This window comes from Stomoxys calcitrans, chromosome 1 (genome assembly GCF_963082655.1).
Source record: "Stomoxys calcitrans chromosome 1, idStoCalc2.1, whole genome shotgun sequence".
Taxonomy (NCBI): Eukaryota; Metazoa; Arthropoda; class Insecta; order Diptera; family Muscidae; genus Stomoxys; species Stomoxys calcitrans.
In genome coordinates, this window is record NC_081552.1 from 20996901 (window position 1) to 21573616 (window position 576716).

The window sequence follows — 576716 nt, forward strand, 5'->3', positions numbered from 1 at the left end:
CAATTATCGAATGTTATCTCGTGGAGGATAAATTTTCCGATTGTTGGAACAAAGATATTTTCCTTCTCTATCTTCGTATTAAAAACTCCCAGAACGATTTTAATATTATGGGCAGCGGCCGTATTTTTACTCAAGGCGCTCGTAGAAATTATTCTTGGTCTGCTTGTCCTTGTCTTCCGTCGGGGCATGGCCAACAATATGACTCCCTAATACCTAGCAAATCAATGAAAAGGTGTTCACCCATAGCGTACGCCTTCTCCCGCGGGACATTGGCATAGCAGATGATCGACCATATCCAACTACTCCACATCCCCACAGACCCTGCAGAAATCCTCATAATCCTAAGCCCATCGCCATGTCTGTTGTTTTTGTCGTTGTAACCACATTTTCAGGTGGAGGTGGCGTTCCTCGTCAAGCTGCTGTAGGTGAGCCAGCCGATCACAGCGTGAACATGGTGGCCACTGGTTATTTAAAAGCGCCAATAACTTGTCATAACGAGCATCATAGGCACTCACCTCTCACTGAGACTCTCCGCTCGATACCGCTGATTGTCCGCGGCCGCCGTTGCAGCTACTCCGTATGGAGCATTCCACTATCCGCAACCTGTGGACGCAACCCGGTAGCTCCTGGCTAAGCTTCTCGTGACAGCTAAGAACACCACATAGATCCGACCTCAAAGTTCCAGCTTGTGCGGTGCACACAGCTATCCCGTGCCGGGGCCATGTCAGTGGTCGAGTAGAACTCCCATCAACTATCCAAGGTCACACTTCCCCAGCTCCAGTCCCCAGCCCGAGTCTGCGCATTCGTCATAGTAGGAATCGACCATCCCAAACGGCCAATACAGAGGAGGGTTACCCATCGACGTCGCACTGCCATAGTCTATCCGGGACTCAAACATGTGTAGGTCGTCAGCCGCTTCGTTTCTCGCTACCCCTTGATGGCCGGGAACCCACCAAAATCTGTCAGCAGCCCGACAAGCCCCGACCTCATATGACCCGCATCCAGGGCCTTCAGAGCCGCCATATTGTCCACATAAATCGTGACAGTCTGAGGGCCGCCGCTCCTGACTCAGCATCATATTCAGAACGTGAGGATCACAAAAACCAAAGCCTAAAGCTTAAGACACTGCACCCGCCCCATGGCAGCCGGTTGTACGTACCCGATTGACCCGATGAAGTGCTTCATCGGCAAGGGCTGCCGCCTCAGTGTACAACACACTGCTACTACAACAACAACAGGAGTCTATGTAAAGGACTCCCCCTCCATAGGAAAAATATTCCACTTAACATTTAAGCCTTAACAAATTTATTTCTTTTTATGTTTTTTCTTCTTCTTTTCTGACTTTTTAGTTTTTTTACTTGATTTATGTTCCTTCTGGTGGTCTTTGTGTTTTTTGTGCTTGTGATCTGAGGACTTCTTTTTTTTGGATTTTTTGGAACGTTTTTTATGCTTTGCCTCATCATCGTTGGAACTTGAGGAATCATCCTCAGAAGAATCATCTGCACTGTCGCAACTATTATGATTATCCTTTTCAACCCAAACCTCAGTTACATGGGCAGAAGCTTTGTGTTTGTTGAAAAGTGTTAGGAGCTTTGCATCAATAGAGCTGCTGGTGTGTAAGGATATAGCTTCTGGTTCCCTTGTTTTTGATGGGGCATTAGGCAAGGCAGGTCCATACAAATTCGAAGCAGTTTCATTGGGAGAGCTTGGAGTAGCTTTAGGCTCTCTGAAAGATTTAGGCTGAAAGACTATTTTAGGACGTTCCAAAGGTTTGGAGGCTTCCAGAGATTTTGGATTATCCTCGAGGCTGGTAAAATTCGTCTGAATTTCATTGATTTTGCTTATATTAGGCTTATATGATTCTTCTTCCTTCTTATCTTTTTCATTCGCACTAGTATTTTCATTTTCTGATTTGTTTATATCTGGCACACTAAATAGTGCTTTAAAGATACCTCTGGGTGGTGAGTTGTTTCTTAACAAATTGGCTGCCGCCGCATTCACAGTCGTACCCAAAGCAGTTGGCAAATTTGTTTCTCTCCCTTTTGTGTTATCTTTTTCTTCCTCCTCATCCGATTCACTATCAGAAAATATGGATTTGAAAAGTTCCTTTTTCTCTGCTATAGGTTTGTCTAAAGTTTCCACAACTTTCTTTTCCAAATCAGTTTTGGCTTTGAAAACAAACTTGGTTTTTTCTTCGCTACTCTTAGTTCTACCCTCCAAAACATCTTGCCATTCCAAGGAAACTTTTTCGGTAGTCTCATCGATAGGTGATTTACTGGAGTTATCCTCCGTTTGCTTGACCAACTCTTGTGGCCTTTCTATATGCTTGGGTATTATAACTGGTGTTTGAAAATCCTCCCTTTTGTTTATCGATGTTTCCAAATAATCAAAGACAGACATTTTGTTGGACTTATTTCTAGCTTTTTTCTTTGATTCATCTTCCATAAGGCCTCCAAAGGGTTCAGCAATATTGAAACGTTTGCATAAAAGGCTTTGAGGTTTCCACACGACTTTGGTGCGCTCCACCCCTATAGGCTTACTAGGGTCCTTTTGTATTTCAGCAACCTGCTGTTCTGCCTGGACTTCAGACTCAGTTACAAATCTAAAAAAAAAAACACACACACAGATAAAAGCTAAGTTTTCGTGGAAATAAAATCCATGTTCTCACTCACCTATCCGACATTATGCCCTTCAGAGGTCTGTACAATTTTTTCGCCTGCACAAATTCCTTTTTCTCTATTTGTCTGTCCCACAAAGACAACTCCACAGGTTGTATATTCTTTAGAAATTCATCAATATCCTGGTCGTTGCATAAATTGGCAGCCAAAAACTTTTCATAACGTTTCTGTTTCGCCTCATCATTGACAAAAGGCTTGAATGATGTGGATATTTCTTCCAAACTCAAGGGTGGTGCTGTTTTCTCTTCGCCTTCCAGTGTAATTATGCCACCTCGAGTAAAACTTGAAGATTTTGCTGAGATCTTCTCCAGCAAAGATTTTGTCTTTTCCTGTCTCTCCTTGTGTTGTTTTTGCAAATCGCCTACGCTGGGTTTTAATACCGTTGCTGGCACACATTTCTGCGACTTCTCCTCTTCTTGTTTGCTTAATTCTTCTCCCAACAGTTGGGCTCTTTTCTGTCTTGTCATTTCACCTTCCTCATCTTGAGGCTTGGCAAATTTACGCTCCAAATTCCTTTGGGCTCTGGGATCTAAAGGTTCAAATCTTGATTTCTTTTGGTACCAATTTCTAGGTTGCCAACCAAATGGTATATCGACTTTAAAAGCAGCTGGCTTTTCAGGTTTCAAATCCAGCACAAAGTCTTCGAAAATCAATTCATCTGGTCCCAAGATTTTTTTGGCTTTTTTCTTTTTCTTTTTGTCCTCCAAGGAAAAATCATATCTGGTCAAATCATCAGCAGCATAGACATCATCATCATCGTCATCCTCTAAGGCACCCACTCCAAATGCCTGGCCCGCAAAAGAAATTTTCTGATTGTTTTTTCCTATGGCCTCCAAAGGTTTAAATAAATTGATGTGCTCTTTGCTGGATTGTGTGGAGCTCGTTTGGCTAGTTCCTCCCAATACTGATTTGCGACTTAGCGGTGTGTAACCCAAACCATAGCGATCAGTTTTGCGAGCATAAGGTATGGCCTCAAAATCCTCAGGGGCAAATGTGATTTCATCGTCAGAATCTTCATCCGAATCCTCTTCTCCACCATCCTCATCTGATGCCAAAGATTTTGTGGTGGTGGGAAAATCACAACCATACTTCTCCATTAGATACAGCTCTCTTTTGTTCCTTTCTTTGGCCATTTTCTTTTCCTTGAGGGTTTGCCGAGGTCCCACACCTTGGCCGGGACGCCAACCCCAAGATTTTAATATTCTCACTGCCACTTTATCTTTCACCGGCTTCAACAGTTGCTGTAACACTGGTTCACCGGGTATGGGCTTTAGGTCGGCTTGCAAAAATTTCCTTTTCCTTTGTTCGTTGGAGGTTTCAGCCCCGGTGAAGTCTTCTTGAATTTGCAGACCCTTGGGATTTATGCCAAATTCACCCAGATCCTCGTCATCCATAAAATCTTCTGGCTTTTGGGCCGCCCTTCCGGCGGCCTTTTCGGAGCGAGAGCTTTTAAAGGACTGCGGAGTCCATCCTTCTTTTGAACCTACGGTATTCCAGTAGCCAGCACTGAAACCTCCAGTAAATGCGCCATGAAAACGACGACGTCCCTGCTCATCTGTGGCTATTTGATCTTGGGCATATACAGGTTTTTTGGAGGGCACTACTTCGTCTGCAAAATGCAAAGATGTCAGTAAGGTGTATGTTTTTTCCATGCTGCAATACTTACCCATTTCCAACATAGGCAATGGAGTGCCATAATCGTGTAGACCCTGCTCTGTGTTCATGATTTAAATGGATTTGTAATTATCTTCATGAAAATTAAAATTTTTGTTTGTTTTTATTTCACATTCTGGCATCAGCTGGTTTTCTGCAAATGGCTAGTTTGTGGTATTAACGTAACGTGACGCATTGAATCATTTGCGTTATTCATGTCGGATTTATAAAGGTGGTCTCACGCAAAAAGCTGTTAACAGCCTGCCAAGCTTGACGGTATTAAGATTTCAGGTTTGCATTCATTTTGTTGTCATCCTTCTCGCATATTCTCACTCATGTACGCACACGTATAAACACACGCACATAAATTGCTTTGAGTGTGTTGCCAAAACGCCGATCAGCTTGATGGCAAGATGGCGGATTGCACCACATGATTTGTGGTTGTTGTACAGATGAGACCACCTTTAATTGTTCCGCCATGTGCGTTATTAATAAGAGGAATGACGTAAAGTGATAGCACTCACAAAATGTTTACGTATCGGATTTAAAAAGGTGGTCTCATGCGAATAGCTGTTAACAGACGGCCAGGTTTGACGGTATTTAGATGTAAGATTTTTGTTTGCATTCTCTTTGTTGGTATCTTCTTACTCGCATATTCTCTGCCCACGTATCCACACGTGTACCCACACGCACACAAATTTCTTTGGTGGGTTGGCAAACCGTTGATCAGCTTGATGATAAGATGACGGACTGCACATATGATTTGTGTTTGTTGTACAAATGATTCCACCTTCAATTGTTTCGCCATGGGATCCTAGTTGGGATGAAAGTCGATTTTATGGGCCTTTTATACACCAAGTAATTTATCAGTTGCTTACGTACATGTTTGCACTCTAATGTATTTGACCGTACTCAAATTCATATATGTTGTTGCAATTTCAACCAAAACCCACCCCTTCGAAATTGATAAATAATGAAACACAAAACTATTTAAAGAGAAACAAATTCAGCTTTTATTTGTAAAAATAATTAGATTTTGTAGTATTTTCGTTACTTACTTTACTTTAATTGGCTATGACAGAATATTTCTTCCACTAGCCGAACGTAGAATAGCGTTCCAAGCGCCTCGATCTTCTGCGCTCATTCTAAAATCTCTGACACCAAGTTTCGAGGTGTCTCCCACAACTTGATCTTTCCATCGGGCTTTTGGTCTTCCCGGTTTGCGTGTACCACCGTGTTTGCCTTCAAAAGACTTCTTTGCTGGATCTTCTTCGTCTATTCTGACAACATGACCTAGCCAACGCAGCCGTTGTATTTTGATGCGTGTAACTATGCTATCGTCGTCATACAGCTCATACAGCTCGTGATTCATACGAGATAAAGTTACTGACTATCTCAAAGTTGTGATTCCCAACTTTCTCCATGTTCTTTATCTGCTCGGTTGTACAAGGCTTTTTGGGAGTGGAGACCATCCATTTCGTCTTATCTCCATTTACTGCCAGACCCATTTTCACTGACTCTCTTTCGATTCTTTCCAAGTCTGCAGTTACTACTTCCGGTGACCGACCTATGATATCGATATCGTCGTCATAGGCGAGTAGCATGTGTTCTCTTGTGATTAGTGTGCCATATCTGTTCACTTCTGCATCTCGCATAATCTTCTCCAGCAGGATATTAGAGAGATCACACGATAGGCTGTTTCCTTGTCTGAAACCTCGTTTGGTATTAAATGGTTCGGAGAGATTCTTTCTATTCTTACTGAGAAACGCGTATCGGCAAGTGTCATCCTGCAGAGTCTTATTAATTTTGCAGGGATACCAAACTCAGACATGGCTTGAAATACCTTTGAACGTAAAGGAGTATCGAAGTCGGCTTTGTAGTCAACAAAGAGGTGGTAGGTGTTGATTTGTCCTTCTCGGATCTTTTCCAGGATTTGGCGCAGTCTAGGTCTAGGTGGATTTACCAGATCTAAAACCGCATTGATAGGGCCCAATTATCTCATTGACTTTAGGTTTTAATCTTTCACACAGTACGCTCGAGAGTATCTTGTATGCGATGGGGAGGAGACTTATTCCTCTGTAGTTGGCACATTCCGTCTTGTCTCCTTTCTTGTGTACGGGACATAGTATGCTGAGGTTCCAATCATCGGGTATGCGTTCTTCTAGCCAAATTGTGCAGATAAGCTGATGCATACGCCTTATCAGCGTGTCGCCTCCGGTCTTAAATAGTTCAGCGGGTAACACGTCGGCTCCTGCTGCCTTGTTGTTCTTTAGTCGGGTTACTGCTACTTGGACCTCATTCTTACTAGGAGGTAAACATTCTATACCATCATCAGGGATTGGTTCTGCGGTATCCGGAACGTTTATATATTGGGTTGTACAAAAAGTAATTGCGGATTTTTTAAAAGAAAGTAATTGCATTTTTAATAAAACTTAGAAGAACTTTAATCAAATATACTTTTTTTACACTTTTTTTCTAAAGCAAGCTAAAAGTAACAGCTGATAACTGACAGAAGAAAGAATGCAATTACAGAGTCACAAGTTGTGAAAAAATTTGTCAACGCCGACTATATGAAAAATCCGCAATTACTTTTTGGGCAACCCATTATATATGTACAATTAAAAACACTCATTTTAAGGTTCAAAACAAAATTCAAAGCTCTTCTTTGTTTTGAAAAAGGAGATCGCAAATGAAAAAGGAGCTATGGAACTATGAAAGGAAACTAGTTTCTTTTGTGGAACTGAACTAAAAGGAGTTATCACTAAAAGGAACTAAAACGCCCACCTCTATCACTAACAAACTCTTATTTAAAATTAGAGGTTTGGCGATCGCGTGTATTTTACATAATAAAACGACTGAATACCGTCTAACCTGGCTGGCTGTAAACAGGAGTTCGCGTGAAACCACTTTTTAAATCCACCTTGGCCCGCTCGCAAGAAAATTCATGTTTTTTTCTTTTGTTGTGATCATTCTCTATTGCTTTCGAGAGCCTTGGCAACTCTAACATATGTTGATGTCATAACTAGCAATGCTTTTAAAACTGTCGCCAAAGCAAAGTGTCAAAGTTTTTTTAGTTTTTGCTCGCATTACTACTGCATCGGATAAATAATGAAAAAATAAGCAAGAATTCTAGTGTAAAATAACTAGAAACCCCATTAAAAGAGCAATAATAGCATATATATTTTCGCAACAAAAGGAATAATAAGAAATAAGGTGAGCTGCTTAAAATCCCAAGGGACAGCATCAACCTGCAAGATTGTTTGTTGGTAGCTGGGCTTAAATAATGGCCAAGAAAAAAAAACAGGGCTGTGACTAATAATGATGTCAATTTTGAGTAGTTGGCAGAAAAGAAATGCAAAACATTTCTAATTCCTTTTTTAATAATAGGTGAATTGCGTCTTGGCTAATAACACGCCCAAACTAAAGGATAAAAACCAGCAGGCTGGTGAGAAATTTAGAGAGAATTTGGTAAGTTCAATGCCCTTGTCTTTTGTTGTCTACTCTGTTTAATATGCCGTTATTTCGGCATCTCCCTTCCTTGCAATTGTATAGCATCTTTCTTAGTTGAAATTGCCAAAACCGCAATTGGCCTCCAACCAAAAAATGTCGGAGAAAAACATAAAGGTGGGAGCTCGCATTGAGATCACGGGCAAGGATCTGCAAGGTACCATTGCCTATGTGGGCATGACAAGTTTTGCTGTGGGCAAGTGGGTAGGTGTGGTCTTGGATGAGCCAAAAGGCAAAAACAATGGTTCGATTAAGGGCACTGCCTATTTTGAGTGCTCGGACAATTATGGTATGTTTGTGAGGCCTACGCAATTAAAGGTCATACAACCGGCGCCTGATACATCAAGCCGCAAATCCACGGAAGATGTATCAGCGGGCTCCACTGACAGCCTCAAGCATATCGCACCTCAACCAACTAAAACCCGGCCAAGTATGTCTCGCCCTTCGCTTACTGGCAGTCGTTTGTCGCTGAGCGGTTCACGTTCACAGTTGACCTCCTTGACAGAACGTAGTGGTAGCACTGCCAGTACTGCAAGTCGCAAAAGTCTGCAACCCTCTGCGGCAAGTGCAAATCTATCAAAGGAGGTTTCGGGCTCCAATTTGTCATTGACTGGCGGCGATGCTACTCCCAATAATGGCAAGAAGAGCTCATTTGTGGAAACCGGTTTCATGGAGATTTTGAAACCTCAATTCAATCCTTCACAACCTATGCGTTCACCTTCGTTCACCTCTCCACCCAATCAATTGAGCTCCGATGAAAAGGCCAATTTGAATGAACAAAAGAAACTCAATGACGAGCTGCAGAATCAGGTGGCCGATCTTACCGAAAAGCTAGAGACCCTGAAGCAAAGACGCAACGAAGATAAAGAACGTTTGCGTGAATTCGACAAGATGAAGGTGCAGTTTGAACAAATGCAGGAGTTTCGAAGCAAAATCATGGCAGCCCAATCCTCTTTGCAAAAAGAACTCCAAAGAGCCAAACAAGAAACCAAAGATGCCATTGAAGCCAAAGAGAGACATGCCCAAGAAATGGCAGAACTGGCTGATAATGTGGAGCTGATTACGCTGGACAAAGAAATGGCAGAGGAAAAGTCGGACACTTTGCAATTAGAATTGGACTCTGCCAAGGAACGCATTGAAGAGTTACAAGTCGACCTAGAGCTGTTGCGCTCTGAAATGCAAAATAAGGCAGAAACCTCTTTGGGTTCGGGCGGTGGTGAAGGTGGTCCTTCCGTGTATGAATTCAAACAAATGGAGCAACAAAATCTGCGCATGAAAGAAACTCTGGTACGACTTAGAGATTTGTCCGCCCATGACAAGCATGACATACAAAAGTTGACCAAAGAACTGGAAATGAAAAAATCTGAAGTTGCTGAATTGGAAAGAACCAAGGAGAAATTATCGGCAAAAATCGATGAATTGGAAGCTACTGTAGCTGATTTACAGGTAAGGGCTTGCCAAAGTAAGATTTTTTTTATGTAAGATTTTTTTTTTTTGATTCTCTTAAATTTTGTTTTAAATGCGCAGAGTGTTGTTGGTGAATAATTGGAGTATTAGGGGAATAGTTGTATTGGTGTTTCACAACGACAGGGGGATTTGTATTATATTTTGGGATTAAGATTCTTTAGATAACTAACTTTTCAGTGTCATTGAGAGGCTAATTAGGTGGGGAAAATATTTCATCAAAATACTGGAGCTGATTCGTCAAAACTATATCACTGTAAAACTTAGTTATTCGCAAAGCCAACAACATTTTGAAGGCTGTGAAAGACTAGGATTGGCCTATGAATAGTGTGTTGGCAAGCAGTATAAAATTCAGCTCTGACTTTAACCAAATGTCACCGCCAATGGGTCAGTTCCCTCACCCAGTAGAGACCACAATTTTCAAAAAAAGTTTGAGGTATCTTTACCAATTGCACAGTATCGGAAGAATTTTGGCAATCTGCGATTTAGAAAAAACGTGGGGTGGGCCCCTTCACCAAATAAAATCCAGGCTACGTCCCTGATTTTGTTTGTCGCTGGTATTTTTGATTCTTCGCATAGCTGTTCGCAAATTTGCGACGTACAACTCGTGTGTAAGGCCTTCCGTTTTTACCGCATCTGATAAATGAAACACAACTATAAGATTAGTTTTTTTAATTTAAAAACTTACCTGTAATCCGTTTACAAAATTTGATTAGGTTTTTAGACTCTTTTTATCCTTAGTTCCATCATAGTTATAGTCAATTATTATATTTTTGGCGAAAATACGGTCAAACTGCCCAACAAAATTTTTCTCATCACAGAAATCTAAAAAATAGAAGTTAAAATACATAACTAATCCATTAAATTATGTTTATGTTTCACTTACAATTGCTGCTGGCTTATCAGTATGTAGATCAGCATTATGTGTTTTGAGTTCCTCGTCAATTTTAATTGGAAATAACGTATGGGCTGCTTCATATAAGTTCACATTTCGTCTGAGAAGAATATTGTCTTCGGCAATTATTTTGTTAGTTCGTCCTGCTGCCGTAAAATTTGGGTAATTTGGCCTTTCCTTTCCGCAACTTCGCTAGGTAATTCCTCCATTATTATGGGTTGGAAAGCTTTATAGTAAAACAAAAGTAAAACAAGTAAAAAGGCGTTAAGTTCGGCCGGGCTGAACTTTGGATACCCACCACCTTGGGTATATATGTAAACCACCTTCCGTCAAAATCCGGTGCAAAACTCATACCTTATGTCCCATAGCAGAAATATGTGGAGAGGCTTAACTTAACCCTTTGTCCCAAATTTCGGCAACATCGGACAATAAGTGCGCTTTTTAGGCCCCAAAAACTAAAACCGAGAGATCGGTCTATATGGCAGCTATATCCAAATCTAAACCCATCAGTACGATAATGCAGAAGTATGTCAAGGGGCTTAACTTAACTCACTGTCCCAAAATTTCGGCGACATCGGACTATAAATGCGTGTTTTATGGGCCTAAGACCCAAAATCGGAGGATCGGTCTATATGGTAGCTATATCCAAATCTGGACCGATCTGAGCCAAATTCATGGACGACGTCGGAGGGCCTAAGACAACGCAATGTCCCAAATTTCAGCAAAATCGGATAATAAATATAGCTTTTATGGGCCTATGACCCTAAATCGGAGGATCGGTCTATATGGCAGCTATACCCAAATCTGAACCGATCTGAGCCATATTGACGGAGGATGTCGAAGGGCCTAAGACAACTCACTGTCCTAAATTTCAGCAAAATCGGATAATAAATGTGGCTTTTATGGGCCTAAGACCTTAAATCGAGAGATCGGTCTATATGGCAGCTATATCCAAATCTAGACCGATCTGAGCCAAATTCACGGAGGATGTCGACGGGCCTAACTCTACTCACTGTCCCAAATTTCAGCAAAATCGGATAATAAATGTGGCTTTTATGGGCCTAAGACCCTAAATCGGCCGATCGGTCTATATGGGGGCTATATCAAGATATAGTCCGTTATAGCCCATCTTCGAACTTAACCTGCTTATGGACAAAAAATGAATCTGTGCAAAGTTTCAGCTCAATATCTCTTTTTTTTAAAGGCTGTAGCGTGATTTCAACAGACAGACGGACGGACATGTCTAGATCGTCTTAGATTTTTACACTGATCAAGAATATATATACTTTATAGGGTCGGAAATGGATATTTCGATGTGTTGCAAACGGAATGACAAAATGAATATACCCCCATCCTTCGGTGGTGGGTATAATAAAGATATAGTTGGAAATTGTTGTCATGTTGTTTGTAATTAAAAAATTATGTTATTTACACACAACTATTCTTTTCTTGTTGAACCGTTGAGTCGAGCGGACGTATTGTTACTTCACTCCGCAAGACTCTCACTGATAGGGAGAGGGACTCCCTAAATTGGGCTCAGGAATTCGCTGCACAGGCTACCTCAAAGACTACACGTCTAAATTCAGAAACTGCACCGCAGTCAGCCAAAAGGCAGCGGTCACCTGGAGGATTAGGGCGAACATCAGTGAGATGGGTCCAAGAACCTTTGCTAATGTCGCTAGGGTATACTCAGTATACTCCGATGTCCTTGAGGAATTTCCTGGGTCTCCTCCAGTTTGTGATGATGCAGGCTGGTATCGAGGCCGATACAGACAAATTTCCTTCGGCGATCAACGCTCAATTGAAATGTTTCGTTGTGCGCTAAAAAAGATTGGTGAGATCTGGCCAGGTGCAGCACTAGATTTAGTCAAGAAGGAAGATATTGCTTCTCGAACAATGGGGCATGCTTGGATACCAAGGATTCCCTTAGATCCTGAAGCGATACGTGGAAGACTAAGGGAATGTAATCCCAATCTTTCAACCACCGACTGGAAGATTAGTAGATTGGATGGGGCTGATGGTGACCGGAGACATGCAGTATTCGTACTAAACTCCGGCTGTCTCGCAAACCTCAACAAGTCTGATGGGATTGTGTCATACGGATTCAACAAGTTGAAACTGAAGGTCTATAGAAGCGGTGGGTTTGGAGAATTAGGAGACGAATCAGCAGTTGCTTCTGAACACTTGCCTGAGGAACTATCGACCACATCGCTAAAGTCTGGCGGATTGCAGGAGACTGAAAATCCCCCTGCCACAATCGAGACGGGAGGGGATGGCATCGAAACGGGACCCGACAAGCTCTGTGTGGGTGGATCACAATTTTGGACTGGGCTCAAAGTGCGCGACAGCGGAGAAGCACGGAACCCAGAAAATACAGTACTCCTGAGGAAGAATGGTTCCACAGCATTCTCACCTCCCCTGGATGCGTACGGAAGCTTATCATGACAAGTTCTAACGAATCGTGTGAAGATGAACTACTGGTGGAGTCAGAAGACGAGGCTAACACAACAGTGGCGAAATTTCTGACTCCTGACTATGGTCCGGTTTCTACAGATAAATCTCCTCCTCCTCCTGATGGCTGGGGGATTTGACGTGGTTCTTATCCAGGAACCATGGGTGTGTGGGGGAACGGTACGTGGACTAAGAATTCCGGGATTTAAACTTCTCAAAAGTACTGGGAATGGGAGACACAGAGCCTGTATTCTTGCAAAGGGTAGTCTAAATGTTTTTCTTCTTCCGTCGCTAAGCACTGAAGATTTAGTAGAAGCCAGCCTTGAAATAAACAAATCGCATTACTGGCTGGCTTCCCTATATATGGCACGCGATTCAGAGATCCCGCCTTCAAACCTTAAGTCGCTGGTTGAAGCTGCTTCTGTAGGGAAGAAAAGCCTCATTGTAGGAAGTGATGCTAATGCACATCACCAGTGTGGGTAAGTTCGCATGTCAACGAAAGGGGTGAGCTGCTTATTGAATATTTTATAAGTTGCAATCTGGCAATTTGTAATAAAGGGGATAAACCGACCTTTATTACCAGGAACAGGCAGGAGGTACCAGATATTACCTTTGTGTCGGAAAATATAAGAGGAAGAATATACGATTGGGAAGTGTTGGATGACCACAGCTTCTCTGATCATCGTTATATTAGTTTTAGCCTTGGAGAAAATATTGAAGTAGTGGTCCCTCGGCTAAACAGAAGAAAGACGGATTGGGCTAAATTTCGGCACAAATTCTACCCCACAATCCCTTCTAGACTAGAAAAGGAAGTGAAAACTACGGAGGATATAGACATAGTGGTCAAGCGGATCTCGAAGGCTCAGAATGATTCGCTTGTGTCAGCATGCCCTAGTGCCAAGCCGCGACCACCATGGTGGACTCCAGAGCTGGTTGGTCTAAGCAAGGACTGCAGAAAACTTCAACAGAGCAAACGCCACAAGTGCACCACACGATTGGAACATCTATAAGGCTGAGCTAAGAAAATATAAGGGCGAGCTTAGAAAGGCTCAAAACAAATCCTGGGTAGAATTCTGCAGCTTCGTGGAGCATACATCTGAGGCCTCTAGGCTAAAGAAGATTCTGTCCTCGAGACCTATTACAGTGTATGGACAATGTCTAGTGAGGAAACACTAGAACTACTCATTGATACACATTTCCCGGGAAATTCTCCAACGGACAATGTGGTGCCAGAAGAGGTTGTCACTGATATGCATTCGTCGGAAGTTATTAGGGAAATTGTGTTTGAGCCGAAAATCCTTGGGGCGATAAGAAGTTTCGACTCCTTTAAGTCGCCAGGCCCTGATGATGTAACATCGGTTGAATTACAAGCTGTGTCTGATAGACTGGTTCCCTGACATAGGGAGATATACTCTGCTTGTATCAGAATGTTATATATACATGTGGGATGGAGGGACACGAAGGTCATTTTCATTCCGAAAGGAGGAAAACCCTACCACACGAAGGCGAAAGATTTTCGTCCTATATTAGTCTGTCATCCTTTATGCTGAAGACTCTTGAAAGGTTGATAGAAACATATCTTAGGTGATAGAAACCTGGAGATCGCCTGTCGTGGCAGCAGCATGCATATAGTAAAGCCAAATCCACTGAAACAGCCCTTCACAACCTAGTTGGCTACATACAGGGTTTTCTCGCTGTCAAGGAATATACAATGTTAGCATTTCTTGACATTGAAGGTGCTTTCAATAATGTAAAACCGACGTCAATCATAAAGGAGTTGGAGTTTATAGGCGTTAACTCTACCGTAAGAATGTTTATTAATAACTTACTTACTAAAAGATGCATTACGGCAGGATCTGTGGATTTTAAAAGATGGGTCAGGAGAGGAACTCCTCAAGGAGGTGTACTGTGTCTCCTCTTCTTTGGAATATAGTCATTAACAATATATTATTGTCTCTGGAGGAAAAAGGCGTAAAAGTGGTCGCGTATGCTGATGAAGTGGCAACTGCGGTTAGGGGAAAGTTTCCCAGCACTCTAAGAGATACACTTCAGGAAGCTCTACGTGCAACAGCAAAGTGGGCTACCCAAAATGGTCTGAGTATAAATCCATGCAAGACAGAAGTAGTTCTTTTCAGTAGGAGATACAAGTTGTCTACAGTGGAACCTGTCTCCTTGGGTCGAGAGAGAATGTCCCATTTACAGAAAGCGCTGGACAGGAAATTGAACTTCAAATCCAAAATTTTAAAATTTTGCAAAGGTCACTCTTGCCCTATACACCTGCAAGAGAGCCATTGGTAAAAGTTGGGGATTTAGGAAGTGTGGATTACACCCTACTTGAGCCGCTTTTTGATAAAAATTAATGTACCACTATTCCTGATGGAACCGATTGGAACTACGATATGCCTGGTAACAGAAGTTACATAGACTTCTATACGGATGGTTCCAAACTAAATGAACCGTTGGGCTTTGGGGTGTAACCTAAAGATCTAGAACTGGTCATATCGAAGAGGTTACCCGATCATTGCAGTGTGTATCAAGCAGAGATTCTTGCAATTAAGAAAGTTGTGGAATGGCTAATATATAATATCATTACCACGATTGGCATAAATATCCTCTCAGACAGCCAGGCAGCCATTAAATCCCTGGAGAACATATTTCTGAACACAAAAACCGCCCTCGACTGTCGCAGATCTCTCAACGAGATGGCTGAACAGTTCAAAATTAAACTGTTCTGGGTTCCCAGGGAATTCTAAAGCAGACGAGCTTACGAGACTAGGAACTACCTTATATATTCCAGGGGCACTGGAATCTGTGGGTATGCCTCTAGCGACATGTAAGCTAAGTTTTCGCATTCAATAAGCCGTGTACATTGTAAGTAAAATTTTTTCTCCATATATATCGATAATCGATAATCATGAGAAGCTAAGTGTTTTTATTGAGCTCCGTGAAAAATTAATTAAATATTAAAATAAAGTAGTGTATCGTAGTCCGATCTACGAAATTTTTGCGCTGCTGTCATCTGCCTAATAAGCTAATTGCATCTCGTACTTGGATACCACATTTATTTCGTGGTTTTTTGTTCCCGTCGCTCTGCGCTCTTGTTGTTGTTGCTGTGTGTTGCCTAGTTTTCCCGGCATTTCATTTGATTTGTTTTGCCATTGTTCGCCTTTGAATCATGGTTCCTGCACCTGTTAAACATGCTATTCCTAAAAGCTGGAAGTGTCCTGTTTGTGGTAAAATCATCACTCGTGGTGTTTACAGTATTGGGTGTTCTGGCTGCCCCAATTATTTCCACACTAAGTGCGTCAATATTTCTAGTAATGAAATAAAAACAAACAAGTCGTTGCAGTTCACCTGTAAGAAGTGCATTGGTGATAAAGTCAATTCTGCGCGTTCCAGTTGTGTTGCTAACTCCACCGTTTTGAGGGGTGCATTACCCAATAGCAGTCAATTTGCTAAAGATAGTGCCGGTGATGCGCGTTCCAGTGGTGTCGGTAATTCCAGCGTTTTGGGGACAACATCATTCAATAGCAGTCAATCTAATTCTGTTGACGCCGTGCATTCTCAGAGTGGTACGCTTGGTCTCCTTACTGGTTTGCAGAGTATACGTGTTGACCCATCTGAGCAAGCAGCAGATGATCGTCTTAGTTGTATTCGTGGGCTTTTTGATGACTTTGTTGAGTCCATGAAACAAAAATTTGATGAGCAGATGCAGAAATGTTTGCAGGATTTTCAAACAATGGTGCATGGTGTTGTTGCTTCCTTTCGAAGTGAGTTTATTGCTTCAATTCAGAAAGTCAAATCGGATGTTCTTGTTTGTCAGCAAAATATTGCCAATGTTGATGCTAGGCTGTGTGAGAGGATACGGCAATTGGAGCAGTTTAATTTGGTTCAGCAAAGACGTCTCAATCGCGCGGATATTCTTATAAATGGCATGCCGAGATCAATTACAAATCTGCGTGAGCCAGTGATACAGATTGCCCGCTTGTGCGGAGTGCAGGTTGCCTCCAGTGATATTAATCATTGCTGTTATATTTCCGGTGGTAGGATGATGCTGGTCAAGTTCAATTCCGTTCATACCAGGGATTTGATTATGGCGAACTATTCTAGGCTTAACTCGATCAGACTAAACGATGTAATTGGTGGCGAGGTTGATTCCCGTGTGTATTTAAATGATCATCTTACCGCACCTGCCTCTAACCTTGTTTTTAAATGCCGTAAGCTGCGGTCACAAAAGCGAATATTGAGATACGTCTTAATAAATGGAGATATTCCCAAGGTGTGCCTTACGTTTCTGAATGGTGACGTTAAAACTGTGAGTGCGACTGAATGTGATCAATTATTTGGAAGTGCTGAGTCAAGCAACGCTAATGGAAATGTGGCTAGCACCGTTACCAATGGATCCCGTGCGTACTAGCCTTTTATTTTTATTATTTTGTATTTTTTTTTTTTGTATTAGCAATTAATTTTTCATTGAGCCCTTATAGCGTCATTAGTTATGAATACTTGCAACTTAGGTAATATTACGTGCGATAATTCGTTTTTTCGCTCCTCATTGTGTGCTTATAGTGATAATTTAAGTGTAGGGCATTTTAATTGCCGCAGTTTTAACCTCTCTGAGAGGTCATCTAAAATTAACGAAATAAGAAATGTTGTTGTTGACAGTTTGTTAAGTGTAGTAGGTGTCTGCGAAACTTGGCTTAAACCAAGTATACCGTCGAGTCGATTTGAAATTTCAGGATACTCTTGTTGCAGAAATGATCGTCCGTGTGTGAGAGGTGGGGTTGTTGCTTTGTTTGTCTCTAAGTCTATATGGTACAAAGTGGTTTATAGGGGTAGTCAATATGGGATTGTTGAATGTTTGTTTGTAGGACTCTTACTTAGTTCTAGAAATGTTCTTGTTGGTGTTGTATATATTCCGCGGGGATATTTTCGGGCATTTGAAAGTGAAGTTGCTGATGTTTTGGTGAGATACTCTGACGTCATAATTTTGGGAGATTTCAATAATAATCTTTTTGATTTGTCGTGTTCTTATAGCGTGCGCGAAAGTTGTAGGCGGCTTAATGTTTCAATTGTCCACAACTCTATACCTACTCATTTTAGTGCTGTACATAATTCTACTTCTTTACTCGACTTTGTTCTTGTAAGTGATCGTAGTTGTGTCTGTGTTTCTAACCAGGTTGTTTGTCCCAGTTGTTGCGGGCGCCTGAACCCTCGATACGGCCCTGCACCACAGCATGTGCGCAAGTTTCTTTGGCCACTGTTTTTTTTATGATTTACACACCTTTGGATGTTGGGAGCAGTTGAAGGCAAATAATGATGTGCAAAATTACCATGATTCCTTTGGCTCACGGTTTTTGGGTAATTTGCCTTTACCATGGCAAGTGTTTAGGCCCTCTATTTGATGCACTTTTGTCGATTAATTACCCAAAGCTATGTGATATGGTGTTGATTGATCTTGGTGCGTGGTGGACAATGAGACGGAAATTCAAGCCACCAGGCTCCTATTGTCTCCGGAACGTTTAATAATTTCTTGTTTCTTGATTTAGTATAAAATATTATTTTTTGGCGGCGTGCTTCTATGGGTTTTTTCTCGCAAATGGCAAATCACATTGACATACGCAGTTGCATGAAAGAGTACTGAGGGTTACCATGTAACTGAGAGAAAGGGTAGTTGTAGTTTTTTGTTAGTGTAAACGTTGTATTTAGATGGACCACCGAATCTTATGAATGAATTTAAAATTTGTTATACGTTTAAAATAAGAGATTAAGGGTAACATAAGAGGGCGGGGTAAGAGAGATTAATTAAGAGGGAGATAGTTAGTAGCTACCTAAAAAGGGATAAATAGAATAGGTTTTAATGGAAAGGTTTCGATAAGATGGCTAATATGGAAGTGGTTGGGCCAAGCCCAGCTTGCTAAGATGATGATCAAGCCATTTTGAATTCAAAAGCCGAATAAGGCAGAACTTTTAGTTGCGAGTGCGCATAGATCAAATTTTGAACTGTGGTGTTTTGTACCAAAATTATAAAAAGGAAATAGTTTGCTTTGGTTACTTATAACTCAAAGTGCATATAAGTAAGCTGATAAAGTGTGAGAATTGAACAGCCGGTCACATCAAAATAATTATTTTTTTTAGTGGAAATCAGGTGCGCTCTGAAGTTTTGTTTTAAATTTGACTTGAGGTTAATTTGATTTTTATTCCCAGTAGTGCCTCATTAGTCGAGACTGAATATTGAAACGACATCGATTGATGCCCTGGGATAATCAATTCAGGAGGCGAAAATAACAAGAGAAGCTGGTCACAATCTGGGACAGGGCAAAGGTGGTGACCAGCGTACTATTTTTTTGGTAAACCCCGTTTGAATCCTCCTGACTACAAATTCCTGGAAATCAGGTAACAATTTTATTCTCAACAATTTGAAAAAGGAACTTTGTTAGAGAAAAAAAAAAAAAACCCGGCTGGAACGAAGTTGTGATAACTGTCTAGGCATCAGTAAATCATATTTTAAGACGCGAAAAGAGGAGAAAGTACAGCAGCAATCGAGGAAAAGATCTTATATGTTTAACGATACCAAAAAAAAAAAAAAAGAACAATATAATTGAATATTTAGATAAGGCTATGATTAAGTTTTAGAAATTATTTAGGCTAGCCAAGCCAAAGTTAAACTTGTAACGTATAGAAATCTAATTCTTGTTTTTTTTTTTTGTCTTTGGCCAAATCGCGTCTGGTTAAGTGTTCAGAACTTGAGGTTACCGTGGTTAGGCAATATACGTTTTAATTCTGATTGTTAGATTTTAGGGAGCTTCTTCAAATCCTAGTCAGGTTAGAATAACCGCCTCCGGTGGCATTGAGGGTTATGAATACATAGTCCGGAATTCGAAATTGTCGCCATTAGTGATTTCGTGTAATTTCAGTGTTTAATATTGGCTTCTTAGGCATTAAGGTTCTTAGTTTATATATATATATATTTTTTTGTCTGTCATATTTACTATTTTTTTTTGTAATGAACATCATATAGCTTGAGGAATGTTTATTTATGTATTTATGGTTAGCCTCATGTTTAATTAACAAATTTATAATATAATTGTCATTTTAAAGAACATGATGTGCTAAAGTTTTACCATAATGGGGTGATGAAGTGAAAGGTAAGTGGAAAAGTGAGGCGGATTATGGGGTCGCAGAGACTGAAGGGATTACCTTCGCGGCCATGGCAGGGTGGGCGGCCAGGGTAAAACATCTTACCCCTCGTTCATAAGTGTGTGTTGGCTTTGCTTAGTTTTGTTTGTTGTGTTTGCATTTTTTAATTGTTGCAGTCCTTTAGGGCTAGATTGATGGGATGAAGCCACACCCAAGAGTGACCGTCAAGAGCTAGTTAGGCCTCCAATCAATTTAGTGCCACCAAGGACTCATAACAATATGGCGCCCAATCGAAAGCATTTCGGCTTATCAGCCGACGATAGAAAATGATAAAGTGTATAACAGCGAGACACAGTACATAGACTAATAAAGTATGCAATAGACCTGGAAGACTTGTGGGATTATATGATCTTTAGTCAGTACAGTTCGTAGCCGTTACAGAGAAGATAACTCTGGTGATAGATGTACGACAGGAGCTGACTAAGCTCACATTATCTTAGAAGTGGATAGATTATGCCTTACAGTAAGTTGGTAATTTCTTAGGAGTTCTAGATTATTAGACCCAATAGACCAATGGACTGTATTTGCATGTTATACTAAAGTAAATAGTTTCTGCTTGAAATTTCATTTGCGAATTAACAGAATTTTACCAACGGTAGCCATTCAGGGTTGGAGACTTGAAGTTTGTAGTACCGATAAGGAGAAGTTGTTGATCAGGGCGATTAATAAAAAATCGTCAAAGTGAGCAAATGTGAATTGTTAGATAATGTTCCGTTTACAGTAAGATTGATTTCCAACACACAATAGAACGCTCTGCACGCAGAGGGCCAGCATGATTTAAGTTTTACCGCAACACTACCATTTACAACCATCACCCCAGATTTGAAGATTTATATAGGATACAAAGAATTTTTTTTTTATCAACAAATCTGGTTTAGAGAATTTATATAATATCGAAAATGAAATTTTAACTTAAAATTTTTGTACAAAACGTGATTTTGAATTACATCAAAAGAGGGAACCATCTAGATCAGATTAAGGCAACGGATTACAATCCATTAAAGATATTAGGCACTCTGTTTCTTTGGAAGGAATGAATATTCAAACGAGATCGGCCACGAGAAAAAGGATAAGACAAGTAGCTTTTGACCTAAACCACTCATCATATGTTATACCGAAAAGGAGAAAATATAAGAAAAGAGTTAACAGCATGGCGAATACATCTAGGAATGAAGATTATCAAGTGAGGGATCTCTCAGGAAGCATTAACTTAGCACCGCAGAATACGGCGACCACTTCCAGTAATAGCCAGAATAGAAGTCAGCCAGTAAATACCCCCGAGACTAATGGAAACATGGACCCCAATATGAGGGGCATAGAAATAGGTCAGGCCTTGGCTATACAAAGGGTTTTGGAGGATAAAGTAAAGAAGATGGTTAGAGATGAAATGATTGATGTTAAGAAGACCATTGGAGATTTGGCAACAGCGGTTCAGGAATTGACTCGTAGTAGAGGAGACAATGACAACCGAGGCAATGTGTTGGTGAACAACATTGATGAACGGCCAGATGGGAGAAGTCATCCAACCTTTTCAAATCCCGTACACAATGGACAGGAAAATGGAAATGAAGATTTAGGGTTGCCATCGGGCAGTCAAAATCTCCAATTAGGTCATTTTAACAGTAATAACCGCAGAAGTGATAATACGCCAACTTATTTTTCTGAGAGTACACGGGATAATATGCCCTTAATGAGAAGAGATAACGAGACTCTAAAACTTAGAATAGACAAGTTTGGACTAAATTTTAACGGAAACACCCGGCAAATGAGTATTGATACTTTCATATTTCGTCTTGAGCATCTTCAAGAACAGTATAAGATTCCGTGGAGTGAGGTATTAAGAGATTTCCATGTTTTGGTATCTGGACAGGCAGAAGAATGGTTTTGGCTAGGGGTTAAAACGAGACAATTTTGTGATTGGCCTGGGCTTAAACACGCTTTACGCAGCCGTTATCAGAACACTACAAGTAACTGCGAGATTATGAGAGACCTAGTGGAACGCAAGCAACAAATGAATGAGTCAGTAGACTCGTATTTCCACAATATGTGCCAGATCAGATCGACATTAATACAGCCCATATCGGAATATGACATGATAAGGATATTGAAGAGAAACATTAAAGAGAGCATAGGCAAAATTATTTACCCAATGAATATATCGTCGGTAGAACAGCTACGCTTGGAATCTAACGAAGCGGAAAGGATGTTTCCTAAAAGAGCACCCAGGGATTTCCAACAGCATAGACACCTAAGACAAGTCAATGAAATTTATAGTAATGACCATGTATATTCTCAAGAGGATAACGAAGGGAATGTCGATTATGAAGAGGTTGAGGCAATTAGAATCAACCCAGGATATTCAAGACAAAAATTGACTTGTTGGAATTGCCGTTTACAGGGCCATGGATTTATGGATTGTCCGTCACCTAAAAGAGCTTTGTTCTGCTATCGTTGTGGCAAGCCAGACGTAACAGCCCCAGTATGCCCTGCATGCCAGGAAAACCGGAAAGGAGGCATGGGGAAGACAGGAGCCCCACGCTCATCAGAAACTCCTGTAAACTAAATATATTGAGAAGAGGGAAAGAAAGTGATTCGGTACCTCAAGACGCTGAAGTAAAGAGTATCGAGTACAATCCCGCTGAAAGACATTATAAGTCTTTTGATGAGAGACAGAGAAATTACAAAGAAGTGAGAGAACGAATATTTGAGAAAGAAAATTCGAAAAAAATTTCAAATAAGATTAAAAAAGTTAGATCAAAATTTGGCGAAAGGCGCCGAACTCGGAGAAACGTCATAGAAGCGGTACAAAGAATATGCCGAAATGAGTATGACCCACGAATATACTTAGAGGTAAAGATTCAAGGAAAAAGTTTTAATGGTCTGCTCGACTCAGGAGCATCAGTCAGCTTCTTGGGCAAAGGGTGTCGCGAAGTCGTTCAGGAACTAGACCTACAATATCAGCCAATGATAAGCAATGTCAAGACGGCCAGTGGCCACCAACACAGAATTCTGGGAAGCGCAAAAATCTATATTGAGTACAATAATCAAATACACCAGATTTTGATATACCTCTGTCCAGATTTGGAGCAGCCCCTATATTTGGGCATAGATTTCTGGCGAGCGTATGGCCTAGCGCCTGATATAGTAGGTGTAGAAGCAATGAACATAGAAGACCTGCAAAATCACTTTAAAGACAAAAATGACCACAAAATGAAGCCACATGATTTGTCATTAGAGCAACAAAAGGAACTAGATTCGGCTATAAAGTGTTTCAAAACCTTTGAAGAGCACGGGTTAGGAAAAACTACACTGGAGAAGCATACGATAACCCTGGTTGAAGATGCGGTTCCATTTAAGGACCGATACTATCCCATTTCTCCTGCGGTACAAGAGATAACTTATCAAGAAATAGATAATATGCTGAAGTTAGAAGTGATAGAAGTAAGCGAAAGTCCGTGGTCAAACCGTACTACGATCGTACGAAAACCCGGAAAGAATCGTTTTTGCCTGGACGCTCGCAAACTAAACAAATTGACTGTAAAGGATGCATATCCTTTACAGAATATAGATGGGATACTCAGCAGAATCGACGAAACATACTTTATAAGCAGCGTCGATCTTAAGTATGCATTCTGGCAGATTGAGTTGGACGAACAAAGCAAGCCACTCACTGCATTTACCGTGGCAGGCCGACCCCTCTATCAGTTTAGGGTGATGCCATTCGGCCTTTGCAACGCCGCGCAACGTCTATGCAGGCTAATGGACAAAATTATTCCCCAAAAGTTGAAAGAAAACGTTTTTGTGTATCTGGACGACTTGCTCGTCATATCAAGTACCTTCGAGGAGCACATGAGACTTCTGAGGGAAGTAGCAAGTTGCCTAAGTGAGGCCAACCTGACAATTGGACTTAAAAAATCCCAATTTTGTTTCCAGGAGTTAAAATATCTAGGCTTCATCATTGGAGGTGGTATATTAAGAACTGATCCTGAGAAAGTAGAGGCAATCAGAAGAATAAGAATTCCCAAGACCATACGTGAGGTTCGTAGTTTCCTAGGTACCGCTGGGTGGTACCGGCGGTTTATTAAAGATTTTTCTACGATTACCGCACCATTAACCGACCTATTAAAAAAATCCGGCAAATTCACCATTACTTCTGAGGCCATCGAAGCCTTTGATACTTTAAAGCGAGCGTTAACAACAGCCCCAGTTCTAAGGCACCCGAATTTTTCAAAAAGATTCTTTATACAGTGCGATGCTTCGGACTATGGAGTGGGGGCTGTTTTATTTCAATTGAATGATCAGAATCAAGAGTATCCAATCGCTTTTTATTCCCAAAAGTTGAATTCTTGCCAACGCAACTATACGGTAACAGAGAAGGAATGCCTAGCAGCTGTGCTAGCAATAAAAAAGTTCCGACCATACGTAGAAATGATGCCGTTTACGATGATAACCGATCATGCCAGCCTTAAGTGGTTAATGACCCTTAAAGACTTGAGCGGCAGACTGGCCAGATGGTCCCTTCAATTACAGGCCTACAACTTTGATATAGAACACAGAAAAGGCGCAGACAACATTGTGGCCGACATGTTATCAAGATCGCCTCAAGATTTCGAAGTATGTGAAATAGATGCTGAAGTCTTGAACTGGGATGCGGAGGAATTCAAAAGCAATGATTATTTCGAGCTCATCAAACAAGTCACCGAAAATGCTGAGAGACTACCAGATGTAAAAGTCGAAGACGGTAAAATATATAAGAGAACCGGTTTTGATTCTAATCCAACCGATCCTTACCAATGGAAAATTTGGGTACCCGAAGGTATTACCCAAGATATTGTAGAGAAATGCCACAATCCAAACACCGCTGCACACGGTGGGATTGGAAAAACCCTCGAAAGGATCCGCCGTTTCTTTTATTGGCCCCGTATGACTGTCCAAGTCAAGAACTATATAAGGGCATGTCAGGTCTGCAAAGAGGTAAAATCTTCCAATATTAACATGATGCCAGAGATAGGCAATGAAGTTGTCACAGAAAGGCCGTTTCAGAAAATTTATATCGACTTTTTGGGAAAATACCCGCGGTCGAGGAAAGGAAACTACTATGTATTTATAGTAGTAGATCATTTTACTAAATTTATGTTCCTAAAGGCCATGAAAGAGACGACAACCACGAACGTGATTCAATTCCTTACCAAAGAAATATTTAATACTTTTGGGGTACCGGAAGTTATACATAGTGATAACGGGTCACAGTTTATTTCGAAAACTTTTCAAGAAATGATCGAGGCGTACAAGATAAGACATTTAAGAACGGCGGTGTACTCGCCCCAGTCAAACGCTGCAGAAAGAGTAAACCAGTCTGTACTGGCTGCAATCAGGGCTTACCTCAAAGAAGATCACAGGGACTGGGACATGTATTTGTCCGAAATTGAATGTGCATTAAGGAACTCAGTACATACGGCAACTGGAGTGACACCCTTCTTTGCATTATTTGGTCTGCACAGATTCTTTAGTGGAACCGACTATAAGCTCGCAAGGAAACTTCTGTCCCTGGATGACCACGAATTAAATGACTTACCCACTAGTGACAAACTGTCACTTATTCGTGAAAAGATCCGAACATCAATGCATGAAGCGTATGAACGAAGTTCGAAAAGATATAACCTACGTGCTAGAAATGTTAATTTTTTGCCGGGTCAAGAGGTTTTTAGGCGTAACACTGTGCTAAGTGATTTTCAGAAAGGAATAAACGCCAAATTCTGCAGAAAATTTCTAAAATGTAGAATAGTAAAACCGGTAGGAAATAATATGTACGAGGTTGAATCAATGCAGGGGAAATCCATCGGTATATACCATTCAAAGGATCTAAAAAGTTAGTGCAATAATGGAAGACCTCCCATCTGTGATAAAATACGTGCAATATTAGGATAAGCAAAAGTTGATTATTGAAACAATTATACACACTTAGCTTTAGATTATGTGTGATGCTTGTTTTTTTTGTTTTGCACGTAGAAAACGTTGTTGTGTCTCAATTGTTAACGAAATTTTAGAAGAGGATTATCGACACACCGTTTAGATTCGGAGTCAATAATATTGACCATGAACATCCAGATGGCAAAGAATTGGCACTACTATATAAAGGATCCAGATATGATATGAATACAGTTCATAGTTGATCACTGGATGGAATAATATTGCAACAGTTTATACAGTACATAAGGCTATACAGTACATTATATTCCACATAACAACAGGCTAACTAACTACTGGTACAAAAGCTTACGCATGAGTGGAGTGACACTTTGATGACTTTAACCCTTGTTCACTGGTGAAGTCTGTTTTAATATCCAACGCAGTGCATGATAGCCAATTAACTCACCGAAGACCTAAAAAAGAATCACAAAGTAAAACACTTATGGCATGTGATGTAAGGATTACTTCCCTAAGCAGATTGTAATGCCCGGCTACAGGAATCTCAGGGGTGAGTGTTCCCCACGTTTCATTATACGAACAATAACTAACAAAGCCGGACATACACCCGCACACCAGCCCTTTTCTCGTAAACTCAGAAGGCCAGGAGTTTTGTTGCGGGCGCCTGAACCCTCGATACGGCCCTGCACCACAGCATGTGCGCAAGTTTCTTTGGCCACTGTTTTTTTTATGATTTACACACCTTTGGATGTTGGGAGCAGTTGAAGGCAAATAATGATGTGCAAAATTACCATGATTCCTTTGGCTCACGGTTTTTGGGTAATTTGCCTTTACCATGGCAAGTGTTTAGGCCCTCTATTTGATGCACTTTTGTCGATTAATTACCCAAAGCTATGTGATATGGTGTTGATTGATCTTGGTGCGTGGTGGACAATGAGACGGAAATTCAAGCCACCAGGCTCCTATTGTCTCCGGAACGTTTAATAATTTCTTGTTTCTTGATTTAGTATAAAATATTATTTTTTGGCGGCGTGCTTCTATGGGTTTTTTCTCGCAAATGGCAAATCACATTGACATACGCAGTTGCATGAAAGAGTACTGAGGGTTACCATGTAACTGAGAGAAAGGGTAGTTGTAGTTTTTTGTTAGTGTAAACGTTGTATTTAGATGGACCACCGAATCTTATGAATGAATTTAAAATTTGTTATACGTTTAAAATAAGAGATTAAGGGTAACATAAGAGGGCGGGGTAAGAGAGATTAATTAAGAGGGAGATAGTTAGTAGCTACCTAAAAAGGGATAAATAGAATAGGTTTTAATGGAAAGGTTTCGATAAGATGGCTAATATGGAAGTGGTTGGGCCAAGCCCAGCTTGCTAAGATGATGATCAAGCCATTTTGAATTCAAAAGCCGAATAAGGCAGAACTTTTAGTTGCGAGTGCGCATAGATCAAATTTTGAACTGTGGTGTTTTGTACCAAAATTATAAAAAGGAAATAGTTTGCTTTGGTTACTTATAACTCAAAGTGCATATAAGTAAGCTGATAAAGTGTGAGAATTGAACAGCCGGTCACATCAAAATAATTATTTTTTTTAGTGGAAATCAGGTGCGCTCTGAAGTTTTGTTTTAAATTTGACTTGAGGTTAATTTGATTTTTATTCCCAGTAGTGCCTCATTAGTCGAGACTGAATATTGAAACGACATCGATTGATGCCCTGGGATAATCAATTCAGGAGGCGAAAATAACAAGAGAAGCTGGTCACAATCTGGGACAGGGCAAAGGTGGTGACCAGCGTACTATTTTTTTGGTAAACCCCGTTTGAATCCTCCTGACTACAAATTCCTGGAAATCAGGTAACAATTTTATTCTCAACAATTTGAAAAAGGAACTTTGTTAGAGAAAAAAAAAAAAAACCCGGCTGGAACGAAGTTGTGATAACTGTCTAGGCATCAGTAAATCATATTTTAAGACGCGAAAAGAGGAGAAAGTACAGCAGCAATCGAGGAAAAGATCTTATATGTTTAACGATACCAAAAAAAAAAAAAAAGAACAATATAATTGAATATTTAGATAAGGCTATGATTAAGTTTTAGAAATTATTTAGGCTAGCCAAGCCAAAGTTAAACTTGTAACGTATAGAAATCTAATTCTTGTTTTTTTTTTTTGTCTTTGGCCAAATCGCGTCTGGTTAAGTGTTCAGAACTTGAGGTTACCGTGGTTAGGCAATATACGTTTTAATTCTGATTGTTAGATTTTAGGGAGCTTCTTCAAATCCTAGTCAGGTTAGAATAACCGCCTCCGGTGGCATTGAGGGTTATGAATACATAGTCCGGAATTCGAAATTGTCGCCATTAGTGATTTCGTGTAATTTCAGTGTTTAATATTGGCTTCTTAGGCATTAAGGTTCTTAGTTTATATATATATATATTTTTTTGTCTGTCATATTTACTATTTTTTTTTGTAATGAACATCATATAGCTTGAGGAATGTTTATTTATGTATTTATGGTTAGCCTCATGTTTAATTAACAAATTTATAATATAATTGTCATTTTAAAGAACATGATGTGCTAAAGTTTTACCATAATGGGGTGATGAAGTGAAAGGTAAGTGGAAAAGTGAGGCGGATTATGGGGTCGCAGAGACTGAAGGGATTACCTTCGCGGCCATGGCAGGGTGGGCGGCCAGGGTAAAACATCTTACCCCTCGTTCATAAGTGTGTGTTGGCTTTGCTTAGTTTTGTTTGTTGTGTTTGCATTTTTTAATTGTTGCAGTCCTTTAGGGCTAGATTGATGGGATGAAGCCACACCCAAGAGTGACCGTCAAGAGCTAGTTAGGCCTCCAATCAATTTAGTGCCACCAAGGACTCATAACACAGTATATCGGATCATGCGTTTATTTTCGTGTCCCTTAACGTTTCAGTCCTTAATGTTTTGCAGTTCTTTGAATATGTTGATTATAATGCTTTGAGTTGTGATGATTTGCAGGAAATTGTTTCGTCTACTGATTTTTCCGCTTTGTATTCCACTAGTGACGTTGATTTTCAATGTAGTAGTTTTAGTAGCTGTCTTGGGTCTATCCATAATGCGTTTCCCATAAAAAAAAAGGATGATAAGAACTAGGAGTGAGGATTGGTTTAGCAATCCCCTCATTTCATATCACCTATCGCTTCGAGATTTGGCTTTTAAATCTTTCTTGGAGAATAGATCCAATGTTAAGTGGCGAATTTTTTGCAGAGCCAGGACTAAAGCCAAATCTGTTATAAGAAAAGTTAGAGGGGAGGCGAATGTACTGCAGTTTGAGGGCAATAAAAGCACAAAGCAGTTTTGGGCGTTGTTAAAATCCAATAGACTTGGCAGTTGCAAGTCGTAAGATTGTGATTTGAATGTGGAGGATTTGAATACGACCTTTAATAGAAACCAATTGGACTCCCAAAGTAATTCTCTCGGGAAGTACGCCTATAATGGTTTGGCTTTACAACGTGTGGAGTTGTGGGAGTTGGATAAGGCATTTTCTGCCATTAAGGCCAATGCAGCAGGTGTAGATGGTTTCTCATTAAAATTTCTTAGGAAAGTCTATCCTCTTGTGTCTTGTCATCTGTTACACCTTGTAAATTCTATTTTGTTAACTTCTTCTTTTCCGTCCGATTGGAAATTAGCCAAAATAGTGCCAGTCTTATCACGCTCTGAAGGAGTTCCGCCCGATTTCTATTTTACCTATTTGTTCAAAGATTGTCGAGCATGTTATTAAATTTCAAATGTTTGGCTATTTGGAAAGTAATCGTTTTATTTGTGATGCCCAGTGTGGATTTAGGCGAGGTAGGGGTACAGCCTCGTTGATATTGGGTTTGACAGATTCTATCCGGTCAAACATGGGTGGATCATTTTGCGTGCTATTGTCTTTAGATTTGGAAAAGGCATTTGACAGAGTGGATTATGGCCTTCTTCTTAGTAAATTAAAGTCCTTTAATAAGTTTTCGACCAGAGCATGTACATTGTTATGCTCGTATCTTACAGGAATCGGTGTTCCTCAGGGTTCAGTATTAGGTCCGCTTCTTTTTGTGTTATTTGTCAATGATGTTTTTTCTCTTCTGGATTGTTGGTGTACTCCATTTGCATAGGCTGATGACATCCAATTGCTTTTCTCGGGTGATAACCGATTTTTGAATGTTCTTCAGACGAAAGTTAATTCTGCAATGGAGTCGTTACGTGTGTGGATGGCGGAGAATAGGTTCAGTGTTAACGCTTCTAAAACTAAAGCTCATTTTTATACCCACCACCGAAGGATGGGGGTATATTCATTTTGTCATTCCGTTTGCAACACATCGAAATATCCATATCCGGCCCTATAAAGTATATATATTCTTGATCAGCGTAAAAATCTAAGACGATCTAGACATGTCCGTCCGTCTGTCCGTCTGTCTGTTGAAATCACGCTACGGCCTTTAAAAATAGAGATATTGAGCTGAAACTTTGCACAGATTCTTTTTTTGTCCATAAGCAGGTTAAGTTCGAAGATGGGCTATATCGGTCTATATCTTGATATAGCCCGACTATATTTGTCCATAGCCCCCCCCCTATATCTTGATATAGACCTTAAATCGGCCCGATCCGCCGATTTAAGGTCTTAGGCCCATAAAAGCCACATTTATTATCCGAATTTGCTGAAATTTGGGACAGTGAGTTGTGTTATGCCCCTCGATATCCTCCGTCAATTTGGCCCTGATCGGTCCAGATTTGGATATAGCTGCCATATAGACCGATCCTCCGATTTAGGGTCTAAGGCCCATAAAAGCCACATTTATTATCCGATTTCGCTGAAATTTGGGACAGTGAGTTGTCTTAGGCCCTTCGACTTCCTTCGTTAAATTGGCCAAGATCGGTTCAGATTTGGATATAGCATCTCACTATTCGCACCCTGTGAACGCGCCCGGATGCTCGTAGCTAAGCTTCTCGTGACAGCAATGAACACCACACTGAACGGACCTCAATGTTCCAGCCTGTGTGGTGCTCACAGCTATCCCGTGCCGGGACTTTACAACGTAGTCAGTATGAACGCACAACCGTAGTCAGTCTAGTTACATCTCTCTGACACCTGCCGGCACGAGATAGCTGTGATAGCGGATAGTGGAATCTTCCACACGGAGTAGCTGCAACGGCGGGCGCGGACAATCAGCGATATCCAGCACAGAGTCTCAGTGGGGCGGCACCGGCTCTTGCATAAATACTGAGTGACTGTGATGCTATGATGAGGTGAGTTATTGGCGCCTTTAAGCAACGAATGGCCACCATGTTCCCGCGGCGGTATGTCCTTTGGACTGGAATGGAGCAACATAACTTAAAGGAGCTGGATAAGGATCGCCACTACCTACAAATGTGGCTACAACAACAACCGACCGACGACGGAAGCGTTTCTGGCAAACCGAGCAGAACCATGATCCGTGGTTCTTCTTAATCCAGGCAGAAGCGTACGCATGCACTCCTGAACTTGCCTCTTCCAATTTTATTTACATGCACCAAAGAGCTTTGGGCTTGAGCTCCTGACCTTCCCCGGACCTGCTCTATATAAAATGGGTCCAAATTGGTAAGAGGCATAGACATTGGGCTTCAATGTTTTCTTAAAATGGGGAGTCATATAAGGACGGATGTAAGGTCTTTCAGACTGAGATCTTCGCGGTCTGAAGTCCATTTCGATACAGTAGTGGCCGTCCGATCCGTCTATCACGATGTACGTAGAAAGTCAGGCGGCCCTGGTGTCGGGCCATGTGCGATCAAGACTGGTAAGGTGATTCAAAGAGCATCTACGGCCACTTGACGATAACACTAGTTAGGAGTTTGAATCTCCTAGTGGCGTCTTCGATCCATGGAGACGGCTATGAGGCTTTATTTAGTCCTGGCTAATCAGGCGTGGCAGAGAATCAGGTGGCAAATGATCTGGCCAGGTGGACTGGCGAATGCTGTTCAGGTTAATAAACAAGTGAATACTCCTAATCTTACTGAGTAATCAGGCGGTCCTGACTTCCGGCCATTTAAGGTCAAGACGGGTTAGGAGATTCAAAGAACGTCTTCGAAGCAGTTTTCGAAGTTTCGAACCGTTAAAGCGTGGCTGTGCATCAAGCGGCTGATGATCCGCCCAGGATAGCTGATGATCAGACTAATGAACCAGTGAACCCCTACGCTGTGCGTGCTCGTTTATAGGATGGACGCTTGCTACGATGGTCACGTAAATGGGGGGTGGTCGGCTGCTGTAGGGTACAGCTTAGCCAAGGGGCTATGACCATGGGCTACTGATAGATAGACCTGATAGCTGGATACAAGGGGATGCTGACTTTAGCTTCTCCTCCTCCTAGTGAGTAACGATCATTCCAAAATATAAATCATATCATCTGGTATGGACTCGACTATCGACTCCAGACATTTCAAAACAATTTCCTACAATGGACCTAAGCTTTCCGCTTAAAGCGGCTAGCGACCCAGGTTGCTAGATTCGTAAAAATCAACTAAGTTTCGAGAACACTTTTTCTTAAATCATCTCTTTCCCCTAACGTTGCGCTTCCACCCTCCATTACCAAACTGTTTTTCTCGACACACTCTGTTTATTAAAAAAAAACCAAAATCACCTACACTGCATCTCTACACATACTGCCATTAGTACCTATAGTACTAGTTCCATAGTTTTTCATAGCTCGCCTCATACAATATCAAGTATTTAAGGAGTTTGGAATAATCGAACTTTGATAAAATTCCTTTAAAGTTTACGGACTTAAAATTGTAAATTTTTGCATGATCCATAACTCATCAAATGATTTCTTTTCCTTTCTTCACAAATTCTTTGGCCAACAATTGGGCTAGGAGGTAATGCGAAAATTGAATTCTTATTATATGAAATTTGCTCACACATACCACATCTATATACGACTTATCACTACAAAACTCACCTACAAAACAAATCTGTCTGTAAAGAATAATTCTTAATTTTTTTGCTTACAGGAACAAGTCGATGCCGCCTTGGGTGCTGAAACCATGGTGGAACAATTGACCGATAAGAAATTTGAATTGGAAGATCGTGTTAAACTTCTGGAAGAGGAGGTGGCCCAACTCGAAGCCCTGGAGGAGGTCCACGAGCAGTTGATTGAGAGCAACCATGACTTGGAAATGGATTTGCGCGAAGAATTGGATTTGGCTCATGCCGCCAAAAAGGAGGTTTTGCGTGAAAGGGATGCAGCCATAGAAACCATTTACGATAGAGACCAAACCATTACCAAATTTCGTGAATTGGTGCAGAAGCTTAATGATCAACTCATCGATCTGAGAGATAAGGCTTCAGCCAATAATGAACAAAAATCCTTGCAGGATAATCAACTGAAGATAGCCACTGAATCGGTGGACTACAAGCAAATGTTTGCCGAATCCAAGGCTTACACTCGAGCCATCGATGTGCAATTGAGACAAATCGAATTGTCACAAGCTAATGAGCATGTCCAAATGCTGACAGCCTTTATGCCGGAGTCTTTTATGAGCCGTGGTGGTGACCATGACTCTATTTTGGTTATACTTCTGATTTCTCGTTTGGTCTTCAAATGTGGCATTGTCATTAGCCAGACCCGGGAACGTTTCCCAGCTGTGGAAAATGTCACCAAGGAATCCATTATCCAGGGCCATAGTGTTCAGCAGTACGCCTTTAAGTGCCGTCTCATGCACTACATACACAATCTCCAGTGCGCTTTGCATCAGATTCTTTATGGTCTGAACAGTTGCCAGCCGGACACTTTGCTAAGAGCTGGTTCCTCTATGCCCGAAATGATAGCCCAGGAGAAGACCATTGATGGCATTATTGAATTGTTGAAGTCCAATCAATTGGATGAGAATTCCACCACCGATAACATAGAGAAATGTGTGGCCTTCTTTAATGCCATGAATTCGGTGTTGCTGGCTGGTGAAGATCTGTTGAATGAGACACAAATGGTACGCGATTGTGTGGCTGCCATACAATCGGCCTGCGAGAGTGTTTTGAATGACACCGCCATAGCTCGGGCCATATTAAGGCAAGAGGGCTCAACCAGTGATGCCGCTTTGCTCATGCAATTCCTGGGTGACAATGTGGAGTCCATTAAGCAGCAGGTCAAGCTGATCAGAAGACGTTTGCCTCAGGATATGCATGTCATCAAGTGTGGCATTTCCCCCACCAAGCTGGAATTCATGCGTCAGTTGACCTATGCTCTCTCCCGCATTATGTCCGCCTTATATTTGGCCAATAAGCAATCATTGGCCAGCATTGTGGCCTCCATAGAGGGAGATAATGCCAACGATCATTGCATTGATCCAGCCAAATACTGGGACTTTTTGTCCCAAGCATGTGAGAAGATCTACGAGCAGGATGATCGTGGTCCTTCCCAAAATTTCAAGGGCATTTTAAGCCAAGCCAACAATGATTTACAAACAGTGGGTCAATATCTGCTGGACAAGGAATACGAAATTATGTCCATGGCAAATCAAAAGCAAGAGAAACCTGCCTCACCCATCATATTACGAGCACAAATGATCAAGAAGCAATTGGAACAAAAGAATGTCTTGGCTGCCACCTTGGAGAATCGCGAGGCGGATATCAAACAATTGAAGCTGGCCGCTAAGATGAAACAGAATGAGCTTTCCGAGATGCAAATACGCAAGGACTTGGCTGAGAAAAAACTCTCAGTGTTACAGGCTGAATACGACTCGGCTGTGCAATGGAAATACAAGTTCGATGAAGCTCAGGATATGCTTAGAAAGAAGGAGAAAGAATTCGAGGAAACTATGGATCACCTGCAGTCCGACATTGAAGCCTTAGAGAGTGAGAAGATTAATTTGAGAGAGAAACTCAAGTTGACATCCGGTGGCAGTGCCAAGAGATCTGATTCCTCATTCTTATCTACCACAGCACCCTCGGCCAACTCAACGAATACTTCCTTCTCCACCCACACCACTGGAGCAACACCGCTCATAGCCGAGGAACTGCAATTGCTGAAACATGTCTTTAATAGCGAGCGTAACGAGAGATTGCGCCTGCAAGCCGAACAGATTAAGCTGAAGCTTAAAAAGTTCGATCCTATATTTGTGCCACAGCCCAAGGACAAACGCATTATCGAGCTAGAGGCTGAGCTAACCAAAATGAAGCATGCCTGGGCTTTATCGCTGCTGCAAACAAATCCCAAAGCCTCCAAGGATACACACAATCTAGTGGCCATGCAACGCAAGCATATGCCCATACCCCAGAAATCAGAAATAAGTCACAAAGCCAATAACTTGGCCGCAGAGATATTGCAGGAATATTTGCAGCGTCATCCCCACAGAGCAGCGGCTAGTGAGTTTGGAATTTTTCCCACTGTAGAAGTGAAAAGGGTATTGCAATTGTAAGGCAGTGCGAGGGGATTCTTGTTAAAATCTAAGGTAATTACCATAAGTCAGTCGAAGCAAGAGCAGCAAGAGATAAAAACACCTAGAGAGTAATAGAATAGACAGAGATAAACTTGTAAAAAAATAACTATATAAAGGCACAAAATTTCGGATTTAAAGCGTTTTTCCTCTAACTAAGGAACAACTGTTTAAAATTCTATACACACAAAAACTATTGGGAAGGAAATACCTTCCAAATTTACCTCAAGAATCTTTGGATAGCGGATAACTAAGAGATTTTTCTTGAATGTATGCATCACCCCGAAAACAAATCTAATTAATGGTAAAATCTTTCGAAATTCCTTTTTTTCTGGTTATTTAATCCTATTTTTGTGTATCTTATCCATATGCAAATAGTATCCAAGCACATTCTATTATGAGTTATTCACAGCAAAAATTTAATTGCTTAGCAATGATAAATTTTGCCATTCTATATTATCATAATTTATATTAATCTTGGTATTACATTTTGCTTTAAATTCAATATTATATGTATTAGTTTCTAATTTATCGTCATCAACTTTTTTTTTAATAAAGAAAATTTTTTATAATCAAAACTTCAATTGTGACTAACTCCAAAAGACATTTACTCTATATTGAACAGAACAAAAAAAAAAACAAAAAGAGAATTATTATCATTATCATTAAAATATACGTGTACATTATATATTTTTTTTATTTTACTTAAGGCACAGATGCAGAAGAAATGAAACGAATCAATTTTTATACTCAATAAATATGCCTTATTTCAAAAAAAAAATAACAAAAATAAATAAAAACAAATAAAAAGGCTTAAGTTCGACCGGGTCGAATTTTGGATACCCACCACCTCGGGTATATATGTAGATTCCCTTTCGTCACAATCCGATGAAAATTGGATAACTTATGCACCCAAATTCGGCACAGATATTGAGTGGTCTTATAAATATAAGTCACTGTTGAATTTTGTATTTCAACTCTCAACAAAATCGGGTGCTAAATTACGCTTTTATGAGCTTCAGACCCTTAACCCTTAGCCATATTGGTCTATATGACAGCTATATCTAAATACAGTCCCATTTTTTCATATTTGGGTCGGATGGCAGATGGCCTAAAACTACTCACTGTTTCAAATTTTACCCTTTATCGGCAGATCGGACTATATGGCAGCCATATCTAAATAAAGTCTGATCGGAACCATATTTGGGTCAGATATCAGGAGGCTTAAAACTACTCACTGTTGTAAAATGTTTTTATGGACATTATACCGTTTATCGGCAAATCGGTCTATATAAGAGCTATATTCAAACATGGCCCGATTTGGCCCGTTCAAGAACTTATCCAGCATACATCAAAAAGATGTATCTGTGCCAAATATCAGCTCAATATCTCAATTGTTGATGCCTGTAGAGTGATTACAACAGACGGAGGGACAGACGGACAGACACACGGACTTCGTTAAATCGCCTTATAATTTTACGATGATCCGAAGTATATATACTTTGTAGGGTCGAAAATTAATATTTCGATGTGTTGCAAACGGAATGACTAAATGAATATACCCTTATCCTACGGTGGTGGGTATAAAAATGTGTGGAACAAGAGAAGAGACTTGCTGAACAGGACCCACTCCGCTGCGCCTTTTTTATATTTATGGAACAAAATTTTTCCAATTTCTTCTATTCTGCTTTTACATGTATGCCTCTTGAATGGCAGTGTTTTAATTCCAAATACCTTTATTTCGGGCTTGTTAAGGCCGGTCTGCTCACCAGGGATGCGGAGTTGAGCAGGAAGATTGCTCGATACCGACTCCGAGCACTTAAATTGTTTCATTTTCTTTAGAAATTTTCGAAAACAAAAATTTCTTTATGTTTTTTAAGCCACTGTGCTTTTATAACAAAAAACAAGTAAAAATTTGCTAAGTTCGGTCGGGCGAAACTTTGAAATCCACTTTCTCGGGTATATATGTAAAGCACCTTTCATCAAAATCCAGTGAAATTTGCATACCTTTTGTCCCATAGCAGTTATATCGAAATATGATCCGATTTGGACCAAATACTAATAAGTACAAGTCACGGTTCAATTATGTATTACAAAATATTGGTCTTTTTAGTAGCTATATCTAAAAATAAACCGATCTGAACCATATACAACATGGATGTCGAAAAGCCTAACATAAGTCAATGTGTCAAATTTCAGTAAAATCGGATTATAAATGCGTCTTTTTTGGGACCAAGACTTTAAATCGAGATATCGGTCTAGATGGCAGCTATATCCAAATCTTGATCGATCTGAGTGAAATTGAAAAAGGATATCGAAGGGCCCAACACAACTCACTGTCCCAAATTGCGGCGACATCGGACAATAAATGCGCTTTTTCTGGCCCCAAAATCTAAAACCGAGATATCGGTCTATATGGCAGCTATATCCAAATCTTGACTGATCTGTGCCATAATGTAGAACTATGTCAAGGGATTTAATCTAACTCAATGTCCCAAATTTCGGCGACATCGGACAATAAATGCGCCTTGTATGGGCCTAAGACCCTCAATCGAAGGATTGGTCTATATGACAGCTATATCCAAATCTGGACCGATCTGTGCCAAATTTACAAAGGATGTCAAAGGGCTGAATATAACTCACTGTCCCAAATTTCGGCGACATCGGATAATAAATGCGCCTTTTATGGGAAAAAACCCTTAAATCGAGAGATCGGTCTACATCCAAATCTGGACTGATCTGGGCCAAATTGACGAAGGATGTCGAGGAGCCTAACATAACTCACTGTCCCAAATTTCAGCAACATCGGATGATAAATGTGGTTTTTATGGGCCTAAGACCCTAAATCGGAGGATCGGTCTATATGGCAGCTATATCCAAATCTGGACCGATCTGTGCGAAATTGAAGGAGGATGTCGAAGGGCCTAACACAACTCACTGTCCCAAATTTCAGCAACATCGGATGATAAATGTGGTTTTTATGGGCCTAAGACCCTAAATCGGAGGATCGGTCTATATGGCAGCTATATCCAAATCTGGACCGATCTGGGCGAAATTGACGGAGGATGTCGAAGGGCCTAACACAACTCACTGTCCCAAATTTCAACAAAATCGGATAATAAATGTGGCTTTTATGGGCCTAAGATCCTAAATCAGCGGATCGGTCTATATGGGGGCTATATCAAGATATAGTCCGATATAGCTCATCTTCGAACTCAACCTGCTTATGGACAAAAAATACTCTGTGCAAAATTTCAGCTCAATATCTCTATTTTTGAAGATTGTAGCGTGATTTCAACAGACAGACGGACGGACATGTCTAGATCGTCTTAGATTTTTACGCTGATCAATAATATATATACTTTATAGGGTCGGAAATGGATATTTCGATGTATTGCAAACGGAATGACAAAATGAATATACCCCCATCCTTCGGTGGTGGGTATAACAAGCAAAAATTTGCTAAGTTCGGTCGGGCCGAATCTTTGAAATCCACCACCATGGATTCTGCGTATAATTGACACAAAATAAAATTGGTTGAAATCCGTAATTTTACTCTACGTACCAAATTTCTGTCAAACCGGGCGAAAATTAAAGCTTCTAGGTACCGAACAAGGACAATCGAAAAATCGGTTTATAAGAAAGCTATGGACTTGAGACCCTGAAGTCCGTAATTTTTGTCCGATTTGGCTAACGTGATGTTCTGTTACGGCTTTCAACAACTGTGCCAAGAACGGTCGAAATAGGTCTTTTGAGCCACAATTCTCAATCAATTCTTATTAAATTTTGGCTGACATTTTGCACAATTACTTTTACTCCAACAGCGCAACCAAGCCTGGTCCGAATCGGTTGATAACTTGAAATAGCTCCAATAGCTTTGGAATTTTTATACATTATCCTTTGTTTGCCTATAAAGAAATATCGGGCAAAAAAATGACAAATGAGATCCATGCCCTCTACCATGGATGTGTAAGATTCGGCCCTGCCAAACTTTTCACGCTTTTATTTGTTGTCACTCGATTCGTTAGCCAAGTCATTGAAAACCGCTATTTTCCCTTTATAAAATCAGCTGTTTTCAATGGCTTGGCGAACGAATCAAATGATAAAACGAAAAAAAAAATATGTGCTTATCGGCCCCTCTAACATAAATAATACAGCAATCAATCAATTAGTAAATAATACAGCAATCAACCGCAAAGAAATTCCTATATAAAAGTTCTCTTTATTTTAAGAACCGATAGGTTACCATAACAAAGGTAAATGCTGCATGGTCAATTTTTAACACTCTGCCCTCTCTCTGTTCGTGGCGTCGTCTCGATTCAGTTGATCCATTTGCAAACAGATGACGCTTTTCTAAATGTTGGCGCTGCCATCTATAATAGAAAGGTTTAGAGTTTAATACCCAAAATGTTTATAAAATAACTTAAAAGTTCTCCGTTCCATATCGCCCCGGATCTTTGTGCAAACACATATAAACGACTGAGAATTTGACATTTCTCCCATCTGTTAGAGCTTTTTTGCTACTCGCTTGGAGCGGCTTAGCGCCAAGCGAGCGACTATGAATAGTCATAATTTAGCCTTTTTAAATCAAATCAAATTGCCATATTAAACGATTCTCAGTGGTAAAAATTAATTTGCCGGTGGCGACAGTTCTTAGTAATTAAACTGTGTAAAACTTTAAATCATGAAAGTATCGGCCAGCAGCACATTGTTCGGATTTGTCTGGGGAAAGATGGCTTCTTGTCGATGAGCTAAAAATGGCGGCCACCATGACGTTTAGGTTTGCAACTGCTCCTACCACACTGTACGTTATAACTTTGGAGGTGTGGCGCAGTGTCCTATTAGGTCATTATAACTGATCAACTGTTTTGGGGTGGTCCTCTAGATATATGAAGAGAATAAAAATTTCATATTCGCAGTCCATAAACTTATACTTTGAATTGAACCCCATATTGTCATAATTGGTGTATACAGCCGTTTGGTGGGGGCGTAAGTCAATTGTGCGCCTCACTCCATCTGCCTCTTGAGCACAAATTTGAATGACGCACTCCACTTAAAAATATCTATCACTTGATCCCCCATTGGTTTAATAGGTCAAATAAACTATTGGAGGCGACTTTAGGAAGTAAAGCACCACCTAGATTCTTGGACACAAAGTTTAATGTCATATTCGTAACCTGCAATCAAATACATTTCATTTGAGGCTCATCTAACTATGATCGAATTATATTCTCATCTGGGGGTGGGGTCAATTACATGAACCTCATTTTTTTTTATATTCGTAGTCTAGTCCCGAATACATTTCATTTGAGTTCCATATTGATATTTACGTCCAGTATGTTTGTTTTGGGGGGAGTTTTTGGGGATGGACGACTCTTCGCATACATGATCCCAATTTTTAATACCATGTTCGTATTGTACTCCCCAATACATTTCATTTGGTACCCATATTGTTACTATCGGTTCCCTTTTTTTTAAGTGGTGTTTTTGGGGTAACGGGGGAGGGTCCGCCCCCTTCCAATATCGAAAAAATAAAAAGCCTTTTCCTCCTTCCTGACCATTTTCGGAATCTGCTCCCGAATATCCCATATTGTCGTTATCGTCTAATAAACCATAATTTAGGGGTTTTGGGGTAGTGGCGGCTCCCCAGTTACTTGGATCCAAATATTAATATGAAATTCGTAGTCTACTCCTGAATACCTTTCATTTGAATCCCATATTGTCCCGATCGGTTCACTTTTATTTTGGGATCGTACTTTTAGGGTAAGTGGAAGGGTCCGCCCCCATACCGATATCAATAAATTATAAAGCCTATTGCTCCTTCCGGATCATACCCCACAATCTGTGAAAATTTGAAAGAAATCGGTTCAGCCGTTTTGGAGTCTATACAGAACAAAAAAATTCACAAACAAACATACATACAAACAAACAAACACAAATTCATTTATATATATATATATATTGGATTTATTTATATCCACCACCATATGATGGGGGTATACTAACCTAGTCATTCCGTTTGTAACACCTCGAAATGTTGATCTGCGACCCCATAAAGTAGATATAGTCTGGATCGTCTCGACATTCTGATTCGATCTACCCATGTTCATCCGTCTGTTCGTCTGTCGAAATCACGATAGCGGTCGAACTCGTAAAGCTAACCGCTTGAAATTTGGCACAGATACTTAATATTGATGTAGGTCGTTGGAGATTGCAAATGGGTTATATCGGTTGAGATTTGGACATAGCCGATTTGACTTCTAAGACACCTGGAAGCCGTAATTTTTGTCCGATTAGGCTGAAATTTTGCACATAGTGTTCCGTTATGATTTCCTACAGCAGTACCAAGTACGGTCCAAATCGGTCTATAACATGATATAGCTCCTATATAAACCGATCTCCCGATTTGACTTCTTGGGTCCTTACATGGCGTAATTTTTGTCCGATTTCGCTGAAATTGTCAATTGAGAATACCACATTCTCTTATGACTTCCAACAACTGTGTCAAGTACGGTCCAAATCGGGTTATAACCATATAAACCGGTTATAAACCACATCAGTTTATAACCTGATATAGCTCCCATATAAACCGATCTTCCTATTTGACTTCTTGAGCCCTTACAACCCGCAATTTTTGTCTAATTTAGCTACAATTTTGTACATAGTGTTTTGTTTTGACTTCCATCAAATGTGCCAAGTACGGTTCAAATCGGTTTATAACCTGATATAGCTCCCACATAAGCCGATCACCCGATTTTACGTCTTGAGCTTCTACATGCTGCAAAAAAGTCCGATTTTACTGAAATTGTGCATGCGATGTTCTGTGACGACTTCAAACAACTGTGCCAAATACGGTCCAAATCTGTCTATAACCTGGTATAGCTCCCATATAAACCGACCGATAAATCTAGAAGCTTTAATTTTGTTAGTTTGACAGAGGTTTGGTATGTAGAGTAAAGTTTTATACCCACCACCGAAGGATGGGGGTATATTCATTTTGTCATTCCGTTTGCAACACATCGAAATATCCATTTCCGACCCTATAAAGTATATATATTCTTGATGAGCGTAAAAATCTAAGACGATCTAGACATGTCCGTCCGTCTGTCCGTCTGTCTGTTGAAATCACGCTACAGTCTTTAAAAGTAGAGATATTGAGCTGAAATTTTGCACAGATTCTTTTTTTGTCCATAAGCAGGTTAAGTTCGAAGATGGGCAATATCGGACTATATCTTGATATAGCCCCCATATAGACCGATCCGCCGATTTAGGGTCTTAGGCCCATAAAAGCCACATTTATTATCCGATTTTGCTGGAATTCGGGACAGTGAGTTGTGTTAGGCCCTTCGACTTCCTTCGTTAATTTGGCCCAGATCAGTTCAGATTTGGATATAGCTGCCATATAGACTGATCCTTCGATTTATGGTGTTAGGCCCATAAAAGCCACATTTATTGTCCGATTTTGCTGAAATTCGGGACAGTGAGTTGTGTTAGGCCCTTGGACATCTTTCTTCAATTTGGTCTAGATCGGTTCAGATTTGGATATAGCTGCCATATAGACCGATCCTCCGATTTATGGTCTTAGGCCCATAAAAGCCACATTTATTGTCCGATTTTGCTGAAATTCGGGACAGTAAATTGTGTTAGGCCCGTCGACATCCTTCGTCAATTTGGCCCAGATCGGTCCAGATTTAGATGTAGCTGCCATATAGAACGATCCTCCGATTTAGGGTCTTAGGCCCATAAAACCACATTTATTGTCCGATTTTGCTGAAATTTGGGACAGTGAGTTGTGTTAGGCCCTTGGACATCTTTCTTCAATTTGGTCCAGATCGGTTCAGATTTGGATATAGCTTCCATATAGACCGATTTTTTGATTTATGGTTTTGGGCCCATAAAATGCTCATTTATTGTCCGATGTTGCCGAAATTCGGGACAGTGAGTTGCGTTAAGCCCCTTGACATACTTCTGGAACATCGCACAGATCGGTCCAGATGTGGATATAGCTGCCATATAGACCGATATCTAGGTTTTAGGTTTTGGTGCCATAAAAGCAGCATTTATTGTCCGATGTCGCTGAAATTTGAGATAGTGAGTTTGGTTATGCTCTTCGACGTCCTTCCTTAATTTTGCCCAGATCGGTCGAGATTTGAACATAGCTGCCATATTTACCGATCTCTCGATAAAGGTTTTGGGCCCATAAAAGAGGCATTTATTGTCCGATTTCGCCGAAATTTTGGATAGTGCTTTGTGTCAGGCTCTTCGACATTTTTATGCAACTTGGCCCAAATCGGTCCAGATTTGGGTATAGCTGCCATGTGGACCGATATCTCGATTTAAAGCCTTGGCTCCCTAAAAGTCGCATTTATAATCCGAGTTCACTGAAATTTGACACAGTGACTTATGTTAGGCTTTTCGACATCCGTGTCGTATATAGTTCAGATCGGTTTATTTTTAGATATAGCTAGTGTACTTAATAATATTTGGTCCAAAACGGAACATATTTTGATATAACTGATATGGGACATAAAGTATGAAATTTTCACCGAATTTTGATGAAAGGTGGTCAAATATATACCCGAGGTGGTGGGTATCCAAAGTTTGGCCCGGCCGAACTTAACGCCTTTTTACTTGTTTTTGTATAAATTTTTAGCAGAATCCGGCCGAACTTAGCATTCTTTCACATGTTCTATTTTACCATTCACAATAAACGTATTTCTGCAAGTGGCCACACTTATTTGGTATTTTATCCAGAACTTCGTTTTCCTGGTCTGACGAAAATATATATGGAAGCTATATCTAAATCTGAACCGATTTCGAGCAAACTTCTTAGATATTGTGGCAGCCGCCGAGGAAAGCGTTTTGGGAAGATTGGTCAATAAATCCGCTTGCAATGGCGGGCGATATACATATATGACGGCTATTTCAGAATCTGAATCAATTTCTAATTAATTCATCAGTAATGTCGAGAGTCAAGAGAAAATTCTTCCTGCCAAATTTTAATAGAATCGGTTAACAAATTACCACATTATTGCAATATTAGTGCGAATCGGACGCACATATAAAGGGTGATTTTTTTGAGGTTAGGATTTTCATGCATTAGTATTTGACAGATCACGTGGGATTTCAGACATGGTGTCAAAGAGAAAGATGCTCAGTATGCTTTGACATTTCATCATGAATAGACTTACTAACGAGCAACGCTTGCAAATCATTGAATTTTATTACCAAATTCAGTGTTCGGTTCGAAATGTGTTCATTCACCGTAACGTTGCGTCCAACAGCATCTTTGAAAAAATACGGTCCAATGATTCCACCAGTGTACAAACCACACCAAACAGTGCATTTTTCGGGATGCATGAGCAGTTCTTGAACGGCTTCTGGTTGCTCTTCACTCCAAATGCGGCAATTTTGCTTATTTACGTAGCCATTCAACCAGAAATGAGCCTCATCGCTGAACAAAATTTGTCAAAATTTGAACACATTTCGAACCGAACACTGATTTTGGTAATAAAATTCAATGATTTGCAAGCGTTGCTCGTTAGTAAGTCTATTCATGATGAAATGTCAAAGCATACTGAGCATCTTTCTCTTTGACACCATGTCTGAAATCCCACGTGATCTGTCAAATACTAATGCATGAAAATCCTAACCTCAAAAAAATCACCCTTTATATGGCAGCTATATCCAAATCTGAAGCGATTTTTCCAATTTCGGTCGGTCCAGATTCGGTTATAGCTGCCATATAGACCGATCCTCTGATTTAAGGTCTTAGGCCCATAAAAGCCACATTTATTATCCGATTTTGCTGAAATTTAGGGCAGTGAGTTGTGTTAGGCCTTTCGAAATCCTTCTTTAATTTGGCTTAGATCGGTTCAGATTCGGATATAGCTGCCATATAGACCGATCCTCTGATTTAAGGTCTTAGGCCAATAAAAGCCACATTTATTATCCGATTTTGCTGAAATTTAGGGCAGTGAGTTGTGTTAGGCCTTTCGACATCCTTCTTTAATTTGGCTTAGATCGGTTCAGATTCGGATATAGCTGCCATATAGACCGATCTCTCGATTTAAAGTCTTGGTCCCCTAAAAGGCGCATTTGTAATTCGATTTCGTTGAAATTTGACGCAGTGACTTATCTAAGGCTTTTCGACATCCGTGTCGAATATGGTTCAGATCGGTCTATATTCGGATAAAGCTACCAAAAAAAAAAAAAAACAATAAATTGGTCTACAAAATTGAACAATGACTTGTACTTATTAGACCACTCAAGGTCCGTGCCGAATTCGGTCCAAATCGGACAATATTTCGATATAGCTGCTATGGGGGTATAAATTATGCATTTTTCACCGGATTATGACGAAAGGTGGTAAGCATATATAACCGAGGTGGTGGGTATCCAAAGTTCGGTCCGGCCGATGTCTGGTACGTTTAGGACTTGTATTGAATTATGTATTTCTATGTTTTTGATTTGAGTGGACAACTTCCACAACACCCAAAAGAATTTGCACTTGTTTTATATGACGATTGGTACTTAGTATGTCGCTTATGACACATTTTTTAAGTTTTTTCGTAGTTGTTACTGTTTCGACTTTAGGTTCTCATTTCGTTGAGAACCTGTCTGAATTAGCGGATGTGAATTTTCGCAAGTTGTGAGGCTTTTTAAAGCGATCTAGATGGTTCAACTGAGGAACTAGAAAGCTTCTTCCTTCTTCTGTTCCTGTGGTATCATAGACACTGGATTGACATACAGATTAAGTGTGAGACAGCCACTGCGACTATGAGACTTAAGGTGATGGGAGCAGCTCATACCATCGCGATATAATCGAGGCGACGAAAGGAAAGCTGGAAGAAAGGGAAGAGGTTTCCGATTGAGGACCTGGACGACACTTAAGATCGAGTGCGAGGCACTGTCTAGGGCATATGGGGAAGATGATGAGACGTTGGAGCATTTCCTATATTATTGTCCGGCTTTCGATGTTAAAAGACACCGGTACTTAGGTGGGGCCACAATACCAGACATGAACCAACTTAGGGGAATGGCATGGAAAACAATTAGGGATTTTGTAACTAGCACGGAATTCCAATTTAAAATTTTCTTTTTCGAGGTTACTATTTAGTTTTAAGAGCGCACAACAAGCCGATAAGTGCCGATAAGAAGTCGTTCGCGTACTTTATTTGACAGTAGAAGAGAGCGAAAGAGTGTGTGAGAGTTTTGAGTGTTGGTAATTGAGAGCTTGCAATTTTCTACTGGAGGTTTTTTCCCAGCAGAAATTTGCAGCATCGAACAGTTGTTTGATGAAGTTCAGCTGTTTAATTCAAAATGTTTCTCGGATGAGAAATAAAATCATAAATGTGATTTTATTAAACTCCTAATTAATCTTGCCACTTCAGAAAATTTAATCAGTGAATAATTATGTTGCACCGCGTCGCGGTTTGAGTTTTCTTCGTTGCAAAAATCATATCCCTTGAATCAAATAACATAATCGAATGATTTAAACGGCATATGATAGATATCTTCTTCTTTCTAAACATAAAAATCAATTTGTGTTTGTTTGTAGGTTTGATTGTTTGTTTGTTTGTTTGTGTGTTCCTTGTAGACTCAGAAACTGCTGAACCGATTTTCTTGAAATTTTCACAGATGGTGTATAAAGATCCCGTGGTGAAAATAGGGTACTAAATTTTTTGATATCTGAAGGGGAGGCAGACCCTCCCCCTTACCCTTATTTTCAGAATAGCCAGATTTCGGAGATGGGTGGTGCGATTTAAGCGAAATTTTTTGTGCTCTCTTATAGTAACCTACAACCAAAAATTTTGTTTTCAAATTTCGGATGGGATACCTAGCGAGGGCGCTCCACCCCCAAAACCTACCAAATATATATATACACCAATCACGACAATATGGGTTTCAAATGAAAGGTATTTTAGATCAGAAAACGTATCTGATATCCAATTGTCGGACCAAATGGGGGACCTCCCCAACCCCCAAAACACCCCCTAAATCGAATATATTTACCACCATGGCAATATGGGACTCAAATGAAAGGTATTTGAGTGTAAAATACGAATCTGATATCCAAATTTGGGACCAAGTTTCGGGGGGTCCACCGCTTCCCCAAAACACCCCCCAAACAGGACTTATTTGCTGACAACGGCAATGTGTGACTCAAATGAAAGGTATTTAAGATTAGAAAACGAATCTGATATCCAATTGTCGGACCAAGTGTCTGGGGGACCATCCCAACCCCCCAAAACACCTCAAAATCGGACAAATTCACGACCATAGCAATATGGGGCTCAAATGAATGGTCATTGAAAGTAAAGAACGAATCTGATAGCAATATTCAGCAAAAATGTTTATGGGGCCACCCCATCCCCATAGCACTACCCAAATAGGAAGTATTTGCTGACCATTGCAATATGAGGCTCAAACAAGAGGTTCTTTTTAGAGTACAACACGAATCTGATATATATTTTGAAAGTCAAGTCACTGAGTGGACGCCCATTTCCCAAACCGGTCATGTTTGCCGACTATGGAAAAATGTGGCTCAAATGAAAGGTATTTGGGAGTAGACCATGAATCTGATATGAACATTTGGGACCAATTGTCTAGGGGGATGTCCCACCACCATATTAACCCTCAAATAGGATTTATTTGTTTACCAAGACAATTTGGGTCTTCAATACAGTGGAGCTCGATGTTCATACAGGATAAAAGTCCTGTTTGGTGGTGCTGGCACGGTATTTCAGATGTTTATATCATATTGGTGCTCTACTCCCAAATTGCTTACATTTGAGCCATATATTGCTATGGTCGGTGAAAATGCCCGTTTTGAGGGGTTTTTTCGGGTTCTAGTCTCAAATACCTTTCATTTGAGCCTAATATTGTCATTATTAGTCTATATTTCCATTTGGTGGGCTTTAGAGCTGGGGAGGCCGCCCTAGACCACTCACTTTAACTGTTTATTTCGCGTAAATCGGCGCACCCATCTCCGAGAACTGTCGCTTTTGAAAATGGGGTGAGGGGAGGGTCCGCCCATTAATGTTTGGATGTTAGATCTACTTCATTCTTTTAGTTTTGGTGGTAGATTGGGGTAGCCAAACCCTTTGCCCGAAAGTGGATATCAGAGCTTTGAGCTACATATTGCTATAGTCGGTATATATATGTGGTTCCGGGGGGGGGTTTATGAGATGAGTCGTCTCCGAAACACTTGCCAATAAAACAGATATCGGATTTGAGCCCCTTTTTGCCATAATCCATAAATATGTGCAGTTTGATGGGTATTTTGGGTGGAACGGTCACCCAGGCACTAAGCCCTGTAAAAATATCAGCATCGAGCTCTACGGTTAAATTCCTTTTATTTGAGCCGCCATTGGTTTAGTGGGAGTTTATGGGGTGACACTACCCCCAAACACTTGGCCTCAAAATTGCATATCAAATTCGTTTTCTACTGTCAAATACCTATCATTTGAGCCCCTCATTTCCATAGTAGGCAAGCATTGCCGGTTTGAGGGGAGTTTAGGGGGCGGATCCTGAAATGGTATCAGCACTATGCTAGAGCACGATTTTGTTTGAGCCTCATAATGTCCTGCATTTTGAAGGTGGCGATCAAGACAGGGTCTCGTTCAGATCCACCCTAATAAATTTGTTTTATATTGTTTATCTACATTCAAAATCATATTTCAAAGCTACAACTTGGGATACCACATTTTTAAAGATCCGTAGGGTGTCCTGTATCGATCCCGATTTGAGGGTAAAAAGTGTACTCTCCTACCGATGACCTTTTTTTTTGCTATTCTATTCTATCCTGATTGGCCTCCGTTTATTATTACACCCTACACCACCACTGTGATACAGGGTATTTTTACTTTCCGCATTTGTTTGTTTGTTTAAAAAAAAAATCGGTTCAGATTTAGATGTAACATCCATATATATCTTTCACCCAATATGGCCTATTAAGGCTGTAGAAGTCACAATCTTGTTCCGATCTTTCCAAAATTTAGCATGATATGTTTTTTTGACGTCCCCGTACGTGCAGCATTTCATAAAAATCGGTTCAGATTTAGATATAGCTCCCATATATATTTTTAATTTTGAAGACTATAGAAGTCAGAATTTTAGTCTGATCTTTACAAAGTTTTGCATGACATGGTTAATTTGACATTGTAATATGTGTGCAAAATTTCATTAAAATCGGTTCCGATTTAGATATTACTTTCATATATATCTTTCTATTAAGGCTATAGAAGCCACAATTTTGGTTTGATCTTTATAAAATTTAGTGTGAGGTGTGTAATTTGACGTTTTAGTTCATGTCCTAAATTTTATCAAAGTCCGTCCAGATTTAGATATCTGTATTTAGATATATATATTTGATATGAAAAAATTGAAAATTTTGCCCATGAACATTCCACTAAGGAACAGGGGCAAACTTCTCACATATCGATGAGTGCAGTCCGATTCAAGTTTTAAACTCAATGATAAGGGGCCTCCTTTCTATAGCCGAGTCCGAACGGCGTGCCGCAGTGCGACATCTCTTAGGAGAGCAGTTTTACATGCCATAGTACCTCACAAATGTTGCCAGCATTAGGAGGGGAAAACCACCGTTGAAAATTTTTTTCTGATGGTCTCGCCAGGATTCGAACCCAGGCGTTCAGCGTCATAGGCGGACATGCTAACCTCTGCGCTACGGTGCCTTCATTTCTCTAGTAGCCACAATTTAGGTCCCATCCTAAGAAAATCTTACAAGGTTCTATTCAATATATCAATAGGTATAAAAAATTAAAATCTGACTATATTTCGACACAGGTTCCATACGTTGAAAGTAGTACACAGACACGGTGGTGTAGAGTATTATATAGTCGGCTCCGCACGAATTTTGCCTTTCGTTACTGGTTTTTAATTCCTTTTTATGGGTAGAATGGGGGCGTCGATTGCTCTCTTACACGTCCTTTCACTTGAATACAATATATACTCGGTCGTCCTACATGACAGTTTGGCGCTGTTTTTATTGGGAGAACAGCGTCAGTCCCCCCGACGCTAAGACCGAAAAAAGACAATTTATTTGAGTCCTTTAATGGGAGATCTACATTTCCGGCAGAACGGCAGGACGTAACCTAGATACTTGTATCCTTATATCAACATAAAATTCGAAATCTTTCATTAAATTCCCATATTATCCCGATCGAACTACACGTCCTATTGAAGGGTATTTAGTGGGTGGGCCGGACCCAGACTCGGTCCCAAATGTGTATATAAGATTATTGGTCATTAGCGCCTCAAAAACCAAGGCAGCTATGTCTAAATTTGGACCGACCTGGGCCATTTGAAGAAGAATGTCGAAGGCCCTCACACTACTCACTACCCCAAATTTCGGCGACATCGGACAATCTGGGCGAAATTGAAGAGGAATGTCCCAAATTTCGGCGAAATCGGACAATAAATGCGTCTTTTATGGGCACAAGACCTTAAATCGAGAGAGCAGTCTATATGGCAGCTATATTCAATTTTGCACCGATCGGGGACAAATTGAAGAAGGATGTCGAGGGGCCTACACAACTGACTATTCCAAATTTCGGAAGGATCAGGACGGGGAAGGCGGCAAAGTTACTCGTTAGGTCAATGACATTGACGTTCGCGCAAGGATGTAATAACGAGGAGTTAATGCAACGTATTTCGCCTGCAATTGACAGCATTTTGAGGAAGGAACAGGCAGGTTTTCGGGCAGGACGTTCTTGTGCTTAACTCCCTATGATCATTGAACAGTCTGCAAAACTTAATACACACCTATTCCTTTTATTCATTGACTTTGAGCGTGCTTTTGACAAAGTTTCGCGAAGTTCAATTTCGAGTACGCAGTTAAATAAGAAAATCCCTTAAAAAAATCGTGACATTTATTAGGGAGCTGTATAGGAATGCTGAAGATTCCTTTCGGGATCGACAAAGCGGTGAGGCAGGTTTGCATCCTGTCACCGACGCTATTTTTATACCCACCGCTGTAGGATAGGGGGTATATTTATTTAGTGATTCCGTTTGCAATACATCGAAATATCAATTTCCGACCCTACAAAGTATATATATTTCGGATCGTCGTAAAATTTTTAGACGATTTAACGATGTCCGTGTGTCTGTCCGTTTATCCATTTAAAGTCAGCAAATATGTCCGGTTTGGGGTATTGGCTCTAAAAACTATAACTATTTAGTTCCACTCTCTTTAAGGCCCAAATTGTCTTGGTGAGCAAATACGACCTATTTGGCGGTTGTTATGGTGGTGGGACGTCCCCTAGACAGTTGGTCCCTAATGTTGATATCAGATACGTGGTCTACTCCCAAATACCTGTAATTTGAGCCCAATATTTCCATAGTCGGCAAAAATGACCGGCTTGGAGTGTGTTTTGGGGGATGGGCGGTTACTCAGTGAGTTGGCCTTGAAAATATATATCGGATTTGTGTTCAACTCTAAAAACCGTCTTATTTAAGCCTCATATTGCAATAGTCAGCAAATATTTCCTATTTGGGTGGTATTATAGGGTTAGGGTGGCCCCATAGACACTTTTCCCGAATATTGATATCAGATTCGTGCTCTACTCCCAAATATCTTTCATTTGAGTCCCATATTGCTATGGTCGTAAATTTTTCCCCTTAAGGGATGTTTTTGGGGAGAGGCGACCCCCCAAACACTTGATCCCACTTTGGATATCAGGTTCGAATTCTACACTCAAATACCTTTTTTTAAGCCCCATATTGCAATGGTCGTAAATTTTTCCCTTTTGGGGAAGGGGTGGATCCCCAGAAACGTGATCCCACATTTGGATATCAGATTCGTATTCTGCTCCCAAATACCTTTCATTTGAGTCCCATATTGTCGTGATTGGTCTAAATATATGTTTGGTAGGTTTTAGGGTGGGGCAGCCCCCCTAGGTACCCCATCCGAAATTTGTATACCAAATTTTTATTTTTAGGGTACTATATGAGAGCACACAAAATCGCACCACCCATCTCCGAGATCTGGCGTTTCTGAAAATTAGGGTTAGGGGGAGGTTCCGCTCCCCCTTCAGATATCAAAAAATGTAGTTCCCTATTTTCACCATGGGGTCATTATGCACCATCTGTGAAAATTTCAAGAAAATCGGTTCAGCCTTTTCTGAGTCTATAAGGAACACACAAACATACAAACAAACAAACAAACAAACAAACAAACACAAATTGATTTTAATATATAAGATTATTAAAGTATTAGGAAATTCAAATAGCTTCCGATTTTTGGCTGTTAGGTTTTAGAAAGATTGTTATAAATCCGCCTTATAGGTAATCTTTTAGAATTAAAATTTTTATACCCACCACAATAGGATGGGGATATACTAATCTAGTCATTCCGTTTGTAACACCTCGAAATATTCGTCTTACCCCATAAAGTATATACATTCTTGATCGTCTCGACGTTCTGAGTCGATTAACCATGTCCGGCCGTCCGTCTGTCGAAATCACGACAGCGGTCGAACGTGTAAAGCTAGCCGCTTGAGATACTTAATAGCACAGATACTTAATAGTGATACAGATCGTTGGGGGTTGAAAATGGGCCGTATCGGTTTAGATTTAGATATAGCTTCCATATAAACCGATCTCCCGATTTGACTTTTGAGCCCCTGGAAGCCGCAATTTTTGTCCGATTTGGCTGAAATTTCGCATGTAAAGTTCCGTTACAGCTTCTAACAACTGTTACAAATACGGTCTTAATCGGTCTATAATCTGATATAGCTTCCATGTAAACCGATCTCCCGATTTGACTTTTTGAACCCTTACAAGCCACAATTTTTGTCCGATTTAGCTGAAATTTTGCATGTAGTGTTTTGTTATGACTTACAAAAACTGTGCCAAATATGGTCAACATCGGTTTTTAACCTGATATAGCTCCCATACAAACCGATCGCCCTATTTGATTTTTTGAGTCCTTACAAGCTGCAATTTTTGTTCGATTTTGCTGAAATTTGGATGCATTGTTTTTTTATGACTTCCAACGACGGTGCCAAATACGGTCTAGATCGGGTTTTAACCTGATATAACTCCCATATAAACCAATCTCCCGATTGGATTTTTTGAGTCCTTACAAGCCGCAATTTTTGTTCGATAAGGCTGATATGCGATATTTTGTTACGACTTCCAACAACTGTGCCAAATACGGCCAAAATCAGTGCATAACCTGATAAAGCTCCCATGTAAACCGGTCTCTCGATCATCCTTGTTCGATTCCTAGAAGTTTTAATATTGCTGCTTGTATAAATTTTAAGCAGAATCCATGGTGGGAGGTTCCCAAGATTCGGCCCAGCCGAACATAGCACGCTTTTACTTGTTGTAACTTTAAAAGCCTTGTGGCATCTGTTCTGCTTCGCATACTAAGTTGAACTCTTAATTTTCTTATGATGTTTTCCCTTACTTAAACGATGTCTAATGGTTTGTTTGTTTTTTATTGCACTTATAAGACATTTATCTGCAGTTCCAATAGTGTTTTTTTTTGTTCACTACAATATTTTTGTTCTTGTTTCGCTTTGAAACAAAGGGCCTGAGCTCGCGCTTTTATGCTAGTCTTAAGTTTTACCTTCTTAATTACTCACGTGGAACCAACTTTAACTAAAAACCTACAATTCGTAATGAATGAGGCTGCAATAATTTTGCAGCGGCTTTTTGTGGCGTTAAGACGAACAAAAGGCAAAAGTAACTTTCCAGCCAAGTTAACAAAAAGCATACAAAAAATCTAGGTCTTCAAGACAGTATCACAAAAAAATCAAGATTGTAGATATGAAAAAAATTTAAATCGGTTGCAAGGTTCTTTTCAGTTATGAGTGAAAGGCGAACTAGAAGCACGAGTATGGTTTGTAATCTAAAACAATAAGTAATTTTTAGACTACGACTTAAATTTGATCCAGGGAACAGCGAGAAAACAGGTGACTGATGTGAATTAGTATTATACTCCTTTTTATGAACGAGCCCAAACGGCATGCTACTGACAGCTATCCTTTGGTGCAGACATTTTGTATGTTCTTGTTACGATTCAACCCCGATATCAAAATTACAATTAGATTGAGTTGTATAACTCCGAACGCCTCAGTAGATGAGTTGGTAGCGAGCTAGAATTGCCAGTGCGGGGGACGGGGGTTCGATTGCACCCTGAGGCTTTGATCTGTGGGATTTGTATAACTATGGGCAAACATTGTCTAAGTGAGTTTGATTTCCAGCTGCCACTATAGATAGCCTAGTCTAACCAAGATGCCGCCAAACATGAGCAGTCTTGATGCACATAGGCCACAAAATGCTAAGTTGGATCCTTATGTTGATCCCCGTTGATCCACTCAAGCAAATTATTGCCTACCAAAATTTAACAAAAATCCTACCAAATGGTTTACAAGCCAAAAATGGTTTATTTGTTTTTATACCCACCACCGAAAGGTCATTTTGCCATTCCATTTACAACACATCAAATTATACTGGAAGACTTCAACATATCCAAACTGGAAGATTCACAAGGATGGACTCTTTCGAAGTTTCAAGTAAAGGTAGTGCTTCGTGCTGGTAACCTTTGGTATGTTGTAAATCGAACTGTAAAGAAACCTGCTGAATCTGGCAAGAAAATGGAAGAATGGATTTCTGCAGATGCTAAAGCGCAAAGGACTTTAGTGGTATCAATGGGTGAAGAGCCTATGCTTCATATCAAGAATTGTGATTCTGCGAAACAACTAGAAGATTTAGGTGCGAAAATTTCGGAAAACATGCTAATAACGAAGATTTTGATGATATTACCAGGCGATTGTAAACATTTCTTCGCATCTTGCGAAGAAACAGCTAGAGAGGAACGCACATTGAAGAATATGACTTCAAGATTGTGTATGGAGGAGACAGGATTGGATATTCGCCCATCGAAATCTGAAGCGTTTTTAGCCAAAGGCAAAATTCAAACAAAATTTGTGAATAATAGCAAGAATCAAGCCAATCCAAATTCTAAAGGTAAATGTTTTAAATGTGGAGAATTTGGTCATTGGAAACGTGATTGTCCTATGAAAAATGAAAAGAAGTTCAAGAAAAACGGCGACGCTTTTATTGGTGAACAGATTTTTTCGGAATCTACAACACAGATAAATAAAAGTAGGTATGTGGACTCGGGTTCCAGCGATCATATGTGCAACAAGAATAAAAAGTGGTTTACAAATTACCAGATTTTCAAGCAACCTAGAAGCATAAGGGTTGGAAATGGTACTGTTATACTAGCGTATGGCTTCGGTGATATAAATGTTAAAGCACTTGATGGAAATAACTGGCAATCAAAATATTTATCGGATGTTCTTTAGGTGCCGCATATTAAACTTAATCTGTTTTCAACAAATGCCTGTTTAGACAAGGGGTACATAGTGGAAGCTGAAGCCGATTATTGTGTTTTCAAACGTAATGGACAGATTTAGCTTAAAGGTGTTCGGGAGTACTCAAAACTTTTCAAATTGCTGTTAAAAGTAAGTAATGTTCCAGGTTCAGAAATAAATATGGCTGTATTAAAAAAATTCCCTACAAGTTTGGCATGAACGTATGTGCCATCAAAACAAGTTGTATATGAAAGAAGTTTTGGAACAACAGAACATCAAATATATCGGTGACGATTTTTTCTGTGAGGGATGTTTATTGGGAAAACAACATAGAATGCAATTTATTGAGAGTTCTAACAGAGCTGAGAAAATTGGAGGTTTAGTCCATACAGACGTTTGCGGTTCGATGCAGGAAATATCATTTGGCGGATCAAGATATATGGTTTTATATTGCGACGACCACTCTTACTATGGACATGTTAAAGCAAAATCTGAAGTTCCTGAAGTGACAAGTAAATATATAGTGGATCTAGTGGAAGCTGAAACATGAATAAAAGTTAAAATGTTTCGTTCAGATAATGGTTCAGAGTTCTGCAATAAAGAGGTAACTGCAATTTTTTGTAAAAATAACTCCCCCATAAAATAACTCCCCAAAAATCAAACACCTAGCACTCCGGAGCATAATGGAAGAGCTGAACGAGATATGAGAACAACTGGTGAGTTGGGTATGCTAACTAACATGCTAAGGGTTTGAGTTTGAAATACTGGGCGGAAGCTGTAAACAATGTAGCATATTCATTAAAAAAATTGGAAAAAGTTCACAGAAAGAGATTAGCCCTTTTGATATATCTACACTCTATGTGTTTGGTTCGGAACATTTGTTCATGTTCCGGATGAAAATCGTAAGAAATGGGATGCCAAATCCAAAAAAGGCATATTTGTTGGATACCAAGAGAATTGCAAAGGCTATCGTATTTGGATTCCCCACGAAAATTGTATCGAGATTGCACGAAATGTTATTATATTATGAGCACGTCAACAAAGCAAATCACATCAATAAGGCAGATAACGTCAATGAAAGAAAACAAGTAAAAAGCCTTTAAATTCGGCCGGGCCGAACTTTGGTTATCCACCACCTCGGGAATATATGTAAACCACCTTTCATCAAAATCCGGTGAATATTGCATACCTTACGTCCCATAGCAGTTTTATCGAAATATGTTCCGATTTGGACGAAATACTCATAAGTACAAGCCATTGTTCAATTGTGTATAATAAAATATTGGTCTTTTTAGTAGATATATCTAAAAGTTAACCGATCTGAACTATATACGACATGGATGTCGAAAAGCGTAACATAAGTCACTGTGGAGGGGCATAACTTAACTCTCTGTCCCAATTTTCGCCAACATCGGATAATAAATGTGGCTTCTATTGGCCCAAAACATTAAATTGAGAGATCGGTCTATATGGCAGCTATATCCAAATCTGGACCGATCTGAGTGAAATTGAAGAAGGATGTCGAAGGGCCTAACACAACTCACTGTCTCAAATTTTGGCGACATCGGACAATAAAAACGCTTTTTATGGCCCCAAAACCTAAAACCGAGAGATCGGTCCATATGGCAGCTATATCCAAATCTGGACCGATCTATGGCATTTTTCAGAAGTATGTAAAGCGGCTTAATTTAACTCACTGTCCCTAATTTCTGCGACATCGGACAATAAATGCGCATTTTATGGGCCCAAAACCTTAAATCGAGGGTTCGGTCTATATGGCAGCTATATCCAAATCTGATCCGATCAGGGCCAAATTGAAGAAATATGTCGAAGGGCAGAAGGCAACTCTCTGTCCCAAATTTCAGCAAAATCGACCTAACACCCTAAATCTGAGGATCGGTCTATATGGCAGGTATAACCAAATCTGGACCGATCTAGACCAAATTAACGAAGGATGTCGAAGGGCCTAACATAACTCACTGTCCCAAATTTCAGCACAATTGGATAATAAATGTGGCTTTTATGGGTCTAAGACCCTAAATCGGAGGATCGGTCTATATGGCAGCTATATCCAAATCTGAACCGATCTGGGCCAAATTAACGAAGGATGTCGTAGGGCCTAACACAACTCACTGTCTCAAATTTCAGCAAAATCGGATAATAAATATGGCTTTGATGGGCCTAAGACCCTAAATCGGCGGATCGGTCTATGTATCAAGATATAGTCCGATATAACCCATCTTCGAACTTAACCTGCTCATGGACAAAAAAAATTTCAGCTCAATATCTCTATTTTTCAAGACTGTAGCGTGATTTCAACAGACAGACGGACGGACATGTCTAGATCGTCTTAGATTTTTACGCTGATCAAGAATAAATATACTTTATAGGGTCGGAAATGGATATTTCGATGTGTTGCAAACGGAATGACAAAATGAATATACCCCCATCCTTCGGTGGTGGGTATAAAAACGATTCCGGAAAATTTTTCTGAATCAAAGTGACGTATTTGAGGATGCTGAAAATAAATCAGAAAGCAAGGGTGATGGTATTATGAATCAATATAATTTGCGATCCAGAGCAACACAAATTAATGATGATGCAAATTACTGCGTTTATCTTGCTGGTACGGATGAGCCCAGAAATTATCAAGAAGCTATAAATGGTGGTCTTAAGAAGCAGTGGAAGAAAGCTATGGATGAGGAATTTACATCACTTCTTGACAACGAAACATGGAGTCTGGTTCAACTACCACAAGGAAAAACAACGATTACCAGCAAATGGGTATACAAAATCAAAAGAAATTATATGGGTGCAATAGAACGATACAAAGTACGACTTGTTTCGCGGGGTTTCACTCAAAGATATGGAATTGATTACGAGGAAACTTTCAGTTCTGTAGCAAAGTTTACCTCTATCAGGATGATTTTGGCTCTGAGAACGTCTTTAGAAAATTATCTAGCACAGTTTGATATAAAAACAGCATTCCTGTATGGTTTTTTGGATGAAGATATTTTCATGCAGCAACCCAAAGGTTACAGCGATGGAAGCGAAAAAGTCTACAAGCTTAAACAAAATATATATGGCCTTAAGCAATCTTCAAGATGTTAGAACAGGCGTTTCACTGACATGCTAAGAAAGTTCGATTTGAAAACAAGCAATTCAGATCCCTGCATTTTCATCGGTGAAATATAGAATAAAGAGGTCGTGCTGGGTATTTACGTAGATGAAGAAGTAATTACGACGGAATCTCAAGCGATAGCTGACGAAGTTATTAAATATTTGAGAGGTGAGTTCGATGTTAAAGTTTTTTCTTCGTTGAGCTACCTAGGCATGGAAATAATCCAAGAATTAGGGAGATTGCATGTTCGACAAACATCGTATATCATTGTACATCAAGTTCTTGAGAAATTCAATATTGAAGACTCAATACTAGTTTCAACGCCAGCAGAATCTTACCAATCTTATACTAAAAAGAATAATCAAGCTGTGGGATCTTTAATGTGTTGTGCAATAGCTACAAGACCAGACATAGCGTTTTCAGTGTCTCATGCAAGCCGTTTTCTATAATCTTATAATGAAGACAACGCTAATGCAGTCAAACGAATTCTTAAATAATTACGTGGTACTGCGAGCGAAGGAATTACATTTCACAAAACGGAGAATTTAAAGCTAGATTGTTATACGGATTCTGATTACGCAGGTGATATTGAAACAAGACATTCGACAAGTGGTAACGTAATTATGCTATCATGTGGGCCTATTACTTGGTCATCTAAAAAACTGTCACCAGTTGCCTTGTCTACAACTGAAGCAGAGTATGTGACTGCAAGTGAAGGAGTTAAAGAGCTGATTTGGGTACCACGGTTGTTTCAAGAGCTAGTAATTGCGGATCTTTTAAAATAAAGTAAATGCATTTTTAATAAAACTTAGAATGAACTTTAATCAAAAATATAAATGCCATTTTGTTCGATAACCTTTGCCATCTTCCTGGCAAATTTAGTATTCCACGCTCATAGAACTTCTGGCCTTTATCTGCAAAAAACTGAACCAAGTGCGATTTTATAGCCCTTGGTTCTGCAAAGATCGAAATAAATGGTAGTCTGATGGTGCAAGGTCAGTTTTTGGCGAGTGACCAAAAATGTGTGCGGTCTAGCGTTGTCCTGGTGGAATATGACACCTTTACGATTGACCAATTCTGGTCGCTTCTCCTTGATGGCTCTATTCAACTTGTCCAATTGTTGACAGTAAACATCCGAATTAATCGTTTGGTTCCTTGGAAGCAGCTCAAAATATACCACACCCTTCCAATCCCACCAAACAGACAGCATAATCTTCTTTTGTTGGATATCAGCCTTTGAAGTGGTTTGAGCTGGTTCACCATGCTTGGACCATGATCGTTTTTGACTAACCTTGTTGTAAACAATCCATTTTTCATCTCCAGTTATGATTCGTTTTAAAAACGGATCGAATTCATTGCGTTTAAGGTGCATATCACAAGCGTTGATTCGGTTTGTTACATGAATTTCTTTCAATACATGTGGTACCCATATTAAAATTGACGCCAAACAAACAAATGTAAACAAAATTTCGCGCACTTTTTTTCTAAAGCAAGTTAAAAGTAACAGCTGATAACTGACAGAAGAAAGAATTCAATTACAGAGTCACAAGCCGTTGAAAAAATTTGCCAACGCCGACTATATTACTACTATAATACCGACAATTACTTTTTGGGCAACCCAATAATTCCAGAAAATCAGAATGTTCCCCTTCTATCTGTAGGTAACCAAAATTCCATCAAACTCTCAATTCCACAAAAGAAGTAAACACTTCGAAGTCAAGTATCATTTCGTACGGGATATATGTGAAAAAAGAGAGTTTGAAATTCAATAAGTATTTACAAAAAATCAATTGGCTGATATATTTACAAAACCAATCCTGAATGAGTACATAAATATTTATAAGAATTGTTTATGAAAAAAGAAAAGATGCATTCATTGTTATTAGTTTCTTATAGTATGTCATGCTTTTGAATATTAACAAAGCAATCCATGTTTTTTGTCTATTCAACTTAGTAGTAGTAGTAGTTTTTTCTTTTTAGTACATTTGTTCAATAAATAGTTTTAGTCTTAGTTTTACCACCAGATAGTCCGTCCGTCTGTTTCTGAAATCGACCTACAGCCTACAGTTCAAAGATGGGCTATATACCGATCTTCCAATAAGAAATCTTGAGTTCAAAAAGTCGTATTTTTGTCCCGGTTTCAATAGTTTGAATAAAGCTATTCGATTTAAGCGTTTGAACGGAAATGAGCTTTTACTACCCATTTTCGTCGATACAGTGAGTTGCATGGACCCCACAACATCGGGGTATGGAACAGATCTGACCATATTTGTATGTAGCCCTGTATTTCGATTAAATGCATTGAACACACAAAAGCCGCATTTTTTGAACAGAATTTACGAAATTTGGAATAGATACCTAAACACTCGAACCAGTTACAGCAAATATAAGATCATACGTCCTTTTCTTTAAAATTTGAACCAGTATCAGAATTTGGTCCGTCGAAAGACATGGTTTTATTCTGCACTCTTAACGAATACACAGAATCGACAAGAAGTGAATTAATTTTGAGTTTTCCCCGTCAATTTTTCAGTAATTAATTTTGTATTTATATGTTGGAAAAACCTACCAAAAATTAAATTCAGCCTACCAACCTACCAAGAGAATAAATATCTACCAGTTTTGGTATTAACCTGCCCACAGATATGGTTCCTTAGTACTGTAATATCTTTCAGCCAAAAAATTATTCCTTGCCGGAAAATTAAGAATCTATTACCACATTTGCATTATGTTAATCCGTCCAGATTCCTAGGGGTTCCTATATGCTACATATCATTAACCAATCACTTTTTTTATGCTCTCATCATATCGTATCTGGGAAACTTTAGTTTTCGTACTTTATTCACAAGTGCTGCCATTGAAGTTCAGAGTACTGAAGCCTTTAGCAGATGTTCACTTATTAATAAATGGAATACCCATGTCTACAGATTTGATGCAACTTTCCACTCATTACCTTTCCATCGCCCATAGGGCTAAGATTTCTAGCATTTACCCATACCTTAACTCAAGCGCACAATAACATCATCTTAGAAAATATACGCATTAACATTGTGAACCTGATACACTCGAAAAAAATGGTTCATAGAATTAATTAAAAATCTTATTCCAATGAAGTATGTAAATTTTAATATAATTTGGTTAAATTATGCATAAAACAAGGAAAAATTGCAAATTTTACACATCTTTAGTTAGTCGTAAATAGTTCATAAACTTGAATTTGGTAAGTAATTTTACTTTCAATAAGTAAAATATACCTTTGGTATAAAGCGCTTTCATTAAAACATAGTAAAAATTTCGTTGTTTTCAGTTCAACAGCAAAATCGATTTTCTTCATGTTGAATATAAGTTTGTAAAAAATTAGTTCATAAAATTTCCTAAATTTGAAGAATTTTGTGCAAATTAAAAAAAGCACAAGTTTAAACTTAAAATTTTATTAAAACGTCGTTGGTTTGAAAGATTTTTTAATAGTAATAAGCAAAACCACATACTTTCTAGGAATACCAAGATTTTCTTAATGTAATTACAAATTTCTTAATTAAATCGTCATATACACATAACATATTGAAAAGGTTGCTTAATTTGCTTTCAATATGTCATTTAGTATTTTTCACATACGTACATTTCTCCACTCCAAATTCCAAGTTTGGTTTATCACTTGAAATTAAAGAGGATACTTGATATTTATATACTCCTTAGGGGCGGCTGGAGGCGAGTGTCGGATCTTGGAGCAAGCGGCTCGCGACACCCAGGGATACATGTGCGATCCCACAAAACCCATGCGGTTGGGGCGCTGGACCAGTAACCCATCCCCGGAAACTATGAGAAACAAACGAATAGTAAAAGCGGACCCTCCTAACGTTAACGTCCCACGCAAACGAAGAAAGAACCATGATTTGCGGATCTGCACCTGGAATGTTCGCACTCTCTATAGAGAAGGTGCAGTATATGCGTTGGCTGATGTATTGGAGAAGTACAGTACAGGCAGATATTACCGCCTTACAGGAAGTGCGATGGACTGGGAATGTCGTCACAACAACACCAAACGGTGACGAACTATACTATAGCTGCCATAACACGTGGCATGAATTTGGCTGTGGATCTGTGGTTAGTCGGAGACTGAAACAATTTGTCTCTAGCTTTACTCCGGAGGATGTAAAAAGCCAAATCCTTCAACATCATTCTTATTTGTGCCCATGCCCCGACGGAAGACAAGGACGAGAACACCAAAGATATTTTATATGAGCGCCTAGAGAGAGAATATGACCTCTGCCCTGCCCACGGTATTAAAATTGTTCTGGGAGATTTTAATGGGAAGGTAGGGAGGAAAGGCATCTTTGGTCCAATAGTCGGAAAGTTTAGCCTCCTCTAGATAACGTCCAGTAATGGGTTGAGGCTAATAGATTTTGCTGCGGCAAAAAACATGGTAGTTACTAGCACCAGATTTGAACATAACTAGTAAAAACGTGCTAAGTTCGGACGGACCGAATCTTGGGAACCCACCACCATGGATTCTGTTAAAAGATGGAAGCTAAATCTAGTTATAGACCGAATTGGTCCGTACTTGGGGCAATTGTTGAGAGTCATAACAGAACACTATATGCAAAATTTCAGCCAAATCGGATAAAAATCGCGTCTTGTAAGGGCTCAAGAATTCAAATCGGGAGATCGGTTTATATGGGACCTATATCATGTTGATTTGAATCGTACTTGGCACAGTTCTTGGAAGCCATAACAGAATACCATGTGCACAATTTCGTCCAAATCGAATAAAAATTGCGGCTTCCAGGGGCTTAAGAAGTCAAGTCGGATGGGATCTATATCAGGTTATACACAGATTTTTGCTGTACTAGGCACATTTGTTGGAATTCAAAAGTGTACACTATGTGCACAATTTCAGCCAAATCGGATAAAAATTGCGGCTTCCAGGGGCTCAGGAAGTCAAATCAGGAGATCGGTTTATATGGGAATAAAAATCACGTTATAGACCGATTTGGACCGTACTTGGCACAGTTCTCGGGAGTCATAACAGAATACCATGTGCAAAATTTTAGCCAACTCGGACAAAAATTGTGGCTTCCATGGGCTTAAGAAGTCAAATCGGGAGATCGGTTTATATAGGAGCTACATCCAAATCTGAACCGATATGATCCATTTGCAATCCCCAACAACCTACATCAATATAAAGTTTCTGTGCAAAACGCGTAGAGCAAGCGACAAGCTCTACACGTTCGACCGCTATCGTGATTTCGACAAACGGACGGACTGGGCTAGTTCGAATCAGAATTTCGAGACGATCAAGAATAAATATCCCATGGGGTTACCCGCTGAAATATTTAAGACCGAAGGCTACACGCTGGCTAGAAGAATCCTTACCCGATGATTGGAACCTCAGCATACCATATCCCGTACACAAGAAAGGAGACAAGATGGAATGCGCAATCTACAGAGGAATAAGTCTCCTCCCCATCGCAAACAAGTTACTCTCGAGCATACTGTGTGAAAGATTAAAATATTAAGTCAATAAGATAACCGACTGAACCGACTTTCAAACAGAGCGATTGAAAATTGTTGTTACTACGGCCATATAAGTGCAAATCCGGCGATAAATATGTGTGGGTGCTATATCCAAATTTGAACCGATTTTGATGGAATCTCGCAGATATGTTAAGATCAGTAACAAAACAATCCGCGCCAAATCTTGTGCAGATCGGTTACAAATCGTGTTTATTACAGCCTTATAAGTGTAAATCGGGCGATATATATATATAAAAGGAAGCTATATCCAAATCTGAACCGATTTTGGCGAAATCTCGCAGATTTGTTAAGACCAGTAGCAAAACAATCCGTGGCAAATTTTGTGTAGATCGTTTGAAAATTGTTACTACGGCCATTTTAGTGCAAAACGGGCGAAAAATATGAACCGATGTTGATGAAATCATGTGGATATATAAAGATCAGTAACAAAACAATCCGTGTCAAATTTAGTGCAGATTGGTTGAAAATTGTAGCTACTACGGTCATTTTAGCACGGTCATAAAAGCAGAGTTGTCGATTTTGGAGTGAAGATCAGTCAGAAGCATTGAAGGAGCTTTTAATGCATCCAGAAAAAGTCACAGTTTGGTGCGGTTTATGGGCTGGTGGCATCATTGAACCGTTCTTCTTCAAAGATGATGCGAATCGTAAGGTAATTGCGAGTCGTGAGGGCTATTGTGAGATAGTATCCAACTTTTTTTCCCAAATCTTGACTAGCATGACATGTGGTTTCAACAAGACCGTGCCACATGCCACACAGCTCACGTAACAATGGACTTATTAAGAGGCTAGTTAAAGCTCATGTCTATACAGACAAGCCCGCTTCAATTGACGGATTGGGGGACAATATTAAAGTATTTATTCCTGAGAAACTGGCCGACATTCTGGAAAGAGTATGCCAAAATTGGACTAAGCGGATGCACCATTTGAGGCGCATTCACGGTCAACATTTGCATGAAATAATCTTCAAACATTGAATTATATGGGCCGTACTATCGATTCAAATAAAGATTTCATCCATTTTTCTGAATTTTATGTGTTTTTTTTTTTTTGGAAAACTTTCCTATGTATAAAAAATCAGTTCTTTTATCCAAGAACTGAATTAGATGAAACTGGATATAATGATTACCACTATTTCTCAGTTCATTGATATGGTCCTGTAAGCGTTAAAACTTACAATACGAGTAAGAAGTATTTGAAGCATTTTTATTTGTTTTTATTTAACTGTTTTTTTTTTAAATTTTTAAAATAAAAGTGGGAAATGAATATAACGCACTGATGGAATACTTATAGTTGCCCAATGTATTTTTATACCCACCACCGTAGGATAGGGGGTATATTCATTTAGTCATTCTGTTTGCATCACATCGAAATATCAATTTCCGACCCAACAAAGATATATATTTCGGATCGTCGCATAATTCTGAGACGATTTAACGATGTCCGTGTGTCTATCCGTCTGTCCGCTTGTCCGTCCGTCTGTTGTAATCACTCTACAGGCTTAAAAAATTGAGATATTGAGCTGAAGTTTGGCACAGATACGTCTTTTTGATGCACGCTGGTTAAGTTCTTGAACAGGCCAAATCGGGCCATATTTGGATATAGCAGCTATAAAGGCCGATTTTCCGATAAAGGGTCTAATGCCCATGAAAACTTAATTTTTTGTCCGATTTTGCTGAAATTCTAAGCAGTGAGTAGTTTTAGTCTACCCGATATTTGACCAAATATGTTTCAGATCGGACTTTATAGCTGCCATATGGATCGATCTGCCGATAAAGGGTCTGAAGCCAATAAAATCATTATTTATTGCAAAATTTCACTGAAATTTTAAACTGTGGGTTATTTTAAGCCTCCCGACATCTGACCTAAGCATGGTTCAGATCGGACTATATTTAGATATAGCTGCCATATAGACCGATCTGCCGATAAAGGGTCTGAAGCCCATAAAAGCATTATTATTTATCCAATTTCACTGAAATTTGAAACAGCGAGTAGTTTTAGGCCACCAGCCACCCGACCCAAATATGAAAAAATAGAACTGTATTTAGATATAGCTGCCCTATAGACCGATCTCCCGATAAAGGGTCTGAAGCCCATAAAAGCATTATTATTTATCCAATTTCACTGAAATTTGAAACAGCGAGTAGTTTTAGGCCACCAGCCACCCGACCCAAATATGAAAAAATAGGACTGTATTTAGATATAGCTGTCATATAGACCGAAATGCCGGTTAAGGGTCAGAAGCTCATAAAAGCTTTATTTATTTCCCGATTTTGTTGAAATTTGAAATACAAAATTCAACAGTGACTTATATTTATAAGGCAACTCAATGTCGTGCCGAATTTAGGTGCATAAGTTATCCAATTTTCATCGGATTGTGACGAAAGGGGGTTTACATATATACCCGAGGTGGCGGGTATCTAAAGTTCGGCCCGGCCGAACTTAATGCCTTTTACTTGTTTACTAGTAATAAAAGTCAAACAAACACCTACTTTGTCGGTAAATATGTATTAAACTGAAAAAAAAAAATAGTTATAATAAAATGTTGCATCTTGAAAACAGTGTGGACTTTTACTTGACAAAACATTTGTCCTACTAGCCGAACTCGAAATAGCCTTTCAACCGTCTCAATGTTTCGCGTTCCTTCAATAATCTATGAGGTATTTCGAGGTATCTCTTCTTCATCCATTCTGAAAACATGACCTAGCCAACGCAGACATTGTATTTTGATATTTGTAACTATGCTATCTTCGTCACACAGCTCGTGGTTCATACGACGCCTATATTCCCAATTAACGCAAACTGGTCCATATATTTTACGAAGAATCTTTCTGTCAAATACTCCAAGCCTTGTCTGCTTTCACCAGTACCCATGCTTCAGAACCATATTCCACATCTTCGTCTGTCGAGAGGTGGCCTAGTTTCAAAACCGCCTATTTAATCCAAAGTGGCATCTGTTTAAAGTTGCTAACTATCTCAAAGTTGTGGTTCCCAACTTTTTCCACTTTTTTATCAAATCGGTTGTACAGGGCGTTTTGGGAGTTGGTACTGTCCATTTCGTTTTATCTCCATTTACTGTCAGACCCATTTTCACTTATTTTCTTTCGATTCTTTCAAAGGCTGCAGTTACTACTTCCGGTGACCGACCACATAGGCTGGAACTTTGAGCCCCGACTTGTGTGGTGTTCAGGTTGCGGATAGTGGATGGCTTCGTTTTTATGCGGAGTAACTGTAAATGCGGCTGCGGGCAGTCAGCGATTTATTGGCGCCTTTAAATAACTAATGGCCAATGTCAGCGTATGTTCCCTGTTAGGGTCGGCTGTGGGGGAGCGTCGGATTTTGGAGCAAGCGGCTTGCGACACCCAGGGATACATGTGCGATCGCACAAAACCCATTCGGGGTTCTGGACCAGTAACCCGTTCTCGTAAAATTACAATTTCTCTGAGAAACAAAAGAATAGTGTGCACCTAGAAAATTTACAAACAATTACTTTCAAATGAGTTAAAATTGTCTTACGCGGTTGTTTGTCATATGTTCGGTATATCGAATTACTTCTTGATTTAGTTAAAATTGGCCTAAACAGAAAACCAGATTTTGCAAAATATCTGTACATTTTAATTTACTTATAGTGAAAATTTTTATAATTTTAATTCAACAATTAATTTCATATGAGTTAAAATTGTCATACACGATTATTTACCATATGTATGGAATGAAGAAAAAAAAATTAATGGGATCAAGTATAGTTGAACCAACTGGAAGTTCGTATGATTTCCCTATTTTTTTTAAACAACATAAGCTAATATAGAAAAAAATGTCTTTAGCGCTATATGAAGTTAAATTTTATTGAAAAGTTTTTCATTTTAACTGAACTATGGGTTCACTTTTTTTTAGTGTATTGTATCAGATAATGGTTGTTAGAATTTGCTTTTCTTTCATGTGAATTGCTACATTTCTATGCCATCATTGAAAGTAAAAACATCTTCCATTCCCAGACATACTACATGCGTAGGTATGTAGCCAAGCAGCTACATTATCACAGGTGTCATTGTGAACATCTTTAGTAACACAAAAATGCCGCCTTAACCATTAACAGCGTTCTCTTGAAGCTTCAAGTGGTCAGAAAACAAATGAATTTACTGGATTCTACAACAATGCCACAACATCTTGATTTGATCTTCTCGTCAGAAGTGAGTTAGAGTATTCACATGCATTGGTTACACTCTTGGGCAAAAGTTATTAGCATGGAACGTTCTTGGGTTACTTAACTCGAATGTGGTGGGCAACGGATGGTTGGCAGTAATGCACGTACGGACACAACCCCTTTAGTGCAGAGATGACCATGTACTTTATGGTTATGTGTGATCATAGACCTTAATCAACATCAACAATGGGGAATGTGGAGGCAATGGCTTACATAAAAATTTTACAAGCCATGTATGTTTGTAGTACTTGGAACAGTAGCAATAAGATTCGCCCATATTTATGGCTTGTTCAACATCCGCACACATAATTCTTTTTGAACACTAACTTCAATTGCAGCAGCTTACTCTACACTTGGTCTTAAAACGGATGTATGTTTGCATGGGCTGCTAATGTGCGTTTGTAAAATTTTTTTGTTTACAATTTGGTATGAGCCAACTTCTTAACCGCATACACTGACTTCGAGACAGTGTCAAGAAATGGCAGAAAAATGTAGAACACAAGTTGTGGGAATGATAATGATGCCAAATTCAAAAAACATTGCAACAGTTATATATTTCCTCTTCAAAAAGGGTAAGACCTAACGCATAGAGTGAGATACACAAGCGTAACCACACAATATTTAGGAAGTACGAAAATCGGGAAGAAACGAAAACAAAGTTTCCATTTCCCAATTAATTACTCTGTTTGCCACTCGCCAATCATACAACTATTTTTCCCGAATAGTAGCGAATAAAACGTGGAGGTTTTTAAGTCACAGAGAAGGAAAGTATGGGCATCAGAAACATTTATCTTCGCTGCCATGGTGGTGAAGACAAGGGGATACAAGTAATTTAAGTTACCGAAACATAATCTCAGGACATGAGAAAGCAGAGTTCAAGCCAAGTAAACCCATTCCAAGGAGATACAAGTAATTTAAGTTAATTAAACCACCTGAGGAATTTAGTTCCTTGTCTTCTGAGAGAAGAAATGACATATAAACAGAAACCAATATCCGGTCAAAGTGAGTTTGGTTGGTGTCATATGAATCTAATTGTTGGTAGATAAAAACTTATCTTTCTTTTTTTTATACCCCACACCACTACTGTGGTACAGGTAATTATAACTTAGTGCATTTGTTTGTAACACCCAGAAGGAAGAGAGATAGACCCATTGATACGTATATCGATCGACTCAGAATCACTTTTTGATTTGATTTAGCTATCCGTTTGTCTGTCCATGTCAGTTTGTGTACAAACTACAAGTCGCAATTTTCATCCGATCGTCTTCAAATTTGGCACATAAACTTTTTTTGCGTAGAGACAAATCCTATCGAAATTGGGAATAAATCGGTTTAGATTTGGATATAGTTGTAATAATATTGCAATAATGTGGTCATTTGCTAACCGATTCTCTCAAAATTTGGCAGCAAGAATTTTTTGACTTTGGACATAACTGGTGAATTTCATAGAAATCGGCCCAGATTTAGATATAGCTGTCATATATGTATATCGCCTAATTTTCACTTCTAGAGTCACTGAAAGCGCATTTATTGATCAATCTTGGCAATATTTTTTACAATTCTTTCTTCGATGACTACCTCAATATCAATAGAGTTTGGTCGAAATCAGTTCAGATTTAGATATAGCTCTCATGTATATTGCTATATAGTGCTCATTTATATATAGTGTCCCTGATTTTCAGAAACTTCAGATCTCGGTGACGCGTGGTCGATTTAAGAGAAATTTTGTGTGCTCTCTTATAGTAACCTAAAAATAAAAATTTGGCATATAAATTTCGGGTGGGGTACCTTGGGGGGCCGCTCCACTCCCAAAACCTACCAAATATATATTTAGACAAATCACGATATTTCGATGTGTTGCAAACGGAATGACTAAATGAATATACCCCCTATCCTACGGTGGTGGTTATAAAAATCATTTTGTGTTTGTTTGTAGGTTTGTTTGTTTGTTCGTGTGTTCCTCATAGACTCAGAAACGGCTGAACCGATTTTTTGATCCCGTGGTGAAAATAGGGTACTACATTTTTTGATATCTGAAGGGGGGGCGGACCCTCCCCCTTACCCTAATTTTCGGGGACCACCCGAAACCACCAAAACACCCCAAAATCGGACAAATTTACGACCATAGCAATATGGGGCTCAAATGATAGGTCTTTGGAAGTAAAGAACGAATCTGATATCCAATTGTAGGACCAAGTGCTTGGGGGACCACCCCACCCTCATGGAACCACCCAAATAGGAAGTATTTGCTGACCATTGCAATATGGGGCTCAAATAAGAGGTTTTTTAGAATAGAACACGAATCTGATATATATATATATATTGAAAGCTAAGTCACTGAGTGGCCGCCCCATCTCCCAAAACATCCCCCACGCCGGCCATGTTTGCGACTATGGAAAAATGGGGTAGACCATGAACCTGATATCAATATTCGGGACCAACTGTTTAGAAACCCAACAGAAAAACATTTGTCTAGAATATGTTTTAATTTATGTTTAATAAGATTAAAATTGCGTCTAGAAATTTAACAAGTAAAGCGGTGCTAAGTTCGACTGGGCCAAATCTTATATACCCTCCACCATGGATCACATTTGTTGAGTACTTTTCCCGGTATCTCTTTTTAAGCAAACAAATGATAAAAGAAAATAATTTCTATACTATTGGAGCTATATCAAGTTTTGGGTCCGATTCGGACTATTATCGAATTGATTGTTGGGGAACATAGTAGGAGTCATTGTGTGAAACTTCAGCCAATTCGATAAGAATTTCGCCCTTTAGAGGGTCAAGAAGTAAAATCAGGAGATCAGTTTATATGGGAGCTGTATGAAGCTATAGACCGATTCAGACAATATTAGACACGTATATTGAAGGTCATGGGAGAAACCTTTGTACGAAATTTCAGCCAAATCGGAGGCTCAACAAGTCAAGGTTCCAGATCAGTTTACATGACAGCTATATCAGGTTATCGACCGTTTTGAACTATACTTGGCACAGTTGTTGGAAGTCATAACAAAACACGTCATGTAAAATTTCAGCTAAATCGGATAAGAATAGCGCCCTCTAGTGCCTCAAGAGGTCAAGATCCACAATCGGTTTAAATGGCACCTACATCAGATTGTGTACCGATTTAAACCACGACTACTCAAGAAGTCAAGATCCATGATCGGTTTATATGGCAGCTATTTCAAAACATTGACCGATATGGCCCATTTACAATCCCAACCGACCTACACAAAGTATTTATGCGAAATTTCAAGCAGCTAGCTTTACTCCTTCAAAAGTTTGCGTGACATGGCTAGATCAACGGACGGCCATGGCTAAAATGTCATGACGATCAAGAATATATATATACTTTATTGGGTCTTAGACGAAGATTTCGAGGAGTTACAAACAGAATGACGAAATTAGTATACCCATATCCTATGGTGGATGGTATAAAAATGTCGTCATTCCGTTTGTAACACGTCAAAATATTCGTCTAAGACCTCATAAAGCATATATTTTCTTGATAATCATGACATTTTAAGTCGATCTGGACATGACCGCCCGTTCGTCCGTCCGTCTGTCTGTGGAAAGCACGCTAACTTTCGAAGGAGTAAAGCTAGGCATTTGAAAATTTGCACAAATACTTCTTAATTGTATAGGTCGGTTGGAATTGTAAATGAACCATATCGGATCAGATTTAGATATAACCCCCATATAAATCGATCTCCTGATTTGACACTTTGAGCCCAATTTCGCAGTCGCAATTTTTGTCCGATTTAGCTAAAATTTTACACATTGTGTTCTGTTATGACTTCCAGCAACTGTGCCAAGTGCGGTCCAAATCGGTCTGTAACCTGTATAGCTCTCATATAAACCGGTCTCTCGATTATCCTTGTTCGGATCGCAGAAGCTTTAATTTTTGTTGGTTTGACAGAAGTTTGGTACGTAGAATAAAATTATGCCCTTCAACTAAATTTATTTTGCATACATTTTAAGCAGAATCCAGGGTGGAGGGTTCCCAAGATTCGGCCCGGTCGAACCTTGCACGCTTTTACTTGTTCTTGACAGATTTGTACTCTGCTTTTGAATACCTTTCATTTGATACCCATATTACCCAAAGCGGTAAAAATATTCTGCTGGTGGTGTTTTTTGGGGGTACGGGACCCCCTCAACTGATAGGGTGACATCTTAATGCCAGGTTCGTACTCAACTCTTAAATACCCATATTGTCCCAATCGACAACCAAGTCCGTTCGGGTGGGTTTTGGGATGGGGCGTCCCAACAGGTTAATTGACTCCAAAATTGTATGCCAATTTCGTGTTCTTGTGGTACCATAAGGTGGCAGGCAAAGTTTCGCTTAAATCGGTGTATCCATCTCCGAGATCTGGCGTTTTTGAAAATGAGGACATGGGGGAGGATCCCCCCCCCCCTTCCTTTCAAATTTCAAAAAATTTAGTACCGCATTTCCACGGGGTTTTTGAGTTTATACGGAACAGACTAACAAACAAAGCGCAACAATATCATTTTTATACCCTCCACCATTGCATGGGCATATACTAATTTCTTCATTATTTCTGTAACTCCTCGAAATATTTGTCTCAGGCCCCATAAAGTCATGACATTTTATGTCGATCTAGCCATGTCCGTCCGCCTGTCTGTCGAAAGCATGCTAACTTTCGAAAGAGTAAAGCTAGCCGCTTGAAATTTTGTACAAATACTTCTAATAGGTGTAGGTCGGTTGGGATTGTAAATGGGTCATATCGGCCCATGTTTTGATATAGCTGCCATATAAACCGATCGTGGAACTTGACTTCTTGAGCCACTAAAGGGTGCAATTTTTATCCGATTTGGCCGAAATTTTGCACGACGTGTTCCGTCATGACTTCCAACAACTGTGCCAAGTAATATTCAAATCGGTCCAGTAATATAGCTGCTATATTAGCCGATCTTGAATCATGACTTCTTGAGCCACTAGGGAACGCAATTCTTATACAATTTGGCTGAAATTGTGCACGAGGTGTTTTTTCATGGTTGCCAACAACTGTGCCAAGTATAGGTGAAATCGGTGCATAACTTGATATAGCTGTCATATAAACCGATCTGGGGTCTTGAATTCTTGAGCCTCTACAGGGCACAATTGTTATCTGATTTGCGTGAAATTTTGTACAACGGCTTCTGCCATGACCTTCAACATACGTGCCATATATGGTCTGAGTCGGTCTTTAGCCTTGTACAGCTCCCCTCTAAAACGATCTCCCTATTTAAATATGGTTTTAAAATTTGAGTCTAAGTACCCATCAGACACCCTCAATCCCAAAATTCCCCTAACAGATATATTGGACGTTCATTTCAATATGGGGCTCAAATGAAAGGTATTCGGGAGTAGATTTCGAATCTGACATGCAAAATCAGATCGAAGTAAAGGGGATCACGCCACCTCTCAAAAACGCCATTAGACCGATTATGACTATATGATAATTGGCTGAACCGATTTTCTTAAAAATTTCTTAGATTGTGTACGTTTGTCTGGAAGGAAACATAGGCTATATAATTTTTAGATATCGCTTGGAGGCGGATCCTCCCCCTTACCTCAAAAACACCACCCATATCCGAAAGTGGTCCGATGGGCACAATAAGGGTATCAAATAAAAGGTATTGGAGACTAAAAAACGAATATGGTATTAAAATTTGGGTCCAAGTACCCAGCGGGCCCCCAACCCCAAAACTCCTCTAAACAGATATATTCGAAGTTCATGTCGATATGGGACTCAAATGAAAAGTATATATTAGGTCCAAGTAATGGGAGGTCGTCCACCTCCAAATACCCCCAAATGGGCACATTAGCCGATCATGGCTAAATGGAACTCAAATGAAAGGTACTAGTGAGTAGATCAGGAATATGACATTAAAATTTGCTTTCAAGTCTCGATGGCGCTTTTCCTCCTAGAGACACGCCAAATGGGTTATTTGACCCATTATGACAATATGGGACTCAAATGAAAGGTATTTTAGAGTAGAAAGCGAATTTGATATCCAATTTTGGAGCCAAGTGTTATGAGGTACGCCCTAAAGCACCCCCTAAACTGAACTTCATTTCCGTTGGGAATAAGGAACGAATTTGATACCTATTTTAGTGCAACGTGTCGGTGGCCACCCTAGCCCGAAAACACCCTCCAAACGGTTGATATTTACCGGTCATGGCAATATGGGGCTCAAATTAAAGGGATTTGGAAGTGCTGCACGAATTTAATATCCATATTTGAGTTGAAATGTCTAACATGCCATCCCTCCCCTAATGAGAACATTAGCCTTAGGAAGAACATTATCACCAGGAACCGAGAAGGGACAAATTTGCACACATCAATGAGTGCTTTTCGATTCAAGTTTAAATTGAATGATAAGGGACCTTATTTTATAGCCGAGTCCGAACGGCGTCCTACAGTGCGACAGCTCTTTGGGGAACATTTTTAAAATAACCATACATGGCATTGTACATCGCAAATATCGCCAACATTAAGAGGGGATAAACACCGCTTTGTCCGATGTTCTCGCCAGGATTCGAACGCGTTCAGCGTAATAGGCTACAATGGCACGAATTCGATATCCGCAATCAGGGGGAAGTGTCCCCACCCTAACAAGATATTAGAGAGATGAAGAAGGCGCAGCGGAGCGGGCCCGGTTCGGCTAATCTTATATATAACAAGTAAAAAGGCGTTAAGTTCGACCGGGCCGAACTTTGGATACTCACCACCTCGGGTATACATGTAAACCACCTTTCGTCAAAATCCGGTGCAATACTAAAACCTTATGTCCCATAGCAGAAATATGTGGAGGGGCTTAACTTAACTCTTTGTCCCAAATTTCGGCAACATCGGACAATAAATGCTCTTTTTATGGTCCCGAAACCTTAAACCGAGAGATCGGTCTATATGGCAGCTATATCCAAATCTGGACCGATCTGTGCGATAATGCAGAAGTATGTCAAGGGGCTTAACTTAATTTACTGTCCCAAATTTCGGCGACATCGGACAATAAATGTGGCTTTTATGGGTTTAAGACCCTAAATCGGAGGATCGGTCTATATGGCAGCTATATCCAAATCCTGACCGATCTGAGTCATATTAATGGAGGATATTGAAGGGCCTAAGATAACTCACTGTCCCAAATTTCAGCAAAATCGGATAATAAATATGGCTTTTATGGGCCTAAGACCCTAAATTGGAGGATCGGTCTATGTGGCAGCTATATCCAAATCTGGACCGATCTGGTCAAAATTAACGAAGGAAGTTGAAGGGCCTAACCCAAATCCCTGTCCCGAATTTCAGCAAAATCCGATAATAAATGTGGCTTTTATGGGTTAAAGACCCTAAATCGGAGGATCGGTCTATATGGCAGCTATATCCAAATCCGGACCGATCTGTGTCATATTAACGGAGGATATTGAAGGGCCTAAGATAACTCACTGTCCCAAATTTCAGCAAAATCGGATAATAAATGTGGCTTTTATGGGCCTTAGACCCTAAATCGGAGGATCGGTCTATATGGCAGCTATATTCAAATCTGGACCGATCTGAGTCATATTAACGGAGGATATTGAAGGGCCTAAGACAACTCACTGTCCCAAATTTCAGCAAAATCGTATAATAAATGTGGCTTTTATGGGTCTAAGACCCCAAATCGGAGGATCGGTCTATATGGCAGCTATATCCAAATTTGAACCGATCTGAGCCAAATTGACGGAGAATGTTGAAGGGCCTAACACAACTCACTGTCCCAAATTTCAGCAAAATCGGATAATAAATGTGGCCTTTATTGGCCTTAGACCCTAAATCGGAGAATCGGTCTATATGGGGGCTATATGAAGATATAGTCCGATATTGCCCATCTTCGAAATTAACCTGCATATAGACAAAAAAAGAATCTGTGCAAAGTTTCAGCTCAATATCTCAATTTTTGAAGACTGTAGCGTGATTTCAACAGACAGACGGACGGACATGTCTAGATCGTCTTAGATTTTTACGCTGATCAAGAATATATATACTTTATAGGGCCGGAAATGGATATTTCGATGTGTTGCAAACGGAATGACAAAATGAATATACCCCCATCAGTCGGTGGTGGGTATAAAAATCAATTTGTTTGTTTGTTTGTTTGTAGGTTTGTGTGTTCCTTATAGACTCAGAAACGGCTGAACCGATTTTCTTGAAATTTTCACAGATGGTGCATAATGATCCCGTGGTGAAAATAGGGTACTTCATTTTTTGATATCTGAAGGGGGGGCGGACCCGCCCCCTTACCCTGATTTTCAGAAACGCCAGAACTCGGAGATAGGTGGTGCGATTTAAGCGAAATTTTGTGTGCTCTCATATAGTACCCTAAAAATAAAAATTTGATATCCATATTTCGGATGGGGTACCTAGGGGGGCCGCCCCACTCTAAAACATATATTTACACCAATCACGGCAATATGGGACTCAAAAGAAAGGTATTTAGAATAAGAAAACGTATCTGATATCTATTTGTTGCTAGGGGGACCACCCCAAGCTCCAAAACACCCCTAAATCGGACATATACCGATTACGGCAATATGGGACTCAAATGAAAGGTATTTGCGAGTAGAATACGAATATGATATCCAAATGTGGGATCACGATTCTGGGGGGTGGACCCCTTCCCCAAAACACCCCCATAACAGGACTTATTTAGCGACCATAGGAATATGGGTCTTAAATAAAAGGTATTTGAATGTAGAATTAGAATCTGATATCCAAATATGGGAGCAAGTTTTGGGGGGCCGCCTCTCCCCAAAAACCTCCCCCAAAGGGGACAAATTTACGACCGCAGCCATATGGGGCTCAAATGAAAGGTCTTTGGGGGTAAAGCACGAATCAGATATCAATATGCGGGAAAAGTGTCTACGGGTCCACACCACCCCCACAACACCACCCAAATAGGAAGTATTTGCTGACTATTGCAATATGAGGCTCAAATAAGAGGGTTTTTAAAGTGGAACACGAATCCGATATTTATTTTCAAGGCCAACTCACTGAGTGGCCGCCCATCACCCAAAACACCCCCCAAGCCGGTCATGTTTGCCGACTATGGAAATATGGGGCTCAAATTAAAGGTAGACCACGTATCTGATATCAACATTAGGGACCAACTGTCTAGGGGACGTCCCACCACCACATAACAACCCCCAAATAGGACGTATTTGCTCACCAAGACCATTTGGTTCGTAAAGAGAGTGGAAATAAATATTTATAGTTTTTAGGGCCAATACCCCAAACCGGACATATTTGCTGACTTTTGCAATAAGGAGTTTAAATGAGATTTGAAAACGAATTTGATATCCAATTTTGAGGCCAATGCAATATGGGGTTCAAATAAATGATATATAGTTATATGAGAAGAGCACGTTGCTGATATATTTTCCGGGCATAGTGTTTGGGCGACCACCCCTATCCCCAAAAACACCCCTAAATTGAGCGTATTTACCGACCATGACAATGTGGGCCTAAATGAATAGTATTGGCGGTAGAGTAAGAATTGGTACCCATTTTCGGAACCAATTTTCTGGGGGTCTACCCCTTTCCCAAAATACCCCACACACAGCAATTTTTTAGTGACCATCGCAATATGGGGCTCAAATAAAGGTATTTGGGAGTAGAATACGAATTTAATATCCAAATGATAATCTATTTTGGGGCCATGTGTTTGGGGGACGCCTCATCCTGTAAACTCCTCTTAAGCCAATGGCAATATGGGGTTTAAATAAATGGTATTTGGGAGAAGAGCACGATGCTGATATTTTTTCAGGGCCAAGTATCTGGGAGTACACCTTATATCCAAACTAAAATTCGTAGACCAATATTGTTAAACTGTTAGTCAAGCGATATACTATTTTCGTAGCATGGTATTTCACTAAAAAATTCTTTAATTGTCGAAAATAAATATTCCAAGGAAAGTAAAAGAAGGCGCAGCGGAGCGGGCCCGGGTCAGCTAGTTTGCTATATAATAGAAGATTGTACTCTATGCTGCCAAATTTCATTGCAATAGAATGTTTCTTATACCCACCATCATAGGATGGGGAAATACTAATCTAGTCATTCCGCTTGTAACACCTCGAAATATTGATCAGGGACCCCATAAAGTATATATATTCTGGATCGTCTCGATATTCCGAGACGAAGTAGCTATGTCCGTCTGTCGAAATCACAATAGCGGTCGAACGCGTAAAGCTAGCCGCTTGAAATTTTGCACAGATACTTTATATTGATGTGGGTCGTTGGAGATTGCAAATTGGCCATATCGGCTCAGATTTGGATATAGCTCCCATATAAACCGATCTCCCGATTTGGCTGAAATTTTGCATGCAGTGTTCTGTTATGTCGGTCAAGAACCTGATATAGCTCCCAAAAATGATTAAAATTTGGCCAAAATAATAAAACGATGTTTGTCCCCATCTTGTATTCTACATAACTGTTTGTCAGTGTCGACATTTATGTCTTGGCTGCAACCGAAAATTCCGCTAGAGGTGCATACTTAACTTCATGCCAAAAAAGCTTGTTTTGAAAACAATTCATGAAAGAAAAATTGTCCTCCCGACGATTGAATTTATTTAACCGTGTTTTGCTTTTAAAATATAGAGACCAAGAATGATGGTTTAGTGACACTGTCTTATACTATGTAGATTTTGCAATATGTCAACATAACTTCCAACGATATTAAGATCACCAGGTAGTTGAGGATGATGGTAATGAGTGCGACAAATACCAACCACCACTCTAATTACAGCATTGGTCATAATGACGATGACATCTGTATGTGATGTGTGTCCATGTTAAAGCCAAAGAAAAAAGCGTTCATGCGTTTATATACTCCCCATCAGCATATGAAATAAATACCCAGACGTTTAATATACTCCCGGTAAACAAATGCTATATATGAATATTTGTGTCTCTGTGTAAATATGTAGACTTTTTTTACACACATTTTTGTTTAAGTTTTTAATTTAATATAAACTTTTTTGTTTTTATGCTGTAACCTGATATTGGTGTCAGTAGCATAAAGTTAACTCACAAATTGAGACCCTTACCCATCTCGTGGTGAGTGTGTATCATTATAATTATATGTAGCTGCCCCATAAAACAATGCGAGGGATGTATGAAGATTTTGGTTAAGTTACCGTTATGGTTAAAGATGGGCGATAGGAAAATACCCAAAAGGTATTTACCCGGTAAATTGGGTAAATACCCAGGTATTTACCCATTTATACCTAAAAGTTGGGTTAATATAATTTTGCTGATATCTTGGGTATAAAAATATATTTGAAATTTTTTTTTGATGATTTCGTATTCTTTGTATATAAACCTGATCTTCAGATCTCATAAAATCGGATTTTAGTTATATATAGCCGCCATATAGACCGATTCCCCGACTTAAAGACTTGGGGCAAGAAATTGGTAATTTTTCATCCGATTTCGATTTGGCACAGTGAATTCTGATAGACCCCTATTCATTTCTGTGAAGTGCGGTTCAGATCGAACTAGACCGACCACCCGATCTCCCGGTATAGGGTATTGAGGCCATAAAAATCCGAAAAATCGAATTCGATGAAATTTGGCACAGTGTGTTCTGGTGGACCCCTACTCATTGTACCTGTCAAATGTGGAACAGATCGAATTATATTTGGATATCGCTGCCATATATATCGATCTCCCGATATTGTGTAATTAGCCTATAAAAGGAGCATTTTTCATCCTATTTCGATGAAATTTGGCACAGCGAGTTCCGGTACCCCTTTTAACCTTTTTGTTGAATATCGCTGCCATATAGACTGAGCTCCCGAAAAAAATAACCAACCCAAGCGTTGGGTATTTACCCGGTAGAAACCCATCTCTAGTTATGGTTAATTGCAATTTTATCCACGAATTCAATCATTACGAAACAGGGGGCAAACTTCTGAAATATCAATGGGGAATTCTTTTTGTATTTGAGTCCGGAAGATGTGACGCAGAGCGACAACTCTCTGGGAAGAAATTTTTAAATGGCTTCATAAATGTGCCTGAATTAGGGGGGCTAACCTCCGATGAAAAACTGCCGCTGTGATTTCCATGAAGTCTGTTTTTAAGCTTCAGCAATAGGTTAGGTTAGGTTGAAAAGAGGGTGCGGATATTAGTTCGCTCTTTTCACTTTGGACATACACCTAAGCCAGTAATAGGCTTGTTGTTCGATCTTAATATCAAATAGTAACCTCGAAAAAAAGACCGCCCTCAACTGTCCCAGATCTCTCAACGAGATGGCTGAACAGTTCAAAACTCATCTGTTCTGGGTGCCGGGCCACAGAGATATCCCAAAAATTTGTAAAGCGGACGATCTTGCGAGGCTAGGAACTATCTTACACATTCCAGGGAAACCAGAATCTGTGGGTATGCCTCTAGCGACATGTAAGCTAAGTTTTCAGAACCAGGCCCAAAGGACAACAAATGATATATGGCCACAAAGAGGGGGCTGTGAGCATTCTAAAACTATGTGGCCTAATCTAGACTTGCTTTACTGTCACGGACTAGAACGGACGTCTCAATCATTGAGCCCGTCATGAGAGGTCACTGTCTAATCGGAAAACAGAAGCTGTGAGAACATCGAAGAAGAAAAGATTATAGAACACCTTCTGTGAATGTGAACATTCGCAAATTATTGGGCTTTTCAAAGCGGTCAGGATGGTTAAACGCTAGGAACTAGAAGGCATCTTCCTTCTTTCTTCCAGTGGTATTGAAATGGTCGAAAACGTCAAAGTGAGTCTAATGGCAGACTGCCACCTAAACCTAACCTAACCTCGAATAAGAAAATCTAAGTCGGAAATTCCGTGCTACTTTTAAAATCCCTAATTGTTTTCCATACCACACCCCTGGTTGGTTCTGGTATTGTATCCCCACCTAAGTGCCAGTGTCTATTATATATGAAATATTCCAACGTGCTACATGCGATCACATGCTGCACCTATTTTCACAAGTCAACTCGTCGTTCTATGTGTCCCGTTAGGATACCGACCTCCTTCATACTTCCTTTCAGTAATAGCCTTGTGTTCTTACGATCCGGATCGCCTAATAGGACTTTCGTCGTCCTACCGACCGTTTGGATGTTCCGCAGTCACCCACGCCCTTAACTCGGACTAAGTCGATTTAAGGAAGTGAGTTGGTAGTTCTCTGGCCTTCACTGCCAAATCGTCTACTCTTTCATTCCGCTATTACCCGGTCACCTAATAGTGCGGAACATGCCACCCACAGAGAAGACGTTAATCTCCTTCTTGCACTCCAAAACTGTTCGTGACCTTACTGTCCTGGTTGTTATTGCCCCGGTGCCCAGTTTACTGTCCGTAAAGATGTTCATACTGGACATCCTCGCGTTAACAGCACACAACCTTACGTATCCCATGATCGTCCGGCTCTCCGGTCAGGCAGTTTAAAACAGATCTCAGTCCTTGCGTTCTCAATGTAGGCTCCCAGGCTCACTCTGTCCTCCATCTTTGGTCCATCTAAATGGTAATACCAGAGTTCCGAATCTAGAACTAGCGCAGTTGTATGCCATCTCCAAGACCATTTCGGCCCTTCTGCATAGCTGATTTTAAATTTAAATCCCACTGCCCTTAACATAGGCATGCTATTTGTATTTGAGCAGTTCGCCTACTCTTGTTCATCGTATCCAGAATACGTTCAATGGTTTTGAGTAGAAAGGACGTGAGGCTCATAAGTCTGTAGGCCTTTGGTTTCACATAACTTGCTTGCAGGGCTTGGGTATAAATACCACCCTTGCCTCCTACCAAGCGTTCGGAGTATATACAACTCATAGGCATCCAGATGGGGCGCCAGATAGTCGCCTCCTTCTGTAGTAACACCGGAAATATTCCAACAGGTAAAAATGCAAATTGTGCCCATGAACATTCCAGGGGCAAACTTTTCACATATCAATTAGTGCAGTCCGATTCAAGTTCAAGCTCAATGATAAGGGGCCTCCATTTTATAGCCGAGTCCGAACGGCATGCCGCAGTGCGACACATCTTTGGAGAGAAGTTTTACATGGCATAGTACCTCACAAATGTTGCCAGCATTAAGAGGGGAAAACCACCGCTGAAAATTTTTTTTTGATGGTCTCGCCAGGATTTGAACCCAGGCGTACAGCGTCATAGGCGGACATGCTAACCTCTGCGCTACGGTGGCCTCCGATTGATTTAAATGGTTGGAAGCTCCTCAAGGCTTCTTTTACCATAGATTCTGTAATGATAAGCCTTCGATCAACCTCATTATTCCAGATTTCTGTGTCTCCGTGAATCCCAACGTATCATGTGGAAAATGCGTTTTCATCAAAAGTCTCAACCTCTGCTGTCTGTTCTCACTCTTATGTAGTCTACTAACATCTAAGTTTTGACATAGAATTTTGAGAGAAACTTTTTCATCTTCGGGTCGACGCCGTCGATTAGAAAAGCTTCCAGCAGTAACGCTTTGCCGCTCTGATCTGATCATATTATTGTATTCCGTGCCGTGTGTATAACACATTCCAATAAACTGTTCTAGTGTCTGTGGAATCTCCTCGGTCATCCAGGATTTTTCTTGGGCTGCTACCCTTTCTCGAAGAGGTCAACTGTCTTCGAAAGATAAGCAATAAGTTTTGGCTAATTTTCCAATGTTCTTTACGTAATCTGGAATTTTCTGTTCCTACTAAGAATCATAAGAATTTTGATCGCAAGAATTTCCAGCGAAAGGAGGTTACGCTGACTTTTGTTTGGGTACTTCAAAGCCATCCTATATATAACCAAGGCGATCCAGACTACAGTTCCTAACCAAGATATGGTCCAAATCCACATCCTCTATAAATAATGTAAATTTTGCCCATAAACATTCCACTGAGGAACATGGACAAACTTCTCACTTGTCAATGAGCGCAGTCCGATTCAAGTTTAAGCTCAATGATAAGGGGCCTCCCTTTATAGCCGAGTTCGAACGGCATAGAACCTCACAAATGTTGTCAGCATTAGGAGGGGAAAACCACCGCTGAAAATTGTTTCTGATGGTCTAGCCAGGATTCGAACACAGGCGTTCAGCGTCATAGGCGAAGGTGGCCTCCTTAACATCTTAAATAAGTTCTATATTTTTTGAAGTTTGTTTAGCTTTGACCAAAATATTTCAAATGGAAAATTTCGCCTTACTTTTCTCTCTGTCCTCATATGGCATATGTTCACTTGCAGTTACGAGTATTTATAAAGGAAATTAAGTTGAACTACATTAATAACCAACACACTAAGTCTTGTCAATACAAAATTATACCTAGCTACCATGTTAGCAAGGCGAACAAACCCTTGGACGGACAGACGAACATTGATACACCTATGCAGCCATGCCACAATGTACCGGACCTGAGTTTAATAGCTCATAACTTTATGGACACAAGGTTGGGAGTACCGTAAAAGGTCGCCAGCAAAGCATAAAGAGAGAGAGGGAGAGAGAGAGAGAGAGAGAGGCGACCATACAACGTAGTTCCCACGCCCATTTATGGTTCCTTGCTTGAGAGGTTCTTTTGTAGGCTTCTGAAAGCATGGATTTGCCAAGAATGTCTATGCTACAACTATTGTTTACAAAACTTTTAAAAGACAAACCGGTTAAATATCGGTTATGGCCTAAAATAGTATTTTATTATGGCCAAGACAAAGCTATTGTCCTAAACAATTACTGTGAAGCCAATGGTTAAAGACCCCTTTTAAACAGATACTTAACTAAATGAAATGAAAAGTTACGCAAATCGGTTGAAAATCATATTAAGCATGAAAATAGTTTTCTGAAAATCGTGGTCAACATAGCAAAACTTAATGAAAAAATAAACAAATTCCGCACAACAACAATTCCAAACAGTTAAAACTATTTAATTAAGCAGCATAGGTTACCAAAGAATGGACAGACATCTCAGAGTTTGTGAGGTATAAATGGCCAGACTGGGACTGACACCCCTTCTCGGTATAGTTAGTTTTATTTGTTGGCGCTGCTTGTTCCTAGGCCAAAAATGAAAAGAAAAAAAAAAATCAAATAACTACAACAATACTTGCAACTTGGCCATAATCACGTCTTGTCTTACAACAAAACATTTTCTGTACAAGCTCCAAACATTGCTCCCAATTGTTGTTGAACAGATAGTTGGCTTTTTGTGCTGGCGAACTAATTTTTTTTTGGGTTTCTTCCTTTGTTGTGTTTTGTTAAGTTTTTTTTTTTTTTTTTGAACAGTATTGTGTTACTGGCTAGTTTACAATCTGGCTAAGACTAGTCAACTGGGCAGAGGGAGACCCAGAGAATACAACAAAAAAACCTAGAAATTGACAATAGAACACGTACGAGTATGTTTGTTTGTCTTACAAAGAAATCTTGAATATTTCAAAAGAGAGACTGAATGGATCTGTGGGATGTTTTCTTCCTACCTTTAAGCAATGGGAATGTTGGTCCAGATTTCAATGCCTTTGAAAACCGGACAGTCAACAATTTGTTAATAACTTCCCACATAAAAAACTTCCCCTTAAAAATATTTTAATTCAAAATTCTATTGAAAATAAAATCGTTTTCAATTAAAAAACAAATAAAAAGGCGTTAAGTTCGGCCCGGCCAAACTTGGATACCCAATACCTCGGGTATATATATAAACAAAAAATTGCAAATTTTGCCCATGAACATTCTACTAAAGAACAGGAGCAAACTTCGCACATATCAATGAGTGCAGTCCGATTCAAGTTTAAGCTCAATGATAAGGGCCTCCTTCTTTATAGCCGAGTCCGAACGGCGTGCCGCAGTGCGACACCTCTTTGGAGAGAAGTTTTACATGGCATAGTACCTCACAAATGTTGCCAGCATTAGGAGGGGAAAACCACTGCTGAAATTTTTATACCCTCCACCATAAGATGGGGGGTATACTAATTTCGTCATTCTGTTTGTAACTACTCGAAATATTCGTCTGAGACCCCATAAAGTATATATATTCTTGATCGTCGTGACATTTTATGTCGATCTAGCCATGTCCGTCCGTCTGTCCGTCCGTCCGTCTGTCTGTCGAAAGCACGCTAACTTCCGAAGGAGTAAAGCTAGCCGCTTGAAATTTTGCACAAATACTTCTTATTAGTGTAGGTCGGTTGGTATTGTAAATGGGCCATATCGGTCCATGTTTTGATATAGCTGTCATATAAACCGATCTTGGGTCTTGACTTCTTGAGCCTCTAGAGTGCGCAATTCTTATCCGATTGGGATGAAATTTTGCACGACGTGTTTTGTTATGACATCCAACAACTGTGCCAAGTATGGTTCAAATCGGTTCATAACCTGATATAGCTGCCATATAAACCGATCTTGGGTCTTGAATTCTTGAGCCTCTAGAGTGCGCAATTCTTATCCGATTGGAATGAAATTTCGCAGGACGTATTTTGTTATGATATCCAACATCTGTGCCAAGAATGGTTCAAATCGGTTCATAACCTGATATAGCTGCCATATAAACCGATCTTAGGTCTTGACTTCTTGAGCCTCTGGAGGGCGCAATTCTTATCCGATTTGAATGAATTTTGGCCTGACGTGTTTTGTTATGATATCCAACAACTGTGCCTAGTATGGTTCAAATCGGTCCATAACCTGATATAGCTGTCATATAAACCGATCTTAGGTCTTGACTTCTTGAGCCTCTAGAGTGCGTAATTCTTATACGATTTGAATGAAATTTCGCACGACGTGTTTTGTCATAATATCCAACATCTGTGCCAAGAATGGTTCAAATCGGTTCATAACCTGATATAGCTGCCATATAAACCGATCTTGGGTCTTGACTTCTTGAGCCTCTAGAGTGCGCAATTCTTATCCGATTTGAATGAAATTTCGCACGCCGTGTTTTGTCATGATATCCAACATCTGTGCCAAGAATGGTTCAAATCGGTTCATAACCTGATATAGCTGTCATATAAACCGATCTGGGATCTTGAGTTCTTGAGCCTGTAGAGGTCGCAATTATTATACGATTTGCCTGAAATATTGTACGACCGATTCTCTCATGACCGTCAACATACGTGTTTATTATGGTCTGAATCGGTCTATAGCCCGATACAGCTCCCATATAAATCGATCTCTCTATTTTACTTCTTGAGCCCCCAAAGGTCCCATTCTTATTCGAATTGACTGACATTTTACGCAGGTCTCCAACATATAATTTAATTGTGGTCCAAACCGGACCATATCTTGATATCGCTCTGATAGCAGAGCAAATCTTTTCTGATATGCTTTTTTGCCTAAGAAGAGATGCCGTGAAAAGAACTCGACAAATGCGATCCATGGTGGAGGGTATATAAGATTCGGCCCGGCCGAACTTAGCACGCTTTTACTTGTTCTCTGATGATCTCGCCAGGATTCAAACCCGGGCGTACAGCGTCATAGGCGGACATGCTAAACTCTGCGCTACGGTAGCGTCCAATGTATGTAAACAACCTGTCGTTATAACCCGGTGAAAAATGCATAATTTATGCTCCCATAGCAGCTATATCGAAATATGGTCCGATTTGGAGCAAATTCGTCACGGACATTGAGTGGTCTGATAAGTACAAGTAATTTTCCAATTTTGTAGAACATGATATTGGTCTTTTTAGTAGCTATATGCAAATATAGACTGATCTGAAGCGTATACGATACGTATGTCGAAAAGCCTAACATAAGTCAATGTGTCCAATTTCAGCGAAATTGGATTATAAATGCGCCTTTTATGGGCCCAAGACCTTAAATCGAGAGATCGGTCTATATGGCAGCTATATTCAAACCTTGACCGATCTGGGCCTGATGGAAGAAGGATCTCGAAGGCCCTACCACAACTCACTGTCCCCACTTTCGGCAAAATCGAATAATAAATGCGCCTTCTATGGGCCCAAGACCTTAAATCGAAAGATCGGTCTATATGGCAGCTATATCCAAATTTGAACCGATGTGGGCCAAATTGCAAAAGAATGTCGAAGGGCTGTAACAGAACTCGCTGTCTCAAATTTCAGCAAAATCGAATAATAAATGTGGCTTTTATGAGTCTAAGACCTTAAATCGGCGGTTTGGTCTATATGGGGTTTATATCAAGATATAATCCGATATAGCCCATCTTCGAAATTAGCCTGATAATGGACAAAAAAAGAATCTGTGCAAAGTTTCAGCTCAATATCTCTATTTTTAAAGTCTGTATCGTGATTTCAACAGGCAGACGGACATGGCTAGATCGTCTTAGATTTTTGCGCTGATCAAGAATATCAATGCTTTATAGGGTCGGAAATGGATATTTCCATGTGTTGCAAACGGAATGACAAAACGATTATACCCCCATCTTTCGGTGGTGGGTATAATAATTGCTACAATCATTTTTGGTGGTGGATATACCATAGGATAGGGGGTGTATTCATTTAGTCATTCCCTTTGCAAAAAATCGAAGTATCCATTTCCGACCTTACAAAGTATGTATATTTCGGATCCTCGTAAAATTCTACGACGATTTAACGATGTCCGTGTGTCTGTCCGTCTATACAACCGTCTGTTGTAATTACTTTACAGCCTTCAAAAATTGCGATGCGATATTGAGCTGAAATTTATCTCAAATACGTCTTTTTGCTGCACTGCAAGTAAAGTTCTTGAACGGTCCAAATTGTACCATATTTAGATATAGCTGCTAAATAGACCGATCTGCCGATAAAGGTTAGGAAGCCCATAAAAGCTTTCGCTGAAGTTTGAAACAGTGAGTGAGGAGTGAGGAGGCTTAAAATACCTCCTGACATCCGATTGGACTATATTTCGATATAGCTGCCATATAGACCGATCTGTCGATAAAGGGTCTGAAGTCCATAAAAGCTGCATTTGCTATCCGATTTCGCTGAAATTTGAAACAGTGAGTTGTTTTAAACCCCCCTCCCCATTCGACTCAAATATGGTTCAGATTAGACCATAGTTGGATATAGCTACCATATAGACCGATCTATCGATAAAAGGTCTAAAGCCCATAAAAGCTTTATTTACTACCCGATTTCTCTGACATTTTAAATAATGAGTTATTTTAAGCCTCCTGACTTCCGATTCAAATATGGGTCAGATCGGACTATATTTAGATATAACTTTCATATAGACCGGTCTGCTTGTTAAGGGTCTGAAGCCCAAAAAAGCTTTACCCGATTTCGTTGAAATTTCAAATAGTGAGTTATTTAATGCTTCCCGACATCCGATCCAAATATAATCCAGATCAGACTTTATAGATATAGCTGCCACATAGACCGATGTTGCAATTTGGGGTCTTAATCCCATAATTAATCCTATAATTGATTTATTGCTTGATTTCGCTGAAACTGTTACTTGTATAAGAGTTCTCGGGACCAGAACTAAATATGATCGAGGCCAGCCTCTGTTTAAATTTACCTATGGATGTGGTAGAGGAGTTATAATAAAATAGGATGATAAAATTTATATATGGTGGTGGGTATCCCAAGTTCGACACGGCCGAACTTAGCATTTTTATACCCTCCACCATAAGATGGGGGTATACTAATTTCGTCATTCTGTTTGTAACTTCTCGAAATATTCGTCTGAGACCCCATAAAGTATATATATTCTTGATCGTCGCGACTTTTTATGTCGATCTAGCCATGTCCGTCCGTCTGTCCGTCCGTCCATCCGTCCGTCCGTCCATCCGTCCGTCCGTCCATCCGTCCGTCCGTCCGTCCATCCGTCCGTCCGTCCATCCGTCCGTCCGTCCATCCGTCCGTCCGTCCATCCGTCCGTCCGTCCATCCGTCCGTCCGTCCATCCGTCCGTCCGTCTGTCTGTCGAAAGCACGCTAACTTCCGAAGGAGTAAAGCTAGCCGCTTGAAATTTTGCACAAATACTTCTTATTAGTGTAGGTCGGTTGGTATTGTAAATGGGCCATATCGGTCCATGTTTTGATATAGCTGCCATATAAACCGATCTTGGGTCTTGACTTCTGGAGCCTCTAGAGTGCGCAATTCCTATCCGATTGGAATGAAATTTTGCACGTCGTGTTTTATTATGATATCCAACATTTGTGCCAAGTATGGTTCAAATCGGTTTATAACCTGATATAACTGCCATATAAACCGATCTTGGGTCTTGACTTCTTGAGCCTTTAGAGTGCGCAATTCTTATCCGATTGAAATGAAATTTTGCATGACGTGTTTTGTTATTATATCCAACAACTGTGCTAAGTATGGTTCATAATGGTCGATGTCCTGATATAGCTGCCATATAAACCGATCTTGGGTCTTGACTTCTTGAGCCTCTAGAGGGCGCGATTCTTATCCGATTGGAATGGAATTTCGCACGACGTGTTTTGTTATGATACCCAACAACTGTGCCAAGTATGGTTCAAATGGGTCTATAACCTGATATAGCTGCCATATAAACCGATCTTGGGTCTTGCATCTTGAGCCTCTAGAGGGTACAATTCTTATCCGATTTGAATGAGTTTTTGCACGAAGTATTTCGTCATGATATCCAACAACTGTGCCAAGTATGGTTGAAATCGGTCCATAACCTGATATAGCTGTCATATAAACAGATCTGGGGATTTGACTTCTTGAGCTTCTAGAGGTCGCAATTCCTATCCGATTTGGCTGAAATTTTGCATGACGTATTTTATTTTTACTTTCAACAACTGTGTCAAATAAGGTTCAAATCGGTTCATAACCTGATATAGCTGCCATATAAACCGGTCTTGGATCTTGACTTCTTGACCCCTAGAGGTCGCAATTATTATCCGATATGCCTGAAATTTTGTACGACGGATCCTCTCATGATCATTAACAAACGTGTTTATTATGTTCTGAATCGGTCAATAGCCCGATACAGATCCCATATAAATCGTTCTCTCTATTTTACTTCGTGAGCCCCAATGGGCGCAATTCTTATACGAATTGGCTGAAATTTTACACAGGTCTCCAACATATAATTTAATTGTGGTCCGAACCGGACCATATATTGATATCGTTTTAATAGCAGAGCAACTCTTTTCTTATATCCTTTTTAGCCTAAGAAGAGATGCCGGGAAAACAACTCGACAAATGCGATCCATGGTGGAGGGTATATAAGATTCGGCCCGGCCGAACTTAGCACGCTTTATATATATATATATATATATATATATATATATATATATATATATATATATATATATATATATATATATATATATATATATATATATATATATATATATATATATATATATATATATATATATATATATATATATATATATATATATATATCACCGAGATCCGGAGTTTCTGAATATTAGGGTAAGGGGAAGGGGTCCGTCCCCTTTGGTACCCTTCTTATTTTATCTGAGCCCTATACTGTCACGTCAGGAAATAAGTCCTGTTTGAGGGTGCTGGTACGGCCTTTCAGATATTTGGCGCCAATGAGGATATTATTTTGGTGCTTTTCTCCAAAATAACTTTCATTGGTGCAGTATATTGCTATGGTCGGTATATATGTTCGGTATGGCGGTGTTTTTGGGAGTGAGGCGGATCCCCATATATCAGATTCGTGCTCTGGTCTCAAATACCTTTCATTTGAGTCCCATATTGTCAATATTGGTTTATATTCCATTTGGCTGGTGGCTTTGGAGGTGGGGCAACCCCCTTGGTATTCCACCCATCTTCGAGATCTGGCGTTTTTGAAAATAAAGTTTGGATGTTAGATCTACTTCATTCTCTTGGATTTGGTGGTGGATGGGATTAGCCAAACTCTTTGCCCCAAACGTGGATATGAGATTCATACTCTACCTCCGAAAATCACATTGGAGCTACATATTGCTTTAGTCGGTATAAGAGGTGCGGCAGATACAGATCTGAGCCCCTTTTTGCCATAATCCACAAATATTCCCGGTTTGAGGGGTGCGCAAGGTGGGGCGGCCACGCACGTACGTAGAAGTTTTACATGGCATAGTATCTCACAAATGTTGCCAGCATTAGCCCGTACCCATATATATCTTTCATCCGATGTGGATTTTTAAGGCTGTAGAAGCCATAATTTTCGTCCCATCTTCACAAAATTTGGCATGGGGTGGTTTATTCGACGTCTCCATATGTGTGCCAAATTTCATAAAAATTGGTCCATATTTAGATATAGCTCCCATATATATGTAACGCCCGATTTGCACTTAAATGACCGTAGTAGCTACAATTTTCAACCGATTTGCACAAAATTTGGCACGGACTGTTCTGTTACTAATCTCAATATATCCGAAAATTTTCATAAAAATCGTTTCTGATTTAGATATAGCTCCCATATATATCTTTAATCCGATTTGAACTATTAAAGCTGTAGAAGCCACAATTTTCCGATCTTTACCAAATTCTTTACCAAATCGGTCCAGATTTAGATATAGCTCCCGTATATATCTTTCATCCGATTTGGCTTTTTAAGGCTTTAGAAGCCACAATTTTGGTCCGATCTTTACAAAATTTTGGGTGAGGTGATTTATTTGACGTCTCCATATGTGCGCAAAATTTCATAAAAATCGGTTTAGATTTAGATATAGCTACCATATATTGGGTTGCCCAAAAAGTAATTGAGGATTTTTTAAAAGAAAGTAAATGCATTTTTAATAAAACTTAGAATGAACTTTAATCAAATATACTTTTATTACACTTTTTTTCTAAAGCAAGGTAAAAGTAACAGCTGATAACTGACAGAAGAAAGAATGCAATTACAGAGTCACAAGCTGTGAAAAAATTTGTCAACGCCGATTATATGAAAAATCCGCAATTACTTTTTGGGCAACCCAATATATCGTTCATCCGATATGGCCTTTTAAGGCTGGTGAATCTACAATTTTCGCCCGATTTTACATGAGACATTTAAATTGACGTTCCATACGTGCGCAAAATTTCATAAAAATCAGTCCTAATTTAGATACAGACTTTTATGCCAGTCCTAATTTAGATATAGACGATATGGACTTTTATGGCAGAAAAAACCACAATTGGTCACATCTTAATGACACATACTGGGACGGCAATCTCTATTTGACGCCCCAGTATGTGTCATTAAATTTGGCACAGGTTTCGATATAACTCCCATATAATCTTTTATCCGATATGGCCTTTTAAAGACGTGGAAATCCAAATCTATTGTCCTATGGTAGGAAAATCTTACAAGGTTCTAAATTGCCATTTCAATTGGTATCCAAATTAAAGTCTGACTAGATTTCGAGATAAGTTCGACATATAAAAACAACTACATGCACTAGGTGGTGTAGGGTGTTATATAGTCGGCACCGCCCGACTTTTGCCTTTCCTTTCCGGTTTTATTTATATAATATGTTTGTTAACCTACTTTTGCATTGTCCTTTTTTCTGCCAATGAAATAATAAGTTTCTTATGGCAAAACTTTGATTTCCTGTTTCGATATTATTTGTTCACATTAGTATTCATACCCATTCTTAATTTTCAATCTTTTAATCAATAATCTCAAAACAAATTAATCCCCCAGAAAGGATGAGCTAGCTGGTGTCTGTTGTGCTCACACTCACGCCTTTATGTCTAAAAATACCTATGATGTGACACCATGTCAAATTATCCTCTCCTTTATACTGACCTACCTAATCGAAATAGTGTTTGTTAACCTTTACCCATCCTGGAAATGCAAATGTGTCCATTTCACTATAAATCATCCAATAATCCACTAGTTGACCACGCTGGTAATTCCCTGCCTGAACGCAATGCCTCAACCTTAACAAAACTATTTAGAGTTTTGTGGTCATTCCACTCTCCTGCTGTTGCTGCTGCTACTGCCACTCCGTAACACACTCTCTGCTACTTCTGTCACTAGGTTACAAACAAAACCACAAACCTAAAATATCCCCTAGGGGCTCAGAGACACTCACTATCGTCTAAAGACATTCATTTCGGTGTGGTGTCATGCATAAAAATACCAACAGAGCCACGACGAGGCGGCTTTTGGTTGTTGGTGCTGTTATTTTTGCTATTTCGTTGGTTTTGTTGTTTTGGGAATATGTCTCGCGTAATTGAGAAAAGGAATAAAGAAAAGAGGCCAGAATAAGGTCATCAAAACTCGAATGGTAAAAGCAGTAGCAGCAGCCACAAAACGGAAGAGTCAAGTCTGTTAGTGTGTCCCATGCAATGTTTGCTGCTTCAAGTTTTGTTTGAAACCAAGAATTGCGAACCACAAGCATAGATTCCCTTTTACCAAAATTTAGTGCTGCATTTATGAGTGTATTTAAAGAGAGGTTGCTTTTACATGGGAATAAACAAGAGAAAAAGAGAGCTTTGCTTTTGTAAGCTATCAGAGAGGTGCACAGTTGTACTCGTGTTGATAACCCAGCAAATATTGAGGAAAAGACTCAGAATAAAATCATACCAGATAGAACAAGTAAAAAGGCGTTAAGTTCGGCTGGGCCGAACTTTGGATACCCACCACCTCGGGTATATATGTAAACCATCTTTCATCAAAATTCGGTGAAAATTTCATACCTTATACTCATATACCTCATACCGATCTGAACTATATACGACACGGATGTCGAAAAGCCGAACATAAGTCACTGTGCCAAATTTCAGTGAAATCGGATTATAAATGCGAATTTTATGGGGCCAAGACTTTAAATCGAGATATCGGTCTACATGGCAGCTATATCCAAATCTGGACCGATTTGGGCCAAGTTGCATAAACATGTCGAAAAGCCTAACACAATGCACTGTCCCAAATTTCGGCGAAATCGGACAATAAATGTCTCTTTTATGGAACCTAAACCTTTAATCGAGAGATCGGTCTATATGGCAGCTATATGCAAATCTGGACCGATCTGGGCAAAATTGAAGAAGGACGTCGAAGAGCCTAACCAAACTCACTGTGTCAAATTTCAGCGACATCGGACAATAAATGCGTCTTTTATGGCCCCAAAACCTAAAACCTAGATATCGGTCTATTTGGCAGCTATATCCAAATCTGGACCGATCTGTGCGATATTGCTGAAGTATGTCAAGGGGCTTAACCTAACTCACTGTTCCAAATTTCGGCAAAATCGGACAATAAATGAGCATTTTATGGGCCCAAAACAATAAATCAAGAAATCGGTCTATATGGCAGCTATATCCAAATCTGAACCGATCTGGACCAAATTGAAGAAATATGTCAAAGGGCCTAACACAACTCACTGTCCCAAATTTCAGCAAAATCGGATAATGAATGTGGCTTTTATGGGCCTTACACCATAAATCGGAGGATCGATCTATATGGCAGCTATATCCAAATCTGGACCGATCTGAGCCAAATTAACGAAGGATGTCGATGGCCCTTACATAATTCACTGTCCCGAATTTCATCAGAATCGGATAATAAATGTGGCTTTTGTGGGCCTAAGACCCTTAACCGGAGGATCGGTCTATATGGCAGATATATCCAAATCTGAACCGATCTGGACCAAATTGAAGAAATATGTCAAAGGGCCTAACACATCTCACTGTCCTAAATTTCAGCAAAATCGGATAATGAATGTGGCTATTATGGGCCTTACACCATAAATCGGAGGATCGATCTATATGGCAGCTATATCCAAATCTGGACCGATCTGAGCCAAATTAACGAAGGATGTCGATGGCCCTTACATAATTCACTGTCCCGAATTTCAACAAAATCGGATAATAAATGTGGCTTTTATGGGCCTAAGACCCTAAATCGGAGGATCGGTCTATATGGCAGCTATATCCAAATCTGTACCGATCTGGCCCAAATTAACGAAGGAAGTTGAAGGGCCTAAGAGAACTCACTGTCCCAAATTTCAGCAAAATCCGATAATAAATGTGGCTTTTATGGGCCTTAGACCCTAAATCGGAGAATCGGTCTATATTTCAGCTATATTCAAATCTGGTCCGATCTGAGCCAAATTGACGAAGAATGTCGAAGGGCCTAACACAACTCACTGTCCCGAATTTCAGCAAAATCGGATAATAAATGTGGCTTTTATGGGCCTAAGACCCTAAATCGGCGGATCGGTCTATATGGGGGCTATATCAAGATATAGTCCGGTATAGCCCATCTTCGAACTTAACCTGTTTATGGACAAAAAAAGAATCTGTGCAAAATTTCAGCTCAATATCTCTATTTTTATAGACTGTAGCGTGATTTCAACAGACAGACAGACAGACGGACGGACATGTCTAGATTGTCTTAGATTTTTACGCTGATCAAGAATATATATACTTTATAGGGTCGGAAATGGATATTTCGATGTGTTGCAAACGGAATGACAAAATGAATATACCCCCATCCTTCGGTGGTGGGTATAAAAAAATTTATATGTACATAGAATGTTACAAATCAGTGGTTTTTTTTTGTAAAAGTGTAGAGGACGGGTTTTCATTTCGCTCCTCGAAGAAAAACATCTGTATCTCGGAATAGGTACCAATAGCTTTTCAGGAGTGGGCTCAAAATGGACTCAAAGACCCAACAGCTGCGGTGGTGGCATCAGAGCGTAGCATGTTGTCCGCCCCTTCGTCAGACTAACTAAACAGGAATAGACGGATAAACCAGAGGGATGCACAGTTCGTACCCAGTCTTTAAGTAAAGGTGATGTTTCCGATTCAGATTCAGACATCGACAGTGTCGCAGCCGAATCGAGGGGCACGACGAAGGAGACAGAGGAATATGCGCGGCATCGCAATCGGGAGAAATTGCAGGATGCTGGAAGGGATAGAACTGACATTTCAGGCACATTTACGGAAAGATAATCTGATCTTCCTAAGAGCATAGCACTGCTAAAATGTTGCAAAATAAAAAGAGCTTCTCGCTTTCAAGTACTCTGGGAAGACCCAGCCAGCCTTACCGCAATGGAGACCCCATACAGTGTCCCGTGGAGGGAGGAAAAGTCGGAACAGGAACGAAAAAATCGCGCACAGCCCCTGAGTCTTCATGGAGGACACAGCCATCACGGAAGAGAAAGATGGTCGCTGAAAAGGGTAAGAAGCCCCCCTCTTACTCCATTGGTAAGGAAGCACAACAGAGATGAGCTGACTTATGCAGTCATTAATATCGCCAGTGCATCCGGTAGGATTCCACCAGATCTTCGGCTCCAAGTGGAGGATCTGCTTAACGATCTGATTTTTGAACTTGTGTGGGACTCTGTAGAGAGTCCACCCATACAAATGATGAGCTGCGAGGAAAGAGGTGACATCATTACGCTGTGCTTTGCGTCAGCGTAAAGATGCCAGCTTACAAAGGAGACGATCTTCATCATGGGATGTTGGGATTCTTGGGCAAGCAAAACCAACGTTTGGTCGCAGATAAATGGGAGGAAGGAGGAAGGAACTCTCCTTGTGGTGGGCATTGATCAAGTCTCCTTGACAAGTTTGGCTTAAACTAAATGCACGGCGCACTACGCGACCAAGTCAAGTTGTCTTTGTCAAGATTGCGAAAACTAGGATAGGCAAAGATCCTGATATTGAGATATTAGGCAGTGCAGTGGCAGGTGACTCAATCCCGCCTTACAAACAGGGGGCAAACGACGAGACCATCCCCTGAGACTGTCCCAATAATGGGAAGACTAGGATTGGCAAAGATCCTAATATTGAAACATTAGACAGCGAACGATGAGACCTTCGCTCACTCCCAAGAAGCCCATTTAGGGCTTAGGAGTGATCATGGGCAGGATGTTGGGCACTATATATGGCGCTATATATAATGGCGCCTGAATCCGAGGATAGCCCACTGGCTCTGCGGGAGCGTGATTAAACCATTACTTACTTACCCTCCAGCAGGATCACATCCACAAGGGCACTGGAGACTATTCTAGATATCTGACCCATAGACATACAGTTTAAGTTTGAGGCAACCATTGCGCCGATGAGACTTACGGCTATGGGAGCAGAAGCGGGTCATACCATCGCGGTATAATCGAGGCAACGATAGGAAACCTGGAAGGAATGGTGAGACGACACTTGAGGTCGAGTGCGAGGCACTGCTGTCATTGGCACAGTCATCTTGCTACACATATGGATCAAAGCTAAAGGACTGAGTGGGCTTGGGGTTCTACATTGAGAACCCAGTGACTGTGATTTATTTGTTAGACTGCCTGACCATAATACGATCCTGCTGGCGGAGATCCCGGCGATCACGGATTGCGTAAGGTGATGTGGTGTTAACGTAAGTGTGAACATCTTTACGGACAGTAAACTGGCCATCAGGGCAGTAACAATCAGGACGGTAAGGTCATGAACAGTCTAGGAGTGTAAGAAGGTTAACCTCCTTCTCTGAGAATGGCACGATCAGCATCGTTTGGTTGCCGGATTAATAGCGGATTAAGGGGGAATGAGAAAGCAAACGATTAGGTAGTGATGGCCAGAGGATAAGCGTCAATGAACTTGGTTAACCCGATGCCTGATGGGTCGACGCAGTCCGAGTTAAGGGCGTGGGCTACTAATGCTCATTTAACACTGGGGAACAGCAAAATGCTCGGTGGGACGACGAAAATCCTATGGGGAAATCCGGATCATAAGAAGACGAGATTATTACTGAAAGGAAGTAAGAAGGAGCTCAGTATAACTTTCGGTATCATAACGGAACACGTATGACTACGAACTCACTTATGTAAAACTGTTGTGGCAAGTGACAGCATGTGTAGGGCATGTGGGAATGTTGATGAGACTTTGGAGCATTTCCTATGTCATTGCCCAGCTTTCGCGGCTAACAGGCGCTGGCACTTAGGTGGGGATGCAATACCAGACATGAACCATCTTCGGGACGTTGTAAGGAAAACAATTAAGGATTTTGTAAGAATCACGGAATTACCGACCTGGATTTTCTTTTTCGAGGTTACTTTTTATACCTTTCACCATAGGATGGGGCTATACTAATCTAGTCATTCCGTTTGTTACACCTCAAGATATTGAGATAAGACCCCATAAAGTTTACATACTTTTGATAGTCTCGAAATTCTGAGTCGAACTAGCCATGTCGTCCGTCTATCGAAATCACGATAGCGGTGGAACGTGTAAAGCTAGTCGCTTGAAATTTGCACAGATACTAACTATTGATGTAGGTCGTTGGGGATTGTAAATGGGCCATATCAGTTCAGATTTGGATAAAGCTCCCATATAAACCGATTTCCCGATTTGACTTCTTGAGCACCTAGAGGCCACAATTTTCATCCGATTTGGCTGAAATTTTGTATGCGGTGTTCTGTTATAAATTCCAAAAGCTTTGGAAAGTACGGTCCAAATCGGGCTATAATTTGATATAGCTCCCATGCAATTTTTTCCGATTTGGTTGAAATTTTGTATGAAATGTTTTGGTTTGACGATCAATAACTGTGCTAAGTATGGCTCAAATCGGTTCTTTACCTTATAGATTAAATCGGTTCATAACCTGATATAGCGCCCATAGAAATTTATCTCCCGATTATGCTTTTTGAGCCTTTGGGCTTTTGTGCTCCGACTTCTCCCATGACTTTTAACTTGTGTTCCTAATTTGTTCGAATCGATGTATTGTATTACCTGATATAGCTTCCATATGAACCCATCTCCTGATTTTATGTTTTGAGCCCATATAGGACGCATTTCTTATGATTATCCTCTGTTTGCCTAGAAAGCGATGCCCGGCAAGGAACTTGTGTTACCTATAAAGCGATACCGGCCAAAGAACTTGACAAATGCAATCCATTGTGGATGGTATATAAAATTCGGCCCGGCCGAACTTAGCACGCTTTTACTTTTTCCGATAAATTTTTGCAAGAATTTGTGACTTGATATATAAAATGTTATTGGGGTTTCAACTAGTTTTTATACCCTACACAATAGGATGGGGTATACTAATTTCGTCATTCTGTTTGTCAAAATTCAAATTTGCCCATGAACATTCCACTAAGGAACAGGGGCAAACTTCTCAGTGCAGTCCGATTCAAGTTTAAGCTCAATGATAAGGGGCCTTTTTTTATAGCCGAGTCCGAACGTCGTGCCGCAGTACGACACCTCTTTAGAGAGGAGTTTTACATGACACAAATGTTGCCAGCATTAGGAGGGGAAAACCACCGCAGAAAATATTTTGTCTCGCCAGGATTCGAACCCAGGCGTTCAGTGTCATAGGCGGAAATGCTAACCTTTGCGCTACGGTGCCCTCCTCTTTCTGTTTGTAACTACTCGAATTATTCCTCTGAGACCCCATAAAGTACAATATATATATTCGTGATCGTCATGTAATTTTTTATCGATCGAGACATGTCCGTCCGTCTGTCTGTCGAAAGCACGTTAACTTTCCAAGGAGTAAAGCTAGCCGAAATGAAAAATACTTCTTATTAGTGTGGGGATTGTAAATGGGCCATATCGGTCCATGTTTTGATATAGCTGTCATAGAAACCGATCGTGGGTCTTGACTTCTTGAGTCACTAGAGAACGCAATTCTTATCTGTTTTGGCTGAAATTTTGCATGAGGTGTTCTTTATGATTTCCAATAACTGTGTTAAGTGTCCATAACCTGATATATCTGTCATAGAAACCGATCTGGGGTCTTGACTTCTTCAGCCTCTAGAGTGCTCCATTTTTATCCGATTTCGCTGAAATTTTGAATGAGGTGTTTTGTTAAGACCTCCAACAACTGTGCAGTGTATGGTTCAAATTGGTCAATAACCTGCCATATAAACCGAACTGGGATCTTGACTTCTTGAGCCTCCAGAGGTCGCAAATATTATCGAATTTGGCTGAAATTTTGTACAATTACTTCTCTCATGACCTTCAATATACGTGTCAATAATGGTCTGAATCGGTCTATAGCCTGATACAGCTCCCATGTAAACCGATCTCCCTATTTTACTTCTTGAGCGATCCATGGTGGAGGGTATATAAGATTCGGCCCGGCCGAACTTAGCGTGCTTTTACTTGTACTCTACTCCCTAATACCTCTTATTTTAGTCCCATATTGTAAACATATTTTTTGGGGACTCTTATTTTTGGGTAGTACTTTTCCGGTAAGGGGGAGGTTCCGTCCCCCCTTCCGATATCAAAAAATTGTATAGACTATGTTTCCTTCCAGACTAACCTACACAATCTGTTAAAATTTCAATGTAATCGGTTCAGAAGTTTTTGAGCCTATACAGAACAAACAAACAAAAATTCATTTTTATACCCACCACCATACGATTGGGCTATACTAATCTAGTCACTCCGTTTGTAACACCTCGAAATATTGATTTGGGACCCCATAAAGTATATATATTCTTGATCGACTTGACGTTCTAAGTTGATCTAGCCATGTCCGTCGGTCCGTCTGTCTGTCGAAATCACGATAGCGATCGAACGCGTAGAGCTAGCCGATTAAAATTCATATTGACGTTTGTAAATATATAGCTCCCATATAAACCAATCTCCCGATTTGCCTTCTTGTGCCCCTGGAAGCCGAAGTTTTTGTCCGATTTAGCTCAAATTGTGCACATAGTGTTCTGTAATGACTACCAACTAGTGCCTAGTACGGATCAAATCGGACAAGAACCTAATATAGCTCCCTTATAAACCGATCTCTCGATTTAACTTCTTGGGCCTCTGGAAGCCGCAATTTTTGTCCGAATTGGCTGAAACTTTGCACGTGTTGTTCTGTAATGACTTCCAATAACTGTGCCAATCACGGTTTAAATCGGTCTATAACCTGATATAGCTCTCATATAAATAGATCTTGGAAATTGACTTCTTAAGCCACCTGCTACGATGTCATAGACGTGTTTCGAAGCATCGCGATCGTACTTTTGGAGCATTTCTTTCGAACAATCGACTCGAGCCTTTTTTGAGCGGTTGAGAAATTGTATGGGATCCAATGCGATCAAAATTTGTTGATGGTCAAATGTTCATGCAATATTGCATGTATGGTGGCCCCATTAATGCCTAAGGTTGTCTCAATCTCACAATGGGTCACATGACGATCTTGTAATATCTGTTGGCGCACAGCATCATTGGTTTTTGGAACAACAATTGATTTTGGACGACCTTCACAAAATTCCTCTTGAAGTGAACTACGACCTCGGTTGGATTCACCAAACCATCGATAAACACGGGTTTTTGATGGAGCTTCATCGCCAAAAATTGTCTTCGAAAGCTGTGAAAAATAATCTCACAAAAATGTTCACGATTTAATTCCATTTTTCTGGGAGAGATGATATTCATTCATTAAGTTCAAATTAATATTTTATATCAAAACGTTCTAAGTACGTATAACCTCATAAATGTCAAGCTTTACGATAGAGCTATCAGTTGGCAGATTGCAACACAAGGGTTGTCCAATTCCGAAATATAATCTAATTGATTTGAAAGTTGTTCTTTCTTTTAAGCAACTTCTTTACTGTTTTGATATATTTTACATAAATAATAAACATTTTATTTCATTGGATTAAATTGCGTATAAAACATGAGATGTATTGGTTAAAAAATATATATTTCTTATTTAATGATCCCAGGCTTCGATCTTCCGTGCTCAGCGCCGTTTTCCAAGTTAATATAAACTCTACATGGATAATAAACTATTTAAATAAGATAATGTTAGTGATAATACTTATAAATACCACTTTTGCATTCTAAAATGTTCTTAAATTTGTTGCGTTTTGAAATCATCTCTTCTATTCCTTCACATCATATTTTTTTCGCTATTCGCTATTTCAGCGTAATGTTTTTACAATAATTTTTGTTTACTTTGAAATTATAATTAAGTAAATTATATATTTTATGGAGAGACTAGGATACCCCTATGCTACACTCTATATCAAGGTGTAGCTGTGTCCAAAATTTAAGAGACTTAAGTCATGAAGAAAGTTCCATTTTGTACGTTTTAGTACCTTAGTGTACGAATTTCAGAAAAAAATCTTCTAGCCGCCTGGTATATACACTTAAGATGTACATATAGCCCATTTCAGAGCTCTAGCTCAATCGGTAAAGAAAATGCCATTTTGCTCGTTTTAGTACCTAAATGGACGAAATCCACAAAACACTTCTAGTGGCCCAATACATAATGTCGAGGTGTATCTCTATAACAAATTTCGGATCTCTATCTCAATTCGTAAAGAAAGTAAATTAAACAAGTAAAAGCGTGCTAAGTTCGGCCGGGCCGAATCTTATATACCCTCCACCATAGATCGTATTTGTTGAGTTCTTTATGTATCGGGCTATAGACCGATTCAGACCATAATAACCACGTATGTTGATGGTCATGAGAGAATCCGTCGTACAAAATTTCAGGCAAATCGGATAATAATTGCGACCTCTACAGGCTCAAGAAGTCAAGATCCCAGATTGGTTTATATGACAGCTATATCAAGTTATGGAACGATTTGAACCATACTTGGCACAGTTATTGGATATTATAACAAAACACGTCGTGCCAAAATTCATTCAAATCGGATAAGAATTGCGCACTCTAGAGGCTCAAGAAGTCAAGACCCAAGATCGGTTTAAATGACAGCTATATCAGGTTATGGACCGCTTCGGAAGTTAGCGTGCTTTCGACAGACAGATGGACGAACGGACGGACATGGCTAGATCGACATAAAATGTCACAACGATCAAGAATATATATACTTTATGGGGTCTCAGACGAATATTTCGAGTAGTTACAAAAAGAATGACAAAATTAGTAACCCCCCATCCTATGGTGGAGGGTTTATACCCTCCCAAAACTCCCAGTCGCAGAATGTATACTGCCAAGCTGTAACTGTATCCCAAATTTAAGTCCTCTAACTCAATCCGTAAGGAAAGACCCTTTTAAAAAATTTTGTACCTAAATGGGCAAATTTCAAAAAACTCGGTGGTGGGTATATTTTTATCAGATCAGTTCAGATTTGGATATAGCTGCCATATAGACCGATCTCTCGATTGAAGGTCTTGGGCCAATAAAAGGCGCATTTATTATCCAACTTCTCCGAAATTTGGGACAGTGAGTTGTGTTCGGCCCTTCAACATTCTTCTTTAATTTGACATAGATCAGTCCAGATTTTAATAAAGCTGCCATATAGAACGATCTCTCGATATAAGGATTTGGGCCCATAAAAGGCGTATTTATAGTCCGCTTTCGCCGAAATTTTGGACATTCCTCTTTGATTTTGAATTTGGCCCAGATCGGTTCTGATTTGGATATAGCTGTCATATATACCGATCTCTCGATTTAAAGTCTTGGCCCCATAAAAGGCGCATTTATTGTTTGGTTTTGCCGAAATTTAGGATAGTGAGTTGTGTTAGGGCCTTCGACATCCCTCTTTAATTTGGCCCAGATCGGTTCTGATTTGGTTATAGCTGCCATATGGACCGGTCTCTCGATTTGAAGTTTTGTCCGCATAAAAGGCAACATTTATAATCCGATTTCGCTGAAATTTGACACTTTTGTTAGGGTTTTCGACATCCGTGTCGTTTATGGGTCAGGTCGGTCTATGTTCGGGTATGGCTACCACAAAGACCAATATTTTGTTCTACAAAATTGAACAATGAGTTGTACTTATTAGACCTCTCAATATCCGTGTCGAATTTGTTCCAAATCGGAACATATTTCGTTTTGGACATATTTAGTTCCTTAATGTACAATTGTGAAAACATTTTCTAATCACCCAGTATATGCCCTCCAAGTGTAACAGCATCCCAATATTGAGAGCCTTAGCTCAATACGTAAAGAAAGAACCATTTTGTACGTTTCAGTACCAAAATGTAATAATCTAAAAAAAAAATGCTTTCAAGATTTCAATTATACCACAATAAGTACGTTTACTTCCACTTCTGGTACGGTTTGTATTCCCGTTCGCTGTAGGCGAAGAAAAACTTTTTCGCAATATTTTGCACTTTTTAGTACGAAAATGTACGTGTATGTCAGCCATCATATTTTCCCTAGTTGTACCTCCATACCGAATTTCAGACCTCTAGCTTCATCTGCAAATAAGATACCAATTTCGGTACTAATTGTATGAATTGTAAATAAATCAGTTAGTCAAACATTTTTGCTAGCTGTACCTACATGCCAAATTTCAGCCTCTTGCTGCATCTGTAAAGAAAGAACCTAAGTACCAAAGTATACGAATTGTAAATAAATCATTTTGCCACTCATTATGTATTTCCAAGTTGTATGTACATACTTAATTTCAGACCTTTAGCTCCATTTGTAAAGAAAGAACCAAATGGTACCAATTGCGGTACTAAACGTACGCTTTCTCTCGTAACCAGTACTATTTCTCATATTTTCTTTTCAGTTTCATTATTTTCCAGCTGATGTCTTCTAAATCAAATTTCAAAATTCTAGCTCCATACATCTGCCCTGTTCAGAGTTCACCTGTTAAACTGTGTTTAACAGCTGAATTTAAGTTTCATAGGTTTAAGAAATTTTCTTGAGTTATTCAATGAATTGCTTTATCTTTCTTTATCCCATTTAAATTTTTGTACACTCCACCATAGGAAAGGGGTATACTAATTTCGTCATTCTGTTTGTAACACCTCGAAATATTGCGTTGGAGACCCCATAAAGTATATATATTCTTGATCGTCGTGACATTTTATGTCGATCTAGCCATGTCCGTCCGTCTATCCGTATGTCTGGTATAAATTGAAATTTTGTACAAATACTTCTTATTGGTGTAGGTCAGTTGGGATTGTAAATGGACCATATAGGTCCATGTTTTGATATAGCTGCCTAGACTTCTTGAGCTTCTAGAGGGCGAAATTCTTATAGGATAGGGCTAAAATTTTGGACATGGTGTTTGACTTTCATAAACTGTGCCAAGTATGGTTTAAATGGGTTCATAACCTGATATAGCTACCATATCAACTGATCTCCCAATTTGACTTTTTTTACTCGATTTATGTGTTATGAAAATGTTTTCTGGGTTATTCGTATTCTTCGTATCTTCATTTGTCATCACATAAAATTATTGTCTTACTAAGGTGCTCTCATTTGTTCTCTTGTTTGCCAATGCATATGTTCTCCCACTTAATATAAGAGCTCCACAAACAGTAGCAAAAATCACCTATGTGGATGCGCTCTCTTCATATAATCAGCCACTTCTAAATGAAAAAATTGACAACACACAACGGCAATGAAAACAAAAAAAAAGCGGAAAAACAATAACAACTGTTGGTAACTAAATTAAAGAGAGGGGTGCTTGCTAGCTAGCAAACCCCCCCCCCCCCCACTCGCCCCAAACTTGCTTGGTCTACAAATTACACAAACAACAACATCATTAACTAACAAAAAGACTTTGTCAGTTATAAAATAAAACATTGGCTCAGAGTTGCTGCTTGATGTAGTTGTTGTTGTTATTGGTTGTTGTGTTGGTGGGTTGCTTGGTTGCTGGTTGATATGATGAACACACATTAACAATAAAAGCAACAATAATAATAACAACATGACGAAACACGAACACCACTAAACAAATGACGGTTGACTTGGTAACTTAACGTAGTCGTTTTCGGCCCATTCAGTCTACAACGAACGTTCGCTCTGATAACTTGGTTAACGACGCTGGCAACAAAACAAACTGAAGATTTTTTTTCATTTCATTCTAAAAACAAAGAAGCAACTACAAACCGCGCGCGTTGTTTTTATTTTTGTGTTTTATTTTATTTTTATTTAATGGTGGATTAAAAGTTTTCTGATTTAAGAATCATTTCAAGATTCTGATGTGTCTTTAGAAAAGAGAAAATGCAAACAACAGTGGCAACAATAACATCAGCCAAGAGTGTGTGAAAAAAGCATAGAAACCACCAACAACAATAGAATAAAGTGGAAAAACAGAAGTGGCGGCGGCGTTATTCAAGTACCATTGGCAGAGCCCTTTTGAATAAAATAAGAAAACAAAAACGGAAATACTAGTGCAATAGCAACAACTGCAATAACAACAACAACGACCAGCCGTTTAGCAGCCGTAAGACAATTGCAACTCACAACTGACGGAAGTTTCAAAGCAAACGCTCAAGCTGGTTTTGCCCAATTTCGTGTTTGGTTTTGGGCTCCTTTGTGATGCGATGTTTCAAAAGAAAAATTGTACTCAATTAAGAGGAAGTGAAATTTTAAAGCTGAACTCTGTGAGAAGAGACATTCAAAGTTAAATATAATCAAAAGAAAAATAATTGCTGACAAAATTGACAACCGGATTTATATGTTAAACCGACAACAACAACTATAGCGAATAATTTACACAGCTAATCATACGCTAATAACTTACACCGCTCGCGAAAAGAACCTTAGCCAAGATTTGTTGCTTGTGTGTTTTTTGCTTTAATTGAGAAAGTCGCGACATTAGGTTGGCAAATATACTCACCAAAACCCCAATTCAACCATACTCACCATTACATTACGGGTGAAGGTAAACAAACGTGTATTAACAACAACAACTGTGGAAAACAAGCAAACCTTTGCCAGATTTAAGCTAAGAAACGTAGAATTTTGGTGGTTATAAGAAATAAATTGAAAAGAGAGCAAAAAAAACAAAGAAACAAAATAAATCAACTTTTTAGGTGAAATAATTATAAAAATCCATATTCAGGGGGAAAAAAACTAAAAAAGTTGAATAAATTTAAGTAAAATAAAAACAAAAAATTGTGCAAGGAAAACCGCAATAAATTGTGAAAAGTGAAAATTTTGCTAAAAATTTAACCACTAAAAATAGTAAAGGCAAAAGCAACTGAAAAAAGAATAAAAGAAAAGTAGTTAATTAATACGTACAGCATAATATCAATACAGTTGTTGGTGTTCTCCTACCAAAAAAAAAAAAAAAAAATTAAATAAATAATAAATAATCTCATATATTGTTAATATAGTATACACAACTCCCCAGGGGCTGCTGCTCGCTTCAAGCCACCTCAGCTAAATCGTTACACTTGAATCAACAAACCGTGAAGTAAGCAAAACACAAACGAAAAATTGGTTATTATCAATTTTTTTTTATATTTTTACCATTTCCATTCTCTATTATTATTTATATGTTATTTATTTATGTACATACGTATTTAAAATCCATATCATACATCGCACCACCAACCATAGCCATAACCATCAGCAACATTGTCATCGTCATCATCATCTTCCAGGTATTTTGGCGTTAGCATACTAATTTTCTATTTGTTTTAGCAAATCTGTTTTGTACAATCATTGAAATCATGAAAAATCTCATATTCTATAAAGGAACATTTAAATCCGGTTTTTATACCCACCAACGAAGGATGGGGGTATATTCATTTTGTCATTCCGTTTGCAACACATCGAAATATCCATTTCCGATCCTATAAAGTATATATATATATATATATGATCAGCGTAGAAATCTAAGACGATCTAGACATGTCCATCCGTCTGTCTGTTGAAATCACGCTACAGTCTTTAAAAATAGAGATATTGAGCTGAAACTTTGCACAGATTATTTTTTTTTTTATCCATAAGCAGGTTAAATTCGAAGATGGGCTATGTCGGACTATATCTTGATATAGCCCCCATATAGATTGATCCGCCGATTTGGGGTCTTTGGCCAATAAAAGCCACATTTATTATCCGATTTTGCTGAAATTTCGGTCTGTGAGTTGCGTTAGGCGCTTCGACATCCTTCGCTAATTTGACTCGGATCGGTCCAGATTTGCATATAGCTGCCATATAGACCGATCCGCCGATTAAGGGTCTTAGGCCCATAAAAGCCACATTTATTATCCAATTTTGCTGAAATTTGGGTCTGTGAGTTGCGTTAGGCGCTTCGACATCCTTCGCTAATTTGACTCGGATCGGTCCAGATTTGCATATAGCTGCCATATAGACCGATCCGCCAATTAAGGGTCTTAGGCCCATAATAGCCACATTTATTATCCGATTTTGCTGAAATTTGGGACGGTGGGTTGTGTTAGACCCTTCGACATCTTTTGTTAATTTGGTCGTAATTGCGGATTTTTCATATAGTCGGCGTTGACACATTTTTTCACAGCTTGTGACTCTGTAATTGCATTCTTTATTCTGTCAGTTATCAGCTATTACTTTTAGCTTGCTTTAGAAAAAAAGTGTAAAAAAGTATATTTGATTAGAGTTCATTTTAAGTTTTATTAAAAATGCATTTACTTTCTTTTAAAAAATCCGCAATTACTTTTTGGGCAACCCAATATATCCCCACCACACGTTGCTCATCAAGCTGTCCTCAAATCAAATGATTGCTTTATAGCAGGTAATATGAGGTTCTTGATCATTTGACTCTACAGATGTCATGCATGTTGAAGGCCGTAATAGAACATCAAATCTAAAATTCCAACCAAAACAAATAATAACTGCGATCCTTAAGTGCTCAAATAATTAAATCGTTCAAAAATTCGTTCTCTAATGTCAATGAGTGTTATCCGATTAACCTTCACAAGTCCAAAAGCATTTATGCACGTCGTAGTCCAACACCCACCCGGGTGGATCGTATTTTTAACCTCATATTTTATGAGGATGAGAATGTCATGTATTCAACAAAATTTCATATTAGTGTGACGATTGAAAAAAAAGGTCAGCAAACAGTTTTAAATCCACTATCTTTGCATCGTTGCCGATTTTATAATATCATTCGCAATTCATCTTTGATGGGTCCCATACCAATCAACGAAAATTTAACTAAAGTTGATACATTCAAGTGTATCATGTGTTCAAGCATGATTAACATCATTTGTAGACATACACATAATAATAAAGCAGAGGCTGCGTATGCTCAATGGAACGTTGAAAATCCTGGAAAATTCGTGTATGGAAAACAATAGCAGTGTATCAGATTTTTTGCATTTCTTTGAATTTTAATTATAAGTGGACTAGCCGAACCCGGCCAGCTCCGCTGCGCCTTCTTTTACAATATAGGGAACAAAACTATCCTTTGAATATTTATTTTCGGCAATTAAAGAGATTTTAGTGAAATACCATGCTACGATATATATGTTACTTGACGAACCGTATGACAATATAATTGCCTTTATTTGAATTCCGTATGATCTTTTATCTCAAATACCTTTCATTTGAACCCCTTATTGTAAAAGTCAGCAAATATGTCCGGTTTGGGGGTGCTGGGTCCCAAAAACTATCAACATCGAGCTTTACTCCCTTTGAGTCCCAAATTTTCATAACAAGCAAATGCGTTCTATTTGAAGGTTGTTATGGTGGTGGGACGTCCCCTAGACAGTTGGTCCCGAGTGTTCATATCAGATTCGTGCTCTATTCCCAAATACCTTTTATTTGAGCCCCATATTTCCCTAGTCGGCAAACATGTCCGTTTTGGGGGATGGGGCAGCCACTCAGTATCTTATCTTGGCCCCTAAAATATATATCAGCTTCGTGTTTTACTCTTCTTACTGTTAATGCCTTTTATTTGAGCCCCGTATTGCCATGGCATAGGTGCTGTTCGGCCTACTGTTTTGCGGAAGGGGTGGACCCCCAAAAACTTGGTCCCGAAAGTGAGTATCAATTTCGTGCTCTACTGCCTTTTATTTGAGCCCCACATTGCCATGGCAGGTAAATATGTCCGATTTAGGGATGTTTTGGGGAGTGGGTGGTCCCCAAACACTTAGCGCTGAAAAAATATCGGCATTGCGCTCTACTCTCAAATATCTTTTATTTGAACCGCATATTACCATTGGTTTAAGGAGGCCAAACACTTGGCCCCAAAATTCGATGTCAAATTCGTTTTCTAACCACAAGTACCTTTCATTTGAGCCGCTTATTGCAATAGTCAGCAAATATGTCCGGTTTGAGGGTTGGGGTGTTTTGGAGGATGTGGCGGCCACTTGACCCTGAAAATATATATTAAGTTCGTGTTCTACGCCTAAATATCTTTTATTTGAGTCCCATATTGCAATGGTCAGCAAATACGTTCTATATGGGATGTTATAAGGTAGGGTGGCCCCATAGACACTTTTTCCCGATAGTTGATATCAGATTCATGCTCTATTCCCAAAGACCTCTCATTTGAGCCCCATATTGTTATGGTCGATAAATATGTCCGATTTAGTGGTGTTATTTGGGTTGGAACGGTCCACAAAATACTTGGTCCCACAATTGGATATAAGATACGTATTCTACTCTTAAATACCTTTAATTTGTGCCAAGTACGGTTCAAATTGATCTATAACCTGATATAGCTCCCATACAAAACGATCTCCCGATTTGACTTCTTGAGCCCTTACAATCCGCAATTTTTGTCCGATTTGGTTGAAATTTCGCTTTTAGTGTTTTGTGGTGGAACGCTATTCTACGTTCGGCTAGTGGAACAAATATTATGTCATAGCCAATTAAAGTAAGGTAAAGTAAGTATAGGGAGTGTATTGTTATGACTTCCAACAACTGTGTTAAGTACGGTCCGAATCGGTCTAAACCTGATATAGCTTCCATATAAACCGATCTCCCGATTTGAATTCTTGAGCCCTTACAAGCCGCAATTTTTGTCCGATTTGGCTAAAACTTTGCATGCGATGTTCCGTTATTACATCCAAGAACTGTGCAAAGTACAGTCCAAATAGGTCTATAACCTGAATTAGCTCCCTTAAAACCGATCTCTCGATTATCCTTGTTCGGTTCCCAAAAGCTATAATTTTTGCTGGTTTGACAGAAGTTTGGTATGTAAAATAAAATTATCCCCTTCAACTTAATTAAGTTTAGATAAATTTGTAAGCGGAATCCATGGTGGAGGGTTCCTAAGATTCGGCCCGGCCGAACGTAGAACGCTTTTTCTTGATATATAAGATGCCATATCTCAAGCCAACCTGTCACAGATTTATGAACAAAAAATTCGGATGAAGACCTGTGTATGCCTCACATAAGAGCTCGTTCAAAAAATCCGGTAATTAGTACACTCAGCCAAATTTGTTATTCAAAACAACAAAAATTTTTGCTAAAATAGCAGTTTTGGCCACCTTAAGCAGAAGGGCAAATGCTATATGTGTCGGGAGCTGCAAAAGCCAGTATCCATTGAACATAGCTACAATCAAAAAAAATGCGAAAACTGCTATATGAACACACCTTCAACATTCCAAGAGATCTTTGCTGTGACTTTAAATTTGAATTTTTTCCATACATTCATCATAACATTATATATAATAGTTAACATTATTTCTGGTGGTACAAGTAGAATATTTCGAGGAAAAAAGCAAATCCCACCCGGGTGGGTTTCGTTCGGACTACGACGCACAAAAAATGACAAAACCAAAGAACAAAAAAATGTAGTGGGAAATCGAAATCATTTTTTTTTTATTTTCCAGCAAAAAAAAAACAAATTTGGTCACTGAGTCCAAAGTATTTTCTGATTGGGTTAAAATTGGCTGAGTAATCAATATTTGAAAATCAAAAATGCCACCCGGGTGGGTTTTGGACTTGCGGCTACAGGCTACAGTTAAGCTTAATGATTAGGGTCCTCTTTTTTAAGCCAAGTCCGAACGGCATGCAGCCTAGCGGCACCACTTAGTAGAGAAGATTTAACATGGCAGAATACCGCTCAAATGTAGCCAGTGCTCTGGTGTTCACGCCCGAATTTGAACCTAGGCGGTAGGCGTCATAGGCGGACATGCTAATCTCTGCACCACGGTGGTCACCACATAATTCATACTCTGTAAAAATTTGAGTTTTTGGAAAAAAATCCTTGAGAAATGGTTAGAAAGTTTACTTGAACTCCAAACAGGTGCAGCTCGAATCAGGATACTTGTGTCGCGACCTAGCTAGTCTATGTATAGAGACAACTGGTATCTTTAGTTCAGCTCAACATTGAGGGTATGTACTAAATCTCCAATATAAGATTGTCTCCTAGGTTTCTCGTGGAATTGCTTGTTTGTTAAAAATGCTATGATTTTGTCTATTAAAATTCAAGTTTCAATGCTCACCTATGTTACTGTGAACGTTAATCTGCTCATTAAACTTTAATCTCCATTAAGAATGCTAATCTAATGAAACCTGTTGTGTTATTTCCACTATAGTTTAAGACCTTTTGTGGCATTATGGTTTCATTTTGAAATCAGTGTAGGCTAAGCAACGAGTTGTTATTCTTTTTATACCCACCACAGAAGGATGGGGGTATATTCATTTTGTCATTCCGAAACATCCAATTCCAACCCGATAAAGTATGGATATTGGGCTTCAGTGGCTAAGGATGTCAAATCGGGAGATCCGTTTATGTGGCAGCTATGTCAGGTTATAGACTGATTTGAACCGTATTTGGCACAGTTGTTAAAAGTTGAAATAGAATACCGCATGGAAAATTTCAGCCGAATCGGACAAAAAATGCGGCTTGTAAGAACTCAAGAAGTCAAATCGAGAGATCAGTTTATATGGGAGCTATATCAGGTTATAAACCGATTTGGACCGTAAATGACACAGCTATTGAAAGTCATAACAGAATACTATAAGCGAAATTCCAACCAATTCGGAAAAAAATTGCGGCTTCTAGGGGCTCAAGCAGTCAAATCGGGAGATCGGTTTATATGGGAGTTATATCAGGTTATAGACCAATTTAAACCGTCCTCAGCGCTGTTGTTGGAAGTCATAGCAGAACACAACATGCCAAATTTCAGCCAAATCGGATAAAAATTGCGGCTTCCAGGGGCTCAAGAAGTCAAATTGGGAGATCGGTTTATATGGGAGCTATATCTAAATCGGAACCGACATGGCCCATTTGCAATCCCCAACGATCTACATCAGTATTAAGCATCTGTGCAAAATTTGAAGCGGTCGAAATCGGTCTATAACTTGATATAACTCCCATATAAATCGATCTCTCGATTTGACTTCTTGAGGCCCTAGAAGTGTTCTGTTACGACAACTGTGCCAAATACAGTCCGAATCGGTCTGTAACCTGATATAGCTCGCATATAAACCGATCTCTCAGTCATCCTTGTTCGGTTCCTAGGAGCTTAAATTTTTGCTGGTTTGAAAGAAGTTCGATGTATAGAATAAAATTATGCCCTTCAACATGGGTTTCCAAGATTCGGCCCGTCCGAACTTAGCTCGCTTTTACTTGTTTTCCTGTTCTTTCGATATTCGATACTCTTAATCAAGGTACAGGTCGCATTTGTTGTCCAATTATCTTAGAATTTAGCACAAGCCACATTTTTGGTCTAAGGACGATCGCTATTGATTATGAACAGAATCGGTTCAGATTTAGATATAGCTTCCATATATATATATATATATATATATATACATGGGAGCTATGGCCTTTTAAGGATCTCGTAGCTATAATTTTGTTCCGATCTTTACAAAATTTTGCACAAGAGGTTTTATTTAATGTTCGCACAGGTGTGCATAGTTTTATCGAAATCGGTTCAGTTTTATATATAGATACACCTATATATCTTTCATCCGGTATGGCCTTTTAAGACTGTAGTAGCCACAGTTTTGGTCCAATCTTTATAAAATTTGTACAAGAGGTTCTATTTAATGTTCCAACATGTGTGCCCAATTTTAGCGAAATCGGTTCAGATTTACTTTTACCTCCGATACATGTCTTTTTGCCTTTATAGGCAAAAAACAATTTTGTCAATAGCGATCGTCTATGGACCAAAGAAGTGACTTGGGCAAAATTTTATGATAATCGGGCATCAAATGCGACCTGTACCTTGATCACAAAAATATGAAATATCGAAAGAACAGGGAGAAAATGTTGAAGTCGAGAGTTGCGGATTAGGATTTTATGTTAGATACATGGTTTCTTTGGAGAAACTTCTTAGATTTGTATGTAGTTCACGTGTTTGATATATGATTTTATTGGGTTGCCCAAAAAGTAATAAATTTTTTCACAGCTTGTGACTCTGTAATTGGTTTCTTTCTTCTGTCAGTTATCAGCTGCTACTTTTAGCTTGCTTTAGAAAAAAAGTGTAAAAAAAGTATATTTGATTAAAGTTCATTCAAAGTTTTATTAAAAATGCATTTACTTTCTTTTAAAAAATCCGCAATTACTTTTTGGGCAACCCATACAAAAACAATCGCCCTGGCCTAATGTATATTCTTGGTCGTCGTAAAAATCTAAGACGATCTAGTCATGTCCGTCCGTCTGTCTATTGAAATTACGCTATAGTCTTTAAAAATAGAGATTGAACTGAATTTTAATTTAGGCAGGTTAAGTTCGAAGATGGGCTAAATCGGACTATATCTTGATATAGCCCCCATTTAGACCGATATGCCCATTTAAGGTCTTGGGCCCATAAAAGCCACATTTATTATCCGATTTTAGTGAAATTTGAGACGGTGAATTGTGTTAGATCACTAGCCCAGATCGGTTCAGATTTGGATATAGCTTTCATATTGACCGATCTCTCTATTTTAGATCTTGGGCCCAAAAAAGGTGCTTTTATTTTTGGCCCAGATCGGTTCAGATTTGGATATACCTGCCATATAGACCAATTTCGCAATTTAAGGCCTTGGGCCCATAAAAGGCACATTTATTGTCCGTTATCGCTGAAACTTGGGACAGTGACTTATGTTAGGCTTTTCGATATCCATGACCTATATGCTTCAGATCGGTCTATATTTGGATATAGCTGTCAAAATGACCAATATTAAACCAAAATTGAACAGTGACTTGTATTTATGAGACCACTCAATGTCCGTGCCGAATTTGTTCCAAATCGGATCATATTTGGATATAACTGCTGTGGGTGTATAAATAATGCATTTTTCGCCGCATTATCACGAATGGTGGTTTACATATATACCCGAGGTTGTGGGTATCCAAAGTTCGGCCCGGCCGAACTTAATGCCTTTTTACTTGTTTTTATACCCACCACCGAAGGATGGGGGTATATTCATTTTGTCATTCCGTTTGCAACACATCGAAATATCCATTTCCGACCCTATAAAGTATATATATATTCTTGATCAGCGTAAAAATCTAAGACGATCTAGACATGTCCGTCCGTCTGTCCTTCTGTCTGTTGAAATCACGCTACAGTCTTTAAAAATAGAGATATTGAGCTGAAACTTTGCACAGGTTCTTTTTTTGTCCATAAGCAGGTTAAGTTCGAAGATGGGCAATATCGGACTATATCTCCATATAGCCCCCATATAGACCGATCCGCCGATTTAGGGTCTTAGGCCCATAAAAGCCACATTTATTATCCGATTTTGATGAAATTTGGGACAGTGAGTTGTATTAGACCCTTCGATATCGTTCGTCAATTTGGCTCAGATCGGTCCAGATTTGGATATAGCTGCCATATAGACCGATCCTCCGATTAAGGGTCTTCGGCCCATAAAAGCCACATTTATTATCCGATTTTGTTGAAATTTGGGACAGTGAGTTGTGTTAGACCCTTCGACATCCTTCGTCAATTTGGCTCATATCGGTCCTGATTTGGATATAGCTGCCATATAGACCGATCCTCCGATTTAGGGTCTTCGACCCATAAAAGCCACATTTATTATCCGATTTTGATGAAATTTGGGACAGTGAGTTGTGTTAGACCCTTCGACATCCTTCGTCAATTTGGCTCATATCGGTCCTGATTTGGATATAGCTGCCGTATAGACCGATCCTCCGATTTAGGGTCTTCGGCCCATAAAAGCCACATTTATTATACGATTTTGATGAAATTTGGGACAGTGAGTTGTGTTAGACCCTTCGACATCCTTCGTCAATTTGGCTCAGATTGGTCCAGATTTGGATATAGCTGCCATATAGACCGATCCTCCGATTTAGGGTCTTCGGCCCATAAAAGCCACATTTATTATCCGATTTTGATGAAATTTGGGACAGTGAGTTGTGTAAGGCCCATCGACATCCTTAGTCAATTTGGCTCATATCGGTCCTGATTTGGATATAGCTGCCATATAGACCGATCCTCCGATTTAGGGTCTTCGGCCCATAAAAGCCACATTTATTATCCGATTTTGGTGAAATTTGGGACAGTGAGTTCTGTTAGACCCTTCGACATCCTCCGTCAATTTGGCTTAGATCGGTCTAGATTTGGATATAGCTGCCATATAGACCGATCCTCCGATTAAGGGTCTTCGGCCCATAAAAGCCACATTTATTATCCGATTTTGGTTAAATTTGGGACAGTGAGTTGTGTTAGGCCCATCGACATCCTTCGTCAATTTGGCTCAGATCGGTCCAGATTTGGATATAGCTGCCATATAGACCGATCCTCCGATTTAGGGTCTTCGGCCCATAAAAGCCACATTTATTATCCGATTTTGATGAAATTTGGGACAGTGAGTTGTGTTAGACCCTTCGACATCCTTCGTCAATTTGGCTCATATCGGTCCTGATTTGGATATAGCTGCCATATAGACCGATGCTCCGATTTAGGGTCTTCGGCCCATAAAAGCCACATTTATTATCCGATTTTGGTGAAATTTGGGACAGTGAGTTGTGTTAGACTCTTCGACATCCTTCGTCAATTTGGCTCAGATCGGTCCAGATTTGGATATAGCTGCCATATAGACCGATCCTCCGATTTAGGGTCTTCGGCCCATAAAAGCCACATTTATTATATGATTTTGGTGAAATTTGGGACAGTGAGTTGTGTTAGACATCCTTCGTCAATTTTGCTCAGATCGGTCCAGATTTGGATATAGCTGCTATATAGACTGATTTATTGATTTATGGTTTTAGGCCCATAAAATGCTTATTTATAGTCCCATGTCGCCGAAATTTGAGATAGTGAGTTAAGTTAAACCCCTTGACATACTTCTGCAATATCGCACAGATCGATTCAGATTTTAGGGCCATAAAAGACGTATTTATTGTCCGATGTCGCTGAAATTTGAGACAGTGGGTTTGGTTAGGCTCTTCGAAGTCCTTCTTCAATTTTGCCCAGATCGGTCCAGACTTGAATATAGCTGCCATATAGACCGATATCGCGATTTAAGGTATTTTCCCCATAAAAGGCGCATTTATAATCCGATTTCACTGAAATTTGACACAGTGACTTATGTTAGGCTTTTCGACATCCGTGTCGTATATGGTTCAGATCGGTTTATTTTTAGATACAGCTAGTGTACTTTTAGTATTTGGTCCAAATCGGAACATATTTTGATATAACTGATATGGGACATAAGGTATGAAATTTTCACCGAATTTTGATGAAAGATGGTTTACATATATACCCGAGGTTGTGGGTATCCATAGTGCGGCCCGGCCTAACTCAATGCCTTTTTACTTGTTTTTAACTTGAATGCAAAGGCACATTAGGGTGCTTTGAAAACTGGCATATGGGTTTTATAAATATTATTGGGAATTTGGACTTTTTAATTTCTGTTGGTAAAGTTGTGAGCAATCTCACTCAATTGTGGGATTTGATATAAACCTTGGGGTTAACTAATATATAAAATAACTAACAAGAAGTCATAACTTTGAAATGGATGTAGAACACTTCAAAAATTCAACTTGTCTGCATGATGAAAAAAAAAATAAAATAAAATAAAACACAAACACAAACAAAGAAGAAAACTGGATTTAAAGTTTCATTTTACTTATGATTCATGATACAGATGTTTGAGGTTTCATCTTTGCCAAGCACTTGTTTCAACTTCATTCGTTCATTCATTCATTTTTGGGTTAAACATCGGTTATCTAAGCTTTTTTTTTTACTTATGATGTTAATTCTTACCTTACACCAGTTCACCCTTACCCCACAATGTTTGTATACACCATTTAAACTTTTTTGTTTTTGCAACAAAATTTCACATTTATGATTTTGTTTGTGTTTTGGTAGGTGTTTATTTTAGAGCTCATTTCTCCTCTTCATAGCGGGTGTTGGAAAGTTAAGCCGAACTTATTACACTTTTTGTTGTTTTTGTTTCAGTTTCGTCTGCTTGTTGTGGCTTTTGTAGTTTCGTTTTATTTTTTGTAAATGTTTTTTTTTTTTTTTTTTTTTTTAGCAAATGACTAATAGTTGGTATCTGAACATTATGAAATATTTTTGTTTTGCTTTATTATAAAACTAGTTATGAGTGTTTTAGCATGTCTGTAGGTAGGTGTTTGAATCATATGGAAAAGACCAAACGAAATTTTCAATTACTGCATTAAATTTTGGGCATGTAGAACAAGAAATAAGAAACCGAAAATTCCTATCTGTTTTTCTATAAGGGGGTCTTAGTTTTGTTGGTTTGCACATTAGGGTGGAGTTACTTTGGAGTTAATCGAAATATTTCTTGCAAACTTGCCCACAGTTATCTCATTATGGCAGAACGAGAAGATTTTTTCTCGTATCAAACAGTGCTGTCCGTTTCAAGTTTCAGACAACTATGCTATTCATAGTTGAGTCTCAAAGGAATACCGCTGATCCTCACCTTTTTATAGAGAAGTTTCACATGACTGAGGTCTTACAAAGGTCGCTGGCATTTGTGAGGAGACAACCATTGGCACAACAGTGTTTACGTTATTCTCGCCAGGAGGCTTTCAGCATTCTTGTCGAATATGCTAAACTATAAGCCATGGTGGCTTCCTATTTGCTTTTGCTGAAAATTAATAACCACGAGTAATTTCGATCTTTCTTCAACAGATATCGCCACAGATATCGTAGTCTATTGTAGGAATTCTGAATTAATTCTGATCAAATTTTAGTTCACCTGCAAGCTTATGGGCTCATCTTCTCATTCAGTGTAACATTTGACAAGTGAATTCTGCGAATTCTTTGCAAATATTTTGTACCCTAACATTGTAGTTATCGAGTGGTTTTGGGTGTTTTTGATTGCTGGCTATAGCATATAATGTTAAAAACAAGTAAAAAGGCGTTAAGTTCGGCCGGGCCGAACTTTGGATACCCACCACCTCTGGTATATATGTAAACCACCTTTCATCAAAATTCGGTGAAAATTTCATACCTTATACTCATATACCTCATACCGATCTGAACTATATACGACACGATGTCGAAAAGCCGAACATAAGTCACTGTGTCAAAGTTCAGTGAAATCGGATTATAAATGCGCCTTTTATGGGGCCAAGACTTTAAATCGAGATATCGGTCTACATGGCAGCTATATCCAAATCTGGGCCGATTTGGGCCAAGTTGCAAAAACATGTCGAAAAGCCTAACACAAAGCACTGTCCCAACTTTCGGCGAAATCGGACAATAAATGCCTCTTTTATGGAACCTAAACCTTTAATCGAGAGATCGGTCTATATGGCAGCTTTATGCAAATCTGGACCGATCTGGGCAAAATTGAAGAAGGACGTCGAAGAGCCTAACCAAACTCACTGTGTCAAATTTCAGCGACATCGGACAATAAATGCGTCTTTTATGGCCCCAAAACCTAAAACCTAGATATCGGTCTATTTGGCAGCTATATCCAAATCTGGACCGATCTGTGCGATATTGCAGAAGTATGTCAAGGGGATTAACTTAACTCACTGTTCCAAATTTCGGCGACATCAGACAATAAATGAGCATTTTATGGGTCCAAAACCATAAATCAAGAAATCGGTCTATATGGCAGCTATATCTAAATCTGAACCGATCTGGACCAAATTGAAGAAATATGTCAAAGGGCCTAACACAACTCACTTTCCCAAATTTCAGGAAAATCGGATAATGAATGTGGCTTTTATGGGCCTAAGACCCTTAACCGGAGGATCGGTCTATATGGCAGCTATATCCAAATATGAACCGATCTGGGCCAATTTAACGAAGGAAGTCGAAGGGCCTAACACAACTCATTGCCCCAAATTTCAACAAAATCGGATAATAAATGTGGCTTTTATGGGCCTAAGACCCTAAATCGGCGGATCGGTCTATGTGGGGGCTATATCAAGATATAGTCCGATATAGCCCATCTTCGAACTTAACCTGCTTATGGACAAAAAAAGAATCTGTGCAAAGTTTCAGCTCAATATCTCTATTTTTGAAGACTGTAGCGTGATTTCAACAGACAGACGGACAGACGGACGGACATGTCTAGATCGTCTTAGATTTTTACGCTGATCAAGAATATATATACTTTATAGGGTCGGAAATGGATATTTCGATGTGTTGCAAACGGAATGACAAAATGAATATACCCCCATCCTTCGGTGGTGGGTATAACAAGTCTAATATTTAATGTGGTCTGTTTCAATATGGTTTATTTTTTGTCCATATCAATGTAGGCATTTCGAGTCTGTCTCGCCAAAGTGAATTTTTATGCCCATATTCCCTTGTGTAACAATGCCATGACGCTTGCAAATGCTTTGTGAAGTGCAATTTAGGCAGAAACCAATAAAATTTGATGTGTGCTTTCATTAATTTTTGTGCTACGGAGTCAATAACGGGCGTTTCACAATTAAATACAAAACGAGGAACAATAGAAGGCGGAAGAACCATATTGTCAAAGTGACAGTATTGAAGTAATCTATTATTACTAGTAAAGAGCAAATGCTTTATATGTATCAATGTATCAACAAGTAAGAGCGTGCCAAGTTCGGCCGGGCTGAATCTTATCTACCCTCCACCATGATTGGCATATGTCTAGTTCTTTGCCTGGCATCATTACATTACATTGCAGGTAAAACAAGTCATTTGCCCGGCATTTCTTTATAGGCAAACAGAGGCTAATGATAAGAAATGCAACCTATACGGTTGTAAGAAGTAATATCAGCGGATGGCTTTTATATGGCAGCTATATCAGGTTATGAACTGATCTGGACCATACTCAGCACAAAACATCTCACACAGCATTTTAGTCAAATCGAATAAGAATTGCGCCATCTAGATGCTCAATCCCAGATCGATTTATATGACAGCTATATCAGGTTTTGAACCGATTTTAACCCTATTGAGCACAGTTATTGGAAGTCATAACAAAACAACTCACACAAAATTTTAGCCAAATTGAATAAAAATTGAGCCGTGTAGAGGCTCAAGATGTCAAAATCCCAGATCGGTTTATATGACACCTATATTAGGCTTTGAACCGATTTGGACTTTACTTTGCACCGTTATTCGAAGACACAACAAAACACCTCACACAAAATTTTAGCCAAATCGAATTTTAGCCAATAAGAATTGCGCCGTCTAGAGGCTCAAGGTGTCAAAATATTAGATCGGTTTATATGGCAGCAATATTAGGTTATGAGAGGATTTCGACCATAGCACAGTTATTGAAAGTCATAACAAAACACCTCATACAAAATTTTAACCAAATCGGATAAGAATTGCGCCGTCTAGAAGCTCAACAAGTCAAGATCCGAGAGCGGTTTATATGGTAGCTGTGGCAGGTTATGAACCAAATTGAACCATGCATAGGACAGTTATTGAAAGTCATAACGAAACACCTCATACATAAATTTAGCCACATCGGATAAGAATTGTGGCCTCTAGAGGCTAAAGCAGTCAAGAACCGAGATCGGTTTATATGGCATCAGGTTATGAACGGATTTATACCATACAAATATTGAAAGTCATAACATAACACCTCATACTAAATTTCAGCAAAACCGGATGAAAATTGCGTCGTTTAGAGGCTCAATAAGTCAGGATCCAGATAGGTTTATATGACAGCTATATCAAATCATCGACCAATATGGCCCATTTACAATCCCTACCGATCCCTACACTAATAGGAAGTATTTGTGCAAAATGTCAAGCGTCTAGCATTACTCCTTCGAAAGTTAGCTTGCTTTCCACTGACAGACGGACATGCCTAGATGGACTTAAAATGTCAAGACGATCAAGAATATATATGCTGGATGGGGTCTCAGATCAATATTTCGAGGTATTACAAATGGAAATGCGATGTTTTATACCCTCCTATGGAGGAGGGTATAAAACATTTCTTACAATCAGATCTGTGGCAAGTTTCATTGTTTGATACTTACTGCCCTTATGTTTTGACCACATACTGTTGCCTGTAATAACTTAACTAAGTGCATTGAAGAATATACACTGCGGGTCATTTCGTGTTATTTATCGTTGAATGTTATTTTGTATTAAAAAAAAATGTATGTAATTGGAATGAACTACCGAGCTGACAGACAGACACACATACATAGGCAGGAACGTTCTGACATACAGATAGACAATCGCACATGCGGAAGGAAATAACAATAAAAAAAACCTAATGTAAATACAAAACAATATCATTCCATAGCAGACCCTCCCTTTTATCTTTCCAGAAACAAAAAAACTTCACTACTGCACCAGTAACAAAGAAATACTTTTCGATTAGTTAAAGGTAGAATAAGCGACCCCCCCAAAAAATAATGAACACCTGAGAAATAAATCAAACAAGTAGTGCAAGAGTGCTAAGTTCGGCCGGGCCGAATCTTATATACCCTTCACCATGGATCGCATATATCATGCTCTTTGCCCGGCATTTCTTAATGGGAAAACAATGGATATTGGATACGAATTGCTGTGCTATTGGAACCATATCAGGTTATGAACTGATTTGGGTCATACTTAGCTTGGATGTTGGTGACCATGGTAGATGTCATTATGCAAAATGTCAAAAAAATTGGCTAAAAAGTGCGCTCAAAAAGTATAATTGGGAGATCGGTTTATGTGGGAGCTATATCAGTTGATGGACCGTATGTTAGAGGTCATAGAAAGAGTCAACGTGCAAAATTTCAGCCACATCGGATAAGAATTATACCCTCTAGAGGCTCAAGTATTATTATCTGGAGAGCTTTATCAGGTTTCCTACCGATTGAGACCATACTTGACACAGTTATTGAAAGTCAAAACAAAACACTTCATACAAAATTTCAGCCAAATCGGATAATAATTGCGCTCTCTAGCGGCTCAAGAAGCCTAAATACAAAATCGGTTTATATGGCAGCTATATCAGGTTATGGACCGATTTGAATCATACTTGACACAGGTATTGAAAGTCATAACAAAACTTCTCATGGAAAATTTCAGACAAATCGTATATCAAAGTATGGGCCGATAAAGTCCATTTGCTATCCCAATCGACCTACACAAATAAGAAGTATATATGCAAAATTTTAAGCGACTGGCTTTAGTCCTTCGAAAATTGGCTAACTTTTGACAGACGGACTGACAAACAGACGGACTGACTTAGAATGCGATCAAGAATATATATACTTTTTTGGATCTCCAAGCAATATTTCCAGGTGCTACAAACGGAATGATGAAATAAGTATACCCCTTATCCTATGGAGGTGGACATAAAAATACTGCATTTGTACGCTTCAAACAAAATACAAAGATAGAACTGGCCTTGTTTGACATGATAGTAAAGTGAAGAACCAGAATATACAAACAACCAGTTATGCATTAAATCAAAAGCAACCCTCTTTACTTTACTTACTTTAATTTCCCTCTATTTAGGAAATTCTAGGGGAGTCAGTTGAGGTAACTACTAACAACCTGAACTACAAATTGTACTACTTACACTAAATTTCCCATGAACATTGCATAAAGGAACAGGGGGTACTAGTGAGCCGTAAATGGCGTACTACTAACAACCTGAACTACAAATTGTACTACTTACACTAAATTTCCCATGAACATTGCATAAAGGAACAGGGGGTACTAGTGAGCCGTAAATGGCGTACGAGTAATAATTGCACATTGACAAGCTTCGATTCGAAGTTAAGGTGATCTTACATGGATTTGTGATTACCGGATTTCCGCCCGCGCATTATGCTCAAGCAGCCGGAAAGAGAACCCAATCTCTGTGTCCTTAATGAAGACGTCCACAACTGTTCTGACCCATCCATGCGCCATTAACCAGCAGATGGCAATATCAGTGTTCTGTTAATCCAAAACTATGCCACTGGCAATTGCTTCGCATACTCGAACGGGATATTATCGCCTCGTTCATTCACTCTCCTATCACCTTAAATCTCATAGCTGCAGTGAGGCAGGCCACCGTAGCGCAGAGGCTAGCATGTCCGCCTATAACGCTGAACGCCTGGGTTCTAATCCTGGGGAGACCATCAGAAAAAATTTTCGTCAGTGGTTTTCCCGAGTGAGCAACTATGTCGAGTGAGGTTTAAAGCGCTCTATAACCTGATACAGCTCACATATAAACCGATCTACCGATTTGACTTCTTGAGCCCCTAGAAGCCTAAATTTTCACACGATTTGGCTGAAATTTTTACACAGTGTTATGTTATAACTTCTAACAACTGTGCTAAGTACGGCCCATATTGGTCAAGAACATGATATAGCTCCCATATAATCCTATCCCCCTATTTGATTTGTTGAGCCCCTGGAAGTCGCAACTTTCATCAGATTTGGCTGAAATTTTGTACATGGTGTTCGTTATGACTCTCAACAACTGTGCCAAGTACGGTTCAAATCGGTCAAGAACATGATATAGCTCTCATATAAACCAATCTCCCCATTTGACTTCTTGAGCACATGCAAGCCAAGATTTTTATCTGATTTGGCTGAAATTTTGCATTTAGTGTTCTGTTATGACTCTCAACAACTGCTCGAAGTACGGTCCAATTCGGTCTAAAACTAGATATAGCTCCCATATTTTAGCAGAACCCATGGTAGTGGGTTCTCAAGATTCGGCCGGTCGAGCTTACACACTTTTATTTGTTTTAATTTGACATTTGTATAATTTTTAGTAATATTTTCATATATTTTGAAAATATTTTCAAATATTTTAGGAATATTTTCATATATTTAAGTATTTTTGTTCGTATATTTTAAGCACATTTTAATATTTAGGGAACAGGAAATATTCCACATTTTTTAAATGTTTCTGGAAATTTTACCTCTCCTTCTTCAAAGCCTTTTTGCATGAAAATTATGAATTATTTCATGGATTCTATGATTATGTTCATATATTTAACAATTGAATGCATCTTTCTTTAGAAAACGAAATAAAATAGTTCCTTAGTTTCCAAGCACACCTCGTATGTTGTGATTTTGGAGACACATGAAATTGAAGCTTAAATTGAAAATTACCGCCTTTAGTTAGGTTAACAAAAGTATGAAGGGGGGATTTTTTTTTCATTTTTGTGTTTTTTTTGTTTTGTTTTTGATGTTACGTTACTTGCCCTCATATTGTAATGCTTTTTGTTTTTTGCTCCATGTTTTTCGGTATACATTTCACCTAAACGTTAATGTAATGTTATTTAGTTCACTCATTTCAATTCATTCATGGCGTTCAATTCCAGCTCCAGCGCCTCCTTCCGAAGTGCCATGGAAACGCCAAAGTAAAACCCAACTCATGACCGTTTGTTTGTTTGTGAGTTTGGCTAATGTTCACTCCGTGAAATCCCGCATCACATTACAGTCACTTTGGCCGGCTTTATGTTGAGTTTTGTTGACGTTTTTTTCGACGTTGTTTAACATTCTGTCCGTATGTTTGTCATCAAATTTCTTAGTTTGCATGTCATGAAAATATTAACATAGTTTTTTTTTGAGTTCGCAGTTGGTCTTCTTTCCTTACCCAACCTAAATTCAAGAACAGTTTTTCTACTCCCCTCTGAGTTTGATGTGTGTGTATATATAGTTCAAAGAAATAGTGCTAATATATTTGCGAAAAAAATAGGATAGGTACCTCACATATAGGTGTAATTCGCCTAATAAGGTTCCTTGAATTTAATCCTTGAACAATAATAATAACGGTAGAAAGGGAAAGTTTCAGTGATGAACTCAAGGTGTTTTAGTAAAATTTGCGCTCATTGATGTTTTGCAAGGTATTTTTTCAGTTTTAGCAAAGCCTCATTTGCTTATCGGAATATATTTTTTCCTGCTTTTTTTGAGGGGTAGTTTTTATGGCTTTATAATTAGATAATAAATTAATTTGTCATATTTCATTATCGCACGTAATAAATTATATTTTTTAAGACTCTGTTCATATCGCATTTCTGTGCTGTTTTTTTTTTGTATTAAAACTAGAACATGTCTTCATTTTAATAAGTGAGGTGTGAAAATATGCATTTACTGGCCGCGGGGTTTGAAGTTCTTAATTCAAATGAAGTCATTTTTTATCTTTGAAAGTTACAAGAAGACACTTGCTTTCAATTTAATTTTTGCGATGGGAAATTATTTACCATGAGATAACATGGACAATTTTAAAAGAAAACAAGTAAAAGCGTGCTAAGTTCGGCCGGGCCGAATCTTATATACCCTCCACCATGGATCGCATTTATCGAGTTGTTTTCCCGGCATCTCTTCTTAGGCTAAAAAGGATATAAGAAAAGAGTTGCTCTGGTATTAAAACGATATCAAGATATGGTCCGGTTCGGACCACAATTAAATTATATGTTGGAGACCTGTGTAAAATTTCAGCCAATTCGAATAAGAATTGCGCCCATTGGGGCTCACGAAGTAAAATAGAGAGAACGATTTATATGGGATCTGTGTCGGGCTATAGACCGATTCAGACCATAATAAACACGTATGTTAATGATCATGAGAGAATCCGTCGTACAAAATTTCAGGCAAATCGGATAATAATTGCGACCTCTAAAGGCTCAAGAAGTCAAGATCCCAGATCGGTTTATATGGCAGCTATATCAGGTTATGAACCGACTTGTACTTTATTTGACATAGTTGTTGAAAGTAACAATAAAAAACGTCTTGCGAAATTTCAGTCAAATCGGATAGAAATTGAGCCCTCTAGAAGCTCATGAAGTCAAGTCTCCAGATCTGTTTATATGGCAGCTATATCAGGTTATAGACCGATTTGAACAATACTTGGCACAGTTGTTGGATATCATAACAAAACACGTCGTGCGAAATTTCATTCCAATCGGGTAAGAATTGCGCACTCTAGAGGCTCAAGAAGTCAAGACCCAAGATCGGTTTATATGACAGCTATATCAGGTTATGGACCGATTTGAACCATACTTGGCACAGTTGTTGGATATCATAACAAAAAACGTCGTGCGAAATTTCATTCCAATCGGGTAAGAATTGCGCACTCTAGAGGATCAAGAAGTCAAGATTCAAGATCGGTTTATATGGCAGCTATATCAAAACATGGACTGATATGGCCCATTTACAATACCAACCGACCTACACTAATAAGAAGTATTTGTGCAAAATTTCAAGCGGCTAGCTTTACTCCTTCGGAAGTTAGCGTGCTTTCGACAGACAGACGGACGGACGGACAGACGGACGGACATGGCTAGATCGACATAAAATGTCACGACGATCAAGAATATATATACTTTATGGGGTCTCAGACGAATATTTCGAGTAGTTACAAACAGAATGACGAAATTAGTATACCCCCATCTTATGATGGAGGGTATAACAAGTAAGAAGGCATTAAGTTCGGCCGGGCCGAACTTTGGATACCCACCACCTCGAATATATATGTCAACTCCCTTTCGTCGCAATCCGATGAAAATTGGATAACTTGCGCACCTAAATTCGGCACGGACATTGAGTGATCTTATAAATATAAGTTACTGTTGAATTTTGTATTTTAAATTTCAACAAAATCGGGTAATAAATAAAGCTTTTATGAGCTTCAAACCCTTAACCGGCACTTTTATGGACCTCAGACCCTTTATCGGGAGATCGGTCTATAGGGTAGCTATATCAAAATATAGTCCGATCTAAACTATATTTAGGTTCGAAGTTGAGAGGCCTGAAACTACTCAGTGTTCAAATTTTAGCGAAATTGGTTAACAAAAAAAGCTTTTATGCGCTTCAGACCCTTTATCAGGAGATCGGTCTATATGGCAGCTATATCTAAATATAGTCCGATCTGAATCATACTTAAGTCAGATGTCGGGAGGCTTAAAATAACCCACTGTTTAAAATTTCGTTTAAATCGGGTAATAACTAAAGCTTTTATGGACTTCCGACCCTTTATCGGCAGATCGGTATATATGGCAGCTATATTTCAATATAGTCCGATCTGTACCATATTTGAATCAGATGTCGGTAGGCTTGATGCACCTCACTATTTCAAATTTCGGCGAAATCGGGTAAAAATAAACATTTTGTGGGCTTCTGACACTTTTTTAAACTTGGGAGGCGTAAAACTACTGACCGTTTAACATTTCAGCGAAATTGGTTAAAAAATAATGCTTTTATGGGCTTTAGACCCTTAATCGGAAGATCGGTTATTATGGCAGCTATATCTAAATGTAGTCCGATTTGAACCATGTTTAGGTCAGATGTTGGTAAACTTAAAATAACCCACTGTTTCAAATTTCAGCGAAATCGGGGAAAGGTCCGTTCAAGAATCTATGCCAAATTTCAGCTCAATATCTCAATTTTTGAAGGCTGTAGAGTGAATACAACAGACGGACGGATAGACAAACAGACACACGGACATCGTTAAATCCGAAATATATATACTTTGTAGGGTCGGAAATTGACATTTCGATGTGTTGCAAACGGAATGACTAAATGAATATACCCCCCATCCTACGATGGTGGCTATAAAAATAGAGCTATTGAACTGAAATCCTGCATAGATTCTGTTTCTGCCCATAAGCAGATTTAGATCGAAGATGGCCTATATCGGACTATACCTTGATATAGCCCCCATATAGACCGATCTGCTGATTTAAGGTCTTTAAGCCCATTAAAGACACATTTTATCCGATTTCGATGAATTTTGGACAGTGTGTTGTGTTAGGCCTCTCGCCATTCTTGTTCAATACGACCGAAATCGGTCCAGATTTAGATATAGCTGCCATATAGACCGATCTCTCGATTTAAGCTCTTGGATCCATAAAAGGCGCATATATTGTCCGATTTCGCTGAAGTTTGGAACTGTAAGTTATGTTAGAACTCTCGACATCCTTATTTTATTTGGCCCAGATCGGTCCAGATTTGGACATAGCTGTCATATAGACCGATCTCTCGATGGGCCCATAAAAGGTGCATTTATTATCCAATTTCGCAATAATTTGGTACAACGAGTTGTATTAGTCTTCTCGACATCCCTTTTCAAAACGGCCCAGATCGGTCTAGATTTGGGTATAGCTGCCATTAATGCCTATCTTCCGATTTAAGGTTTTAGACCCATAAAAAGTGAAATTAATAACCGTTTTTTCTTAAATAAGGCACAACGAGTTTCATTGGGCCCACCGACATTCGTACCGAGTATGGTTAAGGGATCGGTCTTTATTTCTACATAACTGACTGATATAGACCTATTTAAGATCTTGAGCGCTATGAGGTCTATGTATATATACCAATGTACCGTCATGTACATATACGGATCTACCGATTTAAGTTCTTTGGCCCATAAAAGGTGAATTTTTTAACCGATAAATATGGTACAATGGGTTGTGTTAGAGCCTTACATAGCCATCTTGAATATGGGGGAGATCGGTCTATATTTAGGTATTGCTGATATGGGTTCATAAATTATGCATTTGTCACTGTACGAAAGGTTTTTTTCCGAGGTGGTGGGTATCCATAGTTTGGCCCGGCCGAACTTAATGCCGTTTTACTTGTTAAGGTTTCTTTTAAGCATTTAGAGTGGACAACGAATCATTTACTCGCTTAGGCGGATTAATACTCGCGCCCTCTTTTCGATCTAAAATTTCCAAAAGGTAGGCGCTTGAAATTTTTCACAAATACTTGTTGTTGGTGAAGCTTGGTTGGGATTGTAAATGGGCCAAATCGGACCATGTTTCGAAAGCTGCCATGCAAAACGATCTCCCGATTTGATTTTATACGTCTCTAGAGGGCGCAATTCTTATCCGATATGGGTGAAATTTTGGACGTGGCAAATGACTTAAAACAAATGTGTCGGGTATTTTCCAAATTGGTCAATAACCTGATCGAATCATGATTTGGCTTTTTCAGTCTCTAGAGGGCGCAATAGTAACTCAACTTGGCTGCAATTTTACACGTGGTGATCATGTCAAATTGATCCAATAACCTAATATAGTTGCCATATGACTCCCGATTTGACTTTTTCAGCCGCTAGAGGTAGCAATTCGTACTTATTTACTTTCGATGAGTTCCTTTTTATATCCTCCGCCATAGGATACCCCGCACTAATTTCGTTACTCCATTTGTAACACATCGAAATATTGACCCAATAAAGTATGTATATGTACTTTTGATCGTCTTGACATTGTAAATTCGTCCGTCCATCTGTCGAAAGCACTCTAACTTTCGAAAGAATAAAGCTAGGTGCTTGAAATGTTGTACGAATACTTCCTATCAGTGTGAGTTGATTGGGATTGTAAATGGGCTATATCGGTCCATATTTTGATATAGCTCCCATATAAATCGATTCTAGATCTTGACTTGACGAAGCTTTAGAGGGTGAAGTTCTTATCTAGGTGTTTTGTTTTAACTTTCAACAACTGTGCGCTGTATGGCCCAAATCGGTCCATGTTTTGGTACTATTTGATCTCGGATCTTGAATTCTTGAGCCTCTAAAGGGCACATTTTTTTTAACTCATCTGGCTGAATTTCGCATGAAGCGTTTTGTTATGACTTACAGCAACTGCATTTGATCCAAATCGGTTCATAATCTGATATAGGTGCCATATTAACCGATCTCGGGTCTTGACTTCTTGAACCTCTAGAGTGCTCAAATCTCATCCGTTGTGGCTGAAATTTTGCACGAAGTGTTTTGTTATAATTTCCAACAACTGTACCAAGCATGGTCTAAATGGAATCACAACCAGTTATAGCTGCCATATAAACCGATCTGGGATCTTGAATTCTGGAGCCTCTAGAGGTCGCAATTATTATCCGGTATGACTGAAATTTTGTACAACGACTTCTCTCATGACCTTCAACATACGTGTCAATTGTGGTCTGAATCGTTCTATTGCCTGATACAGTTGCCACATAAACCGATCACCCTATTTTACTTCTTGAGGCCTTAAAGAGCGCAGTTTTTATTTGAATTGTCTGCAATTTTACACAACGACTTCTACTATGGTCGTCAACATTCAGTTTAATTATGGTCCCATAAGTTGATATAGCTCCAATATCATAGCCATTTTTTTCTTTTATCATAAGTTTGCCTAAGAAGAGATACCGGGAAAAGACCTAGACAGATGCGATCCATGGTGGTGGGTATGTAACATTCGGCCCGGCCGAACTTAGCACGCTTTTACTTGTTGAAGGTAGTTCTTTAATAAGCAATCATCAGACGTTTGATGGAAACACCAATATTTTTTTTTAACATGGTTGATGTTGAATATTATTAATTATTAGATTTTTTTTTTAATTTTTCGTTGAAATAATTGTTTGCAATATTTTTGATTTCGGCCTTCTTAGATGTTTTTGTTCAGCACTTTGCAATTTTCCAATATTTTTTTTAGCAATTTATAAAATTTTTGTTTTAAAAAGCAATCACTTCCATATGTTTTGTCCCCAGTTTCCACCCACTGTTAAAGTTCCTCCTCTGAAAAATCGTTGTTTATGTTGTACAATATAAAGTTTTCTTGTGCTTTCTGTAGTTAGTTAATACTGATTTTTTTATATTTCCCCTTTTATGTGCAGGCAAGCCACCAAAGAATCTAACATTCAACAACAACAGAAACAATCTCGGCCAGATAGCACCTCAACTGGAGAGTATGTTTTCTTCACAGCTCAACATGATGCTAATACTGACCCCAAAGGGTAACATCATCCTGTGATGATGGTGGCTACCTAACATTTTGTAGAATATTGAAATAAAAAATAACAAAACAACGAAACTTTTGTACAGAAAAAAACAAAATTAAATGTCGCAAAACAATAACCGCTTATAACGTTTCATGAAAACAACAAATTGTAATGCATTGCATCTTAGGATTTTGTAATTAACATATTATTAACAAATCATTCAACTGCATTTTGTAAAAAACAACAACAAAACATACAAAAAACAGAAGTATGTGTGGAAAAACAGAAGTATGTGTGGAAAATGTTGCTGCTACAGCTGCTGCCATTATCATCATTTGTTAACAATTGTGTGTAAATTCAAATCGTAACTTCTTGTGTGTGTGTGTTCAAATCGGAACGAAAAGAAAAACCACAATACAAAAAGAAAAACAACAAAAACTATCTAACAACAACGAACGATCTCTGACATTGATGGTTTTATTGCATCTCAAAACAAAAACCTTAAATCCGAAAACAAAATCGGTTACAATACAACAATTAAAACCAAAAGTTCGAAACTTCATAGCCATTGCTTGCTAAACTAACCCCTGTGTCGGCATTGTGGGCTTGTAAAAAAAGAAACCAAAAAACATCCGAAAAGAAGGCCAAACATCTACAATAAACCCCTCCTCTTTGAAGGGGCTTACAACGGCTTCGAGCATAAACCATATCTCAGACACCACATCATGCATACAAATAAATTATTGAACAATAAAAACAAAACAGCATTTAATCCATCAGCATCTAATAAATTACCATCATCGTCATCCGCTTCGGCTAACCCGACATCATCATCATCATCACCATTCGCCAAATTATCATCCTCATCATCAACCCCATCAATATCGCCATTATTGACCACCTTCGATGTTGATCATCCATATCGCCACTATTCACAACACCATCATTCCGCATATCATCATCCTCAACATCAGCAAACAATCAGCAATTTCAATCCCCTCCACAACTCATCACTTGCCTCCTCGATTGATTTAGAGCCATACCTTGAAGCCATGGAGGCACGTACCACTTCAATGGATCGCAATCAGGAGACGGATGTCTGGGCCCAGTTGCAGCAAAAAGAATCGGATATCTTACTAGCGGCCGAACTGGGTAAGGCATTACTGGAAAAGAATGAAGAGTTGGTGAAGCAGCATGAGAAGCTGATCGAGGAAAATTCAATTAAAATAGAGGTAAGTGAAAAGTGTTTTTCTTACTTTTATTATAGCCACCACCGAAATATGGGGTATATTCATTTTGTCATTCCGTTTGCAACACATGGAAATATCCATTTCCGACCCTATAAAGCATATATATTTTTGGTCAACGTAAAAATCTAAGACGATCTAGCCATGTCCCTCCGTCTGTCCCTCTATTGAAATCACGCTACAGTCTTTAAAAATAGAGATATTGAGCTGAAACTTTACACAGATTCTTTTTTTTCATAACCAGGTTGAGTTCGAAGATGGGCTATATCAATTTTGCCAAGATTTGGGACAGTAAGTTGCGTTAGGCCCTTCGACATCCTTCTTCAATTTGGCCGAGATTGGTCTAGATTTGGTTGTAGCTGCCATATAGACCGATCCGACGATTTAAGGCCTTGCGCCCATAAAAGGCGCATTTATTGTCCGATTTTGTCAAAATTTGGGACAGTGAGTTGTGTTAGGCCCTTCGACATCCTTCTTCAATTTGGCCGAGATTGGTCTAGATTTGGTTGTAGCTGCCATATAGACCGATCCGACGATTTAAGGCCTTGCGCCTATAAAAGGCGCATTTATTGTCCGATTTTGCCAAAATTTGGGACAGTGAGTTGTGTTAGGCCCTTCGACATCCTTTATCAGTCCGCATTTGGATATGGCTACCATATAGACCGATCTCTCGATTTAGGGCTTTGGGCCGATGTTGCCGTAATTTAGGACAGTGAGTTTAGTTAAGCCCCTCGACATACTTCTGCAATATGGCCCAGATCGTTCTAGATTTTGATATATCAGCCATATAGACCGGTCTCTCGATTTAAGGTTTTGAGCCCATAAAAGGCGCTTTTATTGTCTGATGTCGCCGAAATTTGGAAGAGTTAGTTGTGTTAGAACCTTCGATATCCTTCTTCAATTTGGCTTAGATCGATCCAGATTTGAACATAGCTGCCATATAGACCGATCACTCGATTTAAGGTTTTTGGGCCCATAAAAGGCACATTTATTGTCCGATGTTGCCGGAATTCGGGACAGTGAGTTGTGTTGGGCCAGTCGATATCATTCCTTAATTTGGCTCAGATCGTTTTGGGCTATAAAAGGCTCATTTATTGTCCGATTTCGCCGAAATTTGGTACACTGGGTTGGTTTTAGTACTAAACTAACATACCCAACGAAATGTTGGTGCATAACAACATAACATAACTTGATTTTCGATTCCGATCTCCAGATTTGAGTTCTTGAGTTTGCAGATAGTGTTCCGTTATGACTTCAAACAACTGCGCTGAGTAAGTCTTAAATCGGTCTATAAACTGATTTAGCTCCCATATAAACCGATCTCCCGTTTTGACTTCTTGTGCCTCTGCAAAGCACAATTTTCCTCCGATTTGGCTAAGATTTTGCTGATAATGTTCTGTTATGACTTCCACCAACTGTGCCAAGCACGGTTTGAATCGGTCTATAACCTGATATAGCTTCCATATAAACCGATCTGTCGATTTCGATTTCTTGAGCCCCAGGTAGCCGCAATTTTTGTGCGATTTGGCTGCAATTTTGCAAACAACTGTGCCAAGTACAGTCTAAATCGACCTATAACCTGATATAGCTACCATATAAACCGATTGCCCGATTTGACTTCTTGAGCCCTTAGAAGTCACGATTTTCATCCGATTTTGCTGAAATTTGAAACAAAGAATTGAGTTATGACTTCTAACATCCATGGTAAGAATAATCCTAAACGGTCTATAAATATAGAAAACAAATCATAAGCTTAGAAAGGCCTCTGGGGGGAGGGCTAAGCACCCCCAGAAAAGTTTTAGCGACACCTGAATTAAAGAAATTTCGTTGTTTTTGGTAAAGTCTGCTAATTTTATTGCTATTCGATGGGTTTTAATCCCTCCCAGGAAGCTAGACTGGCTTCGCTAATGCCCCCCATATAAACCTATCCCCCGATTTGGCTTCTTCAGTCCTTAGAAGCCTACATGTTCACTTGATGTGTCTGAAATTTGGCCCAAAAACCTAAACAGTGCCAAGTTTTATCCGATTCGGTTAATATGGTGATATAGGCCCGCCTTAGTATCGATATCCCGATATGACTTTTTTAGCGGAATCCATGATGGTGGGTACCCAAGATTCGTCCTGGCCGAACATAGCACGCCCCTCTGTTTGGGGGGTGTTTGGGGGAAGGGGTGGACTCCCAGAAACGTGGTCCCACATTTGGATATTAGATTTGCATTCTACTTGTAAATACCTTTCATTTGAGTCCCATATTGTCGTGATTGGTTTAAATATATGTTTGGTAGGTTTAAGGATGGGGCGGCCCCCCTAGGTACCTCATCCGAAATTTGGATACAAAACCACCATTTTTACCATTTTTAGGGTACTATATGAGAGTACACAAAATTTCGCTTAAATCGCACCACCCACCTCCGAGATCTGGCGTTTCTGAAAATTAGGGTAAGGGGGAGGGTCCGCCCCCCTTCAGATATCAAAAAATGTAGTACCCTTTTTTCACCACGAGTTCAGCCGTTTCTGAGTCTATAATGAACACACAAACAAACAAACACAAATTGATGTTTATATATAAGATCAGGGTTAACTATTGACTTTTTTATACGGATAAGAATGTTGCTGTTAGAATGGCGAGTTTTACTATTGGTTTTATGAGCATAAGTATATCCGGGATAACATGCATCTAATATTTGTTTTATCCGGATAACTGGGTATACCAATAACGTTTTTTTTTTTTTATTCAGAAGCAATGTTTTGTTACTATTTTTATACAAATTACTTAATTTTAATAATTGTATACTTATATTGCGTCTTTAACTGTTTTTGTTGAATGGCGTTTGGATATTTTCAAATATCTAAAATCCTTCATAGGTATTTCACATTTGAACTTGAAATTGGGAAAAGGCAAGACCTTCCAGTCGCCCATTTGCCATAGGTAAGACTTATTACTCACATAGGAAGTTACCCTCAACTAAACCAATAAAGATCAAAATCAAACAAACCAAGTTCAAAAACCTTATATCTCTAATGTGTTTATCCATGTAAATTGACAACCAAATTACCATTAGTCCCTTGTCACACACACACGGATACTCAGAACTGTCCATCAAGTCTAACAGAAAGTCATTCATTTTTCATAAATCCAAAAGAGACAACAAATTCGGTATGATAACAAATTTAACCATAACCTCTACGAAGGTTACTTAGTACGTATATGCGTTTTAACATTTGAATATTCCCAGCGTTGCTACTCTCTGGGGTTCTAGTGGTGCAACTATCTATCAGAATTTCCATTTACCTTTTTTTTTTGCTGTCGCTGTTTTGGTTAAATGACACACCTTGAACCTACACAAGGATTTGTTTAATGCGTCCCTAAAATCCAGGGAGCCATTTGAGCTTTCACTATCGGAGACACCCACTCGTATTTGCGTCGTAGACCAAATTGAAAATCGATATTCATTCATTATTTGTATGTCCTGTCCCGGCCTGTCCTACTCGATGCTGTTAAAGCAATTTTTCCCAGTGATTATTGGCGTTTCATGTGACACTTTTATTTAACTCAAAATGGAATATTAAAGGTAGTTTTCCTCCATGGTCGCGCAATAGCTTCAGTTCACCTCACTTCACAGTTGCGGATTGGTGTGTAGGCTCCAATCTATCGCACGTGTGTTGATGTGGGAAAATACGAAGTAAAGAACATGAGTGGAAAAACAATTGAGAAAACTATTGTGTTTGTGAAACATGTAAATGACAATGAGGCGATGACTAAAAACAACATAGTGGAAGATGGATACACTCAGAGAAAAAATTATTAAGTTAAATTTTTTTTTATAAATATTTGAAAAAAAAAGGAATTACTCTGGACATTTGAATGTGTGAATAATGCTTGGGGTTATCAAAGTTGAAATTTTGACAATGAAACAGTTTTTTTTTGGAAAGAACTGAGATTGGTCAAAAAAATCCCTATATAAACATTTGGCAGAAATAGTTATTAAAAAAAGTGTTTTCTAAAAAAGTTGCGAAATTTTACATTTTGTGACTAGGAGTATTTGGTCCCACTTTCTTTTATAAGGTAACTTGGTATTCCAGCAATCTATTTTTTTCAAGTGTTTTGCTTCCCCCTTACTTCTCTTTAGGGGGGAAAAGTTCAAGGCCAATAAACCACTCTAGCCAATATGATATGAAAGCACTAAATGCAGAATTTACTCTTGAACATAGGGTTTGGCTCGTTTGCTTGAGACAAATAAAACTTGAAATGAAAGAAAATAGAAGGAAAACTAGTGAGAGCCTGAAACATATGTTCCATGAAAATGTTTTCAGTATTGTCTTTCCGCTGTTAAAATGGAAGGGAAACCAAATATCATGAATTATAGTTCTTTATACATAAAAAAAATATCGAATGGGGAAAAAACAATGTGTTCGTTTGAGTTCTTCGCCCCGCAAGGTAAAACAAATAAAAGCGTACTAAGTTCGGCTGGGTCGAATCTTATATACCCTTCACCATAGATCGCATTTGTCAAATTCTTTGCATAGTTTATCGTTAAAGGCAGAAAATAAAAAAGGCTACTAAGTTCGGCCGGGCAGAATCTTTTACACCCTCCACCATGCATTGCATTTGTCAAGTTGTTTGAATGACTCTTTCACATATTGTACATATGAGCTATATCAAGTTATTGGCCGATATGGACCGTACTTGTCATGCCGTACAAGTCATATGAAAATTTCATCACCCAAATTTCACGCAAATCGAGTAATAATTGCGCCTTCAAGAGGCTCAGAAAGTCAAATTGATTTAGACCACTCTGAGCACAGTTGTTGGAAGTCACACCAAAATGACATATGCAAAATTTCAGCCAAATTGGATAAGAACTGCAACGTCTAGGACTCAATAAGTCAAATTAGGTGATCGATTTATATGGCGACTATATCAGGTTATAGACTGATTTAGACGATACTTGGTACAGATGCTGGAAGTCATACTAAAACGACATGTGCAAAACTTGAGCCAAATTAGATAACAATCGCACTCTCGAGAGTCCCAAGAATTCTAATCGGGAGATCGGTTTATATGGCAGCTATATCAGTGTCCAAATCTGTCTATAAAATATTTAGACCAAATTTGGCACAGTTGTTGGATGTCATACCAAAACGATATGTGCAATATTTCAGCCAAATCGGATGAGAATTGCGCCCTCTAAAAGCTCAAGAAGTCCTGACCCAAGATCGGTTTAGATGGCAGCTATATCAAAACATGCACCGATATGGCCCACTTACAAACCCAACTGACCTACGTTTGTATCACCTCGAAATATTCGTCTAAGTCCCATAAGGTATAGGTATTCTTGATCGTCTCGACATTGTGAGTCGATCTAGCCGTGTCCGTCCGTCTGTCGAAGTCATGTTAGCAGTCGAACGCGTAAAGCAAGCTGCTTGAAATTTTGCACAGATACTTATTATTCACGTAGGTCGTTGGGGATTGCAAATGAACCATATCGGTTCTGATTATGATATAGCTCCCTTATCTCCCGATTTGATTTCTTGAACCCCTGGATGACGCAATTTTTGTTTGATTTGGTTGAAATTTGGCATCTAGTGTTCTGTTATGACTTCCAACAACTTTGCCATAAACCGATCTCCCGATTTGACTTCTTGATACCTTACAAGCCGCTCCTTTTGTCCGATTTGGCTGACATTTTGCATGTGGTGTACCGTTATATCTTCCAACAGCTGTGCAAAGTATGGTCCAACTTGGGTAATAATCTGATATAGCTTCCATATAAGCCGATTTCGGATCTTGACTTCTTGAGCCGCTAGAGGGCACAATTGCTATCCGATTTGGCTGAAATTTTGCATGAAGTGTTTTAATTTGACTATCAATAACTGTGTCAAGTATGGCTCAAATCTTAGGGGAAAGTTTCCCAGCACTCTAAGAGATATACTTCAGAAGCTCTACTCGCAACAGCAAAGTGGGCTACTGAAAGTGCTCTAGGTATAAATCCGTATAAGACGGAAGAAGAACTACTACTTGCAGGAGATACAAGTTGCCTACAATGGAACCTGTCTCCTTGGGAGGAGAGAATGTTCCATTTACAGAAAGCGCAAAATACCTGGGTGTTTTGCTGAACAGGAAATTGAACTTCAAATCCAACCTTTTTGAAAGGACAAGAAAGGCAAGGTGTTTAAGACCGTGTGCCATGCATTGGGTATATACTGCAGTTGTCAGACCTATTATGCTATATGGTGTTGTGGTCTGGTGGACGGCGCTTCTAAAGTCCACCTACTGCTCAATACTTAACCGTATCCAAAGGATGGCTTGTTTAATGCTACATCTTATGCCTCTGGACATTGTGCCTAGACAAATTGCAGCGACCACTGCCGTGAGGTTAGTGGTCCTTTATGACAGATCACTGTCTAATCGGAAAACATACTGACAGACTGAAGGTAGCCAGCAACAGCTTTTGCAGAAGCTGTGAGGACATCGAAGAAGAAGAGACTATAGAACACCTTCTGTGTGTGTGTGTCTCGTACTAGCAGTCAGAAGGAGTTTCACTTTAGGTTCTCGTTTCTTTGAGAACCTGTCTGATTTTGCGGATGTGATCATTCGCAAGTTATTGGGCTTTTTAAAACGATCTGGATGGTTCAACGGTAGGAACTAGAAGGCGTCTTCCTTCATCTGTTCCTGTGGTATCACAATGGACGAAAGCGTCTAAGTGAGTCTGATGGCTGCCACTGAATCTAACCTAACCTAATGGCTCAAATCGGTCTATAACCTCATATAGCTCGCATATAAAGCTCCCATACTCATATAAGCCGACTTCGGATCTTGATTTGAGCCGCTAGAGGGCGCAATTTGGCTGAAATTTTGCGTGAAGTGCTTAGTTTTCATCTTGATAAATGTGATCCATGGTGGAGGGTATAAAAGATTCGGCCCGACCGAACATAGCACGCTTTTACCTGTTCTTAATGACTTATTTAAAAGAAAAAGACCACCTGCCTAACTCAAAAGTCTTATAAAACTTTTACTAACTCTATATAGATATTTTTATTTATTTATTTGCTTTTTGTTTGTAGTCTTATACACGAAACAACCCACTTGACTCTCTACACCCTCATATAAATTAAACAAAATGTCAACTAAAGTTGATGGAAAAAAATCAATAAAATTATCTGCAGACGTAAATAAAGCCACTAATTCATGATTTATATAAAGACATGAAAACTAAAACGTATGGAAAGTGCATTGCTGCTATATGAAACACCATGAAAGCCCCTCCTTGTAATGAAAGAAAACAAAAAGCAAACATTTCCATATCCATCATTTGTCTCTATTATGCCATGGTGGTATGACTATGACGCGTTAGCCGCCTATGACTAATAGGTCATTTAAGTTTTTTTTTTTATGAAATTATAAAATTTCTGCTTTATTAGACCCTCCGGTGGATGTTTGACTGTGTGCAAAAAGGCTTATCAAATAGTTTATGAAACATCTGAAAATTTCCATATTTTCCAGAGGTGGCACATCACTTTAGCATGTTGTTTACTATGATGGACAATAAATGGAAGAAATTGACATAAAACTATTATTGTTTAAGTAATTGCATTAAAAATGCTAATGCAAACTGTGGAAATGTGAAAGAGCTTTAATGGCAGTGCGATACTTTGACAAAATTTTCTATAGTATTAAATGTCTGCTTGCGCTGTTTTATTTTGATTTTTATACCCACCACCGAAGGATGGGGGTATATTCATTTTGTCATTCCGTTTGCAACACATCGAAATATCCATTTCCGACCCTATAAAGTATATATATTCTTGATCAGCGTAAAAATCTAATACGATCTAGCCATGTCCGTCCATCTGTCTGTTGAAATCACGCTACAGTCTTTAAAAATAGAGATATTGAGCTGAAATTTTGCACAGCTTCTTTTTTTGTCCATAAGCAGGTTAAGTTCGAAGATGGGCTATATCGGACTATATCTTGATATAGCCCCCATATAGACCGATCCGCCTATTTAGGGTCTCAGGCCCATAAAAGCCACATTTATTATCCGATTTTGTTGAAATTGGGAACAGTGAGTTGTGTTAGGCCCTTCGACTTCCTTTGTCAATTTGGCTCAGATCGGTCCAGATTTGGATATAGCTGCCATATAGATCGATCCTCCGATTTATGGTGTAAGGCCCATAATAGCCACATTCATTATCCGATTTTGCTGAAATTTAGGACAGTGAGTTGTGTTAGGCCCTTTGACATATTTCTTCAATTTGGTCCAGATCGGTTCAAATTTGGATATAGCTGCCATATTGACCGATTTCTTGAGATATGGTTTTGGGCCCATAAAATGCTCATTTATTGCCCGAAGTCGCCGAAATTTAAAACAGTGAGTTAAGTTAAGCCCCCTTGACATACTTCTGCAATATCGCACAGATCTGTCCAGATTTGGATATAGCTGCCATATAGACCGATATCTAGGTTTTAGGTTTTGGGGCGATAAGCGACGCATTTATTGTCCGATGTCGCTGAAATTTGAGACAGTGAGTTTGGTTAGACTCTTCGACGTCCTTCTTCAATTTTGCCCAGATCGGTCCAGATTTGCATATAGCTGCCATATAGACCGATCTCTCGATTTAAGATTTAGGGCCCATAAAAGAGGCATTTATTGTCCGATTTCGCCGAAATTTGGGACAGTGCTTTGTGTTAGGCTTTTCAACATGTTTATGCAACTTGGCCCAAATCGGTCCAGATTTAGATATAGCTGCCATGTAGACCGATATCTCGATTTAAAGTCTTGGCCCCATAAAAGGCGCATTTATATTCCGATTTCACTGAAATTTGACACAGTGACTTATGTTCGGCTTTTCGACATCCGTGTCGTATATAGTTCAGATCGGTATGAGGTATATTTTGATGAAAGGTGGTTTACATATATACCCGAGGTGGTGGGTATCCAAAGTTCGACCCGGCCGAACTTAACGCCTTTTTACTTGTTTATATATGAAATTAAATTGCGAAAAAGTATCTTTTGTATTAAAAAAATTTACAAAATTTTAAAAAAAAAAATTCTCAAAAAATAATTTTGACAAAACTTTTTATCAAAATAAAGTTTTGACAAAATTTACTATAAATATAAAATTTTGACAAAATTTTCTATCTAAATCAAATTTTGACTGAATTTTTGACAGTTTTCTTTGGACATAAAATTGATCAAATTTTCTATAACAATAAAATTTAGACAAAATTTTCTATAGAATTCAAAGTTTGACAAAAACAAAATGTTGACAAAATTTTCTATAGAAATACAATTTTGACAAAAGTTTTCATAAAAAAAACACAATCCAAAATCAAAAGTGGACCGATCGCAACAATATGGGTACCAAATGAAAATTATTGGAGAGTAGAATACGAATATGGCATTAAAATTTGAGTCTATGTACCCATCGGGCCGCTCCAACCCAAAACTCACCCAAACAGACATATTGGACGTCCATGTCCATATGGAGCTCAAATGAAAGAGAGTAGATTACGAATCTGGCATACAAATCAGATCGAAGTATAGGGGGTCACCTCAGAATTCAAAAACGCCCCAAATAGGCATATGAAACAATCATGACTATATGAGACTCGGTTTGTTTGTTCCGTAGAATCAAAAATGGCTGAATCGATTTTCTTAAAATTTTCAAAGATTGTGTAAGTTTGTCTTGAAGAAAACATAGGCTATTTAGTTTTTTGATACCGGATCGTCCAAAACCAAAAATGGACCGATTGGCACAATATGGGTATCAAATCAAAAGTATTAGAGACTAGATGGTTGGGGTCAGATGCCTCGGGGGCCGCCCAAAATCCGCCAATCACTATAATATAGAGCTGAAACGAGAGATGCTTGAGAGGTCGAATCTTAGAAATCTACCACCGTGTATGCAAAATATATTTTGTTGAAGGGCATAATTTTATTCTACATACTAAACTTCTGTCAAACCAGCAAAAATTAAAGCTTCTAGAAACCGAACAAGGATGATCGAAAACCGGTTTACATGGGAACTATATCAGGTTATAGACCGATTTGGACGGTACTTGGCACAGTTATTTGAAAGTCATAACAAAAGCCTATGTGCTGAATTTCAGCCAAGTCGGAGAAAAATTGCGGCTTATACTCAAGAAGTCAAATCGGGAGATCGGTTTATATAGGAGCTATATCAAATTATAGACCGATTTGGACCGTAATTGCCACAGTTGTTGAAAGTCATAACGGAATAGAGGTAAAGCTTCTAGGAACCGAACAAGGATGGGAGCTATATCAGGTTATAGATTGATTTGAACCGTGTTGGGCACAGTTGTTGGAAGAAGTAACAGAACACCGCATGCAAAATTTCAGCTAAATTGGACAAAAATTGCGGTTTGTAAGGACTCAAGAAGTCAAATCGGGAGATCGGTTTATATGGGAGCTATATCAGGTTATATTGGGTTGCCCAAAAAGTAATTGCGGATTTTTCATATAGCCGGCGTTGACAATTTTTTTCACAGCTTGTGACTCTGTAATTGCATTCTTTCTTCTGTCAGTTATCAGCGAAAAAAAAAATGTAAAAAAGTATATTTGATTAAAGTTCATTCTAAGTTTTAATAAAAATGCATTTACTTTCTTTTAAAAAATCCGCAATTACTTTTTGGGCAACCCAATAGATCGATATGGACCGTATTGATCGCAGTTACTGGAAGTCATAATAGAACACTACATGCAAAATTTCATCCAAATCGGATGAAAATTGCGGCTTGTAAGGACTCAAGAAGTCAAATCGGGAGATCGGTTTTTATGGGAGCTATATAAGGTTATAGACCGATTTAGACCGTACTTGGCACAGTTGTTGAGAGTCATAACAGAACACTATGTGGAAAATTTCAGAAAAATTACGGCTCCCTGGGGCTCAAGAATTTAAATCGGGAGATCGGTATATATGGGAGCTATATCTAGCGGATAGTTTTACGCGTTCGACCGTTATCGTGATTTCGACAGACGGACGGACGGGCATGGCTAGTTCGAATCAAAATTTCGAGACTATCAAGAATATATCGACTTTATGGGGTACCAGATCAATATTTCGAGGTGTTACAAACAAAATGACTAGATTAGTATGCCCCCATCCTATGGTGGCGGATAAAAAAATTGTCTTTCAATAAAAATTTTTCCGTTAAGCATTACCCTCGTTAAATATAAGAATTTCTTTAAACAGCACACGCAAAGAACTGAAAATAATTAGAAATATAACACCTGTCTACTTTCCTTGGATGAGTAGCTTACCGTATAACATATACTATAAATTAATAGTTCTTCCTTCCCTTACCTTCCGTAATACAATTTTTTTGGGGTTCTTTTGGACAACCCATCGCACACGCATTCTACCCACTCATTGTACATTGCGACCATTATGGTAGTTGGTTATTTGGGTCTGTGGCAGGAAAAACCCGCACGTACTCATGCAATTGCTTGGGGTCTTGTGTTCACTACGCAATACGTGACACTATTCGGTATGTGGTAGAGTGGTTCAAGGGACCTACTTGAACAAATAAATGGCTGCGGGCTAAGCAATGCCTAGGGAAGTGGTAATTATTCTAATTACACTAAATATTAGTCCGAAGACAAGTGAATGAGTGAGTGAGTGTGAGTAAAAGAACATTACCATCCACCATGATGGTGGTTGTTGGTTACGTTAATGATGACAATGTTCTTAGAACATTGTTAGAATTGGTAAGAGCAGTATGCGAAAGAGACAGTCATTCGAACTGCACGTAGTGCATACGAGTACATACTATACCCAGAACCCACACATGTTGTTCAGATTCTTAGACCGATAAAAGCTTTGCATGACTATTGCGTTTCCTATTGCCAAGTTTCACATTTGTGTCTATCTCTAATATGTTTTTTTTTTCTGATAAGATTCTGAAAATGATAAAACTCCAATAAAATTATCGAGAAACATTGTAATCTAAGCTCTTGTTATGAGTGATGGGAACATTTATTTTTTATAAATGCATGTGGCGAATTTGTATTGAATACAATTTACGCGATAAAAACTAAAGCAATTGGAATATTTCATCAAATATTAGAGTTAGGATTTTATGCATTACTTTAGAGCACCTACATATGCGTATATGTTATTTTGTATAGAAAATTTTGTCAAAATGTAATTTCAATAGAAAATTTTGTCGAATTTTGATTCCTATAGAAAATTTTGTCAAAATTTTATTAGGTACAGAAATTTTGTAAAAATTAAAATTTTATGCAATGTTTATACGCTCTACCATAGGATGGAGGTATTCTTATATCGTCATTCTGTTTGTAACTCCTCGAAATATTCGTCTCAGACCCCATAAAGTATATATATTCTTGATCGTCATGACATTTTATGTCGATCTAGCCATGTCATGGCCCATATCGGTCCATGTTTTAATATTGCAGCCATATATACCGATCTGGGGTCTTGACTTCTTGAGCCTCTAGAGGGCGCAATTTCCGATTTGACTTAAATTTTGCTCGTGGTGTTTTGCTATCACTTCCAACAACTATGCAAAGTATGGTTCAAATCGGTTCATAACCTGATATAGCTGTCATATAAACCGATCCTGAGTCTTGACTTCTTGAGCCTCTAGAGGGCGCAATTCCTATCCGATTTGGCTGAAATTTCGTCACATCTTCCAACAACTGTACCAAGTATGGTTCAAATCACTGCATATCCTGATATAATTGCCATATAAACCGATCTTGAACCTTAACTTCTTGAGCCACTAGAGGACGCAATTCTTATCCGATTTGTCTGAAATTTTGCACGAGGTGTTTTGTTATGATTTTCAACAACTGTGCCAAGTATATGCGAAATCGGTGCATAATCAGGGGTCTTGACTTCTTAAGCCTATAGAGGGCGCAAATCCTATCCGATTTCGCTGAAACTATGGTTCAAATCGGTTTATAACCTGATATAGCGGCCATATAAACCGATCTGAGATCTTGACTTGACCTTTATAGGGCGCAATTATTATCTGATTTGGGTGAAATTTGTACAACATGACCTTCAACATACCTGTCAAATATATTCTGAATCGGTCTATAACCTAATTCAGCTCCCCTATAGAGTGATCTCCCAATTTTACTTATGGAGCCCCTGAAGGGCGCAATTCTTATTCGATTTGGCTGAAATTTTACACAATGGCTTCTACTATGGTCTCCAACATTCAATCCATTATGGTCCCAGTCTGACCATATCTTGATATAGCTCCAATAGCATAGCAATTATTTTCTTTTATCCTTTCCTGTTCTTTGTTTGCCCAAAAAGAGACACCAGGAAAAAAACTCGACAAATGAGATCCATGCTGAAGGGTATGTAAGATTCGGCCCGGCCGAACTTAACACGCTTTTACTTGTTTGTTTTAATTTTGTTTCAACAGAAAATTTTTTTCTCAAAATGTTTATACCCTACACCACCACTGTGGAACTTTTGAAAAAAATCTGTCCACATTTAGATATAGCTCACATATATATCTTTCATCCGATGTGCCCTTTTAAAGCTGTAGAAGCCACAATTTTGGTCCGATCCTTACAAAATGTGGCACAAAGTTTTTTTTTTTGACGTCCCAATATGTGTCCAAAATTTCATCAGATTCGGATCAGATTTAGATATATCTCCCATATATATCTTTCTACATAAGCTGTAGAAGCCACAATTTTCGTCCGATCTTTACCAAATTTGGCATGAAGCAGTTTTTGTGACGTTAAAATATATGTGCAAACTTTAATCGAAATCGGAACAGTTTTAGATATAGCTGCCATGGTTGCCCAAAAAGTAATTGCGGATTTTTCATATAGTCGGCGTTGAAAAATTTTTTCACAGCTTGTGACTCTGTAATTGCATTCTTTTTTCTGTCAATTATCAGCTGTTACTTTTAGTTTGCTTTAGAAAAAATTTGTAAAACATGAATATTTGATTAAAGTTCATTCTAAGTTTTATTAAAAATGCATTTACTTTCATTTAAAAAATCCGCAATTACTTTTTGGGCAACCCAGTATATCTTTCATCTGTTATGGCTTTTAAGTCTTTAGTATCCACAATTTTGGTCCGATCCTTGCAAAATTCAGCAGTAGATGTTTCGTGTGACGTGTTAATGTGTGTGCAAAATTTCATCAAAATCGGTTCAGATTTAGATATAGCTCCCATATATATCTTTCATGCGATTTGACCCATTAAGGCTGTCGAAGCCACAATTTTGGTCCGATCCTTACAAAACTCAGCATAAGATGTTTCGTGAGACGTGTCAATGTGTGTGCAAAATTTCATCAAAATCGAATCAGATTTAGATATAGATCCCACATATATATTTCAAGTGATTTGACCCATTAAGGCTGTCGAAGCCATAATTTTGGTCCGATCTTTACCAAATTTGGCATGAAGAGGTTTTTTTTTGACGTCCCAATATATGAGCAATATTTTATCAGATTCGGCTCAGTTTTAGATATAGCTCCTATATATATCTTTCATCCGAGTTGATCTATTAAGGCTGTAGAAACTGCAATATTGGTCCGATGTTTAAAAACTTTTGCAAGAGATGTTTTATTTAGCGCTCCAAACGATTGCAAAATTTCATTTAAATCAGGTCAGATTTAGATATCGCTCCCAGATATATCTTTCAGCCAATATGGCATTTTAAGACTGTAAAAGCCACAGTTTTGCTCTTTACATTATACGGCATGATGTGTTTTATTTATGTTTTTATGAAAATTGGTTCAAATTGAGCTATGGGTTCCATATATATATTTCATCCCATAAGACCTGTTAAGACTGTAGTCGTCACAATTTTGGTTCGAACTTTATAAAATTTAGCGTGATTTAGATAGAAAACCGATCTAGATTTAGATATATATTCGATATGGGCCTTAAAGTCTGTAGTAGCGACCATCTAAGTCCTATCTAAAAAAAAAAAACCTTACAAGGTTCTATTCAGTTTTTCAATAGGTTTCATATATTGAAAGTAGAATGTATGTTGACTCGTTTTATAGAAAAATTATGTTTTATTTGGAACAGTTTATATCTAGAGCCCATATCTGTTCTAACAATGATTTTCATAAGTCCCATTTACCTCTCTTATACATCTTAGAACCTCTCCTTTCTGGGAACTCAGAAATTCCCCATAATTCTTCATTAGGATAATATGGTCTTTTGGGACACTAAATTGTTTGAAAGCATATTTCATCTACTCACATCAACATGCAAAAACCAACACAAGCCACAGTCATTGTAAATTTAGTTTTTTTTTTGCAAAATTTATGGTTTGCTGTAGGGTCTGAAGCGTGTGGGCATTAATTCTTACAAAATTCACGCACTTTTGGGATTTGGTCACTAAAGTAGAGTGACGTTTGCTCAGGGTTGTTTTTCTCGTGCCAGAGCCCAATAGCTATAGTGACGTCTGTGGTCTTTTAGTCAAATTAAAATAATATGTAAAATTCACAAATGGTGTAGAAGGTGAGGGGGAAAAGAGGCAAAAAATATAAAATAAAATGACCAAATTTACCTTGAATTTTGTTAGCCAAAAAGAGAAGAAGTAGGCAGTTTAAGGCACTGTGAAATATACAGAAGTAATTGTGTAGAAGGCGATATACAGCTGCTCTCAAAATAATAGCACTAATATAAATTTTTCAAGTCAATTGTCGGTTTTATTCCATATAACATCCGAACCCTTTATAATTTTATTTCAACGATTTGTGGATTTTGATGGAGGTCTATAACATAAAATAATAAAGCTGTCACAATATTGGTACCTCATGTAACGAATTGGCCAAACATTATATTGATACAACAGAAACATAAACCAGTGAAGGGGTTTTAATTAGAGATTGGAACAATCTCAAAATTTTTTGATATTAGGTGACGTGTCCCTTGTGAGTAATGACAGTATGAATAGCTCAATATACCCTATATCACATTTCAGTGGCTTTTGTTTCTTGTTAGATCTCTTGGATACTCTCCTTTCTTAACTTCTGTTTAAATGATGTGACTTTTCTGACCCATAAAGTGGCCACTTTTTGGGTTGTCCGCAAACCACATTTTACTTCTTTGCTAGTGTGTTTGGGACAAATATCGTGTTGGAAGAACCTAACCAGCGGCATTTCACAGAGCCAAATTTCCTCATGAATGGTGACATGTTGGATTGGATCCATGATATTTCTTATACAATATATTGATCCAGTATCTTGGCATGAAAACCAACCCCATAGCACTAGGGTGAAACCCCCATGTTTTTCAGATTTTGTTATGAAATGCGGGTTTCTTTTTCGCTCATCAACTCATCCGTGCAAATAACTTTCTGCCATTTTTCATTCTAGCTATGTATTTAGCGGAAAGAAGGCGCAACTTTCTTGGACTATTCGCATTTAACTTTTTGCTCCAGAGTAAACGGCATAAAACTTTCACATTTTCGGGTACATTAAGACATTTTCTTAGCTCCTCGGTAAGCATAATTCGAACCAAACGATCCTTTACCGGAAGACTAACAATTAGTTTTGATTTCATTGTAAACTTGAACAAAAGAGAGTATATGATCATTTTTTCCTTATATCCGAATAAGATTTTCCCTCAAATATCAGCTTTTTGATCAAATTTTGAGTTTTCATCTGTGGAGTGCTTTCCTTGTCCCATTGCAATGCAAAATGGTGAAGATTTTAACTGATTAGAGTTTAGCGGTACAAAGTATCAAAACATTTTCCAAAAAGATGGGATTTGGGAGAGAAACGTCATGTGGTGCTATTATTTTGACTGCCGGAATATTGGCACCTACATGAAAAATAGATTAGAATATATAAACAAGTGTAATTTGATAAACAAATGCATACGGTTTCAAAAGATAACATAATTATCTATCTTCCCTATAAAACTGAAGGCAATAAGAAATATTTTAATGTGTATGTTATACATAAGAATGCAGGTAACCTTAATGGTGCTATTATTTTGACCGGCACTCTACATGTATGAACAGTATGATGGTTTATTATATACTAGCTGGCCCGGTGTGCTTCGCTGCACCCATAAGTGTTAGCGGTCCCTTTTGACAAGGTTCAAATTTTAAAGTTATCTTTATTCGTATTTAACTCTCAAATAACTTGCATTAGAATATTGTTCCGATTGGTATACATGTCCATCTGGGGCATAATTTTTGTGGGTGAGGCGACTCGACGGGAATTGATCCAAATTTTTATACAACTAGCCGGACCAGGCCCGCCCCGCTGCGCCTTCTTTAACTCTGTAATATCTTTTTAGGGTGGGGACACTTCGCCCTGAATGCGGATAGCACCTCAGACATTTCGACTCAAATGTGAATATAAAATTCGTGCTGCACTTCCAAATCCCTTTAATTTGAGCCCCATATTGCCATGGCCGGTAAATATGAACCATTTAGAGGGTGTTTTGGGGCAGGGGCGGCCACCGGCTCTTTGCACTGAAAATAGATATCAAATTCGTTCCTTATTACCAACGGAAATGAATTTCAGTTTAGGGGGTGCTTTAGGGCGTACCCCAAAAAACTTGGCTCCAAAATTGGATATCAAATTAGTTTTCTACTCTCAAATACCTTTCATTTGAGTCCCATATTATCATAATGGGTCAAATAACCAATTTGATGTATCTTTAGGAGAAAAAACGCCACCTAGACTTGAACGCAAATTTTAATGTCATATTCGTAATCTACTCCCTAATACCTCTCATTTAAGTCTCATATAGCCAAGGTCGGCTAATATGCCCATTTGGGGTTATTTAGGGGTGGGCGACATCCCATTACTTGGACCTAATATTTTATGCCATATTTGTAGTCTAGTGCCTAATAATTTGAGTCGCATATTGACATGAACTTCGAATATATCTGGTAAGAGGAGTTTTGGGGTCGGGAGAGCCCAAGTACCCAGGACCCAAATTTCAATACCATATTAGTTTTTTGGTTTCCAAAACCTTTCATTTGATACCAATATTGTGTCCATCGAACCAAATTCGGATATGGGTGGTGTTTTTGAGGTAAGGGGAGGATCCGCCTCGAAACGATATCTAAAAATTATATAGCCTATGTTTCCTTCTAGACAAACGTACACAATCTACGAAATTTTTAAGAAAATCGGTTCAGCCTGTTGTCATATAGTCATAATGGGTCTAATGGCGTTTTTGAGAGGTGGCATGATCCTCTATACTTCCATCTGATTTTGTATGCCAGATTCGAAATCTACTCCCGAATACCTTTCATTTGAGCCCCATATTGAAATGAACGTCCAATATGTCTGTTGGGGGAGTTTTGGGGTTGGGGCGGCCTGATGGGTACTTAGACCCAATTTTAATACCATATTCGTTTCTATTCTGCAATACCTTTCATTTGATACATATATTGTCCCGATCGGTCCACTTTTGATTATGGGTTGTGCTTTTGACATAAGCCTATGTTTCCTTCCATACCAACCTACACAATATGCGAAAATTTCGAGAAAATCGGTTCTGCCGTTTTTCAGTCTATACGGAACAAACAAACCGAGTCCCATGATTGGCTAATGTGCTTATTTTCGTTAGTTATCTACTCCCGCAAACATTTCATTTGATACCCTTATTGTCCTTATCGGCCCACTTTTGATTTTGGGTGGCGTTTTTGGGGTAACGGTGGAGGGTCCGTCCCCTTCCGATATCAATAAATTATAAAGCCTATTCCTACTTCCTAACCATATTCGTAAACTACTCCCGAATACCTTTCATTTGAGTTCCATATTGTCAACATCGTCAAATAAACCTTTTGGGGCTGGGGCGTAAAATTTCAGCAAAATTGGAGAATAAATGCGTCCTTTATGGTCTTTAGACCCTAAAGCTGAAGATCGGTCTCTATGGCTGCTATATCTAATTTATTCCCTCTCTGGATCATTTTCGGGACAAATGTTGGGAGTATTAAAACAACTCACTGTTCCAAATTTCACCGAAGTCGGGTAATAAATGTTCCTGTTGTAGGCCCAAGGCGAAGTGTCTCTTTCGGGAGCGTACAGAGAAGGTTCACTGTGGTTGGGCATTGTACAGAAGGGCCGTAGACCCGAAATGGGCCCTGATAGTCCATTGGCTCTACAGGAGCTTAATTAGACCAATACTTACTTACGACTCAGTAGTTTAGCGAACTGCGATGGAGAAAAGGCGCAACGTAAAGATAATACAACAGGTTCGGACAATATGGTGTCGTAGAGGGCGATGAGGACCACGCTCACTTGGGGCTGGAAACTATTCTAGATATCCGATTTAACTTCTTGAGCCTCTGGAAGCAGAAAAATGTTGTCCGATCTGGCTGGAATTTTTCTTGAAGTGTTTTGTTATAGCTTTCAACAACTGTGCCAAGTACGGTCCACATTGGTCTATAACCTGAAATAGCTTCCATATAAACCGATCGCCCGATTTGATTTCTTGAGCCCCTGGAAGCCTCATTTTCCATCCGATTTGGCTGAAAATGTTCACATAGTGTTCTGTTATGATTTCTAACGAGTAAGGTCCATATCTGTCAAGGACCTGATATAGCTCCCATATAAACCAATCTCTCGATTTGACTTCTTGAGCACCTGGAAACCTCAATTTTTGTCGTCTGATTTGGCTGAGATTTTACATATGGTGTTCCGTTATAACTTTCCACTACTGTGCTAAGTACGGTAGAAATGGGTAAAGAACCTGATATAGCTTCCATATAAATCAATCTCTCGATTTGACTTCTTGAGCACTTACAACGCGCGATTTTTGTAGGTTTGCCAGTTTGAATTTATTTGCACGAAATGTGATACGGATTGTTTTATAATCCAGCATCCGGCGTGGTCCATCAAAAATGGTTCATAATAAGATATTACTCCCACATTGTACTTATAGGGTAGGTGTAGGGTATTATACAGTCACCACCGCCAGACTTTTGCCTTTCCTTAGTGTTTTTTTTTTTTTTGTAAATTTTAATTTTTTAATTAAAAATGCAAATTTGCCCTTGAAAATTTCATGAAGGAAGAGGGGCAAAATTCAATGATACGGCCAAGTCCTAATGGCGTGCCGCAGTGAGACATCTCCTTGGGGAGAAATTTTTACATGCGATATTACCTCCGAAATATTGTCAGAATTAGAAAATGAAAACCACTGTTGAAGAAATGTTTCTGATGTTCTAGCCTGGATTCGAACCCAAGCGTTCAGCGTCATAAGCGGACAAGCCAACATCTGCGTTGCGGTGCCCTTTATTTTTTTAAATTTGTTTTTTTTTTTTTCTCTTTTAAAATATTTCTATGTCATTGGGGGGTTTGTGTTTGTTTTAATTGTACAAACGCTAGTTGGTATTTGCAGTTTCTTTTTCTTTTTTTATGTTTTACTGTTTGGCTAAAATAGTCATCAACCATTGTGTGAATGTCTCCAAAAATATTCAAATGAACCTGGTAAACAAAAGAGTGAGTAATTCTTTGTTTTGGGTCGAATCGTGGAAACAATTAAACTAGGTGAGGTCAGTTTTGGATTTCAAATCCAATAACGTGAGGTCTTTTTTATGCAAATGACTCTGTTGAGATATGGCTGATGCTTCATTTTGGGGCACTATGATAGTTTTAATTATAATACAAAATGGATTTTTCATGATAAAGGTTTTAAGGCGCTTATTTTTAAAAATTCAGTTCACATGAACTAAATTTGTAAGCAATTGCAATGGCTATTAGTAGGTAATAAATCTTTAAAAATTGAACAATTCAATAAAAGTATTTTAACATCCAACCGTAGATTGCTTTCGGCTAGTACTCCAGACAATTTTATCTTGTCATAGACAACATTTTTCCAACTCCCATAAGAACTTTGCTGATGCCCATAATGGTAAAAACTTGTATATGTAATGAAAAAAAAATTTTTTTTCACCTATTTCAACCTACATTTTGCTTGAGTGTATTGCATTAGAGTTAATAATAATAATAATTATTCAAATGTAGATATGTAGCTACGATGTGTGTGCATATGTTTGTCTATCTTCAATTTCTACAGCATGAAGAAAGTTTTTTCAAGCAAACATTTGTCTATTATTTTGTTATTTTCTTTCTTTCTATTTCCCTTTCTTTGCCTTTCTATGGTGGTGTTTCGATTTCTGTTTCTATTTTTTTGTGTCTGCGGTGATATATTTGCATAATGTGGTTTTTATATTCTTTAAAGCGAGCGCAGTGAGTGAGTTAGAAAAGACTAGAATTGAATTGAAGAAATAATAAAAATAGGGAATATGAAGAAATTGAAAATAAGATGCATGTGCAATTGAGTTTCACTTATATAGGCTAATTAAGACGTACAATGTTAAGGGGATAAACTAAAGATTGAATTATAAACAAGTGAAAGCGTGCTAAGTTCGGCCGGGCCATAACTTGGGAACCCACCACCATGGATTTTGCTAAAATATGGGAGCTATATCAAGTTATAGACAAAATTGGACCGTACTTCGCGCAGTTTTTGAGAGTCATAACACAACACTATATGCAAATTTTCGGCCAAATTAGAAAAAAATCACGGCTTGTAAGGGCTCAAGAAGTCAAATCGGCAAATCGGTTTATATGGGAACTATATCATGTTCTTAATCAATTGGAACCGTACAAAGCACAGTTGTTGGAAATTATAACAGAACACCATGTGCAAAATTTCACCCAAATCGGAAAAAAATTACGGCTTCTAGGGACTCAAGCAGTCAAATCGGGAGATTGGTTTACATGGGAGCTATCGGGAGATCGTTTCATATGGGAGCTCTATCAGGTTATAGACCGATTTTGACCTACCTAGCACAATTGTTGAAAATCATAACAAAACACTATGTGCAAAATTTCAGCCAAATCTGATGAAAATTGCAGCTTGCAGGGGATCAAGAAGTCCAATCGGGAGATCGGTTTATATGGGAGCTACATGAGGTTCTTAACCGATTTAAACCATACTTGGCACAATTGTTGGAAGTCATAACAGAACACCATGTACAAAATTTCACCCATATCGGATTAAAATTACGGCTTCTAGGGGCTCAAGCAGTCAAATCGGGAGATTGGTTTACATGGGAGCTATATCCAAATCTGAATCGATATGGGCCATTTGCAATCCACAACGACCTACATGAATGTAAAGTATCTGTACAAAATTTCAAGCGCATAGCGCAAATCGTGATTTTGACAGACGGACGGACGGACATGGATAGATCGACTCAGGATGTCAAGACGATCAAGAATATATATACTTTAAGGGGAGCCAGATCAATATTTCTAGGTGTTACAAAAGGAATGACTAGACTAGTATACCCCCATCCTATGGCGGTGTGTATAAAAAAAGGTCAAGTAAAACAGCAAAATTTGGTAATTGATGAATAGACAATTGGTGTTAGGTACAGGAAAATAAAGTAGTTGAAGAACAAAAGATCATACAAATACTGATTATTATAGGTCATATCCAATCTCTGCATTAGGTTTTGAGGTAAATTAACCCCTATTAACACAAATTACCAGTCATATCAGCAGTCATTCTAGTCCATTGCGTGGCTGCTTTGACTTATTATACCCACCACTGTAGGATAGGGGGTATATTTATTTAGTCATTTCGTTTGCAACACATCGAAATATCAATTTCCCACCCTATAATGTATTGGGTTGCCCAAAAAGTAATTGCGGATTTTTCATATAGTCGGCGTTGAAAAATTTTTTCACAGCTTGTGACTCTGTAATTGCATTCTTTCTTCTGTCAGTTATCAGCTGTTACTTTTAGCTTGCTTTAGAAAAAAAAGTGTAAAAAAATTATAAAGGGTGATTTTTTTGAGGTTAGGATTTTCATGCATTAGTATTTGACAGATCACGTGGGATTTCAGACATGGTGTCAAAGAGAAAGATGCTCAGTATGCTTTGACATTTCATCATGAATAGACTTACTAACGAGCAACGCTTGCAAATCATTGAATTTTATTACCAAAATCAGTGTTCGGTTCGAAATGTGTTCAAATTTTGACAAATTTTGTTCAGCGATGAGGCTCATTTCTGGTTGAATGGCTACGTAAATAAGCAAAATTGCCGCATTTGGAGTGAAGAGCAACCAGAAGCCGTTCAAGAACTGCCCATGCATCCCGAAAAATGCACTGTTTGGTGTGGTTTGTACGCTGGTGGAATCATTGGACCGTATTTTTTGCAAAGATGCTGTTGGACGCAACGTTACGGTGAATGAACACATTTCGAACCGAACACTGATTTTGGTAATAAAATTCAATGATTTGCGAGCGTTGCTCGTTAGTAAGTCTATTCATGATGAAATGTCAAAGCATACTGAGCATCTTTCTCTTTGACACCATGTCTGAAATCCCACGTGATCTGTCAAATACTAATGCATGAAAATCTTAACCTCAAAAAAATCACCCTTTATTTGATTAAAGTTCATTAAAAGTTTTATTAAAAATGCATTTACTTTCTTTTAAAAAATCCGCAATTACTTTTTGGGCAACCCAATATATATATATATATATATATATATATATATATGTATATATATATATATATATATAACGATGTCCGTGTGTCTGTCCGTCTGTTGTAATCACTCAACAGCCTTCAAAAATTGAGATGTTGAGCTTAAAATTGTCACAGAAATGCATTTTTGATGCTTGAACGGACCAAATCGGACCATATTTAGATATACCTGCTATATAGCCCGATTTCCCGATAAAGGGTCTGATGCCCATAAAATCTTTATGTTTCATCTGATTTTGCTGAAATTTTAAACAGTAAATAGTTTAAAGCTTACCGAAAACTTACCCAAATATGGTTTATATCGGATTATATTTAGATATAACCCATAAAAGCTTTATTTATTACCCGATTTCGCTAAAATTTGAAACAGTGAGAAATTTTAGACTTTTCGACATCTGACCCAAATGTGGTTCAGATCGGACTACATTTAGATATAGCTGTCATATAGACCGATCTCCCGATAAAGAGTCTGAAGCCCAGATATGCTTTATATTTTATCCGATTTCGCTGAAATTTGAAACAGTGAGTAATTTTAGGCCCCCCAACATAGGATCCAAATATGGTTCAAATCGGACTATATTTAGATATAGCCGTCATATAGACCGATCTGCCAATAAAGGGTCTGAAGATCATGAAAGCTTTATTTTTACCCAATTTCGCTGAAATTTGAATCAGTGAGTTGTTTTAAGCCACCCTCCATCTGCCCCAAATATATTAAATATTGGAATATATTTATATATAGCTGTCATATAGACCGATATGCCGATTAAGGGTCTGAAGTTCATAAAAGTTTTATTTATTAACCGAATTCGTCGCAATTTGAAGAAGTGAGTTGGTTTAAGCCTCCCGACATATAAGTCAGATCAGACTATAAAGATATAGCTGTCATATGGACCGATCTTCCAATTTAGGGTCCTAATCCCATAAAAAGTGGATTTATTGTCTGAAAATGTTATTTGTATATGTGTCCTTGGGACCTGAATAAAATGCCATTGAGACCAGCCACCATTGAGATATAATTACGGATATAGTAGAGGAGTTATAATAAAATAGGTTGATTATTATATCCTTGTTTAATTTGGTCCAGATCGGTCTGGATTTGGTTATAGGTGCCATATAGAACGATCTTTCGATTTAAAGTTTTGGCCCTATAAAAAGCGCAATTATTATCCGATTTCGTTGAAATTTGATGCAGTAACTTATGTGTTACTGTCTTATATGGTTCAGATCCGCTTATATTTGGATATAGCTGCAAAAAAGACCAATATTTTGTTCTACAAAATTGAACAGTGACTTATATATATTAGACCACTCAAAGTCCGTGCAGAATTTGGGTGCTTAAGTTATCCAATTTTCACCGGATTCTGGCGAAGGTGGCTTTACATATATACCCGAGGTGGTGGGTATCCAAAGTTCGGCCCAGTCGAACTTAATGCCTTTTTACTTGTTTTTTATTTAATTTAATAAAAAAAAAATATCAAAAATTATAAGTTCAGGAGTTTTTAATTCTAAATCAATATTTGATCAGGTGATATGATGTGTTCGTCTAAACCGGAGAAATGACAGGTTTTTTTTTAACCTGGTGAAATGACTGATTTTTGAAACCGGTGAAGTGGTTGGTTTTTTTTTAAGCAGGGAAAATTACTGATTTTTCAAACCAGTGAAGTGACCGACTTTTTCAAACCGGTGAAGTAACCAATATTTCAAACCAGTCAAATGACCGATTTTTTTTTTTTTTTTAACCGGTGAAATGATATATGGATATTCCGGGGACCGGTCATTGGTCACACAAAACCGGTAAATTCATTACATTAGGCTACACTCTTTACACACTTTAAGATTTTTTTAATAACACTGGTGGAAATGTTAAAATTTTACCACAAATTCAGTTGACTTACGTCAGTCAAATTTTGTTATAGTTTTTTCCATCTTTGTTTTGGTTTTTTATCACCGCCATGACTCCATTGAATCGTTTTGTTTCTTTGTATGTTTTCGTTTTATTATGGTGGTCAAATTAAAGCTTTTTTTTAAGGTGGTCGCCAGTTGTTGCCATTCTCTTCTATCTGCCAAAAATAAAAAAAAAAAAAATAAAAAAAACTAAATTAACATATGCGAAATAATACTGTGCTCCACAATTACTAAGACAAAACACAGTCACACAATGAATTTTAAATACGAGTTCATTTTTTATGCAAAACCCAAAATATTAATGTCAACCAACCAACAACTACTGCTCATCCTTTCTAAATGCGCCACATTATAAATGATTAAAGTTTTTAGCAAAAGTTTCAATTTAAAATTTAATTAAATTGAATTTAAATTTTTTATTCGTATCAAAACTTGATTAGCTCATGTTTATGTGAGCAGTTGTCCGACAATATTTTAAGTGTGGGCGAAAAACAGATCATTTTGTAACCTCAATTTATAGCTTAAGTCATTTTTTATGATTGCCATTGATCTTTATTATCCGAACAACATTCCTTATAAGCGTAGGGGATATGAGTGATATTCCATAACGGGAACTTTGTTAACATCTTAAATTTACATTTAAAACAACGTAGTGAGTTTACCTTAAAATAGGTTTATTAGATAGTTCTATGATGGAAATCCATGAAATAAACCTATTTAAAATCTATTGGTTGCCCAAAAAGTAATTGCGGATTTTTCATATAGTCGGCGTTGACAAATTTTTTCACAGCCTGTGACTCTGTAATTGCATTCTTTCTTCTGTCAGTTATCAGCTGTTACTTTTAGCTTGCTTTAGAAAAAAAGTGTAAAAAAGTATATTTGATTAAAGTTCATTCTAAGTTTTATTAAAAATGCATTTACTTTCTTTTAAAAAATCCGCAATTACTTTTTGGGCAACCCAATACATTAAGCTTTGTGAATAACGGTGTTATGGGTTTTGGAAATTTAAAACAAAAATTCATTTTCAGTAAAAATTAAGTTTTTCAAAATTTCAATGTATATGACAGTTTTGAAAAATTTTATATAATATAAAAAAAAACAAGTAAAAAGGCATTAAGTTCGGCCCGGCCGAACCCACCACCTCGGGTATTTATGTAAGTCACCTTTCATCAAAACCCGGTGAAAATTGCATACCTATGTCCCTTAGCAGTTATAACGAAATATGTTCCTATTTGGACCAAATACACATATGTCCAAGTCATTGTTCAACTGTGTATAACAAAATATTGGTCTTTTTAGTAGCTATATAAAGGGTGATTTTTTTGAGGTTAGGATTTTCATGCATTAGTATTTGACAGATCACGTGGGATTTCAGACATGGTGTCAAAGAGAAAGATGCTCAGTATGCTTTGACATTTTATCATGAATAGACTTACTAACGAGCAACGCTTGCAAATCATTGAATTTTATTACCAAAATCAGTGTTCGGTTCGAAATGTGTTCATTCACCGTAACGTTGCGTCCAACAGCATCTTTGAAAAAATACGGTCCAATGATTCCACCAGCGTACAAACCACACCAAACAGTGCATTTTTCGGGATGCATGGGCAGTTCTTGAACGGCTTCTGGTTGCTCTTCACTCCAAATGCGGCAATTTTGCTTATTTACGTAGCCATTCAACCAGAAATGAGCCTCACCGCTGAACAAAATTTGTCAAAATTTGAACACATTTCGAACCGAACACTGATTTTGGTAATAAAATTCAATGATTTGCAAGCATACTGAGCATCTTTCTCTTTGACACCATGTCTGAAATCCCACGTGATCTGTCAAATACTAATGCATGAAAATCCTAACCTCAAAAAAATCACCCTTTATAAAAATAAACCGATCTGAACCATATACAACATAAATGTCGAAGAGCCTAACATTAGTCGCTGTTTAAAATTTCAGTGATATCGGATTATAAATGCGCTTTTTTGTGCCCAGCATATACAACATGCATGTCGAAGAGCCTAACATAAGTCACTGTTTCAAATTTCAATGATGTCGGATTGTAAATGCGCTTTTTATGGGGCCAACACTTTAAATCGAGATATCGGTCTATATGGCAGCTATATGCAAATCTTGATCGATCTAGACCAAATTGCAGAAATATGTGGAGGGGCTTAACTTAACTCTCTGTCCCTAATTTCGGCGACATCGAACAATAAATGTGCCTTTTATGGGCCCAAAACCTTAAACCGAGAGATCGGTCTATATGGCAGCTATATCCAAATCTGGACCGATCTGTGCGATATTGCAGAAGTATGTCAAGGGGCTTAACTTAACTCACTGTCCCAAATTTCGGCAACTTCAGACAATAAATGAGCATTTTATGGGCCCAAAACCTTAAATCAACAAATCGGTCTATATGGAAGCTATACCCAAATCTGGACCGATCCGGGCCAAATTAACGAAGGATGTCAAAGAGCCTAACTCAACTCACCGTCCCAAATTTCAGCAAAATCGGATAATAAATGTGGCTTTTATGGGCCTAAGACCCTAAATCGGCGGATCGGTCTATATGGGGGCTATATCAAGATATAGTCCGATATAGCCCATTTTCGAACTTAATCTGATTATAAAGTATTATATATTCTTGATCGTCTCGGCATTCTGAGTCGATCTAGAAATGTTCACATTACGACACAGTCGTACGCGTAAAGCTAGCCGCTTAATTTTGCACAGATACTTCTTGTTGATATAGGTCGTTGAGAATTGCAAATGAGCCATATCGGTTCGGACTTGGATACAGCTCCCACATAAAACGATCTCCCGATTTGACTTCTGAGCCGTTACAAGCTGCAATTTCTATCTGAATAGACTAAAAATTTGCATGTAGTGGTCTGTTACGATTTCTCACAACTGTGCCAAGTACGGTCTAAATCGGTCTATAACCTGATATAGCTCTCATATAAACCGATCTCCCGATGTCAAGGGGATGCAGTAATACCCAAGATAAGAGCTGCCTTAGAAAAATTCTTGCTTGAGTTAGGAAAGAGGAGCGTACTGAGAAGGTTCACAGATGTTGGGCACTACGTAGACTTGAAAATGGGACCTGAATCCGGGGATAGTCCACTGGCTCTACAGTAACGTGATTATACCAATATTTATTTACGTCTCAGTAGTTTGGTGGTATGGAGAAAAGTGCAACATAAGGACCATATAACAGGTTCAGAGAACATGTTGTATTGGTATAGGCGGAGCGATGAGGACCACGCCCACTAGGGCACTGGAGACTATTCTAGATATTCGACCCATTGACATTCAGATTTTTGAGGCAGTGTGAGGCAGCTCATACCATTGCGGTAAAATCAAGGTGACTATAGGAAATCTGGAAGGAATGGAAGAGGTTTCCTATCGGATAGCTGAAACGAAACTTTAGGTGGAGGCGAGGCAGAGTCTTAAATGGACGGAGCCCTAAGATCAAAGCTAGAGGGCAGAGTGGGCCTGGGGGTCTACATTTAGAACCCAGGGACCTGAGATCTGTTTTATACTGCTTGACCCTAATACGGTCCTGCAGGCGGAGCCAACGCGAGGACGTCGAGTGTGAACATCTTTACGAACAGTAAAATTGCCATCGGGGTCACGAATAGTCTTGAAGTGTAAGTAGGAGATTAACGCTTTGTCTGAGGATGGCAAAATCCTCATCGTTTGCGTGCCGAGCCATAACGAAGTAATAACGGTGAAGGCCAGAGGAATCGGGTCGACAGAGGAATCGGGTCGACATAGTCCCTGCATGTAACCCTGTGGAACAGCGAAATGGTAGGTAGGACGGCGAAAATCCTATTTGGGATCTAGATCGTGAGAAGACGAGGCTATTACTAAATGGAAGTAAGTAGGAGGTTAGTAAAGCTATTGATATTATGACGGGACACATAGGACTACGAGCTCACTTAAGTAAAATCGGTGCGGCATGTGTAGGGCATGGGGGAAGATGATGAGACGTTGGAGCATTGTCTTTGTCATTGCCCGGCTTTCGCGTCTAACAGATACCGGCACTTAGGTGGGGACACAATACCAGACATGAATCAACTTAGGGGAGTGGTTTGGAAAACATCTAAGGATTTTGTAAGTAGCACGGAATTCCTTACTTAGATTTTATTTTTCGAGGTTATTTTTTTTTTTTTGTATTTAGAGCACACAACAAGCCGATTACTGGCTTAGGTGAATGTCCATAGTGGCATGGGCCGGATTAACCTTCTTTTCAACCTAACCTAAACAAAAACTTGTTAAAAAAATGTTGGAAAAAGTTTTTTGAATAGCATATTTAATAAATTTTAAATCAAATTTTTAATAAATTACAAATACATACATATTTTGTAATTAAATTTTTAAAATTATTTTTTCAAACTAGAATTTATAATTTTTTTTAAGGAAAATTTTAATAAAAATTCTAAAATATTTTGTAATTAAAATTTGAAAAAATTTTAAATTAAAAAATATTTTAAATAAAAGATTTGAAATAATTTTTTTAAACTAGTTAAAAAAAAATAATGAAATAAAAAAAGTTCTAAACAAAATTTTGAAAAAAAATTATTTTGGAAAAAATTAAAAAAAAAAAATAATTTTTTCAATAAAATTTTTAAAAAGTTTAAAATAAAATTTTTTAAAGAAATTCCTGATTAGTTTTATACAAATATTTTAAAAATCAATTTAAAGTAAATTTTTAGCAAACTTTTTTTTAAAAAATACATTTCAGTAAAATTTAAAAGAAAAATTTAACTTGTTTTAAAAACAAATTTAAATAAAATTTTTAAAAATAAATTTTAAGTAAAACTATTAAAAATAAATTTGAAGTAAATTTTTTTTAAATAAGTTTTAAGTAAAATCTTAAGTAATTTTTTCTTTTTTTTGTATTTTATTGATCTGTTGTTTTCTCATAGTTCTTCCTGTACTCCATGCGTTCAAGATCCCCATTCCACCATAGAATGGGGGTATACTAATTTCATCATTCTGTTGGTAACACCTCGAATATGCGTCTGAGACCCCATAAAGTTGGAGTTGACAAATTTTTTCACAGCTTGTGACTCTGTAATTGCATTCTTTCTTCTGTCAGTTATCAGCTGTTACTTTTAGCTTGCTTTTGAAAAAAAGTGTAAAAAAAGTATATTTGATTAAAGTTCATTCTAAGTTTTATTAAAAATGCATTTACTTTCTTTTAAAAAATCCGCAATTACTTTTTGGGCAACCCAATATATTCTTGATCGTCATGTCATTTTAAGTCGATTTAGCCATGTCCGTCCGTTCGTCTGTCTGTCTGTCGAAAGCACGCTAACTTTCGAAGGAGTAAAGCTAGCCGCTTGAAATTTTGCACAAATAATTTTGGGCCAAATCGGTACATGTTTTGATATAGCTGCCATATAAACCGATCTTGGGTCTTGACTTCTTAAGCCTCTAGAGGGCGCAATTCCCGTCAGATTTAACTGAAATTTTGCACGTGGTGTTTTGGTATCACTTCCAACAACTGTGTTAAGTATGATTCAAATCGGTTCATAATCTGGTATAGCAGTCATATAAAGAGATCTTGGATCTTGACTTCTTGAGCCAATAGAGCGCCCAATTCTCATCCGATTTGGCTGAAATTTTGCATGAAGTGTTTTGTTATGACTTTCAATAACTATGCTAAGTATGGTGCAAATTGGAACATAACCTGATATAGCTGCCATATAAACCGATCTGGGTTCTTGACTTCTTGAGCCTTTAGAGGGCGCAATTCTCATCCGCTTTGGCGGACATTTTGTACAATGGCTTCTCGCATGACCTTCAACATACTTGTCTTCTATGGTCTGAATCGATCAATAGCTTGATACAGTTCCCATATAAACCTATCTCCCGATTTTGCTTCTTGAGCCCCTACCAGGCGCAATTCTTATCCGAATGAACTGAAATATTACACAATGACTTCTACAATGTTCGACATTCATTTATGGTCCGAATCGGACTATAACTTGATATAGCTCCAATATCATAACAGTTTTTATTCAATATTCGTTGTTTGCCTAAAAAGAGATACCGCGCATAGAACTCGACAATCCATGGTGGAGGGTATATAAGATTCGGCCCGGCCGAACTTAGCACACTCTTACTTGTTTTTGGCTGGCATTTACCACAGGGATAACTTTCAAAACCAAATGTTGCCCAACTTATTTATTAGTTGACAACCGTGGGTGATTTATTTATTAATTAAATTCCCATTTGGTTTTAAAAAAATAAATATTTTCGAAAATTTGGTCGAAACCTTATGCAGTGGAGCTGTATGAAAATCAAAAATGTTTTCAAAATTTTTACTGACCGCTTTCTTCGAAGTTATGAGCAATAGTGCTTTTCTCATTTAGACTATTTTTGTCTAAGCTCATAACATTGATGATTGACTGAGTAATTCGTCAAAGAAGGCTGCTGAAGAAGGGATAGATGGAATCCCAGAAATTGCTATTAACCAAATTTTTGAAAATATTTTTGATTTAAAAAAATCAAATGGGGATTTTATAGGTATTTGCTTACATTTTGCCAAGAATACCAAATATTTACCCACTTAAAGACCAATTTAACATTTCGATTATAAGCAAATAACTCACCTCAGCCAACAACAGAATGAATAGTGGCAACGTTTTTAATGACGGATTTCTATGTGGACCATGTAAGGTTGAACACACACAAAAAACAAAGTTGTCACGCTTTTGGTCTCCGCTTTGCTGCTTTGTTTCATTTTATTGATCATTTTGTGTTAATCATTTGGTGGAACTGTTGTTTTTTAGTTTTTGTTTTTTTTTCAGCACTTGGCCAACACCAACAGATAGTTAAGCTCTGTTTAGAGGGAGAGGGGCCAAACAACAACTAAATGGCCGTAATAAAGAATTGAAATAGGAAACGGGTTTTCTTTTCTACCAGTAGTTTGAATATATCTGATTTAATTTTGTTGCTGTTATTTTTTTTTTTTGTTTTCATAGAACACTCATATGCTGCAAAGAGTGAATGTTTTTTTTTGCTTTAGAAAATGAGTAACATAAAAACTTTTGCTCATTGATGATAAGGCAATAAAACGGAGTATGTTATTAAGAATGAAAGCTGAAAAGAAGATTTAACATTAAAATTTCCCCATAAAATACGGGTACAATAGCGATATATGTTAATATAATGGAGAAATTAGTCCCATTTATATGATTTACTGTGGCGCTTTCGATGGTAGTGATCATAAAAGAATGGCTAAACGATTATACACTCGAGGAAAAATGAAAGTTTTTTTATAAGGGTGACTAATTTTTATTGTACATGTTTTGTTTAAAATAAAGGGTGTTAAAGGATGATTTTTTAGCTATCATCTGTTTGGAAACAATGGTTTAGACAGCTCACGCACCTTTCGTGGTTTGTTTCGCTGTCAAAGATCTTCAGTTTGGTCTATAATTAAAATCGTCATACAAACGAACAACGCTGAGTGCTTCTTACATTTTACGATGAAGCTCAGTCGATAGTCGATTTTGGAGTTAAGATCAGCCAGAAGCATTGCAAGAGCTACCAATGCATCCAAAACAAGTAAAAGAGTGCTAAGTTCAACCGGGCCGAATGTTAGGAACCCTCCACCGTTGAATCTGCTCAAAATTTATACAAAATAAATTTAGTTGAAGGGCATAATTTTATTCTACATACTAAAATTCTGTCAATCCCGCAAAAATTAAAACTCGAGGAACCGAACAAGGTTGATCGAGAAACCGATTTTTATGGGAGCTATATCAGGTTATAGACTGATTTGGACCGTATTTGGCACAATAGTTGGAAGACATAACAGAACACCAAACGCCGAATTTCAGCCAAATCGGAGAAAAATTGCCGCTTGTAAGGGCTCAAGAAATCAAATCGGGAGAACGGTTTATGTGGGAGCTATATCAGCTTCTAGACCGATTTAGACCGTACTCGGCACAGTTTTTGCAAGTCATACCAGAACACTACATGTCAAATTTCAGCCAAATCAGTCAAAAATTGCAGCTTCCAGGGAGATCGGTTTACATGGGAGCTATATCAGGTTATAAACCGATTTGGATTTTAATTGACACAGTTGTTGAAATTCATAACAAAACACTACGTGCAAAATTTCAGCCAAATTGGGCAAAAATTGCGGCTTTTAAGGGCTCAAGATGTCAAAACGGGAGATCGGTTTATATGGAAGCTATATCAGGTTTTAGACCGGTTCGGAACGTACTTGGCACAGTTTTTGGAAGTCATAATAGAACTCTACATGCCAAATTTCAGCCAAATCAGGCAAAAAATTGTGGCTTCCAGGGGTTCAAGAAGTTAAATCGAGAGATCGGTATATACGATAGCTCTATCAGGATATAAAACGATTTGGACCGCACAGTTGTTGAAATTCATAACAAAACACCACGTGCAAAACTTCAGCCAAATCGGGCAAAAATTGTGGCTCAAGAATTCAAATCGGGAGATCGGTATATATGGGAGCTATATTAGGTTATATACCGATTTGGATTTTACTTTACACAGTTGTTGAAACCCCTAACCAAACACCACGTGCAAAATTTCAGCAAAATCGGGCAAAAATTGCGGCTTGTAAGGGCTCAAGAAGTCAAATCGGGAGATCGGTATATATGGGAGCTATATTAGGTTATATACCGATTCGGGCACCCAAATCGGATAATAATTGCGCCCTCTAAAGGCACAAGAAGTCAAGATTCCAGAACGGTTTGTATGGCAGCTATATCAGGCTATTGGCCCATTTAAATCATATTTGGGAGTCATAATAAAATACGTCATGAAAAATATCATCATAATTGGATAAGAATTGCGCTCTGTAGTGGCACATAAAGTCAAATTCCCAGATCGGTTTGTATGACAGCTATATCAGGTTATGGAACGATTTGAACCATAATTAGCAAAGTTGTTGGAAGTCATAACAAATTACCTCATGCAAAATTTCAGCCAAATCGGATAAGAATTTTGCCTAGTAGTGGCTCAAGAAGTCAACATTCAAGATCGGTTTATATGGCAACTTTATCAGGTTATGAACCGATTTGAACCATACTAACCACAGTAGTTAGAAGTCATAATGAAACACCTCGGGCAAAATTTCAGCCAAATCGGATGAGAATTGCGCCCTCTAGAGGCTCAAGAAGTCAAGACCCCAGATCGGTTTATATGACAGCCACGTCAGGTTATGGACCGATTTCAAACATACATACTTAGCACAGTTGTAGAAAGTCATAGCAAAACAACTCATGCAAAATTTCAGCCAAATCGGATGAGAATTGCATCCTCTATTGGCTCAAGAAGTCAAGATCCAAGATCGGTTCATATGGCAGCTATACCAAAACAAAGACCGATTTGGCCCATTTACAATCCTAACCGACCTACACTAAAAGGAAGTATTTGTGCAAAATTTCAAGCGGCTAGCTTTGCTCCTTCGAAAGTAAACGTGTTTTCGACAGACAAACGGACGAACGGACATGGCCAGATCGACTCAGAACGTCGAGAGCATCAAGAATATTTATACTTCATGGGGTCTTAGACGAATTTTTCAAGGCGTTATAAACGGAATGACTATATTAGTATACCCCGTCCTATGATGGTGAGTATAAAAAGAACAAACTCAAATCCGTTTGACACTGTACAAAATCGTGTTAAGATCATAAAATTAAATACAATTCTAAAACTCATTGATGCTTATATTGCATTAAGAGGAATGGCAGACCTATCCAAGTGTTCAGTGGACTCCACCCAATATGAAAAAAAAAAAAAATATCAGCACCCCAAATGCTCTGGGAGACCTTGTACCACCAAAGTTAGATATGGAATTGGCCAACTTATTGTTGTTTAATAGGAAATAAAGCAAAAAAGTCAAATTGTCCGCAACAATGGCAAACGTATGTAGCTAAAACTTGATTTAGAGGAATTTAGTTAGCGTTTTCTTCATCTCTCTCTCTCTCAGTTTGAGTTTTTGGTAGCAAACTTGGCCCTCGTTTTTTTTTTTGGTTGATGGTGCTGGAAATGCGTAATTATTTTGGTTTTTGCTTCTTCTATTGCTGCTGGAAGTGCCACTGAAGTGGTTATAATTATTTTGCCATGATGTCGGTGGAGGGGTTGTGTATGTATGTGTGCCGGTATTTCCAACTCTCTGCCAACTCCATGTGAAGTTCATTAACTTTGGCTAAATTGTTGATTCATGCAATCCAACATTTTTGAAATGATCTCATTTCAGTTTTTTTTTGCTTTATTTGCCAGGTCATTTAACTGATTTGCGTTGTGTGATGGCGGTAGTTTAGGTTTGTCGTGGGACAGTGGTCGGAGGAAATTTAAAAGAAAAAGTTGGTAAAAATTATAAGTTGACAAAATTTTCTATAAAAACAAAATTAAGACAACATTTTCTGTAGAAATACAATTTTGACAGTAAAATTTTGAAATGACAATAAAATTTTAAAAATTTTCCATAGAATTTATATTTAGAGCAAATTTTCCATAGAAATGAAATTTTGTGAACATTTTCCATGCAAATGAAATATTGACTAACTTCAAACCAATTTGGGGAAAAGTGCTGTAGAAACAACATTTTTGGAAAATTTTTTATGAAAGTAAAGTTTTGAAAAAAAAAAAAACAATTCTATAGAAGCCAATTTAAAAAAAAAAATCTACAAAGTATATGTATATCGGATAGTCGAAACATTCTATGGCGATTTAATGATGTCCGTGTGTCCGTCAGTTGTAATCACGTTGCAGTCTTTAACAATTAAAAGCGTGCTAACTTCGGCCGCGCCGAATCTTGGGATTCTGTTCATCATTTATACAAAATAAATTTAGTTGAAGGGCATAATTTTATTCTAAAGGGTGATTTTTTTGAGGTTAGGATTTTCATGCATTAGTATTTGACAGATCACGTGGGATTTCAGACATGGTGTCAAAGAGAATGATGCTCAGTATGCTTTGACATTTCATCATGAATAGACTTACTAACGAGCAACGCTTGCAAATCATTGAATTTTATTACCAAAATCAGTGTTCGGTTCGAAATGTGTTCATTCACCGTAACGTTGCGTCCAACAGCATCTTTGAAAAAATACGGTCCAATGATTCCACCAGCGTACAAACCACACCAAACAGTGCATTTTTCGGGATGCATGGGCAGTTCTTGAACGGCTTCTGGTTGCTCTTCACTCCAAATGCGGCAATTTTGCTTATTTACGTAGCCATTCAACCAGAAATGAGCCTCATCGCTGAACAATTCAATGATTTGCAAGCGTTGCTCGTTAGTAAGTCTATTCATGATGAAATGTCAAAGCATACTGAGCATCTTTCTCTTTGACACCATGTCTGAAATCCCACGTGATCTGTCAAATACTAATGCATGAAAATCCTAACCTCAAAAAAATCACCCTGTACATACAAGCTTCTGTCAAACCAGCAAAAATTAAAGATTTTAAAGACCGAACAACGATGATCGAAGGACCGGTTTATATGAGAGCTGTATCAGGTAATAGACTGATTTGGACCGTATTTGGCGCAGTTGTTGGAAGCCGTAATAGAACACAGCCTGCAAAATTTCGGACAACTCGGAAAAAACTTGCGGCTTCTGAGGACTCAAGAAGTCAAATAGGGAGAATGGTATATATGGGAGCTATATCAGATTATAGACCGATTTAACCCGTACTTAGCACAGTTGATGAAGGTGATAACAAAACACTATATGCTCAATTTTAGCCAAATCGAACCAAAATTACGGCTTGCAGGGGCTCCAGAAGTCAAATCGGGACATCGGTTTATATGGGAGCTATATCAGGTTATATACCGATTTGGACCGTAGAATAATACATGGATTTGCACCGCAGAATAATACATGCAATATTTAAACCAAATCGAACAAAAATGGCGGTACCCAGGGGTTCAAGAAATCAAATCGAGAAATCGGTTTATGTGGGAGCTATATCAGGTTAGAGACCGATTTGAACCATGCTAAGCACAGATGTTGCGAGTCTTATTACAGCCCAGCATGCAAAATTTCAGCCAAATCGGACACAAATAGCGGCTCCCAGGTGCTCAAAAAGTTAAATTGGGAGATCAGTTTATATGGAAGCTGCATCAGGTTATAGACCGATTTAGATTTAGTTTTTGGAAGTTTTATCAGAGCAAAGCATGCAAAATTTCAGCTAAATCGGGAGAAAGGGGCTCAAGAAGTCAAATCTGGAGATCGGTTTATATGGGAGCTATATTTAAATCTGAACCGATATGCGCGGCTGGCTTTACATTTTCGACCGCTATCATGATTTGGACAGTCGGACGGATGGACATGGCTAGATTGACCCAGAACGTCGAGACGATCAAGAATATAAATACTTTATGGTGTCTTAGTCGAATATTTCGAGGTGTTACAAATAGAATGACTAGATTAATATACCCCATCCTATGGTGGAGGGTATAAAAATTGAGATATTGAGTTGAAATTTTGCAGAGACTTGTATTCTTCTTCTAACTGGTGACTCGTATTTCTTCTAACCGGTCAAAAATAGCGGCTCCCAGGGGGTGAAAAGTCAAATCGGAAGATCGGTTTATATGGCAACTATATCAGGTTATAGACCTATTTGAACTGTACATAGCATAGTTGTTGGGAGTCTCATCAGATCACAGCATGCTAAATTTCAGCGAAATCTGACAAAAATAGCGCCTTCCAGAGGCCCAAGAAGTTAAATCGGGAGATCGGTTTATATGGGAGCTATATCATTTTGTTGACAGATTTAAACCGTACTTGGCACAGTTGTTGGAAGTCATAACAAAACACTACATGCAAAATTTCAGCCAAATCGGACAAAAATTTCGGCTTCCATGGGCTCAAGAAATCAAATCTGGAGATCGGTTTATAAGGGAGCTATATCTAAATCTGAGGAGAACACCGTAGCGCAGAGGTTAGCATGTCCACCTATGACTCTGAACGCCTGGTTTCGAAACCAGGCGAGACCATCAGAAAAATGTTCAGCGGTGGTTTTCCCCTTCTAATGCTGCCAACATTTTTAATGTACTATGCCATGTAAAATTTCTCTCCAAAGAGGTGTCGCACTGTGTCACGCCGTTCGGACTCGGCTATAAAAAGGAGGCCCCTTGTCATTGAGCTTAAACTTGAATCGGACTGCACTCATTGATATGTGCGAAGTTTGCTCCTGTTCCTTAGTGGAATGTTAATGGGCAAAATTTGCGTATCTAAATCTCAATCGATATAGCCCATTTTCAATCATCACCTACCTACATCGATATTAAGTATCTGTGCAAAATTTCAGGCGGCTAGTTTTACGCGTTCGCCCTCTATCGTGATTTCGGCAGGCGGACATGACCAGATCGATTCAGAACGACAAGACGATCAATACATACTTTAGGGGTTCTTAGACGAATACTTCGAGGTGTCACAAACGGAATGACTAGGTTAGTATACCTCCATCCTATGTTGGCGGATATAAAAAAACACATAAAATTCAGAAAAATACATGAAATCTTTATTTGAATCGATGGTACGGTCCATATAATTTAATGTTTGAAGATTATTTCATGCACATGTTGACAGTGACTGCGCCTCAAATGGTCCATTCGCTTAGTCCAATTTTGGCATACTCTTTCCAACATTTCGGCCCGTATCTTACGAATAAATGCTTCAATGTTGTTCCAATGCGTCAATTGAAGCGGGCGTGTCTGTATAGACATGAGATATAACATAGTCCCACAAAAAAATAGTCTGATGCCGAACGTGAAAAAATTTTAATATTCCATTGTTGCGGGTGCTGTGTGGCATGTGACACCGTCTTGTTGAAACCACATGTCATGCAAGACAAGTTCTTGCATTTTTGGCAAAAAAAGTTGGATATCACCATTCACAATTACGTTACAATTCGCATCATCTTTGAAGAAGTACGGTCCAATGATGCCACCAGCCCATAAACCGATGAGCTTCTGGCTCATCTTCACTCCAAAATCGACAATTCTGCGTATTTACGTGCTCATTAAGCGAAAAATGAGCTTCATTGCTCAATGGAAGAAGCGAGCTATGAACTTTCTTAACAGAGCAAGCATTTGATAATAAAATTCAATAATTTGCAAGCGTTGTGCATTTGTAAGACGTTTCATGGCTAAATTATAGACCAAACTGAAGATGTTTGACAGTGATACAAAATGTGCGTGAGCTGTTTAAAGCAGCGTTGCCAAAAAGATAATAGCTAAAAAAGCATCCTTTATATACATTATTGGGTTGGCAGATCAATATTTCGTTGTGTCCCCTCCATCCTATGGTGGTGAGTATAAAAATATGGAACTAAAATTTTGGCATTTGGCCATAATACTTTGGTTTATTGCTTTCAGCTGTCATAACCACTGTCTCTGTGGATCAGTCTTTTCTCTCCCTATTACACATAAAGATAGGTTTTGCTTGGTCTGTTTTATACCATAAGTTATTGCAAATTGTTGATGATTATTGTTCGACCAAAGTTGAGAGTTGTCTTAAATGTTGTTGTTGTTGTTGTTGGCTTATGCTCTATTGGCATTGTTGTAAACATTTATATGAATTATAAAATTGAAAATAATTTCAAAATTGACTTTTTTACACTGTTCGAAAAACAGTCCAAATCATTGGATATAATAGATATTGGAAAAACCTAAAATTAAAGCTGTAACTGATTTGTTATGGGGAGTTAGAAGCAAGAGGCTATAGGCTAAGCCAAAATATTGTAACATCAGCAACAAGCAGAAACGATGTAATATGCAGTTCATTATTATGTCTTCAGATAGTTTACTATATACGATGTTATGGTTGTTAAGAGCTTTGAAAGGTTTTTTTTTAAAACTTGTTACGCATATTTTGTTTTTGAGGTGTTGAGTGTTTCTTAATGGATTTTATTTTTTTTCCTATTCTGTTGTTGGCGGTTATAAGCATCTAAGGTCAATTGTGTACGTTACCATAATTTGTGGAAAATTGAATTCACAAAGCGGAAAATACAAAGAGACACATTTGTTATACTGAAGGGTATACTTACTTCGCCATTCAATATGTAAGGGCAAAGCAGGCAAACTATCGATGATTGCAACCTTCGATATTTTCGATATTTCTCATAAAAAAATATCGATAAGATCGATGCTATCGTTAATTTCACATTGCCTATATTTGAATTTTCGTTTAAAGCAATGAAGGAAACATCTTGAAATCGATTTTCATAGAATTATTTTTAACCCATAGACCGAATAAAACCAAATTTAATAAAGTCAGTTGGAAGTCATGAGAGAAATCATTGTACAAAATTTTAGCCCAATCGAATGAAAACTGCGCTCTCTATAGGCGCACTGTATCTTACAGGATGCATTCGGTTTCGGTAACACCATCGGCCGGGCTGAATCTTGGGAACCCACCATCATGGATTCTACTACAATATGGGAGCTATATCTGGTTATAGACCGATTTGGACTGCACTTGGCACAGCTATTGAGAGTCATAACAAAACACTATATCCAAAATCTCAGCCAAATCGGAGAAAAATCACGGCTTGCGGTTTATATGGGAGCTATATCAGGTTCTTAACCGATTTAAACCAAATTTGGCACAGTTATTGGAAGAACAATATGTGCAAATTTTGAGTCAAATCGGCTGAAAATTGGAGTTTCCAGGGGCTGAAGAAGTCAAATCGGGAGATCGGTTTATATGGGAGCTATATCAGGTTCTTGACCGATTTAAACCGAACTTGGTACAGTTATTGGAAGTCATAACAGAACACTATGTGAAAAAATTTCAGACAAATCGGGAAAAAATTTCGGCTTCCAAGGTCTCACGAAGTCCAATCGGGAGATCGGTTTATATGGGAGCTATATCAGGTTTTTGACCAATTTAAACCGAACTTGGTACAGTTATTGGAAGTCATAACAGAACACTATGTGAAAAATTTCAGACAAATCGAGCAAAAATTTCGGCTTCCAGGGTCTCACGAAGTCCAATCGGGAGATCGGTTTATATGGGAGCTATATCTAAATCTGACCCGACATGGCCATATGGGCCATGGCCGATGACCTACATCAAAAGTAAGTATCTGTGCAAAATTTCAAGCGGCTAGCTTAACGCGTTCGACCTCTATTGGGATTTCGACAGACGGACATGGCTATATAGATTCAGAACGACGAGACGATCAAGAATATATATACTTCATGGGTTCTTAGACGAATATTTCGAGGTGTTACAAACGGAATGACTATATTAGTATACCCCAATCCAATGGTGGTGGGTATAAAAATAGGGCTAAATACATATATGGCAGCTATATGTAAATCAGAACAAGTTTGCAACGAAATTCAAAAGTAATATAAAAGACGTAAAATATCCTTCCTGCCAAATTTTGAGAGAATCGGTTAACAAATGAGCACTTTATTGCAATATTAGTCCAAATCTGATGAATATATATAATTGGGAGCTAAATATAAATCCGAACCGATTTCTAGCAAACTTCTTAGATATTTTGGTAGTCGTTGGGGAAAGCACTGTACAAAATTTTGGCTAGATTGGTCAATAAATGCGCTTGGAGTTACCATACAGGTGAAAATACGTCGGTATATATTTATTGCAGCTATATCTAAACCTGGACCGATTTCCATGAAATTCACCACTAAAGTCTAGAGTTATGAGGAAATCTTTTCTGCTAAATTTCTAGAGAATCGGTTAACAAATGAGCACTTTATTTAAGCGAAATGTTGTGTGCTCACATATAGTACCCTGAAAATAGAAATTTGGTATCCAAATTTCGAATGGGGTACCTAGGGGGGCTGCCTTACCTTAAAACCTACCAAACAAATGAAAGGTAATTAGGATAAAAAAAACGGTATTTGATATCCAAATTTCGGACCAAGTGCTAGGGGGACCACCCCAAGCCCCAAAACCTCCCTAAATCGGACATATTTACCGACCATGGCAATATGGGACTCAAATGAAAAGTATTTGCGAGTAGAATACAAATCTGATATCCAAATGTGGGACCACATTTCTGGGGGTCCACCCTTTCTCAAAACACCCCCCAAACAGGACTTATTTAGTGACTATGGGAATATGGGGCTTAAATAAAAGGTATTTGAATGTAGAATACAAATCTGATATCCAAATATGGGACCAAGTGTTTGGGGGGCCGTCACTCACCAAAAACATCCCCCAAAGGGGACAAATTTACGACCATAGCAATATGGGGCTCAAATGAAAGGTCTTTGGAAGTAAAGCACGAAACTGATATCAATATTCGGGAAAAGTGCCTATGGGGCCACCCCACCCCCACAATACCACCCATATAGTAAGTATTTGCTGACTATTGCAATATGAGGCTCAAATAAGAGGGTTTTTAAAGCGGAACACGAATCGGATATATATTTTCAAGGCCAACTCACTGAGTGGCCGCCTATGCCACAAAACACCCCCCAAGCCGGTCATGTTTGCCGACTATGGAAATATGGGGCTCAAATTAAAGGTATGTGGGAGTAGACCACGTATCTGATATCAACATTAGGGGTCAACTGTCTAGCGGATGCCCCACCAAGACAAATTGAGTCCTAAAGAGAGTGGATCAAAATATTTATAGTTTTTAGGGCCAATACCCCAAACGGGAAATATTAGCTGACTTTTGCAATAAAGAGTTTAAATGAGATTATAATCATATCCAATTTTGAGGGCAATGGCAATATGGGGTTCAAATAAATGATATATAGATATATGAGAATAGAGCATTTTGCTGATATATTTTCCAGCCTTAGTGGTTGTGGGACCATCCCAATCCACAAAACACCCCTAAATCGTGCATATTTAGCGACCATGTCAATGTGGAGTTTAAATGAAAGGTATGGGGGGGGGGGGGTAGAGCAAGAATTGATACCCACTTTCGGGACCAATTTTCTGGGGGTCTACCCCTTTCCCAAAATACCCCACAAACAGCAATTTTTTAGTTACCATCGGACCATCCCAATCCACAAAACACCCAAACTAAATCGTGCATATTTAGCGACCATGTCAAAGTGGAGTTTAAATGAAAGGTATGGGGGGGTAGAGCAAGAATTGATACCCACTTTCGGGACCAATTTTCTGGGGGTCTACCCCTTTCCCAAAATACCCCACAAACAGCAATTTTTTAGTTACCATCGGACCATCCCAATCCACAAAACACCCAAACTAAATCGTGCATATTTAGCGACCATGTCAATGTGGAGTTTAAATGAAAGGTATGGGGGGGTAGAGCAAGAATTGATACCCACTTTCGGGACCAATTTTCTGGGGGTCTACCCCTTTCCCAAAATACCCCACAAACAGCAATTTTTTAGTTACCATCGCAATATGGGGCTCAAATAAAGTTATTTGGGAGTAGAATACGAATTTGATATCCAAATGTAGAACCATGTATTTAGAGCATCACCTCTTTCTCAAAACACCCCCAAAGGAAAAAAAAATTTTCCACCATGCCAATATGTGGCTCAAATGAAAGGTATTTGACATTAGAAAACAAATTTGATAACCTATTTTGGGGCCATGTGTTTGGGAGACGACTCATCCTGTAAACTCCTCTTGAGCCAATGGCAATATGGGGTTTAAATAAATGGTATTTGAGAGAAGAGCACGATGCTGATATTTTTTCAGGGCCAAGTATCTGGGGGACCACCTCTCCCCCGAAAACACCACTAAATCAGACATCATGAGAATATCGAGCTGAAAAAAAGTATTTTAAGAATGGAGTACACTTTACATCCAAACATAAATTCGTAGACCAATAAAGATCATATGGGATTCAGATAAAGGCACTTATATTGTTAAACTGTTAGTCAAGTTAGCATGGTATTTCACTAAAAGCTCTTTAATTGTCCAAAAAAATATTCCAAAGAAACTTTTGTTCCATTTAAAGTAAAAGAAGGTGCAGAGGAGCGGGCCCTGGTCAGCTAGTATATATATATATATATATATATATATATATATATATATATATATATATATATATATATATATATATATATAAATATATATATAAATATATATATATATATATATATATATATATATATATATATATATATATATATATATATATATATATATATATATATATATATATATATATATATATATATATATATATATCGCCCGATTTTCACTTCTACCCACTACCCAAGCGCCTTTTTCGACCAATCTTGCAAAATGTTGTACAACGCTTTCCTCGACGACGTCCACAATATCCATAAAGTTTGGTCGAAATCAGTTCAGATTTAGATATAGCTCCGATGTATATGTTCGTCAGATTTTGGGTAATTTGTTGTCTTTTGTCAACCGTAGTTATTACATTTGGAACATATTTGCTATGCTCGAAATTTGATACAGGAATTTTAATAATCTATCTGGATACATCCGCCGAGGTCCATCAAAATTGTTTCCGAATTAGTTGTAGCCCCCTTTTGTTTTTATGGGGTAGGTGTTGGGTAGTAAAAAGTCGGCACCGCCCGACTTTTGCCTTTCCTTACTGCTTGGTTTAGCTACAGTGCTTAAAATCGATAGTTTTTGGGAATAAATGTGATTTAATTAACAATAACTTATATAGAATGGTCAAATATACAAACACATTAAAATTTAATATCAAACGGACAGCGATTTCATCTAATTTCATACCTTTTTTTTCTTCGCTTTACGAAACGTGTTGTGATTATTTATTATAGTTCGATTTTTGTTCAAAGTTTGGGCAATAACAAATGCAAGCTAAACTCTCGCACATTTGTTTCGATTGTTAATTGTTTTTTGCGTTTTGAGTTGCGCCGTTTTTTTTTGTACAGCTTTGAGTAGTAACAACTCAACAGCTTTCGAGCTGTATTAATTCAAGGTTTACCACTACTCGATGGGTATTTTGTCTGTCTGTGGTCGTGGTTTTTTTCTGCGTTTGTTTTTTCCTCTTTTTTTTCATTTTATCACTCATTCGCTTGGTGGCTCATACGTTTGTGCATTGCAAAAAATAAAATCCGCAACTCCCCACTGTCGTACAATGAGTGTCCGGTTAATAATATAAACACATAAAAATATAAAAAAAATTTTAACATTTTTTAAAAATAAATTATTTGTTAAATCACTCAATGACGATGATTCATTATTCACACATGGGATATTGGCAACGTGTATACAATTAACAGGGTACTGCAAAAGACATAAAAAAAGGTGTATCCAAATAAATTTAGATAAAGGGACCTTTATTAAAATTGAATGTATGATTCACATTTTTGGGTTACAAAATAGGACAATCAAACTATCGGAACAAAGGTTGACAGGAATGTGACGTCCATTAATTATTCTCAATGGGAAATATCTTACTAAGCTTCAACCTTTGCGCATGGCTGCAAAGGTTTTTTTTTAATTTTTTCAGAAAAATGCCTTTGGTTCTATAAGTAAACGAGAGTTAATAGGTAATTTAAATAAATCAAGCGAACGAATTCCTTGTCGCATTGTTCGGAAATCTGAATGCCGATGAAGTTGGAAACACATCGTACTATTCATCCACACAATACCATAATATCGAATGGTGTTGAGCTGTGGTGGAGAAAGCATTTATGTGCTTTCGTTATTGTCCACTACACCACACCATATAATACTATGATATTCTGCAGAGTTATAGGGCGATTATACAAAATGATAATATTGTATGGTATGGTACTATGGTGAACAGTAACGCAAGCATTATTACTGTCCACCACAGCTCCACACCATACAACATTACGATATTTTCATTCGTACTATCAATCTTTCATTTACATATACTTTACCATCCCATAGTTGCCAACTTAATCTTTTGTCAATCAGCAAATTTTTGAATTAAGTGTCTAGGAAGGCCTCTTAAAATAAATCATACTATTAAGCTGTACAATAATGTAATATTGAATGGTGTGGAACAGTGTTAAACTGCAACGTAAATACAAAAGCTGTTCACCACAGTTCCACACCATATAAAGCTATAATATTGTATAATCGTACTATTTATATATACAATAACACTGCTTAACCATCTAAAATCATTCTCTAAACATCAAAGTTGACTCTCTTCAACATTTTTCTTAAAATTTGTTTTTGAATCTGTATTTTAGCAAAGTGTAATTATTTATGAGTAGTTAGACATTAGTCGGCAGTTTCTTTTTTAAATGCTAACACAGCCTTAATTTGCATAACCATCAATCAATAAAACTTTTATGAGTCATTCATTTAATGTTACATCCACATTCAATAAACTCAACTTACATGATTTGTTCGTTTTTTTATTATTTTCAGGTTTGTACATGACATTTTGGCTTGATTTATAAAATTGGGTAAGAATTTTAATTTTGTTTTTAATTTCTTGTGCATTATCAGAAAAAAAACGTAGACTTTTATAAAACAATTAAAAGCGTGCTAAGTTAGGCCGTGCCGAATTTTGTGGGCATAATTTTATTCTACATGTCAAACTAGCAAAAATCAAAGCTTCTACGAGGGACCGGCTTTACATGGGAGCTTTATCAGGTTATAGACCGATTTGGGTCGTATTTAGTACAATTGATGGATATTGTAACAGAACACTGCATGCAAAATTTCAGCCAAATCGGATGAAAATTGCGGCTTGTAAATCGGGAGATCAGTTAATATGGGAGCTACATCAGTTTATAGACCGTACTTGACACAGTTGTTGAAAGTCATAACAGAATACTACATGCAAAATTTCAGCCAAATCAGACAATCAAAATTGCGGCTTCCAGAGGCTCAAGAAGTCATATCGGGAGATCGGTTTACATGGGAGCTATATCAGGTTAGAGACCGATTTGGACCGTACTAGCAACAGTTATTGGAAGACATAGCAGAATACCACATGCAAAATTTCAGGCAAATCGAACAAAAATTGCGGCTTGTAAGGGCTCAAGGAGTTAAACAGGGAGATCGGTTTATATGGGAGCTATATCTATATCTAAATCTGAACCAATATGGCCCATTTGCAATCCCTAATGACCTACATCAATACGAAATATCTGTGAAAAAATTCAAGCTTTACGCGTTCGACCGCTATCGTGATTTCGACAGACGGACGGGCGGACAAGGCTAGATCCAAAGACGTAGCCAGGGTGTGGAGGCCCTCGAGCCGAAGCCCCAACTCCCAAAATGATTTTGTCTAAAGAAAAAATTTAAATAAATTTCTTCTAAACAAAAAATTTCAGTAACATTTTTTAAAATGATAAAATTTTATATTTATAATATTCTACAAAGACAAAATTTTGCTGAGGTCAGGGCCGCCTTAAAATTAGTTTTCTTAAGGACGAAATTGTTATGAAATTCTTAGCATAAAAAAGTTTTAGTGAAATTTAAAAAAAAAAATGTTAATCAAATTTTTCAGCATAATATTCTCTTATAACAAAACTTCAGCACGAGCCGGACCCCCCCGAAATTAGTTTTTAAAGATTAAATTTTTTTAAACATTTTCTAAAAACAAAATTTGTATAGACATAAATTTTATAAAATTTTTTCTAAAGACTACATTTTAATGAATTTTTTTTACGGACTAACTTTCAGCGAAAAGCTCTCTAAAGAAAACCTAAACTCGAGATTAGTTTTTAAAACCAAAATTTAAATTTTGCATAATCATTTTTAAAGTCTTTTTAGTATGCTTATCTGTCCCAAACAAAATTTTTCTAAAGACAAATTTCAATAGATATTTTTAAAGACAAAATTTAACTCATTACTCCTGACACTCGATTCCGTTGTCTTAGTCGGATGAAATTTTATCTCTGTTTATAAAAGAGAAGCGTGATTGACTGCCCAGACCAAACGGCTAAAGCTAGAGCCTTGGGACGCGCGATAAGACGGAGTTTTGTGATATTCGTACATTTAGGTACAAAAAGGTCGAAATGGTGACTCTTAACCCAGCAAGAACACATGGGGCTAGAATTATGATTTTGGGCTCAAATCTAAGATCGTCTCGAAAAAATAAAATTTGCTGACTAAAATTTCCCAAAATTGTGTCGGAAGTGGGAAAAATGGTACATTTAATACCGCAATTGATGCATTTTGTTACCTTGTTTGGTAATTGAGCTAGAGCTTTGAACTTTGGAATTTTGGGTACACTATGGCAACCTAAAGCGGGATGCCAAAAGGGTTTTGGACAAAGTACCAAAATAGTACGAAATAGGTGAACATTGCATGAGGCGAACGGGTAGAGCTAGACCTTCGAAATTTGGTTTAAATGATTTTTGTTGCGAAATGAAGTGGGTAGATTGAAAAAAAGTGAAAAATAGTAATGCAAACGGAAGAAACGAATGTTTAGTACCGTGTTTGGTACCATTTCATACTATAACGTATTGAAGTAGAGCTCTGAAATTTAACAAGTAGATTCTTCTAACAAATATATTTGGCTATCTAAGAAATTTCTAACAAATCATACATTTTGGTACCAAAAAGTCCGAAATAGCTTATTCACCTTTACAGTGAATGGACAAGGGTAAAATACCAAAATTAGCTAAAAACGGTCGATGTTTTCACAAATATTCGATGATTTGTACCAAATATGAAATGTTGAAATCCCACCAGGAGTGGAATAAAAATTACTTAAGTGCTGTAATTGGTACTATTTAGTATGTACCGGTGAAATTAAGGATACAGACACATCTTGGCAGTATGTAACGGATGACTAGAAGATTGATTTGAATTTTGTACATTTAGGTACTAAAACGTACAAAATGGTACTTTATTTACGAATTGAGCTAAATATCTCAAAATTGCGATACGGTTTTACCTTGACAGTATTTATCGACCGGTTAGAGGTTTTTTTAATTCGTACATTTAGGCACTGAAACTTTCGAAGTGTTCTTTCTTTACGGATAAAAAAATTGCCGACTTTTGACAAGCCAATTTTCCCCCAAAACATGACGGGAAAATTTGTAGTAACTGGTTTCAGTCGTTTACTTTACGCCAATTTTTCAAATTTCAAATTTCATTATGATACCTCTTTCCTTACTCAAGCTAGAATTTTTCTAAGGCGGCTCTATTGTTGGGTATTTTTCGTCGTTAATGCGTACCTGGGCACACGGAGCAACAGCAAGAGCCGTTGCCGATGTCTAGCGTTCGAAGCCATTAATACAACTTCCAAAAGATATTTGCACTATGTTGGCAATCAGTGTTAAATTCAGCTCTGACTTAATGACCAAATGTCGGTTTTGAAAAAAAGTATTGTGGTGAGTATAAAAATTAATTGATTGATCCGACATTATAATACCCTACACCTACCCTATAAATACAAAGTGGAAGCTATATATAATTCTGAAGCAATTTTGATGGACGTCGGTGGATGTTTTAAGATGTGTTATTTCAATCCCCGTATCAAATTTCGAGCAAAGCAAATATGTTCAAAATGTAATCACTACGGTTGACAAATGATAACAAATTACCCAAAATCTGACAAACATATATATGGGAGCTACATCTAATTCTGAACCAATTTTGATGGACCTCGGCGGATGCATCCAGATTGATTATTAAAATTCCTGTATCAAATTTCGAGCAAAGCAAATATGTTCAAAATATAATAACTACGGTTGACAAATCACAACATATTACCCAAAATCTGACGAACATAGACATGGGAGCTATATCTCAATCTGAACCGATTTCGACCAAACTTTATGGATATTGGGACGTCGTCGAGGAAAGCGTTGTACAACATTTTGGTAAGATTGATCAATAAATGCGCTTGCAGTGGCTCTAGAGGTGAAAATCGGGCGATATACATACCTGGTAGCTATATCTAAATCTGAACCGATTTCTATGAAATTCGCCAGTAACGTCGAGAATCAAGAGAAAATCCTTCTTACCAAATTTCAAGAGAATCGGTTAACAAGTGACCATTTTATTGCAGTATTACTGCAAATCGAACAAACATATGTATGGGAGCTATATCAAAATCTGCACCGATTTTTTCCAATTTCAATAGGCTTCGTCTTTAGACTGAGAAACATGCCTGTACCAAATTTAAAGACGATCGGATGAAAATTGCGACCTGTAGTTTGTACACAAATTAACATGGACTGATGGACATAGCTAAATCGAATCAGAAAGTGATTCTGAGTCCATCGGTATACTTATCAATGGGTCTATCTCTCTTCACTCTGTACCACAATAGTGGTGTAGGGTATAAAAAATGTTCAAGTAAGGTGCTTAAGTAAATTCAATAAAAGGCTATTTTGTCCCCTGCAATATAAAGGGAAAGAGATTTCAAAGATCCAAACGTCCCACATTTCGTCAAATCTATAGCAATACCATGGCAACCGGTTTTACGTGCAGGATTAACCGAATGGGGTCCTAAATCGGCCAAGAGCTGTCGCCTCAGTACACCAAACACTGCTACGATAACCACAACAAATTTATAGGGCACCCACAACAGGAATTTTTGAAGAGCCCCGCGGGGGAGTTTTTTTTTATACGCGTGGTCACTGACCTTTGCCCAAACAATGCACCGCAAGTTAATGTTCCAGGTACACAACTGTGTATCAAATATAGAAATAAATTGGAATTTTCAAAAAATATCAATAATATTTTTAATTGATCCAATTAAAAAATTTTTTGAAAACTTCAAAAATTTCAATAATTTTTTAATTGAATATTCAATTTTTTTAAATGAAATTTTTTTCAATTACTTTTTTAAAAACAGTGATTGATATTATCATTTTCGTGATTGAAGCAGTTTTAATTAAAAAAATTAATTGAATCAATTAATTTTGTGATTGAAACCGATTTTCTTTTCTTCTGTGCTCACAAAATTGTTATATAACATTTGAATATTTTCAATTAAATTTTTAACTGATCCAAAAAAAAAAAAAAAAATTGTAAATTTCGAAAACCTCAATTATACTTTTAATTGGATCAATTAAAAAATGAATTGAAAATCAATTTTTTAAAAGGAAGGAAAGGAAACAAAAAATTGCAATTATTTTTATACCCACCACCGTAGGATAGGAGGTTTATTCATTTAGTCATTCCGTTTGCAACACATCGAAATATCAATTTCCAACCCTACAAAGTATATATATTTTGGATGGTCATAAAATTCTAAGACGATTTAACGATGTCCGTTTGTCTGTCCATCTATCCGTCCGTCTGTTGTAATCACTCTACAGCTTCAAAAATTGACATAATGAGCTGAAATTTGGCACAGATACGTATTTTTGATGCACGCTAGTTATGTTCTTGAACGGGCCAAATCGAACCATATTTGGATATAGTTGCTATATAGACCGATTTTCCAACAAACAAATTTGAAATGGTGAGCAGTTTAAGGCCTCCCGACATTCGTCCCAAATATCGTTCAGATCGGACTGTATTTAGATATAGCTGTCATATAGACCGATGTGCCGGTTAAGGGTCTGAAGCTCATAAAAGCTTTAGTTATTATCCGATTTTATTGAAATTTTAAATACAAATTTTACAGTGAAATATAAATACAACATTCAACAGTTATGTTCATTAGACCACTCAATGTCCTTGCCGAATTTGGGTGCATAAGTTATCCAATTTTCACCGGATTGTGACGAAAGGGGGTTTACATATATACCCGAGGTGGTGGGTATCCAAAGTTCGGCCCGGCCGAACTTAATGCCTTTTTAATTGTTTTAATTTATTATGTTTTTTTTTTAAAGACATTTTTTCAATCTTCTTTTCCAAAAACTTTGATTGTTATTATCATTTTCGTGATTGAAGCAGTTTCAATTCAAAAATTAATTGGATTAATTAATTTTGTGATTGAAACCGAGTTTTATTTTTTCTGTGTAACTATTAGCTATGACTGTTGAATTATTAATAAAATAATAATATTGGGTTGCCCAAAAAGTAATTGCGGATTTTTCATATAGTCGGCGTTGTCTAATTTTTTCACAGCTTGCGACTCTGTAATTGCATTCTTTCTTCTGTCAGTTATCAGCTGTTACTTTTAGCTTGCTTTAGAAAAAAAGTGTAAAAAAAGTATTATTGATTAAAGTTCATTCTAAGTTTTATTAAAAATGCATTTACTTCCTTTAAAAATCCGCAATTACTTTTTGGGCATACATCACAAAATGATTGAACATATCCTTAGGTCATAACAGACTTTAACGTTAACTATTAAAAAAATAATTAAACATTTTACTTTCACTGCAATATGATGTTATTTCAGGCTCGTTCAAGAGTATTCTTAGTCTACGAAGCAAACTGGTTCATATTTGCATAAAATTCCCATAAGGTTTTTGGACCAACCATTTATGCAAAAAACTTAAAATTTCATGGTGATTAACGCAAACTTGAAACAAATAAAAATGTAAAGAAAAAAAAAAACAAAACAGAAAATGACAACACACGTTTAGAATTCAAAACATGACTTCATGCAATTCATTCATCCACTTTTATTGACTCATCTTCAAAGTACATGTTGTAGTCTATACAATATTGTATAAAACTTAAGAACAATGGTGATGGATTTTAAACAAAGACAGCCTTTAAAACACCTTTCATTTTTCTGCCTGTTATAAATAAAATTATCAAACAATTAGATATTCTGTATAATGTTTTATGTTTATTGAACTGGTGGCTAGCTGAAGACAAGATAAAGCCGTTAAATATGTGGGTCTTTAGCCATAATCACATTTAGTGGGTTGATACTTGAATGCAAGCGTAGACCACTTCCCACAGTCGAGGACATTTGGGTTATAAGATTTTATAAAATGTACACAGAAAGAAAAATAATATTCTAAATATGATTTGAACAAAAATCAAGTAAAACCGTGTTAAGTTCAGCCGGGCCGAATCTTGACAACCCACCATAATGGATTCTGCTAAAAGTATCAGTTCATAGACCGATTTGAACCGTACATGGCACGATTGTGGAAGTCATAACAGACACCACGTAAAAAATTTCAGATCAATCGGATAAAAATTGCTGCTTCCGAGGGCTGAAGACGTTAAATTGTGAGATCGGTTTCTTTCAGAGCTATATCAGACCCTACACCAAGTTGCACCATACTTGCCTCGATTGTTGACAGTCATAAACGTATAAATAATCAAGAGGTAAAATCTGGGTTATATCAGGTTATACGCCGATTCAGACCATACTTTTACGAGTATTGAAAGTCATAACAGAATATTGCGTGCACAATTTCAGCGCAATCTGATAACAATTGGGGCTTCCAGGGGCTGCAGAAGTCAAAATGGGAGATCGATTTATATGGTAGCTATGTCAGGTCATACACCGATTTGAACCATACTTGTAACGGAAGCCTATTTGCAAAATCGATTTGCGAGAGATCGATCTAAATGACAGCTATATCCAAATCTGGACCGATCTGTGCCATGTTGCAGAAGTATGTCGAGGGGCTTAACCTAACTCACTGTCCCAAATTTCGGCGATATCGAACAATAAATGCGCCTTTTATGGGCTTAAGATCCTAAACGATCGGTCTATTTGGCAGCTGTAACCAAATCTGGACCGATCCGGGCCAAATTAACGAAGGATGTCGAAGGGCCTAACACAACTCACTGTCCCAAATTTCGGCGACATCGAACAATTAATGCGCCTTTTATGGCCCCAAAACCTAAAACCGAGAGATCGGTCTATATGACAGCTATTTCCAAATCTAGACCGATCTGTGCCATACTGCAGAAGTATGTCGGGGGGCTTAACTTCATCAATAAATGCTCCTTTTATGGGCGCAAGACCTTACTCACTGCCTCAAATTTCAGCAAAAGCGGATAGTAAATGTGGCTTTTATGGGCCTAAGACCCTAAATCGGAGGATCAGTCTATATGGCAGCTATATCCAAATCTGGACCGATCTAATGAAATATGACGAAATATGACTGACGAAATTAACGAAATATGTCGAAGGGCCAAACACGACTCACTGTCCCAAATTTCATCCAAATTGGATAATGAATGTGGCTTTTATGGGCCTAAGACCCTAAGTCGGCGGACCGGTCTATATGGGGGCTATGTCAAGATATAGTCCGATATAGCCCATCTTCGAACAAAAAAAGAATCTGTGCAAAGTTTCAGCTCAATATCTCTATTTTTAAAGATTTTAGCGTGATTTCAACAGACAGACAGACGGACGGATGGTCATGGCTAGATGGTCTTAGATTTTTACGCTGATCAGGAATACATATACTTTATAGGGTCGGAAATGGATATTTCGATGTGTTGTAAACGGAATGACAACATAAATATACCCCCATCCTTCGGTGATGGGTATAAAAAGATTAAAATTTGTTAATAATTCTTTGAAAAATTAGATTGATAGATTTTTCTTAAGCATAGTAAAAAAAATTTAAAGCTATGTTGCAGATATTTTCGGAGTTTTATTTTATTCCTATCCAGTGCAATCAAAAAACTTAATGTAGATTTTAAATAGGTTTATTTGACAGATTTGCTTTACGGAACTGTCAAATATATCTATTTTAAGGCTTCATTAAGTTTTGTGAATAAGGCCGCAGATGTTCTGAAAATAATTTTAATGTAAAGATGTTCTGGGCAGGGTTTTGTTGTTGTAGCAGTGTGTTTGTTATACACTGAGGCGACAACCCTTGTCGATGAAGAACTCCTTCGGATCAATCCGGTACGGCTGGCATGAGATTGACCGCATACGAAACTTCATCTCGTATTTATTGGATGTCCTATCACTTTTATACACAAATTTTTTACGAATTAAAATAAATTATGAAAATTATAAATATATAAAAAAATAAATAAAAAAAACACATTGTTTCATTTAAAAAATTGCTAACTAAAATCTCCTTAACCATATTTAAACCTTTGATTTTAATGGTTTTGTTTTGGCTTCCGCACTTTTAATTCACACATTATCGAGAAAACCATTATTGGCTAGGTGCTATTATTAAACAACAGCTCTAGCCACTTTCTAATTAAATTAACACCTCTATTCCATACAAGTCCAGCAAAAAACAACAGATAGAAAGTTATGCCAGTCAGAATTTGCAATTAGAAAGCATTTAATATCTACAATATAAGTATTTGCGTTTTAATTTTTTTGTTACTACTTTACTTCATTTTGGGTTTTATACCCTCCACCATAGGATGGGGGTATACTAATTTCGTCATTCTGTTTGCAACACCTCGAAATATGTGTCAAAGACCCCATAGAGTATATATATTTCTGATCGTCATGACATTTTAAGTCGATCTAGCCATGTCCGTCCGTCCGTCTCTCGAAAGCACGCTAACTTTCGAAGAAATAAAGCTTGTCGCTTGAAATTTTGTACAAATACTTTTTATTAGTGTAGGTCGGTTGGGATTGTAAATGGGCCAAATCGGTCCATGTTTTGATATAGCTGCCATATAAACCGATCTTGGGTCTTGCCTTCTTGAGCCTCTACAGGGCGCAATTCTCGTCCGATTTGACTGATATTTTGTACGTGGTGTTTTGGTATCACTTCCAATAACTGTATGTTTCAAAGCGGTTCATAACCTGGCATAGGTACCATATAAACTAATCTTGGATATGGACTTCTTGACCCGCTAAAAGTCGATTTGGCTGAAATTTTGCATGAGATGTTTTGTTATGATTTCCAACAAATGTGATTAGTTTGGCGCAAATCGGTACATAATCTGATATAGCTGCCATATAAATCGATCTGGGGTCTTGACTTCTTCAGCTTTTGGAGGGCGCAATTCTTATCCGATTTGGCTGAAATTTTCCATGAGGTGTTTTGTTATAACTTCCAACCACTGTGCTAAGTATAATTTAAATAGGTTTATAAGCTGATATAGCTGCCATATAAACCGATCTTGGATCTAGACTTCTTGAGCCTCTAGAGGGCGCAATTTTCATTCAATTTGGCAGAAATTACTTCCCACAACTGTGCTTAGTATGAGGCAAATCGGTACATAACCTGATATAGCTGTCATATAAACTAATCTGGGATCTTGACTTCTTGAGCCTCTAGAGGGCGCAGTTATTATCCAAGTTGGCTGAAATTTTGTACAACGGCTTCTCCCATGACCTTCAACATACATATGAAACATGGTCTGAATCGAACTATAGCTTAATGCAGTTCCCATATAAACCGATCTTTTGATTTTGCTTCTTGAGCCCCTACAAGGCGCAATTCTTATCAGAATGGACTGAAATATTACACAATGACTTCTACAATGTTTAGCATTCAATTCAATTATGGTCCGAATAGGACTATAACTTGATATAGCTCCAATATCATTACAGTTCCTATCCATTATTCCTTGTTTGCCTAAAAAGAGATACCGCGCATAGAACTCGACAAATGCTATCCATGGTAGAGGGTATATAAGATTCGGCCCGGCCTAACTTAGCACGCTCTTACATGTTTTATTTTTTTTTTTTTTTTTTGCTTTTTGTGGGTTTGTTGTTTTGAGAGGTTTACAACATGTTTTAGGTGGTTGGGCGCAATGAAATGAAAATCTCAAAGTAAGCACGCATGACGTCTGTTGGACGATGATGAGATATAATTTATATTTAGACCATATCGAGAACTCTGTTGGGTACTGGGTCACTATTTTGCTAAGATGGAGGAGTGAATAGGTTTTTTTGTAAAATAAGACCAAGCTTTTTTTGTAAATTTTTTATTTTGAAAGTGAAGAAGGTGAATTATGTATGCATAAAAAAGAAAATGACTTGAAACAGTCTAAACGAAGGGTGGCTATGAGAATGGAAATGTAACAACTACGTCATGTTGTAAAAAAACAAGTAAAAGCGTGCTAAGTTCGGCCGGGCCGAATCTTATATACCCTCCACCATGGATCGCATTTGTCGAGTTCTTTTCCCGGCATCTCTTCTTAGGCAAAAAAGGATATAAGAAAAGAGTTGCTCTGCTATTAAAACGATATCAAGATATGGTCCGGTTCGGACCACAATTAAATTATATGTTGGAGACCTGTGTAAAATTTCAGCCAATTCGTATAAGAATTGCGCCCATTGGGGCTCACGAAGTAAAATAGAGAGTACGATTTATATGAGATCTGTATCGGGCTATAGACCGATTCAGACCATAATAAACACGTTTGTTGATGGTCATGAGAGGATCCGTCGTACAAAATTTCAGGCATATTGGATAATAATTGCGACCTCTAGGGGTCAAGAAGTCAAGATCCCAGATCGGTTTATATGGCAGCTATATCAGGTTAAGAACCGATTTGAACCTTATTTGACACAGTTGTTGAAAGTAAAAATAGAATACGTCATGCAAAATTTCAGCCAAATCGGATAGGAATTGCGCCCTCTAGAAGCTCAAGAAGTCAAATCCCCAGATCTGTTTATATGACAGTTATATCAGGTTATAGACCGATTTCAACCATACTTTGCACAGTTGTTGAATATCATAACGAAATACCTCGTGCAAAAATTCATTCAAATCGGATAAGAATTGTGCGCTCTAGAGGCTCAAGAAGTCAAGACCCAAGATCGGTTTATATGGCAGCTATATCAGGTTATGAACCGATTTAAACCATACTTGGCATAGTTGTTGGGTATCATAACAAAACACGTCTTGCGAAATTTCATTCCAATCGGATAAGAATTGCGCACTCTAGAGGCTCAAGAAGTCAAGTCCCCAGATCTGTTTATATGACAGCTATATCAGGTTATAGACCGATTTGAACCATACTTGGCACAGTTATTGGATATAATAACAAAACACGTCGTGCAAAATTTCATTTCAATCGGATAAGAATTGCGCACTCTAGAGGCTCAAGAAGTCAAGACCCAAGATCGGTTTATATGGCAGCTATATCAGGTTATGGACCGATTTGAACCATACTTGGCGCAGTTGGTGAATATCATAACAAAACACGTCGTGCAAAATTTCATTCTGGTCGGATAAGAATTGCGCCTTCTAGAGGCTCAAGAAGTCAAGACCCAAGATCGGTTTATATGACAGCTATATCAGGTTATGGACCGATTTGAACTACACTTGGCACAGTTGTTGGATATCATAGCACAACACGTCGTTCAAAATTTCATTCCAATCGGATAAGAATTGCGCACTCTAGAGGCTCAAGAAGTCAAGACCCAAGATCGGTTTATATGGCAGCTATATCAAAACATGGACCGATATGGCCCATTTACAATACCAACCGACCTACACTAATAAGAAGTATTTGTGCAAAATTTCAAGCGGCTAGCTTTACTCCTTCGGAAGTTAGCGTGCTTTCGACAGACAGACGGACGGACGGACAGACGGACGGACATGGCTAGATCGACATAAAATTTCACGACGATCAAAAATATATATACTTTATGGGGTCTCAGATGAACATTTCGAGTAGTTACAAACAGAATGACGAAATTAGTATACCCCCCATCTTATGGTGGAGGGAATAAAAAAAGCCGAAATTAAATTTTCACTAACACAATGGAACCCAAACAAGGAATTTTGACCATTCTCGGTACGAATGTCGAGAAGCCTACCATAACACATTGTGGGACTAATTAATATGGCTTTATTAGGCCATAGACCTTAAAACAGCAGGTTGGTCTATAAGGGAGCTAAATGAAGATATAGTCCGATGAAGCTAATCCTAGAACTTAACCTACCTACGGACAAAAAACAAGAATCTGTGCAGAGTTTCAGCTTAATATCTCCATTTTTAAAGAGTTTAGTAGCGTTATTACAACAGACAGACGGACATGGCTAGATCGTCTTAGAATTTTACGACGATCAAGAATATATAGGGTCAGAAATGGATATTTCGATGTGTTGCAAACGGAATGACAAAATTAATATGCCCCCATCCTTCGGTGTTGGGTACAAAAATGTCCCTTGTCAAATTTGACTTAAAGTCACTGAACAACCAAAATCTTTATACGTGTGTATGATACGAGTTACTAACTAACTAACTTGCATTCTTCTTAACGCCTTTTATTTGAGTCCCACACTGTCCCGATCAGCTAATGTTCACTCTCGAGGTGGTTTGGAGTCCTTTGGGGTCATATTTTCTGAAAGTCGAACTCCCAAAATGTATTGACTTTCACGAATACAACTTGTTCCTTGTAAAATGCTAATATGCTTAGTATACCCTCCACCATTGGATGGGGGGTTCGAATCCTGGCGAGAACATAAGAAACAATTTTCAGCGGTTGTTATCCCTTATATATTCTTGATCAGCGTAAAAATCTAAGACGATCTAGCCATGCCAGTCCGTCTGTCTGTTGAAATCACCCTACGGTCTTTAAAAATACAGATATTGAGCTGAAATTTTGCACAAATTCTTTTTTTTTTTTTTTGTCAATAAGCAGGTTAAGTTCGAAGATGGGCTATATCGGACTACATGTTGATATACCCCCCATATAGACCGATCCGCCGATTTAGGGCCTTAGGCCCATAAAAGCCACATTTATTTTCCGATTTTGCTGAAATTTGGGACAGTGAGTTGTGTTATATCATTCGGCATCCTTCTTCAATTTGGCCCGAATCGGTCCAGATTTGGTTATAGCTGCCATATAGACCGATATCTCGATTTAAGGTTTTGGGCCCATTAAAGGCGCATTTATTGTCCGATGTCGCCGGAATTTGAGACAGTGAGTTGTATTAGGCCCTTCGAAATTCTTCTTCAATTTGGTCCAGATCGGGCCAGATTTGGATATAGCTGCCACATGGACCGGACTCTCGATTTAAGGTTTTGGGGCCATAAAAGTCGTATTTATTGTCCGATTTCACTGAAATTTTACACAATGACTTATATTAGGCCCTTCGACATCCTTCTTCAATTTGGCTCAGATCGGTCCAGATTTGGATATAGCAGCCATATAGACTGATCTCTCGATTTAAGGTTTTGGGCCCATAAAAGGCGCATTTATTGTCCGATGTCGCCGAAATTTGGGACAGTGAGTTAAGTTAAGACCCTTCACATCCTTATTTTATTTGGCTCAGATCGGTTCAGATTTGGATATAGCTGCCATATAGACTGATCTCTCGATTTAAGGTTTTGGGCCCATAAATAGTGAGTTAACTTAGACCCTTCGACATTTTTCTTCAATTTGGCTCAGATTTGGATATAACTGCCATATAGACCGATCTCTCGATTTTAGGTTTTGGGGCCATAAAAGGTGCACTTATTGTCCGATTTCACTGAAATTTGACGCAGTGATTTATGATAATCTTTTCGACATCCCTGTCGTATATGGTTCCTTTTGGTCCAAATCGGAACATTTTTATATATAGCCCCTATGGGGCATGAGGTATGAATTTTTCACCGGATTTTGACCAAAGGTTGTTTACACATATTCCCAAGGTGGTGGGTATCCAAAGTTCGGCCCGGCCGAACTTAACGCCTTGTTTTCTTAACCTACTTGTTTTCTTCTTTCTTGTGTCGCGCCTAGAACCCACGACCTATATTTGTGCAAAATTTATTCATTATTCATTTAGTCATTCTGTTTGAAACACATCGAAATATCAATTTCCGACCCTACAATATATATATATTTCGGATCGTCGTAAAATTATAAGACGATTTAACGATGTCCGTGTGTCTGTCCGTCCATCCGTCTGTTGTAATCATTCTACAAGCTTCAAAAATTGAGATATTGAGCTAAAATTTGGCACAGATACGTCTTTTTGATGCACACTGGTTAAGTTTTTGAACGGGCCAAATCGGACCATGTTTGGATATAGCTGCTATATAGACCGATTTTCCGATAGAGCGTCTTATGCCCATAAAAATTTAATTTTTCATCCGATTTTGGTAAAATTTTAAACAGTGAGTAGTTTTAGGCCTCCCGACATTTGAACCAAAAATGATTCATATCGGACTATATTTATATATAGGTACCATATAGACCAATCTGCCGATAAAGGGCCGGAAGCCCATAAAAGCTTTATTTTTTATCCAATTTCGGTTAAATTTGAACCAGTGAGTAGTTTTAGGCTACCTATCATAGGACTCAAATATGGTTCAGATCGGACTATATTTAGACATAGCTGCCATATAGACCGATCTCCCGATAAAGGTTCGGAAGCCCATAAAAGCATTAATTTTTTTCCAATTTCACTGAAATTTGAAACAGTGAGTAGTTTTAGACCACCCGCCATCCGACCCAAACATGATAAAAATAGGACTGTATTTAGATATAGCTGTCATATGGACCGATATGCCGGTTAAGGGTCTAAAGCTCATAACAACTTTATTTATTATCCGATTTAGTTCAAATTTGAAATACAAAATTCAACAGTGACTTACATTTATAAGACCACTCAATGTCCGTGCCGTGGGTGCAAAAGTTATCCAATTTTCATTGGATTGTGACGAAAGGGGGTTTACATACATACCCGTGGTGGTGGGTCCAAAGTTCGGCCCGGCCAAACTTAATGCCTTTTTACTTGTTTTTATATATAAAGAGAAAAAGAAGATACATACTTTACGGAGTCGCATATGAATATTTCGACGTATTTTAAAAATATTTATGTGTTTTTAACATTGTCAAAACGCCAATTTTTCGTGGACTATCATTTAACAACTTTAAGGCTCTTTAACTGAAGCTCTTTCAAATTGCCTTTCAGTTTATTTGTTGTTGCGTAAGTATGAAGTAGTCAGTACAAAAGAACTAGGCAACCTTCTCTTTCCGGTGGTGCCGAACATAAGAAAGTAGTATTTAACCTTAATTTCATTCCCAATAATTGTACTTCAAGTTGCAGACATGTACACTACAAATTCATATGGGTTGCGACATACAGAGAGATTGAAAATAGGTGGGGACTTTAAACCTGTTAGTAGTAGAATAGGTCGTACAAAAAACGAACATTATCCAAATAAAAGGGTGGGAAATTTGGAGCATATTCACAAACACATTTTGGAAACATTTGTGAGGGGATTACCGTAACTGTAAAATTGATTATAACAAATGTGAAAGATATGAAAAAAAAAAAAAACTAAAACATCTTTTTGACTTCAGATCAGTTTATCCGACAGCCCACTTTTAACTAGCAAGTGTTCAGAGATTTGGTTCTGTTGTAATATCATATCTATAACATTGTGCTCCTTTGGCCTAAGAACGACAAACCATTCTTTCTGTATTTTCTCTAAAAACCCATATGTGATGTTTTTACGCATGGGCCTCGACCCGATCTAATACATGAAAGTAATATAACTACATACATTTTTTTATAGGTATATATGGGTATAATGAGTGTAACAAAAGACCGGGTATAAAATTTAGGACATCTATAATGTACATATTAAGCACTAGAAAGTAACACAAGGAATGAATTAAAATGTAGGACATTGGCATTTAAATAATATTCTGTTCAATGTTAAATAATGCAGAAGAAGTACTACATAGGAATGAACCGAAGAGCGAATTTCCGTACATCATTATAATATTGTTTTAACTTTGGAATCACTCTACATCCTTTGGTCTACCATGCTTTTCCACGGCAAACCAATTATTACTTTTTATACCCACCACCGTAGGATAGGGGGTATATTCATTTAGTCATTCCGTTTGGAACACACCGAAATATGAATTTCCCACTCTATAAAGTATATATATTTCGGATCGTCGTAAAATTATAAGACGATTTAACAATGTCCGTGTGTCTGTCCGTGTATCTGTCTGTTATAATCATTCTACAAGCTTCAAAAATTGAGATATTGAGCTAAAATTTGGCACAGATACGTCTTTTTGATGCACACTGGTTAAGTTTTTGAACGGGCCAAATCGGACCATGTTTGGATATAGCTGCTATATAGACCGATTTTCCGATAGAGCGTCTTATGCCCATAAAAATTTAATTTTTCATCCGATTTTGGTGAAATTTTAAACATTGAGTAGTTTTAGGCCTCCCGACATTTGAACCAAAAATGATTCATATCGGACTGTATTTATATATAGCTACCATATAGACCAATCAGCCGATAAAGGGCCGGAAGCCCATAAAAGCTTTATTTTTTAACCAATTTCGCTTAAATTTGAAACAGTGAGTAGTTTTAGGCTACCTATCTTAGGACTCAAATATGGTTCAGACATAGCTGCCATATAGACCGATCTCCCGATAAAGGTTCGGAAGCCCATAAAAGCATTAATTTTTTTCCAATTTCACTGAAATTTGAAACAGTGAGTAGTTTTAGACCACCCGCCATCCGACCCAAACATGATAAAAATAGGACTGTATTTAGATATAGCTGTCATATGGACCGATATGCCGGTTAAGGGTCTAAAGCTCATAACAACTTTATTTATTATCCGATTTAGTTCAAATTTGAAATACAAAATTCAACAGTGACTTACATTTATAAGACCACTCAATGTCCGTGCCGTGGGTGCAAAAGTTATCCAATTTTCATTGGATTGTGACGAAAGGGGGTTTACATACATACCCGTGGTGGTGGGTCCAAAGTTCGGCCCGGCCAAACTTAATGCCTTTTTACTTGTTTTTATATATAAAGAGAAAAAGAAGATACATACTTTACGGAGTCGCATATGAATATTTCGACGTATTTTAAAAATATTTATGTGTTTTTAACATTGTCAAAACGCCAATTTTTCGTGGACTATCATTTAACAACTTTAAGGCTCTTTAACTGAAGCTCTTTCAAATTGCCTTTCAGTTTATTTGTTGTTGCGTAAGTATGAAGTAGTCAGTACAAAAGAACTAGGCAACCTTCTCTTTCCGGTGGTGCCGAACATAAGAAAGTAGTATTTAACCTTAATTTCATTCCCAATAATTGTACTTCAAGTTGCAGACATGTACACTACAAATTCATATGGGTTGCGACATACAGAGAGATTGAAAATAGGTGGGGACTTTAAACCTGTTAGTAGTAGAATAGGTCGTACAAAAAACGAACATTATCCAAATAAAAGGGTGGGAAATTTGGAGCATATTCACAAACACATTTTGGAAACATTTGTGAGGGGATTACCGTAACTGTAAAATTGATTATAACAAATGTGAAAGATATGAAAAAAAAACTAAAACATCTTTTTGACTTCAGATCAGTTTATCCGACAGCCCACTTTTAACTAGCAAGTGTTCAGAGATTTGGTTCTGTTGTAATATCATATCTATAACATTGTGCTCCTTTGGCCTAAGAACGACAAACCATTCTTTCTGTATTTTCTCTAAAAACCCATATGTGATGTTTTTACGCATGGGCCTCGACCCGATCTAATACATGAAAGTAATATAACTACATACATTTTTTTATAGGTATATATGGGTATAATGAGTGTAACAAAAGACCGGGTATAAAATTTAGGACATCTATAATGTACATATTAAGCACTAGAAAGTAACACAAGGAATGAATTAAAATGTAGGACATTGTTCAATGTTAAATAATGCAGAAAAAGTACTACATAGGAATGAACCGAAGAGCGAATTTCCGTACATCATTATAATATTGTTTTAACTTTGGAATCAATCTACAGCCCCTTGGTCTACTATGCTTTTCCATGGCAGACCAATTATTTCTTTTTATACCCACCACCGTAGGATAAGGGGTATATTCATTTAGTCATTCCGTTTGGAACACACCGACATATCAATTTCCGACTCTACAAAGTATATATATTTCGGATCGTCGTAAAATTCTAAGACGATTAAACGATGTCCCTGTGTCTGTCCGTCTATCCGTCCGTCTGTTGTAATCACTCTACCGCCTTCAAAAATTGAGATATTTATTGGGTTGCCCTAAAAGTAATTGCGGATTTTTTAAAAGAAAGTAAATGCATTTTTAATAAAATTTAGAATGAACTTTAATCAAATATACTTTTTTACACTTTTTTTCTAAAGCAAGCTAAAAGTAACAGCTGATAACTGACAGAAGAAAGAATGCAATTACAGAGTCACAAGCTGTGAAAAAATTTGTCAACGCCGACTATATGAAAAAACCGCAATTACTTTTTGGGCAACCCAATAGTTTAAATTTGGCACAGGTACGTCTTTTTGATGCTCGCTGGTTAAGTTCTTCAACGGGCCAAAACGGACCATATTTGGATATAGCTGCTATATAGACCGATTTTCCGATAAAGGTTCTAATGCCCACAAATACCTTATTTTTCCTCGGACTTTGCTGAAATTTTAAACAGTGAGTATCTTTAGGCCTCTCAACTTCGGACATAAATATGGGTCAGATCGGACTATATATAGATATAACTGCCATATAGACCGATCTGCCGATAAAGGGTCTGAAGCCCATAAAAGCTTTATTTATTGCCCAATTTCGCTGAAATTTGAAACAGTGGGCTATTTTAACCCTCGACATCTGGCCTAAATATGGTTCAGATCAGACTATATCTTCTGGGTATGACAAACAAATTCACTAACTTATAATACTCTGTGCCACCAGTAGTGGTGAAGGGTATAACCAGTAAGGAAAGGCAAAATTCGGGCGGTGCCCTACACCTACCCTATAAGTACAAAGTGGGAGCTAAATATTTCCTAAAATATTCGTGTTCGGACAAAGTTTTCGTTTTTTAATTGTTTGGATCCCCATGTCTCCTATATACAAGATTTTTGATATATGGGAGTAGTTTCGCGATCAATCCCCGTATGCGTCGTTCTCCCACCACATCTGTCACTTTCTTGTAGTCTCGTCTTTTTACCGATCTTGGGTCTTGACTTCTTGAGCCTCTAGAGTGCGCAATTCTTATCCGAATCGAATGAAACTTTGCACGACGTGTTTTGTTATGATATCCAACAACTGTGCCAAGTATGATTCAAATCGGTCAATAACCCTATATAGATCTTGGGTATTGACTTCTTAAGCCTCTAGAGTGCGCAATTCTTCTCCAATTGGAATGAAATTTTGCACGACGTGTTTTGTTATGATATCCAAAAACTGTGCTATGTGGTTCAAATCGGTCCATAACCTGATATAGCTGTCATATAAATCGATCTTGGGTCTTGACTTCTTGAGCCTCTAGAGGGCGCAATTCTTGTCCCATTTGAATGAATTTTTGCACGAAGTATTTTCATATTCAACAACTGTGTCAAATATGGTTCAAATCGGTTCATAACCTGATATAGGTGTCATATAAACAGATCTGGGGACTTGACTTCTTGAGCTTCTATAGGGCGCAATTCCTATCCGATTTGGCAGAAATTTTGCATGACGTATTTTATTCTTACTTTCAACAACTGTGTCCAATATGGTTCAAATCGTTTCATAACCTGATATAGCTGCCATATAAACCAATCTGGGATCTTGACTTCTTGAGCCTCTAGAGGTCGCAATTATTATCCGATTTGCCTGAAATTTTGTACGACGGATCTTCTCACGACCATCAACATACGTGTTTACTATGGTCTGAATCAGTCTATAGCCTGATACAGCTCCCATATAAATCGATATCTCTATTTTACTTCTTGAGCCCCCAACAGACGCAATTATTATTCGAATTGGCTGACATTTTACACAGATGTCCAATATATAATTTAATTGTGGTCCAAACCGAACCATATCTTGATATCGCTCTAATAGCAGAGCAAATTTTTTCTTATATCCTTTTTTGCCTAGGAAGAGATGCCGGGTAAAGAACTCGACAAATACGATCCTTGGTGGAGGGTATATAAAATTCGGCCCGGCCGAACTTAGCACGCTTTTACTTGTTTTTCATTTTTTTCATTTCTGTAGTTTTGGGTGGTTTCACCGTTGTTTACTCTCGCCTTGAAAAGTGCAAAGCGTTCCTCGGATTGTAGGTCTAGCGGTGGCATTCCTGTTACTATCTGCACCGCAGCAGCAGAAACGGTCCGATACGCCAAAGTCACTTTTAATGGAGCGGTTCGCAGAACTTAAATCAGCTGTTGTGCTCTGGGCCTGACATGAAGGCTATCTCCCCAGATTTCGCACTCGTAGAAGAGGATGCTTGTAAAAGTTTCCTCTTTTTGGGTAGTGGCCCTCCTGTGGTCGCCGTAAGTTTGCTCAGTTAGGCTGTGATTTCAATCGATTTCTGAGCAGAGAATTTTATCTGCGAACCGAACGTCAGTTTGGAATCCAGTCGAATACCGAGATAATTTACCGCCTTCCTTGTCGTAATGACTATCTCTTCCAATTTCATGTCTTTTTCCAAGGGGATTCGTTGTCTGTTTGGTATTACTAGCCAATTCCTCGAGCGGATCATGATCTGCTTAGCCTAAAAGTAAGATCTCGTCAGGTAACTCCATCCTTAGGATGTCATGGTAGCTAATGTCGTTTTGTTTCCTCTTGGAGTTTTGATTTGCGGCATCGCCTTGCTGTAGGCTTTGGTGAATACATCCATTGTCTGGCGAAATATGGTTCTGGCATCTCCTTCGAGCTGTTGGCTACCTGACTTGAGACTTGAATACAGAGGTTTCCAGCTTATTTACGTTCCACTTGCGGGTGCTCTTGACTGCCCTTCGTTCAGTGGTTGTGTTGCGAATATGTAATGTATATGAGATATACTGGTGGTCCCTTGCTGTGTATATCTCTAGGACTCTCAATTTTATTATTCTGTCCGATATAACATCTGTCACATCGGGGATGGTGCCCTCGCAGCCGACAGCCTGAAGGTTGAAACTCTTTCAACATTGGCCCGCCATTTGTACAACACGTCTGCCCCTGGTGTAAGTCGTTTTTGATCCCCATTCTTTAGCTCGTGAGTTTAGATCACCTACCATTGTGATTTAGCCTTCAGCGCTTCTAATCTCATCCTCTATCTACTAACTACTAAAATATTGTTACTACATCGATTCTTATTCATAGGAATTCATTTCCTTTGCCTGTGTTTCCTGTTCTCAGGTTACTTACATTCGGTATCCATATTGCTGCAGTTCCTGATAAGTCAACGAACTACTGCCCGGTCTCTTTTTTTTGAGTACTACTCGCTAATTACTATAACGTCCGCGGTTTGCTTTAGATCTAGCTGTGAGAGTTCAGAGTCTGCGAGTTTAAATGGTGATTTTTTAGCTATTATCTTTTTGGCAACACTGGTTTAAATATTTCACGCACGTTTCGTGTTCTGTTTCACTGCCAAACATCATCAGTTTGGTCTATAATTTAACCATGAATCGTCTTACAAACGAATAACGCTTGCAAATTATTGAATTTTATCATCAAAATGCGTGCTAAGAAAGTTCATAGTGCGCTTCATTGTGTTCAGCGACGAAGCTCATTTTGGGCTCAATGGATGCGTTAATAAGCAGAATTGTCGATTTTGGAGTGAAGTTCAACCAGAAGCATTGCAAGAGCTAGCAATGCATCCAAAAAAAGTCACAGTTTGGTGCGGTTTATGGGCTGGTGGCATCATTGGACCGTACTTCTTCAAAGACAATGCGAATCGTAACGTAACTGTGAATGGTGAGCGCTATGGTGAAATGATATCCAACTTTTTTTTTTGGCCAAAATGCAAGAAACCGTACCACATGCTTAACAGCACGCGTAGCAATAGACTTGTTGGTGTGTGCGATTTAACCCCTTTAGACTATTTTTTATGGGGCTATACAGACAAGGCCGCTTCAATTGACGCATTGGAAGGCAACATTGAAGAATTGATTCGTTAGATACCGGCCGAAATGTTGGAAAGAGTATGCCAAAATTGGACTAAATGGATAGACAATTTGAGGCGCAGTCACGGTCAACATTTGCATAAAATAATCTTCAAACATTAAATTATATGGACCGTACTATCGATTCAAATAAAGATTTCATGCATTTTTATGAATTTTATGTGGACCGCTATAGCAAGATACTGCGAAGACATCCTAAGATGAAAGAAAACTGATCTCGACGAGGTATTAGTGATTTGAACGATGGGAACTTTGACGCAATATCTTAATCTGAACCGATCTGGACCAAATTGAAGAAATATGTCAAAGGACCTAACACAACTCACTGTCCCAAATTTCAGCAAAATCGGATAATGAATGAGGCTTTTATGGGCCTTACACCATAAATTGGAGGATCGATCTATATGGCAGCTATATCCAAATCTCGACCGATCTGAGCAAAATTGACGAAGAATGTCGAAGGGCCTAACACAACTCACTGTCCCAAATTTCAGCAAAATCGGATAATAAATGTGGCTTTTATGGGCCTAAGACCCTTAATCGGAGGATCGTTCTATATGGGGGCTATATCAAGATATAGTCCGATATAGCCCATCTTCGAACTTAACCTGCTTATGGATAAAAAAAAGAATCTGTGCAAAATTTCCGCTCAATATCTCTATTTTTAAAGACTGTAGCGTGATTTCAACAGAAAGTCGGACAGACGGACGGACATGTCTAGATCGTCATAGATTTTTACGCTGATCAAGAATATATATACTTTATAGGGTCGGAAATGGATATTTCGATGTGTTGCAAACGGAATGACAAAATGAATATACCCCCATCCTTCGATGGTGGGTATAAAAATTTCAATTTTATATCAGCAGACAGTGTTTGCCGATATCAGCAGACAATTTTTTCCGAGTGTACTACATCAATATAACTGATAGAACCATTGGGAACTATAATATTCCTGTGATTGTGCGTATTTGTATGTACGTTGAGGCCACCTTAGCTCAAAGATAAGCATATCCATCTATGACGCTGATCGCCTTGGTTCGAAGCCGAGCGAAAACTTCAAACAATTTTTCAAAGGTGCTTATCACCCCCCATTAATGCTGCCCAAAATTTATGCGTTATCCACAGTGTAGTAAGTGGTGTCGCTCAGAGGTGCGCCCTTAGAACTAGAGCTGGAAAAATATCGATGGCACTATCGATACTGTCGATACTGTATTTATTGCCTAAATATCGATTGACATTTTTCCTATCGATACTATCGGCAAAGTTAATTTTTTTGCAAAATTGCGAGCCGACACTGAATGTAATTAATTAACGATAGTAACGATACTATCGATATTTGTTTATTAGAAATATGGAAAATATTGAATGTTGCGCTTGGCTATTAACAGGTGGTCCCTTTTTAATAGGCCATGCGTGGCTTAGCGAGAAAGTTACACTGGCTACTTTCATATACTAGTAAATCGGTTTTAGCTTACAATACAGCTCCCATATATGTATCTGTCGATTTTCACTTTTGGGGCCGTTGCAAGCGCATTTATCAACCGATCTTCTCAAAATCTTGCATAGCCATATTCTCTGTGCCTTCTAATTTCGATGACTTAGTTTGCATATCCAATGTGGTTTAGGGTATCAATACTTATTTGTAGTCGATTCCGAACGGCATGCCGCAAAAATTTTTATACTTTTACTCCCGAAAGGCTTTTATTCAGAGTTTTTTTGGACGAGGATGACTCTTTAAACACTGAGTTTCTATTATGGATCTCAGATTCGTACTACAATCATATCCCTTTCATAGAGTCATTTGTATCCCATATGGTCTAGGCCGAAACGCTTTTATTTAGAGTTTTTTTGGACGAGGATGACTCTTTAAACACTGAGTTACTATTATGGATCTCAGATTCATTTGTCATTTGTATCCCATATGGTCTAGGCAGGCCTACATGTCCGTATTGAGATATTTTTGTGTGAGAGTGGCCCCCTAACACTTGTCTCAAAATGTTATGTGTGGGACTGGTAATCTACTCCCAAATAACTTTCATTTGATACCCATATTGTCACACTCGGTCTCCATGTCCATTTTTGGGGGGTTTGGGTGGAACGTTCGCCCAGATTTCGTGATTTTGAATTTCAATAAGTTTGAAAACAAAACTTTGCTTAAATGGATCGATATTTCAATGCTTAAATAGATCGAAATTTCAATGCTTAAATAGATCGATATTTCAATATTTATAGAGCACTTCCATTCCGTAAGTGCAAATTCGATCATTGCTTGCGATCGTAATTTTTCAAAAAGTTATCGATTTCGGGGAAGAAAAAATCGATACGCCGAGCATATTTTGCCATCTCAGAGGTAAACAAAGAAAATGGTGTTTGTTAAAAAAGTTATTACTAATATATCCATTTCCGACCCTATAAAGTATATATATTCTTGATCAGCCTAAAAATCTAAGGCGATCTAGCCATGTCCATCCGTCTGTCTGTTGAAATCACGCTACGGTCTTTAAAAATTGAGATATTGGGCAGAAACTTTGTACAGATTATTTTTTTATCCATAGGCAGGTTAAGTTCGAAGATGGGCTATATCGAACTATATCTTCATATAGACCTATCCGTCGATTCAGGGTCTTAGGCCCATAAAATCCACATTTATTATCCGATTTTGCTGAAATTTGGGACAGTGAGTTGTGTAAGGCCCTTCGACATATTTCTTCAATTTGGATCAGATCGGTCCAGATTTGGATACAGCTGCCATATAAACCGATCTCCCGATTTAAGGTTTTAGGCCCATAAAAGCCACATTTATTATCCGATTTTGCTGAAATTTGGGACAGTGAGTTAAGTTAGGCCCTTTGACATTCTTCGTCAATTTGACACAGATCGGTTCTGATTTGGATATAGCTGCCATATAGGCCGATCCGCCGATTTAGAGTCTTAGGCCCATAAAAGCCACATGTATCCGATTTTGCTGAAATTTGGGACAGTCTATCGTGTTAGGCCTTTCGTCAATTTTGCCCAGATCACTCCAGATTTGGATATATATAGCTGCCATATAGACTGATATCTCGATTTAAAGTCTTGTCGCCATAAAAGGCGCATTTATAATCCGATTTCACTGAAATTTGACACAGTGACTTATGTTAGGCTTTTCGACATCCGTGTCGTATATGGTTCGAGATCGGTTTATTTTTATTTTTAGATATAGCTACTTAAAAGACCAATATTTTGTTATACACAAATGAACAATGACTTGTACTTATTAGTATTTGGTTCAAAATGGAACTAATTTCGATATAGCTGCTATGGGGTATAAGGTATGCATTTTTCACTGGATTTTGATGAAAGGTGTTTTACAAATATACCCGAGTTGGTGGGGTATCCAAAGTTCGACTCGGCCGAACTTAACGCCTTTTTACTTGGTACACTATAAATTGCTGTTTTCTGGCAGGCACAATGGAAACAACGTCAAAACCTGGATAAAGTCAAAACCTTTTCCTTGAAAAAATACCATGCTGCCTTAAATTAAGTGGTTAAATGATATAACTTTCGGTTTGGTCTTGTTTGATTTTGTCCAATTTAAGGGATCAAAAATGTGAGAGTATTTATGAATTAATACACTTCGATGTCCTATTTTTAGTTTAGTTTCTTGAAAATGGACCAACATTTGTTATATACGATAGGTAAATTGCTGCAGGCAAAAGCTCGCACATTTCTATTCGAAGTTTCGAATGGAATTAATCGATAACGGATGCCATAATGCAAAAAATGCGAAGCTCGATAGTAATAAGTCAATTGCGGATACGAGAATTAGGCCACTGGACAATATCCTGTTGAAATAATACAATTTTTATACCCTCCACCATAAGATGGGGGGTATACTAATTTCGTCATTCTGTTTGTAACTACTCGAAATATTCGTCTGAGACCCCATAAAGTATATATATTCTTGATCGTCGTGAAATTTTATGTCGATCTAGCCATGTCCGTCCGTCTGTCCGTCCGTCCGTCCGTCCGTCCGTCTGTCTGTCGAAAGCACGCTAACTTCCGAAGGAGTAAAGCTAGCCGCTTGAAATTTTGCACAAATACTTCTTATTAGTGTAGGTCGGTTGGTATTGTAAATGGGCCATATCGGTCCATGTTTTGATATAGCTGCCATATAAACCGATCTTGGGTCTTGACTTCTTGAGCCTCTAGAGTGCGCAATTCTTATCCAATTGGGATGAAATTTTGCACGACGTGTTTTGTTATGACATCCAACAACTGTGATAAGTATGGTTGAAATCGGTTCATAACCTGATATAGCTGCCATATAAACCGATCTTGGGTCTTGACTTCTTGAGACTCTAGAGTGCGCAATTCTTATCCGATTGGAATGAAATTTTGCACAACGTGTTTTGTTATGACATCCAACAACTGTGCCAAGTATGGTTCAAATCGGTCCATAACCTGATATAGCTGCCATATAAACCGATCTTGGTTCTTGACTTCTTGAGCCTCTAGAGTGCGCAATTCTTATCCGATTGGAATGAAATTTTGCACGACGTGTTTTGTTACGATATGCAACAACTGTGCCAAGTATGGTTCAAATCGGTCCATAACCTGGTATAGCTGTCATATAAACCGATCTTGGGTCTTGACTTCTTGAGCCTCTAGAGGGCGCAATTCTTATCCAATTTGAATGAATTTTGCACGTAGTATTTTGTTATGATATCCAACAACTGTGCCAAATATGGTTCAAATCGGTTCATAACCTGATATAGCTGCGATATAAACCGATCTGGGATCTTGACTTCTTGAGCCTCTAGAGTTCGCAATTATTATCCGATTTGCCTGAAATTTTGTACGACGGATTCTCTCATGACCATTAACATACGTGTTTATTATGGTCTGAATCGGTTTATAGCCTGATATAGTTCCCATATAAATCCATCTCTCTATTTAACTTCTAGAGCCCACAAAGGGCGCAATTCTTATTCGAATTGGCTGACATTTTACACAGTTCTCCAACATATAATTTAATTGTGCTCCAAACCGGACCATATCTTGATATCGCTCTAATAGCAGAGCAAATCTTTTCTTATATCCTTTTTTTGCCTAAGAAGAGATGCCGGGAAAAGAATTCGACATATGCGATCCATGGTGGAGGGTATATAAGATTCGGCCCGGCCGAACTTAGCACGCTTTTACTTGTTTTATATCATAAGAACCAAATATTGGTATAATTTCTTAAAAAAAATTAGACGAAAATCAATAAATTTTCCAACATACAGGCCAATCTGCATTTAATTGTAACAATTCATTGATTTGAAAACACAATAAAAATAATCCATAAAATTTAATTGCTGCAATATTTCTTATGATGCTATAAAAAAGAAAAAATGATTTCTAACTCAACATTTTTTCTATTGTCAATGAATTAAACAGATTTTATGTGGTATCTTAAATTCAAATATAAACATGGCCGTCCTTTCAATACAGTTTTTGCCTTAATTGAAGTCTTAAATATTGATGTGCTGCACAGATGTGGATAGAGAGAAAATAAGTAACTCCCTCCCTCAAAAGAAAAAAAAAAACGGTTAATAAGCCACAATAACCAATCAAATCGAACAATCCTAGCACAAATTTGTTAAGGCAAAAAATTAACACTTAAGCGTAGTTATGAAAAATACCACAAATGAACAGACAGACAATCGAATGGAGGGACATGTGAGTAAAAACAAGTAAAAAGGCGTTAAGTTCGGCCGGGCCGAACTTTGGATACCCACCACCTCGGATATATGTGTGAACCAGCTTTCCTCAAAATATATCCAAATCTGGACCGATCTGAGCCAAATTGACGGAGGATGTTGAAAGGCCTAATACAACTCACTGTCCCAAATTTTCTCAAAATCGGATAATAAATGTGGCTTTTATGGGCCTAAGACCCTAAATTGGAGAATCGGTCTATATGGCAGCTATATCCAAATCTAAACCGATCTGAGGCAAATTGACGGAGGACGTCGAAGGGCCTATCACAACTCACTGTCCCAAATTTCAGCAAAATCGGATAATAAATGTAGATTTTATGGGTCTGTGACCCTAAATCGGAGGATCGGTCTATATGGCAGCTATATCCAAATCTAAACCGATCTGAGCCATATTGACGGAAGATGCCGAAGGGCCTAAGAAAACTCACTGTCCCAAATTTCAGCAAAATCGGGTAATAAATGTGGCTTTTATGGGCTTAAGACCCTTAATCTGAGGATCGGTCTATATGGCAGCTATATCCAAATCTAAACCGATCTGAGGCAAATTGACAGAGGATGTCGAAGGGCCTAACGCAACTCACTGTCCCAAATTTCAGCGAAATCGGATAATAAATGTGGCCTTTATTGGTCTAAGACCCTAAATCGGTGGATCGGTCTATATGGGGGCTATATCAAGATATATTCCGATATAGCCCATCTTCGAACTTAACCTGCTTATGGACAAAAAAAGAACCTGTGCAAAATTTCAGCTCAATATCTCTATTTTTGAAGACTGCAGCGTGATTTCAACAGACAGACGGACAGACGGACGGACATGTCCAGATCGTCTTAGATTTTTACGCTGATCAAGAATATATATACTTTATAGGGTCGGAAATGGATATTTCGATGTGTTGCAAACGGAATGACAAAATGAATATACCCCCATCCGTCGGTGGTGGGTATAAAAAGATGAAGCACCCAGCAGCCATAATAAAATAAAAATTTCGAATAAAATGTTACCATAAATGAAGCCAAGACAATGACTGTGGATTTGTGAAATCGCCAATGACTATTTCATTGGTGGCGGGGGGTTATTAATGTGGCCCAAAACAAACTCTCATATTAGCCAAGCAAGCAAGCAACCAAACCACCACCCATCATTAACTTGGCCAAACTCAAACATTTGTATCAAGAAGCGTAAGACTTCACTAAAGCTTTTTTGTGCCCACTTTGGGAGCAAATCAAAAGAAACATCAAAGCAATTAACTATGAACTACTCAATTCGAGTACACATGTGAGCGAATAGTAGTAGGCTTGAGTTGCTTATATGACTATGAACGAGTATCGAATAAAATGAAGTCGTAAGCATTTCCTATTGTTTTCTGTTAGGGTATTCATATTTGATTTAGTCATCGATGGTGCTTTTTTTTTATATACCCACCACCATGGGATAGGGTATTTATATTTAATTTGCCATTCCGTTTGTAACACATCTAAGTATTTATTTTCGACACTACAAAGTATATATAAATATATCGGATCGTTGTAAAATTCCAAGACGATTTAACGATGTCTTTGAAAATTGAGATATTGAGTTGAAATTTTGCACAGACTCGTATTTCTTCTAAGTTCTTGAATGGGCCACATCAGACTATGTATGGTTATCGCTGCCATATAGACCGATATGTCGATTTAGGGTCTTAAGCCTATAACCGTCGCATTTATTACCCAATTTTGCTAAAATTTGGCAAAATGAGTTTAGTTAGGCCCGCCGATATCCGAATCAACAATATTTCAGATCGGAACATATTTTCATATAGCTGCCACATAGATCGATTGATTTTGGGTATTAGGCCTATAACAGGCGCATTTATTACCAGACTTTGGAACTCGGAGTGAGTGAGTTGTATCAATACTTCCAACATCTTGGGCTATATTTAAATATAGCTTCCATAGATACCGGTCTTCAGCTTTAGGGTCTAAAGACTTTAATGGTATTAACTAATGTATTCACTGATTTTGCTGAAATTTGAAACAGTGAGTTGCACTGGGGTCCTCGACATCCGACACGCATATATTGCATATCGGACCATATTTATATATAGCTGCCATATAAACCGATATGACAATTTAGGGTCTTAAGCCTATAACAGGTGCATTTATTACCCGATTTTGCTGAAACTCAGAAAAGTGAGTTTTATCAGGTCCATCGATATCGCAACCAATGATGGTCCAGATCGGAACATAATTGGATATAGCTGTCATATGGACGGTTCTGCCGATTTCAGGTCTTAGGCTTATAACAGGCGCAGTTATTAACCGACTTGGCTGAATTTTGGAACAATGAGTTGTATTAAGACTCCCAACATCTGTCCCGAAAATGATCCAGATTGGACCATATTTATATATATCTGTCATATAGATCGATCATCCGGATTAGAGAATCACATGAACGGTGCACTTATATTTGGATATTAATATGGATATAGTAGTGCTATGGGTATCAAATGTTCGGCACGGACGAACTTAATGCGTTTTTACTTGTTTTTATACTCCCCACCATAGGAGATCAACTTAAAATGTCATGACATACTAATTTCGTCATTCGGTTTGTAAGACCTCGAAATATGCGTCTAAGACCCCATAAAGTGAATATATTCGTCATGACATTTTGAGTTGATCTAGCCATGTACATCCATCTGACGCTAACTGCACGCTCGAAGGAGTAAAGCTAGACACTTGATATTTCGCACAAATATATCTTATAAATGTAGGTCGGTTGGGATTGTAAATGATCCAAACCGGTCCATGTTCTGATATAGCTGCCATATAAACCGATCTTGGGTCTTGCCTTCTTGCGCATTTAGAGGGCGCCATTCTTATCCAATTTGGCTAAAAGTTTGCACGTGGTGTTTTGGTATCACTTCCAACACCTGTGCTAAGTATGATTCAAATCAGGTCATAACCTTATATAGCAATTCTCATCCGCCTTAGCTGAAATTATGCATGAAATGATTTGTTATACCTTCTTACAACTGTGCTATGTATGGTTTAACTCGGTCGATAACCTGATATAGCTGCCCCATGTACCGATCTTGGATCTTGACTTCTTAAGCCAATAAAGGACGCACTTCTCATCCGATTTGGCTGAAATTGTGCATGAAGTTCTATAGTATTACTTCCAAAAAATGTCCCGAATATGGTTTAAATCGGTTCATAACCTGATTTTGACTTCTTGATCCATTAGAGGGTGCAATTCTCATCAGATTTGGCTGAAATTTTGCATGAAGTTGTTTGTTATTACTTCCAACAACTGTGCTATGTATGATTCAAATCGGTCGATAACCTGATATAGCTGCCCTATATACCGATCTTTGATCTTGACTTCTTGAGCCAATAGAGGGCGCAATTCTCATTCGATTTAGCTGTAATTTGTTTGTTATTACTTCCACAAAATTGTGCCGAGTATGCTTCAAATCGGTCCATAACCTGATACAGCTGCGATATAAACCGATCTGGGATCTTGTCTTCTTAAGCCTCTAGAGGGCGCAATTCTTACCGATGTTGTCTAAATTTTTTTTACAACGGCTTCTCTCATGCCCCTCAACATACGTGTACAATGTGGTCTTAATGGATCTATAGCCTGATACAGCACCCATATAAACCGATCACTCGATTATGCTTCTTGATCCTCTACAAGGCGCAATTCTTATCCGAATGGACTGAAATATTACCCAATGACTTCTACTGTGGTCTTCAACATTCAAATCACTTATGGTTCGAATCGGACTATAACTTGACATATCTCCAATAGCATAAAAATTCTTATCCATTATTCCTTGTTTGCCTAGAAAGAGATACAGCGCAAACTCGACAAATGCGATCCATGGTGGAGGGTATATTGGATTCAGCCCGGCCGAACTTAGCACGTTTTTACTTGTTTTTTTTTTTTTTGTATTGTCCCCAGATAAAAGTTTAGCCGTGTTAGGTGCATGTTTAACCACCATAGCATAGGTCCCGTGAGTTGAGGGTATTGGCTGTAAGTAAAAGGGAGCTGAAATCTCAGCAACAAAACATTTAATACAAAGGTCTTCCACCCAGACATGGCCCGTTGTGTGGCCAACTATAGCCAAATTGGCTACATTGAAAACTTAAATATAATAATTGCTTTTTGGCTTTTGATTTTTGCGTTTTGCCTCCATGTTCCATAATTGATGAAATTTGCCAATGAACAAAAGAAACTTTGGCCAGACAACAACCAGAGTAGACTCCAAGAGAGAGAGAGAGAGAGACACACACAGATACAGTCAGACAAACAGACACATACAAGTAGCTAACACAACAATCATAAGGAAAATATTTATAAGAAATTAATTAGTAAACAAAGCACGCGTTATTTGAATATGAACGAATTCGTAATGAAATACAAAGCACTACACAGAGCAGGAGGAGATAAATAAAACAATAAATAATAAAAATTAACCATAAATATTTGACTGCTTGGAGGAGGGGGTCGTTGGATGGGTGGCTAGGTATCACACCCAAAAGGATGTACATGCCATGCAATTGACAGACAAATCAAACGAAGATATATTGCTGTGGAAAAAAAAAACAAAAGTGAACTCCAGATGGCGTTTGGGGAAAAATATTAGGTGTGTTTTTGTAAGTTCTACAGAGGGTATAAGGACATAAGCCAAAAAAGGTAAGGCAAACGTTGTAAATTATTTAAACGCCTTAATATAAATATAAGTATAAATTGGGCGATATCATTGACCGACAAAGGTTCTCAGATGAGAGCTATAGGAAAGTAAAAAGGTTTTAAGTTCGGCCGGGCCGAACTTTGGAAACCCACCACCTCGGGTATATATGTAACCCCCTTTCGTCACAATCCGATGAAAATTGGATAACTTTCAAATTTCAACAAAATCTGGAAATAAATAAAGTTTTTATGGGCTTCAGACCCTTTATCGGCAGATCGGTCTATATGGCAGCTATATCTAAATATAGTCCGATATGGACCATATTTGGGTCAGATGTCGGGAGGCCTAAAGCTACTGACTGTTTCAAATTTCAGCGAAACCGGATGAAAAGTAAAACTTTAATGCGCTTTAGACCCTTTATCGGCAGATCGGTCTATATGGCAGCTCTATCTAAATATAATCCGATCTGAACCATATCTGGGTCCTATGTTAGCGTTAAACTACTTACTGTTTCAGATTTCAGCAAAATTGGTTAAAAACTAAAGCTTTTACGGATTTCAAACACTTAATCGGGAGATCGGTCTATATGGCAGCTATATCTATATATAGTCCGATCGGAACTATATTTAGGTCAGATGTCAGGAGGCTTAAAATAACCCTCTGTTTCAAATTTCAGCGAAATCGGGTAATAAATAAAGCATTTATGGGCTTCAGACCCTTTATCGGCAGATCGGTATATATGACAGCTATATCTAAATATAGTCCGATATGGACCATATTTGGGTCAGATGTCGGGAGGCCTAAAACGAAATCAGATGAAAAACAAGTAAAAAGGCGTTAAGTTCGGCCGGGCCGAACTTTGGATACCCACCACCTCGGCTTTAAATGTAAACCACCTTTCGTCAAAATCCGGTGCAAAACTCTTAACTTATGTCCCATAGCAGAAATATGTGGAGGGGCTTAACTTAACTCTTTGTCCCAAATTTCGGCAACATCGGACAATAAATGCGCTTTTTATGGCCCCAAAACCTAAAACCGAGAGATCGGTCTATATGGCAGCTATATCCAAATGTGGACCGATCAGTGCGATAATGCAGATGTATGTCAAGGGGCTTAACTTAACTCACTGTCCCAAATTTCGGCGACATCGGACAATAAATGCGTGTTTTATGGGCCTAAGACCCCAAATCGGAGGATCGGTCTATATGGCAGCTATATCTAAATCTGGACCGATCTGAGCCAAATTCACAGAGGACGTCGGAGGGCCTAAGACAACGCACTGTCCCAAATTTCAGCATAATCGGATAATAAATGTAGCTTTTATGGGCATATAACCCTAAATCGGAGGATCGGTCTATATGGCAGCTATATCCAAATGTAAACCGATCTGAGCCAAATTGACGAAGGACGTTGTAGGACCTAACACAACTCACTGTCTCAAATCATAGCAAAATCGGCTAATAAATGTGGCTTTTATGGGCCTAAGACCCTAAATTTGAGGATCGGTCTATATGGCAGCTATATCCAAATCTCAACCGATCTGAGCTATATTGACGGGGGATGTCGAATGGCCTAACACAACTCACTGTCCCAAATTTCAACAAAATCGGATAATAAATGTGGCTTTTATGGGCCTAAGACCCTAAATCGGCCGATCGGTCTATATGGGGGCTATATCAAGATATAGTCCGATATAGCCCATCTTCGAACTTATAAAGTATATTACATATACTTTATAGGGTCGGAAATGGATATTTCGATGTGTTGCAAACGGAATGACAAAATGAATATACCCCCATCCTTCGGTGGTGGGTATAATAAAGCAATTATGGGCATTATACTATTTATCGTCAGATCGGTCTATATAGTAGCTATTTCCAAATATGGGCCGATTTGGCCCTTTGAAGAACTTAACCAGCGTGCATCAAAAAGACGTATCTGTGCCAAATTTCAGCTCAATATCTAAATTTTTGAAGGCTGTATGGTGATTACAACAGACGGAAATACACACGGACAGACACACGGACATCGTTACAACGTCTTAGAATTTCACGACGATCCGAAATATATATATTTTGTAGGGTCAGAAATTAATATTTCGATGTGTTGCAAACGGAAAGACTAAATGAAAAATGAATATACCCCCTATCCTACGGTGTTGGGTATAAAAACACATAAAATTCACAAAAATGCATGAAATCTTTATTTAAATCGATAGAACGGCCATTATAATTTAATGTTTAAAGATTATTATGCTTACCCTGACTGCGCCTCAAATGGTCCATCCGCTTAGTCCGATTTCGGCATACTCTTTCCAACATTTCGGCCGATATATCACTAATAAATGCTTCAATGTTGTCTTCCAATGCGTCAAATTAAGCGGTCTTGTCTGTATAGACATGAGCTTTAACATAGCCCCACAAAAATAGCCTAAAAGCGATAAATAGCACGATCCAGGAACGTGAAATAAATTGTTCACCGAACTCGCCCCTCAATAAGTCCATTGTTACGCGTTCTGTGTGGCATGTGACACCGTCTTGTTGACACCACATGTCATGCAAGTCAAGCACTTGCATTTTAGGCAAAAAAAAAAATTGGATATCATCTCACGATAGCGCTCACCATTCACAGACCTTCGAATGCATCTAGGTAAATTGATTTTTGTCCTACATTGATTTTGACTTAATTCGCCTTGAAGTGCATTTTCAATTCCTTTCGCATAACAATTCTAATAGGATTGAAATGGCGATGATAGCGAAGACAATGTTGATGTTTTCGCAAAAATATTTTTTTTTTCCATCAATTGATGTGTTTTGTCTTTGATGTTTTTTTTACATCTATGTATTGTTTTTTTTTTTTTTTTTTTTTTAATCACATCAAGTGTGATGTTTACCAAATGAATTTTCTTTTCATGTTTTGTAGTAGAAGCCCATGACCTAATCATGGGAAAAGTTGCTAGTAATGCGACTGATGTGCCACATTTGGTCAAGGCCATGACTATTATTCAAATGTAATTACAATGCAAAAGTAGATTTAGAAGTGGAACTGCTGATAGTTGCATTACATAGAGACAAGAATGGATGAAAATTTAAAAAATTAAAAATTTTTTATCAAAACATCAAAAATAACTATAAAAGTGTGAATGACAGCATATAAGATAAAATAAGTAAAAGCGTGCCAAGTTCAGCCGGGTCGATCTTATATCCCCTCCACCATGGATCGCGTTTGTCAAGTTCTTTGACCGATATCCCATTATATACAAACAAGGGATAATGGATAAGAATTGCTATGCTATTTCAGCTATATGAATCGATTGGCTTGGCTGTGGAATTCATTGTGCAAAATTTCAGCCAAATCGATGAAGAATTGCTGCCTCTAGAGGCTCAAGAAGTATAATTGGTAGATCGGTTTATATTGGAGCGTTATTAGATTGTGCACCTATTTGAGCCATACTTGGCGCAGTTGTTAATGGTCAAACCAAAACACTTCATGCAAAATTTCAGCCAAATCGGACAAGAATTGCGCCCTCAAGTGGCTCAAGAAATAATATTGGGAGATCGGTTTAATTACGAGCTATATCAGGTTATGGACCAATTCGGGCCATATTTAATACATATGTTAAAAATTTCAGAAAATTCAGATAATAATTGCGCCCTCCAAAAGCTCAAGAATTCAAGATGCGAAATCGGTTTATATGGGAGCTATATCATGTTATGAACCGATTTAGACCATTCTTGGCACAATTGCTGACGCCCTCTAGAGAGGCTCACGATCTCATGATACGGGAGCTATATCAGGTTATAAATCGATTGGATCTATACTTGACACAGTTGTTGATGATCAAATGAAAACACTTTATGCAAAATTTTTACCAAATCGGATAGGAATTGCGCCCTCTAGAGGCTCAAGAAATCAAGATCCGATATCGGTGTATATGGCAGCTATACCAAAACATGGACCGATGTGACCCATTTAAAATCCCAACTGACCTGCTTTAATTAGAAGTATTTGTGCAAAATTTCAAGCAAATAGCTTTACTCCCTCGAGAGTTAGCGTGCTTTCGACAGACAAACAGGCAGACGGACGGACATGGCTACATCAACTAAGAATGTCAAGACGAACAAGAATATATATACTTAGTTGGGTCTCAGATCGATATTTCGATGTGTTACAAACGGAGTGACGAAATTAGTATACCCCCATCCTATGGTGGTATATGTTTAAACATAAATTGATCATAATTTATGAATAAAATAATTAATTTTTTTTTATACCCACCACCGAAGGATGGGGGTATATTCATTTTGTCATTCCGTTTGCAACACATCGAAATATCCATTTCCGACCCTATAAAGTATATGTATTCCTGATCAGCGTAAAAATCTAAGACGATCTAGACATGTCCGTCCGTCTGTCCGTCTGTCTGTTGAAATCACGCTACAGCCTTTAAAAATTGAGATATTGAGCTGAAACTTTGCACAGATTCTTTTTTTGTCCATAAGCAGGTTAAGTTCGAAGATGGGCTATATCGGACTATATCTTGATATAACCCCCATATAGACCGATCGGCCGATTTAGGGTCTTAGGCCCATAAAAGCCACATTTATGGTCCGATTTCGCTGAAATTTTGGACAGTGAGTTGTGTTAGGCCCTTCGACATCCTCCGTCAATTTGGCTCAGATCGGTCTAGATTTGGATATAGTTGCCATATAGACCGATCCTCCGATTTAGGGTCTTCGGCCCATAAAAGCCACATTTATTATCCGATTTTGCTGAAATTTGGGACAGTGAGTTGTTTTAGGCCATTCGACATCCTCCGTCAATATGGCTCAGATCGGTTCAGATTTGGATATAGCTGCCATATAGACCGATCCTCAAATTTAGGGTCTTAGGCCCATACAAGCCACATTTATTATCCGATTTTGCTGAAATTTGGGACAGTGAGTTGTGTTAGGCCATTCGACATCCTCCGTCAATATGGCTCAGATCGGTTCAGATTTGGATATAGCTGCCATATAGACCGATCCTCAAATTTTGGGTCTTAGGCCCATAAAAGCCACATTTATTAGCCGATTTTGCTATGATTTGAGACACTGAGTTGTGTTAGGCCCTACAACGTCCTTCGTCAATTTGGCTCAGATCGGTTCACATTTGGATATAGCTGCCATATAGACCGATCCTCCGATTTTGGGTTATATGCCCATAAAAGCTACATTTATTATCCGATTTTTCTGAAATTTGGGACAGTGCGTTGTCTTAGGCCCTCCGACGTACTCTGTGAATTTGGTCCAGATTTAGATATAGCTGCCATATAGACCGATCCTCCGATTTGGGGTCTTAGGCCCATAAAACACGCATTTATTGTCCGATGTCGCCGAAATTTGGGACAATGAGTTAAGTTAAGCCCCTTGACATACTTCTGCATTATCGCACTGATCGGTCCAGATTTGGATATAGCTGCCATATAGACCGATCTCTCTGTTTTAGGTTTTGGGGCCATAAAAAGCGCATTTATTGTCCGATGTTGCCGAAATTTGGGACAAAGAGTTAAGTTAAGCCCCTCCACATATTTCTGCTATGGGACATAAGTTATGAGTTTTGCACCGGATTTTGACGAAAGGTGGTTTACATATATAGCCGAGGTGGTGGGTATCCAAAGTTCGGCCCGGCCGAACTTAACGCCTTTTTACTTGTTTTTTGGATAAAGTACAGTCTTTGTTGTTAATTATTTACAACATGCAAGTGCCATAAAATAAAAAAAGTAATAATGGAAAAGGCTTCCATGGAAAAATTAATTACCGACCAGTAGTGGCTACAACGGCACCTCAGCCATATTAGTCCAAGTTATTTTATTGCCTTGCTTATCATTTTAGAAAAAAGTCATGATGAGTTTGAGGTTTTCATGGGTTTCGAGGTTTCCATGGGCTGCCAGAAACCATTATTTCAAGCAATCATAATAAAAATGACACTGTTGTTTATAAAAGGACAGGTGTGGGAAATTTGGGTTTTATCTTTAAGTGTCATTCTTAATGGTTCTTTTTTAAACTAATTTCGTCACTCCGTTCGAAACTTCTCGAAATATTCATCTAACGCCCCATAAAGGATATATATTCTTGATCGTCACATTGTAAGTTGATCTAGCCATGTCCATCCATCTTTTCGTCCGTCGAAAGCAGGCAAGCTTTCAAAGAATTAAACTTAAAATTTTGCAAAAATAGTTGTTGTTAGTCTAGGTCGGTTGGGATTGTAAATGGATCAAATCGGTCCATGTCTAGATGTAACTCCAATATAAACCGATCTCCCGATTATACTTCTTAACCCTCTACAGGGCGTAATTCTTATCTGATTTGGCTAAAATTTTTTATGAAGTGTTTTGTTTTGACTTTCAACAACTATGCTTAGTGTGGTTCGAAACGGTTCAAAATCTAATATAGCTCCCATATAAACCGATCTTCTGATTTGACTTATTGAGCCTCTACAGGTTGAATTTCTGATCTGATTTGGCCGAAATTTTGCATAATGTCTTTTTCTATGACCTGCACCAGATATGCCATGTGTAGTTCGAATCGGATTAAAACCCGATATAGCTGCCATATAAACCGATCTCCCGCCATTTACACCCAGATAAATTAGTCTGCTGATATCAGCAAACACTGTCTGCTGATATTAAACAAAAAATTTTAAAAAATTGTAAACTAATGAATGAATCCATACAAAATTTTTCAACTTCTAAACAACAATTGAGGCATTTGCTATATATTAATAGAAACAAGTAAAAATGTCATAAGTTCGGCCACGCCGATCTTTGGATACCCACCACCATGGATATAGTATTCATCCTAGTTTATTATAACTCCACTAGCATAACCATAGTTATATCTAAATAGGTAATAGTTTCAGCGAAATCAAGCAATAAATCAGCTTTTTATGGGATAAAGACCCTAAATTACAACATCGGTCTATATGGCAGCTATACCTATATAGTCTGATATGGATCATATTTGGATTGGATGTCGGGAAGCTTTAAAAAACTCACTATTTAAAATTTCAACGAAATCGATTAATAAATAAATCTTTTTTTTTCAGACCCTTAATCGGTAGATGGGTCTTCATGGCAGCTAATTCTAAATATGGTCCGATCAGAACCATATTTGGGTCAGCTTGCGGGAGGTTTAAAACAACTCTCTAATTATAATTTGTGCGAAATGGGGTAATAAAAAAATGTGATATGGGTTTCAGACCCTCTATCGGCAGATCGGTCTATAGGGAATTTATATCCAAATATGGTCCGATCTGAACCAAATTTGGATGGGATGTCGGAAGGCTAAAAATAACTTATTTTTCTAAATTTATGCCCAATAGGGTAATAAATAAAGCTTAAATGGGCTTTAAACTCTTTATCGCCAGATCGGTCTATATGGCTGCAAAATCTAAATATAATCCGATCTAAACCATATTCGGGTCAGATGTCGGCAGGTGTAAAACAAGTGACTGTTTTTAAATTTTAGCGAAATCGTGTATTAAATACAGCTTTCATGGGTTCCAGAACCTTAATTGGCAAATCGGTCTATCGGTCGGAGGCTTAAAGCAACTCACTGTTTCAAATTTCAGCGAAATCGGATAAAAAATAAAGCTTTTTTGGGCTTTAGACCCTTTACCGGCTGATCGGTCTATATGGTAGTTATATCTACATGTAGTCCGATTCAATCCATATTCGGGTCGGATATCGGGAAGCTTAAAACAACTCATTGTTTCAAATTTCAGTGAAATCGGGTAATAAATAAAGTTTTTATTGGCTTTAGACCCTTTTCCGGCTGATCGGTCTATATGGTAGTTATATCTACATGTAGTCCGATTCAATCCATATTCGGGTCGGATATCGGGAAGCTTAAAACAACTCATTGTTTCAAATTTCAGTGAAATCGGGTAATAAATAAAGTTTTTATGGGCTTTAGACCCTTTATTGGCAGATCGGTCTATATAGCAGCTATATCCAAATATAGTCCGATTTGGCCCACTCAATAACTTAACTTGCGTGTAGCAAAAAGACGTTAATTTTTTGTTGAAAAGCATATATATAATAGTGGTAGTTACCATTTTGTCCGCTGTTATTAAAATTCGTTCAAAAATTAGCGCATTGTACAAAATTAAAATAAAAAAATGTTGCTATATGCTTGTAAAATTGAAAGATAAGATGGAATATAAAATTTTTTGAAATATTTAAAAAATTATTGAGCTTTTTAGTTGTTTTAGCAAGCAATTATTGTTGTCCCATTTTCAGCAGATTTTCTGCTGTTAAAGCAAACATTGTTGCTGTTTTTACTAACAACGTTCACTGAGTGTAAGTAAATGAAGTAAACTGCACTCCCTTCGCGCACAGGGACTACATTGTGTTTTCACTTTTTGCTAATCAATGACATGTTGGTTTCTCCGTAACTGTGTAAATTATTTAAATTTTAGAAACTACAAATCCAACCAAATAAACCAACCTAAGTACTACGCATAAGGTGTTGTGCTATGTTATAACTTTGATTTTTCCCCTCAAAAATTAATGTCATTTTCCTTAAATCTATGAATTTAACTAATGGTATCTTGATTTTGAAAGGAAGTTGTAATGAAACAATAAAACAGCAAATGATATTTTTCTTTCTTCAATAATGAGCTAACTAATGTGTAAACACATCACAAAGTGCCTGAATTGATGGTTGGACAATAAGAGAGAGAAAGACGGACTTGCATGCTTGGCTAACTTGATGGGCCGCTAGCCATGGGCCATCAGCAATCATCACTCCACATCCAAACATTTTCATTGCTGTATTTTCATATGCAGTTCAAGGCAAAATTTCAGTTATCTTCTTTGCTCCATGATGGCCACTGGAGGAGGTTTAGTTAGATTTTTTGTTTTAAGGGTGACAATGCGATAGTTGGTAGTTTCATTAAATCATGCTTGAGTTGTAATTCTGTCTTCTGCCACCACCAATGAGGGGCCTCATTGTTTAGTGGTCTTATTTCTTTTTTATGCATTTTGCTTATAAATATGTTGGACGTTTTTTTTATTATTTCCAAATTGTTTGGTTTTTGTTAGCGGGTTTTTATTCTTTTCAACATACAACATTGTTAACAATGGTCATAACTTTACACTTGACTTCATTGGCCTGACTGTCTGTCATCAAGAAACCCACCCAAAAAAAAAACCCACGAAGAGCCTTGAACACAAATCTTGTTAATAATTTTGTAATAATGTCATGTAATTTATGGAGTTTTCAAAAAAAAAAAAAAAAAAAAACATGTAAAAAGGCGTTAAGTTCGGCTGGGCCGAACTTTGGATACCCACCACCTCGGGTATATATGTAAACCACCTTTCGTCAAAATCCGGTGAAAAATGCATACCTTTTGCCCCATAGCAGCAATGTCGAAATTTGTTCCGATTTGGACCAAATACTTATAAGAACAAGTCATTCTTCAATTGTGTATAAAAAAAAATATTGATCTTTTTAATAGCTATATCTAAAAATAAACCGATCTGAACCATATACGACACGGATGTCGAAAAGCCTAACATAAGTCACTGTGTGAAATTTCAGTGAAATCGGATTATAAATGTGCCTTTTCTATATGGCAGCTATATCTAAATCTGGGCCGATTTGAGCCAAGTTGCAGAAAAATGTCGAAGAGCCTAACACAACTCACTGTCCCAAAATTCGGCGAAATCGGACAATAAATGCGCCTTTTATGGCCCAAAAAACTTAAATCGAGAGATCGGACTATATGGCTGCTATATCCACATCAGAACCGATCTGTGCCAAATTGAAGAAGGATGTCGAAGAGCTTAACCTAACTCACTGTCCCAAATTTCGGCGACATCGGACAATAAATGCGTCTTTTATGGGCTCAATGGCAGCTATATCCAAATCTGGATCGATCTGTGCCATATTACAGAGGTATAGCGAGCGGCTGAACTTAACTCACTGTCCCAAATTTCGGCGACATCGGACAATAAATGCGCCTTTTATGGGCCCAAAGCCTTAAATCGAGAGATCGGTCTATATGGCAGCTATATCCAAATCTGGACCGTTCTGAGCCATATTGCAGAAGTATGTAGAGGGGCTTAACTTAACTTACTGTCCCAAATTTCGGCAACATCGGAAAATAAATGCGCCTTTTATGGCTCCAAAACCTTAAATCGAGAGATCGGTCTATATGGCAGCTATATCCAAATCTAGACCAATCTAGACCAAATTGAAAAAAATGTCGAAGGGCATAACACAACTTACTGTCCAAAATTTCATCAAAATCGGATAATAAATGTGGCTTTTATGGGCCTAAGACCCTAAATCGGCCGATCGGTCTGTATGGGGGCTATATCAAGATATACTCCTATATAGCCCATCTTCGAACTTAACCTGCTGATGAAAAAAAAGAGTCTGTGCAAAGTTTCAGCTCAATATCTCTATTTTTAAAGACTGTAGCGTGATTTCAACAGACAGCCGGCGGACATGGCTAGATCGTCTTAGATCTAGTCTCGAACAACGATAATCTCTCTCGAACGACGATGATGGTGAGGCCGGTTTCCATGAGAGCTATATCAGGATATAGACTGATTTGGACAGTACTTGGCACAATTGTTGGAAGACGTAACAGAACACGACATGCAAAATTTTAGCCAAATCGGACAAAAATTGAGGCTCGTATGAGCTCAAGAAGTCAAATCTGGAGATCGATTTATATGGCAGCTATATCAGGTAATAGACCGATTCTGTACAAACAGAATGACTAGATTAGTATGCTCCCAACCTATTGTGTGTATAACAATTAAAAGCGTGCCAAGTTCAACCCGTCCGAATCTTATATACGCTCCACCTGGGATCACATTTTTCAAGTTTTTCAAAAAGTATAATCGAGAGAACTGTTTAAATGGGAGCTATATATCAGGTTATGAACCGATTTGCACCAGACTTGGCTCAGTAGTTGAAAGTAAATACCAAACACTTTATGCAAAATTTCAGCCAATCTTAAGAGCTATATCTTAGTCTGAACCGATTTTCATAAAACTCAATAGAAATATCACCAGTCATAAGACTGTACTGTATGCGAAATTTTGTAAGGGTCGGTTAAAAAATTACCGCACTGTTAAAATTTAAGTCCAAATCGGGGGAATATATGTATATATGAGAACAAAATCGTAATCGGAACTGATTTTTCCATATTCAGTGTGAAATAATCGACTATTGAATCTTCATAATCCAATTGAATAACCATTTACATTGAAAACACTTTTTAAAGGGCAGAATTTTATTAAATTCTTTTATACCCACCACCAAAGAATGGAGGTAAACTAATCTAGTCATTCCGTTTGTAACACCTCGAAAATTGATCTGCGACCCCATAAAGTATTATATTCTAGATCGTCTGGACATTCTGAGTATATCTAGGCTTGTCCGTTCGTCCGCCCGTCTGTCGAAATCACGATAGCGGTCGAACGTGTAAAGCTAATTTTGCACAGATACGTCGTGTTCATGTAGGTCGTTAGGCCACATCGGATTGGATTGGGATATAGCCCCAATCATTGGCGTCATCAGCCAATTTGCCTGGTGGGAGGGGGGATCTAAAACCCTTTGAGAAGCATAAAAATTAAAAATTTTGTCAACTTCATTGTAATTTTGGGGGGTTGGGGGGTTCTAAAACTTTTCTGGGGGGTGCTTAGCCCCCTCTATAAACCGATCACCGGATTTGAATTCTTGAGACCCTAGAAGCCTAAATTCTCATCCGATTTCGCTGAAATTTGGAACATAGTCTTGGGTTATGACTTCCAACATACATGCCAAGTATAATCCTAGTCGGTTTATAAACAGATATAGCCCCCTTATAAACAAATCCCCGGATTGGACTTCTTGAGCCCCTAGGAGCCTCAATTTTAAATTTGCAACAAAGACTTGTGTTATGACTTCCAACATTAATGCCAAGTTTTATCCGAATTGGTCAACATGGTGATATTGGCCACCCTAAGTACCGATATCCCGATATGACTTCTTAGGACCAAAATAATTCAAATGCAAACTCAGTTAATGAGAGTACATTTTTTAGCGGAATTCATGGTGGTGATTACCCCAGATTCGGCCCGACCGAACTTAGCACGTTTTTACTTGTTTAAAGCTTAATATAAATACTCTTGAGGGGGCAATTCTTATCCGATGTAGCTGAAATGCAAGTGTGGTGCAAATCGGTTCATATACTGATATAGCTGCCATATAAACCGATCTCGGATCTTGACATTTTGAGCCTTTACAGTGCACTATTTTCATCCATTGTGGGTGAAATTTGGCATGAGGTGTTTTATTTTGACTTCCAATAACAGTGTTGTACATGGGTCAAATCGGTTCATAATCTGATATAACTCCCATATAAACCCATCTCAGATTTTGACTTCTTGAGCCTCCAGAGGGCGCAAATCTTTTCCGATGCAGCTGAAATTTGGCACTAGCTGTTTTATTTTGACTTCTAACAACTGTGTTAAGTATGGTGCAAATCGGTTCATAGCCTGATATAGCTGCCATATAAACCGATCTCGGGTCTTGACTTTTTGAGCCTCTAGAGGGCGCAATACTTATTTGATTTAGCTGAAGTTTTGCGTGAAATGTTTTATTTTGACTTCTAACAAGTGTGTCAAGTATGGTTCAAATCGGTTCATAACCTGATATAGCTGTCATATAAACCGATCTTCGAGCTTGATTTCTTGAGCCTTTAGAGGGCGCAATTCTTATCCAATTTGAATGAATTTTGGCACGTAGTATTTTGTTATCATATCCAACAACTGTGCCAAGTATGGTTCAAATCGGTTTCAAACCTAATATAGCTGCCATATAAACCGATCTGGGATCTTGACTTCTTGAGCCTCTGGAGGTCGCAATTATTATCCGATTTGCCTGAAATTTTGTACGACGAATTCTCTCATGACCATCAACATACGTGTTTATTATGGTCTGAATCGGCCTATAGCCCGATATAGCTCCCATATAAATCGATCTCTCTATTTTACTTCTTGAGCCCACAAAGGGCACAATTCTTATTCGAATTGGCTGACATTTTACACAGGTCTCCAACATATAATTTAATTGTGGTCCAAACCGGATTATATCTTGATATCGCTCTAATGGCAGAGCAAATCTTTTCTTATATCATTTTTTTGCCTAAAAAGAGATGCCGGGAAAAGAACTCGACAAATCCGATCCATGGTGGAGGGTATATAAGATTCGGCCCGGCCGAACTTAGCACGCTTTTACTTGTTTCATATTCAGTGTGAAATAATCGACTATTGAAAATTGGATGGTGCTCTTCATAATCCAATTGGAGAACCATTTAAATTGAAAACACTTTTTAAAGGGCAGAATTTTATTAAATTCTTTTATACCCACCACCAAAGAATGGAGGTATACTAATTTAGTCATTCCGTTTGTAACACCTCGAAAATTGATCTGCGACCCCATAAAGTATTATATTCTGGATCGTCTGGACATTCTGAGTCTATCTAGGCTTGTCCGTTCGTCCGCCCGTCTGTCGAAATCACGATAGCGGTCGAACGTGTAAAGTTGGCCACTTGAAATTTTGCACAGATACGTCGTGTTAATGTAGGTCGTTGGGCTACATCGGTTTGGATTGGGATATAGCCCCAATCATTGGCGTCATCAGCCAATTTGTCTGGTGGGAGGGGGGATCTAAACAAAACAATCGATTCATAAATTGGTATAGCTCCAATTGCGTAGCAATTCATATGCATTATCTTTCGTTTGCCTATAAAGAGATATCGGGCAAAGAACTTGACAAATGCGTTCCATGGTGGAGAGTGTATAAGATTCGGCAGCCTATATTAAAAATAAATTATTTTAATTTTGCCATTTAAATGGAATTAACCTAATGCACTTATCAAACAATATCTATATATACATAACATAATATTTTTTTTCGAAATAAATATAAAGAGATTGAAAGATAATATAGGAACTGTCATGTACCAACAAGTGTGGCATAATTAAGTTTTTGTTCATCATTGTCATGACAGCCTCTAATGTTTATTAAAAGTGAAAATGCTTTCACCTTCAAGTAGGCGAACAATGCCAGAGAAATAACTGCCGAAATTGCAAGTGCTGATATAATAATTTATTTAAGATTTTGTTATTTTTTACTGTTTGCTTTTCTCTCATTGTCATAGGGATTTTGTGGTTCATATATCAAACAATCAACTGCTGGAAAAATAGAGAAGAGATCCATTGTTTACTTTGGGGGGACGTTTTTTTTTTTTTTTCTTTATATTTGAGGTTGATGGTGTCTTATATCGTTATTTTTAGCAATTTTGATTTTCCCAAAGTTATTAACAACAAAGAAAAGAGAAGAGATAGAAACAAACAAAAACAAACTATAGCTACGCTCCCATCAACAATGATCTTTAAACCCAGCATTTCGAAAAAAGGTGAATGTCTGCTTGAATTCAAGTTTAGAGAAATCCTATGCTATCCTGTCTGTATGATGAAGGAAAATTATACATTCATACTTGTAATTAATTGTTGTGGCATTTTATTTTACTTATTTATTTATTTTTTAACTCTTTAACTTGATCTCTCATCAACATTTTTCAAATGCTACAACGTAAAAAAGTGATTTAATCCAATTTACCTTAAATTTCCTAGGGAAATTGTGATCTTTTTAGGTTCAATTTGGCAAATTTCAAACAGAACTAACTATGAAGTCTCAAAAAAGTGTTGTAACCTAGCAAACAGGCGAATGGTAGTTAGATTTTTTTTAATTTCAAGGTAAAAACGTTGTTTGTTCCAACTTGGTAACAATCAATGTTTAATACAGTAGTTTGCACCAAACTTGGTAAAGTAAATTTTTAATTACACATTTGTATCCCTTTAACAATGAACCATTGCCCTAGGACGCCAAAATGTAGGGATCGACCATGTTATTTGCCAACGAACATCCCGCTAGGGAACAGCGGGGTTACTTCTCCCTTAGCAATGAGTGCTATCCGATCCAAATATTAGCACTCAATAATATGGAACAGTTTTAATTTGATTTATCTTGTTATTGAGAAATCGAGAAGTAAATCGAAACGATGTAAATCGAAATTCAAATAATTCATCCACAATACGCCAATAATACAGGGTATTATAACCATGTCCGTCTGTCTGTCTGTCTGTCTGTCCATGTTAATTTGTGTACAAACTACAGGTCGCAATTTTCATCCAATCGTCTTTAAATTTGGTACGGGCATGTTTTTCGGCTCAAAGGCGAAGCCTATTGAAATTGAAAAAAATCGGTTCACATTTGAATATAGCTCCCATATATATGTTCGTTCGATTTGCTTTCCTCGACGATTTACACAATATACATCAAGTTTTGTCGAAATCGGTTCAGATTTAGATATAGCTCCCATGTATACGTTCGTCAGATTTTGGGTAATTTGTTGTCATTTGTCAACCGTAGTTATTACATTTTGAACATATTTGCTTTGCTTGAAATTTGATACATGAATTTTAATAATCTATATGGATACATCCGACGAGGTCCATCAAAATTGGTTCAGAATTAGATGTAGCCCCCTTTTGTTTTTATGGGGTAGGTGTAGGTTATTATAAAGACGGCACCGCCCGACGAATAACAAGTAAGAGCGATCTAATTTTGGCCGGGCCAAATTTTGTGAGAGCATAATTTTACTCTACGTACCAAATTTCTGCTTAACCAGGCAAAAATTAAAACTTCTCGGAAATGAACAAAAACAAGTAAAAAGGCGTTAAGTACGGCCGGGCCGAACTTTCGATACCCTCCACCTCGGATATATATGTAAACCACCTTTCGTCAAAATCTGGTGCAAAACTCATACCTATATATATATATATATATATAGCTATATCAATATATGTTCCGATTTGGACCAAATACTAGTAAGTAAAAGTCATTCTTCAATTGTATATAACAAAATATTGGTCTTTTTAGTAGGTATATCTAAAAATAAACCGATTTGAACTATATACGACACGGATGTCGAAAAGCATAAAATAAGTCAGTGTGTCAAATTTCAGTGGAATCGGATTAAAAAAGCGCCTTTATGGGGCCAAGACTTTAAAACGAGAGATCGGTCTATATGGCAGCTATATGCAAATCCTGATCGATCTAGACCAAATTGCAGAAATATGTGGAGGGGCTTAACTTAACTCTTTGTCCCGAATTTCGGCAACATCGGACAATAAATGATCGGACTATATGGCAGCTATATCCAAATCTGGACCGATCTCAGCCAAATTGATGGAGGATGTTGAAGGGGATAACACAACTCACTGTCCCAAATTTCCGCAAAATTGGATAATAAATGTGGCTTTTATGGGCCTAAGACCCTAATTCGGAGGATCGGTCTATATGGCAGCTATAATAAAATCTGAACCAATCTAAGCCATATTGACGGAGAATGTCGAGGGGCTTAGGACAACGTACTGTCCCATATTTCAGCAAAATCGGATAATAAATGTGGCTTTTATGGGCCTATGACCCTAAATCGGAGGATCGGTCTATATGGCAGCTATATCCAAATCTGAAGCGATCTGAACCATATTGACAGAGGATGTCGAGAGGCCTAAGACAACATACTGTCCCAAATTTCAGCAAAATCGGATAATAAATGTGGCTTTTATGGGCCTATGATCCTAAATCGGAGGATCGGTCTATATGGCAGCTATATCCAAATCTGAACCGATCTGAGTCATATGGACGGAGGATGTCGAAGGGCCTAAGACATCTCACTTTTCCAAATTTCAGCAAAATCGGATAATAAATGTGGCTTTTATGGGCCTAAGACCCTAAATTGGATGATCGGTCTATATGGCAGCTATACTCAAATCTGAACCGATCTAAGCCATATTGACGGAGAATGTCGAGGGGCTTAAGACAACGTACTGTCCCAAATTTCAGCAAAATCGGATTATAAATGTGGCTTTTATGGGCCTATGACACTAAATCGGAGGATCGGTCTATATGGGAGGTATATCCAAATCTGAACCCAACTGAGCCAAATTGACGAAGGCAACTCACTGTCCCAAATTTCAGCAAAATCGGATAATAAATGTGGCTTTTATGGGCCTAAGACCCTAAATCGAAGGATCGGTCTATATGGCAGCTATATCTAAATCTGAACCGATCGGAGCCAAATTGACGGAGGATGTCGAAGGGCCTAACATAACTCACTGTCCCAAATTTCAGCAAAATCGTATAATAAATGTGGCTTTTATTGGCTTACGACCCTAAATCGGCGGATCGGTCTATATGGGGGCTATATCAAGATATAGTCCGATATAGCCCATCTTCGAACTTAACCTGCTTATGGACAAAAAAGGAATCTGTGCAAAATTTCAGCTCAATATCTCTATTTTTGAAGACTGTAGCGTGATTTCAACAGACAGACGGATAGACGGACGGACATGTCTAGATCGTCTTAGATTTTTACGCTGATCAAGAATATATATACTTTATAGGGTCGGAAATGGATATTTCGATGTGTTGCAAACGGAATGACAAAATGAATATACCCCCATCCGTCGGTGGTGGGTATAATAATCAAGGGATCGGTTTAGTTAAAAGCTATATCAGATTGAGAGGCCACCGTCTGCCTATGACGCTGAGCGCATAGGTTACAATCCTGGCAAAAAATTTTAGCTTTGGTTATCCCCTGCTAATGCTGGCGTCATTTGTGAGGTACTTTATCACTTAGTATGGCTGCCATGAAAAACTTATCCACAAAGAGGTGTCGCACTGCGTCACACCGTTCGGGCTCGGCCATAAACAGAAGACCCCTTATCACTGAGCTTAAACTTGAATCGGACAACACTCATTGATATGTGAGAAGTTTGCTCCTGTTTCCTAATGGAATATTCCTGGGAAAATTTGCATTGCATATCAGGTTATAGACAGACCATAACAAATACATTGAACAGTACTAAACAGAGTTGTTTGCAGTCGTAACAGAACACTTCGTTCAAAATTTTAGCAAAATTTAACAAAAATTGCGGCTTGTAAGAGCTCAAGAAGTTAAAAAGCGAGATGGGTTCATATGGGAGCTATATCAGGTTATAGAACCAATTGGCATAGTTGTTGGAAATCGTAACAGAAAACTTGGTTAAAAATGTTAGCCAAATCGGACAAAAATTGCGGTTTCCAGGGGCTCAAGATGTCAAATCGGGAGATCGTTTTATGAGTCAGGTTATATACCTATTTGGACCATTCATGGCGCAGTTGTTGGAAGTCGTAACGGAACGCTTCGTGCAAAATTTCAGCCAAATTGGACAAAAACTACAGCTTCCAAGGGTTCAATATGCTAAATCGGGAGATCGGTTTATATGGGAGCTATATCCGGAGAATGTCGCATACAAAATTTCAGCCAAATTGGACAAAAGCTGCGGCTTGTATGGGCTCATTATGTCAAACCAGGAGATCGGTTTATATGGGAGCTATATCAGATTATAGACCTATTTGTAACAGAATACTAAATGCAAAATTGCAGCCAAATCAGACAAAAATTGCGGCTTGTAAGGGCTCAAGAAGTTAAATCGGGAGATTGGTTTATATGGTAGCTATACTCAATTCTGAACCGGTATGGCCGTTTTGTAATACCCAACAACCTATATCGATAAGAAGTAGCTGTGCAAAATTTCAAGTGGCTAACTTTACACGTTCGACCGCTATCGTGATTTTGACACACGAACGGACAATCCTCGCTAGATCTACCCAGAATGTCGAGATGATCAAGAATATGTATATGTAATTTACGGGGTCGCAGATTAATATTTCGAGGTGTTACAAACGGAACGACTAGATTAGTTTAGTTTTTTATCATCGAGTGCTATCCGATTCAAGTTTTAGGATTATGATAAGGGGCCTCCTCTTTTGTAGCCGAGAGCGACACCTCTTTGGGGAGAAGTTTTTGCATGGCACAGTACCTCACAAATGTCGCCAGCATTAGTTGGCTCTGAAAAGTTTTTTCTGATGTTCTCGCCAGGATTCGAACCAAGGCGTTCAGCGTCATAAGCGAGCATGCAAAACTCTGCGCACAGTAGCGCAGAGGCCTTCGGTCAACAGTATGGTACTTCTACTTTATTCGAATCCCACATGACTTTTACTGGTTGATGACATTACTCGGAGGATTTTGGGCCATTAAAGTTGAAATGTAAGATGTACTTCATTCTTAAAAGCCTTTACATGAGCCCAAAATCCCATGTGGATTATTTAACCATGTCTATGTGTCTGTACGTCCATGTGTCCGTCAGTTGTAATCATTCTACAGTCTTCAAAAATTGAGATATTGAGTTGAAATTTTGCATAGATTTGTATCTCTTCTATATGCAGGTTAAGTTCTTGAATGGGCCAAATCGAACCATATTTGGATATAGCTGCCATATATACCGATCTTCCAATTGAGGTTCTTATGCCCGTTACAGGCGCATTTATTTTCCGATTGCGATGAAATTAGAAACAATGATAAAAAGACCGATCTGCCGATTAAGGGTCTTAAGCCCATAAAAGCTGCATTTATAACCTGATTTCGCTGGAATTTGACACAGTGACTTGTATGAAGACTCCCGTCGTCCGATTAGGTCCACATCAGACTATATTTAGATATAGCTGCCACATAGACCCATCTTCCAATTTAGGGCCTTAATCCCAAAGGTAGTGAAGTTGTTACAAAAGAGAATGGTTAATTTAGCCATAGTGGTGGGTATCCAAATTTCGGCACGGTCGAACTAAACACGTTTTTAATTGTTATATGTACGATATTGTTTTCTTTTTCCCCCCTCGTGGTCTTACTTTTTTCTCAGTGTATTTTATTTTATTTTCATTTCCCATAACCTCCCATAAGGAAAATTATTTGTATGAATGTAACTGCTTAGAGATCATTTTCAGTTTGCATGTTTGGTCTTCAGCATATCTCAATGTCTTGCAACAAACAGCAAGTTTCGTGGTCTTCTCCTGCACCTATCGACATCTACCACAAAACAAAGATAATGAAGAAATGTTTCAATTTTTGAAACTACTAAAGGAGGGGGATGCGTTTCATGTTGCATGTGGTTTTAGGGCGGCTTTTTTTTATAATAACTTATATTTTCTACAAATTGTTGCATTGGCAAGGCTAGGTCTTGGGTTTTTTTCACATCAATCCATTGAGACATTCCATGTTGTAAGTTTGTTTTGAGTATTTTAAATTTTGTTGAAATGTAGGAAGAAATGCCAAGTTTTGAATAATTCGCGGGAGGATTTCCGAAATGGAGTTAAACAAAGATAAGTGCTAACAAGTAAGGAAAAGATAAAAGTCGGGCGATGCCGACTCTATAATGCCCAACACCTATAAGTCGAAAAATTATAGTACCAATAATGCCCAACACCTATAAGTCGAAAAATTATAGTACCAATATTTATATGCTGTACCTTATTCTGAAACGATTTTGAAGGACTACGTCAGAAGTTTTCACATGGGTAAAAGACCGTACCCAATGTCGATCATATATGTACAAAGTTATAATACACTATATGGAATCTATACAGGGCAGCTGACACAAAATGTTACCAATGCAAACGGATATTTTTTTTTTTTTTTGTGTGAATATATTTATTATTGACATCAATAACAGAGATGTGTGGAATTAATGGAAATTTCAGAATCCTTTCACTTTTGTTCGATATTACCACCTTTTGCTTAGATTATTGAACTGAGTCGGTCAAAACATGATCTTCAGCTGCACGAGCGTAGTGAATTTTTGAACATTGTGTTCTCTGACGAGAAGAATTTCCCAATTGAGCAATTCGTAAACTCCCTAAATGATCGTGTTTACTTAACCAAGCGCACATTCAAGAATTTGAGCTTACGAATGACCAACCAACGTAATTTTCTATCCCAAATTATGGAATGAGCAGCAAAGACCGCAGATTAAATTTGTGAAGCTTGCAACTCGTTTTTTGACCGATTTTGAGCAATAGTCAAGTAAAAGGCGGCATATCGAGCAAAAGAGATTGAATTTTAAAATTTCCAAATTTTTTGTCATTTGAATCAATAAAAAATATTTTCACACAAAACAAAAATTTTTGGTTTAAATTCATAACACTTCGTGTCGGCTACCCTGTACTAACTTTCATAACTTAAGATAAGTTGAAAAGCAACCTTTTTAGAAACTGTAATTGCAATCTACTTCATTTGGACACATTTATTCATGTCTTCACTGAAAGGAAATCCTTCGTAAATGGAATGAAATCTTACATCAATGCAGTGAAATTTGTCATTGTTTTGGGACCAACGTAGAGCTTAATTGCATTAATGAAACAACTTTCATTAACATCATCTATCGAAAATGAAAGGAAAACTATTTTCATGCTATCTATGAATTCCCTTTCATTCATACAATGAAGCCATGAAATGACAAAATTTGCGGTAATGAAACTGTTCATTGCATTAATGAAAAATCTCTTTGTATTAATGAAAATGTTCATTGAATTAGTAAAAACACATTAATGAAACCCGTTAATTGATGCATTGAAGCAATTTCCTTTCCTTTCCTTAGTGGTCCATCTCTTCGCACTTGTGAGCAGTGTTGTCACTAAAGAAAATTAGTTCCTACCAAACCAGACCAAAACCTACCAAATTTTCTACGACCCTACAAATGTGTATATATTTCAGAAGGTTGTAAAATTCTAAAAAGATTTAACGATGTTCGTGTGTCTCTACGTCTATCCGTCTGTTGTAATCACTCTACAGCCTTCAAAAATTTAGATATTTAGCTGAAATTTGGACCAGATACGTCTTTTTGATGCACGCTGATTAAGTTTTTGAACGGGCAAATCGGACCATGTTTGTCTTTTTGCTTCCAATAAGACCGATCTGACCATAAATGGTCTAATGCCCATAAATGCTTATTTTTTATCCGATCTCGCTAAAATTTGAAACAATAAGTAGTTAAAGTCCTCCCGACATCTGACCCGAACATGGTCCAGATCGGACTATATTTGGATATAGCTGCCATATAGACAGATCTGCCGATAAAGGGTCTGAAGCCCATAAAAGCTTTATTTTTTAACCGATTTCGCTGAAATTTAAAACAGTGAGTTGTTTTGGGCTTCCCGACATTTGACCCATGTATGGTTCAGATCGGACAATATCTAGATATAGCTGCCATATGAATCGATCTCTCGATTAAGGCTCTGAAGCCTATAAAAGCTTTATTTTTTAACCGATTTCGCTGAAATTTGAAACAGTGAGTAGCTTAAGGCCTCCCACCATAGGACCCAAATATGTTTGGATTGGACTATATTTGGATATAGCTGCCTTGTAGTAAGATCTCCTGATGAAGAGTATGAAGCCCATTAAAGCTTTTTTATCCAATTTCGCTGAAATTTTAAACAGTAAGTAGTTTTAGGCCAACCGCCATCTTACCCAAATATGGTAAAGATCAGACTGTATTTAGATATAGCTATAATATAGACCGATATGCCGATTAAGGGTCTGAAGCTCATACTAGCTTTATTTATACCCGATTTTGTTGAAATTTCAAATGCAAAACTCAACAGTGGCTTATATTTATTAGACCACTCAATGTCAGTGCCGGATTTGGGTGCATAAGTTATCCAATTTTTACCGGATTCTGACGAAAGGGGGTTTACATATATACCCGAAGGGGTGGGTATGAGAGAATGAGAAGTAAATACCAGGATATCGGTTTATTTCAAGCATTATCAATGCATGGACCGATTAAAACCAAACTTGATAAATTCAGTTCAAAAGCAGTAAGGAAAGGCAAAAGTCGGGCGGTGCCGACTTTATTATACCCAACACCTACCCTTTAAGTACAAAGTGGGAGCTATGTCTAATTCTGAACTAATTTTGATGGACCTCGCCGGATGTTTTCAGAAGGGTTATTAAACAATCCCCATCACATTCCGAGCAAATATGTTCAAACTGTAATAAATATGCAACATTATTGCATATTATCCAAAATTTGACGACCAATATATGGGAGCTGTATCTAAATCTAAACCGATATCGAGGAAACTTCTCAGATAATGTGGCACTCGTTGAGAAAAGCTTTGTGCAAAATGTTGGCAAGATTGGTCAAAAATTGCGCTTGCAGTGGCTCTAGAAGTGAAAATCGGGCGATCTATGAAATTCACCAGTGATGTCCATAGACATAAGAAAATACTTCTTGCGATATTTCGAGAGAATTGGTAGACAAATGAGCACTTTGTTGCAATATTTCTCAAAATCGGACGAACATTTATATGGGAGCTATACCCAAATCTGAACCGATTTCGACCAAACTTCTCAGTCGTCCAGGAAAGCGTTGTGCAAAATGTTGGCAAGATGGGTCAATAAATGCGCTTGATGTGACTCTAGAAGTTAAAATCGGGCGAAAAAAATCTTGGCATTTTTCGAGAGAATTGATTAACAAATGACCATTTGATTGCAGTTTTACTGCAAATCGGTCGAACATATATATGGGAGCTATAGCCAAATCTGAACCGATTTCAATGGGCTTCGTCTCTAGGCCGAAAAACATGTCCATACCAAATTTGAAGATGATCGGATGAAAATTGCGACCTGTGCTTTGTACACAAATTAACAAGGATAGACGGACAGACGGACATAGCTAAATCGAATCAGATAGAGTCATTCGGTATACTTATCAATGGGTCTATCTCTCTTTCTTTTGGGTGTAACAAACAAATTCACTGTAATACGGATACCCGAGATTTCTTCTCTGTCCTTGAACCTCTCTCTCTTGCTTACTCAGACATTGTGGATGCTGGGGACTTCAACTCTAACGTTTTACAGGACACGGGCTTGACGTTTGAAATGTCTTCCTCGGGGCTTTTGCCTGTCAATTCAACAATTCCCACGCATTTTTCTGCATCCTCCAGCACGTTTCTCGATCTGTACTTTGTTAGTGACACTTCTAAAGTCCTCCTATACGACCAACCGTCAGCCTCATGTTTTTCGAACCATGACATGATATTTTTTTTATGTTATGAATTTGAGTTCACCAGGACTAGGTAAACTTATTCATATAGAGATTTTGCCAGTCTCGACCATGATTTTTTTGCTTTCGAGTGCTGTGCTCATCGACTGGGATCTGATATTTCGTATGGAAACTATCGATGAACAAACTGACATTCTACGGAAGAATATCCGTGACCTACAGGAACTTACGGTTCCACTCAAGACTAGAGAAGTGTTCTCCAGATCAAAACCGAGGATCTCCCGGGATATTCGTTCGGCTATTCACGAGAGGAATATGTCACATCGCAGGTGGAGACGTTTCAGGACGCCTGAGTTACATTATGCCTTTCGCTCAGCAAGAGACCACGTCAATTAGTTGATTAAGATAGCGAAGAAAGACTACTATTACAGACGCTTTACTTCTGCAATAGGCTCCAAGAGAACGTGGAAGCTTAATGATGTCCTTGTTAATGTCCCACAGATCCCATTTGATCCCAATTTCTATGGCTTCAATATCTCCCCCTCTCTCGATGACGACTCTGGTTTTGGCTTCAGCTGTATTGGTCCCGCCGATGTCCTTGAGTGTGTCGCGACTGTAAAGTCAAAAGCTGTCGGATCTGATGGCATTGATCCAAGATTTGAAAGACTCTTGCTCCCTCTTATTATCCCTCATGTAACCCATGTTTTCAATAGGATTTTGACCACGAGTTACTTTCCATTAACGTGGAAACATGCCAAGGTCATCCCACTGCCTAAGAATTCCAAGGAATATAGACCAATTGTTACTTGTCAAAGATCTTTGAGAAATTGTTGTATTTGCAAATGTCGTCTTTTGTCAACGAGAACTCTTTTTGTTATATGTGAGACAGTCCGGGTTTCGGGTTTGTCGTACCTGTCACACTGCACTCAGTCCGTAAGTTATAAGTCTTCTGTATCGTCACCTCTGCTTGTTTTAAAAGGTGTTCCTCAGGGATCAATTCTGGGTCCTCTTCTCTTTTCATTGTACAGTAACGACTTGGCGAGTCAATTGTCTTATTGTGAGGTACAGACGTACGCTGACGATGTACAAATATATCGGCAGTCCGAGGGATGAGATTGCTGAAAACATACGTCTGCTTAATCATGATCTGCCAAGAGTCAGCACGTGGGCGAAAGCCAATGGCCTGTGTCTCAACCCTGTAAAGTCCAAGTGTGTTGTTATCAGAAACTGGCTGTCTCGTTTTTCATGTGATGTCGGTATTTTCATTAACGACTCTAGATTGGAAATCGTTCCTCATGCAAAGAACTTGGGCGTGGTTATTAACAGCACTCTGACTTGGAGTAATCATATCGATTCTGTCGTTGGTCAGGGATATTCAAAATTGCGTGCTCTCTGGGCCACTCAGTCGTTTACTCCGCTGCGGGTTAGGTCTCTCTTGGCAAAGACTTATCTTATTCCTGGCATTCTCTACGGCTGTGAGTTGTTTGCTAATTGCGACTTAAGCTAAACACCCTTTTTAATAGCGTTACTTGTTATGATTTGGCTTGAGACGGCGCGATTCCATCCCTGAATTCTCTTTATCCCTCTATGACGTTTCCTTACAGCACTTGTTGTACATAAGATCGCTTACTTTCCTGCATAAACTGATCTACACGCAGGCACCACAAAATCTGTATGGATTAATTGATTTCGCCAGATCTATTAAAGGTAAAAAAATCATTCCCACAATTTATCGGAGGCTTGTTTCTGAATGGCATATGTTCATATTCGCTGTACGTCTCTGGAACTCACTTACTAACGATCTGCAATTACTCAGTAACTCGGCAACATTTAAAACCGGACTTTGGAAAGATTTTACTGCATTATGTTGATGAATGTTAAGACTCATTTATTTATTTATTATACCCACCACCGAAGGATGGGGGTATACTCATTTTGTCATTCCGTTTGCAACACATCGAAATATCCATTTCCGACCCTATAAAGTATATATATTCTAGATCAGCGTAAAAATCTAAGACGATCTAGCAATGTCCGTCCGTCTGTCCGTCTGTCTGTTGAAATCACGCTACAGTCTTTAAAAATAGAGATATTGAGCTGAAATTTTGCACAGATTCTTTTTTTGTCTATAAGCAGTTCGAAAGTTCGAAGATGGGCTATATTGGACTATATCTTGATATAGCCCCCATATAAACCGATACGCCGATTTAGGGTCTTAGGCCCATAAAAGTCACATTTATTATCCGATTTTGTTGAAATTTGGGACAGTGAGTTGTGTTAGACCCTTCGACATCCTTTGTCAATTTGGCTCAGATCGGTCCAGATTTGGATATAGCTGCCATATAGACCGATCCTCCGATTTAGGGTCTAAGGCCCATAAAAGCCACATTTATGGTCCGATTTCGCTGAAATTTGAGACAGTGAGTTGTCTTAGGCCCTTCGACATGTTTCTTTAATTTGGTCCAGATCGGTTCAGATTTGGATATAGCTCCCATATAGACCGATCCTCCGGTTTAGGGTCTTAGGCCCACAAAAGCCACATTTATTATCCGATTTTGATGAAATTCGGGGCAGTGAATTGTGTAAAGCCCATCGACATCCTTCGTTAATTTGGCTCAGATCGGTCTAGATTTGGATATAGCTGCCATATAGATCGATCCTCCGATTTATGGTGTAAGGCCCATAATAGCCACATTCATTATCCGATTTTGCTGAAATTTGGGACAGTGAGATGTGTTAGGCCCTTTGACATATTTCTTCAATTTGGTCCAGATCGGTTCAAATTTGGATATAGCTGCCATATTTGCCGATTTCTTGATTTATGGTTTTGGGCCCATAAAATGCTCATTTATTGTCTGATGTCGCCGAAATTTGGAACAGTGAGTTAAGTTAAGCCCCTTGACATACTTCTGCAATATCGCACAGATCGGTCCAGATTTGGATATAGCTGCGATATAGACCGATATCTAGGTTTTAGGTTTTGGGGCCATAAAAGACGCATTTATTGTCCGATGTCGCTGAAATTTGAGACAGTGAGTTTGGTTAGGCTCTTCGACGTCCTTCTTCAATTTTGCCCAGATCGGTCCAGATTTGAATATAGCTGCCATATAGACCGATCTCTGGATTTAAGGTTAAGGGCCCATTAAAGAGGCATTTATTGTCCGATTTCGCCGAAATTTGGGACAGTGCTTAGTGTTAGGCTCTTCGACATGTTTATGCAACTTGGCCCAAATCGGTCCAGATTTGGATATAGCTGCCATGTAGACCGATATCTCGATTTAAAGTGTTGGCCCCATAAAAGGCGCATTTATAATCCGATTTCACTGAAATTTGACACAGTGACTTATGTTCGGCTTTTCGACATCCGTGTCGTATATAGTTCAGATCGGTATGAGGTATATGAGTATAAGGTATGAAATTTTCACCGAATTTTGATGAAAGGTGGTTTACATATATACCCGAGGTGGTGGGTATCCAAAGTCCAGCCCGGCCGAACTTAACGCCTTTTTACTTGTTTTTTTTTTTTTACAATTAAGTTTATAAATGTTTTATACTATTCATTTGTCGTGTTTCCCCTCCAAAGTCTTTAATTAGAAGAGAAATCTGTTATTAATGAGCCATTATATTTCCACATGTGATAAAATTATGTTGTCGTTAAGTTCAATTAAAATTTTTTTAATTAACTTGTTTAAAAATGCCTATACGATTTCTCAACTTATCCAATACAAAGTGGACAGAAAATTATATTTAATTATATTGATAAGCAGTTAATAAAGTATTGACCCACTCTAATGTTTGCATCGAAATGATTTTTTGCCACAAAAGTGTGATGCTGGCAAATAAGACGTTATGAGTGATGTGTATTCAAAGGCAGCTGTTAACAATTTCTTTCACTGTGCATTTCACCATCAATAACATTTTAAATATATCAACATTTTAATTGTTGCAAAAGTTGACAATTTTTCATTTCCCCTTCTCTTTGATATTAACTCAAAAGGAGACCTAACTTTACTTGCTCTTCTTTTTTCACATTTTTCTAAGTTCAAGCAATTGCCTTTGATAGTTATACTATTGTTCAGTCAAACAAATTTATGTAAACATTTATGAAAATTGATCATAAAAACTCAAAATATTATGGCAAATTCGTAGGGGAGAGAGATTTGTAAAAAGCGAAATAAAACTTCGGCCTCAAGCCAATGACACAAAAATTCACAGTTTAAATTACTTGAATTACTTGTTTCGCCAAATTCCTTTGGAAGAATCCTGGCGAGACCATCAGAAAAAAAATTCCCCTCCTAATGCTGGCAACATTTGTGAGGTACTATGTCAAGTAAAAACTTCTCTCCAAAGAGGTGTCGCACTGCGGCACGCCGTTCGGACTCGGCTATAAAAAGGAGGCCCCTTATCATTGAGCTTTAACATGAATCGGACTGCACTCATTGATATGTGGAAAGTTTGCCCCTGTTCCTTAGTGGAATGTTCATTGGCAAAATTTGCGATTGTGTGTACCATTTTTTTTTTTAAATAAATTTGATTTACTGCCAATTGTACCTACTGAACACACATTTTTTAAGCGATATTTCAATGTTGTTCAACTGCAAATAATTGCAAATTTATACACCTTTTTTGATTAATATTTTTAGCTGACTTTCTATCTTCTATTTGCAGGTATGTTTTCTTCACAATAACTGAAGTTGCAATTATATCAGGTAACGAAACTTACTAACACTCAAACACATTTCATCTTCAATTTAAGGATCTTTTAAATAACTTTCCAAATATTTAAGGAACAATTTCTTTGACGAATAGGAAAAATTTTTAAATAAAACATTAAAAAGGTGCATAATGGAATTGATGCTATATACAATGACGAATGTTGGCAGTTGGCAGTGTTTCAGGGTTCAGGTTGAGTTAGGTTGGAAGAGGATGATAATACCAGACATATATGCGTAGATATACGCCGAGATCATCGTTAGGCCTATTTGTGATTAGTCAACCGTCTCAAGTACGATCCAAATATATCTAAAACATTATATAGCTCCCATATAAACCGATTTGAGATCTTGAGCCCCCGGAAGCCGCAATTGTTATACAATTTGGCTGACATTTGACAGGTAATGTTTTTTTACAACCAACAACAATCGTGCCAAGTACGGTTAAAATCGGCCTTAAACTTTGTATAGCTCCCATGTAAACCGATCTCGCGATTTGAGATCTTGGGCCCCTAGAAGCCGCAATTGTTAAGCTATTTCGGTAAAATTTTGCATGTAGCGTTTTGCTACAACTACCAAAAACCCTTCAAAGTACGATTTAAATCCATATAGCTCCTATGTAAATCGATCTCCCGAGTTTAAACCTTAAGCAGGTGGAACCTACAATTTTTGTTTTTCGATTTAGCGTAAATTTCGACCTTACTATTCCGTTACAACTTCCAACACCAGTGGTACATATAGCACAATTTTTTTTTTCAATCAACCAACACACAGGGTATGTCCCCTATATGCAGTGCATTGCGTTGGAGAGGATAGTTAAGAACAGGAGGGGGGAAAGAGGGAGTAGTGTTTATGGTTACTTGCTTTGAATTTCTGGATGTCGTAAGTAGCGGGAAAAACATCCGCCGGAAGTCGATTCCATGCAAAAAAATAATTTTCTCGGTAGTGCATGGTCCGATCAGCTGACAAATCGATTACAAACCGGTGCGCGCTTCTAGAAAATCTTGTATTTCATGACAAACAACCTCAAGTCAGAAATCAGAAGACTGATTTCCGAAGAACACACACCGTGGAAGAATCGATAGAACAGCGCCACACAACCCAATACTTTAATAGCGTAGATATTAAGAAGATCAGCGGGAGTGAAATATTTCTTACACCGCTTAAGAAAGCCCAAGCACTTGAATGCTTCTTTCGACACTTCGAATACATATTTTGACCAACGGACATCACATTGAATCTTCATGTCCTGAACATCAAGAGCCTTTGATTGCTTGATATCTATACCGTCGGAAGATATTGACGATTGTAAAGTGTCAGTGAATGTTTATGGGACAACAAACAGCACTGGGTTTTGCGTGCATTTAAATCTCCTCTGTTCATTGGACACAAAATTTGTGTGCTGCTGAAGGCGAACTAAAAACAAGTAAAAGCGTACTAAGTTCGGGCCGAATCTTATATACCCTCCAACATGGATCGCATTTGTCGAGCTCTTTTCCCGGCATCTCTTCTTAGGCAAAAAAGGGATATAAGAAAAGATTTGCTCTGCTATTAGAGCGATATCAAGATATGGTCCAGTTCGGACAACAATTAAATTATATGTTGGAGACCTGTGTAAAATGTCAGCCAATTCGAATAAGAATTGGAGTCCTTGGGGGGCTCAAGAAATAAAATAGAGAGATCGATTTTTATGGGAGCAGTATCAGGCTATAGACCTATTCAGACCATGAAAAACACGTTTGTTGATGGTCATGAGTGGATCCGTCGTACAAAATTTCAAGCAAATCAGATAATAATTGCTACCTCTAGAGGCTCAAGAAGTCAAGATCCCAGATCGGTTTATATGGCGCCGATTTGAACCTTATTTGGCATAGTAGTTGGCACAGAAGTCGAGATTCAAGAAGTCATTGCACAGTTGTTAGAAGTCATTGCGAAACACGTCGTGCAAAATTTCATTCCAATCTGATAAGAATTGCGCCCTCTAGAGGCTCAAGAAGTCAAGACCCAAAATCGGTTTATATGACAGCTATATCAAAACATGGACCGATTTGGCTCATTTACAATCCCAACCGACATACACTAATAAGAAATATTTGTGTAAAATAAAGCGGCTAGCTTTACTCCTTCGATAGTTAGCGTGCTTTCGACAAACAGACGGACGGACGCACATGGCTAGTTCGACATAAAATGTCACGACGATCAAGAATATATATACTCTATGGGGTCTCAGACGAATATTTCGAGTAGTTACAAACAGAATGACGAAATTAGTATACCCCCAACCTATGATGGAGAGTACAACATGTAAGAGCGTGCTAAATTCGGCCGGGCCGAATATTATATACCCTCCATTGCATTTGTCGAGTTCTTGGCGAGGTATCTGTTTTCATGGCAAATTAAGAATAATGGATAAGAATTTTTATGATATTGAAGATATATCATGTTATACTCCGATTCGGACCATAAGTGAATTGAGTGTTGAAGACCATAGTAAAAGTCACTGGGTAATATTTCGGTTTATATGTCAGCTATATCAAAACATGGACAGATTTGGCACATTTACAATCCCAACTGACCTACACTTATAAGAAGTATTTGTGCAAAATTTCAAGCAACTATCTTTACTCCTTCGAAAGCTAGCGTGCTTTCAACAGTCGGACGGACATGGCTAGATTCACTTAAAATGTCATAAAGATCAAGAATATATACACTTCTTAGACACGTCTTAGACGCATATGTCGAGGTGTTACAATCGGAATGACGAAAGTTGTATACCCCTCAACCTATGGTGGTGGGTATAAAATAACAAAAATATGAAACTATCATTATATCAAATTACCGTCAGCATGTTATGTCTAACATAGCCAATATTAGTCTTCCCTGAACATATTTGGCCAAGTGCCCTACACCACTACTGTGGTACAGGGTATTATAACTTAGTGCATTTGTTTGTAACACCCAAAAGGAAGAGAGATAAATCCATTGATAAGTATACCGATCGACTCACAATCACTTTCTGATTCGATTTAGCTATGTCCGTCTGTTTTAGCTATGTCCGTCGATATTTCACAAAAATCGGTTCAGATTTGGATATAGCTCCCATATATATGTTCGTCAGATCTTGGGTAATTTGTCAACCGTAGTTATTAAATTTTGAACATATTTGCTTTGCTTGAAATTTGATACAGGAATTTTAATAATCTATCTGGATACATCCGCCGAGGTTAATCAAAATTAGTTCAGAATTACATGTAGCTCCCTTTTGTTTTTATAGAGTAGGTGTAGGGTACTATTAAGTCGGCACCGACCGACTTTTGCCTTTCCTTACTGGTTGTTTTGAAATATGTGAAATTGTATGGCCAATTCCTCAAGTCTTTTTAAGGCGATAACTTTATTCCCAAGGTCATGTTTTAATTTTTGGTTTCATTTCTTTATAGTTTTTTACAAGAAATGTTATTAACTATGCATGTTGGGTTTATATGCAATTTTCTGTATTCACACAAAATTTTCACAAACTAGGAAGCATTGCTTGGGATATGGGAGAGATGAGTTGAGTGAGGTAAATTAAATAGTTTGTGATAATAAACCTTTCCATCGTGCTTAAGTTGTCTTGGCTCAAATTCATGCCAGCTTTTATTACTTTTAAAATAAAAACTCTAAGAAAAAAATTAAAAACAAAACACGAAAAGTATTTGAAAAACACTCTCAAGATGTTTTGTCAAAGATATGATATCTAAAAAAAAATCCGAAGGAAACCAAAAACTTATACTTTTTCGGCTTTTTGATGGTTGCATTTTAAAATGCTATTTAAACAAATGTGGGGATTTATCTTTTTGCCGCCAAATTTTTTTTTTTTTGGTGCTTGCCTTATTTTAACCCGTTTACTAACAACTCACCTACGATTCCCTTGCCGGATTTTAATGAAATTTCCTTCTTTAATTATTTAAAGAATTTACATTGACGTAAATTTTAATAAAATTTAAGATTCTATGAACCGAAGAAGGATGATCGTGAGACCGGTTTACATGGGAGCTCATATCAGACTGATTTGGACCGTACTTGGGACAGTTGATGAAAGTCATAACAGAACACCGCATGCAAAATTTCATCCAAATCGGACAAAAATTGCGGCTTGATATGACCCACTTGCAATCCCCAATGACCTACAGGGTGGCTGATGAATATTGCTACAATGATGAATATTGCTACATTTTTTTTTCGGTGTATGGAATACATTTTTCTTTTATTCATGTTAAATTAAATTATTAAATTAATTATTAAATTATTATTAATTAAATTAATTAATTAATTAATTAAATTAATTATTAAATTATTATTATTAAATAGAAAAAAAGTTATTACATTTTTTTTTGGTAGCGGCTTTCATCAGCCACCCTGTACATCAATAATAAGTATCTGTACAAAATTTCAAGCGACTAGCTTTACGCGTTCGACCATTATCGGGATTTCGACAGACGGACGGACATGGCTAGACCGACTCAGAACGTCATATGTATACAGAAGAATATATAGGGTCTTAGATGAATATTTCGAGGTGTTACAAACAGCATGACTACATTAGTATACCCCCATCCTATGGCGGTGGGTATAAAAATTCCCGACTTTCGACAAGCCAATTTCCCCCCACAACATGTCCTTATACCCACCACAGAAGGATGATCTATTCACTTCCTCATTTCGTTTGCAACTCATCGAAATATATATATTCTTGATAGTCGTAAAAACCGATCTAGTCATGTCCGTCTGCCTGTCTGTTGAAATCACGCTACAGTTTTTTTAAATACAGATATTGATTTTTTGTCCATAGATAGGTTAAGTTCCACAATGGGCTATATCGGCACATATCTTAATATAGCCCCCATATAGACCGATCTGCCGATTTAAGGTCTCAGACCAATTAAAGTCACATTTATTGACCGATTTTGCTAAAATTCGGGACAATGAGTTGTTTTAAGCGCTTCGATATCCTTCTTCAATTTGGCCCAGATCGGTTCAGATTTGGATATATATTTGGATATATATACCGATCTCCCGATTTAAGGTTTTTGACCCATGAAAGGTGATGTTATTGTTCGATTTTGGTGAAATTTGGGACAGTGAGTTGTGTTGGGCCCTTAGACATCCTTCTTCAAATTGGCCCAGATCGTTTCAGATTTGGATAAAGCTGCCATATATACTGATCTCCCTATTAAAAGGTTAAGTTATTAACCGATATTGCTGAAACTAAGCCCAATGATATAGCCGCCCTATGTACCGATCTCCCAATTTAAATTCTAGGGACAATAAAAGCCCGTTTATTATTCGATTTTGCAGAATTTTGCCACAGTGAGCTGTGTTAGGTTTCCCGACATTCACGCTAACTTTCGAAGGAGTAAAGCCAGCCGCTTGAAATTTTGCACAAATACTTTTTATTAGTGTAGGTCGGTTGTGATTGTAAATGGGCCAAATGGGCCAAATCGGTCCATGTTTTGATATAGCTGGGTCTTGGGTCTTGATTTCTCAAGCCTCTAGAGGGCGCAATTCTCGTCCAATTTAACTGAAATTTTCCATTTTGCACGTGGGGTTTTGGTATCACTTCCAACAACGGCACCAAGTATGGTTCAAATCTGGTATAGCTGCCGATCTAGGGTCTTGACTTCTTGAGCCAATAGAGCGCGCAATTCTCATCCGATTTGGCGGAAATTTTGCATGAGATGTTTTGTTATGACTTCCAATAACTGTGCTAAGTCATATAAACCGATCTGGGATCTTGACTTTTTGAGCCTCTACAGGACGCAATTCTCATCCATTTTTTTTTTGTACAACGGCTTCTCTCATGACCTTCAACATACTTGGTAATATGGTCTGAATCGATCAATAGCTTGTTACAGTTCCCATATAAACCTATCTCCCGATTTTGCTTTTTGAGCCCCTACAAACGCAATTCTTATCCGAATGAACTGAAATATTACACAATGACTTCTACAATGTTCAGCATTCATTTATGGTAACTTGATATAGCTCCTATAACTTGATATAGCTCCAATAGCATAACAGTTCTTATTCAATATTCTTTGTTTGCCTAAAAAGAGATACCGCTCATAGAACGCGACAAATGCGATCCATGGTGGAGGGTATATAAAATTCGGCCCTGCCGAACTTAGCACGCTCTTACATGTTTTTAGTTGGTTTCATTCATCCACATTACGGCAATCCAATTTTTCATTAGTATACATTTTTCCTAACTCGAGCTAGACTTTTTCTAAGACAGCTCTTTTCTTGGGTCTTTTTCTATCCATTCGGCGTTAATGGGTTAAGCTAATTTTTGCACTCAGGGCATTTCTTGGTTATGTGAAATAGCCTAACTGCCTTCAGTCATCCACAAATGATGTGTCTTCCACTTTAGGCACTGGGAAAATAAAGTTGGACACTTTAAATGAATGGTGTCTGCAATGAAGATAGGCTGAAGTTATATAGTTTTCTGGTGTTTTGCCATTTGCCTAGCATTTAGTGAAACAAATTCAACAGTTTTAATTTCACAGCTAATTTTTTTTTAATTACGAATTTTGCAAACTATTCCCAAACTCCCTCTAAATTGAATATGATTTTTTTTTTTACGCAAAAACAATGTCTCAATTTCCCTTTGGCACGTTTTTATACCATTATCTGATGTTTAGTGTCATTTTAGGTTTTAGAAATTGCTATTTAGGGAACTATTGTGTTTTTTGCTTTAGGGAAATGGGTTAATGGGAATATTGCCTATCTCAAGACGATTGTTAAACACACCTCTTTAAGGGAGATTTCCTCAACTATGTGAGATGTGAGAAAAAGCTTGGTTGAAATCTTCGTACACCTTAAAGGTGAATCAAAGACGAGTAACTGGTTAATCAGGGGAAATTACAATGGTGCACTTTTAATTTAAAAATTGTTGTTTCTGATCTTAGATTGTGGAGTGAAGAGTTTTGTAGTCAAAAAATATTTGAAGTCAGGGAATTTGTAATAGAGGAATTTTCTTAATAACCTACTTTAGGTATCACAAAAGGTGTAAATATAGATTAGGGTGGCGCTACTAGCATATACATTAGAGGGTCCCAAAAAACAAAAAGTATATTTTTTAAACGAATACATTAAATTTTTTCCTTTTGATCCCAATAAGAAAAATATGATATATTATGACGATCGGTTAACCATAACACGTGCCGACACGACGTCCAAATTTGGCTGTAGTGCTTTTTATTGAATCCAATTTTTTACTTTAGGTACTGGGCTGAAATGGGTATACAAAGAAAACATCTATTGGGTTGCCCAAAAAGTAATTGCGGATTTTTTAAAAGAAAGTAAATAAAATAAAAAAATTCATGAAATAAAATAAAATTCAGAAAAATTCATGAAATCTTTATTCCAATCGATGGCAGTTGAAGCGAGCTTGTCTGTATAGACATGAGCTTTAACATAGCCCCACAAAAAATAGTCTAGGCGGTCAATTGACCAGTCCCGAAAGTGAAATTAAATGTTAACCAAACTCGTCTATCAATAAGTCCATTGTTACGCGTGCTGTGTGTCATGTGGCACCGTCTTGTTGAAACCACATGTCATGCAAGCCAAGCTTTTGCATTTTGGCCAAAAAAAAAGTTGGATACTCACTATAGAGCTCACCATTTAACGTTACGATTCGCATCATCTTGGAAGAAGTATGGTCCAATGATGCCACCAGCCCATAGACCGCACCAAGCTGTGACTTTTTCTGAGTGCATTGGTAGCTCTTGCAATGCTTCTGGCTGATCTTCACTCCAAAATCGAAACTTATGCTTATTTACGTATCCCTTGAGCCAAAAATGAGCTCCGTCGCTGATCCCAATGAAGCGAGCGATGAACTTTCTTAACAGAGCACGAATTTTGATAATGAAACTTAATAATTTGTAAGCGTTGTTCGTTTGTAAGACGATTACTGGTTAAATTATAGACCAAATAGAACATATTTGGCAGTGCAATAAAACAGGAAATGTGCGTGAGCTGTTTAAACCAGTGTTGCTAAAAAGATAATAGCTAAACCGATTTAAAAAAAAAATTCATAGGTTTTGTCTTTTTTTGCTAAAAAAAAGTGATTTGTGAAAAATTTTATGATGATTAGGTAACAAGTAAAAAATCTTTAAGTTCGGCCGGGGCAAACTTTGGATACCCAAAACCTCGGATACATATGTAAACCATCTTTCGTCAAAATCCGATGAAAAATGCATAATTTATGCCCCCATAGCAGCGTTATCGAAATATGGTTCGATTTGGACCAAATTCGGCACGGACATTGAGTGGTCTAAAAAGTACAAGTCATTGTTCAATTTTATAGAAAAAATTTTGGTCTTTGTGTTAGCTATAGCCAAACATTGACCGATCTCAACCATATACGTCACGGATGTCGAAAAGCCTTACATAAGTCACTGTGTCAAATTTCAGCGAAATCAGATGATAAATGCGCCTTTTATGAGGCCAGGACTTTTAATCGAGAGATCGTTCTATATGGCAGCTATATCCAAATCTGAACCGATCTGAGCCAAATTGAAGATAGATGTCGAGTGGTCAAACACAACACACTGTCCGAAATTTCAGCGAAATCGGACAATAAATGAGCCTTTTGTAAGCCCAAGACCTTAAATCGGTGGATCGGTCTATATGGCAGCTAAATCCAAATCTGAACCGATCTGGGCCAAATTGAAGAAGAATGTTGAAGGGCCCAATACAACTCACTGTCCAAAATTTCAGCAAAATCGGATAATAAATGTGGCTTTTATGGGCGTAAGACCATAAATCGGAGGATCGGTTTATATGGCAGCTATATCTAAATCTGAATCGATCTGGGCCAAATTGAAGAAGAATGTCGAAGGGCCCAATACAACTAACTGTCCCAAATTTCAGCAAAATTGGATAATAAATGTGGCTTTTATTGGTCCAAGACCATAAATCGGAGGATCGGTTTATATGGCAGCTATATCTAAATCTGAATCGATCTGGGCCAAATTGAAGAAGAATGTCGAAGGGCCCAATACAACTAACTGTCCCAAATTTCAGCAAAATTGGATAATAAATGTGGCTTTTATTGGTCCAAGACCTTAAATCGGCGGATCGGTCTATATGGGGCCTATATCAAGATATAGGACGATATAGTCCATCTTCGAACTAAACTGCCTATAGACAAAAAATAGTCTGTGCAAAGTTTCATTTCAATATCTCTATTTTTAAAGACGGTAGCGTGATTTCAACAGACAGTCGGACATGGCTACATCGTTTAGATTTTTGCGACGATCAAGAATATATATACTTCATAATGTCGGAATTGGATATTTCGATGTGTTACAAACGGAATGACAGAATGAATATATCCCCATCCTTCGGTGGTGGGTATAATAAATGCTATCTCCACCTTGACTACGAAAATCGACAGACGTATAAACGGTACAGAAATGATATGCGGACAGACGGACATGGCTCAGCCGAATTAGGGCGGGTTACCGTCATCAAATCAAAGCACCACAGAGTTGCTGTAATAGACCTCTTTGGGGATACTTTTCAGATTTGGAGCGCACAACAAGCCGATACCCATAAAAACCACATTTATCATCCGATGTTGTTGAATTTTGGGACAGTGAGTTATGTTAGTCTCCTCGACATCCTTCGTCAATTTGGCCCAGATCGATCAATATTTGGATATAGCTACCATAGAGACCGATATCTCGATTTAAAGTCTTGGTCCCAAAAAAGACGCATTTATAATCCGATTTAACTGAAATTTGACACATTGACTCATGTTAGGCTTTTCGACATCCATGTTGTATATGGTTCAGATCAGTTTATTTTTAGATATAGCTACTAAAAAGACCAATATTTTGTTATACATAATTGAGCATTGACTTGTACTTATTAGTATTTGGTCCAAATCGGATCATATTTCGATATAACTACTATGGGACAAAAGGTATGCAAATTCCACTGGATTTTGATGAAAAGTGCTTTACATAGATACCCGAGGTAGTGGGTATCCAAAGTTCGGCCGGCCGAACTTAACGCCTTTTTACTTGATTTTTAAATTTTTTTCAAGTTTCTATTGAAATTTGTTTTTTATACGAAGTTTTTTTTTTAAATTTTTTAACTTAAGTTAAATATTTTTTTTATTTTTCCTTAAATTATTCATTAATGTGTAAGTTTTCCAAAAAAAAAAAATTTTGCACTGTTTAATAAATTTATGAACGCCAAGCAATTATTCCTGCTTTTTTGTTATAAAAATATAAACACTTTTTTTCAGCAACGTAATTAATTAGAAATTTAATTTATTTTTTACTGTTCAACTGCAAGAAGCTGGCAGCCTAATTTCTGGCCTGCAGCGTCATTCAGCTTGCGTTATAAGCCATTGTTAGTCTAGGATAGACTGACAGGCCTTCATACACACGGACGTTCATAGTGTTGGCTTTAGGAGGCTCTCGCTTAACTTCTCCAACTAGTCACGTAAACTTTGGACTTACTTTTAATGGTTTTTAAACAGTTTTGCCTTTTTGTTTTGTTGTTGTCTTTCTGTCTAATGCTACTGCTATTAAAGTTGTTATTGCTGTTATGTAATTAACGTTTTTTTTTTTTGTTTTGTTTTTGCAAAAACTTGGTTTCTTTTTTATACATTTTCGATATTATTTTTGCAATACATTTTATTTAGGTGTTATTATTCGAATTACCCTATGGCACGCACAATTGTAATGTCTGTCTGGATTATTTCTGTTAAAAGTAGCTGGTAATTGGAGAAAAAATACCAAATTAGATTTTTAGAGGCTTATTAGTGAGACGCTATCGAAAAGTTTTGGTATCAACACCACATATTGGAGATTTCTAAAATTCTTCTGAATTAAAACAGCGTTTAATAAATTGCTAAAGATTTTAAAACAAAATTCCATGAAATTTTAAGCTTTTGGTGAGAGAAAAGTTTGGTGAGGAAAAGTTACATAGATATAAAATTTTCACAAAATTTTCTATAGAAATACACTTTTATTGAGATTCCATTGCAGGATATTGTTCGGCTTTAGACCATTGCTTAAGGCTTTCTATATAAAGAATAGTATAGCAAAAAACATTTCAAAGTCAGCAAAGAGTGGGTTGTTGCTAAAAGCATTTCAGCCAAATCGGATGAGAATTGGGCCCTCTAGCGGCTCAAGAAGTCAAGATACAAGATCGGTTATAGAAAAAAATGTTGGCAAAATTTTCTATAGAAATAAATTTTGACAAAATTTTTCTTAAGAATTGAAATTATGACAACATTTTCCATAGAAATAAAATTATGAAAAATTTTTCCATAGAAATAAAATAATGACAAATTTTTCCATAGAAATTAAATTTTGACTGTTTGCGCTCTTTTAATTGGATCTTTAAAATCTTTCGCTATTTTTCGAACATATTCCAGCTCGAGATCATTTTCAATGATTTCTATTGAAAGAATAGCATGGCAAAGAACTTATAAAAGTTAAGCAAGTATGTGCTGTTTTTCAAATCACATTGACTAACATGGTGGATCGTGATTTCTGATACGCCATGTATCTTCCTCAACACCTTTGTCAAACTATTTAAGGTTCTCTACTTATCCAATGACTATTGAGTACGGTGTAGAGCACATTTTTGTTTTGAAACAGGGCTCAGTAAGTCATTTTACTCTCCTTAGCGCAGTAAGAGAGAAGAAAGCCTTACGTAAGGATTTTGTGCACCATCCAGCAAAAAAGAATTTTGGAAATGGGACCGCAAATGAAGATTTGTCAGGCAGAACAATTTTCCGAAATTCCGAGGAGACCAACATTAGGTCCCCGCCAAGAGGCTCCCGGACCACCTAGTCCCTTAAAATTTTCACATGATCTCGATAACACCTGAGTTCTTACTTTTTCAAATTTCAATGAATTACATATATAAATATAGGTTCTCTAAACGGCATATTTTTATACCCACCACCGTAGGATAGAGGTCATTTAGTCATTCCGTTTGCAACACATCGAAATATTAATTTCCGACCCTACAAAATATATATATATAAAGGGTGATTTTTTTGAGGTTAGGATTTTCATGCATTAGTATTTGACAGATCACGTGGGATTTCAGACATGGTGTCAAAGAGAAAGATGCTCAGTATGCTTTGACATTTCATCATGAATAGACTTACTAACGAGCAACGCTTGCAAATCATTGAATTTTATTACCAAAATCAGTGTTCGGTTCGAAATGTGTTCATTCACCGTAACGTTGCGTCCAACAGCATCTTTGAAAAAATACGGTCCAATGATTCCACCAGCGTACAAACCACACCAAACAGTGCATTTTTCGGGATGCATGGGCAGTTCTTGAACGGCTTTTGGTTGCTCTTCACTCCAAATGCGGCAATTTTGCTTATTTACGTAGCCATTCAACCAGAAATGAGCCTCATCGCTGAACGGTGAATGAACACATTTCGAACCGAACACTGATTTTGGTAATAAAATTCAATGATTTGCAAGCGTTGCTCGTTAGAAGTCTATTCATGATGAAATGTCAAAGCATACTGAGCATCTTTCTCTTTGACACCATGTCTGAAATCCCACGTGATCTGTCAAATACTAATGCATGAAAATCCTAACCTCAAAAAAATCACCCTTTATTTGGGATCGTCGTAAAATTCTAAGACGATTTAACGATGTTCTTGTGTCTGTCCGTCCGTCTGTAGTATTCACTCCAGAGCCTTCAAAAATTGAGATATTGAGTTGAAATTTGGCACAGATACGTTTTTTTGATGCACGCTGTTTAAGTTCTTGAACGGGCCAAATCGGACCATATTTGGATATAGCTGCTATATAGACCGATGTGCCGATAAAGGGTCTAATACCCATATCCGATTTCACTGAAATTTGAAACAGTGAGTAGTTTTAGGCTTCCCGATAACTGACCCAAATATGGTTCAGATCGGCCAAATATGGTTCGATTTCGCTGAAATTTGAAGCAGTAGGTTACTTTAAGCCTCCCGATCGGACCCAGTTATTTTAGGTTATCCCGTTTTCACTGGATTGTGACGACAGGGGGCTTACATATATATATACCCGAGGTGGTGGGTATCCAAAGTCCGGCCCGGCCGAAATTAATGCCTTTTTACTTGTTTTAATAGTTTTTTTTTTCGATTCTAACCCACTGTGTAGCGTCTGTATAACAGCGGGGTTTAAACCCCCGCTCAGTCAGGATCCGTAGTATACTATTTCTCTGAGAGTCATCCATAGAAGTGGCGATAAATACCTTCCTCGTGCCCCATACAACTTGGTCCTTTATATTTAATGTCTTGATTGTTTAGCATGTACTTTCCATTCTCTAGTGACCCGTACAACAAGGTAATGGTCTAAAAATTGGACCAATGTTTGGGTGTTAAAAGCCCCTTAGACGTCAATGCCTACCTGCAAAGTATACATCTTGCGATCGAAGAATTCTTCTATTTTATGCACAACCTTGTGCAGGGCGGTCTCCATCGACCTCCCTTGGCATAGGCATGCTTCTTCAATCTGAACATTTCGATGGATGTCATGCCGTTTTGAGTAAAAAGGATGTAAAGTTTAAAAGTCTATAGGCCTCTGGAGTTGCATAGCTTGCCTTGTCGTACTTGGGTACTCTTGGGAACCACTCTTGTCTCTGCCAGACCTTCGAAGCATATACAAATTCTATAGAAGTAAAATTTTGGCAAAATTAATTTAAGAAAAAAAAAACGTTTACAATATTTTCTAAGAAGTCAAACTTTGCCAATTTTTCTATTGAAATAAAATTATTTCCTTCAATTTTAATTTTCCCTTAAAATGTTTTTGTGAACATTTACAACTGAATTTCCTTCCTTAGTTTTTATTGCTGTCAGAAAAAGTGTCTTTACCCATGCTGGGGTATGAATTTATTAGGCCATAAAGTTATTATAATGAATGCTTGCTACGGTACTGATCTCAAAGCATAACTAAAGGGTGATTTTTTTTAGGTTAGGATTTTCATGCATTAGTATTTGACAGATCACGTGGGATTTCAGACATGGTGTCAAAGAGAAGATGCTCAGTATGCTTTGACATTTCATCATGAATAGACTTACTAACGAGCAACGCTTGCAAATCATTTTCAGTGAATGGGCCCTAGAAAAGTTGGCAGAAAATCCGCTTTTTTATCGACAAATTTTGTTCAGCGATGAGGCTCATTTCTGGTTGAATGGCTACGTAAATAAGCAAAATTGCCGCATTTGGAGTGAAGAGCAACCAGAAGCCGTTCAAGAACTGCCCATGCATCCCGAAAAATGCACTGTTTGGTGTGGTTTGTGCGCTGGTGGAATCATTGGACCGTATTTTTTCAAAGATGCTGTTGGACGCAACGTTACGGTGAATGAACACATTTCGAACCGAACACTGATTTTGGTAATAAAATTCAATGATTTGCAAGCGTTGCTCGTTAGTAAGTCTATTCATGATGAAATGTCAAAGCATACTGAGCATCTTTCTCTTTGACACCATGTCTGAAATCCCACGTGATCTGTCAAATACTAATGCATGAAAATCCTAACCTCAAAAAAATCACCCTTTATATCTGGCTGGCCAAAGTTGTTTTTTCCAGAAATATGAATTTCTGTTTAACTAAATGACAACTTGTGCGGTGGCTTGTTTCATGGAGCTGCAAAAATGATGGATTTTGAAAGATTACCATGAACATTTGCGGAAGAAAAATGTCGACAGAAATTAGGAAACCACATATCAACATCAACTGGTAAAAGAACAATTTTTGCTAGGAAAATTAGGAAAAACTTCAAAAAGTAACCAAAAAATAATTATAAGAAACAAATAAAAGCTTGCTAAGTTCGGCTGGGCCGAATCTTATATACCCTCCACCATGTATCGATAAAAGAAAACAATTTTCCATGCTATGGTCTGATTCGGGCCATAATGAATTGAATGTTGCAGGCCATAGTAGTCAGTCATTGTGTAAAATTTCAGCCAAATCGAGCTCCAAACCTTTAGGAGCTCAAAAAGTAAAATAGGGAGCTTGTTTGTATAGGGGAGCTATATTAGGCTACAGACCGATTCAGACCATATTTGACACGTATATTGTAGGTCATAGAAGAAGCCGTTGTACAAAATTTGAAATCAGATAATAATTGCGCTCTATAGAGGCTCAAGAAGTCAAGATCCCATATCGGTTTATATGGCAGCTACAACATGTTATTCACCGATTTTAACCATACTTAGCACAGTTGTTGAATGTCATAGCAAAACACGTCTTGCAAAATTTCAGCCAAAAGGGATAGGATCTGCGCCTTCTAAAGAATCAAGAAGTCAAGACCCCAGATCGGTTTATATGACAGCTATATCAAGTTATCCACTAATTTCACCCATACTTAGCACAGTTGTTGGAAATCATAACAAAACACCTCACGCAAAATTTCAGTCAAATCGGATAAAAATTGCGCCCTCTAAAGGCTCAAGAAGTCAAGACCCCAGATCGGTTTATATGACAGCTATGTCAGGTTATCCACCAATTTCACCCATACTTAGCACAGTTGTTGGAATCATAACAAAACACCTCATGCAAAATTTCAGCCAAATCGGATAAAAATTGCGCCTTCTAGAAACTCAAAAAGTCTAAACCCATAATCGGTTCACATGGCAGCTATATCAAAACATGGGCCAACCTACACCAATAAGAAGAATTTGTGCAAAATTTCAAGCGGCTAGCTTTACTCCTTCGACAGTTAGCTTGCTTTCGAAAGACAGACGGACGGACATGGCTAGATCGATATAAAGTGTCATGACGATCAAGAATATATACTTTATGGGGTCTTAGACGAATATTTCGAGGTGTTACAAACAGAATGACGAAATTAGTACTCCGCCATCCTATGGTGGAGGGTATAAAAAAGCCCAGTGAAGATATTCAACACATTTAGGTATCTTGTCTAATTAGTTGGTGTTCTTTTGAACAACCATTTAGCTTCTGGCTTTGAGACAGAGTGGTGGAGTGTGCTGAAATCATCGACAGACGGACACATAATGGTGATGAAGTAGTTTTGCCTTTTCTTTGACTTTTACGTGTTCTTTGATATTTTTAAACATCATATCATTTAACTTCCTGATTGTGACTAAGCGAAGATTTTTTTGGGTAATGGGTTTTCTTTAAAATTTGTATGCTACCAAAATACTCAGTTTTTATACTCTCCACCATAGGATGGGGGTGTACTAATTTTGTCATTCTGTTTGTAACTCCTCGAAATATTCGTGTCAGACCCCCATAAAGTATACATATTCTTGATTGTCATGACATTTTATATCTATCTAGCCATGTCCGTCCGTCTGTCCGGCCGTCCGTCTGTCCGGCCGTCCGTCTGTCTGTCGAAAGCACGATCACTTTCGAAGGAGTAAAGCTAGGCGCTTGAAACTTAGCAAAAATACTTTTTATTAGTGTAGGTCGGTTGGGATTGTAAATGGACCAAATCGGTGCATGTTTTGATATAGCTGCCATATAAACCGATCTTGGGTCTTGACTTCTTCAGCCTCTAGAGGGCGCAATTCTTGTCCGATTTTATTGCAATTTTGCACCAAGTGTTTTGGTAGCACTTCCAAAAATTTCGCTGAGTATGGTTCAATTTGGTCCATGTTTTGATAAAGCCGTCATATAAACCGATCTTGGGTCTTGACTTCTTGAGGCTCTAGAGGGCGCAATTCTCGTCCGATTTTATTGAAATTCGGCACCAAGTGTTTTTGTAGCACTTCCAACAATTACGCTAAGTATGGCTCAATTCGGTCTATGTTTTGATATAGCTGCCATATAAACCGATCTTGGGTCTTGACTTCTTGAGCCTCTAGAGGGCGCAATTCTCGTTCGATTTTATTGAAATTTGGCACCAAGTATTTTGGTAGCACTTTCAACAACTGTGCTAAATATGATACAAATCGGTTCATAATCTGGTATAGCTGTCATATAAACCGATCTTGGAACTTGACTTCTTGAGCCAATAGAGTGCGCAATTCTCATCCTATTTTGCTGAAATTTTGCATGAGGTGTTTTGTTATGACTTTCAATAACTGTGCTAAGTATGGCGTAAGTCGGTGTAGAACCTGATATAGCTGCCATATAAACCGATCTGGAATCTTGATTTCTTGAACCTCTAGAAGGCGCAACTCTCATCCGATTTGGCTGAAATTTTGTTCAACGGCTCGTCTCATGACCTTCAACATATGTGTCTAATATGGTCTGAATCGATCAATAGCTTGATATAGCTCCCATATAAACCTATCTCCCGATTATGCTTCTTGAGCCCCTACAAGACGCTATTCTTATCCGAATGAACTGAAATATTACACAATAACTGAAATATTACACAATGCGGTCAATGGTGGAGGGTATATAAGATTCGGCCCGGCCGAACTTAGCACGCTCTTACTTGTTTTTCGTTAAATCTGCCTGTGTATAAATGTTTGTTTTGTTGTGTTTTTAATTGGTTATATGTTAACACTTAACAATAATAAATGGTGATTTTGTTATAATTTATTTTTCATTTATTGCTCAAGGATTTCTTTAAAGAAAAACATTGGCTTAATGCTTGTTTAATTATATTTTAAACTGTAAAAAACGGAAGAAATCTCTTAATGGTTTCCCATTAAAATATAATAATTTTTGTGGCAGCAAATGTCTACTCAAGGTAAAGTTTTAAGTTTCAAACCTATAACAAAAATCGTGTAATTTTTCTGCTATTTTTGAAAAATTCCAACATTAAAATTATTTTTTGAGAAACTCCTTTTTAAATATTTCTTGGCTGTGTGAGATTTCCATCGAGGCTACTGTGAAAAAACCCACTCCATCACTTAATGAACATCTGCAATAAGTGACCCACATTACGATGACCATTTGATTAAAAACCCGCGAATGCTGTAAAAAAGTGTTAAACTATGCACATAAATCTTTACTAATTACTACATTTAAAATGGCCAAACAAATACGCTGGTGTTTTGTAAAATTTATTTTAACAAATCATTGCCTTGATGAGGTTTTAAAAATGACAGTTAATCAATCAAATAAACATCACTATAGGTTCCATGGATCTTTAATCAAAGCATGCAAACATATAAAAAAACACAAATAAAGGGTGATTTTGTAGCTATTATCTTTTTAGCAACATTGGTTTAAATAGCACTCGCTCGTTTCGTGTTTTGTTTCACTGTCAAACATCTTCAGTTTGGTCTATAATTCAACCATGAATCGGAATCTCTTTTTAGGACAACAACAAACAATGAATAAAAACTGTTATTGTATTGGAGCTATATCAAGTTATAGTCCGATTCGGACCATAAATGAATTGAATGCTGAACATTGTAGAAGTCATTGTGTAATAATTCAGTCCATTCGGATAAGAATTGCGCCTTGTAGGGGCTCAATAGTCAAGATCCCAGATCGGTTTATACGGCAGTTATGCCAGGTTATGAACCGATTTGAACCATACTTAGAAAGTCATAACAGAATACCTCGTGCAAAATTACCGCCAAATCGGATAAGAATTGCGCCCTCTAATAGCTGAAGAAGTCAAAACCCATTTTCGTTTTATATGGCAGCTGTATAAGGTTATGAAGAATTGCGCCCTCTAGAGGCTCAAGAAGTCAAGATCTAGATCCGTTTATATGGCAGCTATATGAAAACATGCACCGATTTGGCCCATTTACAATCCCAACCGACCTAATTGAAAGTATTTGTACAAAATTTCAAGCGCCTAGCTTTACTTCTTCGAAAGTTTTCGACAGACAGACGGACGGACATGGCTAGATCGACTTAAAATGTCATAACGATGAAGAATATATAAACTTTACAAGCTGGACAGGGCCCGCTCCGCTGCGTCTTCTTTTACTTTATATGGAACAAAATTATACTTTGAATATGTATTTTTGTCAATTAAAGAGCTTTGAGTGAAATACAATGCTACGAAAATAGTATGTGCATATAGCTTGAGAAACAGTATAACAATCTAAATGCCTTTATCTGAATTTCATATAATCATTATTCGTCTATGAATTCGCTCGGAGGGTTTATGGTCATTTAAGTTTGGATGTTAAAGACTTATTTTAGCTTAGAAGACTTTATTGGAGCCCGATATTCTCATATGGATTTTGGTAGTGGAAAGTGCCCCAGGGTGGTGGTTGGTGTGTTTAAGGGGTGGTGTGTTAAGGGGGTGGTGTGTTAAGGGGGTGGTGTGTTAAGGGGATGGTGTGGACCCCAGAAACGTGGTCCCGTAAGTGGGTATGAATTTAGTGCCCTACTCCCAAATACCTTTCATTTGAGCCCCAAAATGCCAAGATCGGTAGATATGTTTGTCCAATTTGGGGATGTTTTGTGGGGAGAGGTGGTCCCCCGGACACTTAGCTCTGAAAAAATATTAGCATCGTGCTCTACACTCAAAAACCATTTTTTAAACCCCACATTGCCATTGGTTTAGGGGGAGTTTATGAGATGAGGCGCCCCCCAGGCACTTGGCCTCAAATTGTTTATTAAATTCGTTTTTAAATTTTAAATGCCTTTCATTTGAGTCATATATTACCATGGTCGGTAAATTTTTACTATTTAGGGGGTGTTTTGGGGGAAGGGGCGGTGCCCCAAATAAATGGTCCCACTTTTGAATATCAGATTCGTATTATACTCCCAAATACGTTTATTTGAGCCGAAGTAATAATGGCTGTTTGTGGGTTGTTTTTGTGGAAAGGGTAGACACCCAGAAAATTGGTTCCGAAAGTGTGTACCGATTTCGTGCTACCAACTACCCAATACCTTTCACTTGAGCCCCACATTGACATGGTCGGTAAGTAAGTCCGATTTTGGGGTGTTTTGGGGACACTTAGCCCTGGATATATATCAGCATTTTGCTCTACTCTCAAATATCATTTATTTGAACCCCATATTGCCATTGGCCACAAAATTGGATATCAAATACATTTGCTAATCTCAAATACCTTTTTTTTAAATCCCTAACTACAAAAGTCAGCAAATATGTCCGGTTTGGAGTATGGGTCCTAAAAACTATCACTCTCTTTAAGATCCAAATTGTCATGGTGAGCAAATACGTCCTATTTGCGGGTGGGACGTCGGTTAGACAGTTGGTCCCGAATGTTGATATCACATTCGTAGTCTACTCCCAATTACATTTCATTTGATCCCCATATTTCCATAGTCGACAAACATGACCGTTTTGGGGGCTGTTTTTAGGGATGGGGCGGCCACTCAGTGACTTGGCCCTGAAAATATATATCAGATTCTTGTTCTACTCTAAAATACCTCTTATTTAATAACCATATTGCAATGGTCAGCAAATACGTCCTATTTGGGTGGTTTTATGGGGCTAGGGTGGCCCATAAACACTTTTTCCCGAATATTGATATCAGGGTTTAAAAATTTACGCAAGATGCCCTTAAATTTAAAATGAAGCATTTACGGCATTTTTAGACTATTTCTAACTTTTCACCATCTGAAACCGCAGAAAAAATGGTTGTTGTGTGTGTTGCTATCTTTGGCTTTCCTTTTCCATTTGCATCTCCGATCATTGAGCTCGTCTCAAAAGAGAAAAATGATCTTCGCCCTAACAGGCAAAAAACTTGAAAAATGTTTTCTGTTGTAGCAAAAAATCACTGCTGTCCCATTTTCAGCAGACTTTCTGCTATTTCAGCAAGCATTTGTGCTATTTTTACTAACAAATTTGTATACCTCATGCTGCTCAATTACAGGCACCATTAAACGAATTTCTCAAAGATACGAAGAAGAATGAAAAGAGGAAAGTCCTTTGGACATCCGAGGCAGAGAGAGCATTTTTGGCATGCAACCATGCTTGCTCATCCGGCTTCAACCTCAGACCTAGCTCTTACTACGGATGCATCGGATATTGCAAAAACCATAATGGAATGTGGCAGCCTTTTGGTTACTTTTCCCCATAAGTTATTTTAAGTAGCTCTGAAAGGAACTGTAGTACTTATAACAGAGAATTGCTTGCCATTTCTGAGGCAATAAAATACTTTCAGCACGTTCTCGAAGCTCGCCATTTTGTGATAAAGCTTTTTATCAAAGACCGGAGAAAGCTTCACCGCGACAACTGAGGCACTTAGACTTTATCTCGCAATTCACAACTGAGATTATATATTTGCCAGGACCTGAGAACACGGTGGCAGACGCATTTTCTCGCCTCAATTCAATATCGATGCCTACGTCAGTTTCTCTAATGGAACTTCAATTAGCACAAGAGACTGACCAAAATGTTGGTTTCTATTTTAAATGGCGCCGATTCTTTAAAGCTGCAGAAGGTACATTTCGTTTCAACTTCAATTTATTGTGACATCTCGACAGGAAATGTTCGTATATACGTTACTGAGTCTTTACGCCAACAAACTTTCAACCCCATTTACAATCTCTCACATCCCAGTGGAACTGCTAGTCTTCAACAGATTCGTGAAAGGTTTGGCCTGAAATGAAGAAGCAAATTTTGAATTGGTCTCGCGTCTGTCTTTCGTGCCAAAGATCGAAGATTACCAGACATAATCGACTTACACCCAACCAAGTAGATGTTCTCGATCAACGATTTGATCATGCCCACCTACACATTGTGGTGATGCCTCTGGTTCAAGGTTACAGGTATTGCCTCACGATAATAGATCGTGAGAGACATATCAGCACAAACCGTAACAACAGATCAAGGAACCAAATTCGAATCTGGATTATTCAAATCACTTGTTAAGTTAACTGGATCTAAACGAACAAGGACAACAGCCTATCATCCCCAATGGGATGACGGAAATATGGCAGAGATCTTTTAAAGCTGCATTATTGTATCACAGTAATACGTCTTGGGTTGAAGTACTTCCTATGGTAATGCTTGGTTTAGGATCAGCTTTTAAAAAAGATCGCCAGCTGACCTTCTCTATGGCGGACATGTACGATTACCCCACGAGTTCTTCAGCCAATCAAATATTCCTGCAGAATCATCAGAATTTTTGAAGAGATTTCGTGATCTTCTCGATTTTTTGCGACCAGTTCCAGCCTTGCATCACAACAAGAGTAAAATGTTAAGGATTGTACTCATGTTTTTCTACTCACAGATGCTGTTAGAGAACCTCTTGAACCACCTTATACTGGACCATTCGAAATAGTTCCATGAATTTCATCGAATCGAATATACAGTGGTACACATATGCCTACATACCTTTACATAAATACCAGTTAGGTAAACTGACAGTAACGTAGTTAGGATAATATTTTGCGCTAAAATGTTTACTTATTTTAATAGTGGGAACCACGATGAACAATTTAAGCAAAAAGAGAAATTTGGAGTAAACACTTTTTGTAAATAAAGTTAGTTTTGGTAAAACGTGTTTTTTGAGTGAGGTATTTGGACCATCATGATAAGGGACATGAATGTTAACATATCCGTCGACCATCTGAAACCGGCTTTCATCATAAATAATTCTGAACCACCGGAAAAAAACATCACGAACCACAGCCAACACAAGATTCGACTTCGAGATCTTAGACTATTCCATCATCGTCTCAAAACATGACATCGTCTTCAGTTCGAGATTCACCAGCGATTGATAATGAACTACCACAACTACCTACAAGCACAAAACCATGTGTCATTCCAAGCACTTGGCCTGACTTGGTCACTGGAGAGGGGGTGGATGTGGCAACCCCCAATTTGTCGACTTCTAACAGTAAACGAGATGGCAACTCTTCAGCTTCAGCTTCCAGCTGCAGACTTTCGTAAAAGTCAATCGAATTAATTGTCGCACAATTTTATCTTATCAAATGAAAGGTATTGTGGAGTAGAATAGGAATATGGGATTGGGGTGAAGTGTGCGAGGGGTCGTCCAAACCCAAAAACTCCCCCAAACAAACATATTGGACGTAAATATCAATATGGGACTCAAATGAAAGATATTTGGGACTAGACTACGAATATAACATGAACAAGTAAAGGCGTGCTAAATTCGGCCGGGCCGAATCTTATATACCCTCCACCATGGAGCGCATTTGTCGGGTTCTTTTCCCGGCATCTCTTCTAGGGCAAAAATGATATAAGAAAAGATTTGCTCTGCTATTAGAGCGATATCAAGATATGGTCCGGTTTGGACCACAATTAAATTATATGTAGGAGACCTGTGTAAAATGTCAGCCAATTCGAATAAGAATTGCGCCCTTTAGGGGCTCAAGAAATAAAATAAAGAGATCTATTTATATGGGAGCTGTATCGGGCTATAGGCCGATTCAGACCATAATAAACACGTATGGTGATGGTCATGAGAGAATCCGTCTTACAAAATTTCAGGCAAATCGGATAATAATTGCGACCTCTAGAGGCTCAAGAAGGCAATATCCCAGATCGGTTTATATGGCAGCTATACCAAGTTATGAACCGATTTGAACCATACTAAGCACAGTTATTGGATATCATAACAAAATACTACGTGCAAAATTTCATTTCAATCGGATAAGAATTGCGCACTCTAGAGGCTCAAGAATTCAAGACCCAAGATCGGTTTATATGGCAGCTATATCAAGACATGGACCGATATGGCCCATTTACAGTACCAACCGACCTACACTAATAAGAAGTATTTGTGCAAATTTTCAAGCGGCTAGCTTTACTCCTTCGGAAGTTAGCGTGCTTTCGACAGACAGACGGACGGACACGGCTAGATCGACATAAAATTTCACCACGATCAAGAATATATATACTTTATGGGGTCTCAGACGAATATTTCGAGTAGTTACAAACAGAATGCCGAAATTAGTATACCCCCCATCCTATGGTGGATTTATATATGATTGCGCAAGCAACCGGGGTGACATGGATCGGATAACTTTTAAGTTATTTTGTTAATATTTTGGGTATCAAAGTTTAAACCTTTCCCTTATTGATGGTAGCACTGACGTTTAAATAAGCGCCATCTATTCTGTTTGCAAATAAATCAACTGAATGGAGACGTCACCACGACCAGAGAGAGGGCAGAGTGGTAAAAATTGATCATGCAGCATGTATCTTTGTTATGGCAACCTATCGGTCCGTAAAACGGGTTTGATTGAAAATTTAGCTCAATGATAAGAAGCCTCCTTTAATAGTCAAGCCCAAGTGGCATGCCGATAAGCACACATTTTTTTTCTGTTTTGTCCATCTACCATGGATCTCATTTGCCACTTCTTTGCCCGATATATCTTTATAGGCAAACAAAGGATAATGGATAAAAATTGCAAAGCTATTGGAGCTATTTCAGGTTATCAACCAATTCGGAACATGCTTGGTTTGGCTGTTGGAGACCAAAGTAGATGTCATTACGCAAAATGTCAGCAAAAATTGGATAAGAATTGAGCCCTATATCGGTTCATATGGGAGCTATATCAGGTTATGGACCCAATCAGACCATATTTGGAACGTATGTGGAAGGTCAGAAGAAGTCGTTAAAATAATGTTTAGCCAAATCGCATAAGAATTGCGCCATCTAGAGGCTCAGAGAGTCAAATCATGAGATCGGTTTATATAGGAGCTACATCAAATTTTATACCGGTTTGAAGCATAATTACCACAGATGTTGGAAGCCATAACAAAATATCTTATACAACATTAGAGACAAATCGGATAAGAATGCTGCGTTTAGGGGCTCAAGAGGTCAAGATCCAAATCGATTTATATGGCAGCTATATCAAAACATAGACCAATAAGGCCCATTTAAAATCCCAACTGACCTACACTAATAGGAAGTATTTGTGCAAAAATTTTAATGCGCCTAGCTTCATCCCTTCTAAAGTTAGCATGCTTTCGACAGATGGACGGACCGCCCTGGCTTAATCGACTTAAAATGTCAAGACGATCAAAAATATGCATATATACATTGTTAGGTCTCAGATGAATATTTCGATGCTTAACAAACGGAAACAAATTTAGTGGTCTAGGCCGTAAGTTTTTGTACTAAAGTCATAAATGGATAATGAATATTTTCACAACTATTATTGAAGGAATATCCAGTGCTCAAATTGTTTCTGATATTTTTGGCATGGGTAAGCCGAAGATGCTTACTCATGCGCAACGGTGACATTAGATAGGCCGACAAAACTGTAAATTTGATTGAATTCAAAAATTAACAAAATGATGACAATGTGATGGGAATAAACAGCGAGCATCACCAACAACAAATTCAGCGTCATCTATTGGGGGATAGAAATTATTTGCATAGCCAAGCAAACCCGAACAAAGAGTATTTGGGAGTAGACCACGAATTTGATATCTACATACAGGACCAACTGTTTAGGGGACGTCCCACCCCCATAATAATTCCCAAATAGAACGTATTTTCTCACCAAGAGAATTTGGGTCTGAAAGAGAGTAGAGCTCGATATTGATAGTTTTTAGGGCCCATGCCATATTTGCTGACTTTTGCATTTTGAGATTAGAAAACGAATTTTATATCCAATTTCGAGGCCAATGGCAATATGGGGTTTAAATAAATTATATTTGAGAGTAGAGCACGATGCTGATATATTTTCAGGGCCTAAATCGGGCATATTTACCGACCATGTCAATATGGGGCTCATATGAATGGTATTGGGGAGAAGAGCACGAAATTTATATAATTTATATTTATATTATACAGCAATTGTTTACTGACTATCGTAATATGGGACTCAAATAAAGGTATTTGGAAGTAGAATACGAATCTGATATCTAAATGTTTGACCATGTATTTGGGGCACCGCCCCTTTCCCAATAAATCCCCAAGGAAAACAAATTTACCGACCATGGCAATATGTGGCTTAAATAAAAGATTTGAGATTAGAAATCGAATTTGGGGAAAGCCTCATCTCATAAACCAAGGGTAATATGGGGTTTAAATAGATGGTATTTGAGAGAAGAACAAATGCAAATTTGCCCATGAACATTGCAGTTCGATTGAAGTTTAAGCTCAATGATAAGGGACCTCCATTTTATAGCCGAGTTCGGCCGGCGTGCCGCAGTGCGACACCTCTTTTGAGGAGAAGTTTTTACATGGCATAGTACCTTACGAATGTCGCCAGCATTAGGAGGGGATAACCACCGCTGAAAATTTTATAATAGTCTCGCCAGGCGTTCAGCGTCATAGGCAGACATGCTCACCTCTGCGCTACAGTGGCCTCCTTGAGAGAAGAGCACGATGCTGATATTTTTTAGGGCTAAGTGTCACCCCCGAAAACGCCGCTAAGTCGGACGTCATGAGAATATCGCGCTGAAATAAAGTATTTTAAGAATGGAGTACATGTATTCTTCATTTTTTTTTTTTTAAATTTTACTTTAATAGAATTTCAAAATTTTCAGAATTTTATTTGAATTGAAACTTTAGTCAAAATATATATAATTTTACAATTTTTTGTAAATTGTTGTTGCATTTACTTTAAGCTCAGACCAATTGGTCTCTTTCCTGTGTTTTTCCATTCCGAATAAAAAAGCAAAACAGTAAAAAACCCTTTAAGAAATCTAGCCTAACTGTGGTGTGCATAAGAATTGGACAGTGCACCGTGCAATGGCAGAAACTTGCTTTTCGAATGAAACGTTGGGTTGTACTGGTGAACTTTTTCTTATAGCGCAGTAAGAAAAATGTAAAAAACAGCCAACATCTATCGTCAGCAACACACACAAAGCCAAGACTTGTTATCCAAACAATCTTTGATTGCCATAGAAATAATTTTTTCAAAATTTTATTTCAATAGAAAATTTTATTTATTTCTAAAAAAATATCTGTAAATAAAACTTAAAAATTTTCCATAATGTTGTGGGTTTGCGTCTGTCTTTTCATTCTTTGAGCAATAAATTAGTTTAAATTAATCGTGTTCATTTAAAATTGTTGTCAAAAATAAAATGATCACTCAAACTTCTCACTTATAAAGTGCTGACAACATTTACTACCCTAAAGCCATAAAAGATTCTTTTAAACACCTTTAAGCCATAACATGCTGCCAGTAAAAAATCAGCCCATTGTCCTCAAAGAACATTTTTTTTTTTCATTTGTTTTGCAGTTATATAAGGCATGAGGCATATAAAATGTAAAAAATTTATTTAATGCCAAACCAAAAACCAGAAATCAACTTGTTTATGCTTATAAAACAACATTTTAAATTTGATGGTTTGTGATGATGAGTCAGTTCTTCATATATGTCTTAAACTTTTAAATTCAACTTTTTGTAGTCTTTTACATTCGTTTGCCTTTTCCGTGCAAAAAATAATATGTCCATGAACTTCATTATTTATCATTTTAACGATATTAAACACATGTCTTTAAGGCAAAACAAAAGATTTTAGGCAAATAAAGGTTATGTTTATCCACGAAAGCCTAATGTGGACGTCATACACGCGAAGATACGCTTAGTTAATTTTATTTTACCAAAAAAATGTAAAATAAAAGGCATGACGCACGAAAATAAAAGTATTTCGAAATCCTTTTCTAATATGATAAAAATTGTTCGTAAGAAATAACTTTTGTAATTGAAAATTTTTAAAATAAAAATATTTTTAGATCATTTTTTAAAGAGAAAACTTTTAAACATTCTCAATAGAAATGACATTTCAAATGTATGTTGTATCGAAAACAAGTAAAAACGTGCTAAGTTCGGGCGGGCCCTCCACCATGGATCGCATTTGTCGAGTTCTTTGTGTGGTATCTCTTTTCAAGCAAACTAGGAATAATGGATAAGAATTGTTATGATATTGGAGATACATCAGTTATAGTCTGATTCTGACCATTCTCCATAAGAGAATTGAATGTTGAATGTGTAAAAAAAGTATATTTGATTAAAGTTCATTCTAAGTTTTATTAAAAATGCATTTACTTTTTTTAAAAAATCCGCAAATACTTTTTGGGCAACCCAATATATATATATATATATATATATATATATATATACAGGGTGGCTGATGAAAGCCGCTACCAAAAAAAAATGTAATAACTTTTTTTCTATTTAATAATAATAATTTAATAATTAATTTAATTAATTAATTAATTAATTTAATTAATAATAATTTAATAATTAATTTAATAATTTAATTTAACATGAATAAAAGAAAAATGTATTCCATACACCGAAAAAAAAATGTACCAATATTCATCATTGTAGCAATATTCATCAGCCACCCTGTATATATATAAAGTAAAAAGGCATTAAGTTCAGCCGGGCCAAACTTTGGATACTCACCATCTTCGCCAAATGGAGACATAGACCAATGAAGATAGTATGGGACTCAAGTGAAAGGTATTTGAGAGTAGAAAATGAATCTGAAGAAGATACAAACGGACCCCCCTATGAGACGACCCACTCTAACGTTTTAAGGACCATGATTCCTGCAAGACGGTTATGTTATTTTCTACGATTGCCTAGAAGGAGACGATTCCTGACCGCTGTCCCGCCCATGATATTAGAATCGTTCTGGGAGATTTTAATCCGAAAAAAGAAAGAAAAATGTCTTTGGCCCAACAGTCGGAAAATTTAGCCTACACGAAAAAACTTTAAATAATGGATTGAGGCTTACAAACTTCGCCGCGGCAAGGAACATGGTACTTAGCGAAGGCGTGCACAAAACCATTCATTGGTGACTGCTTTTACTGAATTCATGAACGCTGAACCCACATGATGTTGTAATTCATGACTACTGAAGAGCGATACACTGAAGATAGAGTAAAACGAACAAGTTACTGTTGAGAAGATAATTTTGAAAACCAAACTACGAAAGCAGACGACAAGAAAAATACTTTATCTGAAGTAAAATCCATGCATTGTACAAAGTGCACTCAATAAAATCTGAATCAATTTTTCTTTTTGCTGAAGGGCTCTTTTTTGCATGTTCTACTCAGTTCTCAATTGTCTCATACAATGTCGTATTTTTAAACGAAGAGTTCAGTTCTAGTGTGTCTTGAAAGCAGAAATGAATGGTCTTGCGGAGGCCTTTTGTAGCTAGCTGCACCAGATTCCAACATCGAAGGACCACATGGCTGTCACCGGATCAAAACACGAGAAACCAAATAGATCATATTGTGCCAAATGGAAGGCATTCAACCAGCGTTTTAAATGTACGATCGATCCGAAGGGCGAACATCGGTTCGGATCAATACCTTATTGCAGCAAAGGTTCACACTCGTTTTAGTGTGGGAGAAACGCACGGTTTGAGACCGACCGGAAGCGGGACATCGGAAAGCTGCAAATACAACAGGTGACAATGGCATACTTTATTTAGCTAAATTGGTTGAAAAAAGGCATTCATTGTACCGATAGTATAGCAGCGCAATGACAAACCATTACCCACACAATGGAAAGAGCCGCAACATTCGCACTTCAGTGTTAAAAGCCTACCCCAAGGAACTTTCTTGTCTCTGCAGGAGGATGTGCCTGTACCAAAACCATTGGCTTGATGTTTAATTGTTTGGTAGATTTTTCGTACTCCAATTAGTCTGCTGAACATCTCTATTTGCTCAGACTGACGTATTTCCATTTCTTTCTTTTTCTTGGGGAAGAGACGTTGTTCCTCTCTCTTTTTTTGGCACTCCTGGTACGACCAGGAGTGCCAAAAAGCTACGAAAGCCAAGAATACGGCGTACAGGCAACATTACAGTCAATAGCAACGACCAGAGGTATCGGGAGAAAAAGAGAGAGGAACAACGTCTCTTCCCCAAGAAGAAGAAAGAAATGGAAATACGTGAGTCTGAGCAAATAGAGATGTTGTTGGACATCAAAACAAAACACGTCGTGCAAAATTTCATTCTAATCGGATAAGAATTGCGCACTCTAGAAGCTCAAGAAGTCAAGACCCAAGATCGGTTTATTTGGCAGCTATATCAGGTTATGGACCGATTTGAACCATACTTGGCACAGTTGTTGGATATCATAACAAAACACGTCGTGCCGGCTGAACTGTTTAAGACCGAAGGCGACACGCTGATTCATGTGTGCATCAGCTCATCTGCGCAATCTGGCTAGAATAACGCATACCCGATGATACGAACCTCAGCATACTATGTCCCGTGCACAAGAAAGGGGACAAGACGGTATATGACAACTACAGAGGAATAAGTCTCCTCCCCATAGCACACAAAATACCTACGAACCTTAACAAAATTATTTGTTCCATATCACTGTGGCTTTAGACCTGGTAAATGCACTTTGGACCAAATCTTTTTCCCTCCGCCAAATCCTGGAAAAGACCCGATAAGGACAAAGCTATTTCAAGCCATGTTTGATACGACTTTGCAGGATGACGCTTGCTGATATACGCTCCCCAGTTAAAATAGGAAAGAACCTTTCCGAACGATTCGATACCAAACGAGGTTTCAGACAAAGAGACAGCCTATCGTATGATACATTGAATACACTGCTGGAGAAGATTATACGAAATGCAGGTGTGAATAGGCAAAGCACACTACTCACTAGAGAACATATGCTACCCTCCTATGTCGGCGACTTCAACATTATGGGTCGGTCATCGGAAGAAGCAATTGCAGCCTTTAAAAGTACCAAAAGAGAATCAACGAAACTGGGTTTGGTAGTCAATAGAGATAAGACTAAGTAGATGATATCAACTCTGTTCTCAATTTTCTTTATCTGCTCGGGATAAAGAAAATTGAGAATGTTGGAAACTACAACATTGCCAGCAGCTTTATCTACTTTGCCACCGCCGTAAGCGAAACAAATGACACCAGTTTTGAAATAAACCGAAGTATAATATTGGCTAACAGATGCTACTTTGGATTAAGCACGCAGATGAGGAGCAAAGCCACCACTCGACAGACGAAAGTTACACTATACTACAAGACTCTAAAACTACCTGTGCTGTTGTATGGCTCCAAAGCATGGGTAGTTGTGAAATCAGATGAGGCGCTATATGGAGTGCTTGAGAGAAAAATCCTTGGTAACCACGAGCTGTACGAGTATTACGATAGTTAAACGCATCAAAATAGAACGAATGTGTTGGCTACATCATGTTGTTAGAATGGATGAAGAAGCTCCAGCAAAGAATTATTTGAAGGAAAACACGGTGGTACACGCAAACCGGGAAGACCAAAACCCTGATGGAGTGACCAAGTGGAAAGCGACATCTCGCAACTGATTGAAGAAGAAACCCAGGAGATCGAGGCGCTTTAACATCTATTCAACGTTCGACTAGATGAATGCCCAATCAAAGCAAACCAATCTGAAATTCAATTTTGGAGCCAAGTTATTTGGGCACAGCTCTACCCCAATACACCCAAATCGGATCTATTTATCGACCATGGTAATATGGGGCTTAAATGAAAGGTATTTGGAAGTAGAGCACGACTTTGATATCTGGGGGTCCACTATGCCGGACATATTCACCCACCATGGCAATTTGATAATAAATTTGGATTGAATTTTGTTTGTCTTTTTATACCCACCACCGTAGGATAGGGGGTATATTCTATTAGCCATTCCGTTTCTAACATATCGACCCTACAAAGTATATATGTTTCGGATCGTCGTAAAATTCTAAGACAATATAACGATGTCCATGTGTCAGTCCGTCCGTCTGTTTTTATCACTCTAGAGTCTTCAAAAATTGAGATATTAAGCTGAAATTTGGCACAGATACGTCTTTTTGATGCACGCTGGTTAAGTTCGGACCATATTTGGATATAGCTGCTATATAGACCGATTTTCCGATAAAGCATCTTATGCCCATAACAACTTTATTTTTCATCTGATTTTGCTGAAATTTGAAACAGTGAGTAGTTCTAGGCATCCCGACAACTGACCCAAATATGGTTCAGATCGGACTATATTTAGATATAGCTACCATATAAACCGATCTGCCGATAAAGGGTCTAAAGGCCATTAAAGCTTTATTTTTTAACCGATTTAGCTAAAATTTGAAACAGTGAGATATTTTTAGCCTCCTGACACCCGACCTCAATATGGTTCAGATCGGACTATATCTAGAAATAGCTGCCATATTGGCCGATCTGCCGATAAAGGGTCTGAAGCCCATAAAAGCTTTATTTATTACCCGATTTCGCTGAAATTTAAAACAGTGGGTAGGTTAAAACCTCCCAACATCCGACCTAAATATGGTTCTGATCGGACTATATTTAGATATAGCTGCCATATAGACCGATCTGCCGATAAGGGGACTGAAATCCATAAAAGCTTTATTTATTACACGATTTTGGTGAAATTTGAAATATTGAGTTTTTTTGAGCCTCACGGATATCGTGAGGATCACGATATCCGTGAGGTTCAGAAAGGTGGGTATCCAAAGTTCGAACTTAATGCCTTTTTACTTGTTTTTTTTTTTTTTGTTTTCTTTCTCTTCTTATCTCTGTTGCGTTATAAATCAATGTGAACTAAATGTTTCGCATGTGTGTTTCCCCTAGTCCGTTATCTTATCTTAGTTCTGGCATTTTACAACCAAACACCAACATTCTGTCAATTAGAAAGCAGCACGCAATTGTGCATTGGCACACTTGGCACTCAATAATAAGCAATCTGTTCGTGCAAATGTAAACAATTTTACTGTAGCCAATTTTTCCACCATGTCTGCCTAAGCACTTGGTCTAAATAAGCCCCCATCTTAGTCATGTGCAATACACACACACACACACACCTCTTGGCCACGATAATTGTCATTCAAAAGGTATTTGCCAGTGCGCATCGCCAAGATTACAAAATGCAGCCATCGAAACACATCGGATTTTTCAAAGCCAGATATGTTGGGCTTTATATCAGATATGATGACGAATTTTTAATTTGACTTGAATTGTATGGTATAGCTTCAAAATTTTAGTCATTGTTGAGCTCTAATAACAACAATGACTATCTAATGGAAATAATCTCTGTCACGATATGAGGGTTTAAGTTTTTGTTTAGGGGGCTGGAGCTTAGGCGAACATATACGCTTGGCTTTATGTTAAGGTTGTTTTATATGGCAAAATCTAAATACAAAAAACAAAAAAAGGGTCGCCAGTTAAGCCAAAGTCACAAAACCAAACGAATTTGGTGCTAATACCTTACCTTACAGTGAATGACACATTTTTTTGTTTAGCCTAGTCCATTTGAAGTTAATTCGCATATAATAACTTTGAACAATGAAACTTGACATTATTTATCTGGGGCGCTTAATAACCGCACCCCATTGTGTCATTTGACATAAAAGTACAGATTAAAAAAGGGAGTGGCTTCTTTGATTTTAAGGCAAGTTTAGGTATATTTCATACCGCTATGAAATCACAAACAACAGTACTAAAAACTAAAAAAGTGATCAAGGTTGCCAAAATCCTATTTAGTCAAAATCTTATTTTTAAGGTTAATTCCTCAAATTTTTATTTGAATAGAAAATTTTCTCAACCTTTGCCATGGAAATTTTTTCTAAAATTTGGTTTAAATCTTATTTCTATAAAAAGTTTTGTTAAAATTAAAATAACAAAAGTTACTTTTTTAACACTTTCTTTTACCAAAATTTAATTTTCTTAGAAAATTTTTCAAAATTGACAAAGAGAAACAAACAAGAATGTCATTTTACACAAAAAATTATATATATATTTTCAAAATTTTGTAAAAAACTTATTTTTATGGAAAGTTTTTTAAAAGTTTATTTAATGTTTTCGTGAACATTTAAAATTTTTTTTATTAAAAAATTTTTCCAAATTTTATTTCTATAGAAATTTTGCACTTAATATTTTGTTATGACTTCCAACAACTGTGCTTAGTACCGTCTTAAACGGTAAAGAATCTGATATAGCTCCCATATAAACCGATATCCCGATTTGACTTCTTGAGCCAATGGAAGCCTCAATTTTCATCCGATTTGGCTAAATTTTTGCACCTAGTGTTTTATTATGACTTCCAACAACTGTGCCAAGTACGGTCTTTACCCTGATATAGCTCCCATATAAAACGATCGCCCGATTTGACTTCTTGAGCCCATGGAAGCCTCAATTTTCATCCGATTTGGCTAATATATTGCACCTAGTGTTTTATTATGACTTCCAACAACTGCGCCAAGTACGGTCTACATCGGTCTTTAACCTGATATAACTCCCATATAAACCGATCGCCCGATTTGACTTCTTGAGCCCCTGGAATCCTCAACTTTCATCCGATTTGGCTGAAATATTGCACATAGTGTATGATTATGACTTCCAACAACTGTGCCAAGTACGGTCTACATCGGTCTTTAACCTGATATAGCTCCCATATAAACCGATCGGCCGATTTGACTTCTTGAGCCCCTGGAAGCCGCAATTTTTATCCGATTTGGCTGAAAATTTGCACATAGTGCTCTGTTATGACTTCCCACAACTGCCCCAAGTATGGTTCAATTCGGTCTATAACTAAATATAGCTCCCATATTTTAGCAGAATCCGTGGTGGGTACCCAAAATTCGGCCCGCTCAACTTAGGACGTTTTTACTTGTTACTTGTGATATATACAATTTTGATGATTTTATGGACTACCAAATAATTTTTTTTTCCATTTATTTCTTTTCAGGTAAGGATAATTTGTAACTCCTAAATATTCTACAAAATTGGTAAGATATTTGTAATTTGATTTATCTCTATAATAATATGACTCATCTCTACCAAAATTTCCTTCCGCTCACTAAAATTTTTAGAATTTAATAAAATCCCACAAAAATTAAAGAAATTTCTTTTTGATCTTCACAACTTTACAACTCACAAATTCAAATTTCATAACCCACAATGGCATTCATTATTTTATTGGCCTGTATTACCAATGCCAATAACTTCAATGACCTAAAAAAACATTTTTCTCATCACCATCACTACCAAAAGTTTGACATTGAAAACGAAAAATAAACAATTTCGTATAAGCCAAAAATTTGACCTTTTACACATGAATGGCACAAAATTGAAACTTTTTCAATCGATTTAGTATTTTATTAAAACCATTTTTGGTTTTTTTTTTTTGCATGTCACAAAAGGGGGAGGGTTATCTTTACAAATTATTCTTCCATTGATAATAAAAGTAGAGCAGCAATGAAATTGGTAATACCCGCAGTAACTCACAAAGACTTGGTCACCAACTCATATGTTATGGGGGAGTAACACAAATGGTTTATAAGCGATTGATTGTCGATTTAATGTATTTATCTTAACAAGTAAAAGCGTGCTAAGTTTGGCCGGGCCGAATCTTATATACCCTCCATCATGTGTCGCATTGGTCGAGTTCTTTTCCCGGTGTCTCTTTTTAGGGAGACAAAGAAAAGGAAAGGATAAAAGAAAGAATTGCTATGCTATTAGAGCTATATCAAGTTATGGTCCGATTCGGACCATAATGGAATGAATGTTGGAGATCACAGTAGAAGTCACAGTGTGAAATTTCAGACAAATCGAATAAGGATTTCGCCCTTTAGGGCGTCAAAAAGTAAAATAAGGAGATCGTTTTATAGGGGACTTGTATTAGGTTATAGACCGATTCAGACCACATTTGCCACGTATGTTGAAGATCATAGGAGAAGCTGTTGTACAAAATTTCACCCAAATGGGAAAAGAATTGCGTCCTCTAGTGGATCTAGAAGTCAAGATTCAAGATCGGTTTACATGGCAGCTACATTAGGTTATGAACCGATTTCACCCATACTTGGCACAGTTGTTGGAAGTCATGACAAAACACGTCGTGCAGCCAAATCGGATAGGAATAGCGCCCTCTTGAGGTTCAAGAAGTCAAGACCCCAGATCGATTTATATGACAGCTATATCGGGTTATGGACTGATTTCAACCATGCTTAGCACAATTGTTGAAAACCATAAAAAACACCTCATGCTAAATTTCAGCCAAATCGGGAAAAAATTGCACCCTCTAGAAGCTCAAGAAGTCAAGATCCAAGATCGGTTTATATGGCAGCTATATCAAAACATGGACCGATATAGTCCATTTACAAAACACCTATAAGAATTATTTGTGCAAAATTTCAAGTGGCTAGCTTTACTCCTTCGAAAGTTAGCGTGGTTTCGACAGACAGACGGACGGACGGACATGGCTAGATCGATATAAAACGTCATGAAGATCAAGAATATATATACTTTATGGGGTCTGAGATGAATATTTCGAGGAGTTACAAACAGAATGACGAAATTAGTATACCTCCATCCTATGGTGGTGGGTATATGTTATGTATATGTTATATGTTATGAATATAAAATTCAAACTCATATTTTATTGCACGATTTTCATGAGATCCTATCTAATTTACTTACTTATAGCAATCGAATTTACAGTGGCCCAAGTTAATTACAAAATTTTAATACAGTTACACATCCTCGACACTCTTTTGACAAAGTTTTATTATACCCACCACCGAAGTATGGGGGTATATTTATTTTGTCATTCCGTTTGCAACAACTCGAACAATACAATTGGTCGTCGAAAAAATCCAAGACAATCTAGCCATGTCCGTGCGTCTCTCCGTCTGTCTGTTGAAATCACGCTACAGTCTTTAAAATTCAAAATATTAGGCTGAAACTTTGCATGAATTCTTGTTGTGTCTATATCGAGATCGAAGATGGGTTATATCGGACAATATATATCCCCCATATAGTTCGATCTCCCTATTTAGGATCTCATTAAAGCCGCATTTGTAACCTGATTAAATAAAAGTCGGTATTTTTACCCGAATTTGCTGAAATTTAGCACAATGAGTTGTGTTTAAGGTCCTCAGTATCCGTACCAAATATGGTACAAATTGGTCCTATATGTATCTATATGTAGCCCCCATATAGAGATCTCTCCCCTTTTAAGGTCTTAAGCCCATAAAAGCCGCATTTATAATCCGATTTCGTTGTATTAGGCCCTTCGATATTCGCACTGAATATATTGTAGATCGGGCATGATTTTGATATAGCCGCCTTTATGCCGACTATGTTCTAGATCGGACTATATCTTCATATATAGCCCTCATATAGACTGAGCCCCAGTTTAAAAGTCTTAGACCCATATAAATCACATTTATTGCCCAATTTCTCGGAATTCGACAAAGTGAGCTGTATTTTGATCTTTGACGTCCGTGCCGAAAATGGATTACATTAAATCGTTTTTGGTATAGCCACCATATAGACCGATCTGCCGGTTAAAAGTCTTTCTCCCTCAACTGGCCCATTTATTACCCACTGTGAGATATGTTAACCCTTTACCCATCCTCCCCAAATATCACGCAGATAGGATCATATTTAGATATAGCTGTCATATATGTCGATATCCCGATTTACGATCTTGAACCAACAGATGGTCCACCTTTTACCCAATCTTACTGGAATTTGGATCAATGAGTTGTTCTACGGCTCCCGATATCCCAACCGACTATGGCCCATATCGGGCCATATTTACATATAGCTGGCATATAGACTGAACTGTCTTAAGCCCATAGAAGCCACATTTATTTCCCGATTTTGCTGAAACTTGGAACAGTGAGTTCCAAAAAGCCAATTGATATTCACATCGAGTATGGTCCACATCAGACTGCATTTGAATGTGGATATGGATATGTTCGTCAGATTTTGAAAAATATTGCAAAAAAGTGCTCATTTGCTAACCGATACTGTCGAAATTTCACAGGAAGGATTTTCTTATAACTCTCAATATAACTGGTGAATTTTATACAAATCGGTTCAGATTTAGGTATAGCTGTCGTATATGTATATGGCCAGATTTTCACCCCAAGAGCCACTGCATGCGCCTTGTTTGACCAATCTTGCCAAAATTTTGCACAACGCTTTCCTCGACGACTACTACATTATCTGAGAAGTTTTTCTCGAAATCGGTTCAGAAGTGGATATAGCTCCCATATATATGTTCGTCAGATTTTGGGTAATTTGCCATAAAGTTGTCATTTGCAAACCGTAGCTTTTACAGTATTAACATATTTGATCGCCGAGGTCCATCAAAATTGGTTCAGAATTGGATATAGGTCCCACATTTATAGGGTAGGTGTAGGGTATTATACAGTCGGCCCGACTTTTGCCCTTCCTTACTGGTTTACTTATTTTATATGCATATTGCATTTTATTTCCTAAATTTTAATACCAATTTCTTTGAAAAATTTAAATATTTATAGAAAAATTTGTGTAGAAAACTTTGTTAAAATTTTTAAACAAAATTTTTTAGAATTTTTTAAGAAAATTTTTGTTGGTTTGGCAGAAGTTTGGTTTGTAGAACAAAAATGTATGCCCTTCAACTAAATTTATTTTGTAGAAATTGTTGGCAGAATCCATGGTGGCGGATTTCCAAGATTCGGCCCGGCCGTACTTAGCACACTTACTTATTTAATTTAATACAAATTTCTTTAAAAATGTTTAGAAAAATTAAATATTTTTATAGAATTCTTTTTAAAATTTTGATGGAAAATTTGTCAAAATTTTGATAGAAATTTCTTTTAAAATTTTGATAGAAAATTTTTTTAAAATTTTGATAGAAAATTTTTTTAAAATTTGTGTGGAAAAGTTTTTAATATTGTTCAAAATTTTATTTAAATTTTTAAAATTTTTCAAAATTTTATTTTTATTTTTATTTGTTTGGCTTTTTACAGCCGGGTCATGTGAATCAGCGTGGCCGGCTTACGGCAGGCCTATCTTACGGACGAATGGTGTCGAAAATGATTATCTAACCTGATTTGCCTGAAAAATCCTGCAATTTATTTTCTTCAATAATCATTTAACAATCTCCCCTTTATGTTTAACATTCGATTGATCGTTCAGCTCGACTAAAATACGCTAATTTATGATTCTTTTAAATAAATTAAAACAAGTAAGAGCGTGTTAAGATCGGCCGGGCCGAATCTTATATACCCTCCACCAAGGAACAAGACCCCAGATCGGTTTATATGGCAGCTATATCAGGTTATGGACCGATTTGAACCATACTTAGCACTGCTGTTCGAAGTGATACCAAATATCACGTGCAAATTTCAGTCAAATCGGACGAGAATTGCGCCCTCAAGAAGTCAAGACCCCAGATCGGTTTATATGGCAGCTACATCAAAGCATGTAGCGATTTGGCCCATTTACAATCCCAACCGACCTACACTAATAAAAAGTATTTGTGGAAAATTTTAAGCGGCTAGCTTTACTCCTTCGAAAGTTTGCGTGCTTTCGACAGACAGGCGGACGGACATGGCTAGATCGACTTAAAATGTCATGGCGATGAAGAATATATTGTATTTACTTTATGGGGTCTTAGACGCATATTTCGAGGTGTTACAAACAGAATGACGAAATTAGTATACCCCCATCCGATGGTGGAGGGTATAAAAATGTCCAACGGTAAAAACGAAAAACGTCGAAATACATTACATCGAAATTTCATTACCAACAAAAATGCGTTAACATTTTAACATTTTCGTAGAAATTTGATTTTCATGGATAATTTTGCCGGAATTTGATTTTCACATGTGAAGTATAGTTCCTTTTGGAAAGCTTCGAAGACTTTGCCATGAGTTCGTTTTTCAATATATTTTGCATCCTTTCACGTCGTGTATTTCATTGAATTGAAGCCTTCACTTGCCGAACCATTTCAGATGTTCTCGCAGTTTTTTTGAACTACTAGCACCACAATTGTGTGCGGTACTCAAACATTTTGTCCACTATGAGGTGTAAGAGTTCGCTAACAATATGCGATTGTGATTTTCCAGCCAAATATAAGGCAATTACATTATTACGCTTGAACTCCGTTACGAATAACTATATTTTTAATTAAACACACAACCAAATATGATTTTAATATCACTAGCATTCAGTTGAGGGGAGATCAACATTGAACGCAATGATTCGCATCATTGGCCGATATTACAAACCACCGCCATGGGTTTTAAGTTTGAAGAAGAACAATCGGCAAATGAATGAAGTTTGAAGTGAAGTGCTCGAAAGTCAAGCTTAGGGAAAGGGATACATATATGTATTTAGGTGCTAACTACGCGGTGTTTGGTGTGGGTCTTTGATTTTCGTAGATCATTTTTTACTGTTGTAATAAATTGGATGGAATTTTGAAAAAAACCATACACCTTATATTGATTATATCAAATTACATAGATATGTTCTTTCATAATACAAAATTTCTCCCCAATATCTCTATGACTCATTTTAATTGCTATTGTATTTTTTCATGGCGTGGTTGTTATCAAATTGAAATCTTTCGAAATCACATCAATAAATATGACTTGATGTCAATATTGTTTGTCGCTCACTACAACATTTGGTTAATTATCAGAGGTCGCCAAGTATCGTCAATGCATTCGTATCTTATCACTAGTTTGGCTTGATTTGAGTGTGGCGATGGAGAACAATTAGAACCATATGTTTACTTAAACAAATTGATTTGCGCCATAAACAATTTTTTTGCTATCTCTTGCAGAGATATACGAAATCGCACTTGTGTAGAAGATTTAAAACACATTTTTTTTCTTATTTTTCCTTTTCTATTTGAAAATTAATATTAGACGAGATAAAGTCAACTTGTGCCATGTTATTATATGAACAATCAATAAGCTTTTGAAGTTGATAAAATTACGCTGTAAATGAAGAGTGACAAGAAAATTTAAATTTGACGTTTAAGATTTAATTTCAGCCAAATCGGAGAAAAATTGTGGCTTCCGGGGCCCAAGAAATGAAATCGGGAGATCGGTTTACATATATATAGCTATATCAGGTTTTTGACCGATTTAGACCGTACTTGGCACAGTCGAAGTTGGAAGTCGTAACATAACTCTTTGTGCCAAATTTCAGCCAAATCGGACAAAAAATGTGGCTTGTAAGGGCTTAAGAAGTCAAATCGGGAAATCGATTTATATGGGAGCTATATCCAAATCTTCCCAACGACCTACATCAATACAAAGTATACTGTTGGTTCCACATACTACAGAGGTTCATAAACAGATCGATTGCGGCAACCTATGTTTTAATTGAGGTTATTGCGTTATATATGTTATTAATACCAAAAATAGTACTGTATGAAACAAGTAAAAGCGTGCTAAGTTCGGCCGGGCCGAATCTTATATACCCTCCACTTCTCATGGGAGAAGTCGTCGTACATTTCAACCAAATCAGATAATAAATGCGAACTTTAGAGACTCAAGATGTCAAGATCCCAGATCGGTTTATATGGCAGCTATAGAAAAAGACAGGAGGAGTGGAGAAACCAGAGCGGGAGGTGAAGAACCGCAAGCATGGACCTACCTACCCCTACGCAAGCATTGGCCTACCTACGCCGGGGCCCGTGTCACCCCCCGTCGGAACCATCCTGTCCCCTCAACAAACCTCAGGAGAGATGCCAGAGGTACGATCGCAAGTTCACTCAGATCACAGAAGAACGGTTCCCCAGAAAGGAAAGTCTACGTCTCTGCAGACCCGGACAGGAAAAAAAGCAAGTGCTCAATAGTCTCATCCTCATCGAGGCAGCTCCTACAGATGTCATTGTGCGGTATCTCCATGGCCTATGGCACAGTGTCTGGTTATGACCCCTGTCAAAGAACTCATCGACCTCTTATCGAACGCCAGCAATTCCCTTGTCCTCCTCCGGTCGATGACCGGCCATAGCGCCTTAACAGTCCCACCTCGCCACCGACGCCGCCCTGGCCATCCTCTCTTCTGTGTTCAGTAGCACGACAAATGGCACTTAGGCAAGACCGATGACGGGTCCGCCCGGCGCAGACGAACCCCTCCTGGCGCACTCGTCCGCTCCCTCACATTTTCTGGAATCCCCTCATGCCCAGGAATCCATGTCAGCGTCACATCGTGGGTCCGCAGCCTATCCAGGGATTCCAAACAGTCCGCCACGCATCTCAACCCCAAGGCCTTAAGCGCCGCCATACTGTCCACATAAATTCTGATATTCGAGGGCGTTAAGCCCCTTGCCAGAATTTCTCTTGCGGCTACTGCAATGCCCGGCAGTCTCAGAGACATACTGATATTGAGTGCATCAGAGTAGACCCCCAATCCAGTCACTGACTCCATCCCTCTCAGAAAAATGAATCGCGAATGCCCTCACTCCGGTCGGCACTGGTGCCAGGTAGTCGGAGATCCTCCTCAGTCTACCCTCCGTATCCATAACACCTAAAAACGAACTGTGGCCGCAACCATCCTCCGTCAGCACGCCGTGCTCTCTCAGTCTATGCGCGATCCTGGCGGTGCAGTTCCAAATATAGGCCCCAATGGGGTGCATATCCAGCATCGCCTCCAGGCCTGCCTGCGGGGCGGATCTTAGCGCCCCTGTGATCCCGATGCAGGCCAGACACTGGACCTTCTCGAACTCATTCGCACGCGTCCTCTTCCCTACGGCGTCCTACCATACCAGTGCTCCATAGGCCAGTACTGGTCTCACGATGTACGTATACATCCAATAAATTATCTTGGGAGTCACCCACCACTTCCTACCGAACATCCTTCTGCAGGAGTTAAAAACGCACAGTGCCTTTCGGCTTCTTTCCTCGGTCTTCCTCTTCCAGGACAGTGTCGAATCGAGGAGCTAGGTACGTCGCCTCCTTGGACAGCCGCAGGGTCGAATTGGTATGACATTAAATCTTAATCCATTTAAAAGGTGATTTTTTAGCTTTTATCTTTTTGACAGTTCACGCATGTTTCGCGTTTTGTTTTACTGTCAAACATCTTCAGTTTGGTCTATATTTTAACCATGAATCGTCTTACCAACGAAAAGAGCTTGCAAACTATTGAATTTTATTATCAAAATGCGTGCTCTGTTAAGAAAATTCATAGTGCGTTTCTTCCATTTTACGACCAAGCTCATTTTTAGCTCAATGGCTACATAAATAAGCAGAATTGTCGATTTTGGAGTGAAAATCAGCCAGAAGCATTGCAAGAGCTACCAATGCATCCTGAACAAGCAAAAGCGTGCTAAGTTCGGCCGGGTCGAATCTTATATACCCTCCACCATGGATCGCATTTGTCGAGTTCTTTTCCCGGCATCTCTTCTTAGGCAAAAAAATGATATAAGAAAAGATTTGCTCTGCTATTAGAGCGATAACAAGATATAGTCCGGTTTGGACCACAATTATATTATATGTTGGAGACCTGTGTAAAATGTCAGCCAATTCGAATAAGAATTGCGCCCTTTGTGGGCTCAAGAAGTAAAATAGAGAGATTCGATTTATATGGGAGCTGTATACCGATTCAGACCATAATAAACACGTATGTTAATGGTCATGAGAGAATCCGTCGTACAAAATTTCAGGCAAATCGGATAATAATTGCGACCTCTAGAGGCTCAAGAAGTCAAGATCCCAGATCGGTTTATATGGCAGCTATATCAGGTTATGAACCGATTTGAACCATATTTGGCACAGTTGTTGGATGTCATAACAAAACACGTCATGCATTTCATTGCAAAATTTCATCCCAATCGGATAAGAATTGCGCACTCTAGAGGCTCAAGAAGTCAAGACCCAAGATCGGTTTATATGGCAGCTATATCAAAACATGGACCGATATGGCCCATTTACAATACCAACCGACCTACACTAATAAGAAGTATTTGTGCAAAATTTCAAGCGGCTAGCTTTACTCTTTCAGAAGAAGTGCTTTCGACAGACAGACGGACGGACGAACGGACGGACAGACGGACGGACATGGCTAGATCGACATAAAATTTCACGACGATCAAGAATATATATACTTTATGGAGTCTCAGACGAATATTTCGAGTAGTTACAATCAGAATGACGAAATTAGTATACCCCCCATCTTATGGTGGAGGGTATAAAAAGTCACAGTTTGGTGCAGTTTATGGGCTGGTGGCATCATTGGACCATACTTCTTCAAAGATGATGGGAAACGTAACGTAACTATGAATCTTCAGCGCTACCCCGAGATGATATCCAACTTGTTTTTTTTGGCCCAAAATGCAAGTGCTTGACTTGCATGGCATGTGGTTGCAATAAGACGGTGCACTTAACCAAATTTGTTTTTCAAAACAACAAAAATGTTTGCTATAATAGCAGTTTTTGTCTGCTGAAAATGGGAAAGCAGACATTACTGCTGTTTCAGCAAACGTAGGGCTGCTGTATTAGTAAACATTTCTTACTACTATTTCAACTTACAAAATCTGCCGTTTGAGTACACAAGTCTGCTGAGAAAAATATTGTATGCTACTTTTTATGTTTGCCTGTTACTTTAGGCATTTTGAAAGAGATGATTTTAATTTGTGGATTATTAGATTAGATTACATATCTTCTTTATTTACAGATTTCATTTCTTCTTGTAACAAAAATCGTTACTGGAAGTGTTGGATCCTAAATTCTCGTCACGCTGTACATGAGCCCTCGTTCAGGTAGCATAGTGTGAATGTGTTTTCCTGTTCTCCTGCATTGAACTTTGTAGAGTTGAGGTTTTCCTTTCTTTTTTGCCTAGACTCCAAAGAATCAGTGAAATAATATTTTCCTCTTGTACAATCTAAATGTTGGTAAACCCTGGAGGGACTGCGATTTTTTGCCTTTGGCTATTCTGAAAAGCATCTTACTTTAAAACTTGTAAAAGGTTCGTGCTAAAAGAATCCCATTCGTGTCTATATACGGTATTAGGAAAAGTTACAGTAATTTTTTGTGCCAACAACTTAAGATTTTTGACCCAAAATACATCTTCCTCGAGCATGATATTTGTCAGTATTTTTTGGAGCTAAAGGTCTTCATAGTGGTATAATACTTCATATATATATATACTAGCCGAACCGGGCCCGCTCCGCTGCGCCTTCTTTAACTTTCTAATATTTTTTTTAGGGTGGGGACACCTCGCCCTGAATACGGATATCGAATCCGTGCCATTATAGCCTATGATGCTGAACGCGTTATAATCCTGGCGAGAACATCGGGCAAAGCGGTGTTTATCCCCTCTTAATGTTGGCGACATTTGCGAGGTACAATGCAATGCATGGTCATTTCAAAAATTTTCCGCAAAGAGGTGTCGCACTGCGGGACGCCGTTCGAACTCGGCTGTAAAAAAAGGTCCCTTATCATTGAGTTTAACCTTGAATCGGAAAGCACTCATTGATGTGTGAGAACTTGCCCCTTCTCGGTTCCTGGTAATAATATTCTTCCTTAGGGTAATGTTCTCATTAGGGGAGGGATGGCACCTCAGACATTTCGACTCAAATATGGATATCAAATTCGTGCTGCACTTCCAAATCCCTTTACTTTATGGCGTCCTAGATCAATATTTCGAGGTGTTACAAACGGAATGCCAAGTTTAGTATACCCCAATCCTATGGTGGTGGGCATAAAAATAAAATATCGATATTTTGCCAGCAAGTGGGGCTACCTTTGTCATCAAATATGCCATTGGAAAAACCAAAAGGAGATAAACATCATAATCAAAGAAGATGAACTTAGTATTCCAAGATTCCCGAAATATATAACTTTATTTCGCAATGTTGCAAAAATGGCATGCTTTGGTTTTTGATATAAAAATCTCAAGTACTTTAAACGCATTTTTGCTTAATTTATCAATTACTTGTTAATCGTTATGAAAACCGCAATTTGCTCTATTTCGCAATATACGCTTTAGATTATATCTCATTTTACGTATGGTAGCCTATGATAAATAATGGCTCTCTTTAAATCCAAATCCCAAACTAAAGCTGCAGCAACATCCAACAATAAGGCCATAATTTATAACAATTGCATGGTGTTGTTTCTTTTTATACCCACCACCGTAGGATAGGGGGTATATTCAATTTTCATTTAGTCATTCCGTTTGCAACACATCGAAATATCAATTTCCGACCCTACAAAGTATATATATTTCGAATCGTCATAAAACTCTGAGACGATTTAACGATGTCCGTGAGCCTGTCCGTCCGTCTGTTGTAATCACTCTACAGCCTTCAAAAATTGAGATATTTGGCACAGATACATATTTTTGATGCACGCTAGTTACGTTCTTGAACGGGTCAAATGGGACCATATTTAGATATAGTTGCTATATAGACCGATCTGCCGATAAAGGGTCTAATGCCCATAAATGCTTTATTTTCTATCCGATTTCATTGAAAGCCGTGAAACCATGAGTAGTTTAAGGCTTCCCGATAACTGACCCAAATATGGTTCAAAGAGTCTGAAAACCATTACAGCTTTATTTATTACCCGATTTCACTGAAATTTGAAACAATGGGTTATTTTAAGCCCACCGACATCTGACCTAAATATGGATTAGATGGGTCTATATTAAGATATAGCTGCCATATATACCGAACTCCCGATAAAGGGTCTGAAGCCCATAAAGGCTTTATTTATTATCCGATTTTGCTGAAATTTAAAGCAGTCGGTTATTTTACGTCTCCCGACATCTGACCTATGTGTGGTTCAAATCCGACTATATTTAGATATAGCTGTCATATAGACCGATCTGCCGATAAAGGATCTGAAGCCCATAAAAGCATTATTTATTACCCGATTTCGCTGAAATTTTAAACAGTGAGTAGTTCTGAGCCTCCCGATATCTGACCTAAATATGGTTTAGATCGGTCTATATTTAGATATTGCTGCCATATACACCGATCTGCCTAAAAAGGGTCTGAAGTCCATAAAAGCTTTATTTTTATCCGATTTTGCTGTAATTTGAAGCAGTGAGTAGGTTAAGGCCTCCTAACATCCGACCTAAATATGGTTCTTATTGGACCATATTTAGATGTAACAGCCATATAGACCGATCTGCCGATAAGGGGACGGAAGCCCATAAAAGCTTTATTTATTATCCGATTTCGCTGAAATTTGAAACAGTGAGTAGTTGTGAGCCTCCCGATATCCGATCTTAATATGGTTCAGATCGGTTTATAATTGGATATATCTGCCAAAGTGACCAATATTTTGTTCTACAAAATTGAATAGTGACTTATTAAATTACACCACTCAATGTCCGTGCCGAATTTCGGTGCTTAAGTTATGCAGTTTTCACCGGATTGTGACGACAGAAGGCTTACGTATATAAATCCGAGGTGGTGGGTATCCAAAATTCGGCCCGGTCGAACTTAATACCTTGTTTGTGCTGTTTTTTTGGAAAAACAACTTAGCCTCTCTTTTTCAATTCCAACCAGTATTTGGCTTCTTGCTTTAGCCACTGAAGCAACGGTTTCCCAATTGGTGCTTTATTTTGCAGCAAACAATAAGCCATGAATTGATGGCCCAGCTATTGGCCACACAGAGCTTCAAGCTGGGCTTAGCTTGAAGCAGACATAAGTATTTAGCCATACATTTAACACTCATGTTAAATTTTTTAACAATTGCTATATAATATTTTCTCTTGTGTTATACATAATTTATTAAGCCGTTTAATACGGACAATACGAAAGTATATGCCATCATAATGGTATGGAGTGAAAAATTAAAAATAGAAAAAAATAATAAATTAAAAAAAATCAAACCATACCATCTATGGCATAACGGAAATAGGGAGCCCAAACATATCTATACCAACTTTGGTTAACTTTGCTATCTGAGGAAATTGTCCTTTTGAACTTTTTTTCGTTCAAGTATGTATTGTACATTATGCTGCTTACCACACACACTTCGGCTGAAATGTTGCCATTAAATCGGTTAACAAATTAAACGCCTTATAGGTAAATTTGTTAATTAGCCAAAACCACATACGCAACTTGTCTGACATTAATGCCAGGAAAATTGTTTGAAAATCGTTTGCAGTTTTTACGTTAACACATTTAATTTGAAAATCCCATGCAAACCTGAACCTCAAGCAGGGTACTGCTTGCATCTTTTGGAATGATGTGTGGAATTAAGGCTTAAACTTACTATACGCCATCCATACGAGTCATTGGATTTCAAGTGGAGAAATCTCAAAATATTCACAAAGGCAACAAACAGATTTTCCTTTGTTTGTCTGCAATATTTCACATTTTATACAATGAAATGATGATGATGTTCATCACCTTTGTGGTGTTCATCACCATTTTAATTGATGCCGCTGATGATGTGATCTGATGAAGGTGATGGTGCTTGCTGCCTCTGCTACTACTCTTAAACTTAGCTCATGATTCAAAAGGGAATTTTGGAATTTGAAAATATATATTGACAATGTTTTGTTTTTCTTTAGCGACCATGTGGTGATTATTTGTAAGTTAACAATTGTTGTGTGTTGTTGTTGATTTTTTATATATAAATTAAGCAAATAAATAAATAGCAATTATTCAAACCTTTGTGGCGAAGTGTCATCAGGCAATCAAACTAATAACAAGTTTCTCATGAAATATTTAAGCCGATAACTGAAGTTTTAATTAATGCAGAGGATGTGAAGCGGATGTAAAGAGATTTAATAAAAAAAAAACTATTATACGTAATTAAAAGAAGGTGATGGGTTAATAAACTTGATGTATTGGGTTGCCTAAAAAGTAATTTCGGATTTTTTAAAAGAAAGTAAATGCATTTTTAATAAAACTTAGAATGAACTTTAATCAAATATATAATTGTCATTTTGTTCGATAACCTTTTGCCATCTTCCTGGCAAATTTAGTATTCCACGCTCATATATATATATATATACCACACCCTTCCAATCCCACCAAACAGACAGCATAACCTTCTTTTGGTACATATCAGCCTTTGAAGTGGTTTGAGCTGGTTCACCATGCTTGGACCATGATCGTTTTCGACTAACGTTGTTGTAAACAATCCATTTTTCATCTCCAGTTATGATTCGTTTTAAAAACGGATCGAATTCATTGCGTTTAAGGTGCATATCACAAACGTTGATTCGGTTTGTTAAATGAATTTCTTTCAATACATGTGGTACCCATATTAAAATTGACGCCAAACAAACAAATGTAAACAAAATTTCGCGCACTTTTTTTCTAAAGCAAGTTAAAAGTAACAGCTGATAACTGACAGAAGAAAGAATGCAATTACAGAGTCACAAGCCGTTGAAAAAATTTGTCAACGCCGACTATATTACTACTATATTACCGACAATTACTTTTTTGGGCAACCCAATATATACATTAGACCGTCCCATGCTATTAGACCACATAGTTTTGGAATGCCCCCTTTCTGTAACCATCTATCATTCGTTGTCCTTCGGGCCTGGTCCTGAAAAAATAGTTGCAACTCGCTAGAGGCATACCCACAGATTCCAGTATCCATGGAAGGTGTAGGGTAGTTCCTAGTCTCGCAAGCTTATCCGCTTTACAATTCCCTGGGATATCTCTGTGGCCGGCACCCACAGCCATCTGTTCAGCCATCTCGTAGAGAGATCTGCGACAGTCGAGAGCGGTTTTTGTGTTCAAAAATACGTTCTCCAGGGATTTAATGGCTGCCTGGCTGTCTGATAAGATATTTATGCCAATCGTCGTAATGACATTATATCTTAGCCATTTCACCACTTCCTTTATTGCAAGGATCTCCGCTTGATACATACTGCAGTGGTCGGGTAATCTTTTGGATATGACCAGTTCTAAATCGTTAGAGTACACCCCAAAGTTCACCTGGTCGTCTAGTTTGGAAACATCCGTATAAAAGTCTATGTAACTTCTGTTGCCAGAGATATCATAGTTCCAATCGGTTCTATCAGGAATAGTGGTACAGTACTTTTTTTATCAAAAAGCGGCTTAGTTTGAGTGTAATCCACACTGCCTGGAACTTCGAATATTGTATCAAAGATTACACACATGATGACCAATGAGAAAGCTCCCTTAACCTCACGGCAGTGGTCGCTGCAATTTGTCTAGCCACTATGTCCAGAGGCATAAGATCTAGCATTCAATTCAGTGTATCAGATGGTATAGTCCTCAATGCGGCTGTGATGCACAAACAAGCCATACTTTCAATCCGGTTAATATTGTGCAGTAGGTGAACTTTTGAAGCGCCGTCCACCAGACCACAACACCATATAGCATTGTAGGTCTGACAACTGCAGCATATACCCAATGCATGACACGCGGTCTAAACACTCAACTTTTACCAATGGCTCTCTTGGAGGTGTATAAGGCAAGAGTTGTCTTTCTTGCCCTTTCTAAAATGTTGGATTTGAAGTTCAATTTTCTTCAATTTCCAGCAAACACCCAGGTATTTTGCGCTTTCTGTAAATGAAGGCAGGTTCCACTGTAGGCGACTTGTATCTCCTGCTGAAAAGAACTACTTCTGTCTTGCACGGATTTATACCTAGACCATTTTCGGTAGCCCACTTTGATGTTGCACGTAGAGCTTCCTGAAGTATATCTCTTAGAGTGCTGGGAAACTTTCCCCTAACTGCATTTGCCACGCCATCAGCATACGCAGTCACTTTTACATCTTTTTCTTCCAGAGACAATAATATATTATTAATGGCTATATTTCAAAGTAGAGAGACGGTACACCTTCTTGAGGTGTTCCTCTTCAGATCCATCATGATGTGTGGATCTACCACACATCCTAAGCCTCCCGTAATGCATATTTTAGTAAGTAAGTTATTAATAATCTTTCGTACGGTAGAGTTGATGCCTAGAAACTCCAACTCTTCATGATTGACGTCGGTTTTAACTTATTGAAAGAACCTTCAATGTCAAGAAATGGACGCGTGTACAAAGTACAGGTCGCAATTTTCGTCCAATCGTCTTAAAATTTGGTATAGGCATGTTTTTCGGCCTAGAGACGAATCCTATTGAAATTGGAAAAATCGGTTCAGATTTGGATATAGCTCCCATATATATATTCGTCCGATTTTGAGAAATATTGCAATAAAGTGCTCATTTGTTAACCGATTCTCTCGTAATTTGGCATGAGAATTTCTTATGACTTTCGACATTACTGGTGAATTTTAAAGAAATTGGCTCAGAGTTAGATATAGCTGCCATATATGTATATCTCTTGATATTCACTTCTTCAGTCTCAGCAAGCGCATTTATAAACCAATCTTGCCAAAATGTTGCACAACGCTTTTCCCGACGACTACCACAATATCTAGGAAGTTGGCTTGACATCGGTTCAGAATTAAATATAGCTCCCATTTTTATGTTTGGATGCTTTTGGGTAATTTGCGATAATGTTGTCATTTGCTTCAAATGTGATACGAATTGTTTAATAGCCCAGGAAAACATCCGGCGAGGTCCATCAAAATTGGTTCAGAATAAGAGATAGCTCCCAATTTGTATTTATAGGGTAGGTGTAGGGTATGATACAGCCGGTACCGCCTGAATTTTGCCTTTCCTTACTGTTTTTGTAATTAAGATGGATATGACATTTGTTATCCAATCACCAGGAAAATTAGCATATCTCACTTTTTTAGCCCAAATACAAATGCAATCAATTTTGGTCAAAATGGATTCAGTTCTAGATATAGCTCTCATATATGTAAATCTCCATTTTAAAGGGCTTAGTTACTACAATTATCGACACATTTGCATGCAATTTGGTATGGAATATTATATTGCTCATCTGAAAGCCTCTGCTAAATTTTATCAAAATCGGTTCAGATTTGAATATAGTTCCCAGTATAGTTTTCAACCAACAGACAGTACAGTCCAATAATTTAATTCGGCTACTATCTTTATATGGCAGCTTTATCTAAATATGAACCTATTTGAATGAAATTCGGAAGAGACTTCTAGGTGAGTAATAAAACACTACAAACCAAATTTTCTGCAAATCCGTTGAAAATTGAAATTGTGGTAACTACGCCCTTATAAGTGTAAATCGGGCGAATTACATATATGGGAGCTATATCTAGGTTAGGTTAGGTAAGAGTGGGAGTCCTTTACAGACTCACTTAGACAAATTTAAGTCCGCGGACCGATCTATATGGCAGCTATATCTTAATATGGTCCGATCTGGACCACTTCATGTGGGTCGGATGTCGGGAGTTTCAAAGCAAAATCTTTGTAATTATTATGCCCATTAGACCAAATGTTATTGTTGTTACATTTGTGCATTTTTCTGAAAGGGGAATGAAAGATGTGTTGAATGAATCATGCAAAGGAAGACGAACCTGGCGCGTAAAAACGTAGACAAGATTTATCTATCAGAAATTGTGCTCAAAAGCATAAGGCTTTAAAGTAAAAAAATCGCAGTGAATGTTATGAGTACTGGCAATGCGTCGAAATATTGTACGAGGGTCACTTGAGAAGTTAATAAAATGAAAATCAAATAACAATAAGGTTCTTATGTTTACTTCGGCGGGGCCGAATCTTACATACCCTCCACCATGGATCTTATTTGACACGTTATTTGAATGACTTTTTTGAATATATAGGAGGTACATCTATAGAGGCCACCGTAGCGCAGAGGTGAGCATGTCCGCCTATGACGCTAAACGCCTAGGAAAATGAAACAGCAGTAAAATTAAAAAAAGGCGAGACCATCAGAAATATTTTCAGCACTGGTTTTCTCCTCTAATGCTGCCAACATTTATGAAGTACTATGCCATGTAAAAACTTCTCTCCAATGAGGTGTCGCACTGCGTCGTGCCGTTCGTACTCGGCTATGGAAAGGAGGACCCTTATCATTGAGCTTAAACTAGAATTGGACTACACTCATTGATATATGAGAAGCTTGCTCCTGTTCCTTACTGGAATGTTCATTGGCAAAATTTGCATTTCTACATCTACAGATACAGATGCATCGTTATACGTCATGACAATACAAAGTTATAAACCAAAAAAATTTTTTAGTAAAAACAGCAAAAATGTTTGCAGAAAGTCTGCTGGAAATGAAACAGCAGTAATATTTTGTTAAAACGGCAAACATTTTCTTCTGTTTTCTGAGGTAAAAAGATGCAAGAAGTCTAAAAATTACATAAAGACCTAAAAAAACTTGTTTGATTCATCTCATGTGTTAATTATAGCATAATTTGTTTTCCATTTTTCTGCAATTTGACAATAAAATAGCTACTAAAAGGTGATTATTGAATAGCTATAGGACAGCTTTTCAAAAAAAAAAAAACATAAAATTCATAAAATCTTTATTTTAAACTATAATACGGTCCATATAATTTAACATTTGAAGATTATTTCATGCAAATGTTGACCGTGACTGCGGCTCAAATGGTCCATCTGCTTAGTCCAATTTTGGCATACTCCTTCCAACATTTCAGCCGGTATCTCGCTAATAAATGCTTCAGTGTTGTCTTCCTATGTGTCAATTGAAGCGGGCTTGTCTGTATAGACATGAGCTTTAACATAGCCCCACAAAAAATAGTCTAAAGGCGTTAAATCGTACGATCTAGGAGGCCAATAGACCGTTTCCAAACGTGAAATAAAATGTTCACCGAACTCCCCTCTCAAAAAGTGCATTGTTATGCGTGCTGTGTGGCATGTGACACCGTCTTTGTGAAACCACATGTGATGCAAATCAAGCTCTTGTATTTTGGGCAAAAAAAAAAAGTTGGTCATCATCTCACGGTAGCGCTAACCATTCACAGTTATATTACGATTCGCATCATCTTTGAAGAAATACGGTCCAATGATGCCACCAGCCCATCAACCACACCATACTGTGACTTTTTCTGCATGGATTGGTAGCTCTTGCAATGCTTCTGGCTGATCTTCACTCCAAAATCTATGCTCTTGCAATGTTTCTGGCTGATCTTCACTCAAAAATCGACAATTCTGCTTATTTACGTACCCATTGAGCCAAAAATGAGCTTAGTCCATAAAGTGGAAAAAGCGCTCATGATTAAATTATAGAACAAACTGAAGATGTTAGACAGTGAATCAAAACACGAAAGGTGAGTGAGCTGCTTAAACCAGTGTAGCCATACTGTGACTTATAACAGCTAAAAAATAGATAATAACTCAAAAATCACCTTTTAATGTATTTTTAGTGCTTTTAAGCAACATATTTACCCCTAAAATTAGAAAACAAGGATACTTCAATATAGCAAATGCTTCAATTGTTGTTTAAAAGTTTTACATTGTTTATGGTGTTTAAAAGTTTTTAATTTAATATCAGCAGACAGTGTTTGCTGATTTCTAAAACAGATTTCTTTGGGTGTACAAAAATACCACATTTAAAATTTCAGCCAAATAATTGCGTGTCTCACAGGCTCAAAAAGTCATATTGCGTGATCGGTTTATATTGGAGCTACATCAGTTGATATACTTGGACGATACTTTTTGCAGTTGTTAGAAGTCAAGCCAAAACTCCTTATACAACATTTCAGCCAAATCGGATAAGATGTGCGTCCTATAGAGGCTCAAGAAGCCTAGATCCAAAATCATTTTAAATAACAGCTATATCAGGTTATGGACCCATTTGGACCATACTTGTCACAGTTGTTGGAAGTCAATGCACCTTGTGCAAAATTTCAACCAAATCGGATAAGAAATCCACCCTGTAGAGGCTCAAGAAGTCTAGATTCGAGATCGGTTTATATGACAGCTATATCAAAACATGGACTGATATGGCCCATTTACAACTCCAACCGATCCACACTGAGAGGAAGTATTTATGTAACATTTCAAGTGACAGACAGGCGGACGGAAAGACACGGCTAAATCGACTTAGAATGTCACGATGATTGTTGGGTCGCAGGTCAATATTAATAAAGTCTGACGAACCTTAATGGCTTTAATCGAAAGATCAGTTTTTATAGAGACTCTCTGAGTATATGAACCGATCTGGCTCATCTGTAATCTGTAATTTTGAACGGTCGTAATTCTTTTGCTGAGACGCCATGTAGCCATTTGCACACTGCACATTTATGATTTCTGTCATAGTGCTCAGTGACCAATTATCGAAAGTCAACAGCCTTTAGGCTTTCCCTCAACTCAACAAATTCGCATGTGCTAGACCAGCGCCTGGTTCCGTTGCTGAGGAAAAGCCTTTCCTGGCGTATTCAGTCGCCTTACCATCATGTCCGAGAATCTGAGGTAGCACTATGTCATGAGTCTGCAATTTACTGAAGGATTATAAACATTCCACTGAGCACTTCGACCTCACCATCTTAGAATTCATGATCGTGAGCGCCGTCTAAGATTCGAGGGCGGTAAAGACATCACTTCCAGCTTCCGTAATGTCCCAGACCTGAACATAATGCCCTCTACCTGAAAGATCGTACACTCGTCCGGTAGTCTCATCGAAATACTCATATCGAATGCATCGGACTAAACCCCCAATCCCGTCCCTGAATCCTTCTTGGAGACAACAGTGGAGACCGAGGTTTCATCACCCTCAATCCTTTCTTTCGGGAAAGTGAATCCTGATGATATTTTTTAGAATTTATCACGATGCCTGGTTGGCTACGGCCTTCCTCTGTCCTACTTCGATTAAGCGCAATCTTGGCGGTAGAGTTTGCATATCCAGCATCGCTTCCAAGCCCCCCAGCGTTGTCAATCTCAACACTCCCGTGATTCGGTTGCAGCGCAGTCTTTGTACCCTCTCGAACCCCCTAATATGAACCCTTCTATTCACAGCATAGGCGCCAAATTTCAAGCTGACAACTTTGTTTACGAACGAACGGACGTTGATCGCTGCATCGACATTTTACATATTTCATAATATCTTAGATGGACCATTCGGACTCGATTATAAAAAGAAAGTCCCATACCATTGAGCTCAAAATCTTTATGGGAAAACACTCAATTGCATGAGAGAAGATATTTTGCGGTTCCTCTTAAAATTTTAGTGGGCAAAAATGCATTTTGAAAAATACGTGCACTAATTTTCATTATTTCGACAATAACACAAATATAAAATTTAAATTGCAAACTAGGTAACCTGGGGGAACCCCCCTTCCCAAAACCCCAATGAGGAGACATGTTAATCTATTGAAAGTTAAGTGGGACTCTAAAACCCAAATGTCAAGGGTCACCGTCCCAACTGGAAAATCACTCGGCGGACGTGTGGACCGGACCTATCATGACAAGATAAGGCTCATGAAAGAGGCATTTTACAATTTTGTTGTTGTTTGTTTTTATTTTTGCACAAAAACTTGTCAATGTCAACCTCGTTTGTGGATCCAATGGTTCACCTGGCTTAATATGCATTCCATATACCAGAAGCCTGTATATGACCACTTGTGCCTGCATACATTTTATGAGCGAAGTGAGTTCCTCTTGAGTATGGGGTACTTTCTCTGTTACCATTTCACGCTCAATGAAATATTTTTTATAATAATAATGAAGTTGAGATTACGCTTTGGGTTCAAACAATATGCCGCAGAAACTACAAGAATAACAACAAAAACATGGTGTATTTCAACCAATAAAATATTCCTACATCGTATTGCCATACGCTGCGAGTCGTAGTAGTTGGTGAGTTCATTCATGAAGCGAGCAGATTATGGACAGACAGACTTGGCGAGCCTCAAGAAATGATGATTTGTTGAAGATGTTCCCCACAACAACGGAAGTTGCTAACACCTTGGCTTAAGTACGCACTACTATTTGAGGCTATGCGCTGCAATGCACCCGTGTTTTGCGGTATTCTGTGATGCGTTGAAGGGGCTGCTCTGCGTGTTGCGTTGCCATGACGACCGGGTAAATACCGGCGAAATTTATGAAGCATTTGTAATTTTATTCAATTTAACTGTTCGTTCGTTACACATTGTCTTGGGTGATGATGATGATAATGAATTGTGTTAATGTATGGCTCTCTTAGCTATGTAGAGGTTTCTTTTATAAGTCTATTGTCGGCTAAGATTTTCTATGGAGAATACCCTCTTTGTGGGGGACGACTATTTAAATTAATAATGGAATAATCTTGATATGTGGCTTATTCATATTAAAAACAAATTATAAGTTTCACTTTTTTCTCGCATTTGTTAATCACTTGGAGGTTTTAGAAAGGAAGGAAGAAATCATCAGAGAAAATGCCATGAGAAAGAAAAAGTCATCACCCACTTGATGGTGTTAACAATTATGCCACTTAAAGCGTGCCAAAAGACTATGATGACTTTCACAACAACTTAGAAAGAAATTAATAAAACTTTGATTATACAAAGTAAAGGTAAACTAACATTAGGAAGTTAAAACTAAATATATGCTAAAATGAAACCTATGTAAAGTTGGGGTCATTCTTAGTATTGATTTTGGAGGGCTCACATCTGGGATGCCTTCAATCGTGAGTGAATCCGCTAATCGAATCCGCTTAATCTTACTTCTGGTTACAGTAATTCAAAACAAACAAGTTAAAAGCCGTTAGGATACCCACCACCTCGGGCTTATACGTAAACCACCTTTCGTCAAAATCCGGTGTCAAATGTATACCTTATACCCCATAGCAGCTATATCGAAATTTATTCCGGTTTGGACCAAATACTAATAGGTACAAGTCATCGTTCAATTGTGTATAATAAAATATTGGTCTTTTTAGTTAGTTAGTTTAGTTTTTAGTTAGTTTAGATCTGAACCATAAAAAAGCCTAACATAAGCTAATGTGTCAAATTTCGGTGAAATCGGATTATAAATACGCCTTTTATGGGGCCAAGACTTTAAATCAAGACATCGGTCTATATGGCAGCTTTATCCAAATCTGGACCGATTTGGGCTAAATTGCAGAATAATGTGGGAGAGCCTAACACAACTCACTGTCCCACATTTCGGCAAAATCGGGCAATAAATGCGACTTATGGCCGCAAAACCTTAAATCGAGAGATCGGTTTATATGCCAGCTATATCCAACTCTGGACCAATCTGAGCCAAAACGAAGAAAAATGTCGTAGGGTCTAACACAACTCACTGTCCCAAATTTCGGCCAAATCGGGCAATAAATGCGCCTTTTATGGCCCCAAAACCTTAAATCGAGAGATCGTTCTATATGGCAGCTATATCCAAATCTGAACCGATCTGAGCCAAAATGAAGAAGAATGTCGAAGGGACTAACACAACTTACTGTCCCAAATTTCGGCAAAATGGGACATTAAATACGCCTTTTATTGCCCCAAAACCTTAAATCGAGAGATCGTTCTATATGGCAGCTATATTCAAATCTGGACTGATCTAGGCCAAATTGAAGAAAGATGTTGAAGGGTATAACACAACTCACTGTACCAAATTTTAGCAAAATCGGATAATAAATGTGGCTTTTATGGGCCTAAGACCCTAAATCGGCGGATCGGTCTATATGGGGGCTATATGGAGATGTAGTCCCACATAGCCCATCTTCGAACTTAACCTGATTATAGACAAAACTGAATGAATCTGTGCAAAGTTTCAGCTCAATATTTCTATTTTTAAAGACTGTAGCGTGATTTCAACAGACAGAGGGACAGACGGACGGATATGAATAGATCGCCTTAGATTTTTACATTGATTATATACTTTATGGAGTCGGAAATGGATATTTCGATGTATTGCAAACGGAATGACAAAATGAATTTATCATCCTTCGGTGATGGGTATAAAAACACAAATCTGATCATTTAATTTATGATAAAGTAATCAAGGAGACAAAAAAAAGTATTCAAATAAAAGTTTCTTGGAATTAAAATACGTACTAATCGCCCCGGTAGCAAGCTCGGATTACGTCTTGACTTCAATTTCACCAGAAGCTGTCGAACAAAAATTGTCTAATTGAGTCTGATCACAGACTGTTACTATAATTATGCCCACCACCATATGATGGGGGTATACTAATCTAGTCATTCCGTTTGTAACACCTCGAAATATTCGTCTAAGACCCCATAGAGTATCTATATTCTTAATCGTCTCGACGTTCCGAGTTGATCTAGCCATGTCCGTCCGTCTGTCGACATTACGAGAGCGGTCGAACGCGTAAAGCTATCCGCTTGAAATTTTGCACAGATATTTAATATTGATGTATGTCGTTGGGGACTGCAAATGGGCCATATGGGTTTAGATTTAGATATAGCACCCATATAAACCGATCTCCCGATTTGACTTCTTAAGCTCCTGGGATGCGGATTATTCATATAGTCGGGATTGACAAGTTTTTCACAGCTTGTGACTCTGTAATTGCATTCTTTCTTCTGTCAGTTATCAGCTGTTACTTTTAGCTTGCTTTAGAAAAAAAGTGTAAAAAAAGTATATTTGATTAAAGTTCATTCTAAGATTTATTAAAAATGCATTTACTTTCTTTTAAAAAATCCGCAATTACTTTTTGGGCAACCCAATAGTATCCCGTTATGACTTCCACAACTGTGTCAAGTACGGTCCAAATCGGTTTATATCCTGATATAGCTCCCATATAAATCGATCCCCCGATTTGACTTCTTGAAATGCAATTTTTCTTCGATTTGGCTGAAATTTTGCACGTGGTGTTCTGTTATGACTTTCAACAACTGTGTTAAGTACGGTCCATATCGGTCTATAACCTGATATAGCTCCCATATAAACCAATCTCCCGATTTGACTTCTTGAGCCCCTAGAAGCCGCAATTTTTTTTCCGAATTGGTTGGAATTTCGCTTATAGTATTCTGTTATGACTTTCAATAGCTGTTTCATTTACGGTCCAAATCGGTTTATAATCTGATATAGCTCCCATATAAACCAATCTCCCGATTTGACTTCTTGAACCCTAACAAGCCGCAATTTTTCTTCGATTTGGCTGAAATTTTGCACGTGGTATTCTGTTATTACTCCAACAACTGTACTCGAATCGGTCAATAACCTGATTTCGAACCTCCCATATAAACCGATCTCCCGATTTGACATCTTGAGCCCTTACTAACTAATTTTGGCCATGAATATTTCACTAAGGAACAGGGGCAAACTTCTCACATATCTATGAGTGCAGTCTGCTTCAAGTTTAGGCTCAATGATAAGGTGCCTCCTTTTTATAGCCGAGTCCGAACGGCATGCCGCAGTGCGACGCCTCTTTGGAGAGTAGTTTTACATGGCACAGTACCTCACAAATGTTGTCAGCATTAGGAGGGGAAAACCACCGCTGAAAATTTTTTCTGATGGTCTCGCCAGGATTCGAACCCAGGCGTTCGGCGTCATAGGCGGACAATGCTAACCTCTGCGCTACGGTGGCCTCTTGAGCCCATACAAGTCGCAATTTTTGTCCGATTTGGTTGACATTATGTAAGTTGTGTTCCGTTATGACATTCAAGAACTGTTCGAAATACGGTTCAAATCAGTTTATAACCTGATATAGCTCCCAGGTAAACCGGTCTCTCGATCATCCTTGTTCGGTTCCTCGAAGCGTTAATATTTGCTGGTTTGACACATGTTTGGTATGTAGAATAAAATCATGCCCTTCAATTAAATTTATTTTGTTGTTGTTGTTGTTGTAGTAGCAGTGGCACACTAAGGCGGCAGCCTGATGAAGGAATTCATCCGGCAATCCGGTACATATAACCGGCTGCCATGGGATTGAAATTTATTTTGTATAAACTTTTAGTAGAATCCATAGTGGTGGGTTCCCAAGATCGGACCCAGTTGAACTTAGCTGGCTTTTATCTGTTTTATCTAGTATGGATGTTGGAGGTTATAATGCACTCATAGAAAAAAGTTTGCTGAAAATAGCAAACTGCTGAATATTATTAGTAAATTTTGCTGCTAGTATAACAGAAAACTAACTACCGAAATGTCTGTTGTTTGCTGAAAATGACTGCTGCTTAATTATAAAGGGGGTGTTAGATGAAACAAGTAAAAGCGTGCTAAGCTCGGCCGGGCCGAATCTTATATACCCTCCACCATGGATCGCATTTGTCGAGTTCTTTTCCCGGCATCTCTTCTTAGGCAAAAAAAAAGATATAAGAAAAGATTTGCTCTGCTATTAGAGCGATATCAAGATATGGTCCGGTTTGGACCACAATTAAATTATATAGACCTGTGTAAAATGTCATCCAATTCGAATAAGATTTGCGCCCTTTGGGGGCTCAAGAATTAAATAGAGAGATCGATTTATATGGAAGCTATATCGGGCTATAGACCGATTCAGACCATAATAAACACGTATGTTGATGGTCATGAGAGAATCCTTCGTACAAAATTTCAGGCAAATCGGATAATAATTGCGACCTCTAGAGGCTCAAGAAGTCAAGATCCCAGATCGGTTTATATGACAGCTATATCAGGTTATGAACCTATTTGAACCATACTTGGCACAGTTGTTGGATATCATAACAAAACACGTCGTGCCAAAATTCATTCAAATCGGATGAGAATTGCGCCCTCTAGAGGCTCAAGAAGTCAAGACCCAAGATCGGTTTATATGGCAGCTATATCAGGTTATGGACCGATTTGAACCATACTTGACACAGTTGTTGAATACCATAACAAAACACGTAGTGCCAAATTTTATTCTAATCGGATAAGAATTGCGCCCTCTAGAGGCTCAAGAAGTCAAGACCCAAGATCGGTTTATATGACAGCTATATCAAAACATGGACCAATATGACCCATTTAAAATACCAACCGACCTACACTAATAAGAAGTATTTGTACAAAATTTCAAGCGGCTAGCTTTACTCCTTCGGAAGTTAGCGTGCTTTCGACAGACAGACAGACGGACGGACGGTGGAGGGTATAAAAATGTTTCGTTTTTAAAAATAAAAATCACTATAAATGTTTTAATAAATTTCTTACATAGCCCTAACTCATCCTTAATCACTTCACCGTCAGATTTTGTTTCCATCATACATTACAAAATTGGCCTAAATTTTGTGAACATTTGGTATTTGCGTGACGCACGACGACTATGCGTGATCTGGATGTGTATAATTAAAATTCCGTTTAATCTAAAATCTCTTTGTGTTACGGGAAGATGATAAATGCTTTGCTATGATTTAAAATTTCAAAATGCAAAAATATAATTATATAAGACACCAACCAGCAGCACTTGCAAAATTATTATGCCAGCAAAATGTTGAGGAAATCATTTCAACGTCATAGCGTTACACGCAAGTCCTTGAATGTGGCATGAAACTTTTTTTTTAAAAAGTTTTTGAGCATTTGTTAATTTAATAGAAAATGTTAACAAAATTGGATTAGACAAAGAAAGACTACCGTAGGATAGGGGGTATATTCATCAAGTCATTCCGTTTGCAACACATCGAAATATTAATTACCGACCCTACAAAATATATATATTTCGGATCGTCGTAAAATTCTAAGACGATTTAACGATGTCTGTGTGTCTGTCCGTGTCGTCGATCCATTTGTCCGTCCGAATGTTGTAATCACTCAATAGCCTTCAAAAGTTGAGATATTGAGCTGAAATTTGGCACAGATACGTCTTTTTGATGCACGCTGGTTAAGTTCTTGAACGGACCAAATCGGACCATATTTGGATATAGCTGTTATATAGACCGATCTGCCGATAAAGGGTCTAATGCCCATTAATGCTTTATTTTTTATCCGATTTCACTGAAATTCGAAACAGTGTGTAGTTTAAGGCTTCCCGATAACTGACCCCAGTATGGCAAACTGAAATTTGAAACAGTGAATAGGTTAAAGCTTCCTAACATTCGACCTAAATATGTTTCTGATCGGACCATATTTAGATATAGCTGCCATATAGACCGATCTGCCGATAAGGGGACTGAAGCCCATAAAAGCTTTATTTATTACCCGATTTCGCTGAAATTTGAAACAGTGAGTTTTTCTGAGCCTCCCGATATCAGATCGGTTTATATTTGGATTTCGATTTTTAGGAAATTTTCTATCAATGTCATTTCTGCAGAAGGTTTTCGGTAACATATTTGATTTTATGGAAAGTTTTATCACATTTTTATACCCACCACCGAAGGATGGGGGTATATTCATTTTGTCATTTCGTTTGCAACACATCGAAATATCCATTTTCGACCCTATAAAGTATATATATTCTTGATCAGCGTAAAAATCTAAGACGATCTAGACATGTCCGTCCGTCTGTTGAAATCACGCTACAGTCTTTAAAAATAGAGATATTGAGCTGAAATTTTGCACTGATTCTTTTTTTGTTCATAAGCAGGTTAAGTTCGAAGATGGGCTATACCGGACTATATCTTCATATAGCCCCCATATAGATCGATCCTCCGATTTAGGGTCTTAGGCCCATAAAAGCCACATTTATTATCCGATTTTGTTGAAATTTGGGGCAGGGAGTTGTGTTAGGCCATTGGACATCCTTCGACAATTTGACTTAGATCGGTTCAGATTTGGATATAGCTGCCATATAGACCGATCCTCCGATTTAGGGTCTTAGGCCCACAAAAGCCACATTTATTATCCGATTTTGATGAAATTCGGGACAGTGAATTGTGTAAGGCCCATCGACATCCTTCGTTAATTTGGCCCAGATCGGTCCAGATTTGGATATAGCTGCCATATAGATCGATCCTCCGATTTATGGTGTAAGGCCCATAAAAGCCTCATTCATTATCCGAGTTTGCTGATATTTGGGACAGTGAGTTGTGTTAGGCCCTTTGACATATTTCTTCAATTTGGTCCAGATCGGTTCAGATTTGGATATAGCTGCCATATAGACCGATTTCTTGATTTATGGTTTTGGGCCCATAAAATGCTCATTCATTGTCCGATGTCGCCGAAATTTGGGACAGTGAGTTAAGTTAAGCCCCTTGACATACTTCTGTAATATCGCACAAATCGGTCCAGATTTGGATATAGCTGCCATATAGACCGATATCTAGGTTTTAGGTTTTGGGGCCATAAAAGACGCATTTATTGTCCGATGTCGCTGAAATTTGAGACACTGAGTTTGGTTAGGCTCTTCGACGTCTTTCTTCAATTTTGCCCAGATCGGTCCAGATTTGAATATAGCTGCCATATAGACCGATCTCAGGATTTAAGGTTTAGGGCCCATAAAAGAGGCATTTATTGTCCGATTTTGCCGAAATTTGGGACAGTGCTTTGTGTTAGGCTCTTCGACATGTTTATGCAAGTTGGCCCAAATCGGTCCAGATTTGGATATAGATGCCATGTAGACCGATATCTCGATTTAAAGTCTTGGCGCCATAAAAGGCACATTTATAGTCCGATTTCACTGAAATTTGACACAGTGACTTATGTTCGGCTTTTCGATATCCGTGTCGTATATAGTTCAGATCGGTATGAGGTATATGAGTATAAGGTATGAAATTTTCACCCAATTTTGATGAAAGGTGGTTTACATATATACCCGAGGTGGTGGGTATCCAAAGTTCGGCCCGGCCGAACTTAACGCCTTTTCACTTGTTTAATGTTGTTTTTTAATACTTTTTCCAATTTGTTTTTTGTGGAAAATGTCATGATATTCTGTTATTACAAACATTTTCTAATTAGTTTCGTTATATGTTTGTTTGATAATATTTATTTAATTCATTCTATTTTCCCAACCACAGTGCCGCCATTAAAACCGAAACCTCTAACATCAATGTAAATTGATAGTAATTTTATGTTTATAACTTTATTAATGCGACCATCTAAACATATAGTCTCATAAAGGCATAAAAATAACACTTCTTTGGTATTAAAATGTTATGCCACCGGCATTTTAGGATTAACTGTTAAACAATTTTTTCAAATTTGAATAGTGGAGTTAGAGAGACACAACTTGGGCGAAACCGTTACAAAGCTATGGAACTTGAATAGCAGACTTAATTTAATTGGTCAGTGGCTACCAAATGGAACTATACAAAAATTTTTGATTTTATAATTCGTAGATGAATCTTCTTTGGGGAATTAAGAACACTCAAACCAACGAAATGTGTTGCAGTCACCAACTGTTTTATGCTATTATCGTCTTCTTGCAACAACAACGAAATCGTCTTAATGTTGCTGCAATAAAGTGCCAGACCATGAAAACTTACATAAGAACCAACAAAGCAGGTTTGGCTACTGGCTTACTGCTATCTGAGAGACTGAGATTGCCCGTCTCTTGGTTCTTCATTATGCAGTATGACACTGAATCAGAGTGACGTGACTGGCATGCTGAATTCACTTCTAATTAACTTATCTATGGAGTCACTTTGTGCAAGACAACTTGGTTTGGGAACGGCTAAAAGTTAAGAAATGTGTTAAGAAACAAGTCCATCACCTCACGGACTTTCTTCTGTTTGGATAAGTGCATGTACATTCATTGGCCATGACAATGAAATTGGTAAATCAGGTTCCCGACCATAGACATTAAGAATTAGGTATCAATGGTTTATAAGAATGAATGGTTTTGGGGACAATGTTTATGAGAAGACTGAAATCTGTTTGTTTACGCTTCGGTTACTCAACAGTACGATTTCTATATAATATAACAGGTTCACACAATATGTTGTCTTGGCATAGGTTAGGTGTTAAGAGCCACGCCTACTAAAGAACTCATGACAGTTCAAGATGTCCATTCCATAGACATACATATTTGTTTTGAGTAGAGACCGGATTTTTGTGCAAAATCTCTATCAATTATTTGAGATATGCGTTGGTATTTTGCATACATGCATGCAGAATCGAAGTTCTGAAACCATTACAGGCTTACAAAATTAAACCTATTACAAGATACAGCCACTGCGACTATGAGAGGCGAGTGGACAGACGATAGATAAGGTTAGCTTGGAGAGCACGCGCCTATCAACCTCAGTTGCTACCCGCTTCAGTCGGAGAACGTAGGTCTATTGTGTTCGCCTTAGAAGAAGTTAGAAGGGAACAAGTAAAAGCGTGCTAAGTTCGGCCGGGCCGAATCTCATATACCCTCCACCATGGACCGCATTTGTCGAGTTCTTTTCCCGGCATCTCTTCTTGAACAAAAAGCTATATCAAGTTATAGACTAATTTAAACCATATTTGACACAGTTGTTGAAAATCATGATAAAACACGTCATGCAAACTTTTAGCCAAATCGGATAAGAATTGTGCGCTATAGTGGCTCAAGAAGTCAAGATTGAAGATCGGTTTATATGGCAGCTATATCAGGTTATGGACCGATTTAAACCATACTTAACACAGTTGTTGAAAGTCATAGCGAAACACGTCGTGCAAAGTCAAATCGGATAGGAATTGCGCCCTCTAGCAGCTCAAGAAGTCAAGATCACTGATCGGTTTATGTGACAGCTTAATCAAGTTATGAACCGATTTAAGCCATACTTAGCACAGTTGTTGGATATCAAAACAAAACACGTCGTGCAAAATTTCAGTCCAATCGGATAAGAATTGCGCCCTCTAGAGGCTCAAGAAGTCAAGACCCAAGATCGGTTTTTATGGAGGCTTTATCAGGTTATTAACCGATTTGAACCATACTTAGCACAGTTGTTGCAAATCGTAACAAAACACGTCATGCTAAATTTCAGGCAAATCGGAAAAGAATTGCGCCTTCTAGTGGCTCAAGAAGTCAAAGTCCGAGATCGGTTTATATGGCAGCTATATCAAAACATGGACTGATATGGTCCATTTACAATCCCAACCTATAAGAAATATTTGTGCAAAATTTCAAGCAGCTAGCTTTACTCCTTCGAAAGTTTGCGTGCTCTCGACAGACGGACGGACATGGCTAGATCGACATTAAATGTCATGACGATCAAGAATATATATACTTTATGGGGTCTCAGATGAATATTTCGAGTAGTTACAAACATAATGACGAAATTAGTATACCCCCATCCTATGGTGGAGGGTATAAAAAAAGTCTTAGAAAAACGGATAAAGACCACATCACCACAGCACTGTGAAAGATAGCAAAAAGGACGGAAAAACAAATCCAACGCACAAGACAAGAAGAAGAAACTTTCACCGGCGAGAGTGTGATCCAGTCAGCCAGTTCAGGCCTCTACAGAACTCCAGAATAACTAAGTACTAGGTTGCTGGATAGAATTATTGCACGTGTATTCACGCATTTTCCCCTCGCATTTGCGGTTCAAAAGTGCTGCACAGTCTCCTCTTCCTTGTTGTTCTTGTTGTTGTAGCCACATTTGTATGTGGAGATAGCGATCCTCGTCAAGCTCCATAGGTGAGCAGAAACGTTATGGTAAATGGCTATTTAAAGGCGCCAATAACTCGCCTTGTCATATCGAGTATCATGGCACTCAGTATTTAAGCGAAAGCCGGTGCTACCCGGCCTCTCACTGAGACCCTCCACTTGATATCGCTGATTGTCTTTGACTGCATTTGCAGGAACTCCACATACACTGCAAACAAACAAGTAAAAAGGCGTTAAGTTCGTCCAGGCTGAACTTTTGGTATATATGTAAATCACCTTTCGCCATAATCCGGTGAAAAATGCATAATTTATACACCCATAGCAGCTATATCAAAATATGGATCGATTTGGAACAAAATCGGTACGGACATTGAATGGTCTAATAAGTACAAGTCATTGTTCAATTTTGTACAACACAATATAGATCTTTTTGGTAGCTATATCCAAATATAGACCAATCTGAAGCATAAACGAAACGGAAATTTCTTCTAATGTTCTCGCCAGGATTCGAAGCCTGGCGTTCATCGTCATAGGCGGTGGCTGCGCCCGTCCAAAATCCTATAAAATAACCTGTATCCAAGGAATTCTATAACGACCTCTGCTCCGTTGTCCTCATACAATTTAAACCGATCGGCGTATACGGAGGGTCCAGGGAAGGGCGGTGTTCCTCCCGCCTAGAGAGCCTTTCCAGGAAAACAACGTCTAAGCCGTTAACAAGGACAGAAGATAGTAGCAGGTCATACCGTCGCGGCTTGATCGGAAGGGCAACTCAAATAACGAAAATAAGTAGGAAGACGGTACACTCAACCAAATTTGTTGTTCAAAACAGCAAAAATGCCTGCTAAAATAGCAGTTTTTGTCTGGTGAAAATGGGAAAGCAGACGTTACAGCCGTTTTAGCAAACATATGGCTGCTGTATTAGCAAACATTTCTTACTGGTATTTCAACTAACAAAATCTGCTGTATTGAGTACACAAGTCAGTCTGTTACTTGTTTTGATTACTTTTTAATAATTTTTTAGAATTTTTTAGAAATTTTGTTCGAAGAGATGATTTTAATTTAAGGAATATTACTGTAAAGAAGCTACCTGATCCATCCATTGGTATACATTTCGAAATGTGGCTGAGCTAGCACGCATTTTTTTTGTTATTGCTCTCTTTTTGTATTTTTGTATTTAAATTTAAAGAAAACAAGTACAAAAAAATGCTAAGTTCGACTAAGTTTGGATTCTGCGAAAAATGTAAACAAAATAAATTTAGTTAAAAGGCATTATTTTTTTCTACATACCAAATTTCTGTCAAGCCAGCAAAAATAAAAGTTTTCAGGAACCAAACAAGGATGATCGAGAGATCGGTTTACATGGGAACTATATCAGGTCATAGACTGATTTGGAACGTATTTGACACAATTGATGGAAGTTTTAACAGAACACGGCAAACAATTGAACAAACATTGCGGCTTTTAGGACTCAAGAAGTCAAATTGGTTTCATACCGGTTTACGACCGATTCGGACCGTACCTAGTAAAGTTGTTGGAAGTCGTAGCAGAACACCGCATGCAAAATTTCAGCCAAATCGAACAAAAATTGCGGCTTATAAGGGCTCAAGAAGTCAAATCGGGAGATCGGTTTATATGGGAGCTATATCAGGTTAAAGACCGATTTGGACCACATTTGGCACAGTTGTTGGATGTGATAACAGAACACTACATGCAAAATTTCAAACAAATCGGACAAAAATTGCGGCATCCAGGGGCTCAAAAAGTCGAATCGGGAGATCGGTTTATATGGGAGCTTTATCCAAATCTGAACTAATATTGCCCATTTTCTATTACCAACGACCTACATCGATATTAAGTTTCTGTGCAAAATTCCAAACGGCTTGCTTTACGCGTTCGACCTCTATTGTGATTTCGACAGACGGACGGACGGACATGGCTAGATCGACTCAGAACGTCGAGAGGATTAAGAATATATATACTTTATGGGGTCTTAGACGAATATTGACTATATTATTGTAGTATACCCCCATCCTATGGTGGTGGTTATAAAAAATAAAGTTTTTTTCAAAATGTGTAGATCTTAGTGGTATATAGGAAAGGATAACACCATATATGGATGTCATTACTCAGCAAAGTCTTTTAGTTTATACATATTAAATATATGCGTATATATAAACACATTGTTGCTTGGGCACTCTCTAAATGATGAAATTCAAGTCAGATAGAGTATCAGCAAAGAGATTGGCCCTTTTCTTCCTGTATGTCTTATAAAATGTTTGTCTCCGGCGCCATCTCTCTAAAGTGTATAATGAAGAATTTATTTCTATATTTAAATAAATCGTAATGGCTACCAAACTCAGCATTTTTTTGTTACATTCATAGTTGTGCACATATATTTGGCTCATTTGCACTTCTGTTCAGATAACCTGTGTATGAAAGAGCACACAATATCTTGGCTCATTGTAAATACACAAATATATCGCTTATGCTATTAAGTAGAACATTTTAATTCGAGCAATTAAAATTAGACATACGTTATTTTAATCAATCTCATGTAATGATTCATTGTAAAATGGAATTCCAATGCCAACAATTTTCAATACAATTAATAACTTTGTAAAATTTTTTTTTATTATTCAATACCATGTTTAATTGGTCAAAATTTTCAATACCATCTTTAATAGGTCAAAGTAAATATTTTTTCTGTGTATTATAGCCCAGATAGATCCAGCATTAGATCTGGCTTCCATATAAATCAATTTGACTTCTTAAGCCATTTTGTATCTCATTTAGCTTTGAGAATGCCTTGTTTTACTTAAAAATTGTATGTTTTATTCTCTGTAAATTTCATATGATCGCCATTAGCCTTGAGTTGTTGATACAACATTGTAATGAACCCACAAGACAATGTTCTATTGATGGTTGCGGCAATCAAAAAAAGGCAATGTTGCAATAGGGACTTATGCAACATATTACATTCCCACCAAAGAAAAAATGATACATCAAAGTTACATAGCACAATAGGAGCTACATGACCTTAATCAACACACGTCAATTGATGTCATTCATTCAACACACGTCAATTGATGTCATTCATTGAGGCAAAATGGCCTCAAACAACGAATATCATATTCTAAGGCATAGTTATCTTGAAAGGGCATTTGCCTTTTTTTTTTGAAGGGTTCAATTACCTAAAAACCAGCAAGGATTTCAGAGGAAAAGCAAAAGCTTCTGCAGGGTCATTTACCAAACGCAATTCTTTTTCTACCCATTAAAGTTCAAAAACCTTTACTTCTAACAAAACGAAAAGCAAAGGAGAAGATGTAGAAACTGAACCAACTCCCTAAAATAGTAATGTTGACACATTAATTTGAATACATGCATACACGCATATTGGTAGCATGTTGGGGCGGTTCCAACTATCTATTTGCCTATAATGGAGTAAAAGTGTAACAAACCTTGGTGAAGGTTAGTTTCGCTCTCGACTTTGTATATTTTGTATATTTTTCAGCTAAGCCACACTGAAGTGAAAGAACTTTCATTGTTAATGACACACCTTGAACTCTAAACAAAAGTGATAACACCTTAATATTTCACTTAATTTAATTTTTTTTAGTGGTAGGAGGAAATTTGTCATTGGTAGAGAATTATGCTTTGAACGCCCTTAACCGTGTAAGGGAAATCATAGATAAGTTCTAATATAAAATTTCAAGCAAATTTTGTTATAATAATTTCTTTTTTCGTAGTTAGGTAGGCCAAATATCTAATTTCATATTGACGTGTTATTGAACTGATTAAACAATTAAAATAGGTGCCAAGTTCGGCCATGCCGAATCTTATATACCCTTCACCATGGATCGCATTTTCAGGTTTCGAACCCAGGCGCTTAACGGACATACTTACCTCTGAGCTACGGTGCCACAACAATACTGTTATTTTGTCTGAAAACCTTAATGATTACAAACTCCTTAGCTACGATTTTTTCCCAGGCCTCAGTATTTCTTCCAAGAAGAATACAACATCCTTTAAAAGCCAATTCAACTGAAATTATACATTGTATTACCAACAATACTTTATTACGAATTATTACATCCTCTTTCAACGATACTAATTCTGTTTTTGGTTATATTCTCGTTTCAGAAATTGGAACAAGAAAAACATGTCCTACGACAAAAACTGGCCATCGCTGAGGAGGAAAGCGAACAACGTGTGCTGGAATTACAAACTGATCTCAATGAACTTAAAGACAAATTGCAGGCTCAGGTAAGTTAATCACCACACATGGCATTTATTTTTCAACTAAAGAACAATTTAATTGAACTTCCTTTGAATGTTGTTGTGTGACAGGAAAACGCAATACGTCAAGCGGAAAAGGAGAAGACGCTGCTAATCGAAGAACTCTCCAGTCAAAATGCCCGTTTAACAGAACAAATACAGGAGGCACATAATACGGAAATGAAGTTGATGGCACAAATACAAGAACTAAAAGATCAGTATTCCTATAGGAATACCAGTTTACAGGTAATAGCCCAGTAGTAGCGAATTAAAATAAAAAAAAAAAACAATTTTAGCTCCCCTATCTATTTTGATTACTAGAATCAAACGGGCCATATATTTCACACAATTAAATAGATACAAATCAGTTCTAATGACAATTTAATGTTATCTTATTATATGCCTTCCTTTTTGTCTTTCTTTTGTTTCGATTTGTTTTGCTGGCAATAACAGGAACATGTCAATAGCCTGGAATCCATAAAAACGGAATTAAATCTTACCACAGAGAAGCGCCACGAATTGGAGAAACGTTTACAGGCCGTCGAAGAGGAAAAACAAAATCTAAGCGCTGCTCTAGACGAATCATCAGATCGCATACATATGCTGGAAAGACATGCCCGTGAACAGGAAACTAAACTAGAGGTACAAATGTGATACACTAAAAAAAAAAAAACATTGTTTGTAGTGATAGGGAAAGAAAAATGGTAAAAACAAGTAAGAACGTGCTAAGTTGGAATCCGAAACCCGGAATACCCTCCACCATGGATCGCATTTGTCGAGTTCTTTGGGCGGTATCCCTTCTTAGGTAAACAAAGAATAATGGATAAAAATTGCTATGCTAGTGGAAATACATCAAGTTATAGTCCGATTCAAGCCATAGGTGAAATGAGTGTTGAAGACATTGTAAAAGTAATTGGGTAATATTTCAGTCCATTCGGATAAAAATTGCGCCTTGTAGGAGCTCAAGAAGCATAATCGGTAGATCGGTTTATATGGGAGCTGAATCAGGCTATAGATCAATTTAGACCATATTGGGCATGTATATTGAAGATTATGGGGGAAGTCGTTGTACAAAATTTCACAAAAATCGGATAAGAATTACGACCTCTAGAGGATTAAGAAGATCCCAGATCGGTTTATATGGTAGCTATATCAGGTTATGAATAGATTTGAACCAAACGAAGCACATTTTTTGGAAGTCATAACACAACATCTCATGCAAAATATCAGCCAAATCGGATAAGAATTGCGCCCTCTAGTGGCTCAAGATATCAAGATCCAAGATCGGTTTATACGGCACCTATATCAGGTTATAGACTGATTTGAATCATACTAAGCACATCTGTTGGAAATCATAACACAACAATTCAGGCAAAATTTCACCCAAATGGGATAATAATTGCGCCCTCAAGAGATCTAAGAAATGAAGATCCCAGATCGGTTTATACGGCAACTATATCAGGTTATGTACCGATTTGAACCATATTTGGTACATTTGTTGGAAGTCATAACAAAACACGTCAAGCAACTTTCAGCCAAATCGGATAAGAATTGCGCCCTTTAGTGGCTCAAGAAGTCAAGATTAAAAATCAATTTATATGGCAGCTATAACAGGTTATAGGCCGATTTCAACCATTCTTGGCACAGTTGTTAGAAGTCATAACAAAACAGTTTATGCAAAATTTCAGCCAAATCCGATAGGAATTGCGTCCTTTAGAGGCCTAAGAAGTCAAGACCTCACATCGGTTTATGTGACAGCTATGTCAGGCTATAGACCGATTTAAAGCATACTTGGCACAGTTGTTGGAAACTATAACAAAACACCTTTTCAGCCAAATCGGGCAAGAATTGCTCCCTCTAGTGGCTCAAGAGTCAAAATCGGTTTATATGGCAGCTATATCAAAACATGGACCAATATAGATCATTTACAATCCCAACCGACCTACACTAATAAGAAGTTTTTGTGCAAAATTTCAAGCGGTTAGCTCTACTCCTTCGAAAGTTAGCGTGCTTTCGACAGATAGACGGATGGACATGGCTAGATCGACTTAAAATGTCATGACGATAAAGAATATATATATACTTTAGGGGGTCGTAGACGCATATTTCGAGGAGTTACAAACAGAATGATGAAATTAGTATACCCCTATCCTATGGTGGAGGGTATAAAAATAAAAGAGAAAAAAACATTTTACAAGTAAAAGCGTTCTAAGTTCGGCCAGGCCTAATCTTGGGAACCCACAACCATGGATTCTGCTAAAAAGGGAGCCATACCATGCTATAGACCGATTTGGATCGTACTTGACACAGTTTTTGGAAGTCATAATAGAACACTACATGCAAAATTTCAGCCAAATCGGACAAAAATTGCGGCTTCCCGGGGGTCAAGATGGCAAATCGGGAGATCGATTTATATGGGAGCTATATCTAAATTTGAACCGATATGGCCCATTTACAGTCCCCAACGACCTACATCAATATTAAGTATCTGTGCAAAATTTCAAGCGGCTAGCTTTACGCGTTCGAACGCTATCGTGATTTCGACTTAGACGAATGTTTCGAGGTGGTACAAACGGAATGGCTAGAGATGGGTTTCTACCGGATAAATGCTCAACGCTTGGGTATTTATTGGGTAAATACCCAATAAATACCTTTTTTGGGTATTTTTAATTTTGCAGATATCTTGGGTATAAAAACATTTTCCAAAAAATTTTGGATGATTTCGTATTTTTTGTATATTGTATATAATTTGTATATATGATATAATCTTGTTCTTCTGATCTCATAAAATCGGATTTTTGGTATATATAGCCGCTATATAGACAGATCTCCAGACTTAAAGTCTTGAGACAAAGGTATTGAAGCCATAAAAGATCCATTTATTACTTCAATTCATTATTACTTCGAATTCATTTAAATTTGGCACAGTGTGTTCCTGTCAAATGTGGTACATATCGGACCATGTTTGAATATAGCTGCCATATATACCGATCTCCCGATATAGTGTAATGAGCCTATAAAAGGAGAATTCTTCTTTTTATTTTGATAAAATTTGGCACAGCGTGTTTTGATAGGTATGACTAGATTAGTATACCCCCATCCTACGGTGGGGGGTATAAAAATTAATCTGTGCAAAGTTTCAGCTAATTATCTTCAAGTCCTTGCGACTTCTTCCTTTGGGGCCACGTGAATGATAAGGTGTAAGGTGTAGGACATAGGGTATCCATTTTGCGATTTGGTTATGGTAAATTTCAGGAAAAGGGTATAATCCTGTAAGCATGGTCGTGGTGACCTTTTAGCTGATGTTATTTTTCATTATTTACGACATACCTTCCTCTTTGTTATGAAGTAAACATCCGATCTTTTATCTCAAAAATTTCATTTTTCTTTAAATACCAAAATAACACCTCTTATTGGCAAATCCTATACAAGAAAATGGCAGTAATTATTATTATGGCCAAACGATGCACTCGTACTGAGAGAAGTCGAAAATTTTTTATATATTTTCTCTAAAGAATAAATATTCATACAATTTTCCCAAAAAGAGAAAAATGTATAATATTTTCTCTAAAAAAAATGTCTAAACAATTTTTGTCTTAATAAAAATTGTTTATAAAATTAAATTTAATTTTAATTAATTTACTTAATTTAAATTATTTAAAAACATGTAAAAGTGTGCTAAGTTCGGCAGGGCCGAATCTTATATACCCTCTATGCCATTTCAGCTACCATGTTATGAACCGATTGGGGCCATACTTGGTTTGGCTTTTGGAGAACAAAGTGGAATTCATTGTGCAGCCAATTTCAGCCATAATGGATAAGAATTGCCCTCAAAGTAGAATTGGCTCAAGAAGTCAAATCGGGATATCGGTTTATATTGGAGCTATATCAAATTGTGAAACGGTTTGGGTCATAATAGGTGCAATTGTTGATGGTCAAACCAAAACACTTTATAAAAAAATTTAGCCAATGGTATAATAATTTCGCCCTCAAGCGGCTTAAGAAATCAAGATCTGAGATCGGATTATGTGGGAGCTATATCAGGTTATAAACCGATTTCAACCATACTTGACACAGTGGTTGATGGTCAAACCAAAACACTTCATGAAAAATTTCAGCCAAATTGAATAAGAATTGCGCCCTCAAGAAGCTCAAAAAGTCAAGATCCGAAATCGGCTTTTATGGGAGCTATATCAGGTAATGAATCGATATGAGCCATACTCGACACAGTTGTTGATGGTCAAACCAAAACACTTCATGCAAAATTTCAGCCAAATCGTATAAGAATTGCGCCCTCTAGAAGCTCAAGAAGTCCAGATCCGATATCGGTTTTTATGGGAGCTATATTAACCATACTTTGCAGAATTGTTAGAAGCCAAAATAAAACGCTTGGTGCAAAATTTCGGATAAGAATTGCGCCCTCTAGAGGCTCAAGAAGTCAAGATCCGAGGTCGGTATATATGCTAGCTATATCCGGTTATGAACCGAGTTGGACCATTTTTGGCAGAATTATTGGAAGTCAAAATAAAATACTTGGTGCAAAATATCAACAAAATCGGAAAATAATTGCGCCCTCTAGCGGGTTAAGAAGTAAAGATCCGAGATCGTTTTATATGGGAGCTATACTAAAATATGGATCGATTTGGCCCATTTACAATCCTATCCGACTAGCTTTGCTCCTACAAAAGTTTGCGTGCTTTCCGCAGACAGACGGACGGACATTGCTAAATCGACTAAGAATGTCAGGACGATCAAGAATATATCCCCATTCTATGGTAGAGGGTATAAAAGTTTTTCTTTTTTGGAAATTTCGCATTTGACACGTTGAAACGTTCTTTGAATGACTTTTTCAAATATATAGAAGATACTGCAAGTAATGGAAGTACATGTCATGACTGTTGGAAGTCATAAAAAAATACCACATTTATAATGTCAGCCAAATCAGACAATAATTGCGCCCTCTAGGGGCTCAAAAAGTCAAATCGGGCAAGCGGTTTATTTGGATCTTTAAGATGCTTAACATTTTTTTTCTGAGTGTCATTCAATGCAAATACGCCACCATTTTTCAACTTTATTTTTGCTACACTTCTCAGTGCTATTGCGTCATTTGGCCATTATATTTCTTAATGTCATTTTCTTGTATCTTGCCTGGCTGGTTTGGTTTCTTACTCCGTTATCATTGATAAGTGTGCAAAATGTGAAATGAGAAATGCTAAAATTAAAAAAAAAAATAACAATATTATCATTTCTCTTGTGATTTATAAAAAAAGAATTTTTGCAGGTTGGCATTTTAGCAAGAAATCTAAAAGAAAAATAAAGTATATTTATTATTATTATTTTTTTGCAACTCCTATTTTAACCAATAATTGATAAGATAGAATGACTATCTCAAATTAAAGCCAATTGGCACAAGCAAAAACCAATGAATCTATTGGACTGAACATTGGGAGAAAGGTTGCCCTGACATTTCAAGTCAATCGTCTGTATATCGAAATTACCGTAACATTGGCTCACCTAAGGCAGTCCGCTCCAAATTTGGCACAGAAGCTTCCTTTAGACGTATAGTCCATAGCGATTGCAAAAATTTGTTATTTTGATACATCATCCATATTCCATAAGACTTTCCTCCAATTTGACCATTTTTGGCCTAATCTTTTCCTATATTTTTAGGGCAAGCGACACCTAAGCCTTAATATGGCTTATGGAGCCACTCTTACCGAATATTGATATCAGATTCGTGCTTTACTCCCAAAGACCTTTCATTTGAGCCCCATATTGCTATGGCCGTAAATTTGTCCCCTTTGGAGATGTTTTTGGGAAGAGGCGGCCCTCAAACACTTGGTCCCATATTTGGGTATCAGATTCGTATTCTACACTCAAATACATTTTATTTAAGCCCTTTATTCCCATGGTCAGTAAATAAGTCCTGTTTGGGGGGTGTTTTGGGGAAGGGGTGAACCCCCAGAAACGTGGTCCCTATTCGCAAAAAGGTTTCATTTGAGTCCCATATTGCCATGGTCGGTAAATATGTCCGATTTAGGGGTGTTTTGGGGGTTGGGGTGGATGGGGGGGTTCCCCCAACACTTGTCCGACAATTGGATATCAGATACGTTTTCTTATCCTAAATACCTTTCATTTAAGTCCCATATTGTCGTGATTGGTCTAAATATATGTTTGGTAGGTTTTAGGGTGGGACGTCTCTCCTAGGTACCCCATCCGAAATTTGGATACAAAATTTTTATTTTCAGGGTACTATATGAGGGCACATAAAGTTTGGCTTAAATCGCACCACCCATCTCCGAGATCTGGCGTTTCTGAAAATTAGGGTAAAGGGGAGGGTCCGCCCCCCTTTGGATATCAAAAATGTAGTACCCTATTTTCACCACGGGATCATTGTGCATCATCTGGATCTAAATTAGTCCATATCCTGATATAGCCGCTATATAAACCGGGCCTCAGGAGGGCGCAATTATTTCTCGATTTGCGTGAAATTTTGGAGGTGGTATTTTTTATGACTTCTAACAGCCATGTACGGTCCATGTCGGTCAATATCTAGATATAGCTCATATATATTTGAAAAAATTATTCAAAGAACTTGACATTTGCGATCCATGGAAGATGGTATACACGTTAGATTCTTTGGGCCGAACTTAAAGCGTTTTTATACGCACCACCATAGTATGGGAGGTATACTAATCTAGTCATTCCGTTTGTAACACCTCGAAATATTCGTCTACATGTCGACGTTCTGAGTCGATGTCCGTCCGTCTGTCGATAGCTGACGAACGCGTAAAGCTAGACGCTTAAAATTTTGCACAGATACTTAATATCGATGTAGGGCAATTTGACTTCTTGAGCCCTTACAAGTCCAATTTTTTTCCGATTTGGCTGAAATTTTGCATGGGATGCTCCGTTATGACTTCCAACAATTGTGCCAAATACGGTCCAAATCAGTCTATAACCTGATATAGCTCCCATGTAAACCGATCTCTGGATCATCCTTATTCTGTTTCTAGAAGCTTTAATTTTTCCTGGTTTGACAGAAGTTAGGTAAGTAGAATAAAATTATGCCCCTTAACTAAATTTTTAGAAGAATCCTTGGTGGTGGGTTCGACCCGGTCGAATTAGCACGCTTTTACTTGTGATTATTATGAATATAAAAAATTTTGCGCAAAACGTGATTATTTTTAATATATTTTTTTTTGTAGACCACTTTGCAAGCACTTGAAAGATCAACCAGGGAGAATAATGTCCTAAGCGAACGTTTGGGAGCGGTAAGTTCTACTAGTCGAACATTTTCGTTTATAAATAATCTCACGTAATACTTCCCTCCCTCAGGATAATTATTCTGGTTCCACGGGCAAAAAATCCCTACAATTTGAAATGGAATGCGATGAGGATGAGGCTAATTTCTCGGAAGATGGCAAGCCTTCACAGATATGGGTTGAGTCACGATCCGTGTACATACAATTGAAATCCCTTGTAGATTCACTCAAAATCAGTCACGATGATGACTCAGGTATGTGAGAGACCCCAAAATGTGGGCTCTTTAAAATTAACTCCCTTAACCGAGTAGTTAGCAACCCCCATTAAATGACCATGTGAAATTTCAAAACGCCAAGGTTTTACAGGTTTAAATTCGGACATATCATTGGATCTGGAGTCCATGGACAATACCATATCATCGACAAGTGAAGTTGGTATGGACAGCAATGGCAATACGAATGCCAATGGCAGTCATGCCATTAATTTCCGTCCAGGCATGCTGTCGGCCATGTCAGATGAGCTAACACGATTACTATTGAATTTGGATGCGGGTAATTTCAAGAAAATGTTGGATCAAACTCGAAATTTGGTTTTGGAACAGGAAGATGAAATTAAACGATCTCATCAACTGATACAACAGCTGGAAGCTAAGGTAGGTAGAAAAGGCAGAAAATCGCAATATAGTTTTAATTTGAAATTTTGATTTAAGTGTGCTGTTACCGACGTTGAATTACAAAATGTCAAAGAGGAAAGAGATCAAGCCCGTGGCGATTTGGTCGATAACACTGATCGTGATGAATTATTGGCCAAGGCCCAAAAAGAGCGTGATAATGCTACAGAGAGACGTACCAAGGCCGAAGTTGAATTGGCCAAGACCCGTGTGGAACTTATGCAAGCCAATTCACAGTTATTGGAATCCATTCAACAAAAGGTTGAACTGTCACAACAATTGGAACAGTGGCAGGTGAGTTTACCCAAAAATTATTATGTATAGCAAATTTTGACCTAATCAGAATTTATTGAAATTTCGTCAACATTTTTATTTCTATCGGAATTTTCGCAATTTTTTTTTTCTAAAGAATTTTTTATAAAATTTTATTTCTATAAAAAAAATTGTCAAAATGTTTTTTTTTATAAAAGCATTTTGTCAAAATTTTATTTCTTTTAATATTGCGAAAACTAAATTTTTTTATTAAGAATATTATCAAAATTTTATTTCTCATTTTCAAGTTTTTTTGCCTGTTAGAACGAAGATCATTTAATTATCAATAGATGCACGGAATCATGAACATACAATGGGAGTAATGTAATTTTTGCAGACAAAAAATCTGTCATTACACGATAACACATGCTTTGGGAAAAGTACTGCTAATAGACAGGGTTGTCGAGTGTGTACGGCACTTGAAGCCATCACAGCTAATATGGTTGAAAAGTCATCTAACCAAAGATAAACGCGTCCTATAGTGATTGGTGTGTGTTGCGATCTCTGGCTTTTCTTTTCCATTTGCTAAGAAAACCTATCATTGAGCTCATCTCGAAATTTTATCTTAGAAAATTTTGTCAAACTTTTTGTTTTATAAAAAAAAATCATAATTTTCGTTCTAAAGAAAAATATATGAATTTTTCTTTTTATAGAAAGTTATATCAATTTTTCTTTGTAAAGAAAATCATATCAATTTTTTTATTCTAAAGAAAATTTTGTCACAATTTTATTTTTAAGAAAATTTTGTTACAATTTTATTTCTGTGAAAAATGTTGTCTAATTTTGTGAAAATTTTATTTCCATTAAATTTTTAGCAAAATTCAAAATTTTGTTATACCATCCACCATAGAATGGGGGTCTACTAATTTCGTCATTTCGTTTGTAACACCTCAAAATATTCGTCGAAAAACGCATAAAGTATATAAATTCTTGATCGTCATGACATTTAAAGTCGATCTAGCCATTTCCGTCCGTCTGTCTGTCGGTTCATAACTTGATATAGCTGGATCTTGACTTCTTGTGCCTCTAGAGTGCACATTTATTTTCCGATTTGGCTAAAATTTGGCATGAAGTCTTTTGTTTTGATTTCCAAAAACTATGGCAACTATGATCCAAATCGATTCATAACCTGATATAGCTTCCATATAAACCGATCTTGTTATCCGATTTGGCTGAAGTACAACGACTTCTCTAATGACCTTACACATGCGTGCCAAATATTGTCTGAATCGGTCAATGTTGTTGTTGTTTTTGTAGCCACACTTGCATGTGAAGCTGGCGATCCTCATCAAGCTCCTGTAGGTGAGCAAGCTCGTTCCAGTCGAAAGGAACGATCGCCGCGGAAACAGGGTGTCCATTTTTATTTAAAGGCGTCAATAACTCGCCTTGTCATATCGAGCATCATACGCACTCAGTATTTGTGAAATAGCTGGTGCCGCCCGACCTCTCACTGGGACTCTCCATTCAATACCGCTTATCGTCCGCAACTGCCGTTGCAGCTACACCGTATGGAGCATTACACTATCCACAACCTGGATTCCTCTTTCCTAACTCGAGCTGTAATTTTTCTAAGACAGCTCCATTCTTGGAAATTTTTCTGCCCATTCGTACTAAATGGGTTAGTGACATTTTCTTTAAAGACAAAATCACCCAGATGAATTTACATTTTAAAATAATCATTTCAAATGAAACCATTTCGTTTCTTACTTGGAATGTCATAATTCACAATACAGTATTTAAGGCAATTGATACACCAACCCCCCTCCCCCACCGTGCCAAGTACGGTTCAAATCGGTCTATAACCTTATATAGCTCCCATATAAACCAATTTCCCAATTTAACTTCTTGAGCCCCTTTTGGTCCGATTTGGTTAAAATTATGCACATAGTGTTCTGTCATGACTACTAATAACTGTGTCAAGTATGGTCCAAATCGGTCTATAACCAGATATAGCTCCCATATTTTAGCAGAATCCACGGAAGTGGGTTGCCAAGATTCGACCCAGCCGAACTTAGCACGATTTTACTTGCTTGCGTTTAATTTTTGCCCTTTTCGGCTTATCCCTCCAGTACTAAAATAAAACACAACATATGTCTAAGAAGTTTATAAACATTTTATTTTGTCAGAAATGTTAGTCCACATGACTTGCTATAAAATATTGTTTACAAGAATAATTTTGTGCACATTATTTTTATTAAAAATTGCTTCAAAATTGCACAAAAACTTTTATATAATTACTCCATTAATTTTTCTATTAATTTTAAAAGCAAAATTTCTGACTATAACTTTTTTAAGAATCTTTTAAATATACCTTTCCTTGCCTTTGCAGATGGATATGCAAGAATTGATCGAAGAACAAATGCGTTCGAAGATGATCAACAATCGTAAGACACAAGCTGATCCACAGACCAATACCGGTGGCCCTGGCAATTTGGCCAAACGATTGGCCAACTACAAGTTGTGGAGTCTCTTTCAACGGTAATCTAACATCGTTGAAATGGTGGCGATATGCGCCCATAATTTTAATCATGTAAAAGCTTTCAACATTCATTCAATTGAGTTAAAACAAAAACTTGTACTTATTATTTAAAACTTTAAACTCTACCATAATTTGTGTATAAATCAATTTTTAATTAATATGTTTTTTTTTATATAAATGTATATGTATACTATGTTGTTTTAAAGAAATATTTATAATAAAAATATTTTATATATATATAAATATATATATATGTATATATATATATATATATATATATATATATATATATATATATATATGTATATATATATATATATATATATATATATATATATATATATATATATATATATATATATATATATATGTATATATATATATATATATATATATATATATATATATATATATATATATATATATATATATATATATATATATATATATATATATATATATATATATATATATATATATATATATATATATATATATATATATATATATATTTATATATATATATTACTAATGATAAAGTGAATGAGAAAACAAAAAAAAAATTTATAAGAAAAAAAAACTTTAAAAATAATGTACCTTTTTGATGATGATAACATTTAGTAGAAATTGATATAAACTAAAATAAACTCTAAAAACAAACAAAAACTCACAGAAAATATATATGACAATTTTATATAAATATATATTTATGTATAACAAATTTTTATGTTTTTATATGACAGTAATGAAACATTAACGCTTTTTTATCTATATTGTATCTACTTATAATTAATACATATAATTTTATTTTTTATATAATTAAAAAAAATCTTTATTTTATATCTCGAAAGTAAGAAAATATGACATATTCAAATGAAATGAAATTTTCTTTTATAAAATTAATATAAATTAATATTTTTTTTTTTAATTGTATACCCTGCACCACTATTGTGGTACAGGGTATTATTACTAAGTGCATTTGTTTCTAACACCCAAAAGGAAGAGAGATAGACCCATTGATAAGTATACCGATAGACTCACAATCACTTTCTGATTCGATTTAGCTATGTCCCTCTGTCTCTCTGTCGGTCTGTCCGTCTGTCCATATTAATTTGTGTACAAAGTACAGGTCGCAATTTTCGTCCCATTGTCTTAAAATTTGGCATGGGCATGTTTTTCGGCCTAGAGACGAAGCTTATTGAAATTGGAAAAAATCGGTTCAGATTTGGATATAGCTTCCATATATATGTTCGTCCGATTTGAGGTAATACAGCAATAAAATGGTCATTTGTTAACCGATTTACTGGTGAATTTCATAGAAATCGGTTCAGATTTAGATATAGCTCCCATACATATGTTCGTCCGATTTGCAGTAATACAGCAATAAATGATCACTTGTTAACCGATTCTCTGGAAATTGGGCTGGAAGGATTTTCTTATGACTCTCGATATTACTGGTGAATTACATAGAAATCGGTTCAGATTTAGATATAGGTCTCATATAGATATATATCGCCCGATTTTCACTGCTAGACCCACTGCAAGTGCATTTGTTGACCAATCTTCCCAAAATTTTGTACAACGCTTTCCTCGACGACTTCCACAATATCCCTAAAGTTTAGTCGAAATCGGTTCAGATTTAGATATGGGTAATTTTGGGTAATTTTGTCAACCATAGTTATTACATTTTGAACATATTTGCTTTGCTCGAAATTTGATACAGAATTTTAATAATCTATCTGAATACATCCGCCGAAGTCCATCAAAATTGGTTCAGAATTAGATGTAGCCCCCTTTTGTTTTTATTGGGTTGATTTAGGGTATTATAAAGTCGGCACCGCCCGACTTTTGCCTTTCCTTACTGGTTTTTTTATTAAATCGAACTTTTTAGTTGATATGGTCTAATAAGTACATTTTTATATTTTGGTTTTTTTCTCCTTTATAATTTTCTATAAATTTGAATGTCCTTTGAAGGATTACTATGCAACAACATCTTTGATCCAAAGGATCCTTAGCATTTCAGCATAGCCATATTGAAGAGCACATAAGATACTGAAAACCATAGGATGGCTCATTGTTTTAACAACAGAAGTAGATAATCCTTGAAACCTAGAAAATCAAGACTAGATCAATACTTATTTGAATTTCCATTGCCTTAGGTATCATCATTGTCTCTAAAGGCACATATTAAGTCACAATTTCAATGAATTTTTCTCTAAAAAGTAAATTTAAATAACAAAGTCTTGAGGATAAATTTTAATGGAATTTTCCCGAAAGATTAAATTTTAAGATCAATTCCAAGGATCAAAGTATTCTCTACAGACGAAGAAAACAAATAATAAAGAAAGCCACATACTTGCATGTAGCCACCAAGGAAGCAATCCTTGGAACTTCTACACTGGTGATTTAAAGTTTCCAACTCTGTTTGTAATATCAAGCATCGTAGGCACTCAGTATTTAAGCAGGAGCTGTTGCCGCGGATTTCGCTACAGAAGTTGCTGCTACACCGTATGGAGTACTCCACTATCCGCAACCTGTAGGCTCACCAATGCCAACATGATAAAAAATGGAATTATTGATTGCATTTGCGTTGCATTTTCGTTCATTTTTATACCCTCCACCATAAGATGGGGGGTATACTAATTTCGTCATTCTGATTGTAACTACTCGAAATATTCGTCTGAGACCCCATAAAGTATATATATTCTTGATCGTCGTGAAATTTTATGTCGATCTAGCCATGTCCGACCGTCTGTCCGTCCGTCTGTCTGTCGAAAGCACGCTAACTTCCGAAGGAGTAAAGCTAGCCGCTTGAAATTTTGCACAAATACTTCTTATTAGTGTAGGTCGGTTGGTATTGTAAATGGGCCATATCGGTCCTTGTTTTGATATTATACCTTCCACCATAGGATGAGGGTATACTAATTTCGTCATTCTGTTTGTAACTCCTCGAAATAATCGTTTAAGAACCCATAAAGTGTAAGTATTTTTGATCGTCATGACATTTTAAGTCGATCTAGCCATGTCCGTCTGTCCATCCGTCCGTCTTTCTGTCTGAAGCACGCTGTCTTTCGAGAGAGTAAAGCTAGCCGCTTGAAATTTTGCACAAATACTTCTTATTAGTGCAGGTCAGTTGGGATTGTAAGTGGGCCAAATCGGTCCATGTTTTGCTATAGCTGCCATATAAACCGATCTTGGGTCTTGACTTCTTGAGCCTCTGGAGGGCGCAGTTTTTATCCGATTTGGCTGAAATTTTGCATGAGGTGTTTTGTTTTGACTTCCAACAACTGTCCTAAGTATAGTCCAAATCGGTTCATAACCTGATATAGCTGTCATATACACCGATCAGGGGTCTTGACTTCTTGAGCCTCTAGAGGGAGCACTTCTTTTTCGATTTGGCTAAGATTTCGTACAACGGTTTTTTCCATGACCATCAACATACGTGTGAAATATGGTCTGAATCGGTCTATAGCCTTATACAGCTCTCATATAAACCGATCTCCCTATTTTATTTCTTGAGCCCCTAATGGGCGCAATTTTTATTCGAATTGGCTGAATTTTACACAATGACTTCTACGCTGGTCTCCAACAATCAATTCAATTATGGTCCGAATCGTACTCTAACTTGATATAGCTTTAATTCTTTTATTTTATCCTTTGTTTGTTGAAAAAGAGATACCGAGAAATGAACTCGAGTGCGATCCATGATAAAGTACAAATATTCTTGATCAGCGTAAAAATCTAAGACGATCTAGCCATGTCCGTCCGTCTGTCTGTTGAAATCACACTACAGTCTTTAACAAGTAAAAGCGTGCTAAGTTCGGCCGGGCCGAATCATATATACCCTCCACCATGGATCGCATATATCGAGTTCTTTTCCCGGCATCTCTTCTTAGGCAAAAAAGGATATAAGAGAAGATTTGCTCTGCTATTAGAGCGATATCAAGATATGGTCCGGTTTGGACCACAATTAAATTATATGTTGGAGACCTGTGTAAAATGTCAGCCAATTCGAATAAGAATTGCGCCCTTTGTTGGCTCAAGAAGTTAAATAGAGAGATCGATTTATATGGGAGCTATATCAGGCTATAAACCGATTCAGACCATAATAAACACGTATGTTAAAGGTCATGAGAGAATCCGTCGTACAAAATTTCAGGCAAATCGGATAATAATTGTGACCTCTAGAGGCTCAAGAAGTCAAGATCCCAGATCGGTTTATATGGCAGCTATATCAGGTTATGAACCGATTTGAACCATATTTGGCACAGTTGTTGGATATCATAACAAAATACTACGTGCCAAAATTCATTCAAATTGGATAAGAATTGCGCCCTCTAGAGGCTCAAGAAGTAAAGACCCAAGATCGGTTTATATGACAGCTATATCAGGTTATGAACCGATTTGAACCATACTTAGCACAGTTGTTGGATATCGTAACAAAACACGTCGTGCAAAATTTCATTCCAATCGGATAAGAATTGCGCACTCTAGAGGCTCAAGAAGTCAAGACCCAAGATCGGTTTATATGACAGCTAAATCAGGTTATGGACCGATTTGAACCATACTTGACACAGTTGTTGGATGTCATAACAAAACACGTCGTGCAAAATTTCATTCCAATCGGATAAGAATTGCGCACTCTAGAGGCTCAAGAAGTCAAGACCCAAGATCGGTTTATATGGCAGCTATATCAGATTATGGACCGATTTGAACCATACTTAGCACAGTTGTTGGATGTCATAACAAAACACGTCGTGCAAAATTTCATCCCAATCGGATAAGAATTGCGCACTCTAGAGGCTCAAGAAGTCAAGACCCAAGATCGGTTTATATGGCAGCTATATCAAAACATGGACCGATATGGCCCATTTGCAATACCAACCGACCTACACTAATAAGAAGTATTTGTGCAAAATTTCAAGCGTCTAGCTTTACTCCTTCGGAAGTTAGCGTGCTTTCGACAGACAGACGGACGGACGGACGGACGGACGGACGGACGGACAGACGGACGGACATGGCTAGATCGACATAAAATTTCACGACAATCAAGAATATATATACTTTATGGGGTCTCAGACGAATATTTCGAGTAGTTACAAACAGAATGACGAAATTAGTATACCCCCCATCTTATGGTGGAGGGTATAAAAACGAACCATTGAAACCAATAAAACCTACAAACATAATACCGACAATGGTTTCAAGTTTTAGCCACTTTCCTCACTGTAAGCAGAATACTACTTTTCCGCCTGTTTTTAGCCAACGTTTCGCCGACGTTTTTTCATATGGAGTTTGACAGCATTGCGCTTGAAAAGCCAAACATAATACTCAGCTTAATGGCTGGTACTATGTTCGTTTTTCGCAACATTTTTCCGTGATTACTTTTTTAGATATTTAAATTTTGAAGCAAAAAAACTTACCGATTTCATTCAGTAAGACATTCCCTCATTACTTATGAAATTGAGATTTTTGAAGTGTTTCAAAAAAGTAACCGTGAAAAATATGTGTTTGCAACTGTGAAAAACGAATATAGTACCAGCCTTAAGGAAACAATGTTTTGTGAAAACTTTCCACAGTGAACGATTTTAATACTTTCCTTAAATTGGCAAATATTTTCATTGACGAATATGGAGGAAGAAACTACGTATTTTAACGCTTTCGTTCCGTTGATATGAAAATCATTAGATTTGTAGAAAAATTAACTGGCCAAATTGCCCCATTTAACCGCTTGGTATATCAACTGTTTTTCTGTACAAAGCCGGGGCTTGGTTTTTTATTTTCAATATAAGGAAGTGTTACTGAGGCTTAAAATTTAAATGTCATAGACAGGATTCACTAATAGAATGTAAGGTCACTTGCGAAAACATAAAGTGGATAGGCCCCATGAACATCATTAAGGATGTCAAATCTTCCGATTGAAAATGTCATCAAATAGGAGAAAACGTAAACAAAGAATGAATGTAAAAAGAGAACAGTTGACATCCTCAATGCCAAGTACAGTCCAAAATTAAAACAATTTTATGTTGGCTGATCGCTCGGCTTAACCTCATTCAGTGAATCCTGTGTCATAGGCAAATTCAAGTTAAAGTTGAAACATATGATTTTTGAGAAATGTTGACAACCACATAATTTTTCCATTGAATACCCTTAAACAGCTGACCAGGTTTGACGGTATTAAGATGACAGATTTTTGTTTGCATTCTTTTTGTTGTTATCTAGATGGCAGATTGCACCATATGATTTGTGGTTGTTGTACGAATGAGACCAAGTAAATTGTAAAGTTTACTATTCAACACAGAAATGGAAATTTTTAAAATAAATTTGACCGTTGGCAATGCCATTAAGGTGGAGTTGCATTCCATAATCGGCCCACCCATAAATGTTTGTGGTTGCCGGAATTTTACAAATTTCGACTCATTGCGATTTCAAAAATAAAAAAAAATATAATTATCTTTTATTGTCAAACTTTAAAATTTCTTGTTTTTTCCCCAAACATCATTGACTCCCACTCCCTTGTCCCCCACTAAAAGAAACGTTAAGAACTTTTTTTAAACAATATCCAAAATAAAGTTATGTAGGAATTAAGTAAAGCACGAAAACAAAGCATTTGTTTCCTAAGAACTTAAGTACTAGTACATAAAACAGAAAAACAAAAAATGTAAAAAGAAACGATTAAAAAAATTCTTTAAAACAAAATTTAAAAAAGAAATTTTTTCAAAAGCTTTAATTTCACCTACTTGCCTTAATTCTGACAATGAAACAAAATATAATCAAAAAAAAAAATAATATTGTTATAGAAAAAAAAAAATCACCCAAAAAAAACACAAAACTAATATAAAAACTATATTTTAAATGTAAAACCAATGTTTAAACGAAAAAGCAAAGAAAATAAACATTTTAGTAAACCTTAAAAAATGTAAGAGTTTTATTATATCAAATCCGCTATGGGCCCAATGATCGGTGTCAGACGCAAAAAGTTTATTTACAGAGTAAAATATATTACAAACAAAATTAGCATTTAGTTATTTAAAGCTAAAATGCCAATGATACAATATTGCTGTGAAAATATACAAAACCCCCATAATTCGAGTTGTCATATTGCCGCAAAAACACTTAAAATAGCCCACAAAACGTTTTGTTTCTGAATTTTGGGCAAATGTTAAAAGAAAGTTAACATTACTATACATATATCCTAAATTTAGGTGATTTTGTGGGAATATGACAACTCGAGTTATGGGGTTTTGTCATGTTTCCACAGATTTGTTGTTATACCCACCACCATAGGATGGGGTTATACTAATCTAGTCATTCTATTTGTAACACCTCGAAATATTTGTCTAAGACCCCATAAAGTTTAAATATATCGTCTGGACGCTCTGAGTCGATCTAGCAAAGATAATTAATATTGATGTAGGTCATTGGGGAATGCAAATGGGCCATATCGGTTCAGATTTGGATATAGCTCCCATATAAACCGATCTCCCGATTTGACTTCTTGAGCCCATGGAAGCCGCATTTTTGTCTGATTTTTCTGAAATTTTGCATGCGGTGTTCTGTGACAACAACTATGCCAAGTAAGGTCCGAATCGGTCTATAACCTAATATAGCTCCTTTGATCTCCCAGATTAACTTCTTGAGCCTCTGAAAGCCTCAATTTTCATCCGATTTAGCTGAAATTTTGCATGTTATTTTTTGTTATGACTTTCAACAGCTGTGTAAAGTACGGTCTAAATTGCTCAAGAACATGATATAGCTCCCATATAATCCGATCGCCCGATTTGACTTCTTGAACAACCTAACTAGCTGCGATTTTTATCCGATTTGGCTGAAATTTTATGTTATGACTCTCAACAACTGGGCCAAGTACGGTCCAAATCGGTCTATAACAAAGTATAGCTCCTATATTTTAGTAGAATCCATGGTGGTGGGTTCCCAAGATTCGCCCCGGCCGAACTTAGCACGCTTTACTTGTTTTTGTTCACAACGCTTGGCAACAGAAAATATTGTGGCATATCCACCAAAAAAGCGGGTAAACTAACGAAATAATGTAAATGCATTAAATTATTGAAATGAAGGGCATGTTCATTTAGTCATTCCGTTTGCAACACATCGAATTATCTATTTTCCCCCCTTTTCCAAGTTCCTCGACATCCTAGTCAAATATGGTGCCGATCTGACTATATTAAGATATAGCTGTCATAAAGACCAGTGGCGGGTAAATACACATACACTTTTGCACATATTTGTGTACGTGTACCAGATCATAAGCCCATGGGCTTGGAAATATTACGCACACCAACACATGAGCCCAACACTGATATATACCGATCTCCTGATATAGGGTCTTAATGCCATAACAAGCGCATTTGTTACCCGATTTCGCTGAAATTTAAAACTGAGAGTTGTATTGAGCCTCCTGATAACCAAACCTAATTTGGTCCATATCGGACTCTATTTAAATTTAACTGCCATATTGACCGACCCGTTAATTTAGGGTCTTACCCCATTAACACCTGACCCTCGATTAACTTGTCCGATTTGGATGAAATTTCTTATATTCATTATGTGACATAGTAATTTTTCAATTTATTAAAAAAAATTTTAAAATTTAAACAACACTTTTTTGAAAAATTAAAAATAAAATTATTTTTAATTCCTAAGCCACTCCGTTTTTACAAAAAAAGTCAATTTCTTAATATTTTATGAAGTTTTAGCGACGAAAAGTGGATTTGATTTACTTTACAATAAAGTCGCTTCTTCTGTCAAAAGTAGCTCATCGCCGTACATTTATTATAAGCTACACCTTATGAGGGGGTATACTAATTTCATCATTCTGTTTGTAATTCCTCGAAATATTCGTCTAAGACCCCATAAGGTATATATATTCTTGATCGAAATGACATTTTAAGACGATCTAGCCATGTCCGTTCGTCTTTCTACCGAAAGAACTCTAACTTTCAAAGGAATAAAGCTAGCAGCTCGAAATTTTGCACAAATACTTCTTATTAGTTTAGGTCAGTGGGGATTGTAAATGGGCCATATCGATCCATGTTTTGATATAGCTGCCATATAAACCGATCTTGGATCTTGACTTCTTAAGCCTCTAGAGGACACAATTCTTAAATTTGGCTAGACGTTTGGCGTGACGTGTTTTGTTATGACTTCCAACAACTGTGCTAAGTATGGTGGAAATCGGTCCATAACCTGATATAGCTGTCATATAATCTGATCTGGGGTCTTGACTACTTGAGCCTCTAGGGGGCGAAAATATTATCCGATATGGTTGTAATTTTGTACAACGTTTTCTCCCATGCCAAATATGGTCTGAATCGGTCCGAATCGGACCATTACTTGAAATAAATAGCTTCAATACCACAGAAATTCTTATTTTTATCCTTTGTTTGCCTAATAAGAGATACCGGGAAATGAACTTGACTGTCGAAAGCACACTAACTTCCAAAGAAGTAAAGCTATCCGCTTGAAATTTTGCACAAATACTTCTTATTAGTGTAGGTCGGTTGGTATTGTTAATGGGCCATATCGGTCCATGTTTCGACTTCTTGAGCCTCTAAAGTGCGCAATTCTTATCCGATTGGAATTTTGCACGACGTGTTTTGTTATGATATCCAACAACTTTGCCAAGTATGGTTAAAATCGGTCCATGTTTTGAAATAGCTGCCATATAAACCGATCTTGGGTCTTGACTTCTTGAGCCTCTAGAGTGCGCAATTTTGCACTACGTGTTTTGTTATGATATCCAACAACTGTGCCAAGTATAGTTCAAATCGGTTCATAACCTGATATAGCTGCCATATCAACCGATCTTGGGTCTTGACTTCTTGAGCCTCTAGAGTGCGCAATTCTTATCCGATTGGAGTGAAATTTTGCACGACGTGTTTTGTTATGATATCCAATAAATGTGCCAAGTATGGTTCAAATCGGTCCATAACCTGATATAGCTGCCATATAAACCGATCTTGGGTCTTGACTTCTTAAGCCGCTAGAGTGCGCAATTCTTATCCGATTGGAATGAAATTTTGCACGACGTGTTTTGTTATGATATCCAACAACTGTACCAAGTATGGTTTAAATCGGCCCATAACCTGATATAGCTGACATATAAACCGATCTGGGATCTTGACTTCTTGAGCCTCTAGAAGGCGCAATTCTTATCCGATTTGAATGAATTTTTGCACATAGTATTTTGTTATGATACCTTTAACATTTGTGCGAACTATGGTTCAAATCGGTTAATAACCTGATATAGCTGTCATATAAACAGATCTGGGGACTTGACTTCATGAGCCTCTAGAGGTCGCAATTATTATCCGACTTGCCTGAAATTTTGTACGACACATTCTCTCATGATCATCAACATACGTGTTTATTATGGTCTGAATCGGTCTATAGCCCGATACTGCTCCCATATAAATCGATCTCTCTATTTTACTTCTTGAGCCCCCAAAAGGCGCAATTCTTATTCGAATTGGCTGACATTTTACACAGGTTTCCAACATATAATTTAATTGCGGTCCAAACCGGACCATATCTTGATATCGCTCTAATAGCAGAGCAAATCTTTTCTTATATCCTTTTTTGCCTAAGAAGAGATGCCGGGAAAATAACTCGACAAATGCGATCCATGGTGGAGGGTATATAAGATTCGGCCCGGCCGAACTTAGCACGCTTTTACTTGTTTGAATATATCATGTCTATGCAAGATATATTCATTTGCAGGTAGTAGCAGTTGCCCAACAACAACAATTTTAGTGAGCTATCTGCCAAAATCAGTGATTAGTGCAACTCCGATTTTGTGTCCATTACTAGCTCGCGCCATTTTTAGTTGTTTGTGTGTGTTATGGATTTTAACTATAATGCACACACACAACCAACACTCGTTGACAGATAATGCACTCCGCGAGAAAAAATTGTACTCAGCTGTTTGCTCTACACTACCTGCATTATTATGTCTTGTGTCTATACATGACATAAGCTGTGTTCGGGAACTCCAAAATTTTTACTGAAAGTCGTTCGCGTTCATTATTTGCCAGAAGAAAAGAGCGTGAGAGAGAGGAAATTTTGACAGTTCAAAAAAAGGAGAACCTGCAAATTTTTACTGGGATTTTTTTGCCAGTAGAAATTTGCAACTTTGAACAGATATTTTGTTAAGGTCAGCTGTTTTATGAAAAGCAGCCGTTACATGAAAATACAAAAGCTAACACCAAAATGGTTCAAAAAGGCAGAGGTTAGTAAAAACTAAAAATATTGTTTATTGGTAATTATAACATCGGCAGCAGCTTGTGTTCAGGTACAGAAAACACGCGAAATGAATTTGTAATTTTACCTCAATCTTGAAATATTAAAACATTGTATCCTTCCAGACACCAAATAAAAGAGCAATTATCGGTTTCTTAAGTGTTTTGATGGAATCATCCTCATCAGGAAGATACAATGAAACCAGCACCGTTTTCTGAATTTTATGTGTTTTATTAGCTCTTAAAAACCCACCCTTTATAAAGTCTCTGGGCATCTTATGATCCAAGTCGGTCCATATTTGGATATAACTATGGATATAAGGGAAACAATGTGGTGATGGGTATCCAAAATTGTCATGGCATGAAGGCCACAATTTTTAACTCAATTGTTACGACTTAACATCTGCATTAAGTATCATCTGTGACAAAATCATTAATATCATAAACATTTTTCTTTTTTTGTAGATATACCATCCGACTCTTTGCAAAACTACCAGTTGAAACGTAAATATTTCCATTTTTGCACTATGGTCCACGCAAATATTGTGGCTGTTTTTCCCAAAATTCGATAGAGTAACGATTATTTGGAATTATGTTCTCCATGTTGTTGGTGCCTATTATGTATATTGACGGTACCAAATTTTATTATAAATTCACGTTATTATGCTCTAGTTGTTATTTATGATCTTTTTGATGTATTTGAAATTAAGTTAGCAAATAACTTAATGTTTAAACCGGGCCGAACTTTGGAGACCACCACCTCGGGTAGATATATGTAAACCACCTTTCGTCAAAATACAGTGAAAAATGCAAAATTTTTGCCCCCATAACAGTTATATCGATATATGAACCGATTTGGACCAAATTCGGCACGGTTCATTGTTCAGTTTGTACAACAAAATATTGGCCTTTTTGGTAGTTACATCCAAAAATAGACCGTTCTGAGCCACAGACGACGCGGATGCCAAAAAGCCTAGCACAGGTCACTGTGTCAAATGTCAGCAAAATCGGATTATAAATGCGCCATTTATGGATCCAATACCTTAAATCGACAGATCGGTGTATATGGCACCTATATTCGAATCTGAACCGATCTGGGCCAAATTTAAGAAGGATGTCGAAGGCCCTAACACAACTCACTGACCCAAATTTCGGAGACATCGGAAAATAAATTCGCCTTTTATGTGCTCAAAACCTTAAATCGAAAGATCGATACATGTGGCAGCTTTATCCATATCTCAACTGTTCTGGACCAAATTGCAGAAATATGTTGTCCCAAATTTCGGCAAAATAGGACAATAAATGCGTCCTTTATGGACCCAAAACCTTAAATCGAAATGTTGAGTGGCCTAACACAACTCACTGTTCCAAATTCCGCAAAATCGGATAATAAATATGGCTATTATGGGCCTAAGACCTTAAATCGGCGGATCGGTCTATATGGGGGCTATATCAAAATATAGCCCATCTTCGAACTTAACCTGCCTATGGACAAAAAAGAATCTGTGCAAAGTTTCAGCGCAATATCTCTATTTTTTGTGGATTTTTCGATATGTTTCAAACGGAATGACAAAATGAATGTAACCCCACCCTTTGGTGGTGAGTAAAAAAAATACATTTTTATACCCTCCACCATAGGATGGGAGTATACTAATTTCCTCATTCTGTTTGTAACTCCTCGAAATATTCGTCTAAGACCCCATAAAGTTTATATATTCTTCATCGTCATGACATTTAAAGTCGATCTCGCTATGTCCGTCCATCTGTCTGTTGAAAGCACGCTAACTTTCAAAAGAGTAAAGCTATCCACTTCTTATTAATGTAGGTCGGTTGAGATTTTAAATGGGCCATATCGGTCCATGTTTTGATATAACTGCCATATAAACCGATCGTGGATCTTGACTTTTTGAGCCACCAGAGGGCGCAATTCTTATCTAAATTCGCTAAAATTTTGAAACTGGGGTCTTAACTTCTTCAGCGTCTAGAAGCCGCAATTCTTATTCGATTTGGCTAAAATTTTGCAAGCCGTGTTTCGTTAAGACTTCCAATAACTGCGCTAAGTATGGTTCAAATCGGTTCATAACCTGACATAGCTGCCAAATAAACCGATTTTGAATCTTGACTTCTTCAGCTTCTCGAGGGCTCAATTCGTTTCCGATTTAGTTGAAATTTGGCATGACGTGTTTTGTTATGACTTCCAACAATTGTGTCAAATATGGTTTAAATCGGTCCATAACATAATATAGCTATCATATAAACCGATCTGGGATCTTGACTTCTTGAGTCTCTAGAGGGCTCAATTATTATACGAGTAGGTTAAAATTTTATACAACGGCTTCGCCATGACCTTCAACATACGTATCAAATATGGTCTGAATCGGTCTATAGCCTGATACAGCTCCCATATAAACCAATCTCCCTATAATACTTCTTGAGCCCATAAAGGGCGCAATTCTTATTCGAATTGGCTGAAATTTTACACAATGACTTTTACTATGGTTTCCAATATTCAATTCAATTATGGTCCGAATCGGACTATAACTTTATATAGCTCTTATACCATAGCAATTATTTTCTTTTATCCTTTGTTTGTCTAAAAAGAGATACCGGGAAAAGAACTTGACAAATGCGATCAATGCGGGAGGGTTTATAAGATTCGGCCCGGCCGATCTTAGCACACCTTTATTTGTTTTTGTTGTCATAAGTTATTTGTGTGTAAACATGCTTTACAGTGTTTTGCTAATGCCAGTAATAGAGAGCTTTTAGGTCAGTTTGTTGGGTCTGCTCTAGTTAAATTCGGAATTTGTCTTCACTCACAATTTGTTTTTGTCTTTTGAAGTTTAGAAAGCCCCAAACCCCATTTCCTTAAGTAAACAACTAACTACAAAACACGCTAGATTCGGGTTTCTGTCATCATTCCTCACTTGCTTTGGAAATTTAATTTAAATAGGTGGTTCCGTTTGTACCTACATCGAACACCCAGATTTTTTAAAGAAAACAAATCGGCGAGCTTATGATAATTCTCAGAACTCACAAAAGGCAAATCAGGGAATTGGTTTATGTGTGGGGTCTTATTTTTGTATGGACCTATCTGAGCGGAATCTGGTTATGTGTTTGAGCTTATAAAGGGTGATTTTTTTGAGGTTAGGATTTTCATGCATTAGTATTTGACAGATCACGTGGGATTTCAGACATGGTGTCAAAGAGAAAGATGCTCAGTATGTTTTGACATTTCATCATGAATAGACTTACTAACGAGCAACGCTTGCAAATCATTGAATTTTATTACCAAAATCAGTGTTCGGTTCGAAATGTGTTCATTCACCGTAACGTTGCGTCCAACAGCATCTTTGAAAAAATACGGTCCAATGATTCCACCAGCGTACAAACCACACCAAACAGTGCATTTTTCGGGATGCATGGGCAGTTCTTGAACGGCTTCTGGTTGCTCTTCACTCCAAATGCGGCAATTTTGCTTATTTACGTAGCCATTCAACCAGAAATGAGCCTCATCGCTGAACAAAATTTGTCAAAATTTGAACACATTTCGAACCGAACACTGATTTTGGTAATAAAATTCAATGATTTGCAAGCGTTGCTCGTTAGTAAGTCTATTCATGATGAAATGTCAAAGCATACTGAGCATCTTTCTCTTTGACACCATGTCTGAAATCCCACGTGATCTGTCAAATACTAATGCATGAAAATCCTAACCTCAAAAAAATCACCCTTTAAATGCACATATAAAATTTCCGCCAAATCAGAGTTTAGGCTTCTAGGTGCTCAAGAAGTCAAAATAGAAATCGATTTATATGAAGGCCTTATGCTTCGTATGGACCTAAGTTCAGCAAATTTCAGCTAACTTGGTTAAAATTTGGGCCTCAAGCCTTGTAACTGCTTATGAAGTTAAATTGAAGGATTAGATTATATCAACACTTGATCTATTTATGGTGTTGGGTGACTAAAGTATACAAATCAAATATCCAAATGTGGCTCATATTCAAAAATAGCTCATCAATAAGTCTATCTGTTCAAAATCGTAATAAAAGATAATACTAAGATAATTTATTTCATAAGTCCAAGCAACAAAATAAAATAAAAACCAGTAGAGGACAGGAAAGACAAAAGTCGGGCGGTGCCGACTATATAATACCCAACACCACCTAGTGCATGTAGTATTTTTATATGTCGAACTTATCGCGAAATCTAGTCAGACTTTAATTTGGATACCAATTAAAATAGCAATTTAGAACCTTGTAAGGTTTTCCTACCATAGGACAAAAGATTTGGATTTCCACATCTTTAAAAGGCCATATCGGATAAAAGATTATATGGGAGTTATATCGAAACCTGTGCAAATTTTAATGACACATACTGGGGCGTCAAATAGAGATTGACGTCCCAGTATGTGTCATTAAGATGTGACCAAAATTGTGGTTTTTACTGTCCATATCGGATGAAATAAATTAGGACTGATTTTAATGAAATTTTGCGCACGTATTGGAACGTCAATTTAAACGTCTCATGTAAAATCGGGCGAAAATTGTGGATTCTACAGCCTTAAAAGGCCATATCGGATGAACGATATATATGGGAGCTATATCTAAATCTAAACCGATTTATTATGAAATTTTGCACATACATTGAAACTTCACAAAAACGACTCCACACCAAATTTGGTAAAGATCGGACCAAAACTGTGGCTTCTACAGCTTTAATAGTTCAAATCGAATGAAAGATATATTTTTTCCAGATATATTAAGATCGGTACCAAAACAGTCCGTGCCAAATTTTGTGCAGATCGGTTGAAAATTGTAGCTACTACGGCCATACATATATATGGGAGCTATATTTAAATCTGGACCGATTTTTATAAAATTTTGCACACATATGTAGACCTCATATAAAATACCCAATACCAAATTTTGTGAAGATCGGACGAAAATTGTGGCTTCTATAGCCTTAAAAAACCATATGGGGGTGAAAGATATATATGGGAGCTACATCTAAATCTGAACCGATTTTTATAAAATTTTGCACACATATGTAAACCTCAAATAAAATACCCAATGCCAAATTTTGCGAAGATCGGACGAAAATTGTGGCTTCTACAGCTTAAATAACCATATCGGATGAAAAATATATATGGGAGCTATATCTAAATCTGAACCAATTATTATGCAATTTTGCAGACATATGTGTGCAAATAAAACGAGTAAAAAAAACCCTTTGCCAAATTTTGTAACGATCGGACTAAAACTTCTTCTTCTTTTATGGCTTCTACAGCCATAAAAGTACATGTCGGATGAAAGATATATATGAGAGCTATATCTAAATCTGAACCTATTTTTATAAAATTTTGCACACATATGTAGACCTCAAATAAAAACCCAATGCCAAATTTTGTGAAGATCAGACGAAAATTGTGGCTTCCACAGCCTTAAAAATCCACATCGGCTGAAAGATATATATGGGAGCTATATCTAAATCTGAACCGATTTTTTTTTCAAAATCAATAGCGTTTGTTCTTGGGCCATAAAAGTGGCATATGCAAAATTTCGTGACATTCGGACAACAAATACGACCTGCAGTTTGATTACAAGAATACATGGACTCACAGACGGACATGGCTAAATCGAATCAGAAAGTGATTCTGAGTCGATCGGTATACTTATCCATGGGTCTAGCTCTCCTCCTTCTTAGCGTTGCAAACGTATGCACAAATCTATAATACCCTTTACCACAGTGGTGGTGCAGGGTATAAAAATACAAAAAAGGAACTCAAATAAATATTTTTCTTGAAGAAATTACCAAAAATTAACCAATTTAATGCCCTTATAACTGCACTTAAAGCAAACCACTATTATTTTTTAAGAAAATACGAGTTTACATTATAAAATTAATCTATTTTACTTTAAAATTGCTGTGACCCCTCCAAATTGTGTAAATTTTAGATCTTTTGGTTACATTTATTTCTAATTCATTTCTTCCTTTTAGCTGACTCTTTGACATTAAACTTTGGTACACGATCCTTTTTGGCCAATATCGTATTAGATGACTCATCAATATGCACTGTCGAAATGGTCATATTGATTCTTTTTTCGATGACGCCAATAAACAACTTGACATTATGCGAAGTCATGGATGTTTTGGAACTCAAAACATTCAAAATCGGCGCATCATCACAAGCCAATTGTCTAAGAGGTAGAAAAGAAAACAAAGCAATTGGTTGCGTGGGCTAATAAATTTTTTGTAGCAAAAACTTACTTGAATATTTCCCATATGCCCATAAGCATTTCGTGCAAACGCTTGTCTAATATTTCAGCCTTTTCTTTGGCGGCATTATTTTGAGATTTGCCTTTTTCAAGTTGTTCGCTTAGATATTCTAAAGACTCGGTCTTCTGTTTTATTTCCTTTTCTAGAAGATCGGCTTTCTGACGCTCTGCAAGAAATAATGGAACATGACATTTTAAACTTCCAAATGGAGTATTATAACTTACCTATTTCATCAGTTAACTCTTGTGTGGTGTCATTAAGAACTTCAACTTCGCTGCTAAGTTCGTTGACATAATTGAAGAGGGCAAAATTTTCCTCTTCCTGTCTTTTGAATTGGGTAGCTAATTTGGCAGTATCAGGTTCCTTATAGAGACCCTGGGGTAGAGGAAATGTATAAAAATAAATACATCAATGTTTAGTTCAAAAGCGACATTAGTATTGGCTTAAAATCATTTTTTTAGCTGAGGAATGAAAAAAATATTGGGTTGCCCAAAAAGTAATTGCGGATTTTTCATATAGTCGGCGTTGACAAATTTTTTCACAGCTTGTGACTCTGTAATTGCATTCTTTGTTCTGTCAGTTATCAGCTGTTACTTTTAGCTTGCTTTAGAAAAAAAGTGTAAAAAAAGTATATTTGATTAAAGTCATTCTAAGCTTTATTAAAAATGCATTTACTTTCTTTTAAAAAATCCGCAATTACTTTTTGGGCAACCCAATACTTCAAGTATTACACACAAAATTCATAGCTTTTTTCAAAAGCTCTGTCCCTAATATTTGTTTAATTCATTTATTATACACATCACCATAGGATGGGGTTATACTAATCTAGTCATTCCGTTTGTAACACCTCGAAATATTGATCTGCGACCCCATAAAGTATAAATATTCTGGATCCTCTCGACATTCTGATTCGATCTAATGTCGTCCGTCCGCACATCTGTCGAAGACACGATAGCGGTCGAACGTGTAAAGCTACCAGCTTGAAACTTTGCACAGACACTTAATATTGATGTAGGCTGTTGAGGATGCAAATTGACCATATCGGTTCAGATTTGAATATAGCTCCCATATAAACCGATCTCCCGATTTGACTTCTTGAGCTCCTGAAATCCGCAATTTTCATCCGAGTTGGCCAAAATTTTGCACATAGTGTTCTCTTATGACTTCTAACAATTGTGCCAAGAACGGTCATAATCGGTATATAACCTGATATAGATCCCATATAAACCGATCTCCCGATTTGACTTCTTAAGTCCTTACAAGCCGCAATTTTTGTCCGACTGGCTGAAATTTTCCATGCGGTGTTCTATTACGACTTGCAACAAATGCATCAAATACGGTCCATACCGGTCCATAACCTGATATTAATCCCAAATAAAATGATCTCCCGATTTGACTTCTTGAGCCCTTGCAAATGCAAATTTTGCCCATGAACATTTCACTAAGGAACATGGTCAAACTTTTCACATATCAATGAGTGCAGTCCGATTCAAGTTTAAGCTCAATGATAAGGGGCCTCCTTTTTATAGCCTCTTTGTAGAGAAGTTTTACATGGCATAGTACCTCACAAATGTTGCCAGCATTAGGAGGGGAAACCCACAATCTGATTATCTCGCTAGGATTCGAACCCATGCGTTCAGCGTCATAGGCGGACATGCTAACCTCTGCGCTACGGTGGCCTCCATATCCTTACAAGCCGCAATTTTTGTCCGATTTGGCTGAAATTTTGCATTTAGTATTCTGTTATGACTTCCAACAACTATGTTTAGTCATATAGGTCTATAACCTGAAATAGCTTCCATATAAAACGGTCTCTCGATTATGCTTGTTCGGTTCCTAAAGCTTTAATTTTTACTGCTTTGACAGAAGTTTGGTATGTAGAATAAAGTTATGCCCTTCAACTAAATTGATTTTGTAATTTTTCGAACATCTTCCAGCTCGAGATCATATTCAATGTTTTCTATTCAAAGAAAGCATAGCCAAGAACTTATAAAAGTTGAGCAAGTGTGTGCTGTTAATCAAAACACTTTGACTAGGTAGTATATCATGATTTCGGTTACGCCATGTAACTTCATCAGCACTTTTGTCAAATTGATTAAGTTGCTTTACATACCCAACAACTATTGAGTACGGTGTAGATCACCATGATTCGGCCCGGCCGAACATAGCACGATTTTATTCGTTTTTAATTTCACCTTCATTCTATCAATAATGCCCCTATAGTCTTCTAACTGTTTCTCGAAAGCTTCCTTCTGAGCTATCTTTTTGTTGATTTCTCTTTGTTCCAATTCAGGATTTTGCCGCTTTTGCCCTTTTATATCGAAGAACTTCTGCAACTTAGCATCATGCTCCAGACGGCGTTGCATTTCTCTCATTTCCTGTTTTAAGGAACGGAAATAGAAAATTATTATGTCATTAATTTTTGTTTAGTTTTTCCACCCCTTCCCCTCTTACCTGTATATGCATAAGTTTATCATTTTCACTACGATCCTTTAGCAATTGTAACTTATTGCATAGTTCCTCCCTTTGATCATAAGCCAGTGTCGATTGATCTATTAAATCCATAATATATTTCTTACCCTCATTATACTGGGTCACCATAATTTGCCACATGTCATTAAATTTTGCGCTGGAAAATTAAAAAAAAAAAACACTTGGATCGGTTAATAAAGGAGCTTAACTGAACATATGAAAACCACCATAGCGCAGAGATTACCATATCCGCCTATGACGCTGAACGACTTGGTTGGAATCCTAGCTAGAACAGCAGAACAAATTTGAACGCGGTGGTTTTTCCCTCATAATACTGGCGATAGTTGTGAGGTACTATGCCATGCATATAAGCCATGTAAAAACTTGTACCAACTCCACTCCCAAATACCTTTCTTTTGAGTCCTTTATTATCGTATTGGTAAATATTTCCTATTTAGAGAGACACTTGGCCCTTAATGTAAATATACGTTTCGTGCTCTACTTTCAAATACATTTTATATGAGCCCCATAACGGCATGATCGGTAAATAAATTCTGTTTGAGGGTGGGGTAGACCCCAGGGACTTTATCCCGAAAATCAATCAATTTAAACATCAAATACCTTTTTTATAATAGAGAGGTGTTTACGGGTGGGGCAGTTCCCCAAACAACAAATTCGTTTTTTCACTCTAGCCCCTTTCGTTTGAGCTCTATATTGTGGTGATTGGTTTATATACCCATCTGGCGGGTTTTGGACGGCCCCCGAGGCACCCGACCCTAACAATAAAAACCATGTTTTGTTTTGACTGTGAGAGTGCAAAAAAAATTTCGAAAGAATCGCATTACCAATCTCCGAGATGTGGTGTTTTTGAAAATTAGGGTAATGATAAGTGATTTTTAGGGGAGGAATGACACTCAGACATTTGAACTCAAATATGGATATCAAATTCGTGCTGCTCTCCCAAATTCGTTTAATGTGAGCCCCATATGAACTGTTGGAGGGTGTTTTGGGGCTGGAGCGGCCACCGGCACTTTGCCCTGAAAATACATATCAAATTCGTTCTTTACTCCCAAATAACGTTGATTTGAGCTACATATTGCCATAATCGGAAATGAAGTTCAATTTAGGGGGTGCTTTAAGGCGTACCCCCAAGCACTAGGCTCCAAAATTGGATATCAAATTCGTTTTCTACTCTCAAATTCCTTTCATTTGAGGCCCATATTGACATCCAATATGTCTGTTTGGGGGAATTTTGGATTTGGGGCGGCACAAAGGGTACTTAGACCAAAATTTTTATACAATATTCGTATTCTGTTTTCCAATACCTTTCATTTGATACCCATATTGTCCCGATCGATTCACTTTTGATTTTAGGTGGTGTTTTTGGGTAACGGGGAAATCAAAAAATTATAAAACCTATTACTCCTTCCTGACCATATTTGCAATCTACTCCCGAATACTTTTCATTTGAGTCCCATATTGTCATGAGGAGGTTTTGGGGTTTGGGGCACAAATACTGAGTGCCTACGATGCTCGATATGACAAGGCGAGTTAATGGCGCCTTTAAATAACCAATGGCCATCCTGTTCCCGCGGCGATCGGTCCTTTGCTCATCTACAGGAGCTTGACGAGGATCGCCACCTCCACATGAAAATGTGGTTACAACAACTACAACAACGTTTCCTAGTACGAGATTAATTCCACTTGAAATTCAATAAAATATTTAATCCTTACCGATCCTGCAGCATATGATTGATGACATCCCTTAGTTTAGAGTTTTCCGTCAACACATCGCTGCATTTTTTGTTGACTACATCTAAACGATTCTCCAATTTTACCACACTTTTTTGCACCTTACAAATGGTATCCTTATAGCAGCTGTCAGGCACTTCCAATTTGCGCAGGCCATTGATTTCCTTTTCAATCTAGAAACAAAATGTTTTTATAAGATATAGATACTATACATATAACCCCTCACCTTTTTTATATGGCCCTCTAATTCCCATAAATTTATACGTTCTGTTTGTAAGTTGCGTTGAACATCGGCCTCATGAAATTGTAAAGTAGACAAATTCTTTTCTTTCTAGAAAAAAACATATAAACTAAATGCATGTTTAGGAAAGTAGGCTTATTGTTTGGAAAACTTACCACCACACTCTTTTTGGCATGGGTGCCTCCCTCTAGAGTTATAATTTCAGTTAGCAATAGCTGATGCTCTTTTTGCAAGCCACTTATTAAATGATTTTGCTTTTTCACCTGCTTGGTCTTATAGTCAAGAAGGGCCCGCAACTCCAGCTGCAAAGAACGCAACTGAAAGCAAGGATTTTGTTTATTATAAAATACGATTAACTCCAATTTCCTACCTGGCGCTGCAGCCGCTCCAATTCGGCATTAGCCAATTGGTCCAACTCCGCTTGGTTGCTCATTGTCAGGAAATTTTCATTATATTTTTTATCAAAATTGGTGAAAATAGGACCAAAAAACCTTGAATTTTATTTAAAACTGTTAAATAAACAACTCTTCAGTCACCTTGGAGACCTTAAGCAGCCGTTTGATTAAATTTGCTTAAAAATGCGCTTTCACTCTATGCTTAGTTGTCCGTTAAATAGATATACAGATGTGGCATCTCTATTTAATTCCACCATCAGCTGTTTTATAAACATCCCTGTTTTTCTAATGGCAAACAGCTGCAAGTTACAGGTTATGTAAAATTCGGTGTTTTAGAATAATTGGATTGGTTGGATATTTCAAAGTCGAGAAGTTTAAAGAAATATGGTTTTCACTGCCATTCCCTTATGTGTGAGATCTCGAGGACCTGATGAATTTTGGCGCAAGAGAAAATTTTTCAAGTTAGCCGCGGTAAATAGTCTAATACGTGAGCTTAGGGCAGTCGCAAAAATCTTTATGGCTGTTTTTATTTTAGCATTATCGTGGTCGTCGCCGCAATGTTTACTCCATTACCATCCGAAATGTGCATCGTGCTTTGGTCTATGCCACCAAAAGTCGCAAGTTGAAGAAATTGGATATGAAAGATGTAACTATAACATAAGAACCTATATATATATCACTGTCATAAAATCTAATCATATATTTTAGTTGTGGGACACCAGAGTACAAGCAGGCTGTGAACAATATGGTTTGTCATTGGATACATTCAAAGATGGCTTAGCTCGAAATAACATTTTACTAAACAGGTAGGATTTTACAAAACATAAACGGCTTATTCACAAAACTTTACAAAGCCTTAAAATAGGTTTATTTGAGGCGTTTCCATTATCACCCGTATTCTGACCAAACTATCTCCAAAGTCCGCGTTGATAGTGCAGAGAGAAGCTCGGGTGTATCCCCGTGCGGCTTAGAGCGGTGACTGTCGATCAATCACCCCCTCAATATTCAGGAAGGCCACCATCGGGTACTCCTTCAGTTAGAGAGCAGCCTCGACTTCTCGCATCACTGCGTGGAGGGCAATCTTTTCGAACTCCAACGTCAGACCCTCCAACAACTTCAAATCTTTTTTTACGAGAGCATAACCACACCTTATGTTTGGTGAATAAGGCCGCAAATGTTTATAACCAAAAATAGGGCAAATGAATGAAATTGGCTTACATTTAGCTTTATAAAGCGACCATACCGGCACGGGATGACTATGAGCACCACATCGTCATTGCGAAAAGCTCAGCTGAGAGCTACCGGCCACGTCCACAGGTTGCGGATAGTGGGATGTTCCACATGCGGAGTAGCTGCAACTGTAGTCGCGGGCAATCAGCGGTATCGAGTGGTGAGTCTCAATAGGAGGTCGGGTGGCGCCAGCTCTTGCTTAAATACTGAGTGCCTATGATAATCGATATGACAAGGTGAGTTACTGGCGTCAATAAATAACAAATGGCTATTACGTTCCCGCGGCGATCGGTCCTATGGACCGGAACGAGCTTGCTCACGAGGATCGCCACCTCCACATAGAAATGTGGTTACAACAACAACCATTTGATTTGAATTTGACTTAGTATCTGATTTCTTTTTTCATTTGAGTAAAAAGTTGCATGCTGTGCTTAGCAATGACTTTCAATGCCCATCTTATTAAAGTACAAATCGACCAATAACCTGATATAGCTCTCATAAATATAAACCGATGTTCAGATTATACTTCTTAAGCTCGTATAGGAAGCAATGCTAGTTCGATTATAAAACAAGAAAAAAGTGTTAAGCTATTTTTGGCCGAATCTTGGTTACTTTCCAAATATTTTGAATCAGTTTATATTGGCTAAAGAAATGTATTTAGAATTCTTCTACAGAATATACTTAAGTAATGCGATACCTCATAGAAGGTATATAAGAGTCCACCCATCCGAACATAAGCTTATGAACATACACGCAGCGCAAGCCAGTAAGCTCTTTTATTAACTATTCCATCTTTTTTTCAGAAAAGTGTTATCAGATTTGGCTATCTGGGAGCCAAGATCATTTGAAGCTTTGGTCAATTTATCCCGCGAGAGGGCAGTTGTAGATACTTTGCCTGGCATCACGGAACGCTCGGTAATGAATCAAGTCTATGGATTGGCCAATTTGAAAATAAAATAAATATTTCCGCTTCTTATATAGTATTTTAAGTGTAATAAAATCGTTTTTCTTTAAAACAGAAATGCTCAATCCCGTGTCATTGTTACAATAATTTCATAAAACTATGCTGCCTTATAAAAAAGATCGCAAACCATCAATTTTACAACCACTCATCCTTTGAGGCCTTAGTAAGTACAATCTGTATAAGGGAACAGCTGTGAACACTGCCTTAAGGGGGCAGGGGCTGTATGAAGCAGGACAAAATATTTTGATGCTTTTTCGGTTAGATATTTTTGGAATGTCAAGAAAATGTAGGCTGTTAATCAATTCCCTACTAAATACCAAAGACTATTTACCATATACATTCTTCTATGTTCATTTCAGTTTTTAAATGGGGCCACCTATCAGAAAATAAAATTCGAAGGATGCAATACTTATTGATATGCTAGAAGTTGTGTTCTTCGTTTTCACGAGCTTAGCTGGGGGCTACTGGACGCGCCCACAGGCTGAGGATAGTGAAATGCTCCATACGGAGTATCTGCAACTGCAGTCGCGGACGGTCAGAGGTGTCGAGTGGAGAGTCTTAGTGAGAGGCTGGGCGGGGGTTCATAGTAATGTTGACCAAAAATGAAGAGAGTTAACGTAGGTGGATGAAAGATGGCACATATATTTGCTATTATTATAGAAGACTTAGAACCAAAAATGGATCATATATGTTTTCATATAACAGCTGTTCAATGCTGCAAATTTATGCTAGGAAAAAAAACCTCCAGTAAAAATTTGAAAGCTCTCAATTACCAAACTCTCAAAATTTTGCTCGCTCTCACGTACTCTCCCGCTCATTATCCGATTTTGTTGAAATTCGAAACAATGAGTTGTTATATGCCTCACGATGATATCCGACTCAAATATAGCTCAGATCGGAAAATACTTAGAAATAGCTGTCATATAGACCGACCTGCCGATTGAGAGTCTTCAGCACTTAAAAGCCACAATTACTATCCGGTTTCGGTGAGATTTGAAACAGCGAGTTGTTTTAAGCCTACCGACATCTGACTGAAATATAATTCAGATCGGACTATATTAGGATACAGCTGCCATATAGAACGATCTGCCGGTTTAGGGCCTGAAGCTCATGAAAGCTGCATTTATTACCCGATTTCGCTGAAGTTTAAAACAGTGAATTGGTTTAAACCTCCCCACATCAGATTCAAATATCGTCCAGATCTGACAATATTCAGATAAAGCTGTCGTATAGACCGATTTGCCGATTCAGGGTCTTCAGCATATAAAAGAGGCAATTATTATCGGATATAGTGAGTTGTTTTAAGCCTCGCGTCATCTGAACCAAATATGGTTCGATTTCTGGCCCAATTGTGGAATAAAATTTTTGTAAAAATCGGAAATACTTTTCGAGTTTCCTTCCAAACGAATTCTAAAAAATTCTTATAGAATTTAAAAGTGTTTTCCGACGATTCAAATTACAACATTTCTCTTAAACATTCCATTAAGGAACTCCTTTCGAACAGCGCAACTACACCACTTTGGGAAATAGTTTTTACATTGCATAGTTCCTCACAAATGTCACCAGAACTAGGAGGGCTGACATTTCTTCTGATGTTCTCGTCAGGATTCGAACTCAGTGTCTCAGCACCATAGGCGAACATGCTAACCTCTGAACTACAGTGGCCTCCAACAAAAATATGCAAAAACAGCAAGCACAAAAAACACTCCAACACTTGCTAAATGTGACAATGAAGAAATTAACCAAAAAACCAAGACTATCACCTAAAACCTACCAAATATATATATACACCAATCACGACAATATGGGACTCAAATTACAGGTATTTTAGGTAAGGAAACGTATCTGATATCTGACCAAGTGTTTGGGAGACCATCCCAACCCCCAAAACACCGCTAAATCGGACATATTTACCCGCCATGGCAATATGGGACTCAAATGAAAGGTATACGAATCTGATATCCAAATTTGGGACAAAATTTCTGGGGGTCAACCCCTTTCCCAAAACACCCCCCAAACGGGACTTGTTTACTGACCATGGCAATATGGGACTTAAATAAAAGATATTTGAGTGTATAATACGAATCTGATATCCAGATGTGGGACCAACTGTTTGGGGGGCCGCCCATCCCCGAGAACATGCCCAAAGAAGACAAATTTACGACCATAGTAAAATGGGACTCAAATGAAAGGTCTTTGGAACGAAGGTCTTTGGCACGAATCTGATGTCAATGTTCGGGAGAAGTGTCTATGGGGCCACCCCACCCCCATAACACCACCCAAATAGGAAGTATTTGCTGACCATTGCGATGAGGCTCAAATAAGAGGTATTTTAGAGTAGAATACGAATCATATAATATATATATATATATATATATATATATATATATATATATATATATATATATATATATATATATATATATATATATATATATATATATATATATATATATATATATATATATATATATATATATACAACGTATTTGCTCACCAAGACCATTTGGGTCTTCAAGATAGTGGAGCTTGATATTCTAAGTTTTTAGGGCCCATACCCCAAATCGGACATGTTTGCTGGCTTTATCAATGTTGTTGTTGTAGTAGCAGTGTGTGGTACACTGAGGCGGCAGCCCTTGCCGATGAAGGAATTCATCGGGTCAATCCGGTACGTACAACCGGCTGCCATGGGATTGCGCTTTATCAATAAGAGGTTTAAGCGAATGGTATTTGAGATTAGATAACGAGTTTGATGGCCAATTTTGAAGCCAATGGCAATATGGGGTTCTAATATATGAGAAAAGAGCACGTTGCTGATATATTTTCAGGGCTTACAGTTTGGGGGACCACCCCACTCCCCAAAACACCCTTAAATCGGGCATATTTACCTACCATGTCAATGTGGGGACTAAATGAAAGGAATTGGGGCGTAGAGCAAGAATTGATACCCACTTTCGGGACCAACTTTTTGGGGGTCTACCCCTTTCCCAAAATACCACACAAACAGCAATTTTTTACTGACCATCGCAATATGGGGCTCAAATAAAGCTATTTGGGAGTAGAATACGAATTTGATATCCAACTGTAGGACCATGTAGGCATCACCCCTTCCCCAAAATGGAGTACACCTTACATCCAAACTTAAATTCGTAGACCAATAAAGATAGGATTCAGATAAAGGCACTAATATTGTTAAACTGTTTGTCAAGCGCTATGCTATTTTCGTAGCATGGTATTTCACTAAAAGCTCTTTAATTGTCGAAAATAAATATTCCGAGGAAAATTTTGTTCCATATAAAATAAAAGAAGGCGCACGGTCCAGCTTGTGTTACATATAATTAACACTCCTTCTGACAAACGGATAAACTTTAAGGCCATTGTACACAGATTTATAGGAGTTTGATACATAAGTCTAGGCAATAGAGAGAGAGCTTAATATAAGTTTTGCATTTTTAAAAGAAAGTCGTTTGAAATTGTAAAGAATAATGTAATTATTGAAAAAAAGACAAATATTTGTTTTGTATATTAATGTATAAATGTACAAAAATTTCAGTGTAGTTCCCTGAGGAAGAAAACCGGCGGTTTTCGTAATATTGGATTTTTCAATAATAAAACAATTTTCAAAAACAATTACATCAGTTTTTTTAAAAATTTTTGTATGACGTCGAGCCGAAAAAACCAAAAAAGTAATAAAAAAAATTCTACCGGTAAAAAAATGTGCCACAAAAAAAAGCACAAAAAAATAAAAAAAAACGACATTTTCAGTTTAGAATTCATTCCGTAGGTGAAAAACAAGCAAAAAATTACAAAAACATCCGACACAGAGTTCAGATATCGTTCAGAATTCCTACCGAACTTTCGGAACTAAAATTCCTACAGACAAAAAGTCCAGAAATCGTTCAGAAGTCATTCCAATGTTACGGAAGAAAAAATAAAAAATTATATATACGTCGGACGATAAATTCTAAAAAAAAATCCTACAACAAGACGTTAGAACTCCTTCAGAGCTGTCCGAAAATAATCCCTCAGAAAATCAAACAGAATTCATATCGATTTCGATAAGACCTTGTCGGAAGAGTTCAGAATTTGTACAGTTAATTCTCTATTTCTTGCAGCTGGTTAGAGGTTTGCTTCATCGCTATAATTGGTCCAGTCTTGTATGTGATTTAGCCATGTTATTTATTTATTAAATAATCAATATTTATATTAAAAAAAAATACTGCCACATTATTTACATCCCAAACTAAACAACTGACTCACTTTTATCCCGATCGTTACTCTAAATATTAAAATTAATTAGATCAGATGCAGTTTTTAATTTTCGACATTAAACATTGAAAAAATACATTGCCAACAAAGATTGGATTTGAACCCCTATATCCATAAAACTACTTGACATATTGAAACCAAAATTCCAATTTACAGCAATTGTAAAGTTCTCTATCAAATTGCATCCAAAAATTACATTCCGAATATATTCTCCCTTATTCCGGTTGGTGATGGCGTAGTCAAATGTCGAAGTTTTAATTGGGCTGCCCAAAAAGTAATTGCGGATTTTTCATATAGTCGGCGTTGACAAATTTTTTCACAGCTTGTGACTCTGTAATTGCATTCTTTCTTCTGTCAGTTATCAGCTGTTACTTTTAGCTTGCTTTTGAAAAAAAGTGTAAAAAAAGTATATTTGATTAAAGTTCATTCTAAGTTTTATTAAAAATGCATTTACTTTCTTTTAAAAAATCCGCAATTACTTTTTGGGCAACCAATATTATGCAACTAGCTGACCCGAGCCCGCTCGCTGCACCTTCTTTTACTTTATATGAAACAAAATTTTAATTGGAATATTTTTTTCTACAATTGAAGAGCTTTTAGTGAAATACCATGCTACGAAAATAGTATATCGCTTAACTAACAGTTTAACAATATAAGTGCCTTTATCTGAACCCCATATGATCTTTATTGGTCTACGAATTTAAGTTTGGATGTAAGGTGTACTCCATTCTTAAAATACTTTATTTCAGCCCGATATTCTCATGTTATCTGATTTAGAGGTGTTTTCGGGGGTGAGGTGGTCCCACAGATACTTGGCCCTGAAAAATATCAGCATAGTGCTCCTCTATCAAATACCATTTGTTTAAACCCTATATTGCAATTGGTTTAAGGGGAGTTTACACGATGAGACGTCCCCCAAACACATGGCCCCAAAATTGGTTATCAAATTTGTTTTCTAATCTTAAATACCTTTCATTTGAGCCACATATTGTTCGAAAAATTTTTACCCTTTGGGGGTTGTTTTCGGGAAGGGGTGATGCCTTAAATACATGGTCCTACATATTTTTATTTGAGCCCCATATTGCGATGGTCAGTAAAAAGTTGCTGTTTGTGGGGTATTTTGGGAAAGGGGTAGACCCCCAGAGAATTGGCCCCGAAATGGGTATCAATTCTTGCTCTATCCCCCAATACCTTGTATTTAAGCTCCACATTGACATGGTAGGTAAATATGCCCCATTTAGGGATGTTTTTTATGGGGGTGGTCCTCCCACATTGCAAATGCAAATTTTGCCCATGAACATTCCACTAAGGAACAGGGGCAAACTTTTTACATATCAGTGAGTGCAGTCCGATTCAAGTTTAAGCTCAATGATAAGGGGCCTCCTTTTTATAGCCGAGTCCGAACGGCGTGCCACAGTGCGACACCTCTTTGGAGAGAATTGGAGAGAAGTTTTACATGGCATAGTACCTCACAAATGTTGCCAGCATAAGGAGGGGAAGACCACCGCTGAAAATTTTTTCTGATGGTCTCGCCAGGATTCCAAACCAGGCGTTCAGTGTCATAAGCGTACATGCTAACCTCTGCGCTACGGTGGCCTCCAAAATGGTCCCCCAACATTAAGCCCTGAAAATATATCAGCAACTTGGTTTATTCTCATATATCTATATATCATTTATTTGAACCTTGCCATTGGCCACAAAAATGGATATCAAAATCGTTTTCTAATCTCATTTAAACTCCTTATCGCAAAAGTCAGCAAATATGTCCGGTTTGGGGCGTTGGCCCTAAAAACTAAATATATTTAGTTCCACTCTCTTTAAGGCCGAAATTGTCTTGGTGAGCAAATACGTCCTATTTGGGGGTTGTTATGGTGGTGGGACGTCCTCTTGACAGTTGGTCCCTAATGTTGATATCAGATATGTGGTCTACTCCTAAATACCTTTAATTTGAGGCCCATATTTCCACAGTTGGTAAACATGACCGGCTTGGGGGGTGTTTTGAGGGATTGGGCGGCTACTCTGTGAGTTTGCCTTGAAAATATACATCGGATTCGTGTTTTGGGGAAGGGGTGGACCCCCAGAAACGTGGTCCCACATTTCGATATTAGATTCGTATTCTATTCGCAAATAGCTTTCAATTGAGTCCCATATTGCCATGGTAAATATGTCCGATTTAGGGGTGTTTTGGCGGTTGGGGTGGTCCCCCTAACACTTGGTCCGACAATTGGATATCAGATACGTTTTCTTATCCTAAATACCTTTCATTTAAGTCCCATATTGTCGTGATTGGTCTAAATATATGTTTGTTAGGTTTTAGGGTGAGGTACCTAGGGGTGACCCCCCATCCGAAATTTGGATACAAAATTTTTATTTTCAGGGTACTATATGAGGGCACACAAAATTTGGCTTAAATCGCACCACCCATCTCCGAGATCTGGCGCTTCTGAAAATTAGGATAAAGGGAACGGTCCGCCCATTCAAATAATTTCTATCCCCCAATAGACGGCATTGAAGTTGTTGTTGGTGATTCTCGCTGTTGATTCCCATCACATTGTCATAGTATTGTGTATTTTTGAATTCAATCGAATTTCCATTCTTGTGGGCCTATCTAATGTCACCGTTGCGCATGGGTAAGCCGAAGATGCTTATATTTGGCTTAACAATGGCATAAATATCAGAAAAAAAAATTCCTGCACTGGATATTCCTTTAATAATACTTGCGACAATAATCATTATCCATTTAAGACTTCAGTACAAAAACTTACGGCCTAGACCACTAAATTTGTTTTTTCTTTTTATACCATTTATCATAATCTAATTTCGTCATTGCGTTTGTAAAGCATCGAAATATTCATTTGAGACCCAACAAAGTATATATGTTTATTTTTGATCGTCTTGACATTCTAAGTCGATTTAGCCACGTCGGTCCGTCCATCTGTCGAAAGCATGCTTACTTTCGAAGGGATGAAGCTAGGCATTAAAATTTTGCAAAATTACTTCCTATTAGTGTACGTCAGTTGGGATTTTAAATGGGTCATATTGGTCTATGTTTTGATATAGCTGCCATATAAACCGATTTGGATCTTGACCTCTTGAGCCCCTAAACGCCGCAATTCTTATCCGATTTGTCTCTAATTTTGTATAAGATATTTTGTTATGACTTCCAACATCTGTGGTAATTATGCTTCAAACCGCTTTAAAACTTGATGTAGCTCCCATATAAACCGATCTCATAATTTGATTCTCTGAGCCTCTAGAGGGCGCAATTCTTATGCGATTTAGCTAAACATTATTTTAACGACTTCTCCTATGACCTTCCACATACGTGCCAAATATGGTCTGATTGGGTCCATAACCTTAAATAGCTCCCATATGAACCCATCTCCCGATTTGAATTCCTAAAACACTATAGGTCTCAATTCTTATCCAATTTTTGCTGACATTTCGCGCAATGACATCTACTATGGTCTCCAACAGCCAAACCATGCATGTTCCGAATTGGTTAATAACCTGAAATAGCTCCAATAGCTTTAAAATTTTTATCCATTATCTTTTGTTTGCTTATAAAGAGATATCTGGCAAAAAATGACAAATGAGATCCATGGTAAAGGTTATGTAAGATTCGGCCCGGACGAACTTTTCCCGTTTTTACTTCCTGTCACTCGATTCGTTCGCCAGGTCATTGAAAACAGTTATTTTCCCTTTATAAAATCAGCTGTTTTCAATGACTTGGCGAACGAATCGAGTGACAAAACGAAAAAAAATTGTGCGTATCGGCATGCCACTTGGGCTCGACTATAAAAAAGAGGCTTCTTATCATTGGGCTAAATTTTCAATCAAACCCGCTCTGCTGAGGTTCCGCTTTCATGACGTAGAAAAATGTCAGCTCTGTAACGTAACCTCTGATTCTGTGTACGTTCGTTGAGCCTTCCCCTCTAACAGTTTAACACAAACTTGGATATTCCCACTCTACTAAATAATTTTTTATCTATGGCAAAAATAGCCATTGCCATAACAAAGATAAATGCTGCATGATGAAGTTTTACCACTCTGCCCCTCTCTGGTCGTGGTGACGTCTCCATTCAGTTGATTAATTTGCAAACAGAATAGATGGCGGAAATTAACAATTACATAATTTAATTCTAATTTTTATAATAAACCCTATCATGGTTTAGCAAAACTAAAGAAAGAAAATATTATTTCCCAGCATCAGGATTCGCCATAAGTATTAGACATATGAAAGTGTAAAGTTAACCACAAATATATCAAGTCTGTGTGTTAATAGCAAAAAGCTTTTTCCGGTATGTAGGCAAAGACATATTAAAAGTCTTCAGTGCATCCGGCAGAATATTAACAAGTAAAAAGGCATTAAATTCGCCCGGGCCGAACTTTGGATACCAACCACCTCGGGTATATATGTAAATCCCATTTCGTCACAATCCGGTGAAAATTTGAGAACTTAAGCACCCAAATTCGGCACGGACATTGAGTGGTCTAATATATATGTCACTATTCAATTTTGTAGAACAAAATATTGGTCACTTTGGCAGATATATCCAATTATAAACCAATCTGAACCATATTAAGGACGGATATCGTGAGGCTCAGAAAAACTCACTGTTTAAAATTAAAGCGAATTCTGGTAATAAATAAAGCTTTTATTTAGGAAATATCGAAAGAAAAGAAAATATCATGGCCTTCGTCTTCTCAGGATTAATAATTAACTTATTCCGTGCGATCCAATCATGTAACATGTGCATGTTGTCATGTATCTTATATTGCATGACGTCCATGGAACTATGTTCCCCTGTAAATAAAATTTGCAAATCATCAGCAAATAAATACATGGAGCAATAATCACCAACATTACTTGAAAACAGATCATTTACATACAAAATGAAGAGCATTGGCCCTAAGACGGAACCCTGGGGAACTCCACTTCTAACTGGAAGGATTCCCGATGTTTCGCCAAGCACACAAACGCACTGATACCTGTCGGAGTGATAGGACAATATAAGCATTCCACCCAATACCATAAAGGTCACTCAGCTTTTGAAGAAGAATGGAATAATCCACACTGTCCAACGCTTCCTCTAACTCCATGGACAGTAGAATAGAGAGTTTTTTGTCATTAAAACTGCCCCTAATTAAATCAGTCAATCCAAGTAGTAAACCCCTTGTATTTCTATTGCTGCGAAACCCACATTGATAATCCATTCGGAAGGAAAAGTCGATGTTATTATAATTGAGTTAACCAAACGCAAAAAATAAGTAGCCATATGCGGGAAAGCTAGTTTATGGAATTTTAGAGAAAATGCGCCATCTCCAGCGGCGTTGGATTTAAATAAAGAAAATTTATCAAACAGTTTGCCTAAAGAAATAATTTGAAACGAGAAACTTCCTTCAAAAACATTAGGCAGCAACAAATCATCAATACTACCAGGGTCGTGAAGTTGGTAATAAATAAATCTTGCATTCAACTCGTCATCAAACATCCATTCCGTGGCAACCGTCCCGGGCACCATCCAATAGGCCATTATTCCTGATCTTACTTCACATGGTCCTTCACTTTCGTTATCAAAATGAGCATGTCTTTTCTCTTTTCGAATAACGGATTTAGTCTTATTACGTGCCCGACAATAGATTCTCCATTTCTCCTCCGTGGAATCCTCTTGAAACGCCCTAAAAGTATAGAGGGCGATTTGAGCCACTCGTCCTTTTCATAAACAATTTTTATTCTTTTCAAAGGACAAACAGAGTGTACGTGAGCAAGTCCAGACATAAAAGTTTTTAATTGCTCATTCACATCCAACGTAGACCACATAGCAGTAAAATCAAAAGACTCTACTTGTACTTCAATCTCGTCAGGATCCACACAGGCATAGTCATAAAAAATCATAAACTTCCTCATGACGTTGTGTCGGAGAAGAGAAGGAAATATATATAAAGGCATGCCTTGAAATGGTGGGACAAAAAAACTTATCGGAATGCACAACATTGTTGGGAAGAGAAACTAGAAAGAAATCAAGAAATGAATTAGATTGATGCACGAGATCAAAATGTGTAGGAATTGAATTGTGAATAACTGCTAAATTTAGCCTTCTACAAGCCCGTCTTACGGCTAGCGCCCTTGTGGCATCATACATATTATTGTTAAAATCTCCCGTCACAATATTCTTTGAGTAACGAACAAACAGTTCTGAAACCTTTTCCTCAAACGCTTCAAAGTTTCCATGAGGTAAATATACAACGCCAATCAATAATTTTTCCACACCACATGTAACCTCTACAAAGACACATTCCACAACACCACAATTTATCCCACTGAACACAATCACAATAAGTCAATAACTTTGAAATAAAAAGTGCCACCCCACCACCCCTCTGCCCAGGACGATCGTTTCTACAACAGGTGAACCATGAAATATTAACAGATTCAGTCAACACATTAGGCTTTAACCAAGTCTCACTGACACCAACACTATATTCTTGAGTTTCGAAAATTAAGCCCATGATGTATTCACACAAAGACTAACTATTAAAGTGGATAATATTTAAGCCAGAATTTGAACTGAGCTGGGAACGTAATAAGCTATTATAATTAACAATATTTCCTAAATCATTCATGGACATCAAAAAATAATATGTGTAAATTATAAATAATTAAATTGTATCATATGAGAAAGAATACTAGAAACTGTAAGTATAATTCTGAAAAAGAAAAACATAAGTCACAAAAAAAACTACCACAATATTTTTCTATTATCAAACTGGCGAAGGCGAAAAAGTTACAGAGTACCACGAAATGTGATATTCGCCTTCCCCTACGACTGCTGTCGATGTTCGCATTCGACCATGGGAATAAGAGTGATTGACTTTTGCCATTTTTGGCCATGGTCGTAACACTGTGCGGCATCGGCTCTTGTTTAAATACTCAGTGTCTTTGATACTCGCTATGACAAGGCGGGTGCCTTGTTGCCTACTCCACATGTGGCTACAACAAAAACACACTTTCCTAAAAAGAATGTTCGACAAGTTTGCCCTTCAGCATTAGGGTTTAAGAGGGAAGGACACTTATCTCTTAGTTGAATTTGTATGAAACAGCTCTCCGTAAGAGAATATTCCGGAAAACCTTTGGCGCACTTAAACATTGCACCAATGAATAGAATTCGAACCCAATTTTCTAGTTTTTTAGTTTTAATAAAAAAAAGCAAATGTGTTTTTTAAACAAATAAAGCGTAAAACCGTTTTATTCCTCAGACAATAAAAATTATTTTTATCATACAAAAACAGTTCACATGAAGCCTGGACTTCAAAGGATAACAATTTCCCAGGGTTCCCATGTAGTCTGTCATAACACTTGTATATATGAAAATAGAATTTACAAACTATATGTTGTGTAGCATACCCCCTCTCATAAAAATATAGAAGGAGTAGACTCAAAATAAGGAGATGATTACATAAAATTAAAATTAAATGTACAAAATGCTTGTTCTTGGAAGTCTACCAAATCTATTCCAATTTGGCCAATATATCAGATTCGCGGAAAAGAAGGTATTCCTTTTTGTCTTCCATTTCTACTTTGGTGCCACCAAATTCAGGCAACAAGATGCGGTCACCTTCTTTAACGCCAGGAGTGATGTGGGCACCAGTTTGCTAAAAACAATGAGCAAAAAGTTAGAAAGCAATTTAAAATCCGACAAAAAAAAACTTACAGCATTTCTGGCACCAGGCCCCACAGCAATGACTGTTCCTTCCATCATTTTTCCTTGTGCTTTCTCGGGCAAAACAATACCGCCCTTGGTGGTGGTCAAAGTCTCAGCACGTTTAACCAAGACACGATCCAACATGGGAATGATTCTCTTAATGGCGGACTAAAAACAAAAAAATACAAAAATTAAAACTGCAGCATGAATTTCATTCAAAAATGTTCAATTAAAAAAGTTCTAAGGCACTGTATTCTTCGTATGTTCGATTTGTTTCTCTATTACACAACACCACATAGACACCGGTCCCCCAATGTCATCTTTTATCAAACACCAGAATCAACACATCACAGAAACATCGAGAATTCTTAACTTTCTTCGGTAAAAAAAATGAAAAATTTTTACTTTTTATAACTTACCATTTTTCTTGTGTTTATTGATCAAATTTTGTTTTTCAAATAAGACAATTTCCTTCTTATTATTATCTATTAATGAGCCAACAAACCAATTAGAGGGAATTTTCGCGAAAATTTCTCTGCACGTGTGATCCTTATGAATGACTTCCAACTAATATTTGAAAAGGGTGTTGGAAAACCATTGTATTCGAATGTGTAAAACCGGTACTTGCAAGATTGAAGTACTAAGTATTTGGTTCGTTGTAAACTGTGCCTATTGGGACCTTTACATATGTTGGTTATTCATGCCGATTTGTCTGATGAGACAAAAACGAAGCAAGCCCTTCGCATGGCTGAATTATTTAATGGTTGTTTCATTTGTACAACAACATGAAAACCATATGGTGGAATCGCCATCTTGTCATCAATCTTATCGACATTTACTAACACCAGACCAAAAAATTTTTGTCCGTGTGTGTTAACGATAGCAGTCTCCTGTGGGGAGATGTAAAGATGTGAAAAATGGCGCGAACTGCTAACATACTCGAAATCAGAGTTGCACTTATCACTGATTTTTGACAGATAGTGCACTCTGTTAGTAGCTTTGTAATTATAATAATATTCTTAATCTTTTTTCTTTTTAAACGTACTGGATACGAAATTCACTTATATTTTTTTATCTCTTGCGATTTTTCATTATGCTTATTGATAATCATGATCATATTGTTCGCGATAATCAGTTCCTTCGCTCGGAATTATGTAATTTAAATGCAAACTTATATATCATGCAGTTTAACTCTCAAAGCTTAAATTTGAATCCTTCGTCAACTAAAATTTCTGAAATCAAATGTATTGTTGAGAATAGTCTTTTAGATATTGCTGGTATATCTGAAACCTGGCTACAGCCGTCCATCCCATCTAGATATGTGAATGTTTCTGGGTTTGTTGTTTGTAGGAACGATGGCCCTGACAGAAGGGGGAGGGGTATGGCCTTGCTTATATCAAAAAAATTTAAATATTGGGTTGCCCAAAAAGTAATTGCGAATTTTTCATATAGTCGGCGTTGACAAATTTTTTCACAGTTTGTGACTCTGTATCATATCGTATCATATGCGGACAATTGTACGATCATGGCATCAGGCCCCAACGTCTACCTCAACGAACTTGCCTCATATTTCGCTGCAAGAAATCTGAAGATATCTGCCACCAAATCTTCAGCCACATTGTTCACTACAAATACGCGTGAGGTGAATACTGAGCTGACTGTGATGGTCGATGGAGAAATGATTTCGACCATCAAGAGTCTCAAAATACTTGGCGTCACATTTGACAGCTCTTACATATTTGAAATAGTATTCAGATCTGTCAGAATGCCGGCCAACGAACTGCGACGGGCTATCTCCTCAGTTCTCATGTGGACCACCTCTATCAGGAGACTAAGATCCTACCAGTGCGAAGACATAACTACATGCTGTCTAAGCAATACTTTTGGGCTGTTATCGCAGAGACCATCCAAATCATCATCTTGTTGTCCTGTCCTGGTTCAATAATCGTTTTAATGTTTTCGATGACCGCTTGTCGCCTGCTGGCATGATGGCGTATGCGCGGCTAGTGCTCGCCGGATGGGGTGGTTCTTTGCGCAAGCGAATCAAACGTATCAGGAACAAAAGAAAATTTACATGCCAGACTGATAAGGTAAAAGAAAAAGGTATGTTTGACCCGAAAAAGAAACGTACTAATCTAATATGGCTAAATAAAAAGGGCAAGCACCACACCTACCTGTTGGAAGCCTTCTCGCCTGGTGTTCTGGCGAGGATAATGCCCTCCCTCTGGAGTCGGAGCTCCACCATAGCAACTTTCAAGTCAGTTGCCCCGTACCTACCTCTTCATCTTATCACCCCCTTCCTATCTCCTCCTCCCTAAGATCTACATGATCTCAATAAAATTCATTGTCTCTTCGTAAACGTTACAAACATTCCAGGTAGTCTCTTTATTTATAAAAGATGGTTAATTTATGATGACCACATGAAAAATTCAGAACAAAAACAAGAGGCATCATCCAAAATTCATAATAAAAAAAGGAAAAACTCGAAACATTATGGCTTTAACTTCTTATCTCAACTTTTCTACATTAGCTTAGCAAAAAAAAAAAAAAAAAAAAATAAATTTAAAGACAGTATAAAAGAATCATATGTAGGTGGGTATGCTAGCTTCGAACAGATCTAATGGCATCTCTTCTCTTCCTTCGGGGCTTCTGCCGCTGAGCAAGTTAGGCTGTGCCCACAATGGCAGCTTACTCCGTCTGTCCGTCTATGTCCGTCCGAATAGTGTAAGGTTAAAGGTAAGTAAAAGGGGTATTATATAAAAATAAAAGGGGTATTTGGAATTAGATTTTTTTTATCTCATATCTGATTTCTTTTCTTCTTCTTTTTAGGCCTTTACCACGCCCGAAAGGACGGCCTCTTCTAGGTACTAATTTGGAACAAGGATCCCTATGGAGACTTCCTACCTGCCTAGAAAGAGCTCTATCTATTGGGGAAGGGTAAATACCATGTAGTACGGTTGACGGTATAATCAAAGATAAGTACCCTAGAAAAAAATGCCTGCCTTTTCAAAAAAAACTAATTTCCTTTTTTTTTCTTTTATTTTTAGGTAATATGTACGTCCGTCCGTCCGAAGGTTTAGTTTTAAGTATTATGTTAAGGGTCTTTGTAAGCCGTCACCTGGAGCACTGCGGTCTGCGAGTGCTTTTGAAGGAAGTCCCACGCTGGTGCAGAGATGAGCCGTTGGTGAGCAGCGTTTTTTTTGTTTTACTTTTAATTAGTTTAAGCTTTAGCGTAATGATTAAGTTGTTTTCTTTTTGATTAAGTTTATAATTAAGTTTCTTTTTTTTAGTTGGAATTTATTTTTCAATAAGTGGTTTTAATTCAGTTTCTTTTTTTTTTTTCACTCTTTAGAGCTAGGTATTAAGGTAGTTTCAAGGATAGTTTTTAAGGTAATTTTTAAGGTTGTTTGTTAATTCAGTTTGTAAGATGTTTCTTTTTTTCTGTTTAGCTATCAGAAGCTTTTGTTTTTTTTTTCTCTTTTCTTTTTTTTTTGCAATAAAGGAATCGAATGATTTTGCTTTGGTCTGTTTTTTTTTTCTTTTAGAATTCAGATCATTTTCTTGTTCATCATTTAAAATAAAAGTGCCTTTTTCAATGTTAGGCTTTTAGAGGTTTCATCCCTCTTTGGATTGTTCGGTTTTGTGTCATCATCCACTTGCTATGCAGTCTTTGTAGCAATGCAACACAACAACACCAACACTACACGACCGCGGCTGCACTTTTTTTTTAATTCTTTTTTTTTCTTGCTCGTTAAGCTCACTTCCAGTTGTCTTCTCGGCTCACCTCCGGCTTGCTGCACAGTCCAAATCAAAAAGAAAGATTTCCTTTCCTAGGACAGTGGCCTATGTTGTCATTTTGTTCATCATGGCGCTCTTCCCAGACCGAACTTCCTCTGATGGGCCAAATGACAACACAACACCAACTGTCCTACTGTCAATCAGGCAGGGGTCGGGGTTCATGCCTAAGCAACTGATTTTGTTCGGCAATTGCCCGCTAGGTGTCGCTTTTGGGGACAATAAGGTGCACGCGACAAACCCAACCATCCTTCGAACATCACTGTCAAAGGATGGGAGGGAAAAAGGTGCAAATTCCTCGGACATCTTTAGTTCCATAATCGGAAAAAATCCGAGCGGCAATTCCTAAAATTTATCTGCACTGCAATCCCTACATTATTCGAGCACTACCTAACATTATTATACCATTGAGAATAGCATATCTGCACGACATATCGTTCATCTGAATTATATATAAGACCCTCGCTATCTGGCGAAGGGTGTACAAACTGACTTGCGATTTATTATCTTAACTTCCACGGGATGTAAAACCCAAATTAATAATGGATTTAATCATACTCCTTTTTTTTCCTTCCTGCCAAAATAACGCATCTCATAATGTGTACGTCCCTTAAGAACGATAAATTGGATGGTAATTATAAATGACAGCCGTACATGTTTCATCACTGAAATAGGTTCGGCACCTCATATGTGCGCTTTAACGCCGTTCAAATCATCGAACCGACACTGTCATTCATAGTTAATTAAAGAAAAGAAGCAGCATTGCGGACCGGCCATGATGCTGAAAAATTATTAATTGGTAAGTATAAAAAAACAAATCTATTAAAAATTATGTGTATGTGTCGTTCCCGCGATCCGTGTGATTTTTAAAGTGATCTCGCGAAAATTCCGTGACAAAAAAAACCATTCGCAAAAGAATTACGTGCGTGTGTGTGTGTGTGTGTGTGCATAAATGAAGATTCATTAAATGAATGAAAAAAAACATCGCCATTCTAAAGCGTGCAAAAAAAAACAAAAAATATATTTATGTGATAAAAATTGAATCTGTTGGTTAGCACGCATGTTGAATTAATACAAAAATATATTAAAGGTCTTCCCGTGCGATTGAAATAAATGCCGGTACCATATAACCGGTCACAAAAACACAGCCTTCGACCACTCAATTATTCTGGCATATGAATAAATGCCTAAAAATGTAACACATGCGTGATTAAAATTAAAAAAACATATTGTGTGTATGTGTGAACCCCATTTGGGATAATGATAGCCATAAAAAAAAATATATATATATTCCGCAACATGACTTGCGAACACTGTACATGCAGACAGCTTAAAATTTAACCAACGATATGATGGTTCAAAAAAACGTGTCATATATGTATCACCATATATATACATACATACTTATATGTTCTGTAATGGTGTGTGAAAAAAATCAAAGTTCCAAAATGTAGAAACCATTTGATGGAGACCGGTTACTATCACGTGAGTAGGCGGCTGTAGCTATGTGTCAACAAGTGTGCGTAGTGTAATAGTATGTTATTGCGGTACTCCTACCCACTCACGCTATGAATGGAGGTGGGGGTACTCAAACCAAACTCTGTGTCCAAAGAAAAACAGTACTTTATGAAAAGTGATGTGAAGACAGAAGCAAAAAAAAATTGATTTGCCCAATTATCTGCGTGTTCATGAGTTTGAAGGTAAATGAAGAACCAAGTGCATATAAAAGAAGTTGACAAAATAATAAAAAAAAAAAAAATCGTCTTCTTCCTGGTGATCCAAAAGACCAAACCAAACAAAACGAAATGTGAAAAGGCGTGCTATTGTGAATTAATTTAAAGTTCAGTGAACTGAAAAGTGAAAGTGTTGTTAGAAAGTTAAAGTGAAAATAATGTAAAAAATTAAAGTTATTGGAGAATTGTGCAAAAGAAAAAAAAATAAAAGAATTATGAAGTTCTAAAAAGAAAATTGGCAAGAAAAAACTAATAAAAACCCCAAAAATAAAGTATAACCAAAACACTAAAAACGGAAAAAATAAAAATCCAAAACACTCTCTCTACATAAAAACCCAAAAATAAATCAAAATAATTCACACTTTAAAAATTAAATGAACGCAAGTCGATTAAAAAAAATTGCAAAATTCCAAGAAAAATAAAAACAAAAATCTGAAAAATTATGAAACGCAAACTATAGAAAAACGCTAAATTGAATAACATCAAAGAGAAAAACAAAAATTCAAAATTGCAAAGTTCAAGTGAAAAAATTTACGTGTAGAATCCCACTGTAGAATAAAATTAAAATGAAGTGGGAAATCTCACAAAATCTTTTCTTTTCCTCTTTCCTTCTCGCGTATATAATCAACTACAATCGTATAAAAAAACCCAACCGGCTCGAAAATCCACCCTGATATAACATTTATTGATCTTCGTACCTTTCATTTCAAACAATGTAATTTCCCAATCTCGTTTTCTATCTTTTCAGATTCCATGGGAGACGAAATCCAAGTGGATTGATACACCTAACTGGTGCCACCAAAAGAGGGGAACTTCCATGGATGGAGAGTGTGTGAGGTAGGTAAAAAAAGGTATTGTCCTCCAAAGAAATAACCTCCTGTCTTTCCAGGTACCAACAACAAATCTCCCGCCAGCCATTTATGAGTGCATTTCCTCTTCCGATTCTGGTTTGTGTGGCGTACTTGAGAAATGTAAGCGAAATAGAAAAAGAGCTGTAATAAAGGGCAAAGCTCACACGAGCAGCACCGTGTACCGCTGAGTATTCTGCTCAGCTTTTCGAGCGGAAAGCTGTCAAGCTCCATATAAAAAAACATCGACCAAGTGTAAACTGAAAACTGGCCGAAAAGTAGTACTCGGTTTATGGTGCGGAAAGTGGCGAAAAAAAAAGCTAAAGCAGCAACACTTGAAAACTTTGCCGGCATCATTCTTCTATGCCTCATCGGTCCTAATGACTCGTTTTGCATTATTCAGTTGTGCAAAATAAATTAAATAGAAAAATAATAAGTGCAGATAATAAAAAAAAGGTGTTTTGGTATGGAAACAAAACTATTTGATTACAGTCAAATTCCGCTCGCGGAACAATTAGAAAGTTAGCGGCTAGTTCGCTAGCAGAATAGAGTGCTAACCCTAATGTGTTGATGACACCATATTGTCCCATCGTGTCTAAGGATGTCGACCAAGAAAGCCACGGGACACTGGCTCATCAATGTGCATGCACGTGCCAATCGATCCAGGTAGGCCATCTTCCTCTCCAGACCGTTCACACGTCCAAAGACATTCGTGGTGCTCCTGACCACTAGCCTGGGGCTGAGTACTAGAGTCACCGTCACCGGATACTGTGGTTTCGGTCCATTCACCTGAGTGAATTTGCCTCGTGCTTTTCCTCACACTGGGACTCCAACCGCTGTAATTGTTCTCTGGCAGCTCATAGTCCTCACCGTCTTTCTCCCTTACTACGATGTGCAGCCTAATGTCATAGTTTCAGTGGGGCACAGGGGGTAGGCTCCGGAGGGCTATGACATGTCACAAGTTGGCCGCCCGGAAACGATAGCTCACGTTGGAATCCCCACTTGAGGAAAGCTTTAGCGGTACTCTGGTTACGAGAACTCTAGCGCTCATCTCCGATGCCTGGTGTAGATGGTTCATCGCCGACCTTTTGGTCTGTAAGCTACATGTGGAGGGAAGACGTCCCAGCTGGCCTGGGCCCTTTGTATCTGGTGGTAATGCAATAGAAGTATAACACCATTAAAAACCGCCATACCGACATCTCTTGCATTTGTGTATAAGCAATTCAAACGCCTGTGTAAAGCTCTATATCTCACCACTAACCAAACAAACCATATCCTATTTGCATTGTCTCTTATATTTTCAGCATCAGACCTTAGACGACTGTAAGTTCACCTAAAGTAAGGTATTAAATATATCCACACCTACTTCTATTTGCAACCATTAATGCATTTCCTCTTCCTAATTACAGGCTAACTCCAAAGCATTTGGACAGTCCATTCACCAACAAATGCCATCATCCTCTGTTACTCATCAAAAAAGGAATAGCCTACCCAGACAGCAAAAACGGTAAGTGTCTCATCCCTGTATACAGTAGGTATAGCGTAGGAACTAGGACAATATTTCTTTCCACCCTGGGGGGAGTTCGAACAAAAACCAATAAGAAACAACTATTAAGTGAAATACCACAGCTCAGGTTGTGGTTGTTGCCGTAGTAGTTTGTCGTGCCCTGAGGCCTATAGCCAAAACTGGTACGGTCTTCAGGCCTTTGTAAAGAAAATAAACCGATCGTCTTGCCTGTACTATCTGAGTATATAGTATCTCCTCTCTATCACCACCGAAAAATCTGGGTCTGGAATCGTCTGACCCATAAAGTAAAAAACCAATTGCACTCGAACTGCAAAGATCCTATGGACCTCACCAAAGAGCTGGTACTTTCCACTTCCCTCTAAACGCCACCGAAAAAATTGACTCCTCATTAGAAGTCGTCTGGTTCAATCCCAGAGACAAAAATAAAGAAAATATCATACACTGAATGGAGTTATCACAGATATCTCATTGCTTCAAGTCCTTCATGTGATAAACACCCAGAGGCTTGCCTTTTAAATCTTCGACCTCATAGAGACAGTTACCAACCGGTCTTACTATCCGGCATTTGTGAAACTTCAAACCGAATTTCGCGTTAAACTGATTCTTGAAATCACTTTGTTGGAAGCTTCTACGGTATACTTCCTGTCCTGGTATGAACTTGACAATTCTACTGCGCATATTGTATTTCTTTTCATTGCCCAAATAGGCTTTATGAAGGCTCTCCTTGATACCTTTACGTATAATCTCCAGTTTAGTCGATTTTGGAATTATCTCACTCTCAGGGTCATTCAGGAGCTGCAACTTCCTGGCTAGGGCGTAGACGCTACCATGACTGATCATATTCATTCCAAATAGTGCGAAATAAGGTGTAACCCCGATGGACGAATGTATAGAGGAACGCAATGAGCATTCTATTTCGGACAGATATTTATCCCAATCCTGATGGCTCTCTTTCAAATACGACCGTATAGCCGCCAAGATGGACTGATTAACTCTCTCCGAAGCATTCGCTTGGGGAGAGTGCGTAGCCGTTCTAAGGTGGTTAATTCCGAAATTCCTCATCAACTCCTGAAATTCCTTACTAACGAACTGCTGCCCGTTATCGGACACAATTGTCTCGGGCGTACCAAATTTATGGAAGACCTCAGAAACCAGGAACTTTATCACATTCTTAGAGCTCGCCTTTGTCATTGCCTTCAACAAAACGTATTTGCTTAGATGGTCCAACACGATAAAAATAAAAGAGTTCCCATTCTTCGAGCGAGGGTATGGGCCTAAGAAATCTATATATATTCGTTGAAAGGGTCTCTCAACTATGGCCTCTTTTCCCATAGGAGGACGAAGAGTAGTATTTGCCGGTTTTGTAGACTTACACATTTCGCAACCTTGCACAAACTCCCTAACCTGTGTGGTCATGTTGGGCCAATAGAAATACCCCCTTATCCTTCTCAAAGTTTTGTGAAAGCCGCCATGTGAAGCTTGCGGCGGACAGTGAGATTTCTCAATGATACCGGCGGTCAATTCCTGGGGAACCCATAGCTTCCACGAAAAATCTTCGTGAATAGGCACGCCATCGTAGTGCTGGGTCCTTTTGTAGACATACCCGTCTACAACTTTAATATCTGGCAAACTGTCAGCATTCTTCAACACAGTGGAAATGAGTTCACTATAATCATCCGACTTAAAAACCTCCGCGGACAAATCTATCAGAGATTCGAGATCAGTCGACAACTCCTCCATGCCATATCTGGACAGGGTATCTGGCACTACATTTTGGGAACCCTGCCGGTGCTCCACCTTAAAAGAAAACGACTGGAGATGCAGACTCCACCTAGCTAAGCGTCCGCTAAGGTCCTTATGCGACATTAGCCACTTCAAACTACTATGGTCCGTGATAATGGTGAAAGGCATTAATTCGAGATAGGGGCGAAACTTCTTCACCGCCATTACCACGGCCAAGCATTCTCTTTCCGTTACGGAATAATTCCGCTGAGCAGACGTCAACTTCTGGGAGAAGTACGCTATTGGATGCTCTGCGCCTTCTTCGTCCTTCTGAAAAAGGACAGCTCCAATTCCAAGGTCGGAGGCATCACACTGTACAAAGAAATGTTTCTCAAAATTGGGATGTGTCAAAATAGGACTTGTGACAAGGGCATTTTTCAAATTATCAAACGCTGACTTAGCCTCATCGGTAAAAACGAAATGTTTGCACTTCTTTAAAGTGTCGAAAATTGGTGCCGCAATGGTGGCATAATTGGGTATAAATCGTCTATACCAACCCGTTGCGCCCATAAAGCTACGGACCTGTTTGGCCGTCTTCGGATAACTGAACCGAGTTATGGTATCCACCTTGCTTGGATCCGGTTTGAGCTCTCCTCCACCAACAATGTAGCCTAGGTAACGAAGCTCCTTAAAGCAAAATTTAGACTTAGCCACGTTAATTGTCAACCCGGCTTCGTCTAATAACTTTGCTACGCGCTCGAGCAGTACCATGTGGGTGTCGAAGTCTGGCGAAACAATCAGCAGATCATCCAAGTAGACAAATACACGATCACGTATTGCTGAAGGGATCACTTTATCCATTAAACGGCACAACCTTTGAGCTGCGTTGCACAACCCAAAAGGCATTACCGTGAAATGGTAAAGTGGTCTCCCCGGCACGGTGAACGCTGTCTTTTCTCTACTTGAATGATCCAATGGTATCTGCCAGAATGCGTCCTTCAAATCGACACTCGAGATGTAGTATGTATCACCCAGCCGGCTCAGCAACCCTTCAATGTGCGGGAGCGGATAAGCGTCTTTGGTCGTCAGGGCATTGAGCTTCCGTGCGTCCAAGCATAGCCGGTTCTTCTCCCCCTTGCGGACAAGAGTTACCGGGTGACTCCATGCGCTTTCACTAGGCTCAATGACTCCCATGGCCAACATCCTATCCAGCTCCGCGTACATCAACTTTTGCACTGCCGGTGAAACTGGGTAATGCTTACTCTTCACAGGTACTGCGTCGCCGGTATCGATGGTGTGGACTTCAGACTTTGTTTTACCCAAGCCCTTCTTGGTATAGCAGGGGAATTTGGCCATTATCATCTCCAAACGTTGCCGTTGTAGATCAGATAGGCTATGCATCTTTTTGTCATCATCAGCCCCACCATCCGCTTCATCACATAAGCTAACACTGTTGGTAGTAAGGCTTTCCACCGATGCGAACAAGCCGAAGGCCTTCATGAAATCTACTCCGAGGAATAGTTCTTTCTTCAAAGTGGGTACAAGGTAGAAAGTGATCTCCCGGGTTCGGTTATTGAAGGTAATTGGAACGCTAAATTTGCCAACCATCCTGTGTGGGGTCTCATCAGCAGTGCTAATGAAAGAATAGAAATTCTGGACTTCAATGCCAACTCTCTTTGTAAATTCAATGCAGTCCTTACCTAGGCAACAAACGGTGGCACCACTATCAAGCAAACCCTCTATATCAGCGCCCTGGATTCGAATTTTCGTGTAAAGCCTCGCATCGTCACCTTCATACAAAGACGCAGAAGCAATAGCGTGACGGATCTGTTTCCTGCGCTTATAACGTTCTCGCGCTCTTTTAACTTTTGTAGAAACCTGACCAAAAATTCTTGCTCTAGCCTCTTCATATTCCTTCACACGCACATGCAAGGGTTTCAACTCTCTAACCTGGCTCTCTATCTTCAAGGTTTTCGCTTCTGGATTAACCAGAATTGTAATTGGAGTTGTATTGGAAATGTCAGGTGTTTCTTCAGAATCCTCTCTTACTGCTGCGGGATCTCTGTCTGTGTGGAACGCGCTTCCGCAGTACGAGGCGCGCTCCGTGTCAAGTTTCCCTGACACTTAGGACACTTTGGTGTAACAACTCCCTCTTTACCACATCGAAAGCAGAAAACTCGACCCATGGGTACAGGACACTCTATGTAGCTGTGACCCGACTTCCGACAATTCCAGCAGGTGTATTTGGTAGTGTCTTTCAAGGCGTCCACCTCTAGGTTCACCGCTTCATGCACCGTCTCCATATTTGCTTCTTCGTAGTAGAGCTCCTGCACTCTTGGAGCTTGAAAAGACCTTTGTTGGTAGGCTTGCCGCTGGTTAGCTAACATGCTTTCTGCACGCTTTACTTCCTGTCTGAAGTGGTTCAAGCCACGGAGTTTTATGGTAAAAATCAGAGCTGCCAAGGCAGATTTCAAATTGCCTTTCATTATCTCCACTAGGTCACGTTCAGAATACGGAAATCTCTGCTGATTCCTAAGTTTCACAACAGCATTGAAGAAATCTTCAAAAGATTCTTGTGGTTGTTGACGGCGGTCCATAATTCTTTTTTGAATCTGAAATTCGCTCTCGAATCGTCTAAATTGGCACAAAAAGGCATTTTTCAGATCATCCCAGCTTTGGAAAGGCGCAATTCTTCGCTGCTGCCAGTACCAATCTAAAGCGGTTCCATCTAGCAGTTGTGGAAAATTCTTAACCAACGCTTCGAAAGGATATACATAATCCTGCCTCATTGATTCTACTCGGAACACGAAGTCTTCGGCATCCATCGTTTTGCCGCTGCCGTCAAACTTTATTCCCCATTTCTGCAAATCCATTCTTGGACCTGGGGATGGTATATATGAATAAGGCGTATTTTGTGAAGACTGCCAGTAAAAAGCTTCCGGTGGTTGCGTTACATCGCGATTGAAGCGCTCATGTATATAAGCATTGTTGTTGGGTGCTGGCCTATTTGCTGTTCCTGGCCCCGTCAAAGGTGGTGGATTGCGGAAACCTGGCCACTGGCCGGACTCCCTAGCTTGGTCAAATCTTGGTGGTGGCGGCATACCTTGGTGCTCTGCTCTGACGTGAACATCTGGTCTAGGCATACTCGGAGGAGGCTGAAGTGCCGCTATGGGCGGAATACTGTGCCTTACACTATCCATTCGCTGGTTTAATGCACTCCCCAATTGCATTATTTCCTCCACGCTCCTCATCAACTGCGCTTGAGCTACGCCAACGGATGCGATCATTTCGTGTATGCCATCACCATATCCTGGTTCCATCTGGAACTCCATGTTCTCTCTTCGGAAGTCTCTGCGTATGCCTTGCGCTGTCTGGCTAGCGAAGGCGGGTGAAATCACTGTATTGTTTAGGACATCAGAATTAAATGACACGTCACTTGATACATGTGGTGCTATAGACGATGTTGTCGTGGTGGTTAGAGCGGCGCTGCTATGGATTGCGGTCACAGCGGTGTTTTCTGCCATCGGACGAGTGTCTGCTCCCGATGTGGAAACTGGAACGTCGTTCTCCATCTCCGACTGTTGCCTACTTCCTTGCCTGGTCAATACCATTGCCTATATAAGTAGCAAATTAAACGAAAGCGTAAATTAACACACACCCCCCTCACCATAAAATATGTCGCACACAATGTGAAAACAAGGTATATTCAAAGCGTATAGAATTCTATAAAAAAAAAATAATAAAAATAAAAATTCCAAAAACAAATCTAAATAAAATGGTAAATAAATTCAAGCGTATGTAAATGACTAAATTCAAACCCAATTTATAATAAACCCGTCGCCTAACTCTCTCCCTGAGATTCAGACGGTAAACTAAATTCAAAATTCAGGTCCCAAACTATTAACCTAATCCTAGAAGTAATTGCGCTAAAATCGAACTCAATCGTATCGTATAAAGCGTGATATAAAAACGTCCTTGAAATGTGTAACTATTTAGAGATAGGGTTTTCCGGGGACGATAAGATGAAAAGTAGGGTATATATTCCAATAAAACTGACAAATGCCAGCCTTACTAAAACTTTCTTGATTCCTTACAGGTTTGTGGGTGCTTCGGATGAAATCTAAACTAATGGAAAGGAATATCTCACGCAGACCATGACCGAAGCGATGACTGGTGGACACTAGCCGGAGTCTGGGACAGGTGACTAGGATCACAAACAACCCCCTCGGTCGGACCTAGGTAAGCTATTCTTGGTCTATTGCTAACAAATCTATATGGATGGTTTTGCTAACTAACCCTAAATTTAAGCTATTAGTTACCTAGTGTGCTACCAACTAAACTAAGACTATAAATTAGGGCAGACTAACAAAAGGCATGTTAGCTAGGAGCCTCCCGCTCAAATACCAAGAGAGTTGACGGCTACGCGGACCAATTCCTTGGAACCTTTGCCGGGACCGAAAATTCCTGATGTTTCGCCTGGAATTCTCCTAGCAAACACTTACTATTTCTAATTAATTCAAACTATTGCAATTGTAACAAACACTAACTCTAATCTAACCTATGGCTACCAATCTTAATCTGTCTAACGACTTCCGATTGGGTCCTAGACTAAATGCGAATTCGTTTGCCTCCCTAATGGCACAATTTAGCGTATTGGCAAACGCAGAGGACTCTCGAGATTAACTCTACGTGACCTAAAATCCAAATCGTATTGCTAAACTAAACCTATGTTTCTTTTTCGGGCCCCACGTTGGGCGCCATTTTGTCCTGTCCTGGTTCAATAATCGTTTTAATGTTTTCGATGACCGCTTGTCGCCTGCTGGCATGATGGCGTATGCGCGGCTAGTGCTCGCCGGATGGGGTGGTTCTTTGCGCAAGCGAATCAAACGTATCAGGAACAAAAGAAAATTTACATGCCAGACTGATAAGGTAAAAGAAAAAGGTATGTTTGACCCGAAAAAGAAACGTACTAATCTAATATGGCTAAATAAAAAGGGCAAGCACCACACCTACCTGTTGGAAGCCTTCTCGCCTGGTGTTCTGGCGAGGATAATGCCCTCCCTCTGGAGTCGGAGCTCCACCATAGCAACTTTCAAGTCAGTTGCCCCGTACCTACCTCTTCATCTTATCACCCCCTTCCTATCTCCTCCTCCCTAAGATCTACATGATCTCAATAAAATTCATTGTCTCTTCGTAAACGTTACAAACATTCCAGGTAGTCTCTTTATTTATAAAAGATGGTTAATTTATGATGACCACATGAAAAATTCAGAACAAAAACAAGAGGCATCATCCAAAATTCATAATAAAAAAAGGAAAAACTCGAAACATTATGGCTTTAACTTCTTATCTCAACTTTTCTACATTAGCTTAGCAAAAAAAAAAAAAAAAAAAAATAAATTTAAAGACAGTATAAAAGAATCATATGTAGGTGGGTATGCTAGCTTCGAACAGATCTAATGGCATCTCTTCTCTTCCTTCGGGGCTTCTGCCGCTGAGCAAGTTAGGCTGTGCCCACAATGGCAGCTTACTCCGTCTGTCCGTCTATGTCCGTCCGAATAGTGTAAGGTTAAAGGTAAGTAAAAGGGGTATTATATAAAAATAAAAGGGGTATTTGGAATTAGATTTTTTTTATCTCATATCTGATTTCTTTTCTTCTTCTTTTTAGGCCTTTACCACGCCCGAAAGGACGGCCTCTTCTAGGTACTAATTTGGAACAAGGATCCCTATGGAGACTTCCTACCTGCCTAGAAAGAGCTCTATCTATTGGGGAAGGGTAAATACCATGTAGTACGGTTGACGGTATAATCAAAGATAAGTACCCTAGAAAAAAATGCCTGCCTTTTCAAAAAAAACTAATTTCCTTTTTTTTTCTTTTATTTTTAGGTAATATGTACGTCCGTCCGTCCGAAGGTTTAGTTTTAAGTATTATGTTAAGGGTCTTTGTAAGCCGTCACCTGGAGCACTGCGGTCTGCGAGTGCTTTTGAAGGAAGTCCCACGCTGGTGCAGAGATGAGCCGTTGGTGAGCAGCGTTTTTTTTGTTTTACTTTTAATTAGTTTAAGCTTTAGCGTAATGATTAAGTTGTTTTCTTTTTGATTAAGTTTATAATTAAGTTTCTTTTTTTTAGTTGGAATTTATTTTTCAATAAGTGGTTTTAATTCAGTTTCTTTTTTTTTTTCACTCTTTAGAGCTAGGTATTAAGGTAGTTTCAAGGATAGTTTTTAAGGTAATTTTTAAGGTTGTTTGTTAATTCAGTTTGTAAGATGTTTCTTTTTTTCTGTTTAGCTATCAGAAGCTTTTGTTTTTTTTTTCTCTTTTCTTTTTTTTTTTTGCAATAAAGGAATCGAATGATTTTGCTTTGGTCTGTTTTTTTTTTCTTTTAGAATTCAGATCATTTTCTTGTTCATCATTTAAAATAAAAGTGCCTTTTTCAATGTTAGGCTTTTAGAGGTTTCATCCCTCTTTGGATTGTTCGGTTTTGTGTCATCATCCACTTGCTATGCAGTCTTTGTAGCAATGCAACACAACAACACCAACACTACACGACCGCGGCTGCACTTTTTTTTTAATTCTTTTTTTTTCTTGCTCGTTAAGCTCACTTCCAGTTGTCTTCTCGGCTCACCTCCGGCTTGCTGCACAGTCCAAATCAAAAAGAAAGATTTCCTTTCCTAGGACAGTGGCCTATGTTGTCATTTTGTTCATCATGGCGCTCTTCCCAGACCGAACTTCCTCTGATGGGCCAAATGACAACACAACACCAACTGTCCTACTGTCAATCAGGCAGGGGTCGGGGTTCATGCCTAAGCAACTGATTTTGTTCGGCAATTGCCCGCTAGGTGTCGCTTTTGGGGACAATAAGGTGCACGCGACATTGTGGATAGATATCCACCGCCCAGAATCCTTAAGGTAGATCTATATGATCTAGAGCGCGAGGTTCAGCGCTACAAAAGATAACCTCTAGATCAATTAGGTCTATACAACATTCATGCAGACACGGCAGCAGATGCGGTAAATGGCTACCGGGTGAATGTAGTCCTTGGAGAACAACCGCCTCCCATTGCACCTGAATAAATTGACCTCCCCGGCAAACCAGAGTAGTTCTGGCTCAATTACGATTCGGCAGATGCGGCCGGCTCAACTCCTACAGAGCAAAGATTGATGTCGACGTGCAAGGTGTATGTCCCGATTGTAACTAGGGACCAGATCCACTCGACTCAGATCCCTGTGGACGCACCCCATCTTAGTCACAGAGTTCCTGGGTCTTGACACTCAACAGACTCAAGCAGACGAAAGATAGAACACAATAAACTGCTAAAATTACAACAACAATACTGTACTTTTGTCCATTATTGTTAAATACAGCGGTCAAAAAAAGTATTCATCATTCAATGTTTTTTTTTTTTTAATAAGTCTACAAAAGACAATTGGAATAAAAACATATTAAACTAATGATGCAGTAGTGCTTGTGTGATATATATGTACACAATTTCATTGTTTTTAAAGAAAAAAATAGTATTTATTGGAACAAAAAGGGCCATTTTACAGCTGAACACAAAAAATTAAACAAAAAAAGTATTCATCATTGCAAAAAAACAAAAAAATAAATAACATAATTTAAAAAAATTAATACTTTGTTATTCGACCACCGCGTCTTATAACTTCTTTTAAACGGTTTGACATCGATTGAACTAATTTAGCGGTTATATTTTGGTCTATATTAGTCCATTCCTCCATTATCACCTGTTGCTTTTGACTCTTGCTCGAAAAATTGCGCGTTCTCAATTTGCGTTCGAGATGTTCCCAAAGATGTTCAATTGGGTTCAAGTCGGGACTTTGAGGAGGAGTTTTAATGACTTTGGGGCAGTTATACAGCATCCACATCTTGGTATTTAAAGCAGAATGTTTGGGGTCATTATCTTGATAATATTGAAAGTTATTACCAAGCCCAAGTTTTACAGCACTATCTTTTAAATTCCTCTTTAAAATGTCAATGTAATACTTATGATCCATTACTCCATTAATAATTTCAAGATTTCCCGCTCCTGAAGCCGCCATACACCCCCAAACCATTAAACCACCTCCACCATGTTTTACAGTAGCAACTGTGTTTCGTTCTTCAAGCTCTGTATTTGGTTTTCTGTACACTATGACCTTTCCATCGCACCCAAAAAGATTAAACTTGCTCTCGTCTGCAAAAATGACTGTTTTCCAAAATGATTCGGGCTGTTTTACATACATTTTTGCGAAGTTTAGCCTTTTCACTCGGTTTATTTTATTTATAAAGGGCTTCTTACGTGCAGTTCTTCCTCTGTAACTATGCCTTTTGAGTGTATTTCGAATTGTTTGTGTAGTAACTTCCTTCCCTAAATATTCCATAGTGTTTTTACGAAGAATGGTCGCATTTGTCTTCGGAGTTTTCTGAACTTGCCGCACTAGCCAACGCACATCTCCAACTGAAAGTGCTTTTGGTCGACCAGATCTTGGTTTATTGTCAACAGTTTTCGTTTCTGTCCACTTTCTGATGATGGATTGTATAGTAGATCGTGGTCTATTTAATATTTCACTGATAGTTTTTTGAGTTAAACCATTCCTGTGGTGTTTTATTATCAAAACTTTTATCTCATCAGAAACCTCGTTTTGCTTACGACCCATTTTGACAAAAACTATATTTTCAATGAAATTAAATATTTGCTGTTAAGGGCAAAGCCTCCTTTACTAAATAAAACAGAAAAGGGGGATTCCCAAATAATATTTGAATTTGACTTTGATGATAGCACATCAATGATGAATACTTTTTTTGTTCTGTTTTTGGTGTTATTATATAAAATTGCATTTTTTGCGCTAATTAAATTTATTTTAAAACATATTACGAAAAATAAACTATTGCATAAAACTGCATTATTTGTTTACTTTAAATTTTCTTCAATTACCCAAAATAAGTGAATTTATTATCAATTTTGCTAATGATGAATACTTTTTTTGACCGCTGTAGCTACCTTGTAGAATCCCGTTGCCAATGATAATAAACAATAATTTTACATATTTTATGCCAAATAAGTCATTTAAATTTAGTGACTTCAGCCTACAATGTAGGCGGCCTAGTTATGCCGTACGCAAGTTGATTATCAAAACGCAAATGAATTTGCAATGCTCATCGAAACGTCAACATTTGCTGTTCTGTCAAAAATCTTACTAGCCCCTGGGCTACTCAAAAATTATTCACCACACTTTACGTAATATTTTTACTATTCTTACAACTTTATTACCATTCGACACAACCTGAGTCTTCTTTATCTTCTTTTACATTACTGTTTATGCTTAGCGAATGGTGAACATATAAACCTTTAGAACTATACATGTCTTGTTCTAATATACAATTTCAATGTATAAGTGCTACATGCTATATGAGAGGTAGGCATATGGATATCTACTGTGTAAAATTTGCTGAATTCAAGGAAGAGGCAGCGCAAGCAGTCATTAATTGCATAATTGGTGCAAACTCTTTGGGAAACCATAACGTAGACGTTTATGGTTCATGTACTTCGACCTGGCTACTGAATAATTCGTATAATCAAAATTTGAACCACTTCTTTGGAATTTTCTATAGAGTTTATTCTTTCTGTTCTTCAATTTCGACAACGCAGGAGTATTCCACGAAGGACCAACATTCATAAAGGGTACTCTCTTTGGAACAGTTTCTGATACATAGTATCTTAGAGTACTATAGGGCGCCCCGGTAGCCGAGTTGGCAGCATGCTTGGATTACCAGTGCTAGGGTCGTGGGTTCGATTCCCGCCAGAAACCTTGGTCTGTCGCTACTGGGGTATCACAATGGACTTAAAATTGTCTAAGTGAGTCTGTAAAGGACTGCCACTCTTACCTAACCTAACCTAGAGTGCTATAGATCATTTAAGCATTAATAGCATTTAATCAAAGAATTCATTGAATGGAGAGTATTCCAGTCCATTGAACTCAGAAGTGAATTCAATTTAGCGTAATCTGTCTTTGAGAAGCAATATACAGGCCATGTAGAAAAGAACGATAGAGAGATCTGAAGGTTTATATTTGGGTGATATTTATCCTCTGGACGGGTAATGGGGTCAAAAGGAAAATGCAATATATCGCGGGAGGTCAAAGAGTCTTTCACATGAGTTATAGGCCTTATTTATTTGCGACAGACCAAAACTTATTAACGGACCAATGCATTTTCAGTAGTCTCATTCATTTCAGTGGGTAACTAATCATTAATATTAAGACTCAATCCATTTAATATCAGGCAGATTAAAGTCACCAATAGTGATTAATATATCGTTTGACCTTGCAGACTGAAAGGATAAATATCTAAGACGGATTTTAAAAACGACAACTTCAATATCAACCGGTGTGGCAAAGAAAATTTCTTCAGAGGGAGAAAGCTTGCTCACGGCTTTACCAAATGACTACAGAGCAGAATGTCTGTTCAAAACAAAATAATAAATAATAACAATAGCAATAAGGATGCTAATGCACATCACCAGATATGGGGAAGTTCTGATGTCAACGAAAGAGGTGAGCTGCTTATTATATTATAAGTTGCAATCTGGCGATTTGTAAAAGAGGGTTTATCCCCTTTATCACCAGGAACAGGCAGGAGGTACTAGATATTATCTTTGTATCGGAAGATATAGGTGGAAGAATATGCGACTGGGAAGTGTTGGATGACCACAGCTTCTCTGATCATCGTTATATTAGTTTTAGCCTTGGAGAAAAGCGGATTGGGATAAATTTCGGCACAAATTCTGCACTACTATCCCTTCTAGACTAGAAAAGGAAGTGGAAACTACGGAGGATGTAGACATAGTGGTCAAGCGGATCAAGAAGGCCCTGAATGGCTCGCTTGTGTCAGCATGCCCTAGTGCCAAGCCAAGGGGCACACAGCAACCTTCATGGTGGACCCCAGAGCTGGTTGGTCTGAGGAAAGACTGCAGAAAATACTTTAACAGAGCAAAAGCCACAAGAGCACCACACGATTGGGACATCTATAAGGCTGAGATGCGTAAGATTTCCCAGGAATAGTAGAAGAAACGGTTTTACTTATGGCCTTGTTTATCCTCTCTCGACGGGCAGCCATATATCTCTTGTAGAAGGGAAAACCTTCGTAATTTGCTGGGTGGCTATTTTCCTTACAATTCGCGTAGTTTGGATCAGAAGTATCCGTCTTCTCACGAGAGCACTCACCAGGTCCATGCTTTTCGTCACATTTAACACATGTGAACGCCTTGCCCGGTGTCAAAGAGATTAGAAATAATCCAGTGTCAATATATTTATATATATATATATATATATATATATATATATATATATATATATATATATATATATGTATATATATATATATATATATATATATATATATATATATATATATATATATATATATATATATATATATATATATATATATATATATATATATATATATATATATATATATATATATATATATATATATATTTTATACATATATATATATAACAGAGGCAACAGTGTCGGGAATTATGGTGTTGGATTCAGTTAGAATTTGGTAAATTTCTGTATAAGGGTGAAGACCACGAATTACCACAGATTATTGTCTCAATTCCTTAAGGGTAAACTAATGCTATGGAATGTTTTTTTTACGAAGAATTGCCATCATAGACTCATGCGTAGCAACGTCTGCAAAGTAGAGTTTACTCTTATTTCTATAAATGTCTTTGACTTTAAAAGAGCTGTCAGGGAATTTAATCATTTACTAGCTCTTTTATATTGACATTGTAGAAGAAGATTGGCGGGCACCAAGTCTTTTTCTTAGATTCAACTTCAGTTTTATCAACAAGCGTTTGTTGTGTTTGGCTTGTGCTAGCTTGCTTGACGGATTTTATCTCCACATCATTTAGAATACCCAGAATGGCAAATTTGTTTTGGTCACTAGGAATGCTTCTTTCAAGACTTTGATTAAGTTCGGAAAAGTCGACATTTTGTTGTAAAATGGAATTATCAAGCCTTTGTTTGAAGGTTTGACGGTATTAATATGTTAGATTTTTTTTTCGTTCTCTTTGTAGTTATCTCCTTTCTCGATTATTCTCCGCTCATGCACGCACACGTATACACACACACACACAAATTTGTTTGCGTGTGTTGGCAAAACGAATATCAGCTTGATGGCGGATTGCATTATATGATTTTAATTGTTTCGTCATAGTCTTTTGCGTTCGTTTTTCGGGCTTGATTGTTTATTGTTGTTTGGCACTGTGGTAGTCGTTGATATTGAGGCCACTTCTTCCCCGACATCATAATCCATGTCGGGTGGAGAGAATACCGGCATCGCGTTTGCAATTGTTCAATAGGATTGATTTATAAATCTGGAGGATTGATTTATAAATAAATTTGTAATAATATTTGTAAAAAATTGCGCAGCAAAAAAAAAGACGTCTGTTCAGTGCGATGTCCAGTGTTGTTTTTTTTTCGCGTAAAGCAACAGACTAGGCAAATTTACATTGACATTCTAGTTATTTTTAATTGCATTACCACGTGTAGCAACCACAAGATTAAAAGATTGATGATTATAAACGTATGCTTATGGTTATAAATTAAGCCAACTAAAATGTGAAAAAAATTTTAAATGCACACAAATTACTTGACGTTCTAGTTGGATTTCTAAAGAACTCTGGAATTGGAAAATTTCATCAGCTGGGCTAGTTGTTGTTGTAGTAGTGTGTTGTACACTAAGGCGGCTGCCCTTGCCGATGAAGGACTCCTTCGGGTCAATCCGGTACGTAAAACCGGCTGTCATGGGATTCAGCTCAATTTTAAAAGAGCTATAAAATGTTAATGGATTTTTAAAATTATTTTTTTGGTTGAAAAAACGTTTTTATATTAACTAATTTTTATATTTTAAATGTTTAAAACTATAATAAAACAACAAAATGTTGCCAAATGAGGTGAAATTGAAGCTTCTAGGGGTCGTAGAAGTTGAATCGGGATATGCAATCTATATCAGCTTATAGAGTAGTAATAGTTTATCCGTCGTCCGATGCATACGTGTTTGTTTGTCTGTGCTCCGCGTTAACGTATTATTCCATTACGTTTTTTCGTATTTGTGAAAAAAATTAAAAAAAAACAATTACTACAACAATGTCACACTTTAAACTGCCAATAAAAAACGGAATCTCGGTCCAAAACAATAAATATAAAAATAAACCTAATAACAATTCCATGTAAAGTTCTTAAGTGCAAGTGCATAAGTCAATAATAACAACCCGGTCGTCTGGTTTTTCTTCATAAAAAATCAAATACAAGAAACAATAACAACAATACTCGCCTCAGCCTCTTCACCTGTTTAATAATGCAGCCGAAACTACGACAATAACAACAATAAAAAATCCATCGCTACCTGAGCCGGGCAGACCGGCAGCACTCGCGAATCGTTTGTTTTTTTTTTTTTCCACCACACAAAGGGCTTTTATGTCTTTCTGCTTGTGGTTTATTCGTTGCCGCTTTCCTTTCCCGCATCGTGGGCAGTGGTTGACGCTCTTGTTCTCTTGTCGCTGTCTTCCCGCTGTTTAAGGCATAACACTAAACTGTAGGGGTATTCACGGCGATAAGAGAGCAGGTTTGAATTACACTGTACACACTGATAACGTTCAATATTTCTGATTGGCACTATGTTTAGTGAGTTTTTCGCGGTATATTCCCATGTCCTCGCTTTATGTGAAATCCAGGTGGGTGAGGATTCTGATTCACAGGATTTCACATTCCAGGACATCACACCCTATCTCTTTTTCTGCCCCACAGGGGCCTTGTGCTATATGTGCGTAATGATATAGTTTTCCATAGGCAGCAACACTTGGGCTCACATGAGCCGGAATTTAATTCCTTTTTGGTTAAATTTAGGATTGTAACACACGTACTTTACTTTGGGTTTATATATAGAAGTCCAAATTCGGAAAGAGGCTTTGATTTCCTTTCTGACTCAATTACTACAATCTTAGAAGATTTTTTAGCTGGCGATTTCACCTAGTTCTATGCCTCAGATATTATTTCGAACACGTGGAGTTAAAAGGGTCCTTGCGGATCTCGACGTTAATAAATCTCCGGGCCCGGACGGTATATCAATACTTGTCCTTTATAAGTGTTCTCCAACGCTTGCTCGTCCACTACGCAACCTTTTTAACCTTGCTTACCGTGCGGGAGTTTTCCCGGCCCGTTGGAAGGTTGTGAACGTTCAACCCACGAAAGGTGGGGCGAACAATGCTGCGAATTACCGGCCAATTCGATATGCTCCGCGCTCTCCAAGATTATGGAGAGTATGGTTAACCATCATCTTGTCAGATACTTAGAGTCCAATGGCCTTCTTAGCGACAGACAGTATGGGTTCCGCAGAAATCGCTTTACGGGAGACCTAATGGCATTTTTGTCGGAACGATGGAGTCGCTCTATCCACCAGTGAGAGTAAGGTCGTGGCTCTGGATATCTCCAAGGCATTTGATAGGGTCTGGCACGGTGGACTTTGTCACTTTAGGAGTCGGTAATAACTTCGTTCGATTTATATCGAACTTTCTCAGAGATTGTACTATACGAGTTGTTGTAGATGGGTTCTCATTAGATGAGTATACATTGACCGCAGGTATGCCACAAGGTTCTGTCCTTTCCCCTTCCCTTTTTCTAAGTTTCATTGACGATCTATTGGGTCAGACTTCGAATCCAGTCTACTCATTTGCCGATGACAGTAGTCTGTGTCATTCATATTCATTCGACGAAGGCGCATTATGGATGATACGCTCTCCCAGGATTTGTTGCCCATTTTCGAGTGGGGTAGAATGAACAGAGTAGGCTTTAACGCACAGAAGACGCAGTGCTGTTTCTTGTCTCACTAACGATTCACTGACCCACTTCAATTGTCGATATCTATCGACGGTATAGATATTGAACAGTCAGATTCTCTTGATGTTCTGGGCATGAAGATACAAGTGTTTTGGCTTTCTTAAGCGGTGCAAGAAATATTTCACCTCTTCTGATCTTCTCAATATCTATACTACCTACATCAGGCCGAGGATGGAATATAACTCTCATATATGGGCAGGAGTTCCAAAATCATCCTTGGAGCTACTTGACCGGGTTCAACGGAGAGCGATGGTGTTGATTGGGGACAGTAGGGTATCCAACTCTATTGCTTCTCTTGAATATCTTCGGAATGTGGGTAGCGTTGTATTGCTCTATCTTTATTTTCATGGCAGTGCATCGCACTCGACTTAAAGGTTCATCTCAGGTATTCGATCGGAAACCTCTTTCCACGGTATAATCGTCGCCTCGATTATACCGCGATGGTATGAGCTGATCCCATCCTCAATACATTCTCCCATTGTCTTAAGTCTCATAGTCGCAGTGGCTGCCTCACACTTAATCTGTATGTCAGTGGGTCGGATATCTAGAATAGTTTCCAGTGCCCTAGTGGGCGCGGTCATCATCGCTCCCGTTGTATGGTCGCAGTTTTTCTCCATAGCAGTCCACCAAACTGCTAAGGCGTAAGTAAGTGTTGGTCTAATCACGCTCCTGTAGAGCCAGTGGACTATCCTCGGATATAAGCTCCATTTTAAGTCTTCATAGGCCCAACATCTGTGAGCCTTCTCAGTACGCTCTTGAATGTGACACTTCCAATTCAGTTTCCTGTCCAAGATCACACCTAAGTATTTGACCTTGTCAGATATTGAAATCGTCTTTTTGAGGATACGTGGTGCGTTTAATTAGCCCACCTTCGTCTTCCTCGTGAAGAGTCATATTTCAGTCTTCTCTGGGTTAACATTGAGACCTCTGGGGGTAGCCCAGTCTTCAAGGTAAGTTGATGCTCGATATGACAAGGCGAGTTATTGGCGCTTTAAATAACCATATGTTTATTTTCCATATATATTTACATATATACTCCGCTGCCACTGAGTGTGCAGATTCGTTTCGTTTTTTTTATTTAAGTGTCATGTAGATGTAGTAGTATTTATTTTAACAGACCTCTAGCTCTGTAGACATCTTTCAAGGTTTTGTCTCACTCATTCTCATTGGGTGTCCACGTTACCAACCCCATCATTTAACATGTAGCTTATATACAACAACATTGTGTATTAGAACAAGACATGTATAGTTCTAAAATTTAAAATGTTAACCATTCGTTAAACATGTACTGTAATGAAATTGAAAGAAGTTCTCACAATAAACCATACTTACTTACTTAAACCCTGTTTACACTGCTCATGAAATCCTGATGTAAGGCTCTCGTCAGCTGATTTTATAAAGGAAAAACAGATGATCGAGTCGTTAAATCCGGATTTAAAGAGCAGTGTAAACGGGGTTTTAAACACAATACAATAAGGTAAATTTCGCAATCAAGTAATAAATAATTTTCATATTAATGAAGTCAGTACTAGGCCGAAAAGACGAAATGAACTTGTTCACAACACTAATCGAATCATGTGATACCTCCCTATATTGACAGGCCATAGTTTATAATATACTGTAATTGAGTTTTAAGAGCATTGCATACTGGTTAAAATCAGCTGACTGGCGACAACAGTTTAAAATTTTGCAACACTGGTAGCAAGTTTTTGTTTTTGGATGCAAAAATAGAAATTAAATGTATTGTTTATAATAAAAAAATAATGAGTTTCAATTAAAGAAATGTTATTTAAATATTGGTGAGTGAAAAAATGTGTATTGCCTTTGGTTTTAAAAGCATTTTGTATTGAATAGACACCGCCTGTTGATCTTACCGGCCGGCAAGGGGTAGACCTTTGAACCTATCCTTGCTGTTATCTTGGTACATATTGTTTTTATTGTACCGGCCTTGGGATTAACAAGTTAGATCTAACACACTCCGTACTGGCGTCAGTCTTATTAATCAGCCAGCATTTGTTTCTTTATAGGATGCAATTGACGACACTAATGAAACTATTGTAGTTTCCACCTACAAATAAAATATGACTGAGGAGAAAATTGTGTTAACATTGTTAAATGGCACTGGTTATGTCTTTGAAGTAGAAGGTAAGTTTCCTTTTTAAGTCTAAATAAAGTAACTCACATTCAATAACGCATTCAGATTATATGAAATTAAGAAGGGATCACCATGTTGTCGGAGCTTTGGTGGGGACATGTGCGACAAGAGGGTGGTCTGCAAATGATAGCGGTAAGTCAGTGTTTAATCTAATTGGTGTTACAGTTTCATACAACTTATTTCTCTTTTTTTATAGCTATGCCTGTGGAATTGACCATTTGGGAAACTCGTTTATTGCTCGAAAAGAATTTGGCGATATTAGTATCCAAAAAAGATAACTTACTAGGAGAAGAGAATGAGCAAGAACTAATGGAACGCCAGGAACGCTTCGAACAACGCATCAACAATCAAGAAGAATCTTTAAAAGACGAAAAACTAAAAGAGTCTGAACGCAATATAGACAAAATTGTAGCGGGGAAACGAAAAAAACTACTGAAGCAGGGCGTAAAAGAAGAAGGTGAGATTTGAAAATAAACTTAAGTCAGCAAGCTTTTGCTTCAAAATCTTTTATTTAAAAATGGTAATGATCTCTTAGGGGTATAGCTAAAACTATCAGAAGTCGTAAAAGAGTATTCTAGAAAAAATTTTGCGATTAGCGAACATAGCACCAGATTAAATAAAAAATTTTTTAAAACAATAGTGTATTTTTAACTGTAATATGTTATTTATTTCAGTTCACCAATTTGAATTTGAAACAGCGTGTTAAGTTCGGCCAGGCCGAATCTTGATAATAATACCCTTCACCATGGATAGCATTTGTCGAGTTTTCTGCGCGGTATCTCTTTTTAAGCAAACAAAAAATAATGAATAAGAACTGTTATGCTATATCAAGTCCGATATTCCAGTTCATCGGATAAGAATTGCGCCTTGAAGGGACTCAAGAAGGAAAATCGGGAGGTTTATATGGGAGCTGTATCAAGCAAAAGATCGATTCAGACCATATTGGACATGCATGTTGAAGGTCATGGGAAAAGCCGTTGCATAAAATTTCTGCCAAATCGGATGAAAATTGCGCGCTCTATAGGCTCAAGAAGTCAAGATCCCAGATCGGTTTAAATGGCAGCTATATCAGGTTATACACCGATTTGCGCAATGATAAGCACAGTTGTTGGAAGTCATAACAAAACACCTCATGCAAAATTTCAGCCAAATCGGATAAGAATTGCGCACTCTAAAAGCTGAAGAAGTCAAGACCCAAGTTCGGTTTATATGGGAGCTATATCAGGTTATGAACCGATTTTAACCAGTTGTTGGAAGTGATACCAAAACACCACGTGCAAAATTTCAGTCAAATCGGACGAGAACTGCGCCCTCTAGAGGCTCAAGAAATCTATACGGCAGCTATATCAAAACATGGACCGATTTGGCCCATTTACAATGCCAACCGACCTACACATATAAAAAGTATTTTTGCAAAATTTCAAACGCATAGCTTTACTTCTTTAAAAGTAAGCGTGCTTTCGACAGACAGACGGACGGACATGGCTAGATCGACTTTAGAAGTCATGACGATCAAGAATATATACTTTATGGGGTCTTAGACGCATATTTCGTGGATTACAAACAGAATGGCGAAATTAATAATTAAATATAATAAAATTTATGCTCACTGACTATATGCGAAACAAATCAAAGTCTAGGAAATGTGCTAATTCACCAAGTTTCTTCTTTTTACTCTTACAGATATTACATTAGACCCAAAAGAAATTTTGGGAGAAATTCGAAAAAGTTTAAAATTTGATCGCAAAAATGCTTTGCTAGATATTCCCTGTGCACATCCAGAAATGCATGGTAAGTTTTTAAATTATTTAAATTTATTTATCCCTTAAATACACATTTTTTCCTTATTTCAGATGCTTTCAAAGTTAATTTTGAACAATCTGATACCTCCCTAAAATATTTGGTTTTCCGTGACTTGTGGTCACGAGGAAAATTTGTAACATGTGGTGATGCTTTTGGTGCTGATTTTCTTATTTATCCTGGTGATCCCTTACAATATCATGCTTCTCATGTCGTTATCCTACTAGAAAATGCAAAAATTAAGGCTTTGGATTTAGTGGCCAATGTACGTCTATCGGTGATGGTCAATAAATTATGTCTTATGGCATACTTTGTAAACGACGAAGAATGTGGTGAGGCTGGGCAACGTAAAATTGCATATCATACTATAACTTGGGAAGGCGATAAGGATAAAGAAAGAAGAACAGCAACAATGTCTAGCAACCAAACTTGAGCGGATTTCAAATAAATGTAAAAAGAATTTAGTATGTGATTTCTCCAAAATATTTTTATTCAATAGAAATGATGCAAGAAGGTAAAGCCAAATAAAAAGAAAAAAGGAAGCAAGCTGCGACAATTTCCAACTTTAAATTAAACTAATAAGGAATCGGAGGCTATTTAACAGAAAGTACATCCAAATTAAAAGAAAAACAGGAAGCAAATTACAACAACATACAAATTAAAACACATTTGGATTCTGAAAATGAGAAACAGGTTTCTATAAATATTCTATTACTCAAATTTTTACATGGAGTAACACGATTTTGAAAATTTTACCTGTAGTTGCCAAATGAAAGTTCATTTTAATGTCCTGACAAAAAAAAAAATATTTCATTAACTGCACCGTATTAGGTATTTTTTCCTTGTCCTATAAACATTTTTATTTTCCATTTGCAACTAATGAAATTTCTTCGGTTCGGCATACAGCTAAAAATTTCTTGAGTTAAATGGGACTGTATTTGGATAAACGACCTTAGTAGATTAACTGTTGGACATATACACCCACCACCACACCCACCAAAATGTTCATGATATTAATGATTTTGTCATAACATTTATGAAAAAATTTTGAAATGCGTCCCAATGAAACATTTCATAACATTTATGAAACACGTTTCATAAATATCAATTCAATGAAACATCTCCTAATATTTATGAAAATCAATCATGCAGTTTATGAAAAGTTGTCATAAATGTTATGGAAATTTTTCATAACATTTAAAAAAAAAATCATAAGATTTATAATAATGTTTTTTATATTCATGAAAACCTGTTCTGCTGATTATAAATGTTCATCACAATTATAGAAGAGGAAAATGAAACCAAAATCATGGATATTTATTTAAATTTGTTGAGATAGAATTTATACATACTCGCCTTGTCATATCGAGCATCATAGACACTCAGTATTTGTGCAAGGGCCGTTGCCGCCCGGCCTCTCATTGAGACACTTCGCCCGATACCGCTGATTGTCCGCGACTGCCATTGCAGCTACTCCGTATGGAGCATTCCACTATCCGCAATCTGTGTAAACTCCTCGTCATAGCAATGAACACCACACAGATTCCAGGCTGTGTGGTGCATACAGCTATCCAGTGCCGGCATGATGTGCTATGTATGTGTGTACGTATGTTCTGTAGTAGGTTTTATATGCAAATATGATCCTGGCGAATCAGAAATCGCGGTATAGAAAGCCTCATATGCTTTTAAGCAACATCACATATTTTGCCTTACTTTTGAAAGTTCTGTATTTGAATCGTATTAATAGTGAAAACTCATCTATGCATGTTTCTCTTTCAAGACGAGCACAATGATCGGAGATGCAAATGGAAAAGGAATGCCAAAGATAGCAACACAAACCAACCACTATGGGATTATTCCTCTAGAAGATTTTGTCAAAATTTTATTTCAACAGAAAATTTTGTCAAAATTTTATTTCTATAGAAAATTTTGTAAAAATTTTATTTCTATAGAAAATTTTGTCAAAATTTTATTTCTATAGAAAATTTTGTCAAAATTTTATTTCTTAGAAAATTTTGTCAAAATTTTATTTCTATAGAAAATTTTGTCAAAATTTTATTTCTATAGAAAATTTTGTCAAAATTTTATTTCTATAGAAAATTTTGTCAAAATTTTATTTCTATAGAAAATTTTGTCAAAATTTTATTTCTATAGAAAATTTTGTCAAAATTTTATTTCTATAGAAAATTTTGTCAAAATTTTATTTCTATGGAAAATTTTGTCAAAATTTTATTTCTATAGAAAATTTTGTCAAAATTTTATTTCTATAGAAAATTTTGTCAAAATTTTATTTCTATAGGAAATTTTGTCAAAATTTTATTTCTATAGGAAATTTTCTCAAAATTTTATTTCTATAGAAAATTTTGTCAAAATTTTATTTCTATAGAAAATTTTGTCAAAATTTTATTTCTATAGAGAATTTTGTCAAACTTTATTTCTATAGAAAATTTTGTCAAAATTTTATTTCTATAGAAAATTTTGTCAAAATTTTATTTCTATAGAAAATTTTGTCAAAATTTTATTTCTATAGAAAATTTTGTCAAAATTTTATTTCTATAGAAAATTTTGTCAAAATTTTATTTCTATAGAAAATTTTGTCAAAATTTTATTTCTATAGAAAATTTTGTAAAAATTTTATTTCTATAGAAAATTTTGTCAAAATTTTATTTCTATAGAAAATTTTGTCAAAATTTTATTTCTATAGAAAATTTTGTCAAAATTTTATTTCTATAGAAAATTTTGTAAAAATTTTATTTCTATAGAAAATTTTGTCAAAATTTTATTTCTATAGAAAATTTTGTCAAAATTTTATTTCTATAGAAAATTTTGTCAAAATTTTATTTCTATAGAAAATTTTGTCAAAATTTTATTTCTATAGAAAATTTTGTCAAAATTTTATTTCTATAGAAAATTTTGTCAAAATTTTATTTCTATAAAAAATTTTGTCAAAATTTTATTTCTATAGAAAATTTTGTCAAAATTTTATTTCTATAGAAAATTTTGTCAAAATTTTATTTCTATAGAAAATTTTGTCAAAATGTTATTTCTATAGAAAATTTTGTCAAAATTTTATTTCTATAGAAAATTTTGTCAAAATTTTATTTCTATAGAAAATTTTGTCAAAATTTTATTTCTATAGAAAATTTTGTCAAAATTTTATTTCTATAGAAAATTTTGTCAAAATTTTATTTCTATAGAAAATTTTGTCAAAATTTTATTTCTATAGAAAATTTTGTCAAAATTTTATTTCTATAGAAAATTTTGTCAAAATTTTATTTCTATAGAAAATTTTGTCAAAATTTTATTTCTATAGAAAATTTTGTCAAAATTTTATTTCTATAGAAAATTTTGTCAAAATTTTATTTCTATAGAAAATTTTGTCAAAATTTTATTTCTATAGAAAATTTTGTCAAAATTTTATTTCTATAAAAAATTTTGTCAAAATTTTATTTCTATAGAAAATTTTGTCAAAATTTTATTTCTATAGAAAATTTTGTCAAAATTTTATTTCTATAGAAAATTTTGTCAAAATTTTATTTCTATAGAAAATTTTGTCAAAATTTTATTTCTATAGAAAATTTTGTCAAAATTTTATTTCTATAGAAAATTTTGTCAAAATTTTATTTCTATAGAAAATTTTGTCAAAATTTTATTTCTATAGAAAATTTTGTCAACATTTTATTTCTATAGAAAATTTTGTCAAAATTTTATTTCTATAGAAAATTTTGTCAAAATTTTATTTCTATAGAAAATTTTGTCAAAATTTTATTTCTATAGAAAATTTTGTCAACATTTTATTTCTATAGAAAATTTTGTCAAAATTTTATTTCTATAGAAAATTTTGTCAAAATTTTATTTCTATAGAAAATTTTGTCAAAATTTTATTTCTGTAGAAAAACTAAGCCTCATTTATAGTCTACTAACTATCTTTAGTTCAAGTTTATCAGGTTTTGTAAACCCTGAATCGTCGCCCATTTGGTTTGTGGTTTAATGAAATCTTCCTCCTTAGTAAGCTTTGAAAAATGATTCTTTTTTTATTCCAAATAGACACAAAATTAAATAGTGAAGATCATAAACTTTAGCACAAGCAATTTTAAAAACGGTAGCCAACAAACCACTTAAGAGCTAATTTTTTAGCTTTGACCCTCGTCTCCCCGCCGCGACTATATAAAATTCCATGATGTGTGTTGTGCAGTTGTCAGCACATGGTGCAAATATTTTATTAATCACCATCATTTGTTGTGTTTGGCCTTCTACGATGTGTGGCTGCTTGAAGAGATGTACACAGAGTTGAATAGTTTGCCAATTTCACTACTCTCCTTTCTATTCTTTAATGACCATTTCTTTGGCAGAAGTCTGCCTTAAAGGCATTTAAGTGAGTTACAGTCATAGGAGTTGCTTGCAACCTGATCATTACCAAATGATTATGGGGTATTTTTTCTTCTATCTTGGTTAGCATTTAGAAGAGATAAAAGCTAGAGATTGTAGTTTGTTGCCATTAATGACAGGCTGTGATTTTTCACAAGAATGATGGCAAGTATAAGTGTTTCATAAGGATGCACTTCATTGGCGTAGCTAGGGGGGGTCCTGGGGCGGGCTTAGCCATCCCCAGAGAATAAACCTATATTTTTATACCCTCCACCATAGAATGGGGGTATACTAATTTCGTCACTCTATTTGTAACTCCTCGAAATATTTGTCTCAGATCCCATAAAGTATATATAAAGGGTGATTTTTTTGAGGTTAGGATTTTCATGCATTAGTATTTGACAGATCACGTGGGATTTCAGACATGGTGTCAAAGAGAAAGATGCTCAGTATGCTTTGACATTTCATCATGAATAGACTTACTAACGAGCAACGCTTGCAAATCATTGAATTTTATTACCAAAATCAGTGTTCGGTTCGAAATGTGTTCAAATTTTGACAAATTTTGTTCAGCGATGAGGCTCATTTCTGGTTGAATGGCTACGTAAATAAGCAAAATTGCCGCATTTGGAGTGAAGAGCAACCAGAAGCCGTTCAAGAACTGCCCATGCATCCCGAAAAATGCACTGTTTGGTGTGGTTTGTACGCTGGTGGAATCATTGGACCGTATTTTTTCAAAGATGCTGTTGGACGCAACGTTACGGTGAATGAACACATTTCGAACCGAACACTGATTTTGGTAATAAAATTCAATGATTTGCAAGCGTTGCTCGTTAGTAAGTCTATTCATGATGAAATGTCAAAGCATACTGAGCATCTTTCTCTTTGACACCATGTCTGAAATCCCACGTGATCTGTCAAATACTAATGCATGAAAATCCTAACCTCAAAAAAATCACCCTTTATTATTGATCGTCATGACATTTTAAGTCGTTTTAGCCATGTCCGTCCGTCGACACGTTAACTTTCTAAGGAGTAAAGCTAGCCGTTTAAAATTTTGCAAAAATACTTCTTATAGATGTAGGTCGTTTGGGGTTGTAAATGGGCCATATCGGTATATGCTTTGATATAGCTGTCATATAAACCGATCTTGTATCTTGACTTCTTGAGCCACTAGAGGACGCACTTTTTATGGAGGAGTTTTGTTATGATTTCCAACAATTGTGCCAAGTATGGTCGAAATCGGTCCATAACCTGATATACCCGCCATATAAACCGATCTTGAATTTTGACTTCTTGAGCCACTAGATGACTCAATTCTTATCCGATTTGGCTGAGGTGTTTTGTTATGATTTCCAACAGCTGTGCCAAGTATGGGTGAAATCGGCCCATAACCTGACATAGCATGTCATATAAACCGATCTGGGGTCTTGACTTCTTGAGCATTTAGAGGGCGCAAATCCTATCCGATTTCGCTGAATTTCGCATGACATGTTACGTTATGACTTTCAATAACTGTGCTAAGTATGATTGAAATCGGTGCATAACCTCAAATAGCTACCATATTAACCGATTTGGGATCTTGACTTCTTAAGCCTCTAAAGGCCGCAATTATTATCTCATTTGGGTGAAATTTTGTACAACGGCTTCTCCCATGACCTTCAACATACGTGTCAAATATGGTCTGATTCAGCTCCCTTATAAACCAATCTCCCTATATTACTTCTAGAGCCCCTAAAGGGCGCAATTCTTATTCTATTTAGCTGAAATTTTGTACAATGACTTCTACTATGGTCTCCAACATTCATTCCATTATGGTCCGATTCGGACCATAACTTGATATAGCTTCAATTTTCTTTTCTTTTATTCTTTCGTTTGTTTGCCTAAAAAGAGACACCGGGAAAAGAACTCGACAAATGCAGTCCATGGTGGAGGGTATATAAGATTCGGCCCGGCCGAACTTAGCACGCTTTTATATTCTTTTTTTGATTTTTTGACTTTCGACTTTTTTGACTTCAATGTCGATTTTCGACTTTTTGTTTGTCTGTCCGTCCGACTGTTGTAGTCACTTTACAGCCTTCAAAAATTGAGAAAAAATTAGCTGAAATTTGGCACAGATACGTCTTTTTGATCACGCTGCTTAAGTTCTTGAACATGCTAAATCGGTCCATATTTGGGTATAGCTGCTATATAGATCGATTTTCCGATAAAGAGTCTAATGCCCATAAATACGTTATTTTTCATTCGATTTTGCTGAAATTTTAAACAGTGTGTTATTTTAAGCCTTCCGAGCTAAATATAGTTCAGATCGGACTATATTTAGATATAGCTGCCATATAGACCGATCTCCCGTTAAAGGGTCTGAAGCCCATAAAACCTATATTGATTACCCGATTTCGCTGAAATAAGAAAACAGTATGTTATTTTAAGCCTTCCGACATCTGCACTAAATATAGTTCAGATCGGACTACATTTAGATAAAGCTGTCATATAGACCGATCTGACGATAAAGGGTCTGAAGCCCATAAAAGCTTTATTTATTACCCGATTGCGCTGAAATTTTAAACAATGATTAATTTTAGGCTTTCCGACTTCTGATCCAAATATGTTTCAGATCGGACTATATTTAGATATAGCTGCCATATAGAACGATCTCCCCGATTATGGGTCTGAAGCCCATAAAAGCTTTATTTTTGAATCGATTTCGCTGAAATTGAAAACAGTGAGTAGTTTTAGGCCTCCCGACATCCGACCCAAATATGGTTCAGATCGGATTTGTTTAAATAAAGCTGTCACATGGACCGATCTGTCGATAAATGGTCTAAAGCCCACAAAAGCATAATTTTTTATCCAATTTCGCTGATATTTAAATCATTGAGTAGTTTAAAGCCACCCTCAAATCAATCTATCTGATAGCTATATATAAAAAGAGTCTGATCTGAGCCATATTCGGTTCGGATATTGAGAGATTCAATACAACTCTTTGTTTCAAATTTACTGAAATCGAGTAATAAATGCCCTTGTTATGTCTTAAAGACACTATATTAAGAGATCGGTATGTATGGCATCTATATCTAAATATAGTCTGATCAGGAACATGTTTAGCAAGGATGTCAATGGGTTTAGAAGAACTTACCGTTTGAAATTTCAGTAAAATCGAATAATAAATGCGCCATTAATGGGCTAAAGGACCTAATCGGGACATCGGTCGATTTGTCAGCTATATCCAAATATGCTCGGATTTAACCCATTTAACCTTACCTGCGTATGGAAGAAATATGGATTTGTGAAAAATTTCAGCTCAATATCTCAATTTTTAATCGCAAGGACATCGTGAAATCGTCTTAGAACTTTACGACGATTAGAAATATATCTACTTTGTAGGGTCGGGAATTGATATTTCGATGTGTTTCAAATGGAAGGACTAAATGAATATACTTCCTTTCCTATGGTGATGGGTATAAAAATATATGTATACTTCATTTCAGTAATTCAATGCACATTATTCATTATTACGTTAGTATACTCCCTTATTTTGGTGGATATGCAAACATGCCACGATATATTCTGTTGTAAAAGCCTATATTTTCTGTAAAAAAGTCGACTTTTTGGTAGACGAAAAGTTGAGTTTTTGATAATCAAAAAAGTCGACTTTTTGATAATCATAAAAAGTCAACAAGTTGATAAGTCGACCTTTCGATTATCAGAAAGTCGAAAATGCGAAAAGTCGACTTTTCAATTTAGATCCTTAATGCCGAGTATGCAACATAACCTTATAATTTGAATTTGTATTGTGACACCAATTAGACGATCGTTTAGGGCCGATTTATGCGACTGACTTTGGGGGCTTTTGCGATTGACTTGGCGAATTTTGCCAAGAAGTCATAAAGAATAAAGGACGAGAGAACGGGACGTTTTATGTGATAAAATCAGACCCAGTTGATTTAATTTTTAGAACAAAAGTATATTAATTATTTAATTCTTATAAGAAAGGAAAAACAAAAAAAATATTTTTTTTGGTTGGGTCGTAGATTCTCCCCCCCTACTAACTACACCAATGATGCGTTTGGGAATTGTTTTCTCTTGGCCATTTATAAACACCCTTTGTGCAAATCACTCGGGTGTTCATTTTTAATTAACCAGAATACGTCTTTTATTGCCTACGAATGTAGCTGCGTTTAATTCCCAACATAATTTTCATTTTGTAGGTAGTTAGTCGAGTGTTATTTATGACTGTGTTTACAAATAGTTTAGACCTACATTTTTTCTTGAAAGAAAATAAAAGATTTTTTCAATTACCTCAAGTAGAGGAATTCGAAATGCATTCTCTGTTTTCCAAGCGCATCGCCTTAAAACATCTAACATATAGCAGGTATTTCTGTTGGGAAGTCGAATCTGGTTTAAGTTGCTGGTAAAGAGATTTGTGTTAAAAAGTTTATAATTGACTAATTGAATGAATCGCGGTACCCATAAAAGTTGAGATTTTATTAGGGAGATTGGTATAAACCATCTTTGTTTTTGGTTGTTACACTCAAAAAAAAAGTTTACTTAAACTTAAATATTTTGTCCTTAATTTGAGGATTTTGGTAATAATTTCGAGCCAAAGATATGCAACTTATAAACAAGGATTGTGCCCTAGCATAAAAGACGTAGTGTGGACATAAACCAAGTACACGGTGTTTTAAAATATTTACAAAAATTCATGAATCCTTAACACAAAGAAATGAATACTAAAATCAAGGTTTTTTGCATTTGAAATCCAAGGATGTGCAAACTAGAATTAACGATGTTAGTCCCTTAATTGAATAAAAAATAGAAATGGATTAAAGCTTGCTGCAACTTAATAAAAGGACATTGTATTTTGAAGGAAAATATTGGGTTGCCCAAAAAGTAATTGCGGATTTTTTAAAAGAAGGTAAATGCATTTTTAATAAAACTTAGAATGAACTTTAATCAAATATACATTTTTACACTTTTTTTCTAAAGCAAGCTAAAAGTTACAGCTGATAACTGTCAGAAGAAAGAACGCAATTACAGAGTCACAAGCTGTGAAAAAATTTGTCAACGCCGACTATATGAAAAATCCGCAATTACTTTTTGGGCAACCCAATATATGCATATCCTTAAAAGTAAACCACTCGGTTTGAAAATAAGGCTGCTGCGATTTTTAGTTAATATTAGTTAACCTAAACATTTGAAATGCCTTTTCTGCTTTGATGAATGAATTAATTTTGTTTTATTTTATTAGTCAGTTTTATATAATTTTTTATATAATATATATTCCTTAGTCAAACTAAGCGAATAAAGGTATACTTGCAATTTACTTTTCAATCGTATTTATATATTTGTTTTTTTTATGTATTTATTTACATCAACATCTTGTTGTATATGTCAAGGATGAGTTAGTATTTTAATTATCCTTATCCCGTTCAAGTTTTTTTTTTTTTTATTTTAAAAATTCATTCTTATTTCTGAGTTGAATTTTGTCACTTAGAATATCTAGAATGAAAAAAAAAATTTTTGGTCATAATACTTGATAGAGCAAATCTTTTTTTGTAAATATTTTGCCTAGCTGGTCAAAATGTCTCATTTGATGTGAAGGCGAAAAACTTATTAAATTTAAATTTGACGTTTTTATTAATACCTAAAAAATAAAAAAAAAATAATGTATGAAATATAAATTATAAACAATTAAAAAGGCATTAAATTCGAACTTTGGATACCGACCACCTCGGTTATATATGTAAACCCCCTTTCGTCACAATCCGGTGAAAATTGGATAATTCATGCATCCAAATTCGGCACGGACATTGAGTGGTCTAATAAACATAAGTCATTGTTCAATTTTGTTGAACAAAATATTGTTTTTTTTTTGGCAGCTATATGTAAATATACAAAGATCAGAACTATAAAGAATACGGATGTCAAAAGGCCTAACACAAGTCACTGCGTCAAATACCAACGAAATCGGATAATAAATGCACTTTTCATAGGGCCAAGACTTTTAATCGAGAGAATATAATAATCATCCTATTTTATTATAACTCCAGTACTACAATATATCCATAGTTATATCTTAATATGGGCTGGCCGCGATCATATTTTATTCAAGTCCCGAGAACTCATATACAAGTAAAATTTTCAGACAATATATCTTCTTTTTATGGGATTAAGACTATATCTATATAGTCAGATTTGACTCATATGTGGGTCGGATGTCGGAAGGCTAATAAATAAAGCTTTTATGAGCTTCAGACCTTTAATCGACTTATCGGTCTATATGACAACTATATCTAAATATAGCCCGATCTTTAACATATTTGGGTCACATGGTGGGTGGCTTAAAAAAACCCACTGCTTCAAATTTCGGCGAAATCGTGTAATAAATAAAGCTTTTATGGGCTTCAGCCCATTTATCGGCAGATCGGTCTATATGACAGCTATGTCTAAATATAGTCTGATCTGAACCATATTTGGGTCAGATGTCGGCAGACCTAAAACTACTTACTGTTTCAAATTTCAGCGAAATTGGATAAAAGAATGAAGCATTTGTTTTACAACAACCCTTTATCGGCAGATCGGTCTATATAGCAGCTATATCCAAATATGGTCTGATTTGGCCCGTTTAAGAACTTAACCAGCGTGCAACAGAAAGACGTATTTGTGCCAAATTTCAGCTCAACTTTTCAATTTTTGAAGGCTGTAGAGTGAAAACAACAGTCGGACGGACATCGTTAAATCGTCTTAGAATTTTACGACGATCCGACTTTGTAGTGTCGGAAATTGATATTTCGATGTGTTGCAAACGGAATGACTAAATGAATATACCCCCTTTCCTATGGTGGTGGATATAAATACTCTTACCAGTCGTTTTGAATGATTTGGTTTTTCTAGTGCTAAATTATTACATAGAACGGAACTTTACAAAAATCCGTTTTCTTGGTTTTGAAGGCTGAAAAAAGTTTTTTGTTTCCCGGTAAAACGCGTTATGAAAAATCAAAATAACATCTATTTACATTTAAATACAGTAGGGCATCAATAAATAAAAACAAGTAAAAAGGCGTTAAGTTCGGCCGGGCCGAACTTTGGATACCCTCCACCATACATCGCATTTGTCGAGTTCTTTTTCTGGCATCTCTTCTTAGGCAAAACAAGTATGTTTTGTATGGTCATGAGAGAATCCGTCGTACAAAATTTCAGGCAAATCGGATAATAATTGCGACTTCTAGAGGCTCAAGAAGTCAAGATCCCAGATTAGTTTCTATGGCAGCTATATCAGGTTATGGACTGATTTGAACCTTATTTGACACAGTTGTTGAAAGTAAGAATAAAATACGTCTTGCAAAATTTCAGCCAAATCGGATAGGAATTGCGCCATCTAGATTCTCAAGACGTCAAGTCCCCAGATCTGTTAATACGACAGCTATATCAGGTTATGAACCCATTTGAACCATACTTGGCACAGTTGTTGGATATCATAACAAAACACGTCGAGCAAAATTTTATTCCAATCGGATAAGAGTTGCGCACTCCAGAGGCTCAAGAAGTCAAGACCCAAGATCGGTTTATATGACAACTATATCAGGTTATGGACCGATTTGAACCGTACTTAGGGACAGTTGTTGGATATCATAACAAAATACGTCGTACAAAATTTCATTCCAATCGGATAAGAATTGCGCACTCTAGAGGCTCAAGAAGTCAAGATACAAGATAGGTTTATATGGCAGCTATATCAGGTTATGAACCGATTTGAACCATACTTGGCACAGTTGTTGGATATCATAACAAAATACGTCGTGCAAAATTTCATTCCAATCGGATAAGAATTGCGCACTCTAGAGGCTCAAGAAGTCAAGACTCAAGATCGGTTTATATGGCAGCTATATCAAAACATGGACCGATATGGCCCATTTACAATACCAACCGACCTACACTAATAAGAAGTATTTGTGCAAAGTTTCAAGCGATTAGCTTTACTCCTTCGGAAGTTAGCGTGCTTTCGACAGACAGACGGACGGACAGAAGGACGGACGTACAGACGGACGGACATGGCTAGATCGACATAGAAGTCGCGACGATCAAGAATATATGTACTTTATGGGGTCTTAGACGAATATTTCGAGTAGTTACAAATCGTCCAAGATCCCGATCTCCCGCATGCAAAATTTCAGCCTAATCGGACAAAAATTGCGGCTTCCAGGGGCTCATAATTTCAAATCGGAAGATCTGTTTATATGGGAGCTATATCAGGTTATAGACTGATTTGGACCGTTCAGACGTTGGAGGTCATAACAGAACACTACATGCTAAATTTCAACCATATCGGACAAAAATTGCGGCTTGTAAGGGCTCGAGAAGTCAAATCAGGCGATCGGAAGAAGTCTCTAGAAGTCAAATCGGCGGTGTTCTGTTACGAATTCCCCTAACTGTGTCAAGTATAATTCAAATCGGTCAAGAACCTGACCGATGAATCAATAACATCCGCATATTGGTAAACGATAATAAATAAATAATTGGTGTATTAAATAATGTTGTATATGGAAGTGTTGTTAAAATTAATTTTTAATAATATGAAAACTGAATTATTTATATTTATATTTATTTTTTATTTACTTTATTTATTAAATATAACTTTTTAAATATTGGGGCCACCATAGCTCAGGTGTTAGCGAGAACATCACAAACAATTTTTAATGTTTGTTGGTGTAGCAGTGTGTTATACGCTGAGTCGGTAGCCCTTGCCCATGAAGAACTCCATCGGGTCAATCCGGTACGTACAACCGGCTGCCATGGGATAGGTTGTTATCCCCTTCAACTGCTGACGTCACTTATGAGGTATTTACCTTATGTAATAAGCCGTGCAAAATTTATCTAAATACTATGGTGCTGTCGGTCTATGGCAAGACCGGCAATAAGAATGAAGTCTCTATCATAGAGCTTAAACTTGTATAGGACAGAACTCATTGATATATTTTTGTCAATTGCAAATTTTTTTATAAACATCTCATTAGAGTACAAGAGATTTCTCTTATTTCTGTAAATGCTGTTCGATTCCAGTTTCTAACTCAATGATTAGCGATCTCGTGTTTGTAGTTGAGTCCGAATAGTGTACCGCTGAGCGAAACCAAAATGTACAGAAGCTTAACATGACTGATCTAACTAATGACGCCAGTATTAATTAAAATATAACCACCGCTTTTTTTCTTGTTGAAACCCATGCGTTCGGCGTCGTAAGCGGACATGCTTCCCTATCTAAGGCCTGCAAGTACCAATTTTAGTTCAGTATGCGATAGAAATCATTTAAACGAAATGAAAAAAAATCCAAGTAATGTTTTTATACCCACAACCATAGGATGGGGATATACTAATCAAGTCATTTCTTTTGTAACACCTCGAAATATTGATCTAGGACCCCATAAAGTATATATATTCTTGATCGTCTCGAAATTCTGATTTGAACTAGCCATGTCCGTCCGTCCGTCTAAGTGTCGAAATCACGATAGCGGTCAAACATATAAAGCCAGCCGCTTGGAATTTTGTACAGATACTTTGTATTGATTTAGGCCGTTGGGTATTGCAAATGGTCCATATCGGTTCAGAAATGGATATAGCTCCCATATAAACCGATCTCCCGATTTGACTTTTTGAGCTCATGGATGCCACAAATGTTGTCCGATTTAACTGAAATTTTGCACATAGTTTTCTATTTTGACTTCCAACAACTGTGCCAAGTACGTCCAAAATCTGTGTATAAGCTGATATAGATCTCATATAAACCCGATTTGATTTCCTGAGCCCCTGGAAGCCGCAATTTTCATCCGATTTGGCTAAAATTTTGTATGTGTTGTTCTGTTATGACTCCCAACAACTGTGCTAAGTACGGTTCAAATCCGTGAAGAACATGATATTGTTCCCATATAAACCGATCTCCCGATTTGACTTCTTGAACCCTTGCAAGTCGCGATTTTTTCCGATTTGGCTGAATTTTGCATATATTTAGTTTTCTGTTATGACTTTCAACAACTGTGTCAAGTACGGCTAAAATCTGTGTATAAGCTGATATAGATCCCATATAAACCCAATTTGACTTCCTGAGGCCCTGGAAGCCGCAATTTTCTGATTTGGCTGAAATTTTGTATGTGTTGTTCTGTTATGACTCCCAACAATTTGCGGTTCAAATCGGTCAAGAACATGATATAGTTCCCATATAAACCGATCTCCCGATTTGACTTCTTGAACCCTTACAAGTCGCGATTTTTTCCCGATTTGCCTGAATTTTGCATATAGTTTTCTGTTATGACTCTCAACAACTGCGCCAAGTACGTTCCAATTGGGTCTATAAATAGATATGGCTCCCATATTTTACCAGAATGCATGGTGATGGGTTCCCAAGATTCGGCCCGGCCGAACTTATCACGCTTTTACTTGTTTAATATTAGAAATAAAGTTGCAAAAATTTCTTACATATATAAATGCTTTTTTATACCCACCACCGTAGGATAGAGGGTATATTCATTTAGTCATTCCGTTTGCAACACATCGAAATATTAATTTTCGACCCTACAAAGTATATATACTTCGGATCGTCGTAAAATTCTACGACGATTAACGATGTCCATGTGTCTGTCCGTCCGTTTGTTGTAATCACTCGAGAGAATTCAAAAATTGAGATATTGAGCTGAAATTTGGCACAGATACGTCTTTTTGATGCACGCTGTGAGTTTTTCTGAGCCTCACGAGTTTTTCTGAGCCTCACGATATCCGACTTTAATATGGTTCAGATCGGTTTATAATTTTATATATCTGCCAAAAACACCAATATTTGAATAGAGACATATACAATATATTAGACCACTCAATGTCCGTGCAGAGTTTGGTTGCTTAAGTTATCCAATTTTGTGACGAAATGTGATTTACATATATACCCGAGGTGGTGGGTATCCAAAGTTCGGCCTGGCCGAACTTAATGCCTTTTTACTTGTTGACTTTTAATTAAAGTCGTGTGGTCTCCTTCAATTTATAGGCAATTTCTTTATCTTAAAGTTAATATACTGGCATTTAACGCACCTCAAATTTAGCATTCTTGTGTCAAGGACGAAACTTTAAAAATTAAACATACTATTTTCAAGGTTAATAAATCTTTGTGTTTACGGCCTAATTTTTAAAACAAATCATAAAATCGTAAACATTGGAAGCATTTTCTTGTCACTTAGGACAAAATGCTTCCTTAATATTTCGTAACCCGATGTTACCCGACTTAGTTAAAATTTTGAAGATTGATTTGTGGCGAGTTGACTCCAATTCAGACCAAATGTCGATATAGCTGCTGCAGGTTCATAATGGTGAATTTTCCACAATTGTTCGCTATCTCCACGAAAGTCGTCAAGCTCAAAAGTCCGCTCCGGTTATGGCCATTGGTCATTTAAAGGCGCCGATAACTCGCTCATATCAAATATCACAGCTGAGTCTTTAAGCCGGTGCCGCCCGACTTTTCATGCTTATAGTCAACCCGTACCAGATTTTAACGAAATTATGTTTATATATGCCCGAGATGGTAGGTATCCAATGTTCGGCCGGCCGAGTGTAATGCTTTTTTACTTGTTTTAATTTTTTGCTGTTTTTTTTTTTTTTTTTGGTTGGGCTGAAGCACCCCCCAGGAAACATGTCTAAAGTATCTGAGGGCCGTTCCACTCCAAAAACGGACATGTGTGTGTCTATATCGAACAATATTAATAGGGTCTTAAATAAAAGGGTTGGAAAGTAAACTACGAATGTCGTATAAATATTAAGGTCAAATGGTTTATGAGGCAGGGCGGCCGCACTAAGAATTACTTTTATTGGAGTCCCACATTGCCTCAATCGGTTGAAATGGTGGAATTGTGGTTTATGGTACATATTTCGAATTCTCCCTCAAAATATCTGTTTTGAGTCCCGTATTGCCCCCAATTCGGATATTAAACCAATAAGAAAAGGCAAAAGTCGAGTGTTGCTGACTTTATAATATCCTACATCTACACTATAGGTACATAGCGGGAGTTATATCTAATTCTGAACCAATTTTGATGGACCTCGGCGGATGTTTTCTGATGGGTTATTAAATAATCCGTATCAAATTTCGAGCAAATATATTCAAACTGTAATAAATACGGTTGACAAATGACAACATTATTGCAAATTACGCAAAATCTGACAAACATATATATGGGAGCTACACCTAAATCTGAATTGATTTTGACCAAATTTCTTAGATATTTTGAGAGAATCGGTTAACAAATGAGCACTTAATTGCAATATTAGTCCAAATCTGACGAACACAAAGTTTTGAGAAGATTGGTCAATAAATGATCTTGCTCTAGCAGTGAAAATCCGGCGATATATATATGAGAGCTATATCTAAATCTGAATTGATTTCTATGAATATCGAGAGTCATAAGAAAATCCTCCCAGCCAAATTTCGAGAGAAACGGGTAAAAACTTACCGTTTACTTGCATAATTACTCCAAATCGGACGAAAATATATATGGGAGCTATATCTAAATCTGAATCGGTTTTTTTTTTCAATTTTAATAGGCTTCGTCTCTAGGCCGACAACATGCCTGTACCAAATTGGAAGACGATCGGAGGAAAACGGAGGAAACGACCTGTAGTTCGAGATTTTTGAGTCGATCGGCGTTCTTATCAAGGGGGGTATATCTCTTCCTCTGTTACAAACAAATGCACTAAGTTAAAATACCCTGTACCACAGTAATGGTGTCTGGTATACAAATTAATTAGCTTATCACTCCTTCCAACCTGCACAATCTGAAAAAATCTCAAGAAAATCAGTTCAAAAAAAAAAAAACTAATAAAACCTTATATACTCTCCACCATGGATCGCATTTGTCAAGTTCTTTGCCCGATATCTCGTTATAGGCAAACAAAGGATGCTGGATAAGAATTGCTATGGTATTTCAGCTATACAAAGTTGTGAACCGATTGGGGCCATACTTAGCTTGGCTGTTGGAGGCCAAAGTGGAATTGCGCCCTATAGTGGCTCAAGAAAAAAATTGGGAGATCTGTTTATATGGGATCATTATCAGGTTATGGACCTACTTGAGCCATATTTAACACGCATGTTAATACAAAAAGTCGTGTTGCTAAATTTAGGCAAATCGGATAAGAATTGCTCCCACCAGAGGCTCAAGAAGTATAACCGGGAGATCGGTTTATATGGGAGCTATTTCAGGTTATGGACCGATTCGGGTCAATGATGGTCAAATCAGAACACTTCATTGCAAAATTTCAGCCAAATCGGATAATAATTGCGCCCTCTAGAGGCTCAAGAAGTCAAGATCCCAGATCGGTTTATATGGCAGCTATTTTGCAGAGTTTTATCATGCAAAGACCGGATATTTTTATTAACACGACGGATCCTCTCATGACCACCAACATACGTGTTTATTATGGTCTGAATCGGTCTAGTCCGATACAGCTCCCATATAAATCGATCTCTCAATTTTACTTCTTGAGCCCCCAAAGGGCGCAATTCTTATTCGAATTGGCTGACATTTTACACAGGTCTCCAACATATAATTTAATTGTAGTCCAAACCGTACCATATCTTGATATCGCTCTAATAGCAGAGCAAATCTTTTATTATATCCTTTTTTGCATAAGAAGAGATGTCGGGAAATAAACTCGACAAATGCGATCCATGGTGGAGGGTATATAAGATTCGGCCCGGCCGAACTTAGCACTCTCTTACTTGTTTTCCTTAAATTTAGATACAAAAGCCAATGGCAGTTATGTGCACATTAGTAGAGCAATAACAAACAAGTAAAAAGGTGTTAAGTTCGGCCGGGCCCAACTTTGGATACCCACCACCTCGGGTATATATATAAACCACCTTTCGTCAAAATCCTCTGAAAAATGCACACCTATAGCAGCTGTATCGAAATATGTTCCGATTTGGACCAAATACTAATAAGTACATTTCATTGTTCAATTGTGTAACACGACTCACAATTGTGTAACACGACTCACAAGGATGTTGAAGGGCCTAACACAACTCACTGTCTAAAATTTTGGCAAAATAGGACAATAAATGCGCTTTTTATGGACTCATGACCTTAAATCGAAAGATCGGTCTATATGGCAGCTATATCCAAATCTGGACCGATCTGGGCTAAATTGAAGAAGGATGTCAAAGGGCCTAACGCAACTTACTGTTTCAAATTTCAGCAAAATCGGATAATTAATGTTGCTTTTATGGGTCTATATGACAGCTATATCCAAATCTGGACCGATCTGGGCCGAATTGAAAAACGATGTCGAAGGGCTTAACTTAATTCACTGTCTCAAATTTCGATGACATCGGACAATAAATGCGCCTTTTATGGGCCCAAAACCTTAAATCGAGAGATCGGTCTATATAACAGTTACATCCAAATCTGGACCGATCTGGGCCAAATTAAAAAAGAATGTCGAAGGGTCGAACACAACTCACTGTCCCAAATTTCAGCAAAATCGGATAATAAATGTGGTTTTAATGGGCCTAAGACCCTAAATCGACGGATCGGTCTATATGACAGCTATATCCAAATCTGGACCGATCTGGGCCAAATTAACGAAGGATCTCGAAGGTCCTAACACAACTCACTGTCCCAAATTTCAGCAAAATCGGATAATAAATGTGGTTTTAATGGGCCTAAGACCCTAAATCGACGGAACGGTCTATATGGGGCCTATATAAAGGCCCCAACGTTTCAGCTCAATAGCTCTATTTTTAAAGACTGTAGCGTGATTTCAACAGACAGACGGACGGACGTGGCTACATCGTCTTAGATTTTTACGCTGATCAAGAAATGGATATTTCGATTCGAACGAAATGACAAAATGAATATACCCCCATCCTTCCGTGGTGGGTATAAAAAGGTCCGTAGTATCATACATAAATTCCGATGATCAATCGAGTCGAAAGTTTTGGAGTTGCCCAAAGGAATAAGAACTTCAACCAATGCAGTGATGCAGCTATGGCCAGAACGGAATCTTGCCTGTAATGATTCTCTGTAAGATATTCTGTCATTTGTCCATGTAGGATCTTCTCGAAAACCTTAGAGAGATAACAGAGAATTGATTTCGACCGATAATTTAAGTTGGATTTAGGGATGGGAATGACCTTCCCATGCTTCCAAATAGTTGGATATGTACTGGAGCTCAAAATTGTGTTAAACAAGTGCGTAAAGTACGGTAGCAGATGTGGAAGTAATATTCTGACAAATTGCATTTGTCTTCAGACAAAACTTCCAGAAACTTTCTCATTGCTGATACATCTAAACTCAAAAGGACTACGGGCGCCAAAGTCGAAGGCTATTTCATGATCACTACGGTAAAATTTAGTGTCAGTTTGTATATTGGGTATATCTCTGAAATTCCTGTTTAGTTCATCTAAATTGCCATGGTATCGAGTGTTTGAATTGCGTTTCCCAACTCCTATATCATATATCACCTTCCACTTTATTATACAATATTACTACAAATGATAACCATCACTAAAATGAAGATATCATTTGTAGTAATATTGTATAATAAGATCTCAAACTTTGTAAATATGTATTAGAACGAAAACCAAAAAAGATGAATTTATAAATAGAAATTGAAAATCCTTGAATTTACAGCGCAGTTAAATCTAGATGAATATTATTCCCTTTTAGCAGCACTAATAGAATTGTTAACCCTTTTTGTGACCTCACGGTAATCTTCCTTGAGCTCTGGAGTCTTAAAACGCTTCCATCTCCATCCATCTATATGTTCCGAAAATAATGACTGCAGGGTTTCTCTATATGCTATAATCTTAACCTCAGTTGTATTACGGTAGTGTTCTGAGATCTTCGCCAAAATTAATTTTTTTATAAAATTTTTCCAAAATTAGTTTTCTTTTTGCAAAACGTTGCCAAAATTAAATTTCTTATAAAATTTGGTATATATTTTTGTCACGTTACCAACTTGTCACGTTACTACCGATATTGAGAAGATCGGAAGAGGTGAAATACTTCCTGCACTGCTTAAGATCTCAAACTTTGTAAATACACATACACTTGAATGTTTCTTTCGACACTTCGAATACGTGTTTTGACCAAAGGACACCACATTGTATATTCATGGCCAGAACATCAAGAGCAGCTAACTGCTCAATATAGCACTATGACGCAGATTGAGGAAACAGGTGGCAAAAATCAAAATTTTCATGTGCGCCAACGAAATTTTGAAAGAATCTCTCTTACGTAAAACTTTCCAACGATTTCAAAAATGCTACCCATAAAAATTTAAGATTTTTTGTTTACAAGATACCGCTGTTCAAAGCTGACCTTTTTTCGATTTTTTATTTTGTGTATGGAAGAATATACTTAATAAGTGTAGAATTATCAAAAAAAAAAAAAAATTAAATCTTTGACCTTCTCCAGGCAAATCACTATTTTAAAAGTACCAATTTTTCTCTATTTTTCAACTTTTGGCTGGTACTATGTTCGTTTTCTACCGTTGAAAACCCATGTTTTTCACGATTACTTTTTTTTTAACAATACACAAATAACAATGATAAAATAACAATTTTATTACATTTTTCCCATAAGTAATGAGGGAAAGTCCTACTGAATGAAATCAGCAAACCTATTTGCTTTAAAATTTGTTATCTAAGTAATTGGTGAAAAATATCGCGAAAAGCGAAAAATTAAATACGCTCTTCGAATGCCTCTTAATATAATTCAAAAAAGTTTGGCTGTCCGCAGTTGCCCAAATTTTTTTGTAGCAAAAAGTAAAAAAGGCATGTTTCAAGTATTCATATTCCGGGAAAACCCACTACTATATTATTGTTATTTAGGACTTAAATTTTTCATTATGTAATGCTTTGGAAATTTCCGGTAGATGCCCATAGATTCAACAATTACATCATAATCAAGTCATAGGCCACTATGGACATACACCTAATCAGGCCACAGGTACCTAAAGTCATAATTAAACGAAGAATTTAAAGGTCATTCAAAAAATGGGATTTCCATCTAAGAACAGTAGATATACCTAGTTGATATGTTACTTCCGTTGAAACCTATTGAATGATGGTACGACTTTAATCTGTTATTTACCTGTAAACCTATGCCGAGATTTGATCTCAATATTCTCCTACAGACTTAAAATGGAGGTACGCACTTTTTAAAAAGAACTTAATTTACAGACCAATCGAAAGAGGTTCCTGTTACCGACTACTATATAGTGACAAATAATCATAATCCATGGATAAGTTTAGGAGTGAAAGTGGGCGCTATAAGTACATAAACATGGAGCTGAATAATTCAAAATTATTTGACCAGTTTGGAAAGTCAACTATGCAAAAAATATTTGCCAAAGCAGCATTAAAATAATACGATAGCATACACGAAAATATTGACAGACGTGAAAGTACAAAAACAAAACTTTGTCTAAATTTTATAAAAAGTTAAACAAAATGGATCAAATGTTATCGAACCAGTGAAAGATTCAACTATCAAGACTGGCCTAAGAAGGACACCATCTTGGATACATTGGTAGATGAGATACCCACTACATCAATCGGAAAAGCAAAAGTAAGACTAAAAACGAGCATGGAGGATTGTTCAGTTTACACAAGAAAGAGGAGACTTACAGATGAAACTAATAAATTGACCACGCCGCAATTATCGGAAGCGCTGTCTATCAAATGTATAAAGGACAAAAATGTTAGATCGCAGATTACAATATCTGTTGTTGTTGTCGTAGCAGTGTGTTGTAGCCCCTGCCCGATGAAGGACTTCATCGGGCCAATTCGGTACGTACAACCGGCTGCCATGGGATTGCCACTATATCTGTTGCTAATGCAAGCCCAAAGCGTTTAAAAAGGATTAGAGGACGCATTTTCAATCCTCCAAACACACCCATTAAAAAGTATAGTTTGGAAGAAGCCTTGGCGTTGTTCCTTCATCCACGTCCTTCATCAGTGCATTATTGCCGACCAATAATGTTTCTATTTGCAAAGGAATCTGGAAAACTTATAAGTGCAACGGTGAAGGATATTGAACAACAAATAAGCAATATTAAGCTCACAGTGTTGAACATAGGAGAAGGGAAATATATTGAATGCAGCTACGAAACAACCTGACAGGAACTACCTCAACATTGTCATGCCTAATTTGTAAAAAGAGTCAGAATAACTTCGGATATTTGAACTATTCTACAAACAATAAGAACTTCGAATATGAAACGCCACCTTTGCATGCGAGGATACGATGCATCGATTTCTTGCTAAAATTGACGTATACCCTATCACAAAAGGAAGAAAACTTCGATGAAAATATTGGGTTGCCCAAAAAGTAATTGCGGATTTTTTAAAAAAGAAAGTAAATGAATTTTTAATGAAACTTAGAATGAACTTTAATCAAATATACTTTTTTTCTAAAGCAAGCTAAAAGTAACAGCTGATAACTGACAGAAGAAAGAATGCAATTACAGAGTCACAAGCTGTGAAAAAATTTTTCAACGCCGACTATGAAAAATCCGCAATTACTTTTTGGGCAACCCAATACATTAACTATGGATAAGGAAAACATCAGTAAGAAGAAAATGAAGCATTCTTTTTTGTTTTAACAAATTGGACTAAAAGTGTACAAATCGTAAAAAAGATAAGAATTATTTTAGATGGCTTAAACTGCAAGGAAAGCATCAATTTTAATTCTACCAAATATGGACAATATGCATCAAAAACTGCAATACCTTTAGGGGAAAAGTATCCACAGAAGTAATTGACCCCAAAAGTCCATCAAATATTGCCACGTGGTAAAGATGCAATAGACTATAAGTCGTTGCCGATCGGAGAGCTTTCTGAAGAAATACAGGAGTCTCTTAACAAATTTTATAAAAAAATATATAGATTACAGAATACCCTTAAGCATCACGGGTGAGGCAAAATGAGGACCTATACAACATTATGGCAGCATCTTTCGATCCATTTATTTCTTCAAAGCGGCATGTAAAGTAATGAAAAAAATTAGAAAAAATTATAGTATGGAAATAATTGGTCTTTTAGATACAGATTCATATGCGAATTCTGATGAAAATTTAATAGAAAGTGGATTTTTTTTAAAAATAATTATAATAGTTTTAAAACAATAAAATTATTTAAAGTTTACAAAAACATTTTTTTTAATCCACTTATTTACCATTTGTCCACAATCCACAGACTTTAATGAGCTATAACTAAGCACCTACAAGGCGTAGCACCCTTTTCAAACATTCATTTCATATGCGTTTAACTCATTCAGTTATCTTAATTGGTTCAAAACAAGAGAAAAGAGACAGCACTGCGTGCTTTAAAGTCTACTCTATTCATTCTGCCTACTCTATTCATTACTCGGAATGGCCAACAAATCCTGTCTCATCCATTATGCGCCTCCTGTCCACAATCTCTTGAGGATTGGGCCTATGGTCGAATGAATATGAGTGACATAGATTACTGTCATCGGCAAATGAGTAGACTGAATTCGAAGTCTAACCCAATAGATCGTCAATGAAAATAAGAACAAGTAAGAACGTGCTAAGTTCGGCCGGACCGAATCTTATATACTCTCCACTATGAATTGATTTGTTGAGTTCTATGCGCGGTATCTCTTTTTAGGCAAACAAAGAATATTGAATAAGAACTGTTATGCTATTGGAGATATATCAAGTTATAGTCCGATTCGAACCATAAATGAGTTAAATGCTGAACATTGTAGAAGTCATTGAGTAATATTTCAGGCCATTCGGATAAGAATTGCGCCTTGTAGGGGCTCAAGAAGCAAAATCGGGAGATTGGTTTATATGGGAGCTGTATCAAGCTATTGATCGATTCAGACCATATTAGACACGTATGTTGAAGGTTATGAGAGAAGCCGTTGTACAAAATATCTTTCAAATCGGATGAAGATTGCGCCCTCTAGAGGCTCAAGAATTCAAGACCCAAGATCGGTTTAAATGGTAGCAATATCAGGTTATGTACTGATTTGACCTTTTGACAATCCCAACCGACCTACACTAATAAAAAGTATTTGTGCAAAAGTTCAAGCGACTAGTTTTACTTCTTTGAAAGTTTGCGTGCTTTCGACAGACAGACGGACATGGCTAGATCGACTTAAAATGCCATGACGATCAATAATATATATATACTTTATGGGGTCTCAGACGAATATTTCTAGGTGTTACAAACAGAATGACGAAATTAGTATACCCCCATCCTATGGTGGAGGGTAAAAAAAATGAAAGGACAGAACCTTGTGGCACAACTGCGGTCAATGTATACTCATCAGATGGTCAATGTATACCCATCTACAACAACCCGTATAGTCTGAGAAAGATTGATATAAATCGAACGAAGTTATTACCGACTCCAAAAGCTACAAATTTTTATAAAAGTGCACCATGCCAGACCCTATCAAATGTCTTGATAGCAAATAATTTTGATAAAAAATTAGTAATTTCTCTTTCCAATTTACTTGGAATTTATTTTAGAAATTTGATTTTCATGTTTTTTTTTTACCAATAATGGCAATTGGCTCATTTTCATAATTGAAAGAAATTATTTGACATTAGTTATTTATTGTGAGATTAATCGTAAATCTTAAATCCATTTTTATCTATGGAAATCTTAAAATCCAAACAGACCTTACACAGCAAGTACCAAAAATTGATACCAATTTCATACCTTTATGGTAAGAATTGTTTAAAATAATCATCGTCATGATTATGTTGGTTTAACGAACTCTATTTTGGGTTTTGACAATCTGCGTTTTCGTACTTGTTTAGGCAATTTTTTCAGCATCTTCAACTAATGGCCAGTCAATGCAATTTGACTTCCAAATAAATGCGTAACTAATAGGAGCTTCCAAAACGTAAACGACTTGTTGCTGCTGCTGTGCGAATGTAAGACTCTGCCTCCTAGCTCCAAACGAAAATGTTTGCTTGTGACAGACACTTGGGTTAACAGTCAAGTGCACCCAAAACCATCAACGAAGCAACTATGGTTGTTACATGAAAACGTCATGTCCATGCCACAAAATATGGCAGCATGTTCCTTGCCACAACCGTAACCAATGCATTGTATACAGTAGTTGTCTCTTTACTTTGTTTGTTTGGGAAGTAATGCTTTTTCGTGTTAGTTGTTGGTCTGGCGGTCAGGCTGGCCATTTAGTTGGCTGGTTAATGGTACTGATACCCAACTGCCTTTCGGGTCTAATTTCATTTATTACCATAAACGGCTGCGATGATGTTTGCCATTTTCGGGTCGTAACGGCTGAATTAGGAAAACATTTTAGCCTGTAAGCAAGAAAACCCAAACAAACGACTCAGCTGACTGACTTTCAGAAGAATCTGCCGTCATTATTTTTGAATGACCGACGGCGTTATAGCAAAACTGCATCAAAATATTAAATTTGATGAATACCAAGGGCTGGCTTTAGGGAAAGCGATTGAAAAAATCAAGAAGTAAGCAAGAAGTGAAGGCATTTCGACTAGTGTACCCTGTTGAGGTCAAGGCTTCGCCTGAATATGCATTAAACGCTTGGCAGGTACATTGAAAAAGTTATTGTTCTAATTCTAAAGATTCGAGCCAAAAATGAACAAACTTAGTTTAAAGATGATCAATTTTCTATCTTTTTAAAGAAACATTCGCTTTGATGAAAAATATTTTCCTTTGGATGGGCGTATACTAATCTAGTCATTCCGTTTGCAACACCGCGAAATATTCGTCTAAGACCCCATAAAGTATATATGGTTGCCCAAAAAGTAATTGCGGATTTTTCATATAGTCGGCGTTGACAAATTTTTTCACAGCTTGTGACTCTGTAATTGCATTCTTTCTTCTGTCAGTTATCAGCTGTTACTTTTAGCTTGCTTTAGAAAAAAGTGTAAAAAAAGTCTATTTGACTAAAGTTCATTCCAAGTTTTATTAAAAATGCATTTACTTTCTTTTAAAAAATCCGCAATTACTTTTTGGGCAACCCAATTTGTTCTTGATCGTCTCGACACTCTGAGTCGATCTAGCGGTCGAACGCGTAAAGCTAGCCGCTTGAAATTTTGCGCAGATACTTTATATTGATATAGGTCGTTGGGGATTGAAAATGGGCCACATCGGTTCAGATTTAGGTATAGCTCCCATATAAACCGATCTCCCGATTTGACTTCTTGAGTCCTTACAAGCCGCAATTTTTGTCCGATTTAGCTTCCATGTAAACCGGTCTCTCCATTATCCCTGTTCGGTTCCTACAAGCTTTAATTTTTGCCGGTTTGACAGAGGTTTGGCATGCAGAATAAATGTATGCCCTTGAACTAAATTTATTTTGTTAATTTTCAGCACAATCCATGGTGGTGGGCTCCCAAGATTTTGCCCGCCCGAATTTAACACGCTTTTACTTGTTTTATTTTAAATGGTAGGTTAATAAATCCTTAGCTTTGGGGCTTGTTAGTAAAGACAAAAATCTAAAATTAAGGTCAAAATATCGTTAAAAGTTAGGAAATTGGCCTTGTCACAAGGCAATGGTGAACCGTGGTTAAAGACACAAAATAGACTTACAAATTAGAGATGGAGAACTATCGACATCGCTGTTATCTTAGTGCCCATCGATACTATTGTCAATAGTTTGATTTTAACATCACCAAGTTAAATTTGCGCGTTAATTTGAGGCTCCTGCTAAAAAAATTGATTAAAAGAGTTATAAAGGGTGATTTTTAGCTATTATATTTTTGGCAAATCTGGTTAAAACAGCTCATGCAGTTTCCGTGTTTTGTTTCGCTGTCCAACATCTTCAGTTTGGTCCATAATTTACCATGAATCGTCTTACAAACAAAACAACGCTTGCAAATTATTGAATTTTATAATCAAAATGCGTGCTTCTTCTTCTATTTTAACGACGAAGCTCATTTTTGGCTCAATGGGTACTTAAATAAGCAGAATTGTCGATTTTGGAGTGGATATCAGCCAGAAGCATTGCAAGAGCTACCAATGCATCCAGAAAAAGTCACAGTTCGGTTTATGAGCTGGTGGCAACATTGGACCGTACTTCTTCATAGATGATGAGCGCTATCGTGAAACGATATCCAATTTTTTTTTGCGCAAAAAGCAAGAGCTTGACTTGCATGACATGTGGTGTCAACAGGACGGTGCCACAGGCCACACAGCACGTGTAACAACAGACTTATTGCGAGGCGAGTTCGGTGAACATTTTATTTTTCTTTCGGGACCGGTAAATTGGCCGCCTAGATCGTGCGATTTAACGCCTTTAGACTATTTTCTGTGGGTCTATGTTAAAGCTCATGTCTATACAGACTAGCCTTTAATTGACGCATTGGAAGACAACATTGAAACATTTACCGGCCGAGATGTTGGCAAGAGTATGCTAAAGTTGGACTAAGCGGATGGACCATTTGAGGCACAGTCACGGTCAACATTTACATGAAATAATCTTCAAACATTCAATTATATGGACCGTACTTTCGATTCAAATTAAGGATTTCATGCATTTTTCTGCATTTTATGTGTTTTTTTCGAAAAACTTTCCTATAGCTCTTAATAAATCACCCTTTACAAAGAAAGCAGAGTTATATAGAGAAATGGTTCGCTTTCTTCAAAAAGGTATAATGTTTACTTTTAAAGTAGCTATGAAGTTTTTTGTATATGTATTGAATTAAAGGTAAACGTAAGAGCTTTGTCAAACTCAGTGTGTCGAGCGCTGAAAGGCAGGAGAAAGATTTGGCGACCAAGAGGCGAACACAAAACAAAGAAAATTAAAATCTCACAAGTATGAAAATACTTTAAAAGATCAGATGATAAAAATTTTCAAAGTGCATTTAGTGCGGAAAGGAGTACAAAAACCAGCGGAAATGATTCAAACTTGCACGATCTTTGAAAAGATACCACTCTGGCTTGGAAATGCATGTCCCAGATTCCAGCACTCCAGCTATTTCGGCGGATACTGACAACATCGCATTGATAAGCAGCAGTTACAGATCGTCGATGCATTTTGTAGTTTCTTACTTTAAAAGAGCCGTTTTGTATGACACAAACTCAAAGCGAAAGAATGACATTGATAAGACTTCGACGGAAATAATTGCCAAGGATGTGCAGCCTTCTAACATAGTGGAAAACGAAGTTTTGTAAACTACTGTCAGACATTGGATCCCCGATATAAGCTCCAAAGCAAAACACACCTTAGAGAAGTGCTGATGCTTAACGTGTTCGAGGAAACTTCAGCTAAGTTAACAATAATGCTAGAAGGTATTTCTGATATATCTGTCGCATGTGGACATCGAGAGCCAATCATAGCTTTTTGACCGTCACCTGCCATTTTGTGTATGATTATGATTTGAAAACAGCGTCATTAGCCACAAGAAAACTATTGAATACAACTAACCATTCGTCTCAAAATATTGCAGACACTTTGAAAGAAGTTTTAACACATTGGAATGTGCCGTTTGTATTATTACTGATAATGCCAGTTCAATGCAAAAAGCGTGCGAAATATCAAAAATTAGAAGTCTTCCATGCTTTGCTCACACATTGAATCTTGTGGTTCAAGATGGTTTAAAATTCGGCAACGACGATTTAGTAAAAGCCTTGGTTACATAGTGTAAGACCATAGCGGGCGAAAAATTTAAAATGACTCATAAAGACATTGCTGCAAGAATTGCCAACAAGGTGGAACAGTTTTTACCTAATAATCCAGCGAATATTAGAAACAAATAACGCCATGTTTACAGTTCAATTTTCAACAACTAAAGCACCGCTACCTTTTATGGCTGAAGAAATAAATACAGTCGAACTTCTCTATAACGAACTTTCCCATAACACATTGGTCTCTATAACGAATAAAAATTGAAAACACAACTTTTTTCAGCCATTTTCACCTATTTCAACCTCTTAATAACGAACTTTTTTGTAACAAATTGTTTTTATAGCGTAAGTTCAAATTCTCACATAAGAATATCTCTCTATAACGTTTTTTTTGGAAAAGGTTTTTTTTTATTGAAGTTCACACGAAATGAGGTAGAACAAGTAAAAGCGTGCTAAGTTCGGCCGGGCCGAGTCTTATATACCCTCCACCATGGATCGCATTTGTCGAGTTCTTTTCCCGGCATCTCTTCTTAGGCAAAAAAAGGATATAAGAAAAGATTTGCTCTGTTATAAGAGCGATATCAAGATATGGTCCGGTTTGGACCACAATTAAATTATATGTTGGAGACCTGTGTAAAATGTCTGCCAATTCGAATAAGAATTGCGCCCTTTGTAGGCTCAAGAAGTAAAATAGAGAGATCGATTTATATGGGAGCTGTATCGGCCTATAATAAACACGTATGTTAATGGTCATGAGAGAATCCGTCGTACATAATTTCAGGCAAATCGGATAATAATTGCGACCTCTAGAGGCTCAAGAAGTCAAGATCCCAGATCGGTTTATATGGCAGCTATATCAGGTTATGAACCGACTTGTACTTTATTTGACATAGTTGTTGAAAGTAACAATAAAAAACGTTTTGCGAAATTTCAGCCAAATCGGATAGGAATTGAGTCCTCTAGAAGCTCAAGAAGTCAAGTCCCCAGATCTGTTTATATGACAGCTATATCAGGTTATGAACCGATTTGAACCATATTTGGCACAGTTGTTGGATATCATAACAAAATATTCATTCAAATTGGATAAGAATTGCGCCCTCTAGAGGCTCAAGAAGTCAAGACCAAAGATCGGTTTATATGACAGCTATATAAGGTTATGGACTGAATTGAACCATACTTGGCACAGTTGTTGGATATCATAACAAAATACTACGTGCCAAAATTCATTCAAATTGGATAAGAATTGCGCACTCTAGAGGCTCAAGAAGTCAAGACCCAAGATCGGTTTATATGGCAGCTATATCAAAACATGGACCGATATGGCCCATTTACAATACCAACTGTCCTACACTAATAAGAAGAATTTGTGCAAAATTTCAAGCGGCTAGCTTTACTCCTTCGGAAGTTAGCGTGCTTTCGACAGACAGACGGACGGACGGACGGACAGACGGACGGACATGGCTAGATCGACATAAAATTTCACGACGATCAAGAATATATATACTTTATGGGGTCTCAGACGAATATTTCGAGTAGTTACAATCAGAATGATGAAATTAGTATACCCCCCCATCTTATGGTGGAGGGTATAACAATACGAAAATCATTCAATGTTGATCATTATCACACTTGCAGACGGCCACAAAATAAAATGCCGTAAAATACGTTACATTTGCATTGACTACTAAGGCTAGTTTCTCGTATACATCCCATAAGGCTTTGTGTTTGCTTTGTTTGTCCATAACATACGAAACAGTGGTGTGTAAAATAGTAGGTCTGTTCGTGTACTTTTCCAGTAAAAATTAGCAAGAGAGTTAGAGCCAAAAGTACGCAAACGACTTCCAGTGAAAATAGACAAAGGAAATCTATATGTTCAAAAAAGCTCTAACAGATGGGAGAAATGTAAAATTCTCAGCCGTGTATATGTAATTGCGCAAGCATCCGGGACGACATGGAACGGAGAACTTTTAAGTTGTTTTGGGTATTAAAGTCTCAACCTTTCCCTTATCGATGGCAGTACTAACATTTAAATAAGCGCCATCTATGCTGTTTGCAAATTGATCAAATGAATGGAGACGCCACATCGAACGGAGAGAGGGCAGAATGGTAAAAATTGATCATGCAGCATTTATCTTTGTTATGGCAACCTATCGGTCCGTAAAGTAAAGAAAAATAAAGTATAGGAATTTCGTTGCGGTTTTTTTATGTATTATTTTTTAAATTTCTTACCCTAAGAGGGGGCATTAACAATAGGTGTTTCAGGTAGTTTATGTGGCTATCTTTGCTATAGATAAACATTTATTTAGTAGAGGGCGAATATCCAAGTTTGTGTTAAACTGTTAGAGGGGAAGGCTCAACGAACGTACACAGAATCAGAGCTTTTGGAGAGTAGGTTACGTTACAGAGGTGAAATTTTTCTACCTCTTGAAAGCGAAAGCTCAGTGGAGCGGGTTTGATTGAAAATTTAGCTTTAAGATAAGAAGCCTCCTTTTTATAATCGGGCCCAAGTGGCGTGCCGATAAGCACGCATTTTTTTTTTCGTTTTGGCACTCGATTCGTTCGTCAAGTCATTGAAAACAGCTGATTTTATAAAGGGAAAAGAGCTGTTTTCAATGACTTGGCGAACGAATCGAGTGACAACAAGTAAAAGCGTGAAATGTACGGTCATTTTTTTGCCCGATATCTCTTTATAGGCAAACAAAGGATAATGGATAAAAATTGCAAAGCTATTGGAGCTATTTCAGGTTATCAATCAATTGGGAACATGCTTGGTTTGGCTGTTGGAGACTATAGTAGATGTCATTGCGCAAAATTTCAGCAAAAATTAGATAAGAATTGAGCCCTATAGTGGGTTAGGAATTATAATCAGGAGATCGGTTCGTATGGGAGCTATTGGGTTGCCCAAAAAGTAATTGCGGATTTTTTAAAAGAAAGTATTACACTTTTTTTATAAAGCAAGTTAAAAGTTACAGCTGATAACTGCCAGAAGAAAGAATGCAAGTACAGAGTCACAAGCTGTGAAAAAATTTGTCAACGCCGACTATATGAAAAATCCGCAATTACTTTTTGGGCAACCCAATATATCAGGTTATGAACCCAATCAGACCATATTTGGCTCGTATGTGGAAATTTATAGGAGAAGTCGTTGGTGATGTCCTCATATATTTTGGCATGGTTGACCGTGTTGAATGCCTACGATTGGTTCAGTTCCACGAGGACCGTCCTATCACATGGCCTGGGCTAATTGAAGCCACGGCAAATGTGTGCGGTGATGGCATGCCAAGCAATTGTTGTGCTATGCAGTCTTCGAAATCCATGCTGATGCTCGGCGAATGGAAATTCTTCTACGAGGCTCGGAAGGAATAATGTCTCAAACGTCTTTGCTACTGGTAAGATAAGGGAGAACGATCTGTACTACTCCCCCAATCTCGGGCCCTTTTCAAGTTTCAGTAGCGGGATCACTCTGCCCATTTTCCGGACATCGAGAACTATAAGAGGGTTCAGAGACAGGTTGAGGACAGTTGCACGGTACTCGACTCCAGGTAGATCCAGATTCTTCAGCATCAGTGTAGAGATTCCGTCGGGTCCTAACGCCTTGGGTGACTTGGTGTCACGGATGATATTCGTTACTTCGTCCACGGTAAATTGTGATGGCTGTCAGTGTATCGGCTCGGAGACCACGGACACGACGAATGGCTCTCCTATCAGCCCTGTCTCTCTCGGGATGCACAATAAATTGACAGTTGAACAACCTGGCGCATCTCTTCGGATTAGTCGCAGTTACGTCGCCAAAAGTGACTGACGTCGTGTCATCCCGTCTACCGGGCTTCGAGAGTGACTAAACAGTAGACCACAGTTGCCTAAACCGGTAGCTTAGTTACATTGCTCCAAGTGTTTCAGTCACAAATTCCATTTATGTCTACCCTGTTTATTTTCAGATTCAGAACGGTGATTCTGGGGTTAGTGGGGTCCGTGCAACGAATCCCATTCCGTTCGTCTGCAAGTGCTACTGCCCCGGGAAATTGAGCCGTACTTGGGGTATTCGACTGGCCAGGATACGTCACTTTAGAGATCAGGGAATGCAATGGATATGTCTGGCGAGCTGCTGCACCTCCTCGCAATCCTAGTGGGGGAATTCGCATTCATCGTGCAAAACGTGGAGCCTTCAATCATTTCTGCCAAAGCTGTGCCCCGTTGGTGGTTACCTAGGGGAGAATGCCATGTAACGTGATTCGCATTAAAGTATCCTAGAACCAGACGATTATGGCCAGCCAGTAGCCAACGTATTTTGGGTTTGTGAGCTTGGTCATTATTTGGAACACAACAACCAGCCAGCGGTATATACACATTGTATACCTATATCTCGGCAGTACCGGACCTGAGTGCTATCCCCATATGGGTCACTAGCGCCAGGCCCAGCCAAGATGGGACTATATACTATACTGCACGGAATAGTGTATCATGAAGTCCAATCTCCCACCTCCATTCCTTAAGCGATCCTTACGTAACATTGTATCCGTAACAACTGTACAGGCCGCAGGTATTGGCCAGCTTTGTATCTTGGATCGCTGCAACCAATATGTTATTCCGACTCATAAAATATGCTATCTCGTCGATCTTGCCTCGCAGACCATTGCATTAATTGCATTAAAGATACACTTCCCGGCAGCACTGGCCCGGCAATATTGGGGCTGCTGCTGTTGCGTATATTGCGCTCTCGTCCTACGACGAGAACGCAGAAGGCGACGACGATGACGCTTGTGACGCATATTCAATGCGACTATATTCCCGTAGTAACGTAAGGCCAGTGTAAGATTGGAAATGCACCCACTTCATGCACCGGTTACACCTCACCGATACCGACCGTTTGTGGAGGCGGTTCTGGTAAACCGAAAAACCCAGGGTCCGGGGTTCTTTTCAATTCTGGCACGGACCAAAAGCTTGCGGGGAAGGGACTCCGGGATGTGCCTCTCCCATGCCGAATTAAGGAAGAACACGTACACTGAGGCGGCAGCCCTTGCCTATGAATGACCCCATCGGGTCAATCCGGTGCGCACAACCGGCTGCCATGGAGCTGCCATTAGTCATGGTATCGTCGGTATTTTTGAAATTGTGGAACTATTTGTGCACCCATTGAAAATGATTTTACACCGTTCCGAAAAGAATCGAAATTATGCATTTTTTGCAACAAATGTAACATCTTTATTTCCTACATAATATTTTTTTCTTCCAGTAGGTTTAATTTTCATTTTCATTTTGTAAGTAGGACTACATGTAGATGCGAATAATGCTGCCAAAGTCCCGATTCGATTAATTAATTGTCCCGTCCCAAAATTGTCCATTTTTAGGCAAAACTAATTTTTCTCTATAAATTTCTCAAATCGCAAAGCACCGATTTCCACTGTATGTCCGTATGGTGTGCCGATACGGACTCGCCTATAAAAAAAGGTCCCTTATCGTTGATAAACTAAACTTGAATCGGAAAGCACTCATTGGTGTATGAAAAGTTTGCCCCCGCTCGGTTCCTGGGCAAATTTTTACTCTACTCTCAAATGTCTTTCTTTTGAGCCTCATATTACTGTATTGGTAAATATTTCGGGTTTAGGGGGTATTTCGGGGGTAGTCACTTGGCCATCAAAGTAAATAAAAGATTCGTGCTCTACTTTCAGAAACATTTCGTATGAGTCCCATAATGTCATGATTGGGAAATAAGTTGTGTTTCATGGTGGGGTGGACCCCAGGGTCTTTGTCCCGAAAATGAATATAAATTTCCCGAAAATCAATAAATATCCACCCAAATAGCTTTTATATAAGAGGGTGGTATTTTGGGGTGGGGCGGCTCCCTAAATATATGGCTCTATATTGCCGTGATTGCTCTATGTATTCTATATATTTTGGGCTGTCCCCGTGGCACCCGTCCCCAACAATAGAAACCATGTTTTTTGGGCTGGGGAGCCCACCGGCACTTTGCCTTGAAAATAGATATCAAATTCGATCTTTACTCCCAAATACCGTTGATTTCAGCTCCATAGTGCTATAGAAATAAAATTCAGTTTAAGGGTTATTTAGGGCGTACCCTCAAATTTGGATAAAAAATTCGTTTTCTACTCTCAAATACCTTTCATTTGAGTCCCATATTGCCAACGGGTCAATTAATCGATTCAACGTATTTTTAGAAGAAAAAGAGCCACCTTGACTTGAACGCAAATTTTAATGTCATATTTTTAATCAACTCCCAAATATCTTTCATTTGAATCCTATATAGCCATGGTCGGCTGATATGCCCATTTGGGGGTATTTGGGGGTCAGGCGACCTCCCAAATTTGGAATTTTTATACCCTCCACCATAAGATGGGGGGTATACTAATTTCGTCGTTCTGTTTGTAACTACTCGAAATATTCGTCTGATACCCCATAAAGTATATATATTCTTGATGGTCGTGACATTTTATGTCGATCTAGCCATGTCCGTCCGTCCGTCCGTCTGTCTGTCGAAAGCACGCTAACTTCCGAAGGAGTAAAGCTAGCCGCTTGAAATTTTGGACAAATACTTCTTATTAGTGTAGGTCGGTTGGTATTGTAAATGGGCCATATCGGTCCATGTTTTGATATAGCTGTAATATAAACCGATCTTGGGTCTTGACTTCTTGAGCCTCTAGAGTGCACAATTCTTATCCGATTGAAATGAAATTTTGCACGACGTGTTTTGTTATTATATCCAACATCTGTGCCAAATATGGTTCAAATCGGTCCATAACCTGATATAGCTGCCATATAAACCGATCTTGGGTCTTGACTTCTTGAGCTTCTAGAGTGCGCAATTCTTATCCGATTGGAATGAATTTTTGGCACCAAGTATTTCGTTATGATATCCAACAACTGTGCCACGTATGGTTGAAATCGGTCCATAACCTGATATAGCTGTCATATAAACAGATCTGGGGATTTGACTTCTTGAGCTTCTAGAGGGCGCAATTCCTATCCAATTTGGCTGAAATTTTGCATGACGTATTTTATTCTTACTTTCAACAACTGTGTCAAATAAGGTTCAAATCGGTTCATAACCTGATATAGCTGCCATATAAACCGATCTGGGATCTTGACTTCTTGACCCCTAGAAGTCGCAATTATTATCCGATATGCCTGAAATTTTGTACGACGGATCCTCTCATGACCATCAACAAAGGTGTTTATTATGGTCTGAATCGGTCTATAGCCCGATACAGATCCCATATAAATCGATCTCTCTATTTTACTTCGTGAGCCCCAATGGGCGCAATTCTTATACGAATTGGCTGAAATTTTATACCGGACCATATCTTGATATAGCAAATCTTTTCTTATATCCTTTTTTGCCTAAGAAGAGATGCCGGGAGAAGAACTCGACAAATGCGATCTATGGTGGAGGGTATGTAAGATTCGGCCCGGCCGAACTTAGCACGCTTTTACTTGTTTTTGCCTTAAAAGAGATGCCGGGAAAAGAACTCGACAAATGCGATCCATGGTGGAGGGTATATAAGATTCGGCCCGGCCGAACTTAGCACGCTTTTACTTGTTTTTAAATGTTGTTTTACAAATATAATTAAGAGGAGCTCGGGGATAGGCAAAATCTGCCTTTAAAGAATTTTTCACTAAAATTTTGTCTCTCGAAAAAAATTCATTTAAATGTTGTCTTCAGAAATTGTTTCATTAAAATGTTGTCTTTGGAGAACATTTAATTTCATTCTGTATTCAGAAATAAATTTATAAAAATTTTTAAAAAAAGTTCATTGAAATTTTGTCATTAGAAAAAATTAGTTAGTGGAAACTAGGAAAATTAAATGGAAAAAAAAATTAATTTTCGTTTGGAAAATTTTTTATTGAAGATGTGGCCACAAAAAAAAACGTTTTCTTGTTTTGTCCTTAAAAAATTTAAATATTTTAAAACTTGAGCGTAAATAATGTCTCAAGGAAATTTTGTCATAAAAAAATCTCAAAAAAATTTTTAATTTTGTCTTCAGAAAAAATTTAAGAAATCTCACAATATTCCTATGATTTTTTTTTTTTTGGAATTTTGTGTTTAGAGAAATTGTTTAGAAGGTCCCGGTACCGAGCTCGAGCCAAATTTTGTCACTAGAGAATATTTCCCTTTAAAGAATATTTTATTGAAATTTTGCCTATGAAAAAATTATTTCAAGGCGGGTTCAATAAATTGTTCATATGTTTTTTTTTTTTTGGTTCAAAGATAAACCCCCATCAATATGTGTTTCAAATTTCATAAAAATATGTTAAGACTTTCTTATTTCTTCAGCGCGCGATAGCCATGTGAGCGTATTTGACACTCGTCTTCTTATAATTGAAACCCAATTACAAAGCAATCGGGTATCTTTTGCATTGCCACTCACCCGATTAGTCGTTTTTATACCCTCCACCATAGGATGAGGAGTATACTAATTTCGTCATTCTGTTTGTAACTCGAAATATTCGTCTGAGACCCCATAAAGTATATATATATTCTTGATCGTCGTGACATTTTATGTCGATCTAGCCATGTCCGTCCGCTGGCCGTCCGTCAGTCCGTCTGTCTGTCGAAAGCACGCTAACTTACGAAGGAGTAAAGCTATCCGCTTGAAATTTTGCACAAATACTTCTTATTAATGTAGGTCAGTTGGTATTGTAAATGGGCCATATCGGACCATATTTTGATATAGCTGCCATATAAACCGATCTTGGGTCTTGACTTCTTGAGCCTCTAGAGTACGGTATTCTTATCCGATTGAAATGAAATTTTGCACGACGTGTTTTGTTATGATATCCAACAATTGTGCCAAGTATGGTTTAAATCGGTCCATAACCTGATATAGCTGCCATATAAACCGATCTTGGGTCTTGACTTCTTGAACCTCTAGAGTGCGCAATTCTTGTCCGATTGGAATGAAATTTTGCACGACGTGTTTTGTTATGATATCCAATAACTGTGCCAAGCATGGTTCAAATCGGTTCATAACCTGATATAGCTGCCATATAAACCGATCTTGGGTCTTGACTTCTTGAGCCTCTAGAGTGCGCAATTCTTATCCGATTGGAATGAAATTTCGCACGACATGTTTTGTTATGATATCCAAAAACTGTGCCAAGTATGGTTCAAATCGGTTCATAACCTGATATAGCTGTCATATAAACTGATCTTGGGTCTTGACTTCTTGAGCCTCTAGAGGGCCCAATTCTCATCCGATTTGAATGAATTTTGGCACGACGTGTTTAGTTATAATATCCAATAACTGTGCCAAGTATGGTTCAAATTGGTCCATAACCTGATATAGCTGTCATTTAAACCGATCTGAGATCTTAACTCTTGAGCATGTAGAGGTCGCAATTATTATCCGATTTGCCTGAAATTTTGTACGACGGATTCTCTCATGACCATCAACATACGTGTTTATTATGGTCTGAATCGGTCTATAGCCCGATACAGCTCCTATATAAATCGATCTCTCTATTTAACTTCTTGAGCCCCCAAAAGGCGCAATTCTTATTCGAATTGGCTGACATTTTACACAGGTCTCCAACATATAATTTAATTGTGGTCCAAACCGGATCATATCTTGATATGGCTCGAATAGCAGAGCAAATCTTTTCTTATATCCTTTTTTTTTATATCCTTTTTTGCCTAAGAAGAGATGCCGGGGAAAGAACTCGACAAATACGATCTATGGTGAAGGGTATATAAGATTCGGCCCGGCCGAACTTAGCACGCTTTTAATTGTTCTGCTTCTAATTGGAACGCAAATCAACTGTTTGTGCGATAGCGAGTGAATGGCTGTATGTCTAACAAGTTTGAAAGTTGAAGTAGTCCATATGAATTGGCTCCGCTTCTTTCGGATGAACGGAATTAAACATGCTAGGGAGATTCCGACTTTCCCAGTTAGGAGATCGAAAGGGTTTCTTTACTTGCCACTTAAGCAGGCTCCCGAACTCCAAAGTCCGATGTCAGATTAGACATCCTTAGGTGAGATTCGGCCGAATGATAGCCCAAACATATACTGCCGGGTCACTTACGTTTTGTCTCTCGATTCATCCATCAATCAGCTGATTCCTATACATCGGTGAACGAATGGATTCAAAAACCTTAGGAGTCCTGGCCGTTCGTTTACCGTTCCCGATCTAAGTCTCGGCCTTTAATCTTAAAAAACTCCAGGCAAACCCTTAGATAGATTCTACCGTTAGGAGTAAATCAATTAGATCGATTTAGAGTGGCCTAATAACTTGGGAATGGTTATATTTGCTAATTCAGACAAGTGTTCAAAGATCACAGAACCTTTTGTGAAACTTCTTCGAATTGGGCGTGCACCTCCGATATCCTCGTTCTTCTGCAGTCTACTTAGAATCTAGAGGATCTATGAATATTTTTCGATCAAACTTGTCGTGACGGACTGGATGAGTAAGATATTGATATAGAAATTTTTAAGTTTCATTTGGTCCATATAATCCTTGATAGTTCTCAGCTCTCAAATTTACGAGCATCTGTGGAATAATTGTTTTGTATATGCCGCGTACTCACAGTATCCATTTCCTCCGTAATTTGAAAGTTGGTTCCTAGTCTTGAGTGCCTGTCTGTTCTAAACTCCCTTTGATATCTCTGTGGTCGCCAGCCCAGAACAGATCACTTTGAACTGTTCAGCCAGCCACCAGCTTAAAAGACCTGCAATATCTAATGGTGGTTTTGTTGATCTCAGCAACCAAATTTATTAGGAACTAAACTCTTTGGGCGTTTTGTCTTTGTTTTGGGCATGTTTTTGTTTCAGTTTTCTGTTGCTTCGCTTTCGTTTTTATTTTTGACATTTTGCAACTTCACTTCTCACTTACCCTGGAGGGGTTACTGTCTTACATCGCCTTTACCATATGAAACAATGACAAATAAAACATTCTTCACTTTTAAGCGTTTTTGCCCAGCATGCCTTGACCTAACGCCAGCTCATTTTTTTTGTTTTGCCTTTACATTACATTTCGATACAAGAATCCCTAACAAGAATGTTCATTGGAAAAATCCGTATTTAAAGGTAAGAGTTCAGTCTACATGTGGGCGAACGCTATGGTAGTAGGTTAGGTCTTCTCCATGTATTTCCGCAAGTCTTAGACCGCTAGACAATGAATGATTAACAACATCAGCTGATATTACAAAAGAGGCTTAAAGCTAAAAATTCATGTAAGAACAAAAATTTAAATACCCAGAAAATCACCAATGCGACAGAGAAGTAAAAAATAAACTCCAAACTAGTCTTTAGCGTTAATCAGAAGAAAATAAAAAAAAAATTACTTGGTTCGACAACCATTTGCCCCTTTTGAGATTGAGGGCTTAAGTGAAATTGTTTTTTTTTTATTCATTGTTTTTTTGAAGAAAATGAAAGGATAATAATCAAAGGAGAAAAGACAAATACATGTAAGAGAAAATTACATATTTGTGCGAACCTCATAAACATCAGAGTAATGAAAAATAAACATGAGTTGGAAATTGAATGAAAATATAAATAATCAAAAAAAGAGAATTTTGTCAGAATTGATATAGAGAATGTTAAGAAGGAAATTTAAAACAACTGCACGTGATACCTGAGCTTCTGTTATCAGTTTAATCGACATAATTTCGTTGATTTTAGGCATTAGGTATCCTAGTAAATTCGACGAAGGGTGACATATTACATTAGGAAGTTTTATAAAACATTTGTGGTGATTGACATAAGATTTCAACCAGATCAAATATGGACAATTACTCCCCGAGAAAGGTAAACTTTTTATGTGAAGTTCCTCTGAACTTAATTTTACGTTATTTTTTGGCGTGTTTTGATGATGTCTTTACATGTTGATGGGATCATGAGTTATTCTCATAATTGCAATCCTCATATATCCTCATATTGTAAATAAGCTGAAGGGAGAAACTTTAAGGGTTCTGATTGGTCTGATATTATGGAAGATACCAAAATGAACACTGGAAAGACAGAGACTTCTTATTACCTAGTTAGACCAAACCGGCCAAAATGACCTTTTTGATTTTAACTGGAATAATTTAAGATCAAATATTTTTTTAAATGAATATATTCACAGAAAAACATATATATATATATATATATATATATATATATATATATATATATATATATATATATATATATATATATATATATATATATATATATATATATATATATATATATATATATATATATATATATATATATGTAAAACGTTATATATATATATAAAACGTTACAAAATTTTGGGACGAGAGTCAAGAGAAAATCGCTACTGACAATTTTAATTGAATCAATTAACAAACGGACACATTTTTGCAATATTAATCCACATCTCAACCGATTTTTCCAATTTCAATAGGCTTCTCCAAAACAAGTATATGTGACAATTTTGAAGACGATCGGTTGAATGTTGCGACCAGTAGTTTGTGCACAAATTAACATGGACAGACAGACAGACAGATGGACATAGCTTAATCGAATCTGAAAGTGATTCTGAATCGATCGGCATACTTATCAATGGGTCTATCTCGCTTGCTTCTGGCTGTTACAAATAAATTCACTAATCCTATACCACAGTGCTGCTATAGGGTAAATAAAAATATTCCAATTTTACTTATTGAGGCTGTAGACGGTGCAGTTCGTATCCGATTTGTTTGAAATTTTGCACGACAACTTCTCCCTTGACCTCTCACATCTATACCGAGCATGGTTCGGATCTCGGTCTATAGTTTTATATACCTTCCATATAAACCGTTCGCTCCTTTTTACTTCTTGAGTCTCCAGAACGCATAATTCTTACCTGATTTGTTTGATATTAAACACGATGACTTCTGATATGAACTCCCAGGCATGGCAGAATCGGCCCATATTTCTCGATTTGATTTTTGGGGCACCTCTAAGAAGTAATGCTTATACCAATACATTAAAACTTCTGTGGGGATTTCTTCTAATCACCACCCAATTTCTTTTTTAGTTTTTGCCTATAAAGAGAAACAGTATGAAGAACTTTATAAACGTGATCCATGGAGGGTATATATTGGGTTGCCTAAAAAGTAATTGCGAATTTTTTAAAAGAAAGTAAATGCATTTTTAATAAAACTTAGAATGAACTTTAATCAAATATATAATTGCCATTTTGTTCGATAACCTTTTGCCATCTTCCTGGCAAATTTAATATTCCACGCTCATAGAACTTCTGGCCTTTATCTGTAAAAAACTGAACCAAGTGCGATTTTATAGCCTCATCATTGCCGAAAGTTTTACAATTTAAAGAGTTCTGCAAAGATCCGAATAAATGGTAGTCTGATGGTGCAAGGTCAGGGCTATATGGTGGATGCATTAAAAGTTCCCAGCCAAGCTCACTCAGTTTTTGGCGAGTGACCAAAGATGTGTGCGGTCTAGCGTTGTTCTGGTGGAATACGACACCTTTACGATTGACCAATTCTGGTCGCTTCTCCTTGATGGCTGTATTCAATTTGTCCAATTGTTGACAGTAAACATCCGAATTAGTCGTTTGGTTCCTTGGAAGCAGCTCAAAATATACCACACCCTTCTAATCCCACCAAACAAACAGCATAGCCTTCTTTTGGTGGATATCAGCCTTTGAAGTGGTTTGAGCTGGTTCACCATGCTTGGACCATGATCGTTTTCGACTAAAACGGATCGAATTCAGTGTTTAAGGTGCATATCACAAGCGTTGATTCGGTTTGTTAAATGAAATTCTTTTTTTCTAAAGCAAGCTAAAAGTAACAGCTGATAACTGACAGAAGAAAGAATGCAATTACAGAGTCACAAGCCGTTGAAAAAATTTGTCAACGCCGACTATATTACTACTATATTACCGACAATTACTTTTTGGGCAACCCAATATATTATTCGGTCCAGCGGAACTTAGCACGCGGTTACATATATTTCTGACACCCACTTTCGAGATGTCTCTCTCCAAGTGGTCACTCCATCGGAGTTTTGGCCTTCCCCTTTTGCGTTGTTTTTTTAATGTTCCCCTTCAAAAGACTTCTTTGTTAGAGCTTCTACATACATCCATTCTGACAACATGACCTAGCCAACACAAACATTGTATTTTTATGAGTTTCACGATGCTATCGTCGCTCATGGTTCATACGACGCCTATATTCTCCATTAATATAAACTGGTCAATATATTTTACGAAGGATTTTGCTCTCAAACATTCACCTAATCTGGTTTCGCAAGTACCCATGCTTCTGAGCCATATAACAAAAAGCACGGGTAGTATCAGTGTCTTGCATAGTGTAATTTTTTCTATCGAGAGGTGGCTTTGCTCCTCATCTGGTGTCGTTTGTTTCGGTTACCGCGGTGCCAAGGTAGATACAGTTGCTGACCATCTCAAAGTTGTATTTCCCAACTTTCTCCATTTTATTTAACTGTCTTATCTCCATTTACTGCCAAACAAACTTTGAAAGTGATTGACCTATAATATGGATGTCGTAGGCATTGACAAGTTATATATATTCTCTTGTGAGTAGTGTGCAATACCTATTCAAATCTGCATCTCGTATAATCTTCTCCTCATTTGGTATTGAATGGTACGGAGAGATTCTTTTCTGTTCGAACTGAGGAATGTGTAGCAGTAAGCGTCATCCAGCAAAGTCGTATCAGTTTTGCAGAAATACCAAACTCAGACATGGCTTCAAATACTCTTGAACGTATAGGGCTGTCAAAGGCGGCTTTGTAGGCGACGAAGAAAAAAATTTTATTCACGCACGACTTCTTAATGTCGACTCATGTACACGCACGCTCACCAGACGAAAATTTTACTCACGCACGACTCACGAGACACTTACGACTCATCACTCATGGCTCACAAGCCATAGTTAAACAAATAGTTTTCCGTGCGAATAATGTTTTTTATTTCATGCGTCTCATACAGCATTTGAACGTACGAAAATTAATATAGTCGAACTTCTCTATAACGTAACAGTTGGAGACTGACGAAATACTACGTTACAGAGAAATTTCGTTATAGAGAAACTGACCAAAATTTGGTTTCATTTGATCCAAAATCAAAAATAAACAAAACCACAATGGGAATCGAAAAAATAGTAAAAAATCTGCCATTTGAGAACGAGTAGAGATAACTCTTTCACCGCAATCGGGTGAAAATTTGATAACTTATGCACCCAAATTTTTGACGGGCATTGAGTGGTTTACTAAATATAAATTACTGTTGAATTTTGTATCTCAATTTTCAACAAAATCGGGTAATAAATAAAGCTTTTATGAGCTTCAGGCCCTTAATCGGCATATCGGTCAATATGATAGCTATATCTAAATACGGACGGATGTCGGGAGACCTAAATCTACCCACTGTTTCAAATATCAGCGAAATTGGATAAAAAATAAAACTTTAATGGGCTTCAGACCCTTTATTTGGAGATCGGTCTATATAACAGCTATAAATATAGTCCGATTAAATCCTTATTAGGGTCAGATGTCGGGAGCCTTGACATCTAACCCATATTTATGTCCTACAGGGTGGCTGATGAAAGCCGCTACCAAAAAAAAATGTAATAACTTTTTTTCTATTTAATGAATGTGGTCGATTTTTTTTTTATTTTGCAGATTGATTCTTAGATTTGACAAAAATGGATAACTGGGACACCGAAACAAGAATTTGGATTGTCCGCCGCTATCACGCACTGGAGTCTGTAGTTTCGGTTCAAAGAGAGTATAGACGCACGTTTGGCGGCAATCCTCCGAGCAGATGGACCATAATGAGACTTGTAAACAATTTTGCCGAGCATGGGACAGTCAACAGAAGACCTTACCATCGAAACCCTTCAGTTCGAACGGAGGAAACAATCGCTGCTGTAGCTGCTGCGATACAACACAATCCAAGAGTTTCGACAAGAAGCTTATCTGCTCAAATGGGTATAAGCAGACAGTCATTACAGTCAATTATGCACAAAGATTTGGACTTATTCCCATATAAAATTCAAATGGCCAACAAACTGAACGCTGCAGACTTGCCGATTCGCTTGGAATTTTGCCAGAAGATGCTTCAAATGGTGGAAGAGGATGGAAACATGTTGAACTGTCTTTTCATGTCTGACGAGGCCCATTTCGATTTGAACGGCAACATAAACAAACAAAATTGTCGAATATGGAGTGCTTCCAACCCACAGACACTCCATGAGACGGAATTGCATCCACTTCGTGTCACAGTGTGGTGTGCAGTTTCATCACGTTTCATTGTCGGGCCCTACTTCTTCGAAGAAAACGGTCACCCCGTTACGGTTACTGGAGACCGCTACTTGAACATGTTGAGAGAGTTTTTCTATCCAGAATTACGCCGAAAGAGAATTTCTTTTAACTCTGTGTGGTTTCAGCAAGATGGTGCAGGTCCTCACATAGCCCAACCTGTTATGACAGAATTGCGACGAAAATTTCCCAATAAACTGATATCCAGAAACTCCACATTCCGTTGGCCACCCAGGTCGCCTGACCTTACTGCACCTGACTTTTTCTTGTGGGGTCATTGCAAACAGGAAGTTTACAAAGCAAAACCAACAAATTTGAATGAACTAAAGCAATCCATTCGAGCAACAATTGCGGCTATTCCTGTCTCAACTCTCCAAGCAGTAATGAATAACTTTTTGCTAAGATGCCGCACATGCATCAACGAGCAGGGGGGGCATTTAAATTCCATTATTTTTAAAACTATATTTAATAAAATTGAACGAGCTTTAACATGAATAAAAGAAATATGTATTCCATACACCGAAAAAAAATTATTTGAGTTTCTTAATGTAGCAATATTCATCAGCCACCCTGTATGTTGGCAGGCCCAACACTACTCACTGTTTTAAATTTCAGCGAAATCGGTTAAAAAATAAAGCTTTTATGGGCTTCAGACCCTAAATCGGGAGATCGGTCTATATGGCAGTTACATCTAAATATAGACCGATCTGATCCATATTTAGGTCAGATGTCGGGACGCGACCACTGTTTAAAATTTCAACGAAATGGGATAATAAATAAAGCTTTTATGGGCTTTAGACCCTTTATCGGCAAATCGGTATATATGTCAGCTATACCTTAATATAGTTCGATCTGAACAATATGTAGGTCAGATGTCGGGAAGCCTTAATCTACTAACTATTTCAAATTTCAGCGAAATCTGATAAAACATAAAGCTATGGGCATTAGACCCTTTATCGGCAGATAGGTCTGTAAAGCAGCTATATTCAAATATGGTCCGATTTGGCCCGTTCAAGAACTTAACCAGAGTGCATCAAAAAAACGTATTTGTGCAAAATTTCAACTCAATATCATAATTTTTGAAGCCTGTAGAGTGATTACATCAGACGGACAGATACACGGATTTTATGACGAATTTTATGACGATCCGAAATATATATACTTTGTAGGGTCGGAAATTGATGTTTCGATGTGTTGCTAACGGAATGACTAAATGATTATACCCCCTATCCTAGGGTGTTGGGTATAATAAAAGCTACATGAATTGTTTAACTAAATTTCTTAAGTACCAACTTCCGGTCTCGGCAAAAAATCGAAAAATTATAAGTCAAAAATCCCCGAAACTAGAAGAGCGGTCTTTTTTGTAGAGATGTTTGAGCACTTTCCACCAAAAATTTTGGAAATGGGACCAAAATTAAGATTTGGCAGCTTGAAAAAATTTTCCAAATGCTCGAGGTGACCAATTTTAGTGGCCTGCTGAGAGGCGGCCGGACGAATTACAGCCTTAACATTTTGCACATAATCCCATTAACTCTCCACCCGTTCTCAAACGGCTGATTTTTTACAACAATAGTTTTTTCGATTCTAACCCACTGTCAACCATCTCAGGAATCCTAACGTTCTAAAATTTTACTGTATACAATAAATTGTGGATGACGTTTCTGTTTAAAAAAAAAATTGAGAGTGTTCTAGCCGATATTCCTTCTTTTTTAGAGCCTTCATCAACTTTGGAAATAATATGACACTTTTCTTCAATAGAAACACCTTCAAGAGATACACCATTTTTTTGTCATTCGTCAGATCACTACACAACTTGTTATACCCACCACCATAGGATAGGGTGTATGTTCATTTAGTCATTCCGTTTGCAACACATCGAAATATGAATTTACGACACTACAAATATATATTTTTTCGATCGTCGTAAAATTCCAAGACGATTTAACGATGTGGCATAAATATAAGGGAGAAAGTGGTACAAGGCATTCTACAGGGGGGCATTTTATCGCCACTCCTATGTGTGACCACAATAATTGACCTATTACGGATGCTGACTGAGGAGAGATTTGAGGCCGTCTGCTACACAGACGATGTTTTAATACGTCAAAGGGGTAAGGATCCGAACCAGCTATGCAGAAGGGCCCAAAGGGTCTTGCATAAGGCATATGACTGCGAGGACGACGAGTCTTAACATCTTTACGGAGAGTAAAATTGCCATGAGGGTAATAACAACCAGGTCGGAAGGTCACGAACAGTCTTGCAGAAGGAGATTATCGTTTGGGTGTCAGGTCATAACGGAGGAAGGGGGAATGAAAAGGCAGATGATTTGGCGGTGAAGGCCAGAGGACTGACGTCAGTAAACTGGGTTAACCCGAAGCCTTTCGGGTCGACACAGTTTGAGTTAAGGGCGTAGGCGACGAATGCGCATACAACACTGAGGAACAGCGAAACGGTCATTTGGACGGCGAAAATCCTATGGGGGGATCCAGATTGTGAGAAGACGACGCTATTACTGAAAAGAAGTAAGAAGGAACTCAGTATAGCTATTGGTATTACGACGGGACACATAGGACTACCAGGTGCGGCAAGTGATAGCATGTGTAGGGCATGCGGGGAAGATGAAGGGACGTTGGAGCATTTCCTTTGTCATTGCCCGGCCTTCACGTCTGACAGATATCGGCACTTAGGCGAGGACACTATACCAGACATGAACCAACTTAGGGGAGTGGAAAACAATTAAGGATTTTGTAATTAGCATGGAATTCGTAACTTAGATGTTCTTTTTATACCCACCACCGACGGATGGGGGTATATTCATTTTGTCATTCCGTTTGCAACACATCGAAATATCCATTTCCGACCCTATAAAGTATATATATTCTTGATCGGCGTAAAAATCTAAAACTGTTGAAATCACGCTACAGTCTTCAAAAATAGAGATATTGAGCTGAAATTTTGCACAGGTTCTTTTTTTTATCCATAACCAGGTTAAGTTCGAAGATGGGCTATATCGGAATATATCTTGATATAGCCCCCATATAGACCGATCCGCCGATTTAGGGTCTTAGGCCAATAAAGGCCACATTTATTATCCGATTTTGATGAAATTCAGGGCAGCGAATTATGTAAGGCCCTTCAACATCCTCCGTCAATTTGGCCCAGATCGGTTCAGATTTGGATATAGCTGCCATATAGACCGATCCTCCAATTTAGGGTCTTAGGCCAATAAAGGCCACTTTTATTATCCGATTTTGCTGAAATTTGGGACAGTGAGTTATGTAAGGGCCTTGAACATCCTTCGTCAATTTGGCCCAGATCGATTCAGATTTGGATATAGCTGTCATATAGACCGATCCTCCAATAGAGGGTCTTAGGCCCATAAAAGCCACATTTATTATCCGATTTTGCTGAAATTTGGTACAGTGAGTTGTCTTAGACCTTTCGACGTCTTCCGTCAATATGGCTCAGATCGGTTCAGATTTGGATATAGCTTTCATATAGACCTATCCTCCGATTTAGGGTCTTAGGCCCATAAAGGCCACATTTATTAACCCAATTTGCTGGAATTTGGGGCAGTGAGTTGTCTTAGACCCTTCGAAGTCTTCCGTCAATATGGCTCAGATCGGTTCAGATTTGGATATAGCTTTCATATAGACCTATCCTCCGATTTAGGGTCTTAGGCCCATAAAAGCCACATTTATTAACCGATTTTGCTGAAATTTGGGGCAGTGAGTTGTCTTAGGCCCTTCGACATCCTCCGTCAATATGGCTCAGATCGGTTCAGATTTGAATATAGCTGTCATATAGACCGATCCTCCAATTTAGGGTCTTAGGCCCATAAAAGCCGCATATATTATCCGATTTTGCTGAAATTTGGGACAGTGAGTTGTGTTAGGCCCTTCGACATCCTCCGTCAATTTGGCCCAGATCGGTCAAGACTTGGATATAGCTGCCATATAGACCGATCTCTCGGTTTTAGGTTTTGGAGCCATAAAAAACGCATTTATTGTCCGATGTTGCCGAAATTTGGAACAAAGAGTTATGTTAAGCCCCTCCACATATTTCTGCGATTTGGTCTAGATCGATCAAGATTTGCATATAGCTGCCATATAGACCGATCTCTCTATTTAAAGGCCCCATACAAGGCACATTTTTACTCCGATTGCACTGAAATTTGACACACTGATTTATATTATGCTTTTCGACATCCGTGTCGTATATGGTTCAGATCGGTTTATTTTTAGATATAACTTCTAAAAACCCAAATATTTTGTTATATACAATTGAACAATAACTTTTACTTATTAGTATTTGGTCTAAATCGGAACATATATTGATATAGCTGCTATGGGGCATAAGGTATGCAATTTGCACCGAATTTTGATGAAAGGTGGTTTACATATATACCCGAGGTGGTGGGTATCGAAAGTTCGGCCCAGCCGAACTTAACGCCTTTTTACTTGTTTGTTTTTTTTTTTTTTAATTTTCATGATTTTCTGGGGATTCTTGGGTATCTCATGAGTCTCTCGTGAGTCGTGAGCATGATTTCGCTCACTCACGATCACGCATGAAGAATTTTAATTCATGCACGATCACGTTTTTGGATTTAGATGTCTCTCACGAATCAAGTGACTCACGCGTGACACGACAACTCACGTGCGCACCATTAGTTCCAATCATTGGGTATGCGTTTTTCTAACCAAATTGCGCAGACGAGCTGATGCATACGCCTTATCAGCGTGCCGCCTCCGGTCTTAAACAAGTCAGCCATCAACCCATCGGCTCCTGCTGCCTTATTATTTTTCAGCCGAGTTACTGCTGTGAGGACCTTGCTTTGACTAGGTGGTACATATTCTATACCCTCATTAGGGATTGGTTCTGTGGTATACTCATGACCGCCATCATCGGATGCCAGCGGCTGGGAAAAGTGTTCTTTCCATATCCCCAGCACACTATTTGTATCAGTTACCTGATTTTCATCTTTGTCTCTGCAGTAGGATGTGTCCGTAACAAGGTTAATTCTTTTGGTAGAATTTTTGGGACTTCATTCTGGCTCCTGAACATCTCGATTCGCTCACACCCACGTTTTTCCATTTCCTTTTTCTTCTTGCGGAAGAAATGTTTCTCCTCTCTCCATTTCTCCCGATATGCCTCCTTCACCTGGCGCATTGCTACTGACTGTAATGTTGCCCTGTATATCGCATTCTTGGCTTCAGTAGTTTTTTGGCACTCGTGGTCGTACCATGGATTCCTTGGGGGAGGCTTTTGGCGCCCAAGAACTGATGTAGCGGCTGTTTCCATAGAGTAGCCAATAGTTTGCCATTGTGCTGCTATACTATCGGGACAGAGAGTGCTTTCTTCAAGCAATTGGGTCAGCTGGTGGATTATACCGCTGCCACCTGCCACCTTTCCGACGTCCAGCTTCCATGCAGAGTCAGATCGTACTTTTCTCGCCACATAGTAAGACGAGTGTAAACCTTCGCTGCAACAAGGTAATGATCGGCTGTGATAATCCAAGTAATAAATAGACTTTGAAATGTAAGTGGTTACTTTGATTAAACTTGTCAATGGTTTGGAGGTTCTTTATTTAAACCTAATTCTTGCATTTTAAAAACGAAACAGGAATCTCCTAGCTTCCCAAAAATAGCAACATGGTTTTTACTTTGCCTAAAAGCTTTAATTAAAAGTTGCCTTCCATGTGTCTTTGGATGGCCGACTTAGCTTGCTGACTTTTTCATGGTTATAGCGGCTGTCATAATTGCATGCAATGCTAACTATTCCCAATATGTATGCGAGTGCATACATATGTCTATGCTTGCTGCATGAGCTATGACAAATTATTGCGCATGCGTGACGGTATTTTGGTAAATGGTGCGATGGCAATTCCCACTAAACGAGAGAGTGAGAGAGGACCATAAAGTCATGTCTTAAGCCATTCAGTACAGTGTTTATGTGTCTGAAAACATGTGCCAATTGGTGTTGCAGTAATTTATTAGTGCTTTAATTTAATGGACCTGTTATTAGTTATCCGTGATTGTCTATGCCTCATCGTCAAGAATGTTTTGTCTTGCAAGAACCAGTAATGTTGCGTATTGCGACAAGCCTTGCTGCAAAAGCAATATCAAGTTAACAACTTAATTGAATGTTACTAATCTATTATATGTTATTATTATTTAGGTACTGAGAAAAATAAAAATGATTGAGTGTGAAATAAGTGGACAGATCCTGATTCACAACATGCATAGCAAGTAAAAAGAAAAACGAAATGTTTTCTGCGTTTTTCTGTGAAATTTGGGATGATAGCGTGGTGGTGAAATTATACATTGGAAATATTTTGAAGGAAAATTTAAATCGTGTTTTTTTTGGTTTGGTAAATTCTTGTGCAAAGAATGAGAGGTTTACTAATGTGCTCCAAAATCTTTTTATATCCTCCACCTTTGGATGGGAGTATACAAATTTCGTCATTCTGTTTGTAACGCCTCGAAATATGCGTCTAAGACCCCATAAAGTACACATATATATTCTTGATCGTCATGACATTTTAAGTCGATCTAACCATCCGTCTGTCGAAAGCACGCTAGCTTTGCCAAAATTCTTCTGTTACTGTGATACTTCAAACTTTTTTTGAAAATTTAGTCGCTACTGGGTGCAGGAAGTGGCTCATAGCCGGTGACATTTGGATTAAGTCAGAGCTTAACTTTGTTCTGCTTGCCAACGCGCTATTTATAGGTCGATCCTTATCTCTCAAAGCCTTCAAAATGTAGTTGGCTTTTCGAATATCTTAGTTTTATAGTGATAGTTTTGGAGAATCAGCTTCAGTATTTTGATGAAATTGTTTCTTTGCTTTTTTATACCCTCCACCATAGGATGGGGGGTATACTAATTTCGTCATTCTGTTTGTAACTACTCGAAATATTCGTTTGAGACCCCCTAAAGTATATATATTCTTGATCGTCGCGACATTTTATGTCGATCTAGCCATGTCCGTCCGTCTGTCTGTCGAAAGCACGCTAACTTCCGAAGGAGTAAAGCTAGCCGCTTAAAATTTTGCACAAATACTTCTTATTAGTGTAGGTCGGTTGGTATTGTAAATGGGTCATATTGGTCCATGTTTTGATATAGCTGCCATATAAACCGATCTTGGGTCTTGACTTCTTGAGCCTCTAGAGTGCGCAATTCTTATCCGATTGGAATGAAATTTTGCACGACGTGTTTTATTATGATATCCAATAACTGTTCCAAGTATGGTTCAAATCGGTCCATAACCTGATATAGCTGCCATATACACCGATCTTGGGTCTTGACTTCTTGAGCCTCTAGAGGGCGCAATTCTTATCCGATTGGAATGTAATTTTGCACGTAGTATTTTGTTATGACATCCAACAACTGCGCCAAGTATGGTTCAAATCGGTCTATAACCTGATACAGCTGCCATATAAACCAATCTTGGGTCTTGACTTCTTGAGCCTCTAGAGGGCGCAATTCTTATCCGATTGGAATGAAATTTTGCACGTAGTATTTTGTTATGATATGTGTATGAATTTGCATACCACACACATCCATATACAATTCTTGAAAACAGTTGCACATTTTGGTACTTTTATCGATTATTCAGCCATGAAATCGGGTTTATTTGGGATTAAAAAAAATCCTGCAAAAATGGGATTTATTTATGTATGGTAAAATCTGCAAAAAAAAAACACAAGATTAAACACTTCAATCTCGCGAAAGCCATAAATCTGGATTTAGTGCCCAATGTAAAAGTGCTTTTACATCTGGAAAATTATTTCAGATTCTTTAACTTCAATGTTCATAGACGAGAAAAAACAAAACAAATTTTGGAGAGATTTTTAAATAAATCCACTTTGAAAATTCATGCGCACGAAGTACGATTAATTTTTCTTTTAAAACGAACACTCAAATTAAAAAAATTTTTGGAAAAAAACGAACGAAGATATCGTAATGACTTGTTTTGCGTTTTGTAGATGAAAGTATTCTCAAAAAATAAAAAATAAATTCTCCAAAATACCCATTTCTGGCAAAGCTGGTTTCCAAATCGCCATTTTTTGTAAACTGGCTGTGGAAGCCACAAATATTCTTTGAAGCAAAAATTTTTTTGCATGTGTTTGGGGACCTATGAGGTAAACAAGTAAAAGCGGGCTTAGTTTAGCCGGGCCGAGTCTTAGGAACAAAATAAATTTAGTTGAAGGGCATTATTTTATTGTACATACCAAACTTCTGTCAAACCAGCAAAAATTAAAGCGTCTAGGAACCGAACGAGGATGACCGGGAGACCGGTTTACATGGAAGTTATATCTGGTTATAGACTGATTTGGACCGTATTTAGCACAGTTGTTGGAAGTCGTACCAGAACACCACATACAAAATTTCAACCAAATCGGACAAAAGTGCGGATTGTAAGGACTCAAGGGGTCAAATCAGGAGATCGGTGGTCATAACGTAACACCACATGCAAAATTTAAGCCAAATCAAGAATTCAAATCGGGAGACCGGTTTATATGGGAGCTATATCAGGTTATAGACCGACTTGGACCGTACAAGGCAGAAATATTAGAAGTCATAACAGAACACTACATGCACAATTTCAGCCAAATAAGACAAAAATTGCGGCTTCCAGGGGCTTAAGAAGTCATATCGGAAGATCGGTTTATATGGGGGCTATATCCAAATCTGAACCGATATGGCCCATATGCAATTCCCAACGACCTACATTAAAAATAAGTGTCTGTGCAAAGTTTCAAGCGGCTAAATTTACGCTTGTCTCCTTACCATCTCTTTAATTCTGCTTGCATTGTATTTTGGGGGGAATTCAACTGTAATCTTTTTCTTATCTTCTGGGATGAACACATCGCACCTAAGGCCCCCGAATGAAGCGGTTAGCGAATGAAGTATTTTGACCCATGCTCTTAAACCCATCTTAACCATTATTCTTTGTGGCAACAGTCTCTGGCGTTTATCGAACTATTGACTTCCGCAAATACGAGCTTGCAATTTACGAGGAGCTATACATATGTATAACAATATAACATATGTATAACAATTCTTCCACAAAATTTAAATGTTGATTAATATTCTATTCAAATTGTTACTACTTTCTTTAGAATTTGAACTTTTTAAGAAATATTTAACTTATGTTTTATAGCCGGACGAATATCCTGCATGGAATCAATCGCAAGAAAAATATTTTTACTTTCGAAGAAGATCCATGGAAATTAAGTTTTGTAAATTTTTTGGAGCATTTTTCTATAAATAATCTTTCCGTACTTTAAAAAACACGTTCATCTTCCTGTCAACTTTACACCAAGTGGCATGATTTTATTTCCTTAAACAAAATTTTCAATACAACATTTGCTCATACTCATTGGCAAGTGCCAGGCATTGGCAAATAGCATTAAAAGTTTAAACAACAACAAAAAACATACTCTGAAAGAAAATACGAAACTTGGAAAATCAAAACAAACCAAAAACCTATGTATAACCATTGGCACATTTAGCCAAAGTCTCGACATGTTTTCCTAACCTTTGTTTGAACTTATTAAGGCAAGAAACATGACTGAGTAGGCTTAAATGCCATTGTATGGCTGACAAGCAAAGTCCGTCCAGCCATGCCGTAGATTGGCTTGTCTCTTCCCAGTCTGTGGGTCCCAGTAGAAGAGATAAAATGCACTTCTTTGATTTGCTGGCATATCATAGTGCTGAGTAGCTAGAGCGCACGACATGCTGCTGGCCATGCCATGACATTCCACTATGCAGGAGAAGAAGTAGTAGAAGGCGGCGAGTTTATTGTTGGCCCAAACCAGAATTACGGATTTTTCATTAAGTTAATTGTAAATCAACCCGATTATCCAGTGAATCGTTAAATATTAAGACGATTAACTAAAATGATGTTCACATGAGACTCGCTCGATGGACGCTAACGCAATGATGAATGTTTTTGTGTGTGTCTGGCCTGGTATGGTCATTTATCATCAGAATGGTCAAAACAAGATAGCTACAACATAATAAATTCTCCATCATGTTATCCATCAGACGGCCTCGGCCAGCAATAATCAACACAAACAGCAAATCATTGAAGAACGTTGGAAACTTTTGTCAATAGCGCTTAAACGGAGAGGAAATTCTATTCCATCCACATGGGGCGATAGTTTCTGCGAGACTGGTTCCCAGCGTAAAGTGTTATAGGTGTAGTTAGGTGCAGGGCTGCGGATTTGGAGCCGAGCAATTTTGCCCGAAGTCGGAGTCGACAAAAATTATCTCGACTCCGGAAAAAGTAGTAAAAAAAGGTTTCAACAAATAATAAATTCTCAAATTTTTTTTTGCATAAAATGTGTACTGGTATTCAATTTTGCTGTTTTTAAATTCAATCTCGAGGTCATTTTGGTTTTTTTTTTAATAAACGATATTTCTTACATGGAAATCGTGTTTTGTTTCCCATTAGGATAACCGATCATGAAAATGCATTCCATTGAAATATTGATAAAAAAATTAAATACAAAAGTTCGGCCGGTCCGAACTTTGGATACCCACCACCTCGGGTATATATGTAAACCCTCTTTCGTTACAATCCGGTAAAAATAGGATAACTTAAGCACCCAAATTCGGCACGGACATTAAGTGGTCTAATATATATAAGTTAGTGTTCAATTTAGTAGAACAAATTATTGGTCTTTTTGGCAGCTATATCCAAATATAAACCGATCAGAACCATATTAAGGTCGGATATCGGGAGGCTCAAAACAACTCACTGTTTAAAATTTAAGCGAAATCGGGTAATCAATATAGCTTTTATAGGCCTCAGACCCCTTATCGGCATATCGGTCTATATGGCAGCTATATCCAACTGTAGTCCGATCACAACCATATTTAGGTCGGATGTTAGGAGGCCTTTACCAATCCACTGTTTCAAACTTCAGCGAAATCGGCTAATAAATAAAGCTTTTATGGGCTTCGACCCTTTATCGGCAGATCGGTCTATATGATAACTATATCTAAATATAGTCCGATTTGAACCATATTTGGGTCCTATGTTGGAAGGCCTAAAATTACGCACTGTTTCAAATTTCAGAAATCGGATAAAAAATAAAGCACTTATGGGCATTAGACCCTTTATCGGCAAATCGATCTATATAGCAGCTATATTCAAATATGGTCCGATTTGGCGCGTTCAAGAACTTAACCAGCGTGCATCAAAAAAACGTATCTGTGCCAAATTTCAGCTCAATATCTTAACTTTTGAAGGCTGCAGAGTGATAACAACAGACGGATAGACGGACAGACATACGGACATCGTTCAATCGTCTTAGAATTTTACGACAATCCGAAATATATACACTTTGTAGGGTCGGAAATTGATATTTCGATGTGTTGCAAACGGAATGACTAAATGAATATACCACCTATCCTACGGTAGTGGGTATAAAAAACAGAACGACCCCTTGATTGAAGTGACAAACAGCAAGTTTTAAAATTTCCAAAATTTCAGGGAAATTCTCTTCAGAGCACCTTTTAATTGAAATATTGTTTTTTGAGAAAATGTTACTGATGTGTTGTCTTTAAGGAAAAATGTCCAAAATTTCAGGGAAGTTTTCTTTAGAGCAACTTTTAATTGAAACATTGTTTTTGGAGAAAATGTTATTCATGTGCTGTCTTTAAAGAAACTTTCAATAAATTCTTCACAAAAATTTAATACAGATTTAAAGACAAGTAAAAGAGTGTTCAGTTCGGCCTTGCCGAACTTTGTATACCCAACACCATGGATAAAATAACCATCCTCTTTTATTAAAACTCCACTACCATATCCATACTAATATGAAATTGAAGGCTGGTCTGGATCATATTTGATCCAAGTCCCAATAACTCTCATACAAGTCACAGTTTCAACGAAATTGGTCAAAAAATCCGTTTTTCATGGTATTAAGATTCTAAATTGGAAGATCCTTCTATATGGCAGCTATATCCAAATATAGTCTGATCTGGATCATATGCTGGTCGGATGACGGGAGGCTTAATACAAGGCACTGTGTCAAATTCAAGCGAAATCTGGTTATAAATGCTTATGACCCTTAGTCGGCAGATCGGTCTATATGACAGCTATATCTGAATAAAGACCAATCTGAACCATATTTGAGTCGGATATAGAGAAGCTTTTATCAACTCACTATTTTAAATTTCAGCGAAATCGGATAATAATTGCGGCGTTTATGAGCTTAGGACCCTATATAGGCATATCGGTCTATATGGCAGCTATATATAAATATAGCCCGATCTGAACCATATTTAAGTCCGAAGCCGGGAGGCTTAAAACAACTCACTCTTAAAAATTTTAGCGAAATTGAATAATAAACCGTTTATGTATCCAAATATAGTCCGATTCGGCCCATTCAAGAACTTAACCTGCGTATGGAAGAAATATGAGTCTGCGCAAAATTTCAACTCAATATGAGTATCTCAATTTTTAAAGACTATAGCGTGATTACAACTGATGGACACACGGACGGACCGACAAACGGACATCGCTAAATCGTCCTAGAATTTTATAACGATTAGAAGTGTATATAAAGGGTGATTTTTTTGAGGTTAGGATTTTCATGCATTAGTATTTGACAGATCACGTGGGATTTCAGACATGGTGTCAAAGAGAAAGATGCTCAGTATGCTTTGACATTTCATCATGAATAGACTTACTAACGAGCAACGCTTGCAAATCATTGAATTTTATTACCAAAATCAGTGTTCGGTTCGAAATGTGTTCATTCACCGTAACGTTGCGTCCAACAGCATCTTTGAAAAAATACGGTCCAATGATTCCACCAGCGTACAAACCACACCAAACAGTGCATTTTTCGGGATGCATGGGCAGTTCTTGAACGGCTTCTGGTTGCTCTTCACTCCAAATGCGGCAATTTTGCTTATTTACGTAGCCATTCAACCAGAAATGAGCCTCATCGCTGAACGGTGAATGAACACATTTCGAACCGAACACTGATTTTGGTAATAAAATTCAATGATTTGCAAGCGTTGCTCGTTAGTAAGTCTATTCATGATGAAATGTCAAAGCATACTCAGCATCTTTCTCTTTGACACCATGTCTGAAATCCCACGTGATCTGTCAAATACTAATGCATGAAAATCCTAACCTCAAAAAAATCACCCTTTACTTTGTATGGTCGGAATTTGATATTTCGATGTGTTGCAAACGGAAAGACAAAATGAATATATCCCCTATTCCATGGTGGTGGGTAAAAGCGTGCTAAGTTCAGCCGGGATGAAACTTATATACCCTCCGCCAAAGATCGCATTTGTCACATTCTTTGCATGAGCTATATCAAGTTATTAACCAATATGGATCGTACTTGTCGTGGCTGTTAGAAGTCATGGAAAAACACCACCTCTGAAATTTCAGTCAAATCGAGTAGAAATTGCTCCTTCCAGAGGATCAGAAAGCCGAAATGGGAGATCGGTTTATATGGTTATCAACCGATTTAGACCATACTAGAAACAGTTGTTATAAGTCTTACGACATGTGCAAAATTTCAACCAAATTGGATGGGAATTGGGTCCTCTAGAAGCCCATGAAGTCTAATTTGGTTATGGACTGATGTAGATCTTTTTGGCACAGTTGTTGGAGTCATACCAGAACAATAAGTGCGAAATTTCAGTCGATTCAGTCAATGCGTAATTGGAAGATCGGTTTATATGGCAGCTTTATCAAGTTATGAACCAATTGTTGGAAGTGGTACAAAAACACAACGTGCAAAACTTCAGGAACATCGGGTAAGAATTGCGCGTTCTAGAAGCTCAAGAAGTCAAGACCCAAGATCGGTTAATATGGACTGATTTGACCGATGTGCAATCCTAACCGACCTACACTAATTTTGTAAATTTCTGCAAAATGTCAAGCGCCTAGCTTTACTCCTTCGAAAGATAGCATACTTTCGACAGACAAACAGACGGCGGACATGGCTAGATCGACTTAAAATGCCATGACGATCAAGAATATTTGTACTTTATGAGGACTTAGACGCATATTTCTGAACCAAATGATCCATTTTTAACCAAACGGAATGACGAAATTAGTATACCACCATCCTATGGTGGAGGGTATAAAAATTAAAAGTATTGTTAAAACTTTGTCTTAAGAAAAAATATCATAAATTTTTATTAAATTTTTGCCTAAAGAAAAAATGGCATTAGAATTTTGTGTAAAAAAATTTTTTATTAAAATTATGTGTTTAGAAAAATTAAAAAAAAAAATTTCAATAAAATTTTGTCTGTAAAAATTTCTTTGAAATATTATTAAAAAAAAAAACTTCAATGTAAAGTTCTTTAAAAAAATTTAACTTAATTTTGTTAAAAAAAATCATTAAAATGTTTTGCCTTAGAAAAAAATTCATTAAAATTTTATGCGTAAAAAAAGACCTTAAAAGTTTAAGCTTCACACAATTTTGATTTTGGAAAAAAAAATAATAAAATCTTATCTCTATACAGAATTTCGACCAAAATACGTACATGTTTTAGGTATCCTAGAGGAAATAGTTGTGCAGAGAGATCGGTTGACAAATGCGCTTGTAAAGGCTCTTAAAGTGAACATTGGGCAGCACATATACCTGGGATAATTTGGCGAATCTGCCTAATTTCGCGAAGATCGGTTGACAAATGACGATATTATTGCAGTATTGGTCCGGATGAATATATTGTATATATATGGGAGCTATCCCCAAATCTGAACAGATTTCTTTCAATTTCAAAAGAATGACAGCCCGACGGACAGACAGACAAACGGCCATAGCTAAATCGAATTAGAAAGTGACTCTGAGTCGATAGGTATGCATGTTATTGGGTCGATCCTCTCTCTTCTTTGTACGACAGTAGTGGTGCAACAACTGGAAAGTCCGTACTCAGAAATGTAGTACGAAACATTTTTTAAATGCATACTTTAAAATTGTTTAGTATTATGGACTAAATCCAATCTGAACCAAATGACTCATTTGCAACGGCCAACGACCTACATCAATAAGGAAGTAACTATGAAAAATTTCATGTGGATAGCCTCATTCGTTCGTACTCAATCGTGATTTCGGCTCTTTGTTGAACGGATGGACCAATATGGGTGGACTGATTTAACCCACTAACGACGAAGGGGTAGAAAAATACCCAAGAATAGAACTGTCTTAGAAAAATTCTATCTCGATTTAGGAAAGTGGTAATCTAATGAAATTTGGATTGGAGTAAAGAGGACTAATGACACTAGTTACAAAAAAATTTTACCGTCATATTAGGTCGTTTTTGGTGGCAATTGGTTTGTCGAAAGTCTGCAATATTGTATAGCTTAAAAAATCAAACAAAAAATGTTCTCAAAATTCATAGCAGTGAGATGTGTGGAAACCATTTTAGAGTCTAGTTGCATTTGATGGTTTGTATATAAAAAAAAAATTAATGGCCATTAGCCTCCTACTACTTTTGAAAGAACATTTGTGCCATTAGTTGAACGTAGAATAGCGTACCAAGCGTCTCGATCTTCTGCGCTCCTTCTTAAATATTTGACAACAAGTTTCGAGGTGTCTCCTCGGTCTTCCCGTCTGCGTGTACCACCGTGATTGCTTTGCTGGGACTTCTTAATCCATTATGACTATATGACCTAGCCAACGCAACCGTTGTATTTTTTGCGTCTTCATACAGCTCATAAAGCTCCGACGCCTATATTCTTCGTTAGCGCAAACTGGTTCATATATTTTACGAAGGATTTTTCTCTCAAACACTCACACAACCGCCTTATCTGCTTTCGCAAGTACCCATGCTTCGGGGCCATAGAAAAGCACGCGTAGAATCAGTGTATTGTATAGTTTAATTTTCGTCTATCAAGAGGTGGCTTCTTCAGCTGCTGGCTCAATCCAAAGTAGCATCTGTAAGCCAATATTATCCTTTGGTTTATTTTAAAACTGGTGTCTTTTATTTCTGTGACGGTGGTGCCGAGGTAGACAAGGTTGCTGACAATCTCAAAGTTGTAGTTCACAACCCTCTCCATTTTCTTTAACTGCTCGGGTTTACAGGGTTTTGTGGAAGTTGATGTCATCCTCTTTGTCTTATCTCCATTTACTGCCAAACCCTCTTTCGTTGATTCTCTTATGATACTTTCAAAGGCTGCAATTGTTTCTTCCGATGACCCACCCCGATGGTTGTCGTCCGCATAGGCGGGTAGCATATGTTCTCTTGTGAGTAGTATGCCTTGCCTATTCACACCTGCTTCTCGTATAATCTTCTGCAGCAGGATATTACAGAGATCACACGATAGTCTGTCTCCCTGTCTGAAACCTCGTTTGGTATAGAATGGTTCGGTGATATTCTTTCCTATTCTTACTGAGGAACGTGTATTAGTAATCGTCATCCTTCAAAGTCGTCAGTCAGTTTTGCAAATACCATATTCAGATATAGCTTCAACTAGCATTGAACGTATAGGACTGTCGAAGGCGGCTTTGTACTCAACGAAGAGATGGTGAGAGTTTGACTGTCCTTCTCGGGTCGTTTCCAGGATTTGGCGCCGTGTAAATATCTGGTCAGGTTTAAAGTAACATTGATAGGGTCCAATTATTCGTTGACTTCAGACTTTCACACAGTACGCTCTATAGTATCTTGTATGCGATGGGAAGAAGACTTATTTCTCTGTAGTTGGCACATACCGTCTTGTCCCCTTTCTTGTGTAGGGGACATATTATGCGGAGGTTGCATTTAGAGATGTGCGCGTGAGTGATTTTCCACTCACGAGAAAACAATTTTACTCACGCACGACCTTTTATGTCGACTCACGTTCATGCGCTCATTCATGATTCACGAGACACTAACGACTCACAAAACACTCACGAGCCAAACACGACTCACAAGAAAATCATGAAAATTTTTTACTCAAGCGCGACTCAAGGGACACTAACGACTCACGAAACACTCACGACTGACGAGGCATTCACGAGAAAATCATGACTCACGAGACACTCACGACTCACAAGTCACGGTTAAACAAATATTTTTCTATGCGAATATTTTTATACCCTCCACCATAAGACGGGGGGTATACTAATTTCGTCATTCTGTTTGTAACTACTCGAAATATTCGTCTGAGACCCCATAAAGTATATATATTCTTGATCGTCGCGACATTTTATGTCGATCTAGCCATGTCCGTCCGTCTGTCCGTCCGTCCGTCCGTCTGTCTGTCGAAAGCACGCTAACTTCCGAAGGAGTAAAGCTAGCCGCTTGAAATTTTGCACAAATACTTCTTATTAGTGTAGGTCGGTTGGTATTGTAAATGGGCCATATCGGTCCATGTTTTGATATAGCTGCCATATAAACCGATCTTGGGTCTTGACTTCTTGAGCCTCTAGAGTGCGCAATTCTTATCCGATTGGGATGAAATTTTGGACGACGTGTTTTGTTATGACATACAACAACTGTGCCAAGTATGGTTCAAATCGGTCCATAACCTGATATAGCTGCCATATAAACCGATCTGGGGTCTTGACTTCTTGAGCCTCTAGAGGGCGCAATTCTTATCCGATTGGAATGGAATTTTGCACGACGTGTTTTGTTATGATATCCAATAACTGTGCCAAGCATGGTTCAAATCGGTTCATAACCTGATATAGCTGCCATATAAACCGATCTTGGGTCTTGACTTCTTGAGCCTCTAGAGGGCACAATTCTTATCCGATTTGAATGAATTTTTGCACGAATTATTTCGTTATGACATCCAACAACGGTGCCAAGTATGGTTCAAATCGGTCCATAACGTGATGTAGCTGTCATATAAACAGATATGGGGATTTGACTTCTTGAGCTTCTAGAGGGCCCAATTCCTATCCGATTTGGCTGAAATTTTGCATGACGTTTTTTATTCTTACTTTTAACAACTGTGTCAAATAACGTTTAAATCGGTCAATAACCTGATATAGCTGCCATATAAACCGATCTGGGATCTTGACTTCTTGGTCCCTAGAGGTCGCAATTATTATCCGATATGCCTGAAATTTTGTACGACAGATCCTCTCATGACCATCAACATACGTGTTTATTATGGTCTGAATCGGTCTATTGCCCGATACAGCTCTCATATAAATCGTTCTCTCTATTTTACTTCTTGAGCCCCCAATGGGCGCAATTCTTATTCGAATTGGCTGAAATTTTACACAGGTCTCCAACATATAATTTAATTGTGGTCCGAACCGGACCATATCTTGATAACGCTCTAATAGCAGAGCAAATCTTTTCTTATATCCTTTTTTGCCTAAGAAGAGATGCCGGGAAAAGAACTCGACAAATGCGATCCATGGTGGAGGGTATATAAGATTCGGCCCGGCCGAACTTAGCACGCTTTTACTTGTTTAAACTTTAGTCATGATTTTCTCGTCAGTCGTGAGTGTTGCGTCAGTGTCGCTTTACTCGTGAGTATCACGTGAGTCGTTTTAAGTGTCGAGAGCATTATTTCACTCACTCACGCTCACGCACTACGAATTTTAACTCGATCACTGTTACGCACGATCACTTGATTGAATTTGGATCAATCTTACGAATCACGCGTGACACGACAACTCACGGCTCACGTGCACACCTTTAGTTCCAAACATCGGGTATGCGTTTTTCTAGCCAAATTGCGCAAACGAGTTGATGCATACGCCTTATCAGCGTGTGGCCTCCAGTATTAAACAGTTCAGCGGGCAACTAACCGGCTCCTGCTGCCTTATTTTTTTCAGCCGGGTTACTGCTACGTGGGCCTAGTTTTGACTAGGTGGTACACATTCTATACCATCATTAAGGATTCAGGGATTGGTTCTGCGGCATACTCATTGTTACCATCTTCGGATACCAGGAGCTCCTAAAAGTGTTCTTTCCATATCTTCAGCACACTATCTGTATCAGTTACCAGATTTCATTCTATGTCTCTCCAGGAGGATATGCCTGTGCCAAAGCAATCGGTTTGTTGTGTAATTCTTTGGTAGAATTTTCGGACTTCAATCTGGTTCCTGATCATTTCGATTCGCTCACACTCACTCTTTCCATTTCCTTTTTGTTTTTGCGAAAGAGTCATTTCTCCTCTCTTATTTTCTTCCGATACCTCTTCTTCGCCTGAAACGTTGCAACTAATTGTAATGTTATTCTGTATGCCGCATTTTTGGCTTCAGTAGCTTTTTGGCACTCCTGGTCTTATCATGGGTTCTTTGGGGGAGGTTTTTTGTACCCAAGTACGGATGTTGCGGCGCTTTCCCTGGAGTAGGCATTGCCATTGCGCTGCTATACTATCGGTACAGAGAGTGCTTTCTTCAAGCAATTGGGTCAGCTGAGTGGTGTATGCCGTTGCCACCTGTTTGGTTTGCAGTTTTCCGATATCCAACTTCCGTGCAGTGTCAGATTGTACGTTTCTCGCCACAATAAGAGGTGTGCGAACCTTAGCTGCAACAAAGCAACGATCCGAATCTATGTTTGCCCCTCGGATCGATCGTACAAGTAAAACACTGATTAAATACCTTCCACTTATCTCAACCTGATCCATTTGGTTTCTCGTGTTGTGAACGGGTGACAGCCATGTGACCATGGGAATACTTCGATGTTGAATCTGGTGCTGTACCTTGTTCTTTGCCGCGGCGAAGTCTATTAGCCTCAACCCATTAACGGAAGTTTCTTCGTTTAGGTAAAATTTTCCGACTGTTGGACGAAAGATGTCTTCCTTCCCTATTTTCGCATTAAAATCTCTGTGGAAAGCATACTAAAATCTCCCTGACCGATTTTTATATCATGGGCGTTTAATATTTCGTCTATGTCTTCCGTTGGGGCATGGGCGCAAATAAGGCTAATGTTGTCTTTATGTAGATTGGGGCTAGGCTCTTATTAACCGGACTAAACCTGGAGACAAGGTGTTTCAATCTTCGACTAACCACAACACCACAGCCAAATTCATGCCTCGTTCGTGACAGCTTTAATATAGGGCGTCACCTCTCGGTGTTGTTGTGAAGCCCTTCCCTAGCCATCGCACTTCCTGTATGGCGGTGAAGTCTGCCCTGTATTTCTTCAGTACATCCGCCAGCGCGTATTACTGCGCCATCTCTATAAATAGTGAGGAAATTCCAGGTGCAGATATGCAAATCATGGTCCTCAAAGCTGTTGCGGGTGTTGCAACATAGGGAGGATCTGTTTTTTATATCCTCCACCAAAGGATGGGGGTATGCTAACTTCGCTATTCCGTTTGTAACACCTCGCTCTATTGATTTTAGACCCCAGAAAGAAAAGGGTGATTTTTTATCTGTTATATTTTTGGCAACACTGGCTTAAACAGCTCACACGCGTTTCGTGTTCAGTTTGGTCTATAATTGCAAATTATTGAACTTTATTATCAAAACACGTGATCTGTTAAGAGAGTTCATCGTGCGCTTTTTGTGTTCAGCGACGAAGCTTTTGTTTGGCTCGATGGGTACTTAAAAGCAGAATTGTCGATTTTGGAGTGTTGATCAGCCAGAAGCATTGCGATAGCTACCAATGCATCCAGAAAAAGTCACAGTTTGGTGCAGTCTATGCGCTGGTGGCATCATTGGAACGTACTTCTTCAAAGATGATGCGCATCGTAACGTAACTGTGAATGGTGAGCGCTATCATGAAATGATATCCAACTTTTTTTTCCCCCAAAATGCAGGAGCTTGACTTGCATGACAGGAAGATGGTGCCTCATGCCAAATAGCACGTGTAACAATGGACTTATTTAGAGACGAGTTGGGCTAAAATTTTATTTCATGTTCGGGACCGGTCAATTGGCCACCTAGATCGTGCAATTTAACGCCTTTTGACTTTTTTTGTGGGGCTATGTTGAAGCTCATGTCTATACAGTCAAGCCTGCTTCAATTGACGCATTGAAAGACAACATTGAAGCTTTTATTAGTGAGATACCGGCCGAAATGTTGGAAAGAGTATTCCAAAATTGGACTAAGCGGATGGCGCAGTCACGGTCAACATTTGCAAGAAATAATCTTCAATCATTAAATTATATGGACCGTACTATCGATTCAAATAAATATTTCATGCATTTTTCTGAATTTGATGTGCTTTTTTGAAAAACTTGACATCCTTTATATTCTTGATTGTCTTGACATTTTAAGTCGATCTAGCCATGTCGTCCATCTGTCTGTGGAAAGCATGCTAACATTCGAAGGAGTAAAGCTAGGCGCTTTAAAGTTGGCACAAATACTTCCAATTAGTGTAGATCAGTTGGGATTTTACATATCGGTCTATATTTAGATATTACTTCCATGTAAACCGATCTCCAGATTATACTTCGTGAGCCTCTAGAGGGCGTAATTTTTATACGATTTTGGTGAAATTTTGTACTATGACGTGTTCTATGACATATAATGGCTTTACCAAATATGGTCTGAATCGGTCCAAAGCCTGATATAGCTCCCATATAAACCGATGTTCCGAATTAACTTCTTGAGCCTCTAGAGGGCGTAGGTCTTAACCGATTTTGCTGAAATTTTGCACAGTGACTTCCACTATGCCCTCTAAATATGGTCTGAATCGGTCCTTAATCTGGTAGCTCCCATGCAGACCGATCTTCCCATTTCACTTCTTAAATCCCTCTAGGGCGTAATTATTATCCAATTTGGTTGAAATTTTGCACAATGGTATTATACAATTGTCTTTAACATCCAAGCCAAATATGGCCCGAATAAGTTTATGACCTGAGCTACAATAGCATAGCAGTTCTTATCCATTATCTTTTGTTTGCCTTTAAAAAGATACCGGGCAAAGAATTTGACGAATGCTACGCATGGTGGAGGGCTCCTCCATACTTAGCACGCTTTAACTTGTTTTATTCTTCGGTTTTTATACCCACCACCGAAGGATGGGAGTATATTCATTTTGTCATTCCGTTTGCAACACATCGAAATATCCATTTCCGACCCTATAAAGTATATATATTCTTGATCAGCGTAAAAATCTAAGACGATCTAGACATGTCCGTCCGTCTGTCCGTCTGTCTGTTGAAATCACGCTACAGTTTTCAAAAATAGAGATATTGAGCTGAAATTTTGCACAGGTTCTTTTTTTGTCCATAAGCAAGTTAAGTTCGAAGATGGGCAATATCGGACTATATCTTCATATAGCCCCCATATAGACCGATCCGTCGATTTAGGGTCTTAGGCCCATAAAAGCCACATTTATTATCCGATTTTGATAAAATTTGGGACAGTGAGTTGTGTTAGGCCCCTGGACATCCCTTGTCAATTTGGCTCAGATCGGTCCAGATTTGGATATAGCTGCCATATAGACCGATCCTCCGATTTAGGGTCTTAGGCCAATAAAAGCCAAATTTATTATCCGATTTTGCTGAAATTCGGGACAGTGAGTTGTGTTAGGCCCTTCGATATCCTTTGTCAATTTCGCTCAGATCGGTCCAGATTTGGATATAGCTACCATATAGACCGATCTCTCGGTTTTAGGTTTTGGGCCCATAAAAGCCACATTTATTATCAGATTTTGCTGAAATTCGGGACAGTGAGTTGCGTTAAGCCCCTCAACACCCTTCGTCAATTTGGTTTAGATCGGTCCAGATTTGGATATAGCTGCCATATAGACCGATCCTCCGATTTAGGGTCTTAGGCCCATAAGAGCCACATTTATTATCCGATTTTGCTGAAAATTGGGACAGTGAGTTGTGTTAGGCCCCTCGACATCCTTCGTCAATTTGGCTCATTTCGGTCCAGATTTGGATATAACTGGCATATAGACCGATCTGACGATTTAGGGTCTTAGGCCGATAAAAGCCACATTTATTATCCGATTTTGCTGAAATTTGGGACAGTAAATTGTGTTAGGATCTTTGTATCCCTCATTAATTTGGTGCAGATCGGTTAGGATTTGGATATAACTGCCATATAGACCGATCTCTCTATTTCAGGTTTTGGGCCCATAAAAGGTGCATTTATTGTCCGGTGTCGCCGAAATTCAGGACAGTGAGTTAGGTTAAGCCCTTCGACTTCCTTCTGCAATATGGCCCAGATCAGTCCAGATTTGAATATAGCTGCCATATAGAGCGATCTCTCGATATAAGGTTTTGGGTCCATAAAAGGCGCATTTATTGTCCGATTACGCCGAAATTTGGGACAGTGAGTTGAGTTAGGCCCTTCTAAATTTTTCTGAAACATGGACTAAATCGGTTTAGATTTGGATACAGCTGCCATATAGACCGATATCGCGATTTAAAGTTTTGGCCCCATAAAAGGCGCATTTATAATCCGATTTCACTGAAATTTGACACAGTGACTTATGTTAGGCTTTTCGAAATCCGTGTCGTATGTAGCTCGGATCGGTTTATTTTTAGATAAAGCTACTAAAAAGACCAATATTTTGTTATATACGATTGAACAATGACTTGTAGTTATAAGTATTTGGTCAAAATTGGAACATAATTTGATATAACTGCTATGGGACAAAAGGTATACAATTTTCACCGGATTTTGATGAAAGGTGGTTTACGTATATTTCCGAGGTGGTGGGTATCCAAAGTTCGGCCCGGCCGAACTTAACGCCTTTTTACTTCATTTGTAACCCTACGCGCTCGTTGTTGTTGTTGCAATGCAGTAGCAGTGTGTTGTACACTTAGGCGGCAGCCCTTGCCGATGAAGGACTTCATCAGGTCAATCCGGTACGTACAACCGGCTGCCATGGGATTGTGTGTGACTCGGCGGCCGCCATGTGTGATAGACGACCTCGTGGCACAATTTAGCTCAAAACCTGTAACAGATGTTAAAGGTAGCTATCCAGGTGACACCGCAGGGAGATTTGTGTCCACATTTGAGATGAAGGAAGACCATGATAAGCCTGGATTTTGCCAAGTCGTAACCAATCAGGACCGTTGCCTGGTTTCCAACATCCCCAAGTCACCCGGCGACCTTGCTACTAGACTAATTTAAAGTCTTTGAAAATCATTATTGTTCCAGTTTTGTGATAATTATCAATCATTGCATATCTTTAACATCTCTTGATTTCCTAATACTCCCAGTTTCCAATTAAGTCTCCCATAAACTGTTTGTATGTTTTGGCCATATTTGTAAGGAAAAACATAAAGTGGCGGCAGCTTGCAAGATGGCCGGTTGCCTTAACTGGCATTGCAGCAAATAAGGCAACATGGAAAATCGAATTAATTAGTGAAGCTGCTGCCGCTGTCGAACAGGCATACTCAGAATGGGTGTCGCTTAGCGAGAATAACACTTTGTCAGTATGACAGTTATGGGTTGACAATCCAATGACGACAAGTAGGTACTTACAGCTTTTACATCCACGCATTATCGCTTACACTAGCCAATTGCCAAGAATTGCCCATCATCATCACCACCAATGTAGTAAGTAAAGTTTTGACAAAGGTTTCCAATTTGTGAAACTATTAATTGAATCTGTTTTTACGAGTTACTTTATGTGCTAGAACAAGTTGTTCCCCTTTGAAGACTTTGTGCACTTCAACAACTGGTATTTTACATTTGAAGTGGCCAAACATTTATGCTGGTGTTGGTTACTGCTCAAGTTTTTTAGCAAAGCGAAACGGGTTCAGTTTTTTCGGCCGGTTTGGTTACTTAATCATTAAAATGAAAGCTCCAAAACTTCAATAATATCTTCTTGTGAAATCAGATTACAGGCAATAAGGCATGGAAAAGGCACCAAAGTGGTTTGAAAGTTTATAAATTCAGTTAAATTGTCTTTATTCAAAAATGTAATATCTAAGCCCTGAGGCCACCGTAGCGCAGAGGTAAGCATGCCCGTCTTTGACGCTGGACGTCTGGGCTTAAATCCTGGCGATAACATCAGAAAAAACATTTTCGGCAGTCGGCCTCCTAATGCTGGCGGAGGAACTATGCCGTTTGCAAAAAATGGTATGGCAGCCATGTAAAAACTTCTCCCCAAAGAGGTGTCGCACTCGGCACGCCCTTCGGGCTCAACTACATAAAAAGGAGGCTCCTTATCATTGAGGTTAAACTAGAACCCATTGCACTCATTGATATGTGAGAAGTTTGCATCTGTTCATGGGCAAATTTGCATTTGCAATATATATACCCTCCACTAAAGGATTCTAATTTCGCCGTTCTGATAGTCACACCTTCAAGTAAAACTCTATAAAGTATATAAGAATATTTTGGATTCTGAATCGAACTAGTTGCAACCAATCGTCATGTGAAGTATGGGCTGAACAGGTTTATAACTTGATTTAGGTCCCACATAAACCCATTTGCAGATTTGATTGTTTGAGCACCTTGCGCGCAACCTTGACACGAATTGTTTGAAACTATGTTGGCCGAGTCCTGTCGAGTATCTATGACAAGGATGGACTGCTAGCAGGCCCAGAGCCATACGTTTTTCTCGGATCTATATTACTTTATTTTTTTTTTGTCGTATGTGTTGAACAACATACATTCTATACCCGATACAATAGTTTTGAAATCCACCAGGATCAATCTTATTCCAGGTTTGGATGTATAATTGTGCTTCACTGTCAAAGTCCCTTAATATGAGTCCCATATTGTCTCGATCGGTCTGCAAGTATTTGAGAACAGTTTTGTGGCGAGCCCCCGATACTTGTCCCCCAATTAGGGGCCGAATTAACCCCCTACGTGGTCGAGTGCGTTTTCATATCGAATGAAATTTAATTTCGTGTTTAATAGTTGTTATATCACTTGTATATAAATTTGTATGTCCAAGTTTTTAAAAAATAATGCTCTATTTAAGCATTCGAGTTCTTAAATTTCAAAAATTCCCGATCAACAATGAGTCACATAATTCACAATAGAGAGATTTCGAACGATTTTACTCGTTCACGTATGCGGTAATTCGACTATAAATTTTTACATTATTCTCAAAGTCCTTCCATTTAAGTCCTACATTGAGAGATTTTTGGCGTGCCTCAGATACTTTGTTCCTAATATTGGTACTTACCCATATTGTTCCTGGTCAACATACCTGTCAGTTTTCGGAAGCTTTCTCTGAGTCGTGCGGTTTCCCAATCAATTGGTGCCTAAAATTAATATCAGTTTCGTTCTGCACTTGCAATAAGTTTGTTTTATGAGTTCCATATTGTCTCAATTGGCTCATTTGTTCTTTTGAGGGTTACATGATGGCAACTAGTGATATCATATTCATATTCTGCTGTATTTGCTGATCGGTATCCATTTCCGCTTGATGAGGTTTTTGGCTGTAGTTAACGGGTTATCCTACGGATAACTTATCCTACGGATGACTTATCCTACGGATACTTTATCCTACGGATAACTTTATCCTACGGATAACTTTATCCTACGGATAACTTTATCCAATGGATAACCTTGTCCTACGGATGACTATCCTAGGATAACCTCTTCCTTCGGATAACTTTATCCTACAAATAATTTTATCCTGCGGATAATTTTATCCTTCGGATAACTTTATCCTACGGATAACTTTATCCTAGGGATAACTTTATCCTATGGATAACTTTATCCTACGGATAAATTTATCCTACGGACAACGTTATTCTATGGATAAAATTTATCCTACGGATAACTTTATCCTACGGATAACTTTATCTTACGGATAACTTTATCCTACGGATAACTTTATCCAATGGATAACCTTGTCCTACGGATGACTATCCTAGGATAACCTCTTCCTTCGGATAACTTTATCCTACGGATAACTTTATCCTACGGATAATTTTATCCTACGGATAATTTTATCCTGCGGATAACTTTATCCTAGGGATAACTTTATCCTACGGATAACTTTATCCTACGGATAACTTTATTCAATGGATGACCTTGTCCTACGGATGACTATCCTAGGATAACCTCTTTCTTCCGATAACTTTATCCTACGGATAATTTTATCCTACGGATAATTTTATCCTACGGATAATTTTATCCTACGGATAATTTTATCCTACGGATAATTTTATCCTATGGATAACTTTATATTTCTGATAACTTTATCCTATGGATAACTTTATCCTACGGATAACTTTATCCTACGGACAACTTTATCCTATGGATAATTTTATCCTACGGATAACTTTATCCTACGGATAACTTTATCCTACGGATAACTTTATCCTACGGATAACTTTATCCTACGGATAACTTTATCCTACGGATAACTTTATCCTACGGATAACTTTATCCTACGGATAACTTTATCCTACGGATAACTTTATCCTACGGATAACTTTATCCTACGGATAACTTTATCCTACGGATAACTTTATCCTACGGATAACTTTATCCAATGGATAACCTTGTCCTACGGATGACTATCCTAGGATAACCTCTTCCTTCCGATAACTTTATCCTACGGATAATTTTATCCTACGGATAATTTTATCCTGCGGATAACTTTATCCTTCGGATAACTTTATCCTTCGGATAACTTTGTCCTTCGGATAACTTTATCCTACGGACAATATTATGCTATGGATAAAATTATCCTACGTATAACTTTATCCTACGGATAACTTTATCCTACGTATATCTTTATCCTACGGATAACTTTATCCTACGGATAAATTTATCCTATGGAAAACTTTATTCTACAGATAACTTTATTCTACGAATAACTTTATCCTACGGGTTACTTTATCCTACGGATATGTTTGCCCTACGAATAAATTTCTTGTGGTTACCTTTATCCATCGAATAACTGTATCTTTCGTGTATCTTTATCCTTCGTGTATCTTTATCCTTCGGATAGCTTTATCCTTCGGATAGCTTTATCCTTCGGATAGCTTCATCCTTCGGATAGCTTTATCCTTCGGATAATTTTTGCCTTCGGATAACTTATTCCTTCGGATAACTTAGTCCTTCAGGTAACTTTGTTCTTCGGAAAGCTGTATCATTCGGTTCTCTTTATCCTACATTACCTAACGTGCTAAAAGTTAACTTAAACAGCACTTCTTGCTAAGAATTAAGTATCCTCAGTGCCTCGTAGTAGAATTTTCGTTGCCAAATTTGTATTTGAACGTCGCACGTCGATATTTCGAGATGTTACAAACGGAATGACATTAATAGTATATCCTCATGACATTGAAATTATAACCCGAAGCTTTTTTGACCGATGCAGTCCGTGTTAAGGGAGTGGGAAACGAAATCGCATAACACTATGGAACAGTGAAACTGTCGGCAAGACGACGAAAATCCAATGGGGTGATTCGGATTGCGAGAAGACGAGATTATTAGTGAAGGAAAGTAAGAAGGCGGTCAGTATAACTTTCGGTATTATATCGGGACACATAGCTACGAGCTCACTTATGCAAAATAGGTGCGGCAAGTGATAGCATGTACGAGTATAGGACACGCGGGGAAGATGGTAAGACGTTGGAGAATATATAATGTCATTGCCCTGCTTTTGCGGCTTACGGAGACCGGCGTTTAGACGGGGGCACAATGGCAGACATTATGGTAAGCTATCAGGGATTTTGTAAGTAGAAAGAATTGCTGACTTAGATTTTCTTTTACGAGGTTACTTTTTAGTTTTTAGAGCGCACAACAAGCCGAATACTGGCATAGGTGTAGGTATTATGTACACCGTTGCATGGGGCGGATAAATATTCGCACCCTCTTTTCAACCTAACCTATCCTAAACATGCCCCATTATGAGGTGCTACGTGGTGGGAGGCATGAAGATAGTCTGCCAGGGATCGAGGTCACGGTCGCTGTGAACACTCCTGGTACTGAATTATAGACTAAGGTTAACTTTGGGTTTTTGATCCTTTTGCCGATTTTCTACCAAGTAGACAAGTTATTGTGGCTAAAATCCCAAAATCCCAGAAAGATTACATGATTTACAACAATTTTATCTATCTTTGTTCTTCATTTCGTATTTATTCTTCTCCTAAAATAACAACTTGAGTCCTTCATTTAAAATCTTTGTTGTTCTATGTTCCATGTACCACTGTTCTCGGACTGACTTTTTCACTTGATGTGGCCGCAACAACGCATTGAGATCATCAAGCGTCTAACATTCGACACATGCGTCGATTTTTTCTACTGATGCTAGAGTCAAATTACCAGTACCCACTTTAGGCACTCTGGCCAACTTTATAAGATTCCACCAAGCACACGATGGTCAAATGGATTTACCGGCTCTATTTATTGTTGGCATTCAATTGCAAGCGAGACTGAAATGCATTGCATGGCTTGGGTTAAGGCGTGGCATACCCAATTCAAGTTGAAGACGAAGACGGCTATGACTACGGCCATTGGGATGGCGAGTGGAGCAAATAAACATTTGTAGGCTATTTAAGCTGAATCGTGCATTTCAATGCATGTGATTGTGAGCGAACGGTGGGCTCTCTCCTCTTGGTAGGTAGTTCGCCAATCGAACTGGTAGGCTGGTTGGTTACTTTATGGCCATAACATGCGTAACAGGATATAAGCTAAACATAATGCTTTCGATTATTGTTGGTTAGTTGCCATTGTTCCATTCATTATATGAAAGGGGCCTAGAAAGCCCCATTGCAGCGGCAGTAACAGCTTCTAATAAACATTAGACCCATACCAAATGTTGCTGTCGCCTCGTGCATGGCTGGCTGGAGTTGCTGTAAGAACGGAATACTGTGGTCTCTAGAGCTCACTCTAAGGTATCAGGTTGCAACCTGGTGCTGCTGCGGTGGCTTGCAAGTGTGACCACGAACACCACATCGATGCGTCGCGTCTTTTTCCCTACACATATCGTTTATGTGTGATAGAATGTCGTGTGGCATAAGCGTGACTTTTGTGTTGCCGTTTGGTTGGATTTAAGGCCATGGATTAGTAGTAGCAGCCACATTGCGCGCGGCTTTATTATGCTGGCCACAAAGGCTAAGAAGGCCAAGATGTTGTAGCGGCAGGCTAATGTGATTGTTGGCAGCAGTTATTGCTGGCTTGGAAGCATACATTTTGTACTGCCTCAACCACATACTTTGGTAGAATCGTAAGTAGTGGTTTCGGTTTAAGTTAATAGCTTCATTGTTGGCACTGTTGTTTTTTTTTTTGGCGCTGCTGCGACTGTGACTGACGACATTTGAGTTATGTTGCGGTTGCGGCCAATTTCCTTGGATGAGTTGCTGGCAGGCTGGCTGGCTGTTGAGTGTTATTCTTTATCTACAATATTTGATGATTGTAATCAGCTTGGCCAGAGGACTCATTAGCATATTAATAGGCATTTCTACAATTGGATTCCAATTAAATGTGTTCATGTTTCGTCCAATGATAACAAGCGGCTTTACAATCCATTGCATTCATTGGTAGAGATTTTCCAGCGAATATGTCATGTGTTGACATTTGCCTGTAATGACGAGGTAGGAAATAGGAAATCGTGTACAAGAAATATTTCTTTAAAAGAATATTGTCTAGTGAGATAAAGATCAAATGAGGAGTCATTTCCAAGGAAAACATCGCATATTTTGGTTAGAGCTTATGGTTATCAGTAAGATTGTCAGTTAAGTCGTAAAGCTTAGTTCTCTCAGAAGCCTATTTGACCGTTAAGATGTCCAAGCGAGAAAAATTGTAGGAAAAAATTAGGGTGCGAGTGCCTAGATCAGATCTATAGAAGAGAGAGAGAGAGAGAGAAAGATAAAAGAGGATAGGGAGCAAATACCTACCCGATGTGCACGTATGTATGAATATCCCACCGAGGAGCACTATTTCCACCATATAATGTGAGCCAACCACAGCCTCCCCACTGAATGTCCCTTTTACTAGGGCATATCCTACAGATACTATTTATCGTTCTACGTATGTACTACGAAGACTGAAATTCCCAGTCCTCAGTTTTCCCTTGGTATCCATGGTATCCATTATGGGATTGTGACCGTACCCGTTTACTTTCAGCATGCCAAATTCCCTCAGCCTATGTACATACAAGTTTGGTGGCAAATTGCCAATTTGCTCATGAATATTCCTTAAGAAACAGGGGCAAACTTCTCACATATCAACGAGAGACCTGCTTTTTATAGCCGAGTCCGAACAGCATAGTACCTCTCAAATGTTGCCAGCTGAAAATTTTTTTCTGATGGTCTCGCCAGGATTCGAACCCAGGCGTTCAGCGTCATAGGCGGACATGCTAACCTCTGCGCTACGGTGGCCTCCAATGTTGCAAGCATTTGGAGGAGAAAATCGCCATTGCAATATTTTTCTGATGTTCTCGCCATTATTCTAATCCAGGCGTTCAGCGTCATAGGTGGACATGCTTACCTCTGCACTACAGTTACCTCAGTTCCGATTATATAGACCTCAAAAGCCTGCATATTCAGGATCGTTTCCAATCTGACTGCAATGTGGATCTCGGTTATTTTGCGATTTTGATGCAGGTCAATCTTTAAACCATCCCGAACACCCCAAAACGTGTCTTACTATCGCCAGCCTTCCACAATATCCCGTGTCTTAAGATGGCTGAATTTATAATCTTTAGGTTTACTTCCCACTTCAAGTTGATCATGCCTTTTCCCCCCTCTATATTCTATTTCCAGAAGAATTTCGAATTGTGTAATCAGTACAGCTGTTTCATCTTCTTCGGTCACGGCAAAGCTCAAAGATGGACGACAGAGTCGCCAAAGATGGACGACAGAGTCGCCAAAGATGGACGACTGAGTCGTATGATTGGACGACAGAGTCGTCTGATAAGGATGATAGAGCCGTCTGAGATGGAAGACGGAGTCGTTTGAGATGGACGATGGAGTAGCCTGAGCTGGACGACAGGGTCATCTGAGTTAGACGAAATAGTCGTTCAAGGCAAATAAAAAAAGTCTTATGAGATAATAACACTGTATTTTGATATAAAAGATAAAGTCTTCTAAAATGAACGATAAGTCGCCTGTGATGAACGACAAAGTCGTCCGAGATTGGTAACAGAGTCGCTTGAGATGATCTTCAGAGCGACTGAGATGAACTGCAGAGTATCTGAAATGAACTTCATCGTCATCTGAGAAGTACGACAAAATTGTCTGCGATGGACGACAGAGTTTTCTGAGATGGACGACAGAGTCGTCTGAGAGGGACGACAGAGTCGTGTGAGATGGACGAAATCGTTGTCTGATATGGACGATAGAGTCGTCTGAGATGGACGGCAGGTCATCTGAGAAACTCGACAGATTCGTCTGAGATGAACGACAGAGTATGCTGAGACCGAGTCATATGATATGGTCCACAGAGTCGTCTGAGATGGAGGACAAAGTCTTATGAGATAAACTACAATGTCTTTTGATATAGACGACAAAGTCTTTTGATTGTGGACTTCGTCTACAAAAGTCGCTTGTAATAAACGATGTGGACGACAGTGTCGTTTGAGATGGACGATAGAGTAGCCTGAGTTGGACGACAGGGTCGTCTGAGATGGACAAAAGAGGCTGAAACCGAGTCGTCTGAGTCTTATGAGATAAACGACGATGTCTTTTGAGATAGACGATAAAGTCTTTTGATATGAACGACACAGTCTTCTAAAATGATCGATTAAGTCGCCTGTGATGAACGATAAAGTCATCTGAGATTGACGACAGAGCCGGCTGAGATAGACGTCAGAGTCTTTTGAGATGGACGATGGAGTCGTCTGAGATGGACAACAGAGTAGGCTGAGACCGAGTCGTCTGAGATGGACGACGGAGATGAGATAAACGACAACGTTTTTCGAGATAGACGACAGAGTCTTTTGATATTAACGACACAGTGTTCTAAAATTATCGATTAAGTCGCCTGTGATGAACGGTTAAGTCATCTGAGATTGACGACAGAGCCGGCTGAGATAGACGACAGAGTCATCTGATATGGACGACAAAGTCGTCTGAAATAGGCGACATAGTTGTTTTTGATGGACGACAAACGCGTTTAAGATGGACGACAGAGTCAGATGGACAATACAGTCTTCTGAGATGGACGTGGTTCTGGACGATACAAAAGTTCTGAGAATTCGACAGATTTGTTTGAGATAGACGACAGAGTCGTCTGAGATGGGCAGCAGAGTCGTCTGAGATGGGCAGCAGAGTCGTCTTAAATAGACAACAGAGTCGTCTGAGATGGACGGCAGAGTCGTTTGAGACTAACGAAAGAGTTATCTGAGATAACGAAAGAGTTATCTGAGATTGATGACAGAGTCATCTTAGATGGACGACAGAGTCGTCCGAGATGGACGACAGAGTCGTCTGAGATGGACAACAGAGTAGGCTGAGACCGAGTCGTCAGAGATGGACGACGGAGATGAGATAAACGACAACGTTTTTCGAGATAGACGACAAAGTCTTTTGATATTAACGACACAGTGTTCTAAAATGAACGATAAAGTCGCCTGTGTAAACAACAAAATCGTCTGAGATTGACGACAGAGTCCACCGAAATAGACGACAAAGTCGTCTGAGATGAACGACATAATCGTTAGAGATGAACGACAGAATGGTCTGAGATAAGCGGCAGAGTCGTCTGAAATAGACGACAGTATCGTCTGATATGGGCTGCAGATTCGTCGGAGATTGACGACTAATTCCTCTGAAACGGAAAACTGCGTAGATAACTGGGGAGACTGACATAGACGATAGGGTCGTTTGAGATGGATGACCGAGTCGTCTAAGATGGACGAGAAATCCATCTGAGATAGAAGCCTGAATGATCTAATACGACAGAGATGACAATGTGGACGACAGAGTTGTAATACTCAAGGAGATGTTTTGACTTTGTCTGAAGAAAATTGAGAATTTTTTTTATATCAATTTTTATTTAAATAATCTGATAATGGGAAGCGATGAATTTCGGCTCAATGTATGCAATGGATAACAAAATGGGACACAGTGCCCTTAAATAACAACAATTAATATTAATAGCGTTTTACCAGGCTCGCAATTGTGCGGGAGCGGCGGCTTGGATGGGGGCTAAGGTAAATGGTTGTTGCACAAATGGAGCAGGTGCAGCAACAAGAGCTGCCGATGATGGATAAACAGCCTTGGGGGCAGCGGCAAGAAAAGCGGCATTGGGAGTGGCGGCAACAAAAGCCGCACTGGGGGCAGCAGCTACATATGCTCCATTAACTGGCTGTACAAAGCTAAAAGCTCCAGCAGGATAATAGGCAACGGTGGCTACATTTTGAGCTGGTTGTGCGGCCTTTTTGCTGTTCTCCTTTTTGTTGACAGTTTCGATTTCAGCATTTGGATTGGCGGTATCCTCTTCATCTTCTTCATCTTCACGATTATCGGTTAAACGAGATGACTGAGCTGTAGCAATTGCGGCTAAACGGGCTGATTGGTATTGTTGCAAGCGGGCTGGAGCTTGTCTAAGACGAGCAGGAGCTGCATATAATAAATTAGGACGTTGTTGAGGCTCTCCTAGATTATCAAAGCCGGCAGAGTTTGAGTTTTGGGGTTGAAGAGATGTAGGCTCGAAATCTTGAGGACCACGAGAGGGAGCATTGTAAAGGGCGTTGGGTCTCTGCTGAGTTTCCGATAATTTATCGAATCCCGATTGTTGGTCACGATCTGATTGTTCTGGTGCTCCATAAGTCAACTGGGGTGCACTGTAGACTTTTTGCAAACGAGCTGGAGCTTGACGGAAACGAGCTGGGGCCCCATATGTAACTTGAGGCTGTTGGGGCTCAGAAAGTACATCAAATCCACTCGACGATTGCTGATTGTTGTTTAAAGCTAATTGGGGACGTTCACGTGGCAAATTGAATTCCCTGTTGGGGCGGAATCCTGCTGCCGGATAGGGTGTGGGATTGCTCTCCAGACGCTGCAAACGTGTTGAAGCGGGTCGGGTATAACGGTTATAACCCAAATGCGATACATCAGCGCGCACAACAGAGGCACTAAGGGCCAAAGCCAGGATGATAACTGCGGCCAAGGAAGACGCCATATTTTTTTTATTTATTTTTGTTATCAATTAACCGATCGATTGTTTACAACACTACGTTGGTAATGTAAAACTAATATTTAAATTCAAAATTTGTGCGATTTTATAGCAAAGTTTTTTTCTACGTTAGTAAGTGAAGAGGCACAGTCAAAGCTTTCGTCAAAAACAAAAAACCCACAAAAATAATGGTTATTAAAAGTTAAGACTTTTGGTTTAAAATAAAAATTAAAGAAAAAAAAACACGAAACATTAAAAAATTTAGAATTCAGGCTACGTCGGTAGACTTATTGACTGGGTTGGCAATACCTTGAGTTAAGCACCCAACCACAAGCGCCCAGCTATGCGTTTTGCTAACAGCCAATCGACAAAGACAGAGAAGGAGTGAGAGAGGGAAAGATCCCCCCTCTTACATTATTGACATTGACCCTTATTGTCAGCATGTGAACGTTAGAGGGCGCTGTTACTTGCCAATAAATTCCCAGTAGTTGTAATCGCTGCATTCGATCGTTATTTGTTTGGAATTTTGAAAATTGTAACAACAATTCAAAATGCCCGATATGCTATTCATCAATTGTTACAATTCATTGTAATTGACTCTTTTCTGTTGTTGTTATCAGCCCACCAAGCATATTGAGAATTCCCCCAGCGTATGGCCAATTTGGTATTCGATTGCGGTACGTTATCAAAATATTTCGGTTTGGCCAAAAGCCAAGCTGACATTTTTTTCTTTATTTTGGTTTTTGTCTCTAGCCACCAGACGATTATGGCTTTAGCGGACCACATTTGCTTGCAATTTTTGCCATTTTTATTTTAGTTTCTTAAAAAATAAATTTAAATCACGTTTCACCTAATGCTGAACATAAACAACATTTGTTTTGTCACAATTTTATCAGTTTTGGCAGCGTTAGTGTCAATTTGAGTGATTCACTGCATTCTATACCACTGCCTAGCTGCAATCTCATCATGCAGACTGGCTAGCTGGTTGGCAGGTTGACTGACTCGAGCTGTCTAGTTGGCTTAATGGCTTCAATTAACCTGTACGGTGTTACATTTTTTCTATCTGTTTTCTATTAAAGGCTACAAAAAGAAATTTATTGATCTCTAGATTGTAATAAATTGTTAAACGTATGGAGGTGATAACATTGTCTGTCTGCCTGCCTGTCTTTTTAGTACATGGCTCATTGTTTATTGGGTGGTGATAATTAATTATGCGTTATATGTGGTAATAGCAGAATGCAAATCTGAAGGAAAAACAATTGACAATAGTCGAATTCCGAAAATTTGAAAAAAAATTCCCAAAATTTTCTTAAATGGACAAAGAAGTTAAAACAAGTCACGTTAAGTTCGGCCGGGCCGAAGCGAATTTAACATGGATCGAATTTGAAACATTTTTTGAATTAGTTTCAAATATTGGGTTGCCCAAAAAGTAATTACGGATTTTTCATATAGTCGGCGTTGACAAATTTTTTCACAGCTTGTGACTCTGTAATTGCATTCTTTCTTCTGTCAGTTATCAGCTGTTACTTTTAGCTTGCTTTAGAAAAAAAGTTTAAAAAAGTATATTTGATTAAATTTCATTCTAAGTTTTATTAAAAATGCATTTACTTTCTTTTAAAAAATCCGCAATTACTTTTTGGGCAACCAATATATAGGAGCTAGTCTCCGGACCGGGCCCACTCCGCTGTGTCGTCTTTCACTCTCTTATTTTATCTGAGCCCTATACGGTCACGAGAGGAAATAAGTCCTGTTTGCGGGTGCTGGTACGGCCTTTCAGATATTTCGCGCCAATGTGGATATTATAGTGGTGCTCTTCTCCCAAATGCCTTTCATTGGACTTTTATTGCTATGGTCGGTAAATATGATCAGTATGGGGGTGTTTTAGGGGGTGAGGCGGATCGGATATATCAGATTCGTGTTCTGGTATCAAATAAATTTCTTTTCAGTTCCATATTGTGATTATTGGTTTATATTCCATTTGTCTGGTGGCTTTGGAGGTGGGGTGGCTTCCTACATATCCCACCCTAAATAAGGATACAAACATCTGTATTTACGTTATTATAAACTAAATTTCGCTTAAATCGCCCCACCCATTTCCGAGATCTGGCGTTTTCGAAAATAGGGTAAGGGGAGGGTTCGCCCATTGAAGTTTGTCCTATTGTCCTATTCCATCCTGATCGGCCTTAATATATCATATCATATTACTCATATATTATTTTTAAATCTTTTTTTTTTTTTGGTAGGATAGGGGGGGAGGGTTGCCCTCTGACACGTCCTTTCATTTGAGTACAATATATTCTCGTTCATCGCACATGACAGTTACATTGCATTTATTGGGAGGAGAGGGTCGGTACCCCCCGACGCTAAGAACCAAACGACACTTAATTTGAGTCTTTTACTGTCGCAATTTACTTTCCTGCGGAACGGTAGGACGTGACCCAGATACTTTAATCCTTATACCAACATTAGATTCAAAATATACTATCATAAACCTTTATTTTAATTGACATTTTATCCCGATCGAACTTCACGTCCTATTGAAGAGTATTTAGTGGGTGAGACGGTCCCAGACTCTGTCCTAAATTTGTATACCAGATTCGAAGTCAACTCGCAAAGACCTATCTTCGATACCCTTTTTGTGACATTGGACATTCATCCCCGTTTTGGGGGTTTTGAGGGTTGGGGAGGCCCCGTACACACCTTGTACCAAATTCTTATAACAGATATGTACTCAGCTTCCAAATTCTTTCGTTTGATACCCATATTGTCCCAATCGGTAAATATGCCCTGTTGAGAGGTTTTAGGGGTTGGGGGAGCCTCAGACACCAAGGAATACATTTTTATATCAGCATTGGACTCTACCTTTAAATAGCTTTCATTTGATATCCATATTGCTCAAAGCGGTTAAAGTGTTCTGTTGGGTGGTGTTTTTGTGGGTGGGGGCCCTCCGACACTTACGGTAACATTTCAATGCAAAGTTCGTACTATATTCTGAAATACCTGTCATTTGATACCCATATTGCCCAAAGCGGTGAAAGTGTCCTCTTGGGGCTTTTTTAGTACCCCATTTTCACCGGGGGCCTAAACTCCATCTTTTACTTTATATGGAACAAAAGTTTCCTTGGAATATTTATTTTCGACAATTAAAGAGCTTTTAGTGAAATACCATGCCACGAAAATAGTATATCGCTTGACTAACAGTTTAACAATATAAGTGCCTTTATCTGAACACCATATGATCTTTATTGGTGTACGAATTTAAGTTTGGAAGTAAGGTGTAGTCCATTCCTAAAATACTTTATTTCAGCCCGATATTCTCATGATATCTGATTTAGGGGTGTTTTCGGGTGTCCCCCAGACACTTGGCCCTAAAAAAACTATCAGCATCGTGCTCTTCTTTTAAATAGCATTTATTTAAACCCCATATTGCCATTGGTTTAGGGGAGTTTACACGATGAGGCGTCCCCCAAACTCATGATCACAAAATTGGTTATAAAATTAGATTTCTAATCTCAAATACCTTTCATTTGAGACATATGTTGGCATGGTCGAAAAATGTTTACCCTTTGGAGGGTGTTTTGGGGAAAGGGTGATGCCCTAAATACATGGTCCTACATTTATATATCATATTAGTATTCTACTCCCAAATACCTTTATTTGAGCCCCATATTGCGATGATCAGTAAAAAATTGCTGTTTGTGAAATATTTTGGGAAAGGGGTAGACCCCCAGAAAATTTTTCCCGAAAGTGGGTATCAATTCTAGCAAATATGTCCTATTTGGGACTTCCTCTAGAGAGTTGGTCCCTAATGTTGATATCAGATACGTGGATACCATTAATTTGAACCCCATAATTCCATAGTTGGCAAACATGACCTTGAAAATATATATCAGATTCGTGTTATACTCTACAAAACCCCCTTATTTGAGCCCAATATTGCAATAGTCAGCAAATTCGTCCTATTTGGGTGGTGTTGTGGGGGTGGGGTGGCCCCAGAGACACTTTTCCCGAATACTGATATTTTTCATTTGAGTCGCATGTTGCTATGGTCGTAAATTTGTCCTCTTTGGGGGATGCTTTTGGGGAGAGGCGGCCCCCCAAACACTTAGTCCAATATTTAGATATGATATCAGATTCGAATTCTATACTCAAATACCTTTTATTTAAGCCCCATATTCCCATTGTCAGTAAATAAGATATCAGATTCGTATTCTACTAGCAAATACCTTCCATTTGATTCCTTTATTGCCATGGTCGGTAAATATGTCCGATTTAGGGGTGTTTGGGGGTTGGGGTGGTCCCCCTAACACTTTGTCCGACATTTGGATATCATTTGAGTCCCATATCGTCGTGATTGGTCAAAATAAATGTTTGGGAGGTTTTAGGGTGATGCGGCACCCAAGGTACCCCATCCGAAATTCGGATATCAAATTTTTATTTTTAGGGTACTATATGAGAGCATACAAAATATCGTTTAAATCGGAACAAACAAACAAACAAACACAAATTCTTGTTTATATATATAGCTAGATCTACAGATACAGGTGGACCATACTTGTCATGACTATTAGAAGTCATAAAACAATACCACGTTTAAAATTTTAGCCAAACGATTGCACCCCCCAGAGGCTCAAGAAGTCAAATCGGGCGTTCGGTTTAAATAGGAGCTATATCTGGCTATAAACCTATATGGACTATACTTGACACGGCTATTGGAACGCATATCAAGACTTAACGTGCAAAATTTCAGCCAAATTGGGGGGTAATTGCGTCTTCTAGAGGCTCAAAAAGTCAAATCTGGAGATCGGTTTATACGGCAGCTATATGAGAACATGGACCGATTTGTCCCATTTACGACCTACACTAATATGAAACATTTGCGCAAAATGTCAAGCGTCTACCCTTACTTCTTCGAAAATAAACGCGCTTCCCACAGACTGACGAACAAACGGATAAACAGGGCATGGCTACATCGACTCAGACCGTGAAGAGGATCAAGAATATATAGCTATCTATCTATATATCTATCCATACATCAATAGATACACCACTCCCCACAATCTGCGAAAATTTCTAGAAAATCGGTTCAGCCGATTTAGAGTCTATACAGAACGAACAAATTTACAAGCCCTCAAACAAACACAAATTCATTTACATATATATATATATATATATATATATATATATATATATATATATATATATATATATATATATATATATATATTTATATATATATATATATAGATATATATATATATATATATATATATATATATATATATATATATATATATATATATATATATATATATATATATATGTATATATATATATATATATATATATATATATATATATATATATATATATATATATATATATATATATATATATATATATATATGTATATATATATATATATATATATATATATATATATATATATATATATATGTAAATGAATTTGAAAATATTACCCGATTTCCCTGAAATTTTAAACAGTGACTGGGTTAAGAACTCCCAACATTCGACCTAAAAATTTTGATCAGACCATATTACGATATAGCTGCCATATAGACCGATCTGCCGATAAGGGGACTGAAGGCCATAAAAGCTTTATTTATTACTCGATTTCGCTCAAATTTGAAGAAGTCAGTTTTTCTGAGCCTTACAATATCCGACCTTGGTTCAGATCGGTTTATAATTGGATATATCTGCCAAAAAGACCAATATTTTGTTCTACAAATTTGAATAGTGACATATATAAAGGGTGATTTTTTTGAGGTTTGGATTTTTATGCATTAGTATTTGACAGATCACGTGGGATTTCAGACATGGTGTCAAAGAGAAAGATGCTCAGTATGCTTTGACATTTCATCATGAATAGACTTACTAACGAGCAACGCTTGCAAATCATTGAATTTTATTACCAAAATCAGTGTTCGGTTCGAATTGTGCAAATCATGCATGAAAATAATGCATGAAAATCCTAACCTCAAAAAAATCACCCTTTATAAGATATGAGCTATATCTGAATCTGGACCGATTTCTACGAAACTCACCAACATTGATGAGACTTATAAGAGAATCCCTCGTGCAAAATCTTGTGAGAATCGGTTTACAAATGACGATATAATTGCAAGCTATATCCAAATCTGAGGCCACCGTAGCGCAGAGATTAGCATGTCCGCCTATGACGCTAAACGCCTGGGTTCGAATCCTGGCAAGAACATCAGAAACAATTGGAGCCATGTAAAAACTTTTTCCCAAGGAAAAAGTTTTTACATGGCTCCACTGCGGTACGCCGTTCGGACTCGGCTAGCGGCTTTATCATTGAGCTTATAAACTTGAATCGGGCAGCACTTATTGATTTGTGAGAAGTTTGCCCCTGTTCCTTAATGGAATGTTCATGGGCAAATTTGCATTTGCAAATATTCAAATCTGAATCGGAAACTGCTTGGGCCAAATTTCAAAACGATCGGATGAAAATTACCATCTGTACTGTCGCACTGCGGTACGCCGTTCGGACTCGGCTAGCGGCTTTATCATTGAGCTTATAAACTTGAATCGGGCAGCACTTATTGATTTGTGAGAAGTTTGCCCCTGTTCCTTAATGGAATGTTCATGGGCAAATTTGCATTTGCAAATATTCAAATCTGAATCGGAAACTGCTTGGGCCAAATTTCAAAACGATCGGATGAAAATTACCATCTGTACTGTATACAGACGGACAGACAGACAGGCACACATAGCTAAATCGAATCAGTGATTCTGAGTCGATCGGTATTTCTATAAATGGGTGTTGCTCTCTTCCTTATGGATGTTACTGTGCCACAGTAGCGGTAGTGGTACTGCAAATCCGACTATTTATTTGTGCAGGTCAAACTAAGCGCATTTTTAAATGTTTTTGTAATCATGTGTGATTGAAAGTCAAATCTCTTTTTCTCGTTAAGAACAAGCATTCTTAGAGATGGGTTTCTACCGGGTAAATACCCAAAGCTTTATTCGGTAATAAATACTTTTTTTGGGTATTTATTTGCGTATTTATAATTTTGCAGATATCTTGGGTATAAAAACTTTTTCCAAAAAATATTTTATGATTTCGGATTCTTTGTACATAAACCTGACCTTCTGATCTCAAAAAATCCGATTTTGTTGTTGTTGTAGCAGTTTGTTGTGTTCTATTTTTCGTCTGCTTGATTCTGTCGAGTGTCAAGATCCAGAAACTCTGCGACTAAGATGGGGGTGCGTCTACAGGGAACTGCGTCTGAGTCGAGTGGTCACGCCCACTCCCTAGTTACAATCGAGACATACATCTTGCACGTCGCCCTCAATCCTTGCTTTGTAGGAGTTGAGGTGGCTGCATCTGCCGGAACGTAGTTGAATGTTGTCTGGACCTGCTTGATATGCCGCTTGATCTAGAGGTTCTCTGTTGTAGCGCTGAAATTTACGCTCTTACGATCATATAGATCTACCTTAAGGCTTCTGAGTGGTGGGTATCTATTCACAAGATGGTGATTTCGATAGTCTCTGCGATAACAGCCCAAAAGGTATTGCTTGGACAGCATGTAGCTATATCTTCGCACTGGTAGTATCTTTGTCTCCTGATGGAGGTGGCCAACATGAGAACTGAGGAGACAGCCCGTCGCAGTTCGGAGGGCGGCATTCTAACAGATCTGAGTATTGTTCCACTGCGTGTCACAAAGCTGACGAGACCACACTGGCGCTGCATAAATTACCACAGGCCGGCCAATTGCTTTGTACATGATCAACAAGGTTTCTTTATCTGCGCCCCAAGTGCTGCCAGCAAGTGACTTGAGGAGGAGGGTCCGCCTCCAACCGATATCAAAAAATTATATAGCCTATGTTTCCTTCCAGACCAATCTGTGAAAATTTCAAGGAAATCGGTTCAGCCGTTTTTGAGTCTATACGGAATAAACAAACAAACCGACAAGCAAGCAAACAAACATTTTAACTAGTTTTATAGTATTTTTCCCCAAAATTGTTTTTTCTATTGAAATTGTTTGTATTTATATCTATCTTTTTCTGTGTCAAGGATTGGCACTTAAACTACCTTAAACACCGTTTTGGGTGGGAAAGTAAAAATATAATACCACAAACAACCGCAACGAAATTCAAATATATTATTTTTTTTTTATTTAAGAGACCGATAGGTTGTCATAACAAAGAACAAGTAAAATCGTACTAAGTTCGGCCGCGTCGAATCTTATATACCCTCCACCATGGATCACATTTGTCGAATTCTTTTCCCGGCATCTCTTCTTAGGCAAAAAAAGGATATAAGAAAAGATTTGCTCTGCTATTAGAGCGATATGAAGATATGGTCCGGTTTGGACCACAATTAAATTATATGTTGGAAACCTGTGCAAAATATCAGCCAATTCGAATAAGAATTGCGCCCTTTGGGTGCTCAAGAAGTAAAATAGAGAGATCGATTTATATGGGAGCTGTCTCGGGCTATAGACCGAATCAGGTAATAATAAACACGTATGTTGATGACCATGAGAGGATCCGTCGTATAAAAGTTTCAGAAAAATCGGATAATAATTGCGACCTCTAGAGACTCAAGAAGTCAAGATCCCAGATCGGTTTATATGGAAGCTATGTCATGTTATGAATCGATTTGAACCTTATTTGACACAGTTGTTGAAAGTAAGAACAAAATACGTCATGCTAAATTTCAGCCAAATCGGATAGGAATTGCGCCCTCTAGAAGCTCAAGAAGTCAAGTCCCCAGATCTGTTTATATGACAGCTATATCAGGTTATGAACCGATTTGAACCATACTTGGCATAGTTGTTGGATATCACAGCTAAATACTTCGTGCAAAAATTCATTCATATCGGATAAGAATTTTGCCCTCTAGAGGCTCAAGAAGTCAAGACCCAAGATCGGTTTCTATGGCAGCTATATCAGGTTATGAACCGATTTGAACCACACTTGGCACAGTTGGTGGAAATGATACCAAAACACCACGTGCAAAATTTCAGTCAAATCGAACCAGAATTGCGCCCTCTGGAGACTTAAGAAGTCAAGACCCAAGATCGGTTTACATGGCAGCTATATCAAAACATGGACCGATATGGCCCATTTACAATCCCAACCGACCTACACTAATAAGAAGTATTTGTGCAAAATTTCAAGTGGCTAGCTTTACTCCTTCGAAAGTAAGCGTGCTGTCGACAGACAGACGGACGGACATGGCTACATCGACATAATAAGTCTCGACGATCAAGAATATATATACTTTATGGGGTCTCAAACGAATATTTCGAGTAGTTATAAACAGAATGACGAAATTAGTTTACCCCCATCCTATGATGGAGAGTATGAAAATACTGTATGATTAATTTTGACTACTCTGCCCTATCTCTGTTCAGGTTGGCTTCTACAAGTTAGCGCCATCTACTTGCCATCCAGGCTGGATCAACTAAATCCAATTGAAAACAGCCAGTAGATAGGGATAATTTAAATGTTAGTGCTACTCGCTTGGAGTGGATCATAATGTGGTGGTTGACTACGAATAGCCATCATTTAGTCTTTTTTTAATCAAATCAAATTGCCATACTAAACGATTTCCTGTGGTAAAGAACGAACCATGTAAAACTTTTGAACAAAAAAGTGTTGCCCAGCAACGTGATAGCAACTCCTGTTATCACGCTGAACGTTATAATTTCGGGGCTACGGCGGCCTACATTTATATGTGCTCCCACATATTAATTAAATCACATAGTGTCCTGTTAGGTCATTATAATTGATCAACTATTTTGGGGTGAGGTGGTCCGCTAGATATATCAGTAGAAAAAAATATCAGATTTGCAGTCCACGACCTTATACCTTTAATTTAACCCCATATTATTATGTTTGGTATATACAGCATATTGGGGTTGTGCTCCGCATCCCATCTGCCACTTGAGCAAAAACTTGAATGGCGCCCTCTACTCAAAAATATCTATCACTATATTCACCATTGTTAACCTATTGGATGGGATTTTAGGAGGTAAAGCACCACCTAGATTATTGTCTTATTGTCCCAACCAGTCCACTTTTAATTTTGGGTGGCGTTTTTGGGGTAACGGAAGAGGGTTCGCCCCCTGCCAACATCAACAACTTCCTAACCATACCATGTACTCCCGAATACCTTTCATTCGAGCCCCATATTGTCATTATCGTGCAATAAACCAATTTTTGGTCAGTTTTGGGGTCGGGGCGGCTCCTTAGTACTTGGATCCAACTTTTGATATCATATTTGTATTCTACTCCCGAATACCTTTCATTTGAGTCCCGTATTGTCCCGATCGGCCTACTTTTATGCTTGGGTGGTACTTTTGAGGTAAAGGGGAGGGTCCGCCCCCCCTTACGATATCAAAAAATTATAGATACTTCTTATTGTGGGTCATTTGCTGTCCAATATTGGGCATATTGGGCAGATTGATTTTAATTTGTATAGGATGATTTTTTAGCTTATATCTTTTTGGCAACACTGGTTTAAACAGCACACGCACATTGTGTGTTTTGTTTCACTGTCAAACATCTTCAGTTTGGACTATAATTTAACCATGAATCGTCTTTCAAACGAACAACGCTTGCAAATTATTGAATTTAATTATCAAATGCGTCAGCCCCTGAGGTCGCATTTATTTTCCGATTTGACTGAAATTTTGTACTATGGCGTCTTCTATGATAGTATCGAATTGAGTAGTGTTCGAATAGGTCCAAAATCGATATCTAGAGGGCGTTGTTCTGATTCGATTTTGCTGAAATTTGGAACTGTCACTGCATCCATGACCTCTAATAAACCTTCCAAATATGGTCTGAATCGCCCATAACCCGATGAAGCTCCCATATAATCAAAATTCCCTATTTTACTTCTTGAGCCTCTAGAAGGCGTAATTCTTATCCGATTTAATCGAAATTTTGCTCAATGCCCTCAAATATATGTGCCAAATATGGCCTGAAACGGTCTATAACCGGATATTGCTCCCAAATAAAAACCAATCTCCCCTTTGATAGAAATTGTGCACAATGGGATCTACTATTGTCTTATACTTATACCCTCCATCATAGGATGGGGGGTATACTAATTTCGTCATTCTGTTTGTAACTACTCGAAATATTCGTCTGAGAGCCCATAAAGTATATATATTCTTGATCGTCGTGTCATTTTATGTCGATCTAGCCATGTCTGTCCGTCCGTCTGTCTGTCGAAAGCACTCTAACTTCCGAAGGAGTAAAGCTAGCCGCTTGAGTGCGCAATTCTTATCCGATTTGAATGAATTTTTGCACAACGTTTTTAATTATGATATCCAACAACTGTGCCAAGTATGGGTTAAATCGGTCCATAACCTGATATAGCTGCCATATAAACCGATCTTGGGTCTTGACTTCTTGAGCCTCTAGAGTGCGCAATCCTTATCCGATTGGAATGAAATTTTGCACGACGTGCTTTGTTATGATATCCAATAAATGTGCCAAGTATGGTTCAAATCGGTTCATAACCTGATATAGCTGCCATATAAACCGATCTTGGGTCTTGACTTCTTGAGCCTCTAGAGGGCGCAATTCTTATCCGATTGGAATGAAATTTCGCACGACGTGTTTTGTTATGATATCCAACAACTGTGCTAAGTATGGTTCAAATCGGTCCATAACCTGATATAGCTGTCATATAAACTGATCTTGGGTCTTGACATCTTGAGGCTCTAGAGTGCACAATTGTTATCCGATTGGAATGAATTTTTGCACGAAGTATTTTGTTATGACATCCAACAACTGTACAAATCGGTTCATAACCTGATATAGCTGTCATATAAACAGATCTGGGACTTAACTTCTTGAGCTTCTAGAGGGCGCTATTCCTATCCGATTTGGCTGAAATTTTGCATGACTTATTTTATTCTTACTTCCATCTGTGTCAAATAAGGTTCAAATCGGTTAAAAACCTGATATAGCTGCCATATAAACCGATCTGGGATCTTGACTTCTTGAGCCTCTAGAGGTCGCAATTATTATCCGATTTGCCTGAAATTTTGTACGACGGATCCTCTCATGACCATCAACATACGTGTTTATTATGATCTGAAGCGGTCTATAGCCCGATGCAGCTCCCATATAAATCGATTTCTCTATTTTATTTCTTGAGGCCCCAAAGCGCGCAATTCTTATTCGAATTGGCTGACATTTTATACAGGTCTCCAACATATAATTTAATTGTGGTCCAAACCGGACCATATCTTGATATCGCTCTAATAGCAGAGAAAATCTTTTCTTATATCCTTTTTTGCCTAAAAAGAAATGCCGGAAGAAGAACTCGACAATTGCGACCCATATAAGATTCGGCCCGGCCGAACTTAGCCGGTTTTACTTGTTTAATTTATTTTTTAGTTATTATTTTTTTTAAATAATTTTTTAGCTATAGTCACTGTCTCTGTTTATCCATCGATAAATCGTTACTAAAATAATTTTTTGACTCATTAAAATGCTTAATGCAAAATATTATAAGTTGATTATGAGATCCCATATTAAGAAAACAAAAATTATTTCATAGGAAATTAATCATTGAATAATTGCAACTTTTTATGGAGTATACTGTCACATGGCAGTAAAAAGGTACTCCAAAAAATTGTGACTCATACCTTGATCCGAAAAAGTCAACATTTCTAGGCGATGCATGATGATGATAATGATGTTGGGCCCTGGCTCGCTCAGTTCCTTTATTTGCATTCACAAATTGAGTGCGCGGGAATTTTCAACTCCCCTCAGAATCATCCATACCATACCGACTCACAGTGGGCCAAATGGCAAAAAAATTGGAAATAAGTCTACAACTTTTTATCTGTTGATTTTAGCCATACAAAATGTTCTAGACATTTGTAGAGGAGGACATAGGCTTTCAGAAAAGTGCTGTTGTTGGTCCATATCTTTAATACAGGGTGAGCTACAGGGTGTCAAAGTTGACCACTTTTGACTTCTCCAAGCTTCTGGGGGCCATAACTTTTGATCTACTCAACCGATTTACATGATTTAGGACTCTAGAGAAAGAGCTTGACAAGATCTAAAAAACTTATGCATAAAGTACCATGCCATCGTGTACTGTTAAGGAGTTATGAATTGTTTAATTTTAAAATATGAAAATTTGGCCTTGGTTTTTTTCAGTGTTTTTTAAATAACTCCGTCAATTTTAAAGCTATAAACTTCATACTTCACACAAATTATGCCAGCATATGTGTGCATAAAATACAAAAGGAATCACGTGAATATCTTTGGCGGTTTAAAAATGGCATCGTTTTCAATATGAAAAATATTTTTTTTGTCAAAAAATTGCAAAATTTTTCAAAAAAGATACTCCCATTTCCTTTAAGTTTTCGCAAACTTTGGCCGTCAAAGCATTATCATTTCTTTCCATTTTCACAAAGTCGAGGTATTAAGAAAAGTTTTAAGTGCTAATTTGGCTAATTTCGATATCAAACAACACCGTTATCTTAAGACCAAAATGGCCAATTTTTTTACTAAACTTCAAAAGTTTCTCACTGGAAAAAAAGTTCCACGGGGATTTTTTCGCTTTTTTTGAACTTAAATGAAAGCTTAAAATGTTCCCAACATTTTAAGGTATGTCTCGCCATATCCTAGCCATAAATGAGATCGTAGCGATCAAAATACTGAAAAAAGTCAATTTTCAAGTAGTGCTATATTCATTGCTAAAAAACAAGTATTACGTCACATTTTATTGCAAAGATGTTAAATAAACTTTTATTTGGTAACACTTCTTCTACAAAACACAAAAAGAATCATGGAAATATCTCTATTCTATTCCATTTTATGGAACCGGCAATAAAAAAGTCAATTTTTCAAAAAAGTCGAATTTCCCAAATTTTGTTTTTGTTGTCCTAATTGCACATGACACACTATAGCCATATTTACGCAACATACCTTATCGTAAAGGAAATTTTCATACCTTTCCAACGATGTATAAAACATTTCTCAACTCGGATTCTATCTACTCTAAAATTCATTTACACTTCATTAAACTCTATATAAAAATGTCTATTTGTGAAATGGAACCTTATATGGGGCCTACACTAAAACATTGACAGATTTGCCCAGGGTTTACAATACAAATGTGTTAGAATAAAAAAAGGTCTCCTGCCAAAGTTTAAAAAAATTGGAATAAAAATATGTGTTTTAGAGCGAAAACACTTCGCATCGGCGTGCGTTTGTATAGTACCTACATCTATTTTTAATGTAAGCTGATGATTTTTGAATAAAAAGTAACCTAGAAATATACCTGCATATATATATATATTTGTGTTAAGATTTGATGCAGACAAATGTTACCTGTTTCGCTATGTCGAATTCCCAGGAAATCCACCGTATCAATGAATGTGAAAAAACCTACCCATAAAAAATTCATTGTCATTTTTTTTAACCAAATTCGAGTCCAGGTAAATAATTATAGAAGAGTAAGTAAAAAGAGGCACTTTGGACCCCTTTTTACGATTGCGTCTGATACCTGAAATGGGTCATTAATTGTGAATATATTGCATAAATATTTGAACAAAATCCAAATTTTCTTCATTATATTTTGTAGAGGCGTAAAGGACATTTATAAGTTATGGAAGTCATACTGAAGTATTCCACTCTTTCGAAAATTGTATGGGACATCAAAAATGATTCCAAATCATACACGGAGTCATTTAAGGAACTTGTTTACACTTTGGACCACATATATGGAATAAGGCTAAATAAAGACGCTTTAGACAAACTTGAAAAATTCTACAAATCATTTGAGAGAAGGTTGCCAGAATGTTCATTCGCAAAAATCAAGTTTTTCAAAATGTATGAGAAGTGGCTGAAATCGGATCTACTTATTGAAATTAAACCGCTGATTCCCGGCCGGCCTAGCAAAGCATACGACGAAGTTACGGAGAAAACCAAAAAGAAAAAACAAGAGGAACTATTGGCGGCACATCCGCCAAATTTAATAAAAGATACGTTCAAAACAGCATTGTTAAAAACACAACCAAAAAATGTTGGACGAATTGTCGATGTTTTACCATTAGCATCTCCGAAAAGGGTAAAGAGAATGGTAGAAAGTATTCCAACTCCAAAATCGACTACAGAATTCACGGAGGAAGATGCACTGGCCCTGATTTTGAACCTAGGCCTCTCAAGAAACAAATACTCAACAATGAGGAAGGCTCTTCGTGAAAAAGGATGGGGTTGTTTACCCTCAAAACATAAATTGTACAACACCAGGACGAAAATGGTGCCATCAAATATATACGTGGACGAATTAAAAGCAAGAGTGAAACTTGCTGATCTTGTTGAAAATACAGCTGTTAGAATTATTTCTAATTTTACTGAAGAACAGTTGAACACATGTAATAATTCCGAAGTGGTTTTGATCAGCAAATGGGGTTGTGATGGATCATCTGGATTTTCCGAATATAAGCAACAAACAGAAATAGATACCAACTTCGCATCAATTTTCATGGCATCATTAGTACCATTGAGAATGAGATTGTACAAGGACCAATCTTCATCATCGAAAGAAAATGCATTTCAAGATATATGGATAAATAGAACACCTGGGTCAAAATATTTATGTCGCCCAATTCGGTTTGAGTATACAAAGGAAGACCGGAACACAACACGATCTTTGGTGAACGAAATAAAGGAAGAAATTGCTGCATTACCCATGATTGTTATAAACCAATTGGGAAGAAATATAAAAGTTTCGTTTCAACTACAACTCACTATGATCGATGGAAAGGTGGCAAACGCATTAACTGGCGTTATGTCCAATTGGAGATGCAATATTTGTGGCAAGAAGAATGGGCAATTCGAGGACAAGTCTGATGAAAATTTAGTAAACGAAAATGCGCTCAATTTCGGTATTTCGCCCCTGCACTGTAGAATTCGATTCATGGAGTATTGTTTGCATTTATCGTATGACCTTAAATATCGGACTAGCCCTGGAAACCGCGATGTCTCTGCTAGAAACAACCAAGATCTTCACAAAATGAGGCAGGAAGAGAAGAATCGAATCCAGTTGGAGTTTAAACAAAAGGGACTTATAATAGATAAACCTCTTTACGGATACGGAAGCACAAATGATGGCAACTCGGCAAGGCGGTTTTTTGAGGACCCCGTATCGACATCTAAAATAACCGGTCTTGATGAACACTTGCTAAGACGATTCAAAGTGATTTTGGCTGTAATCAATAGCAAAAAGATGATAAATTCAACCAAATTTGAAGCTTATAGTAATGACACAAAAAACATTTTATCTGATTTATATTCGTGGAAAGCTTTAACACCGACAGTACATAAAGTCTTACATCATGGCAAGGAAATTGTGGAATACAACATACTTCCGTTAGGAGAACTTACAGAAGAAGCTCAGGAATCCCGTAATAGAGATGTTAAACAGTTCCGGCTTTTCAATACCCGAAAGAGCACCAAATTTAACCAAAATTATGATTTACTTCAATATTTATTGTTATCGTCTGATCCGGTACTATACAGCATCAGAACTAAATGGCTACCAAAAATATGTGACGATATAGATAAGGACGATCCCGATGCCATTCAAATTAAAGAGCTTTTAAATTTTGATACCTTAGATTATTTGGTAGAGAATAAAATCAAATAATACAAAACTAAAATGCTTTTTTATTTTGGGAGTAGCTAATATACATATAAACGCACGCCGATGCGAAGTGTTTTCGCTCTAAAACACATATTTTTATTCCAATTTTTTTAAACTTTGGCAGGAGACCTTTTTTTATTCTAACACATTTGTATTGTAAACCCTGGGCAAATCTATCAATGTTTTAGTGTAGGCCCCATATAAGGTTCCATTTCACAAATAGACATTTTTATATAGAGTTTAATGAAGTGTAAATGAATTTTAGAGTAGATAGAATCCGAGTTGAGAAATGTTTTATACATCGTTGGAAAGGTATGAAAATTTCCTTTACGATAAGGTATGTTGCGTAAATATGGCTATAGTGTGTCATGTGCAATTAGGACAACAAAAACAAAATTTGGGAAATTCGACTTTTTTGAAAAATTGACTTTTTTATTGCCGGTTCCATAAAATGGAATAGAATAGAGATATTTCCATGATTCTTTTTGTGTTTTGTAGAAGAAGTGTTACCAAATAAAAGTTTATTTAACATCTTTGCAATAAAATGTGACGTAATACTTGTTTTTTAGCAATGAATATAGCACTACTTGAAAATTGACTTTTTTCAGTATTTTGATCGCTACGATCTCATTTATGGCTAGGATATGGCGAGACATACCTTAAAATGTTGGGAACATTTTAAGCTTTCATTTAAGTTCAAAAAAAGCGAAAAAATCCCCGTGGAACTTTTTTTCCAGTGAGAAACTTTTGAAGTTTAGTAAAAAAATTGGCCATTTTGGTCTTAAGATAACGGTGTTGTTTGATATCGAAATTAGCCAAATTAGCACTTAAAACTTTTCTTAATACCTCGACTTTGTGAAAATGGAAAGAAATGATAATGCTTTGACGGCCAAAGTTTGCGAAAACTTAAAGGAAATGGGAGTATCTTTTTTGAAAAATTTTGCAATTTTTTGACAAAAAAAATATTTTTCATATTGAAAACGATGCCATTTTTAAACCGCCAAAGATATTCACGTGATTCCTTTTGTATTTTATGCACACATATGCTGGCATAATTTGTGTGAAGTATGAAGTTTATAGCTTTAAAATTGACGGAGTTATTTAAAAAACACTGAAAAAAACCAAGGCCAAATTTTCATATTTTAAAATTAAACAATTCATAACTCCTTAACAGTACACGATGGCATGGTACTTTATGCATAAGTTTTTTAGATCTTGTCAAGCTCTTTCTCTAGAGTCCTAAATCATGTAAATCGGTTGAGTAGATCAAAAGTTATGGCCCCCAGAAGCTTGGAGAAGTCAAAAGTGGTCAACTTTGACACCCTGTAGCTCACCCTGTATTAAAGATATGGACCAACAACAGCACTTTTCTGAAAGCCTATGTCCTCCTCTACAAATGTCTAGAACATTTTGTATGGCTAAAATCAACAGATAAAAAGTTGTAGACTTATTTCCAATTTTTTTGCCATTTGGCCCACTGTGCGACTGCATGATATGGGCTTCCTTCTTGCTACAGACAATGACAATTGATTGTACAAACAATGGATGGGATGGCTATTCGAACGAACGAACGAACGGACGGACAGACACTGTGTTGTTTGGTTGGCGGCAATGCCCCACCTGAACCCACCTCAACAAAGGAACGCATGGGCTTTTGGACTGTTCTTTTTATTGGTGGTTTTGTTTATTTTGTCTTCTTTTGGAAGGCTGCAGCACAAGTAAGCTTTAAATAAACAATTTTCAATCAATTGAAGGAAAGACGCATGGAGCCATTATCCTAAGGCAGTTGAGTCAATAAAGGTGAACGAGAAGAAAAGTGTCAATAATTCATAGATGTAATATGGACACAATATTTATTTTTGTTGTTGTTATTGTAGATTCAACTGTTGAATATTGGAAACTTCTTGTAATGTTCTAGAGAGTTGATAGGTTGCATTTTTTCTGAATCTGCAAATGGAGTATCTGAAATCGTTTCAACATCCTTTTAAACAACCGAGATATCGCTTAAGGAGTGGAAGTGTGGGATTGGCCTTCGTGAAACACCATTCCGTGCAGTATAGATCCATCCCGCCTGCGCCTGTCGCTAGTGACTTCTACATGGAATGTTCGGGGATAGCAGTCAGTTTCGGTACTGCCGGGATAGAGCTATACAATGTGTACATACCGCCGGTTGGTAGTTGTGTCCCATGTAATGGCCATGTTTACAAGATATTACTGGCCAACTGTCTGGCCATAATTGCTTGGTTCTAGGCGACTTTAATGTGCATCACGTTTCATGACATTCTCCCCTAAGTAACGACAAGCGGGGCAAAGCTTTGGCAGAGCAGACTGAAGCGCAATGTTCTGCACGGTGAATAAGGATACCCCAACAAGGATTACCGGGAAATGCAGCAGCTCGCCAGGCATTTCCATTGTATCCCCTGATCTCTTAAGTGACTTTTCCTGGCAAGCCGTCATATTAAATGGGATCAGACCACTTCCCCTGCCATCACAGTTTGCCGTAATCAAAATTAGTCTGAATCTCTACCCCGGGTGCTGAAGAATCTGAATCTACCTGGAGTTGAGTAGCTTAAAACTGTCCCCAAGCTGTGCTTGAACATAGGGAAATTTTTCACAAAAAAACAAAAACACATAAAATTCATGAAATCTTTATTTTAATCGATAGTACGGTCCATATAATTTCATGTTTGAAGATTATTTCATGCAAATGTTGCAGTCACGCGCCTCAAATGGTCCATACGCATAGTCCCATTTTGGGATTCTCTTTCCAACATTTCGGCCGGTAACTCACGAATAAATGCTTCAGTGTTGTCTTCCAACGGCATTTCGGCCGTTATATCACGAATAAATGCTTCAATGTTGTCTTCCAACGGCTTGTCTGAATAGACATTAGCCATAACTTAACCTGAATAGACATTAGCCATAACTTAACCCTACAAAAAATAGTCTAAAGGCGTTATATCGCACAATCTAGGCGGCCAATTGACCGGTCCCGAACGTGAACGTGGGTAAAAAAGTTGGATACCATTTCACGGTAGCGCTCACCATTCACAGTTACGTTAGGATTCGCATCATCTTTGAAGAAGTACGGTCCAATGATGCCACCAGTTCATAAACAGCACCAAACTGTGACTTTTTCTGCACGCATTGGTAGCTCTTGCAATACTTATGGCCGATCTCCACTCCAAAATCGACATTTTTATACCCTCCACCATAAGATGGGGGGTATACTAATTTCGTCATTCTGATTGTAACTACTCGAAATATTCGTCGGAGACCCCATAAAGTATATATATTCTTGATCGTCGTGAAATTTTATGTCGATATAGCCATGTCCGTCCGTCTGTCCGTCCGTCCGTCTGTCCGTCTGTCCGTCTGTCCGTCCGTCCGTCCGTCTGTCTGTCGAAAGCACGCTAACTTCCGAAGGAGTAAAGCTAACCGCTTGAAATTTTGCACAAATACTTCTTATTAGTGTAGGTCGGTCGGTATTGTAAATGGGCCATATCGGTCCATGTTTTGATATAGCTGCCATATAAACCGATCTTGGGTCTTGACTTCTTGAGCCTCTAGAGTGCGCAATTCTTATCCGATTGGAATGAAATTTTGCACGACGTGTTTCGTTATTATATCCACCAACTGTGCCTAGTATGGTTCAAATCGGTTCATAACCTAATATAGCTGATATATAAACCGATCTGGGGTCTTGACTTCTTGAGCCTCTAGAGTGCGCAATTCTTATCCGATTGGAATGAAATTTTGCACGACGTGTTTTGTTACGATATCCAACAACTGTGCCAAGTAAGGTTCAAATCGGTCCATAACCTTATATAGCTGTCATATAAACCGATCTTGGGTCTTGACTTCTTGAGCCTCTAGAGGGCGCAATTCTTATACGATTTGAATGAGTTTTGGCACGACGTTATAATATCCAACAACTGTGCCGAGTATGGTTCAAATCGGTCCATAACCTGATATAGCTGCCATATAAACCGATCTTGGGTCTTGACTTCTTGAGCCTCTAGAGTGCGCAATTCTTATCCGATTGGAATGAAATTTTGCACGACGTGTTTTGTTACGATATCCAACTACTGTGCCAAGTAAGGTTCAAATCGGTCCATAACCTTATATAGCTGTCATATAAACCGATCTTGGGTCTTGACTTCTTGAGCCTCTAGAGTGCGCAATTCTTATCCGATTGGAATGAAATTTTGTACGACGGATTCTCTCATGACCATCAACATACGTGTTTATTATGGTCTGAATCGGTCTATAGCCCGATACAGCACCCATATAAATCGATCTCTCTATTTTACTTCTTGAGCCCCCAAAGGGTGCAATTCTTATTCGAATTGGCTGACATTTTATACAGGTCTCCAACATTTAATTTAATTGTGGTCCAAACCGGACCATATCTCGATATCGCTCTAATAGCAGGGCAAATCTTTTCTTATATCCCGTTTTGCCTAAAAAGAGATGCCGGGAAAAAACTCGACAAATGCGATCCATGGTGGAGGGTATATAAGATTCGGCCCGGCCGAACTTAGCACGCTTTTACTTGTTTTGCTTAATCCACTAAGGGCTCAATTCTTAACCAAGTTTTGCTGACATTTTGCGCAATGACAACTACTATGGTCTCCAACAGCCAAACCAAGCATGTTCCGAATTGGTTGATAGCCTGGAATAGCTCCAATAGCTTGGCAATTTTTATCCATTATCCTTTGTTTGCCTATAAAGGATATCTGGCAAAAAAAATGACAAATGAGATCCAGGTTAAGATTCGGCCCGGCCGAACTTTTCCGCTTTTGCTTGTTGTCACTCGATTCGTTGGCCAAGTCATTAAAAACAGCTCTTTTCCCTTTATAAAATGAGCTGTTTTCAATGACTTGGCGAACGAATTGAGTGACAAAACGAAAAAAAATTTCTGCTTATCGGCATGCCACTTGGACTTGACTATAAAAAGGAGGCTTCTTATCTTTGAGCTAAATTTTCAATCAAACCCGCTCCACAGGGCTTTCGCTTTCAAGGCGTAGAAAAATTTCACCTCTGTAACGTAACCTCTGATTCTGTGTACGTTCGCTGAGCCTTCCCCTCTAACAGTTTAACACAAACTTCGCACTCTACTTAATGAATTTTTATCTATGGTAAAGATAGCCACTTAAACACCCATCAAAGGGTGGGAAATTTAAAAAATAATATAACAAAGAACCGCAACGAAATTCCTAAACTTTATTTTTCTTTATTTTACGGACCGATAGGTTGCCATAACGAAGATACATGCTGCAGGATAAATTTTTATACCCTCCACCATAGGATGTGGGGTATACTAATTTCGTCATTCTGATTGTAACTACTCGAAATATTCGTCTGAGACCCCATAAAGTATATATATTCTTGATCGTCAACCAAACTACTGAGCCATAAGTAAGTACTGGTCTAATCACTCTCCTGTAGAGCCAGTGGACTATCCTCGGATTCATATCCCATTTCAGGCCTACGGCCCGTCTACATAGTGCCCAACATCTGTGAGCCTTCTCAGTACCCTCCTGAATGTGACACTTCCAATTAGGTTTCCTATCCAAGATCACTCCTAAGTATTTGACCTTGTCAGATATCGAAATCGTTTTATTGAGCAAACGTGGTGCGTCAAATTGTCCTAACTTCGTCTTCCTCGTGAACAGGCTTATTTCAGTCTCGAGACCTCAGGGTCTAGCCCAACCATATGCTATATGCAAGGCCCTTTCGGCCATTCTGCATAGCTGGTTCGGATCATTACCCCTTAGAAGTATTATAGGTTAGGTTAGGTAGGAGTGGCAGTCCTTTATAGACTCACTTATACAATTTTAAGTCCATTGTGATACCACAGTAGCGACAGACCAAGGTTATCCGTAATAGGTTATTTATGGTGGTCACCCAAAGGAGTGGCGTTAAAGTGTCCCCCTGTGCCACTTTCTCCCTTATATTTATGTCATGGGACCAGCAATTTATCCACCTGTTCCTTAGCATATGGTTTATCCAGTCTCTAAGGGCCCGGTCCACTCGGTACGGGTCTAAGGATTGAATGGGTCGGTCCGCACATTGTTAAATGCCCCGTCGATTTCAATGCAAACCGCCAGGGTGTATCGAAGGATTCTTCTATTTTATGCACAACCTCGTGCAGGGCAGTCTCCACCGACCTTCCCTTGACATAGGCATGCGGTTTGTATTTGAGCAGTTCGCCGGATGCCCTACTCTTTATCATGGTATCCACAATACGTTCCATTGTTTTGAGTAGAAAGGACATAAGGCCTATAGGTCTGAAGGCCTTTGGTGTGGCATAACTTGCCTTGCCGGGCTTGGGTATAAATACCACACTTGCCTCCTGCCTGGCAGTATATGCAAATTCTAGGAACGCTGTGAAAATAGAGGCCAGATTGTGCACCAGATAGTCCGCCTGCTTCTGTAGTAACGCTGGAAATAATCCATCTGGTCCGGGTGACTTAAATGGTTTGAAGCTCCTCGAGGCTTCCTTGGCCATAAATTCTGTTATGATTAGCCTTCGATTAACCTCATTATTCCAGGAGTCCGATGTGTCTGTAAGTCCCGCCGTATCCTGTGGAAAATAGGTTTTCATCAAAAGCCTCAATATGTCCTCCGTTGTTTCTGCCTGCTCTCCCATATCGTCTTCTAATGTTTCAGTTTCGCCATGGGATTTTGAGAGACACCTTTTCATCTTGACGGCGTCATTAACGCTATCGACCTGGTCACAGAATAACTTCCATGAGGCACGTTTTGCGTTTTGCCGCACTGGCAATCTTATTGTATTCCTTGAACCGTGTGTAATACACATCCCAATATACATCCACTTTTTACGACGTGCTCTGTTTAAAAGTCTGCGGACCACTTTCCCAATTTTGCTAATCTCCCCGAATAACCAAGGTTTTTCTTGGGCTGGGTTCCTTTCCCGAAGAGGACAACTATCTTCGAAAGACTCCACTAATGCAGTCGTAATCCTTTTGACATTGTCGCACTGCACCCTATTCGTATCTCATTTCCTGTCTGTTTTGCATTCCTCAACAGCCGTTGCAGCTTCGGCGTAGGTGGCGGTGTCGGAGAGTCGAAAGGATGATAGGGTGATGCCAGGTATGCTCCACCGTCTCCCCGTCTCATCATTGTTGCATCCTACTCTGACAACTCTGGGGAAAATTCATAACTTAAATTTTTATGACAAATAACGCAGGTCCGTGATTTCGCCACCCACATTCTCTGTCACTGCACTGCCTGATGTTTCAGCATTTGCATCTTTATCCATCCTAGTCTTCCTAATCTCGATAATCTCGTTGATGGTTCTGTCGTCGGCTCCCTGTTCGTTAGGCGGTATTGAGTGTCTCGCAACGCACCGCCTGATGGCTCAATATGGGGATATTTGTCTATCCTAATCTTCTCAATCCTCATAAAGATGGCCTTGGCCCCGTAGTACGCAATGCCATTAGTCTTAGCCAAACTTGTCACGGAGACTTGATCAATGCCCACCGCAAGAAGAGTTCCTTCCTCCTTTTCCTGCCTGTGGAAAACTTCCCATTTCAACACGACCAACGTTTGGTTTTGCCTAATCAAGATTTCCATCATGCGTTCCGTCGTGATTTCGCCACCCACATTCTTGATGAAGACCATCGCCTTTGTGAGCTGTGAGATGTCCATCTTTCTCACCAGGAGCTTTTTAACGTTATGAACACATTCTGCTGACGCAAAGCGCAGCGTTGAGATGTCCCCTCAATACACAACTCATAATTGGTATGGGTGGACCCCCTTCAGAGTTCAATACATGTTCAAAAACCCGGTCGTTTACCAAATGCCTCACCTGGGACTGACGATTTGGTGGAATCCTGCCGGATGCACAGCCGATATCAATGACTGCATAAGTTATCTCATCTCTGTTGTGCTTCTTTGCTACTCCGGCGTTAGAGGGAGGCTCCTTACCTTTCTTAGAAACCATCTATCCTTTCTGTGATGGCTGTGGCATCCTGTGGGAAGTCTTAGTCCTCCATGAAGACTCAGGGGCCGTGCGCGCTTCCTTCGTTCCTTTTCCGACTTTGTCTCCCTCTACAGGACACTGTCTGGTGTCTCGATTGCGGGAGGGCTGGCTTGGTCTTCACAGAGTACTTGAAAGCGGGTAGCTCTTTTTCTTCTTCTTCTAGAAGTGTTATGCTCTTAGGGAGATCTGATTGTCTTTCCAGCTTTCGCACAAGTGCTTGGAATATTAGTTGTATCCCTTCCAGCATCCTGCACTTTCGCCCAATTGCGCTGTCGGTATATACTCCTCTGTCTCCTTCGTCATGCGCCGGATCGCTTTCTCGGTCTGTTTGTGAGTTTACCAAAGCCATCACTCATCTCTGCTGTCTTCCCGCTGCCCTCATCCCTCGATTCGCCTGCGATGACTGTTTCATTTAAACTGTCGCTGTCTGAATCCGAGTCGGAAACACAACCTTTACTTAAAGGCTGGGGACGAACTGTGCATTTCTCTGGTTTATCCGTCTGTTCCTCATTAATTAGTCTGACGTGCGTTTGAAGCTTTACTCTCGACTATAGGTGCCAAGGGACCCACACCTTTAGGAGGGGAGCACAACATGCTGCGGTCTGACGCCATCACCGCAACTGTTGGGTCTTTGGAGTTAATTTTGTGTCTACTCCAAAAAGGCTTTAAAATTTGTTCGTATTAGGTGGTACCTAATCCGAGATTACTGATATTTTTATACCCACCACCGAAGGATGGGGGTATATTCATTTTGTCATTCCGTTTGCAACACATCGAAATATCCATTTCCGACCCTATAAAGTATATATATAAGACGATCTAGTCTGTCCGTCTGTCTGTTGAATTCACGCTACAGTCTTTAAAAACAGAGATATTGAGCTGAAATTTTGCACAGATTCTTTTTTTGTCCATAAGCAGGTTAAGTTCGTAGATGGGCTATATCGGACTATATCTTGATATAGCCCCCATATAGACCGATCCGCCGATTTAGGGTCTTAGGCCCATAAAAGCCACATTTATTATCCAATTTTGTTGAAATTTGGGGCAGTGAGTTGTGTTAGGCCCTTCGACATATTTCTTAAATTTGGCTCAGATCTATCCAGTTTTGGATATAGTTGCCATATAGACCGATCCTCCCATTTAGGGTCTAAGGCCCATAAAAGCTACATTTATTATCCGATTTCGCTGAAATTTGGGACAGTGAGTTGTCTTAGGCCCTTCGACTTTCTTCGTTAAATTGGCCCAGATCGGTTCAGATTTGGATATAGCTGCCATATAGACCGATCCTCCGGTTTAGGGTCTTAGGCCCACAAAAGCCACATTTATTATCCGATTTTGATGAAATTCGAGACAGTGAATTGTGTAAGGCCCATCAACATCCTTCGTTAATCCTTCGTCAGATCGGTCCAGATTTGGATATAGCTGCCATATAGATCGATCCGCCGATTTATGGTGTAAGGCCCATAAAAGCCACATTCCTTATCCGGCTTTGCTGAAATTTGGGACAGTGAGTTGTGTTAGGCCCTTTGACATATTTCTTCAATTTGGTTCAGATTGGTTCAGATTTGCATATAGCTGCCATATAGACCGATCCTCCGATTTAGAGTCTAAGGCCCATAAAAGCCACATTTTTTATCCGATTTCGCTGAAATTCGGGACAGTGAGTTGTGTAAGGCCCATCGACATTCATCGTTAATTTGGCTTAGATCGGTTCAGATTTGGATATAGCTGCCATATAGACCGATCTTCCGATTTATGGTGCTAGGCCCATAAAAGGCACATTTATTGTCCGATTTTGCTGAAATTTTGGACAGTGAGTTAAGTTAAGCCCTTGACATACTTCTGCAATATCGCACAGATCGGTCCAGATTTAGATATAGCTGTCATATAGACCGGTTTCTTGATTTATGCTTTTGGGCCCATAAAATGCTCATTTATTGTCCGATGTCGCCGAAGTTTGGGACAGTGAGTTAAGTTAAGCCCCTTGACATACTTCTGCAATATCGCACAGATCGGTCCAGATTTAGATATAGCTGCCATATAGACTGATATCTAGGTTTTAGGTTTTGGGGCCATAAAATACGCATTTATTGTCCGATGTCGCTGAAATTTGAGACAGTGAGTTTGGTTAGGCTCTTCGACGTCCTTCCTTAATTTTGCCCAGATCGGTCCAGATTTGAATACAGCTGCCGTTCTCTCGACTTAAGGTTTTGGGCCCATAAAAACGACATTAATAGTCCGATTTCAATGAAATTTGGGACAGTGCTTTGTGTTAGGCTCTTCGACATTTTTATGCAACTTGACCCAAATCGGTCCCGATTTGGATATAGCTGCCATGTAGACCGATATCTTGATTTAATGTCTTGGCCCCATAAAAGGCGCATTTATAATCCGATTTCACTGAAATTTGGCACAGTGACTTATGTTAGGCTTTTCGACATCCGTGTCGTATATAGTTCAGATCGGTTTATTTTTAGATATAGCTAATGTACTTATTAGTATTTGGTCCAAATCGGAACATATTTGGATATAACTCATATGGGACATAAGGTATAAAATTTTCACCGAATTTTGATGAAAGGTGGTTTACATATATACCCGAGGTGGTGGGTATCCAAAGTTCGGCCCGGCCGAACTTAACGCCTTTTAACTTGTGTTTTTCTTTTAAAAACCAATCTATTTTCAAAAAGCAAGTTTAGGCTGTAGCGAAGCGCACCCGGCCAACTAGTTAAATATAATGTATACATGGCATTTTTTCCCATACTCGACACTCGGGAACTACATACAAATATGGAATATAGTTTTTATTTACCAGGAAAGCGAAAGCTTCTTACATGTAATGTTTCAAAGCGATGGCACCACAAGAAGGGGTAGTAGTCTGAAATGGGTGAAGCATGCCCGCTTATCGGGTTACGTGAGGTTAGGTTGAAAAGGGGGTGCTGATATTAATCCGCCCCATGCCACTAGGGGCATACCCCTAAGCCAGTAACCGACTTATTTTGTGGTTTAAATCCCCCGCCTTATACGTGTAAATGCTTCTTAATTATTCTTAGGGCTCGTCCTCTGTTGCTTCCCAAAATTCCTATAGCAGATGTAGAGTTTTGTCAAGGTGTAAAATACCAAAAAATTTATTTACCTTGAAATTTATTAGTCGGCCTATGAGAATTTTTGTCACCAAGCAACGGGTTCCTCCGTAGACATTTTTCATTTTGCAATCAAATGTTCATTGGAATGTTCGTTATCAATTTCAGTCACTTGCTATTGCTGCTGGTGTCTGGTTGTGGAAAAATACGTTCAACATTGAATGACTTAAACTTTTCCAACTTACAATAACAACAAAATGCATAGTCGACTATTATTGGAGTGGTGGAAACAAAAGTACGCTACATCGAAGAAAGAAAATAAAATTTTTTGTATTTATGTTGGTTTTTTCCGTTTAGTCTCAAAAACGGCTGAACCTATGGTCTTGAAAAGGTCATAGATTGTGAAGGTTGGTCTAGATGGAGCTATACTATGTACTATTAAATTTCCCATGAACAGTCCATTAAGTAACAGGGGATAATTCTCTTATATCAATGAGTACAGACCAATTAAAGTTTAAGCTTAGTGATAAGGAGCCTCCTTTTGTATGCCGAGTTCTAACGGCGTACTGCATAGCGATATCACTTGGTAGAAAAGCTTTAACATGGCAAGTATCCACGAAGCCGTCCCAACCCCAAAACTCCACCAAAGAGATATAATGGACGTTCATATAAATACGGGGCTTAAAGGAAAGGTATTTGGGAGTAGATTACGAATCTGGGACTAAAATAGGGTTCCAGCTTTGTTTGCAAGCCCCAATTAACCCCTCAACAAATTCATATAGAATTAAAAGATCAGCGCCATCTATTAGAGTATATCCATTATATGAATGGCAACGCCAACACGAACAAAGGAGAAAGAGGGAGAACAGAGGGAGAATGTCAAAGTTGTTCTTACGATTTTCACTATTGTTTTCGCATTAATAAAAAATATACATTAAAGTTCAGTTATTTAAAGTTGCACTTTTTTAAACCTCCCAAACTGGAACTGGCTTAAAGAACAGGTAATCATATGAATAATTTTGAAAGAAACCCTATAAATAAAAGTAAACCTAACCAGTAAGGAAAGGCTAAAGCCGGGCGGAGCCGACTATATAATACCACTCACCTACCCTTCAATTATAATCTCGGGCAATAGATACATGTATATGAGAGCAATATCTAAATCTGATCCGACTTTTTTCGAACAGAACGTTTGAAAATTTTTGTTACTACGGCCATATAACTGCAAATCCGGCGACAAATATACAGGGTGGCTGATGAAAGCCGCTACCAAAAAAAAATGTAATAACTTTTTTTCTATTTAATAATAATAATTTAATAATTAATTTAATTAATTAATTAATTTATTTAATTAATAATAATTTAATAATTAATTTAATAATTTAATTTAACATGAATAAAAGAAAAATGTATTCCATACACCGAAAAAAAAATGTAGCAATATTCATCATTGTAGCAATATTCATCAGCCACCCTGTATGTATATGTGAGCTATATCCAAATCTGAACCGATTTTGATGAAATCTTACAGTTATGTTAAATCATTTACAAAACAATCGGTGCCAAATTTTGTGCAGATCGGTTGAAATTGTAGTTACCACGGCCATTTGGCAGCAAATCGGGCTATATCTAAATCTGAACCGATTTTGATAAAATCTTGCGGTTATGTTAAAATCATTTACAACTTATTCTGTGCCAAATTTTGTGCAGATTGGTTGGAAATTGTGAAGTTACCACCGCCATTTAACAGAAAATCGGGCGATACATATATAAAGGAGCTATATCCAAATATGAACCGATTTTGGTGAAATTTGGCAGATGTGTTAAGGGGACGAGACTTTAAATCGAGATATCGGTCTATATAGCAGCTATATCCAAATCTAGAACGATTTGGGCCAAGTTGCAAAAAAATTCAAAGAGCCTAACTCAACTCACTGTCCCAAATTTCGCCAAAATCGGACAGTAAATGCACCTTTTATGGCCCCAAAACCTTAAATCGTGAGATCGGTCCATATGGCAGCTATATTCAAATCTGGACCGATCTAGGGCAAATTGAAAAAGGCTATCGAAGGTCCTACCACAACTTTCTGTCCCAAATTTCGGCGACATCGGACAATAAATGCGGCTTTTAGGGGCCCAAAACCATAAATCGAGAGATCGGTCTATATGGCAGCTATATCCAAATCTGGAGCGATATGGGCCAAATTGAAAAAGGATGTCGAAGGGCTTAACACATTTCACTGTCCGAAATTTCGGCGACACCGGACAATAAATGCTTCTCTTATGGGCCCAAAACCTTAAATCGAGAGATCGGTCTATATGGCAGCTATATCCAAATCTGGAGCGATATGGGCCAAATTGAAGAAGGATGTCGAAGGGCCTAACACATTTCACTGTCCCAAATTTCGGCGACACCGGACAATAAATGCTTCTCTTATGGGCCCAAAACCTTAAATCGAGAGATCGGTCTATATGGCAGCTATATCCAAATCTGAACCGATCTGGGCCAAACTGAAGAAAGATGTCGAGTGGCCTAATACAACTCACTGTCCCAAATTTTGGCAAAATCGGATAATAAATGTGGCTTTAATGAGCCTAAGATCCTAAATCGGCGGAACGGTATATGTGGGGGCTTTATCAAGATATAGTCCGATTTAGCCCATCTTCGAACTTAACCTGCTTATGGACAAAAAAGAATCTGTGCAAAAGTTTCAGCTCAATATCTCTATTTTTAAAGACTGTAGCGGGATTTCAACAGACAGGTGGACGGACATGGCTAGATCGTCTTAGATTTGCCGGTGATCAAGAATATATTTGGTTGCCCAAAAAGTAATTGCGTATTTTTTAAAAGAAAGTAAATGCATTTTTAATAAAACTTAGAATGAACTTTAATCAAATATACTTTTTTGCACTTTTTTTCTAAAGCAAGCTAAAAGTTACAACTGATAACTGACAGAAGAAAGAATGCAATTACAGAGTCACAAGCTGTGAAAAAATTTGTCAACGCCGATTATATGAAAAATCCGCAATTACTTTTTGGGCAACCCAATATATACTTTATAGTGTCGGAAATGGATATTTCGATGTGTTGCAAACGGAATGACAAAATGAATATACCCCCATCCTTCGGTGGTGGGTATAAGAAACTTCCAACGAAAAATATTTTTGATTAAAAATAGAAAAGTTGTCAATATTGTCTTAAAATATTTTACATTTTTAAAATTTTGTGGTATTTAAATTACCATGCTCCATTTGACAAAGCCCGCTGTTGAAATGTTTTTTAACAACATCTCACATTTTGCCTTACCTTTAAGAGTTCTTTGCTGTGCTATTCTTTGAAATTTTTTAAACAATAATTTGTGGAACATTTTCAAAACAAGAATGTTAAAAAATTTTTTAAATAATTAAATTTTGAGAAAAATGATTTAAAAAACAAATTTAGAAGAATATTCTCAAAGATGGAAGTTATGATTGAATTTGGTAGAAAAGTCAAAATTCTCAGGGAAAACACAAATGCTTTGCAAAAAAAAATATTTGCTATAATTGATTTTGAGTTCCATATTTTTAGAAAAATTTAATATATCAACACTGTCCCGGAATGATCTGGTCTAAAAAAAAAACAACTGCACCCATTTGTTTCCTCACTCACTGTATAGTGAATTGCGATAATTGTGGCTGCTATGATAGTGTTGTTGCATTCTGGTTGGTGGCCGTGGTGTTGGTGTGGCGTTTTTATGTTTTGCTCGCACTGGAATTGGCTTATCAGCACGATTGTGGGTCCGCGCTTGATTGGTTAAGGTCATTGTCTAGAAACGCTTCAATAAATTTTAAACAAATAAATGATTTACTCTTGTTTTTATGGGACTTGAGTATGTTTTGTGTGTTGAGTATGGTTAGTTATACCCATTATGGTTGGGCGTACAAATGAATTCACGTGAAAGGAAAAACAAAACCCAAGAAAAACAGACATAATCGTAAAAGCGTAAGCAAGTAAAAGCGTGCTAATTTCGGCCGAGTCGTATCTTGGGAACCCATCACCATGGATTCTGCTAAAAATTTATACAAAATAAATTTAGCTGTAGGGCATAATTTTAAATCTGTCAAACCAGCAAAAATTAAAGGTTCTAGGAATCGAGCAAGGATGATCGAGAAACCTCGAGTTGCACAGTGAGCTGTGAGTGCAGTCTTCTCTTCTAAAGGCTTATTCTTTGCCTTTTTATCCGATTTATGAGCGGGAGCCCTTGTCTTTAGTTTCGTTTTTATAGTGCCAATATATGCCATTGGGCATAAATTGGACTTGTCCCCATCGCAGCTTAACTTGTATACCACGTTCGATTTTTCCTCTTTCCTTATCCTGGTTTTAGTTTTGCTAAATAGGCTGTAGACGTTGGAGTTACCAAATCTCTCCGAAAAGCCTGAAATATATGTTGTCCTTTTAGAAATTCTTAGTGCAAGTTCCTTCTTATCCTTGTCCATTTTGTTCTTCGCGTCTTTTATTAGATCTGCTACCGTTTTTCTTGGGAAATCATTATGGTGTAATATGTTTCGAATTCTCTTCCCATTTTGGATGTGGAAGGATATGTCGCTTAGTGTTGATTTTTATTCTCCTTGGATGCTTTGAATAGAAGTTGACGAGTCTTCCCGATGCTATGTCTGTTTGGTACCAATCGAGCTTCAATCTCTTGCCTTTCCTACTACTGTGTCAAGGTAGGGTCACATGCCATTTGTTTCGCATAAAATTGTAAAATTCAATATTCGGAGTGTGTTTTCTAAAATCGCGGGTTGTTTGTCAGTTTATCAATACAATTGGTAGTTCCTTCATGATTGTGTCTGCTACAATCGGCGACAATGGCGATCCCATTTTCTGTTCATAAAACCTGTCGTCATACATAAAATATCTGGCATCCTTTGTACATAAGTTTACCATCACTATAAGTAAATCCATTGGAATTTTTGTATATTCCTGAATAATTTTCCATTTCCCCATTATTGTCGATATTGCCAGATTAACAGGAACACTGGGGAACAAGGATACAACATCGAACGAGACTAGTAATTCCGTGTCTTTAATCTCTTGGTCGTTGATTCTCGTTCTGAATTCTATTCCATTCTTTATGTTGTAAATTGAGTCCTTCGTAACATTGTTTAATACATTTGTGATGTATTTGGATAATCCGAATGTAGGGGTGTTTATAGAGGAACATATCGGTCTAAGTGGGATACCGGTTTTATGGATTTTTGGTAGTCCATATATCCTTGGAGCGTTAACAGTTTTACTCAATAACCTGTTTCTTATCTATTCTTTTCTTTCTTATCGTCGTGTTTATGATGTTTTGATTAAAAAGGGTGTCCACAATTTTGTTGTTTTTGATTTTAATTGCTGATGTTGTGTCTCTTTTTAGTCGTCTATGCGTGCAGATGTTCCCTAGGGTCTATCTCAGTTTCGCGTCATACTCTCCCTTTTTCATCGCCACAGTGTTTCCTCCCTTCACTGCGCTTAGTATTAAAATATCCTCATTTTCCTTTAGAAATTTCCGAGTTTCCCCCAAGGTGCTTAGAATAAATTTGTCTCTCCTACCCAAATTATCTTTCTGTAAGTGGTTGTACATCAATGTAACTAGTCTTACTCTTGCATTTCTCTGCTCTCCAAAGTCTGAAAGCACTCCTCCCCCTCCGCCAATACATTAAACAGTGGAAATGTTGTTTCTGTTGTCGGAAGTGGGAATTTTGGGCCCAACGACAATAACCATTCAACATTGGTTGGAATGTCTTGGTCTGTACTGTTGACAAACCAAGCTCTATTGTGTTTATAGTCGAGCTCGAATTGCTGTTGTTGTCTCTGAAGTTTATTAATGTGTGTTGTCTCGGTCTTGTTGATATGAGAGTTGAGCTTCTGTGCTTTTGTTAAATTCTGTTTTATGTTACTTTAATCTTTTTAGTTATCCATTCCCTGATGAAGATTACCGGCGGTAATCGAAATATTGGAAAAATTTTAAGCAAAACCATTAACAAAAAAAAAACACCGACGTCGGTATTTAACAATTGTACATGACCTCAAGCCAAACTATCCACGAAATAAAATTTTATTTTTTTAGAAATATTTTCAAAAAATTTATTTCTATGATTTTTTATTTCTTGTAAAAAGGTTTTCTATAGAATATTTTGTTTAAATATTCTTTATTATTTATTAATAGATTGATTTTAACTTACAATTCAAGAATAATATTTCGTAATGTTATTAAATACAATCAATGTTAAGCTTAGCAAAAATGCTGTTAGCTGTAATATTGGGTTGCCCAAAAAGTAATTGCGGATTTTTTAAAAGAAAGTAAATGAATTTTTAATAAAACTTAGAATGAACTTTAATCAAATATACTTTTTTACACTTTTTTTCTAAAGCAAGCTAAAAGTAACAGCTGATAACTGACAGAAGAAAGAATGCATTTACAGAGTCACAAGCTGTGAAAAAATTTGTCAACGCCGACTATATGAAAAATCCGCAATTACTTTTTGGGCAACCCAATACAATGCTTATTACCAAATAATTGTTAGTTTTCATGTGATTTTTTTTCTTTGCTTATTAAAAACTGAATTCATGAACAATTAATTTTCTATACTTAGTAAAATTTTTTAGGTAGATAGCGATGAGTGGTTAAGTGAATTTTTTCCAAAAGAGATTTTTCTAAATTCCCTGTACAGTGGGCAGGCGCCAATAAAGTGAAGTGTATTTTCGTTTTGATTTGTATTGCACCTAAAATTGCCTTCGGTGTTACTTCTGAATAATCTCGAGTTAAGGTCGAGTAAACCACTTCTAGCTTTAATGATTAAGCTAGTAGCTCGTGAAGATAAGTCAGCAGTATGAATCGAATTATATTATACTCCAGAATAGAATAAAGATCGTGGAACTGTGAATTTCAGCATTGGATTAAAATTATTTTCGTTCTTGAATTCTCAGTAATTCTACTATTTTATCTGAATACAAGCATATACGAGTTGTAGCATTAGCGGGAATATATTGTAGAGTTTGGCATATACTCGAGCATTTTTTTGCCCGTGAAGCATTTAATTCTATGATTTTCTCCCCATGCGGGGTAGACGGTAAAAGTTAAGCCGCAATATTTTCTAAATGTAATTAAAGCGGATTTTAAGAGTATTACAAAACATAGAGGAAACTTCAGTTTCTAGATATAACATGTAATTTGGTGTATTTTTAGGCAATTAAAACATTTTCTTAATAAAAAAGCGAAAGAGTTTCTCTACATCATCAAACCTTGTGTAACCTCAAACCTGTGCAGCGTAAAACATTATTGACCTGGAGCATGCATCGAATATGTTCATTTTATTAGTCATAACAATACTAGGGTGACTTATAAAACTCGACCATGTACTATTTATGACAAATTTGGAATTCCCAAATTTCTTCTGTAGATGTTTTCTAAATCATGAAAAGTTATTTCAACGCCCAGTTATGTGTAACTATTGACAATTTCAATATCCTGATTTCCAAAGCAGCAGCTTAGATTAGAAGAGATTCTAAGACCTCTACGAAAAATCAGAATTTTTGATTCAGAAAGGTTTACTTTCAAGCTCCACAACAAACAGTACCTCTCCCAATGGGGAGTCAGATAATTGTACAATATCATCGGCATATAACAGAACTTTGGCAGTAGTGTCCGCTATTCTTACTACGCCTGGCAAAACATATGGAAGCCACTCACGTATAACGAAAAGAGTACAGGACTGAGAATACAGGTCTGTTTCACACCAGATTCAATAGGAAAGTATTCAGAGTACGTATTTTCATACCATATTCTGCTTACTGTGCCATCGTACAGCATCCTTAATATAGTTACAAGTTTCGTAAATAGACCCTCACTAGATAGTTTAAGAAAATGCTGTTTCTGTAAACCAAATCAAAGACAAGAAGAATCGACAAAAAACGCATATGTAGTTTTATTTTGCAGGTGGTTCAAAGCAACAATATTCACGAGGTTAAATATATTATCTATAGTAGAGTACTCTTTCCTGAATCCCGCCTGAAGTTAATTTAAAACATCGTTTCTCGTCAGCCAACACGTTATACGATTTAGTAAAATAGAGTAAAAATTTTTTCCAAGGGTATCCAAAAGCGACAAGCCTCTATAATTTGTAGCCAAGTTCATATCACCTTTCTTAAACAGAGGAGTCAACACTGACTTCTTGAAATACTACAAGTATGGAAATACGCAGAAAACAGCGAGGAGCGAATTTATAAAATTCATAAGCTACACCATCGTGGCCAGGGGCCTTATTTCGTTTAAGTTCTTTTATAATGGAGAATAACTCACAAAATTCAAAAGGGGAGTTTAAAAGTGGATCTACATAAAACGGTATACACCAGCTGATAATGTTCGCATTAACTTCGTTAACCATTTAAGAGTTAAAATGTACTAAGAAATCATTGGCGTCGAGATTACCTCTGCCTTTCGAACCGAACACTGATTTTGGTAATAAAATTCAATGATTTGCAAGCGTTGCTCGTTAGTAAGTCTATTCATGATGAAATGTCAAAGCATACTGAGCATCTTTCTCTTTGACACCATGTCTGAAATCCCACGTGATCTGTCAAATACTAATGCATGAAAATCCTAACCTCAAAAAAATCACCCTTTATATGTTCTCAACAAAATCTTTTGCCGATAAAATGACGCTGTCGTTTCCGGTCTCTGCAAGTAAACTTAAGTTGTGATTATATTGAGATCTATGCCTTTCATCCCGGTATAGAATGATGAGTAGTCTCTGTTGAACGTTTCGAAATCGTAATAACTAAGCACAATGGCATGTGATCAGGATAGGGTTCAGTGGTCAACTTAAACTTGTTAATATATGACAGAAAACTCGACGAACTTATACAGCAATCTATGACAGAACTTCCCATTGCACCACAACAAATTAAACTCTCCATCTACATCTTCTTAAGTTCTGCCATTCATAATAATACCACCTACATCATCAATAATACGTTGGAGATTCCTTCCATGGATATTGACGTTTCTGTCTTTGGAGCGCCTGGAAAAGCTAATGTGGGGACAGTCTTTAACAATGTTGTAATCTAGAACCTGTTCTTCACCTATTCCTGCATTCATATCTCCCATTATACAAAATATTGTTGGGCTAAGGTCATCTAAAAATGAACTAAACCTTTCTACATCCACCTTCCGGTTCAAATACTTAGGTACTAAATAAAATATATTTCCATCTAGATTAGCTGACAGCATTGTGTACTGAGAATCGAAGACAATTTGTATTTCTTTTTTGAAGCCGAAAAGACATCCACCACTGGCGCGCCCAAATCTTTTGACTTAGTTGCATCCTGCCACAGTAGTTTTGTAAATAAGACGAGAGATACGGTTGTTTATTGTTGTTTCAAAAAGAAAGAAATTATCAAAATTACTAAGGTAGGCTAAAAAGTTTCCGTAATTTAAAGAACTTTCGAAAACATTATATGATAGTAAACGGCACGAATCAAATTGCTATTGCGATGATGGAGGAACATTTAGGGTAACATTATCAGTTAACGTTGGATCTACTATTTTCCGTTGGCCCAGCTATATCTTTTACCATTCAAGAAGAGGCAGAACTCTCCTAAACGAACTTTAACATCATCTTTTTTATGCCTGGCTACAGTTTTGGTAATTTGACGCAGGTGGTATCTGGTGGACTGTTCAACAGCAGTATAATCGTTTTGTATGCATTTAAAATGGGCACTCAATTTTTCTTTCGTATTTCAAATATTTTGAACATGTAAATTGGTGTCCAGGGTAAATACGAATGATATTCCCGACTATATCATTCTAGCGTACGATATGTTAATTACGACGTTTTTAATTCTTTCTTTAGAAATATTTTTAAATAGCGTATTTTTATAAACAAAATTAAAAATTATTTTTCTTTAAAAATTTTGTTAAAATATATTTCTTCTTATCGATTTTTGTTGACTCATCAAATGCGTCATATATTGTACATCATTTACACTAGGCGTTTTGTACAATATCTCGTCCCGTTCTTCTCCGTGAGTGGAAGGGAATTAAATTTTTTCCATACCCATCATCTTTGTTGGATAATTTTTATACTCTCCACCATAGAATGGGGGTATACTAATTTCGTCATTCAGTTTGTAACTCCTCGAAATATTCGCCTAAGACCCCATAAAGTGTATATATTCTTGATCGTCATGATATTTTAAGTCGAACTAGCCATGTCCGTCTGCCTGTCGAAAGCACGCTAACTTTCGAAGGAGTAAAGCAAGCCGCTTGAAATTTTGCACAAATACTTCTTATTAGTGTAGGTCGGTTGGGATTGTAAATGGTCTACATCGGTCCACGTTTTGATATAGCTGCCACATAAAGCGATATAGGATCTTGACTTATTGAGCCGCTAGAGGCCACAATTCTTATCCGATTTGGCTGAAATTTTGCATGAGGTGTTTTATTATGATTTCCAACAACTGTATTAACAATGGTTCAAATTGGTTCATAACCTGATATAGCTGCCATATAAACCGATATGGGATCTTGACTTCTTGAGCCTCTAAAGGGCGTTTTGTACAACGGCTTCTCTCATGACCTCTAAAATACGTGTCGAATATGGCATGAATCGGTTTATAGCCTAATACAGATCCCCTATAAACCGATCTCCCTATTTTACTTCTTCAGACCCTAAAGTGCGCAATTCTTACTAGATTTGGCTGAAATTTTACACAATGACTTCTACTATGGTTTCCAATATTCAGTGCGAAATGAACCATAACTTGATATTGTTCCAATAACATAGCAATTCTCTTCCTATATCCTTTGTTTGTCTAAAACGAGATACCGTGTTCAAGAGCTCGACAAATGCGATCCATGGTGGAGAGTATATACGATTCGGCCCGGCCGAACTTAGCACGCTTTTACTTGTTATTGTTAATTTGCTGCCCCTGATACTCTGTCAATGAACAATTGATGAAGTGACTTACGAATCCATCGAATATTAATCATGAAGTTGCTCCATCATCATCATGACGATCAGAGTCAACATGACCACCTACACCCCTCTGCGTACGAGTATTGTATTGCAATTTAATTGTGCATTCATTGATCGTGCATTGACTTGACATCTTTTATGCGTTGTCACAGTTTTTTTATCTTTTTTTCCTTCCCTCCCTTCCTTGTTATGATGGTTTCATAGAGTCTTTTATGGTCAATTGGAAAAGAATTTGTAATACAGACAACTTTCCTGTAATGGCTTTGCGCTGTTTAGCAGAATTTAGCAAAAGTCTGTTAGCGATACTGGTTTTTGTTATTGCTCCCTTGGGATGATCATATCGTCAAAGTCACCATAATGGTGTTGAACCTATTTCGTGCTACTTCATTGGATAGATAAGCAATTGAGTGAACTTTGGTTTAAGTATTACCGTTAAGGGTCAATAAACGTGAAACTATAGAACGATTCCAATGCCAGATGAGTGGTTTGGAAAAAGGCCTAAGAAAGGAAAGAGACAAAAAAGAAGGAATAAAAACGACCAGCTTAAATCTTTTATATCCTGTACAAACTAATTGTATAATGCAAGAGATAGAAAAATTGAGATATCAACCCTTGCGAATTGTGACAAAATTTTTAATAGAAATAAAATTTGACATCTTAATAAAACTTTAATAGAGAACAAGTAAAAGCGCGCTAAGTTCGGCCGAGTGGAATCTTAGGAACCCAACATCTTGGATTCTGCTTAAAAATTTATACAAAACAAATTATTTTTTAGGGCATAATTTTATTCTATATACCAAACTTCTGTCAAACCAGCAAAAATTCAAGCTTCTAGGAACCGAACAAGGATGAACGAGATACCGATTTACATGGGAGCTATATCAGGTTGTAGACCGATTTGGATCAAACTAAGCACAGTTGTTGGAAGTCGATACGAAACACTACATGATAAATTTCCGCCAAATCGGACAAAAATTGCGGCTTCCAGGAGCTCAGGAAATCAAATCAGAGATCGGTTTTAATGGGATCTATATCAGGTTCTTGACCAATTTGGACCGTACTTGGCACAGTTGTTGAAAGTCATAATAGAACACTACATATTAAATTTCAGCCTAATCGGACAAATATTGCGGCTTGCAGGGGCTCAAGAAGTCAAATCCGGAGAACGATTTATAGGGGAGATATATCAAATCCGGAGTTTTTGGAAGTCATAACAGACCACCACATGAATAATTTCAGTCAAATCCAACAAAAATTGCGGCTTCCAGGGGTTCAAGGAATAAAATCGGGATATCGGTTTATATGGGAGCTATATCTAAATCTGAACCGATATGGTCCACTTGAAATCTCCAATGATCAACATCGATATAAAGTATCTGTGCAAACCATCAAGTGGCTAGCTTTATGCATTCGACCTCTATCGTGATGTCAATAGGCGGACGGACGGACATGGCTAGATCGACTCAGAACGTCGAGACGATCAAGAATAAATATACCCTATGGGTCTTAGACGAATATTTCGAGGTGTTACAAACGGAGTGACTAGATTAGTATAGCCCCATCCTATGATGGTGGGTATAAAAATTTAACAAAATATCTAATAAAAGTAAAAACAAGTAAAAGCGTGCTAAGTTTGGCCGGGCCGAATCTTATATTTCCCACACAATGGATCGCATTACTCGAGTTCTTTCCCGGTATCTCTTTTTAGACAAACAAAGGATAAAATTGCTATGCTAATTGAATTGAATGTTGAAGATCACAGAAGAAGTCTTTGGGTAAAATTACAGCCAAATCGAATAAAAATTGCGCCTTTTAGGGGCTCAAGAAGTAAAATAGTGAGACCAGTTTACAGGGGAGCTGTATACAACATTTCAGCCAAATCAGATAATAAATACGCCTTCTAGAGGCTGAAGAAGTCAAGGTTCAAGATCAGTTTAAATTGCTGCTATATCAGGTAATGGACCGATTTGAATCATACTTATCACAGTTGTTGGAAGTCATTACAAAATATCTTATGGAAAATTTGTGCCAAATCGGATAAAAATTGCGCCCTCTAGTGGCTCAATAAGCCAAGATTCGAGATCGGTTCATATGACAGCTATATGTACGTAGCACAGCTGTTGTATGTCATCATTGTATGTTGTATGCCAAATCGGGTGGGAATTGCGCCCTCTCAACAGTAGCTCAAGAAGCCAAGACCCCAGATCGGTTTATATGGCAGCTATATCTAAATATGGACCGATATGGCCCATTTATAATTCCAACTGACCTACGAGCCCGGCCAGGATTCGAACCTGGGCACACGGAGCAACAGCGAGAGCCATTGCCGTTATCTTAGCGTTCGAAGCCATCAATACAACTTCCAACAAATGATTTTGTGCATGTGTAGTACTGAAGAAGTGTAATTTGTCACAGAACGAATGTCTGTCATTACACAAAAATAAATGCATTGGAAAAAGTACAGCTAATAGTCAGGGTTGTCGCGTGGGCTTAATGTGGTAATTGTATCATAGATGCGTTTCCGCTATTAATGCGATTCAAATACAACATACCTACAGAAATAATCTTTAGAAATAAAACTTTTGACAACATTTTCTATAGAAATAAAACTTTTGAAAAAACTTTTACAGGAACAAAATTTTGACTAATTTGTCTTTAGAAAAAAAAAAAAAAAAAAAAAAAATTTTACCACATTTTCTATTAATAAAATTTTGAAAAAATATTCTCTAAAATAATATTTAGTTTAATTTCTTCATAAATATTGGGTTGCCCAAAAAGTAATTGCGGATTTTTTGAAAGAAAGTAAATGCATTTTTAATAAAACTTAGAATGAACTTTAATCAAATATACTTTTTTTACACTTTTTTCTAAAGCCAGCTAAAAGTAACAGCTGATAACTGACAGAAGAAAGAATGCAATTACAAAGTCACAAGCTGTGAAAAAATTTGTCAACGCCGACTATATGAAAAATCCGCAATTACTTTTTGGGCAACCCAATATTACATTTTGACATAATTTTCTATAGTTACAACATTTTATTGACATTTTGTAGGGAAATAAAAGTTATTACAAGATTTGCTTAAATTCTTGAAAATGATTTTTTATTGATCATTGAATCAAGGCCATTGATTTGTAACCTTTCAAAATGTCTACCACAATTTGAAGTGGAAGAAAAACTTCTTTTTTATTGTAGACGTTTTGTTTTGTTTTTAAACTTTTTGAAACTCATTTGCATGCTACAGTGGGCCTGCATTAACTGAATACAAAACACATGGGCATAAAACCTAGACACGCTTTCAAAGAAAAGGTTGACAAAGGGTAGATGTTTGAGTATTATAGTCGCCTATTTTAAGTGAATGCCAACCATGGTTGATAAAATGCCATGATAGCTCCCTCGCTACAGTTTTTATGTTGCACTGCTCTCATGAGTCTAAGGCAGTGTCACGTAGCATTTATTAAAAGGTTTTTTTTTTTTTTGTAAATAAGCTCACGTTGCACAGTGGGAGTAAATCGAAAAAAAAACTAGTAAAAAAATATTTCATTTGAGAAGAAGGAGAGATATCTCTTTGAAATTTCAAAAGGTTAGAGCTGAGATGTTAGTGAGATTTTGTGCAAAGTTTCAAAGCCCTAGGTGGTCCGGGCGTTTCTTGGCAGGCCCTTAAATTTGGTAACCTTGGCACTTCGAAAATTGTTTCGACTGCCAAATCTTCAGTTATGGTCCGATTTTCAAAATTCTTTGCTTGATAGTGCTAAAAAATCCATGTAAAAAAGTCCGCTTGAGTTACACAATATCTCACTGGTTACGGGGATATACGTGTTTTAATTTTTTTTTTTTTTTTGACATATTGCCCGAGATTGGCTTCGTATTTTGCAATTTACGCAAAAGCATTTATGGTTCGACTTCCATTTTTATGCGTGATTTAGATTTGTAACAAAATTTACAACCACTTTGCCGCAAAAAGTGTCCTCATCCGATATTTTAGTTAAAAGTAATACAGTTTGAAAATCAAAAAAATATAAAAAATGTGTATTTTTGCATTTTTTGGTCAAAAAAAGTACTTTCACTGAAATACCTCAATTTTTTTCTTTTAAAAAAAAGTGCCCTTAAAAAACTAAAAATAAATTCTGTGGCAATTTTTTTGCAAAAATCTTCGAAATTTGCTGTGGGGGCTAAAAATATTGTTAGATGCAACAATTTTTTTTGTACGGATTTAGGCCACATATGGAGTAAAAAACAAGTAAAATCGTGTTAAATTCGGCCGTACCGAACTTTGGGTGTCCACCACCATGGATATATTAACCATCCTCTTTTATAACAACTCCACTACCACATCCTTAGTAATATGCAAATGGGGGCTGGTCTGGAACATATTGGATTCAGGTCCCGCGAACTCTTATATAAGTCACAGTTTCAGCGAAATCGGGCAACAAATCCGCTCTATCTATATGGCAGCTATATCTAAATACAGTCTGATGTGGATCACATGCCTGGTCGGATGACAAGTCACTGTGCAAAATTTCGCGAAATGGTGTAATAAATGCAGCTTTTATGGCCTTAAGACCCTTTATGAGCACATCGATCTATATTGAAGCTATATCTGAATAAAGACCGACCTGAACCATATTGGAGTTACTATCTAAAATTTCAGCAAAATCGGATAAAAATTGAGGCTTTTGTGGGTTTTTATACCCGATATCGGCTGATTGGTTAATATGGCAGCTATATCTAAATATAGTCCGATCTGAACCATATTTCAGTCGGATATCGGGGCGATTAAAACAACTAACTATTTAATATTTTATCGAAATCGGACAAACATTGCGTCTTTTATTGGCTTAAGACCCTAAATCGGCAGGTCGGTCTATATGGCAGCTGTATGTAAATATGGTCCGATATGGGCCATATTCGGTTCGAATATCAGGGCCCCAAATACAAATTTCTTTTTCAGATTTCAGTGAAATCTGACCAAAAATGGGACTTTTAATACCCGAAATGCCAGAACGGGCTTTATGGCAGCTATATCCAAATATAGTCCGATTTGGCCCATTCAAAAACGTTACCTGCTTGTATAAGAAATTATAAGTCTGTGCAAAATTTCAACTGGTTACAACTGACGGACATACGGAAGTTGTTAAATCGTTTTAGAATTTAACGGAAATGACACAATGAATATACCCCCTATCTCATGGTGGTGGGAATAAAAACATAAACCCAAATGGATGATCTGGGCTTTGAAATTTTAGAGCTCGAGGGGTTTTTCTAATGTTTTCATAAAAAGTTGCCTAAAAGTTGCATCTTTAAATTTCACTTAAAAAGCATCTATTGTCCTACTCACAAAACAAAAAAACGAAAAATGTTGCTGTTAAAGCAAGTTTTTTCAATAAAAACTAACTTACTTTACTTAAATTGGCTATGATAGAACATTTGTTCCACTAGCCGAACGTAGAATAGCGTTCCCAACGCCTCGATCTTCTGCGCTCATGCTAAAATTTCTGACACCAAATTTCGAGGTGTCTCCCACCACTTGATCTTTTGGTCTTCTCGGTTTGCGTGTACAACGGTGTTCTTCTTCAAAATAGTTCTTTGCTGGAGCTTCTTCATCCATTCTGACAACATGACCTAGCCATGACCTGCGTGTAACTATGCTATCGTCGTCATACAGCTCACACATCTCGTGGTTCATACGTCGTCTATATTCTTCATTAACACAAACTAGTCCATACATTTTACGAAATATATTTCTCTCAAATACTCCAAGCACTGCCTCAACTGCTTTTACAAGTAGCCTCAGAACCATATAACAACGCGGGTAGTATCAGTGTCTTGCATAGTGTAATCTTCGTCTGTCGAGAGGTGGCCTTGTTTCTAAACTGCTTACTTAGTCCAAAGTAGCATCTGTTTGCCAGAATTATTCTTCGCTTTATTTCGAAACTGCCGAGGTAGATAAAGTTACTGACTAACTCAAATTTGTGGTTTCCGACTTTCTCCATTTTCGATTTTATAATTTTCGACATCTCCATTTACTGCCAGACCCATTTTCACTGAGCCTCTTTTGATTCTTTCAAAGGATCTCATTGACTTTAGGTTTTAATCGTTCACACAGTACGCTCGAGAGCATCTTGTATGCGTGTACGGGACATAGTATGCTGAGGTTCCAATCATCGGGTATGCGTTCTTCTAGCCAGATCGTGCAGACAAGCTAACGCATACGTCTTATAAGCTTGTCAACTCCGGTTTAAAAAAGTTCAGCAGGTAAACCACCGGCTCTTGCTGCCTTGTTGTTCTTCAGTCGAGTCACAGCTACATGAACCTCATTCTGACTAGGAGGTAAACATTGTATACCATCATCAGGTATTGGTTCTGCGGCATCCTCTTCGCCGACGATGGCGGCTACCGCTAGCGAGAAGGATATGCTAGAGTTGGGTAAAGTGTTCTTTCCATATCCTCAGCATGCTATCTTTTTCAGTCACCAGATTTCCATCTTTGTCTCTGCAGGAGGATATGACTGCACAAAAGCCATCGGTTTGATGAAAATTCTTTTTTGAACAACAAAGGCAAAAACTACACTTTTTTTGTTTTTTGACTTCCAAACTGTATAACTTTTTGCTGAATAATCAGATGTGGACAAAGTCGTTGTAAATTTGTTATAAATCTTAAGCATGCATAAAAATGAAAATCGCACCACAAATGCTTTCGTTAGTTGCAAAATACGAAGCCAGTCGCGGCCAAATTTTTTTTTTGGATTTTGTTCCCACTGTGCGTTGTTTGCCCAGTTATTGTTGAGGCAGTTTACCTATAGTAGCGAAAGGTTCGGGAGTGGTAGAGAGTAAGCGTCTCATACGCACGCGCAAATGTATGGGCGTACTGCTGAAGCTGATCACTGGCGTATTTTGAGTTTAACTCATTTTATGGCCCAACGTAAAAAACGCACATTCGCACTAACTGACAGTTTTGTGCTTTTTTTGCATGGATAAGTTTAAACTTTTTCAAGGTTATTGTGTGTGAATGTGCCAATGGCCACACTGTGTAGTCTGTGCAAAGAGGCTATTAAACTCTGCTGTCAACAAATAATAAATCAACTTGAAAGGGAAAAATAGATGGTGGAAAGTCCAGTAATAACAAAAAAATATGGCAATGCATGCCTTCATATTTAATATTTACGACATCATTATTTTCACTTTCAGTGTAAGAAAAATAAGGAAAATTTAAAAGGCAATGTAGGGGAGAGGGAACAATTTCTAGAAAAAGTTTTTAACAAAATTTTACAACAGAAATACATTTTTTGTATGATTTTCATAGCGTTAACTGTAAAGACAACAAGTAAAGCGTGCTAAGTTCGGCCGGGCCGAATCTTATATACCCTCCACCATGGATCGCATTTGTCGAGTTCTTTTCCCGGCATCTCTTCTTTGGCAAAAAAAGGATATAAGAAAAGATTTGCTCTGCTATTAGAGCGATATTAATGGTCCGGTTTGGACCACATTTAAATTATATTTATGTTGGAGACCTGTGTAAAATGTCAGCCAATTCGAATAAGAATTGCGCTCCTTGTGGGCTCAAGAAGTAAAATAGAGAGATCGACTTATATGGGAGCTGTATCGGGCTATAGACCGATTCAGACTATAAAAAACACGTATGTTGATGGTCATGAGAGAATCCGTCGTACAAAATTTCAGGCAAATCGGAGGCTCAAGAAGTCAAGACCCAAGATCGGTTTATATGACAGCTATATAAGGTAATGGACCGATTTGAACCATACTTGGCACAATTGTTGGATATCATGACAAAACACGTCGTGCTAGAGGCTCAAGAAGTCAAGACCCAAGATCGGTTTATATGGCAGCTATATCAGGTTATGGACCGATTTGAACCATGGCACAGTTTTTGGATATCATAACAAAACACGTCGTGCAAAATTTCATTCCAATCGGATAAGAAGTGCGCACTCTAGAGGCTCAAGAAGTCAACACCCAAGATCGGTTTATATGGCAGCTATATCAAAACATGGACCGATATGGCCCATTTACAATACCAACCGACCTACACTAATAAGAAGCATTTGTGCAAAATTTCAAGCGGCTAGCTTTACTCCTTCGGAAGTTAGCGTGCTTTCGACAGACAGACGGACGGACGGACGGACGGACGGACGGACGGACGGACGGACGGACAGGCGGACGGACATGGCTAGATCGACATAAAATGTCGCGACGATCAAGAATATATATACTTTATGGGGTCTCAGACGAATATTTCGAGTAGTTACAATCAGAATGACGAAATTAGTATACCCCCATCCTATGGTGGAGGGTATAAAAATTGTAAATGGGCCATATCGGTCCATGTTTTGATATAGCTGCCATATAAACTGATCTTGGGTCTTGACTTCTTGAGCTTCAAGAGTGCGCAATACTTTTCCGATTGAAATGAAATTTTGCACGACGTGTTTTGTTATGATATCCAATAACTGTGCCAAGTATGGTTCAAATCGTTCATAACCTGATATAGCTGTCATATAAACAGATCTGGGGATTTGGCTTCTTGAGCTTCTAGAGGGCGCAATTCCTATCCGATTTGAATGAATTTTTGCACGAAGTATTTCGTTATGATATCCAATAACTGTGCCAAGTATGGTTCAAGTCGGTTCATAATCTGATATAGCTGTCATATTAACCGATCTGGGATCTTGACTTCTTGAGCCTCTAGAGGTCGCAATAATTATGCGATATGCCTGAAATTTTGTACGACGGATCCTCTCATGACCATCAACAAACGTGTTTATTATGGTCTGAATTGGTCTATAGCCCGATACAACTCCCATATAATGGGCGCAATTCTTATTCGAATTGGGTGAAATTTTACACAGGTCTCCAACATATAATTTAATTGTGGCCCGAACCGGACCATATCTTGTTTTTTTTTTACCCTCCACAGGATGGTGGCTTACTAATTTCATCATTCCGTTGGTAGCACCTCAAAATATTCTACCAAGACCCCATCAAGTATATATTCTTGATCGTATCGACGTTGTGAGTCCATCTAGCCATGTCCATGTCCGTCCGTCCTTCTGTCTGTTGAAAGCAGGCTATCTTTCAAAGGAGTGAACCTGGGCGCTTGAAATTGTAAACTAATACTTCTTTTTGGAGTAGGTCGGTTAAGAACGTAAATGAGCCAAATCGGTTCTTGTTTTGATATAGATGCCATATAAACCGATCTTGGGTGTTGACTTCTTAAGTTTATAGAGAGGGCAATTCTTATCCAATTTGGTTGAAATTTTGCACATGTCGGTTTGGTATGACTTCAAACAACTGTACCAAGTGTCGTCTAACTCAAATCATAACCTGATAAAGCTACCATATAAACCGATCTCCCTATTAGACATCTCGAGCTCTTAAAGAGCGCAATTCTTATCCGATCTGGCTGAAATTTTGCATGAGGTGTTTTGTTATGACTTCCAACAACAGGACCAACCATGGTCTAAATCGGTTTATAACCTGATATAAAGGGTGATTTTTTTGAGGTTAGGATTTCCATGCATTAGTATTTGACAGATCACGTGGGATTTCAGACATGGTGTCAAAGAGAAAGATGCTCAGTATGCTTTGACATTTCATCATGAATAGACTTACTAACGAGCAACGCTTGCAAATCATTGAATTTTATTACCAAAACCAGTGTTCGGTTCGAAATGTGTTCAAATTTTGACAAATTTTGTTCAGCGATGAGGCTCATTTCTGGTTGAATGGCTACGTAAATAAGCAAAATTGCCGCATTTGGAGTGAAGAGCAACCAGAAGCCGTTCAAGAACTGCCCATGCATCCCGAAAAATGCACTGTTTGGTGTGGTTTGTACGCTGGTGGAATCATTGGACCGTATTTTTTCAAAGATGCTGTTGGACGCAACGTTACGGTGAATGAACACATTTCGAACCGAACACTGATTTTGGTAATAAAATTCAATGATTTGCAAGCGTTGCTCGTTAGTAAGTCTATTCATGATGAAATGTCAAAGCATACTGAGCATCTTTCTCTTTGACACCATGTCTGAAATCCCACGTGATCTGTCAAATACTAATGCATGAAAATCCTAACCTCCAAAAAATCACCCTTTAGCTGCCATGTTAATCGATCTCCCAATTAGACTACTTCAGCCTCTAGAGGGCGCAATTTTTATCCAATTTGACTGAAATTTTCGATAGTGTTTTTTTACGACTTCCAACAACTGTACCAAGTATCTCCCAATTAGACTTCTTCAGCCTCTAGAGGGCGCAATTGTTATCCAATTTGACTGAAATTTTCGATAGTGTTTTTTTACGACTTCCAACAACTGTACCAAGTATGTTGTAAATCAGTTTATAACCTGATATAGCTGGCATATAAACTGATCTCCCTATTAGACTTCTTGACCCTCTAGAGTGCGCAATTGTTATCCAATTTGGTTGAATGTTCACACATGTCGTTTTGGTATTACTTCCAACAACTGTCCCAAGTGTGGTCTAACTCAGTTCATAACTTGATATAGCTGTCATATAATCCGATCGCCCCATTAGATTTCTTGAGCTCCTATAGAGCGCAATTTTTATCTGATTTGGCTGAAATTTTGCATGTGGCGGTTTGTTATATAGCTGCCATAAAAACCGATCTCCCTATTTGACTATCCGAGCCTCTTGATATAGCTTAAATATGCTTGAAAAAGTAATTCAAAGAACTTGATAAATGTGATCCATGGTGGGGGGTATATAAGACTCGGCCCGGCCAAACTTTGGATAGTCTCGATACATATAAAGTTAAACTTATTACTCATACTTTTCAAGAAAAGTTAATATCATTTAAACCCAACTTTTCCTATGTCATTGCCCGGCATTCGCGGCTAAAAGACACCGGTACTGAAATGGGGACACAATACCGGACGTGAACCAACTTAGGAGTGGCACGGAATTCCCAACTTAAAATGTTTTTTTTTTCTACCCACCACCATAGGATGGGGGTATTCTAATCTAGTCAATCCGTTTGTAGCACCTCGAAATATTTATCCCAAAAGGTATATAGACCTTCTGGATCGTCTCGATATTCTGAGTCGATCTAACCATGTCCGTCCATCCGTCTATGGAAATCACGACAGCATTCGAACGCGTAAAGCTATCCGCTAGAAAATTTGCACATATATTGGGTTGCCCAAAAAGTTATTGCGGATTTTTCATATATTCGGCGTTGACAAATTTTTTCACAGCTTGTGACTCTGTAATTGCATTCTTTCTTCTGTCAGTTATCAGCTGTTACTTTTAGCTTGCTTTAGAAAAAAAGTGTAAAAAAGAATATTTGATTAAAGTTCATTCTAAGTTTTATTAAAAATGCTTTTAAAAAATCCGAAATTACTTTTTGGGCAACCCAATACTTACTATTGATGTAAGTCATTGGATATTGCAAATGGGCCATACCGGTTCAGATTTGCGTATAGCTCCCATATAAACCGATCTTGGAAACCACAATTTTTTTCGCTTTGCCAGAAATTTTGCATAAGTTGTTGTGCTATGACTTCCAACAACTGTGCCAGTTACGGTTCAAATCTATCGGTCTATAACCCGATATAGCTCCCATATAAACCGATCTCCCGTTTTATTCTTGAGTCTTTGGAATCCACAATTTTTTTCCGATTTGGCTAAAATTTTCAAGATGGTGTTTTGTTAAGACTTCCAACAACTCTGCTTAGTACGGTCCAAATCGGTCTATAACCTAATATAGTTCCCATATAAACCGATCTCCCGATTTGACTTTTTGGGCCCTTGGAAGCTACAATTTTCATCGGATTTTGCTAAAATCTTGCAGATGTTATTCCGTTATGACTTTCAACAACTGTGCCAAGTACGGCCCAAATCGGTCTATAACCCGCTAACGTTCCCATATAAACCGATCTCCCGATTTGACTTTACAAGCCGCAATTTTTGTCCGATTTGGCTGAAACTTTGCATGTAGTGTTCTGTTATGACTTTCAACAACTGTACTAAGTAAAATGAAAATGAGTCTGTAACCTGGTATAGCTCCTATATGGTTTATATAGGAGCTATACCTGCCGATTAGTTTTTTAGAGTCCTTACAAGCCGCAAATTTTTATTCGATTTGGCTGAAATTGTACATGCGATGTTCTGTTACGACAGTCTAAAACCCGATATAGCTTCCGTGTAAATCAGTCTCTCGATTATCCTTGTTCGGTTCCTAGAAGCTTTAATTTTTGCTGGCTTGATAGAAGTTTGGTATGTAAAATAAAATTATACCCTTCAACTAAATTGAGTTTGGATTCGTCCCGGCCGAACTTGACACGCTTTTACTTGTTCGAGGTTACTTTTTAGTTTTTAGAGATTTCAACAAGCCGATTACTGGCTTAGGTGTATGTCCATAGTGGCATGGGGCGGATTAATATCCGCATCGTCTTTTCAACGTAACCTAACCTAAACCCAACTTCCTCTTTCCGAAATTCTTCAGTGTGGAAGAAGGCAACTTTAATATGTTTTTGTTTTCTTCATGCCCTTTCCTTACTTTTCCATCGTGCCAAGGGTTTGTATGTAACTGAGTATAAAATCTTGCTTATGTTCATTATTGTGTGAGTCCTTTCACATTAATAATAAATCCGATTTTAAAAGCATATATGCCGCATATATTAAAATGCAATATTGGATTTAATTTTAATTTTTAATTATCTATGAAAAAACAAGCGATCAAAACCAAACATCATCAGCGATGGCATTGCAAATATTTTTCATGGCATCTCGTGTGGCAAACCGCAATAGCAAAAAGGATTTTTTGGTTTTAATGGCCAGATGACAGCAAATGTAAAAAAAAATATAAAAAGTAATTACAGCCATGGTGAAAATAATAGCACAGATTGAGTTAAAAAGAAGTAAAAAGGCATTAAGTTCGGCCGGGCTTAACTTTGGATACCCACCACCTCGGGTATATATGTAAATCCCTTTTCGTCACAATCCGGTGAATATTGGATAACTTAAGCACCCAAATTCGGCACGGACATTGAATGGTCTAATAAATGAATGGTCTAATGAACAAAATATTGGTCTTTTGGGCAGCTATATCCAAATATAAACCGATCTGAACCAAATTTCAACGAAATTGGATAATAAATGTGAATTGAATGTTGAAGACCATGGTAGAAGTGATTGGGTAATATTTCAGTTCATTCGGATAGGAATTGCGCTTTGTAGGGACACAAGAAGCATAATCGGGAGATCGGTTTATATGGGAGCTATATCAGGCTATAGATCAGTTGAGACCATATTGGATATGTATTTTGAAGGTCATGGGAGAAGCCGTTGTACAACATTTCACCAAAATGGGATAAGAATTGCGCCCTCTTGTGGCTCAAGAAGTCAAGACCCAAGATAAACAGACGTTTTTTCTGGCACAATTACACTGCTTCCATGGTGCACAAGATTTTGGGCATCTATTGGAAGTTTTATTGATGGCTTCGAACGCTGTTTTGTCTACCAGAATTTTCTTGAAGTTATGAAATGTTATTGAATGTCTGGTGTAGCAATTATCTTTTACGGTTCCCCGAACAATTTTGTAAGAGCACCTTTCAGATCACATTAGTAACATTCAATCAGTTTACCTTATTTTCGAACAATTTTTCTAGTAGTGCTATAATTTCAATCACTACTGTTTTATTTATTTTTTTTTATAAATTTAATTAAAAATATACGTGCACATTCCCTTAATGCATTGTTATCTTTTATTATAAAGCTAAATATATTTTTTTATCTCATTTTTAACATTAGCTGTTGAAAACTCCCATAAAATGGATTAAATTACTCGTTTGGAAAAATAAGTCTACCGTAAATGACTAGGGCAAAAAAGTTTAATTTATTTTCATTTGATTTTACACTTGAATTATATTAAAATTAAAAAAATTAATATTAATCATAAACAGTGTAATTATGCGCACGTTTTTTGTGTGTATCCAAGTTCTATTCAGAAACCGGAAAATGGTAAAATATGAATTAATGGCAAATTAATTAAAAATAAAGGGTGAGTTTTTAAGAGCTATAGGAAAGTTTTTCAAAAAAACAACAACAAATAAAAATTAGAAAAATTTATGAAAGTTTAATGTTGAAGATTATTCTATTGTAACGCCTGCTGTGTAACATGTGACACCGTCTTGTTGAAACCACATGTCTGCAAGTCAATTTGGACATCATCTAACCGTAGCGCTCACCATTCACAGTTACGTTACGATTCGCATCATCTTTGAAGAAGAAGTCCAATGATGCTACCAGCCCATAAACCGCACCAAATTGAGACTTTTTCTGAATGCATTGGTAACTCTTGCAATGCTTCTGACTGATCTCCACTCCAAAATCGACAATTCTGTTTATTCTGCTGAATGGGTACGAGCCAAAAATTAGCAAAAATTGGCGCGCCATGAACTTTCTTCACAGATTGATAATAAAATTCAATAATTTGTGAGCTCTGTTCGTTTGTAAGACGATTCATGGATAAATTATAGACCAAACTGAAGATGTTTGACAATGAAACAAATCATGAAACGTGCGTGAGTTATTTAAACCAGTCTTGCCAAAACGATAATATTGGGTTGCCCAAAAAGTAATTGAGGATTTTTTAAAAGAAAGTAAATGCATTTTTAATAAAACTTAGAATGAACTTTAATCAAATATACTTTTTTACACTTTTTTTCTAAAGCAAGCTAAAAGTAACAGCTGATAACTGACAGAAGAAAGAATGCAATTACAGAGTCACAAGCTGTGAAAAAATTTGTCAATGCTGACTATTTGAAAAATCCGCAATTACTTTTTGGGCAACCCAATAGCTAAAAAATCAACCTTTATGTCGAAATTTTTGTGTTCAAAATTTTCTGTTAGAATTTTTGTAACGCAATTTTTTTCCAAAAAAACTAAGTTGACATTTTTAATAAAAAAATTAAGTTGACATTTTTCCATAAAACATTTGCGTTGAAATTTTTTCCATAAAAAATTTGTGTTAAAAATTTTTTCCATAAAAAATTTGTGTTGAAATTTTTTCCATAAAAAATTTGTGTTGAAATTTTTTCCATAGAAAATTTGTTGCAAAATTTTGTGCTGTAAAAAATTTGCTAAATTTTTTCATTAAAAACTTTCTGGCCGACACGATATAATTATACGGGAAGCTTGGTTTAGAGCTACCTGGCGCGTCCACAATTTGCGGATGGTGGAAAGCTCCGTTTTTATGCGGAGTAGCTGCAAATGCGGCCGCGGGAAGTCCGCGATTTCGAGAGGAGAGTCTCAGTGAGGAGTCAGGCGGCACTGGCTCTTAACTAAATACTGAGTGCTAATGATACTCGAGATGACAAGGCGAGTTATTGCCGCCTTTAAATAACCAACGGCCAACATCAGCGTCTGTTCCCAGGTTAGGGGTGGCTGTAGCCGAGCGTCGGATCTTGGAGCAAGCGGCTCACGACATCCAGGGATACGTGTGCCATCCCACAAGACCCATGCGGTGCGCTGGGCCAGAAACCCGCCCTCGTGAAATTACAATTGCCTTGAGAAACAAAAGAATAGACAAAACGGACACACGCAAATGAAAATAGGACCATGATTTGCGGATCTGCACCTGGAATGTCCGCACTCTTTATAGAGAAGGTGCAGTATTCGCACTGGCGAATGTATTGGAAAAGTACAAGGCAGATATTACCGCTTTACAGGAAGTGCGATGGACCGGGAATGGCGTCACAACAACACCAAATGGTGACGAACTATACTATTGCTGCCATTCCACGAGGCATGAATTTGGCTGTGGATTTGGGGTTAGTCGGAGACTGAAACATCATGTTTTCAGGTTTTTGCCGGTGGACGAGAGGCTAGCCACAGTCAGCATAAAACCTGAATTCTTCAACATCAGTCTTATTTGCGTCCATGCCCCGACGGAAGACAAGGACGAGCAGACCAAGAATATTTTCGACGAGCGCCTCAGATAGAATATGACCGCTGCCCCACCCGTGATATTAAAATCGTTCTGGGAGATTTAGTTGGAAAGTTTAGCCTGCACGAAGAAACTTCCCATAATGGCTTGAGGCTAATAGATTTCGCCGCGGCAAGGAACATATTAGTTAGTGGCACCAGATTTCAACGTCGAAGGATTCACAAAGCCACATGGTTGTCACTTGATCAAAACACAAGAATCCAAATGATCATGTTGTAATAGATGGAAGGCATTCATCTGGCATGTTATATTTACGATCGATCCGAGGAGCAAACACAGATTCGGATTATTACTTCTTGCAGCAAAGGTTCGCACCCGTCTGAGCATGGCGAGAGAAGTACGATCTGACACTGCACGGAAGCTGGTTATTGAAAAGCTGCAAACAGAACAGATGGCAACGGCATACTCCTCTCGACTGACCCAACTGCTTGATGAAAGCAATCCTTGTACCGATGATATAACGGTGCAGTGGCAAACCATTGCCCACGCCATGAAAAATTACGCGAAATCCGTTCTTGGGTACCGGAAGCCTCCCCAAGAAACTCATGGTACGATCAAGAGTGTCGAGATGATACTGAAGCCAAGAATGCGGCATGAAGGAGAGGAGAAACGTCTATTTCGCAGAAAGAAAAAGGAAATGGAAAGACGTGAGTATGAGCGAATTGAGATGTACAGGAGTCAGAATGAAGTTCGGAAATTTTGCCAAAGAATTTTACATCAACCCGATGGCTTTGGTTCAGGCATATCATCCTCCAGAGACAAAGAAGGAAATCTGATAACTGACACAGATAGCATGCTGAGGATATGGAAAGAACATTTTACTTAACTGCTAGTGTCTGACGTTGGCGGCGAAGAGGATACCGCAGATAAAATCCCTGATGATGGTATAGAATGTTTACCTCATAGTCAGAATGAGATCCAAGTAGCTGTGACTCGACTGAAGAACATCAAGGCAGCAGGAACCGGTGGGTTAACCGCTGAACTATTTTAGACCGCAGGTGACATGCTTATAAGGCATATGCGTTAGCTTGTCTGCACGATCTGACTAGAAGAACTAATATCCGATGATTGGAACCTCAGCATACTATGTTCCGTACACAAGAAAGGGGATGTGTGTGCCTGTATGTGTATGTGTATGTGCGAACTGCAGAGGATTAAGTCTCCTCCCCATCGCATACCAGATACTCTCGAGCGTGAATGTGAATGATTAAAACCTTGAATGATTAAAACCTAAACTCAATGAAATAATTGGGCCCCATCAATGCGGCTTAAGACCTAGTAAATCCACCCTCGGCCAGAAATTCACACTGCGCAAATCCTAGAAAAAACCCGAGAAGGACTAATCAACACCTACCATCTCTCTGTTGACTACAAAGTCGCTTTCGGCAGGCCTATACGTTCAAAGGTATTTCAAGTCATGTCTGAGTTTGGTATCCCTGCAAAATTAATAAGACTTTGCAGGATGACATTTGCTGATACACGTGCTTCAGCAACAATAGGAAATAGTCTCTCCGAACCGTTTAATACCAAACCAGGTTTCAGGCCTGGAGAAAGTTTGGAACGACAACCTTGAGAAAGTCAGCAACTTGGCAACGCTGTAACCGAAACGAATGACAGCAGTTTTGAGATAAAGCGAAGAATAATACTGGCAAACAGATACTACTTTGGACTAAGCAAGCAGTTGAGAAACAAGGCCACCTCTCAACAGTCGACGATTACACTATACAAGACACTGATAATACCAGTCTCGTTTTCTGGTTCTAAGACATGGGTAGAAAAAATTTGTCTCGAAATTTTTTCGATAAAAAATTTGTCTCGAAATTTTTTCGATAAAAAATTTTTCTCGAAATTTTTTCTATAAAAAATTTGTCACAAAATTTTTTCTATAAAAAATTTGTCTCGAAATTTTTTCTATAAAAAATTTGTCTCGAAATTTTTTCTATAAAAAATTTGTCTCGAAATTTTTTCTATAAAAAATTTGTCTCGGAATTTTTTCTATAAAAAATTTGTCTCGAAATTTTTTCTATAAAAAATTTGTCTCGAAATTTTTTCTATAAAAAAATTGTCTCGAAATTTTTTCTATAAAAAATTTGTCTCGAAATTTTTTCTATAAAAAATTTGTCTCGAAATTTTTTCTATAAAAAATTTGTCTCGAAATTTTTTCTATAAAAAATTTGTCTCGAAATTTTTTCTATAAAAAATTTGTCTCGAAATTTTTTCTATAAAAAATTTGTCTCGAAATTTTTTCTATAAAAAATTTGTCTCGAAATTTTTTCTATAAAAAATTTGTCTCGAAATTTTTTCTATAAAAAATTTGTCTCGAAATTTTTTCTATAAAAAATTTGTCTCGAAATTTTTTCTATAAAAAATTTGTCTCGAAATTTTTTCTATAAAAAATTTGTCTCGAAATTTTTTCTATAAAAAATTTGTCTCGAAATTTTTTCTATAAAAAATTTGTCTCGAAATTTTTTCTATAAAAAATTTGTCTCGAAATTTTTTCTATAAAAAATTTGTCTCGAAATTTTTTCTATAAAAAATTTGTCTCGAAATTTTTTCTATAAAAAATTTGTCTCGAAATTTTTTCTATAAAAAATTGTCTCGCAATTTTTTCTATAAAAAATTTGTCTCGAAATTTTTTCTATAAAAAATTTGTCTCGAAATAAATTTTTTCTATAAACAATTTGTTTTGCAATTTTTTACTGAAAAAAAATTTTAGCTTAATTTTTGAAAAAAAAAACTTTTGTAATGAAAATAATACATAAAAAAATGTTTGTGATATTTTTTTTTAATTTTCGAGACGAGCTCAATGATCGGAGACCTCTGCAAATGGGAAAGGAAAGCCAGAGATCGCAACACACCAACCACTATAGGACGCGTTTCGTATTTGGTTGGAAGACTTTCAACCATATTAGGTGTGATGGCTTCAAGGGCCGTGCGTTGGTATGTTGTATTTGAATCGTATTTATTGCGACAACGCCTCTATGAAACAAATACCACATTAACCACGATCGGCAACCCTGTCAATTTACAGAACTTTTCCCAAACCATGTGTTTTCGTGTAATGACATACACATATACACATGTTTCTGTGCATCTATTGGAAGTTGTATCGATGGCTTAGAAACGCTAGACAACGGCGACGGCTTGTTGCTCCGTGTGCCAAGGTTCGAATCCCGGCCGGGCTCTGTCTATTTTTTCCATTATCAAGTTTTTTGTCTGTTAGGGCAAAGATTATTAGATTTCACAATTTTTGTTTGTTTCTCTTTCGAGACGAGCTGAATGATCGGAGACCTTCACCAACCACACCAACCAATAGGGACGCGTTTCGTCTTTGGCTAGAAGACTTATGAACCAGATTATATGTGATAGCTTCAAGGGCGGTGCGTTGGTATGTTGTATTTGAATCGTATTTATTGCGAAACCCACGCCCGACAACCCTGTTTCCATTCGTTTATGTAAAAAATTCTTGAAAATTGTTAAAGTTTTACAAATGTTCCCTCCCCTTTAGCCATGTCCGTCCGTCTGTCGAAATCACGCTTGCAAGCCGTAATTTTTGTGTGATTTATGTTATGTTATGACTTCCAACAACTGTACTAAGTAAATCCTCAATCGGTCTATAACATGGTATAGCTTCCATATAAACCGATATGCCGATTTGACTTCTTGAGTCATTTATTTATCTAAAATTTTGCATGTGGTGTTCTGTTACGACTTCCAACAATAGTGCCAAGTACGCTCCAATTCAATCTATAACCTGATGCAGCTTTCATATACGCCAGTCTCTCGATTATCCTTGTTCGGTTCCTAGAAGCTTTAATTTTTGTGGGTTTGATAGAAGTTTGGTACGTAGATTACAAGTATGCCCTTCAACTAAATTTATTTTATACAACAATCCATTAAGCAGAATCCATGGTGGTGAGTTTCCAAGATTCAGCCCGGCCAAACTTAGGACGCTTTTACTTGTTAATTTTCATTTTCAACTGACAATTTTTTTAGTTTGGTCTCCTAAGAAGTGAACGATATTCAGATAATATTGCGGCTTCCATTTCATCCAGGTTTACTTACTTACTTCAATTGACCATTAGAGAATATTTATATTATATTATTTATAATATTTACTTACCCCCAGTTTTGAGATGTCGATCTCCATTTGGTCACTCCCTCGGAGTTTTGGTCTTCCTCTTTTGCGTATTCTATTAAGGTCGCCTTCAAAAGACTTCTTTGTTGGAGCTCTTCCTTCATTCTGACAACATGGCCTTGACAACGCAACCGTTGTATTTTGATGCGTTTAACTACGCTACCGTCGTCATACAGCTCATACAGTTCGTGGTTTTATACGACTCCTATATTCTTCATTAACGCTGACTGGTATATATATTTTACCAAGGATTTTTTTTGTCAGTACCACCACGTGTGCTTTCGCAAGTACCCTTGCGTCGGAGCTATGCAACAGCACGAGTAGTATCAGTGTCCTGTATAGTGTAATTTTCGTCTGTAGATAGGTGGCTTTGCTCCTCAGCTGTTTGCTCAATCTAAAGTTGCATCTGTTAGCAAATATTATCCTTCGTTTTATTTCAAAACTGGTGTCAAAGGCTGCATTTGCTTCTTACGGTGACCGACCTCACATATCGATGCCGTCTGCATAGGGGAGTAGCAGCAGGATATTAAAAAGATCTCCTTCTCTGAAACCTCGTTTGATATTGAATAGTTCGGACAGCTTCTTTCCCATTTTAACTGAGGACCAAACTCAGAAATGACTTGAAATACCTTTGAACGTATAGAGCTGTCGAAGGCGGCTTTGTAGTCAACGAAGAGAAGGTAAGAGTTGGTCTGTCATGCTAGGGTATTTTCTGGATTTTTCAGTGTAAATCCAGGTCTAAAGTAATACCGATAGAGCCCAATTATTCGTTGACTTCAAACTTGAATCTTTCACACAGTACGCTCGGTGGTATCTTGTATGTGATGGGGAGGAGACTTATTCCTCTGCACTTTGCACATACTGTCTTGTCCCCTTTCTTTTGCACGAGACATTGTATGCTGAGGTTCCAATCATCGGGTATGCTTGCTATTAGCCAGATTGCGCAGACGAGACTCAAACATTTCTGCCGGGAACCCATCGGCTCCTGCTGCTTTATTGTTTTTCAGCCGAGTTATGTCGACCTCGTTCTACTAGGTGGTATTCATTCTATACCATCATCAGGGATTGATTCTGTGATATATTCATGGTAATCATCATCGGATACCAACAGCTGGGAAAGGTGTTCTTTACATATCTCCAGCACACTATCCGTGTCAGTTACCAGATTTCCTTCCATGTATCTGCAGGAGGTTGTGCCTGTACCAAAGCCATCGCTTTGATGTTAATTTCATTGGTAGAATTTTCGGACTTCATTCTGGTTCTTGAACATCTCGATTCGCTCACACTCACGTCTTTCCATTTCCTTTTTTCTTTCTGCGGAATAGACGTTTCTCATCTCTCCTTTTCTCCCGATACCTCTCCTTTGCCTGGCGCGTTGCTACTGACTGTAGTGTTGCTCTGTATGCCGCATTCTCAGCTTCAGTAGCTTTTGGTCACTCCTGATCATATCACACGTTCCTTGGAAGATGTTTTTGGTACCTAAGTACGAATGTTGCAGCTCTTTCCATGGTTTGCCATTGCACCGCTATAATATCGGGGCAGGGAGTGCTTTCTTTAAGCAATTGGGTCAGCGGAGTGGAGTATGCCGCTGCCACATGTTGTGGTTGCAGCTTTCCGATGTTCAGCTTCCGTGCGGTAACATACCGTACTTTTCTCCCCGCACTAAGACGAGTGCGAACTTTTGTTACAACGAGGAAAGGATCCGAATCGAAGTTCGCCTTTTGGATCGAACGAACGCACTCTGATAGAATGCCTTTCATCTTTCACGACATGATCTATTTGGTTTCTCGTATTTTAATCGGGTGATAGCTATGTGAATCCTTCGATCTTGGAATCTGGTGCTCCTAACTACCTTGTTTTACGTCGCGCTGAAGTCTATTAGCCTCAATCCATTATCGCAAATTTCTCCGTGTAGGCTAAATTTTCCTACTGTTCGGCCAAAGATATTTTCCTTCCCTCCTTTCCCATTAAAATCTGCCAGAACGATTTTAAAATGCACGGGACAGCGATCATATTCTGCTCCTAAGCAAACAAATAAATCTGGCCATAAACATTTCTCTCATATCAATTAGTACTGTTCGATTCAATTTTAAGCTCAATTATGAGGGGAGACACCTCTTTGGGGAGAAGTTTTTACATGGCATATTGCTTCACCAATGTCGCCAGAATTAGGAGGGCATAACCACCGCTGAAAAATTTCTTTCTGATGTTTTCGCCAGGATTCGAACGCAGGCGAGTAGCATGCTAGTTACGGTGACCTCCGTAGACAATATCATTGGTCTGTTCGTCCTTGTCTTCCGTCAGGGAATGTGCACATATAAGGCTCATGTTGAAGAATTTGGCCTTTATGCGGATAGTGGCTACCATTTCATCCACCGAATATACATCCAAATCCATAGTGAAATTCATTCCTGGTTTAAGGGTATGGGCTCAAATAAGGCTGATGTTGAAGCAATTGGCATTTATGCAGATAGTGGCGACCGTAGCAAACCTGGAGACATGGTGTTTTAGTCTCAGACTAACCACAAAACCGCATTCAAATTCATGCCTCGTTCTATGGCATCTATAATATTGGGCGGCATCTCTCGTTGTTCCTGAGGAGCCTCTCCCGAGCCATCGCACTTCCTGTAAGGCGGTAATATCTGCCCTATATTTCTTCAACACTTCCGCCAGTTCGTATACTGCGCCCTCTCTATGAAGAGTGCGGACATTTCATGTGCATATACGCAAGTCATTGTCCTTAAACGTTTGCAGGGGTCGTTAACATAGGTGGTATCCGTTATTAATCGTCTTCGGTTTTTCAATCCTCTCAATCTCCTTAAGTTTTCCGGGTAATGGGCTACTAACCAGACGACCCAACCCATCTTTTTATCGTTCTACAAGTGAACACGTGGCACATTTAAGCTCACATACATAAGCCTGGATTTTGTCAAGTTTAAGCCAATCAGAATCGTTGCTTGGTTTCCAACATCCCCAAGTCACTGGTCTTCCTTCCGTTTATGAAAATAACCAACTTGATGATTGTCAAAGTTTATCTTATGTATTCTCTATCATTGGAAATACCTTTCCTCCAAAAATAGTACATCCGAAATTCTTGCAAACATTTTTAATTTTAACTGACAATTTTTTTGTTTGGTTTCCTAAGAAGGGAACGACATTCAGATTATATTTGCGGTTTCCATTTCCTCTAGGTTTAGTGACCTCAAAAAGGGTTCTTATGTGCAATGAGTCCGCCCTAACTGACTATTCAGAGATTTTCAAAAGAGCAATTCTATAAGGAAAATAAAAAAAAAAACGTTGCACATCCCGCCTAGCAAACGTTTGCAAGCATGAATAGCGGTGTGAGGAATAAAGAAATGTTGTCACGTGTCATAATGCAATTGTCATTTTCATTATGGTGTGTTAACTCTCAAGTGTGGTGCACATTTTGCTTCGTTGCACCCTTTACTTTTTTAATTATTTGGTTGCTTGAGTGCATGCAATTAAAGCGAAAAAAGTAAAAACGGAAAACGAAAAAAATGCCTTTACTAGAATGCTACCGGAAAGGGCGTTTTCTACACTGAAATTGGAGAGGTTACCTTTTTTAAACAAACACTGTTTTCCCTAAAATATAAAAAAAAACTAATAGCTCGAAACTGTTTGTATAAAAAAAGTTGTGTCCAAAAATTTTTTATAAAATATCAGTGCCGATATAAAAAAAAAATCTGTCGCAATTTTTGTGGGTAAAAATTTGTCTCGAAATTTTTTCTATAAAAAATTTGTCTCGAAATTTTTTCTATAAAAAATTTGTCTCGAAATTTTTTCTATAAAAAATTTGTCTCGAAATTTTTTCTATAAAAAATTTGTCTCGAAATTTTTTCTATAAAAAATTTGTCTCGAAATTTTTTCTATAAAAAATTTGTCTCGAAATTTTTTCTATAAAAAATTTGTCTCGAAATTTTTTCTATAAAAAATTTGTCTCGAAATTTTTTCTATAAAAAATTTGTCTCGAAATTTTTTCTATAAAAAATTTGTCTCGAAATTTTTTCTATAAAAAATTTGTCTCGAAATTTTTTCGATAAAAAATTTGTCTCGAAATTTTTTCGATAAAAAATTTGTCGCGAAATTTTTTCGATAAAAAATTTGTCTCGAAATTTTTTCGATAAAAAATTTGTCGCGAAATTTTTTCGATAAAAAATTTGTCGCGAAATTTTTTCGATAAAAAACTTGTCGCGAAATTTTTTCGATAAAAAATTTGTCGCGAAATTTTTTCGATAAAAAATTTGTCGCGAAATTTTTTCGATAAAAAATTTGTCTCGAAATTTTTTCTATAAAAAATTTGTCTCGAAATTTTTTCTATAAAAAATTTATCTGGAAATTTTTTTTATAAAAAATTTGTCTCGAAATTTTTTCTTAAAAAAATTTGTCTCGAAATTTTTTCTATAAAAAATTTGTCTCGAAATTTTTTCTATAAAAAATTTGTCTCGAAATTTTTTCTATAAAAAATTTGTCTCGAAATTTTTTCTATAAAAAATTTGTCTCGAAATTTTTTCTATAAAAAATTTGTCTTGAAATTTTTTCTATAAAAAATTTGTCTCGAAATTTTTTCTATAAAAAATTTGTCTCGAAATTTTTTCTATAAAAAATTTGTCTCGAAATTTTTTCTATAAAAAATTTGTCTCGAATTTTTTCTATAAAAAATTTGTCTCGAAATTTTTTCTATAAAGAATTTGTCTCGAAATTTTTTCTATAAAAAATTTGTCTCGAAATTTTTTCTATAAAAAATTTGTCTCGAAATTTTTTCTATAAAAAATTTGTCTCGAAATTTTTTCTATAAAAAATTTGTCTCGAAATTTTTTCTATAAAAAATTTGTCTCGAAATTTTTTCTATAAAAAATTTGTCTCGAAATTTTTTCTATAAAAAATTTGTCTCGAAATTTTTTCTATAAAAAATTTGTCTCGAAATTTTTTCTATAAAAAATTTGTCTCGAAATTTTTTCTATAAAAAATTTGTCTCGAAATTTTTTCTATAAAAAATTTGTCTCGAAATTTTTTCTATAAAAAATTTGTCTCGAAATTTTTTCTATAAAAAATTTGTCTCGAAATTTTTTCTATAAAAAATTTATCTGGAAATTTTTTCTATAAAAAATTTATCTGGAAATTTTTTCTATAAAAAATTTGTCTCGAAATTTTTTCTTTAAAAAATTTGTCTCAAAAAAATTTTTACTAAAAAAAAATTTGTCTCCAATTTTTGTTTTGTTTTTAAATTGTTGTCGAAGTTTGTCTAGAAAGATTTTTTTTTAACAAATAACACATTTAAAAAAAAAAAATTCTCGAATCAACTGTTAATAGAAACATTTTGTTAGAAATTTTATCTTATCTTCTTCTTCCTTCTTCTCCAAAGCGGTCATTAACTTTTCAGTAAATCTATTACTATGGCCAAGATTAATAACCACTTTACCCCTGATAGTTGCTATGGATTAGTTGCATGTCCCTAAGACAAAGTGTTGGTTAGCATCGATTTTCTAGCCACCATGGCATTGTCTGTCTAACATATTTGGCTTAACGCTTGGTTGAATTTTGATCAAATCCAGTAAGTTGTTTTATAATGGGTTACAACCGACAGACAATAGCAACTTTGAAACTAATGTTTGTTTACAATCATCTCTTACTTCAGCTGGATTATAATAACTGGCTGGTGTAGGCAGAAGTTTGAAATCTTGGGTTGTGGTATCGCGTTGTAATCGCTCATTAATTTGCAAGCAACCAAAATTAATATTTTAATCAAATACTGGAAGTACTTCACAAATTATAGGTTTTTGGGCCTAATGGATTAACATAATGCGATCTTGACACGAACATTTTCTTGGCTTTCATAGATATTTGAAGTTGTTGTCTTAGACCAAATCCTTAGAAGAAAGTGTATAATGTTATTGAAAAAATAAACACATATAAAATAAAATAAAGTAAAATAAAATAAAATAATATAAAATAAAAATAAAATAAAATAAAATAAAATAAAATAAAATAAAATAAAATAAAATAAAATAAAATAAAATAAAATAAAATAAAATAAAATAAAATAAAACAAAATAAAATAAAATAAAATAAAATAAAATAAAATAAAATAAAATAAAATAAAATAAAATAAAATGAAATGAAATGAAATAAAATAAAAAATAAAATAATATAAAATAAAATAAAATAACATGAAATGAAATGAAATGAAATAAAATAAAATAAAATAAAAAATAAAATAATATAAAATAAAATAAAACAAAATAAAGTGAAATGAAATGAAATTAAATAGAATAAAATAAAATAAATTAAAATTAATTTTATTGTTATTTTTTATATCAAGTTTCAAAAAGATTAAGATTATTTTTTTTGTAATTTTTTATATATTTTCTTTAATTTAATTGCATCCTGGTTTTAAGAATTTTGTTCTTAATCCATGAATTTTTTGTTTTTTTATACCCTGCACCATAAGATGGGGGGTATACTAATTTCGTCATTCTGATTGTAACTACTCGAAATATTCGTCTGAGACCCCATAAAGTATATATATTCTTGATCGTCGTGAAATTTTATGTGGATTAAGCCATGTCCGTCCGTCTGTCCGTCCGTCCGTCCGTCTGTCTGTCGAAGCTATATCAAAACATGGACCATATCGGTCCATGTTTTGATATAGCTGCCATATAAACCGATCTTGGGTCTTGACTTCTTGAGCCTCTAGAGTGCGCAATTCTTATCGGATTGGGATGAAATTTTGCACGATGTGTTTTGTTATGATATCCAACAACTATGCCAAGTATAGTTCAAATCGGTCCATAACCTGATATAGCTGCCATATAAACCGATCTTGGGTCTTAACTTCCTGAGCCTCTAGAGGTCGCAATTATTATCCGATTTGCCTGAAATTTTGCACGACGTGTTTCGTTATGATATCCAACAACTGTGCCGAGTATGGTTCAAATCGGTTTATAACCTGATATAGCTGCCATATAAACCGATCTTGGGTCTTGACTTCTTGAGCCTCTAGAGTGCGCAATTCTTATCCGATTGAAATGAAATTTTGCACGACGTGTTTTGTTATGATATCCAACAATTGTGTCAAATAAGGTTCAAATCGGTCCATAACCTTATATAGCTGCCATATAAACCGATCTTGGATCTTGACTTTTTGAGCCTCTAGAGGGCGCAATTCTTATCCGATTGGAATGAAATTTTGCACGACGTGTTTTGTTATGATATTCAACAACTGCTCCAAGTATGGTTCAAATCGGTTCATAACCTGATATAGCTGTCATATAAACAGATCTGGGGACTTGACTTCTTGAGCTTCTAGAGGGCGCAATTCCTATCCGATTTGGCTGAAATTTCGCAAGACGTTTTTTATTGTTGCTTTCAACAACTATGTCAAATAAAGTACAAGTCGGTTCATAACCTGATATAGCTGCCATATAAACCGACCTGGGATCTTGACTTCTTGACCCCTAGAGGTCGCAATTATTATCCGATATGCCTGAAATTTTGTACGACATATTCTCTCATGACCATTAACATACCTGTTTATTATGGTCTATAGCCCGATACAGCTCCCATATAAACCGATCTCTCCATTTTACTTCTTGAGCCCCCAAAGGGTGCAATTCTTATTCGAATTGGCTGACATTTTACACAGGTCTCCAACATATAATTTAGTTGTGGTCCGAACCGGACCATATCTTGATATCGTTTTAATAGCAGGTCAACTCTTTTCTTATATCCTTTTTAGCCTAAGAAGAGATGCCGGGAAAACTACTTGACAAATGCGATCCATGGTGGAGGGTATATAAGATTCGGCCCGGCCGAACTTAGCACGCTTTTACTTGTTTTTATTCTTCTTTGTTCAACAAAAATATTTAGACTGACGCAGTCGGTAGGATTCGAACCTACGCTCCCAGAGGGAATCTGATTTCTAGTCAGACGCCTTAACCGCTCGGCCACGACTGCATATGAACTTAGTTAGTAAAATTTTGTTTGCATTGCCATATTTTATACTTCCACAAAATGCAGATGTAGCATTTCGATTTTGAATTTTAAATTGGCTAAAATGAAATATTCATTGGTCAACACAATCATTGGGTTATTAAAGTTAACTTCTGCATCAAGTTGTTATGGTGCTGAATTATTTCAAATTGTAGCCACTGCTTTTAGTGTGAGAGCAAATAATTGTTTATGGTTTTAGTGCAGATGTGATTCTCTAGATGACATGACATACAACCGCATTATCAAAAACTTATTTGATTTTTATACAAATGTTCAAAAGTAATTCCATCGCAGTCGGTAGGATTCGAACCTACGCTCCCAGAGGGAATCTGATTTCTAGTCAGACGCCTTAACCGCTCGGCCACGACTGCGATGTTGTGATGGATTTTAAATTCCTTATAATCGTTTAAAGGTTGGTAAAATTTATCTTTGACTATTAATTATTCAAAAACATTCAGTTTAAGGTCAGAGATCACATTGCAGAAGATAAAATACGCACCGACTACGTTTATGGTGGCCAACATAAGCCACCGTGACTATTTATGCAAATCAAAAAGAAAGTCAACAAATGTGTCAATGTTATCATGCAGTATAAAGTTAACAAAAAAAGTTGCATAGAAAGAAATAGTAGAAAATAAAAAAGAAAGGGAGATACTCCTATTTGATAGAGATAATCAATTTCAACTTTAAATTTATTTCAAAAAAATAGTTATAATTAATAAAAAATATTAGCTTTACATTTTTGCCATGTAACGTCAATGTTTTGTCAAGTGTCACGAATAACTATTGTTAAAAAAAAATTTTACGCAGTCGGTAGGATTCGAACCTACGCTCCCAGAGGGAATCTGATTTCTAGTCAGACGCCTTAACCGCTCGGCCACGACTGCATATATTGAACTCACAAACTACAAACACGTCTTTTAATAGCAACAAATTTAAACTAATTTGACTTTTTAACTATGCCCTCCACTGCCTGTTCGTTGAAATCATCCTAATCTACCACCGAAAAATGCTCTAGGATTCAAATTTTGTATTGTATATATTTTTCATATTGATACAGATCATTTGGGAATCATCTCCGATGATTGGAAGGTTAACATAGTGGTTGGAAACCTTTAGTAGCCTTACGAGTCACCCCGCGTTATGCTGATATGTAAGAAACACACTTACGGAGCAGGGGAGAGATGCCTTATACCTGAATCAGACCCAGAGGCGGAGCCCTTGCCTGAGAAATTGGTAGGCAGAAGGCGCCATACACCTGCATCAAAAACAGATGCGGAGCCCTTGCCTGTGAGTCTTATACAACTCACAGTGCTAAATTTCTGCAAAATCAGGTAATAATACATAATTCGTGAGTGAAAGGCTTTAAATCCGGAGATCGGTATATATGGCAGCTATATTCAAATATGGTCCATTCTGAACCATACTGACGACGAAGGGCCTAACACAGCTTATAGTGCCAAATTTCAGCGAAATCGGGTAATAAATGGGAATTATAAAGGATTTAGGCCTTGAATTGGAAGATCGACCTATATGGGGGCTATATCAAAATATTGTCCTATCTAGACTATATTCAATGCGAATGTCAAAGGTCCTGACAACGCACTGAACTAAATTTCAGCAAAATCGGGTAATAAAGAGTGATTTGTTAAGAGCTTGATAACTTTTTTTAAAAAAAAAACGCATAAAATTTGCAAAATCTCATCGGTTCTTTATTTGAAACGTTAGATTGGTCCATGACATTTACTTTTTGAAGATAATTTCATTTAAATGTTGACCGCGGCTGCGTCTTAGGTGGTCCATTCGGAAAGTCCAATTTTGGGCAACTTTTTCGAGCATTTCGGCCGGAATAGCCCGAATTTCTTCGGAAATGTTGTCTTCCAAAGCTGGAATAGTTGCTGGCTTATTTCTGTAGACTTTAGACTTGACGTAGTCCCACAAAAAATAGTCTAAAGGCGTCAAATCGCATGATCTTGGTGGCCAACTTACCGGTCCATTTCTTGAGATGAATTGTTCTCCGAAGTTTTCCCTCAAAATGGCCATAGAATCGCGAGCTGTGTGGCATGTAGCGCCATCTTGTTGAAACCACATGTCAACCAAGTTCAGTTCTTCCATTTTTGGCAACAAAAAGTTTGTTAGCATCGAACGATAGCGATCGCCATTCACCGTAACGTTGCGTCCAACAGCATCTTTGAAAAAATACGGTCCAATGATTCCACCAGCGTACAAACCACACCAAACAGTGCATTTTTCGGGATGCATGGGCAGTTCTTGAACGGCTTCTGGTTGCTCTTCACTCCAAATGCGGCAATTTTGCTTATTTACGTAGCCATTCAACCAGAAATGAGCCTCATCGCTGAACAAAATTTGTCGATAAAAAAGCGGATTTTCTGCCAACTTTTCTAGGGCCCATTCACTGAAAATTCGACGTTGTGGCAGATCGTTCGGCTTCAGTTCTTGCACGAGCTGTATTTTATACGGTTTTACACCAAGATCTTTGCGTAAAATCTTCCATGTGGTCGAATAACACAAACCCAATTGCTGCGAACGGCGACGAATCGACATTTCACGGTCTTCAGCAACACTCTCAGAAACAGACGCAATATTCTCTTCTGTACGCACTGTACGCATTCGTGTGGTTGGTTTAATGTCCAATAAAGTAAACTGAGTGCGAAACTTGGTCACAATCGCATTAATTGTTTGCTCACTTGGTCGATTATGTAGACCATAAATCGGACGTAAAGCGCGAAACACATTTCGAACCGAACACTGATTTTGGTAATAAAATTCAATGATTTGCAAGCGTTGCTCGTTAGTAAGTCTATTCATGATGAAATGTCAAAGCATACTGAGCATCTTTCTCTTTGACACCATGTCTGAAATCCCACGTGATCTGTCAAATACTAATGCATGAAAATCCTAACCTCAAAAAAATCACCCTTTACTTGCTTTAGAAACTAAATCGGGAGATCGGTCTATATGGGGTCTATATCAAAATATTGTCCTATCTAGACAATATTCAACACTGATTTTAAAAGTCTTAAGAGAACTTGCTGTACCAAATTTAAGTGAAATCGGGTATTAAATGACGTTTCTATGGGCTTTAGACCTTAAATCGGGAAATCGGTCTATATGGGGTCTATAGTAAAATATTTCTCTATCTAGACTATATTCAATATGGATGTCAAATGTATTAAGACAACTCACTGTACCTAATTTAAAGAAATCGGGTATTAAATGATGTTTCTATGGGCTTTAGACCTTAAATTGGAAGATCGGTCTATATGGGGGCTATATCAAAATATTGTCCTATCTAGACTATATTCAATGCGGATGTCAAAGGTCCTAAGACAACTAACTGTATAAAATTCCAGCGAATAAATAAGTGAGATAATAAAAGAGTCTTTTGTTTGCCTTAGACCTTAAATTCGTAGATGTGGTCCAGTCAACCAATTTAGGGCACTACGCAGAACCAGAATGACAAGACGACTAGTGCCTAGAGAGAATTCAGAGACGGATAGATGGTCTAAATTGAATGGGGGTACCGGAATTCCTTGGACTCAGGGAATCTTATAGTACAGGTGGATCAAATTTCTGGTGGAAATTTTTTTCCAATTCTAGCGGCACGCTAAACGATGTGGATGCGGTAGTGGTGAGCCAAGCAAACTATCACGATATACATGGCTAGTCAGGTGGCACTGAAGTCACTGGCATTTGGCCGTGTAAGTTCGAAACAGGTTGGAAGATGGGTTAGGCTGCCACGCTCTATTGGGCGAACGAAACGAGCAACGATATCACTTGTTGCCGCAGATCATGCAACGGAGTCAGTGAGACCTCCTCTAAGCGAGCTTCTTGGTTGGTTGTACGCCTTCTACCTTGATCGCTCAGTGTGTGGCTTGGGCTGGTGCTATGGGTTGCAGATTGGCAAAGGCGTTTTGCGGACTGCGGATAGGCCCAATGGTCGGTGGGGAATGCTCTCAGCCTCAAGATACCCTTTCAAGATCGCACTGTACAGTTTGTGTAACGCCATGTACCTGATTCTCTCAGTATTATCGGGATCAACGTTGCCACACACTCAACAAAGGCTTAACAACGAAAGCGTAAAGGCACTACTCCTTGCCCCAGCGATCAATACTGCTGCGTTACTCTATATCATCTCGATTATATTGCGGAGGGCACAGTCGTTCAAATCCCCGTCTCCGGTCTAAGTCCCCAACTATTGGGTTGCCCAAAAAGTAATTGCGGATTTTTCATATTGTCGGCGTTGACAAATTTTTTCACAGCTTGTGACTCTGTAATTGCATTCTTTCTTCTGTCAGTAATCAGCTGTTACTTTTAGCTTGCTTTAGAAAAAAAGTGTTAAAAAAAGTATATTTAATTAAAGTTCATTCTAAGTTTTATTAAAAATCCATTTACTTTCTTTTAAAAAAAGCCGCAATTACTTTTTGGGCAACCCATTATTCACTGCGATAAAAGTCAAGCAACTCCCTTTTTGACCCTTTTCTATTAGTTCCTGGTCAAGCATCAAGCCCAAATGCTTCGCCTCCAGTGAGAGCGGCAGCTCCACACCATTCAAGGTAGATCCGCAGAAAAGTATTACCTCATTATTTCTGAGGTTTATTTCAAGCCCGTTAACCCTCACCCATGCAGACAGCTTCCGCAAATCCGTTCAGAGGGTCCGTAATAGGAAAGAGGAAATGAACACCACTGTGATGGCGACTTCTTCCCCGTTTGAGTTGGTTACTCATGAGAGAGTTTCCAGGGCATTGTCTCCGGGCCCAGATAGCATCTAGACTATGGTGCTGCAAGAAAGCTGTATGGCAAACAGGTACGAAAGCTGTGTTTCGAACTTTCGATATAAAACTCTCTTATGTACCTTTATTTTGGAAGAGGATGTGGGCGAGGAAGCTGCAATAGAGTGCGACCAAGGACTTTACACCAATAAGATCTCCTCCTTCGTCGAAATCTTTGAGAAAGTTTTAGATTTTCATATAGGAGTTATGCTGGGATAAAGTACTTCTACAAGTTTCAGTACCTATGGTCGATCCGAGCTGCATTTTACAGTGGTGATTGATTGATTTGATTTTAGGGAGCATTCAATAATCGACATTTATCTGTCTTAGAGGCAGCAATAAATAAATCGGAACTCAGAATCACTTTCTGACTCTAATGAAAAATTTGAGCCAAACCGGATAAGAATTGCGCCCTCTAGAGGCTCAAGAAGTCAAGATTCAAGATTGGTTTATATGGCAGCTATATCAGGTTATGGACCGATTTGAACCATACTTAGCACAGTTGTTGAAAGTCATAACAAAACACCTCGTGCAAAAAATCAGCCAAGAAGTCAAATCGTGAGTTTGGTTTTTATGGGAGCTATATCTATATCTGAAACGATATGGCCCATTTGCAGTCCCCAACGTCCTACAGCGATATTAAGTTTCTGTGCAGAATTTCAAGCGTCTAACTTTACGCATTCGACCTCTCTCGTGATTTCGATAGACGGACGGACATGGCTAAATCGATTCAGAACGAAGAGACGATCAAGATTATATATTCTTTATGGGGTCTGAGACGAATATTTCGAGTCGTTGCAAACGGAATGATTAGGTTAGTATACCCCTATCCTATGGTAGTGGGTATAAAAATCGGTTCAAATTTGGATATAGCTCGCGTAAATATGTTCGTCGGATTTGGAATATTATTGCAACAGTGTGGTCATGTGTGGTAAGCAGATTTGAATGAAATTTGGCAACAAGAATTTTCTTATGACATTGCTGTTAAATTTCATAGAAATCGGTTCAGTTTTTGATATTTATATGTAACACTCGATTTCAACTTTTAAATCCTTTGTCAGCGTATTTCTTAACAGAGTTTTACATTGTGTACCGATTTTGGTCAAAATCGGCTCAGAGTTAGATAGAGCTCCCATATATATGTTGTGTCGCTTTTACCTAATTCTTTAATTTGGTGATTTATTTTATTTATTTATTTATAAGATTTCATGATAGCCTAGCAAAAATTGCAAATTTTGCCCATTAACATTCTACTAAGGAACAGGGGCAAATTTCTAACATATTAATGAGTGCAGTCTGATTCGCATTTAATCTCAATGATAAGGGGCCTCCCTTTTAAAGCCGAGTCCGAACGGCGCACAGTGGGATGGAAAAAAAAACTAAATTAAGCCTGCCATTTTGGAACAGATAGAGATATCTTCATGAAATTTTATATGGTTATAGCTTACTTTTATCCAGTTGAAATGGAAAATTTTAGGGCCGTAGAAGTTCCAGGAGTTCGTTGGTGGGCCTTCAAAGTTTGTCACCTCGGTCCTAGAAAATGTTGTTCAGGCTTTCAATAGCGCATTTATGGTTCGATTTTCAAAATTCGACTGCATACTATATTGATTTTCATATTTCGACTGCATACTATATTGATGCAATTAAAAATAGTAGATTAAGGTCAAACAGGCCATATTTTATGACATACTTCAACCAAATATGGCGTATGTCAATTATTTTACATTGCAAACATATAAGTAATGAACAAACTGCTTCCTGCTTCCCGAGGTGTGCAATCGTATAATCCAGATAATCCAAATCCAAATCGGATTAGAATTGCGCCCTCCAGTGGCTCAAGAAGTCAACATCCACGATCGGTTTATATGCCAGCTATATCTAAATATGGACCGATATGGTATACCCCCATCCTATGGTAGAGATTATAAAAATACACTTTTGTGAAAAATAAAATTCAAATTGAAACCAAATAAAATTCAACCTAACCAAAACTGCTAAAGATATCGTTCTAATTTTTCACAAATTTGTAGATGAATATCCTTTCAAAAAAAAAAATTACTAAAAATTTTGGCCACATTTCTTGATGAAAACACCCAAAATCCCCACACTGGGGAAAGATGTTTGCTAAGTTGGCATTTTTTAGTAAAATATCAGAAGAGACCTCAATCCTTGGATGACGCAAAAAATTGTTTGCATGCAAATATGTTATAAAGTTGGGGGTTTCAGCTTTGGGTGTTGAGAATTTCGAAGGGTTTTTCCAGTTTTTTTGTTAAAAAATTTTACTTCACAGATCTCCTATAAGAGTTAACACAATTTATGAAAATTGCACTTAAAACGCATCTACATCAAACCTCCCTGACAATACAGTAATCGAAAAATTGTTAGTCAAATTTCATGAACCCTATAATAGATATCCCGCACATTTAGGCCTGTTTTTTGTAGGGCTTTTTATGCACTCTTCGAAAATCGGACCATAAATGCGCTTTTGACAGCCCGAACAGAATTTTGTAGGACCGAGTTGACCAATTTTGAAGGCCCACCAATGGGCCCGTGGGTCTTCTAGGGCCCTGAAACTTTGCATATAAACTGGATAACAGCTCAGCTATAACCATGTATGAAGATATCTTTATCCGCTTCATGAAGATATCTCTATCCGCTCCAAAATGGCTGACATATTTCCACTATTTTTTTTCCAATCCCACTGTGCGGGATGCTTCAGTGCTACATCTCTTTGGTGAGAAGTTTTTACATGGCAAAACACCTTATATTTGTTGCCAAAATTATTAGGAGAGTAAACCCACCGGTAAAAATTTTTTCTGATGGTCTCGCCGGGATACGAACCCTGGCGTTCAGAGTCATAGGTGGACATGCTAACCACTGCGCTACGGTGGCATCGCACAATAATAGCCTAACACAATGAGAATTTTAAAGCTTATAAGTATTAGTGCTAGTGGTACATAAAACAGTATTTCGAGATTGGCAACAAACATAATTTTTTAATTTAATGTTGTAACAGCCCAATAATATTTGCATGTACATGTTTAACGTCACCAACATTCAATCGTATGCTAAGCAGTGTAAATGTTAACAAGAGCTTGTCAATTAAATACATTCACACTTTATGTTAGCCTTTCGTCGAGGAAAAATGTTACTCTCTTAATATTTTTATATTGCTGTCTCACTCTATCTTACTTGTTTTCTCTTTTTAATACTCAACCTGATTGTGACTTTATGTTCTCTTGCTCGAAATCTCAATTGTTATGAATAATTGTTCTTGTGATTTTTTCGAACATTGATTTGTTTTCACTCTGTTTTTGTCCATTGTGATACCACAGGAACAGAAGAAGGAAGATTCCTTCTAATTCCTACGGTTGAACAATCCATCTCGCTTTTAAAAGCCCAATAACTTGCGAATGTACATATCCGCTAAATCAGACAGGTCCTCAAAGAAATGAGAACCTAAAGTAAAACTCCTTCTAACTGCTAGTGCGGGACACACACACACACACAGAAGGTGTTCTATAGTCTTTTCCTCTTCGATGTCCCTACAGCTTCTGCAAAAGTCGTTGCTGGCAACCTTAAGTCTGTTTTCCGATTAGACAGTGACCTGTCATGACGGACGCCATGACTTAGACGTCTGTCCTAGCCAATGACAGCAAAGCAGTAGACCTCTTCAAGTCTAGACTAGGCCACATAGTTTTGGAATGCTTTTTGTGACCATCTATCATTCGTTGCCTTTCGGGCCTGGTCTTGAAAACTCTGAAACAAGTCGTTAGAGGCATACCCACAGATTCCAGTATCCCTGGCATGTGTAATGTAGTTCCTAGTCTCGCAAGCTCGTCTGCTTTAGAATTTCCTGGGATATCTCTGTGGCCCGGCACCCAGAACAGGAGAATTTTGAACTATTCAGCCATCTCGTTGAGAGATTTGGGACAGTCGAGGGCGGTTTTTGTGTTTAGAATACGTTCTCTAGGGATTTAATGGCTGTCTGTCGTAATGACATTATATCTTAGCCATTCCTCCACTTCCTTAATTGCAAGTTTTTCTGCTTGATACACACTGCAGTGGTCGGGTAACCTCTTCGATATAACCAGTTCTAGATCTTTAGAGTACACCCCAAAGCCCACCTAGTCGATTAGTTTGGATCCATCCGTATAGAAGTCTATATAACTTCTGTTACCAGGGATATCGCAGTTCCAATCGGTTCTATCAGGAATAGTGGTGCAGTAATTTTTATCGAAAAGCAGCTCAGGTGTAATCCACACTGCCTGGAACATCGGATATTGTATCAAGGATAACACAGTGTCCGTAGCCGCCACATGACCAATGAGAAATCCCCCTAACCTCACGGCAGTGGTCGCGGCAATTTGTCTAGCCACAATGCCCAGAGGCATAAGATCTAGCATTAAATTCAATGCATCAGATGGTGTCGTCCTCAGTGCGGCTGTGATGCACAAACAAGCCATCCTTTGTATCCGGTTAAGTATTGAGCAGTAGGTGGATTTTTGAAGCGCCATGCACCAGACCACAACACCATATAGCATAATAGGTCTGACAACTGCAGTGGTCTTAATCCCCAAATTTTGCCATTGGCTCTCTTGCAGGTGTATAGGGCAAGAGTGGCCTTTGAATTTCAATTTCCTGTCCAGCAAAACACCCAGGTATTTTGCGCTTTCTGTAAATGGGACATTCTCTCCATCCAAAGAGACAGGTTCCACTGTAGGCAACTTGAACCTCCTGCTGAAAAGAACAACTTCTGTCGTGCACGGATTTGTACCCAGACCACTTTCGGTAGCCCATTTTGCTGTTGCACGTAGAGCTTCCTGAAGTATATCTCTTAGAGTGCTGGAAAACTTTCCCCTAACCGCAATTGCGACGTCATCAGCATACGCAACCACTTTAACGCCTTTTCTTCCAGACACAATACTATATATTGTTAATGACTATATTCCAAAGTAGAGGAGACAGTACATCTCCTTAAGGTGCTCCTCTGCTGACCCATCTTTTTAGATCCACAGATTCCAAGCCTGCCGTAATGCATCTTTTAGTAAGTAAGTTATTAATAAACTTTCTTAAGGTAGATTTGATGCCTAAAAACTCCAACTCTTTTATGATTGACGTCGGTTTTACATTGTTGAAAGCACCTTCAATGTCAAAAAATGCTACCGTTGTATATTCCTTGACAGCTAGAGAACCCTCCATGTAGCCGGCTAGATCGTGAAAGGCTGTTTCAGTGGATTTGCCTCTACTATATGCATGCTGCTGCCACGACAGGCGATCTCCTGGGATCTTTGCCGTAAGATATGTTTCAATCAATCTCTCAGGAGTCTTCAGCATAAAGGATGACGGATTAATAGGACGAAAATCTTTCGCCTTCGTGTGGTAGGGTTTTCCTGCTTTCGGAATGAAGATGACCTTCGTGTCCCTCCATCCCGCGGGTATATATGATACTCTGATACAAGCGGAGTATATCTCCCTAAACCAACCGGTGATACAACCTCGGGGCCCTGCAACTGAAAGAAGTCGAAACTTCTTATCGCCCAAAGGATTTTCGGCAGACACAATTTCCGTATGCATATCAGTGACAACCTCTTCAGGCGTCACGTTGTCCGTCGGAGAATTTCCCAGGAAATGTGTATCAACGAGTAGTTCTAGTGTTTCCTCACTGACTTCTGGATATACTCCACCGTAATAGGTCTCGAGGATAGCATCTTCCTTAGCCTAGATGCCTCAGATGTATCCTTCACGGAGCTGCAGAATTCTACCCAGGATTTGTTCTGAGCCTTTCTAAGCTCGCTCTTATATTTTCTTAGCTCAGCCTTATGGATGTCCCAATCGTATGTTTTGAAATAAATAAAAGAAGAATTTCAGACTATGAGAAGAATTATACATTAATTTTGTCGGGTAGAGTTGCCAGAGAGAAAAAATAGATAACGATTTATGTAAACGAGGAATTAGAGAATAACATAATCGTTAGTGCAAACGATTTTTTTGTCGACTTATATAATTAAACGATGTTCGTGATTAGTTACAGAATTGCGGTACAGGTGACGTTACTACGAACCAACATAAACATTATTCTTGAAACATGTGTACCATAGAGACGGAAATTCATTAAGTACGATGAAAAGCCTTGGTTGAATGATCATATAATGCAAATGATTTCTATTAGAGATAAGTAATTATAAAAGATGGAAAAGATTTAAAACTTCGGAGCTACACAGATTATACAAATTTTTCAGCACTGAAGTGGCTAATCATGTTAGAATCGCCATGTCCAATTTTTACAAACGAAAATTTGAAGACGCCGTTGACGCTGGCAGGAATAAATGGAGAGAAATTCGGCCAAAGTTCCCCTCCTCGGTGGGCACACTGGATTTCGTGAGACATGGACTGGATTGGAGTTATACTACGACACACACAACATTTCAGGCAGAGCTGTGTGCCAAACCGATAGACGGAAAACAAAAATTTGGGAAGGGATTTACTATTTTCGAATTCATTTGTTGTTGTGGAGGTAGCGATCCTCGTTAAGCTCCAAAAGGGAGCAAACTCGTTGCGATCCACAGAACCGATCGCCGCGGGAACAATACGGCCATTGGTTATTTAAAGACACCAATAGATCGCCTTGTCTTAACGAGTATCACAGGCAATCAGTATTTTAGCAAAATTCGTTGCCGCCTGGCCTCTCACTGAGACTCTCCACTCGATACCGCTGATTGTCCGCAACTGCAATTGCAACTACTCCGTATACGCAGCATTCCACTATCCGCAATCTATGGTAGCTCTCAGCTGAGCTTCTCGTAATGACATGAACACCAAACAAATTTCAGCTCAGAGTTTCAACTGATGTGGTGCTTATAATTATCCCGTGCCGGGTCGAAATCAGTATGTGTATATGGCGGCCCTCAAGGCTGTGGGTTCTAGTACAGTGAGGTCGAAGTGCGTGGTGGAGTGTGTAGAATCCCTAAATAGGCCCAAGTTTCACGACATAGTGCTAACATGGATTAGCGGATACGCCTTTGCTTTGCTTTTTACGACAGTTCAGACTTTTCCGTGGTGGGCTACCCATTTAAACTTAATTATTAACATTAAATTGTAATAATTCCACAGAGAAATCATAGAATAGGAGAATAGCAGTTTTCTTAACATAAATTTTTGGTATTGAAATTTTTTGAACATAAAATTTTACCAGCTCAAACAAAAACGAAAAGTAAAATTTTGTTTTTACTGTATTCTACTTTCCGGTTATGGTCGACAGACGTTCGGTAATCGTTTGCAGATATTTTCACAAAGCAAAAGAAAACAGCTGACACGTATTCCTACATTTGTTTACGGTATGTTTACGAGAGCATAACCCGGCCTTTAAATTCTAATTTCATTGGATTGGAATTCAGAATATTTATTTAAACAAGTAAAAGCGTGCTAAGTTCGGCCAGGCCGAATCTTATATACCCTCCACCATGGATCGCATTTGTCGAGTTCTTTTCCCGGCATCTCTTCTTAGGCAAAAAAAAGGATATAAGAAAAGATTTGTTCTGCTATTAGAGCGATATCAAGATATGGTCCGGTTTGGACCACAATTAAATTATATGTTGGAGACCTGTGTAAATGTCAGCCAATTCGAATAAGAATTGAGCCCTTTGTGGGCTCAAGAAGTAAAATAGAGAGATCGATTTATATGGGAGCTGTATCGGGCTATAGACCGATTCAGACCATAATAAACACGTATGTTAATGGTCATGAGAGAATCCGTCGTACAAAATTTCGGCAAATCGGATAATAATTGCGACCTCTAGAGGCTCAAGAAGTCAAGACCCAAAATCGGTTTATATGACAGCTATATAAGGTTATGAACCGATTTCAACCATACTTGGCACAGTTGTTGGATATCATAACAAAACACGTCGTGCAAAATTTCATTCTAATCGGATAAGAATAGCGCCCTCTAGAGGCTCAAGAAGTCAAGACCCAAGATCGGTTTATATGGCAGCTATATCAGGTTATGAACCGATTTCAACCATACTTGGCACAGTTGTTGGATATCATAACAAAACACGTCGTGCAAAATTTCATTTCAATCGGATAAGAATTGCGCACTCTAGAGGCTCAAGAAGTCAAGACCCAAGATCGGTTTATATGGCAGCTATATCAGGTTATGGACCGATTTGAACCATACTTGATACAATTGTTGGATATCATAACAAAACACGTCGTGCAAAATTTCATCCCAATTGGATAAGAATTGCGCACTCTAGAGGCTCAAGAAGTCAAGACCCAAGATCGGTTTATATGGCAGCTATATCAAAACATGGACCGATTTGGCCCATTTACAATACCAACCGACCTACACTAATAAGAAGTATTTGTGCAAAATTTCAAGCGGCTAGCTTTATTCCTTCGGAAGTTAATATGCTTTCGACAGACGGACGGACGGACGGACATGGCTAGATCGACATAAAATTTCACGACGATCAAGAATATATATACTTTATGGGGTCTAAGACGAATATTTCGAGTAGTTACAATCAGAATGACGAAATTAGTATACCCCCCATCTTATGGTGGAGGGTATAAAAATACTGTCATGTTCCAATTGAGAATACAATGAAATGTAATGAAAATCCACTCAAATGCAATTTGTATGGATGAAATTGAACCGTGACTGATCAGACTTCCGATGCCAAGTATTCTGCCTTATCTAACCTATATTCACAATACAATCCTCACTAAAAGCAAAAATTCTACCACTTTGTAAATCCAATAATAATTTCAGACCGATTGCGATATTATATTTCTTCTCCAAAATATTAGAGACACTGACATATTATCAAATCAACAAACTCATATACACAAACAACTATTTGTCGCAATGTCAATCTGGAAATAGGGAAAATAGAAGTTCTATTTCGACTTTAATTGATGTGACTGAATATCTTAGGTTAAATATGGATAAGAAGATGCAATCATTATTAGTACTACTTGATCATAGTAAGGCTTTTGATACAGTGTATCATTCAATTTTATTAACGAAAGTAGAGAATTTTTCAACTTCCCCAGTTCTTCACTAAAACTTATGAAATCCTATCTAAATGGATAATAAATTATCCAAAGCATTGCCGATTAGCAGGGGAGTGTCCGAAGGTTCAATACTTGGTTCATTTGTTATTTTGTTTGTACATCAACGACTTCCCTGATTGCCTTCAAATTTTTACTACACAAATTTAGGTTCTAGTCCTGCTAATATTGAATAATGCATCGACGACATTGATAAAGATTTAAATAATATAAGTAATTGGGCTGAAAAAAAAACAGACTATTTATAATCCCCTTCGAAATGTGTGTAATGTATCTATATCAGCAGGAGAAAATTGAATCGAAGAGTCTTTGAACTTACTTTACTTTTACTTTACTTTAATTGGCTATGACAAAATATTTCTTCCACTAGTCGAACGTAGAATAGCGATCCAAGCGCCTCGATCTTCTGCGCTCATTCTTAAATCTCCGACACTAAATTTGATCTTTTCATCGGGCTTTTGGTCTTCCCGGTTTGCGTGTACCCCCGTGTTTGCCTTCAAAACACTTTATTGCTGGAGCTTCTTCGTCCATTCCGACAGCTTGACCTAGCCAACGCAGCCGTTGTATTTTGATGCGTCGTCATACAGCTCATGGTTCTCACGTCACCTATATTCTCCATTAACGCATACTGGTCCATATATTTTCGAATGATCTTTCTCTTAAATACTCCATGCACTGCCTCATCTGCTTTAACAAGTACCCATGCTTCAGAACCATATAACAACACAGGTAGTATCAATGTCTTCTATAGTGTAATCTTCGTCTGTCGAGAGGTGGCCTTGTTTCTAAACTGTTTAGTTAGTCCAAAGCAGCATCTGTTTGCCAGTATTATTCTTCGCTTTATTTCGAAACTGGTGTCAGTTTCGGTTACGGCGGTGCCGAGATAGATGAAGTTACTGACTATCTTAAAGTTGTGGTTCCCAACTTTCTCCATTTTCTGTATCTGCTCGGTTGTTTAAGGTGTTTTGGGAGTTGAAACCATCCATTTCGTCTTATCTCTGATTCTTTCCTATTCTTACTGAGGAACGCGTATCAGCAAGTGTCAACCTGCAGAATCTTATTAATTTTGCAGGGATACCAAACTCAGACATGCCTTGAATCACCTTTGAACGTAAAGGGGTCTCGAAAGCGGCTTTGTAGTAAACAAACACATGGTAGGTGTTGATGTGTCCTTCTCGGGTCTTTTCCAGGACTTGGAGCAGTGTGAAAAGCTGGTTCAGGGTGGATTTACCAGGTCTTCAGCCGCATCGATAGGACCCAATTAACTCATTGATAATTTCACACAGTACGCTCGAGAGTATCTTGTATGCGATGGAGGAAAGTTATTCCTCTGTAGTTGGCTATTCTGTCTTGTGTCCTTTCTTGTGTACGGAACATAGTATGCTGAGGTTCAAATCATCGGGTATGCGTTCTTCTAGCCAGATTGCGCAGATAAGCTGATGCATACGCCTTATCAATGTATCGTCGGCTCCTGCTGCCTATTTGTTCTTCAATAGAGTCACTTGGACCTCATTCTGACTAGGAAGTAAACATTCTGTACCGTCATCAGGGATTGGTTCTGCGGTATCCTGTTCGCCGCTATCGTTTGACATTAGCACCGAAGGATGGGTGTATATTCATTTTGTCATTCCGTTTGTAACACATCGAAATATCCATTTCCGATCCTAGAAAGTATATATATCCTTGATCAGTAAAAATCTAAGACTATCTAGCCATGTACGTCAGTGCGTCTTTTCGTCTGTCTGTTGAAATCTCGCTACAGTCTTTAAAAATAGAGATATTGAGCTGAAACTTTGCACAAATTCTTTATTTTTTTTCCATAAACAGATCGTTTTATTTTAGATATAGCTACTAAAAAGATCCATATTTTGTTATACACAATTGAACAATTTGGTTTCTCGTGTTTTGATCAGGTGACAGCCATGTGGCTTTGTGAATATTTTTGTGTTGGAATCTCGTTCTGATCACTACTATGTTTCTTGCCGCGGCGAAATCTATCAGCCTCAACCCATTTTCGGTCGTTATCTAGTGAAGACTAAACTTTCCGACTGTCGGACCAAATATGTCTTTCTTTCCTATCTTCGCATTGAATTTTCCCAGAACGATTTAAATATCATGGGCGGGGCAACGGTCGTATTCTCTCTCTAGGGGCTCATAGAAAATATCCTTGGTCTAGGCACAAATTAGGCTGATGTTGAAGAATAGCGGATAATCTATATATACTCGTATAGAGTTGCGCGACTGGCTGATTGATCATCGCCAGCCCAAACGGCTAAAGCTAGAATCATGAATTTTTTCACAAATGTTCGTCTTGGGTCATAGGCAGGGATACGCCTGGATTTCATGATATTCGCACTTTAAGGTACTAAAAAGTGCAAAAAGTACGAAATGGTACATATTTGCCCATTGCCAACGGAATGGGCTAGAATTATGTTCTTTGGCTCAAATTAAAGAGCGTCTCGAAAAAAAGGTTGGGGAAAAAAATTGGAAAATCGTACCGGAAGTAGGAGAAACAGTACGTTTAGTACCACAATTGGTACTATTTATTTGGTACTTTCTTTGTAAATTGAACAACATCTCTGAATTTAGGAACTTAGGCACACTATGGCAACTTTAATTGGGCGACTATAAGAGTTTTTGGGCGGAGTTGAAGTTCAGTACAGGGCGGATGGATAGAGCATAATCGGGAGATCGGTTTATATGGGAGCTGTATCAGGCTATAGATCCTGTATCAGGATATAGAGACCTTTGAAGGTCGTAGGAGAAGCCGTTGTACAAAATTTCAGAAAAATCGGACAAGAATTGCGCCCTCTAGACGCTTAAAAAGTCAAGATCCCAGATCGGTTTATATGACAGGAATATCAGGTTATGTACCGATTTGAACCATATTTGGCACGGCTGTTGGAAGTCATAACAAAACACCTCATGCTAAATTTCAAAACATGAGCCGATATGGCCCACTTACAACCCCAACCGACCTACACTTATAAGAAGTATTTGAGCAAAATTTCAAGCGTCTAGCTTAACTTCTTCGAAAGTTAGCGTGCTTTCGGCAGACAGACGGGCGGACATGACTACTACAACTAAGAGGCATGCAGGCACAACTAAGAAATATATGGTGGGTAGCCAAATGATCTATTCGCCATTCGCACATTTTGGTACCAAATGTGGTATCATTTGGAACTTTCTTCATAGATGGGGCTAGAGGTCGGAAATTTGGCATGTAGGTACAACTAAGAAATATATGATTCGTGACTAAATGATTTATTTACAAGTAAAAGCGTGCTAAATTTTGCCGGGCCGAATCTTGAATTCTGCAAAAAAATTTGTACAAAATAAATTTAGTTGAAGGGCATTATTTTATTCTACATATCACACCAGCAAAAATAAAAGCTTCCAAGAACCGAACAAGGATGATCGAATGACCGATGTACATGGGAGATATATTAGGCTATTGACTGATTTGGACTGTAATTGGCACAGTTGTTGGAAATCGTAACAGAACACCGCGAGCAAAATTTCAGCCAAATCGGACAAAAATTGCTGCTTGTAAGAATTCAAATCGGAAGATCGTTTTTTATGGGAGCTATATCAGGTTATAGACTGATTCGGACCGTACGCATAGTTGTTGGAAGTCATAACGGAACATTATGTGCAAAATTTCAGCCAAATGGGACAAAAATTGCGGCTTGTTAGGGCTCAAGAAGTCAAATCGGGAGATTGGTTTATGTGGGAGCTATGTCAGGTTATAAACCGATTTGGACCGTACTTGGCACAGTTGTTGGAAGTCATAAAAGAACGCTACATGCAAAATTTCAGGGTTATTGGACAAAAATTTCCGTTTTTAAGGGCTCAAGATGTCAAATCGGGAGATCGGTTTATAAGGGTGCTATATCAGGTTATTGACTGATTTAGACCGTACTTGGCAAAGTTGTTGGAAGTTATGACAGAACACTGCATGCGAAATCGACAAAAATTGCGGCCTCCAGGGACTCAAGAAGTCAAATTGGACGATCGGTTTATATGGGAGCTATATCTAAATCTGAACCGATATAGCCCATTTGCAATTCCCAACGTCCTACATCGATATTATGTGTCTGTGCAAAATTTCAAGCTAGGCTAGCTTTACGCATCCTTTTTGGGGGGTGTTTATGGAGAGGAGCGGCCCCCAAAACACTTGATCCCACATTTGGATATCAGATTCGTATCTACTCACAAGTACCTTTTATTTGAGCCCAATATTGCCATGTTCAGTAAATAAGTCCTATTTGGGGGTTCTTTTGGGGAAGGGGTAGACCCCCAGGAACTTGGTCCCACATTTAGACATCAGATTCGTATTGTACTTGTCAATACCTTTCATTTAAGTCCCATATTGCCATGGTCGGTAAATATATCGGATTTAGGGGTGTTTTGGGTTGGGTTGGGGTGGTCCCCTTAACACTTGGTCCGACAATTGTATATCAGATATGTTTTCTTATTTCAAATATTGCTATTTGTGGTTGTTTTGGAAAAGGAGTAGACCCCCAGAAAATTGGTCCCGATAGAGGGTATCAATTTTGTGCTCAACTCCATTTCATTTGAGGTCCATATTGACATGGTTGGTAAATATGTCCGATTTGGGGAGCGGTGTGGTTCGCCGAACACTTAGCCCTGAAAATAAATCAGCATCGTGCTCTACTTTCAAATATCATTTATTTGAACCCCATATTGGGATTGGCCTTAAAGTTGGATATCAAATTCGTTTTCTAATCTCAAATACCTTTCACCTCACCATAGTTCTTAGGGCCCATATCCCCAACCGGACATATTTACCGACTTTTCCAATAATGGGGTTTATTGGAAAAGTCGGCAAATATGTCCGGTTGGGGATATGGGCCCTAAGAACTATGGTGAGCAAATGCGTACTATTTGGGGGTTGCTATGGGAGTGGGACGTCCCTTAGACAGTTGGTCCCAAATATTGAAATCACATTCGTGGTCTACTCCAAAATACCCCACATTTCCTTTGTCGGCAAACACTTAATGACTTGGACCTGATAATATATATCTCAGATTCGTGTTATACTACAAAATACCTCTTATTTGAGCCCCATATTACAATGATCAGCAAATACGTCCTATTTGGCTAGTGTTCGTAATGCGTCCTATTTGGCTGGTGTTCGTCGTAAATTTGTCCTCTTTGGAAAGTGTTTTATGGGAGGGCGACCCCCCAAACACTTGGTCCCATATTTGTATATCAGATTCGTATCTACTTTCAAGTACCTTTCGCTTGAGTCCCATATTGCCGTGTTCAGTAAATAAGTGCTATTTGGAGGTTCTTTAGGGAAAGGGGTAGACGTCAAGAAACTTGGTCCCACATTTAGATATCAGATTCGTATTCAGCATTTGAGTCCCATATTGCCATGGTCGGTAAATATGTCCGATTTAAGGGTGTTTTGGGGGTTGGGGTGGTTCCCTTAACACTTGGTCCGACAATTGGATATCAGATACATTTTCTTGTTCCAAATATCTTTCATTTGAGTCTCATATTGTCGTGATTGGTCTAAATATATATTTGTTAGGTTTTAGAGTGGGGCGGTCCCCCTAGATACCCCATCGAAAATTTGGATACCAATTTTTTTTTAGGGTACTATAAGAGAGCACACAAAATTTCGCTTAAATCTCACCACCCATTATCGAGATCTGGCGTTTCTGAAAATTAGGGTAAGGGGGAGGGTCCGCCCCCCGCGGACCACAGTGATGCTAGTTGATCATAAAGTAAGACCTTATTCACCTGATCGTTCGGTGAGAGTGAGTTAGACTTGTCGTGTTGATTGGATGTAAAAGTATCTGAAATCAAGTTTTCTTGCAGAAGATTACTATTAAAATCCCCCGATGTTATTATAAGAAAGAGATAGGCCTTGGAGGTTGGAAATAAGGTCATCAAGTGGAACATTTTTATTTTGTCTGCACACATTTCCTATTAGTGCCTTATCATTCTTATCCAAAAAACAACTCAACAAAATCATATTCAATAGGACTGGATAAATCTAATATCTAATAAAAAAATCTAAACTCATCTAATTTATTATTAAAATGCACGATTTTCAATCCATTTTTTTTATACCCACCACCGAAGGATGGGGGTATATTCATTTTGTCATTCCGTTTGCAACACATCGAAATATCCATTTCCGACCCTATAAAGTATATATATTCTTGATCAGCGTAAAAATCTAAGACGATCTAAACATGTCCATCCGTCTGTCCGTCTGTCTGTTGAAATCACGCTACAGTCTTTAAAAATAGAGATATTGAGCTGAAATTTTGCACAGATTCTTTTTTTGTCCTTAAGCAGGTTAAGTTCGAAGATGGGCTATATCGGACTATATCTTGATATAGCCCCCATATAGACCGATCCGCCGATTTAGGGTCTTAGGCCCATAAAAGCCACATTTATTATCCGATTATTTGGGACAGTGAGTTGTGTTAGGCCCTTCGACATCCTCCGTCAATTTGGCTCAGATCGGTCCAGATTTGGATATAGCTGCCATATAGACCGATCCTCCAATTTAGGGTCTTAGGCCCATAAAAGCCACATATATTATCCGATTTTGCTGAAATTTGGGACAGGGAGTTGTGTTAGGCCCTTCGACTTCCTTCGTTAATTTTGCCTAGATCGGTCCAGATTTGGATATAGCTGCCATATAGACCGATCCTCCGATTTATGGTCTTAGGCCCACAAAAGCCATATTTATTATCCAATTTTAATGAAATTCGAGACAGTGAATTATGTTAGGCCCATCGACATACTTCGTCAATTTGACCCAGATCGGTCCAGATTTGGATATAGCTGCCATATAGACCGATTCTCCGATTTAGGGTCTTAAGCCCATAAAAGCCATATTTATTATCCGATTTTGCTGAAGTTTGGGACAGTGAGTTGTCTTAGGCCCTTCGACATCTGTCTTCAATTTGGCCCTGATCGGTTCAGATTTGGATATAGCTGTCATATAGACCGATTTCCTGATTTAAGGTTTTGGGCCCATAAAATGCTCATTTATTGTCTGATGTCGCTGAAATTTGAGACAGTGAGTTGTGTTAGGCTCTTCGACGTCCTTCTTCAATTTTGCCCAGATCGGTCTAGATTTGAATATAGCTGCCATATAGACCGATATCTAGGTTTTAGGTTTTGGGGCCATAAAAGACGCATTTATTGTCTGATGTCGCTGAAATTTGAGACAGTGAGTTTGGTTAGGCTCTTCGACGTTCTTCTTCAATTTTGCCCGGATCGGTCTAGATTTGAATATAGCTGCCATATAGACCGATCTCTCGATTTAAGGTTTTGGGCCCATTAAAGAGGCATTTATTGTCCGATTTCGCCGATATTTGGGACAGTGCTTTAAGTTAGGCTCTTCGACATTTTTATGCAACTTGGTCCAAATCGTTTCAGATTTGGATATAGCTGCCATGTCGACCGATATCTCGATTTAAAGTCTTGGCCCCATAAAATTCGCATTTATAATCCGATATCACTGAAATTTGACAAAGTCTTATGTTAGGCTTTTCGACATTCGTGTCGTATATGGTTCAGATCGGTTTATTTTTAGATATATCTACTGTACTTATTAGTATTTGGTCCAAATCGGAACATATTTTAATATAACTGATATGGGACATATGTTATGAATTTTTCACCGAATTTTGATGAAAGGCGGTTTACATATAAACCCGAGGTGGTGGGTATCCAAAGTTCGGCCCGGCCGAACTTAATGCCTTTTTACTTGTTTTTATAAAATACGAATCTTGTTAAAAATTTCATCTTTGGAATTATAAACTGTATCACCGGGCATTTGCTTGCTTTAGAAAAAAAGTGTAAAAAAAGTATATTTGATTAAAGTTCATTCTAAGTTTTATAAAAAATGCATTTACTTTCTTTTAAAAAATCCGCAATTACTTTTTGGGCAACGATTCCTGCTATGGCTAATATAGCGACAAATTTATATATACTGAAGGTGAAATAATTTTAACTAGGTAATGTATAAATGTGTGTGAATAAAAAAACAATCTTAATATTCATTGTAAAATGAATGCTTAATTTATTAGCTTTAATATTTCTATGTCATTCTATGTTATCGTCAAAATCAATTTTGTCAGCAAAAATTCCATGGTGGTGGGTATAGAAAAGTTTTAACTTGTTTGTCTTAATTTGTTTTTTTTTTTTACTTTCATCTTATTAAGCTTGTAATTTTATAAAAATGTTGATTTTCATTCGCAGTCGGTAGGATTCGAACCTACGCTCCCAGAGGGAATCTGATTTCTAGTCAGACGCCTTAACCGCTCGGCCACGACTGCTTATAAATACCAACTTTGCAAGATTAAAGCCATTTGTAACATTTTACAACTATCGCTAACACTCATAAATAAAAGACGACGCATTTAATTCACTTATCGAATAGGTTTTGTCTGAAGTGGAAAAGATAAGATAGGTCTCCTCCATCACAAAGAAAAAATAAAATAACAAATAAATCGAAACTCTTTCACATCGTAGATAATAAGCCGCTTTTAATTGCCAGACATATCATAAAGTTTGGCCATCAGTGAAGAAAGCCAATAAGAGGCAGACGTAATCATACTATGACACCACTACAGGACCACAAACAGGTCCCCTTAAGGTGCGATCTTCTATGGCACTGCAGAGATGATGTTGACGCTTAACCAGTAATGCTTTACTAAACGAGAGTAGGAAATGTTAAGTTGCTTCTCCTAACCACAAAACATTGTGGAGTTTTCTTCTTGTCAAGCCATTTTCCCAGATAAAAATCTTCACAAACCATTGATAAATACCGGCCTAGGCCTTTGTTATGAAGTACGATGGTGTGGTGGCGGCGGCTTATGACTATTGCGCTTTAGAAAATTCACATTCAATCCCACAATTCTACTATTCACGATGCGGCACAATGTGACAAAGCGTCATGCAGTGGTTTTTGCAAAAAATATTGTGGTTTGATGAAGTGCTAAAATACCAAATGCCTATAATACCTGTTGCAGCAGGTTGATGCGCCACAGCTCTTAAGGTTGCATGTCATGGCATATGAATGTGTACGTGCAATGGTCATTGATTTTCTACCATTTCTGTCCATACAAATTACAAATTCACAATGTGGAAAAGTACAAAGAAAAAATTATTAAGCTAAAGAAAATGAAAAAAGGGGTACTCATGGCAAAAGCTTATGATTAAAAATTCATTTTTTATTTGTAAAAAGTTTATTTCTTATAAAAATATTTCTTTTGATAAAAAATTTCTTTCTACAGAAAATTTTGTCAAAATTTTATTTCTATATAAAATGTTTTGTCGAAATTTTATATCTATAGAAAATTTTGTCAAAATTTTATTTCTATAGGAAATTTTTTGAAAAATTTTTTCTATAGAGAATTTTTTCAAAATTGTATCGCATTTTCAAGTTATTTGCCTGTTAGGGCGAGACGATCTCAATGATGGAAGATTTGGTTTGCAAATGGAAAAGGTAAGCCAGAAATCAGATTTAATGACCAAAAAAATAAAAATAAACATGTAAAAGCGTGCTAAGTTCGGCCGGGCCGAATCTTATATACCATCCACCATGGATCGCATTTGTCGACTTCTTTTCCCGATATCTCTTCTTAGGCAAAAAATGATATAAGAAAATATTTGCTCTGCTATTAGAGCGATATCAAGATATGGTCCGGTTTGGACCACAATTAAATTATATGTTGGAGACCTGTGTAAAATGTCAGCCAATTCGAATAAGAATTGCGCCCTTTGTGGGCTCAAGAACTAAAATAGAGAGATCGATTTCTATGGGAGCTGTATCGGCCTATAGACCGATTCAGACCATAATAAACACGTATGTTAATGGTCATGAGAGAATCCGTCGTACAAAATTTCAGGCAAATCGGATAATAATTGCGACCTCTAGAGGCTCAAGAAGTCAAGATCCCAGATCGGTTTATATGGCAGCTATATCAGGTCATGAACCGACTTGTACTTTATTTGACACAGTTGTTGAAAGTAACAATAAAAAACGTCATGCGAAATTTCAGCCAAATCGGATAAGAATTGCGCCCTCTAGAGGCTCAAGAAGTCAAGTCCCCACATCTGTTTATATGACAGCTATATCAGGTTATGAACCGATTTGAACCATATTTGGCACAGTTGTTGGATATCATAACAAAATACTACGTGCCAAAATTCATTCAAATTGGATAAGAATTGCGCCCTCTAGAGGCTCAAGAAGTCAAGACCCAAGATCGGTTTTGTATGGCAGCTATATAAGGTTATGGACCGATTTGAACCATACTCGGCACAGTTGTTGGATATCGTAACAAAACACGTCGTGCAAAATTTCATTCCAATAGGATAAGAATTGCGCACTCCAGATGCTCAAGACCCAAGATCGGTTTATATGGCAGCTATATCAGATTATGAACCGATTTAAACCATACTTGGCACAGTTGTTGGATATAATAACGAAACATGTCGTGCAAAATTTCATCCCAATCGGATAAGAATTGCGCACTCTAGAGGCTCAAGAATTCAAGACCCAAGATCGGTTTATATGGCAGCTATATCAGGTTATGAAGCGATTTGAACCATACTTGGCACAGTTGTTAGATATCATAACAAAACACGTCGTGCAAAATTTCATCCCAGTCGGAAAAGAATTGCGCACTCTAGAGGCTCAAGAAGTCAAGACCCAAGATCGGTTTATATGGCAGCTATATCAAAACATGGTCCGATATGGCCCATTTACAATACCAACCGACCTACACTAATAAGAAGTATTTGTGCAAAATTTCAAGCGGCTAGCTTTACTCCTTCGGAAGTTAGCGTGCTTTCGACAGACGGACGAACGGACGGACATGGCTAGATCGACATAAAATGTCGCGACGATCAAGAATATATATACTTTATGGGGTCTCAGACGAATATTTCGAGTAGTTACAATCAGAATGACGAAATTAGTATACCCCCCATCTTATGGTGGAGGGTATAAAAATGTTTTTTTTTTACATAGAAAATTTTGTCAAAATCTTTTTTTTATAAAAAAAAACGTTGTTAAAATTTTATATCTAAGGGTATTTTGCCAAAACTCCACTCTCTTTACGACCCAAATTGTCATGGTGAGCAAAAACGTAAAATTTTGGGGTTGTTATAGGGTCGGTACGTCACTTTGCCAGTTGGTCTCGATTGTTGATATCAGATTCGTGCTACACTCCCAAATACCTTTCATTCCCTTATTTCCATAGTTGGCAAACATGTCCGTTTTGGGGGATGGGGCAGCAACTCATTGACTTGACCCTCAAAATATGTATCAGATTCGAGTTCTACTCTAAAATAACTCTTACTTGAGCCCCATATTGCAATGGTCAGCAAATACGTCCTGTTTTTGGTGGTATATGGGGGTGGGTGGCACCATAGAAATTTTTTCCCGAATATTAATGTCAGATTCGTGCTTTACTCCCATTCATTTGAGTCCCATATTGGTATGGTTGTAAATTTGTCCTCTTCGGGGGTTGTTTTTAGAGAGGGGCGGCCCCCACCAACACTGACCAAGTGTTTGGGAGGGTGTGGCTAGGTACCCCAAATGACGTTTGGATACCAAATTTCTATACCCACCACCGAAGGATGGGGGTATATTCATTATGTCATTCCGTTTGCAACACATCGAAATATCCATTTCAGGCCCTATAAAGTACATAAATTCTTGATCTAGCCATGTCCGTCCATCTGCCTGTTGAAATCACGCTACAGTCTTTAAAAATAGAGATATTGAGCACATATTTTTTTTTTTTTTTTTGTAAATATTCAGGTTAAGTTCGAAGATGGGCTATATCGGACTATATCTTGATATAGCCCCCATATAGACCGATCCTCCGATTTAGGGTCTTAGGCCCATAAAAGCCACATTTATTATCCGATTTTGCTGAAATTTGAGACAGTGAGTTATTTTAGGCCCTAAGACATCCTCCGTCAATTTGGTCCAGATCGGTCAAGATTTGGATATAGCTGCCATATAGACCGATCCTCCGATTTAGGGTCTTAGGCCCATAAAAGCCACATTTATTATCCGATTTTGCTGAAATTTGAGACAGTGAGTTGTCTTAGGCCCTTTAACATCCTCCGTCAATTTGGTCCAGATCGGTTCAGATTAGGATATAGCTGCCATATAGACCGATCCTCCCATTTAGGGTCTTAGGCCCATAAAAGCCACATTTATTATCCGATATTGCTGAAATTTGGGACAGTGAGTTGTCTAAGGCCCTTCGACATCCTCCATCAATTTGGTCCAGATCGGTCCAGATTAGGATATAGCTGCCATATTGACCGATCCTCCCATTTAGGGTCTTAGGCCCATAAAAGCCACATTTATTATCCGATATTGCTGAAATTTGGGACAGTGAGTTGTCTAAGGCCCTTCGACATCCTCCATCAGTTTGGTCCTGATCGGTTCAGATTTGGATATAGCTGCCATATTGACTGATCGACCGATTTACGGTCTTAGGCCCATAAAAGCCACATTTATTGTCCGATTTTGCTGAAATTTGGGACAGTAAGTTAAGTTAAGCCCCTTGACATACTTCTGCATTATGGCACAGATCGGTCCAGATTTGGATATAGCCGCCATAGAGGCCGATCTTGCAGTTTTAGGTTTTGGGGTCATAAAAAGCGCATTTATTGTCCGATGTCGCCGCAATTTCTCAATTTGGCTTAGCTCGGTCCAGATTTGGATATAGCTGTCATATAGACCGATCTCTCGATTTAAGGTTTTGGGGCCAAAATAGGCGCATTTATTATCTGATTTCATCGAAATTTGGGACCGTGAGTTGTGTTAGGCTCTTCGAGTTTTTCTGCAACTTGGCCCAAAGCGGTGCAGATTTAGATTTAGCTGTCATAAAGTCTTGGCCACATAAAAGGCGCATTTATAATCCGATTTCACTGAAATTTGACACTGTGACTTATGTAAGGCTTTTCGACATCCGTGTTGTATATGGCTCAGATCGGTTTATTGAACAATGATTTGTTCTTCCTAGTTTTTCTTTCAAATCGAAACGTATATCGATATAGCTGCCATGGGGCATAAGGTATGCATTTTTCATCGAATTTTGGAGAAAGGTGATTTACATATATACCCGAGGTGGTGAGTATCCAAAGTTCGGCCCGGCCGAACTTAACGCCTTTTTACTTGTTATAGAACATTTAGACTATTGTGGAAGCTTGTCCCAGGGTAGGAGGGTTAAAAAAAATAGTACCGTAAACAGTCAAAGGTTAGTTCCTTTGTTTTATTTATTCGAAGGACAGACAACTTGTCAAACCAGTAGTGAAAAGCATATGATCAACTTGAACACATTCTACTGTACCTCTCGCGTTCTTATGCCTTGTTCGGGATTGCTTGGCTATTTAAATAATATCTAGCTCCCAATAGATGGAGCTGAATTTGTTGTTGGTGATGCGCGCTGTTGATTCCCATCACATTGTCATCATTTTGTCTATTTTTAAATTCAATCGAATTACCAGTTTCGTCGGCCTATCTAATGTCACTGTTGCGCATGGATAAGCATCTTCGGCTTTCCCATGCCAAAAATATAAGAACAAATTTTCTTCACTGTATATTCCTTCAATGATAGTTGCGATGATAAACATTATCCATTTAAGACTTCAGTACAAAAATTTGCGGTCTAGGCCACTAAATTTGTGGTTTCTTTTTATATCACCCATCATAATCTAATTTCGTCATTCCGTTTGTAAAGCATCGAAATATTCATCTGAGACCCAACAAAGAATATACGTATATTTTTGATCGTCTTGACATTATAAATCGATTAAGCCATGTCGGTCCGTTCATCTGTCGAAAGCATGCTAACTTTCGAAGGGATTAAGCTAGGCGAATGAAATTTTACACAAATACTTCCTATTAGTGTAGGTCAGTTGGGATTGTAAATGGGTTATATTGGTCTATGTTTTGATATAGCTGCCATATAAACCAATTTTGGATCTTGACCTCTTAAGCCTCTAAACGCCGCAATTCTTATCCGATTTGTCTCAAATTTTGTGTAAGATATTTTGTTATAACTTCCAACATCTGTGCTAAGTATGGTTCAAACCGGTTTAAAACTTTATGTAGCTCCCATATAAACCGATCTTCTAATTTGACTATCTGAACCTCTAGAGGGCTGGTCTCCAACAGCTAAACCAAGCATGTTCCGAATTGGGTGATAATGTGAAATAGCTCCAATAGCTTTGCAATTTTTATCCATTATCCTTTGTATGTCTATAAAGAGATATCGGGTAAAAAAAAAATAACAAATGAGATCCCTCGAAGAGGGTTTGTAAGATTCGGCCCGGCCGAACTTTTCCCCGCTTTTACTTGTTGTCACTCGATTCGTTCGCCAAGTCATTGAAAACAGCTATTTTCCCTTTATAAAATCAGCTGTTTTCAATGACTTGGCGAACGAATCGAGTGACAACAAGTAAAAGCAGGAAAAGTTCGCTTTCCTGGACTGCCACAGTATCTGAGAAGTTCGGTCGAAATCGGTTAAAATTTAGGTATAGCTCCCATATATATGTTGGTCCGATTTTGAGAAATATTTATTGCAATAAAGCGCTCATTTTTTAACAGATTCTCTTGAAATTTGGTAGGGAGGATTTTCTTATGACTCTGGACATCATTGGTGAATTTCATAGAAATCGGCCAAGATTTAGATATAGCTGTCATATATGTATATCGCCCGATTTTCACTTCTAGAGCCACCAAAGCGCATTTTTTGACTAATCTTGCCAAAATTTTGCACAGCGCTTTTCTCGACGAGTTCCACATTATCTGAGAAGTTTGCTCGAAATCGGTTTAGAATTAGATATAGCTCCCATATATATAGTCGTAAAATTTTGGGTAATTTGCAATAATGTTGTCATTAGAGAACAATTGGAATTTGAAAAATTGACCGATCCACTTTTTTATCCAAAAAATTGTGTTCAGCGATACAGCTAATTTTTAGCTCAATGGGTACGTAAATAAGCAGAATGGTCGATTTTGGAGTGAATATCAGCCAATGCATCCAAAAAAGTCACAGTTTGGTGCGGTTTATCGGCTGGTGGCATCATTGGACCGTACTTCTTCAAAGATGATGCGAATCGTAACGAAACTGTGAATGATGAGATAATATCCAACTTTTTATGCCCAAAATGCAAAAGCTTGTCTTGCATGACATGTGGTTTAAGACAGTGCCACATACCACACAGCACGCGTAACAATGGACTGGCGAGTTCAGTGAACATTTTATTTCACGTTCGGGACCGGTCAATTGGCCGTGCGATTTAACGCCTTTTAACTATTTTTTGTGGGGCTATGTTAAAGCTAATGTCTATACAGACACGTCCGCTTCAATGAACGCATTGGAAGAGATACCGGCCGAAATGTTGGAAAGAGTATACCAAAATGGGACTAATCGGATGGACCATTTGAGGCGCAGTCGCGGTCAACATTTGCATGGAATAATCTTCAAACGTTAAATTATATGGGCCGTATTATCGATTCAAATAAAGATTTCATTAATTTTTCTGCATTTTTTTTATTTATTTATTTATTTTTTTTTTTTTTTGAAATCGTTTGTATAGCTCTTAAAAAATCACCCATTATTAGTACCTTGCTGTGCTATTTTTTTAAAAAAAAGGCAACATTTTATTTCCCTTGAAAGTAGGTTCAACTTTTTCTTGAATACACCTTTTGTTTTCATTTACCTTTTTGCCTTTTGATTAGGGTTACCATGTTTTTATTTGGTCCGCCTTTTAAGTGCGCGCTTGCGCTCAAACACCTCTCTTGGTATGCGCAGCGTGCGCTTCATCGGCATGTTGAACATTTATGAAACGTTGGTAATTGCAATGAGGGGGAAAAACATGACTATTCATGTTTTTCCTTCTATCCCCCATGGTAGATGAAACATTTCTAAGCAAATATCTACAACTTCAACATTTGCCAAAGAAAAAAAAAAATAATAAATAAAACGCAGCTAATTTTCAAGTGCCACACTAGGCCAACTCCAGGGACATGCATGGACGTACGGTCGTACGTTTGAATGGCCTACAATGGTCATTTTACAAAGACTTGTTGATGGAGAGTGCAATTTATGATGACTTGCCCACTACCACCAGCTAACCATCAGTGGATTGACTGAAATTTCTTTCATACCTTGGATTGGGCCTTCCTTTGGCCATGGACAATGCCATGCATCCATTTGTTGCTCTTAGTGTCAATTTGCAATATGTTGCTAATTAGTTGGCAATTGTTTTGCGAGACACGCCAGACGACACACTCACCACTGTGGAGACCATTCACACACACACACACACCGCAGTGCCGATAACAGTCATAGGACAATGAAGTGGCACAATGGTCATCTGTGGAGTGCCAACAACTACTGCTGCCAATGGAATGTTTGGTGATGTTGCTTCTTTTCCTGTTCGAGTGTTGATTAATGCCATAAAATATTTCACTTATTTCATGACTAAAATTTCAGTGTAGGTTTGTAACAGGGAAAATCACATCTTTCAAATGTTTATAGAGAATTGGCTGGAAGAGTGCCCAAGGGAATTACAGGTGAATAACTTCCCATAGGGAAATAAGTCACTGAACGGCCGCCCCAAAACATCCCCCAAGCCGGTCATTTTTGCCGACTATGGAAATGTGGGGCTCAAATGAAAGGTATTTGGGAGTAGACCACGAATCTAATATCAACATTCGGGACCAACTGCCTAGGGGAGATCCCACCCCCATAAAAACGCCCAAATAGAACGTATTTGCTCACCATGACAATTTTGGGTCTTAAAGGGAGTGAATCTAAATAGTTTTTAGGGCCCATACCCTAAATCGGACCGATATGCTGACTTTTGCAATAAGGGGTTTAAATGAAAGGTATTTGAGATTAGAAAACGAATTTGATATCCAATGGCAATATGGGGTTCAAATAAATGATATTTGAGAGTAGAGCACGATACTGATATATTTTCAGGGCTAAGTGTTTGGGGGACCACCCCAATCCCCAAAACACCCCTAAATCGGGCATATTTACCAACCACGGGGCACCGCCCCTTTCCCAAAACAGCCCCCAAAGAGTACACATTTTTGGGTGATTTTTTAAGAGAAATAAAATTTTGACAAAATTTTCTATAGAAATAAAATTTTGACAAAATTTTCTATAGAAATAAAATTTTGACAAAATTTTCTATAGAAATAAAATTTTGACAAAATTTTGTATAGAAATAAAATTTTGACAAAATTTTCTATAGAAATAAAATTTTGACAAAATTTTCTATAGAAATAAAATTTTTACAAAATTTTCTATAGAAATAAAATTTTGACAAAATTTTCTATAGAAATAAAATTTTGACAAAATTTTCTATAGAAATAAAATTTTGACAAAATTTTCTATAGAAATAAAATTTTGACAAAATTTTCTATAGAAATAAAATTTTGACAAAATTTTCTATAGAAATAAAATTTTTACAAAATTTTCTATAGAAATAAAATTTTCACAAAATTTTCTATAGAAATAAAATTTTTACAAAATTTTCTATAGAAATAAAATTTTTACAAAATTTTCTATAGAAATAAAATTTTGACAAAATTTTCTATAGAAATAAAATTTTGACAAAATTTTCTATAGAAATAAAATTTTGACAAAATTTTCTATAGAAATAAAATTTTGACAAAATTTTCTATAGAAATAAAATTTTGACAAAATTTTCTATAGAAATAAAATTTTGACAAAATTTTCTATAGAAATAAAATTTTGACAAAATTTTCTATAGAAATAAAATTTTGACAAAATTTTCTATAGAAATAAAATTTTGACAAAATTTTCTATAGAAATAAAATTTTGACAAAATTTTCTATAGAAATAAAATTTTTGACAAAATTTTCTATAGAAATAAAATTTTTGACAAAATATTCTATAGAAATAAAATTTTGACAAAATTTTCTATAGAAATAAAATTTTGACAAAATTTTCTATAGAAATAAAATTTTGACAAAATTTTCTATAGAAATAAAATTTTGACAAAATTTTCTATAGAAATAACATTTTGACAAAAACTCTATATATAAAAATAATTTTATGTTTGCTTGTTCGTTGGTTTGTTTGTTTGTAGATTTGTGAATTTGTTTGCTCGGCATAGACTCAAAAACGGCTAAGCCGATTTCTTTCAAATTTTCACAGATTATGGGGAGTGGTCCGGAGGGTGGAAAAGGCTTTATAATTTTTTGGTATCGCAAGGGGGCGATACCCCAAAAGTACCACCCAAAAATAAAAGTGGACCTATCGGGACAATATGGGACTCAAATGAAAGGTATTATGAAAGGTGGCTTACACATATACCCGAGGTGGTGGGTATCCAAAGTTCGGCCCGGCCGAACTTAACGCGGTTTTGAATGTTATTATTTAAACTGGTTTTCTCTCTGCTGGTCCCATAGCCTCGTTTCAATGTATCGCTAATATTACTCAAATTAAACGAATATGTTGTCTTTATTACCAGCTTTCATTAAAATATTCCAGCATGCAGACCTCCCTGCCTGCATGGGAAAGTGAAAATATTTGATAGGACCAAAACATGACAAGTGAATGAACGGCAATGTCCTTAACATCTTGTCAGCTAATCACCTATAAATCACTATATTCTCGGGAATATGCTCAGAGAGGGTAAGGCTTATGCAAGGCAAGTTATAATTATACACGCTGAAAAAATCAACTTTCACTGGTCCTTAACCTGTTTTAGTACATTGCCCTTTATGTTGGTTATACATTTAAAAAAATTAAAATCAAGAATTATCTAATGGGGTATATTTGAAAAGTCTTTACATACATTTTACCGCCAAATAAAATCACCAATTAGATTAAGACTGTTACACAAAATTTTTACATTTTTTCTCAGCGTACTCCATTAAACAGAGTCCTTCATAAATTATAATGACGGTCTGAAGGCAACATACTTGCAAGCAAATGACTAGGGTAGAAGTCAGCGATAACTAGGGAGACCTAGCAAGCAAAAGGCCCAACAGATACGAATGTATGGACAGACAGATTGACGTTAATAAGGAGTCGGTAACATTTTTAGCTACAATGTTGCTAATTGTTACAACCTGTAATTGAAACTTAACTTTGAACACTTCAATGTTGTAGATTTATGTTGGTGATGGGGACATGGTAATGACGACCAGCAACATTGGCAATGACAACCACTCATGATGAGAATGACGATGATGATGATGATGAGGATGTCTGTTATGTAGCTATTCGACCATCTGCCCTTTGCTTACTTCCCTTCATCTCTTTATATGTCAGGTAGTCTGTCTACATCTATTTAGAACATAATAATGATGATGCGGTGCAATTGTAAAACGACTCTGTTGAGTTTTTGTTGTTTTCATTCTATTGGCTCTAAAGGCCATAAAGACTGCGTAGCATGTTTAATTTCAATTAACTTTTATTTAAGTGATAAAAATTAAGTGTTAATAAAACAACACCACAATCAAGGGATTTGAAGATGGTACAGTTTAATAGGAGACAAAAATGGATTAATTACTTATACATTGATTTATACCTGCAATAGAAAGAAAATGTAAAAGCCTGCTAAGTTCGGCCGGACCCAATGTTGGGAAAATAGATCATATATAAAGGGTGATTTTTTTGAGGTTAGGATTTTCATGCATTAGTATTTGACAGATCACGTGGGATTTCAGACATGGTGTCAAAGAGAAAGATGCTCAGTATGCTTTGACATTTCATCATGAATAGACTTACTAACGAGCAACGCTTGCAAATCATTGAATTTTATTACCAAAATCAGTGTTCGGTTCGAAATGTGTTCAAATTTTGACAAATTTTGTTCAGCGATGAGGCTCATTTCTGGTTGAATGGCTACGTAAATAAGCAAAATTGCCGCATTTGGAGTGAAGAGCAACCAGAAGCCGTTCAAGAACTGCCCATGCATCCCGAAAAATGCACTGTTTGGTGTGGTTTGTACGCTGGTGGAATCATTGGACCGTATTTTGTCAAAGATGCTGTTGGACGCAACGTTACGGTGAATGAACACATTTCGAACCGAACACTGATTTTGGTAATAAAATTCAATGATTTGCAAGCGTTGCTCGTTAGTAAGTCTATTCATGATGAAATGTCAAAGCATACTGAGCATCTTTCTCTTTGACACCATGTCTGAAATCCCACGTGATCTGTCAAATACTAATGCATGAAAATCCTAACCTCAAAAAAATCAACGCTTGTGATATGCACCTTAAACGCAATGAATTCGATCCGTTTTTAAAACGAATCATAACTGGAGATGAAAAATGGATGGTTTACAACAACATTAGTCGAAAACGATCATGGTCCAAGCATGGTGAACCAGCTCAAACCACTTCAAAGGCTGATATCCACCAACAGAAGGTTATGCTGTCTGTTTGGTGGGATTGGAAGGGTGTGGTATATTTTGAGCTGCTTCCAAGGAACCAAACGATTAATTCGGATGTTTACTGTCAACAATTGGACAAATTGAATACAGCCATCATACAGGAGAAGCGACCAGAATTGGTCAATCGTAAAGGTGTCATATTCCACCAGGACAACGCTAGACCGCACACATCTTTGGTCAGTCGCCAAAAACTGAGTGAGCTTGGCTGGGAACTTTTGATGCATCCACCATATAGCCCTGACCTTGCACCATCAGACTACCATTTATTTCGATCTTTGCAGAACTCCTTAAATGGTAAAACTTTCGGCAATGATGGGGCTATAAAATCGCACTTGGTTAAGTTTTTTGCAGATAAAGGCCAGAAGTTCTATGAGCGTGGAATACAAAATTTGCCAGGAAGATGGCAAAAGGTTATCGAACAAAATGACAATTATATATTTGATTGAAGTTCATTCTTAGTTTTATTAAAAATGCACTTACTTTCATTTAAAAAATCCGCAATTACTTTTTAGGGAACCCACATATATAAATCTGAACTGATTTTCAGCAAACTTCTCAAATACTGTGGCAGTCGTAGAAGAAGGCGTTGAGCAAAATTTTGTGAAGATGGGTCAATAAATGCGCTTGCTGTGACTCTAGAAGCTGAAATCGGAAGATATATATATATAAATATATATATATATATATATATATATATATATATATATATATATATATATATATATATATATATATATATATATATATATATATATATCTTCCGATTTCAGCTTCTAGAGTCACAGCAAGCGCATTTATTGACCCATCTTCACAAAATTTTGCTCAACGCCTTCTTCTACGACTGCCACAGTATTTGAGAAGTTTGCTGAAAATCAGTTCAGATTTATATATGTGGGTTCCCTAAAAAGTAATTGCGGATTTTTTAAATGAAAGTAAGTATATATATATATATTTATTTATGAGAGCTATATTCTAATTTCCATGAAATTCACCTATAATGTCGAGAATCAAGAAAAATTCTTTTCTGCCAAATTTCGAGAGAATCTGTTAGCAAATGACCATTTACTGCAAATCGGACGAACAAATGTATAGGAGCTATATCGATATCTGAAACTATTTTTTACAATTTCACCTTTAGGGCGAGAAACATACCTGTACCAAATTTTAAGACGATTGGTTTAAATGAAAGTTAAAGCGAATATGGCATTGATATATGGCGTTAAGTGTCTAGTGCCTGGGGGTCATCTCAACCTTTAAAACACCCTATGATGACAAGGTGGCACTCAATTGCGTGGGATTTACAAATGGAGTACGAACCTAACATTACAATATGGATTCAAGTTTCAGAGGGCCTTAAATCCTAAAACGCTTTAACGGCCCTGTGGCCTTTTTATGACAAGATATTTCGGACGAAGCATCTCAAGGACCGCTGAACATGACATGCAGTATGTGAATGCCAATCTGGGTCTCAAATAAAAGGACTTAAGAAGTAGAGTACCAACTGACATTGAAACATGACACTAGACTGTGAGAGTCCATTCTGTCCACATGTTAAAGTCGCAAATAAGTTCTTACTCTATACCTGAAATGGCCATATAAAGTCATGTATCTGAGCGCCCGCCCACCTCTCCTTAAAATACTAATAAACGGTCCTATAACACGAGGTCATAACATTTTGGGCGGACCCTCCCCAAACCCTAATTTTCAAAAACCCTAGATCTCGGAGATGAGTGCACCGATTTAAGCAAAAATTAGTATGTCATCTTGTGGTTTCCCAAAAACAGGAAATTGGTATAAAATTTTTGGGTCAAATAACCTGTGGGGGACGCCCTATCCAAAACCTACCCGGACGGACATGTTTACCGATAGGGACAATATGGATATCAAATGAAAGGTATTTAAGAGTAGAGTAGAGTAGAGAGGCATACAAGATTCGTCCAAAGTGTTCGGGGGGTCCCCCAACAGGAGTCTTTCACCACATTCGGCAATATGGGTATCAAATGAATGGTATTAATAAATAGAGTACAAATCTGACATAAAAATGTATTCCGTGGTGTCTGAGGGGCCTCCACACCCCCCAAAACACCCTTCCTCAGGCCATATTTACCAATAGTGACAATATGGATATCAAATGAATGTATTTAAAAGATGACTACAAATCTGACATAAAAATGTATTTCTTGGCGCCAAGGGGCCCCACACCCACCAAAACCCCCAGCAGGCCATATTTAGCTATTGGGACAATATGGCTTTCAAATGCAAGGTATTTAAAAGTATGGTAAAAAACTTATTTAAAAACGTATTCCTTGGTGTCTGAGGCGGCGCCCACCTCCCAAAAACCCCTCAACGGGACATATTTACCAATTGGGACTATATGGGTATCAAATGAAAGGTGTTTGGAATTTGAGTACACATATATCTTATAAGTATTTGGTCCAAGGTGTCAAACCCCAAAACCGCTTAAACGGGCATGAATGTCCAACGTCAAAAATTGGGTATCAAATGCAAGGTCTTTGGGAATTGACTATGAATCTGGTATATATATTTGGGATGGAGTCTGGGACCGTCCCACACACTTAATACCCTTCAATAGGACATGTATTTAAATCGGGCTAATATGCGAATTAAAAGAAAGGTCTATGTCAGTAGTTTCGAATCTAATGTTAATATAAGGATTCAAGAATCTGGGTCACGTCCAGCCGCCCTGTCATTCAGCAGAACATATATATAGCGACAATAGAAGAAAGAAATAATTTGTATCTTGGGTCTTAGTGTCGGGGGGAGCGACCCTCTCCTCCCAAAAACAAAAACAACACCAAACTATCATGTTGGAAGACCAGGAATATATTGTACTCAAATGAAGGAATGAAATGAATTTTGTACACTTTTCACCATCAAAATGGGATAGACATAGCCGACCTACCGATCTTTAAAAATGTGGTATCTCAAGTGGTCGCTTTGAAATATGATTTTGAATGTAGATAAGCAATACAAAACAAGTAAAAGCGTGTTAAGTTCGGCCGGGCCGAATGAGAGCTAAAACTAAAGCTGAACCCATTACCATGAAATTCACCTATAATGTGGCAAATTTCGAAAGAATCGGTTACCAAAATGACCATTTTATTGCAATATATATAGGAGCTATATCTAAATCTGAACCGATTTCATGCAAACCTTATAGGCATTGTGGTAGACATCGAAAAAAGCATTGTAAAAATTTTTAGGAAGATTGGTCAATAAATCCGCTTGTAGTGGCTGTAGGAGTGAAAATCGGGCGATATATTTATATATGAGAGCTACATCTTATTCTTAACCGATTTCTATCAAATTCACCTGTAATGTCGAAAGTTTGAAGAAAATCCTTCGTCTCTTGGCCGAAAAACATGCCTGTACCAAATTTTAAGCTGATTGGACCATAACTACGTCCTGTACACAATTTAACATGGACAGACGGACAGAAAGACAGACTGACGGACGTAGCTTAATCAAATCAGAAAGTGATTCTGAGTCGATCGGTATACGTATCAATGGGTATATCTGTCTCCCTTCTGGGTGTTATAAACAAATGCACAAAGTTATAATACCCTGTACCACAGTAGTGGTGTCGGGTATAAATAGATTTTTGTGAAAGTGTTGTGAAAACTTTATCCAATATTGTTCCATCCAAAATTATTAACATGATGCCAAACGGCATAAAAACACATTGGTCTAAGCTGGTTAAACCAACAACAAAATGAAATTTTGTGACCAAACTAAAGAAGCGCAAAGGAATGAATAGAAGCACGATCAGCTAGTCGAGAAATATGTGGTTAATATGCACATATTGAAGTTATTCTATGGCAAGCGAAGTTTGTCTGTATAACAAGTAAAGGGTGATTTTTTTGAGGTTAGGATTTTCATGCATTAGTATTTGACAGATCACGTGGGATTTCAGACATGGTGTCAAAGAGAAAGATGCTCAGTATGCTTTGACATTTCATCATGAATAGACTTACTAACGAGCAACGCTTGCAAATCATTGAATTTTATTACCAAAATCAGTGTTCGGTTCGAAATGTGTTCATTCACCGTAACGTTGCGTCCAACAGCATCTTTGAAAAAATACGGTCCAATGATTCCACCAGCGTACAAACCACACCAAACAGTGCATTTTTCGGGATGCATGGGCAGTTCTTGAACGGCTTCTGGTTGCTCTTCACTCCAAATGCGGCAATTTTGCTTATTTACGTAGCCATTCAACCAGAAATGAGCCTCATCGCTGAACAAAATTTGTCAAAATTTGAACACATTTCGAACCGAACACTGATTTTGGTAATAAAATTCAATGATTTGCAAGCGTTGCTCGTTAGTAAGTCTATTCATGATGAAATGTCGAAGCATACTGAGCATCTTTCTCTTTGACACCATGTCTGAAATCCCACGTGATCTGTCAAATACTAATGCATGAAAATCCTAACCTCAAAAAAATCACCCTTTATATGGGAGTTATATCTAAATTTGAAACGATTTTTATTAGAATCAATAGCGTTTGTCCTTGGGATAAAAAAGTGGCAGTCATGGCCAATATTTGCATGAAATAATCTTAAAATTTTCGATTTATTATATAAAGATTTCATGCATTTGTCTGAATTTTATGTGTTTTTTTTTTTGAAAATCTTTCCTATAGCTCTTAAAAAAACACCCTACATTTGTATCGCCCCATTTGCACTTAAATGACCTTAGTTACTACAATTTTCAACCGATCTGCACAAAATTTAGTACAGTTTGTTTTGTAAATGATTCTAACATATCTGCAAGATTTCATCAAAATCGGTTCAGATTTGGATATCGCCTGATTTTCACTTTTATAGCCGTCTGCATAAAATTTGGAACGCATTGTATTGTTACTCTTCTAATACGGTCTGGTCTCGATTAGATTTTATACAGGTCCCAAGAACGAAATCAGGCAAGAAATTCGCTTTTGGTGTTATTAAGACCCAAAATGAGAAGATCGGTCTGTATGACTGCTATATCTGTATAGTCTGTCTGTATAGTCTTCGGATGTCAGCAGATTGACCCTTTATCCGCAGGCTGACCTTTTATCCGATCTGAACCATATTTAGTTCAAATGTCAAGAAGTGTAAAACTACTCACTTTTTCAAATTTCAGCGAAATCGAATAAAAAATAAAGCTTTTATGGGCGTCAGACCCTTTATCAGCATATGAGTCAATATAGCAGCTATATCCAAATATGGCTCGATTGCATCAAAATGACGAGAGTGCATCAAAATGACGTGTCTGTGCCAAATTTCAGCTCAATATCTTAATTGTTGGAGGCTATAGAGTGATAAAAAAAAAAAAAAAACGGACGGACGGACAGACACACGGACATCGTTTATAGGGTCAGATTTGCAGCAATACTGCAATAAAATGGTCATTTGTTAACCGATTCTCTCGAAATTTGGCAGAAAGAATTTTCTTTTGACTCCTAATGTTACTGGCGAATTTCACAGAAATCGGTTCAGATTTAGATACAGCTCTTTTATATATTATAGCCGAACCGGGACCGCTCCGCTACGCGTTCTTTAACTCTCTAATATATTTTTTGGGTGGGAACACTTCGCCCTGAATGCGGATGGCACCTCAGACATTTCGACGTAAATATGGATATCAAATTCGTGCTGCACTTCCAAATCCCTTTAATTTGAGCCCCATATTGCCATGGCCGCTAAATATGAACCGTTTGAGGGTGTTTTGGGGCTTGGCCGGCACTTTGCACTGAAAATAGATATCAAATTCGTTCTTTATTCTCAACGGAAATGAAGTTCAGTTTAGGGGGTGCTTTAGAGCGTAACATAAAACACTTGGCTCCACAATTGGATATCAAATTATTTTTCTACTCTCAAATACCTTTCATTTGAGTCCCATATTGTCATAATGGGTCAAGTAACCAATTTGACGTATCTTTAGGAGGAAAAGCGCCACCTAGACTTGAACGAAAATTTTAATGTCATATTCGTAATCTACTCCCTAATTCCTTTCATTTAAGTCCCATATAGCCATGATCGGCTAATATGCCCATTTGGAAGTATATGGGGGTGGGCGACCTCCCATTACTACTGCCTTTACTGCCTAAACTTTTCATTTGAGTCCCATATTGACATGAACTTCGAATATATCTGTTTAGAGGAGTTTTGGGGTTCGGGGGCCACCTGGGTACTTGGACCCAAATTTAAATACCATATTCGTTTTCTGGTCTCCAATACCTTTCATTTGATACCCTTATTGTGCCCATCGCACCACTTTCGGATATGGGTGTTGTTTTTGGGGTAAGGGGTAGGGTCCGTCTCCACCCGATATCTAAAAATTATATAGCCTATGTTTCCTTACAGACAAACGTACACAATCTATGAAAATTTTAAGAAAATCGGTTCAGCCAAGTATCATATAGTCATAATGGGTCTAATGGCGTTTTTGAGGGGTGGCGTGACCCCATGTACTTCGATCTGATTTTACATGTCAGATTCGAAATCTACTCCCGAATACCTTTCATTTGAGCCCCATATTGAAATGAACGTCCAATATGTCTGATTGGGGGAGTTTTGGGAATGGGCGACCCGTTGGTATTTAGACTCAAATTTTAAAACCATATTCTTATTCTACTCTCCATTACCTTCCATTTGATACCTATATTGTCCCGATCGCTCCACTTTTGATGTTAAGTTGTGTTTTTGTCATAAGGGGGAGAGTCCGTCCCCCCTCCGATACCGAAAAATTATATAGCCTATGTTTCCTTCCGAACCAACCTACACAATATGCGAAAATTTCGAGAAAATCGGTTCTGCTGTTTTCAGTCTATATGGAACAAACAAACCGGGTCCCATTTATCCGTGATCGCCTAATGTGCCCATTTTGGACATTTTTGGGGGGGAGGGGGATTAAAGAAGGATATCGAAGGGCCTAGCACAACTCACTGTCTCAAATTTTGTCAATATCGGACGATAAATGCGCCTTTTATGGGCACAAGATCTTAATTCGAGAGATCGGTCTATATGACAGCTATATCCAAATCTGAACCGATCGGTGCCAAATTGCAGAAAGATGTCGAAGGGTCTATCACAACTCACTGTCCCAAATTTTACCAAAATCGGATAATAAATGTGACTTTTATAGGCCTAAGACCCTAAATCGAAGTATCGGTCTAAATGGCAGCTATATCCAAATTTGGAACGCCCTTGGCCAAATTAAAAAAGGATATCGAAGGCCCTAGCACAACTCACTGTCCCGAATTTTGGCAAAATCGGACAATAAATGCGCCTTTTATGGGCACAAGACCTTAATTCGAGAGATCGGTCTATATGACACCTATCTC

At 37.8% G+C, this 576716-nt stretch overlaps 8 protein-coding genes, 1 long non-coding RNA gene and 4 other non-coding genes across 20 annotated transcripts; 5 read left to right on the forward strand and 8 right to left on the reverse strand.

The window, feature by feature from the left end:
• Positions 1-1282: 1282 nt before the first annotated feature.
• Positions 1283-4472, reverse strand: LOC106086956 (G patch domain-containing protein 1 homolog). The gene is made up of 3 exons (XM_013251795.2): positions 4345-4472; positions 2673-4287; positions 1283-2602 (listed from the first exon to the last, which is right to left on the reverse strand). Exons 1-3 carry the CDS (start codon positions 4400-4402, stop codon positions 1306-1308), a joined length of 2970 nt encoding a protein of 989 aa, XP_013107249.2. The 5' UTR covers positions 4403-4472; the 3' UTR covers positions 1283-1305.
• A 2918-nt stretch (positions 4473-7390) lies between these two features.
• Positions 7391-35711, forward strand: LOC106086955 (dynactin subunit 1). Its single transcript, XM_013251794.2, has 4 exons — positions 7391-7544; positions 7719-7799; positions 7884-9284; positions 32766-35711. Exons 3-4 carry the CDS (start codon positions 7935-7937, stop codon positions 35166-35168), a joined length of 3753 nt encoding a protein of 1250 aa, XP_013107248.1. The 5' UTR covers positions 7391-7544; positions 7719-7799; positions 7884-7934; the 3' UTR covers positions 35169-35711.
• Positions 35712-105844: 70133 nt separating this feature from the next.
• On the forward strand, positions 105845-323168 carry LOC106086954 (bicaudal D-related protein homolog). 7 transcript variants are annotated; one of them, XM_013251787.2, is made up of 11 exons: positions 105846-106751; positions 106903-107285; positions 131725-133061; positions 312083-312205; positions 312290-312463; positions 312671-312859; positions 319426-319491; positions 319556-319736; positions 319840-320135; positions 320193-320447; positions 322795-323168. In XM_013251787.2, the coding sequence occupies exons 3-11, from the start codon at positions 132555-132557 to the stop codon at positions 322945-322947; spliced, it is 1944 nt and encodes a 647-aa protein (XP_013107241.2). In that variant the 5' UTR covers positions 105846-106751; positions 106903-107285; positions 131725-132554; the 3' UTR covers positions 322948-323168. The 7 variants fall into 7 exon arrangements, with proteins under 7 accessions (XP_059219503.1, XP_013107241.2, XP_013107242.2 ...); XM_013251788.2 differs by having other exon boundaries at positions 107206-107285; XM_059363524.1 differs by having other exon boundaries at positions 105849-107285; positions 131725-131796; positions 132865-133061; positions 322795-323166.
• A 16989-nt stretch (positions 323169-340157) lies between these two features.
• On the reverse strand, positions 340158-345452 carry LOC106086953 (coiled-coil domain-containing protein 63). The gene is made up of 9 exons (XM_013251786.2): positions 345314-345452; positions 345099-345260; positions 344929-345033; positions 344685-344875; positions 342933-343107; positions 342674-342856; positions 340703-340853; positions 340470-340644; positions 340158-340399 (listed from the first exon to the last, which is right to left on the reverse strand). The coding sequence occupies exons 1-9, from the start codon at positions 345374-345376 to the stop codon at positions 340183-340185; spliced, it is 1422 nt and encodes a 473-aa protein (XP_013107240.2). The 5' UTR covers positions 345377-345452; the 3' UTR covers positions 340158-340182.
• A 180-nt stretch (positions 345453-345632) lies between these two features.
• On the forward strand, positions 345633-347590 carry LOC106086950 (large ribosomal subunit protein bL20m). The gene is made up of 4 exons (XM_013251782.2): positions 345633-345809; positions 345874-345984; positions 346047-346144; positions 347372-347590. The coding sequence occupies exons 1-4, from the start codon at positions 345723-345725 to the stop codon at positions 347526-347528; spliced, it is 453 nt and encodes a 150-aa protein (XP_013107236.1). The 5' UTR covers positions 345633-345722; the 3' UTR covers positions 347529-347590.
• Positions 347591-359018: 11428 nt separating this feature from the next.
• Positions 359019-360090, reverse strand: LOC106086951 (10 kDa heat shock protein, mitochondrial). The gene is made up of 3 exons (XM_013251783.2): positions 359927-360090; positions 359517-359675; positions 359019-359457 (listed from the first exon to the last, which is right to left on the reverse strand). The coding sequence occupies exons 1-3, from the start codon at positions 359927-359929 to the stop codon at positions 359314-359316; spliced, it is 306 nt and encodes a 101-aa protein (XP_013107237.1). The 5' UTR covers positions 359930-360090; the 3' UTR covers positions 359019-359313.
• Positions 360091-361437: 1347 nt separating this feature from the next.
• Positions 361438-363026, forward strand: LOC131994057 (uncharacterized). Its single transcript, XR_009396403.1, has 2 exons — positions 361438-362691; positions 362957-363026. It is a non-coding gene; the product is annotated as an uncharacterized LOC131994057 (long non-coding RNA).
• A 7507-nt stretch (positions 363027-370533) lies between these two features.
• Positions 370534-372744, reverse strand: LOC131995662 (uncharacterized). The gene is made up of 2 exons (XM_059364492.1): positions 370834-372744; positions 370534-370766 (listed from the first exon to the last, which is right to left on the reverse strand). The coding sequence occupies exon 1, from the start codon at positions 372742-372744 to the stop codon at positions 371179-371181; it is 1566 nt and encodes a 521-aa protein (XP_059220475.1). The 3' UTR covers positions 370534-370766; positions 370834-371178.
• Positions 372745-384917: 12173 nt separating this feature from the next.
• LOC106086949 (uncharacterized) lies at positions 384918-388476 on the forward strand. 2 transcript variants are annotated; one of them, XM_059360077.1, is made up of 6 exons: positions 384918-384986; positions 386064-386181; positions 386237-386323; positions 386388-386648; positions 387875-387982; positions 388045-388476. In XM_059360077.1, the coding sequence occupies exons 2-6, from the start codon at positions 386118-386120 to the stop codon at positions 388422-388424; spliced, it is 900 nt and encodes a 299-aa protein (XP_059216060.1). In that variant the 5' UTR covers positions 384918-384986; positions 386064-386117; the 3' UTR covers positions 388425-388476. The 2 variants fall into 2 exon arrangements, with proteins under 2 accessions (XP_059216060.1, XP_013107235.2); XM_013251781.2 differs by lacking the exon at positions 384918-384986 and having other exon boundaries at positions 386105-386181; positions 386253-386323.
• A 146419-nt stretch (positions 388477-534895) lies between these two features.
• Trnas-aga (transfer RNA serine (anticodon AGA)) lies at positions 534896-534977 on the reverse strand. Its single transcript has one exon. It is a non-coding gene; the product is annotated as a tRNA-Ser (tRNA).
• Positions 534978-535302: 325 nt separating this feature from the next.
• Trnas-aga (transfer RNA serine (anticodon AGA)) lies at positions 535303-535384 on the reverse strand. Its single transcript has one exon. It is a non-coding gene; the product is annotated as a tRNA-Ser (tRNA).
• Positions 535385-535818: 434 nt separating this feature from the next.
• Positions 535819-535900, reverse strand: Trnas-aga (transfer RNA serine (anticodon AGA)). The gene has a single exon. It is a non-coding gene; the product is annotated as a tRNA-Ser (tRNA).
• Positions 535901-557135: 21235 nt separating this feature from the next.
• Trnas-aga (transfer RNA serine (anticodon AGA)) lies at positions 557136-557217 on the reverse strand. The gene has a single exon. It is a non-coding gene; the product is annotated as a tRNA-Ser (tRNA).
• Positions 557218-576716: the final 19499 nt, after the last annotated feature.

Coding starts and splice junctions, on each gene's coding strand:
- LOC106086950 (XM_013251782.2), top strand. CDS start 345,723: ATGGTTTTCACTGCCATTCCCTTATGTGTGAGATCTCGAGGACCTGAT. Junction 345,985..346,046: donor AGAAATTGGATATGAAAGAT/GTAACTATAACA, acceptor CATATATTTTAG/TTGTGGGACACCAGAGTACA. Junction 346,145..347,371: donor AATAACATTTTACTAAACAG/GTAGGATTTTAC, acceptor TCTTTTTTTCAG/AAAAGTGTTATCAGATTTGG.
- LOC131995662 (XM_059364492.1), bottom strand. CDS start 372,744: ATGGTATTGACCAGGCAAGGAAGTAGGCAACAGTCGGAGATGGAGAAC.
- LOC106086951 (XM_013251783.2), bottom strand. Junction 359,458..359,516: donor GGCCTGGTGCCAGAAATGCT/GTAAGTTTTTTT, acceptor CATTGTTTTTAG/CAAACTGGTGCCCACATCAC.
- LOC106086954 (XM_013251787.2), top strand. CDS start 132,555: ATGCATACAAATAAATTATTGAACAATAAAAACAAAACAGCATTTAAT. Junction 312,860..319,425: donor AACAGGAAACTAAACTAGAG/GTACAAATGTGA, acceptor TTTTTTTTGTAG/ACCACTTTGCAAGCACTTGA. Junction 319,492..319,555: donor TAAGCGAACGTTTGGGAGCG/GTAAGTTCTACT, acceptor TCCCTCCCTCAG/GATAATTATTCTGGTTCCAC.
- LOC106086955 (XM_013251794.2), top strand. CDS start 7,935: ATGTCGGAGAAAAACATAAAGGTGGGAGCTCGCATTGAGATCACGGGC. Junction 9,285..32,765: donor CTACTGTAGCTGATTTACAG/GTAAGGGCTTGC, acceptor TTTTGCTTACAG/GAACAAGTCGATGCCGCCTT.
- LOC106086953 (XM_013251786.2), bottom strand. CDS start 345,376: ATGAGCAACCAAGCGGAGTTGGACCAATTGGCTAATGCCGAATTGGAG. Junction 345,261..345,313: donor TGGAGCGGCTGCAGCGCCAG/GTAGGAAATTGG, acceptor CCTTGCTTTCAG/TTGCGTTCTTTGCAGCTGGA. Junction 344,876..344,928: donor TAGAGGGCCATATAAAAAAG/GTGAGGGGTTAT, acceptor TTTTGTTTCTAG/ATTGAAAAGGAAATCAATGG.
- LOC106086949 (XM_059360077.1), top strand. CDS start 386,118: ATGACTGAGGAGAAAATTGTGTTAACATTGTTAAATGGCACTGGTTAT. Junction 386,182..386,236: donor TTATGTCTTTGAAGTAGAAG/GTAAGTTTCCTT, acceptor TAACGCATTCAG/ATTATATGAAATTAAGAAGG. Junction 387,983..388,044: donor TGCACATCCAGAAATGCATG/GTAAGTTTTTAA, acceptor TCCTTATTTCAG/ATGCTTTCAAAGTTAATTTT.
- LOC106086956 (XM_013251795.2), bottom strand. CDS start 4,402: ATGAACACAGAGCAGGGTCTACACGATTATGGCACTCCATTGCCTATG. Junction 4,288..4,344: donor ATTGCCTATGTTGGAAATGG/GTAAGTATTGCA, acceptor TGCATTTTGCAG/ACGAAGTAGTGCCCTCCAAA. Junction 2,603..2,672: donor AAGGGCATAATGTCGGATAG/GTGAGTGAGAAC, acceptor TTTTTTTTTTAG/ATTTGTAACTGAGTCTGAAG.